The sequence below is a fragment of the Sorex araneus genome, chromosome 2, assembly GCF_027595985.1.
Source record: "Sorex araneus isolate mSorAra2 chromosome 2, mSorAra2.pri, whole genome shotgun sequence".
Lineage (NCBI taxonomy): Eukaryota > Metazoa > Chordata > Mammalia > Eulipotyphla > Soricidae > Sorex > Sorex araneus.
Genome location: NC_073303.1, coordinates 50362543 through 50925920, shown reverse-complemented (window position 1 = coordinate 50925920; position 563378 = coordinate 50362543). Strand labels below are relative to the sequence as shown.

Here is a 563378-nt window from a genome sequence, read left to right as displayed (position 1 = left end):
GTTTTGTTTTCTTGGGAGGCCTGGAAGGAGGGGGAGTTGGGCCATACCCAAGTTCTCAGGAGTGACCGCTGGCAGGGCCAGGGCTGGACACATGTGAGGCCTTCCCTGCGGCACTGTCAGAGGCCGTGGAACACGTGATGCTGGGGACCAGGCTAACCTCTACCCATTGGGATCAGTGGATCAGGGAGGAGCTGGGAAGAGCCGCAGTCCCATTCCCCCCCAACACACGAACACACACATATACACACACACACATACACACACCACAAGAAACGTAAATGCCACCCCCTCACTTACATGATCAATGCCTCCCACTCAAAGAAATTCTCTTCATTCATGGGGCCTGCAGGGAAGAAGCAGCGCCACACTGTAAATCCAAAGGTGACGGTGACCTGGGCAGAGACCACGCAGCGAGGCTCCTGTCAGTATCTTACCTGCCACAATTCCTTCTGGAGGGTTCAGTGTCAGTTCTACAAGACAAAGAGCAGAACGTTTAGTAACATCGTAACAGGACAATTTACAGCAAGGCAGCCCAGGGAGCTGAGGCCCAGTCTGTGTAAATGGAATGCCCAGGCCCCTCTCGAGAGACTGCCATGACCACTCCCGCCCCAACACACACACACACAAATAACACAAAGTCACAAGACTAGACCTAAGAGGAAAGGGAAAATTCAGCCCCCACAAATGCGAAGGGTCATGTCCAAACCACTTGACTCCAAAGAACGAAGTGGAAAGGCCCAGTGTTCACGAGCAGGAAATGAAACTGGATGTCGCCCCCGTAAGAGGCAGCACTGCCCAGAGGCCCAAGGGAACAGGCCTGGACACGCTCCCCAGAGCACAAGGCCACAAGAAAGAGTCCAGTGGACAGGCCCCCTGCTGCTTGGCTCTGTTCAGAGAAAGTTCTAGAAATAGCAGAACCAGCCTGAGTAACCAGATGCAAACACACAAGGTGTCCAGCGGCAAAGGCCAGGGTGAAGAGGAGGTCAAGGAGAGGCACGAGAGCCCCTGGGAGTGGTGGAACGTCCTGGACAGTGACTACCCAGTGCCATCTGCTTGTTACCCTTTGTTTTGGCTTCTGGGCACTGGGATCCACTGTCTCCCTGGGGCCGAGAGGAGCCATACGGCAGGCACCACCTGCACCGGGCAGCCCCAAGGCACCATGCGCCCCATGGCTAAGTGACCAAGTGCTTGTTCCAGTCCAGTCACAGTCCCTGTCCCGGACTCCGGGGGTCTAGATAAGGTCCCTATAGCTTCCAGAGCCATGTCAGATGGAGGGCACAGTTCAGGGCCTGATGAGCACTGAGGGCTGCGAGGGCCACCTGGGAGGGCAGCAGGGCTGCAGCAGGTCAGTCTGGGGGCTGAGGTGGCCAAAGGCAGGGCCCAGTACCTGGGGACATGCTCCCCAACAGGGCAGCCATCCCTTCTGGCCTCCATCCCCCGGACGTGCTCCCCAACAGGGTGGCCATCCCCTCCCTCCTCCATCCCCCCATCCAGGACATGCTCCCCAGCAGGGCAGCCATCCCCTCCCGCCTCCATCCCCTGGATGCGCTCCCCGACAGGGCGGCCATCCCCTCCCTCCTCCATCCCCCCATCCAGGACATGCTCCCCAGTAGGGCAGCCATCCCCTCCCGCCTCCATCCCCTGGATGCGCTCCCCGACAGGGCGGCCATCCCCTCCCTCCTCCATCCCCCCATCCAGGACATGCTCCCCAGCAGGGCAGCCATCCCCTCCCGCCTCCATCCCCTGGACGTGCTCCCCGACAGGGCGGCCATCCTCTCGTGCCTCCAACCCACCATCCCAGGACGTGCTCCCCAACAGGGAAGACGGGAGGAGTGGGGCGAAGGGCTGGGCCAGCCCATGACCCTAGCCCAGACAGGGACACCAGGACTTTGAACTGAGGCAGGAAACAGGCCCAGGGGCAGTCAGTGCAGAGCAGACAGGAGCCCGGCGAGGCAAGAGTCAAGGCTGGGGAGGACACGGATCGCAGGGGGGAGTCGAGGCTCACTGGGGGGATGTGGGAGGGCAGTGCAGGCTGAGGAAAGCAGCTCAGGGCACAGAGGAACAAGAGACTCTGGGGACACAAAGACAGGCCGGAGGCAAACGGTGGGCGCTGGCTGCTGGGACCCAGGCACGGGGGTGGGGCTACAACGGGGAGTGCTCCGAGGGACAGGGGCAACGAGGTCACCTTCAGGTGGTCGCAGATGGATGAGACCAGAGCTGTGGTGGGGACGGAGTGGGCATGCCTGACCCTCCTTCTGCAGTGGGCCACATTTGGGGCCATGACATGTGGGCACCAGGTGGAAGGCAGCCCAGGGCAGTGGGGGCACGGGCCCAGGGTGTGGGGGCAGGGAGCAGCCTGAGCAGGGGGGAGGAGGGACGGTGCATCCTGAAGTCCAGTGCTCTGCTCGCTGAGGGAGGGCAGCCCGGGGCCACGGAGGACAGGAGCAACGCTGGACCCTAAGAAGCAGGCAGAGGCCAAGACCAACCATCTTTTGCTAAGATTCAACAGTTGCCCTGGACCCCAGGCAGGCGGGAGGTGACAGATGCCCAGGGCCCGCGCAGGCGCTGCAGGGACTCAAGCTGCAGGAGCTGAGGGCACAAAGTGCAGGAGCAGCTGAGGTTCTGGCCACGAGATCATGGGGGCCCGGGCAAAGCCCGAGCACTGGGGAAGAGCCAGAGGGACGCTCGGGCAGACGTGCCAGGAGAGAGCTGAAGGGCAGCACTGGCCTTACACGTGGAGACCCAGGTTCAATCCCCGACACCCCATGGTCCTGAGCACTGCTAGGTGTGGCCCCCAGACCAAAAGGAAATCACCAAGAGAATGTCCCTGAAGGAAAACAGGGCTTGCTGAGGAAAAGGGCCGGGAGCCCTGTGAGGCAGCGGTGGGCAGACGGGGGGACCACTGCTGGCCTGTGTCACGACGACAGCTGGCACAGGAAGAGGAGACAAGAGCCACCAGAGAGGCAGAGAACTCACAGCTCAGTCAGCACTAGTGGCACCCCAGGGTCACCCGAACATGAGTGCCTCCAGAGTAGCCTGGGGACCCCTGGCCCAGCTGGCCAAGAGCCATTACAGGGCCCTGGGATCCTGGTGCAGTTGAAAGGCCCCCAACACCAGAAGCCCACCAATGTGGTTAGCAGACGGCACAGTGAAGACACCTTGCCAGACAGACACCTGAGTGTGTTCTGAACCCAGGACACACCAAGTACACATCGAGGGTACAAGTACACAGCGAGGGTACAAGGCCACAGCGGGCCCTCACGAGAATGACCCAGCGGGCCTGGGATGGATCTACTGAGAAGGCAAGCACCGGTCCCCCAGGTGAGTGACGGACAAGCCAGGCCCCCCCCCACACCAGAAAGGACGACAGCTGCCTCAGTGCAAACAGAAACCGAGCCAGCCGTGGGAAAGGACGGTCACAGCGCAAAGGTCCTGGCAGTGACCTCTGGGCTCAGTCCTCCTTCCCACCTCCCTCCCACACCTGCCCAGCCACCAAGTTCCACTATCCCCCACCTGCAGTCACTGGTCCCCAGCTTTGAAACTGCCTCTATCCGAAGCCAAGGGCTGGGACAAACAGACGTGGGCACAGAGGTCCGTAAACATGCTCAGATGAGCCTGCGCCCATGAACTGTCCTGCTCCTTTGCTTGGTAGCTGCAGAGTGTCACAGAGCTCTAGCTGCAGGCGCTGGTCGGTACCACAGGATGGGGGTTGTTCAGGCAGTCAAGAATACAGTGAGCTCCTGGGCCCGAGCAGCAGGACAGCAGGGAGGGCACAACCTTGCATACCATCGACCCGGTTTGATTTCCGAATCTATATGGTCCCAAGCATCTCACGGAGTGAGTCATGAGAGCAGAGCCTTACTTACTCAGGAGTGAGCCCTGAGTTCCAGCAGGTGTGGCCCAAAGCCCAGGAAGTAAGTTTAAAAGAATAAGGCACACTTCAAGAGATACCAAGTGAAGTTTAGAGGACGGCAAGAAGGCAGAACTGGTTACCATGCGCAGAGACATCTGGTGATGCTGGGTAAAGACAAACACAACCTGCCAAAATATAGAGGATGGTCCATGGGCCAGTGCAGCCAGCACTGTCTGAGGGCCCTGCCATATACGAGGCACAGCAATCCGAGCACAGACACTCCTGAGCTCCCAAAGCACGGTATGGAGTTGGCGCGACTAGCCATGCGGCAGCTTCTGCTACTGGCCTGCTGCTGGCCCGTGGGCTTCTCCAGAGGTCTGGCATGGACAGACACCACGGCTGGATGGAGACACTGGAGAGGAATAGGCTGGGAGGCGCTGATGGCCATCCTGGTGCCTTCCCCTGCTGTTTGGGGACTTGCCAGAACTATTACTGGAATCTACATCTTGGGGGCCCAAAAGGAGCCACGGATGGAGGCTTGTCTATTCCTCACAGGACTCAACAATTCCCAGGTGAAACTCAGAAAATAAGGAATCTAACGCTGAAGTACACTGGAAGTACACTATAGCGCAGAACTCTGCAGACTATCTGCATTACCTCGGAAGATGAAGACGTTAACAAAAAACGGTTTCTCAATACGTAACGAACAGCCCAACCCCAGATGTGATGGAGGATGTGTAGAAGCTCAGATGACTACACAGGCCAGCACTGTCTCTGAGAAACCCCAGGAGAGAAGTGAGGAAGAGGTGGAACCATCCAAAATGTCTCTAGCCCAGAAGATCGGGCAGCACACACACATACACACACACCAAAAAAAGCCAGTTTCCTCAGAACTCAGAAGCTGACTGCTGGGAGCTAAAGTCACACCATGCTTTTTTAAAAAGTATTCTTAAAAATCTTTTTTTTTTTTTTCTTCTTGGGTCACACCTGGCAATGCACAGGGGTTACTCCTGGCTCATGCACTCAGGAATCACTCCTGGCAGTGCTCAGGGGACCATATGGGATGCTGGGAATCGAACCCGGGTCGGCCAGGTTCAAGGCAAACGCCCTACCCGCTGTGCTATCGCTCCAGCCCCCTTAAAAATCATTTTTTAATGTGGAAATGTTTTGCCCCACGCAGGGCCCGTGGAAGGCTTCGGTCGGCTCTGTCTCTGGCTTCCCTCCATGCCGCTGTGTGTCAGTTCAGCGTCCATTTCTCTCCCCACTAGCCTGCCACGCCCCGTTGGGGAAGTCAGCGTTGAGGAGTTAGGAGCCAGTCCTCGCACCCCAGAGACCTCAGGATCTACGGTCGAGGCCACCGAGGCCACTGGGAGGTGGGCATGGCGAGGAGACTGCACCCTGACTCTGAGAAGACCCCCGAGCTCTTGGCCCAGAACCTGACGTGACAGTTTGGTGTGCAGTGAAGTGATGGTGCTGCCGCAGCTGCAGTGGCCATGGAGGCAGCGGGCGGGGCACTTGGCTCACCAGCCTCCCAACGGTTTCAGCCACTGCTGTTGTTTCTGTGGATTTTAGCCGCTTGACGTGCATCTCCTCAGAGATTTAGCAGAGAATGAGCAGGGCAGGGCCAGGGGGTGAGTGACATTAAAGAGGCTCTTGGGTTGGTTTTTCTTTTTTTTAGCCACACCCAGCAGTACTTAGAATTACTCCTGGTGGGGCTTTGGGGACCATATGGGATGCTGGGGCCCAAACCCAGGTCAGCCACATGTGTGCAAGGCCAGCACCTTACCCATTGTACTATTTCTCTGGCCCCCCAGACCATGAGCTTTTAATGGAAATTTAAAAATAAAAAAGCCAGTAATAAGCCAAGTAAAATAAATTTTAATTAAAAAAATAAAACAGCCCATTCTTTCACTTTTTATTTGAGGGGGAGCCTTTGGGGGCCACAGCAGCAGTGCTTAGGCCTTACTCCCAGCTCTATGTTCAGGGATCACCCCTGGCGGAGCTCGGGTGACATGCGGTGCAGGAGACCCGCATGCAGCACAAGCGCCCCCTCCCCCACCTCAGGCCCATCTCTCTGGCCCTGACCACCAGTTCCCTGCACGGGGCTGCTCCTCGGGCGCCTGCACTGCCTGGCCCTGCTGTCGGGGCAGCTGTGCCCATCAGGGCTGTCTTCACGAACAGGAGGCACCCGGGGCCCCTAGGGTACACCCCGCTGGCCTGGGGCCTCTCCTCCACTGAGGGGCAAAGGCTTGGCCCAGCCCCCCCAATGACCCTCACCACTCATCCCTGTCGCCTGAAGAGGGCGTGAGGTCCTGCTCCCATTTTTCTCCTTCGTGCCTGAGGGAGGCGCCAGGACGGCCACAAGCTGCCACAAGGCCTTTCCCAGCAGCCCCCTCAACGGGCCCTGGTTTCTTTGCGAGCTCTGCATGCTCCTCACAGGTGGAAGGTGTGCACTGGACCCCGTGATGAGGCTTGCAGCCACTCAAGGAAAGCGGGGGAGGTGGGGGGCAAGGCGGGCAGACTGAGGACACCCTGTGCTGACCGGCGGCAGCTGCTTTGGGCCCAGGTGCCCGTCCCTTCCTGGCTCCTGGTCTTGGAGGGGCCCTTGTGGTTTGACTTTCCAGCTTCCGCGGGGCTCCCCGGGCCCCCTTCAGGAAGGCCTCCACTGGACAGAGGCTGAGGCGGCACCAGGGGCGGCGGGGGGCACCGCCAGGCCTGGGCCCAGCAGCTCCCCAGTGAGGCCTTACCTGGGAAGGAGGGCACAGGTCCTGCTGGGCTGGCAGTGCTCACACGAAGGCCAGCCCTTGGAAGAAGGAAGTGGCAGTGAGGCCAGGCTGGGGGGGCTGTAACCTGGGCCACGGGGGCACTGAAGGCTGAGCTGCAGCCCCAGAAAACTGAGCCTGGTCCTGCCCGCTCCTGCACCCTCTCTCCCAGGGCCGGAAAACATATCTCTGACCCTCTGAGTGGGGTGACATGCAAAGTGACAAACACACAAGACTTGGGTCTGCACCTCAACCTCCAACAGTGTTGGGGACAGAGCCACTTCCGGGACAGAATCCGGACCCAGTCCAGCCCCACCTCTGATGTCCCCTGAGTCTGTGCTACAACCCCCGAACGGAAAGGGTGACCGAGAGGCACACCTGTACCCAGCAGTCACCCGTCAATGACATCACAAAGGTGCCCACCCTCAGGGCTTCCGCACCCACCACTGTCCCCCCTGCTCCTGACCCCCCACACCCGTCCTATACCTGCCGATGCCATCCCCTGCCCTCCTGTCCTCTCCATCCCTGTCCCTGCCCGATGTCTCAGAGAGACACACCCTGGCCTCCTACCACTGGCAGAATTCAGTCCTGGTGCTGGGCACAGGCGGTCACTCAGGGCGCTGCCGGCCAGGAGGGCACCAGGCCCGGCCCGGCCTGTCCCTCTGTAAGCAGAGTCACGCCTGCGGGACACTTAAGAGGTGCAGCCCAGGAGCCACAGCGCCAGGCTGGGGGTGACGGCTGGCCCCTGGGGGCAGCTGCATGCCAGCTCTCCAGAGCACGAGCCCCGCAGCCCCGCCGCGGGCGCCTCTTCTCCAGGCCACGGCGCAGGCCCAAGCGAAGGGGCGCCGGGACGGAGTCGGCCTCTCCCGCGCCCCATCACACGATGACGCGTGTGCGTGTGCACGTGTGCGAGGCCCGTACTCTCAGCCAGCGTGGCCTCTTGCGGCCACACGCGTGCATGACTCGCCTGCAACACCCTGCTACAGTCTGGCCCTAAGCCACGCGTGCGCACACGGGCCGTGCATGCATACCGGCTACAGGCACCACACGCGTGCGGACCGTGCTGTGTGCGCGGCCTCGGGTCACGTGTGCTGCGGGCTTGCCCCGTGTGCACGTGGCGTGCACGTGTCTCGGCGCGGCCCGTGTGCGCGTGCGCACGAGCGGGCGCGTCGGGCCTGTCCGGGCCCCGCGTCCCCCGCCGCCGCGCGCCACGCCCTGGGACCCGCCCGCGCCGGGCCGGCCGGCCAGCGGGACTCACGCTTGTACTCGGCCATGAGCCTCTTGAGCGCCGTCCCCGCCATGCTCGGGCAACAGCGGCGCCAGCCTCGCTCCTCAGCGCCGGTCGCGCCCACCCGACCCCGTGCAGCTTCCGGGCGGCCGCCGGGACGCCGCGTCCTTCCGGCCGGGGCGGGCGGGGCGGGGCCTGCAGGCGAGCCGTGCGCGTGCGCGGAGAGGCTGCGCACGCGTAACGCGGAGCTTGGAGGCGAGCCGCGCGCGTGCACGGAGAGGGGCCGTACGAGGGGCGGGCCCAGGGCGCTCGGCTGCTTCCCGGGAGTTCCCAGCCGTGCTGGACGGAAAGTGAGCTAGGTGGGAGGGAAAGGGGACGTTCTAGACGCGGGGAGGTATGGTGCGGGGGGGGGGGGGGGGGGGGGGGGGGGAGGGAGGGTGGATAGGAGAGGAAGTGAGCACGTCCCCGGCTTCGACCCCTGCATGGTCGGTAAGGGAGAGAGAGAGAGGGTGGCCCCGGAGCGCCCTGATTGCTGGGAGTCCGCTCACCCGCCGCAGCGCTGACCGTGTGGCAGGGCCTGCACGCTGGAGTCTGGGAGGGCTTCCCCGGGGCCCAGCTCCCCACCCTGCAGCCCTCCAGCATGGGGATTCCGGGGCAAAAGGGCCCTTCCAAGCCTGGGCTGTGGCTCAAGATTGCCCTTCATAGTTCAGGGCAGTGGGTGGGGCGTGGCCCGGAGAGCCCTAGGGCTGTGTGCCCTTCAAGGTCCTGGGAGCTTCCCAGTCTTCCCCTGCCCAGTCCAAGGCCCCAGGAGTGCAAGGCGTGTTCCCCAGCACCTACTCCAACCCCTCCCCTGCACGATGACCCCCACGAAGTCAATGCGGGATGCAGGTGGCTCAGCATGGTCCCAGCTGCAGGAAAGTACCCACATACGAGGCTGAGCCGGCAAACAGGCCTACCCCAAGCTTCGCAGACCCAGCCTAGCCTAATGAGCTGTCCACCCCACTGATGAAGGGAGAGGGCAAGGCGCCTTCCATGGGAAACACGGTGCGCAAGGTGCGTGGCACGGCTCCGCGGACTCGAGTCACCCAGCTTTGCCAGAAACTTACCTGTTGGTGAGCAACTGCTATCTGGCCCACGTTTCCCGCGCAGTGGGCAGTACCCCGATGCAGTGAGGGAGCACGGAGACAGAATACCAAACTATATTTACTGTTTCCAGTGGGAAGAACAGAGCGGCCGCCCAGAGGCCACGCGGCCACGCCCGGTCAAGCAGGCTGAGTCACCATCCTGTAAAGTCGGAACGGGGTGGCAGGGGGTCTGCGGGCAGGGGCCAGGGTCTGGGGCACCAGAAGGAGCAGAGCCCACCCTCTGCCCAACATTCCGCCACTGACGGGGGGCAGGGCTCCCCATCACGGTGGCTCCAGAGCCAAGCACAGCCGCCCACTTCCTTGGGGCTTAGGAAAGGGCAAAGGCAGTTTGCTGTGCCAGCCTCCGCCCGGGGGGCCATGGGACCCCCACTCATAGCCATCATTCCCACACTCGGCACTGCAGACTGCGCCCACCCCCCACCCACACGGCACGGCCGCTGGGGCACAGCTGTCGGCTGTCCACATGGAGAAGCAGGGCAGGCAGAGCTGGCCCAGCACACCACAGAAGGGGGTGTCCAGGCCACAAAGGGAACAGGAGCGAGCCCCCACACCGCCACCCTGGGCAGAGCTCCGGCAACGGGGAGGGGGCACAGGGGGCGGTGAGTCCTGGTCCCGCACACACTCCAGGAAAGGCTGGGCACGGGTCACTACTGAGCAGCAAAGGTGAGAATGGAGACGAGGGGGCAGGTCCCTACAGGTGGCACCCCACGGGCGAGCAGGGCGCATGCCGGCCTCCTGTCTGCTGCTGGAACACGTCGATGGTGTCTTCGTCCTCCATCTCCAGCTGCGGACAGGACAGTGGGTGGGGGGTGTCAGTGCCTGTTACTCCAACAGCCCTGCCCACCCTGCCTCCTCCCACACTGAGTGGAGCCTGGCCAAGACGGGAAAGAGTGGCTGAGCGGAAGAGAGGGAGGTGGCTTCGTCCTAGCTTATCCCACACAAATCATGAAAGAGGGCTAGGGAAATGCTCAGAGGCCCGGGTCCCCAGCCTGAGCTGCGATGACCTGAGACAGCAGCATGGCCAGCCCCAAGATAAAATGTGTAAACAGGAAAGATACCGGAAGCTTGGGACCCGACAGAAGAGCAGGACGCACCCAGGCTCCCCAAGACTGACAACACAGGAGCCACCAGAGCGAGCCCCCAGCCTCCCCGGCCCAGGCACCCCTCATGGAGCCAAGGGAGCAAGGGCCTACCCCAGAACAGGGCTGGCAGTGACAAATATGCTCTCACATGCTTCATGTGTGCTCACGTTCATATGTTGTGTCCATGCACACGTGTTTGAGTGTATTATGGGCAGGTGTGCATGTGTGCCCATGTATTCATGTATGCTTATGTGTATGCTCATGTGTCTGTGTTCACGAGTTGTCTGTGTACACATGCATGCACATGTTCATGGGTATGCATCACGAGCATATGTGCAAGCTGTCATGGTATACTGTAGGTGTGTTCACGTGCATATTGTATGTGTGCATATGTTCATTTGAGTACATGTCTGTGTTGTGGGCTAGTGTATGCATATGGGTGTTTGTATGTACATTTTTTTTATGTGTACAGTGTGTGTGCATACGTATTCACATTTGTGTGGGTGCCTGCATCTTGTGAGCCTTTGCACATGGGTGCTTGTGCATCCGTGTACTAGTAATGTGTGTGCACATGTGTTCACTCATTTGTGTGTCTGTTCATGTGTTGTGGGCATGTTTCTGCATTGCGTTCTTGTATGCAGGCATGTATGTACTGGTATGCTCTCTCCTGCCTTGTCCTGTCACCCAGGGCTTCCACATGTGACTACAGATTCCATGAAGCTGTGCCTGCCCAGGGATGACCAGCGGCCATCACGAAGTTGATGAAGGTTCCCAAGCCCACTCAGTCCCTCCAGGAGCCCCACCAAGAGAACCACAGGGCCCAGCCATCCCCCTCCTACCTGGGCTGGGGTATCTGTTTCGTTAATGGGTTGCCCGTCGAACCGGAATCTAATCTGCCTCATTGACAAGCCCTAAAAGAATAAAAACCCTGGTCCCTGTTTGCAGTCTGTCCCGTGTTTGGGCAGAAAGTAATCAGAGCCCCGCACACTTGCTGGACCATCCAAGATGGGCCCTCCCCTCCCCACCACCTGCTTCCCGAGACACCACACCTGCACGTCAGAACCCTCCCTTCCAGCACCTTCCATTCCCAGGGAGCCAACCACACCGCCTCCTACCAGCCCAGCAGTCTCTAGCTGGTGGCCCCCAGACATCTGCAAGTTAAGTGCAGAGGGGACAGGGTGTGTCAGGGCAGACACCACCTGTGGAAAGGCAGTGCTCTTACCCCCACAGGAGGCAGGAGCAGCAAAGAGCATAGCCCCCACAGTAAGGGAACAGGCTGCCAAGTGCAGGGTTACTGAAGAGGGCATACTCACACATGAGCCCACAAGAGCACACATGCATGAAGACACATAAACACACAAGCACACGTGTAGGGCACACACATGCATAGGCACACAGCGCACAAATGCATACATGCAAGGCACATATGCAAGAACATTTATGCACACACGGGCACACATGCACATGCATAGAGTAAATGCAAGTAGGCGTGCACACACGATCGTACACACGAGCACACATGCAAGGCACAGGCACACATGAAAACATGTGTATACACATACAGGGCACCCACATACACGAGCACACTCATATAGGGCATACACACAAACAAGCACACTCACGCATGGATGTACACATGCAGGGGCACACGCAAACACTCACGCATGAAAACACGTGCACAGAAGCTCACATGCACATGCATACAGGCACGGATTTATGTACACTCACCCAAGCACACAAACACAGACACACAGGTACATGCATGGGTACCCATATGCATGAGCATAAGACACACATGAACACACATGCACATGAACACATATATAAGCATGCACACATACAAAAACATACTCACATGGGCACATATATATGCATAAGCACATATATGCACGAGCATACAACTGCACATGCATGAGCACACATATACGTGCATGCATGTGTGCTCATAAGCACATGCACACATGGGTAAGCACATATGCATAGGCACATGCTCACGTGGATGCACACGACTGCACGTGTGAGAACACAAGTGGAAATGTGCACAAGACACATGAGCGCATGCACACACCTGCCGCTCGCAGTAGGCCTTCATCAGCTTGCTCAGTGGGGTGTGCCTCTTGATCTTGAACTGCACCACGGAGCCGTCCTGCCCAGCCACCTTCAGGTTGATGTGGTCGTTCTCGGTCTTCACCCCCTCCTGCAAAGACACAGCATGGCCTCCAAGCCTGAGCCTCAGCCTGCTGGGCAGGGCGGGGACTCGCTGCCACAGGGCTCCGAGGGCTCACCAGCTGCTGTCCTCGCCGGAGGCCAGAGACCCACTTGAGCATGTCAGAGTGATGGCTGCAGCAGGGGAACCCAGGATGAGCGAGCCCAGGAAGCGTCTCAGGAAGGGTGGGCCATGCTCATGGTCACATGTGATGGGACACACATGCACAGAGTCCCCGACCCCACAGCTTTGTGGGAGCACCACACTCTAAGGTGCAGTCCCCTCCCCCGGTTCCCTCCCTGGCATCCCACCACCAACGCCTATGGCGGTGGGGGGGGGGCTCTGGTTGCTAGAAGTTTCTATAACCTGAGCAGCTCGGCCCAGAGCAGTGCCTGGACGAGAAGTGAGCAGCATTAGGCAGCTATAGGCCCAGCCCTGACCCCCTACGTCTGTCCCTGGGGGGCAGAGTCGACCCCAGAGGCCAGCCCAGTGCGATGTCCCTCGGCGCCTGACCCTCAGTAGGAGCCTGGTGCACACAGCAGTGTCCAGGGCCTCCCTCCTGCCCCGACGGATGGACAGTGACCCTCCCTCAGGGCCACAGAGGCTGCCACTGCCCTAGCCCTGGCCTGACACTGAGATGTAGCTCTCTCTGATGCCAGTTAGGACTTCCTTATCAGATAGAGGGCTGGCTGTTTCCCGCTCTCTGCGCTGTGTTTTTACTTAGTGGATAGTGTCTTTGGTGACAGTGCAGTGTCCTCCTCCTGAAGTTGGACTTGTCTGTTCCTTCACTGCCGATGCACCAACAGGGCTGTCCCGGGAGCCTCAATGCACACACTCACGGGTCACTGCAGCCCTCTGGAGCTGCTTTTTGTTTAGGGTCAAGAAGAGCCAGCCCTGGTTCCTGGGAGGCAGTCTGTCTCGAGGAGATGCCACAGGGCAGGGGTGCAGGCTGCAGAGGCAGCAGTGGGGGCAGGAAGAGGGAGCCAGATTATGGGAGGAGCGCAACAGGTCCTAACATCCTCCTCTGACACAGGGCCCCTAAGAACCTCAAACAGCAAAGAAACCCCGACATGGGCCAGGAGGCACTGCCCAGGTCCCCCCGCCCCCCAGAGGCGTCTCAGGACAAAGGGACAGACGACAGCGGGTGTCCGTGAGGCACAGCCCCCCCCACTGGGGAAAGGTTTATTTAACAGAAGTGGCGAAGATGGGGAGAGGGGCATGCATTCCCAGCAAAGGCGGGTCGGAACTGGACACGAGGAAGGCCTCCACGGGCCCCTGGCAGGAGGGCGTCGGGCCGCGGGGCGGTGCACTCTGGGGAAGAGCCGCAGCGCTGGAAACTGGCTTTGGGGAGGCGAAGCCGCGTTCTGGCTCCCCCAAAGCCCGCGGGCGGGCGGCGGAGGGTGCAGGGAGCAGTGGGGCCGGGGGCTCCTGTTCCCCCGCCCTCCGGTCCAGGGGTGGGCTGGACGCCCCCAGAGAGGGGACCGGTAAGCCGAGACGCGGCTGGGAAGGTTTCTCCTAAGGAGACCCGGCAAAGGGTCACCGCGGCGGGAAGGGGCCAGGAGGAATGGGTCTGGCCCGGACCCTGGAGCGGAGCAGCAACCGTCATGGGAACCAGATTCCAGAGCTGCAGCCGCGGCGCGGCGCGGCGGGGCGGGGCGGGGCAGGAGGGGCGGGGCCCGGGACGGGACCTTTGAGGGGCGGTGCCTGAGTGGGCGGGGCTTCGCGGGGGGCGGGGCCTGATTGGGGCGGGGCCGGGGCGAGGCGCGGGGCGGCGCCTGGACGGGACGGGCCCGGGGCGGGGCCAGCGGATCGGGGCGGGGCCGGTGGGGGCAGGGCGTGGGGGGAGGGGAGCGGCGGGCGGCGCGCCGCGGGCCCGGGGGGAGGGGCAGGAGGCCGCGGACGCCGCCGCGGGCCCCGCGCCCCCGGGCCCCGCGCCCCCGGAGCGCCGTGCGCCCCGGAGCGCCCCCGTGCGCGGGGTGGGCGCGCCGGGCCGGGGGCGGCGGCGCGGCGGCGCGGCGGCGGGCCGGGGGCGGCGCGTGGCGCTTACCTTGGGCTTCTCCTCGGACATGGCTGCGCGCGGCGGCGGCGGCGAGGGCGAAGGCGAAGGCAGCAGCGCAGAGCGGGCGCGTCACGCTCTCGGCCCCGCCGTCTCCCGCCGCAACTGCTCGCGGGGCCGCGCTTTATCCCCGAACCCGACGCGCCGGTTGGCCCGCGCGGGGTCACGTGGCGGTGCGCGTGCACGAGGCGCGCGCCCCGCGGCGTCGGGGGCGCGCCCGCCCGGGCCGCGGTTCCTGTCGGTTGGAAATGCGTCACGGGGCGGGCCCTGCGCGCACCCCGCGGGCCAGGTTTGAGCCCCGAGGGCCCGGCGGCGACCCTCGAGCCACTGAGGGCGCGGGGCACGGGGCGGCAAGCTCAGGGCCCCGCCGCGTCGGACGCCGCCGGTGGGAGTGCGCGGGGCACCGAAGACCTCGCCGACCCCCTCGGGAGACCCCGCGGCTCTCGACTGGGCTCAGGCGGTTCCTCCCGAGCGAGCGCCCGCCGCAAGCTCGCCCCAGCCCCAGATTGTCTGAAACCTGACCACCCGGGTCCCTGGGGCCCCCCTCCCTCCTTCCAGGCCATTTCCCTCTACACAGTTGGGGCGGGGGTGATAGGGCCAAGGCGGGGCACAGCTCTGCATGCAATCCCCGGGCCATCCCTGTCCAGTTGGCACTCTTGGCTACAGGCGACTCTAGACGGGTGTCATGCCCCAGAGCACTGCCTTCCTTGAGCAGAACCTGTCCCGAGGCTGCTGAGTGATGGGGGCGGGGCGCGGCGTCGGGCCGACCGGTCACCCCCATTCTGACACCATCAGTGATAAAGCCTGGAGGCGGCACCTGTACTTCGAGCTCCCACTGAGATTTCAGACCCACGTGCAAACCTTAGCAACCAAGCATCAAAACCCAGTCCACGCGCGCGGGCGCCCGGGGAGAAAACCTCTCACTAGGAACAGGAACACAGCACAGCGGGAAGGCTGCTTGCTCTGTAGGTAGCCAACCCCAATTCAATCCCCAGCACAGCATAGGGTCCCTGAGCACTGCTGGGTGTGGCCCAAACGGACAATGGAAATGGGTACAAAAGAAAAGGTGAAAAAGGTGACCCTATGCTCTTAAGCTTACTCTGGGTGACTAGGGCTTGCAGAAGCAGGGATCAAATCCAGGTGGGCAGCACACAAGGCAAGCTCCTTACCCTATCTACTATCTCTCCAACACCTGATCCTATATAAAACCCACTTATGCAACTCGTGACATTTTTTTGTCGTTGTTCCTTATTTGGCTTGGGGTCCACATGGAGCATGCTCAGGAGGAGACCCTGTGCTAAGGGGATCAACACCCAGCCCCCCACTGCTCAGCATGTGCTCCGGCCCTTGGCATTACCATTCTGCCCAAAACAATCATGATTTGACGCCACATACATGTGTAGAAAAGTTAAAGCACACTGCCGTGAGCTTGCCAAAAGGTCCCCCTCGGTGCGTGTGCAACAGTGGGGCATGCCTATAGGCTGGGCAGCACTCACCACGAGCAGCCACACAGTCCCTGTCATGGAAGTTAGGGTCTGAGCTCAAGGCTTAGACGGCTGATTCCTAGCAGGGCCCCTTCCTGCTCATCTGTGCCTGACCCCACCCGAGCCAGGGTGCTCACGGGCCTCAGCACGGTGTGTCTAGGAGGAAGACCAGGCAGAGTGAGAAATACGGAGCATAGGGGCCGGAGAGATAGCACAGCGGGTAGGGCGTTTGCCTTGCACGCGGCCGACCCGGGTTCGATCCCCGGCATCCCATATGGTCCCCCAAGCACCGCCAGGAGTAATTCTTGAGTGCAAAGCCAGGAGTAACCCCTGAGCATCGCTGGGTGTGACCCATTTAGCAAAAAAAATATGGAGCATAAGAAGAGGATCTCCTGGGCTGGAAGGAAGCCCTTCCTTCCACCATGAAAACTTTTGGAAGCAAACAGCAACAGCTGCCATAAAGTCAATTTCCAACAACACTGTCTAAACTTAAAAGCAGAGGGCCAGAGAGCACTGAGAGGGCACGGTCTACCCAGGTTCCGTTCCTGGCACCACATTGAGTCCCCTGAGCAGGCCAGGAGTAACCCCTGAGCCCAGAGCCAGTGGCCATGGAGTCCCAATTGTCACATCAGAAGAAAGGGAGGGAAAGGGGAAATAACGATAAAACTAAGTGGGGACAGGGGCCAGTACAGGGGATAGTGTTTGTCTTGCATGTGACTGATCTAAGTTGGATCCCTGGCATTTCATATGGTTCCCATCCCATATAGTACCAGGCAGCCAGGTATAACCTCAAATAGAGAGCCAGGAGTAATGAGAACAGCCACAAGGAAAAAAAAAAAAAAGTGAGTGGTGTATTTACTGAGATATGAGATGAAAAAAGTGGAATCTCAACGGGAAATCAAGTGTAAACTTGAAAAGTCATGAAATGGTGTGTTCCATGGATAGACACAGCGGAAGAGATGATCCATAAACTGGAAGATGAGTGAGAGGAAAATCCTGGGACAGAAGTAAAAAGGGACAGGATGGGACTGAGGTGACACCCAGGTCTGGCACATCCAAAACCATGGTCAGCACCAAGCCCCACACCCACAGCTGGGGTGGCCCCGTTTGAGTAAACAGAGATGGCAGTGTTTCTGTCCAAGATACCCAAATAGCACAAGCAAAGCAAAAACGCTAGAATCCAACTATCATGCTAGAGAGCAAATACATCTTACAAGGGAGAAGCGATTAAACTGTTTGCTCTGTGACAGACTCAAACTCCCCATCGCCTTAACAGATACCCTTAAAGATACTAGGGGTGGAAGTGCTCAGCATAGGGACAGTGTCCAGCAGGCAAGATGCCACCAGGAGAACCCAGCCTGGAACGTGGGCACAGGGGGGCAAGCTGGGAAAGCTGGGCTCTCATCCCTCTGCCCTCAGACCCAGGCCGTGCAGCTCCCAGAGGTGAGAGGCTAGAGTGAAAGCCCCAGTGCACCTTCTCTGCCCATGGCATGCAGCCATGATGGGTGTTGCAGGTGGACCCAGCTTGGGTCAAGTGTCCACCTCTCACCTGGAAGGCACTCCATTTTCTCAAGGAACATTTGGGAGGTAAGAGACAGTACAGGGGAAAGGCACTGGACTTGCCCGCACCCGACTCAGGTTCAAATCCAACACTACCTATGGTCTGCAGAGCCCTACCAAGAGCGAGCACTGCCAGGTGTGGCCCAGGCCAACCCTCCCTTCCAATATAAACATGAAAGAAAAAAAAAAAAACACTTGGAGCTTGCGGAACACAGCTGGGGAGCCTGCCTGGGGTGGGGACTCAGCCAGTGATGCCAGGTCAGTCTTCCAGGAGCTGCCCTGTAAGGAGTCAAGCCTGGAATTGCTGGGTCTGGGAAGGTGGAAGTGTCCTGTCCAAGCCAAGAGCAGCTGAGGCACCAGTAGCTCAGAACCACCAGAGCAAGGGGGGTGGGGCAGCAGTGCGTTTGGGACACAAAGCCAAGCCCACAACTGGCCCTCATCCAGCCCTTGGATCTGTTCAGAGGAGGGGCCCCAGCCCATTGATTCCAGAGACAAAACAGAGAGCATAGTCGCCTGGGCAGAGAAGCCACTGGAACAGCTGTCTGGGCGCAAGCCCACATACCTGCCAGGCTCAAGCAGGAGGCTGTGATGCTAGGTGGCTCAGGCCCTAGCACCACAGCCCTCCCTGCCCCTCCTACAGTGAACGCCAAAGCACCATCTGCTCCCAATCAAATGCACAGGCCTGAGCATCACACAGAACAGGACAGAGGCATATAGCAGAGTGCCGAAACCAGTGGGGAGATGTGTCAGCGCCCATGGGCACTGAGGGGCTCCACAGACAGGATCTGGACAGCAGTCACCCCAGCTAAAAGTGAACATGGGGAGAAGCCCACCAGTCACCACCCTCACACCACCGGGCAGCTGGGAAAAGATTACAGGGCTGCCGTCACTTCTTCCACTGAGGGTTCATCCTCCCACCCATGTATCCACCCACACTTCCATCACCCACCCACCGCACTATTTCCTGAACTGGGTGCAGGTAATTAATTAAGAGTGGCATATCTTGGCCAAGGTGATAGATGCCCCTTGCATGAGTCAGAAATAGGTGGAGGGGCTGGAGCAATAGCACAGCGGGTAGGGCGTTTGCCTTGCACGCGGCCAACCCGGGTTCTAATCCCAGCATCCCATATGGTCCCCTGAGCACCGCCAGGGGTAATTCCTGAGTGAAGAGCCAGGAGTAACCCCTGTGCATTGCCGGGTGTGACCAAAGGAGAACTCTGCCTGGTATTTGTGGGTGGGTAGCAGGCAAGTACTGGGAGATTCTGATCAAGAAAAGATGGTGCTGCTGAAGGTCAGAGGGAAGGGTCAGCCAAAGCTGTGCAGGATCAGACAAGTCTGGAGAAGTCCGGCCCCGGCCACAGGGCAGGGGAGGAAGCTTCTGGGCTGTGTGCTCCCCTTCCCATCGGTGGCCACAGCAGAGATATCTCTCAACCCTCAGAGCAGTTGTGGCAGACCCTTCCCTGCCTAGTCTAAGACCCCACATCCACACCACAGGAACAGTCACTCTGGCCTGCTGGGAAGGACTCAGGGTAGGGCCAGCATGATTACAGGGGTCGGTTGCAGGGAGTGCCACTGTCCCAGAGTGCTGGCTGGTGCAAGGTCAGGAAAGCCCCATACGAGAGGGGTTCAAAGTGTGCTGGAGGGAAAGAGCACAAGGGTCCTCACACCTAAGGGGTTGTTGGAGATGAGCAGGTGCGTGGGCACCATGCAGCCCTCAGCAGCCTTCATCCCCCTGGCCTGGGGATCAAGGCTGCTCCTGGGCCCAGGTGGGGCTGGGTCATTTTCCCAGTGCTAGCTGGACACTCAGCTGATAGCTGCTGTCCCTGAACCTTCACCTGCTGGTCCTCTGGTGCTCCTGTACCAGGTTCGCATTCTCCTACCAAGCTGGTTGCTCAGGCCCACCTTTGAGCTCCATGGGATGTCTGCCAGCTGTTCTGTACACAGGGAGCTGCTACGGGTCCAGTCCAGACCTCTGTCCAGCCATTCTAATCTAGATAAGCTGTCCTGTGCATGGCCAACTACTCCAAGTGGTGGTCAACTCTTCACACGGATCACCTCTCTGCAGCTGGCCACCTATTCTTTGACGGGTTTCATAGCAGGTGCCAAAACTATGGGAGGGGCTGGAGTGATAGCACAGCAGGTAGGGTGTTTGCCTTGCACGCAGCTTACCCGGGTATGATTCCCAGCATCCCAGATGATCCCCTGAGCACCGCCAGGAGTAATTCCTGAATGCAGAGCCAGGAGCAACCCCTGTACATCGCCAAGTGTGATCCAAAAAGAAATAAAGAAAAAAAAAAAAAAACTATGGGAAATGCAGTTCAGGGGGACAAATGAAAACCATCATGCAGATCCACCAGACTTATTCTATGGATGGCCTAAAGTACAGCAGGAGGGACAGACATCACCTTAAGTCCAAAGGGGTCACACACATACCCATGTACAAAAGTAGGAAAGCTGAGGCACCAAAACAGAGGACAGGATGAAATGTGCCAGGAGGGAGCAAGAAGGAAGGTTAAAATACCACAAAGATATCACCTGAAGCTAGACAGACAGTGTGACCTGAGGCACACTGGGAAGGACAGTCAGAGGGGCATCAGGACAGAGATCCACCAGGAGGCACAGGCAGCCTGAGGACATGAGGGACCATGGGGGATACACCCATCAGCAGGTGCTGGAGTATGCAGACACAGGCCCAGGTGTAATGTACCTGAAAATGTGCAGCTCGGGAGGCCTCAGTGGCTGTGGGGCACAATGTCCAATATTCTCCGGGGTCTTCTCATGACCTTAGGTCCTGGTAGGGTCCCTGCCCCCATCCAATCAGTACCCATAAACTTAGGGGGTGGGCCACATCCAATGCTCTGCTCTCAGGGATCAGTCCTGGTAGGCTTGGGTCCCTAAATGGTGTTGTGACTCAAACCCGGGTCAGTCACATGCAGGGGAAACACCCCACCTGTGCACCACTGCTCAACCCTGACCTTTGACCTTCTGACCCTAAGGTCACACCTGGGGGAGGCCAGCACAGCACAGGCACAACCCCTCAGCAGTGCCCTGGCCTTCCAGTCTCATCTCAACCAGTCGGTGCAGCTCCCAGCTGCCCACCACTCTCCCCCACAGTGACCCCCATGTTTCAGGGGTCCCCGAAACACAGTCCCCGAGTGTCCATTTGCTTCCTGGACAGTCAGTCGTCCCCACTCAGGGCGTGAGGGGACAAACACGTTCCACACTGTGTGCCCCCACCTCTCAGAGAAGCCCAGGATGAGGGCGAGCCCATTTTTATCTTCAGGACAGGTACTAAGGAAGGTGGTATTCTGAGAACCATGGTGGGTTCTCACCCACAAAGGTCAGCAGCCACTGTCCCAGGGAAGCTACAGGAGTCAGTAAGAAACAGCCAGTCAGAGGCAGCACAGGGCCCGTGGGAACGTTTAGTGAGGTTAAGGCACTTCAGGGGTGATGCTCAGGCTCTGAGGCCAGCTGCCCCGACCAGTGCAGCCAAAAGCCGCGCCGGGACAGCCGTGTGGCCTGTGCGTGCAGGGTTAAACATTCTTAGTTATTAAGGCGTTCAGCTGGGCAGTGAAGAGTGGGTACATACACACTGCTGATTAATACAAGGGTGATCTGGGAGTGCGTGAGTGCGTGCGTGGTTTTCTGGGTACACAGCAGAAATCCTCAGGAATGTTTAGGACTTGGAATTGCTACTAAATGCCCTAGGAGTCCGTGAGTAGACCCAAGACTTGTGCCAAACTCAGTGCCCATGAGAGGCAGGACAGACTGCCCCGACAGGCCCACACGGCACCCAGGAGCTGCGTGCAGGGGCTAGAGGGGCTCACTTCCCAGTCTGCTATGCTGGCACACAGTTGGGAGTCCAAGCTGAGTCCCAATACAATGGGGGAGTTGGGGGATGCCTGTGACCCAGTGGCCCAGAGCTCTAGCTCCCACAACCTGTCCATTCACAGTGGAACCCACAGCTGCACTGAGGGACGCAGACTGCCCAGGCCCTAAGATGAAGGCATGCAGCCATCTACAGACCTGGCAGGATGCCTGGCCCAACCCTCTTTCCTCCAGCAGCTGACCAATGGCCACACCTGACCCCTGTGCGGGAGCTTACAAGAGGCAGAGGAAGGCACAGCAGGCCCCACGCACGCCCACACAGCCACGGCCCTTAGGGGGCTGATGTAGCCTCCAGAACCCCCAGCTATACGGGATAGAGTCCCTTTCTTCTGGCAAAGGTGCAAACTCTAAACCTCATCCAAGAAGGGTCTGCTGCAACCAAGTGTTCCTAAAAAGATAAGGCGCTGGTGATTTGAGCTGTGCCCAGGGCTCAGCTCCAATTGGGGGGAGCATAGCAAGCTGGCAGCCAGAGCCGCAGGCTGCATACCCCCCAGACCCCAACAGCAGGAGTGTGACAGGCTTGAGGTCTCGAACAGCTGATCCAGAAAGAGTGACAGAAAAAAGATTCCGTGGCCAGCAGGCTGGAGGGCGGGGCTGCACTGGGGTCCAGGGTAGGACACTCAGTGGTTCTCGAATCTTGCATAGGGATTCTCCTCCTTAAACAGACCTGCAAACAGACAGCCGTGATTACAAACACATCGGAACACACACCCCTCCCGGGAGCCAACCACAACACAGTGACACGTGTCACTATGAGACCATCATCCTAGGCTGTCAACCTGCTTCCCCTGACCTCAGCCACGAAGTTGGCAGAAGGCAGGGCAGCAAAAATGAGAGAGTGAGCAGGGGCAGGCTCTCACCGTGTATGGGGGCTCTCACCGCATGAAGGCTCTCACCATGTATGGGGGGCTCTCACCATGTGAGGGGGCTCTCACCATGTATGGGGGGCTTCACCATGTATGGAGGCTCTCAGCGTGTATGGGGGGCTCTCACTGCGTATGGGGGTTTTCACCGCATATGGGGGCTCTCACTGTGTTTGGTGGCTTTCACCGTATACAGGGGCTCTTACCGTGTATAAGGGGCTTCACCGTGTATGGGGGGCTTCACCATGTATGAGGGGCTTCACCGTGTATTTGGGGGCTTCACCATGTTTGGGGTGCTCTCACCGTGTCCGGGGGCTCTCACCACATACAAGTGGGCTCTTACCGTATTTCTTCCTGATCTCATCGTGCCGGGACTTCATCTCTGCTCGCCTACAAAGCAAAGTTCCACAGTCACACCAGACATAGCTAAGACAGTGCACTTTCATCACTGAAGCCAAAGGCTGTGAATATGTCCTGGATGTGTCACAGGGAGGTCCTATGGCTGTGCCAGGGCCATACCACCAGGTCTAAGGAGCAGCGGTCCCCGTGCTTAGACTTAGTGATACAAAAAGCCTCTTTCCACATCAAGGAAAAGTACTGACTAGTTACATTTGCACTGGGATTCGTGATGGCAGGGACAAATGAGTGTGTCTGTTCTAGAGGACAGCATGGAAACCCACACCCCAGCCTCACCCAGCTGGTCCGATCACCGGAGTGCCATGTACGGATACCTGGCGAGGTGGCCTGGGTTGCTGGCTGCCACCGCACTGCGTGAAACATGGACCTGGTGTGGTCCAGTGTGCTGGGACAGCAAGCTGGACAAGCTGGGGCGTGAGGTGGGGAGTGTGCCCTGGGTGACAGAGGCCAGAGCAGGGCCTACATACCACCCCGACTCTGCAAAGCCACCCAGGACCGCCTCACCTCTCCTCCTGCCGCACGCGCCGCTCCTCCCGCTCCCGGATGGCCTTTTCCTCCTGTTTGTCGGGCTCACGACTCCGCCGCCTCCGCCGGCGCCAGCAGCAGCAGCAGTAACAGATTCCCAGGACGATGCTCCCTCCCACCACCGACATCGCGATGATCAAGGCTTCGAAGTTCACTGGCAACAAAGTGTAACCCAGGAGCTGCAGGGGCACCTGCCCCAGCCTGGGCAGAGCCGACACTACCAGCAATGCCCTCCACCATGATGCGCAGACACATGTGCGTTCAACCTTGCCTTTCAAGAGCCCTGGGAGACACTTCCAGAGGGACCAGGCCTGTCCAGCGGGGTTCCAGTGTTCAGTCCTGAGTACCAGCTGACCCCTCACACAGTGGCTGAGCCCTGACCTCCTGGGGTTCGTGCTGGCAGCTAGGCTGGGCAGGGCTTGACGCATGAGCCAAGACCTTACCTTTCTCCCAACGAGCAGGACGTACAGCTCAGCTGCCCTCCTCCCTGCCACACCTGTCACACACACATCCCCAGAGCAGGCTCACAGGACCATGACGAGTTCTCTGGGGACTCTCCCTGTGCTATCTCCCACACTAATTAGCCCACAGTCTGGCTGCAGGGGTCCCAACCACCCAGGACAAGAGCAGCCCCAGTGGGGTCCAGTGCGTGAGAGCCTTCTCCAAACAAGCACACTGAAAAAAGCCAATGTCTTTCAATTCCAACTCCAACCAGGGTCCCATCTCCCCCAGGAGGACCCAAGCCAGGATGCTGATGAGCAGGCGTGCACTGGGAGGTCACATGCCAAAGTTGCTGCAGAGCCAGGAAGGCTGAGCCAGGAGGAACAGAGCCTCAGCAATCCACCCTGAACCCCACCCACTGATAGCAGCAGGGAGCTCAGAGAAACCCCAGAACAGAACCCTCCCTATGGGGAAAAAACTCTGCAACTCACAACATACTAGTGATCAGCTGCAGGCGGCACACACGTGTACGAACACACACACCCTCCTGCCCTGACACCAACTGAGCAATTTCAGGTGAAGGCTAACAGATACCAACAAAAACCAGGAAAACCATTTTTCAAGTCAAACACAGGAACCAGATCGTCAAGGGGGTTCAGAGAGCTCTGAGAGGGGCAAGGCCCAGGGCTGACATGGAGCCGACCACAGCACTCCTGGCACTGCAGGACCGAACAGCAGCTCGTTGGGCCTCACACTGACCGACCAGCCTGCTTGGCCGAGGACACGGGAGGGGTCCCAGGGCCCTCCGACTATAGCTTTAGCAGCAGCCACCCCACACCCCCCAGAAAGCAAACAGCAGCTTATGGCCCCCTAGAAGGCAGCTCTGTGTGATGGCAGGTGGCCCAGCATGGTTGGGAAGGGCACTGTGGCCCCCACCTCAGACCACATATCGATAGCCCAAAACACAACGTGCCAAGACATCCAAGGAGGACTCAGACTCCCCTCTATGCCCAGCTGCTGTCCCGGACACTTACCCCAGCAGACACCCCAGCGTGCAGAGCTCAGCTCACAGACAGACGCGGGGGGCAGAATCCTCAAGACGGGGTAGTCAGAGCAAGTCTTGTTGGTGTTGCACCACAGACACTGCAGAGAGGGGAAGAGTGAGGGAGGCCACAGCCCTCCAGCCCTACCCCCTCCCAGACAGCGCAGCTGGAAGAGAAGGTGCACACCAGACACTGTTTGTCTCACACCCAGCAGTAGGGGTCCCACACAGGGACACCCGCTCCCCCACTCCCAGCGTCCAGAACACTTCAATCACCTAACACACCCAGCTGTGGGGCATGAGGAGCTGCTTGAGCCCCAGGCCAAGACCCCACAGAAGATTTCCTTCCCAGAGGCCCAACCCAGGCCAGCTCCCCTCCAGGAACTCAACGCTCGTCCCAGAGTTGCATCAAGCAAGGCAGGCCCATTCCATGGGACGCTGCACTGCAGAGGTTCCTGCTGAATCCTAGCCCAGATGCCCCCACCCTGACACCCGAGAATAGAGCTCAAGCTGGGCACTCACCAAGAAGGACACTCACACAGAGGCGGGCACGCACACAGAGGCGGGTATATACCAAGGCCGGCACTTGCATAAATGCGGGCACTCACCGAGACATTGCTTAGGCACTCCTTGCAGGTCGTGTTGGTGAACTGGGAGCAGGCTGCAGGCAGGGAAGGGGCAAGGTGTCACCGAGTCCTGGGTCTGCCCTGGCACGGAGGTGGGCACCCACAGAGCTCTGGGTAGAGACAGGCCCAGGGCACCACCCAGAAGACACTGTACCATAGGCTACCACTTCCCTGTGGACGCTGGAACCTCACAGAAACACCCCACGTGGCCACACATGGAATTGCTATGGAGAACCCCAAACACCTGCCACAACATCTCAGAGTCCCGCCATGAGCAGCAATCAGGGCAGACCACAAGCCCCCTGCACACCCATCAGAAAGCTCAAGTCCAACCAGGGGCCCATATCCAGGATGTTACAGACCACAGAGCACCTGGGGCACGGGGGTGCAATCATCTAGACCCAGCCCCCTCAACTCCACCCCAAAAGACCAGCACCAGAACACGAGAATGTCCCAGCAATTTGATTCATTTTGGTTCTGGGGCCACACCTGGTAGTGCTCACAGGATCACTCCTGGTGGGCTCAGGGGACCATATGGGATGCTGAGGATCAAACCCAGGTGGGCTTCAAGGCAAATGCCCTCCCCCACTGCACTATCACTCCGGCACCTCCACTTTAAAGGAGACCCCTTGGGAATAGGGTAAGTGAAGAGAGCTTGGAAAGGGACAGGCTCAGGCAGGGAGCATCTGCAGGTACAAAAGAACCTGAAGCCTCTGGAGGAGAGGTGGGCTAGGAGCCCAGTAGGGCTGAGGGATCCCAGGGAAAGGAGTGGGGTCCCCACAGAATCAGCGGCTTCCGGGTAGGCAGAGTAAGGCCAGAACGTTGTAAACAGGGGTTCTGTCCCCAGCCTCGCCACGCTTGCAAAGAAAGCAACAGAGACACGCAAGAGTCATCAAGGGCCTTCAGCCATGGGGCAGGTGGTGAGAGCCTTGCAGGGTGAAAGCAGGGACCTGAGCAGGCCAGACTCGGTTCTGCTCACATGAGGACATTCATCAGACAAGGTCTGGGGGCAAAGGTCCCATCACAGCTCACCCTTGAGGGTAGCTGGGCAGTGGAGTGAGGAAAGGACGTTAGGCCGGTGCCAAGCCAGACAGCCTTGTCAACCTCAGACAGGCACCCTCAGGGGCAAGAGCACAAGATACAGGAACCACCTCATAGACTGCCCCAGCCCGGGGCCTCTGCCTGTAGCAGGCCTGGAACTGCCAAGCCTAATAGTTGTGCCAAAAGTGAGCCAGGCTGGGAACAGTCTCCGTCCCTCCCTGATTCCAACACACCTTGGGCATGGCCCCTGGTCCACTCTCCTGACTGTCAGGCACCGAGCATCACGTGCCCAGAACCCTGGGCTGAGAATCCCCGATTCTCCAGTCCTGTGACCAATAACCTTCATCTCTATCCAAGAAATGCAAAGACAAAGGCCCGTTGTGGAGCAGAGTTCAGTTCTGCCTTCGGGTTTCGGGTGGGTCCTGACTCACTGTGAGAGCAGGAGGAAGGAGCTGGCCCTGGGCAGGGGGGTGAATGCCCCACGCCCATGTGCCATGCCACTGCCCTTCCACCCCTGCACTTAGGGACAAGCAAGACCTGTCCTGGTCTTCATCCCCAGGTGTTCACATCAGGTGGGGTGGGGTGGAGACATTAACCCGGGGGGGTCAGCACCCCAGGGAATGCAGGAGGTACTCAGAGGGGCAGAGAAGGTCCCCTGGAACAAAAAGGCAGGTCCCCTGTACTGTGCCAGGGAGCACATGTGTGCCGGTGTCAGTGGGACCTGGTGGGACTCAGCGGGCCTGCAGGGCGCTGACCCCCATGCAGAGGACAAAGGGGTAGAGGGCTGGGGGGACGTAACAGAATGGAAGCCAGGATGAAGACAAGCAGACGAGGGTGAGGACCAGAGGGTGAACCGCCTGCAGCCCATCAGCGTGGGGAGCAGGACCGGAGCGCCGGCCTCCCTGGGCGCAGCAGCCTGGCCCCCTCCGTCCCTCCGACGCTGGGCGAGGGCCCCTCGGAAGAGGACTGCCTGAAGCCCGGGAGACGGGGCTGCCACCTAAGGCCCGGGACTGTCCCTCCCCGAACGAGGGACACAAGCCACGCCCCCCACCCCGACCCCGACCCTGGGTGACCCCCGCCCCGACCCCCGTGTCCCCCGCCCCGACCCCGGAGTCCCCCACCTCGACCCCTAAGTTCCCCACCGCGACCCCGGCGACCCCCACCCCGACCCCGGCGTCCCCCACCGCGACCCCGGCGACCCCCACCCCAACCCCGGAGTCCCTCACCGCGACTCCGGAGTCCTCCATCGCGACCCCAGCAACCCCCGTCCCGCCCCGCCCCGCTCTGACCCCGGCGACCCCCGACCCGATCCCGGCCGGAGCGACCCCACCCCCGCCCCGGCGACCCCGGCCCGGCCCCGGCGGCCCCGCCCCTCTCTCCACCGCGCTCACCCCTTCCCGGTGGCTTCTGCGCCGCGGCCGCCTGGAGGAGCAGCAGCGGCAGCAGCAGGAGGAGCTCCCAGAGCGGCGGCGGCGCCATGGCCGTGGCGGTGGCGCCCGGGTCGGAGGGTCGCTGTGGCGTCGTCGCCCCGCCTCAGAGGCCGCCTAGTCGCCTCACAGCCGCCCCACAGCCCCGGCCGGAAGCTCCTGCGCCGGAAGTGGGCGGGGCGATACTCGGGACGACTGCGCAGCCGCGTGCCCTCCGACTGCGCTGCGTCCCGCCTACCGGCGCCGCGGGACTGCGCCTGCGCAATAGGGACCCGCTGGCTCGCCGTCGGCGCCCTGCTGTGACTCAATGCGCCTGCGCGGCGGTAAGGCGGCGGCCCGCGGGGCCTCACTGCGCCTGCGCCATGGGGGCCGTGCCTCTGAGCCCGACGCTTACCCAGCGGGAGGCGCTCGCCTCAGTTTCCCTCTGCTGGCGTCTGTCAGCAACTCCGCGTTTGAAACCCCGCTACCGCTTCCCGGGCTCGCTGAATTGAATTCTGAACTCTGCCCCAAACTTTGGGAGGCGGGTGGCGCCGCGGGTGGCTGGCGCGAGGCGAGAGCAGAGGTGGTCACTCCGGGGCCGATGAGCCCCCGCTGGGCACGGCCCAAGCCCGCCAGCCCCCGGGAAGCCTGCACCTGCCGGCCCTGGGTCGTCTTGCCGCGGGAGCCCACCCCCGCCACCTGATTTCTCGGGGAGCCGCTACTAAGGGTGGGCTGAGGAAACGCTCTTTGCCGCGAAGCAAAGTCAGTCCTGGGCCTTCGCCAGGCCTCCGCGGCTTGCCTTCCCCACAGAGAAGAAAGTAAAACAGAATCTGATGTGGAGACTTTTAGGAAGGGGAAGGAAGGGGCGACAGTGAGAGAGCAACCCGCCCAGGGGCGGAGAGGGCCTAACAGCCCCGCGCTGGAGATGGACCGTTCACATCCCGAGGCCCAGATGCGGGCGACGCCTGCGCCCAGTCAACGCACTTGGGCCGGGCAGCATATGCACACACTTCCTTTGTTCAAAGTGGCTTTTGAACAGGGTTTCTTTTCTCCAAGCCGCCCCATGTGGGTTTTCTAGCTAGGTAAGAGTCCACTGCTAGCTGGTTGCTAAGGGGGTAGAGTCGGGAGTGGTCCATGATTCTTTCAGAAAACTCCTTTTCTTGACCTTTGTTCCTGCTGGATCTTCCCTCAGAGGGTGGGTCTGGCCGTCTCTGGCCTGTTAGTTGAGCCTTTTAAATTAATCAGATTAAAGGAAGGAATTGAGGGTTCTCAGTAGTTTCCCTCAGGCCCTCTCTGTAGGGTGGGGTCCCATCTCCTCAGTGTCAGCTGCTGGGGAAGGTTTTAGCAGGTCTTGCTTTCTGTGTCCGCAAGGTGGGTCAGCTTTAGGACTAGTAGATTTATTTTCCAGAAATTTCACAGCTATGCTGTGCGGGACTCAGGGCTGAGATCTTCAAGCCTGCTAGGATCGGGACTGGGCCTCTTCCACCCAGATCCCCCATTTTCCAGTAGCTAGGCAGTCACACCCACAAACTCCACCCCCCTTCCTATGTAATCCCATCAACGGCCAACATCCAGAGACTATAAAACCAAGCTCTTGTACATCTTTTTTTTTTTTTTTTGCTTTTTTTTGGGTCACACCTGGCAATGCACAGGGGTTACTCCTGGCTCTGCACTCAGGAATCACCCCTGGCGGTGCTCAGGGGACCATATGGGATGCTGGGATTTGAACCCGGGTCGGCTGCGTGCAAGGCAAACGCCCTACCCGCTGTGCTATCTCTCCAGCCCCCTCTTGTACATCTTATAGCCTAGTTCTCCCTCTCAGAGAATCTGGCAAGCTACCGAGAGTTTCCTGCCTGCACCGAAGAGCCTGGCAAGCTCCCCGTAGCGTATTCATATGCCAAATACAGTAACAATGATGGGTCTCATTCTCCTGACCCTGAAAAAGCCTCCAATGCGGCACCGTTGGGAAGAACGAGTAAAGAGAGGCTTCTAAAATCTCGGGTAGGATGAATGCAGACGTTACTGGGCCCGCTTGAGCAAATCAACGGGATGATAGTGATAGTGATGTGGGGGGAGGGGAGGGGCCTTCCCTAATATATCTAAGTCACTTGGGCTCATAGGAGACTAAGAAATAATGGGACAAAATCTGGGCATATGGAGAAATATAGAACCTAAAAGGTCACAAATAAACAGTCCCCACCAGCCTAACTGAGAATGAAAGATGTTCATCGTGGCAACACGAATGGACCTTAAATAAACAAGACATCTCTGGGGGCAGAGGGAAGCCCTCTGAGAAATCCAGCTGTCCCACTGAGAGAGGAGCCAGGCTCCACTTAGCCCTCCCCTGCAGGTGGGTTTCTCTTGTGCTTTTAATACTCCTGCATCCTTTCCACTCTGACCATCTTTATTTCTTCACTTCCCCCAACAGACCCTCTCAGTGTGGCTGCTGTAGACCTAGAAAAGGGGGGAACCCTCAGGAACAGCTGTGGGTGCAGCCTGGGAAGCCATGGGCAAGCCCTTGGGTCGGGATGAGTCTATCCAGTGGGGTTGCCCCTCACATTTCCAGCTGAGCCCCACCCTAGCCACACCACACCCCACTCCCCTTCCTGCTCCTGGATGCAGGAGGGCAGGGTGTATGGGGCATCAAGGACTTCTGGAGCCATGGGTCTCTGCGCAGACAGCAGCTCCATCCCAGTCACATGCTCCACATGCCCCCAGACCACGGGGTCCTGGGGCCCCCAACCCCATCCCAGGAATGTGGGGCCCCAGGCTGTTCCCATGCCTATGTCCATGGCCCTGTCCTAGTAGTGATTCTCAGAGGGACTGGCTGCAGGGTGTCCCTGTTGCGCTCTGAGGGCAGGTGGCCCCCTGAGGTTCTGGAACATCAGCTGTGTGGAACGCACACCTGAGCTCGAGGGCCCATTCCTGGGAGCCAGGAAGGGCTCCCAGGAAGGCCTCCAGAGCGTGAAGCTGCTCTAGCTGGTCATACATTAACCCTACGGGCAGCAGTCCTGCCCCGGTGGACTCTGGATGGCCTCAGAGGGATCTGGAAAGGTCTGTGGGTTCAGACAGGGGTCAGCAGCTGTCTATGCAGGTGGCGGGGTGTGGGGGGGAGCGACAGGGTGCCCACAGCCAGAAATCATGTGACTGAGCCTCAGGGGTGACCTGGCCATACCCCAGGGACGTGGGAGCTGAAGGATCAGCCCATGGGAGGACCAGATCTCAGAGCCCCAGACCCACCCCACTCCACCCTCCTCATGCCCCGAGGGGCGGCAGGAAGCCCTGCCCCATTCCTGCTGCTCACACTGACTCCTTCAGGGCTGCCCAGAGAGAGCCACAAGGAGCCCCCCACTCTGGTGGCTGAGGGGGCCTCCCGAGGGGCAAGGTCGTCTCTGGGGACCCATGAGACCCACCGGAGGTACGTGTCCGGGTGCACAGCAGGAGATCAGCCCTGACACAAAGTTGTAGGGACAGCTGGTGAGGAAGCCACCAGGCTAGAAGCCACGTGTCCAGGCACGAGCCCCAGCCCCACAGCCTGCCATTGCTGGCCATGCAGCAATCGGGACATCTGGGTGTCCTTCTCCCACCGAGCCCCATCCCATGAGAGCCACCTGTCTGCAGAGTTGAGGTTACCCTCACCTTTAAAAATTTTGTCTTGCTTTTCCTTTTGAGCACCACACCCAGCGGTGCTCAAGCCTTCCTCCTGACTGTGCTCAGAAAATCACTCCTGGCAGGGCTTATGGGACCATATATTGTGCCGGGAACCAAATCTGGGTGGGCCACACGCAAGGCCAAAGCCCTTCTAGCTGTCTTATGGCTCTGTGCTGCCTGCCCCCTGCCCCCTTGCCCCCGCGGGAAGGCAAGGACTGACTCGTAGTTTCCTTGAAGAGCCCAGAAATTCATCCCCAAGAAAGGGGGACAGGGGAGGAGGGTGGACACACTGGTGCAGATCAGGTGGGTGGGGTGCAGACCGCAGATCCCCCACAGGTTCCCAGGACAGTGATGCGGACCCCGGAGTCCCCGCCCCCACCACAGCTGCCCTGCCTGCACCAATCTACGCTCGGGACCCCACTGCCATGCAGGCTTGCAGGGAGCTCCGACGGGGAGAGAAATCACAGACCCCCATGGGGGGCAGGCGCACTAAGCGAGTTTATTCTTGCTGGAAGGACAGCACTGGCGGCTAGTGCTCCCTGCAGCCCCAGCCCTAAGCACCCCCACCCTCCAGGCTCTGTCGCTGTCCCAGAACTGTCTTCATGCTGCACATGGGTCACTTCAGCGAGAAATTGTGCATCTCTGGAGTCATGTGGTGTTCCCAGTCAGCCTGATGGGTGAGGTTTGGTTGGTCACATCTGGGGGGGTCTCCATCAGGCCCTAACTGTCTGCAAACTTGGGATTCACGACTGTTGTGGTGGCACTCCTGAAAAGGGGGTTATCCTGGAGAAAAAAGCAGACAGACCTCATCTCAGAAGGTCCTGAAGGAGGATCCTCAGCTCAGGGAGGTATGGAAGGGAGGGGTCAGCTCAGGGGTGCAGGAGGGAGGGCTCAGCCCCAGTGCCCGAGGGAGGGGCTCAGCTCAGGGGTGAGGGTGAAGCGGGAGGGCTCAGCTCAGGGGTGCAGGAGGGAGAGCTCAGCTCAGGGGAGTGGAAGGGAGGGCTGAACACAAGGTATGCGGGAGGGAGGGACTCAGCTCAGGGGTGCGGAAGGGAGGGCCCAGCTCAAGGGTGCGGGAGGGAGGGCTCAGCTCAGGGGAGGACTCAGCACAGGGGGTGCGGGAGGGAGAGTCCCATCTCAGGGCATGTGAGAGCTGGGGGGCCCTGCAGGCAGGCAGCATGGGGCAGGGGCCAGGGGTGCAGGTCGGCTGCATACGTTGTTCCACTGGGACTTGAGCTTTTCCTTCTCAAAGCGCCTGTACTCGCGCAGGTCACTCAGGTGCGTTAGCGCCTTCCAGATGACCAGCAGGAGGACACCGATAAGCACCACTCCCGCCAAGGTGCCCCCGACGATGGCTGCGACATTGGGGCCCTGTGGGCACTCTGCAGGGAAGCCCAGCATCAGGCATGCCTGGCCAGGTGCCCAATGAGAAAAGGGGGTGCACCTGTACAAGTCCCTGCTCCCTCACTGAGAGTGTGTGGGACCCGGATACCCTGATGGACAGACACCATGTGGGTGAGCACTGCCCGAGGTGAAGCTCGGGGTCCTACAGTCCTCAGACACAGGCAGAGTTGTGGACATTGAGTTGGCACCACCACCACCCCTCCTCCCCACCCCCTCCTGGGTTCGACTCATCATCCTTTCCCTGACAGAAAGCTCCACAGCAAACCTCCTAGAACCTGACAGAGAGCACTGTCTGTGGCTCCCAGGGCCCCTAGCCCCATCCCAATCTCCTGGGGACCAACCCTACCTGGTTCTGGGGCTGCTCCTGAGCCTTTGGCCCACACCAGGCTGCGGACGAGCCTCCCATCCACTCAGCACCCCACTTCTGTATCCGCCACATGCTCCCTACCTGCCTCCCATGTCCCCCTCCCACACCCTTTTCCTGTGTCCCACCACCTTGTGACTCCATTTCTGGAAGAGCGGTGGCACCCCACGGCCCCACCCAAGGTGAGGACCCCCCTTATGGGAATGCGAAGATGTCTGCAGCACAGCCCAAATCAGCCTCTGGGTCCCATTACCAGAAGCTCCTCGGTGCCCTTCGGGACTCTCTGCGACACTAGCCTGTCCCCATCCTAAGGTGGGGCATGGGGCTGCAAGGACTCAGTGACATGGGCCCTGACACATGGCAGTTGTAGAAGCAGGACGAGGGGGCCCCTTCATTCTGCCACCAGGGAAGGGTTGGCGCTGGCCCCAAGCACCCCACGAGCACCTGGCTTCTGCGTCTGGCCTGGGGGCGCCCAGACCCGCTGCTGGGGGCCCAGCTCACCTCGGGTCTCTTCCACCTGCAGGTCGTACTGTTCGTGGCCGTCGCGCTGCAGCATGGTATAGGACAGCCAGCAGCCCTCTGAATCCTGCTCCTTGCAGCGGCGGCCCGGGGCCGTGAGGTTCCGCAGCCGCAAGCCCCCGCATGCGCGACTGCAGTTCTTGGCCAGCGGGCCCTGGCCAAAGCGCAGGCACTCTGCGCACGAGCTGCGGGGGACGACGGGGACAGGCTGAGGGCGCGGGACAGGGGATGGCCGGACGCAAGGCGGGGACGGGCGCGGGATGGGGGGACGGCCCGGGGACCAGGTGGGGACGGGCGTGGGATGGAGGACAACCCCGCGCCAGGCGGGGACGGGCGCGGGATGGGGGACAGCCCGGCGACCAGGTGGGGACAGGCGCTGGACGGGGGACGGCCAGGCGACCAGGTGGGGACCGGCGCGGGACGGGGGACGGCCGGACGCAAGGCGAGGACCGGCGCGGGATGAGGGACAGCTAGGCCACCAGGTGGGAACGGGCGCGGGACTGAGGACGGGCGCAGGACGCGGGAGGGACGAGCGACCAGCCGGGACGGGCTCGGGCGCGCGGGCGGGGGAGTAGGGGCACGGGCCCCGCCTCCGGTGAGCGCGGGGGGCGGGGCCGGCGCGGGCCTGGAGTGGAGGGTGAGCTGGGCTTAGGGGCGCTGGGTCGGGGCGCCGGCGGCGGGCGGAGAGAGCGGGGCGTGCGCAGGGCGTGTGGACACTCACACGTAAAGCGGGCAGGGCGAGGGGCAGCCTGGACAGTCCTTGCATAGTCGCGGCTGGTAGCCGGCGTCGCACTGGCACCTGTTGCACTCGCACCGGCCGCGGCCGCTGCACACGGCGCCGCTGCCGCCCACGTCCACGCAGCCCTGGGTGGAGGTGAGGCACTGGCAGGCCGAGCCCTCGAAGCCCGGCTCGCACTTGCACTGGCCGCAGAAGCAACGGCCGCGGCCTGGACAATGAGAGCGGTTAGTCCCGGGCTTCGGCCCTGGCCCCTAGCCCCGCCCCGCCAGTGCCCCAGGACCGCTCCCCGCCCTGCCCAAGACCCGGCCCAGCCCTGTTCTTTCCTGCTCAGGCCCCCCTACCCCGCCCCATACTCTGCCCCTTCCCACGCCCATGCCACGCTCCGTGCTCCTTAGCCCGCCCCACGTCTATGCCCCGCTCCGTGCCACTTGCCCCCCCAGCCCCTAGCCACGTCCATGCCCCGCCCTGCGCCCTTTGCCACACCCCTACCACGCCCCGAACCCTTGCCACGCCTATGCCTCATGCCACGCCCTATGCCCCGCCTCTTGCCAGGTCCCATGTCCCGCCCATACCGCCACCCACGGCCTGGCCACGCCTCTTTGCCAGGGCCACGCTCTTACCACGCCCACTACCCGCCCACCCCTTACAATCCACGCCCCGCCCCGCGCCATTGCCACGCCCACCACTCCCCGCCCGTGCCCCGCCCACTCCCCCCTCCTTGTCCTCCCACGCCCCGCCCCGCAGCACCTTCGCCACCGCACACTTGGCCCTTGTAGCGCTCGCAGTTGAAGTTGTCGCACTCGCAGAACTGCCCGTAGACCTGGCGATCTGGGATGTCGCTGGCGTGGCACACGCACTGCCCGCACACGCAGTCGCCCAGGCCCGAGCACACCACGGAGCTGTTGTCCTTGCGGCAGCGGCCCTCCAGCTCCTGACTGCTCCGGCCCTGCGTGCTGCACTCGCAGCTCTGGCCGATGTAGCCTTCGTCACACCTGCGCAAGGACACAAGTGGCAGCCGGGGCCCCGCTGGCAGCCGCGGGACGCCCCTCCGGCCGGCCGGCACCGCACCTGCAGACTCCGCACTCCAGGGAGCCCTTGTTGCTGCAGAGGTGGCGGTCACGGCTGCGGTCTGGGCAGTGGCATTCACACTGCGGCAGGACGCGCACCGTCACCGTATCCGTGAAGCCCAGCGCCCGGATGACAAACGACTGCTCCGACACACACTCTGAGGCCGTAACCTTCACCTGGAAGGTGATCTGGGGAGCACAGACTCCTGGTGACTGGCAGTAAGGGCTCGTCCTCACACTGCAATTCACCCCACTCCAGGGCCCTTCCTATCACAGGGCCCCGGCACTGAGGTGACTTAAGAGGAGGGAACAATAAGAGCCAGGCAGGCTGAGGCTGGGGTGTTAAAGCCCAGGGGTGCTGAGTGGGGTTCAGGGAACCCTGTGAGGTGCTGGAGATCAAACCAGGGTCAGCCACTGCAAAGCAAACATCTTGACCATGGCACTATCTCTCTGGCCCTCAGGAGAGACCTTTTTAGCAAGTACACATTCAATTCTTTTATTTTGGGGGCCAAACCCGGCAGTGCTCAGGGCTTACTCCTGGTTCTGTGTTCAGGGATCATTCCTGTTAGGGCTCAGGGGACCATATGGGGTGCCGGGGATCAAACCCAGGTTGGCCATGTGCAAGGCAAGATACACGTTCTGCTATGTCTCCAGCCACCCTATTTTTAGTGCTCAGGAGCTACTCCAGCTCTGTGCTCAGGGTGCTGCCATTGGTGCCCACTCAAACCCCGAGTGCCTCCATGCCAAGCCTGCACTCAGTGCATAGAGCTGCCTCTGGCCAGGTCTGGAATCACGCAGAACCACATAAGGGACAGGGCAGGGGGCTAGAGTGGTAGTGCAGAGAGTGGGGTGTTTGTGTTGCACGCAGCTGACCTGGGTTTGGTCCCTGGCATCCTATGTGGTTCCTTGAGCACTGCCAGGAGTAACTCCTGAGCACCACTGGGTGTGATTCAAAAACAAAACAAAAAGATAAATAAATGAAGGACAGGGCAGCCGGTGCCTCTGTTGTGTCTGGGTCTGGATGCTCAGCCTCCTGGGGGATCCTGCCCGTCTACAGTGGCATAGTAAATGGGAGACGTGGTGAACCTGGGCAACCCAGCTCACCTCTCTGGGCATCTGCGCAGCCTCAGCCCAGAGCAAGTGGGAGATGCAGCACAGCACAGCACAGGGCTCCACAGGGCCCCACAAACACAGGTGTTGAATAACATGCAAAACCCCCTCCCCAGTACTTTTAAGTCTGTGTGGGTATTGGAGTCTGCGCTGCAGTGCTTCTGCACAGGAGACAGCACTGGGCCAGAGCCACAATCCCCGAATGACTCTGCTGCATGAGGCCTGTGCGGGCCCAAGTGCAAGGCTCGGGCAGAAACTGCACACGCGTGACCGCAGCCAGGCGTGTCCTCCTGAGACAGGACATGGGAACATCTGCCTATGCAGAATGAGTTCCCAAGACAGTGGGAGGGACGAGGTACCAGTCAGGCTGTGGCCCGCTGCACCTCGGGAAGCCAGTGTGGACTGAACTCTCCCCAGCACACAGAGATGCTTCTGCAGGCCGTGGGCCTCCCCCCGGCACTCGGCCCTCCCTCAGGGCCTTCCAGGGGTGGGTCAGCAGCTCACCGGGATGTTGATCTGGACCCCGTCGCAGTCTCCCCGGGGCTGGTCCACCTTGGGGGCGCCTCTGCTGCAGAAGGAGTCGTAGGTGACCCTCAGGGTGTTGGGCAGGGTGCTGTGCTCCAGGAAAACCCGCGAGGACAGTTTCTGTGAGGAGAAACCAGGCTGTCCACACGCAGGCTCCCCGCGGGCCCACTCCTGGCCACCACTCCTGACCCCTCGCCCTGTGGACGCCCTGGTGGGCCCCCACTGTCGGCCTCGAACTCCTAGCCCTGACTCCCCCAACTTGCAGTCTCTCACGCTGCAGGTCTTTTTCTTTGTTATCTGTTTTGAGGGCCACACCCAGCAGTGCTCAGGGGTTACTCCTGGCTCTGCACCCAGGAATGACTCCTGGCGGTGCTTGGGGGACCATATGGGATGCAAACATGGTTGGCTGTGTGCAAGGCAAACGCCCTCTGCTGTACCATCTCTCAGGCCCTTGTAGGTGCTCTTGATGGGCCCCCGCTCCCGCCCCCCGTCGCAGCCCCTGCTGCTGGTCCCTCACGTAGTAGGCGTTCTTGATAAGCTGAACCACGTTGCTGGAGTCCTGTGACAGCTCCCCGACTGCAGACTTGGGGATGATCTCCGTGAGTTTCTGTCGGGCAGGAGGGTATGGTCAGGGCCACTCCATGTCCAGCCCTCTGTTGGAGCCAGGGCTGGTTATCCAGGGGCGAGCTTGGCTCAGACCCTTCCACCCGCCTCCTGTCATGGGGCAGCAGTGAGCATCCATGCAGGGATGGACACTTCCCTGGGCAGAGGTTGGGGGGCCGCCTCCGTGCAGGGGTGCCAGGGCCTGGGTGCCTCAGAGGGGGAGTCTGCCTTTTAACTTGGGAACAGCCTGGAGCCACCCTGAATCCCTGCAGGTGTCAGGGTGCTGCGGGCCACATACCACTCAAGCCTGGGGTCTCCTGCTCCCCAGACAACATGAATAATCACCACCCCTGCCTTCCAGAACATTCCACCACTGAGTTGTGGACTTCTTCTGCACCCCCCAATCTGCCTCAGCTGAGACCTCCACCCCAGCCCTCTACCACTGCTGGGCAGCAGTCCTGAAGGCCCCGTGACAGAGATAGCCCAGTATTGTCCACCTGCAGACCCAGGGTGGGGCATTGGGCAGAGGCAGGTACCCTCTGTGACCTGCACCTAATGTAAACTTCTGGGTCCTGCTTCTGCTTTAGGGGCGGGTGACAGGCTGCACACGGAGGTAGGCCCCACACAGGTGGTCCTGGCAGGTGGCAGCTCCCAGACACCCTCACCTACCTCGTAGGTCTTCACCATCCTCTGGGTCACGGCGAAGATGGGCTGGATGTTGCTCTCTGCCAACTTGTGTGCCAGCTGGCCGACCGATGGGTAGTCCTGGAGGGATTCAGCTCAGACACCCACACGGACTCACCCTCCACCCCTAGCCTTCCCTGCACCCTGGCATGTGCAGACCATGGATAGGGCAAAGATGGACTGCGGCCGGCCCTGGGGTGGGAGCAGGGCAGATACACTGACCTCTGGGGCTGGACCTCCCAACCCACATTCACTGAAAGCTCCAGATCTTTCACGACACCCCAGGGGACTTCCACTCCCCAACCCTCTGCTTCCCACCGCCCTCTGAGTCCGGCTTCAGGAGGGGTCTCCAAGCTGGACATTCCTGGATCCAAAGCATCATTTGGCAGTGGGCCTGGGTGAATGGGGAAAGAAGGGGCTGCAGGCCCCGGACTGTACCCCGAGCCCACAGGTCTGCTCCCCCAGCAGGGGCCCTGTGGGAAGCTCCTGCTGCAGGTGGGTGGGGGCACGGGGGCACTCACAAACTCGTTGCTCCTCTTATACAGGCTGTCCTCCAGGTGACAGAGGCCATCGTTGGGGGTCAGGATGGCCCCCAGCTTCCCATCCCCGGCAAAGTGGAAGCCGTCGTCTGTGGCAAACACCAGCAGCCGCGTGACGTTGCGCCAGCCAATCTCCTCCTGCAGATACGTGGTGACTTGCCCCTGCCCCAGTGAGCCGGGTGTCCAGGAGGGCCCTGGCAGGGATGAGGCGGCAGGGCGCAGGGCTCGTGGAGGGCCTGCAGGATTGGAGGCCTCGCTGGCCCACTAGGCGCAGCGGGTTCCTGAACAAGGCTCGGGCGGACAGACCCATGCACGACTGTGGCCTGGACGTGTGAGGCCTGGGCCTGAGCTGCAGGGAAGTATTCCCAACAGAGAAGGGAAGCCTGGGTCAGACTCGGTCAGGGAAGCACACAGGAGAGGGAAGGGAGGGCGCGGGGGAAGCAGAACGGACAGGAAGGGACGCTTGGCGACCGGACACAGACCTGTGCGGGTCATTTAATGATCCAGCATGTAGAATGAGTATGAGCAGGGCAGGGCCAACACAGCGGGGCGGGGCCAACACAGCAGGGCGGGGCCAACTTAATAGGGTGGGCCTCTTTAGCCTTCATCCTGCCCCCACACCAGGGCACCCCTTTCCTGGAGTGCACAGGGATGTACTCATTTTGTGGAGTGGGGCCACACCTGACAGTGCTCAGGGCTGACTCCTGGCTCTGTGCTCAGGGAATCCACAGGACTCGGGGGAACATATGGGTTGGCAGAGACTGAACATGGGTCAACCCATGCAAGGCCAGCGCCCTTCTCTCGGCATGATGGCTCCCCCCCGAGATGTGCTCGTTTTTACCATCTGTGCTTGGTTTGTTCAAGGTCACAACCAATGGTGAAATTAGTGTTGCGTGTTCCACCTGCCCCTCCTCCCCATTCCAGGTTGGCACGTGTCCCTAACATGGGTGCTCTGAGAAGCTGGTGGGAGGCCCCAGGTCTGGGGAACAGGGGCCACTTACCGGGCAAGCAGCCACTTGCATCATGGCGTCCAGCCCGCCCTCGGGGGCGTCGAGGTTCCCGGAGATTTTCTGCTTGCCCACCTCGGTCTGGAACTGCTGGGAGTTGTCGGTGAGCTTCAGCACGTGCCTGAAGGCAAAGGGAGCCTGGCAGTTCTCCTCCTTTTTGGGGCACGGGTTCCGCAGCTTCTCGGGGTGTGTGTTGACAAAGGGGAGCACTGTCTTGTCCACGAAGGAGCCAAAGCCTGGGAGAGGCAGGCAGGTGAGCAGGGTGGCCAGGGGGGGGTCACCTGGGCAGGGTGGGGCACCCACGGCCACTCACCGATGCGGCCCGACTCTGTGATGTCGTTGAGCGCCTGCAGCAGGTCGCCCCCCAGCTTCTTGACTTTGTCAAGGTCATCTTTCATGGAGTAGGACAGGTCCATTAGGTAGTACAGGTCGATGGGGTAGCCCTTGGCACGCCGGAACGTCACGTTGAAGGCTGCTGCCTGGCCTGGCACATATGGGGCACGAGGGGCTGCAGGGTCCACCAGCACGGCCCACCTGGACACCTACCCTGGTGCCCTGGCTCCACCCTCCCTGGCCCTGTTTCCTGTTCTGTGACCCAGCGGCCTGTCCGGCCTCTGCAGGTGCTCAGAACAAGAGCAGAGTTTTTTGGGTTTTGTTTTTTTTTTTTGGTTTTTGGGTCACTTCCGGCGATGCACAGGGGTTACTCCTGGTTCTGCACTAAGGAATTAACCTTGGCGATGCTCAGGGGACCATATGGGATGCTGGGATTTGAACCCGGGTCGGCCGCGTGCAAGGCAAACACCCTACCCGCTGTGCTATTCCTCCAGCCCCTCAGAACAAGAGCAGAGTGAGGGAGACCAGCCAGGGACAAAGCTGGCGCCTGTGGGATGCAAGAGAGTGACTGTGTGGGTGTATGTGAGTGTGATGTCTGTGACAGACTGTGTGTGTATAGGATAGCGTGTGTGTATGAAAGCGTGTGGAGGTGTGACTGTGTATGTGTGTTATGTCTGTGTGTGTGACTGTGGAATGTGAGTGTATGTATCTAAAAGAGTGTATGTATGTGTGAGTGTGTGCATGAGTGTGGGTATGTGTGAGCATGAGACTGTGTGTATGTGTTTGTGAGTATGATGATGATGTGTGTGTGTGTGTTGTGTGTGAGTGTTGGGGGCCTGGCGCGGCCATAGCCGTCATGTTACTGGGCAGCACCGTGTCCCCGGGAAGCGAGTCCACATGCAGGCCCAGGGGCCCTGTCCACGCAGTCCAACCCCGCTGTCCATGCTTGCACACCCCAGAGTGGTGTTCAGTAACACTGATACTGGTTCACACGTGAATCTTAGGAACTGTTTCTAGTTCTGCTGTTTTTCGGATTCCCACCCCACGGCCCCTTTCCCATGGCCCAAGACCACCTTTGTCCCCACTCAGTAAACGTCCATCTGAGGTTTACTCCCAGGATCGGGCGGCTCTCCGTCATCCCAACTGCTGGTTATTGTGTGCCTGCCTGATTGCTAAGGGGTGTGCACTAAGTGCTAGTTAAATGTGAGTGTGAGTGTGACTGTTAGGGTGTGTATGAGTTACTGTCATGGGGTGTGTGAGTGTGAGGGTATGTGTGATTGATGGTGTGTGTGACTATGAGGGGGTGTGTGAGTGTGAGGGGGTGTATGACGGGGGGTGTGAGTGTGATGGTGTATGTGACTGTGAGGGGTGTGTGAGCATAAGGGTGTGTGAGTGCGAGGAAGTCCGTGATGTGAGGAGTGTGAGTGTGATGGGGTGTGAGTGTGAGGATGTGTGAGGAGATATTTGAGTGTGTTTGTTAGAGTGTAAGTGTGTGTGAGAGTGTGAGTATGAGGGGGTATGAATGAGAGGGTATGTGTGATTAATGGTGTGTGTGACTCTGGGGGTGTGACTGTGAGGGGGTGTATGACTGTGAGGGTGTATGTAACTGTGAGGGGTGTGAGAGTGTGAGGGTGTGTGAATGTGATGGGTATGTGAGTGTGAGAATTGTGAGTGTGAGGGGTGTGAGAGTGTGAGGGGGTGTGAGAGCATGAGGGGTGTGAGAGTGTGAGGGGGTGTGAGAACATGAGGGGTGTGAGAAAGTGGGGGTGTGAGAGGGTGTGAGAGTGTGAGGGGTGTGAGAGTGTGAGGGGTTTGAGAGTGTGAGGGGTGTGAGAGCATGAGGGATGTGAGAGCGTGAGGGGTGTGAGAGTGTGTGAGAGCATGAGGGGTGTGAGAGTGTGAGGTGTGTGTGAGGGTGTGTGTGGCTGACGATATGTGACTGAGGGGGTATGTGAGTGTGAAGGGGTGTGAAGGTGTGTGTATGCGGGTGTGTGTGTGAGGAGGTGTGTTAGTATGAGTGTGAGTGTTATGGGGTGGGTGAGAGAGGGGGGTGTAAGTGTGTTGGAATGCACAGTGCTCCCAGATGCTTGAGCTCAGGTCGCAGAAGTGACAGGACCCAGCTTCAGAGATTGTGAGCGGGTGCTCTGAGGGCCAGGAGCTGCTCTGGTCTCAAGTACCCATGGTCCTTGGCCCTTCCTGGCCACTGGCCTGGACCCAGGAGTGTCTCAGAGTTGAGCCCTGCCGTCCTCCCCCACATCTCACCTGGCCTCAGGTACAGCGTCACCCTGGGTGGGGACAGCTGCTGCCGGTCCTGCTGCCGGTTCTCCTGAGGCTCGGCCAGGCTGGTGGGGTTCATGATGTCATCAATGGGGCAGCCTTTCAGCCGCAGCTGCTCCCGGGTGTCACAGCGGGCAGAGTCAGGCTCCCCGGGCCCTGTGAAGTTCTGGGGGACACATGAAGACAGGTGGCTCCTCCTTCCTCATAGCCAGGATTCAGGACAGAGGTACGGTGCGGGGCGGGTCACAGCAGAACTGGGGCAGAGTCCCTGGCACCTGCCCAGGTTTCAGGCCCCTCAGCAGAACCACGCTGGGGAGCAGGTCCCCTGAGGAAAGGCGTGTGCCCGACACAGGGGCCTGAGGAAACAGGGGCCCCAGCCAGACTCTGGCCTTGCAACTCGGAGGGGAATAGTCCAGGCCATCACTTTGCACCCGGAAAGTCCCCTGGATCCTGGCAGAGAAGGGGGAAGGGGGAGAGGTGTGGGGCTCCCTGGGAGGGACGTGGTCAGAGCTCCTCCTGTGCCACCAGGCACTGGCTGGCTCCTCCCACAGTGTGACTAGTTCCTCCCACTATGACCTGGCCCCTTCCAGTGTGCCTGCCCCTCCCACAGTGTGCCTGGCCCCACCCACAATGTACCTGGCTCCTCCCACTGTGAGCCTAGCTCCTCCCGCAGTTCCTCTGCGGGCTGATGTGTGCTGTATAGATGTGCCTATGTATGTGTGTCTGTGTGCACGCATATATACTCACATACGCAGACATATATCATGTTTGCATGTCTGTATATGTACCTGTGTCACATATGTATAAGCATGTGCATGTGTATGTCTGCATGTCTGCCTATTTGTGTGTAGATAGATATGTCTGTGTGTGTGTAGATAGATGTGTATGGATGTATGCATGCATGTGTGTAGATAATGCGTGTATGTGCACCTGTGTGTGTGTGTACCTGTGTCCTCGGGAGCCCTCCCCATGTACTAGAACACGGCTGTGAACTTCCTGTGCAGCAGCAGCTTCAGGGGCAGGGAAGAGGGCTGGTGGGGAGTGCAGGGTGGGGTGCAGCAGGGGGCAGTGAAGGATGGGTGCAGGGGTAAGGGGTGGGGTGCAACGGGCAGTGGGAGATGAGAGGTGGATGCAGGAGGGAGGATAGGGTGCAGAGGTCAGGAGTGGGTGCTGTGGGCGGTGGGGGGGAGGGTGGGTGCAGGGGGAGGGGTATAGTGGGCAACAGGGGGAGGGTGGGTGCAGGGGGCAGGTGCAGCAGGCAGCCGCCTGTGGCTCTCACCAGCTTCTGGCACCAGGCGCAGCTGGGCCCCGACTCCACGCAGTCCCGGCAGGTGCTGACCTTGTACTTGGCACATTCCTGGGGCAGGGCTGCGGGGGGGAGGGAGGCCCTGTGAGGGGTAGTGCTGGGGGCTGAGAGGGGCCTCCGCCCCACCTGGGCCCATGGAAGGAGAGGAGCTGCCCCAGAACTCACCGGGGCCCAAGGCCAGCAGGGCCAGCAGGGCCAGCAGCAGGGGCCAGCACATGATGTCCTGTAGCAGGCGGGGGGCTGGGTGATGGACGAGGTGGGCACGGGTGCTAGCGGCAGCTGGGCAACAAAGGGACAGAGGCCCTCAGGTCACCTGCTGTGCCCAGAGCAGGAGCCAGCCCTGTCTCCATTTCCAGAGAACAGGCAGAGCTTGGGGCAACAATTACTCATGAGGACCCCCAGGACGGTGCAGGGGGCCTTATCTCCACGGGAAGCTGGGCCCAGGACCGCACTGGTCCCCCTCGCTGGCCATCAGGCATCAGGCAGGGCCCTCTCCTGGACCCTTCTCAGGCAGACTATCCTGGTGCCCAGCAGGGGTTCCCTGAGCTTCCCCACCATGGGGCTGGGGCTCAGCCGAGGCTCTGTGGCTGGATCCTGGTCCTGTCTGAGGGTGCCCACTGCCGTGCCCACTGAGGCGGGGCCTCTCAGGAGGCGGCCCTGGATTCTGAGGGGCCCAGTGAGCTCAGCTCTGCCCACTGCTTTGTGCCCCAAACATTCTCATCAACAGGGTTGACAAACTCCAGTTGTTGGCACCTGGGGAAACTGAGGCCAACCCTTCTTACAAAGAGCAGAACTGCCCCTAGGCCTCCATGTCCTCTCTGGGGCAGTGCGGCTGGACAGGGCACATCTCACCCAGAGTGCTGCGTCCACACGTCCCCAGCCTGGGCCTCCGAGCCACCAGGCAGGGCACCTGCCCACAGAAGCCTCCACCCCGCTCTGCCTCAGCTTCCTGTGTGCCCCGGGTGCCCTTCCTGTCCCCCAAGGTGTGGCCCTTGTGGCAGCCTCCCGCTGTCTCCCCAGATATGGGGTACAGGGTCGGGGTGCAGGGTTGAGACCCTCGCCCCTCCTGCAGGACCCTGGGCAGCCCCCATGGGAGGAGATGTGAGCTGCCAGTGCCAGGGCAGCCCCGGGAAGCCCAGGTTGCACCTGAGCCAGGGGATGGGCACTTCTATCGCCAGCTCTGTGAGGGCCCCGGGTTGTGTCTCAGGGCCACAGAGCACGGGTGGAAGGGCAGTCCAGAGAGAACAGGGTCCTGGCTGAGGTGGGTCCATGGGACGCGCCCCCCAGGGGTCCTCTCAGCAGGACCCCCAGCTGGGCCAGGCCTGACTTGGGATGGTCCTCTGCCCACCTTCAGCACCCTGAGATCTTCCGATGGGCCCAGGGTGGCTTCCCTGGTACCTGCTCTAGGCTAACAGCCCTGACCGACCCTGTCCCCACAGTGAGATCCCACCCACAGTGAGACTCCCAACCCCACAGTGAGACCCCACCCCACAGTGAGATCCCACCCACAGTGAGACCCCACCCACAGTGAGACCATACCCCATAGTGAGATCATACCCCACAGTGAGACCCCATCCCCACATGAGACCCCACCCCCTCAGTGAGACCCCACCCCCAGTAAGACCCTACCCCCTCAGTGAGACCCCACCCCCCAGTGAGACCCCCACCCCACAGTGAGACCCCACCTCTCAGTGAGACCCACACCCATCAGGACTCAGGGTGCACCACCCTGGAGGGCACATGAGTAGTTCCTTACAAGGAATCTCTCTGTGAAGCACATCACACAGGGTGCATGCAGACACATGCAGACTTATGATGCACATACATGATATGGTTCACACAAACCCACATCCATGACACAAGGCACAAACCATACATATGCACAAAGTGTATGTGTGTAGAAAATGCACACACATGCACAGGATATGCACATGCATGTGTGAACATAGGGACATGAAGCACACCACACAGAAAATGTGCATACACATGTTTGCACATGCACAAAACATGCAAGTGTACACACATGCACAAGAGACACAAGACACATGCATGACATGTGCACATACACACATGTACACAATGCACACATGAAAGCCTGTGCACATACATACACACAGACGTACACATGCAGACACATGGACACCCATGCACATGGACACATGAACACATGCACATGCACAATTACAAGCACAGGGAAGCACACAGGGATGTATACACACATGTGGACAGGCATGTATGCACATGGACATGTGTACACTGACACATGAACACACATTCACACAGACACACAAGCACATGTATACATTCCTGCACATATATATAAACACAGGTTTGTACACATGGACACAAACACAAATGAGTACACACACAAAAACAGACATGGAGTACATATAGACACAAGGATACAAGAATTCATACATGCATGCACACATAGACAAACATGGACACAATGTACATTCATACATGATCACAATAATATGCATTCACACAGGGACATACACATGATTGCACAGGAGCACGTACATGGACACACACGCAGGCATACACACATGCACATGCATACACTTCCTATTAAGCAGCTTCTCTGCCCGACTACGCTGAGCCCTGAGGCAAGTTTTCAGCATCAGCTTTTATTTATTTATTTTGGTCCACACCTGTGGTGCTCAGGGATTCCTCCTGGCTCTGCACTCAGGAATCACTCCTGGCAGTGCTCAGGGAACCCTATGGGATGCCGAGGATTGAACCCAAGTCAGCCATGTGCAAGGCAGACGCTATCTGCCGCTAATCTGCGCTATTGCTCTGGCCCCAGACAGTGGAAGCTTTGAGGTGCTTTCTTGGCGGGAGCTGGGGCGTGGGCAGCCGGGTTCCAGGGACAGTGAGGCACCTCTGCCTGGCTTCTCACCCTGGTGCCCCCGACCCTGCCCAGCCTTTCACGGTCGCCCTCTGCTGGCGGCCTGACATCTGAGCTTCTGGGCTGCTGTGGGGGTAGCCGGAAGGCCACGCCACGCCACAGCTCGCCCCTAGGCCCCTAGTGGGGGTGACTGCAGGGCCCCGGAGGGGTGTCTCCTTCCACACGTACAGTCCCAGCTCTCCTCTGCCCCATGCCCGGCCATCGGCAGTGAATAACCCCTGCCAGCCCAACTCGGGGGCCCCCGTGAAGCGATCGAGGGACCCCAACACTGATGCTGGGCACGGGCAGGGCCGGGCCTCTGGGCAGAGCACCTCCTGAGCTTCCATTCCACGAGTTTTGATGTGCCTTCACCCCATATCTAGGGGCTCATGGGGAGGGGCACCGCGCCTGCCTGGTCCCACGAGTGTGTGTGTGGGGGGGGAGAGTGTGCAGTGAGGTCTCCGCACAGACTCGGGGTTCACAATGTGGAATGGGGGTCTCGCTGCGCTGGCTCAGTGTGGGCAGGTCCTGGGGGAAGGGGATTTTGGATGCCACCGCCAGGGTGCGTGCTGGGAAGAGTGGCTCTGCAGCATGGCATGAACCCTTGACGGGGCGGGACAGAGCCACCCCAATACCCGCTGCCTCAGGGGTGGTCCCCTGTGCTACCTCCTGGCCCCCTGCAGCCGTCAGTTCTAGCTCCTGCCGCACGGTGTGGGTGCAGCACAAGGGCTTTGGCTGCGGGGCACCCCCTCCTGCTGTCTCTCCCCTCTCAGGGCTCACTGAGGTCACCTGCCCCAGCCCTCCCTGCCCCCCTGGAGGCTCCTGTCATTTGGTGGTCCCAGGCTGGACCTGGGGACTTAGGCAGAAAATTCTGTGGTCCATCCCTTCGAGTGTGCTGGGGACCCCCGGCCCTCCTCTGACCAGGCTGGGGGTCCCTGCCCCCTTCCACTCCTTCCATAAGAGTGGAAGCAGTACTGGGGGTCCCGGTGGGCCTCAGTATTGGGGGGGCCTGAGATCTTCAGTATTGGGGGTCTTGGGAGCCTCAGACTTCAGGGCATGTCTTCAACCTCCCACTCACAGGAGTGCTTGTAGGAACTTCAGTCACACCTCATGCCTGTTCCATAAAACTCACTGTCCCTTCTGAGAGAAGTGACCCATACACCACTCAGAGGATAGTCCAGTTACACACAGACACACAGACACACACACAAAACTATCCACTACCCGCTCATACACCACACACCCGTCACTCAGACACACAGCCCCACACTCAGACTCACCTTCTGCGCGCGAGAGGCTGGCGGGCGACAGTGCTGAGAGGGCCTCCTCTGGGGCTTCCTCATCCTGGCTGGGAGGAAGTTGTCGATTTGCTTCACACCGCGTGGCCTCACCCCCATGGGGCTCCCCTGTCCCCAGAGCTGTGTGTTGGGGGGCAGGGCAGTTCCCAGCTCCACATCCCCTAAAGAGGGGCGAGGAGGAAGGACCAGGCCTCAGTGACGAGGCCCCAAACTGCCCAGGTGATGCCAGAGTCCAGAGGCGAGAGGGGGTGAGGAGGGGCAAGGAGGGGCGGGGAGGGGCAGGGAGGGCGTGAAGGGGGTGCAGGGCCACATCTGGGAGAGTTAGACTCAGATGGGGACTTCCCCGGAGAGGCAGCTGAGTCAGCTGTGTCACAGAGAGCAGGTGTGGGGCCTAAACACCTATCTGCTCAAAAGGCCCAGGCACCTGGGCAGCGGGCAGGAGGGCCGGGCAGGAGGGATGGCCACGCGGGCTTCACGCTGCCCACCAGCAAAGGGAAGGCAGGAGACAGCAGCTGGGGCGGGTGTCCCCCTCGGCCCAGCCACAAAGGCCAGATGGGACAGGACAGGAAGGACTTGGATGGTGCGTGGCCTCTGTCCAGGGGCTCCAGGACCCAACTCAGAGGAGGACAGGCCCAAGGTCCGCCCGCTGCTGTCCACTGGTGAGACAGACACTTTCCACAACCAATACCACACACGCGCACACACACATACACATGTACACACACATACACATGTGCATACCCATAATACACACATGCACACACATGCACTCTCATCCACATACAATACATACACACATTCACACGTGCACACTCATGTACATTCCATTCACATTCACAACACAATAAACACAGATACGCTCACATATGCGCACAACACACATATACTCAGTGCTCTCACACACGTACCCAGGCACACACATACACTCATACATGATCACACACGCACACTCACATAGCTGCTCACATACATGCTCATGCGGGAGGTGCTATCTCATCAGGCGCAGTCTGGATCGGTCCCAGGTGGCTTCTGGTGAATAAAATCCCGGGACCAGGAGCGGCAGCTGGCCTTGCGAGCGGCTGGCCTGGGCTCCATCACAACACCCCGTAGGTACCTCGAGCCCTACAAGGGATCCCTGAGCACAGAACCAGGAGGAAGCCCTGGGCACTGACAGGTGTGGCACAAAACCCAAGAATAAATAAAATAAAGTCACAGAACCAGTATGACCAGCCTGTGCTGTAAAGGTCGCTTCTTGGGAAAAGGGACTCTGTGTGTGTGTATGTGTGTGTGTGAGCATGTTGTGTGTGTGAACATGCTGTGTGTGTGAGTGTGCTATGTGAGAGCATGCTGTGTGAGCATGCTCATGCTGTGTGAATGTGAGCATGCTGTGTGTGTTTGAGAATGCTGTGTTTGTGTGTGAGAGCATGCTGTGTGTATATGTGTGCATGTTGTGTGTGAGCACATTATGAGTATACGTGAGAGCATGCTGTATGTGTGAGCACGCTGGTGTGAGAGCACACTGTGTGTGTGTGAGAGCATGCTGTGTGTGTATGAGCATGCTGTGTGTATGAGCATGCTGTGTGCGTGTGTGAACATGCTGTGAGAACACGTTGTGTGTGTGCGAGCATGTGTGTGTGCGAGCATGTGTGTGACCACATTGTGTGCATGTGTGTGAATATGCTGTGTGTGAGTGCATGCTGTGTTTGTGCGAGCATGCTGTGTGTGAGCACACTGTGTGTGTGTGAACATGCTGTGAACACGTTATGAGTGTATGTGAGAGCATGCTGTGTGTGAGCACGCTATGTGTGTGAACATGCTGTGTGTGAGAGCATGCTGTGTATGTGTGAGCATGTTGTGGGAGCGTGTATATATGTGTGTGGGTGTTTGTATATGTGTTCGTGTGTGCATGTGTGAGGGTGTGTGAGGCTCCAGCTGCTGGAGCCCGGCAGGACAGCTGCATGGGAGAAGAGGCTTTAGAGCGCCGCCCCCACCCACAACAAAGCTTGAAAGGGGGTGTGAGGGGGATGCTGGGGCTCGGCGGAGAGTGTCCGCCTAGCGGGCATAAGGACCCGGGCTCTGTCCTGGTACCCCTTAACTTCCCCGGCGTGCAGGGGCATCATGGGAAATGGGCAGGTGGCTGAATGCTTAGTCCTATATGGAGGCCAGGAGACAGCTCCCAGGGCTGGGCACAGGTGAGGGGTCGAGGTGTGACCCCTGCTGCTCTGGGAGGGACCCCTGAGCACTGCAGTGTGTGGACCCAAAACCACAAGGAAGAAGGTCTCTTCATGTTATGTATATTTTACCGCGAGTTTTAAAGTGTATGAACTGAGCCCAGACAGACTGCGGGAAGGCGCGGGGTGCAGAGGCAGGGGGCATCCGCCAAGGGCAGCAACGGGGAAGAGACAGACGCCCTCTGGGGTGCCCCAAACCAAAGGCCACACAAAGAAAGCAAACAGGCCCCGCTGGGGCCTGACTCAGCCCCTGCCGGAGAGGATGAGAGGACCTGGAGTCATGCCACCTGGTGGGGAGGGGGTGGGGGGGCTGTGGGCATGTTGGAGTCCTGCTGCCCAGCAGGATCCGGCAGTGCCACCACGGCCACAGGTGGTGCAGGATCAACGTGCGGGAGGCTAGCAGGGGCCTTCTTGCCCATTAAATATATTTTATTCGTTTGGGGGCTGCACCCATGGCCTCGGGGGCCCGTGTGGGGTGCTGGCCAGCGCCTTAGCCGGCCTCTAGCCCCTTCAGTTCTATTTATTAAGGAAGGAAAACGCTCCGGGTCATCAGGGGGAGGGTGGGTTGGGTGGTGGGGGAGGGCGTGGTGTTCGCTTGTCATGGGTGTGAGTGTCCCGGAACTCAGGGTCTCTGGTGACTCCACCAGCGTGGGCAGTGGGGGCCTCTGATGTCACCCGGAGGCGGCGGGAGGAGGTTCCTGTGTGTTCTTTGGGGAAGTGGCTGAAGGACAAAGGGGGCGTCAAAGCAGTCACCCACTGACGGCTTCTGTCCATCACGGTCACATGCGCCGCCCACGGGAGTGCCCGCAGCCTGCGGCAGGATGGTACACCCTGGCCTCTCAGTGCCCATCTCACCCCAGAGCGGCTTCGGGGAGCCTGGCCAGGAGCAGGGAGATCCCCCCGCAAACACTCTGAGAACAAACGCCAAGGGCAGTGCTGGAGTGGGCAGGAACCAGCCATGGTCACAACGTGCTTGGCAGGGGCGGGGAGGAGGGCGGGTGCCACGGGCACCGGGGCTGGGGATGCGGACCCCAGGCACGGAGCAGACGGGGAACATGACAGGAAGGCTCTGGGGAGCCACGGGGCCGAGCAGGGCCACACACTCTCCACCCACCCAGCGCTCCATGTGCGAGCTGGTTCCCGCCAACTTGTCAGGCCAGGTCACTCAAAGCCTCAGTGCCAGCCTCGTGCAGAGGATGAGGGCCACAGAGGGACAGTGCACAGGGGATGCGGGCAGCTGGAGAGGCCAAGGACCCCAGGGGCGGGGCTGCTCTGGGGAAAGGACAAGGGTGACTGACACCCCACCCCACTGTGAGCAAGTGAGGGTCAGAGCAGGTCAGGCCCTCAGTTGCAACAAACTGACAACTCCGGAACCGCCTCACACCCCTCCCCCACTTCCGGCTGAAACTTCTGGAGCACAGAAGCAGGAAGTGAGTGCAGTGCAAGGGCAGGGGAGCCGCAAATTCACACAGAGGAGGAAGTGAGCAGGAGGAGAGCTCCAGGGGGCTGAGCACCAGTGTAGGGCCGGGCGGGCGGGAAGGGTGTGGACGCAGCCCCTGAAGGGCCTGCCTAGACTCGGCCCAGCCCGGCTGCCCCTAACACGCAGCTCCCACAGGAAACAGGAAGGGCGGCCCTCCGCTGTGCCAGCCGTCCATCAGCTCTGAAAGCCCCGCATGGCCCGAGACACAGGACAGCAGGGAGGGCGCTGGCCCGAGGGACAGGTTGCCAGGAGTCAGCCCTGAGCACTGTGGCTGTGATCCAAACACAAAACCCCAAACCATACATAGGAGGGAAGCAGGAAGGGGGGGCACGGGCACAGGGGAGCAAGGAAGAACAACCTTTCAATAATTTCTCAGGGACAGAGGAGGAGCAAAGGAGGGAGGAAGATGAGAAGGGGCAGGAGGAAAGGGAGGGGAAAAGAGGGGAGGGAGAAGGGAGGTAGAGGCCAGGGGAGAGTAGAACTTGAGACAGTCTCTGGGCAGGGCTGGAGTGAGGGGAGCGAGGCTTGGGGCTGCCCAGGTTGGAGGAGGCCGGGTGACCCTGGAAGGGCCTGGTAGGGGGCTGGTGAGAACAGGCGGCCTGCGGCGGGCAGGGGGGTGCAAGGCCCAGTGAGAACTAGGTCTCTGCGGGCCTGGCAGGGTTGTCTGCTCCGCCCTGCACCCAGCACCAGCAGGAAGCTTCTCCCACGGGACACCAGGGGCCGGAGGGGAGATGAGGCAGGAATCCAGGCAGAAGGGGGGCCTGCCCCATGGTGCTGCCAGGCACCCCTCACCTGTCCTTCACCGACCTGTCCCCATGCCCCTGCCCCCTCCTCCTGCTCCCCTCCCTAGGCCCCTTCACCCTGGCCCCCTCGCCCTGCCCCCTCTCTCTCGGCAGGAAGGACATAGGGTGGAACCTCTCTGGGGTAACTGCATCTCCCCATTTCCCCACTCTCCCCCACTTCCTCCTGGGGGGCAGAGACTCAGCCAGCCCCATGGTTTCCTGTGTGCTTCACACCCTGGGCCCCAGGCAGCCTGGGGAGAGCAGAGGCGGCTGCAGGGGCCCGGGGCGGGGCCGGGGCCCTCTGAGCTGCGGTTGGGAGATGGCAGAGGAGAGGAGCGCCTTCAGCCCCAAATCTATCAACATCCGGGGGCCAGGGGCGTCCGGAGGCCAGGTGCCTGCGCCGCGGGGGCGACCCTCCAGGTTCCAGAGTGGAGGGCCAGGAACCGGCCGCCAGGGATAAGCCCCGCCCTTGACCACGCCCACCAGGCGCCGCTCACAGGCAACCCCGCCCACCCAGACGCGGCCCTGCCCATTTGGAGAAGGCCCCGCCCACCCAGCAGGCCCGGCCCCTGCGCCTGCGCGGGGAGCGGAGGAACCCGCTTTCTTTTTCTTTTTTTTCCTTTTGCGATGCACAGGGGTCGTTCCTGGCTCTGCACTCAGAAATTACCCCTGGCGGTGCTCAGGGGATCATATGGGATGCTGGGAATCAAACCCGGGTTGGCTGCATGCAAGGCAAACACCCTACCCGCTGTGCTATCACTCCAGCCCTCCTTTTTTTTATTATTATTATTATTAGTGAATCACTGTGGAATAAAGTTACAGACTTACAAATTTTCATGCTTACATTTCAGTCATACACGGTGATCGAGTACCCATCCCTCCACCAGTGCCCATTTTCCACCACCAATGGTCCCAGCATCCTTCCTACCACCCCCACTCTGTCCCCTTCACCCCACCCCACCTCTGTGGCAGGGCACTCCCTTTTGCTCTCTTTCTCTTTTTGGGTGTTGTGGTTTGCTACAGAGGTATTAAGTAGGCATCATATTCAGTCTATAGTCTATCTTCAGCCCATATCTCCCATCCCTAGTGGGCCCACCTAGCACCCTTTGCTTGGTGGTCCCTTCTCTATCAGAGCTGCTTCTTCACCTAGCATGTGAGGTCAGCTTCCAAGCTGTGGAATAGTCCTCCTGGTACTTATCTCTACTATTCTTGGGTGTTAGTCTCCCATTCTGTTACTTTATATTCCACAAATGAGTGCAATCTTTCTATGTCTGTCACTCTCTTTCTGACTCATTTCACTTAACATGATACTTTCCATGTTGATCCACCTATATGCAAATTTCATGACTTCATCTTTTCTAACAGCTGCATGGTATTCCATTGTGTAGATGTACCAAAGTTTCTTTAACCGGTCATCTGTTTGAGGGCACTCGGGTTTTCTCCAGATTCTGGCTATTGTGAACAGTGCTGCAATGAACATATAGGTGCAGATGTCACTTTTACTGTACTTTTTTACATCTCCGGGATATATTCCCAGAAGTGGTATTGCTGGGTTAAATGGGAGCTCAATTTCTAACTTTTTGAGAAGTGTCAGTACTGTTTTCCAACAGGGCTGAACCAATCCCTACTCACCAGGGCAACACCGCCCACTTAGAAAATTCCCCGCCCACTCGGGCGCGGCCCCGCCCACCCGGCAGGCCCCGCCCCTGCGCCTGAGCCGGGAGCCTAGGAACCCGCTTTCCATGGCTGTGCTTCCGCCCGGTCCGCAAGCAGGGCAGCTTCCGGCACGCTTCCGGCACGCTCCGCACCACGCGTGCCCGCGGCTTCCGGCGCGGCCGCCCGGGCGATGGGGAAAGTGAGAGCGCTGCGGAGTCGGGTGCACCGCGCGGCCGTGAGGCCCGCGGGGGAGGCGCCGGGCGGGCCTGCGCCCCCGGGGGACCCCGCCGGCCTCGCGCGCGCTGAGGTGAGGCGGGCGCCGGGAGGCACTTTCGGTGGGCTGCTGGCAGCGCCGCCCGCGCCTCACCTCACCTCAGCGCGCCTGTCCCCAGGACCCGGTGGGCGCCGGCGTCTTCTCGGGCACGCGGATCGAGCCCGGCGCCCTGGTGCAGACGCTGGAGCCGGACACGCGCAGCGTGGCCTCCGCCAGGCCAGGTGAGTGGGGGGTCCCCGGCGAGCGCTAGCCGCCCGGGCTCGGGACAGGCGCCCTCAGAGCCCCGGCGGGGGCTGGGAATCTTCCCGAGCCCGGAACATCGCGATCCCGTGCGAACTCCTGGGGTCCTGCACGGGCACCGAGGAGCAGCGGGAGGGGACGGGGAGGGGAGGGGTCTCGGCAAACGTCGGCATCTGTGAGGAGGGTCTGGATTGGCTGCCCTCTTCCCGTGGCATCTGTGAGAGGGGCGGGACGGGCGCCTCCTCCCGTGGCATCTGAGAGGGGCGGGGCGCCCTCCTCCCGTGGCATCTGTGAGGAGGGTCTGGATTGGCTTCCCTCCTCCCGTGGCATCTGTGAGGAGGGTCTGGATTGGCTGCCCTCCTCCCGGGGCATCTGTGAGAGGGGCGGGGCGCCCTCCTCCCGTGGCATCTGTGAGGAGGGTCTGGATTGGCTTCCCTCCTCCCGTGGCATCTGTGAGGAGGGTCTGGATTGGCTGCCCTCCTCCCGGGGCATCTGTGAGAGGGGCGGGGCGCCCTCCTCCCGTGGCATCTGTGAGGAGGGTCTGGATTGGCTGCCCTCCTCCCGTGCATCTGAGAGCGACTGGGCGCCTTCTCCCGTGGCATCTGTGAGAAGGGTCTGGATTGGCTGCCCTCCTCCCGTGGCATCTGTGAGAGGGGCGGCCCTGCCATCTGTGAGGGGTGTCTGGATTGGCCGCCCACCTCCCACGCCTCCTTGGCCGCCCTGTGGTGCTGGCTGACTCTGGTGGGCAGTATCTGTGAGTGCTGTGGCCGGGGTGTCCCTCCCTTCCCAGGGTGAGACCAGAGTGCTGTGCCCCCACTCACTGCTAGTCACAAAGCTGCTCCCGCCGTTCTCCGTAGACCTGTCCACACCCCTACGAGCCTGCAGGCTGCGGCACGCAGTCCCCATGCTCCCCCCAGCCCTGAGAATGGGGACCTGACCCCGGTGTCTGGTGCATCTCCTCCTGCCTGGGCTGCGAGCGGCTGCGGCGCGGGGTCTGCCCAGCAGAGGGCAGCAGAGCCACGTAGGCTGCTTTCTGGGACCCAGCGCCCACCTGCTAGGCGGGTCAGGGCTGCTCAGCTCCTGGGAGCTAAACTTGAGATGGGTCCCTTGGTTGCTGCCTGGGACTCCCAGGTCTCTGCTCTTCCCTAGGCCACTTCCTTTGCTCCAGGGGCCTTGGTTGTGGGTGCAGCCTGGCACAGCCAGCCCCCAGCACACAGAAAGTGGGGCCAGCACACAGAAAGTGGGGCCTCAGCAGTGCTTGAGTGGCCGCAGAGGGGCCCAGGGTGCTGGCTGCAGCCTATGACATCCCATCTCTGCCCTATTCTTTGAGGGACCTTGGGTACCCCGTGCTGCAGCCTAAGGCAAGGAGGTGGAGGCCCCATCCCAGAACTCTGTTCTCTGTCCCCAGGTGTGGACCTCAAGGTCATCCTGCCCAAGAAGGAGAAGATGCGGTTGAGACGGGAGCGGTGGTTGCAGAGTGAGTAGGTCCCTGCAAGGGTGAGGGATGCAGTGACCATCCCTGCAGGGGTGAGGGGTGCAGAGTGAGGGTGTTCCTGCAGGCGGGTGTCTCAGTACCCTCTGCTTGTTCCCTGGGGGCTGAGGACATGGGATGCACATGGAGAGGTGCAGGGAAGGGGTGTGTCCCAGAGACCCGCCCACTCCCCACAGTCCTTCCTTCCTTCTGGGCCTGTTGGGCTTGTGGAAGTTGTCCTGGTCCTTCCCGGCCCCTGCAACCACATGAGCAGCCCACGGGGACCAGGATAAGCAGGGAGAGGGAGTCTGGAGTGTTCTCTGAGCTCCCTCCTATGTGCCTGTAGGGCTGGGCCTGGCCCATCCCACTCTGGCCGCTCCCTCACCCCCTGGGCCCCGTCACGGGTCCGTTGTTCTGGGTGAGAACCAGCCCAAGAGCAGCTGTCACTGCATCTTGCCCACCCCCCTGTGGCGTGTCAGGAGCTGCCACCGCCCAGAGTCCGTCCTGCTGGGCCCAGTTAGCAAGCACCGAGCTGGCAGGTCAGCTGGGGCAGTGCTGCAGTGGGGCTGATGCACCCTGTGTGGGCCTTTGTCCCTGGCCCTGCACTGTTGCTGGGCGCGTTTCCTGCCGCACGTGGGGTCAGAGGGCAGGCGGTGTCCTGCCCTGCTGCTGTGGATGTGGTCCGGTTCCCAGGGTCCCGGCTCACCCCGTGTTACTGCAGAGATTGAGACCATCAAGCAGACGGCTCGAGAGCAGCAGGCAGCACGTAGGCGCCGGGCCACGGTGGTGGTGGGGGACCTGCAGCCCCTGCGGGACGCGCTCCCCGACCTGCTGCAACTGGAGGCGGTCGCCAGGACGCCCCGCAGCCGCAGGTGAGGCGGGGGTGGGGGGGACTCACTGTTCTGCGCTTCTGCCTTGGGCTCCCCGCCTCCCTGCTCTTCGGCCCCCCTGCAGTGCCAACTTGGCATGCCCCCTGCAGGTACATGTGTGCCCATGTCTGCTCCTCGTCTGCCCCTTATCCCGTCCCACCGCCTGTCCCTGTGTCCACTCTCCTGTCCACCCACCATCCATCGCCATGTCTGCTCACATGCCCTCTCCTGCCCTTCCCCCTCATCTACCTGACATCCATCACCATGTCCACCCCTGTGTCCACAGCCGACCGAGCAGCAAGCCACAGGCTACTGAGCTGAGCCGCATGAGCACCACTCAGAGGCAGCAGCTGCTGTGAGTACCAGGCCGCCCCTGGGGTGGGCCCCTGTGTGGGGGTGTCCGGAGGCCAAGCCTCTCCCCGTGGTCTCCCCGCCTCCGAAGTCTGGGCTGCAGCCCGCCCCATCCTGCCTGGGAACCCCTGTTGGACATGGTGACCCCCAGGGACCAGTCCCGGGGCCCTCTGCACTGGCCCCGCCCCTCCCTTAAGGGCCATGCAGGGTGGGAGGGTTGGTCACTGACCTTGTTCCCACACCTCCACTCCCACCCCCACAGCGAGGAGGAAAGGATGCGCTTCCGAGAGCTGCTGGCGAGTCCCTCCTACAGGGCCTGCCCCCTGCTGGCCATCCGGGAGCAGCTGCACAGCCAGGCACTCTGACACCCTGTGACGCCACTGCAAACCCGCCACCGCCGTGACGGCACGGGGGCCAGGGCCCAGAGAGCCCATGACCGCTGGCTGGCATCTCCCTGACTCCTGAGGACCGGCTGGCATGTGTGTGGAGCCGAGCGTGTGAACTGAGACTGGGGGCACCTGCAGGACAGGGTGCCCGGGGCTTCCCTCTTTGCCTCGGCAGCCGCAGCACAGAGCACCTCTAATAAAGGACACTCAGCCTTCCTAACTGGGCCCCACTGCCCACCCAAATAGGAACCCCTGGCCACAGCCCATGGGGTCCCAGTGCTGGGTGTCTACTGATGAAATGCTGCAGTTTTCCAGGCTCCGGCCTGTGTGCATGTAGTGTCTGTGGGCATGTGGGTGAGCTGTGCACTGTGCTCGCACGTGTGTTTGGGGCAGATGAGCTCCCCGTGTCCCTGAAGGCCTGTGTGCTCCCTGCAGCCTTGTCCAGCCTCTGGTGTCTGCAGCCCCAGGGGACGTCCTTGGGTTCTGGGGTTCTGCAGTGCAGCCCCAGCTCAAGTGCAACTCCACGTTTTAAGGGCTGGTGTGAGGCCCCTGAACACCCATACCCAGGGGCACGTACAAGGGATGCTGGCCTCTGGAATATAGACATTGCAGGACAGGTCCTGGGGGGCAGTGGAGACCACCAGTGAGTGGATAGCAGGCCCTGGGGAGTGTCCTGGGGGCAGGACTGCTCCCCACTAGGCCAGGATGGAGGACTGGGCTCCACCTCCCTGTGTGATCTTGGGACCCTCGAGCCCTTCCCTCCTGGACCCCCTCACCCCCACACAATTGCCCCATGCATATCAGTGGCCCTGAGTGGGGGCTCACCTCTTGGATTCCCCACCCCTCCGCCACCGGTCACGTGCACTCAATGGCTTGAGGGTCCATGGGCCACTCGGAGTCAGACCATGCTGCTGGGACACGAAGGTTCTTTCTGCGGGTCCCAGCAGGCTCTGCGTGCTACCAGCATGCCCTGCTGAGTGGTGCTGGGCCCCGCTGCCCCTGACCACAGTGGGCAGAGTTGCCCAACTGATGGTGTTTCCAGAGGCCAAGGAACAAACAGGCTTCCGGAAGCTGCAGGAACAGCCTGTGTCCTGGGAGGGAAGGAAACCAAGGCTGACCACACCCTGGCCAGATGCAGGCGGCCAGCCGGGCCTGCACAGAACAGGCTGGGGGGACTGCAGGAGGCCCACCCACACTTGACAGCCAGCCTGGGACCTGTCCCAGGGCAAGGAGTTTTTTGGCCCCGGCAGTGGGCCCAGGACAGCAGGGCCTGGGTGAAGACCCCCTCAGGGATGGGGAGCTCTGGGCAACTGGCCAAAGTCTCGCTAGACCCTGAGTCACACCTCTGCCCCTCAGAGATGGTTTCAAGCTGCTTCCCCATCCCCCAAGCAGCATGGGGCCCCCTGAGGTTCCAGTCTATGGACTTGTGCCTGCACCAGGCCTTGTAAGGAATCTGGGACCCCCACTCCTGCCCCAAATGACAGCTCAGGGTAGGAGTGTGGGCACAGGGGGAGCCTCTGTGTCCAGCTCCTCTGGGCCCCCACCTGCTCAGGGCTCTGTGGGATCAGAGTGGCCCATGCTGCAAGAGACACCTTTATTTTCAGTCCCCTGTGGGCAGGAGGAGGGTGTGCAGAGCTGTTCCTGAGTGTATGGACAGTGCCCTTCTGCTGGCCACTCGGGCCGCAGCTGTCTCGTCTGCTGGGAGCTGAGCCGGCCCAAGCGGATGCAGGATGGTGGGTGGGTCGAGCTCCGAGGGACACAACTGGGAGTCAGGGTTGGGGGCAGGGACCTGCAGGCAGCTCCTTCCTGAGACGAAGGGGCGGCCATGGAGCCAGCTGTCCCAGGGGCCTGGCATCCAGGACAGGAGAGGACCTGCTGGCAGCCCGTGTGCTGTTCTGTCATCTGGACGCTTCCTTAACTGGCTTGAGTGCTTTTCTGTTGGGGGCAATGTGGGTGAGGGGTCTCCCAAGCAGTGGGTGTGGGTGTGGAGTGGTTATGGGGGGCTGGGCAGAAGGGGCAGCTCCCGCCCCCTCCAGCAGGCAGTTCTGCTCCCCACTTTCTGCCCCTGTCATGGGGGTCTGCTTTGGGCAGGGGTGTGGGGACAGGTGTGTGCCCGCTGTTCCAGGGCCTCTTGGCTGGCCGCCTGGTCTTGGAGTGGCATTGATTCAGGACCAGGCTCAGAATGGGGGGTGAGGTCCTGACCCCTGGGACTGCAGGAGGCTGAGAAGGGGCACCCTGTGCTTTCAAGGTGAAATACAGCAGAGCCCCCCATCTGCAGCTCCTGCTCCCCACTCCCCTGTCCCCACCCACCCGTCCTCCATTCCCCTCCCCCATTGCAAACTCCTGTCTTTCACACCCCTGCCCCACTACTTCCCACACCCCTGCTAGCATCACCATCCCCCTGCCCCACACTCCTGCTTCATCCCTACGCTCCTGTCCCACTCACCCCTGTCCCCTATTCCACACCCCTGCCCCCATTCCCTCGCTCTTGGCAGCTGGCCTCTGTGGAATGTCTCCAGGCTGGTTCCAAGCTTCTGTGATATTTGCAAACTGCCGAGCTGCTCTGCCGGGCTGATCTTTGCTGCGATTTTCCCAGGATCTTCTCTGCAAGCCCGTCTTTTCACCACAGGCCTGTTGGCACCCTGCCCCCTCCCTGCCAGGCAGGTGACCAAGCACCCCCAGGCCACAGGCCTGACTCTGGGACCCCTGCCAGCTGCCCCTCCTCTTCTCCTTCAGGGAAAGCGCCTGCATCCGCCTGTGCCCCAGCCTCATGAAGGTGCTCACCTGCCTGTCCCCTCCTGGCCACACCTGCCCCCTGCCCCAGGCAGATGCCAGCACCCCCAGATCCGTGGAGGTTCTGTGTGGGTCCGGGGGGATGCAGGGATGCCTGTCCTCACAGCCCTGTCCCAGGAGCACAGCCAGCCGCAGGCCCCTCCCACTCTTCTTGCAGGTGGCCTGGGTCCCTGAGGAGTGGGGTGGGGCTGGCGACCCGGTCACGCCTGTCTGAAGCCAGCGCCTGGCCTCCACCACTGCTCAGTAGCCAAGGCTGTGGGGACTCTCCAGAGGTGACAGCCGCTGAGCCCCAGGCCTGCCCTCATCTCCGCTGCCCTGACATGACATTCCGCAGTGACCATGGGATTCATCCTGTTTCCCTGCACAGAGCGTGTGCTGGGGACAAACTGGCGTTGGTCAGGGCTGCCCCCTGCGGTCTGCCATGTGGGGGAGGGTTCCAGGCTCTGCAGTGACCGCCTGCCGGGTCCGCACCAGCAGCAGGCCCTGAGCTGTCTGGCTGCTGAAGCCCTGCCCACGCTCCCGGCTGATGGGGCACGTCCTGGTGGCCTGTGGCTTGGTGAATCTGTTCAGAGGTGTGGGCTGAGTTTTCAGGGGTCAGGGGTTCTGAGCCTGAGTCCCTTCTGCAGCGGTGCAGCCTTACCGAGCTATCCACGTCTCGCTGTTTGGGGCCACGCGTGCCTTTTCCTGGTAGCATCTGGGGGCAGGACAGACGGGGGCTGGCAGAGTTTGCTGGAAGAAATAAAACCAAGGTGTGATCAAAGCAGTTGCTCTGTCACAGTCCTAAAGCAGCCCTAAAATAGCAGGAAAGCGTGAAGGTCAGGCCCTTTGCAGAACCCAGAAATCTGTTCCAGGAGGCACTGCTCCCAGCCCACAGATGGTGGGGCGCCGCGGGCAGAAGCTCCAGCTGGAGAAAGGCTTTTGGGCAGACAAGAAAGTGGACATCCGCAGTTCCAAGCTTTCCCCCTTAACAGTGGACTATCATCTCCCTAGGAAGCCCATGGGGGCACTTTGCAGAGGCAAACGGGGTGCCCCCGCATTCTGGAGGAAAGGGGTGATGCCTGCCTCTCCGCTGAGCGTGGGCCACCCTGTCCCTCCACTCTCAGCTATCCTGGGCTTTCCTCGCTCTGGAGAAGCCTGCATTCTCTGGGAAGTGTGCCCCGTTCGTGCTACTGTTGAGGTGTGGGGTCGGGTGGGAGCGTCCTGACCCAGACCCCGTTCCCTGGGACTGCTCTGCTGCCCACAGAAAGGCGCTTCCTTCATGCTCAGCCGTGGGAAGGCCGAGCTGGGGTGTGATGTGTCCGCCCTGGGCCGGGCCTCTTCTCACTGCTCGGCACTGCGGCGTGATCCTGCCCTGCCTCAGCTGCCCTGCAGCCAGTGGCCGGCCTGCAGCCGAGACTCCTTGGCTGAGAGGGAGATAAACATACTTTTTTCTTGCCCTGGGAGGTAGCACATGCTCTGCGGGCTGCCAGGAACTTTAGGGAGAAAACTTGACAATCACTGATAACCCGCTGGCACGGCCTCTGTTTGCTGTTCTGAATAGTTTCCTATTTTCTTGTCCTGCTGGCCCCCAGCCCGGCAGCGTCCCGCCTGCAGGCCCCCAGCTCCTGCCCCCTGCGCCACTGTTGTGGCCTGCTGCCAGGGCTCCCGGCCCTTGCTGGGATCTGCAGGGATCTTGGCCTGGGGGTTCGTGTTCCTGCCCTGGAACGGTCAGGGGCAGAAAGGCCCCCCACAAGCTGGGTGCCCCCTGGGTCTCAGGCCCCTTGCTTCCCTGGTGTGCAAATGCATCTGGGTTGGCCTTTCCTCAGTAGCTCCTGACTCGCCAACCAGGCTGGCTAGGGTCAGGGAAGGCCGTTCACCTGTCCACCTCCGCCTCAGCCCTGGCCGCCTCCCTGGGGTCCTCTGCCTCTGACACTGTCCTGACCCAGTTCTGGGGCCTGTGTGGGGACTCGATGGTCATTCCTCTGCACCAGCTGCTGCCTCAGGTTTGTCAGGCACCGACACCCCCAAGCAAAGGGGCGGTTTTAGCTTCTTCCAGGACTGTGGCAAGACGAAGCCTCTGGGCAATACCCCTGGGGGTGGCCAGTGTGGGGAACAGTGCCCCAGGGCCCCTGGGCCTCGGAAGGGCTCCCGTCCCCCCACCCGCTCATGCCCAGTGCTCAGGGTAGGTGGGCAGGTGTGTGATCCTCTTCCGTCTCCCCCCAGCACTGGTCTGCAGGTGCCTCTAGGCACAGGCCCTGTGTGACACACAGCACGACCCCCGCCCAGCAGTCGCCTCAGGGCCGCAGTGCAGCTGCTGTGCCACCAACTGGAGCTGGGCCAGCTGAGCCCACAAGACAGGGTGTGTGGGGGTGAGGGGCACAGAGGCAGTCACAGACTCAGGGTGGCTCCTGGCAGGCAGGAGGCCCTCACCCCCTCCAGTGTGGCCCATCGCGCCAATGGTCCTGTGAGCCCGACACGCCTGGCCTGGCAGTGTGGGGATCATGCCCCACACCCATCAGGGTCGGAATCAGCCCACAGGTGGTGGGCGCGGCGCTGATCCTGGCTTACCCTGGGTCCCTCTGGCCTCAGCCCTGGGCGGCTGGGACTCACTTTCTAGAAGGGTAAGGTGTGGCAGGTGGAGAACCTCCTTGGGGACTGGAGTGTGGCCTCTGGCCTCTTCAGTGGAGCTACCTGTGACAACACCCTTCTCAACAGAGGGCTGTGACCGTCCGGTGGAGGAGAGGCCAGGTCGGGGTGTAGATGTGGTTCCTCCCTCCAGCCGGAGTCTCCACCTGCCCCCGCTGGGGCCCAGGGCTGTGGGGGACGGAGGGGCGCCGCCTTATCTGCACTGTTTTCCTCTCGGCTCCTGCAGGCTGGGAACTCCCGGCCAAGCCTGTCTCCTGTTCCCAGACATTCTTTGCCCCCGCTGCTGGCACCCTGGCGGGGTGGTTCTGGGAACTGCTCGGCTCCCACGCCGCCAGGGGTCGTGCTGTGTGTCCGCCCCAGGGGCGGCGTTCCCACGTGGCTGCGGCCCCTCGCCCGGGCCTGCTGAGGGAGATGGCACCCACTCCCGGGGTGTCCTGGGCCGGAGGCTGCCTAGTGCCCCTGCTGCTTGGGGTAGCCACGGGGTCCCTGGCGCCGGCGGGAAGAGGAGGCCAAGGACCCACGAGGCCAGACGCGACACACGTCTGGGCTGTGCATGAGCCGCGACAGATCCGCCCGCGGGGTCCTCGAGCCCCACCTGGAGCCGCAGCAGCCCGGGGGTGGGAGGTGGGTGAGCGGGGAAACCGAGAAAACGAGCCCAAAGCAGAGTAAAGGGGACACTCGCACCGCCCTGTCGGCGTCTGCACGCAGGTCCTGCGGCCCAGGCCTGCTGCTGGGTCGGCGGTCCCGGGACGGCCCGAGCCGCGCGTGCATCCTCCAGCCGTCCGGGGCCTCACCTGTGCGGCCCGAGCCGCCGCGCAGCTCCCGGCGGGGCCCAGCCTGGCCAATCACTGCGCGCCGGTCCCGGGCCGCCTGCGCGATTGGCTGAGAAAGGGCACATGACCCAGGCCCAGCCAATGAACATATCCCTGGTTCTCCCCTGGAAGCCCGTGTAGGGGTCGAAGGGGCAGCCCCAGGGACCCGCAAAGGCGGAGCCCGACGGTGAGGGATGGGCGGCGGCAGCCCCAGCCCCGTATCCATGCCAGGTTCGGTGGTCTCTGCTCAGGCCCAGTCCGGTGTTGACTCCGTTCCGACCCTCGCTCTGTCCTCCACTCCATCCCCCCCAGCCCCTGCCCACCCTGTCACTCCCCACCTCACGGGCGCTCACCTCTTGGTCTTTCCTCCAGGAGCAGCGTCCCTGGTGCACCCGCAGCTGCTGTCGGGGCTCTGGGGGCTCGGTGGGGAAGGCAGACCCACCGCGCACCCTGAAACAGCTCCCAGGCCCGAGTGTGCTGGGACTCAGTTCCCCACACTCTCTCACACCCCTCGTGGGCCAGCAGCTGTCCTGGGGGGCTCACTGTGGCCTGAAGCCCCTGAGCCGAGTGGGGCGTCTCTGGGGCCTGCCACTGACTGGAACCTGTGAGCAGGGACGTCTGGAGCCCAAGGGACCAGGGTTAGCACTGGAACCAAATCCGGGTCTGGTGAAATGGACCAGAACCAGAACTGGGTCTGATTCCAGGAACCAGAACCAGAACCAGCCTGATGAGAAAGGGCAGGAACCGCTTCTGAGCAGCCTGGGGCCTGCTCTCAAGGGTCTGGCCCATATCCCTGTGTCCCCGTGTCCCTGTGTCCCTGTACCTGTGTCCCCGTGCCTGTATCCCTGTGCCCCAGACCTCTGCTCTCCCTCAGTGGCCGTCCCTGCCCTCTGTCACCTCCTGCCCTGCTCTCGGTCTTGTTCCTCATTTAAGTCTGTGTGGCTGGGACCTTGTATGGTGCTCCCATGGGTCCTGTGCCCACTGCCCTTTCTGGGCTGGGTCGGGGTGGGTTCTGCTCTGTCCAGAGGTCCAGATGGCTCCTGTCAGCACCTGGAGGCCCCGGGTGGAGGGAGGGTTAGGCTCAGACTGCCCGAGCCCTTCACTGCCTCCTTGTCCACCAGCAGAGGGCTGGGGTCCTCCCACCCCCTGCCCCAACTGCAGTGAGATCTGAGTGGCTAGTCTCCCCCTCCACCCATGGGTCCTGGGGTGGGGGTGGGCGGGGGTACTGGTGTGCAGCCCATGGCGGGAGCACCCTTCCACAGGCTCGGCTGAGCCCCGGGGTCGACAAAGCGGAGGATCAGCCTGTTGGGGGGGTGAGGTCTGCTGAGCACTGTCGCCCCCCACCCCCCACCCCCTGGCCAGTTTTTCCCTGGGATGGATTGGCTCCAGCTCTGTCAGCCCCCTGGCCGGCATGCACCCGGGATGGCGCAGCCAGGACAGGCATCTTGGACTCATTGGTGGCGCCTTATTTTTAGCCCCAGGAATGTGCCACTTGAAGGGCTAAGGGTGCTCCTGACAGGCTGAGGAACGTGTCCGAGCCGTCGTGGCGCGGGCGGCCATGGGGCCCAAGAGAAGTGGCAGTGTGGGGCCGGCAGAGCAGCGCCCAGTCGAGAAGCCTCACCTGGGCTGCGGCTGTCCGACCCTCTGCCCGGCCACTGCCCCATCCCTGCCCGGCGACTTGGGTCCCTCCCTGGGAAGGGTCTCGGGGATACCGTGAGCTCAGATCTTTGTCTTCGGCCAACCCATGGCCCTGCTCAGTGTCCAAGGTGCAGAGAAGCTTCTAGAAGCTTAGTGAGAGGTGACAGGGCACAGAGGGTCCCCTGCTTCCCAGCAGAGTCTGGCTGGGGATGAGGTGGGGCAGGACCACACAAGTCAGGGCCCCTCGGCAGTGGGTGGGGGCAGCTGGAGCCCATGTTTCTGCCATCAGAAAACAGGACATCAGCAGTGACGGGCTGGGGATGGGTGTGGCTGACGGTCCCCACATGTGCTGAGGTGATGGGCTACCCTGGGTGCCTGGTATGGGCCCTGGGATCTGCATCCACTCACTGTGTGTGGGGCTGACAGGAACCCCCTGTGTGTGGCGGCCTGAGACAGGAGCCCCCTGTTTATGGGGGCCTGAGACAGGAGCCCTGTGTGTGGGGGGCTGACAGGAGCCCCCTGTGTGGGAGGACCACAGATCTGCCCTGCCTCTGGAAGGCAGAGGATGGAGGGCTATGTGCTCCCCTGGTCCTGCTGCTCCTGAGGGTTGCAGCACCCGGGCAGGGGCCACCCCACGCTCACCCCAGATCTCTGGCCTTCTAGCTTGCTCTTCCCAGGAGCACAGCAGGGGGGGGGCCTGAGAGATTCCACATCCCCCAGGAGAGGCCAGCTTGAGGGGAGAGGGCCAGAGGGAAGGGAAGGTGAAGAGGGGAAGGAGAGAGGGAAGGAGGGAGGGGGAGGGAGAATAATAGGGAGGGGGAGAAAGAATAGGAGGGAGGGGAGGGAGAATAGGAGGGAGGGGAGAGAGAATAGGAGGGGGAGGGAGAATAGGAGGGAGGGGAGGGAGAATGGGAGGGAGGGGAGGGAGAATAGGAGGGAGGGGAGAGAGAATAGGAGGGGGAGGGAGAATAGGAGGGAGGGGAGAGAATAGGAGGGGGAGAGAGAATAGGAGGGAGGGGAGAGAGAATAGGAGGGGGAGGGAGAATAGGTGGGAGGGGGAGGGAGAGGAGAGGGAAGGGAAGCAGGTCAGGTGTGGGTGCTGCTGACTCGGAACCAACCTTCCGGGAGAGGGTCAGGGGTCAGATGGAATGTCTCATCTCTAACTTGGGTGCCTCTTGTGCCCCTGGAGAAAATTCCAGAAAGCTCTGTAGGAGCTGAGGCAAGGACCAGCTGGGCCAGGGAACCCTGTGCAGGGAACCTCGCCCCTCCCCGCCTTGGGCGCTCAGGGTCAGGCTGGGCAGGGTCTGGGGGTGCCCTGTGGGCCCTGTTCCTGAGGAAGCAGCCCCAGCCCTGCCGGGGTCCCTCGGGGGGTGCCCAGCTGGGGCCACGCTGAGGCTGCTGCTCAGGCCCCTGTCAATGAGCTTCCGTGTCCATCCCGGGGGGCCTGGCCCCTCGCTGCAGGGCGCTGGTGGTGCATGTGGGGACACTTCCCTGGTTTCTCAGCGGGGAGGATTTTATCTGGGGGAGTGTGAGGGGCGAGAGGCCAGCCTGCGGTCCCCGCCGCTCCCCCTTTGGTACTGGGGACGGACGGGAAAGGGGTGATTAAGGCAGCACTCAGGCTGTGCGGCTTGTTATTTTAAGACTCTACAAATGTTTATTTTCGGTCCGAGATTTCTGTCTGAATTCACATTTTACAGTTTAGCTGAATTACTGTCACTCATTTCTGGATTCACATAAGGTGATGAATTCCTTTCTCGCCACTTTCAAAGCGTCTTCAAAGGCTCTGGGATCTTGCCCACAGGCAAACCCCAGGCAGCCCAGCCTCGGAGCCAGACTTCTCATCTGCGGGTCACCCCTGAGCCCTCGTGGTTCTGGGAAGCGAAGGGGACAGAACAAAACTGGGTCAGCTGCGGAGCTGCTGGGTGCGGGTGGGGGCTGTGCCGTGTCTTGAGGTAGGGGCTGTGTGTGGGTGTGGGTGGGGCTGGGTGTGGGTGTGGGTGGGGCTGGGTGTGGGTGTGGGTGGGGCTGGGCGTGGGTGCGGGGGACTGTGCTATGGGGCACGCAGGCCTGGCTGTGGCTCTGGGCCAGCAGGTACCCCGCGTCCCTGACTAGACTCCTGCACTCTCAGCCTCCACCTGAGGCCGCTGCTGGAGGGCAGGGCCTGTGGGGTGGCTCTGGCCGCCCGATCCCTTCTGAGCTGCCTGCGCATGGGGACTCACAGTGTGTCCGTTGCCCCTGGAGGGGCCACACCTGTGCCTCGGCTCCGTGTGAGCACGCGGGCACTGCCCTGCGGGCACGAGCATGGGTGTCAGGGCGTCAGCACCGCCGTCAGCTCTGTGGAGAGTCTCCAACCCTCACTGTTAGGGGAGGGGAGAAACAGGGCTGCGGGCATCCCCTTGGGTGGGGCCCAGCGCTGACCACAGGCCCCCGCAGACCCGCCAGCTCCCCGACACGAGGGTGGGGCCCCCGCGTGTGGCGTGACGGGGGTGAAGGTGCTCCTGGTGCCCTGGTGACAGGGTCCCTGGGCGGAGCGGGTCTGGCTCCCCCGTCTCTGCTCCTCCATAAATCTGAACGTCTCTAAAATTAAATCCTTAGGGTTAAAAAAGGACGCGGGCGCCGTCAGCGGAGGCCTGGCTGGGATGCGCTGAGCTGAGTGATCACGGTCCTCACGGGTCCTGTGCTCCTGGAGGCCCATGAATTCACAATGAGGCAGAACGGCAGTGATGGCCGGCTCCAGGGGCCGCATCTGCCGGGGCCACAGGACGCCTCCTGACTCCTGCCCTGTGCCCTGGGGGTTGGGGGAGCCTCAGGACTCTGTCAGGTGTGCACCCTCACAGGCAGACACAGGCCCCGGGACCCCTGGGGTTGCTAGGCCCGGCAGGCAAGGACACGGCGGGTCCATGGATGCACCTGGGGCCGGCCAGATGGGGGCGGGGGGCTGGGCTCAGGGTCCTGGTACATGTGGTGCTCTCACGGTCCTTTGCGCGGGTCCCTGACCTTCGTCTTATCTCTTCTTTTTTCTTTTTTCTGGTTTTAGGCCACACCTGGCGGTGTTCAGGGGCCCCCCTGGTGGGCCTCAGGACGATGCATGCCTCTCCCTGGCTCTAGGTTTCCTGTCTCAGTCAAGTGGGCTGCGATGCCAGGAACCCTTGGAAGCCACATTGAAGGCACCAACCGCCCCTCAGCCCCTCCCACTGGCCCTGTGAGAAAGGGGAGGTGCGAGGGGACGGGGTAGGTCCCGAAGGACCTGGCAAGAGGCCCCCTCCCTGCCCGAGTACCACAGCCCCTCCAGCTGGGGCCGAGACGAGTGCAGAGACCCAGAGCTCACCACGGCTCTGCGGCTGTAGGGAGGGTCAGGGAGGGTCAGTAGAGCTGTGGAGTGGACGGTCCAGAACCTTCTGTGGTCTCAAGCGCTCCTCTAGGAAGCAGGGGCTGAGGGGCGCCTGGAGGCACTGGGGGAGGGTGCAGCCCAGTGGAGAGGGGGCAGAGCGTGGCGGGGGGCGCGGGAGCGTGGCTGTGGCAGGATTACCCTGTGGGATGCACGTCATAGCTCCAGTCCCCGCTGGCGGGAGTTGGCCCGCCACTGCCCTGAACCCATGATGTGGCTTGTTGACCCGCAGGCCTGTCCAGGCATTCCAGTGCGAAGGCTCAGAGAAGCCAAACGCTTCCCGGGCCGGACACGGCCCTCGGGGGAACACTGGCGAGGAAAATTCCATCTTCAATTGCTGCAGCTTAGTCTTTGTTGCGTGCATTCCACACTCGGAACGCTGCTTGGAGACGGTCCACCAATCAGGTAGTCATGTCGGCGGACGTCGGGCTACCCTCGGGCGCCCTTGCGGCTCAGGGAAGAGAGTGCGGTCAGGGCATGGTGCCTCCCTGGGGACCACGGGGGCAGGCCAGCCCCCCCACCCCCGCCTGCCGGGGCGTCAGCTGCTGCACATTAGCCCCTGGATGTCTTGCTGTTTGGCACAGTCCTGGCACAAACAAAATACATGATACAAAAGAATTTAGCAAAATAAGTGTGGTCAGGGAGGCTGTGCAGAGACCACGCCTGAGACCCAAAAAGAAAAACGCTGGGAGGAGAGTCGGCCGGAAAACAGAAGCCACTCGAGACCACGCTGCCACGGCCTTGCCAGGCCAAGCGCCTGGGGCCGGGCACAGAGGGTTAGAGGAGGCCTCGGCCCCACAAGGCGCCTGGACACCCGCTCACTATCCCCTGGGTAGGGGGCACACTCACTGTCCCCCGGGGACCCGCTCACTGTCCCAGACCCACGTGCTTGTGGAGGGTCCCGGGATGCAGGCGCTCTCTCGGGGGTGGAGTCCTGGCATCGAGCACAGCCTTGGGCCGTTGCCCTCATCCAGCTCGGAGCCCGCCGCCCGTCCTCCCAGCAGTGTCTGCTCTGCCCTTCAGCAGGGACGCTGCCCTCCGCACAGGAGGGGCTCCCCTCACCTGCTCACTAAGGAGCGTTCGGCTGACCCCCGGTGGCTGGACTCTGGGGGCACTCTGGACAGCAGACCCCCAGTTGCCCTTGGTGGGGCAGGAAGGTGACTGCCAGGAGCCCCCCGTGTCCATCCCTGCCCTGCGGGTGTTCCACCACGGGAGCCTGAATGGGTGCAGGGGAAGCTCCGGGTGGGAACAAACTGCAGGGCAGGCACAGAAGCAGCCCCGTGCTGCTGAGAGCCCCTAGCCATGGCACCGCCTGCTGACGGGGGTGCCGCTGGGGTGGGCAGTGGGCCTGGGGACTCCAGTGCCCCTCTCCCTGCTGGCTGCCGTGGGCTGAGGACACCCGTGCGAGCTGCGGGGCCTGGTCCACGCCAGAGAGAATTGCAGAAGGAAGAGAAACCAGCTGCAGAGGCCTGTCCAGCTGGGGGGTGAGCATACAGGCCAAGGGCAGTGCTGCCCAGGGGTCTCCGGGCCCCCCAGAGGAGATAAAAATTTCTCTTCATCCAGTGTTCATCTGTAGGAGACGCAGATGAGACCATTTCTGAGCATCCACCACGGGACACTAATTCACAGCACTGCTCGGCCCTGGCCTTCCCTGGTCCCACGCCCCTGGGTGGGGAGCACCGAGGGGGCAGGGCGGGGTGGGGCTGGGACTGGGACCCATGAAGTGGGGTGCAGGAGGGACCCTGCGACTCAGACTCACAGCAGGAAGTCACTTCTGAAGTCCCCCCTGCGTGAGGGTCGGGAGTGACGCAGACCCAGGGATCAAGAAGGCGGGACAGGGGCTGCCCCGGTCTCCAGGCTGAGCCTTTCCGGGGGCTGAGGGGTTCCGTGGGGGCTGCATGGGGTGGCCTCCCAGGCCAGGTCGGCTGAGGTGGCGTCCAGGGGCACGTTCCCTGCCCGGGCTGAGACTGGTAGGAACCACCCAGCTTCTGCCTCAGACCAGCACCCGCTCCTGCCACGGGCACTTGTGAGCAGCGTCGTCGGGGGTGGGGGTGAGGGGGCCCCGCCCAGCCCCCCCTGCCGCCTCCCTCCTCCCCCTCCCACCGAGCGGCGAGCAGCGGCAAACCGGCTGCCCCTCAGTCCAGTCCGCCTAGTTCGTGCGCCAAACAGCAGCGGCTGCGAGAGGCGCAGGCGGCCAGGGGGGAGTCATCTCAGCTCCCGGGGCCCCGGAACGTGCACATTTAAGGAGCCGCCAAGAAACTCTAAGGCAGCCCAAGAAAAAAAAAATGTGTTTTTTTTCCAATTTGGGAAATAGTCAAAGCTTTTATATTCCACCAAAAATAGAAATGGAATTCTAGAAAGCAAAAATAGGTGGGCTTAGCCTGTCTGTGACTCGTGGCCACACCGAGGCTGCCTCAGCACTCTGGAATGCGCCTGCGTCTCCTCCTGGACCTGGGAAAAGGCCCTGACAGGAGGGGCCGTCCCCGGCTGCCGGCACGCTGCCCTCTCTGTGGCCAGCCCACCACTGGCCAAGGAGGAGCCTCGCCGAATCACTGACTAGAGCAGGGGGGGGATACCTCTGTCCCCTGGGAGCCTTTCATCAAAGGGTCCCCGAAGGTCCTGCTGAGGGTGGTGGCAACGCACCCCTGCCTAGAGAGCAGCTGGCACTGCTGGACACAGGCTCTGGGCAGAGGCAGGCAGTGAGGATGAACAGTGCCTAGGAGTGCCCGAGATGTCTCTGAACAAGCCCGAGTCCTTCTGTCCAGCCAGGGGGCCAGGTGCCCACCAAGTGCCCAGTAGGCCAGCCTGAAGACGGCCGCTCAGGGCTGATCCCTCCCTGCAGAGCTCAGGCTGACCCCTCATACCCCACAAAGCTTGGTTGACCCATTCCCCGCAGAGCTGAGGCTGACCCCTCCCTGCAGAGCTCAGGCTGACCCCACAGAGCTGGGGTTGACCCCTCCCCTCAGAACTGGGGCTGACTCCTCCCTGCAGAGCTCTTCTGCAGCTCAGAGCTTTCGGCTCTCCCCAGCGGGGGTCTGGCAGGGTGTACCAGGTGCCATGGGGATGGCTGGGGAGGGCAGTCCCCAAGCCCCCTCCCCCGCACTGTTCTGGCGGAGGTTGCATGGCTGCCAGCTGTCCGCAGCAGGGGAGGCTTCCTTCACCTGCCCGAGCGAGCAGGCGCCAAGTGCCCCGCCGTGCTGGTCTGGAGAGAGAGGCGGGCCTGACTGCCCGGTGCCCAGTGCCCTGCTCTCCCCTGGAAACCTGGGCACACGCTGAGGTCCCAGGAGAGGCTTTAAATAACCACCTGCACCCACTCTGCCCGCCCTCGCTGAAGGGGCTGTGGCTGGCGGGGAGCCAGAGCTGCCCACGGCCACCACAGGGGCGCCAGCACCATCCGGAGGGGGGGGGCAGCAGGAGGGGCTGGCACTGCCTGTGTGCCGGGACCCTGGGAGCTGATTTAGACGCCCACGACATCCCAGGAGGGGGAGGCTGCGTGTTCTGCTGGCTGTGTGTGTGCTCAGAAAACAGTGTGGGGGCATGGGGCTGACCTCTGACCCTGCTGCTCACAACACCCTGCCCCGCGGGAAGTGCCAATGTGCCCGGATCAGCTCTCGCTGGTCCTCAGGTGCCCCTGCTCCCCTCATCCCTGTACTGCTCTGAGGTTCGGGGGCCGCGTCCATGCTGGGGGCAGCTCTTGGTCTCCTGGACCGTCCACCCTGAGGTTTTTATGTATTTTTGGGGTGGTATTGGGTCGTCCTGGCTCTCATGTGCTGACATGTGTGTGCTGTGCCCTACTGTTGGCCAAGTTTCCCGCCCCAAAGGGTCCTTGACACGTTTCGGTCACCAAGTCACAGCCGGGCTTCCGGACTCTCCCACGGGCTGTGGCCCACTCCGTGCCCAGTCAGCAGGCAGCACCGTGCCACACATGTGTGCATGCAAACGGCACGCGGGGTCATGTCTGATATGCCACACACATGTGTGTGCCCCCCTAAACAGAGGTGCCTGCGTGCAGGTGGGGCTGTGCCTGTTTTGTGTGGAGCTTGATCACAGCTGCTCTGTGGTGCCCTCTCAGTGCCCCTGGCTCTCCTCTGGGCACTGGTGCCAGTACCCGCCCTGCGCCATGGCTCCATGTGAGGCTGTCGGGGAAGGGGCTTGCTGAGGCCCGCCAGTGTGGTCACTCTAGAACTGCCCGACTGCGCCTGCCCCCACCCCCGGGCCTCGGGCGGGGCTCCAGCAGCCAGGAGGGTGTGTGCCAGCTTGGCTCTTGGCCACTGGCCGCTCTCGAGGCTGACCGGTCGGACAGGCTTCCTCTGCACGGTGTGTGCATCTGGTGGTCTGCAGCCCTGCGAGCAGCTGCGGGGGGCCGCCTGTCCTGTGTCCTGACCCTGGGTGCATCTTGTCGGGGAGGGAAGCGGCTCAGAGCAGCGTCGTTTTCAGCCTTCTTGCTGGGCTTGTGGATCATGGACCAGGGAAGATTTTTGGTTCCTGGGGCCAGATAACATAGCAGGAAGGGCACTGGCCCAGGGCTGAGCCCCGTCCAGTGACTCCTGAGCACGGAGTCGGGAGTAAGCCCTGAGCACTGCCAGCAGGGCCCTCAAGACAAACAGGTTGTTGGGGTCTGGAGCAACCACAGCCGTTACGGCACCCTCAAGCAGGAGAGTTCTCAGGCCTGGTGCTGTGCCGTGGGTGGGCCCATCTGCTCCCCCTCCACTAGAAGGGGCTGCGGGCATTCTAAGGTGCTGGTTGGCTCCTGAGCTGGCTGCCCGGAGGACACAGTGAAGACCTCTCTGACCCGGGGCTGAGAGCAGCTCGGTGTCCCCATCACTGTCTCCACGGCAGGGCCCACATGGGCTGGGCTTGGGCTCTGCATCCACACCTGCTCTAGAGCCCCCCGCGAAGTCCCCAGGGGCGCAGGCACTGGGCACTGGCCCCACCAGGGAGTCCGGAGGGGCAGGTGGTAGCAGCGAATGGGGGCTGGGCCTCGCCAGTGGTGCTGCCTGTGCCCCCAAGCCGCAGGCGTGGGGAGCTGTGTTGGAGCCCAGCACTCACGGATGCAAGGGGCTGCCTTCATGGGTGCAAGGGACTGGCCAGCCAAGCTCCAGAGACTATAAAACATAGCTACCGGAAGAAAGGCTGCCCTAAAAGCCTCCGTCCCTCTCGGAGAGCCCGGCAAGCTACCGAGCGTATCCCGCCCGCATGGCAGAGCCTGGCAAGCTACCCGTGGCGTATTCGATATGCCAAAAACAGTAACAATAATGGACCTCATTCCCCTGACCCTGAAAGAGCCCCCAGTACGGCAGCGTTGGGAAAGACGAGTAAGGAGAGGCTGATAAAGTCTCAGGGCCGAACTAGGCTGTCAAAACGAAGAAGTACTAAAATGACTGTACTTTCAATGCACGTACCCTGGCATTGGAAGCATCCATTGATGCCTGGCCACCCACCTACGAGATGGTTGGACTAATTCGTCAAGACCCTGAACGAACAAACGGTTTGAGGCTCTTCGTGTTCCTGGAGTGAGCAGACGCCATTGGGCCACACTAGCACATGACAGGGACGGAGATGTTACTGGCGCCCACTCGAGCAAATCGGTGAGCAATGGGACAAGTGATACACCCACAAAACCACACACTCTAACACATACACTCACAATCATACACGTTAATATACACATGTACACTCGCAATCATACTTTAATAGACTCACACTTCAGTACATAAACTTGTATACATTCATGTTCACACTCACCCGCACCCACTCACCTACACTCATATACACACACTTACACATTCACCCATGCCCACAATCAAATCCATACCCACTCACATATACACTCAAACATTCACATGCACACACACACACACACACACACACACACACACACACACACACACACACCCTGTGGCACACTGGGGATGGGCAGTTCTTGAGAGGCCACATTTTGAGTTCCACTCCCCTTTTCCTGTGACCTCTGCCCTCTCTGGGACAGTGCTCACCCCTGGGCAGATCTCTTCGGACTGGACAAGTCCAATGAGGTGAGGCGTGGGCACGGAGGGGAGCGCTTCTGCCCTCAGCTCAGCACCCCATGTCTCCTCTAGAGCTCCAGATGCGAGGGGCAGCCACCTGGGCATGGGTTGGAGACTCTGCGGTCCCCTCCAGCCCTTTCCCGCTCCGGGCTGCAGAGAGGCTCTGACGGGGGTGGGGGGGGGAAGATGGGCAGGCCCCTCCTGGGCTGGGGCCAGCAGGCAGCTTGGAGCCCCCGCGGCCACCACCCCGTGCCTGTCGCCTCCGGGGGTCCCAGACTATCTCTCCTGCCTCCCAGCGCCCCTGTCCCCAGGTGGTCCCGGTTCCCTCGCGAGCCCCGTGCACAGGTGTGCCGCCGGCGCCCCACCAGACTTCCGCGCCGCGTGCCCAGGGATGCCGCCCCGTGCCCCACAGGTCCCGGCGCCCCGAGCCCAGGTGAGGCGCCCGTGCCCAGGGTGCGCCCACGCCCCGCGGGTCCCGGCATCCGGTGCCAGGTGAGGCGCTCTGCCCAGGGGTGTCGCCGGGTCGGGACGCCCGGTGCCCAGGTGAGGCGCCTGTGCCCAGGGTGCGCCCACGCCCCGCGGGTCCCGGGCGCCCGATGCCCAGATGAGGCGCCCGTGCCCAGGGTGCGCCCGCGCCCCGTGGGTCTGGCGCCCGTGCCCTGATGAGGCGCCCGTGCCCACGGTGCGCCCGCGCCCCGCGGGTCCAGCGCCCGTGCCCAGGTGAGGCTCCGTGCCCAGGGTGCGCCCGCACCCGGCGGTCCGGGCCGGCGGGCGGCGGCGTGCCCGTTGCGTCACGGCGCCGTGCGTGCGCGCCGCGCGGGGCGGGGCGGAGGCTGCGGCCGGGCGGGCGGGCAGGTCGGGCCGCGCTCGCTCGGGGCCGCGCTCGGGGCCGCGCCAGCCCTTGGCCCCCGCGCTGCAGCCCCGGGCTGAGCGGGCGGAGCGGGCGGAGCGGGCGGACGGCGGACGGGGACCGGGCGGAGCCGGAGCGGCGGGCGGAGCCGGCGGAGCGCGGACGGACCCGGTGAGGCTCGGGCTGGGGCGCGGGGCTCGGACCGCGGGGCTGCGGCGTTTATGTAAGCGCCGGGCAGGTGTCGGGCGGCTCCCGTCCGTGCCCACCCGGTGCCCGGGCCGCCGGGACCGGGACTGCGCAAGGAGGGGGCGCCGCACTCCGGGGCGAAACTGCGCTCTGGGGGCTCGGCGCCGGGGACAGCCCCCGTCCTGGTCCGGGCGCGCTGCGCCCCCGGGGAGGGCACGGTGTCCGCGCGGGGCGCGCTGCGCCGCGGGGAGGGGAGAAGAGCGGAGCGGAGCGTGCGTCCGGCTGAGGCTGCGCCCGGGATGGAGCGAGGCAGTGCCCGGGATGGAGCGAAGCAGTGCCCGGGATGGAGCGAGGCTGCGCCTGGGATGGAGCGAAGCTGCGCCCGGGCTAGAGCGAGGCTGCGCCCGGGATGGAGCGAGCCTGCACCCGGGATGGAGCGAAGCTGCGCCCGGGCTAGAGCGAGGCTGCGCCCGGGATGGAGCAGGGATACGTCCGGGATGGAGCGAGGCTGCGCCCGGGCTAGAGCGAGGCTGCTCCCGGGATGGAGCTGGGTTGCCCCCCCCCCCCCCCCCCCCCCCGGGCAGGAGCAGGATGCGTCCGGGATGGAGCGGGGGCTGCGCCCCAGCAGGAGCAGGGATGCGTCTCGTCTCGGGCTGGAGTCGAGCTGAGCCCCGGGATGGAGCGGGGATGCGCCGCGTCCCGTCGGAGGAGCCGACCGCGTGGAAGTTCCCAGGGCGACCCAGCATCTGGACGCCCGGCTCACGTCAGCGTGCGGGAACGGCCCGGGAGGACGGGCCAGGAAAGGTGTAAGATGGACTGTGACGGAAACGTGGCCAGTTTGGGGGTCTGTTCTGATGAGGTTTGCTCTCCGTGTTGGCACCCTGCCTCTGTGAGCCGCTGGGCTGGCGGCTGACAGCGCAGGATCTGCTCTGCAGCCGGCGGGAAGCTGGCGTGGCGGTGGCCAGCCGGAGCCGGGAACCGCCCGGCGCCCGCGTTCTGGGCTTCCGTGCGAGTGTGGGGGACCCTAGGCCCAGCGCATCTTCCCGCGGTGGGGGTGCCCAGAGCAGGCGGAGAGGGGGTGATGAAGCCCTTTGATTAGTCTAGATTTGGGCATGGAGACCCCTTTCCCTGCAGGCCAGCACCAGAGGTGGGGATGTGGGGGAAAGCCCAGCAGAGCCCCCCACCCCAGTCTGGGGAGGGGAAGGGGAGGGCAGGTGTGTGTGTGTGTATGAACAGGGTCCTGGGAGGCCTGTCTGCAGAGGTAGTGGGAAGGTGGCCCACTGCGGGAGGTGGCCGTGAGGTCATCGGCCGTGGGGGAGCGGAGCCTGAGCCTGTAGCAGCCTGCTCTCCTCCGGGCCAGGCCAGGGCCGGGGCTGACTCACCCGGCTGGAAGTTCCGTCGTGGGGTCTGGAGGGAGAGGAACGCGGTGAAGTTCAGTGACTGCGGCCGCCTGTGTGGGGCGCCCTGAAGCCGGCCAGGCTGGCCGTTTCTGGCCGGTTCAGAGGAGTCCCTGTGGATGGACGCTCAGAACCCAGCTGTACCGTGGGCGCTGGAGCAGGGGGCTGGCGGTGCCCCGAGTGTGTGCAGCTCTGTGGTGGCACAGGAGGACGCCACAGCCCGGGGACAGCCCGAGTGCCCACAGCAGAGGCCTCTGTGATGAGACTCCGCAGCAGGCTGAGGTGAGAGGACAGGGCGTGGGGGGAGCACCTCTCACTTCCAGGGTCTGGGCACTGGGGTGTGGACGGGGCAGGCCTCATGGGGGACCAGGCCCCAGCAGCCTCTGAGTTCATCTGCTGCTGGTGGGTGATGCGAGCTCTGAGGGTGCAGATGGCCAGGTGGGGCACGTCCTGGGGACACAGGGACAAGGGACCAGTGGGGTCGTGTCCTTGGGACAACAGGGCTGAGGGGATGGGCTGGGTGGTCACAACCTTGGGGACAGGAGGGATAAGGAGACAGATGGGATTGTGACCTTGGGGATAAGAGGAATGAGGTGGGTGGGGTCATGTCCTTGGGGAGAGAGGGACAAGACAGGTGTGGTCATGTCTTGGGGACAGGAGGGCCAAGGGGATGGGCTGGGTACCCAGCTTCAGGGTGGGGCTGGTGGCTGCTCCTTTGTGCTCTGGGGCTGCTGTTGGGTCCTCCCTGCCCACCTCCTGGGGGTGTTCAGGGGATGTGTCCCTGCTCTACCCACAGTGTGGGGGGTGGTGGGTTGGGGGAGTGGGGCTAGAGCTGCTCTGAGAGGGGACTAGGAGCAAAGCCCAGGGTCATGGTCCCTCTGTGCTGGCAGAAGCTGGTGGTGTTTGGAGGAGCAGGGGTGGGAAGCTGGAGGGGCAGGGATGGGGAGGGAAGGGAATCTGGAGGGCTGAGGTGGGGATGGAGGGGATCTGAAGGGCAGGGGTGGGGAGGGAGAGGAACTGGAGGACTGGGTGGGGAGGGAGGGATTTGGAGGACAGGGGTGGGGAGGAAGGGGAGGAGCGGCAGGGAGGGGAGCTGGAGGGCAGGGGTGAGGAAGGAGGGAGCTGGAGGGCAGGGGTGTCTGTGGTGTGTGTCCTCCAGGAGGGGCCCTGAGAGGCCTTAGGGTCCCTCTCACAGACAGAGGGTGATGAGGTCCATGAGCCGTGCTGGGTGACCATCAGCCTTTCCTGCTGTGGGCAGGCACCTCCTCAACATACACTGCTCAGACAGGACATGGACAGTCCATGACAGTCCACAGACAGTCCATGGACGCTGCACAGACAGGACACGGACAGTTCACGGATGCTGTAGGACAGGACACGGACGCTGCATGGACAGTCCATGGATGCTGCACAGACAGGACACAGACGCTGCATGGACAGTCCATGGATGCTGCATGGACAGGATATGGACAGTCCATGAATACTGCATGGACACTGCACAGACAGTCCACAGACAGTCCATGGACGCTGCACAGACAGGACACAGACGCTGCATGGACAGTCCACAGACGCTGCATAGACAGGACACGGACGCTGCATGGACAGGACACGGACGCTGCATGGACAGTCCACAGATGCTGCATGGACAGGATTTGGACAGTCCATGAATACTGCATGGACACTTCACAGACAGTCCATGGACAGTCCACGGATGCTGTAGGACAGGATATGGACATTCCATGGACAGCCCATGGCTGCTGCACGGACAATCCATGGACACCACACAGGCAGGACATGGACAGTCCACGGGTGCTGCCTGTACCCCACTTGATTTCTGCATCTGAGTGGTGCTTCAGTTTCTCCTGACCAAAGAGCTTAGTGTCGACAGTGTGGACAGTCCATGGACACTGCATGGACAGTACAGGAACATTGCACAAACAGTACACGGACACTGATGAACAATCCACAGACACTGCACAGACATTATGTGGACAATGTGTGGATGCTACACTTACAGTCCGTGGACACTGATGGGCAGCACACGGTCATGCACAGACACTGTGGACAGTACAGAAACATTGCAGGTACAATACATGGACAGTGACAGGACCATCCACAGTCACTGCACAGACCCTGTGTGGACACTGCAGGACAGCCCACGGACACTGTGTGGACAGTTCATGAACACTCATGACCCCGCCAGGATGTAGGCCTGTGGGGCCTGCAGAACCTTGGCCCAGACTGACCCCAGGGACCTGAACCTGCCCTCTGTAGGTCCCTCCACCCTCACAGCACGGCTTTGTTCCCCTTGGGAGCGGCCCTGGGGGAACCTGATTCCACGGACAGCAGTGAGCTGGGTGGGGGCAGTGCAGAGGTTGGACCCCTGGAGGGACGCCTTCCTCTAGCCCCCTATTGTGCCCACGGGGAAGCTGGGGGCCACACCTGCCCCCGACTATCTAGGGTGGCACTTAGTCGAGCTGGACACGGGACCGGGACCACCAGGAGGAGGCCGTAGCCCGACCTGCTGGCCTGGTCACTGCCCTGCCCTGCAGCTCTGCCCCTGGAGCGTGTGTGGGGCCGGGCCGGGGTCAGGCAAGCAGAGGGACAGACGTGGGGTGTGGTCAGGGTGAGTCCACCTGGGGCTGTACCCAGGCTGTGCCCGGAAGTGGGCGGGGGTCTGGCCGGGCAGCAGGACTGCAGGTGCTGGAAACAGGATCCTCTCGTCTTGTTTATTTATTAAAAGTGGAAAAAGTTACTTCAGGCAGGCAGCGTGAGCCCGCCAGGCCCTGACTCTGCCCGTCCCACGGGGGCCAGCGTCTCCCTTCTGCCGGCAGCACTGCTAGGGGCGCCAGGTTCCAGGGGGGCATCTGCTGAAGGGGAGGGATGAGGCCGGGCTCTGAGGGCTCCCCGGGACCTGAGTGCCCAGTGATGAGGGCCAGCCTCTGTCTCCCGGTGCCCGGCCCTGCAGCTCCCCGTGGGGCGACCCTGGCGTGATGCCCACTTGCTCCTGGCACCATAAGAGGCGACGGCCAGGCAGGCCCTGGTGCTCGGGAAGCCATACTGGGCCCCCTGCTGCCCCGCTGTTCAGGGGTCCCGCCCCCGGGCACACTGGGGGGGCCTTAGCCTCTTTCCTCCAGAGCAAGGTGGGTGCTGAGGCATCTGGGGGCATCCTTGATACCTTCTCAGGCTGCCCCACTTTGTCCTGTGGTGGTGTTTCAGGGCGAGGGCACGCGGTCTGCCATGCTGGCACTGTCCACGTGCCTGTGAAGTGTTCCCCAGCAGCTGACACCCTCCCGAGCCAGGGCCTCAGGGAGACCAGCGCCTGGGCTAAAGGGAGCACTGGGGCTTCTTCCTGCTTCCCAGGGCACAGGATGGTGCTGAGGAACACAGGGAGGGGATGGGCACGGGAGGTGATGGGACACAGAGGTGATGGAGGCACGGGAGGTGATGGGCATGGGAGGAGGTAATGGGGCACAGGAGGTGATGGAAGCACGGAGGTGGTGGGCACGGGAGGTGATGGGGGCCGGGAGGTGATGAAGGCATGGGAGGTGATGAAGGCACAGGAGTTGATGGGCACGGGAGGTGATAGGGGCACGGGAGGTGATGGGGGCATGGGAGGTGATAGTCAAGGGAGGTGATAGGGGCACGGGAGGTGATGGGCATGGGAGGTGATGGGACACGGGGAGGTGATGGAGGCACGGGGAGGTGATGGACATGGGAGGTGATGGGGGCATGGGAGGTGATGGGCACGGGAGGTGATGGGGGCCGGGAGGTGATGAAGGCATGGGAGGTGATGAAGGCACAGGAGTTGATGGGCACGGGAGGTGATAGGGGCATGGGAGGTGATGAGGGCATGGGAGGTGATGGTCAAGGGAGGTGATAGGGGCACGGGAGGTGATGGGCACGGGAGGTGATGGGACACGGGGAGGTGATGGAGGCACGGGGAGGTGATGGACATGGGAGGTGATGGGGGCATGGGAGGTGATGGGCACGGGAGGTGATGGGGGCATGGGGAGGTGATGGACATGGGAGGTGATGGGGGCATGGGAGGTGATGGGCACGGGAGGTGATGGGGGCACGGGAGGTGATAGGGGCATGGGAGGTGATGAGGGCATGGGAGGTGATGGTCAAGGGAGGTGATGGGCACGGGAGGTGATGGGCACGGGAGGTGATGGGGGCATGGGAGGTGATGGGGGCATGGGAGGTGATGGGCACGGGAGGTGATGGGGCACGGGGCGGGTGGGGGGGACGGCTTGGGTCGTCTGGGGTGTTCTGTTCTGTGGGACTGTGGTGTCGGGCTGAGGGGCAGCTGTGTGCTTGCTTCCTCTGTTGGTCTGTTATTGCTGTCTGCCCGGCGTCTCTGCTCTGCTCTGTGGCACTGAGTCAGCCCCAAGTCAGCACTACCCGCCCGCCTGCCTCTCCCCTATCTCCGGTTCTGCAGCAGCCACGGCAGACAGGTGACAGGTGAGGCTGGGGCCACGTCCCCGTGTCTGTGTGCTGGCCAGGTGCCTGGTGACATCCTGGGGTGTGTGGGCATGCCCTGAGGATGGAGGGCTGGGTCCTGTTCCGGCTGGTCAGTGTCCAGCAGGCCCTGGACAGGGCGCGGGCACCACGCATCCGAGGGCAGGCTCACATTGTGGACGCCCCAGCTGGAACGAAGCTGGGGATTGCCAGGGTCGCGCCTCCCCCCAGCCCTCGCTGGGTGTGTGGGGCCCCGGAAGTCCCCTGAGCTGCCCGTGCACAGCCCCTCAGGACCCCCACTGGGAAAGCTCCTTCCCTGTGGGCCCTGCACATGCTGCCTGCACTGCCCTGGCCGTGGCGCGTCCTTCTGTCGCAGCTGCCCAGACCCTGCGGTGGCTCCTGGCTGTCCCCGCCGCTCCCCCTTGCCTGGTGATAGAGCCCAGGTGCCCGCGTCAGCAGGGCGCTCCTCCCTCCGGCGGGACTTCTGGCCTGGCACCGCATCCACAGTCCCAGGCCAGGACCCGCCAACGAGCCCTCTGATATTTTTGCACAATAGTGCCAGTGGCGCAGGAAGTCGGGACTCTGAGATAAGCTTGTCTGGGAGGAAGGAAGCTGGTCCAGCTCCAGCTGGGGGACTGGACAGACGCGGGCCGAGGGCCGGGGATGGTGGCCAGGCAGGATACTGGGAGCTGGAGGGTTAGTGTAAGGTGGGAGCAGGGTAGGAGCAGGGCGGGTGTGGGGCAGGTATGGGGTGCAGAAGCAGGGCTCCTAGGGGCGGGGCTGCTACGGGCAGGGCTGGGGTGGGGCGGGGCAGGAGTGGTGGGAGCAGGGAGGTGCCAACACTGGACTGCCTAGGCACTCCTGGTGTGGGTTATACTGGGACCTGGCTCGTTCCCCTTTGGCTGCCCCGGGACACCCCAGCCCCATGTACGGTGCCCACGTTCCCTCCCGGAAGGTATCCAGGCCCCCAGAGCTGGGGACCTGGCATGTGACTGGCCCCTTGAGGTCACGGGAGCAGGTGGGGCCGGCCTGGTCAGCAAGCAGCTACAGGCCCTGACCTGTGGGCTCTGTAGAGCTGTGAGGTCGAGGTGGCTGTGGGCCGCAGGCCGTGCCAGGGACCGCGGGGTGCCCGGTGCCCACCTCTCCTTCAGCACTGGGCTCATCCTGCTGCCTCCTGGTGCCCACAGGGACAGATTCCCCGCCAGCAGGGGGCGCTGTGGGAGCAGGCAGAATTGGGAGGCAAGACTGTGCAGTCAGGGTCCAGGGACCCACAGAGTGGGCCCCCCCACCCTCCGGCTCCTCCTCCCCATTCTCAGTCCGAAGCTCACCCCAGTCCGTGCTCACCTCCCCCTCCTTAGCACCCCCCTGCACTCAGTTCCTCAGCCTCCTCCCTCTGACCCCTCTCCCGTCTGCTGCGGGTCCCCGGCCTCCATCCTCAGGCCAGTCTTTGCAAGTTGCCCTTCCCCTGCTGTGCCCCGCCTGCCCGCCCTTGGAGGTACCCTGTTCATTTGGGCGGTGTCATCCCCTACCCAGCCACTGGCCGGCTCCGCAGAGCAGGGACAGGAACACTGGGCAGCTAGCACTGGACAGCTGCTCCCCTCTGCTCTGCTGCCCTTCACTGCCCCCTCGACTTGGATCAGGTCGTGGCTGAGTCCAGCTGGGGGTGCTGTCAGACCTGTATCTTACCAGGGCTGCCCCCTCTGCTCTGCTGCCCTTCACTGCCCCCTTGACTTGGATCAGGTCGTGGCTGAGTCCAGCTGGGGGTGCTGTCAGACCTGTATCTTACCAGGGCAACCCCCGCGCTGGTTGCCGTGAGGGGCCGGTGGGCAGGTGGGGCCCAGTGTGGGTGGGCAGTGCCCCCCCTCCGCTCTCCCCCCACCGGTGGAATGCTTTCGCACAGGCTGTTCAGACCCCACAGTCTGGGGGCGTCCTGTGCCAGCTCCAGCTCCAGCTCCAAGGGGCTTAGGCTTGTCTTCCAAAACGTGCTTTACTGTGTCCCAGGTACCGCTGGAAATACTGCCCTAAGCGCGGCCCCTGTGGATCTGAGCTCCTGAGCTCCCCCTCACTCCTGCAGGGCCTTGTGCCACCCCCCTCGCCCGTGTGGGTGCCCACAGGAGCCCCAGACAGACAATCGGACGCTGCCACCCAGTCCTGCCAGACTTTATAAGTTTAATGAACCAAAATAAAGGAAAACATCTTCTTGTTGGTCCCGGGTGGAGGTGGGGACACAGAGTCCCAGCCCTGTCTTCAGTCCTCTGAGGCGACCCCTCCTCTGCTCCCGGGGCCCAGGTGTGCTCGGTTCCAGGGCGCAGGCCAGGGCGGGTGTTGGGCCCTCGTGTGGTCACGGCGGCGGACCTCGGGGCTGTGGCCACGCTGGGCAGGCCGGGACGGGCGGACGCCGCTACCCGAGGACGGGCCGCAGGGCGAGCGGGGCGAGCAGGGCCAGCAGGCTGGTCGCCGGCCGCGGGCCGCCGGCCACCAGCTGGGCGCCGGGACGGGGCCTGCTGGCCGAGGCGTTGGGCTGGGAGCTGGGCGTGGGCTCTAGCTCGGAGTCGGGCTCTGGCAGCTGCGGGGGCGGGGGCGCGGGCGTGGGCTCCGTGTCCTTGTCCGTGTCCTTGTCCTTGTCCGTGTCCTTGTCCGTGTCCTTGTCCGTGTCCTTGTCCGTGTCTGTGTCCGAGGGCGCCGGCGTCTGGGTCTGCGCGGGCAGCAGCATGGGCAGCAGCAGCAGCAGCAGCGCCAGCGTGGGCCGCGCAGCCATGGTCACGCCGGCCCGTGCTCTCCCCTCTCTTGGTGCGGGTGCAGGACGCTGCTGGGGTCCGAGAGTGCGGTGGAGGCTCCGCCCGGAGCTCTGCGGCCGCACTGCTCCGACCTGCGGCTGTTAACGGTCACCTCGGGTCAGCGCCTGGTCAGCGCCGCGCGCAGCCTTGGGAGCCCCGCCCACTCACCACGCCCATTCAAACGTCCCGCCCACCCATCCGCTCGCCCCGCCCACCTCCGGGCCCCGCCCACTACCTGGCCCCGCCCCGGCCACCCCACATACCCCATCCACTCTACATCCCCCGGAACCCCACCCACTCCTGGAGCTCCGCCCACCTCACGTGGCCGGAACTCCCGCTCACTTCACATGCCCACTCCGTCCAAAGTCCCGCTCCCTCACATGCCATGCCTCACTTCACGCTGACCCAGAGTGTGCGAGGAGACCCCGGAGCACCCTGGCTGCTGTCCTGGTCATCCGTCTCTTGTGTGGGCAGCAGCCTGCAGGCGGGGTCCAGTCCTGGGGGCCATGCCCGTGTTCTCAGGCGTCCTGGGCTATCAGATCCAGCCCCTGGACGTGGCTAGGAAACAGGACCGTGACCATCCACATGCGGCTGGGGAGTGCTGGCCTCGTGGGCCAGGAGCCTGGGCGGCTGTGCGCAGGGGACACGCCTCGGGTGCTGCCTCCCGCCATGGCGCCTGCGCCTTCTGGGGTCTCCCGTGGGGCAGCCTGTGGACCTGACGCTGCACAGGCTGGAGCTCGACCCACACTCCCCACCCGTGCCACAGGTGGGCACAGCCCTGGAGTCTCCTGGAGTCTCCTGGAGCCCCTTTGCTCTCCCAGCCTGATGGTGAGTGACTTGGGAGTTAGAATCACACTTAAGGAACAAGTGAATTTTCCCAGCTGGAGAAAAGCTGGGTTTGCGTTGTTTGGGGGCTCGCTTGGGGGTGCTTGGCTGGCTGGGTGGGTGGTTCAACAGGATACGGTGTGGCTCAGGGCCCTTGCTCCCCGCCCCCGCGGGGATGCTTAGGGACCATAGCCCACACCCGGGTGCTGTCAGCTCCCAGGTCTACACCCGGGGTGCTGAGAGCTCCAGGTCTACACCCGGAGTGCTGAGAGCTCCAGGCCTACACCTGGGTGCTGAGAGCCTCCAGGTCTACACCTGTGGTGCTGAGAGCCCCAGGCCTACACCCGGGGTGCTGAGAGCTCCAGGTCTACACCCGGGGTGCTGAGAGCCCCCAGGTCTACACCCGGGTGCTGAGAGCTCCAGGCCTACACCCAGGGTGCTGAGAGCCCCAGGCCTACACCCGGGGTGCTGAGAGCCCCCAGGTGTACTCCGGGGATGCCTGGGCGTGTGGTGCCGGACATCGAGCTCCATGCCTTGCAGTGCTGGCCTGTGCCCCCGCCCTGAACCAGACAGGCCCAGATCCGGGGCTACAGAAGGGGCTGGGAGCCAGGCGGGGAGCAGGACAAGATGCTTTCCAGGGTGGCTCTGACACGTAAGGAGGGCTTGCTCAGGGCTCCCTCGGGAGCAAGAGAGACAAGAGAGTTCTGTCCAGGGTGAGGGTGGCCGGAGGAAGCTGGGCTTCTGGCCTGCGCTGGTGCCACCCTGCACAGGCACGGATGGCCGACCCCCACTTGTCTGGGGGGCCTCCTCCCACCTGCCGTCTGAAGAGAGGCAGAGCAGAGAGGGTGGGGGGGGCTGGGCATCCTGCAGTCAGGGTTCGGAGAGTGGGGGAGGTAGGTGTTGTGCCCACTCACTGCCTGCCCAGGGAGTGGGACACAGGCCAGCCGTGCAGGGAGCGTGGCAGAGACACAGTGTGGGGAGGCCCCTGCTGGACACACTCCCCTTGACTAGGTGGGGGACTGGGCATGCAGTCCCCCATGTCCCCAGGCAGAGCAGGTGCCACCCACGGGCTTCTGAGTTGATGACGGGGCAGCTCACGTGGCAGTTCCCCTGAGGTTCCTGCCGTGACCCGCAGGGAGGCCACAGCTTCGCCTTCCCTGGGCAGCCTAACTCTGGGAGCTCCATGCTCTTGGCTAGAGGCCTCTGTCAGGAGCGGGATAGGCTCCACATATGTTCCTGTGCACACGGGCCCTTATGGGCGTGTGTGACGCACATGAGAGCTGTGGGTCTGCACATGTGTGAACGTGCACATGTATGACTGCATGTTTTCTTATATGTGTGTACATGTATGAGTATGTGTATATGTGTGAATGTGAGTGTGCTTGTGTTTGAGAATGTGCGTGGACATGTGAATATATGCATGTGTATGCTTATGTATGTATAAGCATGTATGTATGAATGTGTGTGCACACATAAAGTGTGTGTGTGTGTGTATGTGTGTGTGTGTGTGTCCTAGGCCTGGCACCCATTTTGTAGGTGCCCTTGCTTTACGTGGCTGCTCTGCTCTCTGTGCACACATGCCCATGCGCCCACACACTCCGGGGCCGTGGAGAAGGTGCCGCTTGTCTGGAGGGTGATTAGCGCCATGCAGGCGTCTGGGGGCGGCCCTGCCGTGCCTCCAGCTTTGCTGCTCACGAGTGTGTCTGCTGGCCTTTGGCTCTGAGAGAGAAAGCAGCTCACCTGCTTCTGACCAGGGTGGTCTGGGCAGTAAGGGTGGTCGGGAGGATGGGGGGCAGCCGCGGCGCAGCAGAAGGCAGGTGCCAGTGTGTATTTTTACCCGCAGCCCTTTCTCCCAAAGACAGACCTCTTTTATTTTTAACTAACTTTCTGCTCCGAGCTAGTGCAGGAGAAAGCAGCTCAAATTAGTCTGTTTGCTTTGTGTTTATTTTTACTTGACCTTTTCACGCCTGGAGTCTGAGAAGGGAATGTGGGGCTCTTTTCTCTGTTGCTCCCTCCTGATGCGAAGCCCTGCCCGAGCAGACGTGGAACCGGAGGAACGCGCCCCAGGAAGGGGCCCAGCCTCCTCCGTCAGGAGCAAGCTCAGTGATGTGCCTGTGTTCTGGTAGGCTGGCCTGGGTGGCGCGAGAGGACCCGGCCCTGCCCCGCCCCCCTCCCCCCCCCCCCCCCCCGCGTGTTCAGTGGTTTCCACTCCGCGGTTCATAGCCACTCTGCAGTCAGTGCTGACCCCGATATCTCTGGGGAGCTCGGCTGGCCGGAAGGCTATTTACTGCCGCAGCTGTCGGGAGCCATATGATTCTGTGGGGGCTGAGGTGTTGGTAGGTGTGTCTGGCTGTTGTGCGGCGGAGTTTGATCCCTGGCACCGCACAGCCTCTCCCCCAGCGAGAGAGCAACCCCTAAAAGGAAACTAGATGCGATAAATACCTGCTTGGAGTCTCCTGCACAGTGCAAAGTGCGTGCCTCGTCCCCGCCCACCTTGAGTGCGGCCGTGTGCCCCGGCTGCCCTCCAGCTGTGCTGCTCCCTTGCCCCGGGATCCTCTGACCTCAGCCCTCCAGGGCCAGCTGGTCACCCTCCCGCAGCCAGCAGTGCTGCCAAGGTGCTCAGGCCTGGACAGTCCAGGGGCAGACACACATACCTGACGCCTGCCCCACACACTGCCCTGTTGGATGGATGCTCAAACGCTGACACATCCCAGCATGCCCTGCGGGGGCGCGCGCGCACACACCCACACACGATGTGTCCCAGCATGCCCTGCGAGCTCACATACCTGACACATTCCTGCAAGCCCTGTGTCTACTCACATGCCTATGTCCCAGGGTCTCTGTGCTGTGCACGTCTATGTCCCAGCATGCCCTGCGCTGTGTGCTTGCTGTGTCCCAGTGTGCCCTGCGCTGCACGCTTGCCGTGTCCCAGGGTGCCCTGCGCTGTGCGCATGTGGCGTCCCAGCGTGCCCTGCGCTGCGCACTGGACGGCCCTGCCTGCAGCATGCACATGGCCTGCGTGGTCCCGCGTGGACCTGAGCTGTGGGCCCTGCGCGGAGGTGGAGTTGGCAGGCGGCGGCGGCGGCACCCGCTTTGCTCTCCTGACAGGTCCCCTGACCATGCGTCTGCAGGCTGCAGGCTCCCGTGAGGGGTCGGGGCTGGCGGTTGGCCGGTCCCCTGGGAAGTCCTTCCCTCTCCCCGAGGCGGGGTGGGCCCCGCTGGAGGCTGACATGTTGGTCCCCAGGTGCTGACCGCGCCGTGGCCCTGGCGGTCCAGTGCTCGGTACTCCCCAAGTGCCACCTGCCTCCTGTCCTGCCCCCAGAACCGCTCCCGGGACCATGCCGTGTGCGTCACACCGGTGTCCGCCCTGCCCGTGCCGCCGGCCTGGTATCCTCCCTGCCCAGAGTCCCCGCTGCATGTTGCCCCTCCCGCCTGCTGCCCCCTATGCCCTGGTGGGCAGGTGTAAGAGGGCTGATGTGAGGGGCAGGGGTGAGGTAAATGGTGTGAGGAAGCAGGTGTGGGAGGACTGATATAAGGGGGGAGGTGTGAGGGGACTGGTGTGAGGGGATTGGTGAGACGGGGCAGCTGTGAGGGGACTGGTGGTGTGAGGGGGCAGGTGTGAGGGGGGCACCTGTGAGGGGATTGGTGTGAGGGGATTGGTCTGAGGGGGCAGATGTGAGGGAGCAGGTATGAAGGGCTGGTGAGAGGGGGCAGGTGTGAGGGGCTGGTGGGAGGGGATTGGTGAGATGGGGCAGCTGTGAGGGGACTGGTGTGAGGGGGCAGATGTGAGGGGGCATGTGTGAGGGGCTGGTGGGAGGGGGCAGGTGGGAGGGAGCTGGTGAGAGGGGGCAGCTGTGAGGGGTTTGGTGTGAGGGGATTGGTGTGAGGGGGCAGATGTGAGGGAGCAGGTATGAAGGACTGGTGAGAGGAGGCAGGTGTGAGGGGCTGGTGGGAGGGGATTGGTGAGACGGGGCAGCTGTGAGGGGACTGGTGTGAGGGGGCAGGTGTGAGGGGGGCACCTGTGAGGGGATTGGTGTGAGGGGGCAGATGTGAGGGGATTGGTGTGAGGGGCTGGTGGGAGGGGGCAGGTGTGAGGGAGCTGGTGAGAGGGGGCAGCTGTGAAGGGTTTGGTGTGAGGGGTTTGGTGTGAGGGGGCAGATGTGAGGGAGCAGGTATGAAGGGCTGGTGAGAGAGGGCAGGTGGGAGGGGCTGGTGGGAAGGGGCAGGTGTGAGGGAGCTGGTGAGAGGGGGCAGTTGTGAGGGGTTTGGTGTGAGGGGATTGGTGTCGAGGGGGCAGTTGTGAGGGGTTTGGTGTGAGGGGGCAGTTGTGAGGGGTTTGCTGTGAGGGGTTTGGTGTGGGGGGCAGTTGTGAGGGGGCAGGTGTGAGGGAGCTGGTGAGAGGGGGCAGCTGTGAGGGGTTTGGTGTGAGGGGGCTGGTGAGAGGGGATGGGTGTGAGGGGCTGGTGAGAGGGGATGGGTGTGAGGAGGCAGGTGTGAGGGGCTGGTGTGAGGTGTCAGGGTGTCAGGGGGCAGCTGTGAGAGGATTGGTGTGAGGGAGCAGGTATGAGGGGACTGGCGTGAGAGGGCATTTGTGAGTGTGAGGGGCAGGTGTGAGTTGGCAGGTGTAAATGTGACTCGGTCTGCTACACGCTGGTGTCTTGGTTTGGGGGATCTCTAGTCACTGAGAGCCGCTGTCCTGTGGGGCATCTGGCCTCGGTGCCCAGCCATCGTGGGATAGTGAGGCTCCAGGGAGGAGTGAGTCCTGATAAGCTGCCAGTAGGATGAGACAAAGGCCCAGGCTGATTCAGGAGGTTGAGCAGCCTTGGTCCTGCCCTGAAGAGGTTTCTAGGAAACTTCCAGGTTCCTGTTCCTCCCACAGAGGCAGCCCGGTGCTCTGCTGCCCCCTGGCGGCACGGGGTTGCTCCGCGGAGCTGGCAGCGCTGAGGTGTTTGGGTCTGGCGCTGCCCCACCGTCAGTGCTGCTCCCCACGGAGGTCCCCCGGTCCCTGTGAGTCCAGACCTGAGGCACTGCCCACACTGGCCTTGGCACACATGCAGACCTTCTGCGGGACTTCCCGTGGCCTGTGCGTTTCTCCTGGTTACCCCTAAGATGGGACATGGGCGGGGGTGCTGAGGCAGAGTTTGGGCTCATCTCCGATCTGGGGCTCTTGGCAGAGCCTCGCTGTGTGACATGGGCTTCCTCCCGAGTCTCTGCAGAGGCCTCACCCCGGGCCTGGGTGCAGAGGGGAAGCCTGGGGGTGGCGGCCTGGGCAGCTGGAGCCTGGGTGAGCACCATCACTCACTGGAACATTCCATTTGGAGGTGGAGGGGTGGGTGGGGGGACACCAGAGGTCCCCCACGTATGAGTTTTTCTGTTGCACTTGTGTCCTGCCATCAAATGCCTCGTTTACTCCCCAGAATGTCACTGCCCCAAGGGTCCCTCCCTGGAGAAGTGAGGGTGCGGCACATGGGAGAGACGCAGACCCAGAGCAGGAGGGGTCCCCTCTGAGTGCAGGTGGGGGATACTCAGGGACAGGGCTGCGGGCGGCCCTAGGAGCGTATGGTGCCGTGCAGCGTCCTCATGGGGACAGCCCAAGACCTGGGGTCTGAGGCAGTCTCTGAGGTGCAGGCCGGGATGGCACTCGCCTACCACCCCCGCCCACCACCCGTCCACTCTTTCACCCGTCCATCATCATACACCCACCCACAAGCACCACTTGGAAACATTCCCGGCCCTTCTCCGCCTGCAGCCCCGTCCAGCCTTGTTCAGACCCGGGTGTGCGGTGCGTGCCGTGTGTCTCTGAGGGGGTGGGTGGGGTGGCAGTAGACAGAGCCTCGCTTTCCGCCTCTGCACGGCTCTGGATGAGCACCATCCAGATGCTCATCTGGATGTGCCTGCACTGGCACCCACAGGTGAGCGGCTGTGTCTGTGGGGTGTGGCCCTGTGTTCTGTCAGGCTGGGTAGCCCATCCCCACTGCCCAGCAAGCCCAGTAGACGCTCTCTGCCCAGAAGGGCACGCGGGGAGAGCCGGAATCTGCTTCCCTGAACCCTCGTCAGCTGTGGGCATGTCCACGCTGTGGGGAACCTTCGAGGAGGGTCGCTGGCTGTGGCCCTCAGCACAGGAGGCCTGGAGCTGTGTGCCAGCCTCTGGGGAAGCTGCTGGCCTTGGCTTCCCTCATGTTGCTACTGTGGACAGTCACACCTGGCTCCCAGGGACCCAAGCCCCGTGCCGTCCCTGAGGACCCCCAGTGGTGCATGCATGCTGGGGTCTCCTGCTGTGCTGGGGGGTCTTGGCCTTAGATCCGTGCTCCTCTGGACATGGCTCCCACAGGGTCACAGAGCACCCTGCTAAGGGCTGGTGCCCCGTGGGCGGCACGTCCCTTGGGGCAGAGCCCTGCAGTCCAGCCCGTAGTGCTGACTGTAGGTTAGGTCAGAGGCTACAGGGCACCTTATGTACCCCCTGGAAGTGCCAGGTAGGAGGGGTGCAGTCCCCTGGGGCCGTGGGGCCTTTCTCAGGCCTCCACTCCAGACAGCTGGACGGCCCTACCCAGACTGTATGGGGCTGATGCTGTCCTTGGTGGGCTCGTGAGCACGGCTTACACCCTCAGGAGCAGGAGCTGGGGGGCTTGAGCTCGGTCCCCGCAGAATGCAGCCCTGCCTGCCGTGTGTGCATGAGTCCAGCCGGGCAGGAGGCGTGTGTGGAGGAGCCAGGCCAGTGGGGAGGCTGGCTCGGAAGGGGGGGCCAGAGCGACGGGGCAGCGGGTTCCATCCTCGACACCCCATGTTATGCCCTGAGCCTGCCAGGAGTGAGTCTTAGCACCGCCGGGGGTGGCTTCCTTCAAAACAAAAGGAAGGGCCTGGCAGCTCCCCATAAAGGGCCTCCAGAGAGGCTCAGGTCCAGACTCAGACTCTGTAGTCAGAGACACACTTGACTACACACTCACAGCAGCCTCTACTCGTTCACACGGGCACTGCCCGGCCCCGTCCACCCCCTGCTGCCCTTGCAGTGAGTTCACACACAGTGGCACGGCCTGCACTGCCCCAACGGACAACTCGTCTCTCCTGCAGTTGACCGCAGACCGCACGCCAGCCACACAGAGCGCAGCACAGCTGCAGACCCTGAGCCTGGACACGCGATGGCTTCCCTGGGGTGACTGCGCCCCACGGCTCTGCTGGCTCCACTTCTAGCTGCATCGGTAGGTGTGTGACTCTTGGGGCACCGGGAGAGCTGGGCATGTGCATGCGGGCCCAGTGCCCCCTTTCACCATGCAGGCCCGCCGTGCCCTGTGGGAGCTCCAGCAGACGGTGGGCTGGTGCCGGTTCTGGCCTGGGTGGCATGGCTGCTTCCTGCTGGCGAGAGCTTCTGGCCCGGAAATTCTCCCCATTGTGGAGGGCAGGGAGGGGCCCTGGGCCTGGGCTCCAGACGGCCTCGTCCCTGCATTTGTGGCGGGGCAGCCCCTGCCCAGACCTATGTGTGGGCCGTGCCGAAGGGTCCAGACCGTAGCCGGCTCCCCTGGGCTCTGCAGGAGCTGGTCCCTCCTGTGAGCAGGATGTGCCCTGGTGCCCCAGGACTGGAAGCTCATTTCCCCTTACTGTCTTTCAGCCTCCAGTTCCCCAGGCAGTGCCCCGCGGCCCCGGCCATGGACGCTGAAGACAGCGAGAACCTGAGTAAGCTCCAGGCTGTGGGCCCCCACGGACCCTGACCCCCGGCACTGTGGCTCCGACTTGGCTCAGCCCTGGGGGGCCTGTGCTGGGCCCACGCTGCTCCCTGTTGAGGGCACTACCTGCCAGGTCCTGTCCAGAGCTGGCACAGCACAGCTCACAGTTACCACCACACCCCAAGAGTCCTGGCCGCCTGCCCTCCTGGGAACAGAGTGGGCCCCCGAGAACCCCAGGTGTGACTGCATGGAGGTGGGGGCCACACGGTGCCTCCCTCACTGAGGAGGCTGCACCCCTTCTCCTCCCAGTGGTTCTCTGGGCACAGGGACAGGGCACAGGCACCTGCAGCACGTCCTGGTGGCACCTCACCTGTCTCTGAAGGGCTGAGTGATACCATGTCACCTCTCTCTGCCTCGGGGAAGGGAACATGAATCTAGGGACCTGGGGCGGTCCCTGAGGGGTCGGGGATGATCCCTGAGGGGTTGGGGACGGTCCCTGAGGGGTCGGAGACGGTCCCTGCGGGGTCGGGGATGGTCCCTGTAGGGTCAGAGATCGGAGGCTCAGGGACCGTGCTGTGAAGCTTCTGTGTGCAGGGTCACAGCTGCGGGTCTGGCTTATAATCTTTTGTTTCCTCCCAGTACCAAAAGGAGTAACCTATTGAGCTTTTGCTGGAGGATGTTATAAATGAAAATTTAGTGCGCATTCCAGTGGCCGCTTTGTCACTGGGAGAGGTGGTGTGTGTCTAGAGCCCAGAGAGGGCCAGCTGGCCCTGCCCCCTCACCCTGGCCCCGCCCCCACCCTGGCCCTGCCACCCCTGCACTGACCACGCCCTGGCTCCACGTTAGCCCCGCCTACCCTCCCAGACCACGCCCACACCACATGGTCACGCCCACACCGCAGCATCCCTGGCTGGATCTCTCTCAGGGGCCTCCTGCAAGCAGAGCTCAGTGGGGACAGCTGACCACTCAGGCGCTTAGTCTGTGGGTCACTCACTGCCCTCCTGTGCCCCGTGCTCCGTGTCACCCACAAACACCTGGGGTATTTAGAAGTTTTCCTGTGGACACCCACGCTGGGGCCAGGCTTGTGGTCGCATTTCCCACGGCTGTGGTCACTGGCTGCTCTCGGTTGAGCCTGGCCACCTGCTTCTTCGTTGCTCTTCAGAAGTACAACCACATTTAGAGTTCTAAATTTTTTCTTGTCACTTTTATTACTTTAGAAGGTGGTGACCAAATTGTTTTGTAAGTCCACCAAGTAATCATTTCCTGAAAGATGCAGCGGTTGCCGGGTTTGACTAGGAACGTGTCACCTGTCAGCAGCTCTGGCCCCTTGTCTGCCTGTTATGGCTCTCTGGTGACAAGAGGGGTTCAGAGGAGAACCCGCCCCCGTTATGGCAAGACTGTTACCTTCATGGGAGCAGGCTCCTAGGTGGTCTCTGAAGGGCCAGCGTATGGTGTGATGGCACAAGCTGCCTGCCGGGGCTGAGCCGGGATCGCCCGGCGGCTGGAGAGAATTGCTGTCCTGGCCGGCCAGAGCTGCGGCCCCCAGTGGAGCGGGATGCCCATGCTCAGCTTGACCCTGGACATGTTCCATGTCCTTCTGGGTCAGTCCTCGCCCAGTTGCCCCTTTCAGCGGCCAAACTAGTTTCTGAGCTATAGGTGCCCCGGTGTCATTGCTTGGGCAAAGTGGCCTGAAGCCGCCAGTCGAGCAGTGTAGATGGAGCAGGCAGCCTGCTTGTTGTGCCCCTGGGCACCCCGGGTCGAGTGGCCGCGTCAGCACACACCACCCACCCAGTCAGAGAGTGACCAAGGAACCTATAAATTTTGCATTTACAAGGTCCTGCATCGAAGGCGTTGTAAGTTACTCTTTCTGGGCACTGCAGGTTCCAGCAGTGCAGGGGCCGAGGAGCCCTCGGGGCTGGGTGCCGGGCCCGCCCCTGATGGCCGCGCCCCGGGGCCCTGCGAGGGCGCCCTGCTCTCCAACGGGGGTGGCAGGAAACGGGCCCTGGAGGAGGGGAGCAACGGCAGCAGCAAGTTCCGCCTGAAGAAGAGGAGGAGGGCGCCAGGGCCAGCGCTGCCCAAGAACGCGCTGATGCAGCTCAATGAGATCAAGCCTGGGCTGCAGTACGCGCTGCTCTCGCAGACGGGGCCCGTGCACGCCCCACGCTTCGTCATGGCCGTCGAGGTCAACGGGCAGGTGTTCGAGGGCTGCGGCCCCACCAAGAAGAAGGCCAAGCTGCACGCAGCCGAGAAGGCCCTGCGCTCCTTCGTGCAGTTCCCCAATGCCTCGGAAGCTCACCTGGCCATGGGCCGGACCCTGTCCACCACGACTGACTTCACGTCGGACCAGGCCGACTTCCCGGATGCACTCTTCAATGGCTTTGAGACGCCGGAACGCTCCGAGGTGCCCTTCTACATGGGGGCTAACGGCGAGGACTCCTTTAGCTCCAGCGGGGACCTCAGCCTGGCCGCCTCGCCTGTGCCCGCCAGCCTGGCTCAGCCGCCCCTGCCCGTGCCGCCCCCCTTCCCACCGCCCAGCGGCAAGAACCCCGTGATGATCCTTAACGAGCTGCGGCCGGGCCTCAGGTACGACTTCCTGTCTGAGAGCGGGGAGAGCCACGCCAAGAAGTTCGTCATGTCAGTGGTGGTGGACGGGCAGTTCTTCGAGGGCTCGGGCCGCAACAAGAAGCTGGCCAAGGCACGCGCTGCGCAGTCTGCCCTGGCCGCCATCTTCAACCTGCACCTGGACCAGACGCCGTCCCGCCTGCCTGTGGCCAGCAAGGGCCTGCAGCTCCACTCGCCGCAGGTGAGGGGCTGCAGGGTGGCCCGGGGGGAGGCGGGAGCCCAGCCCCCAAGCCGCTCAGGCGTCCCCTCTCGACGTGGGGACCCCCAGGCTCTGCCCGACACCCGGTGCCCTGCTGCACCCAGGGCCACTGGACTCTGGACAGGGAGGTGCCCCTCAGCCACTTGTGGGAGTGGGGTCAGGATGGGGTTAGCACGACCGGCCAAGTCCTGAGGCAGGGCTCTTGACTGCCCCTGCTCAGCCATAACGGGCACGGGGGACGGGAGGGACGCGCCAGCCAGTCCCCTCTGTGGCTGGCTTGCCCAGAAGTCGGTACTCCAGGAGGAAAGGCCCAGCGTGAAGGAGCCTGGGATGGTGGGGTCCTTGCTGGAGCTCCCGGACGCCCTCGGCACAGAGCAGCTCAGAGCCATAAGCCCACGTGGGCACTGCTTTCTCTGGGCAGCCGTGGCCTCATGGTGCAGGGCTGCAGCTACCCGTCCAGTTCCTAGGGGGAGGGCACCATGGGGGCACATGTACCTGTGCATGTATGTGCAGACATGCGCCTCTGTGTATGTGCATGTATGTGCAGACATGCGCCTCATGTGCATGTGCATGTATGTGCAGACATGCGCCTCTGTGCTCGTGAGTGCACACATGTGCATTTGCGTGTGTGCCTGTACCTACACGTGCAGGTCTCTGCATGTGTGTGCACTGCTGTTGGTGTGCACATCTGTGCTGTGTTTACGTGCATATGTGCCGCTGTGTTTACGTGCATATGTGCCTATGATGCGTGCACATGTGTGTGCATGTGTGGGCACTTGCTGGGCCGTCTTCCATGAGGCCCAGGCCACTCCTTGCTCTGCCAGTGCTGGGGGTCCTGGGGCTGGGAGGCCTCTGTGCTGCTGTGGCTCCCCCTCAAGGCCCCTCAGTTTGCCCCACAGTGCCTCTGCTCCAGCGCCTTCCTGGGGACATGCAGCTCAGCGACTGTGTCCCCTGAATGACTGTGGGGGCTGGCACAGCATTGCCTCCTGCTGCCTCTGTGTGAGGCAGTCACAGCGGGCCCCAGAGTTCGAACTGAGGGTGCTGGTGCACTGAATATGCCCCAAGAGTGTGGTGGGCTCTGCCGGGCGCCCTGACCCCTCCCCACCTCTCCAGCCTCAGTGGCTGGAGGCTCTCTGCTGCTTGCTGGAGGGGGGGTCCCAGGACCCTTGTCTCTTCCCAATGCCTGACTCTGCAACTGCTCCTGGCTGCTCCTGTGGGCCTCACACCCGCCTCGCTCCCCCCAGCAGCACCTTCCCACCCACCACAGCTTCCCTATGACTGTTCCCTGGGCAGGCCAGATCTGTGGGTGCCACCCTGGTGATCTGTGGGTGCCACCTGAGTAATCTGTGGGTCTCACCTGGGTGACCTGTGGGTCTCGCCTGGGTGATCTGTGGGTCCTGCCCTGGTGACTATAGGTCCCTCCACTCTTTGCAGCCCCTCAGGCCTGGTGCCTGTGCCTTGGCTTCCTGTCTCAGTGAGTCCCGAGCCTTTGCTCCAGAAAGGTCCCTTCAAACTGGTGACTCCTGCCTGTTGACTGGCTTGTGTGTGAGACTGGAGAGTGCCGGGTGCTGGCCCCTGGTGGGCAGATGGGCACAGGGCCAGCCTGAGGCGTTGGGGTGACAGAACTCAGGGTGAAGCTCTTCCCCCTTCTCCATCTGTTTGCGTGCCCCGCCTGAGGCCCTGAGGGCCTGCTTCCACCAGTGCCAGCCCCCGGGTGGGGGCACCAGATTTGGTTGGGGATAGGGCCCCCTTCTCTACATACCTGTGCATGAATCTGTTATGTTTGCATGCACACATGCATACAGATGCACACCTGGGCATGCCCCACACAGTAGCACACAGCGGGGCACACATACACTCTCAGGTATATACCTCACACAGATGTACACACATGTACACACACAGATGTACACAAGTGCACATAGGTGCACACCCATGCCCACAGCTAGACTTGTCTGCTCACACATGCGCCTGCCTGCACATGCTACACACATGCACATTCCTGCACATGCACACGCATGTGCCTGCACGCACATATGCACATGCCTGCTTGTCTGGGACTACAGGCATATATGGGCACTCAGCAGGTGGTGCCGACCTGTACTCGTGTGTCTGGATGCAGCTGCACCCGCGTGCACACCAACACGTGGTGGTGTCCACACCCTGAGCCCTGCTGTGCCCGCAGGTGTTGGCTGATGCAGTGGCCCGCCTGGTCCTGGACAAGTTCGGGGATCTGACGGACAACTTCTCCTCCCCTCACGCACGCAGGAAGGTCCTGGCTGGTGTTGTCATGACTACAGGTACAGTTTGGAGGGTGCCCAGGCCTCTCTGCTGGCATGAATGGCAGCGTTGGCACTGCCATACCTGTGCTGGAGCCACACATGCTCAAGGCCTGCTGGGCTTGTGCCAGCCCTGGTTCTCCCGCTGCTCTCTGCGGGGCATAGAAGCTGCCCCGGAGGTGCTGAGGTGCTGAGCCATCGGCAGGCGGTGCCCTTTCTGCTTGCAGCCATGTGCTATGGCCCGAGTGTTCGGAGCTGCTCCAAGGACCCTGGGCCTGTGAGCCCACATGGGTGGGGCCTGGACACCCTTCCCAGCAGCCCTGATGGAATGCTGTCACTTAAAACGTTCGGGGTGTGGCATCTTACCTGGGGAGCACTCAGGCAGCCCCTCCCTTCCCCCATCCCACTTGGTACAGGGACAGCTCCAGTCATGTCCCCATCCATCCCCCTGGCTCCTTCCATGGTGCCGGTGTCTTCCCACCAGGGAGGACGGTGAGTGGCTTCAGGAACCGGCCCTGATGCGGGGAGTTTGGGGCGCAGGGGCGCCAAGGAGAGAGCCAGCCTGTGGTGTCTATCCTGCAGGCACGGACGTGAAGGACGCCAAAGTGATCAGCGTGTCCACGGGCACCAAGTGCATCAATGGGGAGTACATGAGCGACCGCGGCTTGGCGCTCAATGACTGCCACGCAGAGATCATCTCTCGCCGTTCGCTGCTCAGGTTCCTGTACGCCCAGCTCGAGCTTGCCCTGAGGTGCGGGCACCTCCCCACCCCTGCCATATGCACACAGTGGCCATGGCTGGCTCCCTCTACCTCTCTGTGCCGGCCTCGTCCTTGTAGGGCTGCAGGGACGGGAACTCGCCCGGACCCTGTGTCCGTGCTCTGGGGGCCAACCTCACAGTCACATTGTACCAGCTTCCTTGGCTCTGGGTGTGGGTGGGTGCCCCGGGCACAGTGGAACCACTCACTGGCACGTGCCCCCGGCAGCAGCAGAGAGGACCAGAAGAAATCCATCTTCCAGCACTCAGAGCGCGGGGGCTTCCGGCTGAAGGACACGGTGCAGTTCCACCTGTACATCAGCACCTCGCCCTGCGGAGACGCTCGCATCTTCTCACCCCACGAGCCCATTCTGGAAGGTATGGCCGAGAGACGCCCCACCTCTCCCTGTGCCCGCCCTGCAGCGCCCTCCTAACGGGGCCCCGGTGCTGCCCCCAAACCTGCCTGCTGGTTCGGCGGCTGCTTGCAGTCACCTCGTCTTCCTTGATTATGAAGCAGCATGATCCTTAATTCCCCGTGGGAAGTTACGAAGTGTTCTTAAGTACAGGAAAGGAAATTAAATGGGCCACGTTTGTGGCACGTGAAGAGCCACAGCTCTGGGCACTGGCTGCTCCCTTTGGTGGCCTCTGCCGCTTTCCGGTTTTATTTAAGAATTAAAGCCCCACTGGAAAACATGGTGACCACCAACCTCCTCCCCCATGGCACCTGCCCTTGGCTTCCCTCACATTCCTGTAGACTGTCGTGGTGAGGGGCCCTCTCCTGCTCCTGCACACAGTGGGTGGGCGTCTGTCTGCACCACACGGGCGGCTTAAGGGCCTCATGGCTGCTCTCCACGCTCGCTCCATAGAATCGGCAGACAGACACCCGAACCGCAAGGCGCGGGGCCAGCTGCGGACCAAGATCGAGTCTGGGGAGGGGACCATCCCCGTGCACTCCAACGCCAGCATTCAGACATGGGACGGGGTTCTGCAGGGCGAGAGGCTGCTCACCATGTCCTGTAGCGACAAGATGGCACGGTGAGGCCCCTGGTCCCTCAGCCCCCGTCCCCCTGGGTGGGGCATGACTGACAGCAGGCTTCTCTCTCTGTGGGGCCCAGTGGACATTCTCCACAGACACCACTCCCATGACTGTCGGTGAGGGGGGCTTCAGCTTCAGGGGAGAAACAAAGTGTGGAGGTGGGGACCAGCCCAACCCCTGGCAGAGCACCCGGGTGCTCAGGAAGTGTGTCAGAACCCTCCACATGCAGCCCAGCTGGTGCGGGTCATGTCTGTGCCTAGTGTCCAGTAAGGCCAGCAGTGCACATGCCACCGGCCACTGTCTGTCACAGAGACAAGTGGATCTAATGGTGCAGTGGCACTGCAGGACGTGAGGCAGCTCCCGAATGGCACGAGTGTCTCTGGCAGTGGCTTGTGTGGGGCCCTGGGCACTTGGAGCAGAGTGCAGACAGGTTGGGCGGCTGGGCTCCTGCTGGCCGGGCTGTGGTTTGTGGGGGTGCTGGGGGAATCTCATGTCTTCCCAGGGTCACTGCTGGACCCTCTGCAGGAGGGGGAGTGGGAGGACAGTTTGCCCCTCCCAGGAAGGGGACAGGAGGATGACAGGGGCCAGAGGGCAGTGCCGCTGCAGAGTGGCTGCCCGCCCAGCCCCATGTGGCTGTCCCCTGACCCGGCCCGTGTCCCAGGTGGAACGTGGTGGGCGTGCAGGGCTCCCTGCTCAGCATCTTCGTGGAGCCCGTCTACTTCTCCAGCATCATCCTGGGCAGCCTCTACCATGGGGACCACCTGTCCCGGGCCATGTACCAGCGCATCTCCAACATCGAGGGCCTCCCTCCCCTCTACGTGCTCAACAAGCCCCTGCTCAGTGGCAAGTACCAGTGCGGGGCATGGCCTGGCCGTGATACCCCAGGGGTGGGGACGGGGTCATCCAGGGTCAGGGAGGGACCATCCAGGGTCAGAGAGGGGCCGTCCAGAGTCAGAGAGGGCCCATTCAGGGTCAGAGAGGGACCATCCAGGGTCAAGGAGGGGCCATCCAGGGTCAGAGAAAAGATCATCTAGGGTCAGAGAGGGGCTGTCCAGGATCAGGGAGGGGGTCGTCTAGGATCAAAGAGGGCCTGTTCAGGGTCAGAGAGGAGCCATCCAGGGTCAAGAGGGGCCATCCAGGGTCAAGGAAGGGCCATCCAGGGTCAGAGAAGGGTAATCTAGGGTCAGGGAGGGGCTGTCCAGGGTCAAGAAGGGGGTCATCTAGGGTCAGGGAGGAGCTGTCCGGGGTCAGAGGGAGAAGAGGTCATCTTGGGTCGGGGGCTGTCCAGGGTCAGGCAGGTGGGTCCCCACAGGTCCCTCATCTCTCCCAGAGGACCTCAGCTCCCCTTACAGTATTTCCAGCCTTGGCACTCCCCCCACCCTCCTCATGCAGCCTTAGGTATGTCCAGCAGATGTGACCTTGGGGGCCCATGGTGGGGATGGGCCATGGACCCCATGTGGAGGGTGACAGGGCGAAGGCCAGAAGGTATGAGGAGCCCGTGGGCCCGCCCTATGTTACTGGTCTGTTTGTCGTTTTTCTTTTAGAAAACAGTGGCCAACCCTAAAAGGCACCGAACCTCTGATTCGAGGCCCCTAACCCCCCATGCCCTTGTTTGAAAGGACACAGTGAAGGTACCTCACCTTTTGGCAATACCGTTTTACTCACCTTTTAAGCTCAGAACTAAACCTTAACCTGGAACTAAACCTTGTTTGCCCTGTGTGCGGCCCTCCCGTCTGTGGTGCCCACCGCTGCTGGCTAACAGGACGGAACGGCGTGCATGTATGTTTGCGTGTGATCGTGTGTGCACGCATGTGCATGCCGTGCGTGTGTGCATATGTGTGTGCACATGTGTGGGAGGGCTTGGACCGCGTGTTGGAGCAGAGCAGAAATGAGGAAGAGCAAGAGTTTCAGATCAAGGCCACAGCTCGTGCCGAGGGCTGAGCGGGTAGAGCAGGGAACCCCTTTGGAAGGGGTGGTCAAGGCACCTTGGGATTGCCCTACACATGCACAGGCACTGCCTGCGGCCAGCCAGCCCTGACCAGGGAGACCCACACTCACCCACATGGGGGGTCTGGCAGGAGTGGGTGTGGCCTCCCAGGTGATCGGGCCAGTCCGTGAGCGCTCACTGACTGCTTGTGTGTGAGCAGGTCAAAGGAGGTGGCAGGGGTCAGGGAGGGGCCTGCAGACCAGCTGAGCCCCAGGGCACTCAGTGCTGTGGGCTGAGGAGGGACGTGTGGAGCCAGGCGCATGCCCGGGGCCTCCACAGCTTTCACCCCTTCTTTCCAGTCTGTGCCAAACATGGTACCCGTAGGAAGAGATTCTGCACCTGCCTTGCCACCCGGGCTGTGGCAGAGCTGCTGGCCTGCAGGTTGCCCAGCTTGGGAGAACAAGGGCACGGGCCCAGGTTCCAGAGGGCTCGGGGACAGGATCCACGGTGCAGCCAGCACTTGGCGAAGTATTGGCAGCCACTCTGAGTGTGGATCTGAGGGATGGAGCGGTCTGGGCACAGGACAAGAGGAAGTGTGCTCGCTCCCCAGAGTGCACCCCTGTGTGGAAGCCAGTCCTGTGTGATGGTCAGAAAGTAGCGAGTTGTGTGGAGATGGTGCAGGTGAGTGACAGGGATGAAAGGGCGTGAGTGTGTGCTTGAGTGCATATGTGTGCATGTGTTTGAGGTACATTTGTAAGTGTAGGAATGTGTGTGACCACCTATGTATAAAGTATGAGTGTCAGAGTAAGAGTGTGTATACATGTACGTGTGCATGTATCAATAAAAATACGCATGCGTAAGCTTGTGTGTGAAACCTGTGTCAGTGTATGTGTAAGTGTGTGGTTGGGTGTGGCCTTGTGTGTAATGGTGTGTTACTGCTGAGAGCCATCTGATCTAGGTTCTTATGTATGTTTAAGATTAATTAGCATTCCAACCACCGCAGGTCTTCTGTTTGACAACTCTAACTCTTATTTAACAGCTATACAGACAAAGCCATATGCAAGGTCAGAAGCAGGAGACAAAAGGGGCTCTTCTATACAGTTATGGGGCTTATGTACATTATGTGGTCCTATCCCTTAGTCATTTCTGATTTCTAATTGGTTATATCCTAAGAAATAATCTGATTGGAAAAGCCAATCTGATTGAGTATGCAAATGAGGGTGTGGTGGATTGTGGGTTGACTAGTCAGATTGCACATGCCCTATATGGACATGTGAGATGATATCATTCCTCTCATGCTAATAAGGCCTGGAGGGTGAACAGTGGGGCCAATTATAAACTAGGGTTTATAATATGATCCCTCAAAGCTCTGGCCCCTCCTTTCCATGCTTCCCTGCTTCTCCAGGAGTGTATGTGTGTCTTAAGTGTGTGGGTGAGCGTGAGTGTACATATGTATGTGTGTGGATGCACACTTGTGTAAGGTGTCAGTGGAGTGTGTAAGTGCATGGGCATGCATGTGTATGTGTGTCTATGTGTGATGAACACCCTTGAAAGATTTATCAGTTTGGGAGTGTGTATAGTGTGTGTATCTGAGCAAATGTGCATGTGTGTGAGAGTGTATGTGTGCAAAACTGAATGCACACCCATGTGAGGTGTGTAAGTTCCTGTGTAGAGTGTGTATTATGTGTGTAAATATGAGTGTGCACGTGTATAGTGTGTATGTGCATAAGTGTCTGAGTGTATGTGGTATGTGTCTGATATGTGTGTAAAACTGGATACACATCCATGTAAGGTGTGTAAGTAACAGTGAAGGCATATGTTTAGTGTGTAAGCATAAGCATAGTGTGCATGTAAGTGTACAGCATACACGTGTATATGTGTTTGAGCATGTGTGTCAAAGTGTGTGGATGCACAACCATGCAAAGCGTTAGTGTAGGAGTGTGCATAGTGTTTGTAAGTGTGTGAGTGTGCATGTGTGTAGTGTGAGGGTAAGTATGTGAGTGTGCACGTGTGTATGTGTGAGTATATAAGAATATGAGCATGCATGTGTGTAGTATATGATCATATATGTGTATATGCACACCTGTGTAAGGTAAGTACCAGTGTAGAATCATGTAAGTATGAATATGCATGCATATAGTATGTATATGTTTGAATGTGCATATGTGTATCTGAACATGTGTGTGCATACCCATGTGAAGTCTGTCAGTGTGTATAGTGTGAGTGTGTGTGTGTATGTATAGTATGAATGTAAGTATTAGCATGCATGTGTGTAGTATGTAAGTGTATGAGCATGCATGTGTGTATATGTGTGGATGCACACCTGTGTGAGATGTGTATGTACCAGTATAGGGTCATGTAAGTATGAGCATGCATGTGTAGAGTGTGAGTGTGTATGAGATGCATGTGTATATTGTGTGAGTGTTTGAGTGTGCCTGTGTATACTGTGTGTGAGTGTGCACGTGTAGAGTGTGAGTGTATGAACATGAATGTGTATACTATATGTTGGTATATGAGTGCATGTGTATACTGTGTGTATGAACATGCACGTTTATACTGTCAGTGTAAGTATATTAGTGTGCATGTGTATAGTGAGAATGCATAAGTGTATAAGTGTGTGTATACTGTGTGTATAAGTGCCTGTGTATACTGTGAATGTGTATGAGTGTGCCTGTGTATACTATGTGTGAGTGTATGAGTGTGCCTCTGTATACTGTGAGTATGTATGAGTGTGCATGTGTATATCGTGTGATTATATGAGCGTGCCATATACATGTGTATGAGCAGGTATGTGTATACTGTGAGTGTATGAGTGAGCATGCATGTGTATACTGTGCAAGTGTGCCTCTGTATACACTGTGTATGAGTGTGCCTGTGTATACTGTGATTGTGTGAGTATATGAACATGCCTGTGTATGCTGTGTATTTGTATGAGTATATAAGTGTGCCTGTGTATACCATGTGTATAAGTGTGCCTGTGTATATACTGAGTGTATGAGCATGTTTTTGTATACTGTGTGTGAGTGTATGAGCGTGCATGTGTATGCTGTGTGTTTGAGTATGCCTGTGTATACACTGAGTATGTGAGTGTATGAGCATGCCTGTGTATACTGCATGAGCGTGCCTGTGTATACTGTGTGTATGAGCATACATGTGTAGAGTATGATTGTGTGAGTGTATGAGCGTAGACGTGTGAATGTGAGTGTGCATCTGGATACTGTAGGTGTAGGGGCATTTCCCTTCCAGGAGACCACATGCTATGCCCACTGTTGAAGGCCAGGCCTGAGGGTACAGCATGAAGACCTCATGCCCTTCTGGTCCTCCATAGCCCCACCGCATGTACTGACTTTCAGTCCAGACCCTTTCCTTAGACACTGACATATCACACTGATGATCACTCTGAAAGAACCAGTTTGCCCTGATTCACTCAGAAAGGGCCCTTTCTCAAATATCTTCAGAGCCCATTCTCCCCATCCCTCAGAGAGGGCCTTTTCTCCCACATCCCTCAGAGGGCCCTTTCTTCCATATCACTCTGAGAGGGCCCGTTCTCCATCCCTCAGAGAGTGCCCATTCTCCATCCCTCAGAGAGGGCCCATTCGCCATCCCTCAGAGAGGGCTTGTTCTCTTCCATCCCTCAGTGAGGGCTTATTTTCCATCCCCCAAAGAGGGTCTGTTCTCCATCCCTCAGAGAGTGCCCATTCTCCATCCCCCAGAGAGGGCCCGTTCTCCATTCCCCAGAGAGGGCCTGTTCTCCATTCCCCAGAGAGGACCCATTCTCCATCCCTCAGAGTGGGCCCCAGAATCAGGACCCAAGGCCTCATGATAGCCCCAGGCCCATGACCTCCCTTGGAGAATGAACGGCTGTCTAGGCACAATGGGCAGCGTTGGGTGTGCAGAGGAAGCTCCTTGAGCCGCGGTGTCAGTGTCTCCATGGACAGTACTGCACCAGGGACGCCACTGGACAGTAAGCCTTGCACTGCCTGCTGTCCTCCACCAGCCAGGCACTGGTGTGGTCCCTGCTGTGGTCACCTTGCTGTCAGGCGGACACTCTGGCTGAGGTTTGGGGTAGAGGCTCAGTGTGAAGGGCAGGAGGCAGGCGCAGTACCCTTCCCTGCTCTTCCACATCCCCCAGAGCAGAGGAAACAGAACCCAGAATCTGTCAAGTCCCATCCCAAGGGGTAAGGTGAGACGCGAGGGAGGCCTGGCCTCACCCCTGGGAGGGCAGAACGGAAGGGGAGGGCGTGGATGCAGGAGAAGGTGCGAGATCAGTGAGGCTGCATGTGCCAGGGAAGCCACTGATGGATTTGCCTCAGAGGAGGACAGGGGCTGTGGAGGCTCCTGTTCTCAGGTCTGTGTGTGGGGATGTCACGCCTTGTCATCCAACCACCCCAAGAAGGGCGCATGGCTGTTTCATCCCACTGGTCTGCTCAGAGTTTTGTGGATTTTCCCGTGGCTTCATGTTCTTAGAGGTCCGGTGATAGCACTTCCTTCTCTTGCTCCTTCCATGCTAGGCTGATGTGGTCACTTGTGTGGTCACTGCTGCAGTCCTGGTCTGCCTGCCCCAGCCCTCCTCTCTTCACTGCCTGGAGGTCAGGGCTCTGTACCCAGGGTGGCTCAGGTTCATTTGTGACTCGGTTCTGTGATAACTTGGGTCCCCTGGACATGCTAAGAAGCCGTGTTAGGGGCCGTGGCCCGTGTAGAACCTTCCTGAGCCTTCATTGGACGCCGTGTGTGTATTCTGAGCTGATCCTGCAGGCCAGCATGGGGCACCCACAGTGCTACCTCCAGCCGTTGGTGACTGAGGGAGGGCGGTGGGAATCTGGCAACTCAAAACGTTTCCCCTCCTCCTTCCCGCCTTTCTCAGTCACTGAGTGTGTGTCCCAGCCCTGTGACCACACACTTAGGATTTAGGGAGGTAGGAGCTGTGCAGACAGCTCAGAGGGCTGGTCTGTGCTCTACAAGAGCAGAGCCCGAGTTCAGCCGCTGCACTGCACACCCTCCTCCCCCACCCCCACCCCCAGTGCACTGCATACCCCATCCCTGTATCACATACCCCACGCTGGAACCACCTACTCCGCCCCTGCGCCGCCAACCCTGCCCCTGTGCCGCATACCCTGCCCCTGTACCGCTTACCCCAGCGCCTGAACTGCATACCTCCCCCACCCCTGCACCACCAGGTGTAGCCCTGTTGGGCACAAGCAGTCCTGCAGCCCTAGGCCTGAGCACCAGACATCAAGCCCACATGGCCAGGCAAGAATGAGCTCAGTGGTCTCCAGGTCCCCAAGCACTGCTGGGAAGGCCCCCAAAGAGTTGGTTCCCATGAATAAGTTGTTTATTCAGGAAGCTACTTCCGTTTGGTTTAAATGACCTTTTCCTCCATACATCTTGGTTCTGCCTCTCCGCCTCCCCTTTCTATGAGCGGCCCCTGCCTCTGTTTCCAGCTGGTTCCTAGCCCTGCCCCTGTTCTCTCTTATATGAGAATGTGTCCTATGGGTGGGTCTCTGCTCTGGCCTCTGTGTCCTATGGTGGGGTCTGTGTCCCATGGGCAGGGTCTGTGTCCTGTGGGCGAGTCTTTGCCCAATTGGCAGGGTCTGTGTTCCATGGACGGGTCTCTGCCTTGGTCTCTGTCCCATGGGTGGGGCCTTTGTCCTGTGGGCAGGGTCTGTGTCTCGTGGGCGGGTCTGTCCCGTGGGTGGGTCTCTTGTCCCGTGGGCGGGGCTCTGTGTCCTGTAGTGGGGTCTGTTTCCTGTGGCTAGGTCTCTGTCCTGTGTCCTGTGGGCGAGTCTCTGTCCCATGGGCAGGTCTCTGTGTCCTGTGCTGGGGTCTGCGTCCTTTGGGTGGGTCTGTGCCTCCTGCTCTGCCCTCCCTGACCTATGGTGCATGCCCACTTCTGGTACTTGGGCGGTTGAGTCATTGTGACTTGGGATGGTTCATCTCTGTCCCCATGGACTTCTCTTTCTTCTATCCATGCTCCCCCAGTATTGTGATTTTTAAATTTCATTGCTTTGGTTTTGGGGCCACACTTGGCTGAGCTTAGAGGTTTACTCCTCACTCTATGCTCAGGGATCACGCCTGGTGTTCAGGGGACCCCAAGTGGTGCCAGAGATCAAACCTAGGTCAGTTGTGTGCAAGGCAAGCGCCTTAACCCCTGTACTATCTCTGACTCCTGATACGGTGTATAGTACAGTGGTTAGGGCATTTGCCTGGCAGTGCCCAGCCCAGGTTCAATTCCAGGCACCACGTGATCCCCTGAGCACTGCGGGGTGCAGCCCTGGGTGCCCCCAACACTGCAGCACCCGAGCAGCACCGCACCCTCGGGCCCTCGTGTTGATCTGATAGACTGGTTAGCTGAGACTCACTGGGGCTGACTTCCTGAGCGTGCAAGTGTGTATGTAGGACTGGGGGCTAGCTCAGGTGCTAGAGCACATGCAAGCCTGGGTGAGGCCCCTGTGGGGCTGCCCCTGGCCTCGCTCCCCGACTTTCCGGACTTCTGGAAGCAGACGTTCCCGAGCCCCTGCCCTGCACCCTCTGTCCACCTCTTTGGCTGCTGGAGCTCTGCTGCCTGGACTGGGGAGCGGTCAGTGAGGGCTGCTGGCAGGGACCAGCACTCCAACCACAGCATCCCCGGGTGCCACGCCGGACTCAGCCTCTGTGAGGTGCTCAGCCGCTGCAGCGGGCTCTACGGCGGCTCCCCGCCTTTCCCTGGAGTCACCAAGGACCCAGGGGCAGGGGCGTGCACCCCACTTCTAGATGGGAGTCTTTGAACTAGCTCACAGGAGCCTTCCCCAGGCAGGTCGGTTTTGGGGTGCTCAGGTGACTCTGGGGTCCTGGTAACCTTGGCTTCTTATACCTGCAAGACAGCAGGTGCGGACAGGGGCCCCTTGTGCGGCGTGGGCACAGGCGGGTGACCAGGGCCCCTGCCACCCCTCCCCGCTGGGCGAGCGCGCTCCTGGGCCGCAGGTCACCCCCCTGTGTCCTGTCCAGGCATCAGCAATGCGGAAGCACGGCAGCCTGGGAAGGCACCCAACTTCAGTGTCAACTGGACAGTGGGCGATGCGGCCCTGGAGGTCATCAACGCCACCACGGGCAAGGACGAGCTGGGCCGCTCGTCACGCCTGTGCAAGCACGCCCTGTACTGCCGCTGGATGCGCGTGCACGGCAAGGTACCGGGCCCAGAACCGGACTCCCCAAGCCCGTGACACAGCAGCCACCCCTGAAATATGCCCTCACCAGGGTCCCCACAAGCCACCGAGGGCCTATGATACGTCACTACCACGGCCCCGCCCCCACGTGCGTCACTACCACAGCCCCGCCCCTACGTGCGTCACTACCATGGCCCCACCCCACTTGCGTCACTATCATGGTCCCACCCTCACTTGTATCACTACCATGACCCTGCCCCCCCCATGCGTCACTACCACAGCCCCGCCCCCATGTGCCTCACTACCACCACCCCGCCTCCACTTCCGTCACTACCACGGCTCCGCCCCCATGTGCGTCACTACCACGACCCTGACCCCACGTGCGTCACTATCATGGCCCCACCTCCACGTGCATCACTACCATGACCCTACCCCCACGTGCGTCACTACCACAACCCTAACCCACTTGCGTCACTACCACGGCCCCGTCCCCACGTGCGTCACTATCATGGCCGCACCCCGACGTGCATCACTACCACAACCCCATCACACATGCACCACTTCCACGGCCCCGCCCCCACATACATCACTACCACAACCCCATCACACGTGCGTCACTACCACGACTCCGCCCCCACGTGCGTCACTACCACAACCCCATCACACGTGCGTCACTACCACGGCCCCGCCCCCACGTGTGTCACTACCGCCATCCCACCCCCACATGCGCCACTATCCCAGCCACGCCCCCACAGCACACCCGGGGCAGGCCCACGCCTTGGAGGGTGACGGAGCTGCGCTGGGTGTCCCCCGTCTGTGCAGTGCTGCCCGCGGGCGGGCCGAGCGGGGGCGGGGCCTCTCGCCTGCCTGGGCGGCCCGGAGGCCCGGGTCCCGCCCGTCACGGGCCCTTGTCCCCGCAGATGCCCATCCACCTGCACCGCTCCAAGATCCTCAAGCCCGGCGTGTACCACGAGTCCAAGCTGGTGGCCAAGGAGTACCAGACGGCCAAGGCGCGGCTCTTCACGGCCTTCGTCAAGGCGGGCCTGGGCGCCTGGGTGCAGAAGCCCACCGAGCAGGACCAGTTCTCCCTCAGCCCCTGACCCGGACCGCGGACGTGGCAGCTCGGCGGGGCGTGGCGGGGCCGGCACGGGTGCGGAGGGCGGGCGCGCCCGCCCCGCTCCCCGCGGCCGGCGGTGAGTCAGTCCTCCCGCAGCTGCTTGACCCAGCCCCGGTAGGCGCCGAGTTCTACCGAGCAGAGCTTCCTTCGCGTAGGAGAGTAGGCGTCGCCGCGCGGCCGTGAATAAATAACTTATTCGCAGCTAGGAACGTGGTTCCGAGCACAAGTGTTCTACCAGGCACTCGGGCACTTTACGGAGGAGAGTGAGGCAGCGCCAGCCAGCATACCCGAGCCCGACCCAGCTCTCGCACAGCCACACAGCACAACGTAGGCTCCCCTCCCACACACGTGCGAGCACACACGTGCTCACACCCACACACACGCACACGTGCTCAGCTCCCAGATATGCACACACAGGCATGTGGGTGCAGATCTGCAGTAGGGCGCCGAGCACGGCGTCCCGGGACTCGGCCCGGACTCAGCCCACAACCTTCAGCTCCTTCTAGCTGCTTCTGAGCAGCTCTGGGCTTGGTCGTGGGTGTGGCTCGCTGGCCTCTGAGGTGTGGGCACAGTCACACGTGTTCTGACGGGTCTGAGGAGGCGGTCACTGAAACTCGGCGCTCCCGCCGCCCCTGCTCCGTGTGGAGGCAGAGGCTCAGGGCAGGTGTGGAGCAGGCGGTTGCTGGAGGCCGCATTCCTGCGGCAGAGCTGGGAGGTGCTGGGCAGGAAGGGGTGTGGCCGGAGAGCCAGGGCTGCCCGTGCCCTGCAGCACACAGGCCCCGGGCAGGGGTGGGGAGGGTGGGGACCTGCACATGTCCCCCAGTGCCTTGGGTTCACACTCAGGAAGGAGAGGAGCCGGGACTCGGCCCTGGTGATGGGGGCGCTCCGCAGGAGGGCCTCTCACAGCTGCGTGCCGTTGCAGGGGCCAGGGCGACCCTCGGTGGCAGTCGGCCTGTCGCCACCCCCACACAGGGGCTGCCGGGCCAGGCTGGTGCTGGGCGCCTGCTGAGGGTCGTGTGTCCCGTGGTGCTCAGGAAGGGTGTTTCCTTAGTAGGTAGGGAGGTGGCTGTGTTTCGGGAGAGCGAGTGGGTCGCGGTGGCAGCTTTCTGGGGGACCCTCACCCCTCCTGCATGGAGCCAGGGCTTAGCTTCTGCATCCCGCATGGAGGTGTCACTTGAGGAACTTGAGCCGCACAGCCACCGTGCCCAGGCCAGTCAGGTGGAGCAGTCGGGCCAGACCCAGGATCGTGAAGCACCGGGTGTGGCAGCCACCCCGCCCGAGAGCGCCACCTACTGAGGACTGGGACTGTGGGATGCCCGGGCTGTCCTGGCCACAGTCCAAGCGTCTGTCCCACTGCTGCTGGGTGGCTGTGAGCCGCTCGTGCCACTCTGCTTGTCGCTTCCTGTTTTGGAGTTTTGTTGTAATCAAAGGTGAATTGTTTCATTTGGACTGAGTCTCCCCACAAGCGTCTAGTCTCCGAATTCTGTGTCTGCACACGGCTGCTGGCCGTGCTGTGGCCACGCTCCTTGTCTGGACTGTCCCCTTTGTGGCAGGGGAGGCCGGGGTCTGTGGCCAGCACTGTGTGGACCTCTGTCCCCCGCACACGGGTCCCCGGCTCTGATCACTGAGCATGTGACCAGCCAAGCTTCCAGCGTCGGTGGAGCCGGGCCAGCCCCACGTCTCGGGGGGCCTGGGATCAAGTGTGCACTCGCCGGCAGCCACACCTGGGGCTGGGCGCAGGGAGCTGCCGCAGCTCCTCCCATCTTGGGGCTGGAGTCTGCAGTCCAAGTCCGGACGCAAGCACTGATGGACCGTCCAGAGTCCCCGGCGCCCACCCAGTCCCCACGTGTCCCTGGTAACGCCACGCTCACCACCGCATGAGCTTGCCCTCGCCCACAGCCGGACGAGCATGAGACGCTGTCCCCCTAGACAAAAGACGCGAGTGTCCTCAATAAAGCTCACCGTTCACGTCTGTGTGTGCTGCCGTGCGCGTGCGTGTCGCCAGGCTGGGACGGGCTCTGAGACCCCTGGATTTCACCCCACCCTGCACCACACAGGGAGGCGTCCTGCCTCCAGGCCTCACCTGGCTGCTGGGGACAGCTGGCCAGAGAGCAGGGCCGTTCGCCCACGCCTGGAGGGACACGGAGGCTGGAGGAACAGACACGGCATGACAGGTCGGTCACCCACGTAGACCAGGCACCCTGAGGGTCTGTCCACTGTCTCCATGTTTTAGGGGCCTTGCGAAGCCAAGTCGAATGCCTGTCATTTCAGGAGATGCCAGCAGGGAGGTTCTGAAGTTCAAGCCCTGCGCAGAGAAAGCGCCAAGCTCTGGCCTGCGCCACGAGGTCTGCACTGGCGTTCTCCCAGCAAAGCCGCACGCAGGTGACAACTGACACTTCAAATCACAACATTGCCTGAAGGGGACAGCAGTGAAAATGACACTGTGGGCCAGGAGAGACCCAGAAGCCTGGAGCCGAGATAAGATCCTGGCACCACAGTCCCCCAGCACTGCCAGGTGGGACAGATGCCCCATAAGAACAAGTGTGTGCAGGGACACTGCCCCGTGAGAACACACATGTGCAGGAACACTACCCTGTAAGAACACATCTGCAGGGACACTGCCCTGTGAGAACATGTGTGCAGACACAAACATGGGCTGTTAACCCATAAACACGCATACGCAGGGACACTCAGTGGAGTGGCTGCCTGTAAGTACACGCATGTACAGGGAAAAGTAGGACAGGCGTGCCCCAGAGCCCAGGTCACCACATTCCTGGCAAATGAGCAGTGCAGGCACCTGCTCTGAGCCAGGGAAGCTGGAGTGGGCGTGACTGCCATCTCTGAGTCAGTGTGAACTCACAGGTGTGCTCGGAACACGGCTCTCACCCCTTCTTGTCTGTGCCCTCTGGGAGTGTCTGCCAGGACAAGCAGGAAGTCCCTGCATCTTCCAAACACAACAGCAGTCACTGGCCTGGGCCCCCTTCCTGTGACTTCAGGGCATGCCCTGGGGACCACCAAAAGGCACTGGGCCTCAGAATCCGCAGTACCCACCAGCAGTGCTGGGCCAAGCCCACACTGGGCAGTGCAGGGGGCAAGGGAGGGCAGCTGGCCCCATGGCCGGGGGCTGCACGGCTGCTTCCTCAGGGTGCCCCCACCCTGGGCTGGCCACAGAGCCACGGGGCCAGAATGGGGGCAGTGGAGCACTCAGAGACCCCTCCCTGTGGCCTCAGCCCTCAAGCACAAGCACAGGCCCCCCGCCCCAGTCAGCTGGGGGTGTTATGCGGCCCCACAGGACGCAGGTCAGCCATCACCCTGCAGACAAGGGAGGGGAGCAGCTTTCTAGAAAACACATTTTATTGGCCAAGTATACAAATGGAAAATAAATATTTCCATGCACCACCCCACCTGGGCAGCTCCCATGCCACGGCCACTCTGTCCCCTATAGTCAGGGGCTGCCCGGGATGGGGGTCAGTACCTCCTGGCTGGCCCGGCCCTGAAGCAGCTGCTCACACACGGGGCTCAGGGTGCACCAGCCACTGCGGGCTGCAGGCCATGGCACATCGGAAGCCCCACAGACTTGGGGAGCGAGGGGGTGGCCCTGCACCCCTGCCTGGCCCACAGTGCCCCTGGGGCCTGCACTGCCTGCACCTGCCTGGCCATGGGATCAGTACAGGACCCTCCAGTGCGTGGGCTGCTCGCATGTGTCCTCCTGGTCCCCACAGAAGCGGTTGTATGTGGTCTTCGGGTCAAAGCCCAGGATCTCTCGCTCCTCGTGGATGCGGAAGGAGAACGTGGAGACCGATGTGCCGATGAAGACCCTGGGGACACACTGTGGTTAGGGGGAGTGCAGCCTGCCCACACCCCCATCCGCCTGGCTCTCATCGGCTCCTGAGGGGCAGTCCCCTGCAAAGTGGCCAGTGGTACCATTCCTGGGGCTCCACATTGACCCCTCCTCCAAAGTGGCCCCACTCCCAGTGCTCTCTCTCTCTCTCCCTCTCACACACACACATGGGGCAGGGCCTAACCCAACAGGGAGCCTTGGGGACCTGGTGCCAGGCCCAGTGTCCCACCAGTAGCCTGTGGGTGTGCATGTGTCCCCCTCACGGCACAGCAGACAGGCCCAGCCTGTATTTCTGAGGGGCTGAGGTGCAAGGCGGCCTGGGTGGGAAGTGCTGGGATGTCCTGGGGGGTCATGTGCACTCTTGGGACAAGCACACGCGTCTAAGGAGAGGTGGGGGGCCCTCAGGCCTCGCAGACTGGCAGGGGGACAGTCTACTGCTCAGCCTCTGCAGGGCTGGCTGGGGAAGGGGCGCAGAGCCGCCAGCCCACACAGCAAAGTCCCAGGGTCACAGAGGCCCGGTCTGACCACAGGGGTCACCCTGGCCTGACCAGGGGTCCTGCTGGAGAAGGTGAGGGAGGGTGAGGGCTGGAGCGGCGGGCATGCACCTGGCGTGGGCGCACACCCACTGGTCGATGATGGCCACGCCGCCGTCCTTGTACAGCTCCAGCTCCCCCCACGTGGGCTCGAACCGCACCATCTCGGGGAGCAGCCGCTTCAGCTCCTCCAGCTCTGCAAGGGGAAGGGGCACTGAGCGGGTGCCCCGCACGGGCGGGGGGTGTCCAGCTGGGCGCAGGGCGCAGGGGTACCCTGTGGGACAGCGTCGGTGGCCACGAACACATGGCGCAGCTTGTGTTTCTTCAGGAGCTGGCGGATCTGCTTCACGGCGCCCTCCAGGCTGGGCACATCCTTCCTGTGCCCCCAGATGAAGTCCTTTCGCCGCAGGTGGACGCCCAGGTAAGGGCCCCCCCGAGCCGAGCCCAGCTGGACCTAGAGGGGTGAGGGAGGGGCTGAGAGCTCCCCGCGGGTGCCCTTGCGGTGGGGGCTGCCTCAGCTCTGGAAGCGGGTGATCACCAGAGCCTTTATCTGAGCTGGGCATGGAAGGACACAGCGTAGAGGTCCAGCAGGAAGGGGGCCCAGGGGACTGTGCAGTGAAGACATGTGCAGGCCACCAGGCTTCCTCGTCCCTCCTTCGCTCTCAGAAACCCGGTCCCGGGGCTGACCCCCAGCTTCAGAGAAAGCTGAGCCCCTGCCCGATACACTCCAGACCAGTAACCATTAGCAGCCACAGAAACCAACGCCTCTGACCACGCCCCTTCACCACTGCCCCGCCCCTCTGGTCACGCCCCTTCACCCGTACCCCGCCCCCACCCCAGTCCCGCCCCCTCCCAGCCCTGCCCCGCCGACCCCGCCCACTGCCCCTACCGTGCAGCTTCCTACCTTCATGTGCGTCCAGTCCTCATGGAAGGGGACGCTGTCGGCCAGGTCGGATGAGTTGAGGAAACGGCTCCGGAACTCATCTCCAACGGCCCGCAGGTGCCTGGCGAAGACCATGCTGCGCCGGGTCTGCGGGCACAAGGCAGCCCAGGACCCCGGGAGTCGGGGACGCGGAGGGCACGCGCAGCCCCGGCCCCGCCCCCTGCACAGCGCCCCGGGCTCCCGGGGTCAGCGGAGAGAACCCCGACCCAGCCACAGCTCACTCTAATGGTCCGAGCCCAAGCCCGCCACTCCCCGCCCGAAGACCCCCAGGAGACCGCCAGCACCTGCAGCACCCGGAAAGGCGGGGCGAGGGGCGGGGCTTAAGCCACAGGCAGGGTTTGATTGGCACGCCGTGCCCGTGAGGCCCTGGACTGTTTCTCAGGTGTGTGGAGTAGGCGCTAGGGGTGCGGGGAGGAGGGGCACACTCACATCCCAATACTCTTTGCCGCCGTAGTGGTCATGGAGCAGGTTCTCCGCTCGGTCCAGCATTACTGACCTGTAAGACGCCGAGGACGGGGCTGCTGGAGCCCAGAGGGGCCAGCCTACGTCCAAACACCTCTTCTGGGCCCCGGGGGCGGGACAGCCTGTGGCCCTGGGGAAAGGAGGTCTGGCACACGGCTCCCTCTGGCTTTATTTCCGCAGGGACCCTAGGGCCAGGGCTTGGGCACTCAGTCCACAGCACAGACACGGCCAGAATTAGCACCCTGAGGAATGGCAGGGCAGGCCCTTGCCCGCAGGGTGACCACCTCTACCATGGACAGGATGGCCCTGTGAGGATCACATGACGGTCGGGGGGGAGGAGGGTCTACCAGGAATGGGGCCACACCTTCACAGGCCGACCCCAGGGGCTGCGGGGGGTCGCTGAGCACCACCATCTCCTGGGGCTGTGCTTGGCACCACCACCCATTTCTCTGCAGATTAGAGGTATCTGTGTGGCTGGGGACTCTACACCTGAGTCCACGGGGCACCTCGTCTACTCTTCCTTACGTTCCTCCCATTCCCAAGCCTGGATGCTGTATCCTTCAGCCCAGTTCTGTGCACTGGGACAGGCCTCCAGAATGGGGGGAGACCTGCCCCAAATGTTCTCCCATGTCGAGAGCTCAGACATGTACATACCTGAGGCTCACAGCAGACTTAAGTACATGTGTGCACATGGCACAGATGAGCACACATGCGTGCACATGGTACAAACTTGAGCACACATGGCAGCACATGGTGCAGACTCAAGCACACACACGATGCATTTGAGCACACACGTATGCACATAGCAGATTAAAGCACACGTGTACATGCTGCAGACTCAGCACACCTGCGTGCACACAGAAGAGCGAGCACACACGTACGAACACAGTGCAGATTGAGCATATACATGCACACATGGTGCAGACTTGGGCACACACATATACAGATGGCAGACTTGAGCACACATGTGCGTACACGGTGCACACTCAACCTGCCTGTGCACAGACTTTAGCACATACAAATGCACATGATGCAAATTTGAGGACATGCATGCACAGTACACTCAAGTATATTCCTGTGCACACAGCAGATTCAAGCACACATGTGCGCACAGCAGACTTAAGCCTACATGTGTGCACACAGTACTCAAGCACACACAAACACATGGCACAGACTCAAGCACATACATGAGCATGTGGCACAAACTTGAGCACTCATGTGCACACATGGCGCAGACTTGACCACACACCCCTTGCATGCACACAGCAGAGGCACCCACCGTGCTGACGTGTTTTTCAGGAGCACAGGGGCGATGATGGACGCAGATCCTTGGACCGACAGGCAGGAGACATTCAGGCCCCTTGTCTCTTCATAGCCCCAAAACCAGCCTCTGGAAATCATAAGCAGGCAGGTGCGTTCAGGGAGGCGCCTGCCCGAGCCAGAGTCTGCACCACAACCTCATCCAGCACTAGAGTCTGCAGGACTTCGTCCTGCACGGCTAGGGGTTGCCACCCACACTCTCACGGCCACACCCCACACACAGGGTATGAGGGAGATAAGCCAGACCCCCAGCCTGCATGCAGAGAACATGAGGGGCGCCTCAGAGAACTGGGGTACAGAGGTCTCCCTCAGGTGTGCATGTGGCAATGGTGGGTGTTCAGCAATGGCAGGAAGGCATGCAGTGGTGGCATGCGTGGGGCACTGCCATGTGTGGGTGGTGAGGGTGTGCGTGAGGCGGTAGTGTGAGTGGGGCAATGGTGTGAGTGAGGCGGGGGTGTGCATGGGGCAGTGGTGTGTGTGGGGCTGGGGTGTGCATGGAGCTGGGTGTGAATGTGGTGGGGGTGCCTGGGGAGGGGTGTTATGGGTGATGGGGTACGTGAGGCGGGGGCATGCGTGGGGCTGGGGTGTGCGTGGGACAGGAAAGGGGGGTGCTTGGGGCAGGCCGTGGCGCTCCACCTGTAGTACTCATGCTTGTCCTGCGAGTACAGAGGCGGGTCGATGCAGGGCCGCTGGTCGACCTTCTCCTCCCAGGACCCCTCCTTCCAGCCCTCGGCGTAGCCCTGCAGCACGTACACCTGGTCGATGAAGGGCCCGCCCGACTCTGAAAGGACGAGAGTGCTCCGTGTGGCCAGGGCCTCCTCAGGGAGAAGTGCCGTCCGGGTGTGGCACCTCCTCCCCAGGCCCCTCTCCACAGGCTACCCTGCCTCACTGTGCCCTCCAGGCTCCCCCGGCCCTAAGAGCACCCATCAAATGACCGCACCTCTCCAGAACGTTCCTGGACCCAGCCTCCCACTATCTCCCACTCACACGCCGTGTGTCTCCTGTCCCCCCTGCCCAGCTCTCCCCAACCCAGGGCCATGTGCCAGTTTGCATTGGGCACTGGACAGTGACTGGCCCAGGAGAGCAGGCCCTGCCCGCATTCCCATTACTGCACCAAGGCCTCCCTGTGTGGCTGTGGGGAGGGGACAACCAGGCACCCAGTCTCCTGCTGCCCAGGCTTCAAGGGTGAGTAGCAGGGCCATCCGCTGTCCCACACCTGCCTGTCGAGAGGCTGCTGGGGCACGGTGGGATCCCCAAGCCCCAACCCTGTCCCTCACCAGGGAGGAGGCAGCAACCCAGGACTGGCGAGGGAAGGCCGGGCAAGTGCCCTGAGATTCGTCAGGACGTGGGGACACATCTCGGTGGGCGTAGGGGATGTGGGGTGGCACTCGGGAGGCAGGTGTGTCCAATTCGAAGAAACCGTGTCCTTTGGACACCTCCATGGGAACGCCCGGCCCTGGCCCCATGTGAGAGGGGCGTGACTGCCCGGCGACACAGGAGCTGGTGTCGCTGCCGCAGCGCCCGCTCACCTGCGATAAACTGCTCGTACTCGAGCACCGGGATGTTCCGGCCCAGGCTGGGCAGGTCGAAGAAGTCGGCCCAGGGGATGCGGACCTGGCGGATGTCGGGGCTCTGCCAATGGTAGAGGCGGCCCCAGGGCGGCAGCACGAGCGCCCAGGGCTCGGCCTTCAGCAGCGTCTTGAGCAGCGAGGCCACGCGGATGTAGACGTCGCGGCGCAGGTTGAAGCCCTCAGGCGGGTTCACGTCGTACAGCAGGTACCTGCGGGGGACAGGTCAGCGCCGGACGTCAGGTGCCTGCGGGGGACAGGTCGGCGCCGCCCGCCCGCCCGCCCCGCTCACCGCCGACCGGACGCCGCCCCCGCCACGAGCCCGGCCGCCGACTGGCCGGGCCAGAACTCCTCGCCCGAGGCCCAGGTAGGCGGCCAGCACGCCGCGCACAGCAGCAGCCAGCCCAAGCCGAGCGCCGCCATGGCCCCGGCGGCCACGCACTTCCTGCGGCCTCGCCTCGCCCCGGAAACGCGCGCAAGGGCCAGCGGAGCGCGTCTCCAGTAGCCACGGCAACGCCGGGGCCTCCAGCGCATGCGCCCTGCGTCCGTCCCGCCTCAGCCCGGCCAGTGGGCAGGGCCTGACGGCGGCGCGGGAGCAGAGCGATGGGCGGGGCATGCCTGATGGGCGGGGTATAGCGGTGGGCGGAGCCGCAAAAGGCGGGCTTCCCAGGCTGGAGGCGGGGCCTGCCTGCCGCCTAGTGGGCGGGGTCGTGGTGAGCAGGGCTGTCTTGGGCGGGGCTTCGAACAGGAGGGCTTCCTTAACTGGATTTCGCCAGCTCTGAACTGGAGGAAATTCAGCACATAGGCAGGGCCTGTCGGATGGGCGGGACCTGTATGATGGGCGGGGCCTTGTGTGGGCGGGGCTGTAGATGGGCGGGGTTACGGTGGGGGCGAGGCCGTGGGCGGGGTCACGCTAGGGCCACGTGTGCCCATCCTCACCTGGACGTTCTCTCCTTTTAAAAAAAAAGATATTTATTTATTTAACTTATTGGCTATTTGGCTCACACCCAGCGATCCTCAGGGGTTACTCCTGGCTCAGCACTCAGAATTACCCCTGGCGTTGCTTGGGGGACCATATGGGATGCCGGGGATCGAACTTTAGTCGACTGTGTGCAAGGCAAACGCCCTACCCACTGTCCTGTCGCTCCGGCCCGCCTGGACGCTCTTGCATGGCCTCGCCGTGGGGCTGCAGGGTTCCCAGCGGCTGCTCTACTCGGCTGCGTTGCCCCCACTAGGGCTAGCGATGGGGCAAGCAGAGAAACGGATGCCAAGTTCTCTGGCAGAGCCCGTGGGTTACCTGACGCAGGTGTGCTGGCCAGACTCGGCCGGGGCGGAGGGCTCTCTGTGTCCCTGCGTTTGCACGTGGTCACAGCCGGGCGAGCCCCATGAGGCCAGCAGAGGAACCCAGCTGGCCCTCTGAGACCCCCCAACCCCCACCCCGTCCTTCTCCTCCCGGATTCCTGCTTCTGGCCCTTCCAGGAAGACCCGAGAGCTTTACTGCTCTCCCAGAAAATGTCTTTATGCCAAGAACCAGAGCCGGTTCCTCCAGGGTCCCCCAGCCATGAGGGTGGAGGACCCCCTCATAGTCCCCAACACACAGGAGCCACCAGAGGGCAGAGGCGCCCTTCTCAGAGAGGCTGCGGGCAGTGACGCCAGAGAGGGACACCGTGGGAGGGGCGCCGTGGCCAGTCGTGACGGCTTCCACTGAGTCCCCAGAGCAATTCAGCCCCCCACAACCTGGCTCGTGCTCACAAGGATGAGCCTCCACCTGAGCTTCCCCGAAAGAGGAGAGACAGCTTCTTCTTGGGGCAGACAGTGGACATGGGGTTATTGTCTGGCCTCAGGACTCCATACTGAGTTTGCTTGGTACAGGGGCTGAAACTCAGTAGTGTAGATGGGTTTTGTAGATCAGTACTGTGGATCAGTACTACGATTGGTACTGAGGCTGAGTACTGTAGTCAGTACTGATGGCTGGTAGGAGGGTTGGTGCTGAGGCTAAGTGACCAGTACTATGGGCTGGTGCTGAGTCTGAGTCCTGTGGGCTGGAGAGGAGGTAGTGGCTGGAGGGCTCGGTCTCAGTCCTCTCAGTGACTTCCCACCCAGAAACTACCAAGGGCTCTGGGTGGGGGCTTTCTGGGAGGGGTACAGGGCCGGGGGGGAATTTGCGGGTGTGGGAGAAGTGCGTGGGGGTGCAGCGCTGTGCTAAGCTGGGCTCTGGGGTACAGCCCCGGTGCCGAGAAGACAGTGGTAGGGGCGCGAGGAGCTTGCTCCCAGGGTGCGCTGGGGCACGGCTGGCCCAGGAGAGCTCTGGTCTCGCCCGGCTGAGTTCCAGAAACAGTGGTATTTCCATTCCAGCCTGTGCGAGCCTGGGGGGCAACGCAGGGCCCACTCCCCAGGCCCCTCGGCCTGTGGGGACAGCTCAGGATGGGGGGCACAGAGGGGGCTTCAACATCGAGCACGCTGCCCTGGAGCTCCTGAAGGCGCTCGCTTACCCTCTCCCAATCACGGCATCACCCACCTCCTCTGAGCCATGCACACACGTCCCAGAGGCATCCCCCTGCATCCCAGAGGACACCCTCTCCTTTCCCTGCTTGGTGTATTTGGGCCCATGAGTTTGCAGTGGACTGGAGGTTGCCCTGGCCCAGTGTCCCCTGGACTTGCTGGGGCAGCTGAGCCCTGGTTGAACCTTGTCCTGAGGTCCCGGGGGACTGAGGGTTCTCACCTGGCCCAGGCAGGTGTCAGCTGATCTGTTAGTTCAGGAAAACTCAGAAGGCCCGCTTTGTCCAGGGGGGCAGGCCCCGGATGTTTCCAGGGATGTGGCCACAGGCTGAGTGCCCCCAAATCCAATGCTTCACCCAACTGTCCATGGAGATTGAGTTTCTCCTTCTGCCCTGGTTGCATTTTCCATTTCTTTTCTAATTTTTGTTGTATAAGGCCACATGGCTATAAAGTATTAGTGTTCTGGCTTTGGTGGCCAGTTACCGCAGCCACCACAGTAACAAGGCCTACCTCCCCCTTTCCCATGTCCCCTGAGCCCGCCACCTCCTTCCCCGTCCCCTGGTCATCTCAGTTCTGTGATGCAAGGCCCAGGGTTTGCCCAGGCTGGTCCCTTGCTTTGCATCTCTCAGTATCACAGGTAAGTGAGGACACAGGGCAGGTCTGCACGGGCTCCCTCTGACCCAGGTCACTAACTGTTCCATCAGGCCAGGGCCCCTGCAGGCAGACCCCAAGCTTGTCCCTTGATTTACCTCTACAGCCCCTCTCGAATAATCGGAAGTCAGGGACTGCTATGTCTCCCATCTACTTTCTTTTTTTTTTTTAATTTTTTTTTTGTTTGTTTTTGGGTCACACCCGGCGATGCACAGGGGTTACTCCTGGCTCTTCACTCAGGAATTACCCCTGGCGGTGCTCAGGGGACCATATAGGATGCTGGGATTAGAACCCGGGTTGGCCGCATGCAAGGCAAATGCCCTACCCGCTGTGCTATTGCTCTAGCCCCTCCCATCTACTTTCTTTTCAGAATTGCTATAGTTATTCTGGGAGCTTCATGGTTCCATACAAGTGAGTAGAGTTTGTCTGTGTCCTTCAAAAACAGCATCAGAAGTTAGATGGGAATCACGCTGAATATGTACAACAGCTTTGGGCAGGGTGGTCATTTTGACAGTGTTGATTCTTTCAATCCAGGAACATGGAATATTCTTCTACTTCCTGGTATTTAATAGTGACTTCAATTTTTCCATATGTAAGCTTTCACCTCCTTTGTCAATTGATTCCTATCTTGGTTTATACTGCGGTGAACCTGAACTTCTTTGGATTTATTGCATAAACAATAAAACTGCTGGTGAGTTGAGTCACAATTAAATTGATAAACTTCTAAGTTTTTTATGAGCCTATGAAAAATTTAGAGTGATCTAATCTGAATTTATTAGGAAAGGATTAAATCATTGTTGATAAAAGAAATAAATAATGTAAGAATATCACAGCTAGCTATAGATAATTTTTTTCTTTCTGATTTTTGAGCCACACCTGGCACTGCTCAGGATTATTTCTGGCTCTGTGCTCAGGAATCACTCCTGGCAGTGTTCGGGGACCCATTCAGGGTGCTAAGGATTGGACCTGGGTCAGCCACTTGCAAGGCAAGTGCTTTACCCACTGTACTATCGCTCTGGCCCTGTAGGGAATTTTTAAGTGATGAATCTGGCAATGGCTTTTACTGTAGTTATAAGAACGAGAATACCTCTAATTTCCCACCAAGGGCCTCTTCCAGTTACTAAAATGTGGGGAGAAGTTTAATGCTGTGCATTGAATGAAGAGAAAGAAGGAGTCCCGTATGGATACAGATGATAGTAAAACTAGGATCTCAGAGTGTGAGGAGGGCTCGGGTGGTGGGGCTCATGCCTAACCTGTGAAGGTCCCCTGGCACTGCTGGGTGTGGCTCGCGGGCCCTGGCACCCCGCACCCCTGCAGAAACCCCCTGACTCTCAGTCTTCCCACACAAGGGTTCTTCAGCCTGGGATGGTCAGAGAAAGAAATTCATGAAATTAGGTGGTGTTCCTTGCCTCTTGTTGCCATTTCAAGAACAGGACTTGGTCCCTAAAGTGGCCAGCTGCTGCAGGATCTGTTATTCCAGCCCTGGGAGTGATCGGAGCCTTATCCCTGAGGTGGCGCTATCCTGGAAGGGGCTCTGCTGGAGAATCGGAAGTGATGGATAGCACCTGTGGAGGTTTCTCCTCCGTGTCAGCACCTTGAAGGACTGTGGCTGAATGGACGTTGCCAGTCTTTGCCATCGGGTGACTGCTGAGTTGCAGGGTGAGACTGCTCACACAGTATTTTTGTTTTTGATCCACAGGTGCCTTGCTGTGCTGGGGCTTTATTCCAGGCCCAGCTTGGGGCTCAACTCAGCAGGGCTCTGGGCACCATGCACAGTGCTGCAGGTCAGCTGAATGCAAGGCTGGCGCCTTAACCCCTGTACCATTCTTCAGGCCTCACTAGTCCTTTTTGGGGGGCGTAGTGGGTAGGGCGCACCCAGCTGTGCTCAGGGCTTACCCCTGGTTCTGTGCTCAGGGAACACTCTTGGTGGGCTCGAGGGACCATACTTGGTGCTGGGAATTAAACTGGGTTGGCCACATGCAAGGCAAGTGTTCTGCCTGCTGTCCTCTTGCTCTGGCCCCACTAATGTAATCTTTTATAGAAGCAGAGACATGGCCTCAGAAACAAGGACCACCCAGGTTTCCTCAGGGTCGGAGGAATCTGTCTCTTCCTACCACACCTTTAGAACTAAAGGGTCTTCCTTGAAATGCAAATTTAAGGAGAAAAATCTTGGAGCAGAAGTAAACTATTTTTAAATTAAATGAAAGAAAATTATTTTTTATTTTGTTTTTGGGCCGCACCTGGTGGTGCTCAGGGTTTACTCCTGGCTCTGTGCTCAGGGATCACTCCTGGCAGGCTCAGGGGACATTTGATTGAACCTGTGTTAGTTACGTGCAAGGCAAATGCCCTACCTGCCTGCTATCACTACAGTCCTCAAGAAAAATTCTTACATTTTTACAAATATTAGTAGTCCAAATAGCATTTCTTCAGAATTAGTACATCAGGCATCTGTGTCCAGCCTGGACTACCATGTCCAGCTGTGGCCACTCTGGCCTGTGCAATCACACATGACCAGAACTATAAATAACAAGGCTATCACGGTTCTGTTGGGTTCAGACCGAACTTGGGACAGCCAGCCTCTGAGGTCAGGGGCCCCAAACCCTCTAACTGACCAGCAGCACCTGGGGCACGTGAACCTGGAGTCCACAGGAGGGCCTCTCATGCTCCTGCACCCTGGCTCTGCATCTTCCTGCTGCAGGGGAGTCCCTCCCAAGGGCCACTCTGCAGTCTCCCCAGGGGGAGGCCCCAAGGGCAGCAAAGCTCCTGCCCTGCACTGCCCTTGCTGGAGACCCCACCCACACCTGGAGGCCCCACCCCCTGCTGGAAGTCCCACCCACATCTGGAGGTCCACCCCCTGTTGGAGGCCCTGGTGCAGGGCCAGGAGAGGTGCTCACGCTGACCCCCGGCTGCCCACAGGCCTGGCGTGCCCTGGATGTTGCCTGTCACTGCTGACCTCACTGCTCCATTTCTGAGAGTTTTCGCTCGGTCACCACCAGGAATCTCCACTTAGTGAATGCTCCCGAGGACGGGTCCCCACAGCCAGCATCTGGCTCCCCACCACACCGAGAAGTCACAAAGAACACTCTCAGGCCACAGGCCAGGCGGCCAGACAGTCTGGTCACTTAGCGAGAGCGTGGCCATAGCTGCCCCAACGTACAAAGGGCCCTTGTCCAAGCTGGCCAGTCATGCGCCTCCAGCCGACGCCGGACCCCACTGTGGGATAGGGTGAGGCGTGGGAACGGCTTCCCTGGCTGCACGTGGCCTTGACCACCGCTAGGGAGGAGGTGTCTGTGCACTGGACACCTGCAGCTGACTGAAGACCCCTCAGAGCATCTGCCCTCGCTGGGGCACCTGCCACTCAGAGCAGGCGGGGGCTGGTGCAGTGGCTGGACAGGCACACACACATGGACTCACAGTACATGCTACACAGACACACAATGAAAACAGCACACACTACACACATGCAAACAGTACATGCACACACATGCATGCAGTCACAATGATACCAACAAACAAATGCACACAAGTACTTGTCACAGACACATATGCATGCAGTACACCCCACAGCACATGCACACACAGTACATACCACAAGACATACACGCACACACAGTACATGTCACACAGACACATGCACACAGTGCATATCATACAGACACATGTATACACAGTACATGTCATACAGACACATGTACAAAAAGCACAGACATACATGCACATGCAGTGCATATCACACAGACACATGCACACACAGTATATCACACATACTTCTACACACTGTACATGTCACACAGATACATACACAAAGTACATATGACACATGCTCATGTTGTACATATCACACAGACATATGCACACTCAGTATATATCACACAGACACATTTGCAAAAAGCACAGACACACATGCACATATAGTGAAAACCACACAGACACACATGCACATAGTACACATTACACATACACACATGCATACATAGTACATATCATGCACAAATGCACTTGCATACAGATATGGTATACACCAGACCCAGACACACATGTGCAAATGAACCTCTTGACCCACCAGCACACACAAAGCATGTATCAGAAGTCCTGCATGCCCCCACACATAGAACAGAATACTCCAACCCATGAGAACTCAGGCATGGGATTGCAAACATGCCAGACACATGCATAGACACAAACAGCAGAGTTGCAGAGGGCAAAGGGGCACCCCTGTACCTTTCCCAGCGACAAGCGTTCATGCACACACGCTCACATACAGCCTGGCCTCACGAGTTCTGGTCTGGCTGAAGTCATGGGACAGAGCTTAATGTGGCCTACCCCTCCCGCATGGCTTCAGCCCTGCTCCCAGCCCGGGCCCCACCCTCCCCATGCTCCGGTCCAGCAGGTGGAGTGTGCTGTGGCCACATGGACAATGTGAGCCCTCTGACTGTCACTCCATCCACATGCACCCCAAACTGCAGCCGCTGGGGAGCAGGGCCTGTGATGTCCGGGCACAGCCAGAAGGGATCTTGTAAACACTTGGAGGCACAAAACTGCTTTGGGGGCAGGGCCCCTCACAGACTCTGAGCATGAGGGCCCCAGGTCCTGAGGACATAGGAGCACATCAGTACATAGATGCACACATGAAAACATGGGAGCACATACGTGCACACAGAGCACACACAAAGACACAAAAGCACACAGGAGCACACACAAGGACACACGAGCACAGAGGAGCACACCAAGGACACACGAGCATACAGGAGCACACATGAAGTCACGTGTATACACACATGAGTACACACCAGCACACACAAAGACACACGAGCGGGGCTGGAGCAATAGCACAGCGGGTAGGGCGTTTGCCTAGCATGCAGCCGACCCAGGATAGATTCCCAGCATCCCATATGGTCCCCTGAGCACCGCCAGGGGTAACTGCTGAGTGCAGAGACAGGAGGAACCCCTGTGCATCGCTGGGTGTGACCCAAAAAGAAAAAAAAAGCAAAAAAAGACACATGAGCAAACAGGAGCACACACAAGGTCACACATGTATACACATGAGTACACACCAGCACACACAAGGACACAGGAGGAGCCGGTGCACACCCCACAACCCATGCTTCCATGGAGCTGGGGCCAGTTCATCACTGGAGCTGCTCAGGACCCTGTGTGGAGAGGCAGGGGTCAGGGGCTGGGCTGCCCGTGTGGGTGAGGGAGCTGCACTCTGAGCCCGGAAGGGTTCTCCTTCTGGGCCCCCGACCTCCCACCAACTCCTGGCGGGGCAGAAGCCTCAGACAGCTGGAGACTAAACAATTGCGTCCGCTTATGGCTTAAGTGCAGGAGTCCGGGCTCCCCAAGGGGTTGTGGCTGGGAGACTGTCCTGTCCTGCCAGACGCCCACAGACCCCCAGCTGCAGAACAAAGCCCCAGTGTTGGGGGTCCAGGGGCTGGTCAAGGCTGATGTGCCCTGAGGGCTCCGGGACACGCCCGGGTGGTGGGTCTGAGTGTTCAGCCAAGGCCGTCAGTCAGAAGACACAGGCCCTTGAAGGAGTGCCCAGTGGGGTCTGTGATGCTGGGGGCCAGCTCGGGCACACTGCAGGGGCCCAGAAACAAACAGCCCCTTGGAGGGCAGAAGATGGACCACAGCACAGGGCCAGACCCCCGGCACCCCAGACCATGAGACCCCCAGCTGCGGGGACACGCTGCAGGGACATGCCACAGGTTCCAGCACATCATGCTCCTCCCCGGTGGTGGTGACACATTGAACATGTCCCCCCCACACACACACTCCATGCCTGTTTATCTGTGAACCTGGGCGAGGAGGGGGCAGGGCGGGCCTGACTGCAGCCCCTGGGGTGTAGGAGGCCCCTGGGTTCCCGCAGGGCTCCCAGAACCACCATGGGCTGGGCCCAGCCCAGATTCCCGCCCAGGGCCTCTGTGGGCTGCACACCTGGAGCAGGGAGGCCCCGTGCTCCTGCCCCCTCCCCGTGGAATGTGCTGGAATGCTGCGGGCTGTGGCAGAGCTCAGGGCACCCATGCCAGACCCTCTGGGACGCGCCCACCAGCCCCAACCTGCGACTCAGTGAGTCACGGGAACAGCTCAAGTGTCCAGCCCTGCTGCCCAAGAGGTCTGTGGGTGAGTGGGCACTGTGGCGGCAGCATGGTCTCCGTGTCAGCCAGACCCGCCTCCTACGTGACCCCCAGCTCTGCCAGCCCCAGGGAGGCCACAGTGCCCTCAGCCTGCACCAGGTCCACATGGTCATACATCACACACGCACACACACACACACAGCCACACACTGCAGTCCCACACCATCCCAAGCTTGTGGTCACACAAGTCACACACATTTGCACACACGGTCACATTCACAACCCCATGCACAGTCACATTCTCACCTATGTCACACAGCAACACCCCCACATGTACACACTCCCACTCTTTTTTTTTTAACAATAAACATAATTTATTGGGAAAAAAAGCTAACCATGGAAGGAGAGAAAATATGAGGAGGGCGCCAGTCTGTGTGCATGTCAGATGGAGCCAGTAGTGAAGCATCCCGTGACCCTTGGGATAAGAAAGGGGAGTCAGCTCTAAGCCTCAGATCTGCAGGGGGGCCCCCTCAGCCTGGCCCAGTGTGGGCAGGGGTCCAAGCCACTGTATTCACTGTGGTATGAGCACCACGGAATGTGAGTAGTCAGCAGGCACTTGCTGCAGAGAGGGCGGAAGGCGGGGAACCAGGGCGGGGAGGAAGCCTGGTTCTGAGGTGCAGGAGGGTCAAGCATCTCTACAGGGAAGCTGGACAGCAGCCAGTCTGGGGTCATGGGGACTGGCAGCCCATCTTCTCTGCCTATTTAAGTGGAGGACCGGGACCGAGCTAAATGCCAAGCCAAGGAGGGTGGCGGCGGCTTAGAACTTGTTACAGAAGAGGTGTCCTTGCAGCATGCGAGGTCCATTTGAACGTTTGGTCAGAGAAACCAAAGGCGAGACACAGGCTACTGCAGTCCTGGTGCCCACAGAGCAGCTGGCCACCTCCAGACCTTCTTCAGGAAGCTGATCTCACATGTGCCCTCCTCAAGTCTCACGCACCCCACTCGTAACACATTACATTCATAACACGTTAGCGCCAGAGTCATCACAGATGCCCTGAAATCTCAGTGTCACACCTTCCTTCCTCTTTTTGGAGAAGGAAACCCAAACCCTTAGCTGCTCTGGGCAGCTGCCTGTACGCTAGCGACAGTCCTCGGTGGGAGGGGACAGACATATTCACCCATGTACACACGCACTCCTGTGCAAACGGGCACATACCCTTATGAGCACACTCACCTCCAACGGGCACATGAGTGTCTCTAAACTCCCACATACTCACCCCTCCCCGTCCACGCACTAGCACACACACTCACTCTCGTTCTCACTGACACATTCAGTGTCCACTACTCCTACCTCGTGTATACACGCAGGGTGCCAGGACACCATCTGGACTCTCAGTTGGGGAGAGTGCAAAGAATGGGGACACTGCAGGGACACTTGCCAAGGGACGCCCGAACACTGCATGGAGCACTCAGTGGGGGCACATTGGACACTGCACTGGACTCTGCAGGCACGTGGCTGAAAGAAACAGTGCTGGAGTGCAGCACAGAGGTTGAGGCTGAGTGTGAGAAGCAACCACAGCAGCTTTGCACCAGATTCACTGTGGGGGGCTGGAGCAATAGCACAGCAGGGAGGGCGTTTGCCTTGTACGCGGCTGACCCGGGTTCAATTCCCAGTACCCCACATGGTCCCCCGAATACCACCAGGAGTAATTCCTGAGTGCAGAGCCAGGAGTAACCCCTGTGCATCGCTGGGTGTGACCCAAAAAACAAAAAAACAAGCAAAAAACAAACAAACAAAAAACCCAGATTGACCTCGGACTCTCCAGAGAACTTCCTGCAAGGATCCCTTGGGAGTTTCATCCACGGTTCAGGGGAGGCAGCGCAGGCTGAAGGCACCTGCTTGCCTCACACGTGGCCATACCACATGGGGATTCCCTGATGCCTCCTGGAGTGATCCCTGAGCACAGAGCCAGGAGCAAGTCCTGAACACTGCTGGGTATGACCCCACCCTACTCCTCTCAAAGCCACAACTACCACCACGCGACACAAAACAGCCTAGAGATTGAGGGGGGAAATGCCACCAACATTCCAAAGTCTGCCTGAAAGCAGAAAAGGCAGCAGGATGGGGGAGTTAGCCCAGCCTGTTGGCACAGGGACTCAGGAGCCTGAGTGTGTAAGCACACACTCACACACTCATAGACACACACTCACACACTCACATATACACTCATACACACTCACAGACTCTCACACTCATACATTCTCACACACTCACACACTCTCTTGCACACACACCCACACTCACACCCCCACTCATAACACTCACACACACACACACTCATACATACACATGTTCGCACACTCATACACACACCCACACATACATTCATACACACTCACACACATACTTGCACACTCATACACACACTCGCATACACTTACACACACTCACACACTCGTGCACACACTTTCACATACATACTCACACACCCTCACATATACACAGTCACACATATATATACAAACTACACCAGTGTGTGCCTGAGAAAACATGTACACATGAGCCATTTATACACATGGATGAGCACACCTGTACACACCAAAACTCACACACCAGCATGTGCACAAGCACTCATGAATACATGAACACAAACCCATACACACAAACACATGAACACACAGTCACATATGAGTGCACATGCACAGTGCACACATGAGCACACATGTCACACATAAATCCACATGTAGTATACACTTGCACACATATGAATACACTAGTGCACACATGAATGCACACATGCACATGCAAGCACACATGAATGCACACCAAACATGCACATGTACACTCAAGCACACACATGAGCTCACACATTCACACATGAATGCACACATGAGTATACACATGAGTACACACAAGCACACACATATCCACATGAGCCCACATACATAAGCATGGCACACACATATGCACATGGGGGGAGACAGGGTCAGTGCAGGACATGGGACGAGAAAGGGGTGAAGTGGGGAGAGCAGGAGCTGGGGCCAGGGCAGGGCCGGGGACCAGGGGGCAGAGCCAAGCACAACCAGATTCTTCCTGGAACTGCAGTCCCAAGGGTTGTTGGGGGGACAGGCGACCCCCAGTGTAAGGCTGACTGTGGGACTCCTGAGAAGAGAAGGGTCCACAGGGCAGGAGCACTGCTAGGCAGAACCCACCCCTCAAGGCCCCCACTCCCTCAGACAGCCAGGATGGAGGGTGAGGCTGGGTCAGTGTCCAGTCCAGCAGTAGGGCTGTGCTGGGCCCATGTGTCCCAGTCTGCCATGGGCCCCATGGCCTGGGGGTGAGGGTGTCACACCCCACCCACCCCTTGCCCAGGGCCCCTGCCATCCTGTCTCACTGCCCCCCATTTGTCCACGGTGGTCACACAGGGAGAAGGACGCAGAGAGGAGTTTCATCTCAGTGTCCCACATCGGCTCCTGGCATGGGGGCACCCTGCTGGACACTCCCCAGAGGGGGACAGCCCTGGACAGCCTCTGGGCAGTTCTGAGGGGAGACACTCCTGAGAGCCCCTGCATGGGGCCTAAGGCCAGCAGGATATTCTTGCCTTTCGAGGTTTGATTGGGGGATGTAGGGTGGGGTGGGGGGAGGGGGCAGAGTGGGGGCAGACTGGGGCTGTGCGAAGTTTTGGGATCCCCTGGGGACCCCACCCAGCTCTGTCTGCATGACGGACCCTCTGGGCAGAAACCCAGCACTCCGGGGGTCTTGGCACAGCTGCCCTCCCATCGTCCCTTCCTTAGGACCCTCAGGGTTTGGGGCATCTCCTCAGGGACCCCTGGGATATGCTGACACAGGGCTGGGGCTGCATCTGTCCCCATGCAGGTCCAGGGACAAGAAGTGCCGCTGCCCCCTCCAAAGCTCCTTTCCCTGCTGGCGGGGGTGGGGGGGTCGGGGGTCGGGGAACAGGCAACCCTGAGGCATGTGGGGGGCAGCCCGGAGGGTCTAGAGTGCACCTAGGAGACAAAGCCCCCTGTGAAAATCAGGGGACCCCAGCCCCTTTCTGATGACGGGGGGGCAGCCAGCTCAGGCCCCAGGAATGTGCCTCCAGGCCCGCACTGTCCAGGAACAGGGCCCCTCCCTGGTTCCTGGGCTGGACGCCGGCCCGCAGCCCTCACCGCGGGTGAGATCTGCCTGGGGGCGGCCGCGCTCTGGGCGGAACTGGGCTCCCGTTCCACCAGCACCGGCACGCTGGGGCTGGAACCAGACTCGCTCAGAGACATTTCCTGGCCCAGCCCCGGCGGGCCGCGGCCCCCGCCCCAGCCTGTGGGCGCAGAGGCCACCGCAGCGCCGGAGCCCCCAGCTCCCGGCCACACGGCGATGGCCTCCGGGGAGGACAGGGACCGGCCCGGGAGGCACGGGTGGGGGTGGGGCCCGTGGGGGAGGGGGTCAGGGGAGGAGCCAGTGGGGGAGGGGCAAGAAGGGGCGGGGCCATGGGACGAGAGGGACCTGTGGGGGCGGGGCCATAGAGGAGGGACCAGCGGGGGCGGAGCCAGCGGGGGGCGGGGTCAGTAGGGAGGGGCCAGCCAGGGACGGGGACATCGGGGAGGAGCCAGCGGGGGAGGAGCCAGCGGGGGAGGGGCCATCGGGGAGGGGCCATCAGGGAGGGTTCATGGGGGAGGGGCCAGCGGGGAGGGGCCAGCTGGGGGGGGCGGGCCGCACTGTGGCTCCACTTTCCGCTCCCCAGGAGTCCTTAGTGGGAGCCCAGAGACCGCGGGATTCCCTGATGGGCCTGAGATTCCCACGGAAATGGGAGGTGGGCAGGGAGCCAAGCTGGTTCTCAGAATCCAAGGCCAGTTCGAGGTGACCATCTGGGCCGCCCCCCACAGCCCGGGAGGCAGCTTGAGCTGCGTCCTGGGGGCCGCATCTGTTCCCAGGCCCAGGCGCTGCCCACAAGCTGCTGAGCCTGGACGGCCGCCGTGCATAGCCGCCTCCTTCCTGCCCCTGTCCCCACCGGGCGCTTGCCGGTCCTGCGTGGCAGATAGCCCCGAGGGCCACTTGTCCCAGCCTAAAAGACCCACCTGGGCTATGGTCCTTGTGTGCCGACGCTTTCCTCAAGGTGGACGGGAGCTCAGCAGGGGAGGAGGGGTGGGAGTGGCTCTGAGGGAGGCTCAGCCCCTAATGGTCCTCACAGGATGGAGCTGGTGATGCAGATGTGGGCCCGTGCCACGTGTACACGCGTACACATACAAACATGCACGCACACGCGCAGACGCATGCACACACACATGCATACACACGTACATGCTCATGCAACCTGCACACACCCGCGCACACATGCACGCATGCTTGCATGCACACAATACACAAACATGCACACACATGCACACATACACACACGTGCACACATATACATGCGCAAACACACGTGCACTATATGCACACGTGATTGCACGCGTACTCATGCACATACACACTTGCACACATCCATGGTCACACATGCTTGCATGCACACACGTGTGCACATTTACACACGTACACACATGCACACACACACATATGCTCTCCTGTTCAGCCCCATGCTTAAGCACTCACATTACAGCCCTCAGTCCACAAGGCTGTGGGGGTCACAGACACTGAGAGTCGGCTCTGGAGTCCCCTCTGTGCACCCAGACAGGGTAAGTTCACCTAGAGGGTGTCAGACTCTTGGTCTCCCCTCTTGGGCTGAAGCAAACTCAGAAACCACAACAGGCCCCACATGTGGCATCTTGCTGAGTGGGTGGGGACATGGCTGCTGGGTCCTTCCTTAGACCCAAACCACGAGCCTCATCCCAGAGAAGCCTCTGGAAGGAAAGTGGGAGGCATCTGGTCACATGGCAGGGATGCAGTGTTGCCTACATGGACTGTCCACCAAGACGGCCCTCTCTCCCTCCCACAGACACCCCCTACCACAGAGGCCCCGCACGGCCCTGTACCTCTGGCCTAGGGACAGGCCTTGGCCTCCAGGGTGTCCCCTGGACTCTGGACAAACTTTCACCACACCGCTCTTGCTTCTCAGATTGTTTGCCCCAGGGGAGGTTGGGTCCAAATTCATCAGCCTGGCAGGGCACCCACCGCAGCCCCCACCCCGAGGGCAGGGGTACTGCCCCCACCAGGGATACAGGCTATGAGTCACCCCATCCTGGTGGGTGATTCACCAGAGCTGCAGTTTCTCCCATGCCAGAACTTTCCATGTGGGGCGGGGAGGAGGGCAGAATGGGGCTGAGCTGATGGAAGCTGTGAGTCAGCAGGATGCACTCCCGGACACCCGGGCTTCCCGCCCCCTATGGCCGCTGGCCAGGCCGAGGAGACCACAAAAGAGCTGTGGGCCCCAGACACCCACAGGCCAGGGTGTGAGCACAGGGGTCTGTGGGCCAGGGGAGTGTGGACTGGACCAACCTGGCAGGGACCAGGGACACAGAGTGGGGGTAGTCGCCCCCCACGTTACCTGCGTGTGTCCAGCTCGGGGCACAGTGGGTCCATGGCGCCTTCCCCGACCCACCTGTGCCCCCAGATGTGTCCTGGCCCTTGTCTGTCCTCGGGACTTGGGCCCTGCCCAGTCTCAGGACAGCCCTGGGGTGACGGCAGGGGTCCTTTCTGGGCTACTGTCCCAGGCCTCGAGGGCCCCGTGCGGGCCAGCTGAGTGAGTGGGGGGCTGCTGGTTCCTCCACAGTGACCCCGTGGGCACTGCAGCAGCTGCAGTGTCTGGGGGCTGTGCAGTGCTGGACCTGCTCTCTGCCCAGCCGGCCATTCAGCAGCTCACGCCCTCCACTGACTCGCCCTCCATTCCTCAGCTCCCAGCGGGCTCCACGCTCACCCGCTGCCTCTTCCCTGCTCCAGATGCAGCCTACCCACCTCTGGAACCCTCCCGGGACCCGCTGATGCTGTCTGTAGCCGTCCTGACATTCTCAGACTCCAGATAGCCTGGGGCACGTTTCCTGGGGTGCAGCAGCCTTCAGGAACGGGCTACACCCGCAGGACACCTGTGTGGGCTGCAGGTACCGGCCCGGGCTCCTGGGTCTGTTCGCTCACAGGGAGATTTGCAGCTAGAGGCTGGAGGGGTGAATGCAAGGGATGTGGGGTGCATGCAGGAGTGAGTAGTGGCTGTAGAGGGAGGTGTATACAGGGGGTCTGTGGTGCATGCAGGGGTGAGTAGTGGCTGTACAGGAGGGTGAATGCAGGGGTCTGTAGTGCATGCAGGGGTGAGTAGTGGCTGTACAGGGGAGGTGAATGCAGGGGTCTGTGGTACATGAAGGGGTGAGTAGTAGCTGTACAGGGGAGGTATATACAGGGGGCTTGGGGTGCATGTAGGGGTGATTAGTGACTGTGCAGGGGTGTGTGCAGGGGAAGTGGGCCTCGTGCAGGGGATGTGTGGGGCCACACAAGGGGCCAGACAGGGGGGTACATGAGGCAACTTGCGGCACAGTGGCTGGCTGACGTGTGCAGCTCCAGGAGCAGGAGCCAGGAAGGAAGTGGGGTGACGGCCACCAGCAGGACGGGAACTCAGCCAGCCGGGAGGGAGGCCGGAAGAGGTTCCCCAGGCCGGCTGACCCTTGGCTTCAAGGGCGACACGCGGGCTGGGTGAGGTGGCCATTGGGCTGTTCAGAGCTGCTGGCGCTGTGATTCTTCTGTGGGGCTGACAGCGCAGGGCCTCCCTCCGGCCGTGCTATTGGGTGCCGCCGTGTCTGAGACCCCAGACCCTGCTTCCTCTGGCCACAGGTTAGGGCAGCCCTTCTGGAAACAAACTTTCCACTTGCTTGTCCGAATCTACTTGTATTCAGAGATTTTTGCTAGATAAGACTTGGGTATCGAGCAGTAACATAAATAGCTCATTTCCTGAGTGTCTAAAGGACAAAATAAATACCTGCAAAGCTGCGGTTGAGTAATGATGGACGCGCGAATGGGCAGGCTGCAAGGCCTCCCGACCGGGAATCCCATTTGGGGGGAGGGGCAGGGATGAGCAGCCGGGCTGGCCCCAGGGGACACCCAGCACCTCTCAGGTTTCGGATGGGGCCCAGTGTGACTGGGAAGGGTCCCTGTGAGAATGGGAAGAAATGGGGGAGCCAAGCAGGAACCCCCCACCCAGCAGGCGGGAGCTGTGTCCCATCGGTGGTCCTGACATGTGGGCAGACTTCAGGGCTGGCCTGCTCATGGTGCCCCCTCCCCATGCCCCTGTCCCATGCTGCCTCCCCGTGCTCCCGCCCTGTGCTCCCCACCCCCCTACTCTCACCCCCTGCTCTGGGGCGAAGCAGAGCAGGATCTGCTGCTGGTCGGAGCCAGGGCTGCCCTGCACGGGGTGTGCGCAGACAGGGGGTGTGTCATCTCATCAGCACGAGCTCAGGCAGGCCCTCCTGGGACAGGGCCGGAGGGCGCGTGCGGGAGTGTGGCTGCCTGAGTGTGTTAGGTGCAGGGTGTGGGCCACACTGTGTGGACATGTGCGTGTGGACGGGTGAGCCTGCCCACCTCATTCCCGCTCGGTCTGACTCTAGGGCCGCCTACCAGCACCCCTTGCAGGTGGGCAGTGGTGTGGGGGGTGGGGGGGCGGGCTCGCTAAAGCACAGCCCCCAGGTCAGCCCAAGCTGTGGTGGGTCCCAGTGGGGGTTCCTGAGTCACGCACACTGGCCTGCTGTGGCCGGCACTGGCATCTGTTGGAGCGCATGTTTATTTGTCAAAGGAAAACAAACAGAGGATGCTTGGCTCCCCCCAAACGAAAGCCACATTCTAGGAAAGCAGCCAGGAGCTTCACTCGAAGCCAAGGGTGAAGGGACAGGGAAGCCGGGCACACAAGCCCCACGCTCAGGGCACCCACACACCACAGCTGGAGGCCCGAGAGGAGGCCCCGAGTCCTGCTCAGCACAGCTCTGCCAGGGGCCCGCAGGGGTGCAGGCAGGGGTGTGGCCTCATATTTGGGGTGCAGGCAGGGATGCATCCTCGTGTTTGGGGTGCAAAGCTGTGGTGCCACCATGTAGCCCAGAGGCAGGCGGGACCCACAGGACCAGGCGGTGCTGCCCAGGCCTACATGGTCCATCCCCCATGGCCACTGTGCTTCGGAAATGCGGTTCTGAGGACAGACCCCAAGGGGCAGGGCTAGGTGCCCTGCAGGGACTGGATCAGACAACACTGTCAGCAGGCCCCTGCCCCCAGCAGCCTCTTCCTCTGCAGGGGCAGCCACAGGGGGCCTCCATGCAGGGTACACGAGGGCAGCCCAGAATCTGCCCAGGTTCTGCTCCTTGGGGTTTTGGTGCTTCGGCCAAGGGGCTGCAGCAGGACTTCGGTGCCGCCAGGTGCGGTGCGGCTGGACACCTTGGGCCGTTCCCAGGGTCTGTGCCAACTCACAGACCACCTGGTGCTGGATAAGGTCACGGGAGCAGAGCTCAAGGCCGGGCCACAGAAAGTGGAGATGAAGTCAGGGCCAAGATGCGGTGAGAGGCATGCGGTGGGGGAGTGGGAGGGGGGGTGCAGAAGGGGTGGAGCTAGAAACGGGAGAGACAGGGATGGGGAAACAGAGATGGGGAGATGGAGGCGAGGGACGGGTGTGTGCGGGAGGCAGACCGAGAGCGGTGGGTGGCGGTGGCAAGGGAGCGATACGGAAGGGTACAGCCAAGCCCACTGCAGGCTCCCCTCTGACTGAGGGAGCAAGGGCAGGGCATGGCCCCCCAGCCTCCTGGGCAGGGCGTCCCAGTGCTAAGGGGTGAGAGAGGCTGAGGTGACGCTTGTGGATGAGGGAAAGGCCGTTCCTCATGTTCTGGAGGTTCTCCCAAGTCCCATGAGTACGCAGGGCCCTCACCAAAGCTATTGGAGGCCATGGTCAGCTTTGCTACAGAGATGGACCCTCCTCAGTAAAGCCATAGGGCTCCAGAGGTGAAGTGAGAGCCCCAGGATTGTTGCTGGGGAGGGCTGAGAGTTCCAGAAGATTCTACGGATTCAGAGAGTGCACGTGGCTGAGCTTCTCAGACACGTTTGTGCTCCCCAAGAACCAGGCTTGGTGATGTGGGTATTCTCAACTCGGGGGGCTCAGAGCAAGGCTGGCATGGCCCGTTCTGATCCCTGCATTGGCTTGGAGCCCGAGGAGGAGCCGCCAGGGACTGGATGAGAGGTGGGGTCTGTCCCTTAGCCAGTGTCCTGGGTCCCAGCCTGTGCCCCTCTGCCACAGCCTCCAAACTGGCCTGGCCTGCAGACACGCCGGCTCGGCTGCTGCCCCGTGTCTGGGACGGAGCCTGGGCTCCGGCCTGGCCCAATCCTGCAGGATGCTGCCAGAAGGGACCAGGGCGCCCACTGTCCCGAGGGTCCTGGGGAGAGCAGGAGTCGGCTCTGGATGCCTGAAAATAGCTTCGAGTCGCTGTGACCTTGAGAAAGTCCCAGCTATTTCTGAGTGCCTGGTCCCAGCTGCCGTGACTCAGTGCTGAGCTATGCCCTCTGCCCTGGCTCCTGTTCTCCTTCCTGAGTCCATCCTGGATGCAGCCCCTGGGCTCAGTGCTCCCACCTCTCCAGGACGGGCTTTATACAGGGGCAAGGGCTGACGCCAGGAGAGGGCTTGGCCCTCCTCTCCCAGGGGCTCCCAGCAGGGAGGCCCTGCTCTGGAGGCCACAACCTGAGACAACCCCCTCATGTTGGAAGTGGGGGGAACAGACTCCTGGACGCCCCCCAAGCTGTCTCTTCAGGGGACACTTCAGGCCTCAGGGTCCCCTGCAGTCACAGTGCTGCACACTCGCCTCCTCCTGGGCCTCGTGGTGTCAGGACAACTGGTGGCCTTGTGAGGCAGAGCCATGGCCAAGGACAGGGGTGGCTTCTGAGTGCCAGGGGTCAAGAGTCCATGCTGAGGATCCATGCCGACTGTCTATGCTGAGTGTTCATGCTGAGTGTCCACACCAAGTGCCCACATCAAGTGTCCATGCCAAGTGTCCATACTGTGTCCACACCGATTATCCACACTAAGTGCTTGCACTGAGTGCCCATGCTGAGTGCCCACACTTAGTGCCACACTGAGTGTCCATGTTGTGTCCATGCTTTGTCCACACTGAGTGTCCACAGCAAGTGCTTGTGCTGAATGACCAGGCCGAGTGCCCACACCACGTGCCTACACCGAGGGTGGTGTCTCCCGCCCTGCATGGGCGGTGCATGTACAGACAGGGCAGAAGCTGGTCCTCTCTGGGACCGCCATGCACCCCGCAGGCCAGGATGCTGGCTCACAGCTAGGCATGAAGCTGGGGTGATGAGGCCAGGGAGAGTGACCAGACTCACCCCATGGCCAGAGGCCCCCGGACGTGTGGCTGTCCAGCTGTGGAGGTGAGCTGGGGCACTGGCTCCCTTCCTCCTGGCTGCCCTTCTTGTGTCCCCACACCTGGTGGCTGCCCGCTGGCCTCAGAAGCCCTCCACAAGTGCCCTTTTTTTTAGGGGGGTGTTGAGCTACTCCCGGGTGGTGCTCAGGGCTGGCTCTGCCCTCAGAGGTCACTCCTGGCAGGCTTGGGAGACCATGTGGGGTGCCGGGGCTCTTAACACCCTTAACACCAAGACTCCTTTGGGGACACACACGCCCCCCACCGCCCAGCAGATGGCTGATGGGCCTTGGGCCAAGGCCGCACCACCTCCTGCCCCACTGCCCAGCCCTGAACCTCCCTTTCCTTTTCCTTCTGCACAGAAGCCCCCAGGGGCAGGCTGGGTGGAGAGAAGGGGGCCAGGCCAGAAAACAGGAAAACGGGAAGCAGATGTGCGGGGGCCTGAGCTCAGAGGAAAGGGGTGCGGGGATGGGAGCAGGCTCCCACCTGCGGCCCCACAGCTTCCCCTTGCTCTGTGTAGGAGGCCCTGGCGTGGGTTTAGGGATGCGTGAGTCACCCCTGCACCTCTGCCCTGGGGAGCCCGGAGAGAGCGGGCGGGGACTAGAGAGCAGCCCACCCTGCCCGGGCCCACGGTCCTTCCTGCTGGGCACTGCCCGCCTCTCCTGCCCTCCACACGGGTCACACTGGGCCTAGCCGGTGTCCTGCTGCCTCAGGGGGCATCGAGGGTCAAGCCCCATGAGTGGGGGAGGGGGCGGCCAGTGTGGGGTCTTGGCTCCCTTCGCCCCCGCCTCACCCCGCTTCCAGAAATACCCGAGGCGGCGAGTGCGCGGGACCAAGCGCAGCTGCCTGTGGGCACTGCCCGCCAGAGGCCCGGCTGTCTCCCCACAGGCCCTGGGCGGGTCCCGGTGCGTGGTCAGGGGGCGCGGGTCCCGGGCCTCAGCTGGCAGAAAGTCAGGCCATGGTCCCGTTGCTGTTTCTTTGCCGCCTGGGTCCGGCCATGTCTCAGACAGAAGCAGCCGAGCCGGCGGCTTTGCCTCGTCCTCGTGGCCTCTGCCCTGGCGGCCTGCCCGGCCTCCAGCCCGCCCTGCCTCTGGAGGAGGGTCCGAGCTTCAACGCGCTGACCTTGCTGCGGGCGCTGGTAAACGGCTTCCCACAGGGTTTCATAGGTTTCATATTTTCAATTAATGTAGACATATTATATTTCACTGAGGCGCCTCTTTTCACATCTGACTTATTTAGAAAGATGCTGCTTAGAATTTCCCAATACTTGAAGACCTTGGAGATACAGACCTTTGGCCTGTGTTCCTGCTGCCCGAAGTATGCACTTCACATGATGGATGCTGTTTGTGACGAGTAAAGGAGCCTTTGGCAGCCCAGGAGACTGACTGTCGTGGAGACGTCCGCCTGAGTGTTTTGTGGGTATCAGCCCGCTCGGGTGGGTGCTGTCGCCTTCTGTAACTTGTGTGTGGAGCAACGTTCTGGAGCTCATAGCGGGTCTGTCAGTCCCACCAGCCTCCTTTCCCGGGAGTGGCAGCCCCTGGGAGGTGTGTTCACTCAGGAGTATTCTGTCCTTCTGGTGCCCTCCTGCCTCGCTCCTGATGACCCTCCTACCCCTTGCAATTGAAATCTATGTTCTGTATCTAAACTTGGGTTTCTGATAAAAATAATGAAGTTGGGTGTTACTTTTTATCGTGGGCCCACCTGGCGCTGCTCAGGGCTTACACCTTGCTCTACACTCAGGGGTCACTCTTACTGGTGCTCGGGGGACCATATGTGGTGCTGGAGATCAAACCGCTCGAGAGGCAAGCACCCGCCCTGCTGTGCCATCGCACCAACCCCCTGCTTTTCTGTTTTCAAAGTTCAGTCTGACCATTTCTGTCAATATGCAGCCCACTCTGACTGTTCACTGGTGAGACTGGATTCAAACGATCACTGTGGCGGATCGTCCTGGTTGGTGGATAGTTTTTAGTGTAGCCGGCCCTCAACAAACCTGTTATGTGTCCTTAGACGCCTGCTCTGCACCAACGTTTCGGACAGGAGCCTTGCTTGGAAAGGCTCTGCCCCCGACAGAGGCCCTTCTTTGGCCAGGGGCAGGGGCAGGGCCTGTCCCCTCTCTCCCTCCAGGTCCTTCCAGGCTCCCTGGGTGCTCCCTTGTCCTTCCTGATCTTCACAGTCGCTGCCCATCTTCAACTCCCTCCCCTGTCAGTGCTGTGCCTCTGTTTCCATTTCCATCTGTTTTCCTTTAAGCCAAGGGGTGAGTCCTCTGCCTCGTGCCTTGGGGTGGTGTTGGGGAAATGCGTCTTTGGGAAGCGGAGAACGAGCTGGCCTGTGTGGACATCGAGCGCCGGCCACTGTAGCCTGACTCTAGACGCCTAGGGCAGACACTCCACCCTCCCTCCACTCCCTTTGGCTCCTCAGGCTAAGTTCCTAAGTTCAGTGATGAAAGTGGGCTGAGAAATGAACCAATGAATAAAGAACAAGATTAGGAGCGTGCCTAGTCCTTACGGAAAATTAAACCAAAAGTGGTAGGTTGCAAGTGAGACTGTGGTGCAGATGCACTGTTGTGAGGTTGGCTGTGGTATAGACAGGCTGTTGTAAGGGTATACTGTAGTGCAGATGGGCTGTTGTAAGGGTATGCTGTGGTGTAGGTGCGCTGTTGTAAGGGGATGGTGTGGTGTAGGTGGGCTGTTGTAAGGGGATGGTGTGGTGTAGGTGGGCTGTTGTAAGGGGATGGTGTGGTGTAGGTGGGCTGTTGTAAGGGGATGGTGTGGTGTAGGTGGGCTGTTGTAAGGGGATGCTGCGGTGTAGGTGGGCTGTTGCGGGGGGATGCTGCAGTGTAGGTGGGCTGTAGCGGGGGGATGCTGTGGTGTAGGTGGGCTGTTGCGGGGGGATGCTGTGGTGCAAATGGGCTGTTGTAAGGGTATGCTGTGGTGTAGACAAGCTCTTGTGGAAACGACTGTGATGTAGACAGGCTGCTGTGAGGGTGGCTGTGGTGCAGATGGGCTGTTTTGAGGCTGGTCTGTGGTGTTGAGGGGCGACGACTGCGATGTAGACAGGCTGCTGTGAGGGTGGCTGTGGTGCAGATGGGCTGTTTTGAGGCTGGTCTGTGGTGTTGAGGGGCTGTGATGAGGGTGACCATGGTGTAGATGCCTGTTCTGGATCCTGGAGACGAGACTTAGGGCCGGGTCACAGGCCCTGCGTGTGGCTAGCCCTGCTGTGAGAGCGATGGAGTTGGGGTGTGGGTTATTCAGCACTGTGGGTCACTCAGCCTGGGGTTAGGGCTGCTGGGCTGGAGTCCTTGGAGGCCATCTGGACTCTGCTAAGGGCTAAGAGTTCTCTGGGGTCAGGCCGTCCGGACGCAAGAATGTCCTGGAAGTTAGACAGAGCCCTGAGACTTGGGGACCCCCTCCTATGACTCAGCAAAGCTGAGCACTTTCCTGGGCTGGAAAGGAGAGGGTGCTAAGACACACAGACTGGGGCTGTGTTGTAGGGACGGTCCCTCAGCGGCCGGAAGTAGGGCCCCCTGGCATGCTCCTGACCCCCACCACAGTTTGTTCGTTTCTTTCCTGCCGGGAGGTGACTCTGGGACAAATTTTATCCCAGGAACTGTCCTCTCCCTCCCCAACCCCTCCCTCCTGCTCGCCTGAGCAGATTGTGGGGGCACTGCGAGGTGTCCAGAGCTCAGCTGGAGCCAAACTCCCTGAGCTGCTGGGCATGTGGGCGCCCCAATGACAAGGTGCAAGCAGAGGACCTTGGAGGGCTGAAGGGACCCACTTGTGAGGGGGTTTCTGAGGACCCTGAGCCCGTAGGGAGAGCCACGGGCTGGGAGCTGTGGGTCACAGGTGAAGCTGCCTGGCCCGCTGCACCCAGCAGGCCTGCCTGGTCCAGGGCCCGTGAAACAGACACATCTGCGATATTTGTGTTCAACCTGCTCCCACTGCGGTCCTTCTTCCCCCTTGATTCTCCAGTGGATGACAGGAACCTGCCACCTCTGGGGACAGAAGGACAGCACATGCCACATCTGGTCTTTCTTGTCTTAGCCTGTGGGAAAGCTGTGTGCCCCTCTCCCACAGCATGCCCCTCCCCCCGCTGGCCCCAGTCACACCCTCTGCTACAGACAGCCCCCGACTTCTGTCTCCGGAGTGCAGGAGCCCCTTCGAGTCAGCTCAGAACAATTCCAGGAATGGCGGGTCGGCCAGGTCAGCCTGGAGAAGCAGAAGGGTGGGGGCGAGGAGCACAGATGAAAGGGCCTCAGATCCGCTCTGAGAAGACACATGCACCCCCCTCCCACCCTTCTATGCACACACATATACACATGCCTAACAGTGCATCCATGCACATACTACACACAGTCACACTAGAGACTTCAACAAACATGTACACAATGCATACAGACACATGTACAGACACCACAGATATGTGTAGTGCACATACGCACACACCACAAACACACACCATGACACACAAGTACATACATGTGCACATACCAGAAACACATGTACAGTTACATGCACACACCACACACATCAGGCACACATGTACATATACCACAAGCATACATGCACAGACACACATGCACATGTTGTCACAGATATGTGTATACATCCTCATAGACACATGTACACTCATGTCATCACAGACAAGTGCATACTCACTAGCCCACATGCCACCACAGACACATACATTCATATCAGCACACACATGCACCACAGACACATGCTCACAACACATACCACTACACACACTACAGACTCGTGTACACCACCAAGACATACATGCAGCATGCCACCAGATACACACGCACTCATGCTACCACAGACACACATGCACACACACTAGAGCACATACCACAGATATGAACACACATACCATAAATATATGCGCACACACAACAGACACGTTCACACACCACAGATACACATGTACACATCAATGCACACACACCAATGCACAAACACCATAGATACACATGTACACACGTCGTAGACGTGCACACATCCCATAGACGTGCACACATGCCACCAGATACACACACCAGCACACAGATACATGTATACACACACATCAGCACACACATGCAGCATAGACAGCTGCATGTGGAACAGGGCAGTGGGGGTACTGAACACTCCATCTGCAAACTGGTCTTGCTCATGCTTGGCCGCTGCTCTGACCACTGCCCTCCCTGAAGCCTGATGGAGGGACGCAGAAAGGAAACAGGCAGTGCTGGGTGGGTGGAGGGGCCTGGCAGGGCCTGGGATCCGAGGCAAGGAGGTTGGCCTTCAGAGAGGCTGTTGGGGAGACCCATGGCTCGGCAGCCCTCCGAGGGGAAGGGCAGGGAAGGGGGGGAGGGGGGCGGGGGGCGGGCAGAGGAGTGTTGTGAGGTCCCTGTGAGGCCCCCGGATGGATATAGGTCTGGCCCCGGCAGGAGCCCGGTAGGTGGACAAGGGTGCTGGGATGAACCTTCCTAGATTTTTCTGTGGGTGGGTGTGAGGGTCTGTGGGTCCAAGGAGGGCCCATGCACAGGCGCTCCAGGCTGTACGCCTTCTGCGGGGTGGAGGAGAGCGGGTCTGCTTCTCTTTGTTCTGCGGTCGCCCCCACTGCGCGGGCTTGGGCTGAGACAGTCGCGGTGCCCCACTGACAGGGGCTGGTTCTCCAGACTCCTGGCCCGCGCTCCGGGGATTTCCCCCGCCCCAGACACCTTCCCAGGCCACTGGGGCGCGGTCACGCGGGGGTCTGGACAGAGGCTTGGCCAGAGCGCACGTGCGCTCCTGGCAGCACCTCGGGGAGGGTGTGGGGTGCTAGGACCCGGGGGAGCGGCCAGACACCCTTTTCCGGGTCCTCGCCCCCCTCCAGGCTCACCCGGCCCCGCCCCTCCAGCTCAGGCCCCGCCCTCAATATAGGCCCCACCCATCTCACACAGGCCCCGCCCCTCCAGCCCAGCCCGGGGCCGCCCACGAGCCCTCGCTCCGCCCAGACCACGCCCAGGCCCCGCCCCAGACCGGCCCCGCCCCCGGCCCGGCGCGCCCGAGCTGCGGGCAGCGGGTTCCTGGCGACCCGGGCGCAGCATCCGTGCGACGGTGGGCGGCGGAGCATGGCGCCGAGGTGCGGGCCGGCGGGGCGCGGAGCGGGGCCGGCGGGGGGCGCGGGGCGCGGGGCGCTGAACGGGCTCTGTTCCCGCAGGTGGCCCTGGCTGCGGCCGCGCCCGCGGCGCCTCCTGGACGTGCTCGCCCGGTTGGTGGTGCTGCTGGGGGTCGGCGCGGCGTCCGCGGAGCCCGGTAAGGCGCGCCGGGGCGCGGGGCGCGGGGTCCGAGCCGCCTTTGTGCGCCCGTCGGCGGCCGCGCGGTGTCGGGTTGCGCGCGGCCCCTTTGATGCGGCGCCGGAAACAATGCCGCGAGCGCGCGGCTCCCGGCGCCCAGTCCCCGGCCCCGCACTGCCCACCATGCGGCCCGCGCCCGCGCGCCCGCTGGCCGCGGGAACAATGCGGGGCCGCAGCCGGGAGGTAGGTCCGGCCCGCGCCGCCCAGTCACCTGGGTCTGCCCACCGGGCCACCGCTGTCCCAGCCCGCCCACCCGCCCTGAGACCCCGCGGAGGGGCTCGGGGTGCAGGGCGCAGGGGGCAGTCTGCGGCAGTGCGGTGCCCAAGCCTCAGATGTGGCACTGTCCAGCCGAGTTCAGACTCACCTCACCCTCCTATCTCACCCGCCCTGGAAGGGTCCTGTTTGCACCCACCTCAGGGCTTCACCGGTCACATCTGGCAGAAGTGGGGCCTGTCCAGTCCCAGCCAGGGAGTGTGGCCACCCTGTGCTCAGGAGGCCCGCAGTGGGCTCAGGACAGAGGCCCCGAGACCCAGCCTGTTGGCACAAGAGGATGTGTGCCTGGTTCCCCTGATGCTCTGTGTGCCCGGATGCCCTGTTTCCCCATGCCCTGTCCCCCTGATGCCTTGCCCCCGTGCCCTGTCCCTCCCACCCCATATTCTGTTCACCCAGATGCCTTCTCCCTCATGCCCTGTCTCTCCCATCCTCCCGCTTGTTTGTCGCTTGGTACTTGGACTCGATCGTCCTGCATCTCTCCAGAGCTTGGGGAGGGGAGGGCAGAGATAGCAACTCCAGGGGGTGCGGTAAGTATGGGGCCTGGAGGGGTATGGGGCTCCGCTGAGGAGCAGCAGTGCTGGCCACGCCCACTGAGCCCTGGCTGCCTCCCGTATCACCCCTCCCCCCTTCTGCACCGGTCACATCAGCACACTCCCGCCCTCCCTGACCTGGGGCCCACCCCTCACCCCGTTCTCACCACTGTGGGCCTCCAGGAACTGGCCAGAACAAGAGCCAGCCAAGACCCTCTTACAAAGTGGCCCTCGTGGAAGGTGCTGGTTTCTGGAGGCCGCCTGGGCAGTCTTCAGGGTTCACTTGGAAGATAGTTTTGAATTTCAGCAAAACTTGTTTTTCAGGGTACTCCTGTGTTCCTTGAAAAGGAGGAGAGGGCCTTTTCCCCTCAGATACCTAGAAGGCGTGTGACTGACTTCCACACTGAAAGCACTGGGGGCTCGGGGCCCCTCCCTGTACTCCTCATTCTATCTAACTGAATACACAGCACCCCAGAGACACCCACACACATCCACACCAATATGCACACTTTAGTGTTCCTGGTGGGCATTTAGCCGCGCATACGTAGAGTGTGAACACCCCCCACAAAACATATATGCACATGTGGATCTCTGTACACACATGTAACCCTATGGGCACACATTCACATACAATATATGCACACAGATGCAATAGCTGGGCACTTGTAAATATGCAGCACACATATGTGTAAATGTACAGACACATGCAGCATAAATTCACTGACACAGTGCATATGGAAATGTGGTCTCACAGACATGCACATAGATAATGCGTAACCCTTTCATAAATGTTCACCCACACAATAAAAGTGCATGTAAACACATGTGGGACATGTAAGTGGACACTCACAAATATATATGCACAAACATGTAACCAGAAAGATGCATATGAATATGCACAAAAGCACACACAGTTGTATACTTATATAATGCACATATAGATGTACATCCATACACATTTGTACACACACATAATGCACATGTATATCCACATACATGCACAACAGATGTCTGTCTACACACATCAGTATATATCCACACATGCACATACATCTGCACACATGCACACATAAGTATATACCCACATATGTACATCCATGCAGATCTACATGCACACATGCACACATCAATATCACCAAAGATGCATATACATGCACACATATATCCCCAGAGATGTACACACATATAACTATACATCTATATGCATGTACATAAGATGTACATCTGTACGTGCATCTGCACACAGATGTATATATGCACACATCAGTATACATCCACACATTCACACATCAATGTAAATCGACATACATGTACTTCTAAACACATGTACATCTAAGTGCCCCTACATAGTACACAGACATCAATGTATACCCACATACATGCATCATACATGCATCCACACACATGCACACATCATTGTAAGTCCACATGAATACATGTACCTACACAGTGCACGCAATATGTGCATTCACACATGCACACAACTATGTACATGCACACATAAATGTCAGGAACATGCATGAATATATACCCGCACCCGTATCTAAATGAGCATAGGGACACACAAATATGCGCCCACACACATGCATAGATACACACTTTTCTCAAGCCCCATGTTTCTCTCTTCACTGGACTCTTTTTTTGGCGAGGGACTATACCTGGCAGTGCTCAGGGCTTATTCTTGGTTCTGTGCTAAGGGATCACTCCTGGAAGTGCTTGGGGGACCCCCTGGGTGCGGGGATCACACTCCAGCAGCTGCACACAGGGAAGTGCCTGAGCCCTGTCCTCTCCCTTCGGCTCCTCTCCACTTGGATTACTGAGAGGTGTGGCTCTGGGGTCAGGGGCAGCTGTGTAGGATGCCCAGCCTGGAGACTGCTGCTGCGGGGTTGTGGCTGCTGGAGAGGGTGGTCTCCAGGGCCTACTCTGCGTTCAGCTGCAGGCACTCTCCAGGCCCCTGCAGGGAGAGCCAGGCCCTTGCTCTGGCCACACCCGGCAGCTCCTCTGTGGCCTGAGGCCTTCAGGAAGGGCAGGTCCCCAGGGTGACTCCCGCCTGGCCAGCACCCAGGATCCGAGAGGGTGTGGCAGGCTGAGGGGGCGCTGGGCCTTGCCCCTGCTGCGCTGTCTGGGAAGGAGCTGGATGCTCCCCGCAGGGGTGTCCGTCCCGTGGGCCCCTCGCCCCTGCTCCTGCCTGAGCCGGACTGCCAGGGGCCGGGCAGTGGTGACCCCAGCGTGCGGCCGCTGTCTGTTCAGGGCTCTGTGTGTCCCTGCTCGGCTCAGCCCTGAGTGCTGCAGGGAGGCAGTGTGGGGCGAGGTCCTGGAACCGAGTCGGGGCCTGTGTCTGGCTGCCCGCCGCCTGCAGGAGCCTGCTCTCAGCTCCTCCGCTCGGGCAAGCCTGGCACGGCCTCGGCTGCATGCACCCTGGAGTCCAGGCAGGCTTGGTCACTGAAGCCACCGCGGGCACCTGGTGGCTGAGCTGGGCTGCCTGTAGTCAGGACAGGTCTGAGCTGCTTCCTGAAGAGGGTCCAGGTGGAGGCAGTGGGCCACCTGCTGGTCAGTCATGGGGGCACATGGACCCCCACAGTGCCCATCCCTTCCCCCTTGGACCCCACAGCCACCTCCCCACCCCCATTGGACCCCACAGTGTCCACCCTTACCCCATGGACCCACACAGTGCTCTCTCCTCCTCCATGGCCCCCCCAGTGCCCTTCCTTCCGCCATGGGCCACCCCAGTGCCCTTTTCTCCCATGGATGCCCACAGTAGGGGGCAGCTGTGTTCCTGGGACACTCTCTGCCCACTGAGGCAGAAAGTTTGGGCCGTTATTGGGTGAGGGAGACCTGAGACCCCCAGTGGGCAGGTGGGTGGGTGGGCTGCTGCTGCCCTGCTCAGTCCATGGGCAGTTCCTCTGTGGTGCTGGAGTTGGGTGCCTGGGAGTGGCCCCAGGGAGAACTGGAGCAGCCCGGCCTCAAGCTGCCCCGGCTGTCCAGGGCTGCCGCCTCTCCTGCAGTCAGCCGTCTGCCCAGATGCCTCTTGCCTGGCACGTGAGTGAGGGCCCTGCTGGCCCACAGCCAGTCTGTCCTGCAGGTCCCTGAGATAGGTGGACGGACGAACACACATGGGTGGATGTACAGACAGATACAGAAGCGCACATGGATGGACGCGCAGATGTGTGGACACACAGATGGACAGTCAGATGGACGCACATGGATGGATGGATGTGCAGACGTATAGACACACAGATAGATGGATTACACGGATAGATGTGCAGATGTATGGACACACAGACAGACAGGCAGATAGACACACATTGATGGATGTGCAGAGTATGAACACACAGATGGACAGGCACACATGGATAGATGTGCAGACGTATGGACACACGCAGGCAGGGCCACATGGCGCTGAGATGGGGTCAGGGCACGAGGGCGCCTCCTGCCAGCCCCAAGTTACCATTACACCCATGGGCTCCTGCCTGATGTGGCTGGTCAGCACCATGTCCGTGGGTCCCTGAGTGCTGCAGGGCTGTGTGGCCTCCCCTGCGGGATGGAGGCGCACAGCAGTGTCTCGCCAGAGACGGGCGTCACTCCCTAGGCCCCACACTGGCCTCTGTCCTGGCTCCTCACGGGGCTGGGCAGGGGTGGGTGGTGGGTCCTGGGTGGGAGCTATTGCAGGTGGGACTTTATGTTGAGGCAGGCTTTTGGCTGGGCTCCTAGGAATGCTGGGTGGGCCCGTCGTCAGCCGTGTGGTTCTGGGCCGGCCCGGCGTCAGCTGTGCGGTTCTGTACTGGCCCGTTGTCAGCCGTGTGGTTCTGGGCTCGTTGTCAGCTGTGTGGTTCTGGACCCATCAGCTGTGCAGTTCTGGGCTTGTCCTCAGCCGTGCAGTTCTGGGCTGACCCTATGGTGCATGTGGCCCCACCCTCGCCTGCCCTGGACCCTCCGTCCTCTCCTGCTCCAGGACCCTTGTTCCTCCTTGGCAGGGGCCCTGCTCCGCTGCCCTGAGGTGCTCCCAAGCTCTGGGCGCCCCTCACCAGGTCGGCCCATCTGACCTCACAGCCCCCCAGCTGCTGGCGGGGCCACGGGCCGTTGTCTCTGTGGAGGCCCAGGCGGGCTCCTGCAGAGCCTCCAGCCAGCCCCCACCTGCTGTCCTGAGGTCCCTCTGTGGCAAAGGGGCCTGGGAGCCCGGGGGATTTGGCTGTGCTGCAGGTGCAGGGGGCTGAGGCTGATGTGCAGCACCCGGGGCCTCGCAGCTGACTCATGCTGGTGCTCCAGCACCACGGCTGCTTAACTTCCTGTCAGCACTGCCCAGACGCTTCCCCCGTGCAGCCCACCTGTCTTCCTCCTGCCCCTGCCAGGGGTGTCCCACCACGTTGTGTGGAGCACCTCACGGTGCCTGCAAGTGTCTGGGAATGGGGAGCATGTGCCCCAAATGTGTGACACTCAGGGCTAAGATGGGTCCCCAAGTCCCACTGCTGATAATGGGGGTTGACCGTTATGGCTCGTCTGGGTGGGCAGGATCTGGACGTTGCCAGTGTCTGATATTGAGGGCCAGACATTATACCCCAGGGTGGCAGAGGACAGCCCGGTGTTAATGGGCAGGAGGTCACTGTGTCCTGGGAGCTCAGCAATGTCAGGCACTGGTGCTGCCACTGTCCTGCAGGAGGGGGCAGGGGTCCCTGTGGTGGGTCTCTGCGGGGGGCCCTGTGGTGATGCCAGCCTCTCACTAGCCCACTATGTCAGCAGACCTCATAGGCACCCCAACCCCTCAGCCCAGCACAGGACTGTCCACCTGACTACATGTGAGCCTGACTGTCCATGTGACTATCCATACATCTGTTCTGTGACCATCTGACTGTCCTTGAGACTGTGTGTCCATGTGACTATGTGACTGTGTAGCTGTCTATGTGACTGTCCATGTGACTGGGTGTCTGTGACTTTTCTTCTGTGCTTCTGTGTGACTATCCATGCAACAGTCTTGCAACTGTCAGCGTGACTGTCTCTGTGACTCAGTGTGGCAGTGTGTGTGACTGTCATTGTGGCTGTCTGTGTGACTCTCAGTGTGACTATCCATGTAACTCTCAGTATGACTGTCTGTGACTGTCAGTGTGACTGTCTGTGGCTGTCAGTGTGGCTGTCTGTGTGACTCTCAGTGTGACTGTGACTGTCATTGTGACTGTGGCTGTCAGTGTGGCTGTCCATGTGACTCTCGGTGTGATGTCTGTGACTGTCAGTGTGACTGTCTGTGGCTGTCAGTGTGGCTGTCCATGTGACTCTCAGTGTGACTGTCTGTGACTGTCAGTGTGACTGTGGCTGTCAGTGTGGCTATCCATGTGACTCTCGGTGTGATGTCTGTGACTGTCAGTATGACTGTCTGTGACTGTCAGTGTGACTGTGTGACTGTCAGTGTGGCTGTCTTTGTAACTGTCAGTGTGGCAGTTTGTGCGACTGGCAGTGTGGCTGCCCATGTGATTCTCAGTGTGACTGTCTGTGACTGTCAGTGTGACTGTCTGTGGCTGTCAGTGTGGCTGTCTGTGTGACTGTCAGTGTGGCTGTCCATGTGACTATCAGTGTGACTGTCTGTGACTGTCAGTGTGACTGTGACTGTCAGTGTAACTGTGGCTGTCAGTGTGACTGTCTGTGACTGTCAGTGTGACTGTGTGACTGTCAGTGTGGCTGTCTTTGTACCTGTCAGTGTGGCAGTCTGTGTGACTGTCAGTGTGGCTGTCTGTGCGACTGGCAGTGTGGCTGCCCATGTGACTCTCAGTGTGACTGTCTGTGACTGTCAGCGTGACTGTGACTGTCAGCGTGACTGTGAGTGTCCATGTGACTGTCCATGCAACTGTCAGTGGTGGCTGTGTGACTGTGTAGCTGTCTGTCTGTCCACGTGATTATGTGCCTGACCCTTGTCACTCTCCCATTTGATGGTATGACTTTTTCTTTTCCTTCTTTATGATTTTCCCAGTCTGTGTGACTGTTCATTGACTGAATAGTGCCTGTAAGTGCCTGACTCCCCCGGGTAACTTCTCCAGGTGATTGTCCTGTGACTCCCCAAGTGACTATCCTGTGGTTCCCCTGGGTGACTGTTCTGTGACTGCCACGTGACTGTCCGACTGTCCTGTGATTGCTGGGTGACTGACTGACGGTCCTGTAACTCCCCAAGTGACTGCCCTGTGACTGCCTTGGCTGGTTGCTTGTCTGGCAGGTGACCATGTGTGGTGGGGAGGGGTGCCACATTCTGGCACGGCTTATCTGGCAGTGGGGGCTGATACAGAGCAGAGCCCTTGGGGCGGGGGGAGGGGCTGCAGCTGAGCTCAGCTGCCCCCAGCTGCGGGGCTTGTGACCGTGGGGCACTGTGGGTCAGTCTGATTCAGGAACTGGGGCACCTCGGGAATTGTTGGGAGGTGCAGGGCGGAGGGGGCAATTCTGGGCTTGGCCCCACCTGGTCCTGACAGCACATGTCCTCCATGTCCCTCATGCACTTGGGGACATCGTCATCATGGCTCTGTCCTTCAGGCTTTGAAGAGTCTGGGGAGACTCTGGGAAGGCGGGGTTCAGGGGCTGTGTTGTCAGCCCTGTGCTGGAGCTGGAGGGTGCTGTATGCCTCATTGTCCACATGAGTCTTCATGGCTGGGGCCAGCTCACGACTTCTGCATGGGCCATTGGTGGGAAGGGGACAGGATCCTAGAGCTGAGGTCCAGAGCTGAGCACAGCCCGAGGTGGGCAGTGACGAGGGCACCTAGGGCTCCCCCTGTGCAGGACAGGCATAGCGGGTAGGGGGTCAGTGACAGCAGCCTGATGCCCTGTGCGAGAATTGTGACAGCCGGCAGGGAGGTCCCCTCAGCTCGGCAGATGGAGGGCCATTGCTCAGGAGAGCTTGTGTGATGGCTTGGGCATGGGGGTTGTGGTCACAGGGAACAGTGGGACAGTGGGGATCCCAGGCTAGCAAACACACATGTTCCTTAGAGTTCTGGGGACACCTGAAAATGTGGTTAATGAGGCACCATGGCTATGGGCTGCGGGCACAGCTCAGCGGGAGGGTTTCTGCAGCTGTCCCCTCCTGCATGTCCAACCTGGGTCATCTGGGACATGGACACAACTAGGGTGCAGCTGGGCCATGGATGGAGCTCAGGGTGCAGTCGTGCTGGCCACCTGGACTGGGTGCGTGTTGGCACTTACCAGGTAGTCGCCAGTGTCCACAGGACAGAGACCTCCAGGTCTCGACCTGGATTTCCGACTGCCTTACCTGGTGCGGAAGCAGGGTAGTGTCCTGCACCCTCAGTGCAGCCTCCCAAGAACCTGTGCTCAGGTGGGAAGGATAGCAGAGGGGACAGCCCCCAAGGATGAAGGCAGATCCTTCCAGTGTGAGGACTGGGGAGGGACAGCACCTTGGGGCGTGGCCCACCCTACCTGGCCCAGGGGTGCCAGGACCATAGTGCTCAGTTCTGCACCTTGGAGCTCAGGATTTGGTGACTAACCAGCAGGCAGGGGTGGGCCAGGCCTAAGCACGGGGTGGAACCTGGAGGGTCTGCTCTAAGCAGAGGGAGCTCTGGAGGGTGGGCCCTAAGCAGAAGTGGGGGCCCGTAGGCTGCCAGCAGGCAGGAGTGGGGACTGCCCAGGTCATCCCAGGCCCGTCCCCATGTGTGTTTGAGGGAGAAGCAGGAGAGGCAGGGCCTGTGCCAGAGTGTGGGGGCCCAGGCTGGGTGGGGGTCAGCCCCAGGCCCCACAGGAGTGACTCTGATAGGGAGAGCAGCAGCTCCTCCCAAGCTTCTGGCCCCCTCGCCTCTCGGGAGCAAGTTTCTGTGCACACGCGGGTGTGGGTGCTGTGTGCAGGAGGGAAAGAAAATACGGCATTCTTCAGGAATCCAGCTGGGCGGCAACCAGATGGGACGTACTCTGCTGCTTCAGGCCAACGCAGGAGGCAGAACCTTCTGGAAGGAGAACGCTGAGTCCCAAAGGGTGGTGAGCCTCCTGACCCCCCAGGAGCCTTGCAGAAGGGGTCATCTCAAGCCACATTAACCCTTCTGCCTGGGCAGATGTGTGTGCCCAGGGAAGTGAGAGTGCTGTCTAGAAACTTCCAAACAGGTCCAGGTGAGCTCAGTGCACACAGGTGAGCTCAGAATATATGGGAGAACTCAGGGCACACAGGTGAGCTCAGGGCACACAGGTGAGCTCAGGGTACACAGTGTGTACAGGTGAGCTTGGGATACACAGCTTGGACAGGTGAGCTGAGGGTACACAGTGTGCATACATGAGCTCAGGATACACAGGTGAGCAGAGTGCACAAGTGAGCTCAGGGTGCACAGATGAGCTTGGTACACAGTGTGGACAGGTGAGCTCAGGGTACACAGGTGAGCAGAGTGCACAGGTGAGCTCAGGATACACATCTTGGACAGGTGAGCTTAGGGTACACAGTGCATAGGTGAGCTCATGATACACAGGTGAGCAGAGTGCACAGGTGAATTCAGGGTACAAGGTGAGCTCGGTACACAGTGTGCACAGATGAGCTCGGTACACAGGTGAGCAGAGTGCATAGGTGAGCTTAGGATACAGCGTGCACAGGTGAGCTCAGAGTACACAGGTAAGCAGAGTGAACAGGTGAGCTCAGGATACACAGTTTGCACAGGTGAGCTCTGTTTACACAGCTTGCACAGATGAGCTCAGGGTACACAGTGTGCACACTTGAGCTCAGGATACACAGCTTGGACAGGTCAGCTGAGGGTACACATTGTACATATGTGAGCTCAGGATATAGGTGAGCAGAGTGCACAGATGAGCTCAGAGAACACAGGTGAGCAAAGTGTACAGGTGAGCTCAGGATACACAGTTTGCACAGGTGAGCTCAGGATACACAGTTTGCACAGGTGAGCTCAGGGCACACAATGTGCACATGTGAGCTCATTATACACAGGTGAGCAGAATGCACAGGTGAGCTTAGGATACACAGGTGAGCAGAATGCACAGTTGAGCTCAGGGTACACAGGTGAGCTCAGGATACTACAGTGTGGCACAGGTGAGCTCAGAGTACACAGTTTGCACAGGTGAGCTCAGGGCACACAATGTGCACATGTGAGCTCATTATACACAGGTGAGCAGAATGCACAGGTGAGCTTAGGATACACAGGTGAGCAGAATGCACAGTTGAGCTCAGGGTACACAGGTGAGCTCAGGATACTACAGTGTGGCACAGGTGAGCTCAGAGTACACAGTTTGCACAGGTGAGCTCAGGGTACACAGTGCAAAGGTGAGCTCAGTGCACTTAATGTGAGCTTGACACAGAGTGAGCTCAGGGCACACAGTTGAACTTAGAGCACACAGATCAACTCACAGGTGAGTTCAGTAAAGTCCTTGGTGCATCACTGTCCTTGAGATGGAGTGAGTTCTCTTTTGCTCAGGGGGTCACTCACTGTGGGCACTATAGATGGGTTGCTTGCCCCTTATGTGAGCCCATGGGTGTCTGCTGGGAAGCCAGGGGCCAACCCTAGCTAGCAGGAGCTGTGTGGGCAGATCCCCCGAAGGACGCACTAGTAGGTGGGTGCTCTGACTTGTAGACCCTAGTGATCATGTCGATGGAGGGCCCATGGTGAGAACTGTACCTCCCTGTGCCCAGCCTCTTCCTGGAGCTCAGTGCCCTGCAGCCTGCAGCCTGGCACAGGACACCACATGGCTATCTCAAGGGCCAACGGACCTTAGTACTAACCCTGTGTTACCCTCTCTCAGGAATGATGGGCATCCTTGGGCCTGCCACCTTGTGCCCGTGCGAAGGTGGTGGGTAGAGGGGTCATGGGAAACTGGGCCACGGAGCAGACATCTCCCTCTGAGGGGCCATGTTTGGAAGGTTGACCAACCCTCCTCCCCAGCCTGCACCCCATAACACTATCCACTCAGCTTCTTCTTTGGTCCTCAAAAGTATGTGGATGAGCAAATAGTGGATGGGTGGTGAATGGGTGATGGGTGGGTGGATAGGTGGATGGATGGGTGGGCAGGTGGATGGATGGGTGGGTGGGTGGGTGGGTGGATGGATGGGTGGTGCATGGATGGATGATGAGTGAGTGGATGGATGGTGGATGGTGCATGGATGGATGGGTGAGTGAATGGGTGGATGAATGAATGAATGGTGGATGGATAGTGGGTCGGTGGATGGATGGTAGTTGGATGGTACATGGATGGATGGATGGGTGAATGGGTGGGTGGGTGGATAGATGGATGGTGGATGAGTGGATGTATGGTCAGTGGGTGGATGGATGGATGGGTGGGTGGATAGATGGACGGTGGTGGGGTGGGTGGATGGGTGGGTGAATCATGGATCGGTTGGGTGAAAATGGTGGATGGGTGGGTTGGTGGATGGATGGTGAGATGGTGGATGGATGGATGGTTGGTGGATGGATGGGTGGGTGGGTGGGTGGATAGATGGATGGTGGATGAGAGGATGGATGGTGAATGGGTGGGTGAATAGTGAATGGGTGGGCGGGTGGATGAATGTTGAATGGGTGGATGAATGGATGGTGGATGGGTGGGTGGATGAGTGGGTGGATGCATGGTGAGTGGATGGATGGGTGGATGAAGGACCCCCTCTCCCAAGGCTCTGTGTGCCACTCCTTCTTCTCTGTGGGCATATTCATTGTGTCACATTGGTTCAGGACTTCTGGGCCAGAGTTCTGGTGTGTCTTGGAAGGGTGGGTCAGAGGGTCCTGCTGTCTGGGTACCTCGAGGACTCTGTTCTCCCTACGCATTTGGAGTTGTTGGGGGGTTGTGCTGAGGGGGGGGCGTGTTTCAGGGCTGGACTTGTGTCTCGATTCTGCCTGCTATGAGACGAGTTCAGTCCAGTTTGTGCTAAGGTGGGACTGGGGCTTTGGAATTTCTACCCTGAGTTTTCCCAGAGACTCTGCCATAAAATCACATTAGTGAGGGAAATTTTCCAGCAAAGGGGCTCTTTCCTGGGTATTTCTGAGAATTCTGAGCTGCTTTCTGGGGATTAGTTCTGGCAACGTGGCCTCATGGAGGCACAGATGTTTGGATGTGGAGCGTCCCGCCTTCCAAGAGGGCCTCAGATATGAACCCCGATGCCACATCTGAGCCTGGCCTCTGGTTGGAACTGTTCCCAGTCCACAGCCTGAAGCAGGGGTGCTGAGGGGACATAGGACAGCTGGGGCTTAGCCTATAGGACCTAGTGCAGAATGTGTGGTCGAAAGTGTGCCAACCTGTGTGTGTGGTTGTGTGTGAACATGTGAGCACTGAGTGTGCACAAGTGTGTGACTGAACTTGCATTTGAAGGAGCCTGTGTACATGCACATGTGATTTTGTGTGGCAGACTGCAACTGTGTGTTTGTGTGACCAAGCATGCTACTACATGTTATAGCGTGAACATACTTAGGAGTATATGCATTGTGTGACTGGGCATGCATGTGTACGTACATAAATAACTTCACACATGACCAAGTATGTGCACGTGCATGTCTCCATGAGTGCATGCACATGTGGCTATGAACTTGTATGTACACATGTGACTGCATAAGTATGTGCATGTGCTTGCATGGCTGCACATGTGACTTAGCATTGTGTGCACATGTGACTGAGTGTGTGTGTGCACATCTGACTGAGCATGTGTGAAAGTGTGAGTAAGTGTGGCTAAGTGTGAGTGTGTGATTGCATGTGTGAGTTATGAGTATGTGTGCATGTGTGACTAGGTGTGTGAGTGTGTGACTGAGTGCATGTGCGAGTATGAGCATGTGTGCACGTATGAGTAGATGTGTGAGTGATTAAATGCATGTATGAGCATGAGCATGCGTGTGCACATTTGAGCATGTCTGCATGAGCATGTGTTCACATAGAACCTGCTCGGATCCATGTGGCTCCATCTCTCCTGGGCTCCGTGCACACAGCCATGTCCTTTGGTCTTTTCCTCAGTGTCAGCCCTGTGGGTGGGCCCTGTGCAGGGGTAAAGATAGTCTCTGTGTAGCGGTGAGGACAGGCACTGCCGGGGTGGGTGGACGGGCTCTGTGCAGGAGTGTGTGGATGGACTGTGCACGGGTGAGGACAGGCTCTGAAGGGGTGAGGACGGACCCTGGGCAGGGGTGAGTGAGGATGGCTCCTGTGCAGGGGTGAGGGGTGAAGATGGGCACAGTGCTAGCGTATGGAAGCCCTTCTATGAAATTTGACCTCACACAGAGGGGTCACAGGCCCCTCCCCCCATCTCCGCACTTGCTGCCTCCAGGTCCTGGAGGAGGGCTGCCTCCAGGTCCTGGAGGAGAGCTGAGCCCTGGGAGGGCAACTGGGCCTGGCCCCACTGCCCGGCCTTGCAGAGGGGTCTGTCGCTGCTCCTGCCCCAGGCCCAGCCCCGCGCAGCTGAGTTCAGCCAGCCTGGCAGGGGTCCTCTGTCCTGCAGGGGCTTGTTCGCTCACCCCCCACCCCCGCTCCCGCCCCCGCACTGGCCAGCAGCCGCCACCCCCACGGGTCTCCAGGGTCTGGCGGGGGGCCCAGGCCCCCCAGCGCAGGGAGGGGGCGGAATTCCAGACTGTTACTTAAAGGGGCCCGGCCTCCTGCTCTGGGGCCCATGGGCAGGTGGGGCGGGGTGGGGCGGGGCGGGCGGCCTGGCCACTCCCCCTTGGGATGGGGACTCGTGGCCACCGAGCCAGCCTGCACAGAGCCGGGATGGCCGCTGACCCCTGCGGCCTTGGCCGCCTGCTCCTGTTCCTGGGCTGCCTGGCAGCCGCACAGCCCCAAATGCTGGATTGGCTGGGGATTCCGGCCGCCGGCGGGCTCACAGCCCCAGCCAGCCCTCTGCTCGAGGCCCACACGGGCCCCTCACCCCTGGAGGCCCAGGAGGCGGCCCAGACAGCGGGTCCGGGCAGGAAGGACGACAACCTCGCACTGGTGGGAGACAAGATTCTGCATCTGGCCGAGGGCATCCGGAGCTACGTCCAGCTGTGGAGTGACATCCTGCCCACTGTGAGCCCCAGCGTGGAGGAAACGCCAGGCCCAGTGACCCCCGCAGGCACCCTTGCTCCCCTTGGGCCTGCTGGAAGCCCCCAGATGGGGCCGGATCTGCAGCCGAGCCCTAGAGAGACGAGTTCCCGGGACCCCCACAGCATCCCACCTAGGCCCACCGGGCCGCCCCCCTCCTGGTTCAGGGAGCCCTTGGGGCCGTCCATGTGGTCTCCAGGTAGTTGTGCCCTCCTCGGGGCTGGGCGGGTTCCTCCCCGGGGCGGCCGAGCGTCCCCCCGATGTACACAGGATCTGGACAGCGGGGGACCCTTTCCTGTGGCAGCCTGGCCCGGACAGCAGCTCCAGCAACCTGATGTCCGCCAGCACCCAGCACCCCCGCGGACCCTGGTGGCAGGTCCCCCAGCCACACTCTTGAACCCCCAGACCCTGGGCCCTCACACCTTGCTGCCTCCCAGGGCGCTGGCCCCTGTGCCGCAGGACCCCGCAGCTTGGGCGCCTCCTAGGGACTCTGCTCTGCCTCCACTTGTCTCTGGGCGTGCAACTGGCCTGCTGACCCCCGCTGGGCTGCTGGTGCCCCCCACCCCCGGCCGCTGCCTTCCCGGACCGCCCTCCCTGCCCGCCTGCAGCCGCCTGGGCCTCTGGCGCTCCTGGCTGCCCAACCACCTCGGCCACACCAGCCGCCAGGAGGTGCAGGCGGCGGCGCGGTCCTGGGACGGCCTCCTGCGTGCCCGCTGCCACCGCTTTCTCGCCTGGTTCGTCTGCCTGCTGCTGGCCCCGCCGTGCGGCCCCCGGGAGCCTGGGCCCCCGCCCTGCCGCCAGTTCTGTGAGGCTGTGTGGGACTCGTGCTGGGACCACCTGGACCTCACCGGGCTGCCGGTCCCCTGTACCTCACTGCCCGCACAGGAGGACGGGGCCTGTGTGTTCCTTGGTCCAATCACAGGTAATGGGAGGGAGGGCCTCCCCTCGGCTCTGCACCCTGGCATGGCGGAGAAACCGAGGCATGGGGCAGCTGTGTGACTTGCTCAGGGGAGCCGGATCGCCCACGAGCCCTAGTAGTTCGGCCTGACTGACCCACCCATGCGGGTCAGTGTCAGCACACCTGGGGGTCTCCCACTCGTGTCCCAGGGCCTGTTTCCTGTCTGTGCTTACCCGGTCCCCTCCCTCATGGACTGTGGGTGACCCTCACCCCTGCCCCAGTGAGCTGGGGCAGCCTTGACCTCCCCTGCCCATTGGCCTTGAGGTTGCTGACACTGGAACTGGGCCCGTGGGGGAGGTTGCAGGGTTTCAGGAACCAGCGTCCACCTGTGCCCCAGGAGGGGTGCCAGCCCCTGAGCCGCATAGAGGACCCAGCCTAGAGCTGGCAGTGGCCAGCAGAGGGTGGCCTGCAGGGGCCCCACTGTGAGGGACTTGCTCTAAGGGACCCTACTCCGAGGAATTTGCTCGGAGGGACCCGCAGGGCCCTGAGGTCCTTTCTGGATGCTCCCTGACAGCCAGTGAGCTGCCCCATGTGCCCACAGTTCCGTGTCTGGAGCAGCACTGGCTCCCATGTCCCCACAGTCTCCATCTGTGTTCTACTGGCTGACACTGGATGGCCTCAAAATGTGACTGTCTCGTGTGAAAAGTGGGAGTTTGACCCTCAGGTGTGATTGTCATGTAAAAGAAAGTGGGTTCAGCCCTCAGATGTGGGTCCCATTGTATGAAAGTGGGGGGTATAGGACCTAAGGCAGGTGTAACTATCATTGTGTGAGAGTGGGGTACAGGCCCTCACTGGGTGTGACTGTCATCGTGTGAGAGAGGGGGTACAGGCCCTTACTGGGTGTGACTGTCACTGTGTGAGAGTGGGGTACAGGCCCTCACTGGACGTGACTGTCACTGTGTGTGAGAGGGGGGTTACAGACCCTCACAGGGTGTGACTGTCACCATGTGAGAGAGGGGGTACAGGCCCTCACTGGCATGACTGTCACCATGTGAGAGAGGGGTACAGGCCCTCACTGGGCGTGACTGTCACCATGTGAGAGAGGGGGTACAGGCCTTTACTGGGTGTGACTGTCACCATGTGAGAGAGGAGGTACAGGCCCTCACTGGGTGTGACTGTCATCGTGTGAGAGAGGGGGTACAGGCCCTTACTGGGTGTGACTGTCACCATGTGAGAGAGGGGGTACAGGCCCTCACTGGGTGTGACTGTAATCATGTGAGAGAGGGGGTACAGGCCCTCACTGGGTGTGACTGTCACTGTGTGAGAGAGGGGGTACAGGCCCTCACTGGGTGTGACTGTCATCGTGTGAGAGAGGGGGTACAGGCCCTCACTGGGTGTGACTGTCACTGTGTGAGAGAGGGGGTACAGGCCCTCACTGGCATGACTGTCACCGTGTGAGAGAGGGAGTACAGGTTCTCACTGGGCGTGACTGTCACCGTGTGAGAGAGGGGTACAGGCCCTCACTGGGCGTGACTGTCACCATGTGAGAGAGGGGGTATATGCCCTCACTGCGTGTGACAGTCACTGTGAGAGAGGAGGTACAGGCCCTCACTGGGTGTGACTGTTATCGTGTGAGAGAGGGGATACAGGCCCTTACTGGGTGTGACTGTCACCGTGTGAGAGAGGGAGTACAGGCCCTCACTGGGCGTGACTGTCACCGTGTGTGAGAGTGGGGTACAGGCCCTCACTGGACGTGACTGTCACTGTGTGTGAGGGGGGGTACAGGCCCTCACTGGACGTGACTGTCACTGTGTGTGAGAGGGGGGTTACAGACCCTCACAGGGTGTGACTGTCACCATGTGAGAGAGGGGTACAGGCCCTCACTGGGCGTGACTGTCACCGTGTGAGAGAGGGGGTACAGGCCCTCACTGGGCGTGACTGTCACCATGTGAGAGAGGGGGTACAGGCCCTCACTGGGCTTGACTGTCACCGTGTGAGAGAGGGGGTACAGGTCCTTACTGGGTGTGACTGTCACCATGTGAGAGAGGGGGTACAGGCCCTCCCTGGGTGTGATGTCACCGTGTAAGAGAGGGGTACAGGCCCTCACTGGGCGTGACTATCACCGTGTGAGAGAGAGGGGTCAGCTCTCACTGCAGCAGCAGGTCCAGGATCCTCTGCCCTTGAGTGGCTCTTGTGATGTGTGAGCTGAGAATGTTCTTCTGCCCACACTATGGGCATGTCCTTGGCCCAGGCCTGTAGCTCCCCACCTACCGTGTCCCCCCTGTTCCACTTCATGGAGCCTACCCAGATCTGTTTGTCTGACCCTAGTGTCGCAACATTTGCTGTTTCCTAACATCAGTGGGTTCTTCAAAGGCTTATTTTCAGTCCCAGGCGAGGGTCACTGTGGAGCTGAGAGGAGGGTACAGAGAGTCCCCGCCCACCCCCACAGTAAGCACCCCGAGGACGTGGCCTTGCTGGGTTGATGGTGCATTGACACGGCCACCCCGAGCCCAGGGCCTGCCTCTGCCCCTCGCCGGGCCCCCACAGCCTGTCCTCACTCTGGGCAGGGCCGCGTTCACACCCCCGTCCTTTCCCAGGGTGCGAAGGGGCCTGGCGTTTGCACTTGCTCTCCATCCATGTAGCTTGGGGCAGGGCGCCTTGTCCCCTCACTGTCCACTGTGTCTTGGGGCAGGTGGACTCAGCTCAGCCCTGGACCAGTGAACCTGTTTCTGTGCAGCAAGGCTTGGCCTGCAGTATTGGGGAGTCGGTTCTTTATGGGGTGGTGTTCAAAGGCCCTTTCCGGGGTGTCTCACTGGTGTCCTGGGCCCGGCTCCTCGGGATCTCCGGGGGGTGCCATGTCCTGCTCCTTCATCTGAAGCCCCTGTCGGGCTCCTGTGAGCAGCTCTGCCTTCAGCCTTGGGCTGTGGGGAAGGCGAGAGTCTGGCCCTGTGACCAGCTGAGCTGACAGCCTGGATGGGATCTCCCGCCCTGGTGCCTGACGCACAGGGTGGTCTTGACATTGGAGGTTGTGGTTCAGCTTTATCTAAACCTCAGCCTCTGGGGCCTGGGGGCGCTGGTGTTGGCACATGGTCCACACGGCTGGCTTTCACTCTGCTCATTGGCTTCTTTCTTATAGACCTGATGCTCCTCGCGGTGTCGGCACTACCCTGTGTTGGGGGGGCTTTTGTGAATGGGGGCTCCCCTTCACTGCTGGGATGCAGGAGACTGAACCGTGGCCTCTGGGCTTCCCCTCATGGTCCAGGTGTCTAAACAAAGCTGCCGGGGTGTGGCTCTGCTCCGGCACCCTCGTCCTCGGCTGGCTGCACTGATGCTGTGGGGGGAGGTGTGTGCTCGCCCGGTCTCCACGGGCAGTGTCCAGGCTGGGGCTGCAGGTGCTGGGCTCCTGGCCTTCCCCTCCGCGTGGGTGCCAGTCTAGGTGGGGAACGGCCAGGCTGGGGCTGTAGGTGTCCAGGCGCCTGGCCTTCCCCTCCGCGTGGGTGCCAGTCTAGGTGGGGAACGGCCAGGCTGGGGCTGTAGGTGTCCAGGCGCCTGGCCTTCCCCTCCGTGTGGGTGCCAGTCTCCGCGGGGAGGGCCAGACTGCGGCTGCAGGTGCTGGGCGCTTGACCCAGCTTCTCCTCTCTGTGGCGGGGCCCAGATGTGTCAGCACTGTGACTTGGCTGGTGTGCCCCTGACCAGCGTCGTCCCCTGTTAGGACAGAGTGCTTCCTGAGAGCTTGCCTTGGGCCCCCCGCGCCCCATAGCCAGTGAGGTGTCCCTCCAGTTCTCGGAGTTGTCAGTTCTTAGTCCTTCCGTGGGGATGCTGGCTCCGCCGGCAGCTGCTTGGGGCACAGCGGGAGTGGGCTGTGGGGAATGAGGGGACTGGCACAGGAGGAGGCCTGGACGGTCAGTGCTGCGGCTGGGGAGGCAGCACCCTGAGAGGAAATGTGGACGGGACTTCCTGCCCAGCTTGCTGTCCTCGTGCCCATGCGTCTCTGCTGTGTATGAGGGCCAGGAACCTGACCCCATGGCCACACCACACATAGGGGTTGTCACTGGGACATGGCTGGGGGCACTGCCAGGCTGACGGGGCTGCCCACAGAGGCAGACTGACCGGCCCGCGTTCACAACAGCTCCTTGGCCTTTTACCGCGCAGGCTCTGCCTGGGGGTAGTTGCTTCTCCCCACTCAGGCGGGACCCCTGGTGTCACTACGTACAAGCATTCATGTCACCTGCAAACACAGCCACGCTTGCTGTGACTTTGTCCCATGTCCCCGTACACACAGCAACACCCACACTCACGGTCACATCATCACACACCTGCACACTCACATTTACTGCTTCACCATCGCAATACGGTCAGACACTCTCACTGGTACACACCACACATCGCCATACATAGCCACACAACCACACAGCCATACCCACTCCATCACTCAGTCTTACACACCATCACACTTAGCCACACAGCCACGCTGCCACACCCACTCCATCAGTCTTACACAGCAGACACAGGCTCTCACACACAGTCACACTTTTGGTGTTCCCACAACCGTGCTCATTCACTTGTGGTCACTCCCGCTCTTGCTCCCGCTGTGCTCCCGGACACTCACTCCTGACACCCGCCAGTTGGCACCCCTCCCCAGAGCAGACCGCACCAGGCCCAGGGCAGTTGTGTCTCGCTGTGTCTCAGGGGAGCTCAGGGGAGCTGCGGCTGAGAGGTGCTGCTGGCCCAGCACTTGGGGATCCCACATCCGTCTCCCGGGTGGCCCTCCACCACCAGGGCACTGTCCAGGGCACTCCTGGCTGTGCACGGTTCCCATGGCCCCACATGGGGACACGATCAGAACGGAGAGGCGGGTGTGAGTGTTGGTGTGCAGGTGTGGGCAGGTGGGGTCCAGACCGGGGGTCTGAGTGTGGGTCTGAGTCTCGGGTCCCCAGGGGGGTGTTGGGTTCTGCCCCACCGCCCTGCACGCGGGTGGGTGGTTGGGCAGCGCCGGGCCCCTCTCCTGGCTGACAGCACCTTTCTGCCGCAGACACAGTGGGAGCCGAGGTGGGGCTGCTGCAGCTTCTCGGGGAGCCCCCGCCGCCGCAGGTGACCGCCGTGGAGGACCCCGACGTGGGCCCGGCCTTCCTCTTCGGGCCTGACTCCAACAGCGGGCAGGCGGCGCGCACGCACTTCTCCAGCCGCTTCTTCCCCGACTTTGCGCTGCTGCTGCGGGTGCGGCCTGACTCGGACCGGGCGGGTGTGCTGTTCGCCATCACCGACGCGGCGCAGGCCGTGGTGACTGTGGGTGCCAAGCTGGGCGCTGTCACCGAGGGCCACCAGGAAGTGCAGCTGCTCTACACAGAGCCTGGCGCCCCGGCCACGCGCGTGGCGGCCGCCTTCCACCTACCCGCCTTCCCTGGCCACTGGGTGCGCCTGGCGCTGAGTGTGCGTGGGCAGTCAGCCACGCTCTTTGTGGACTGCAAGGAGGTGCAGCGGCTGCCGCTGGCACGCGAATCCCGTGGCCTGCAGCTGGAGCCTGGTGCTGGCCTCTTCGTGGCTCAGGCGGGAGCGGCCGACCCCGACAAGTTCCAGGTACCCAGGGCGGGGGCAGGGTCCTGGGCACAAGGGTGGTGGCAGCACCTGAGCAGAAGAGCCTGGTGTGCCCCTTTCCACACCCCCACGCGGGACGCACCTCCTGGCCCAGTTTCACCACTGCTTGGGAGACCCCCAGGGCTGTGCGGAGTGGGGGTGGGGGTGGGGTGCGTACCATCAACCAAAGGCGGCCTCAGAGCAGAGGCATCCCCGGGTCTGGGGACAGGGAACCCTGCCCGGACCTTCTTGTGAGGTCAGCAGGAGTCTGTGTCTCGGTCTTGAGCCATCCCTGGCCCCCGTGGCTCCCCTGCAGGCTGTCAGAGCCGTGCGCCGGGGGCGGGAGGGGGGGCAGACACAGAGTTAATTATTGCCCAGACAAAGGCGGCTTTGCCACCACCCTCTGCATCTCTGAACGCTGACCTTTCCCCTGGCCAGGAGCTTGAACCCTTGGGGTCTGGAGTCTGCTGGCCAGAGGGTTATTTCCGTTTGTGCCCCAGCAGCTGGGTGGAGGGGCGCTTCCCTGCCTCTGTTGGCGGCACTGCCTCCCCCAGTTGGGATTGAACAGATGCGGCTGTGTGTGTCCAGGGGGCGGTTCCCAGGGCCCGGTGGTGGCTCTGTCTGTCCCAGGACATCATCTGCCGCCCGCCTAGCAGAGCTCAGGGCCAGTGACTGCAGTGTATGGGGGACAGAAGGACGAGGCTGAGACCCCCCCCCATGCACAGGACAAGGACAGGTAGCAAGACAATGACAGTAAAGGCGGCTCGGACTGGGCGCCAGCAGCTGACCTGGGGACTGTCACTGGCAGGGAGGCACCATGAGGGGCCTCGGGCTGTCCTGGAGAACCTTGGGCCCCTGGGAGGCAGCACAGCCCCAGCTCAGGGCACGGAGCTCGGGGTGCACTTTGAGGGAGCCTGGACCTGGCAGGCACCGGGTCCCTTGACCTTTCACCACTGACCTCTCCACATGCCTACATGGTGGATGTCCTAGAGCCTAGTGAGCCGAGACCTGGGGGACGCCCCTTCCCCCCTTCATCCTAGAATGTGGTCACTGACCCTGCCACCCCTGGGTTCGCCGAGTGGCTGTCCCATCCCCTGGGGAACAGTCTTGCCCTCCTTCAGTGTGGCGGGTGGCCAGGAGCCAGGCAGGCATCTCAGAGGCTGGGTCTCACTGCACCTTCACATAGCTCACACGTCTCACATACCTGTGTGCTCACTCATACACGTGCACATACCTGTTTGCACTTGCAAGCACACCTGCTTCCACATGTGTGTTCATACATGTGCACACGGAGGTGAGGGTACATACTTGTTGCTGATGGCACAACTACACGCCACAACACACACCATGGGCCTCACTGTCACTGGGCGTGGAGGGGTTGGACTTGGGCAGGCTCCTGGGGGACACTCGAGTGCTTGCTGGAGGCGGTGGCATCTACTAGATGGAGAGAGCAGCTGCTCAGGCCGGACTTGGCTGAGCACTGGGGCAGGAGTGAGAAGGCCAGTGGAGAGGGGCTGGAGGGCCTTTCAGAGCGCAGGCCCACCGCGGCCCAGCGGTATTGCGCCTGGCTCGGGGGTAGTCGGGCTTTCAGGTGGCCGTGGATGAAGAGCACCAAGGCCTTTTGGAGAGGCCCGGGCTGGATGCGAGGGGCTGCCCCAGGACTGGCCTCCGCTGGTCGTAACCACGGCAGTCAGTGACCTCTCTCCTGCTTAGGGGGCAATTGCAGAGCTGAGGATACGCAGGGACCCCCATGTGACCCCCCAGCTCTGTCTGGAGGATGAGGAAGACGACAGAGATGATGACGACGGGGTGAGTGCTGCCCAGGGCTGGACCCATGTGATAGGACCACGAGTCTCTTTGGAAGATGGCACCTGGGTCCTGGGAACCTGGGCACCAGAAGGGGCCTCTGCCCAGAACATTCTGCAGAAAAACACGAAAAGCAAACAGGTGGGGTCCTGCCAATGGGCCTGAGCAGGTGTGAGTGGGTGGGTGTGAGCAGGTGCAGGTGAGGTGTGAACAGCCGTGGGTGTGAACAGGTTGTGTGAGCAGGCGTGGGTGTGGACAGTGTGGGGGTGAGTGTGAGCATGTGTGGGTGTGAGTAGGTGTGGGTGTGTGAGCAGGTGTGAATGAGCAAGGTGTGGTTGTATGAGAAGGTGTGAGTGATGGTGTAAGCAGGCATGGATGTGAGTGGGTGTGAGCAGATATGAGTGTGAGTAGGTGAGTGTGAGCAGGTGTCAGTAGGTATGCGTAAGTGGGTATGTGGACATCTGAGCGGGTGTGTGTGAAAGCAGGTGTGAGTGAGTGCAAACATGCATGAAGTGTGTGGGCATTAGCATGAGAGTACGGATATGTATGTGTGTTGTATGTACTGCACTGTGCACATGTATGTGGTGTGCACAGGCAGGTGGAATGTGCTGGACATATGTGTTATGTGCACATGAACGTAAGCACAAACAGCTGTGTGGCGTGTATACTACAAGTGTGAGTACATGTGTGTGAACACATCATGTGTGGTGTGAGTGTGTACACATGAGGGCATGCATGTTCATGTGGGTGTGCATGCATGTGGGAACATACACATGTGTGGCATGTGTGTCGCGTAAGTACACATGCATGTGAAAATGTGCACTTATATGCAGAGACGTGTGGTACCATATGTGTAGGACATGCACGTGTATGGTGTGTGCTATGGTATGCACTTATATGTGGGAGCATGTGTGCTGTGCACGTGAGAGCACATGTTTTATATGGAGCATGTATGATGTATATGAGAGCATGGAAGCCTGTTGGGGGCTGGGAAGTAAGAAAGAGGTGACACGGCCAGGGAACTAGGGTCTCTGGCCATGCCTGGGCCCTGGCGGGGGCCGTGTGGAGCTGCTGTGAGGTATGTGCAGGCTGGGCCAGGTCCCCTGCCCACGGCTGGTTGTCCCGTGGGTGGTTCCGGGATGGCGAGTCACTGCTGGCCAGGGGAACCTACTCACATGTCTTCCTGTGGCCTGTCCCAAGGCGTCAGGAGATGTGGGCAGCGGCACGGAGGAGCAGCTGACACCTGACAGTGAAGACAGGGTGAGTGTCACCTGGTGGCGAGACCCCAGAGCTAGGGGTCCACGATGGGCAGGACCGCACCTCATTCTGCGGGCTCCCAGCCCTGCTCTGGCGGACACACCCTGGGCACTGGCCGTGCTGTCCAGAGGGTTCCCTGTCTGGGGTGGCTTCCTGTGCACCCTGAGCTCTGCCTTGGCCACAGCAGGAATCTGCAGCTTTGTGACCAGTGGGGCTCCTGCCACCCGGAGTCCCTGCCCAGAGCCGCCATGCCAGGGTGTGGGTCCTGGCTGTGGAGCAAGGCCTGGTGTCCAGCTGTTTGTCCTGAGGGTGGAAGGCTCAGGCGCCCTTGGACAAGGGTCTCCCAGGACCCACCCAGTCCTGGGTCCCATACCTCAGTGCCCTCTGGGCCTCACGCTGCCGGGACCTGTGGGGCGGGTGCCAGGAGGGACACGTGGCTCCTGCGTCCCACCGCGACTGCTCTCTGCTGGGTCTCCCATATGGACCAGCCTGACCACAGACTGGCCATATGGCCATGGACGTGCTGGGTGGGGTTCCAAACCCTTCCCTCCCCTTGCCAGGGCTCATCCCCAGAAACCAGCCTCCCCGAGACCCCCCCGGTCACGTCTCCACCCTTGGCCAGAGACAGTGACAGGGAAGACTCCAGAACGGAAGAGATGGAAGAGACGGAAGAGACAGCCCTGCCTTCAGTAGAAAGTAAATGCGCTTCTGGGTGTGGTTCAATGAGGTGTGAGCAAGCACTCGAGTGTACGTGTGTGTGCATATGTGCGTGCGTGTGCGTGAGCATGGGAGTGCACATCTGTGTATGAGTACATGTGTATGTGTGCATATATACATGCACATGTACGCGTGTGTGCATGGGAGTGTGCATGAGTTATATGTGCATGTGTGTAAGCATGTGTTCCTGTGTGCATGAGTGTTGTGCATGTGAGTGAGTGTGCATGCACGTGTGTTCTCAGGACTGGGGACACAGGACAGTGCAGGGGGATGGGGCAGTTGGGGTTCTGTTCTCTGACTCTGCCCACAGCTCTGCCCCCAGCTCAGACCTTGCCTGACAGCGCTGAGGCCGCCATGTGGGACAGCAGTATCCAGAACCCAGAGGGCCGCCGGGCAGAGGTGAGGCCACGTCCTGTCCCCCTGACCCCACCTATGTGGGGGCTCGTGGCGCCCCCGTGTGGGCAGAGCCTGGCTGCTCCTCTTGGCCGGTGCCTCTGGGCCTGTGCCTGTGCTCTGCTGCCCCCAGGCGGCCAGGCCCACTCCCACGGTGCCTCTCTTTGCCCCAGGGAGGTCTGAAGGGGCAGAAGGGGGAGCCAGGCCCCCAGGGCCCCCCAGGTCCAGCTGGCCCCACACTGCGGACCCCCAGCATACAGCCTGTGCCAGGACCACAGGGCCCCCCTGGACCCCCAGGGCCGCCGGGGGAGAACGGCACCCCTGGGAAGGATGGTGAGCGGGTGAGTACAGTGTGGGGGTATGGGGCGGGGGGGCTTGGGGGGGCAGAGACCATGTGGATGGGGTGAGGGGAGGGAGGGTAGTGAGGGCATTCAGTGAGTGGGAGCTGTGGGTTGGGCCTAGGGCGGGCATCTCCCTGAGGGGCGGGGCCCAGGTGAGCATCTCCTTGAGGGGCGGGGCCCAGGGCGGGCATCTCCCTGAGGGGCGGGGCCCAGGTGAGCATCTCCCTGAGGGGTGGGGCCCGGGGTGGGCATCTCCCTGAGGGGCGGGGCCCAGGTGAGCATCTCCCTGAGGGGCGGGGCCCAGGTGAGCATCTCCCGGTGAGGCAGGGGCCCGGGTGGACATCTCTTGGAAGGACGGAGCCTGGGGCCCGTTCTGATGTTTCTCCCTCGTTCCAGGGAAGTCCTGGTGAAGATGGAAGACCCGTAAGTCATCACTTTCTTCAGGGCAGCGTCGGGGCTCCCTGTGAAGCCCCTTAGGAAAGACAGTGGCCTCTGTCAGGAGAATGGGATCCCGGGGTGGGGGCCAGCGTGCAGGCGTGGCTGCTCCATACTCCATGTCTGGAACTCACGAATGCTGTGTCCCAGCCGCGTGGCCAGGAAGTGGCACCAGGCAGTGTGGGGTTCAGATCCCGCAGCCCGGCAGTACTCCTGCCTGAGACTTCCCGTTCCCTGCTGGTGGGGCCTCACGGTGTCCCGGCAACATGGCACTGAGACACCGGCCACTGGCTGGCCAGCATGTGCGTGTAGTCTCACCAGCACACACACGTGCACACGCCTAGCTGGTGGGTGGATTGGGGCTGCACCCCGACCCTGGAGGGTTCGGCTCTGCTCCTCGCCGCTCAGCAGCGAGAAGATGGGGTGACCAGATCCCCCCTCTGTCTCCAGGGTGACACGGGGCTGCAGGGCTTCCCAGGAATGCCGGGCGACGTGGGTCCCAAGGGGGAGAAGGTGAGTCCCTCTCCGGGGAGGGGGCCTCTCCCCCAGGGCACATGATGAGACGGGGTCTCATGTTTCCAGGGGGACCCTGGGATTGGGGCAAGAGGACCCCCAGGACCGCAAGGACCTCCGGGACCCCCGGGACCACCCTTCAGGCCCGACAGGCTGGTGAGCCCCCTCAGCGTCCCCTCCCCCCCACAGTGTGCTGCCCCCAGTGCTGCTGTCCCCAGGTTTGCCTTTCCCTGGACAGTGGGCTCCTACCAGGGTGCAGGGGCAGGGTCAAGTGGGTGACCACAGGCTGCCCCTCTGCCCTCTGCCCCCAGACCTTCATTGACATGGAGGGCTCCGGCTTCAGCGGGGACCAGGAGAGCTTCCGGGTGAGTGTCCGGGGGTGGGTGCTCGCTGGGGCCCTGCGGTGCTAAGCCCGTGCCATGACCGTGACCACGTCTGTCTCTGTTCTTCTGTGTCCAGGGCCCCAGAGGCTACCCCGGCCCCCCGGGCCCCCCTGGAGTCCCAGGCCTGCCCGGAGAGCCTGGCCGCTTTGGACTGAACAGCTCGGTGGTCCCTGGACCTGCAGGCCTGCCCGGGGTGCCCGGGAGGAAAGGACTCCCCGGCCCCCCCGGCCCCCAGGTACAGCTTTATGCCCCGTCCCATGCAGGCCCAGCAAGAGGGACCCACCTCCCAGGGCTGGCAGCCCATCTCTCTATCAGCTCCTGGAAACTAGGCCATCTGTATGTCCAGGGAACATTCTGGAGCCTGTGGGCCCAGGACACCATTCCCACGAGTGACCCTCAGCCCCTTTCTCTCCCCAGGGACCCTCAGGTCCTCCAGGAAAAAGTGGGCGTCCAGGCCCCATGGGTGCGAAGGGCAGCCTGGTGAGTGTCCAGAGTGGCTTGGGGGACATGACCTCGTGCCCTCTGGGTGGTCTCCCCCTCATGTCTGTTCTCGGTATTTCCTGGCATGGGATGGGGAGCCCACCCCGTTCCCAGGGAAGGAGCCAGGGCAGGTGGGCACCCCCACCCCCACTGGTGCAGGGGAGAGGCCGGGGACCCACCCCCGCTGCAGGGCAGGAAGACCCCCGATTAAGGGAATGTGGATCTTTGGGTGGGGTGGGGTGCGAAGACCCACATGCCCAGCCAAGGGACAGGGGGGGCCTAGGTCAGCCTGGGAGAGGATGAAACCGCACAAGGCATGGCGGCTAGAGGAAGGGACAGCGAGAGGCAGGGGCGCTGGATGGGAGTAGGGGGCTTGGTCACAGGAGGAACGGGCGTGACCTCAGGCTTGAGTGGGCGTGGCTGTCGATGGGGGCGTGGTGGTGGAGGAGGGGTGGCCGCCGGGCCGTGGTGGTGACTGGGAAAGCCTCCCACGAGTCCAATTTCAGCCCATTTCTCTCCACAGGGTGAGGCAGGCGCCCCAGGACCCAAGGTAAGAGCAGGCCCCTGTTCTCCCAGGAGGTACCCCCAGGGGGCGTCCAGTCCAGGGCCCTGTTGGGACCCCTCTATTCTGAGCAGGTCTCTGGGCATTGTCTAGGGGAAGTGGGAACTGTCCCTTGGAGACATGTGGGGACCAGGTGGGTGACTGCAGGTGAGGGAGGTGCAGCCGGGCCGGGTGCACTCCCTGGAGGCATCCTGCACCCTCCTTAGGCTGACCAGAAACTCCTCAGGCATGTTGGCTGAGGGGCAGCTTAGGCCTGGGGTCCATGGAGAAAGTGGTCAGAGATCAAGAGGTGCCCTAGGAGGCATCAGGGTTCAGGAGATGTGTGTGGGTGTCTACACATGTGGGCATCTGCATGTGTGTCATTCGGGTGTGTGGCTGAATGTTTGGACAACTCTATGTATCTGGGCATAAGTGTGCATCACCAGAGTGTTTGTGTGTGTGTGTATCTGCACGTGCATGTATCAGTTGGATATGTGTATCTGCAGTGTCTGCATGTGTACTTCCCTGTTTAGGCACTTGCATGTGTATGTGTATCCATATTTTGGCATGTGTGGATATATGTGCACGCAGCAGGTGGTATGTGTACATGCATTGGAAATGTTTACATGTATCAGCATATGTATGCGTGAAGCAGCAGGGTGTGTGCATGTATTGGCATGTGTTCATGTCTCAGCATATGTGTGAATGTATTGAATGTATGTATTGGCACATGTATGCGTGTACTGGCATGTGTGCATGTACTGGCACGTGTATGCTGGGACATGCATGTGTGCATGTCCCAGCATGCATGTGAATGCATTGAATATATGTATTGGCACGTGTATGTGTGTACTGGCATGTGTGCACATGTACTGGCACGTGTGTACTGGCACATGCATGTATGCATGTACCAGCATGTGTGTGCATGTACTGGCACATGTATGCATATACTGACTATTTCCGTCAGCATCAAGGTGTGTGCCTGTGCTTGTGTTCTCACTCTTGTCTCCTTGGGAGTCCGCTCTGCAGGTGCTTGTGAGAAGTGTGCTGGGCTGTGGGGCGATTTGGGGTTTAGGAAATGGTCTCACCTCTGCAGGGAAGCAAGGGGGATTCTGGCCCCATGGGAGCTCCCGGGAGAAATGGCTTGGCAGGCGCCCCGGGACCAGCTGGACCACCAGGGCCCCCCGGCCCCCCCGGCCCCCCAGGCCCAGGACTGCCTGCAGGTTTTGTGAGTACCTTCTGCTCCCTCAAGGAGGGCTGTGGCGGCCACATGGATAGTGTGTGTGAAGGGCATTTCTGAGCACAGCTGACAGTCCCTGATTGCCCCAGCGGGAGGCGGGGGGCGGGGGGTGGCCCTTCCTTTGCACATGCCACTGCTTGGGGTTCACCTGTGTGTTCAGCTGGGTCCCACCCCACCCCACGGCTGACCTTGAGGGGAGCTCCTCTGTAACAGAGTCCCCTTCATGTGCCCCTCAGGATGACATGGAAGGTTCCGGAGTGCCCTTCTGGGTACCATCACAAGGTGCAGGCAACCGACAGGTATGGAGGACCCCGGGGAGCCCAGAGCTGCGAGGGACGGGTGAGCAAAGCAGCAAAGGCGCTTCTCCTGGGCCCTGCTGCCAGATGCTCCAGGGCCTCTCGGGCTTCAGGGACTCCCAGGAGTGGCAGCTCGGGGGGTCCCTGTGGCCCCTCTGTGCCCCTGGGCGAGGCAACACACAAAGGATTCTGGGAACCCTTGGCCAGTGTCCAGGCTGATGGGGTCTTGGCAGGCGATGGGGCCAGTGTCCCTCCACTTTGGGCCTCCCTGTTGAGACTCCTGTCTGTGTGGCCAGCAGCCAGGACCCCAGGAGCACTGGGGCTGAGCCACATGGCCAGCCTTGGTGCCGAGCCACATGACCAGCCCTGGTGCCCCCAACCTCTGTGGGGTTTGAGTGCTGGGTCTCATGTCCTCCGGGGGACCGTACCTGGGGGATGGTCTCCGTGCTATGTCCCTCTGGGGGGGCTGACCTCAGGGGCTGGCCTTGTGCTCTGTCCCTCTGGGGGCAGCTTCCCTGTGGAAGGTGCTGACCCTGGTGAGGAACTCCAGCTTGCAGGCCTCAGAGGTGTCTGGGATGTCGGGGAGCCCTGCTGACGGCACTGGCTTGGCCGCAGCACTGACTGTCTTTCTGCCCACAGGGAGTGGTCGGTCCGCCTGGAGCCAAGGTCAGTGAGTGAGCCTGCCTCGGGGTGCTCCCTGGCTAGGCCCCTGGGGGGCTGTGGGAGCTTCCCAGAACCTCCAGCCAAGTGCTGTCCCCTCCTGGTCGAGGGGTGTGGGAAGGGCCAGCCCAACTCTGGCTGCAGACCCCACATGTCTGGGGCCCTGTGCCTTGGGACCCCACCTGGGACTTCTACCACTCACTGAGCCCCTTGTCTACTCTAGGGCGACCCTGGCCCAGTGGGCCCCCCCGGATCCAAGGTAGGCAATTTCCTTGGGCGCAGGGGGGTGGAGGTTCCTGAGGAGTGTTGGGGCCAAGGCCAGACCGGGCCTTCCGTGGGGCCCTGACGGCTCTTGCGCCCCCTGTGTTCCCTGTCCCTCTGCAGGGAGAGGTGGGCGCTTCAGGTGCCCGCGGGTTGCCTGGCCTTCCTGGCAGAGAGGGTGCTTCAGGCACTCGGGTGAGTGGGGGCCCCAGCGGGCACCGTGGAGGGGGTGTTCAGCCTGGGGGTCACGAGAGAGGACTGGCTACTATCCCTCACATCCGTGCTGGGGTTGTGGGGGGCGGGTGCACGTGGGGCCCGCCCAAATTGAGCTTCTTCCTTCTGAACTGGCAGGGCCTGAAAGGAGACAAAGGCAGCAGAGGGGAGAAGGTGAGAGGCGCCGGGTGGGGGGCACACATAGCCCCCACATGGGGTGGGGCAGGAGAAAGCCGGCCCTGACACTCGCTCCAACCTTCTCTTCCAGGGCGATCCGGGCAGAGACGGAGTCGGGCATCCTGGCCTTCCCGGACCCCCGGGGCCCCCAGGGCCGGTCGTCTACGTGTCTGAACAGGACGTAAGGACCCGGCAAGGCTGGGCCCCTCCTCCATCGGGGCCTCCTGGGGCACCCCTTTCCGTGGTTCTGCTCAGAGCCAGCCACTCCCCCTGAGGCGGGGTCTAGAGTAAAAGGGAGCTTGGGAGCCCTGTGGGCAGGGTGCTGTCCCTCCTGTCCAGGCTCCGTCCTGTAAGGGCCTGGCGGGGAGGCCAAGCCGCGACTCCTGGAACAAAGCCCACGGGGAGTGGAGCAGAGTGGGCGGCCTGGCCTGAGGACGGGAGTTAACCTTTTCCTCTTCCCTTACTGATTCCGTGTGGGCAGCTACAGAGAGCCGTGGCCTCTGTCCCAGGACCGGAGGTACCTGCTGCATGGGGATGGGGTCTGGGGCCCGGGGCCCGGGGGTGGGGTCTGCGCACCCTGAGGGTGGGACCTGGGCACCCTGGGGGTGGGATCTGGGACTCTGAGTAGGGTCTGGGCACCCTGTAGTGGGGTCAGGAGCCCTGGGAGTGTGGTCAGGGCTGGGGTGTGGCCTTGGGTGGGGTGGTCTGACCCTCTCTCATCCTCAGGGCAGGCCCGGCTTTGCTGGCTTCCCTGTAAGTAGCCTCATACTTGTCATGGTGGGGGAAGTGGGTCTCGCTGTCCTGGGTGTGGGTGGGACCTAAGGTCACTCACCTCACTGCTGTTTGTCCCCACAGGGCCCAGCGGGGCCAAAGGGCGACCTGGGCTCCAAAGGCCAGCAGGGCCCCCCAGGGCCCAAGGTGAGCATGGCTCCTTAAAGATCTGTGGGTGCACCTGGTGGGGCCGTGTGCTGCCCGGTGTGCCAGCCCGGTTGCCCTCCTGACTGGCAGCTGCTGCTTCTAGGGTGAGAAGGGGGAGCCGGGCGCAGTCTTCAGCCCCGATGGCAGAGCAGTGGCCCCTGCCCAGAAAGGTGCCAAGGTGAGTGTCCCCTTGTCGCCTGTGGCCCTACCTCTGAGGCCAACACTCGGTTCTCAGGTAGGAGGGGTGTGCAGAGGGCAGGTGAGCCCGGGATCTCACCACTGTGGGTGACCGCGATTGGCCTGGGGTGTTTGGGGTGATGGCAGTGCAGACCTCAGGCCCAGGGAGGGCTGACGTGTGCTTCTCTGTTCAGGGAGAGCCTGGCTTCCGTGGACCCCCGGTGAGTGACCCCGAAAGGCGAGATCACAGATCTTGTTGGTGATGCACAGCTAGACATGCCCAATTCGGGGAAGTGGGGGACTATGACACAGCAGGGGGGGCTCTGCCCAGGGGTACACAGCAGGGGTCCTCTTACCCAGAGTTCCCCACAGGGTCCCTATGGACGGCCAGGGCACAAGGGGGACATCGGCTTTCCAGGACGGCCGGTAAGGAAGGGGCTCTGGGCTGGCATCTTGGGCTTGGGTGCAGGGGTGAGGAGCTGGGAAGAGCGAGGAGAAACCCATGTCCTCATTGGGTGCTTCTGAGGCCTGGGTGGGCAGGAGTGCGGCTGCGCTTCACCTACTGTTCTTTGCGCAGGGCCGCCCCGGGATGAACGGATTGAAGGGCGAGAAAGGGGAGCCCGGAGACGCCAGCATCGGCTTCGGCGTGCAGGTGAGTGTCCCCCAGGCTGCCACGTGGCGACACCTGGTGGGGAGCTGCATGGCCACAGCCAGAGCCCGTGTGCAAGGCAGTGCTCACACATGTGACAGCACACATGCACACGGATACAGCATGCACATGCAATCCCGTGTGCCTCCACAACAAATAAATGTGTGCACACCCACGCACAGCACACACAAGGGCACATGTGCAAACACACCCACAATGTGCTCACACCCTCACATATACCCCCACACCTCATGTACATGCATGACCACATACACCCTCACATACACATAAACCCCACACATATACTCATATACCCACATGTGTACCCAAGCCCACACATACACATATACCTCCAACATACATTCATACAACCACACACAATCACACATACTCAGACCCACACATACATCCCACACATACACTTATACATCCACACCCACTCACACCTGCACACATATACACCTCATAACACATGCATACTCCTACACCACACGCAGTCACATAGATGATACATACACAGACACCCACACATGCAGTACTGACACATGTACACACATGTATGCTCATTTCCATGCACTCACACACTCATAGCCCCCCACATACACGTACTCTCACTCAAGTCCACGTGCACCCAGAGTTTGGGCCTCTCGCATGGTTCCTGACTGGGGATGCAGGCGCAAGGCCATGTGTGTGGTGCCAGTCTGGCTGAGTGGACTCTCTGGGATTCTCCCCCACAGGGCCCCCCTGGCCCCCCAGGACCTCCAGGGCTCCCCGGACTCCCTGGGAAGCCTGTGTACGACAGCAATGTAAGTGTCCCTGCACTGCCTCCCTCAGCCCGCTGGTCGGGGCGCCCTGGGGAGACTGGGGTGGGGCTGCAGACACCAGGCTCAGTTAGGAGAGGCCTGGTTGGGTAGGGGAGTATGCTGTGGGGTGCCCTTATCTGGTACCCTCTCCCTGTCACCCTTTACCTGGGGTGCTTTGCGGGTCAGTGCCCTGAAATGGCCCGTGATGGGCAGGTCTCTCCACTGGTCCTTACCCAGCCCCGAGGGGGACCCTGGGCTCTCTGTCACGTCCACCTGTGCCCCCACTTGCAGGCATTCGTGGACTCTAGTCGTCCAGGACCTCCGGGACTGCCAGGTGAGGAGTGGACACAGGCTGTGCCTGAGGGCGGGGGGCACCACCTAGCGTGCACTTGCTGGGGGCCTGGGTTCCCTCCTTGACCTGGCCTGTGCCCTGATCCCTTTCATGCCTGTGACCACTGGGGTCTCTGTCCTGCAGGTTTCCCGGGCCCTTCAGGAGCAAAGGGTGACAAAGGAGAGGTGGGCCCACCCGGAGCCCCAGGTGAGACCCCCAGCACGGGGACCCTAGGTGGGCATTCCAGCTGCTGGGCAGGACTGAGCCCTGACACCGCCCTCCAGGCTCCTTAGATGGGAGCCCCTACTGAGCTCAGCCTCGGCTCGGAGAGTTCCCAAGGGTGGTGCTGGTGGGGCTTGCGGGGGCTGCCTCAGAGGCCCCCAAAACCTCCAGGACCCAGCGTGCTGGGGGCTGGGAGCAGAGCTGGGGCCCCTGGCTCCCAGATGGGCTGACTGAGGGGAGGCGGGCTGGGGCCTCGGAGGGACCAGCCCACCCGGGCGAGAGCCCTGGCGAGCAGGAGATGGGGAAGCCAGCACCCCGAAGCACAGCTTCCCTGGGCGTCTGGGGAGCGGTGCAAGGCAAAGGCTGCTCAGGGCCGCCTGGAGGACGGCTCGGCGGGCTCAGCCCTGTGCCCACTGCACCAGGAGCGGGGCTGTGAGCAGGCTGGCACAGGCTGCGGCGGAGCTGCTCACATCAGCACAGGAGAGCAGAGCGCGGGAGGGTGGTGGCGACCAAGGCCCCGCACATGCGTGTGCGCAAGTGAGTCTGCATGTCTGCATGCATGTGCATGTGTGAGTGCATGTGTGTGCATGTGCAAGAGTGGGTCTGTGTATGTGTGAGGGAGTGGGTCTGTGTATGTGTGTATGTGTGGAAGTGGGGTCTGTGCACATGTGTGGGAGTGGGGTCTGTATGTGCATACATGTGCGGGAATGGGTCTGAATGCATGCATGTGTGGGAGTGGGTCTGAATGTGCATGCGTACGGGAGTGGGTCTATATGTGCATGCATATGTGAGAGTGGGGGCTGTGTGTGTATACATGTGCAGGACTGGGGTCCCTATGTGGATACGTGTGCAGAAGTAGAGACTATATGTGCATGTGTGCGGGAGTGGGGTCTATTATGTGCATGTGTGTGGGAGTGGGTCTATGTACACACATGTGCGGGGGTGGGGTTTGCACACTTGTGTGGGAGTGAGGTCTGTATGTGCATATGTATGTGGGAGTGGGGGCTGTGTGTGTACATATGTGCAGGAGTGGGGTCTGTGCACATGTGTGCAGGAGTAGGGTCTATATGTGCATGCATGAGTGGAAGTGGGGTCTGTGTGCATACTTGTGTGTGCGAAGGATCTATGTGCACATAAGTGCAGGGGTGGGGTCTATGTGGTATAAGTTCACGTGTACACGCAACCTGTATGTGTGTGCACATGTTCAAGTGTGTGCATGTGTGTTGGTGCAGAGTAAGCGTGTGCATATGTGAATCGGTAGGCTGTGGCAGACATCACTGGCAAGAGTGCTGTCCCAAGCTTTTGAGGCCGGAGTGCCTGTCACTCAGAGCCCCTAGGTCGGCTCACTCAATGCCGTCCACTGCGGTGTGTCTCATACTCACCCTCCCATCAGGACCCCCAAGACCCGCTGGCGTGAGGGAGGCGGATGGAGGGGCTTCTGGCAGCCAGCGTCATTAGAAGGCAGATGGCCGCAGTATGGCTGAGGGGTCACCCGGAGTTTCCTGCCCCGTGGGGCTCAGGCTGGGCCGGGCTGGCTGGGTGGGAGGGGAAGGGTGAGGCACAGCATGGCCCGGGAAGCAGTTTCACAGGTTGCCCAGGACCCCTGAAGCCTGGAAACGTCCCTGAGAGCTGGACCTGCCCACCCTGGGGTCTGTGCAGGGGAGAGGGTGGGAGACCGCTCCTGAGCGGACCCCCGGTTCTCCTCACAGGCCAGTTCCCGCTTGACTTTTTCCAGCTGGGGGCCGAGATGAAGGTGTGTGACCCCTGCTCCCAGGCGCCCTCTGCCCACCGCCGGGTTTTGTGGGGGATCGAGCCAGGGCGGGTGGGAGCTGAACCCTCTCCTACGGGGCTGGGGCTGTGGACACTCCCAGCACCCTCCCTGCCCATGGCTGCTGCCCCCCATCTCTCCACCTGCAGGGCGAGAAGGGGGACCGCGGGGACGTGGGGCAGAAGGGGGAGCGAGGCGAGCCCGGCGTGGGTGGCGGATTCTTCGGCTCCAGCGTGCCTGGCCCTCCCGGGCCCCCAGGCTACCCTGGCATCCCGGTGAGTCTGGGCCCAGCCCGTGTCAGAACCTGTCATGGGGTCCCGGGACCCCAAGGGCAGGCTGTGTCCTCTGGGGCACACACAACTCTGGAGGCGCCTGCGTGGCACACCCGTATAGCACCTCTGACAGGTGGACTCAGCACCTAGTCCTGTAATCCAGACCCCAGACCCCTTTCCCAGCCCCTCCCCTTTCCCCCAGGGCACCAGGGGACAACCCCTGACCTCCTAATTCATCTCTAGGGCCCCAAGGGAGAAAGCGTTCGGGGCCAGCCTGGCCCACCTGGACCTCAGGGCCCCCCTGGCATTGGCTATGAGGGACGCCAGGGCCCACCCGGCCCTCCTGGCCCTCCTGGGCCCCCTGGCCCACCATCGTTTCCTGGGCCCTACAGGCAAAGTAAGTGGGTGTCTGCTAGGGGGCTTGGGGGTGTCCAGAGTAAGGGTGCCCGCTGCAGGGGTCCCAGGTGGGGGCAGCTGCCCACCTACTCCCTCTCTCTCCACAGCCATCAGTGTCCCAGGGCCTCCCGGCCCCCCTGGCCCCCCCGGGCCACCTGGAAATATGGGCACATCCTCAGGGGTAAGCAAAGACTCGTCACTCTGACCTTTGGGGGCTGGTGGGGGTGGACAGCTGAACCAGCACTCAGGCCAGCTTTGCTGAGACAGCCAGCAGAGGTGGCCTCTAAAGTGGGGGTTGACTGATAACACCAGGAGTAGCACACCACATTGGATGGGATGTAACGTAGATGGCAACCAATCTCGATTAAGAAAATATTAACACACTAAGCTTAGCCTGTTAACAGCAGGTTAGTAATCTCTTATGTAAGGGTTTATTGCTCCAGGGTGAGATACAGCAATCTTCACACACTTCTAAGTGTCACTGTCACTGTCACTCCGTTGCTCATCGATTTGTTTGAGCGGGCACCAGTAACGTCTCTCATTGAGAGACTCATTGTTACTGTTTTTGGCATATCCAATACGCATGGGTAGCTTGCCAGGCTCTGCTGTGCGGGCTCCATACTCTTGGTAGCTTGCCGGGCTCTCTGAGAGGGGCGGAGGAATCGAACACAGGTCGGCCGCGTGAAAGGCGAACGCCCAACCGCTGTGCTATCACTCCAGCCCAAGGAAATCTATTTTGATAATTTTTAGCACATTATTTATAACAAGCAATACATAATAAATTATTTAGGGCCTCCTATTGGGGCAGGCTTGGGTGGGGAAATAATGGTGGTGGGAAGGTGTAATGATGGTAGAATTGGATGTTAAATGCAATAAATTATCGTGACCAGCTTTTAAAACAAGTGGGGTATTGGGGCTGCCAGAGAGAGACAATGGAGAGGTCCCAGGGGGTGAGCAGGGTCCCTCCTACATGCAGAGACCCCAAAGCCACCTGCACCCACCATCCATACCCAGCATCTCATGGGCCCCAGTGCAATCCCCACCCCGCTGCCAGCACCAGTCCAGCCCGCCCCTGGGTCTGCCCGCAGGTGCGCATCTGGCCCACGTACCAGGCAATGCTGGACACGGCACCCGAGGTGCCTGAGGGCTGGCTGCTCTACGTGGCTGATCGGGAAGAGCTGTATGTGCGTGTGCGGCGTGGCTTCAGGAAGGTCCTGGTGAGTTGTCTGCCGGCCGGGGACCACGGGGGTTGGGGTATTGAGTGCATGAGGGGTAAGGTGTGGGGTGTGGCGTAGGATGTAGGGCTGATGTGGGGTGCAGGGGTCTGTGTCCGGTGAGGTGCGGGGTGCAGGAATGTGGGGGGGGATAAGGTTGGTTTGGCTGTAGGGCTGGTGTGTGGGTGCAGGGGTGGGTGTGTGAGAGCACAGGCCCAGCCTGTGCTGCTCATCAGCATTCCTGAGAGGTTTAAAGGTATGGAGGAGCGACACTCAGTTTAAAGTAAATGGATGAAGGGTGAGAGGTGCTGGCTGGGGCCATAGAGCAGTGGGGAGAGAGCTCACCTCGTACGCGGCCGACCTGGGTTCCATCCCTGGGCATCTCATATGGTCCCCCTGAGCACCGCCAGATGTGATCCCTGAGTGCGGAGCCAGGAGTCAACCCTTACGAAGTAAACAGAAATAAAGGAAGGTTCTAGCTCAGCCCCTCCACTGGGTGGGTGGGGTCTTGCGTGGGCGGGCCCGGGGCCTAGGAGGGGCGTGGTTTGTGGGGGCAGAGCTAGGAAGGGGCGGGTTTCAGTGTGGGCGGGGCTTTTGGGAAGGGGCGTGATTTGCTAGCTGGAAAGGGGCGGGTTTTAGCGTGGGGCGGGGCTTTGGAAGGGGGCGTGGTTTGAGCAGAGCTGGGAAGGGTGGGTTTCAGTGTGGGCGGGGCTTGGGTTGTGGCACTGACGCCCAGGGTGGGAAGGCGGAGAGTGGTCGGCAGCAGAGCCTGCAGGTCCCAGGTGCCTGGGGTGACGCTAGGTTCTTTCCTAGCTGGAGGCGCGGACGCCACTGCCCCGAGGGACGGTAAGTCTCCTCTCCAGACGCCCTCCCGAGCCCGGGCAGGCTGTGGCGCCCCTTACTTACCTTCACGCCCCCTGGCCTCCTCTGGTGGCACTTGCAGTGCCATGGAGACTCCGGAAGGCCCGGGGCGTGCCTTGTCCTCGGGCCTACTCCCCGCTGAGGACTGATGCATGCATGAGGAGGGACCTGGGAAAGAGCCCACGGGGTGTGGCCGTCCTGAACAGGGCTGCCCAGTGTCCACTTGTGCTGGCCTGTGTGCTCACGGCCATGCTGCCCTCCCAGCACCTGGCATGGGGCCGGGGACCTCGGTCTCACTGCAGAAGCCAGGGTGAGCCGGGTGGAGGCGTGCTCGCGGTGCCACCTTGTGGGTTCTGCAGGACAACGAGGTGGCCGCGCTGCAGCCCCCGCTGGTGCAGCAGATGCAGGAGGGGAACCCGTACCCGCGGCGCGAGCCGGCGCCCTCCACCGTGCGGCCCTGGCGCGCCGACGACATCCTGGCCAGCCCCCCGCGCCCGCAACCCTACCCCGGCGCCCCGCACCACGGCGCGTACGTGCACCCGCGACCCGCGCGCCCCACCGAAACGCCTGCATACGCGCACCTGGACTTCCGTCCCGTGGTGAGTGGGCGTGGGCGGCATCCGGGGCGGGGGCTACGGGCCGGGCGCGCCCACACCCTGACACTGAGCCGTGCGTCCCGCAGCTGCACCTGGCGGCGCTCAACAGCCCGCAGTCGGGCGGCCTGCGCGGCATCCGCGGCGCGGACTTCCAGTGCTTCCAGCAGGCGCGCGCTGCAGGGCTGAGCGGCACCTTCCGTGCCTTCCTGTCGTCGCGGCTGCAGGACCTGCACAGCATCGTGCGGCGCGCCGACCGCCACGCGGTGCCCATCGTCAACCTCAAGGTGCGCCCGGGCCGGGGGCGCACGCCGCGGGGCGGCCCGAGCCGCAGAACGTGACTCCGTGCGCTCCTCCCGCAGGACGAGCCGCTCTTCCCCAACTGGGAGGCCCTGTTCTCCGGCTCCGAGGCCCAGCTGAAACCCGGTGCGCGCCTCTTCTCTTTCGATGGCAGGGACGTCCTGCGCCACTCCACCTGGTAGGTGCCCTGCGCGCGTGGCAAGCCGCCAGCCCGCACTTTTCTGATGTGTTGGGGATCCCCGCCGGCCAGGGTTCAAAGCCAGTGGAATCCAGCAGCCCCTGCTGCCCTGCTGCAGGACAGGGGATGCATGCCCTGGGGCCCCACAGTGCCAGCGGGTGATGGGCCCCTGCGTTGCTGAGAGCCCACCTGCTATGCGGGCCTGCCCACTATGGGGCCCAGCATGGCCCGGTCAAGGACACTCAGTGCAGCTTGGCCAGGCACCATTCCCGCCGCATGACAAGGCCATGTGACATCGTGTGTCCCATAGGCTGCATAAGAGCGTGTGGCATGGTTCGGACCCCAGCGGCCGCCGGCTGACCGAGAGCTACTGTGAGACATGGCGGACGGAGGCAGCAGGCACAGTGGGCCAGGCGTCCCCGCTGCAGACGGGCAGGCTGCTGGGACAGAAGGCTGTGAGCTGCCACAGTGCCTTGGTCATCCTCTGCATCGAGAACAGTGTCATGAGCGCCGCCTCCCAGTAGGACAGACAGCCGAGAACCCCCAGAGCCCGGTGTGGTGTGGCTGCACCCGCAGGGCAGGGACCTGGCTGGACCCACCTCCCTGGAGGTCACACTTCACGTACCTTCAAGAATAAAAGCCAAAGAGTATTTTTCAAAAAGTTTAAAACACCCTGATGCCAAGTTTCTCCCCTGCTCCCTAGGCATCCCTCCACCCCCACACAGCGGCACTGGCCAGCAGTAGGGAACAGGCCTGTACAGGCCCACCCCAGGAGAGCAGGTCCCCTTAGACACCTCGATATCCCTGGGTGGCAGCCCAACGGTGGCACCAGGACTGGGAGGTAGCCAGAACATGAGTGTGGGGCCCAAGCTGTGCTCCATGCCCAGGGAGGACACACTGTGGCACTGTCCAGGTTGGAGGAGACATTTGGAGCTGGCTGGGCAGCGGGTGACCAGTCACTTGCCCCAGCTGTAAGGGAGGAGAGCCTTGGCTGTACATAGGCTGTAGCAAAAGCCCCACAGGCTCCTCCCAGCACTCCTGTCACAGCCAGCAGACTAGGTGTGGGGCACACAAGTGTGTCTGCGCACACATATATGCAGATAGATGTGGGTGTGGGCAGATGGGGGCCACAGGTGTACATGGATGCAGGTGTGGAGACGTGTGGGCAGACGTGCGCAGGCCTCACTCCTCTGGCACCTGGCCATACTCGGGGCAGCAGGTGCCCCCTGGCTCCTGCCCAGCTCCCGCCTCTTGGAGGTATTTGGCCAAGGGGCTTGTGGAGGCCTGATGTGTGGGGCTGAGGAGGTCTCACGGGGCATGTGGAGCCTGGTGCTGATGGGGTGGGGGTGGGGTCCCAGGCCATCCTCTGTCAGTGGTGGCCCTGTGGGAAGAGCTGGCTCGACGAGGGGCGGAGACTGTGTCCAGCCCACTGGACAGCCCTGCTGAGCTCAGGGCCTTTCCTGGGGCCCGGCTGTGGGTGCTGCTCAGCCTGTGGTGGGGGGCAGACTCTTGTCTGACCCCACTCCAGGTGGGGCAGGGCATGCTTTGCCCATGGCACTGGGGCCATGAGGGCCAAGCAAGGACGGTCATGGGTCACCGCCCTGCCATGGTCTGGGAACAGCCTCGGAGACCGCAGAGTTTAGCAGAGGTGGGCAGTACCCCAACAAAAGCACCTGGGCACCACCCAGCCTTAGGCCAGGACATGTGCAGGGGAGGTGGGGGGTCCGGGGGCTGCTGAGCCCACCAGCCCAGTCATGTGGATCCAGTCCAGGCATCCGTATGGGCAGTGGCTGTCCTCATAGGTGCTGGGCTCACAGCCGCCTGCCCTCAGTGGGGTGAGGGTCAGCGTGGCCGCCACATCACGCTCCTTGTCTGCACGTGGGAATTCGAATTGAGCCGGAGCCACGGCAGCACTCCGGTCCTCCCACACTGTGGGCCAGGCTGTGTGTCCGGTCCAGGCTCTGGACAGGAAACAGTGGTACAGCACACGTCGGGGGGCTGCTCAGGCCCTGAGGGGTGGCTGGCTCTGTTCCCGGACCCCCAGGTGCCTGTGGTGGCCTTCTCAGTTGGGCTCTGCATCTCGTGGGCCTGGGGCAGCGGCAGGTGACGTTTCTGTGTACACAGACTCAGGCCCCCCACCAGTGCCGCCAAGAGGTAGATGGCCGATAGCACCAGGAAGTAGGCAAAGTACACCTGGAACTGGAAGAGAAGGTGCGGGGGTGAGTGGGCAGAGCCTTCTCCCCGAGACAGCTGGGTGCACTGCCCACCTGCTTGAGGGCTTCTAGACGCAGAGGGCAGAGGGTTGGGCGATGGTCCTCTCTGTGGTGCTTCCTGCTGCCTGAGTCAGCTCCACCATCCTCCCCACCAACCCTGACTGCTGTCTCCACGGTCCCTGCTGTCTCGGCTGTCCTCCCTGCATGTCCTCCCTGTGCACTCGGGACACCTCAGTGACTTGGCTCCACGCAGGGACACGTCCCAGACTTTCTCTGCTGAAGCTCTAGAACCAGAGAAGCAGAGACCCGCCCTCCAAATCCAGGTGCAGTGGGGAGGCTGGAGGATGGGGTGTTAGCCACCGGGGACCAACACCCACAGAAACCAGCACAGGAGAACCACACCCGAGACCACACGCGAGAGCCACACCCAGAGACCATGTGTGAGACTCGCACTCACCCGCAGATGCCTGGCCCAGCTCAGCACTCCCACTCCCTGCAGACTGGGGGGTTTTCCAGCACCAAGACCAGGGGTCCCACAGGAAAGGGGGTGCGGGCCGACAGCCGCTGGTCTTGAACTGGGAGCCTCCAAATCACCCCCCTGAACTAGATTGTGGGCTGAGGGTGGCAGACAGGCAGGCCCAGGAAGGCCACTGTCCACATCGGCCCTGAGAACTTAGACAAGACGAGAGGGACAGGCATGGGTGTAGGTGTGGCCCCCTCAAAGCCACAGAAGGATCTAAGCTCCACAGCAAAGTGACGGGATGGATCAGCAATGACCATGGTTCTCACTGGAGACCAGGGATGCGAGGCGGCATGGGGAAGGGATACTTCCCATTTCACAGGGTCATTGGCCTAGGAGTCTGCTGAGAAACGTCCTTAGGGGCAAGGGGAAAAGGCACAGACTGGCCTACGGCCTACATGAAAATTCTGCAGACATGAGAAGACACGCAAACACGGGGCCTGCGAGCACGGGCTGGGCCCACAGGTGACCCCTGATGAAAACCCAATAGGTGAGAAGAATGAGTGAGATGAGCTCATGTCAGAGCTACAGGACTGCTGGAAGGGTCCCCAGCCCCGAGCAGACAGCATTAGGGGTCCCCAGCCCTGAGCAGACAGCATTAGGGGTCCCCTGCCCTGAGCGGACGGCATCAGGGGCCTATGCGCCCATCTCAAAACCCTAAACATAAAGCCGTGCAGAAGGAAGGAGTCTGTGTACCAGCAGGAAGGAGGCAGGCGAGACGATGAGGGTCGTACAGAAATGCTGCCTCTGCAGCACAGCGGGTGGAAAACAGCTCAGACATGCAGCCCCATCGGGGGCCCGCAGCCAGCTGCACCCTTGGAGCAGAGACGGGGTCCTCACCCCCCTGGCACTGGCCTTTTATGGAGGAATCCTGCTAAACGGGACTGATAGGGTCTGGCAGGGACGCCAGACACTTAGCAGCATGTGCATGCGTGCACGCTCCCCTTGCACACTGGCACCAGGGGCAGAAAGGTGGATGGCACCTGTACACTGAAAGTGAGGCTTACACAGAAACAGCCCCTGGCACCTCACCTGGGCCCGTGGCCACTAGAACTAAGACTAAACTTCCACAAGGGCTGTTCCGTGAGATGCTGGCGTTGAGTTCTGTACTACACGGGCGAGAGCATGGAGGTGCTTGGAGAGCGAGGGCAGGCGCAGGGCTGCAGAAAGCAGAGAACCAGGCAGGCCTCACGCGGGCGGCAGGACCCACACCACAACGAGTCAGCTCCCTGCAAGGCCTTCGCCCTTCAGAACAGAGCAAAGTCCAGTGAGACTGTTTGTGCTGCCGGGGGCTGAAGCCAGAGCTTCACGCTGACGGCAAGGTGCCCCCACTGCCTGGAGCCCCTCCAGCAAGAAGCCCTCCAGGTGTGCGGGGACAGATCCAGGGGAAGTCGAAGGCAAGAACACAAATAAAGCTGACGGTGGGGCTGGGGAGAGAGCTGGGTCCCCACCACCAGGTACAGCCCTGGCTGAACACAATTTAAATATGAAAACACTCTAGGCTGGGAAGTTGGTGCAGGAGTGGGATGCTAACATGCTGCCAGCCCAGGTCCCACCAACCTACCCACCATCTCCCCCAGGCCCTTGGTACAGGGGTGCTTGGGCCCCCACAAAGGTCCTCAGAGCCCTGCCAAAGTACAAAACAAGGAAATGAAAAAAACAAAATAAAACAAGGAAAACAACCACCTGGGACTGGAAGGAGGGTCCACCCAAATTTCTCAAGGGATCTGGGGCCTGCAGGGCGGGGACGGCCCAAGGCACAGGTGAGGTGAATCTCCCAATCTCAGCACGGAACAGTGAAAACTGACCCGAGGACAGAACAGTGGGCAAGGCACAGCCGCCTGGGCTTGATCCCCGACACCCCATAGGAGTGAGGAGTGATCCCTGAGCACCACCAGGTGTGACCCCCAAACATCAGAAAACAAGCGGAAACCTGTGAGCGCCTCATCAAAGCCAGGGTCAGAAAAGGGTGAAAATGCCGGGAAACTGCCTCGGCTAACTCCAGGGATGGTGCTGAGCTGGGCCCAAGACTCAGAGACCCGCACGCAGCAGAAAGCAGAGAACCAGGCAGGTTTCACTGCAGGAAGCCTTAAGGAATGACCCTCATGGCCTCAGGAGACAGCACAGCCCTGGGCCCCACCCATGAGCCTGGGGTAGGTGCAGGAGCCTCCGTTTGGCTCCAGATCATGCAGCATGGAGGCCATGCAGGGCGGGTGCCCACCCTGAGGTCTGGGGCCCTGGACCGCACTCCTGGAAGTGACATAGCTGCCCACAGGAAGCCTGACCACGAGCAGCCTCGTCAGCAGGATGTGGGGCTCAGGAGGCCCCGAGCACTGCACACCCCAAGGCTTGGGGTTGGTGGACAGTCCCCTGCCTGCAGGCCAGGGTGGTCCTTACACCCAGAAAGCAGCCCTGGTGCGGCCTCTGGAGGGTGGGAAGGGGGAGGGGCTCGGCGCCTGGGTGTGGCGAGTGTGAGCCTCCTGATCCTCTAACCCAGACTGACCCCAGGAGCCCCAAGGCAGGGAGCTGGGCCAGGTGGGCTTCTGCAGTCAGGGTCTGTGCTGGCTGGGCCCCCACCTGTTTCCTCACGGGGAGCCCCAAGCTGCTCTTGTCAGACACGATCAGGGTAATGATGGTCTTGAGCACGGTGGCCAGGAAGGTGTTGATCCCGAAGACCAGGGCACAGAGCTCCTTGGAGAGGGAGGATGCGATCTGGAACCTGGAGGACAGCAGGGTCAGGCTGCAGGAATAGGGCCCGGGGCCCTGCAGGCAGGGCGGGGGACAGACATGCCCCTGGCCCCGGCTCAGCCCACACACCCCAGGGTCCCTGGGACCAGCAGCCTCCACCTCGCCAGGATGGGTTGGCCACGAGCCCTGGGGACAGGATGGGCACCAGAAGGAAGGCTCTGGAACCTGGTTCTGTCATGGCTCAGAGTGATGGGTGCAGTGTGGGTGGGGAGCTGGCGATTGCACAGTGCCAACTTGAACTTGACTCCACGGGTCTGGAAGGGTACTGAGCTGGGCAGAGGAGTGGATGGGCAGGGCACTGCATAGCCTGTCTACTGTGCACAGGGCAGCACCCAGGTCAACACGATGAGTGCCTCAGACGTCCTCCTCACCGAGCTGGCCCCTTCTGCAAGCATGTGCCTCAGCCACCCTGTTCCCAAAGCCGTAGTGATCCCTGAGCACAGAGCCGGGAGTGAGCCCTGAGCACTGAGCCAGGAATCAGCCTTGAGGACAGAGCCAGGAGTGAGTACTGAGCACAGCTGGGAGTGAGTCCTGAGCCCTGCTGTGTGTGGCCTCAGACACAGGGGAAAAAAATTACTAAAAATAAACCCAGAAACAGAACAAGACATAGGACACCTGTGTCAGGCCAAGGCCGTAGAGGCCCAGGGCTGAGGCCCAGTGACCCTCACACTGAAGGAGGCTGAGTCACCAAGCAGGAGGGCGGTGTCTGTCCGTCTGTCCCGCCAGACGCCAAAGGTTGCCCGGGCTGGCAGAGCACCACACCTGGCCTTGCGACGGGCACCTGTATCTCTGCTCAGTCAGGGCCAGGAGGGCGCCTGGCTACAGGCAGGACCGCAGCAACGTGGGTACCTGGGAGGAGCTTGGCTGAGCTCAGGGCTCCCGCTGCGGCCAGGACTACAGGTGTGAAAGGGGCCGTGCCCCCAAAGGACGTTCTAGATGGGGACACTCGAGGACTCACGTGGCGATGGGCACAAGGAACTGGTAGGCGCCGCGGAAGAGGACAAAGGCCGTGTAGCAAGGCCAGATGCTGGCCGAGTTGTACATGAGGAAGACCAGCCCGGCCTGTGCAGCCGTCACACACGCGATGACCAGCTTCCCCCACAGTGCCCAGCGCAGCTTCAGGAAGCCCGCGGCAAAGGACGTGATGGCACCTGTGGGGGCAGGACAGGCTGGGGCTGTGGGAGGTGGGGAGGGCAGTGGGGAGGGGAGCAGGACAGGAGAGGGGTACGGCTGGGCTGTGCGAGGAGGGGGGACGGGCGGCTCACCCAGCAGGGTAGAGGCTGCGTCGGCTCCGCCGTTGTAGTTGACGTTGGCATCCACCTCACTCCAGAGGATGTGCACGTAGTAGACCACCAGGTAGTAGCCGGCTGAGCTGAACACCCACCAGAAGGACCAGAGTTGCAGCTGCGGCCGCCGTGCGCTGACCGCCAGCTCCTGCAGCATGCACACCAGCGTCCAGTCCCGCCAGGCCGCCCGCCGCCCTCCCGGCTGTCCCTGTCCCGGCTTCATGTGGCACAGCTCGGCCGGTGTGGCCCCCTCGGCCGGGGCCGCCCTGCGGTGGAAGAAGAGGCTGCGCTTGGGCCGCCTGAGGAAGACCGAGAGGCCCAGGCTGAAGACGAGGAGGCCCAGTGAGAGCTGGTTGAGCGTGGAGAGGGACAACTTGGCGGCCGTGACCAGCAGCTGGCCCAGCACGGAGCTGGTGAACACGCCCAGCAGCACGGCGGCCCGCGAGTAGCCGGCCATGCGCTGGTAGCGGGCGGGCGGCACCAGTGAGAAGATGTAGGAGGAGTAGGCGATGCGCGCGGCCATGGTGAGGGCGTAGAAGAACTCCATGAGCTGCATGTGCAGCACCGAGCGGCCAAACAGCAGCAGCAGCCACACGCACACGAAGCTCAGCGCCTGCAGCACCAGCACCGGCGTGTAGCGAACCAGGTCCGTCACCAGGAACACGGGCACCAGCACTGCCAGGTACGAGTAGGACAGCACCGGCGTGATCTCATTGGTGACCTGCGGGGGGTGCCATGAGCTCAGGGGACCCACCCACATCGTGCCCAGCCCACAGGAGGACACAGCCCGTGAGGCCGCCCCTGGCCAGTTTCACAGACGAGCCCCGGTCCTGTCCGTTTCTGGGTGGCGCTGCCAGGCCCATGGGGACGTGGAGAGGCTGTGCGGACCTGGACACAGCAGCCCTGACCTGCCCCCCCAGACCCTCCACTGAACCCCAGGTCTCTGGACCCGAGCGTAAGCACTGAGGCCCGGGATACATGGGACATTCCAGAGTAGGTCATGGGCCTGGTGGGGAAGCTGAATGACCTGCATTTGGTCACCAAGAGCCATGGGGGTCCGGATCCTGTTTATGGAAAATTCCGGAAACATCAAAGCAGTTTTCAGGCTACTTGGCAAACAGCCCTGCATGCAGCGGGTGGGGAGCCTGTCAGGGCCCCAGGTCAGCCAGCCCCTCCATCTCCAGGCCTGGCTGGCTCCCCTGCCCCTCCCAGCCTGGACAGTCCCTCTGCCCACCCCCACCCCCACCCCCACCACAGGCCTGGCTGGCCCCTGCATTCCTGCTGCCCCTCCACCCCGCTCCAGTCCCAGGCCTGGCTGGTGCCACACTTGGAAGGTGCTAGGCGCTGGCACCCAAGTCCCCAGACGGCAGCAGGGAGGAGATGCGCCGGCCACGTGCCATGCTATCAGGTGGGCAGGCGCCCAGGGGCTGCGCAGGTGTTGGGGAGCCAGCCAGCAGGAGCAGCCCCACGGGATGCCCAGTGGGGCGGGTCTCCCAGACATGCAGCCAGGACTGACCAGGAGCACAGGCCTGTGTGTGGGAAGCTGCTGGCTGGATGCAGGGAAGGGGCCCAGGTCCCTGGAGCCAGGAGCCAGCCTCAAGGTACCGCCCCGCAACAGCAGCTTGGCCTGGCCCCCACACATGCATGCGTGCACACATGCACATGTAGGCACACAGACAGATGCACAGGCTCTGAGACGTGCACCCTGCACCATACACACTCAACATGCAGGCACACCCACCCGGGCATTGCACAACAGTGTGCATAGCAAGAACGTCACACATTCTGCACATGTGTAACACATGCACACACGTGTGCACACGCACACACATGCACTGCACACCTGTATGCACACGCATAGCAAGAGCATCACACGTCCTGCATGTGCACACACAGCATGCATGCGGAACACACACACAGCCTCGGGCTTGGGCCTTGCTTGCAGGTGCCTCCCAGAGGTTCAACCCAGGACACTGCCGTGGGAGTCCAGCCCGGGGTCAATAGAGCCTCGTTCCAACTCCCTGGAGGTGTAGATCCCGGCCCGTGTCCCCCGCGCCACCTGCCTGCGTCTTGGTGAAGTTCTTGTCTAGGCCCAGCAGGTAGGGTGTGATGAAGCTCTCTCCGGGCCGCAGCTGTGCCATGAAGCCGTACAGGCACAGGTAGCCCACCAGGCAGCGCCACGCCCGCTGGCCCCCGGCTGGCCCGGGCTCTGCGGGCACCTGCTTCTGTTCCTCCGACGCCGACATGCTGGCTGGGCCGCCGGGGGGCAGGGAGGATGGGTGGGGCTCAGCACCTGGAAGGAAGAGCCACATCAGAGGTGCCCACGTCAGCAGCGCCTGGAGAACGTGACCCTGTGGGCCATGGGGGTCCCTGCGGGGAGCACACAGACGTGTGAGTCCTCACAGCGTCCACACAGCTCCAGTGCGGGAGAAAGCTGCTGACGTGGCCCCCACCCCACCCCCAGTGGCCCAAAGCAGTCTGGGAGCAGCCTGGGAGAGGAGGGAGGGGCCGTGAGCTGGGCCCCCGACGGTGGTGGCACCCCAGCCCAGCCCAGCAGGTAGGGCCCACCAAGCATCACAGCTGGCCAGGTTCCCCCAATCTCAGCGCCGAGCATGGTTTACAGGGGTCCAAGGTTCCCGCCCCCAGCGGCCTCGGTGCTGGATGGTTTATAGGGCTCGGGTTTCCGGCCCCCCCCCCCGCCCCGGTCTGTGCACCGGACATGGCTCCTAGGGACCCAGGCTTCCGGCCTAGATGCTGTTGCTGAGCTCTGACGCCAGGAGGACACAGCACGGGGAGGCCTGGGGTCCGGGAGGGGCCCGGGACAGATGCTGGAGAGCTCCAAAGTGAAGGCTCTGGGTCCTGGGATGCATCCAGCAGCTCCTGGGGTCAGGACGGGAACCAGCAGCTGGATGGGGCGTCCCCCAAGAGCACCCAGGTCTGTGAGGGTGCCCCCAGAGGAAGCCCTTCAGCATCAGTGTGTGGGCCAGGCTGGGCTTGGCACTTTGTACAGGGAGAAGAGAGGCCGAGCAGCTGCAGAGCCGTGTACTTCCACTCAGCTACCCCTGTCCCCACGAACCCAGCGCAGAGCACTAAGAGGGTGCCTGGTCCCCACCCCTTGGGGGCTCTGGAGGACCCCATCTCTCAGGGCTCAGGGGGACCCCATCTCTGAGGGCTGAGAGGGGACCCCATCTCTCAGGGCTGGGGGGATCCCGCCCCCAGGTTCAGGAGGAAGACCCCCTTCCCCTCCCGCCACATCTCTCGGGGTCCGCCTTTGTACTTGCCGTCTGAGTGGGTCATCCTGGGCGTGTGTGCTCTGGCTGGTGCTCAGCTCCTGTGTCCAGCTCTGGGCTCTCAGGGCCGCAGCCTGGACTCACAACCTCTGACCGGGGGCAGGGCTTTTTAGCCATGGGCTGGCTGGGGCAGGACAAGGGCGGGACTCTGTCCCAGGGCCAGCCCACTGGGCCTCTGCATGGGGAGGGGCAGGGCCTGTCCCCACCAGAGGGCCCAGCTGGTCCCCACATCACCACCACTGCACAGTGAGGGACGGCCTCAAATAGGAGGAGGCCTGGGCCAGGGACTGGCAGATGGCCAGGAGCCGACTGTGAGCTCAGATGAGGGGGTGCAGGCTGCTGTGACAATGTCCTTAGTCCCAGCAGCTGGGAACCCCATCCCTGGAGGTAGTTATGGGGCTTCAGCAGGGCCTCTCAGGCCTGAAGAGTCCACACTAGGGGTCACTGGGACACACTGTGCACCCGCCCTACCCTGCTCAGAGACATGGGAGGAACCAGGAAGACCCCTGACGTGTATCTGGACAGTCATTCCCTTAGGCAGCTGGAGGAGGAGTCCCCATTGGGCCTTCGGGACATGGTGTATGAACCTGGGACTGTGAGAGAATCTGGGACAGTGTGTGTGCGTGTGCGCGTGTGTGCGCGTGTGTGTGTGTGAGAACCCAGGACAGTTATTTGAGAATCCGGGACAGTGTATATGACAACCCGGGACAGTGTGTGTGTGAGAACCCGGGACAGTGTGTGTGAGAGAACCCCGGACAGTGTGTGTGAGAACCCGGGACAGTGTGTGAGAGAACCCGGGACAGTGTGTGTGTGTGAGAACCTGGGACAGTATGTGAGAGAACCCGGGACAGTGTGTGTGTGAGAACCAGGGACTGTGTGTGTGTGAGAACCTGAGACAGTGTGTGTGTGTGTGTGTGTGTGTGTGTGTGTGTGTGTGTGAGAACCCGGGACAGTGTGTGTGAGAACCCGGGACAGTGTGTGTGAGAACCTGGGACAGTGTGTATGGGAATTTGGGACAGTGTGTGTGTGAGAATGTGGGAGTGTGTGAGAATCTGGGACAGTGTATGAGAACCCAGAACAGTCTGTGTGAGAATCCAGAACTCTGTGTGTGTTTGTGTGTGTGTGTGTGTGAACCCGGGACATTGTGTGAGAACCTCGGACAATGTGTGTGTGAGAACCCAGGACAATGTGTGAAAAACTGGGACATTGTGTGAGAACCCAGGACAGTGTGTGAGAATCCGGGACAGTATGTGAGAACTCGGGACAATGTGTGAGAACCCCGGACAGTATGTGAGAGAACCCGGGATAGTGTGTGTGAGAACCCAGGACAGTGTGTATGAGAACCCGGGACAGTGTGAGAACCAGACAGTGTGTAAGGGTGTGGGGGACGGGGACCCTGGGAAAAGGAGAACTTAGCCATTTCCCCAGACAGGGAGTGCCCACCAAGATATTGTATTATGTAATAGACATCCTGTACCAAGGGCGAGACCCACAAAGATGACAGGCATATCATGTTCCAGTCTGCTGATCCCCCTTACGCAAATGCCCCGCGAATGCCCCGTGTGATCCACCCTGGCCCCCTCGCAAAAGCCTTGCCCCTCAGCCTATATATTCTGTATACCTTCCTTCAACAAACGAGACCTTGACAACAGTTCCTTGCTTGGTCTCCCTCTTCTTTCTCGCCCTTGCTATTTCAGGTAGCGCCTCTTCAGACCCTGGAATAACTTGGTCCCGCGGGACGGGACATAAGAGAACCTGGGAGAGTGTGAGAACCCAGAACAGTGTGTGTGAGAACCCGGAACAGTGTGTGTGTGTGAACCTGAGATAAAGTGTGAGAACCCAGGACTCTGTGTGTGTGTGTGTGTGTGTGTGTGTACCTGGGACAGTGTGTGTGAGAACACGGGACAGTGAAAACCTGGGAGACTGCGTGAGAACCCAGGACTGTGTGTGTGTGTGTGTATGTGTGAGAGAGAGAGAGAAAGAGAGAGAGAGAGAAAGAGAGAGAGAGAGAGAGAACCTGGGAGTGTGAGAACCCAGGACAGTGTGTGAGAGCTCAGACAGCATGTGTGAGACCAGAGACCCCTATGGCAGAAGGAACTGAGGCTGTGCCACATACATGTGCCCCTCCCAGGCACTCATGTCACCTGGTGTGGCCCCACACTCCCAGGGTCACGCGCAGGGGAGCTGGTTGTCCTCACAGCCCCGGCCCCATGCAGGCACAGGGCCAGATGTGCGCTTCATGAAATCCAGTTTAATCACGGAAACTATGAGGAAAATCTGGACGCTCCTGCCAGGCTCTTTCTCATGTGGTGCCAGGCCGCAAGGCTGGAGCGATGGCCCTAACGGGCTCCTCTGCCCTGTGGAGCATTCTGGCTGTCACTGCACTCGAGAGTGAGCAGGACCCTGCATGGTCAGGCAGCCGGGGCCACCCGTCCTCCCTGACCTCAGCTACCGTATGGGGCAGCAGCGGGACGCCAACTCCTCCCAGCCCACACTCGAGACTTAGGGGGGCGGGGTCAGAGTCCAGCACCCGCTGTGGCCCTGTGCCCAGACCGGGCCCAGTCACTGAGCTTTTGAGGGGGCACAGAGGGCATCCGTGCTCTCTCAGGGCGGAGCTCACAGAAATGTGTCTCCAATGTGCCATTGACACAACCAACAGGCCATGGATCAGCACCAACATGCCACCAACACGTCATGAGTCTCACTGCTCAGGAGGCCTCAGGGGCCTGTCCCCGGCTCGGTGCAGACCCCCATGGATTACAGGGCTGGGCGCAGGACTGGGGGGATGTGCCAGTTGTGGCTTTAGGCAGAGCCCTGTGATCTGTCTTGCCACTGGGAGATGCTACCTGGACTGCACGTGTGGGCCGTGGACAGAGGCGGTCCTGGGATCTCTGGACAGTGCAATGTCGGCACAGGAGCCTCCAGCCTCCCGGGGAACAGGGGACTGACTCCTGGTCACTTCTCCACGGGGCCCCAGTGCCCATCCCCCGCACAGTTCCCACCTGCGCTGCAGGCAACCTGGAACCCACTCCAGATCCACGTGCGGGGTGCCCACACACTCAGCCTAGACTGCACCACAAGGCCAGGCAGGCCGGAGGCAGGAACAGGCCGGTGAGACTCCAGGTCCAGCAGGGAACAGGGGCAAAGGCCCCGCTGTGGGAGGGACGCGCGCCGGAGCCCGCACTGAGCCCGCAGGCCCGGACCGCAGCCAGAGCAGCACGTGGGCTTGGCGCTTGTCCAGGCACCACCCGGGCGGGGTTGGGCCCGTGTGCAGGTCTCGTGGGTCTCCGAGGCCCGGGTGCGAACCCGCGGGGCAGGGAAGAGAGAAGCGGCGTCTGGGTCGGCGCGCGGGCGCCAAGCTTCGGAGCCGGCCTCCCGCACCGCAGGCACAGCCGGGGTCGCTGCCCGCACTGCCCGGACGCATGCACGCCCCGAGCATGCACGCCCAGGACCCCCGTGCACCGCAGCCTCGTGCACACGGCCCGCACCCGGCCCCCACGCAAGTGCCCCCAGCACCCTGGCACGCCTCAAGACCCCGCACTCCGGCCCACGACCCCGCCGGCACCCGGCCCGGTACCTGCGCGGGGCAGTCGCAGAGGCTCCTAGATCCCGGGTCGGGTCCGGCCGGACCCCACGGCACGGCGCGGACTACAACTCCCACGATGCACCGCAGCCGCGGGCGCTGCCGGGAGGGCGGGGCCTGAGACGGGCGCGCTCCTTCGGCGGAGCTGGCCTCTGGTTCCCGGCCCGAGCCCCTGCCCGGGACCCCCGCCCCGTCCCCCTCCTGCCGCAGCCTCCTGACCCGTCCCCCGCCTGCCCCAGCCCCCTGCGCGGCCCGCAGGAGGCAGAGCGGGAGCGCAGGCCGCGGGCTCCCTGGAGAGGGTCCGGGGCTGTGCTGCACAGGCTGGTGACTGGCAGGAAGCCCCCCGACCGGCCCCATGCCCCCACGCCGTCCCGGCGCTGGGCAGAGGCCCTCCAGGTGGCTGTGGTGAGGCAGTGACCCTCAGGCCCGCAGCGCCTGCGGGGGCCTGCCTGGTGGACCCGCATGGTGTCCGCGCACAGTGGCCAGCAGAGGGGCCGCGAGCGGGGGCGGGGCGCGGGCAGGGTTGCAGGGCGTGTGTGTCTCAGGCGTGGAGACCTGGCCCTGGGCCCTGTGGTCAGGCAGCAGCCCTGGTGAATGGCCCCGGGCTGCTTTCTGAGGTCCCAGGGCGGGTCAGACCCTGTCAGGCCTGGCCAGGGGCCTGGTTCATGTGGGAGCTGCCCAGTGCTGCTGGCCTGCCCGGCTCCTCACAGAGGTGACTCACCCCGCGGGGGCCCCCACCAGGGCTGCCCCTTTGGCCCCGGGGCCCGGGGAGCGGGGAGGTGGGGCAGGGTGGAGGCCCTGTGCAGGCTCCCAGGGCGTGTTTGGGTCTGGCTGAGACTGGCGAGGAGGCTGGCCTGGCCGTGAGGGTCTGTGGTGGGACCTGAGGGGGCAGAAGCCACAGCTGAGGGCCACAGACAGGGCTGGGGTGCAGGGGTGCCAGGGTGCTCCGTCCTCGGGTCCACACCGGGCCAGGCTGTGGCACAGAGAAAGATGATTTTCTTCGAGGGAAGAGCTGAGGGCCTGGGGTGAGGGAGCGGTCGATGATTGTGTCCCCTCCGGAAAGGACGGGCAGGGGCCGAGTTTGCAGAGGGTCTCCCCTCAACTCTGCACCCCTCGGGGTGTGGAGTCTGCTGAGGGGAAGGCAGTTTTCCAGACCGTTCCCAGCCCCACGGTGCAGGCTTTCTCCGAGGCAGGTCATGCTTTACAGGGACTCAAGCCCTCCCAGGGTGAAAGGTTTCTGACTCACTCGGGCAGCGCTGGACTTTGCCTGAGCCGTGGTCATCGAGGCTGTGGAGGCTGGGAGAGGGTCCCCTCAGGCACACGCACCTGCCTGCCTCCTCTGCAGCCAAAGGTCGCTTTGCTCTGTCTGTCCCATGCCCAGAGGGAAGGTTCTGGAGATCCAGAGACGCGTGTTCCCTCGGTCCCAGGCACCTGCAGTGTGGACACACAGGCCAGACGTCCCGCGGCCCTGCAGGAGGCCCAGTTGGCAGCGGGCCACGGGGGCTGAGTGCCCACGGCATTTCCCGTAGGGTGTGGTGTAGGCAGAAGGTGAAAGTTGCCAGGCAAGGGCCAGGGGGAAGGGAAGGGCGGTGAGCTCTGGCTCTGAAGGGGTGACCACAGATGGACGCTTCTAGAGAGACAAGCAGCACCTGCCAGCCTTTCCCCCAGCCCTAGCCCCCTGCCCTGTGTCCCCTCCCAGCAGGATACAAGGCCCTCATCTGGGGCCCCTCATGGAGAGGGTTGGGCCCCACTGCCCCTCCCGCTCCCGTCAAGCCTGCGAGCCCACGTAGGGGGCCCAGCCAAGCTGGCTCCTTGCTCCCCACCACGGCTCTGTCTGTCTTCCCCTGGCCACCTGCCTGGTGGAGCCCTCACACGCCGTGAGGGGGCTTGTAGAGAGACCGATGCTTCCTTGCTCAGGAGCCAGGATGCACTGCAGACCTGCCGCTAGGGGGCGGTGTCGCTCTGCCCGGCGACACCTCGTCACCCCCAGGACAGGGGAACAGGCCAGCGGCCAGCCCTAGGGAGTGAGGCGGGAGCACGACTGCCCGCTTCAGTTCTGCCCAGGGCATCCCCGGGGACCCCACATGTGCAGAGACCTGCCCAGCAGCCTGGTTGGGGTCACCCCAGCCTCCATGTCGGGGGACAGGCCAGGCAGCCCCGTCCTTCCCCAGGGGCGATGGGATTCCACCCACCAGGCATGGTGCTCCCTGCACTGGTGCTGCCCTCTCCGTCCCACCCCTGCTCACCCAGGGATGGGCTGCTGAGGCTGGCCTGTCCCACGCCACCCGCCCACCAGGCTGGGCATGTTGGGCTCTACTTAAGGGTATGTGTCCTTGTGTCCAGGGCTGAGTTCCTGGTGGCATTTTTCCGGGCAGCTGCCCCCAGCCTGTGCCCTCCGTGGGCCTGAAGGCTGCTGTCCTCATTCCCACTGCAGTGAGGCCCGCGTGCAGACCCCAACCCTGAGCCGCCTTTCAGGGCCCAACTTGGGCAGGAACCCATCTCTGCCCCACTTCAGTACCTTCCCTCATCCTTCTGTCTGTCACCTTAAGCATGCCCTCCCCTCTCACGGGGTGTGCAGGGTGCCTGGCGAGGACACAGCTGCCTGCCTAGCACAGAGTGGGCAGCACCTGGAGGCCTCTGCGGGCTGCCGCCGTGTGATGTGGGCAGTGGGCGCGGGAGCGATGCAGAGGGGGTCCTGGGGCTGCTTCTGGCCTGTGGGTCGGCGCCGCTGTGGGTGGAGCGCCCAGGCCTTAGTGGCCCTGCTGGTGTGCCTGTGCCAGGATGGCTTGGGACACGTGGAGGGCTGGCAGCTTTCTGTGAAAACCCTGTTTTTTAACTAATTAAAAATTTCGAATTAGTTAAAACTAATTAAAACTGATTAAACTTATGCTAATTAAAGCTAATTGAATTCTTTCCCAAACACCAGCCTGCTAAACCACACCCTGTGCCGTCTGCTCATGGGGGGATAAGCTAGCTGGAGGCGCCCTTATAGGGGCTGGTGTGTTAGGGGGGCTGAGTGTTGGGGGCAGGTGTTAGGGGGCAGCATGCGGGGGGCCACTGTGTTGGGGTACAGCTGTGTTGGGGGCTCCTGGGCTGGGCCGGCTGTGTGGAGGAGCTGCCTTATTGGGGGCAACAGTGTATTTGGGCTGTCATAGTGGGGGCTCTTGTGTCCGGGTCCCCCATGTCAGGGTAGGCTGTGGTGGGGCCTCCAGCCCCTCCTAGAGGCCTGGCAAGCTCTGAGACCCTGAGCTGAGCTCCTGTCACTGCTAGTACCTCACCTGTGCCATGGGTCCAGGTGGGCCTGGAAGGGATAGCAGGACCCCCCAACTGCTGTTGGCAGTTTAGGAAACAAATGACGGAGTGGCCCAACTGTGAGGGCTGCTTTCCCCTCCAGAAGGATCCAGAAGGTTCTGTGCCTAGATATCTGCCAGCCCCAACCTGGCCCCGCTCAGCCATGGTTAGGGTCCCAGGTGGCTGCCCTGTCCCACTGCCTTGCAGAACTCGGCTCCTCTTGAGTGCCAGTGACTTGTGGATACTTTGAAAACTCAGGATGACACAGGCCATGCAGCCAGATGCCTGCTGGGGACGAGCAGACGTGAGCTGGTGCCTTTCTGCCTCCCAGAGAGTGAGCCCAAGGTGCTCCATGAGGGAGACCTTGGTGGTCTCTACAGGGGTGATGGAAGGAAGGGGAGGGGACTCTGGGTCCTGACCAGATCTGAGGGTCCTGCTCAGCCCCTGCTGCTGCCTTTGGGCCATGGGCATGGAGGGGAGACACAGACGGGCCCTCGGTCCATAACCCACAGCACGGTCACTCTCCTCGCATCATGCAGAACAGGCACTTGGCCACCAAGACCCTGGAAGAATTGTTGGGATCACGTGTGGCCGAAACCAACAGCCATGACACATGCAAGGGTACCAGTGTGTATAGAAACTCAGGCACGTCAGATACAGACACGGAGATACAGCCACAAGTGTTAAGATATAGACTTTCATGTATGTGTAAGATGCAGCTACTCATATGTATTTAAGATAGACACATGTACATAAGACAGCCACTCATGCACATAAGATACAGACATGTACGTAAGATAGACCGTTTATAAGATATACTCGTATACATGTAAGGTACAAACTCACACATGGTAGATAGACATTTGGGTGTGAGGATACAGTGTAAGATACAGACATGTGTAACAGACACACGTGTGTAATATATAGACAAGTGTGTAATTTAAAGAAACACAAGTAAACTACAGAGACATGTGTAAAATACAGAAATATACATGAGTATAAGATGCACTCACGCTTTTGTAATATACAAACACCCAAATCCGTGTGGATACAGATGTGTGTCATATACAGATACCCAGGTGTATAGTACCCAACACCCAAGCACAAATGTAGAGAGAGCCCTCAGAACCTCTCAACACCGGGGGTCAGAGCAAGCAGGGGGTGGACTAGGAGGTGCAGGCTGCTACTTCAGACATGTGAGGAACCTGAGGCAGAGCTGCTGGCCTTCGGCCCACACAAACCGACATACCTTCCTGACTTGCACTGAGATGCTGAGCAGTGGACACAAATGATGGTGGCGCCACAGTCCTATGGCCCTTGGGAAGGTGAAGTCTTGGGGTGGGGGGGGAGCAGCAAGTTCCGGAAGCAGAGACACAAACACCCAGGTGAGCTTGAAGCCTCTCTGAAAGTGACTGGCTGCTTAAAACAAAAGCAGAGCAGCTCTCCTCGGGCGGGGATGAGGCTTGAGTGGAGTGTGTGCCTCGTGCATGTGGGTCCCTGGGCTTTACCTGGGACACTGCACACCTCCCAAAACCCACAACTGATGATGTGGAGTTTATCACAGAGATGGTGGCCATGTGTGCGAGAACGGCACTGGAGCCAATAATAGGGTTAATCTTGTTACAAAACACCCCTTGCCCTGTCCTGAGTGTGCAGATGAAAGAAGAAAACAAGAAATATAACAAAGGTAAAGAGAATTTTAAATTTCACTCTAAAAGAAGGGAACTATTAACATGGAATATATTCAAGACAAATAGCAAGAGGAGAGATTTAAACCCAATCGGATTATAATCACACTGATGTTCTAATGGCCTAAACAATTAGAGCAGAAATTGTAAGATTGGATAAGAAAGCAAGACCCAAATATGCTGCCAACAGGAAAGACTCTTTAAATATAAAGATGCAATTAGGCTGGGAGTAAAAGCATGGAAAATGACAGCACTATTCATAGGGCAGGTGCCGGCCGACCCTAGCACGTGGCCATCCAAGTAGGAACATTGTAAGAGACAAAAGGGATTATTTCCTCCTAGTCAAGGGACCGAGTCAAAAGAACTGGAAACCCTGAATGCAGTCACTATTAAAGCTTCAGAAGTCATGCCGCCAAACCTCTGGGAGACGGTGCCAGCCACGTGCATGGCGGGAGGGGTTCACGTGCAACCGGCAGTTGGCAGGACAACCTGACAGAACTCAGGAAGTGCATAAAAAACTTGAATAAGAATCAACCAAATTATTATTTCAGAATATGCAGCCATATTCTACAGTAAACAGTCTTTTATCCACCAAAATAAACCATATTCTGGGCTGCAGAGCAAAGGGTCCTGCTTACTCAATGTGGGTTCTCCAGCTGCAGTGGAAACTAATTAGAAATCGAGATTCTGAGAACTCTTCCAATATTCAGATACTGGAAACAGAGCCAATGAGGCTTCTGTCAGCGGGAAAAACTGCAGGGAGAGTAGAAACAGTTCTGAATGAGAGGAAGATGAAAACACATGGAAACACGAGGGCCACGTTCTCATCTAGTGGAACATTGTTACGGGCTGCTGACCTTCGAAGACATGCACAGAGGAAAATACTGGTGGGTGTCTGGGGAATGCAGAGATCAGGAGTGGGTCAGCCGGTGACCAGGCTGAGGGCCCTGGAGAGGGAACTTGGCAGGGGTAGGAGGAAGTCTGGCCTGAATGTCTTGCAATCTTGAGGTTTTTTTTTTACAAGTTTGAGCATTTTAAAGTAGCCCTTTTGGGGCTGGAGAAATAGTACAACATGGAGGACCCAGGATCCTGCTGTTAGGATGGGGGTGGTCCCAGGATCCTGCCTTTAGAATGGGGGTGGTCCCAGGATCCTGCTGTTAGGATGGGGGTGGTCTCAGGATCCCGCTGTTTGGGTAGAGGTATCCCTGGATCCTGCATTTGTGGAGTATAAAATAGTATCACATGAGGCTGACACCCAAGGACAGTAGATACAAGGGCCAGGAGGATTGCCCCATGTTGGAAGACTGCTTCATGAGCGGAGGGGAGAAGGCAGATGGAATAGAGAAGGGATCACTAAGAAAATGATGGCTGGAGGAACCAGTTGGGATGGGAGATGTGTGCCGAAAGTAGATAATGGACCAAACATGATGACCTCTCAGTGTCTGTGTTGCAAGCCATAATGCCCAGAAGTAGAGAGAGAGTATGGGGAATATTGTCTGCCATAGAGGCAGGGGGAGGGTGGGAAAGGGGTGTAATACCCGGGATATTGGTGGTGGGGAATGTGCACTGGTGGAGGGATGGGTGTTTGATCATTGTGAGATTGTAACCCAAACATGAAAGCTTGTAACTATCTCACGGTGATTCAAAAAAATTTTAAAAATTAAAAAAACAACAAAAACCAAAACCAAACACAGAGGGGATCCCTGGATCCTGCTTTAGGACACAGGGAGATCCTGGATCACATGCCAGACCACGGAGGAACCCTGGAACTTGCCCTTAGAGCATAGGGGATCTCTGGATCCTGCTGCTAGGACACTGCGCAGGGGAATCCCTGGGTCCTGTGTTAGAACATGAGCAGAGCCTTGCCTGCCGGCGTTTACACTCTGCCAGCCGCCCTACAGCCAGTGCCAGTCTTCTCCTAAGCAGCTCCAATCCCCCCTGAAGCCAGCAACAGCCTGTTGACCAGCTGCACCCTGTAGTGACCCTCTAAGCAGACACTCCCTGCACCGACGTCCCTGTCCCAGGGAAGGACACGTTTCCTGGCTCCTGGTGGACTTGATCTTTGGAGGCACGTGTATGTGTATGTGTGTGTGGGTGTGCAGGCACATGTGCTTCTGTGCAGCGACAGGTAGCCTCATAGCTCTGCTCTCGAGGAAGCCCCTGCAGCCTCGCCCCCTCAGCATAAAGATCAGATCTGGTGACATGTCGTGGAGCTGCCCCAAGGCGACAGGCTAAAGCAGGCTCGGCTGCTCAACCTATGGGCAGAGACCGGCAGACCACAAGGCTCCATGAGCTGTGTTGGGGCACAGCTGGGGAGCATTAATTCAGGCTGACCCTCTAAGGGATCTCCTGGCCTCAGTGATGTCATCACTCCTGGGACTCGGGCACCTCTGCTTCAGGCTGGCTTATTCTGAGTGCCTGCTGGCTCCTGGGCATTGTGGAACCCCTAGGGTGTCAGGCGTGAGCCCGGAGGACCCTCTGTGTGTGTGGGGTGTGTCCTGTTCAGCATATGTTCAAGTCAGAAAACACCAGAATCCACCAGCCCCTGCCTGGTGCATGGCCCTGCAGGGAGCACCTGAGGGACTGGGGGGGAGGGTGGCAGTGGCACCAACAGTGGCTCGCTGGAGATGTGAGAGAGAGAACCGGTCTGGGATTCACTTCTCTCTGCAGCCCTGAGGGTGGATCACCTGGCAGTTGGTGACTATGTCCTTGCTCTGTAACAACTGCAGGCACCCACCTCACCACAGTCTCTGGTGCAGCAGTACTACCAGTATGAAAGCAGAGTACCATTCAGCAGAAAAGCAGAGTACCACTGCTGCAGTACTGCCCAGTGTGACAGCAGAGTACCAGCTAGCAGGAAAGCAGAGTACCATGCCGCAGAACTGTCCAGAGTGAAAGCAGAGTACCAGCTAGCAGGAAAGCAGAGTACCACTGCCACAGAACTGCCCAGAATGAAAGCAGAGTACCAGCTAGCAGGAAAGCAGAGTACCACTGCCACAGAACTGCCCAGAGTGAAAGCAGAGTACCAGCTAGCAGGAAAGCAGAGTACCATGCCGCAGAACTGCCCAGAGTGAAAGCAGAGTACCAGCTAGCAGGAAAGCAGAGTACCATGCCGCAGAACTGCCCAGAGTGAAAGCAGAGTACCAGCTAGCAGGAAAGCAGAGTACCATGCCGCAGAACTGCCCAGAGTGAAAGCAGAGTACCAGCTAGCAGGAAAGCAGAGTACCATGCCGCAGAACTGCCCAGAGTGAAAGCAGAGTACCAGCTAGCAGGAAAGCAGAGTACCATGCCGCAGAACTGCCCAGAGTGAAAGCAGAGTACCAGCTAGCAGGAAAGCAGAGTACCACTGCCACAGAACTGCCCAGAGTGAAAGCAGAGTACCAGCTAGCAGGAAAGCAGAGTACCATGCCACAGAACTGCCCAGAGTTAAAGCAGAGTACCAGCTAGCAGGAAAGCAGAGTACCATGCCGCAGAACTGCCCAGAGTGAAAGCAGAGTACCAGCTAGCAGGAAAGCAGAGTACCACTGCCACAGAACTGCCCAGAGTGAAAGCAGAGTACCAGCTAACAGGAAAGCAGAGTACCACTGCCACAGAACTGCCCAGAGTGAAAGCAGAGTACCAGATTTTGTGGCACCAGATGAGCAGCAGATCCATCTGAGGATGGTCAGAATGCTCCTCAGTGTGAAGTTGTGCGTGTCCTGACCCTGGTTCAGCCCATCCTCAGTGGCAAAGATGGGGGTTTAACTCAGCTGGGAGGTTTCCATCTTTGCTGGTTCTGGCCTTGTCCTTGAGAACTTACTGAATTTGGTAGTTTGGTTTTTTTTGGGGGGGTCACACCTGGCGATACACAGGGGTCACTCCTGCCTCTGCACTCAGGAATCACCCCTGGTGGTGCTCAGGGGACCATATGGGATGCTGGGAATCGAACCCGGTCGGCTGCGAGCAAGGCAAATGCCCTACCCACTGTGCTATCTATCGCTCCAGACCCCGCATTTAGTGGTTTTAATACATGGGTCTGAAGCTCACTATGGCTTTTTATCTGAAATACCTTTTTTTTTTCAATGGATTAGAGATATATTTCTACATGCTCAAAGTGAGCAAATATGTGAGAGCTGTTTTAGGTGACAGATTTAACAGGTTTTGGCAACAAAATTGAGTTACACTAAAATTGGTTCAAATATCTGTTGTCACAGCATACGCCCCCGTTTTCTTTAAAAGCCAGGCTTTTTTTTTTTTTTTCACTGCCTAAAACTTCTTTTACCTCGAGGGACTGATTATATAATCTGCTCCCAGGGGCTGCTCCCTGACTGCACTCTGGGCCTGACGCCTGTCGAGCAGCATTCCGGCAGATGCCTTGGGCTCTGCCAACCCTACCTCTACTGTTGTCTCCTGGGTGTGTGCCTGTGTGAGCCGTCACATGTGTGTGGGATGTGCTGTAGGTGCAAGTGTGAGCATTTGTGCAGTGTTTATGCTATGTGTGCATGAGCTTATGTGTGCTCTGTGTATTTCATGTATGTGTATAGGCGTGGAGTGCTTCTATGTATCCACATAAGCCCAAGCATGGTGCTCATGAAGGCACTGTGTGCTCATGTGCATGCATGTGGGATGCCTATGGAGCATTAGTTCGAGCTGGCTTATTCCTCATCACGGGCACAAGATCCCTGGGAAGGGCCCTGGGCCCCTCTTGGCCTCTCCAGCACTGGAGTCAGGAGCCGTAAGGACCCCGGCCTCTGTGTAGCCCACAACTGGTCCCAGGCTCTGGCATTCTGGCTCATCTATAGGAACAAGCTGCAGCCTCTGGTATAGGCTGGCAGGTCCCTTCGGCAGTGTTCCCAGCCTCTGGCTGTCTGCAAAGTGAGAGTGGGTTGGCACTGTATTAGGGGTCAGCTGGATGCTTCCAGCCCACCTGAAATGAGGGCCTTCTCATGCCCTCCAGTGCACTGGGAGTGGGTGCGAAGCCTCTGGCCTGCCAGCCTCCTTTTGGGCATGGCAGGAGAGAGCACGAGTCTGGATCTCCATGCCCTTGGCACCCCCTGCAAACAGCACACCCTGCAAGGAGACTACTATATGGTGGTACAGAGACAACATAGCTGGCTCCATCCCAGGGCATTGGCCCATCCTCAGCTAATGGGTCTAAGTTGGGGGCTTCCACCCCACCCCAGGAACTCCACAAAACTGTCCCAACTCCATTGGTCCCAGAAACAGCCCCTCTACCCCTGCCCCAGGACCCCACAGCCCCTCTACCCCTGCCCCAGGACCCCACAGCCCCTCTACCCCTGCCCCAGGACCCCACGGCACCACTAGTCTTGACCCGGGACCCCACAGACCTGCTCTCTCAGCCCCGGGACCGCACAGACCTGCTTCCCTAGCCCCGGGACCCCACAGATCTGCTCCCTCAGCCCCAGGACCCCACAGACCTGCTTCTTCAGTTTCCCACTTTCCAAAGTTCCCAACTTGGCCCCTCTTGTTTATTCCGCACCAATGTGATAGCCCATTGCTGCTTCTCGTACCACATCTTCTGGGTCCAGCCCATAGGGCCCTGGCCTCAGTGCCTCCCAGCAGCTGATTCAGGGGGTCTCTCTTCAGGCGCTTGGCTTCTGGGATGTGGCTACCCTGCCCAGATCCTGGCACCTGTGAGCTTCTCTCTTAACAAGTCCCGGGTTTTGATTTTGCTTTTCAATCTTCAGTCACTTTCGTCATGGACTGAAGTGTCCCCAACTTCTTTGACAGGACAGGGGATGACTTCCTGGGGTGACTTAGGGGAAAACAAGGCCACCTCAGCCCTTCTGACTCATGTCCTATGAGAAGTGAACAACACACACACACACACACAGGGACCATGGGCATGTGGGGGCAGGAGAGGTAGCATTTGCCCAGTGCAGACCCAGGGGCTGGTGATGCTGTTGGACCCAGGCAACCTCAGGCTTAGGCTGAGGGTGAATGTGGAGATTCTGTGTGCTTCCTCTCCTGAATGTTCTCCACCCCATGGCCCCCTGTCGGGTTGCTCACTTTCTGCTATTCCTGTCAGGGGGCATATCTGCCCCTCTCCTAGATTCTCGCCTTCCTCCATGGGGGCCTGCTTCCACTGGCTGTGCCAGGTCTCGGTGGAACAGCACCTCACCTGTTTGTTTCTGTTTTATTTCTTGCACTGGATTTTCATTTATGTCCTTTGAGTGTGTTGGGTTTGGGTCTCCCAAGTGCTCAGGCGGTCTGGCCCCTCTCATCTCTTTTCTGCCGTGGGAAAAGGTTAAGTGTGAGGGCCTGAGGGTGTGGTGCTATTTGTACTCAGGGGTTCCGTCCTGGCAGGCATGGAAGACCATAGGAGTCCCAGAGATCAAAGCCAGGTTGACCCGATGTGAGGCAAACACCTTCCCCACTGAACAATTGCTCTGGCCTGTTGGCAGCCATGGTTTTTATGAGAGTCTTCAGCCTTCTGACCCTAAACCCAAGGGCAGCGCCACAACCCTGCCATAGACGACCTCATCACAGGCTAACCCTCTGGAGGAAGGGGCTAATGCAGCTGGGCACTAAGACTGTTGGGGGCTAACTCAGCTGGGAGGCAATTACAGGTCCTTTGAATGCCAATGTTGGGGATCCACAGGGAAGTGGGTGGGCAGATGGGGGTGATCCCCCTCAGAAGTGCCATTGACATCAGAGTCACCTGCTTCCATGCAGGCTCTGAGCCAGATTTACATTGATGGGCACAGATGTCTACATGAACAATGTCTGTGGGGTCTCAGGTTGTTTCCCTGGGGTGTCCAATTCCCCTGGGTGAGAGCTGGGGAGAATCTCGGTGCAGGCCAGTGGTGTGTGTGTGTGTGTGTGTGTGTGTGTGTGTGTGTGTGTGTGTGTTAGGGGGGCTGCTCACTAGCTCCAGTAGGATGGCTAATGGCCTCTCTCCCTCTCCCTCTGTGTCTGCCTTGGTGCTCTGCCAGATCCCTCCTAGAACCTCCTCCTACCCAGCACCCAATCAGAGCCTCCAGGCCTGCTGGAGCCCAGCTCTGCCATCCCAGGGATGACTGGCCTGACACTCATCCCCTACCACTAATCAGATAAGACCCTTTGGCTCTGACTTCCTAGGGAAGCCATGGGTACAGTATAGGGATCGGGACACCCCCAGTGGTAGCCTAGTCCTCAGTGGCCAGTGTGTCTGGCAGGTATCTTTGCAACAGGACAGTACTAGAGCCCAACATGACCTGAGCTCAGCCTGGAGCAGCTGGACAGGTCAGGAGAGGGTGCAGGAGGAGGGACAGGGAGGGTGTGGGTGGAGGGACAGGTTGCTGGTTCACCTCCCACATCCCAGCAGACATTACAGTTCTGGTCTGTCTCAGTCTGTGGCTGAGCAGCGAAAGGGCCTACTTCCCCTGCTCTGCCTGGCTCCAGGTCGCCCCTGCACAAAGTGCCCCAGCTGGGGGGTCTGGGTGCTGAGGGTGGGGCCTGGGGGCCTGAGGTGTCAGAGGCACAGCAGCCATTTCCCTGGCACTGCTTCTGCCCCACACTCCACAGCATTTCAGGTCTAGATGCTCCAGCCTGTGGCAGGGTGGCCACCCCCAAGCCTCTGATGACAGGGATGTGGGTGACAATCAACAGGGCCAGGCACTAGGAGATGTCCTTGGCCTTGATCACGTCCCTGTCATGGGTCCAAGTAGATGGTAATTAGAGGTTCCTTCCCGCCCCTCATCCTGCACCCTTCACCAAGACATCACGGAGTTATTTATAAACATAAACCCCTGGTGTTTTCTCTTGGAAGGATGACAGTGGCAGTGTCACATGAACACACACACACACACACACATGCATGCACACATGCCCCTGTGCACACATGTGGTGCTGAGGGAGCAGCCATGGAAGGTGGTGAGTGGAGCATGGAGCCAGGGGTCTGGTGTGGCGAAGGAGCTGGCCCAGCTGCGGTGGCCCTCGAGGCCGCTGGGCTCTGCAGCCTGGTTTCTGAGCGGCCTGTTGTCTGGTACTGTGTGAGCAGACAGGGATTGTCTGTGCATCAGGGGCGGAGGCAGGAGATGAGCCACGTTTGCCTCCGGGCCCACAGGAACTGGAGATAATGGGGAGTTGTTAGGGTCCAACATGCTGTCCCGAGAACACTATCATTACTTTGCTAATGACTAACTATGTCTTTCAGAAGGCAGCTGGGAGGTGGCAGGGGACAGGGAAGTGGGAGGCTGGCAGCCTGTAATCTGGGGGGCCGGGCAGGGGGAGGGTGCTCTGCCTGTGCTCAGCCTCAGGGGCAGGGCCCCCTGCTCCTTCTTCAGCAGGCTGACAGCAGGCTGAGCTGCGGGATCTGAAGCCTGCACCTGGGTCTCCTGGGCCTGGCCCTTCTTGTCACAGCCTCAGGATTGTGTCCTATAGTGGAGCCCCCGCCACCCCCCACGGTCCTTCCAGAGTGTAAGCGGACTCTGCGGGACGCCCCAGCCCCCAGCGGTCACTTGGAGCCCTGCTCGTGCCCTTGAGAGACCCCTTCTATGTGGGTCCCATGAACCCAGACGGGCTCCGGCTCTTCCCGTGAAAGGCGGTTTTTGGGGGCTGGACCGGCTCTGCACGCGGGGGTCCCCCAAGCACAGATGTGGAAGCAGGTCCCAAGCACCACTGGGCGTGGACCGAGAAACCAGCCGGCCGTCCAGTGCGCTACCGGGCCCGAGAGCAACACGTGAAGCCGACGGCCAGCGCCCTGGCTCCGCGGACGCCCGGGCACGGCAGCGGAGGAGGCGCGCGCGGCCAGGAGTGTCAGGAGCGGCTGGACCCCCCCGGCCAGGTCTCTCCTAGTCCCTGCCCCGCAGGACCACCCTTCCCTCGCGCTCGGAGACGCCGACCCAGTCCCACCACACGCGGGTCCGCGCCCTCTGTCACCGCGCACGTGACCACCGCGAGTGACCCGCTGGCCGGAGGGCCCGCCTTCCCCGTGGACACCCGCCCAGCGCCGGCCCAGCCAAGCCAACGGCCCCGCCCTCGGCCGGTGCCCAGTCCACCCGGATCGAGCCCCGCGTCGCCAATTGGCTACTTTTGGGAGCTTCTAGCGTCTGATTGGCTGCGGCCGGAGCCGTTCCGCGGTGCGATTGGCCGGTCGCACCCGCTTTCGGAGGCCTGCACCTGTGAGGGGCGGGGCCAACGCCAGAGGGCGGCTCAGGATTGGTCAGCGGCGCCGAGGGGGCGGGCCCGCGCCGCGCGCAACGCCTGTGCTGGAGCGCCCGCAGCCGCTCGCGGCACCTCAGCCGCCTCAGTCCCCTCAGCCTCGGCCGCTGCTTTGAGCGCCTCAGACTCTGCCGCGCCGCCGCCCCGACCGCCGGCTCCCTCGCCGCCCCCCCGGGCTCCGGCGGGCCGGTCCGCGGGACAGTGAGTGAGGGTCGCGGGCGGCGGGAGCGGCCGGGGCCGGGGTCGGGGTCGGGGCCGCGGTCGGGTCGGGTCGGTGCCGGGGTCGCGGGCGGCCGGAGGGGCCGGGGCGGGCCGAGGAGCCTCGAGTTGGGGCCGGGGTCGAGTTTGGGCCGGGGTCGAGTCGGGGCCGGGGTCGGGCCGGGGTCGGGTCGGGGTCGGGTCGGGGCAGGAGTCGGGGTGGGGGTCGGGTCGGGTCCGGGTCCGGGTCGGGGCCTGGGTCGGGGCCTGGGTCGGGGTCAGGTCGGGGTCGGGGTCGGGGTCGGGGTCGGGTCGGGGCCGTGGTCGTGTCGGGGTCGGGGTCGTTTCGGGGTCGGAGCCGGGGTCGGGGCCGGGGTCGTTTCGGTGTTGTTTCGGGGCCGGGGTCTGGCCGGGGTCGGGTCCGGGGTCTGGCCGGAGTCTGGCCGGGGTCGTGTCGGGGTCGCTTCGGCCCGGGGTCGGGGTCGGGCCGGGGCCGGGGTCGGGCCGGGTCCGGGTCGGGGCAGAGGCGGGCTCGGTCAGCGCTGCGGGGCGGCGCCGTCGGGGCCGCTCGGGCGCCACAGAGAAAGTTTGCGGCGGCGCGGGGCGGGCGGGACGGCGGGAGGCGCTGTCCGCGCCCCGCACTGGCCGGCCGCGGCCTCGGGGTGCCGTGTCCCCCGCGCAGCGCCGCGGCGTCCACTCCAGTTTCCAGAAGTTGCGGAAGGCGCGTCAGGCCGGGCGCTGTCGGGCCCCGGCCCTGCGGGTGCTGGCCGGCGTCCCGGTCTCTCAGAAACCCGGGCTTTGCTGTAGGAGCGACTGCGTGCTAGTCACTTAGAACTGGCGGGCGAAGAAGGCCGCTCCCTCGGGCCGCGGCCTCGGAGGCTCGTTGCTCGGCTGCGGGGCTGGCACCGACCTAAGCAGCAGGACGGATCCGGGAGCGTTGGGGTGGCTCCGCAGGCGCCGGCTAGTTAACCCGGCCGGGGCGGGCTGCTGTCCACGGTGCTGAACGCTGCCCTGGGTTTTCTTCACCCCAGGTTTCCTGCCCATCTGCGACTCGGTGTTTGCACTAAGTACCTTTAGCATGGACTTTAGAGTTCCCACTTGTGAATCTGACAGATGAAAGTTGAAACGGGAGTTCTGGTGAACTGAATGAAAGCAAGAATTTAAAAAACGTACGCCACACTATTTTTTTTTAAAAAAGTGGGTAATTGCATAGACGAAAGTTGCTCTTCTTTCTCTTGATTAATTTCCCTCACACTAGGTAGAAATTTTGTTGCTAGGGTAGACATAAAGTAGCCAAACCATTGAAGTTAAATAGGACCCTGTTTTCATAACTTTACTCTAAAAATAATGCACCCATTGTTGTAACATAAACATGTATCTGTACATCAGAGACAGTCTGTTCTCCAGGAACAGAGTGGATTGCATCTCCCTTGGCATTCTCTATCATGGTATATCCCCAGCATTCCTGAAGAGGGGCTGGCACCTCCATGGCAGCTGTATTGGAGTGGTATCTGTTATCTACTCTTCCTTTTGTACTTTTAAGGACTTTTTTGCACGTCATTTTGGATAAGTCATTTATTTCTCTTGAGGTTAATTTTGTCAGAGGTAAATTTATTTTTCCTTATTTCCTTATAGATTAGTAACAATAAATACGGGGCATAACTTGTACTGAGATTCTTCTACATGTTGTGAATAGTGTATCAGACTAAGCTGGGGATTGTTGAGCTATTTTCCTATGGACCTTTGAACTTTAGTTCTTTGACTCCCTTGGTTCTACACTTATCCAAGTTTACTATTTGACATATTTGTGATTTTGGAAAACCCAAGGAGGCTTTATTTGTCTTCCACCAACTCCAGAAGCACTCTGTCTACTCTTTGCAAGGTTCTATGTTATGATTCCACAGGGAACTGGTAGAGCATTCTTCTTTCCTTTTTCTTGCTGCTCTCAACAATGCTCAGGCTTATTTCTGGTTCTGCACACAGGTCCTCTTGGGGACCATATAGGGTACCAGAGATAGAATCAGGATGGGCCCAATGCAAGGCAAGTGTCCTCTCTTATCACTATGCTATCTTGCCAGGCCCCCGGTACATCATTTTTATTGAAGAACTCACCACTTCATACTGAGGAAAGGACATGTGAACAGGGCTCCAGGTGGCCACACTCAGTGCTGTAGTTGGGACACACAGAAAACAGGGTTGAAGAGGGGTGATCCACTAAGATGGGTATCGGAGAAGGTTTCAGAGAGGTAGTGGTTATTGGGTAGCCTCTGAATGATGAGTTGTGGATATTTTGGAATAGACAGATATAAATTGATTAGAAAGTGACCAAAGGCCGTTTGCCACTGGAGAATAAGAGGTGTGGTGAGACTGAGGTTGGAGGTGTGGGGAGTATGGTGAAAGGAAGTTACTTAGAAGTATACAGAGGAGGGGCACAGCGGGTAGGGCATTTGCCTTGCACATGGCCAACCCGGGTTCGATTCCCAGCATCCCATATGGTCCCCTGAGCACCACCAGGAGTTAATTCCTGAGTGTATGAGCCAGGAGTAACCCCTGTGAATTGCTGGGTGTGACCCAGAAAGCCAAAAAAAAAAAAGAGGCATATAGAGGATCTATGGTATATAAAAAATTGTAAGAAAGGAACAAATATTCAAAGGTGACAGAAACTGGGAACTCTCTTCAGTAGGAAGCATATCACTGTAGGGGAGAGTGAGAGAGAATAGAACAGGGTGAGGGGGGCACTGGAAATGATGGTGGAGGGAAGTGGCAGTCTAGTGGAGGATGTGTTGTTGGAATGTTTTATTCAGGAAACCCTAACATTGTCAATACTGTAAATCATGATGCCTAAAATGGAATTAAAAACAATCAATTTAGAATTAATTGAAAAAAGTATATTGAGGGGCTGGAGTGATAGCACAGCGGGTAGGGCGTTTGCCTTGCACGCGGCCAACCCGGGTTCGAATCCCAGCATCCCATACGGTCCCCTGAGCACCGCCAGGAGTAATTCCTGAGTGTAGAGCCAGGAGTAACCCCTGTGCATCGCTGGGTGTGACCCAAAAAGCGAAAAAAAAAAAAGAAAAAAGTATATTGAGAGATTGTGTGGTAGGCAGAACAATGTCCAAATTGTCCATTCCTAATGCCCAGAACTTGTGAATATATTATATGACAAAGAAGATTTAAGGTAGCAGATGGACTGCAGGTTGCTAATCAGCTGGTTTAAAAATAAGGAGATTTTCCTGGATTACTTCTCTGGCCCAGAGTAATCGTAGGTAGATGGAGGGAGAGGAATCAGTGTCAGAGTTATGTGAACTAGGAAGATTTTGCCAGTCATTGTTGCCATTGAAAGTTGGAGCACTACCAGCCAAAGAACTTGGGCAACCTCTCGAGACTGGAAAAGGTGGGATGGATTCTCTCCCAGGATCTCCAGGAAGGAACACAATCCTGATATCTTGATTTTAACTTCATACCTTGATTTTAGCCCAGTGAAATCTCTTGTCTGATTTCTAACCTTCAGAACTGTGAGTTAATTTTTTGTATTGTATATAGCTTTCCCCTGCCTTTATGGCAGACAATTTCCTTCTGACTGTCTCTCCTTTTGGGCATGATGGTTTGCAGTACAGAGAATGAGAAGCCATCATGTTTGGTCCTTTATCTGCTTTCAGCACACATCTCCTATTCTAAGCTATCACTCCAACTATCATTGACTTAGTGATCTCTTCTCTGTTCCAGCTACCTTCTCCCTCAGCTTGATGATGAAGATTTTAAATAATGACAGCAATTAGGGCCAGAAGCTAGTGTGAGGTAGACATGCGCCCAACCTGGGTTTGATTTTGGCATTACACGGTCCCCTGAGCATCAACTGTTATAGCCCTGGAGGTCCCTGCACAGCTGGGGTGGCCTAGAAATCCACAGCTTCACGGGCCCAAACAGCATCATGTCCTTGGCCCCTGCACAGAACTGAAGGCCTGGATGGCCAAGAGTCAGCCAGGGAGAGCCTGCCTCCCCTTAGCACCGCTTGGCAGACTCCCAACCCCCCCAAATAAAAAATAGGCAGGGACGAGGAACTGCTCTGCAGGGCCACGCTGGAGGCTGACACCAGAAGACACTGGTGTTTGTTGACCACAGAGCCACAGATTTTTCAATATTTCTAGATTATATTAAAATTCAGAAGAGCCTGGCAAGTTCCTTGTGGCATATTGGATATGCCAAATACAGTAACAATAACAGGTCTCAGTCCTCTGACCCTGAAAGAGCCTCCAAGCATTGGAAAAGATGAGTAAGGAGAGGCTGCTAAAATCTCAGGGATGGGACAAATGGAGACATTACTGGTGCCCGCTCAAGTAAATTGATGAACAACAGGATGACAGTGATACAGTGATACAGTGATAGCCACTAAATCTGTGGTAATATTTTAGAGAAGCCACAGAAAACTGATAGTTGATACTTAGCTTTAAGAAGTTTTAGCTGATGAAATTTAAGGAGAAAATAACTCAATTATGTGGCCTTGATAAGGGGAAATGTTCTGGCTGCTGTTTGGAGGAGGCTACCTGAGATAAGCATGGTACTGATCCCCCATTTCAACTCTTGGCAAGACAGCCATCTGATATTGTGGTACTTGGCCTGAGTTTCATTTGAAGTCTTTTCCTTGCCTCTTGTTCAATCTCCACTAATATTCCATGTCCTGCTAATGTACCTTTCCTCTGTGCTGGCTACTCGGTTAAGAGTGAGCCAGGCATGCATCTGCAAATGAGATTGTAGGCAGGCATGATTATACCCTAAGAACTGTTGTCAATGTCTTTTCCAAAGATTTTTTTCCCCTGCATCTTTCAAAGTCTGTCTTCAAATGTAATGGTTCTCAGATGAGTAGGTAAGAAACACCTTACTGTTTAATTTGTTTTCTCCTGGACCTCCCCAGTATTGTTGGGGTTACCATGGCTATGTCCAACAGAGCTTGGGAGGCCAGTTGGCACTGGAGATCAAACCCAGGACCCGGTGTATGCCAGGCTGTGCTTCAGGACTTTGAACTATCTCTCTGACTCTACTTTACTGTCTTTATTTGCATTTACTTAATTCCTAGTGAGTTAGATTTTAAAAAATATTCTATTTCTTGGCCACTTGGGTATCCTCTTCAATAAACATGATTTTTTTTTTTTTTGCTTTTTGGGCCACACCCGGAGATGCACAGGGATTACTTCTGGCTCTGCACTCAGGAATTACCCCTGGCAGTGCTCAGGGGACCATATGGGATGCTGGGATCCGAACCCGGGTTGACCGCGTGCAAGGCAAACTCCCTACCTGCTGTGCTATTGCTCTAGCCCCTAAACAGGATTCTTATACTATTTTTCTGTTTGTTGTTTGGGTGGTTATTTTTATAGTTTTTAAATAGGTTTTTAAAAAATAAGTTCTGGATTCTATTTATATTCAGTATTTTAATCTTTTAAAAATATCATTTTGATGAACAGATATTTATTTTAACAAAGTCAGGTTTGTTTTTTTATGCACTATGGGTTACTGAGTATTATTTAATAAATAATTAAATAATTTTGTATAGCCCTTCCTCTTTATATTTTATTTTTTGGTTTTTGGGCCATACCTAGTGTTGCTCAAGGCTTACTTTTGGTTCTTTCCCCAGGGGTCACACCTGGAGGTACTTGAGGGACAGGGACCATTATGCAGTGCTAGGGATCAAACCCAGGCTAACCATTTGCAAGGCGAGCTCCTTCCCTATACTCTGTACTATCTATCTGGCCTAACCCCTTTTCTTTAAAGCAAATTTCAAATATATGCTCTTCACTTGTATCACTTGTAGTCCCATTGATCTTTGATTTTCTCAAGCAGGCGCCAGTAACGTCTCCATTTGTCCCTGTCACGTGCTAGTGCAGCCCAATGATATCAGGGAAGAGCCTCAAATCGTTCATTCATAGATTTGATGAAGAAATCTGACCATCTAGTTGGTGGGCGGCCATGAGGTCTTCTGATATCCCGTTGAATCCAGTCGGTAACAGCTCTAGTCCAGTGGTTGTCTCTGAATCGCATTACATGACCGGCCCATCTGATTTTCGATTCCCTGGCTAATGAGACAGCATCCCTGATTTTTGACTGTCAATGGAGGTCAGAACTCTGGATTCCTTCTCTCACTTGAGTGAGACATGATACTCCTAGCATAGCACTTTCGATTCTTCTTTGGGATACCCTAATAGCATTCTCATGCTGTTTGTGTAGGGCCCTGGTCTCTGAGGCTTATGTTAGTGCAGGAAGAACGGTGGAATCAAAAAGATGTGCCCGGAGTCAGAGGTTCTTCATCCTCTTAACCACTTCTTCAATGCTCTTGAATGCATTCCACGCTGCTCTCTTCCTCCTGCGCAGTTCTGGCACCAAGTCATTCCTCATGTTGATTTCTCGACCCGGGTACACATAGCTGCTGCATTTGGAGATGTTCGTTCCATTGAGAGCAAATGGAGCTTCAGGGACCAGTTCGTTTTTCATGAACATCGTCTTGTTGAGATTCAGCTGCAATACGACCTTTCCACATTAGTGGTCGAAGTCGGCCAGCATTTGTGCCGCTTGGTTAATGTTTGGTGTTATGAGAATGATGTCATCAGCGAAGCGGAGGTGGTGTAATTGCCGACCGTCTATTTTCACTCCCATTCCTTCCCATTCCAGTCATCGCATGATGTTCTCAAGGGTGGCACTGAAGAGTTTCATTGAAATGGTATCACCCAGCTGCACCCCTCTCTTTACATCAGTGATCACTTCCTTGTAGAATGGTGAGATCCTGGTGGTGAATCCACAATACAGCTCGCGGAGGATTTTGATATACTGAGCTTGAACGCCCTGTTTGGCCAGAGCTTCGATGACCACCTCAGTCTCAACAGAATCGAAGGCCTTCTTTAAGTCGATGAATGTTACACAAAGCGGCATCTTGAACTCTCAAGAAACTTCAATGAATTTGGTCACTATGTGGATATGGTCTATCGTGCTGAATCCCCTTTGGAACCTGGCTTGCTTGCATGGTTGTCCTTCATCTAGTGTTCTGCCTATTCTATTCAGATGAGACGAGTGAACAACTTATAGATGACAGACAGCAGGCAGATTGGGCGATAGTTGCCGATGTCGTGGATGTCTCCCTTCTTGTACAACAGAACGGTTCTACTGGTTTTCCACTGAGACGGAACCATGCATTCAGACAGGTAGCGTGTGAAGAGTCGAGCCAGTGTATTGATGACTACTGGTGGCAGATTCTTCAGGTGTTCGGGTCTGACCTTGTCCGAACCAGGTGCTGTACACGTCTTTACCAGCGAAATGGCGTGTCGAATTTCAGAAGGGAGAACGTTGGGAACGACATATCCATCCTGCGGAATTTGGTATGTGGGCAGGTGGACATGGCTGTCAAAGAGATCCGAGTAGAAGTCATAAATAATCCTCTCCATTGCCTTTCTGGAAGATGTGATAGATCCATCGGGACGTCGGAGGGCAGTCATCTTGGTCTTGTAGTTGGCAAAGAACAGGCGAGCATTTCGAATACTTTTCCCGGCTTCTGCTGCACTGGCCAACTCTGCTGCTCTTCTCTCTTTGAGGTCTTCCTTTATCGCATCTCTGCACAGCTTTGTGAGCTCGGATGTTAGCTTGTGGTTGCCTGAAGCTCACGCCAAACCACGTTGACGAATGAGCTTGCTTGAGAGTTTCCGAAGACAGGTGTTTTTTTGTGGTTTTCTCACTCTTGGTATTCTTCGCACGGACATGGAGGTTCTGAACCAGTTGATCGTATTCCTTGTTGATGTTGTCAAGGACGGCATCTTCCCATGTTGCTGCAATAGTGCCAAAGAGCTCCCAGTTGGTGGTCGTTCTGGGAGTTGCCTTCTTAGACTTAAATTTTGCAGACTTTTTCCCCCGCTCTGTGAAGTAGAATTTTGCACGAAGGAGATGGTGGTCCGATCCCGTTTGGAATTTTGGGACAACAGCGACATCGGTCAGGTAAAACCTTTGATTGAATATGATGTGGTCAGTTTCATTGTGGAACTGTCCACCGGGAGACTCCCATGTCCAGCATTTAGATTCGGCCTTCTGGAACTGTGAGTTACCATGGATGGTCTTGGTTGACATGATGAATTCAGTCTCTCACCCTGATTGTTCCATTCTAGGCCATGTGTCCCACTGTGGAGTTCTTCAGGCGACCTTCTCAGACCTATCTTGGCATTAAAATCACCAACAATGGTCTTGTAGAAGGTGTGGTCTTCTTTATAGAACTTCCCCAGTTCCATGTAGAACCTCTCAATTTCTTCTTCATCATAGTTGGAAGTTGGTGCGTAGATGACGAAGATAGAAACTGCAGACAGTGAGCCACATCTCTTCAAGCGTAATCATCCAATTCGAGTTGTTAGGCATTCAAATCAATCGATGCTCATGGCCAAGTTCGTGTTGACAAGGACACCAACACCACCAACGCCTCTGTTGTCACATGTTCTGAGGAACAATTATTCTCCAGTGTCGAAAATGGCGTGATGTGATTGATGTCTCCTTGTTCCAGTCAGACCAGTGATGTCGTATGTGATCTTCTGCGCTTGCACCATCAGGTCCTCGATGCATGCTTCTGATGCCAGTGTACGTGCGTTGAAAGTACAGAGAATCATTTTAGTCTTTCTTCGTTTTGGCAGTCTAGTTCATCTCTGAGAGTTTCTCAGCCTCTCCTTGTTCATCTTTCTTAATGCTGCCGTATTGGGGGCTCTTTGGTGACAGGTGAATGAGGCCAATTGTTGTTACTGTTGTTGGCATATCGAATACGCGATGGGTAGCTTGCTAGGCTCTGCCGTATGGGTGGGATACTCTTGGTAGCTTGCCGGGCTCTCTGAGAGGGACGGAGGCTTTTAGGGCAGCCTCCAATCGCCTTTAGAGGACACCTCTAAATATATGCTCATTTTTATTAATTTCAATTTATTTTTGTGTTTGATTGATATGAGTTAGATATATTATTATTATTATTATTATTATTATTTTTTTGCTTTTTTTGGGTCACACCTGGCGATGCACAGGGGTTACTCCTGGCTCTGCACTCAGGAATTACCCCTGGCCGTGCTCAGGGGACCATATGGGATGCTGGGATTTGAACCCGGGTCGGCCGCGTGTAAGGCAAACGCCCTACCCGCTGTGCTATCTCTCCAGCCCCTAGATATATTATTTTAGACTTTCTCTAAATGCATGAGCAGTTGTACCAGTATTATATATTGAGTATTGTCATCCTTGACCCATTGCTTTGCAATGCTACCTTTGAAATAGCTGATTTTACAAATGCATGGCAAGGTTTCTGATTTGTCTTGTGAAAACTAGACAATTAAGATGATTTCTTGGGGCTGGAGTGATAGCACAGCGGGTAGGGCGTTTGCCTTGCACGCGTCTGACCCGGGTTCAAATCCCAGCATCCCATATGGTCCCCTGAGCACCGCCAGGGGTGATTCCTGAGTGCATGAGCCAGGAGTGACCGCTGTGCATTGCTGGTGTGACCCAAAAAGCAAAAAAAAAAAAAAAAGATGATTTCTTACTTCTTAATATTTACCTTATGGAATGATTTATTTTTCTCTTTTTCCCTTTGTTTGAATTACTAGACAAGGTTTACCATAAATTATGATAAAGTTGGACTGGATCAATAGCACAGTGGGTAGGGCATTTGTCTTGCACACGGCCGACCCGGCTTCGATTCCTCTGTCCCTTTTGGAGAACCCAGCAAGCTGCCGAGAGTATCCCGCCCGCAGGGCAGAGCCTGGCAAGCTACCCGTGGTGTATTTGATATGCCAAAAACCGTAACAACAATTCTCACAATGGAGATGTTACTGGTGCCTGCTCGAGCAAATTGATGAACAATGGGACAACAGTGCATGATTAATTATCTTTGTATTGCTTTTACTTTGTTATTTATCATTTATATTTTTTTTTTGGGGGGGTCATACCCAATTTAGTGACTATTTGCCTCTGCTAAGGAGTAACCCTTGGCAGTGTACAGGGGACCTTTTTTTTTTTTTTTGCTGGGGATCAAACCAGGGTCATGGCAGAAGCAAGGCAAGTGCCTTACTTCCTATACTATTTCTCCAAATCCATTTTTTTTTTAAATTTATTTATTTTTAATTAGAGAATCACCGTGAGGGTACAGTTACAGATTTATACACTTTTGTGCTTATACTTCCCTCATACAAAGTTTGGAACCCATCCCTTCACCAGTGCCCATTCTCCACCACCCGTAAACCCAGTGTCCCTCCCACCCTCCCCAATCCCATCTCCCCCCCACCCCACCCTGCCACTGTGGCAAGGCATTCCCTTCTGTTTTCTCTCTCTAATTAGCTGTTGTGGTTTGCAATAAAGGTGTTGAGTGGCCGCTGTGCTCAGTCTCTAGCCCTCATTCAGCCCGCAACTCCCTTCCCCCACATGGCCTTCGACTACAATGTAGTTGGTGATCGCTTCTCTGAGTTGACCTTTCCCCGGAACGTGAGGCCAGCCTCGAAGCCATGGAGTCAACCTCCTGGTACTTATCCAAATCCATTTTTTCACTTAAAGTTTTTATTTATTTATTTATTTATTTTTTCTTTTTGGGTCACACCCAGCGATGCTCAGGGGTTACTCCTGGCTTTGCACTCAGGAATTGCTCCTGCTCCTGGCAGTGCTTGGGGGACCATATGGGATGCCGGGGATCGAACCTGTGTTGGCCACGTGCAAGGCAAACGCCCTACCCGCTGTGCTATCGCTCCAGCCCCAAAGTTTTTATTTATTTTTAATTTATTTTATGTAGATAAAAGCCACAAACGTTGCTATGATTCTAGAGTTGAAACTGATCAGATAACAAAGCTTCGATATTAAAGTTAGTAAGTACTGGGGCTGGAGAGATAGCACAGCGTGTAGGGCGTTTGCCTTGCACGCGGCCGACCCGGGTTCAAATCCCAGCATCCCATATGGTCCCCTGAGCACGGCCAGGGGTAATTCCTGAGTGCAGAGCCAGGAGTAACCACTGTGCATTGCCAGGTGTGACCCAAAAAGCAAAAAAAAAAAAAAAAAAAAAAAAAAAAAAAAAAAAATAAAGTTAGTAAGTACAAAAATCAGCTTTTTAACATGAAAATTGTTGTATCTGATCATGGGTTTGTTAAGTTCTTTTTTTTTTTTTTTTTTTTTTTGCTTTTTGGGTCACACCCAGCGATGCTCAGGGGTTACTCCTGGCTTTGCACTCAGGAATTACTCCTGGCGGTGCTTGGAGGACCATATGGGATGCCGGGGATCGAACCCGGGTCGGCCGCGTGAAAGGCAAACGCCCTACCCGCTGTGCTATCGCTCCGGCCCCGGGTTTGTTAAGTTCTTATCTAAGAATTTATTAAGCTGTTTGTTGCTAGTTGAGTTTCTGTGTTATTTTTTTCTTGTTGTTGAGTTTAGTTGACTTCTATGTTACTTTTTCTATCTAATTTGGTGTATTCTTACTGGAATTTCAGTATTGAGGAATTAGGTGTTTTTTGTTGTTGTTGTTTTTTGTTTTGGGGCCAAACCTGGTGATGCTCACGTGTAACTCCTGGCTCTGTATGCAGGAATCACTGCTGGTAGTGCTCAAGGGAACATATGGGATCCCAGGGATTGAACCTTGGTCAACTGTATGCAAGGCAAATGGCCTACCTGCAGTATTTGAGGAATTAGGAGGTGTCATATATGCAGTTAGATGGTCAAGAGACTAACAAATCTATGGTCTGGGCCAATGTGTTAACATGGTGGTGGATATGGGAGTTAGGTGTAGCTGCCAGGGCTCCTAGAAGTATGGGGTGATGTGCAGGGGAGAGAGTTCAGAGAAAATTTGTGAAGTGGTGGAGTTGAACCCTTAACATTGCTGCAGCTGTGGAATGTAGATGTGGTTGCCAGGGCTTCAGCAGGGTGGATATTGCCTCCGGAGGGCGCCCGGGAGTTTTTAGCTGCAGACTGGTGTTTCCACCGCCAGGGTGATGTTGCTTGGCATCATTGCCTCGGAGATTTAGTTGGGAATTGGTAGAGGAGAGCCCCAACTTTTCATTTTAAAGGGAATTCTTTCAAAGCCTTTTATTGAAGTTTATTTTTTACTTTTTGTAGATTCATTTTATTAGGTTAAAAGTGGTCTCATCTACTAAGTTTCATATAATACTAAAATATTATTACTAGGTCTCGAATTTCATCAAATGTTTTTCTGTACTTTTCTGTACTGATTTTTATGGTTTTATTTGTTTCTTTAAGCTATATCTGAGGTATATATATTAATTTAATTATATTGTATTATAAAATTAGCCCTTGGCGATCACAAGGGCTACACCTTGGATTTCAGGAGGCTTTGTAGTGTTGAGAACCAAACTGAGTCTTGTCTGCACCAGGCATATACTTAAACACTGATCTGTCTTCCTGACCATACAATTTTCCCCTTTTTCCTTTTTGTTGTAGTGAATGGGGTATACACTTTGTTGCAGTACTTTCTAGAGTGTGCACTTAGTGGTAGTGGTTATCACATACTTAGTTGTGGTATTCACCAGAGTCTCATACTTGGTTGTGATACACTGGAGATCCCAAACAACTGTGATTGCACTTGGCATGTGGGCTGGTGCCAGAGATCAAACTTGAGGCTTCACTCCCTCAAGGCAGGTGCTCTAATAACTGACCTATCCCTAGGCTGTATCTTTTAATTGTAAACCCTCATTAATTTCTTGCGATTTTCTTTGTCATGGTGTAATACATTAAAAATTATTACTGGATTTAATATGGTGATATTTCATTTAGTATTTTGGTGTATATGCTTATGTGTTGGACAATAATCATCTTTTCTTATATTATCCATATTCAGATTTGATAACATGGTGATGCTTCATCATCTTGTTATAGTTTCTGAAAGGGAGCAATTTTTTTGTTCCTTGGAACTTTGTCAGCGTAGGATAACATTGAGTTTGTCCTTTCAGCCTTGCCACAGGGAACTTAGTTTACCTTAAAACAATATCCTTTCTGTATGGACACAGGAGGACAGTTAATATTATGCTTTGTAACTTGGGAACTGATTGACTCCAATAATATTTACTCCCAGGCATCTGCTTTCTCAACTCAGTTGCCCTTAGTTCCTAGCACCCCAAAAGCAGGGTCCTGACGAGGGACGGAATGGACCCAGGGCAAACTGTGAGCTACCCTGGCATCGATATGGGCCATGCCAAAGAGCCACAATGCTCAACTATAAGTTGAGAGCATGATCATAGACAAATGCTGTCATGATCCAAAAATAACGATGAGACTAGGACCCTGCTGGGGTTAGGAAGACTAACCTGGCCTGAAGACTGTGGTCTGGAATATATAGTGAATGTCCTCAGGAAGAACCAAACTTTAAGTCTGATATATCTCTTACTGTGCTCATACAGAATGACATTGCTAGAAATATTAGAAGTAGATTTACTACAACTAATTAAGTGGATTACTAGCTGAGGAAGGAAGAAAGCGACACACCCTGTTTGGATTCCACCCTTGAGTGGATCTCCTAGTAATCTGGAGTAGTCTCCTTAGATGAGATTTTGTTAATCTCCTGGAGAAATGGTCTTACCCCTCTTTATTGATTTGTTAATGTTCAACACACCTTTGTGTTACCACCCTATGTGATTGCTGTATAAACTAAGACTGTAACAGAAGAAGAGAGAAGACACAGAATCAAGGGGGAAGGGGCAGAGGTAAGACAGAAGCAAGAAGAAGAGACAGAAGTAGAGAGAAGACACAGAGGCAAGACAGAAGACATAGGAGAAGACACAGAAGCAGAGAGAGAAGACACAGAAGCAAGAGAGAAAACACAGAAGCAGAAACAGAGAGATGTCGGAAGAGACCAGAGGAGAGACTACAGAGACAGAGACAGAGATAAAAGAGACAGACAGGAGAGAGCACAGTGGCACACACAGAGGCAAGACAGAAGACATAGGAGAAGACACAGAAGCAGAGAGAGAAGACACAGAAGCAAGAGAGAAGACACAGAAGCAGAAACAGAGAGATGTCGGAAGAGACCAGAGGAGAGACTACAGAGACAGAGACAGAGATAAAGAGACAGACAGAAGAGAGCACAGCGGCACACACAGAAGCAGAGCACAAGGAAGAGCCATCCTGATCGGTCTATATACAGTGGCTCGAGAGCACTGAACGTGAGTGGCAAGAGAGAGAGAGCCAATCCGAGAGCACTGAACGTGAGTGGCAAGAGAGAGAGAGCCAATCCGAGAGCCCTCAAACAACACAACACATATCACATTACCCCCTCCCACGTGCGCACCTTTGTATTTCTTATTTTATTTTATTTTTTTATTTTTTGGCTTCTTGGGTCACACCCGGCGATGCACAGGGGTTACTCCTGGTTCATGCACTCAGGAATTACTCTGGCAGTGCTCAGGGGACCATAAGGGAAGCTGGGAATCAAACCCGGATCGGCCGCAACCAAGGCAAATGCCCTTCCAGCTGTGCTATCACTCTAGCCCTACCTTTGTATTTTTTACAGTCAAAATTACTTCTTCTTCTTTTTTTTTTTTAAAGAGCAGCTACTTAATTTTATTTATTTGCTTTTTGGGTCACACCCAGCAATGATCAGGGGTTACTCCTGGCTCTGCACTCAGGAATTACTCCTGGCTGTGCTTGGAGGACCATGTGGGATGCTGGGGATTGAACCCAGGTTGGCTGTGAGCAAGGCAAATGTCCTGCCCACTGTACCATCACTCCGGCCCCCAATTACTTCTTAAATGTCGTATATCTAGGCCTGTAAAGAACATGGAGACTCATGGAGACCAGCAATTAATAGATTTTGAAAGGTTGTCAGTTCATAATTGCTTACATTTCATTGCTTTGGCCAGAGAGTTGCTCTTACCAAACATAATTTCAAATAGGGCAGGAAGGTGGAGTCTTCCATATCTGAGATGTTTAGGACAGTGAATATTAATAAATCTTAGTAATATTTGCCATAATGTGGAGGCTAATTTTTGTCAGTACTTCAGAGTTCACCAAAACTCATACTGTATTTCCCTCTAAGTCTTGTTTGCAGGTTTTGCAAATATGTTGTTCATCAAGGGACCAATTAGAACGTGAAACTAGAAACCATATTGGTTTGTACTTGTTATGAACAAACCATCCTATTACTCTCTCCAGAACTAACCTCAATAATTACTGCCTCTGTCTCTCCTGATTGCTGAAGAAAAGCTCCTTTTCCCACCTGATCTCATTGATCTGGTTCTTAACCAGCCTTCAAGACTGGTATGCATCCTGCTGAAATTTTTTTGTATTATTTTTCACCCATAGCGAACTTTTCCTTTTTTTTTCTTACAGAACCTTCCTGCCTCAGTGATTCAAAAAGCAATGTTCAACAGGGATTATGAGTTATAAATTGATCACTAGAGTCTTCAGATCAAGTGCAGAGTTTCCTTTGTCTGGACTGTGCATGGGGAGACTAGATATAGTGAACTCTCTATTAAGAGCCTCTACCATAGTCTGACCTTCTAATGTTTATGCCCTTGTATATTTTCCTCCCATTAAAGTGGGGCATGTAGCTTGCTTCTAGCCAATGGAATGTAGCAAAAGTGATAGGGTATCATTTTTATGGTTTTGTTACATTAAATCTTGCTAGAAGCTTACTTAGAAATACTCTACTGTCTTACAAGGGGTTATGTTGGAGTAGCTTACATGGCAAGAATAGCAAGTGACTTATAGAATTTGAGGGTGTCTTCCAAAGACAGCCAATACGAAATAGGGATCTTCATTTCTTCAACAAGTACACAAATTCTGCCAATTATATATTTTTTCTAATTTTAATTTTTTTATTTTTTGTGTGTTACTGGCTCTGCACTCAGGAATTATTCCTGGTTGTGCTCAGGGGACCTTATGGGATGCGGAGAATCAAACTCGGGTTGCTGCATGCAAGGCAAACACCCTACCAGCTGTACTGTCATTCTGGCCCCTCTGTCAATTCCTTTTTTTTTTTTTTTTTTTTGCTTTTTGGGTCTCACCCAGAGATGTTCAGGGGTTACTCCTGGCTTTGCACTCAGGAATTGCTCCTGGCAGTGCTTGGGGGACCATATGGGATGCCGGGGATTGAACCCGGGTTGGCCGCGTGCAAGGCAAACACCCTACCTGCTGTGCTATCGCTCCGGCCCCCCTCTGTCAATTCTTTAGTGCACATGGAAACAGATTCTTTCCCAGTTGAGTCTTCAGGTGAGAGTGTAGCTTGGAAGACATCATCATAATTGCAGCCTTCTGTGACCCAAAGCATACCTAGTGATACCTGTTAAGGCTCTTCAGTTGCAGAAAGAGATAATAAATGTGTACTGTTTTATGTTATTAAGTTTGTTAGAGTACATTGTGCAGCTATAGAAATTAAGTACATTGGATCTTCCTGCCTTCCCAGTTTTCCTCACTAGAAGTGAGTTTGGGTTTGATGAGGGACATTTGAATCTATTTGAGGTAATCAGCTTTTTTTAAAAATTTTAATTTTTTTCCTATTTATAAAAATGTTAATATAAGTGTTTTGTGTAGGAAATTGGAGGAAGCAGAAAATCTAATAGGATCAAATAAGTATTATCCATATTTTTACAACAAAAGGACCACTGATGTTTTTACTTACTTTTATATTTCTATGATAGGCATATACTAAAATTGGGAATTATTCCGTAATATCATTTATAAACAACTTTTTGTTTTTGTCCTACATAGTGAGCATTCATTGTGTTGTAGATTCTTCTAAAACATGATTTATTTTGAAAAATATTTAATATCTTCCTTTAAAAGTTTTTTAATTTTCTTCCCCCCAAATTTTATTTTATTAAAACACTATTTAAAAAAAAGCAGTATGAGTTACAAAGTTATTCATAGTTGTTTTTTTTTTTCTTTTTGTGTCACACTGGGTGATGCACAGGGGTTACTCCTGGCTCATGCACTCAGAAATTACTCCTGGCAGTGCTCAGGGGACCATATGGGATGCTGGGAATTGAACCTGGGTCGGCCATGTGCAAGGCAAACGCTCTACCTGCTGTGCTATTGATCCAGCCCATAGTTGGGGTTTTAACATACAATGTTTTATCACTGATCCTTGGCACCAGTGTCAACATTCCTCCACCAGTGTTACCAGGTTCCCTCTCCTACTCTCTCCCCACTCCGTTGCCCCCCCACCGCCCGTCCTGGCTCCAGCTAGCCATTTTGACAGACATCTTTTATGTTTGGTCATTAAAGTTTGGCCTCATGATTTCAGTGTTATTAATTCTGTGGTTTGGATATTTGGCTCCATCATTTCTTAATACCACTGTGGTACCTGAATCCCTTGTGCCTTTCCCTAGCACTTCTCATCTATCTCTTCTAACCTTCCCTTTCACTTATTTATTTCCTTATCCCTATACTTTGGGGACTGGGGTGCTCTAGGTATCTTCCTTTTAAACATTACATTTCCTTATCCAGTTACTCTAAATACCACATATAAGTTATATCCATTTTTCCCCCGGCTTACTTAATTTAACATAAAACATCATTTAAAACATTTTAATTAGCAATTTTTAAGCAAAATACTTATTTTGGGGGCCACATCCAGAGGTACTCAGTAACCCTGGAGGGCTTACTTATGGATCTTTTCTCAGAGATCACTGCTGGAGGACTCAGGGGGCCATAAGAGTGCCGGGGATTGAAATCGGTCCAGCCATGTGCAAGGCAAGCACCTTACCCACTGTACCATCTCTCCAGCCCTATGAAGTAAAATGATTTTATTGAAAGAAATTTGGTTAGAGATATGAGAGAATACACACACATACACACACACACACACACACACACACACACACACACACACACACATATATATATATATATATAGAGAGAGAGAGAGAGAGAGGAGTAAATCATGCTTTGATAAATACCCTGTAAAAACCATTTTGTGTCTGCAACAGACAATAAAATCATGATTCTTTGAAGAATATCCTATTCTGTGAAGCAAGATGGACAAAAACAGGCTAATCTCACTTATTTGTGGTATATAGAATAACAGGATGAGGCTATTCAAAATATTAAAGGGGGGATGCCTAGAACACCCGTGAATCTAGAGTATAGGAAGGAGCAGGGCAGGGAAGGAAAGAAATTGAGGGGGAAAGTAAGAAGAGATGGGTGGGAAGCAAAGGGGCACATTGGTGGGGTGGAGATGTGGTATACCTATACATCTAAACTGCTGAGCCAACAACAGTGAAAGCATGAGATCCAAACTACAACAAAAAACTTTAAAATATGTTTGTCTAGGAGGCAGATTGTTTGGTAGGAGGGAACCTGGAAATAGTGGTGGAGGGAAGTTGACACTGATGGTGATATTGGTGCTAGTACATTGTAAGACTGAAACTCAGCTGTGAATAGCTTTGTAAGTCATGGTACCTTAATAAAAAAGAAAGATCATTGTGTATATTACTGATTATTCCTGAAGGATAACTTTATATGGATAGAGTTATAGGTTAAGGCTTGTGACTATTTTTAAGCCTTTTGATATTTAGCCACTCATCTTCCAAGATTTCTAACAAATAATATAAAATTCAAATGTTCGTTTCTGTAACTCACCAGGTTGTGCTAGGACTGAACCATTGATTTTTGAGGATTTAGGTTCCTGTTTTCTTAACCCTGTTTGCAAAGTGCTTTTAAATTATTCATTAAAGTGCAGTATGGATTCTATTTATAGACACATTTGTGTATGAGATTGCTCCCTTAATGTCTGGGCAAAAAGCCTACAGATTGCTATTATCACACTCCTATCTTTGTAAATCCTTTTCTTCTATCTACCCTTTCTTTGTTCTCAACTAAATACAGACACTAGGACACATAGGGTCTTACTTATAGCTTTATTAATATTCAGAGGAATGTCTATTTTGAGCTAGCCCTGGTCTCTTTCTTTTCACCGTTAATTAGTTGACTAAATAAAGATGATAGAGTATCAGAATATTAATTATTAATTAAAAATTTCCTGATTCATAAAATGACAACTTACTTAGAAAATTTATATAAAAAAGATTAGCATCTAAAACAATAAAAATCCTGTTTCTCTCACTCACACATCACCACTGTATAAGCATAGCTTGTTTATACTAGCTTGCTCTTTTGATAATATTCCTATGATTAATATTTTGTGCAGATTTTTTTTTTGGGTCACACCTGACATTGCACTCCTGGGGTTACTCCTGGCTCATGCACTCAGGAATCACTCCTGGCAGTGCTCAGGGGATCATATGGGATGCTGGGAATCGAACCTGGGTCGACCACGTGCAAGGCAAACACCCTACCGTTGTGCTATTGCTCCAGCCCCTTTGTGCAGAATTTTCACATCCATGTCCATGAGTAAAATTTGCCCATGGTTTTCCTTTTCTATGGCTGTTCTCTAGTTCGAGGCTAATACTTAATTTATTAATTTTTAACTTTTCTCTTTTACTGTGATACGTAAAGTGATACATATCCCTGTAAATAATGTTTCAACTGTTTCATACAGTTTAATTTGAGGAACTTCATTATTTAATATATTCTGTATGTTAAATTGTGTGCCCATCAAATTCATTTGTTGAAAATATAACCCCAATGTGATGATGATACTTGGAAATGCGATCTTTGGAAGGCAACCAGGTTTAGATGAGGTCACAAGTATGAGATCCTTATGATGAATTAGTGCCTGATTGAAAGAGACCAAAGAGCTGGCTCTCTTTTTTGTCTATGCCACGTGAGAATTTAGTAGGTAGGCATCCAACCTTCTCTGCAAGGGAGAAAGATGCTCCTGCCAGAACCTGAATGTGCTTGCACACCCTTACCTTAGACCCCCCCCCCCAACCTCTAGAAATTAGCAATAAGAAAGTGTTGATTAAGCTTCTTAGTTTATGGTATTTTGTTGTGGTGTCACAAGCGAACTGTGACCATAATTTTTAGCTTCCTTTAAAAAAGATTGTAGGTCATTTAGAAGAATATGTATAAAAGATCAAACATATGCATGTTTTCTTATTTTATTTTTCTCTAGCATAGTAGAGTGCTTTAAGGGTTTGTTCTTCATGGTTTTAATCCTTTGGAATAGCCCATAGTATGGTCTACAAGTTTTCACAGATGTACCTATTTGCTTGAAATGAACTAGATTCAATGTTTTACATATTATATTCAGCTAACTTGATAATCATATTACTTACATCTTCTGTTTTCATACTGTTTTTTTTCTCTTTTTTTATCTGGTTGTTATACCTAATACTAGGTAATTCCACAATTTCATTATGATTGTGGATTTGTCTTATTTCTCTCAGTAGTTCCGTTAATTTTGTTTGTATACATTGAGATGATGTTATTAAGGGTATGCAAATTTAAAATGATGTCTTCTTGATGAATCAAGACTTTAATTATTATGAGTTTCTTCTATCTCTAAGAATCTATATGTTATAATATGTCTGATACTAAAATAGCCTTACCAGATTTCTTTAGGCTCATATTTGCATATTTTGTGTTACATTATTTTACTTTCAACTTTACTACTATATTCTTTCTTTTGGGAGGGAGGATTTGAGTTCACACCTGGCTATGGTCAGGGTTTACTCCTGGCTCTATTCTTCGGGATCACTTGTGATGGGGCTTAAGGGACCATATATGGTGCTGGGGATCTTACTGAGCTTGGCCACATGCAAGGCAAACACAATACCCACTGTATTATCCCTCTGACTCCTATTTCTTCTACATTAAATATGTCTCTAGCAAAGAACTCTTGCTAAAGTTATAGTCAGAATTTTAAATTTAGTTTGATAATCTTTGTTTTATAATCAGAACATTTACATTGAATGTAATTATTTATCTATTTAAATTGAAATCCACATTCCTATTATATTATCTTGTTCTATTTTCACTTCTGTTCCCCCTTTTGTGTATTATTTAAAACTAGTATTGTGATTTTTAAAGAGAATTTTTAATTTATTTTTTAGTAGTGAATCACCATGAGGGTACAGTTACAGATTTACATATTTTCGTGCTTGTGTTTCAGTCATATAATGCTCGAGAACCCATCCCTCCACCAGTGCCCATTCTCCACCACTGATGATCCCAGTATCCCTCCCATCCTCCCCAATCCTATCCCCCCACCCCACCTCTGTGGCAGGGCATTCCCTTTTGTTCTCTCTCTCCTTCTGGGTGTTGTGGTTTGCAATAGATGTATTGAGTGGCCATCATGTTCAATCTATAGTCTACTTTCAGCACGCATCTCCCATCCCGAGTGGGTCCTCCAACCACACTTTACTTGGTGTTCCCTTCTGTATCTGAGCTGCCTTTTCTCCCAGCATGTGAGGCCAGCTTCCAAGCCATGGAACAAACCTCCAGGTACGTATTTCTACTATTCTTGGGTGTCAGTCTCCCATTCTGTTACTTTATATTCCACAGATGAGTGCAATCCTTCCATGTCTCTTTCTCTCTTTCTGACTCATTTCACTTAGCATGATACTTTCCATGTTGATCCACTTATATGCAAAGTTCATGACTTCATCTTTTCTAACAGCTGCATAATATTCCATTGTGTAGATGTACCAAAGTTTCTTTAACCAGTCATCTGTTCTCAGGCACTCGGGTTTTTTTCAGATTCAGGCTATTGTAAACAGTGCTGTGATGAACATATAAGTGCAGATGTCATTTCAACTATACTTTTTTGCCTCTCTAGGATATATTCCCAGAAGTGGTATTGCTGGGTCAAATGGGAGCTCAGTTTCTAATTTTTTAGAGAAGCATCCATATTGTTTTCCAAAAGGGCTGAACCAGTCGGCATTCCCACCAGCAGTGTAGGAGAGTCTCTTTCTCCTCACATCCATCCTCTTTCTCCCCACAGCAGTTGCTTTTGTTCTTTGGATGTGAGCCAATCTCTGTGGTGTGAGGTGGTATCTCATAGTTGTTTTGATCTGCATCTCCCTGATGATTAGTGATGAAGAGCATTTTTTCACATGCCTTTTGGCCATTCATATTTCTTCCTTGAGAAAGTTTCTGTTCATTTCTTTGGCCCATTTTCTGATGGGGTTGGATGTTTTCTTCTTGTAGAGTTCAACCAGTGCCTTATATACCCTTGATATCAACCCTTTATCAGATGGGTATTTGGTGAATATCCTTTCTCATTCTGTAGATTGTCTTTGTATTTTGGTCACTGTATCTTTTGTGGTGCAGAAGCTTCTTAGTTTAATATAGTTCCATTTGTTTATCTCTGTTTCCACTTGGTTGATCAGTTGCGTGTCATCTTTGAAGATACCTTTAACTTCAATATCGTGGAGGGTTTTGTTGACCTTGTCTTCAATGTACCTTATGGATTCTGGTCTGATGTTGAAGCCTTCAATCCATTTTGATCTGACTTTCATGCATGGTGTTAGGTCGAGGTCTAAACTTGTATTTTTGCATGTGGTTGTCCAGTTATGCCAGCACCATTTGTTAAAGAGGATTTCCTTTCTCCACTTCACATTTCTTGCTCCCTTATCAAAGATTAGATAATCATACATTTGGGGCTGTGTTCAGGGATATTCCACCCTGTTCCATTGGTCTGCGGCTCTGCCTTTGTTCCAGTACCATGCTGTTTTAATTGTTACCACTTTGTAGTAGGGTTTAAGGTTGGGGAGGGTGATGCCTCCCATCATCTTTTTCCCAAGAATTGCTTTGGCTATCTATAGCTTTGGCTGTGCCAACAAATGGGCGTTTGTTCCATATGAATTTCAGGATTGCTTGGTCCATTTCTTTGAAAAATTTCATGGATATCCTTATAGGGATTGCATTGAATCTGTTTAATGCTTTGGGAGTATTGCCATTTTGATAATGTTGATTCTCCCTATCCATGAGCAGGGGATATGTTTCCATTTCCTGTGTCCTCTTTTATTTCATGGAGTAGTGTTCTATCGTTTTCTTTGTAGAGGTCCTTTACTTCTCTAGGGAAGCTGATTCCAAGGTACTTGATTTTCTGGGGCACGATTATGAACAGGATTGCTTTTTTCATATCCCTTTCCTTTGTCTCATTTTTTTTTTTTGCTTTTTGGGTCACACCCAGCGATGCTCAGGGGTTACTCCTGGCTTTGCACTCAGGAATTACTCCTGGCGGTGCTTGGGGGACCATATGGGATGCCGGGGATTGAACCCAGGTTGGCCGCATGCAAGGCAAATGCCCTACCCGCTGTGCTATCGCTCTGGCCCCTCTGTCTCATTGTTTACGTATAGGAAGGCCATGGACTTTGGATATTGATTTTATAGCCTGCGACTTTACTGTACAAGTCTATTGTTTCTAAGAGTTTCTTGGTAGAGGCTTTTGGATTCTCTGTAGTATCATATCATCTGCGAATAGTGAGAGTTTGATTTCTTCCTTTCCTATCTGGATGCCCTTAATATCTTTTTCTTGCCTAACTGCTATTGCAAGTACTTTCAGTACTATGTTGAACAGAAGTGGTGAGAGTGGGCATCCTTGTCCCTGATCTTAGAGGAAAGGCCCTTAGTTTTTTCCCATTGAGGGTAATGCTTGCCATAGGCTTTTGGTAAATGGCTTTGACTATCTTGAGGAAAGTTCCTTCAAAACCCATTTTAGTGAGAGTTTTCATCATAAACGGGTATTAGATCTTGTCAAAATCTTTCTCTGCATCTATTGATATGATCATATGGTTTTTATTTTTACTTTTGTTGATATGATGGATTATATTGATTGATTTCCGAATGTTAAACCATCCTTGCATTCCTGGGATGAATCCCACTTGGTCATGGTATATGATCTTTTTGATGAGTTGTTGGATTCTATTTGCTAATATTTTGTTGAGGACCTTTGCATCAGTGTTCATCAGGGATATCGGTCTATAAAAACTGCTCTTCTTTTGCACTCTCATACATTGGAGGTTATATTCTATTTTTTCTTTTTGTGATATATCACGATATTATTAAATATCCAGATGCTTCAGATTCCAGGGGAAACCTGCAGAAATCATGATTTCATAGAACATTTGAACTACATTAACCCCTTCCAAAGTTATATGTATTTGTTATAATGTATTTTGCTTCAATATTTTCTACTAAAGCTTAGTGATCTGATGCTCATCCTAAGTGTCTTTTAAAGTACCAACAGTTCATTTAGATTTCTTTTTGTCTTAATCTGTCCTTTTCTTTCCTTTTTTTTGGCTCCCTAATATTTCTGACCTTCCTTCTGGGCTTTTTTTACCTTCTGTCTGAAGAGTCTTTAGAAATTCCCTCATTGCAGATCAGCTGGTAGTAGACATTCTTCCCTTTCTGTTCCTAAGGTATTTTGATTTAACTTTATTCTTTTTTCAGTTTACTTAAAATTTTGAGGGAACATAATTTACCCACCATAAAATTTACCCTTTTAAGGTTTACAATTGTGTCTTTTAGTATATTTAGAAGTTGTATAATCACCACTGCCTCATTCCAAAACGTTTTCATCATCTTAAGAAAAACCTCATATCCATTAACAGTAGCTTCCTTTCTCTCTTCCTCTTGTCCCCAGAATCCATTAATCTGCTCCCTGTCTCTAAAAATTTGGCTATTATGGACATTTTGTGTGACTGGAATTATAAATTCATGGTGTCTGAATTAATTCACTTAACATAATATTTTGTTTTATTTTGTTTCATTTTATTTTCAAAGTTTTATTTTAGTCACCATGATTTGCTATACTGTCAATGATAGGGTTTCATGCATACAGTGTTCCAATACCATATCCATGAGTATCCATTTCCCTCCACTATTGTCTCAGGGTCCTCCTCTTTGATCCTACATGGTGAGCACAGTTATGTAGATCTGTTCACAGATTCGGTTGTTTTGGGTTATTTTTTGGGTCATTTTTTATTCCCTTACTTTGCTATTTTATAGCCCAAATAAAAGAGCATGGCAGAGTCTGGAAAGCTCCCTGTGGTGTATTCAATATGCCAAAAACAGTAACAACAAATCTCACAATGGAGACATTACTGGTGCCCACTCGAGCAAATAGATGAACAATGGGATCACAGTGATACACAGTGATTGAGAGCGGTGATTCTGTATCTGTCTGTCTCACCTCCTGGCTGACTTCATTCAGCATGATATTCAACAAGATGATGCTCATGAAAAATGAATAGTCACTCCATTTGCTCTCAATAGAATGCTCCGAATGCAGCAGCTATGTGTACCTGGGTCGAGAAATCAACATGAGGAACGACTTGGCACCAGAACTGTGCAGGAGGATGAGAGCAGCATGGGACACCTTCAAGAGCGTTGAAGAAGTGGTTAAGAGGATGAAGGACCTCCGACTCTGGGCACATCTTTTCAATTCCACCATTCTTCCTGCACTAACGTATGCCACAGGATGAGAATGCTATTCTGGTATCCCAAAGAGGAATCGAAAGAGCTATGCTAGGAGTATCACAGTCACTCAAGTGAGAGAAGGAATCCGGAGTTCTGACCTCCATCGACAGTCAAGAATCAGGGACGCTGTCTCATTTGCCAAGATATAAAAATCAGATGGGCTGGACATGTAATGCGATTCAGAGACGATCGCTGGACTAGAGCTGTTACTGACTGGATTCCAAGGGATGTCAAAAGACCGCATAGCCACCCACCAACGAAATGGTCAGACTTCTTTGTCAAAACCCTGAATGAACGGTTTGAGGCATGTCTTGTCCCTGGAGCAAGCAGCTATCACTGGACTATACTAGCACATGACAAGGACAAATGGAAACGTTTCTGGCACCCACTTGAGCAAATTGAAGATCAACAGGAAGACAAGTGGTACAGGTGATACCCTTCAGTTTCATCCACTTAGTAGTAAATTCAATGATTTTGTCTTTTCTTATAGTTGAGTAGTATTCCATTGTGTGTATTACCGTAATTTGTTTATCCAGTCAGTTGATCTTGGACACTTGGGTTGTTTCCAGATTCTGGCCATTGTGAATTGTGCTGCAGTGAATGGAGACGTACAAATGTCTTTTCTGAATGGTGCTTTTGGATCCTTTTAATTTTAAAGGTTCATCTATGTTATAGTGTGTAGCAATCCTTTATTCATTTATATGATTGAATAATAGTGTACTTATGTACTATATTATATAATACACATGCCATATTGCATAGTATATGTACTATATTATATAGGATATATACAATATTAATATAGTTCTTTATTAATCACTTGTATCACTTGTCATCCCGTTGCTCTTCAATTTGTTCAAGCGGGTACCAGTAATGTCTCCATTCGTCCCTGTCGCGTGTTAGTGTAGCCCAATGATATCTGCTCGCTCCAGGAATAGGAAGAGCCTCAAAATGTTCATTCAGGGTTTTGACAAAGAAGTCTGACCATCTCATTGGTGGGCAGCCACTTGGTCTTTGGACCTCCCTTGGAATCCAGTCACTAGCTCTAGTCCAGCGATCGTCTCTGAATCGCATTACGTGTCCTGCCCACTTGATTTTTGATACCTTGGCAAACGAGACAGCATCCCTGATTCTTGACTATTGACGGAGGTCAGAATTCCGGATTCCTTCTCTCACTTGAGTGACTGTGATACTCCTAGCATAGCTCTTTCGATTCCTCTTTGGGATACCTGAATAGCGTTCTCATCCTGTGGCGTACGTTAGTGCAGGAAGAATGGTGGAATTGAAAAGATGTGCCCAGAGTCGGAGGTCCTTTGTCCTCTTAACCACTTCTTCAACACTCTTGAAGGTGTCCCATGCTGCTCTCATCCTCCTGTGAAGTTCTGGTGCCAAGTCATTCCTCATGTTGAGTTCTCAACCCAGGTACACATAGCTGCTGCATTCGGAGATGTTCGTTCCATTGAGAGCAAATGGAGTGTCAGGGACTAGTTTGTTTTTTATGAACATTGTTTTGCTGAGATTCAGCTGCTGTCCAACCTTTCCACACTCGAGGTCGAAGTCGGCCAGCATGGTGTTATGAGAACGATGTCATTAGTGAAGCAGAGGTGGTGTAGTTTACAATTAGATTATCTTTTTATTATTCGGTTTCAAATTTATTGTTCACTAGTCCCTTATCAGATAAATGATTTGTAGGTATTTCCCCTTTAACTGAGTTTTTTTCATTCTCTCAAATATTCTTTCTTGCATAAAAGACTTCAATTTTGATGAAACCCAAATTATAGTTTTTTTGTTGTTATACTTTTGATATCAGATTTAAGATAGCATTCCCCAATCCCAGGTGAGTCCTAAAGATTTATACCTATGTTAAAGTCTGAAAATTTTGCAGTTTTTAGTCTGAAAATTTTTATAGCTATTGTTCTTAAATTTGTTTTCATATCTCCTAAGTCAATTCTTATATATCGTATGCAGGCTGAGTTAAAATTTTTTCTTTTCTTTTCTTTTTTTCTTTTTGGTGGTAGATCCCAAACCTGGGACCTCTGCTGCTGAGCTACATGATTGGCTTTTTTTTTTTTAACTACTTAATTAACATGGAGCGATAACACAGCGGGTAGGGCATTTACCTTGTACACGGCTGACCTGGGTTCGATTCCTCCACCCCTCTCGGAGAGCCTGGCAAGCTACCAAGAGTATCTTGCCCACACGGCAAAGCCTGGCAAGTTCCCTGTGGTGTATTCAATATGCCAAAAACAGTAACAAGTCTCACAATGGAGACGTTACTGGTGCCTGCTTGAGCAATGGGATGACAGTGACAGTGACAGTGACTTAATTAACATACTCAGAATTTAGTAAGCTATATTTGAGCCAAAAGCAAATTCAGAATTTGATAATATGACTAAATCTTTAGAACATAGTTTAAACAGGGCTTAAAAAACTTAGATACTTTATTTTCTAATGTTATTTTTAGCACTGTAGTACTGTTGTCCCGTTGTTCATCTATTTGCTTGAGCGGACACCAGTAACGTCTCCATGTGAGACTTGTTACTGGAGAGATATACAGCGGGTAGGGCATTTGCCTTGCATACGGCCGACCCGGGTTCGATTCCTCCGTCCCTCTCAGAGAGCCCGGCAAGCTACCGAGAGTATCCCACCCACACGGCAGAGCCTGGAAACTACCTGAGGCTTATTTGATATGCCAAAAACAGTAACAACAAGTAATATTACTTTAAAAAAATTTAATTAAATCACTGTGAAATACAGTTTTTCATGATTGGGTTTCAGTCTATACAATGTTCCAATACCCATCCCTTCACCAGTGTACATTTCCCACCACCAGTGCCCCAGTTTCCCTCCTGTCAGCCTCCACACTCACCCACCCCTCCCTAGCCTGCCTCTATGACAGACACTTTTCCTCTCTCTCTCTCTCTCTCTCTCTCTCTCTCTCTCTCTCTCTCTCTCTCTCTCTCTCTCTCTCTCTCTCTCTCTCTCTCTCTCTCCCTCTCTCCCTCCTCCTGGGCATTATGGTTTACAAGATACTGAGAGGTTATCATGTATATCCCTTTGCCTACTTTCAGCACTTCTTGTCCAGAAGATCTTCTCCAACTATCATTGTCTTATTGGCTCCTTCTTTATCTTAACTCCCCTTATCCTGCCCTTCAACTTGTGGCAAGCTTCCATCTGTGGACCAGTCCTCCTGGCCCTTGTTTTTACTGTCTGTGAGTTTTAGCTTCATATTCCACTTTTTCATATTCCACTTTTTCATATTCCACAGATGAGTACAATAATTCTATGTCTGTCTCTCTCCTTTCGACTCATTTCACTCAGCACAATACTCTCCATGTCCATCTATTTATAAGCAGATTTCATGACTTTGTTTTTCCTGGTGACTGCATGGTATTCCATTGTGTAGATGTATCATAGTTTTTTTTTTTTAATTGAATCACCGTGAAAACAGTTACAAAGCTTTCATGTTTGAGTTTCAGTCATACAATGATCGAACACCCGTCCCTCCACCAGTGTACATTTTCTACCACCAGTATCCTCAGTATCCCATCTCCGCCCCCCCCCCCCCCGCCCCATCCCACCTCTTTCCCTGCGTCTGTTGCAGACAATTTCCCCACCCCACCCCTTTCCATTTGGGCATTATGGTTTGCAGTACAGTTTGAGAGGCCATCCTGTTTGGTCCTTTATCTACTTTCAGCATACATCTCCCATCCTGAGTGATCCCTCCAACCATCATTGACTTAGTGATCCCTTTTCTATCCCAGCTGCCTTTTCCCTCAGCTCATGAGGCAGGCTTCCAGCCATGGAGCAATCTTCCTGTCTCTTCTCCTTATTGTTCTTGGGTATTAGTCTCATATTATTATTTTATATTCCACAAATGAGTGCAGTCATTCTATGTCTGTCCCTTTCTTTCTGACTCATTTCTCTTAGCATGATATTATCCAGTATCATAGTTTCTTTATCCAGTTGTCTGTACTTGGACGCTCTGGTTATTCCCAGATTCTGACTATTGTAAATAGTGCTACAATGAACAATGATGTGCGGATGGCATTTCTGCTCTGTGTTTTTGGGTCCTCAGGGTACATTCCCAGGAGTGGTATTGCTGGGTGAAATAGAAGCTCAGTTTCTAGCTTTTTGAGGGATGCCCATATTTTTTCCAGAATGAAAACAATGAGGGTGAGTTTCTTTCTCCCCACATCCTCCCCAGCACTGGTTGTCTTGTTCTTTTTTGATGTGTGCCAATGGCTGTGATGTGAGATGATATCTCACTTTGATTTACTTCTCCCTGATGATTAGTGATGTAGAACTTTTTTTTCATGTGTCTCGGCCATTTTTACTTATTCTTTGAGGAAGTTTCTTTTCAATTCTTATCCCCATTTATTGATGGGGTTTAATGTTTTTTTTATTGCTAAGTTCTACCTTTGTCATATATATGTATACATATATATACGTAATATATATATAGGATATTAACCCCTTATCAGATGGGTACTGGGGCAATACTTTTTCCCTTTCCATGGGATATCTTTGTATCTTGATCACTGTTTCTTTTGAAGTGAAGAAGCTTCTTAGTATAATGTAGTCCCACTTATTTATCTTTTCTTCCATTTGCTTGGTCAGTGGTGTTTCATCTTGAAGATGCCTTTACCTTCAGTATCATTCTGCTTATGTTTTCCTCCATGTTCCTTATGGATTCAGGTCTGATGTTGAGGTCTTAAATCCATTTTGATCTGAATTTTGTGTGTGGTGTTAAATAGAGGTCTGAGTTCATTTTTTTTTTACATTACAGGATTATTGTCTGTAAATTTCAAATAAAAAGAGGGTGCGTGGGCCTGCGGGGACTCTAATGTTCTGTGGCCGAGAGCTGCGTCCCCAAGCTGGTCCATGGCAGTGACAGATGGACGGGTGAAGGGCCGGGAGAATGAAGAAACAGGAACTGGACCCCAGGCTTGTCAGTAGTCAATTTATTTCTCTCTCCTCCCTGGTGTAATCCGATCTCTCCTCTCATAGCACAATCGTAGTTATAGTTTTGGTCATAGTCCCGGTCATCAGAGTTCCATCATCCTACTTTCTTCATAGACCTCAAAGTCCTTTGCTTCCAGTCATCATCGTCATCTGGTTCTCCTTCTAGACCCAAAGTCTTCACAGTCTCAGTTCTCCTCTTCGTTTTCAAGGTCTTGCCATTGACTTTCTCATCCTCAACGTCTAGTCTTCAGCATCTAGTTCCCAACGTCTTCAACATCTCATCCCCAACATCTTGTCTCCTCTTAACCCTTATAGCATAGTTATATAGAAATCATGAAGGTTGAGGATACAGATATGGGGTTGAACATTATAATAACAACAAAGAGATGTAAAGCTGCTCCTTCAGGAAATTAACTCCTGAGGAGTTAATTAAATTTCATCTGAGGAGGTAACTCCAGATTCTAGGAGATCTGCTTAAGGGCAGGATTCCATCTAGAGCATATTGCTTTCTCCTTTCCTCATCTAGTAATCCATTTAAACAATCATAGTAAATTTACTTCTTACAATATTTCTAGCAATTTTTTTATATTCCACAAATGAGTGCAGTCATTCTATGTCTGTCCCTTTCTTTCTGACTCATTTCTCTTAGCAATGTCATTTTGTATGAACACAGTAAGAAATACATTATGCTTAAAGGGTGGCTCTTCCTAGGGACATCTTGCTATATATTCCAGACCACAGTCCTCAGGTCAAGTTAGTCTTTCCTAACCCCAGCAGGGTCCTTTTTCAGTTACTTCTTTTTGGGTCATGACAGAGAGTTTGTCCATGACTAGGCTTTTAACTTATAGTTAAGTATTATGGTGCTTGATGTGATCCATTTCGACATCAGGGTAGCTCATGGCTTATCCTGGGTCCATCCAGTCCCTCGTTGGGACCTTGCTTTTGGAGTGCTAGGAACTAAGGGCAAATGAGGCTTAAGTCAAGTAAATATGGATGCCCAGGAGTAAATATTATTTTGGAGTCAATTAACTCCCATGTTACAAAGCATAGCATGAACTGTATTCCTGTGTCTGTACAAAAAGGACATTGCTAAATAAACATACAAATGACATAAAGGAAAGAGAAAAGCAATATAGGATTATTAGATCTTGATGAAATTGGGTGTGCCTCAGGGGCACTGTAGTGGGAGTGGCTCAATAAACCTTAAGCTCCCTACAGGAGGAGCAAGGAAAGCCCAGTGTTATCCAACAATTGTCTTCACATATCTCTACAGAAATATGCTTGTATTAATAAACATTGGAAGGCAGCTATGCTCACCACTATACCACCAATGCCGCCAAACATTAGGACTGGAGTAATAGCACAGCGGGTAGGGCGTTTGCCTTGCAAACGGCCAACCTGGGTTTGATTCCTCCGTCCCTCTCAGAGAGCCCGGCAAGCTACCGAGAGTATCCCGCCTGCATGACAGAGCTTGGTAAGCTACCTGTGGCATATTTAATATGCCAAAAACCTTCTGAAATCCGACACGCCATTTAACAAGTAACAAGTCTCACAATGGAGATGTTACTGATGCCCACTCAAGCAAATCAATGAACAACAGGACAACAGTGCTTCAGAGCTATTTATAAACATTATGTGTCAGTGGATATGGTCTATCTTGCTGAATCCCCTTCGGAACACGGCTTGCTTGCATGGTTGTCCTTCATCTAGTGTTCTGCCTGTTCTATTCAGGATGACACGAGTGAACAACTTGTAGACTACAGACAGCAGGCAGATTGGGTGATAGTTGCCGATGTCGTGGATGTTTCCCTTCTTGTACAACAGAACGGTCCTACTGGTTTTCTACTGAGACGGAACCTTGCATTCAGACAGGTAGCGTGTGAAGAGTTGAGCCAGTGTATTGATGACTACTGGTGGCAGATTCTTCAGATGTTTGGGTCTGACCTTGTCCGAACCAGGTGCTGTACGCGTCTTTACCAGTGAAATGGCGTGTCGGATTTCAGAAGGGAGAACGTTGGGAACGACATATCCATCCTCTGGAATTCGGTAGGTGGGCAGGTGGACATGGCTGTCAAAGAGATCCGAGTAGAAGTCATAAATAATCCTCTCCATTGCCTTTCTGGAAGATGTGATAGATCCATCGGGACGTCGGAGGGCAGTCATCTTGGTCTTGTAGTTGGCAAAGAACAGGCGAGCGTTTTGAATACTTTTCCCAGCTTCTGCTGCACTGGCCAACTCTGCTGCTCTTCTCTCTTTGAGGTCTTCCTTTATCGCATCTCTGCACAGCTTTGTGAGCTTGGATGTTAGCTTGTGGTTGCCTGAGGCTCACGCCAAACCACGTTGACGAATGAGCATGAGAGTTTCCGAAGACATGTGTCTGTTTGTGGTTTTCTCACTCTCGGCATTCTTCGCACAGTTGTGGAGGTGCTGAATCAGTTGATCGTATTCCTCGTTCATGTTGTCAAGGACAGCATCTTCCTACATTGCTGCAAGAGCACCAAAGAGCTCCCTGTTGGTGGTCGTTCTGGGAGTTGCCTTCTTAGACTTAAATTTTGCAGACTTTTCTCCCCACTCTGTGAAGTAGAATTTTGCACGAAGGAGACAGTGGTCTGATTTTGTTTGGAATTTTGGGACAACCATATCCACACAGTGACCAAACTCATTGAAGTTTTGCGAGAGTTCAAGATGCTGCTCTGTCTAACGTTCATCGACTTAAAGAAGGCCTTCGATTCTGTTGAGACTGAGGCGGTCATCGAAGCCCTGGCCAAACAGGGCGTTCAAACTCAGTATATCAAAATCCTCCATGAGCTGTATTGTGGATTCACCACCAGGGTCTCACCATTCTACAAGGAAGTGATCATTGAGAGGGGTGCAGCAGGGTGATACCATTTCACCGAAACTCTTCAGTGCCACCCTTGAGAACATCATGCGATGACTGGAATGGGAAGGAAAGGGAGTGAAGATAGACGGTTGGCAATTACACCACCTCCACTTCGTTGATGACATCATTCTCATAACACCAAACATTAAGTCGGCACAAATGCTGGCCGACTTCGACCACGAATGTGGAAAGGTCGTATTGCAGCTGAATCTCAACAAGACAATATTTATGAAAAACGAACTGGTCCCTGAAGCTCCATTTGCTCTCAATGGAACGAACATCTCCAAATGCAGCAGCTATGTGTACCTGGGTCGAGAAATCAACATGAGGAACGACTTGGTGCCAGCACTGCGCAGGAGGAAGAGAGCAGCGTGGAATGCATTCAAGAGCGTCGAAGAGGTGGTTAAGAGGACGAAGAACCTCCAACTCTGGGCACATCTTTTCAATTCCATCGTTCTTCCTGCACTAATATATGCCTCAGAGACCTGGGCCCTACACAAATAGCATGAGAATGCTATTAGGATATCCCAAAGAAGAATCGAAAGAGCTATGCTAGGAGTATCATGTCTCACTCAAGTGAGAGAAGGAATCCGGAGTTCTGACCTCCATCGACGGTCAAGAATCAGGGATGCTGTCTCATTTTCCAAGGCATCAAAAATCAGATGGGCCGGTCATGTAATGCAATTCAGAGACGATTGCTGGACTAGAGCTGTTACTGACTGGATTCCACGGGATGTCAGAAGACTTCATGGCCGCCCACCAACTAGATGATCAGATTTCTTCGTCAAATCCATGAATGAACGATTTGAGGCTCTTCTTGTTCCTGGAGCAAGAAGATTTCATTGGGCTGCACTAGCACGCGACAGGGACAAATGGAGATGTTACTGAAGCCCGCTCGAGCAAATCAAAGATCAATGGGACTACAAGTGATACGAGTGATATGTGTCAGTGAGCCTGAAACATGAACATATTCTGATTTTTTGGGGGGGGGGCAAAGCATGTGTTTATGTATTCATCAAACATTGATTGAAATCCAGCTTTGTGCCAAATATATCCTGGTAGTCAAAGCGAATGGAACTTCTGCCCTCACAAAATTGTTAGTTTAGATAAGAAAAAAGTTGTAACTGCAGGGAAATTATGTGTTCAATACATAGAATCTTGAAGTGTTAGGAAGCACAGTGGAAGCACCTAAATGCAACGTACTTAACTCAGAAAACAATAAATTTTTGGTCCTCTTGAATCCCCTTCCCAACACACATACAAATATTATGACACTTCAGTAGGAGAGACAGCACAGTGAGCTGAGTTCATGCTTTGCATACACAAGCCCTGGGTATGATTTCTGGCTCTGCATGATCACTACCCTGAGCATCGAATCTAGAGAAATCTCCGAGCACCACCAGCTCTGACCCTAAGAAAACAATAAAAGTGCAAGGACTGAGAGATATTACAGTGGCAGGGCACTTGCCTTGTATGTGCCTGACCTGGGCATGTTCAATCCTTGGCAACCCTGAGCGCAGAGCCAGAAGTAAGCTCTGAGCACCATCATGTGTGACTCCAAACCAAATCCAAACAAACAGAAAAGGGAGTGTGACTCATTTTAGACACCGTATTTTAATTTATCTTCTAGAAGCTTCTTTTTTAAAAGATGTTCATGGATCATTTTAGAGGTAATAACTAGCCTAGGGCAAGGATCCCAATTACTATGACCAAATGGGCCAGTTCTTTAGTGAACACTGTATGAACTAAGAACTACATATGATTTGAATATATCACCTTTCAACTTCTAGTCCCTATAACTTCAGTTGAAAAGTCAGGTGTTCTTTTTGTTTTGTTTTGTTTTGTTTTTTGAGCCAAACCCAGAGGTGCTTAAGGATTATTCCTGGCTCTGCACTTAGGAATTACTCCTGGTGGTGCCTGGAGAGCCATATGGGGTGTCGGGGATAGAACCCGGGATGGTGGCATACAAGCCAAGCACTCTACTCTCTGTGCTGTCGTTCCGGTCCCAATCAGGTGTTACTTGAATTGAGGATCCATTTTATACAATGAATTGTTTCTCTTGGTTCTTTCAGATTCTCTTTGTTTTTGGCTTTCTAGGTTATGAAGTGTCTAGGTATGGATATCTTCAAATTTATCCTTAGAACTCATTTAACTTCTTGATTGTATAATATTTTTCATAAAATCTGAAAAATTTTTGGCCATAATTTCTTCAATGTTTATTCTTCATTCTGAAAATCTCATTTATGTACATGTTGATATGCTTGGTGGGCTACCTGCACAGGTCTCAGAAGCACTGTTTCTTGTTTGTTAGCAAGACTGTTTTCAAAATGTTGCAACAGTGGGTTTTTATGAGGGGAGGGGGTATTTGCTTTTGGCTCACCTGGAAATGCTCAGGGCTTAGTCCTGGTTCTGTTCTCATGGATCACTACTGGAGGACTTGCGGGACCATATGGAATGCTGGGGATCAAACCCAGGTTAGCCTCTTAAAAGGCAAGAGTCCTACCTGTTGTACTAGCTCTCAAGCCCCACAGTGGGTTTTTATAGGAGGATATCAAGATCAAATCCTACTTCATTTTTCTTCTTCCATTTTCCTCCCCCCCATACCTGTTAATGCTCAGAGGTTACCTTGATTCTCATTCAAGAGTCACTTCTGGATATGCTAGGCACCATATGGGATGCTGGGTATTGAACCTGGGTTGGTTGTATGCGACATAGCCTTTATTTTCTGTACTCTTCTCTAGCCTCTCTTCCTACTTAAAAAATATTGAATATCCATGAGATACACCATTACAAAGTTGTTCATGATTGGGTTTTAGTCATACAATGATCTGTGGAGGTCGATGTGGAGGTCTTGTCCTGTTCGGCAAGGAGAACCCTTCGTGGGGCTGAGAAGGGGATGCAGCCAAATGAACAGATGCAGAGCCCAGAGGAGGGAAATAAGGCATTTATTCTATGGCAGTTACAGTATTTATACCTCCCTGCTGGGAGGAGGTGGTATAGTATGCATGCCGGGACCCCCAATAGAAATGCAGGTTGTGGCATGGGCGTTAGCTAGTGATAAACAAACGGTGATAGGATAACATCAGTAAGATCAGGAGTGGCAACCTTTGCTAGGTGTGGCATGGACGTTAGCTAGTGATAATCAAATGGTGATAGGATAAGATCAGTAAGGTAAAATGGCTTCCTACAGTGATCCAACACCCATCCCTCCACCAGTGTCCATTTCCTACCACCAATGTCCCCAGTTTCCCTCCCACCATCCCCCAATCCCTCTCCACCCAGCATGCCTCTATGGCAGGTACGTTTCTTCTTTCTCTCTGGCCTTTTGTGCATTATGGCTTGCAATACAGGTACATCATAATTATTCAGGATGTTCAGTATTTTTATTGGGAAGGTAAGGCTGGGGAAGCTTTTTACTGGGGGTAGCTTTGGAGTGTGGATGTGATTGCCTAAGCTTACAGGAAGATGGGGGGAGGTAGCCCATCCTGACTGTGAGAAAGCCTGGAGATTTCAGTCACAAAACCAGCATACCTGAATTTTCAGCAGTTTATATCTTGGTGAGGTCTATCCCGAGACAGTGGAGTGCAGCCAGGGGCTTGGTGGCAATTTTAGATGATGGAAGCAAGCAGCTTCCAGCGACTCTGTTTGGGTGGGCACCAGACTGACCTGTTTCCCTCTGATTTACCCTGGTCTGTTAAGCCTTTTGCAGGTATGAGATTAACTGTGGCTTTTGATCTCTTTTGGGATGGGTCTCTGAAGCAAGACCTTTAAATGAATTGTTGGGCACTTAAATGCTACCAGGGCGCCCACCGCTTGAAGACACCCGTGAAAGGATTAGGGGGTCACAGCCGCAAGTCCCAGATAAACTTGTGTCCCCCGCAGAAGAAAAACTGTGCAACGGTCAGGCACTTGTTAACAAGCATTCCATTTGTCACCATTTATTGCGGACGCTGCTGAGCCTCTCCTCTGTATTCTTTCCTTTGCCTTGGTGGTCTCCTAGCGTTACCATCATCTATCCTGATCTCCTTGACCCCACAAGATTCCCCAATATCATGGGCAACTCCATTCAGAAGGTGCATCACCCGGCTCTGAAGGCTTTGTGCTATCTGCTAAAAAGCCGGGGGCTAGAATTTTCTGAGGATGGGGCATCTAAGATTTGGGGCGCTATCCTTGACGTGGCTCCTTGGATCCCTACTGGGGATCTCTTTTTGTGGGACACCTGGGACCAGGTAGAGAAGCTTATTATAGAACTAGCCGAAAAAATAGGCAAAAAGCACCCGCCAGGTTTGCATGCAACAATAGCAGCCCTAAAAGCATGCTTCCAGGAGGAAAGAGAGTACATCTCTCCTAGCCCTAAGCAAGCAGCCACTTCAGGGCCGCCCATCATCGCTCAGGATATAGAGGATGAAATAGCTGAAGAGATTTTGGGGGAAGACAGGTCTGAACACTCTTCCCCCACTGCCCCTCCACAAGGAGCCTATACTTCCTTTTTTGACCCAAGACTGAAAAAGGATTACTGGAAACCCCTCTGGGCCTTCCCCATCAATCTCAACCCAGGAGGAGCCCAACCTGCAGCTTGGTATCCTTGGGAACCTGGGGACTTGAAAGAGTTAAAAAAGGCAGTGGCTGAGGATGGGCCCAACACCCCTGGGCCGACACCATCCTTCAGGGACTATCCCATCAGCCCTGCACCACTGCAGACTGGAGAGCCCTTTGTAGAGCAGTGCTCCCCAGTACCCAGTTCATAAGATGGGGCGCTTTCTTTAAGAAAGAGTACCATACGCAGGCAGATCATAATGCCGCTGCCCAACCCCCCATCCCCATAACATATGGGCAGCTGTCAGGGACAGCAGTGGAGCACAGGCTTCCAGCAGGCTGCCATCCCTCATCCTTATCGAGATCAGGTTTGAGCCTTGGCGTTATCAGCCTGGCAGTGGCTGGGAGAAGGTCCCACTGAGGCTCCCCCGGGTAGAATGCGGCAAAAGATAGGGGAAGATCTCCCAACTTTTGTCGACAGGGTCCAAAAGAGCATCGAGTGCAAGTTTCCCTCAGGGCAGCTGAGAGATCAGTTTATCAAACTGTTGGTATGGGATGGAATGACAACAGAACATAGGACCGCTTGCGTGGGCATGAAAACCGGCTCCATAGATAATTGGATATGTGCTACCCAAGATTTAGGGTCCTCTACGCAGCAGACCCAGGTGCTAGCCACAGCCTTACAGAATCAGAATGAGGGCCTTGTGGAAACTCTAGTAGGTATGCTGCAAGCCTAGACGGAGTCTATGACACAGGCACTCTCCCAAGTCTTTGTGTCACTAGCACCTACCCAGAAACCCCCCCAATCATGGAGCAACGGAGAGTGGTATGTCTGTGGGGGAAAAGGGCACTTCCGCAGGGAATGCCCCAATAGAAAAATAAATGGACCCCAACAAGGAGGGAAAAATTAGGGCTTTTCAATTTTTTTGGGAATAAGCTGGGTATCTCTCAGTAAGATAAAAATCAATGAGGAAAGTGGTTTTCAAGGCTAACTGCAGTGATATAGAGGACTAACAGAGCTACCCTTTTTTCCCCCTCTGTGGAAACTGAGTTTGCCCCTCTTCTGCATTACTTCTGCTTTGAAGAAGAAGGATGGGAGTTTCTGAGCTGGATTTCTCTAGGGGCTTTGGTGGGAGTAAAATGAGATGATTGACACACAAATACACTAAAGCTCTCTGGGTAGATTTGGCATTATTATTTCATCCCGAAGCTCTTTGGGGAGTAAATAATTTATGTGGCACACTAAGTCCATTATTTGAGGCCAAGAGCTCCTTCTATAATGTACCCACACCAACACAGGAAACGTAGAGCCCCACAGAGAGTAGAGTCCTACCAAGTGAGTCCTTCTGTGAGTCTGTTTTAAGTTGGGTGCCTTTCCAGAGCATTGTGAGCTTTGTTTGCAATTATTCTAAAGCAGACAGAAACAGTCCAAAGTAATGTCGCTAGTCAGAGAGGGCAGCTTTGGTCATCTGGAGGAGAATGGAGGAATCTTTTGTAGCATTTAAATTTCCAAGACTGGGAGTTTCCATGGGGTTTTGAACATAAGAAGTTTTATAATAGATCCATGTTTTTTTGCTAATATTTTTCCATAATTTCTTTTTATTCAACTGATACTGAGTTTTATCGATTTGATTTATAACATCATTAAACAGTAAGGTAGATTATGTTGCATACTGAGAGATGATTCATCTTGAGGTACTAACTGTATTTCTTCAGATCTACTTAGGAAGCAGAAGGCTTAGGTTTATTGGTCTCTTCAAATTTGTGTATTATCCAGAGGTTATCATGAAGGATGATATTGAAAGGAGTTGTCATAGCTGCTTTTAGTGAGGGCATGGCAATGACATTTGGGACACTGACCACTGCAAGGGTCTGTAAGACTGACTTTGATTCTTTTCCTTCTGACGTTCTGAAACTCATAAAACTGGCTTCCAGCTAGCCTCTGCCTTTACCTGGTAAGCCTGGTACCTTGGGGCCCTCTGGCCTTTGAATGTGTTCCTTTTGATGGCTGCTATTTCTGCTTCTCTCTCATCTTTGTTTGCTTGTTTGTTTTGCTTTTTGGCCCACACCTGGCAGTGCTTAGCTCCTGGAGCTGCTCTTAGGGATCACTCCTAGTGGGGCTCAGGGGACTATATGAGGTGCCAGGGATTGAACCTGACCAACCATGTGCAGGGGAAGTACCCTGTCTACTGTTATTTTTTTTTTAAAAAAACTTTTATTATTATTATTAATTGAATCACCGTGAGAGCATTACAAAATTCTTTATGATTGAATTTCAGTCATACAATGTGCCAACACCCATAATTTTCCAGCACCAGTGTCCCCAGTTTCCCTCCCATCTCTTCAAGCCACCCCCCACTGCAGCCTGCCTGTATGGCAGGCACTTCTCTCCTTTATCTCTCTTTCTCTTCCTCTGTCTCATAGTTTAGGCATTATGGTTTGTGATACAGATGCTGGAAGGTTATCATGTATATCCCTTTACCTGCTTTCAACACTCAATTCTTGTCCAGAGTGATAATTTCCAACTAATATTGTCAGAATGGATCCTCCTCTGTCTTAACTATCCTCAATCTCCCACACTATTGATCAACCATTGACCAGTCCTCCTGGCCCATTTTCCCTGGCTTTGGATATTAGTTTCATACTTTTTTTATATCCAAAAAATTCAGTCGTTCTATATCTGTCCCGTTCCTTCTGACTCATTTCACTGTCCACTGTTATTGCTCCAGTCCCTATTTCTGCTTCTCTTGTACTCCACATCTTTTCCTGAGCGAACAGACATGTCCTGGAGCATCTATACTACCCATTCTGTAATTCTGTAGCAAGGTCTCTTGGAATCCTTCTAGATGTAGGGAAACCTATGGCGGAGGTGAGGCCCTGGGCTTTGTTGGACTTGTTGAGGACAGCCTGGTGTCAGACCTCCTTTCCTTCAGGGTATGGGGTCAGTTGGGTGAGCATGCATCATGGTGTCTCAGATAACATCTGTTTTCTTATGGGTGCCAATGTTGTTCTCTCTCTAGGCAGAGAGAGAACATAATGGTAACATAGTTTGTTCCATGTTACCTCAGGATCAGTCAGACTTACTCTATACGGATCCAGGCTCAAATGGGTGCCACCATGAGAAATGGTCAGTGAGGCTCCACAACTATTGTTTGCAACCTTTATTAGGCAAAGAACCAGATCGGGCTATTGAGTTGGAAGGGAGTTGAGTGCCAAGTAATCATATTGAGCAGAAGATTAAATTACACCCGAGAATATAGGGATATGGGTCTCATTTATAAGCTTTAATGAGGGCTGGACTCTGAGCTCTGTAGGGTAGGCATGTGTCTTCTCCTGTGAAGGCAAACTGGGACTCTCCGGAAACCTTTCAGGGTGTTGGTTGTTATTAAAAATGTTGTTATACTGGTACTGAGACATTTCCTTTTGTACGATTTGACCTTGAGTGAGGGTACAAAATGTCTAGCAGCAAGGATGGCTCTAAACTTGAATGGCCAAGGTTTTCTGCTTTGCCACCATTCATGTGAAAAACTCATTGTCACGCTGTTGGGAGGTCCAATTTCCATCCCTGGCATACATGGTCCCCTAAGGCACCAACTTGGGAGTAGCCCCTAAGCACTGTTCAGTGTGGCCCCAAACAAAAACAAAACAAAAAAGTCAATGTCACTTAAGAATTTCCTTGACAATGCACAGGAATTAATTTCATTAAATCTTGACCTTTGAGTACATCTCTTTAATATTGTTAGAGACAGAATTGTTCACATGACACATGTCAACAGATGGAATTATGAGTGTTTCAAAGAAAAGCACTGTGCCTTTTTTGATTCTGGAGCTGAACTCCGTCTCTTTTCCTGGAACACTGTTTATGCTTTAAAGAATAACTGTCAGACACAGTGTGGTTATTCAGGCTTGTGTTTTTGGCAGACAGTGTCTGAAAATTGAACTAAGTGAGCTTGTCACTTCAAAGAAAAAACCTGTTTGTATTTTCTAAAAGTGATAATATTTGAAATTTTAAACAAAAGTTAGAATTTTTGAAAATTTGTGTCTGCTGTGATGAGTTTGGTAGTTTCTCTGGTACTTAAGGATGTTTTAGATAACTCAGTGGTAATGTTAGTAAATATGATTATTTCATGTTGTTTATTGAAATGTATTAATGTTGGTCTGCTGTAACTCAGAACTAGTTTTCAGTGATGGTGCTTCATGTGATAACAGTGACTCATGGCAAAAATACTGTTCTGGATGCAAGATTGATAGATGATGTGTTTTAATGTTTATTGGGACTAGAGAAATAATACAGCAGGCAAGACACTTGATTTGCACATGGCTGGCCTGAATTTGGTTCCTACGACTACATGTCATCCCCCAGACACTGCCAGGAGGAGTGATCCCTGAGCATGAGCCAGGAGTAGTCATGAGCACTGTTGTTGTGGCACAAAAACATAAAACAAAACAAAAGTTTGACAAATTCAGTGTTTTAACTTATTGTGAAGAAATGACAGTAAGCCTGGGTTTGATGTATCAAAACAGACCATCTATACCTTTACCAGGAAAGTAAGCAAATACTTCTGTCTGAGAATGGTTCTCATCACACATTTGAACCCAAACCACATCATCGTCTATAAGTACTGTAACTCATACAAGAACGCAGTTTCCTTCTACTGTCACTGTCATCCCGTTGCTCATTGATTTGCTCGAGTAGGCACCAGTCTCCATTGTGAGACTTGTTGTTACTGTTTCTTGGCATATTGAATATGCCATGGGTAGCTTGCCAGGCTCTGCCGTGCGGGTGAGATACTCTCGGTAGCTTGCTGGGCTCTCCGAGAGGGGCAGAGGAATCGAACCTGGGTCAGTCGTGTGCAAGACGAACGCCCTATCCACTGTGCTATCGCTCCTTGTTATTATTAATGATAAATGAATTACTAAATATTGTTAAATATGTCTGTGTTCAGTTACAGTCAGTATCAGTAGATAGAAGCCACTTCAAATAATTTGAGAAAAAGTGTCCCAAGTCCAAAAAGTTTGAGAGCCCCTGTGAGCCCCAGGCTCTGGTGGTGCTTGAGTGGAAGCAGGTGGTATTGGTGCAGACCCACAGAGATGGCATACTGACACCCACATTGGTCTGAGTGAAACCAAGATGTTGGTTGGTTTGTTCTAGGTGGATGATCGGAGGAAAGTCAACTGAAAGACTGATATCATAAGGAATTGATTGAGGAATTAATTTCTATTTCACTAATTTTAGAAATTGATGTCAGATTTAGTTTTTAAGACAAGGTTCTACTGGTGGTTCTGATCTCCTTTGAAAGGTCTTGCCCAAGTGATTTGTTATTCTATAAGACTGATCAGTATTCACCCGTATTCAGACATAGAAACCCCTGCTAAGTACTAAAGATATCAGAGATATCAGAGATTTTTTTTTCTGATCCTTAGGATTTCTCCCCCAGTACTTTCTGAGGGAGAGAGTGTTATTAGACTAGCTCTCCACTGAAAAGCTGCTAAGACAGTCAGAGGATACTGGAGACAATGTTGGTGTGTGGAGGAAGTGAGGTGGGTGAGAGCCATGAGCAGAGATGCACCTTCATGCCCGGGATCAGGAAGCAGAACTTCCCACTGCTTCTTGGCCCAGGGAGGTGTGCCAGAAATTGACCCTGTAGGGATAACTATCTGTTAATGTGCTCCTCTCCTTGCAGAGGGTGCAGGGAGTGCTAGGCTGGGGTTGAATTCTCATGAAAGGAGCAGTGAGATCTCTTCTAGTGGTAATTGGGGAGTCCTTCTGCTCAGAAGTCCTTCTGTTCAGATGCATTTTCTTTTCCATTCCTAGATAAACATTAGAAACAAATTTAAATTATAAGATTAATTGTCTAATTTACTACCTGTAATATGTTTGGAAAAAAAGTGACAGAATACTCCTAAAAGACAGGAATGTGCATCATTAACTTTAGACTGTTGGTAATCCCAGGTTCCTAAATCCTCAGTTTAGCTTTCCCATGGGGTGACACCAGTACTGTTACTAGGGAATTCTGTTTGCAGTTTCTTGGGGTGGAGATGAAGTCAGCAGCTTGTCTCTTGCTCTGCACATGCCTTTGAACTGAGTGTCAGTGGGTGAGTTTGATTAGTGAAAACAGGAAGAAGGGGTGTGTGATAGGAATCTCTGGGCTCATGAAACTTGGTTTCCTCCTAAATATTACCTTCGCCTTTACTGTTAAGAGGTAGTCCCACAGGCTCTTCAGAATGAAAGAACAGTGAGTATGTGGGAAATGTCTGGAATTATTGAGCTTGCTTTATTTATTTATTTATTTATTATTATTTTTATTGAATCACCGTGAGAACAGTTACAAAGCTTTAAAGTTTAAGTCTCAGTCATACAATGATAAAACACCCATCCCTTCACCAGTGCACAAGTTCCACCACCAAGAACCCCAGTACACCTTCCATCCCACCCCCCCCCAACCTGTGTGGCAGATGATTTTTCACTTTATTCTCTCTTTACTTTGATTACATTCAATTTTCGACAAAAACCCCACTATTAATATTTGGAATTTTTCCCCAACACTCAGACCTGCTGAAAAGGCATCATTAGATAATTTGTTTTCTGTTGCTGATAATGAAGAACATATGATATCTCACGGCCACGATAGCGGCGGTGCGGTTTTGGAATTCTGGTATTTTAGTAATTAAGTCCAGAGGTATTTCTGCCAGCAGCTGCTGCATTCCAGATTGGTTTGTGTGCCTCTTGGATCATGGCCGTTCAGGAGCAGAGGAGCCGTTCACGGGTGGCTGCTAGGGGTCTCATTTGGGCAGGGAGCAGGGCCGGTTCTGTCCCACCCCCATTGTGAGATTTCCCATACACCCCATCACTACCTCTCTGTCCAGTTGGCTCTAAAAGGTGGCGGTCGTCATGCTGCCGCAAAGGGGAAAAGGCTGAAGGATAAAATCCCTTTCCTTCCTGGGCTGGCATGGGGTCCTAGCTTAGTTCACAGTCCAGGAGCATTTCTACCAGCAGCTGCTGCGTTTCGAGATTGGTTTGTGTGCCTCTGGGATCATGGCTATTCAGGAGTGGAGGAGCAACTCATGGGTGGCTGCTCAGGGTCTTGTCTAGGCAGGGAGCAGGGCCAGTTCTGTCCCCGCATCGCAAGATTTCCCATGCGCCCCATCACTGCAAACTCCTACCTCTCTGTCCAGTTGGCTCTAAAAGGTGGCGGTCGCCATGCTGCCGCAAAGGGGAAAAGGCCGAAGGACAAAAACCCTTCCCCTCCCAGATGGCACGGACCTGTAGCTTAGTTCACAGTCCAGGAGTATTTCTGCCAGCAGCCGCTGCATTCTGAGATTGGTTTGTGTGCCTCTGAGATGGTGGCTGTTCAGGAGAGGAGGAGCCATTTGTTAGCAGCTGCTCAGGGTCTCATCTGGGTGGGGAGCAGGGCTGGTTCCGCCCCCCACGTTGTGAGATTTTCTGCATGCCCAGAGAATGCTCCAGACCCCAGACTGAGCTGATAACACCGGGGTGCCCCAGATGGAGCAGGTGCAGTCTCCTCGCCTTCTCCAGATGGAATCCTGGTGACCATGAGCTTCTACAAACATGGCTCTGGTATGTGGGGACCAGGACTATTTCTCCAAACCGCTTGGAGGCACTGGAACTGGGCAGTTCCATCCCGGCTTCCAGCCCGCTCCTGACCCTGGAAGTTATGCTCTCAACCCACCCCTGGTGCCATCTTGCCGCACTTGGCAGTGAAGAATCCTGGCTGATAGGTACTACAACACGGGAGAATGCTCCGGACCCCAAACCAAGCCGATAACACCGGGGTGCCCCAAATGGATCAGGTGCAGTCTCCCCTCCTTCACAAGATGGAATCCTGGTGACAGTGAATTTCTACAAACATGGCTTCGGTATGTGGGGACCAGGACTATTTCTCCAAACCCCATGGCTGCTTATGCGGCTGCGTGACCTTTCCTGATATAGAAAAAACTCTCAGGAGCGGCTCCTCTGCCCCTGAACACCCATGATCCCAGAGGCACACAAAGCAATTTTGGAACACAGTGGCTGCTGGCTCCTGTCTGGGACTTCTTGGAGGTTCCCAGTGGTGTGGCCGAGGTAATCAATGTCTGTTTAGTCCCTCTGACGTTTGTTAGGCCCTCCTTTGATGGGCCATCTTTTTTGAGTCCCTATGTAAAACAGGGCTGTGGCAGGTGACGTTAATGAGCTAGCAGGCCTTTAAATAGCACAGCTCCTAAGAACAGAATTACCTATTTGATAGCCTGATATTCCAGGAGATTGTTCACAGAGGATTCTGAATGGCTGATAGTACATTAGAAAGACAATAAAATGTTCCTCAGCCCACCCCTGCCGTGAGGCTAGACTGGCTGAGAATACACACTCCATGTCAGAGACTCCTCCGCTGGGTTGGACTGGAATCATCCCTCACGACGCATTAACCTCAGGTTGCATCAGAGTGAAGGATGGCCAAGACAAAATCTTCTCCTTGATTATCGGAAACTTAGTCATTTGTTCTCTGAGTCAGCTTAATGGCCTGTAATGTTCACATCACATTCCTTTGGGACTGGGCCAAGAACCAGCATGCTTGCCAGCACTTTAGCAATGAGCTCATCAGCCTTTTGGCTCTGAGCTCCTGGCCAAGAACTTAAGTGGAATTAATGCTGTCACTGCCTCAGACTAGAGCTCTTAGATTGCTCTTTCTTTTCTTGTGTTGTATGCTGATCTTCGATCTCATCAAATGAGCCCTAAACTTTACCTTCTTTTTCTGAAAGCCTCACCAGGCTGGGCTCTGAGATGTGGTGCTAGAAATTCAGCCCAGCATGTTGGTTATTGAAAAGCCTAATCCTGGAGATTCTTTTTTTTTTTTTTTTTTTTTTTTTTTAAATTTTATTGAATCACCATGTGGAGGGTTACATAGTTCTCAGGGTTATGTCGGTTATACAGTTCTCAAACACCCTTCACTTCACCAGTGCCCATCTTCCATCACCAACCCCCCCAGTATACCTGCCGCCCCCTCCCACCTCCCCAGTCCCAACCCTTGCACATGATATGTTTCACTTCGTTTACGCCTTATTTCGATTACATTCCATGTTTCAACACACAACTCACTACCGTTGTTGGGGTTTCCCCCAAAAAAGAAAAGCAGTCCTATTGCCAAGGAGGCATTTGATAGTTCTCCATTGCTAAGAATATAGAGATATTAAGTCCCGCTGTTTGTTACATAGTTTTTCTTTTTCCCCCTTGCCCCGCGCCACCGAGTTCACGCCTGTTTTAGTAATCGCCACGCTGCCTGACAAGGGAAAAAAAAACCGAAAAGGATGGTTATTTCCCGTCATCAGCAGGCGTGGGGCTCTGGCTTAGTTGATAGACTTGTAGAGTATCTGCAAGCAGTCTCTGGAACCGACGGTCTTGCGCTGGTGTCGGCTCCGGCTCGGGATTCCACCAGCGTCCCGCTGTTCCTTGTACATAATTTTTCCCCTTATATCCCATTCCCACGCCACCAGGTCTGTTTGCTTAATGGACATCACACTGTAGTTGATGACACACCGCGTTTCTTCCCGAGAAAGAAGAAAATTTCTTCTCAGCCGGCGTGGGTTAATCCTGGAGATTCTTGAGGAAGTAAATATAATCAAGCAGCCATGGCCACACCCTCAGAGACCACACCCATGTGGTCCAAGGGGGGTGGCTATTCACAAGACATGTGTCTCCAATCCCTCAAAGTGTCAGCAGCTCTACAGTCATTGGAGAAATGCAAAAGAAGACATGACTTTTTGGAGAGGCAGGCTGGGAGGTCTGAATAGAAAGGATATTCTCAACAAGTTTGTACTAGGAGTTCAAAAAAATGTGAAGAGGGATTACATTTTTTTTTAATTGAATCACCATGAGAATAGTTACAAAGCTTTCCAGTCTAAGTCTTGGTCATACAATGATCAAACACCCATCCCCTCACCAGTGCACACCCTCCACCACTAAGAACCCCAGTAAACTCCCTATCCCACCCCTCCCCCGCCTATGTGGCAGATGATTTCCACCTTACTCTCTCTCTATTTTGATCACATTCAATATTTTGATAAAAGATCCACCATTATTATTTGGAATTTTCCCCAACATTCAGACCTGCCGAAAAGGCACCATTAGATAATTGTTTTCTATTGCTGATGTGAAGAGCATTTTGGATTTCTGATATTTTAGTAATAAGTCTGGAGGGATTTCTGCCAAAAGCCGCTGGGTTCTGAGATTGTTTTGTGTGCCCCTGGTATCATGGCTGTATAGGAGCTAGGATCTGTTCATGGGTGGCAACTCGGGGCCTTGTTGGGACGGGGAGAGAGGCCAGTTCCACCCCCATTCTGTGAGGCTTCATGTGTCACGTCGCTGCAGTTTCATAGCTGGCTGTCCAATAGGCTCTGAAAAGGTGGCAGCCACCATGCCACTGGGGAGAATAGGTGGAAGGGACAAACACCTTTCCCCACCTGGAATGGCACGGTGCTGTAGTTTAGTGCTCAGTCCAGATGCATTTCTGCCAAAAGCCACTGGGTTCCAAGATTGTTTTGTGTGCCCCTGGGATCATGGCTTTTCAGGAGCCAGGAGCCGTTCGTGGGTGGCAACTCAGTGCCTTGTCAGGGTGGGGAGAGGGGCCGGTTCCACCCTCAATCACGTGAGGCCCTGTGTGTTACCGTTTTCCACTTCTGAGTGCGGCAAGATGGTGCTGGGGGTGGGTTGAGGGTGTGACTTCTGGCATCAGGGGTAGGCTGGGACCCGGGATGGAACTTCCCAGTTCCAGCGCCACCATGCAGTTCAGAGGAACAGTCCTGTAGCCACATACTGGAGCCATGCTTGTAGAAGCACATGGTTGCTGGGATTCCATCTGGAGAAGGCAGGGAGACTGTACCTGCTCCATCTGGGGGTCCTGGAGATATTGGCTCAGTATGGAGCCCGGAGAATTCTCCAGTGTTGTGGTGCCCACCAGTTTTCACTCCTGAGTGCGGCAAGATGGCGCTGGGTGCCTGAAGAGGGATTTTTATGGCTATATACTATTCCAATTTAAGTATATACCACTGATTGGTTTTGTATCATTAAGAATAAATCTTCTTTGACCATGTTTGTAGGTTTCTTTGTTGATACAAAGAGATATTTTTCTTGTAGAAACATCCAGAAGTAGAATTTTGCTTCAGGGAATTAGTTTAGACAGTTTACCAAAGTGCATAAGAATCTAGTTGATTCATGGTTTCCTTAAACTGGTTTGTTTCAAGTGTTTTTATGTTCACCTTTCAGAAGATTGCATGGTCATATCTCATTTTGGTCTTAATATTTCAATATGTGTTTTGTTTATCATCAGTAATACATATTTTCCCCACACAAAGCTATTTTCCAACACCAGCAAGTATACAACTGAATTCTGATACCATTGGATTCTACAGGTTTCTTCCAAATGTCTTTAAATTAGATTTCCCCATATCTTTGCACTTCAGTTGGAATAATTTGTTAGAATGACTTACAGAATGCAGAAAAATTTTTCATGCTAGAAGACCGTTCAATTCAAAAATTGACAGTTATGTGGGACTGAAATTTCCGACCCTCAGATTTCAAGGCTATCAGTCCTTCGACTTTGGGGTTTTCCAGAAATCACCTTATATAGCAAAAGACACCTGTGTACCTCTTATCATTTATGAAATTCCAAGGGGTTTAGAATCTCTGCCCTAGGAATGGGATGTAAAATAGTTATGGTATTTCTTATTAGAACCCACAGAATCATAGTTCATGCACACTCAATGCATCTTTCTGTATTTTTGTCCATTTGGAGGGCCTCTTTGGAAAGCACCTGTTCAAGTCTTTTGCCCCTTTTTTGTTGGTTGTCTTAAAAAATGTTTTGTTGTAGTTTCTGTATGTTCTGAAGATGCATCCTTTGTTTAATATATGTATTGCAAACACCTTCCAGTGTGCAGCTTGTCTTTTCACATTCTGTCTTTCAATAAAAAGATGTTATTAACAAAGTGCAATTTGTCAGTCTTTTATGGATAATGCTTATTTTGTCTGTTTCAAGAAAAAATTATTTACTGCAGATGCATTGAGCAAAGATTTTTCTCCATGCTTTCTTCTGGAAGCTTTTTTTTTTTTTTTTTGGTTTTTGGGTCACACCCGGCGATGCACAGGGTTACTCCTGGCTCTTCACTCAGGAATTACCCCTGGCGTTGCTCAGGGGACCATATGGGATGCTGGGATTAGAACCCGGGTTGGCCGCGTGCAAGGCAAACGCCCTACCCGCTGTGCTATCGCTCCAGCCCCTCTTCTGGAAGCTTTTTATATATTCCTTAGCATTTGTCAGTCCAATTGTGTCTGGTGTGAGATAAGTCCCAGATCATGATTATCATATAGGTATTCAGTTGGCCTCATTCAATGAAGACTATTCTTTCACCAACAGATTTCAGGTTATGCTTTTGCCAAATAACTTATAACAAAGAACTTATCCATTAGGGTCCAGCCAGGACAAAGCTTAACACCACCAGTAGTATGAACAGGGACCATTTAGTGTGAATAATTGTTAACTGGATGGAGGGATTAACTATCAAGACGGGTAGAGTACAGGTTACTTTAAAGAATACTAGAATTGAAGGTTTAGAGAACACTCCTTTGAGCCTGAGAAAAAGTCCCCAGAGATGGAACAAGCTCAGAAGAAGGTCTAAAAACTGGGTGTTATTGAACTCATGAATGGGGTCCACTGGAGAGAGCCACTGAGGTGCCTTGCTGAGGGTTTGTTGCTGAGGTGAGAGAAAAATTGGGGTACTGGCTCTTTTCTTCTTGAGAAACTGCCCACCACCCTCATGTCTGAGCCAGAGAAAGGAGTCCTGGCACTAGTAGATGTACTCTTTCCTTAGAGGAGATATCTTTGCTGTGCCAGATGGCCAGGTAGAAGTGTGTGTAGGGCCCACACCAGCACACCAAGAAATTAAGAATCATGGCTTTGGGCTTCGAGGTAATAAAAAGGAGTGGGTCTGTTCCTGACTGCTAGAACTTACTGTACATCCTAATGATAGATTCATCAGTATTCATCTGCCTTATCTGAGTCCTCTGCATAATCTTATAGGTCTAGAATAATCAACAGTTTACACAAAAATCTGAGTGGAATTTTGGTTGATTGTGTTTTGGTTTCAGTTTGGGGAGAATTGATTTTTTAAATAGGATTTATCGTCTAAATCAAAGCTTTCTTCCTCTAGTTAGTTATTTTAGAATGCTTATTTTGTTATTTTGAGTTTAGAGGTACTATAGGGTTTTGTTAGATTTATTTCTGAAAAGTTTTTTGCTTTTATTGCAGCTACTATGTAGAAACACATTTGCTTTTTGCTTATTGTCCTTTTGATCCAATGACCTTGCTAAATTTATTTCCAAATTTTAGTATAATGGTGTGCTGAAATCTTCAACTTTAACAGTAGATTTCTCTTTTCCTCATTTCAGTTGTATTTTATTTTATTTTAATTTTTTTAATGTAGGAGTACTACTATTTATTCAGCCATTGATTAAGCTGATTGAATTGAGCATGAACTCCACATTACTTTTTTTTTAATTGAGTCACCATAAGATACAGTAACAAAGATTTCATGTTCAAGATTCAGCCGTATAATGATCGAATACCCATCCCTCCATCACTCCATCAGTACACACTTTCTACCACCAGTGTCCCCCATATACCCCGCTCCTAATCCCAGTCCTCACCCTGCCTCCATGACAGACAATTTCCCCAGTACTCCCTCTCTACTTTTGGGCCTTATGTTTTGCTCAAATTTTCCCACCAACATTCAAGCCTGCCTGCCAGGGACAGATGCTAGATCATTTATTGCCCATTGTTCATTTTGAATATCATGGGTGCCACAACCACACACTTCTGGAATCCTAGATTGTAAGTGGTTGGGTTCCAGAGACATTTCTGTAGGGCCTAATCTGTTTTGGGATTCAATTTGGCATCTCTGGATCAGAGCTGTTGGTGTGCTAAGATGGCTCCTGGAGGCACATTGTGGGGGTTACAGCTGGGCCGATGAGTGGGCAGGGATCTGGGGAGGGACAGCCCAGCCACTACTGCTACCATGCAGCAAGAAGATTTAGTCTTGGAACCCGCATGCCTGAGCCTTGCTTGTGGAAGGTCTTCATTACGGGGATTCCATCTGGAGTAGGCAGGGAGACTGCACCTGCTCCATCTGGGGTGCCCCAGTAAAAATGGCTTAGTAGAGATCTCCGGATCTGTGGTGTCTTCTGGGACTCACTGCTATGTCTCTGGTTTTTGATCTATTTCGAGATTTATTTATGGGTCTCTGAAGCAAGGCCAGTAATAGAGTTTACAGGGTGGTGCTGGAGTTGGTTCGTGGAGGTGACTATCAGTGCTTCCATGTGTATTGGGAAGTGCAACTGCATAAAAGCCTGGAGATTTCAGTCACAAAACCCGCATACCCAAATTTTCAGCAGATTATATCTTGGTGAGGTCCATCCAGAGACGGTGGAGTCAGGTGGAGGGTATGGTGGCGATTTTGGATTGTGAAAACAAGAGGCTTTTTGTGGGCAAGCACAGGCCAACCTGCCCCCCTTCGATTTACCCCAGTCTGTTCAGCCATGCGTGGGTCTGAGATTAACTGGCTTTTGATTTCTTTCGAGATTTATCTATGGGTCTCTGAAATAAGACCAATAAATGAGCCTGTATAGCTGAGCCAGAGGTGGTTTGTGGGGATGGCTCCCACATGCTGAACTTTTGGCCGTTAAATTTCTTGGTAAACTTGGTCCCACGTTGTTGGGGTCTGACCAAAGGCACAGCAGCAATTTTGGAGTATCAGGAAGCCTGAAGGCACCATCAGACTGCTGATGCACTCGCCCTGCAGGTATAGAATTGTCTGTATTTTAAACAGACAATATCAGCTGCATGCCTGTTTATGATGCCTGTTATGACTTCCCTTTGCATCACCCTCTGTCATTTGAAATTGTTCTTTTGCTTTGTTGATGTATTTTGCCTTAGTTTCGTCTAGTGGTAATAAAGCCTTTCTAGCTTGCTTTGCTGTGCGGTCATGTGGTGTAGTTTTCTAGTTTACTTCCAAACCAACTTTTGCATCCTTCCTTTTATAATATGATTTTTTTGACAGAATATAATATGTTTATTATCTAATAAGTTTTACATTTCATTGGAGTTTCCAATCTATTTATATTTAATTTCTTTATCTTTTTTTGTTTTTGTTTTTGGGCCACACCCATTGGTGCTCTAAATTTACTCCTGGCTTTGCATATAGGGATTACTTCTGGTGATGCTTGGGGGACCAGATGGAGTGCCAGGGATTGAACCCAGGTCAGCTGTGTGCAAGGGAAGTGTCTTCCTGACAGCAAAGCCTCTCAAACCTTGTTTAAGGAAGAATTCCCAGTTCCTTCACTTTTGGAAAGCAATTTTACTGGGCAGAGAGCTCCAGGCCGACAGTTTCTTTCGACACTTAAAAAAAATTACTGAGGTGACATTTTATACATAAGCATGTTAAAACAAGTCAGCATTTCACTATGTTCTTCTTTGCCTTCTGAATTTTATATTTCTCATTGAAAGCCAGCCTTTTGTTTTTATTAAAGTATCTCTATAAATAATGTTCTTTTTTCTTTGCCATATTTTAAGATTTTCTGTCAAGTGCCTGAATGTGCTTATGTGCATTTGCATGTATGTTATTTGGGGTTAACAGAATTATTGGGAGCTGGTATTGAATCTAAAATCAGGTTTGGAAACATCAGCCATTACTCATTCAGATGCTGTTATCATCCAGATCTCCCTCTTTTTCTGATTACACAAATGTGAGACATTTTTGATGATGTCCTATGTATCTCTTATGTTTTATACCTCTTACTTATAGTATTTTAAATATTTTTTTCTCTGTGAACTTCAGTTTTAGATCCAAATATCTGGAAATTCAATAGTGTCTACTGGACCTTAGTTTCTCTAATTTTTTTTTTTTTTTTTTTTTTTGCTTTTTGGGTCACACCCAGCGATGCTCAGGGGTTACTCCTGGCTTTGCACTCAGGAATTGCTCCTGGCAGTGCTTGGGGGACCATATGGGATGCCGGGGATCGAACCCAGGTCGGCCGCGTGCAAGGTAAAAGCCCTACCTGCTGTGCTATCGCTCCGGCCCCCTCTAATTTTTTTTTTTAACCTGGACTTTTTACTTTTATTTATTTTTAAATTTTTAAAAATATTTTTTTCTTTTTTTGGTCACTCCTGGAGATGCACAGGGGTTACTCCTGGCTCTGCACTCAGGGATTACTCCTGGCGGTGCTCAGGGGACCATATGGGATGCTGGGAATTGAACCCGGGTTGGCTGTGTGCAAGGCAAATGCCCTACCCACTGTGCTATTGCTCTAGCCCCCAAAATTAAAATTTTTTTTAAAAATTATTTATTTTATTGAATAACCATGTGGAAAGTCACAAAGTTCTTAGGCTATGTCTCAGTTATACAATGCTCAAACACCCATTCCTTCACCAGTGCCCATATTCCACCACCAAAAACCCCAGTATATCTCCCACCCCCCACCCTCCCACCCCCGCCCACGTAACTGATAAATTTCACTTCATTTTCTCTTTACCTTGATTACATTTCATATTTCAACACAAAACTCACTATTGTTGTTGGAGTTTCCCCCCAAAAAAACAGCCCTACTGACATAGGCTGATAATTAGTTTTCCATTGCTGAGAATGATGAGATATGAAGTCATGAGGCCGCGATACGTTTAGGATTTCGGTATTTTAGTACTTTAGTAATTAAGTCCAGGGAGATTTATGTTAGAAATTGCATCATTTCCCTTCCTGGGGCAGCATGGGGCAATGGGTGAGTTCACAGTCTAGAGACATGGCTGCAAGCAGTTGCTAGGACCAAAAGTACTCCAGCAGGCCTCCGGATCATGGTGGATCAGCAGCAGAGCAGCTGCACAAAAGTGTGGCCACTCGGGTCGAATCTCGGCAGAGCTCGCTCTGGTATGGCCCCTGGCCCGAGACTCAGTTTCTCTAATTTTGTCTTCAAATCTGGCTGATTTTCTTTAAAACAAATCTAATAATTTCTCAATTATAGAATATTCATTTAATCACTCTTTTGAGAATCCCGATACTACTGAAATTCTTTATAATTCATACATTTGTTCCTCTCTTCCTATTTTAAACATAGTAATAATTTTCTATGCCTCCAATGTGGCACTGTTGGGAAGGACGAGAAAAGAGAGGCTTCTAAAATCTCAGGACTAGGACGAATGGAGATGTTACTGAGACCACTCGAGAAAATTGACGATCAATGGGATGATGATGATGATGATGATGATGATGAAAATTTATTGAGGAGTGATTTACATGTGTTCAAACTAAATCCAAAGAAGTGGATAATTTGATGAAATTTGATAGATGTGGATAGCCATGAGACAGCATTTCCATTATCCTCAAAAGATTCCTTGTGTACCTTTATATTTCATCTCTTGTTTTCTGCCTCTAGGTCTTAGAAAAACACACATGTTGCCATTTAGAGCACAGTATGTTTTATATTAATGTTATTATATACTTATATAAATACTTCAATTCTGTCAGGATTCTTTCATTTTCTTTCTTTATTTTTTGCCAAACCTGGTGGTTCTCAGGACTTATTCCTGGCTTTGCACTCCTGTTGGTGCTTGAGAGGGCCATATGGGGTGTTGGGGATCAAATCCTGGTCGGCTTCCTATGCAAGGCAAGTGCCCTGCTCGCTCTGGTCCTGGTATGATAATTTTGAGTTCAGTGTTGAAACTTAGTATTGAAAGTGAACGTTATTACCTTGCTGCTGGTTTTAGGGGGTAAGGATTTCGTATTTTACTTTTAAGCATGACGTTAGGTATGGTATTTTTGGGTAAGTGTCTTTTATTAGGTTGATAAAATTCCTGTCTCTCATTTCCTGAGAATTTTTGAAAAATCATAGTTGATAATGATTTTTGTCACATTTTTCTGCATTTATTAAGATTATCTTGGGGCCGGAGCGATAGCACAGTGGGTAGGGTGTTTGCCTTGCACACGGCCGACCCGGGTTCGATCCCCGGCATCCCATATGGTCCCCCAGCACCGCCAGGACTAATTCCTGAGTGCAAAGCCAGGAGTAACCCCTGAGCATCGCTGGGTGTGACCCAAAAAGCAAAAAAAAAAAAAAAAAAGATTATCAGCTTTTTCCCCTCTTCTATTAATATGGTAAATTATACTGGATGATCTTGAATATCCAAACAACTTTGAATTCTTGGAATGAACTTCATTTAGTTGTGATATTTTTTGGGGAGGACCACACCTGGCTGTTCTCAGGGTTTATCCTTGGCTCTGTGCCCAGGGATTACCTTTATCAAGCTCAGGGGACCATTTGGGGTGCTGGGGATAGAACCTGTGTCATCTGCCTGCAAGGAAAATGACTTAACTACTGTACTATTTGTGTAGCCTGTAGTTGTGATGTTTTAAATTCTTTAAAAATAGTTCTGGGGACTGGAGCGATAGCACAGCACGTAGGGCGTTTGCCTTGCACGCGGCCGACCCAAGTTTGATTCCCAGCATCCCATATGGTCCCCCAAGCACCACGGGAGTAATTCCTGAGTGCATAAGCCAGGAGTAACCCCTGTGCAATGCCGGGTGTGACCCAAAAAAGCAAAAAAAAAATTCTGGATTTTATAAAAAGTACTTTGGTACATCTCCACAATGGAATACTGTTCAGTCACTAGGAAAAATGGAGTCATGAAATTTGCTGATACATGGATGGACATGGAGACTATCATACTGAGTGAAATGAAACAGTGAGAGGGACAGACATAGACAAAATGCCATCATTTGTGGGATATAAAAACACACAGTGGGAGACTAAAATCAAGACAGTATAAATGAGGGCCAGAAGAATTGGCCCATGGATGGAAGCTTGCCACAAGTGGGGGCTGGGGAGGGCAATTAGGACAAAGAAGAGATCATTATGACAATGATAATTGGAAATGATCACTCTGGACAAGAACTGAGTGCTGAAAGGAGGTAAAGTGATATATATGATAACCGTCAGTACTTATATTGCAAAACATAGTGCAGGAAGAGAGGGGGGAGAGAGAGAGAGAGAGAAAGAGAGGGTGGGGGAAGGAGGGAGGGAGGCAGAAGCAGGCTGGGGGGTGTGGCAGGAGGGAGACTGGAGACTTCAGTGGTGGGAAATGTATACTGGTGAAGGTATGGGTGTTGGAACATTGAGTGACTGAAACCCTTCATGAACAACTTTGTAACTGTGTATCTCAAGGTGATTCAATTAAAAAAATTTGAGAATGTTGTAAGTAATTGTCTAGTTTCATGAGCAGTATTGGTATGTAAGTTTTTTTTTTATGTCTTCATCTGGCTCTTTTGAGGTAATACTGGCCTCAAAATAAGTCTGGAATATTTTTTTTTTGTTTTGTTTTTTGGGTCACACCCGGCTATGCACAGGGGTTACTCCTGGCTCTTCACTCAGGAATTACCCCTGGCAGTGCTCAGGGGACCATATGGGATGCTGGGATTAGAACCGGGGTCGGCCGCGTGCAAGGCAAACGCCCTACCCGCTGTGCTATCGCTCCAGCCCCAAGTCTGGAATATTTTTTGTTGTTTTCTAAGAGAGTGTATAGATTGCATACGATTAGTATTCTTTCTTTCTTAAATGTTTGATTTCATTCATTTATTCTTCTTAGTTTAGCATTTTAAGCTAGCAATCCAGTTTTATAGTAGATGTGGGCCTATGCATTTTATCTTCTATTTATTCTAGGTAGAAACTTTACTAGTTACTATCTTTCAAGGAACTTACCTTCAAATAATTACACTTTTCTTTGTTGTTGAATTGTGTTGGCTAAAGTTCAATATATCCTCTTAATTCCTTTCGCTTTTAATGCTGATGATTTATGCTGTTTTTTCCCATTATGATTAATCTAGAAACATCTTTTTTATTTGGTCTATTTTCTTTTTGATATCTTTCAAAAATTTAACTGATTTCTACTCTTTATTCCTTCTTCAACTTATTTTGGGTTTACTTTTCTCTGTTCTTTTAATATTCTTGAGATGGAATTGAAGACCATTTTAAAAACAAACTGCTAGTTTGTTTCTGATGATAGAAGTCACCTTTATAGGTACTTCATTAGGCTTGCCTAATGAAGAACTCTGTCAGGCCTCTGTCGTCTTAATCCTGCAGGTTCAACCAAGTAAAGATTCTGAGCTGAATTTTTTTTTATCTCCCGCCACACAGTGACAGGTGCAAGTTGTAGAAAAGATTTGAAGGGGAGATGGATTGTGTACTTGTAGGATGCTTTTCTTTAGAGCTATTCTGTGCCCTGTTTACCCAAAGAACGAGGGAAAGATTTCTATTAACCCAGTCTCCTGCTCTTTCAGACAATCTAGAAACTCAGCAGTTGTGTGGTGGGGGAAACAGGCCTTGTGCTGGAGTTTCCCTTAGTGTCTAATCTGTTTCAGTCCAGCTGACTACGAAAAAGCTCTGCTGGGTATTCTTTTCTCCCATTGAATCTTTTGACTTCGATCAAGCCTGAGTCTTTGCCAGTGTTCAGAATTAGTAGCTTATTTTTGGCTAATGTAGAAGGGCTCTTTCTCATGTGGAATTGTAATTTAAATGGATTTTGTTGTTTTCATGGTTTTAGAAACCTGATTTTTGCAACTTATTGCTAATAAAAGACATAGTTGTTCCATTAATATGTTGACCTGTGCTGTTCCACAGCATTCTACTGGAAGGCAGAATTTCTCTCTTTTGATAATTTGTATATAGTGAAATGCATCTGTTTAAGGATACAGGCACATGCATTTTGACATTTGTATACTTCCATATAATTAGAGACATAAAACATTAACCTAAAAAAGTTATGGTGCCTTTTCAATTTAGATATTCCTTTGTAACTCTCAGTTATATTAGTGTTCCCCTTACCCTGGAATTCCATGTAAATAGAATGCCACTGTGTGTACTAGCTTCTTCCTGTGTTTTGAGCTATTTCTTTCAGCATCTATGCTTTTGTTAACTCATGTTGTATGGATGCATTTTATTCATTTTTATTGCTGAGTAATATTCTACTTTATAGTATGTCTACTTGCCTAATGATAGATATTTATATTGTTTCTGGCTCCTGACTATTATGAATAATACTGCTTTTATTATTTGTCTGTGGGATTCTTTTTGGTTAAATATATAGGAGTAAAATAGTTGAGAGGTCTGGCAAGTGGTTTTATAAGGATCTGCCAAATTGTTTCCAATGTTATTGAATGATACTACACTCCCTCTTGCCACTTATGATAGTTCAAGTGTACTACAATTTGTGTCAATACTTACTGCCAGTGATTCTATTTTAACTATTGTATTTGTTGTATATTGGTTTATTTTTGTGATTTTATTTTATTTTTTCCACCCCTCACCCCCTAAGTGTTTCATAGTATTTTTAGCTTCTGTCTTCCCAAGAGCAAATGACGATGACCGTCTTTATCATATGTCTTTTTTTATGCCACACCCTATGGTGCTCAGGGCTGACTCCTGGCTCTGAACTAGGGGATCGCTCCTAGTGGTGCTTGGGGGACCATATGGGATGCTGGGGATTGAACTTGGGTTGGCCACTTGCAAGGCAAGTACCTTATCCACTATACTAAATCTCTGATCCCTATCATATGTCTTCTTTAATGTATCATTGAAATATTTTGGTATATGTTTATCGGATTATTGATTCTGTGTTTTATTATAGAATTTGGGGAAGTATAGTTTATATATATATATATATTTCTTTTCTGCTCTTTGACTTTCATTTTTTTTTTTTTGGGTCACACCTGGAGATGCACAGGGGTTACTCCTGGCTCTTCACTCAGGAATTACCCCTGGCGGAGCTCAGGGGACCATATGGGATGCTGGGATTAGAACCTGGGTCGGCTGCGTGCAAGGCAAATGCCCTACCTGCTGTGCTATCGCTCTAGCCCCTGACTTTCAATTTTGTAAACAGTATATTTCAAAGAGCGGAACTTAACATATTTGTTAAAATATAAATTATCACTTTTCTTTGACTGAAATATTACCTTATAAACATGTGTCTAGGAAATCCTTGTCTACCCCAATTTTCTTCTGAAAGTTATATGGATTTAGCTTTTTTGTTTAGGATAATTTCTATGTATGATTTTAGGAAAGAATTAAGGAACATTAATTTTTTTCCACTTTATTTAAACATCATGGTTTACAAAGTTATTAATGATGCATTTGTTACAGGCATTCAGTATTCCAACACCAATTCTACCACAAGTGTGACCTTCACCATGGTCTTCATTTCCCTAATCACCCCTCAAGCCTGCTTCCTTAGCAGGTATCACTATCACTGTCTCTATCATCCTGTTGTTCATCGATTGGTCGACTGGGCACCAGTAACGTCTTCATTCATTCCTGTCACGTGCTAGGGTAGCCCAATGGTGTCTGCTCGCTCCAGAAACACAAAGAGCACGTTATTGTTACTGTTAGCAGGTATACAATAATTTATTTCATATTGTTTCTAACAACTAAGTGGCTAATGGAATTATCAAAAAATACTCTTGTAAAAGAAAATTTGTGAAAATTATATCTCACTATGGGGACATTAAGTCCTTATCTGAGAGTTTATTAAACTGTTGTTGATAGTTGAACCTTCTGTGTTAATGTTTTTGTTTATTGAGCTTAGTTGAATTCTATGTTACTTTTCCATCTAACTTGGTGTACTCCTACTGGGATGTTGGTATTGTGGAATTTGGAGAGGTTGCCCCAGAAACTCCAGAATATTAACTGGGCAGTAAGCTTACATGTTGGCAGCTGTGGGATGTGGGTGTGGTTTTCAGGGCTTCTGGAAATTGAGGGAGGTGGTGCTGGTGGGAGTCTGCTCATCCTCAATCAGAGAAGACCTAGAGTTCTCAGCCAAAAAACAGTGTACCTCTATAGAGAAATTAATATCTTAACAATACAGAATCTTTCAGTCAGTGCATATTGTAAATGTATTGTCTTAAATTTTTTTTTTAGTTTCTTGAAATTTTCAGCACATATTTTGTTAAATTTATTCTGTCAAATGTTTTACAGTGCTATTATGGTCAGCTAAGAATATTTTTATTTCTATTTGTAGCCAGAAATAATTTTTCTGTATTTATTTTCTAGCCTCAACTTATTTTATTTGTTTTACTGAAAAAAATTTTTTTTATTGAATCACCATGAGATACAGTTACAAAACTTTCATGTCATACAGTGATCGAACACACATCCCTCTACTAGTGTGCATTTTCCACCACAACGTCCCCAGTATCCCTTCTGCCACCCCCATCCCAACCCACCCCCTGCCTCTGTGGCAGACAGTTTCCTTCTTACACTCTCTCTGCCTTTGGACATTATGGTTTGCAATACAGATACTGAGAGGCCATCAAGTTTGGTCCATAGTCAACTTTCAGCATACATCTCCTATCTAAGCGATCCTTCCAACAGTCATTGATTTACTAATCCCTTCTCCATCCCAACTGTCTTTTCCTCCAGCACATGAGGCAGACTTCTAAACTGTGGAGCCGTCCTCCTGGCTCTTGTCCCTACTGTCCTTAGGTATTAGTCTCATATTATGTCCTTTAAAATTCACAAATGACTGTAGTCATTCTATGTCTGTCCCTCTTTTTCTGACTCATTTCACTTAGCATGATACTCTTCAGTTTCATCCACTTATAAGTAAATTTCATGACTTCATCTTTTCTAACAGCTGTGTAATATTCCATTGTGTAGACGTACGAAAGTTTTTTTAATCAGTTGTCTGTTCTCGGGCACTTGGGTAGTTTTCAGATTCTGGCTATTGTAAACAGTGCTGCAGTAAACATACAAGTGCAGATGTCATTTCTATAATGCTTTTTTTGCATCCCTGGCATGTATTCCCAGAAGTGATATTGCTGTGTCATATGGTAGCTCAATTTCTAATTTTTGGAAGAATGTCCATATTGTTTTCCAAAAAAAGGCTGAACCAGTCAGCATTCCCACCAACAATGAATGAGAATTCCTTTCTCCCCACATCTATACCAGCACTGGTTGTTCTTTTTCTTTCTGATGTGTGCCAGTTTCTGTGGTGTAAGATGATATTATTGTCGTTTTGATTTGCATCTCCCTGATGATTAGTGATGTAGAACATTTTTTTTCATGTGGCTTTTGGCCATTTCTTTTTCTTTTTTGAGGAAGTTTTTGTTCATTTCTTTCCCCCATTTTTTGATGGAGTTGGAGGCTTTTTTTGTTGTTCAGTTCTACCAGTGTCTTATATATCCTGGATATTAAGCCCCTACCTGATGGATGATGGATGAGCCTCATGCATGAAGGTACCCGCAGAGAAACCCAGGTGTGTGGGACCCGGGGCTAAGACCTTCAAACCTGCTCAGACTGGGACTGGGCCTCTTCCGCCCAGATTTCCCATTTTCCCGTAGCTAGGTGGTCACACCCAGGGACTGCCCCTGCACTGTGTAATCCCACTAACAGCCAACACTCAGAGACTTAAATCCAAGCTCCCGGAAGTGCACGGCCACTTCGTGGCCTCTCGACATCCTATAGCCTATTTCTCCCTCTGGGAGAACCTGGCAAGCTACTGAGAGTTTGCTGCCCACATGGTAGAGCCTTGAAAACTCCCAATAGTGTATTTATATGCCAAAACTAGTAACAATGCTGGGTCTCATTCTCCTGACCCTGAAAGAGCCTCCAATGTGGCATCGTTGGGAAGGACGAGCAAAGAGAGGCTTCTAAAATCTCAGGGCTAGGACGAATGGAAACTGAGACTGCTCAAGAAATTCGACGATCAATGGGATGATGATGATGATGATGATGACGACGACCTGATGGATATTGGATAAATAATTTTTCCCATTCCGTGGGCTCTCTCTGTATTTTGGTCACTGTTTCTTTTGAGGCATAAAAGCTTCTTAGTTTAATGTGATCCCATTTGTTTATACTTGTTTCCATTTGCTGGCCAGTGGTCTTTCATATTTGAAGATGCCTTTAGCTTCAGTATCATGGAGGGTTCTGCCTACATTTTCCTCCATGTGCCTTATGGATTCAGGTCTGATATTGAAGTCTTTAATCCATTTTGATCTGACTTTTGTGCTTGGCATTAGAACACAGGTCTAAGTTCATTTTTTTTTTTTTGCATGTAGCTGTCCAATTTTTCCCAGCACCACTTGTTGAAGAGGCTTTCCTTGTTCCACTTCACATTTCTTGCTCCTTTATCAAAGATTAAGTGATCATATACTTAAGTGTCTGTGTCAGAATATTCAACTCTGCTCCACTGGTCTGCAAGTCTATTTCTATTCCAATACCATGCTCTTTTAATTGTTACTGCTTTGTAGTACACTTTGAAATTGGGGAAAGTGATGTCACCCATATTTTTTCCCCAAGGATTGCTTTAACTATTCGTAGGGGTTTATTGCTCCATATGAATTTCAGGAGTATTTTGTCTATTTCTTTGAAAAAATGTCATGGGTATCCTTATAGGGACCACATTGTATCTGTATAATCTTTCAGGAGTATTGTCATTTTGACAATGTTGATCCTCCTGATCCATGAGTGGGGGATATGTCTCCATTTCCTAGTTGTCCTCTTGTACTTCTTAAAGTAGTGTTTTGTATAGCTCCTTCACCTCTTTAGTTAAGCTGATTCCAAGGTACTTGATTTTCAGAGGCACTATTGTGAACGGGATTTTTTAAAAATATCTTTCTTCTCTTTAATTATTTGTATATAGGAAAGCCATGGACTTTTGTGTTGTGTGAACATTCGTGCAATCGGAGGCGCTAAGATAGGAACGCGGAAGAAATGCATTGATTGGAGGACTAAGGCTCACTCTGGCTCTTAGCAAAGGCAGAGGGCCTCGTGGACCTCCTTTTATTGATCATGGTACCTCTAAAGGACGCAATATAGTGACGTCACCAAAGGCATCAAAAAATGTTACAGGGAGAACATTGAGACAATGGAAACATATTGTTTCCTTGTATGGGTAGGCCTATAGCCTCGGGAAAAGAATACAGAACTGAGAAGGAAAAGATACAAAACCGAAACTGAAACCTTCTACAGGCACCTGGATTTACATCCCAAAGACAAAGCTGGGCCTGCACCTGAAATCTACAATTTAACAATATCAAAGGTCAGGCCTGGCTAACACCATCTGCATGTCAAAGACCAGCCAGGCTTCTGTGAGAGAAGGAAAAACTGCTCTTTTCAGTATTCTGAAATTATTTTTCTGAAGGCAGCTTGAAGGGGGAAAATGTTCAGCTTCATCCAAATCAGTCAGGACACACGAGAAATCTCGCCCATTTTCATGGGTCCCTATGTTCCTGTCTGTAGTACGGTACAGTATACATGGGCTCGCCCTGATAGCTCAGTCCAGCCCCAACACTTTTGGGTATTGATTTTGTAACCTGCCACTTTACTATACAAACCTATTGTTTCCAGAAGCTTTTGTAGAGACTTTTTTTAAATTTTTTTTTTAATTTTTACTGTAGTTTGGGTAACATTATTGCAACAGTGTGACCATTTATGATTTTGATGTGCAAAGTCACTACGCCTTCACCACCACCACCAAAGTTACAAGAATCTCCCACACTGTCTTTCTTTTCTTTTTTTTTTTATGGGTTTTTTTTTTTTTTTTTTTTGCTTTTTGGGTCACACCCAGCGATGCTCAGGGGTTACTCCTGGCTTTGCACTCAGGAATTACTCCTGGCAGTGCTTGGGGGACCATATGGGATGCCGGGGATCGAACCTGGGTTGGCCACGTGCAAGGCAAACGCCCTACCCGCTGTGCTATCGCTCCGGCCCCTTTGTAGAGACTTTAGGATTTTCTAAGTATAGTATCATGTCATCTGCAAATAGTGATAGTTCAACTTCTCCCTTTCTTATCTGGATGCCCTTGATAACTTTTTCTTGCTTACCTGCTATTGCAAGTACTTCCAATACCACATTGAATAGAAGTGGTGAGACACACCACACACCTTGTGGTGGGCAACCTTGTCTTGTTCCTGATCTTAGAGGGAAGACTCTTAGTTTATCCCCGTTGAGAATAATGCTTGTTGTGGGCTTGTAGTAGAAGGCTTTGACTATATTGAGGAAAGTTCCTTTGACTCCCATTTTGTTGAGAGTTTTTTAATCATAAATGGGTGCTGGATCTTGTCAAATGCCTTCTCTGCATCTATTAATATGATCATATGTTTTTTTTATCTTTCATTTTATTGATATGGTATGTTATGTTGATTGACGTGTGAGAGTTGACTATCCTTGCATCCCCAGGATGAATCCTACTTGGTCGTGGTGTATGATCTTTTTGATGATTTGTTGGATACTATTTGCTAGTATTTTGTTGAGGATCTTTGCCTTTGTGTTCATCAGGGATATCTGCCTGTAATTCTCTTTTTTTTTGTGGTGTGTATATATGATTTTAGTATGAGAGTGATATTTACCTTATAGAAACTATTAGGAAGTGTTTATGTTTCTTCAATTTCCTGGAAAAGCATGAACAGGATTGGTGTAGGTCCTCTTCATAGGTTTGGAAGAATTCAGTAGTGAATACATCTAGGCCAGGGCTTTTGTTTTTTGGGAGACTTGATTACTATTTTAATTTCATTGATAGTGATAGGTCTGATCAGGTATTCCATATCTTCTTGGGTTAGCTCTGGGAGATTATAGGAGTTCAGGAGTTTATCCATTTCTTCGAGGTTCTCTTGTTTTGTGGCATAAAGATTCTCAAAGTAATCTCTGATTACCCTTTGAATTTCTGTGGTTTCTGTTGTGATGTCCCCCTTTTTGTTTCTGGTTCTGTTTACTAGGGGTCTCTCCCTCTTTCGTTGTGAGTCTTGCTAGTGGTTTATTGATCTTGCTTATTTTCTAAAAAATCAGCTCTTCGTTTCATTGATCTTTTGGATTTTTTTTTTTTGGTTTCCATGTCATTAATTTCTGCTCAGAGTTTTATTATTTCTTTCTTCCTGTCTGGTTTGGGCTCCTTTTGCTGGTCATTTTCCAAGATCTTAAGCTGTGAATGTAGACTCACTCTTCCTTCCTAAGAAATGCTTATATCATTCCTCTTAACACTGCTTTTGCTGTGTCCCATAAGTTCTGGTAACTGGTGTCTTCATTCTCATTTGCTTCCAGGAATCTTTTGATTTCTTCTCTAAGCCACTGGTTGTTCAGTAGTGAGATATTTAATTTCCAGGTGTTTGATTTGAATTTCTGTTTCTGTGAGTGATTCAGTTCTATTTTCAGTGCACCATGGTCTGAAAAGATTGTTGATACAATTTCTACCCTCTTAATTTTATGGAGGTGTGTTTTGTAGTCTATCTTGGAGAATGTTCCATGTACACTTGGGAAGAATGTGTATTAAAGTTTTTGGGGATGAAATATCCTATATATATCTACTGAACCTCTGTCTTCCACTTCTTCCCTCAGATCAGGTATGTCCTTGCTGAGCTTGAGTCTGGTTGATCTATCGAGAGGTGATAAAGTGATGTTGAAATCTCCAACTATTATTGTGTTGCTATCAATGTCTTTGTTTAAGTCTATGAGAAGTTGTTTTAAGTATTTTGCTGGTCCCTCATTAGGTGCATATACATTTAGGAGTGTGAGTTCTTCCTGATGTACATATCCTTTGATTATTAAGAAGTGCCCTTCACTGTCTTTTGTAATCTTCTTCAGTCTGAATTCTATGTGGTCTGATAGTAAAATTGCCACCCAGCTTTTTTTTTTTTTTTTTAACGGCTCACAGCTGGCAATGCACAAGGGTTACTCCTGGTTCTGCACTCAGGAATCACCCCTGGCGGTGCTCAGAGGACCATATGGGATGCTGGGAGTCAAACCCAGGTTGGCCGCATGCAAGGCAAACGCCTTACTCGCTGTGCTATCACTCCAGCCCCACACCCCAGCTTTTTTGAGGGAGTTGTTTGCTTGTAGAATTGTTTACCATCCTTTGACTTTGAGTCTGTGTTTGCTCTGACTGTCCAAATGTGTTCCTTGCAGGCAGAAGAATTTTGGGTTCAATTTTTAGATCCATCCTGTCATTCTGTGTCTTTTAATTGGTGCATTTAGCCCATTAACATTGAGAGAGGTTATTGTTAAGGGGTTTTGTCCCATGTTTCTGTAGTAGTTTTGTATGTCTGGGGTGCTTGACTTGTCTTAAAGTAGCCCATTTAGTTTTTCCTGAAGCCATGGTTTTGAGTCTGTGACATTCCTGAGTTGTTGTTTGTCTGTGAAACTGTGTTTTTCCTTCAAGAATGAGTGAGAGTCTAGCTAGGTTACAGTATTCTTGGTGAGGCATTCATTTCATTGAGTTTTTCACTATATCTCCTCATAGTCTTTGGGGCCTGGAGAATTTTGTCAGGTAAGTCTGCTGTAAATCTTAAGGATGCTCCTTTATAAGAAATTTCCTTTTTTGCTCTTTCTGCTTTCAGAATTTTATCTCTTTCTATGTGTTTTTGTCATTCTGATAAAGATGTGTCTTGGAGTTTTTCTCTTAGGATTTCCTTTAGCTCATACCCTTTGGGCCTCCTGAATCTTCTTGTATGCACTCACTCTCCAGCTCTGGGAACATCTCAGAAATTATGTCTATGACAGTTTCTTCCTCATCAGGGTTTTCTTCCTGTCCGTCTGGGACTCCAGTGATTTTTATGTTATTCCTCTTGGCTTTATCCCTATTTTCTCTTGATATTTGTTGGTTTATTTTGAGGCTCCTTTATATTTTCTGCTGTTGTCTGGAGATTCTCTGCACCTCATCTTGGAGCTCACTGATTCTGTCCTCAGCAGCTGTTGATTTGCTGCTGAGACCTTCCACTAAGTTTTTCATTTCACCTACCAAGTTTTTTTGGTCAGTTATTTCTGCTTGTATTTTAGTTTGCATTTTTCTCATTTCTGCTCTCAGATATTTTTATATTTTATCATCAGTGTGTTCCATTGCTTCTTTGAACTCCTTCCACATTCTTAAAAGCTCCATTCTAAATTCCTTTTCTTAAAGGTTATATAGTTCATTATTATTGTTTGATCACTTGGATTAGCAACTTCACTCACTAAGCCTTGTGAGTTTTTGTGTTGTTTTACCATTGTAACCTTTGTGTTTTGTACTTTTTTCCTGTGTGTTGTATGTTTTGGTCCCTGCAGTGGGGCTGTCCTTGTGTGTTACCATGGGTAATGGATAGATAAAGAATTGTGAGATGTAGGTTAACTAATACCTCAAATGTAGGGTATAGATGAATTAACTTCTTTGAGGAAATGCAATAGTGTCTGCGTGGTTTTGTGGTTAGAAGTTTTAAAGATATGCCGTGAGGGGTAGGTCCAGGGGCAACACTGGGGGTCCACACATCTGTTTTGAGAAGTTAGATTGCCGCATTGGAAGTGATGGCTGGCAGGATAGGGCACTTCCTGGGCAACATACTAGGAGTGGAGCTTCTCTTTGGGTGGGGGACCAGGTTTCGGGTGGGGGGGCGGGGTGGGGAATGGGTGTCATTGGCCCCTGGGGTCCACACACCTGGTCTCAACTTATTTTAAATAAACTTTTCCCTGTGATCTTGTCACATGCTAATAGTCTTACTTGTTTCTTTCTAATATGTATGTTTGTTTCCTCACTTTATTGTGTAGTGTCTCCTTATGATACTGAATAAAAGTAGAAAGAGTGGAACTTTCTGCTTTACTCTTAATTGTAGGAAAAACATTCATTCACTATTCATTATAATATATTGTCAGCTTATTTAATTTTTAAAATAGCATGAATGTATGTTAGAAATTTTAATATGCTTTCCCTCTCCTTTTTGAGACCATTAAAGGTTATTTTTCTTGGTCATGTAAATATTTTGCTTTTAACTTACTGAATTTTGAATGTTAAATCAACCTGCATTCCTTGCTCATCTCACTTGGCCCTGATGAGTTTATCATTTTTATTGTCTACGTCTAGATAGTTACTCACCTTTGTACATCATCATCATCATCTTCATCTATCTTTTTGTTTGTTCATGGGTCACACCCAGCAGTGCCCAGGGCTTACTTCTGGCTCTGCACTCAGGGATCACTCTGTAAGCAGTGATTGGGGGTCATATAGGGTGTCAGGAATTGAACCTGGGTCTGCTGCATGCAAGGCAGGCACCCTACTCATTCTAATTAACTGTCTATCCCTCTTGTTGACTGTTTGATTTCCAGCACGTTTTTTAATCCTGTTATGTTTATATTATCTTTGAAACACTTGTACACATTTATAATGGTTATTTAATTTAATTTATTAATTTTTTCTTTTTGTGTTATATATATTTAAAAGTTTCCCCTTTTTTATTGAATCACTATGAGATACACAGTTACAAAGTTGTTCACAATTGGATTTCAGCCATACAATGTTCCAACATCCAACCCTCCACCAGTGTACATTTCCCACCACCTCTGTCTCCAGTTTCCCTCCCCCTCAGCCCACCTCTATAGAAGACTTTCTCTCTCTCTTTCTCTCTCTCTCTCCCTCTCCCCCTTTTAGGCATTGTGGTTTGCAATACAGATATTGAAAGATTATCGTGTATATCACTTTACCTGCTTTCAGTACTCAGTTCTTGTCCAGAGTGATCATTTTCATCTATCATTGTCATAATGGTCCTTCTCTGTCCTAACTGTCCTCCTCCCTGGCCCCTACACCTTTTTTCCCCTCCTTTTTTATTGAATCACTGTGAGATATAGTTACAAAGCTTTCATGATTGAGTTTCAGTCATACAGTGATCAAACACCCATCCCTTCACCAGTGTGCATTTTCCACCACCGATAACCTGAGTATCCCTCCTGCCACCCCACCCCATCCCAACCCCTGCCTCTGTGGCAGGCATCTTCCTTTTTACTCTCTCTACTTTTGAGCATCATGGTTTGCAATATAGATACTGAGAGGCCATCAAGTTTGGTCCTTAGTCTACTCTCAGCACACATCTCCCATCCCAAGTGATCCCTCCAACCATCATTGACTTAGTGGTCCCTTCTCCATCCCAACTGTATTCTCCCCCAGCACATCAGGCAGGTTTCCAAGCTGTGGAGTAATCATCCTCGGCCCTACATTTGTGGCAAGCCTTCAGCCATGATCTAGTCCTCCTGGCCCTAGTTTCTACTGTCTTCGGGTATGAGTCTCAATTATTTTCTTTATATTCCGCAGATGAGTACCTTCTATGTCTGGCCCTCTCCCCCTGACTATTTCACTTAGCATGATACTCTCCATGTCCATCCATATATAAGCAAATCTTATGAATTCATTTTTTGTAGAGGCTGTGTAGAATTCTATAATGGTTAAGTCTATTTAGACGGTTTATCATCTCTGCCTTTCAGAGTCTCTTTATATCTTTGGCTCTTGGTTTTGGTCAACACCTTCTTCTTTGTAGGACTAAACTTTTTTAAAATTTTTTTTAAATTTTATTGAATCACCATGAGAGTTGCAAGCTTTCATATTTGGGTTATAATCTCACAATGATCAAACACCCATCCCTCCACCAATATCCCGGGTATACCCCCCCTTTCCCACCCTCCTCCTGCCTCTATGGCAGACAATATTCCCCATATTATCTCTCTACTTTTGGGCATTATAGCTTGCAACACAGACACTGAGAGGTCATCATGTTTGTTCCATTATCTACTTTCGGCATGCATCTTCCATCCCAACTGGTTCCTTGAGCCATCATTTTCTTAATGATTCCTTCTCTATTCCATCTGCCTTCTGACCAATGTTCATGAAGCAGGCTTCCAGCTATGGGGCAATCCCCCTGGCCCTTGTATCTACTGTTCTTGGGTGTCAGCCTCATGTGATGCTACCCTACACTCCACAAATGTAGGACTAAATTTTTTGTTGGAGGGTAGAAATTTTAAATGTTATAGTCAGTGTCTAGATTTTTGTCATTTATTTTCAGTGTTAGACTTTGGTCCTTTATGAAGATAAATTACTTGTGGTTTTAGTTTGAGCTATTTTAGGTTGGATGTAGAATATCTTCTACTCTTGAGATAACCATGCTCTTGAGCTACAGCCCTTCTGCTGTCTGTTTATTGTCTTGGTTCATTTGTGATTCTCCACTCTGCCTGCTCTAAATTCTCTCAACCCTTTGTTGGGCAATGGAAACTGTTCATTTTCCGACCAGTGAGTTCTTGCTATACCACATTGAGTTTTAGGTATTTCTTAGAAATGGTCAGAAGGGTACCTAGGAAGAAACTTGAAGCTTTTATTAATGAGTCACTCTTTTCAGAACCTTTCTTCATCGTGCCTCTTTAAAATCTCCACCTTACTCAGCCTGCTTGAGCACTGATGTTTCTCACCAACTCAGTATGCTGTGGCATTCTGCATGAACCTCTTCCTTGCCATGCTGTCTGGAAAGTGCTTTTATTAAGAAAGTCGGGAAATATAGGGAAACCTTATTATAGATTTGATAGACCTTATAGACTTGAGCAGCCTTTGCCCAGGTCTAAAATCAGTCACTTCATTTTTTTTTCAGTTTTCAAGGATGTAGGATAACATTGGTTTGTCCTTTCTGCTTTGCCACAGGGAGCTTACGTTTATTGGGTTGCACCCATTCACAGTGCTCCCGAGGCACTCCCATTCCTCTGTGTTTATCTGTAACCTCTTTCTTTCTTTCTTTTTTTGCTTTTTGGGTCACACCTGGTGATGCATAGGGGTTACTCCTGGCTCTGCACTCAGGAATTACCCCTGGCTGTGCTCAGGGGACCATATGGGATGCTGGGATTTGAACCCGGGTCGGCCGCGTGCAAGGCAAACGCCCTAGTTGTGCTATCTCTCCAGCCCTCTGTAACCTCTTTCTTTGTGCTCTGCTTCCCCAATGGGTCAATCACCTTTATCTCCTAATCAGACTCTGTTAACTTGTAAATATTGCTTTTCTCTTCTCCTTAAGTCTTTTGTATAGTTAATTCAGAGCAATGTCCTTTTTTTTTTATTAATAGTTTATTTTTAATTAGTGAGTCAACGTGAGGGTACAGTTACAGATTTATACATTTTTGTGCTCATGTTTCTCCCTTACAAAGTTTGATAACCCATCCCTTCACCAGTGCCCATTTTCCACCACCAGTAAACCCAACATCCCTCCCCCCCTCCCCAGTCCCATCTCCCCCCACCCCACACTGCCACTATGGCAGGGTATTCCCTTTTGTTCTCTATCTCTGATTAAGTGTTGTGGTTTGCAATAAAGGTGTTGAGTGGCCATTGTGTTGTCTCTAGTCTATATTCGGCCCGCATCATCTTTCCCCCACATGACCAACAACCACATTTTACTTGGTGTTCCCTTCTCTGAGAGCAATGTCCTTTTTGTATAGACACAAGACAGTTAATGCTATACTTTTGTAACTTGGGAGTTAATTGACTCTGGATAATATTCACTCCTGGGCATCTGTTCTTTTGACTTAAGCCTCAGTTGCCCTTAGTTCCTAGCACTCCAAAAGCAGAGTCCCGGCGAGGGATTGGATGAACCCAGGGCAAACTGTGAGCTACCCTGGCATTGAAATGGGCCAGCCCAAGCACCGTAATACTTAACTGTAAGTTAAGAGCATGGTAATGGACAAATTATGTTATGATCCAATGGTAACAACTAGATTAGGGCCATGCTAGGGTTAGGAAAGATTAATATGGCCTGAGCACTGTAGTCTGGGATCTATAGCAAGATGTCCCCAGGAGAGCCACCCTATAAGCTTTATTTATCTTTTACTGTGTCCATACGAAATAGGTAATATTAAGAAGTAGAATTAAGATGTTAATTTAGATGTTAATTAAGTTTTTGGACTAAGGAAAGGAGAAACCCCCCTAAGTGGTATTCCCACCCCACCTCCACCCTTGAGCCAGATCTCCTGGCTGCAGGTGACCAGCAAGGGCTTTGATATGTTGACTGTGCTACCCACCTAGGTGTGGTTGCTACTGCCAATGTTGGGAAGTTGAGAAAGATGAGAATGAGAGAGAGACCAAGGCAGCGAGTTGGAGCACGGAAAGATGAGCAAGGGAGATCGGAGGAGACAGGAATGAGGGACAGTGTGAGACTGGAATGGGGATCTTAATGAGATTGGAACAGGCATGTGGGAAGAATGGAATGAACGTCAACTGATCACTAACTAGCCTGACCCTCGTTTCCTCCTTTGTCTTCCCATGGCATCAGCTGTCCGGGGTGGGGAAGCCGTGTGAGACCACCAAATGTAGGTGGTGAGAGAGAGCCACGGGCTTTCTAGTTATTTGGTGAATACATACAAGACAAGACAGTAAGTTCTATCTTGATAACGAAACTGTCCCAGAGAGATAGTACAGTGGGTGTCTAAATAGACTACATAAATAGACAACATACCATTTTCTTTTAAAAAAATTAAAAATTTTATTGAATCACTGTGAGAAAGTTATAAGCCTTCATGTTTGGGTTACAATGACACAATTATCAAACACCCATCCCTCTACCAGTGCACATTCCCCACCTGGACCAATATCTCCGGTATACCCCCCTCTTTCCCACCCTCCCTCTGCCTCCATGGCAGACAGTATTCCCATATTCCCCAAGTAGAGAGTGATCTCTACTTTGGGCATTATGGTTTGTGATACAGATACTGAGAGGTTATCATGCTTGGTCGATTGTCTGTTTTCAGCACACATCTCCCATCCTGACTGATTCCTCCAGCCATCATTTTCTTAGTGATCCCTTCTCTATTCCAGGTGACTTCTCCCCTCCACTCATGAGGCAGGCTTCCAGGTATGGAGCAGTCTTATGGACCAGTCTTTCTGGCCCTTGTATCTATTGTCCTTGGGTGTCAGTCTCATGTTATGTTATTTTATGCTCCACAAATGAGTGCAGTCCTTCTATGTCTGTCCCTCTCTTTCTGACTCATTTCATTTAGTATGATACTCTCCATGTCCATCCACTTATAAGCAAATTTCATGACTTCATCTCTCCTAACAGGTGCATAGTATTCCATTGTGTAGATGTACCAAAGTTTCTTTAACCAGTCATCTGTTTTAGGGCACTCGGGTTGTTTCCATATTTTGGCTATTGTGAACAGTGCTGCAATGAACATATAGGTACAGATGTAATTTCTACTGTGCTTTTTTGCATCCTTGAGATATATTCCAAGAAATGGGATTGCAGGGTCATATGGAAGCTCAATTTCTAATTTTTGAAGGACTGTCCATACTGTTTTCCAGAAAGGCTGGACTAGTCGGCATTCCCACCAACAGTGAAAGAATGCCCCTTTTCCTCCACATCCACACCTGCACTGGTTGCTTTTGTTATTTTGAATGTGTGCCAGTCTCAGTGGTGTGAGATGATATATTATTGTTGTTTTGATTTGCATCTCTCTGATGACTAGCAATGTGGAGCATTTTTTCATGTGCCTTTTGGCCATTTATATTTATTTTTTGAGGAAACTTCTGTTCATTTATTCTCCCCATTTTTTGATGGGGTTGGAGGTTTTTTTTTTTGTACAATTCTACTAGTGTCTTGTATATCCTGGATATTAATCCCTTATCAGATGGGTATTGGGTAAATATTCTTTCTCATTCTGTGGGCTCTTTCTGTATTTTGGTCACTGTTTCTTTTGAAGTGCAGAAGCTTCTTAATTTGATGTAGTCCCATTTGTTTATGTTTGCTTCCACTTGCATGGTCAAACTTTAGGATTGTGTTTCATCCTTAAAGATGCTTTTAGCCAACATACCACTTTCATGGATTAGAAAATTTAACATAGTAAAGATGTTACTTCCCAAATTATTATGATTATTCCCATGTTATTTTGCAGTTTTAATGCAATTCTATTAAAATGATAGCAAATGTTTGTGTAGATAGAGACAAGCTTATTCTAAGATAAATGTGGGAAAAAATATACTAGGGTAGTTAAAATGATTTTGAAAAGGAACCATTAAAGAAGATGGATCAGTCTCCTTAGTTTTGAGACTTATTTCTGTAATAATTTAAGACTAAATGTATTTTCAGAAGATAGACACATAGATCATAGATTCTCCACAATATGAAGAATCCAGATCGGAAAACAGTATAGTTAGTGAACCACAGGTATATGTTTACATGATTTTTGAGAAAGTATTTTCCCAAATGATTTTGGGAACTGTAAAAGCAATTCAAAAGAATTTTCTTTCCAACTAATGAACCTCAATCTATTAAAGAATGAACCTGAATTTAAGTCTCAAATTATATACACAAATTACCTCAAAATTGATCATAAACTAAAGTCTAAAATGCAGAGCTACAGCTAAACTACTTTTGGTACCAGCAGCTTCTTGCAGAAATGTCCCTAGACTGTGAACTAAGCCACAGCCTTATGCCACCCTAGGAGGTGAAAGGTTTTTCTCTTTCCTCTTTTCACTTCTGGGGGGAAAGGCGTGGCGACCGCCATCTTATAAGGACCATTAAAGAGAGGTACGAGCTTGCAATGATGCAATTTCTGGCAGAAATTTCCCTGGACTTAGTTACTAAAATACTGAAATGCAGAGATCCAAAACCAAAACTCATACCTCTTCATTCTCAGTAATGGAAAACAAATTATCAAATGCTTCCTTTTCAGCAGGTCTGATTTTGGGGAGGGGAGGAACTCCAAACAATAATAGTGAGGTTTTTTGTGGAAATATTGAATGTAATCAAAGTAAAGAGAAGGTAAAGTGAAAATTATCAGCTACACTGGGGTTCTTGGTGGTGGAATATGTGCACTGGTGAAGGAATGGGTGTTCCGACCATTGTATAACTGAGACTTAAGCCTGAATGCTTTGTAACTTTCCACATGGTGATTCAATAAAAAATAAAAAAAATTCAGAGCTAGTTTCTGGCCAGGACAAAGCTTAGAAAAATGAGGAAAATTTTTCATACTTTAGGGGAAGGGCTAGATAAAATATTCTTGAATGTTATAGCAACATCATCCATAAGAGGAAAATTGATTCACTGTATTTCATTAAAATTAAAAGCTTTTTCTATGCAAAATAACTTGTTAAGAGGTTATAAAAAACAAGCTATGGATTGGAAGTTATTTGGAAATCTCATACCTGAGAAAATGCTGATAGTTGGATATATGAAAAAATATATTTTTGGATATATGAAAATATATTTACAATATAGAAGAACTACTAAAACTCAGCAATAAAGATAAACAGGTTTTTTTTAAGATAAAATGTTTTACTAGTAGTGCAGTGTAAAAAATACAAACGTGTGCATGCGTGCGTGTGCAAGGGGGAAGTGATGTGATGATGTGTGTGTTGTTCATGGGCTCTTGGGGCGGCACTCTCTCTTGCCACTCATGTTCGGTGCTTTTGAGCCGCTGTGTATGGTCCGGATGGGGATGGCTCCTCCTTGTGCTCTGCTTCTGTGTGTGCCTTTGTGCTTTCTTCTGTCTGTCTCTCTATCTGTGACTCTGTCTCTGTAGATTCTCCTCTGGTCTCTTCTGACCTCTCTCTGTCTGTTGTCTCTCCTCTGGTCTCTTCTGATCTCTCTTCTTCCGATCTCTCTCTCCAGAGCCCTTCTGCTTCAGTCTCTGGAGCCCCACTCATTCCCACTTCTGACTCTGACTCTGACTCTGACTCTGACTCTGATTCTCACTTGCTTTGTGCTCTTTCTTTCCCCTGCTTCTGGCTCCAATGATTCTCTTTTGCTCTGCTTCTGTGTCTTCTCCCTGCTTCTGTGTCTTCTCCTTGCCTCTTTGTCTTCTCCCCGCTTCTGTGTCTTCTCTCTTGCCTCTGTGTCTTCTCCTTGCTTCTGTGTCTTCTCCCCGCTTCTGTGTCTTCTCTCTGCTCCTGTGTCTTTTCCTCTTCTGTGTCTTCTCTCTCTTCTGTTACAGTCTTCTGTTAGCAATCACATAGGGTGGTGACACAAAGGTGGGTTGAACAATAACAAATCAACAAAGAGGGGTAAGACCACTCCTCCAGGAGATTAACAAAATCTCATCTAAGGAGATTACTCCAGATTACTAGGAGATCCGCTCAAGGGTGGGATCCCATCCAGGGTGTGTCACATTCTTCTTTCCTCAGTTAGTAATTCACTAAATTAGTTGTAGTAAATCTACTTCTAATATTTCTAGCGATGTCATTCTGTATGAGCACAGTAAGAGATATATCAAACTTTAGCACAGCGGGTAGGGCGTTTGCCTTGCACGCGGCCAACCTGGGTTCGATCCCCGGCATCCCATATGGTCCCCCAAGCACCGCCAGGAGTAATTCCTGAGTGCAAAGCCAGGAGTAACCCCTGAGCATGGCTGGGTGTGACCCCCCCCCAAAAAAAAAAAGCAAAGAGATATATCAAACTTAAAGATTGGTTCTTCCTGAGGACATCTCACTATATATTCCAGACCACAGTCCTCAGGCCAGGTTAGTCTTCCTAACTCCCCTTCAGGGTCCTAGCCTCGTCATTACCTTTGGATCATGACAGTGTTTGTCTATGACCATGTTCTCAACTTATAGTTGAGTATTGTGGCGCTTTGGCCTGGCCCATTTCGATGCCAGGGTAGCTCACAGCTTGCCATGGGTCTGTTCTGTCCTTCATTGGAACCCTGCTTTTGGGGTGCTAGGAACTAAGGGCAACTGAGTTGAGAAAGCAGATGCCTATGAATAAATATTATTGGAGTCAATCAACTCCCAAGTTACAAAACATAATATTAACTGTCATACAGAAGGGATGACATTGCTTTAAGGTAAACTAAGTTTCCTGCAGTGAGACTGAAAGGACAAACCCAATGTTATCCTACAGTGCAGAACACTTGAAGGGAAACTTGCCCCAAGAGAAGATACAGATAATATAAAAGCTCATATGATAACATTTAATGTTATTAGCCTTTCAGGAAATGCAAATAAAAGTCACATGACACACCACAAAACCTCTATCAGAAGGACTAGGGTAAAAAGTAATTGTGAGGGGCCACTGGAGGAGCTGGACGTGTTGCTAATGGGGATGTATGTAGACCTTACAACTACTTGGAAAACAACATGTCTTAGAGTGCCCCCTCCACACAACCTAGCATTAGAGGTGCATTGGCCCTTATCCCAGAGATGAGAACTGTATTCACACAAAAACCTATTCCAAGTGTTCAAGGAGGTTTTTTTGAAATAGCCCAAAGCCGGGAACAACTCTGATGTTCTTCAGTGGGTGGATGGTTAAACAAACTGGCGTGTTGCCAGGAAATTGCACACAGCAACAGGAAGGAATGCACACAGCAATGTTGATATGTCTCCAGCTTGGATTTCCAGGTGAATCTCCAGCATTAGGCTGAGTGAGAAAAGCTTAAAGATTATGCACTGTGTATAGTGGTATTCTCGAAGTGAGAGCAGAGTAGGGCCTGTCAGACATTAAAAAGGGACTGGGGAGGAAAGGAGGTGGCTCTGTGTGTAAAAGGGAAATGAGGGATCCTTGTGAGGATGGGAGCATTCTGTGTCATGGCTGGATCAGTATCAGTATTCTGGTAGTGATGTGCTGTGCTATGATTTTGCAAGATGTCTCTAGTAGGGGATACCAGGTTAAGAGTGTGTGCATTATCTCTGGTTATTATTTCTATATCTGCTTGTGAATCTAACATGATTTCATGTTAGATTCTAACATGATTTCAAAGTCAAAAGTTAAATGAAAACTTCTGTTAGATCATGCTATTCCATTGTCCCAGAAACTCCAAGTTCTCCCTGATCCCTTTTTGTGCTACTGTGTACTGTGCTGTGCAGTGAATGCCACTAGCCCTGGCCTCTGCCTCTTCTGATGCTGCTGCTCTTCTGCCTCTTCTGATGATGCTGCTTGCCCCATCTAACTTTGTTTAACCACATTGCATCCTTACTGTTCCTCAGACACCTCACACAGTCAGAGATGCAATTAATTTTATTCTGCCCTTTACTGTGCTTTCCAGGAAGTTCAGGTTTAGAGGCCAGCAGCTTTAAAATTCAAATTTATGGGGTACCAAGTACCAGGACCCTCACAATGCTCGGATGGTTCAGTAAACATATAGAGACCCCTCCCTGGGAAACCTCCTTGCTCCTTCCTGTCCGGAGAGAGCTACAGCAGACCTGGATGGTAACAGTTTCCTGGTCATGTTGTGATGGAGTGTGGGCTGGGAAGACAGCTGCCCACTCTTGGGCCAACCTTGCTGTTGGGGGAGTTTCTGCTCAGGCTTGGAGCAGGTAAGAGCTAGAATGTGGATGAAATCTGGGGAGATTCTCCCAGAGGAGGGGGTGTAGGAGAAAATTCCCAGGATTACAGGAGAGCTGGTGTGTCCAGAGCAGAGTGTGGGAGGGCTTGGGGATGACAGTGGGGAGAGGGTGGGTGGGTCTGATCAGGCTTCAGGGGCCACTGGGAATCTTTGTGGAAAGAGGGAGCCAGTAGAGCTAATGGGATGACCCATCTGACGTAGGAGGGAAGAGGACACAGGGAGCCTGCTAGATGATTACTTCATTAGCCCAGGGAAGGGTGGTCATGGCTTGTTCCAGGAGCAGAGTGAAAGTGTTTGGGATAGAGCTTACACATAGCTATATGGGGTCAAAATGGAGGCTTCGATAACCTGGAAGGTGGGGTTCAGTGTTAGGCTGCTTTCCGTGACCAAGGTGGGAGGCCTGAGGAGCCCTTTTGGACCAGTCACATGGCAGGGAGGAGGACCAGAACTCTTCACATAAGCCAGGGTTTGTGTGAGGACTGGTCCATGGGTGGAGACAAAAGCTTAGGACTGGGGCTGGAGCGATAGCACAGCGGGTAGGGCGTTTGCCTTGCACGCGGCCGACCCGGGTTCAAATCCCAGCATCCCATATGGTCCCCTGAGCACCGCCAGGAGTAATTCCTGAGTGTAGAACCAGGAGTAACCCCTGTGCATCGCCGGGTGTGACCCAAAAAGCAAAAAAAAAAAAAGCTTAGGACTGCCGTGCATTTCAAAGGATGCATAGGATTTTGAAAAGAAGGCATGGATAGTTCCAGTCATTGACCAGTCCTCCTAACCACAAATGCATGGGGCTGAGGGTAGGTAGTATAGAGAAGAAACCAGCATGACAATAATAACTGGGAATGATCACACTGGACAAGATCTGAGGGTTAAAAGTAGGTAAGGGATATTCTGGATAACCTTTCAGTATCAATATTATAAACCACAATGCCCAAAAGAGGATTTTGGAGGGGGAGAGAATTAGAGAGAGAGAGAGAGAGAGAGAGAGAGAGAAGAAAAACACTTGCCATAGAGGCAGGCAGGGGGTGGGGGCTGGGGGGTGATGGGAGGGAACCTGGGGACACTGGTGCTGGGAAATGTACACTGGTGGAGGGATGGGTGTTGGAATATTATATGACTGAAATCCAATCATGAGCAGCTTTTTGATGGTTTATCTCACAGTGATTCAATAAAAAAGTTAAAAAAGAAAAGAAGGTATGGAAATAAGACCCTGGGCTGGACCTTCTGATGTCAAGAAGTCATGGAGAAGACGTGTGCACCAGAGTGGCTGGGAGCATCCATGCAGCTGGTGGAACTCTCTATAGACAAAGAATGGATGAGGAAAAGGAGCAATAACTGTCATGTGTTTTCCTGCATAAAACAGTCAGGGCCTGTGGTGGTGGGAGCAAAAGGAGGAACTTGGGCACTGCAGGACACACCCGTTTGTGTTTGCTGCAGTCAGCGGGCTTGCTGCTCCCTGCAGCCCCACTCCCTTTGCCTGGCGCCCAGAAAGGCTCTGAGGGGGAGCTGTCTGCTGAGGTGGTAATTGGATATGGGAAGGAGGGAGACATGAGACATAAAACACCATCTAAATGAAGGGCAGGCGTATGGGAAGTCATCTGAAGATTGACAGGAAATTCATAAAGGGAATATGGAGTTCCGTTTACAATAGCCGGAGATAGTCTTGTCCAGAGCTTCCTGACCTCTGGAAGAACAGAAGTTGCTGCTGGCTGAGATCCAGAACATGGAAATGCAAAATGGAATTGAATAATCTCTTCTAAATCAATTTTGTGAGCCAAATGACCTACAGAGGGATGTGATGTAGTGCAGGCATATAGCACGGGGTGCTGGCTGCTGAATGCATTATTCCAATTGATTGGGAGAGAACCAAAATCTGCTTTGCCTGCCTTTCTGGGGGCTCACTTAGTGCTCACCAGTCAGCCTCTATGGGGCCTCTTAGGAAGACTGCCACCCCAGCTTTGGTGAGCTGAGTTCAGAGTCTGCAGAGAGGTCCTGGGTGGGTGGGGCAGGAGAGCATGGGTCGAGAGGGTTTGCAGGAAAATCCTTGGCAGGTGCCCTTCCCATCCACTGCAGGTATTACTGCTGCAAGTGTGTTCTAGATTTTGTTTCTTGAGCACAGGTCATTTTTCATGTGGTCCTCCATGATCAGTAAAGTGCCCTAGCTTACTGTGTCACTATTTCTCCCAAAAGATACAGTGAAAGGAGCTGGAAGTCCTCTTCAAAACATGCAAGTTGAATGACTTTTCTTCTCTGAAAAAAACATTACATTTAGCAGACTGCATTTTCCCATTAGTTTCAATTGCTGCTGGTATGTAGAAACCACATACCAGTGGGAGACGTCCACGTGGGCCCCAACCAGTCAGGGGTATTGCTGACTGTTCCTTCTTAGTCTCAGAATGTATTCTGCTGCAGGCTTACCCCAGGTTGACTGTGGTAGTTGCAGGGGACTTGGACAGGCACAGGCAAGGGGCCTGCCTGACTCACTTAGCTGCTCTGGAGCCCATGCACACTCCTCAGATCCTTTCTCTGCTCCTGAAGGGCAATGCAGTGAGTGACTGTTTTTCCTTGAGAATCTTAGGATGACTGAGCACACATTTCCACCTGCTTTCACTCTTTCAGTACATGCTGGGATTTTTCTTATCTTGAGGTTGGCAGAGAAGATGCTCATCAATGTTGACTCTCATTGGGCACCTGTGGTTGCCTTAAACCAGAAGTCTGAAAAGTTTGCTGTAAAGCTCCAGATAGTAAATACTTTAAGGTGTGGGCCACATGTAGTCTCAGTCTTATATTCTTCCCACTTTATTTTAAAACCATTAAGACCATTTTTAGCTCATGCACTCTAGCACTGTCGTCCCATTGTTCATCAATTTGCTCGAGCAGGCACCAGTAATGTCTCCATTATGAGACTTGTTGTTGCTGTTTTTTGCATATAGAATATACCACAGGTAGCTTGCAGGCTCTGCAAGGCAAATGCCCCACCCACTGTGCTATTGCTCCAGTCCAAAATTATTCATAGTAGCATTATTCAAAATTGCAAAATTTTTAGCTCATAGGTACAGAAAAAGGTTTCCTGATTCCTGTCCAGGCAGCAGTTAGAAAATGTTGACTTGGTCACAGATTGATGACCTTGGCTACTTAGAGGTAGGAGAGGCATAAAAACATCTCAGGTGATAGACTGTTGCTTTTGTATGAGCCATCTGTGTCACTGAAATGTGTTTCAGAAAGGACCTTCATCCGTCATGTAGAATGCACCATCATTGTGGATACTCAGGCACCTATAACCCTTCTCTGGTTGTGTTTGAGAAATGCCCACGGTCCCACAGCATGCTGCTCTGTCAGCAGTTACCTCAGCAAATCTACACAGGAACTTGTGTCTAAGCCTGCAGGGAGCCCGGGATTGAATTGTATACCTCCCAGTACTCAGGCCTTTGGTGAGCTCAGACTATCCGCATTCCACCTGGCTTCTCTCCTGGTCCTTGACTCTAACACACTGCTAGATGGGAGAGTTCCTTATTGCCAGCTTTTCTGTCCTTCCTTGCTGTCCACTGCCCCACTGTTCTTTCCCACCCCACTCCATCTCCCCCAACCCTCCCCTCCTCCTGTCCCATGCAGTTAATGGTCTAGAATGAAAAGAGATTTTGACTTAATCAGCAAGTGCAGGTTCTGTTATCACAAATCCCAAGTGGCGTGGGAGGGCCTTTTAGAAGATTAGATCTGAAGCTGCAGTCTATTGAGGGTGAGGGGTGAGAGGACCCCCAAGTACAGAGGGTGTGTGTGTGGTGAGCCCAGCACTTTCACAAGATGTCAGAAAATACCAGACAATCTCTGCTCTCATTCCTCAGTTTGATAGTTTCATTTCCTATGGGACTTAGTCCAGGAATTGGATATTTATTTTTAAAAAATCAATATTTGTCTCTGAAAACCCGACTACCCAGAGGGAAAATTCTTTTGGGAGTATGGTAAGAAAATGACATAGGATTGCCTGGTTATGTGATTTGTTAGTGGATTTCATCCTTGTCTACAACTTGCCTTTGTAGGCCATGAAGTTGGTCTTTGTGCACTCCTCATGTTAATCAGATGTGTAACCACGTTATTAATAGCAGGAAAGGAAATGGGGTGTTTTAATTCTGAACTGATAGCTGGAATACTTCATGTCACTAGGAATCGAGGCCAGGGCTTATCAAACATTAATGTGTTCATTTTCACTGGGGTTCTAAAAATTACAGATTTTAGATAGAAGCTGTGAGGCCTAGGGATCTGCATTCTCAGTGAGCTCCTCTGACCCCACACTGACAGGTTTTGGACCATTGCACACGATTCTTTTCTGATACCAGGTCAGATTGGTCCTAGATCGCACTTGGCCCATATGGATTATAGTACTGGGAGTGTGATACCTAGATGCTGGAGGTGACAGTCCTGCAGTGAGTGCCACTACCTGTAGTTAGAGAGTGAGGCTAACTCTGGAGTGTGCAGAGTGCTTGAGTGGCAGTAGCATGGGTCATTGGATCACTGTGCCACATAACTGCTCATGCAGCCCTGGTCAGCTGGCTGCTCACAGGTGAGGAAGCACTGTGATGGAGAGGTAAAAGTGACAAACTTACCCAGAATTGTTCACTGGCCAGGATGTCCCTGACTGCAGAACCAAGTCCTGCTCCCCGGTGCCTAAGACATCAGAAAGGTCTGTCCTTAGGAGGAGGGGCAGCACTTGCCTTCTTCTTCCCTCAGTGTAGAGAGTAATACCTGCTGTTTAAAAGGCCTAGATCTGGACAAAGACTAGATTCACACTGTTTGGAAGGACTGGGCCTAGGATCTCAGTGTGGCTCTGGGGAGGAGGTCTCAGAAGGAAGAGGGGCAACAGGGAGCCCCTGTGCAGCAGATAGGAAGGTGAAGTGATTCTAAAATCTGGTATAATTCACTTGGGAGGCCCTTGTGCTCCTGCGAGCCCTTTTGGTCTTTGTCTCTTTTAGGACCCCATGCTGATCCAACGGTTTGGGAGGGGAACACCGGGGAACACCGCTGTTTTTATGGCTTGAGGCTTGCATACCAGAGAAGCTGAAGGTATCCCTTCCAATGTTTAAGAAGGTATCACTTGCAAAACAACTTTAGCCAAGGACCCCTAACAAAGACAGCAAACTAAAATCAGTGTCTCATTTAAGTAGAAAAAGAACTGGCAACTAGGGTTTATGGAGAGGGATTGGGGATTTTAGAGTAAAGGGTTAATCCTTTCAACGGTTCAGAAATACTCTCAGGGAATTAATGTCCAGGATCTAATGGCATATTGATGACTGTGATGCATGTGGTTCCGTAAAAGCTTTTAGACCCTGGCTCTGATTCAAGGGCACAGATTCAAGATGACTCCTGATCTTTCTCCAAGTAGGAAAAATCCTTTGTTCCCCTGGGAGCATTTGCACTCTTCACAGAAGCATTCAGTTGACCAGTGAGCTCTGCTTACTGCCAGGCAAGCCACTATTCTGTGTTCCAGCTCTGTGCAAGGGTCCTAGCACAGAACTGGCCTGTGGAGAAACGGGTCCAGCCTTGGTGCTGGGCAGGCTGGAGTTCACACTGGCTCCCTTGCTTTTGCACAAACTGTTCAGTTTTTCCAGTTTCCTGTGGCTGGAAAATTGGAACAGGAGTCCCAGTTGTGCTGAGCAGATATAAGGAGAGCATCGAAGGTGTTTGGGGTATTCAGCTAAATGGGACTACTGTCAGAGAGTAATGTCAAATATAGAAAAGAACTTTTTAGTGTCCCAAAGTTGATAACCTGCCTTCTAAAATATTCACTATTCCGTGCTCTATACTCAGTGTCAGAATTCAGAAATTCTGCTTCTGGGCTGGCATAGCACATCCTCTCTAGGTCAGAGGGACCTTGTCATCCACTCAAAATCACACCCTTGGCCTTGCTTGTGACATTCAAAACCTGGATGTACACAGACTTGGGGCAGTTTCCAAGACAGTTTGGTTCCATCAGAACACACTGATGGCAACTTGTGGACTTCAGTTTAGTTTCCCCTTTGCTGTTTTTTTTTTTTTTTAAATAGAATCCTTTCAATAGTTTTAAATGCACAGATTTAAAACTAAGACAATGACTTTCTGTATAACTCATACTCAGTTTGCTATTTTACATTGGGTGGTACATTTGCCAAAATCAATACTGATAGATTATTATCAATTCAAGAGCATATTTGAGGTTACATTAGTCTTCCTCTAATGTCCTTTCTTTCTGTCCCAGAATCCCTCCCATTTATTGTCCTATCTTGTATTTATTGTCCTGTTTCAGTTGTGACAGTTTCTTAGACTTCCCTTGTTTGTGATATTCTGGGCAGTTTCAAGGCTAAGTGAGCAGATACTCTGTAGAGGGCCCCTCAATTGGAATTTCCTTGATGTTTTTCTCCTTTTTTTTGATTTGGGAGATTTAGGTTTTGGAGATGAAGACAACAAAAGTGAAATGCCATTTTTATCTCTTTCTTGTGTATGTTCTTCACAGAACGCCCTGACAATGCTGATGCTCTCTAGGATGTCAGCCAGAGCTAACCTCTCTAGCCACTCTGCCTCTCCTGAGGACAGAGGAGCTGAATAAATGATTCACAACTCTGCTTAGGAGATTTTTCTGTTTTCTCCTTGTTTATTGATTTTCAAAATCACTTGTTTAGATAAATATAGATTCATGGATGTTTGTTTCATTTTGCTTCACAATCTTTTGCCACTTTCTTTTCTTGTCTAATTGTGCCATTTAGCATGGGAGCCCCACAGCTGACTCCCATTTTCCCTTGGCTCTGCTTCTGTCTGTGTGCCTGGGTTTTGCGCTCTCCACCCCTCCTCCCGCCTTTTTTTTTTTTTAAGCACCTTTCACAAGTAAAAGGAAACGGGTTTCCTGCAGGTTCCACTGTGCACATCCTGCTGCAGCCTTGATAAGGAGCCTGTTTCCTTTACCAGAGAGTGTGGGTACCTAGTGTGCATGATGCTAGTAGGGCGTTGTTCATTCAAAACGCAAAACTGAGGAAGCACTGAAGAAAGGTACATCTGTACCAGTCTGTGTCTACATCCTGTGAATAACTCCCTACCAAACATCTGTATGCTTAAGGAGTTAAATGGGAGTGATACCGTTGTTTGGCTTCTTATCCCAACTCTGACAATAAGACAGGCGCTTTCCCTGTCTACACCCACTTACTCATTGTCAGTCTCCAAGAGAGGTACAGCAGTATCAGAATTGCTAATTGAACCCCAGGGCACCACTGTCCACCTGTAGTAATAGCACCTATAGTTTCTTCTCCCACCACTCTGTAGACTGCGCTCATTTCTGCAGGGCCTTTGTCAGCAGCTTAGTCCACATGTCAGGAGTAATCTTCACATGTTGCAGTGTACTCTGATTCTTCTGTTTTACATTCTATTCTGAGTGTCTCTAACCTCCTGAATGTTTTTCTGGTTTATTTTTGGGTGGATAGGGAGAATTGGACCAAACTGAACAGAGGCAGGGGCGATTCCTGAGTTGATGCTGAGAAGTAACCATTGGTGATCCTCAGGGATTATATTTGGTGCCAGAGATAAAATCAGGGTCAGCAGGATGCAAGATAAGCATTTTAACTCTGTACTATCTGTCCAGCTACTAATGTGTGTGTATACATATGTGTGTGTGTGTGTGTGTGTGTGTACACAGCGGGTAGGGCATTTGCCTTGCATGCGGCCGACCCAGGTTCAATTCCTCTGCCCCTCTCAGAGAGCCCAGCAAGCTATTGAGAGTATCCCACCCACACAGCAAAGCCTGGCAAGCTACCCATGGTGTATTCGATATGCCAAAGACAGTAACAAGTCTCACAGTAGAGACATTACTGGTGCCCACTCAAGCAAATTGATGAACAACGGGAAGACAGTGCTGCAGTGCTCTACATAGATATATATGTGTGTGTGTGTGTGTGTGTATATATACATATATATATTATATATACACACACATATATAGTTTTACAGCTACAACTGACAGTGTTCAGGGCTTACTCCTGGCTCTACTCTCAGGGAGGGGCTTGGGAAACCGTATGTGATGCTGGGGATCAAACTTAGGTGAGCTGAGTGCAAGACAAACAAACACCTTGCCCTCTGTGCTCTCCCTGGCCCCTGACTATATGTTTTAATAGCATATATTAAGGTTTACTTTGTGTGTTCTAAAAGCACTATAGTTTAGGCAAATACTTGGTATCTGTAGTCATCATTGCAGTATACTTATGCAGAACATTCCACTACCCTGAGAGTGCCCTGTGCTCCATCTGTCCACCCCCTTCCCCCAGTCCTCAATGACTACCAACTTTTTGCCATATCTATGTTTTTACCTTTACCAGAGTGACATACTGGAGTCATCCAGTTTGAAGTTTTCTCAGACTGGCTTCTTTAAATTGGGAATGTCTGTTTCTGACTGATCTCGTGTGTGTGTGTGTGTGTGTGTGTGTGTGTGTGCACGCGCGCACTTGCCTGCCACTCATTTCTCTTTACTGCTGAGTTATATTCCATTGTGGTACAATTTGTTTATTTACCTACTGAAGGATGTTATGGTAGCTTCTAGGGCAGTTATATATAATACTTCTATAAATAGTGATGTGTAGGTTTTTGTTTGGACATAGTTTTCAACTCTGGGCAAATGCTAGAGAGCACAATTATTGGGTATGTGGTTATATCTGTGCTTGGTTTTGTGAGGGCCTTCTGAACTGTCTTTCAAAGTGGTTTCCATCCTTTTGCACGCCCACCAGCAGCAAGAAGAGTAAGTTTCTATTGTCTGCACTTTGCCAGCATTTGTTCTGTCACTTTTTTAGGGACAAATCTAACACATTTATAGTTTTATATTGATGTTTTTAATGAGCAGTTTACTAAATTCCTCAAATTTTCAGCTTTGCTGTAGTTTTCATTTGGTGAAGCAGTTTTGAAGATCGACTCTTGTACCATGTCTTACTAACATTTTTCTTTTCTAAATGATTTGTCTCTGAACCTTCCATTGACTGAATAGACATTGGTTTGTGGTCAGCGTCTTATTAACTTGAGATGTTTTCAAGATTTACATTTGTATATTAATCATGAAGGGGCATCTTTAGTGTGGCCTGTGGCTGTATAATTTGCATGGAAATATGGTTGTCTTTGCAGTGATCTCTGCAGGCCATCCATCTCCTGGCATGCATGGAGTTTGGGGTAAATATATCATCTTTAGTAAATTTTCTAATCATCTAGTGTTAGCCTTCCACCTGTCCCTCTAATGCAACCTCCCACTTTTCCCTTTTGTTTGGTTTATGTTCCAGCCAAACTGAACTGAGTCCCTACTTCTTGCTCTCCATCTCGTAGGAGGTGCCTCTGTAGATCCTGTGTCCAGTGCTGTCCATTACCATGACCTGTCATATGAGTTAGTTAGTTAGTTAGTCCTGCCCAAGCCTGTCAACTTCCTGTCCCACTTGAGAGTAGGAGTGTGGTGCAGGTAGGATACTTTGAGCAGGCCATGGTGTTGGGCATTCCATGAAGCCTCTAGGGTTGTGGTCTTTGTTTTCCTAGCTATGGACTTCAGAGGACAGTGTCCATGAGGATGCTTTACGTGCAGCCATACACTTGAGCAGAATCAGCATAAAAATGAGGCTTTTCATCCTAGGGGCTCTGGGGTGTGTGCCAGAGTGTGCCTGAGAGCCACACAGAAATGCTTTTGTCAAAGTTTGGCTTTTCATTGCACCAGGACCCTCCCCATACCTTTCCTATGCAGGAGTTAACTCAGCTGGCCTGCTGGGATGTGTTGAATTTCTGTTGTTTGACATTAACAAGTGCTTTTCTCATTATTTGTGTAGGGACTGGGGGCCTGTTGCCCAGGATATATGGGGGTGGGCATGTATGGAACCATTGGTAAAACACTACCCATGTTACTTTGTCCCAGTTTTGGGCTTGCAGGAATGTCTGTGTCATGGTTCTGTCTTCTTGTTTTGTCTCCCACTTAAGAAGGTTGAATGGGTACTGCATATTGTCCTAAAGTTACTTCGTTTCTTCACTCCCCTGCTCTCTGGGGCTGATTGCACCTCACTTCCCTTGCTCTTTGGGCTCAACCCCCTCTTACTTGTTTATGTGGCAGTTCTGTTCTCATTACTTGTTTCTAGAACTCTCCTGCTAGCCAGTTGCCTATTTACTATCTCAATATGAAAGTCTAACAAGCATTGAGACTGAATATGTTCACAACTGAACACTGGGCTTTCCACCATTGCTAGTTATGGAAGCTCAAAGCCATGGAGCTTAACCTTTAACCCTGTATCCAGTCTTTCAGGAAATTCTGGGTCCTCTGATTGCTGGTGAGGATAGGAGATCTCACTATTGGATTTCAATGATCACTGTCACTGTCATCCCGTTGCTCATCAATTTGCTCGAGTGGGCACCAGTAACGTTTCCATCTTGAGACTTGTTACTGTTTTTGGCATATCAAATATGCCATGGGTAGCTTGCCAGGCTCTGCCATGCGGGCGAGATACTCTCGGTAGCTTGCCGGGCTCTCTGAGAGGGGCGGAGGAATTGAACCTGGGTTGGCCGCGTGCAAGGCAAATGCCCTACTGCTGTGCTATTGCTCCAGCCCAATGATACAGAACAAAATTCATACAATTGCTTTGATTAATGCTTTCTGGAGAGAACTTGACAATATAATAAAATACTAAAATACTAGGCAGTTAATACTCACCAGCAAACTGGTATAGCACTATTTAAGATCAGACGAATATATGCACAGATGAAAAGCTTTCCAATGTAAAATATAGTTTTGTGTCAAAAAGAAAAGAGAAAATAATCAGAATAAAGATGGAATAATTCTGATTTTATGGACATTAATAATTAAACCTTAGAATATATAGATACATTGTCCTACAAGGAGGAATTGATAAACCTGCAGCCATCCAGGGATTTTAATGACCCTTTCCCAGGAATTGATGGGACAGACACAAACATGATTTAAGTCTACTGGACTTGAATAACAAAGATACTGAGCTCTGTGTTTGGTCCTATAAAATCCTGCATCCAATCATAGGGCCATGTGCTCTTGGAACATGTGGGACATTTTCTTTTTCATTTTTCTTTTCAAATTTTATTTTATTTAAGCACCATGATATGCAAAATTATTCATAGTTGAATTTTAGACATGCAGTGCTCCAGCACTGATCTCCCCACCAGTATCAACTTCCCTCCACCAGTATCCCCAGTTCCCTCCCATCCACCAACTCCCAATCAGCCATCTTGACAGGTACCTTTTAAATTTGGTTGTTAAAGTCTGAGTCTCATGACTTCAATGTTGTTGACTCTGTGATTTGTAGATTTAGCTTTTTCATTCCTTACCACCACTAATGTTCCTGAGTCCTCTTGATCCCATGGGGCATTTTTTAACTCTCTACCTCAGAGTTGCTCATAAGTTCATAAGTCAGTTCCCACTTTCTTTGAGACAGTGCTATGGCCAAGTCAAGTCACATCATTAATACACAAAAGGAATAGTTATAATTTGACATTTAAATGTGAAATAGCTTTGAATTTAAGAATACTTTACTACGAAAATATTTAGAATTGACTGAATCAAACATGTGAATTAAGACTTGTAAAATATGGCAGTGCTGGGAGGGAAATCCATACCCTTTGGTGTCATGTGTGGGAAGACTTAAGCCTCTGATTCTGTCAGATAAATGTGCAATTAATTCAGGAGGGCTGAAGAAAGAAGAAAAGGAATTATAGAGGAAAGAGCAGAAATGTGTGAAATAGGTAACAAAAACAAAATATAAAACTCATAAAATAAGAAGTTGCTTCCTTATTATGAAAGCAAAAATTTCAAACCCTTAGCAAGATTGATCTAAAAAAAAAAAAGGAGGTGCATATGCTGCCTGAGCCCATGTGCTGCTTGTGCCCACGTGGCTGAGCACATGTGTCGCCCGCATCTCCCCCCTTGAGATGTGTACTTTTATGCTTTCATACTTTTGTGTCTATAGCTCGGTTATGTGTAGGGGCTTCCTCCACCCTTGGAGAAGCGCGTTTTCTCTTGAGCGCATTATTTTTACCATTCTCTCTCCCACTTATCCCTTCCTCCTTCCCTCAGAAACCTCTAAATAAACTCTACTTACTTAAAAAAATTTTTTTAAAAAAAAGGGAGACAGGAGAGGTAGCTCTGTATCATGGTAGCGTGCCTGGATATATAAGAGTCCTAGTTTAATCCCTGGCACTGCAAGGCCCTCCTGAGCACCACTTGGAGGTCCCCAGTCTTGCTGGACCTGAGCAGTGATACATTGGTGGACCCTAATGTTCACTTGAGCTTAGTTGGTCAAGTGTGACTGGGAATGGCTAGCTACCTGAGCACTGGTTGAGAAGCCCCATTCCCCAAATAAAAAAGATAATATGAAGTGAAGGAATAAAGTGTCAAAGTATGTCCTTCATGTTCAAGCCCTTGGGTTTAATTATTGCCACTGCATTGACCCCAGAGCTCTATTGGTTGTATCTCTCACAGCTAATTACAAAAAAGGGCATAAATAAAAAAATACTAGCTATGACTGATAATGATGTGAACAGTTGATATTTAAAGATGACATTTGTCACTCAGTACAGTATAAAATTCTGGCAGGATTTCATTTGGATTTTGAAAAGATTATTCTAAAATGCCAATGGAAGAGAAAGGGACCAAAATAGTACATTTTGAAAGAAACAAAAGGTAGACAAGATTTGCTATTCAAGGGTTAATGTCAAAGATAGATAAGATACTAATACAACTTTACAAGAAAAATACTCCAACCCCATCAAATAATTGGTCAGAAGAGATAAACAGAAACTTTCTCAAAGAACAAATAAAAATAGCCAAAAGGCACATGAAAAAAATGCTGTATATCACTAATCATCAGGAAGATGCAAATCAAAACAAGATATCATCTCACACCACAGAGACTGCACACATAAAAAAAAAAAACTAAAACAAAAACTAAAAAAGCAGTGCTGGTACGGATGCAGGTAGAAAAGGACTCTCATTCAGTTGTTGTTGGGAATGCTGACGGTCCAGCCTTTTTGGAAATAATATGGCATCCCTCAAAAACTAGAAATTGAGTTTCCATTTGATGTAGCAATACCACTTCTGGGAATATACCCTGGGGGCCCCAAAACAGCAACAGAAATATCATCTGCACTTCTATGTTCATTTCAGGACTATTCACAAAAGTTAGAATCTGGAAACAACCTGAGTGCCCCAAGCAGAGGACTTGATAAAGAAACTGTAGTACATCTACACAATGGAATACTATGCAGCCATCAGAAAAATGAAGTCCTGAAATTTGTTCACAAGTGGAGGGACATGGAGAGTATCATGCTAAGTGAAAGAGTCAAAAGTAGAGGGATAGACATAGACTGATTGCACTCATTTGTGGGGTATAAAAATCACTGTATGAGACTATGTAAGAACAGGGGTATGGAGATATGATCACAAAGAATCTCGTCTATATTAATATGCAGACAGATTTCAGGCTGTTGGAATGTGGAGGCTGTTCTGCTCTAACAAGGGTGTTGGGACTGAATCCCCTCAAGTAAGGGGGGATGGCCCTGCTCTGATAGAAACTCTAGTTGCAGTGCTGAGTCTTCATGCCACAGAATAGCTTTGTGCTTAAACAGAGGAAATCACAAGGAAGCTAGCAGGGTGACTTGCGTGCCTGTGGCTAAGCCTGCAGAAGGAATGTTTTTGCTTATTTATTCTGCCTCATTGCTCTCCTGTACTTAAGGAGCTAAGTGCAGTCTTTGCATGTAGGAATGTAGGAGGCCTGGTTTTGACCCTTGACACTGCATAGTCCTCTGAGAACTTCCAGATGAAACCCTCAACCACTGGATATAACCCACTCTTCCAGCCTTGTTAAATCCCCCCAGCATGAGGGTGTTGGGGCTTACACATAGGTGTGGTCACCATCAATAGGGGTAAAGTTCTTTCCCTTCAGGGGATTCTGCTTTTAGGACAGATTCTCCTTCAGCAGGACCATCCACCCAAGGGCAGAGTCCCATGAGTGTGTTTCTCCTCTTCTCATTCAGCAAACATATAAGCATTAATATTATTAATCATTTTGTATGGACACAATAAGATGCACTAAGCTTATAGAATTGCTCTCCTGGGGCCATCTCTATCTCAGACTATAGTGCTCAGGCCAGATTAGTCTTTCCTATCCCTAGCAGGCTCCTAGTCTCATCGTTACTTTTGGATCATGACAGCATTTGTCCATGATCAAGCTCTTAACTTATAGTTAAGAATTAGGCACTTTGGCCAGGCCCATCTTGATGCCAGGGTAGCACATAACTCACCGCTTGCCCTGGATCCGTCCTGTCCCTTGTCAGGACCCTGCTTTTGGGGTGCTAGGAACTGAGGGCAACTGAAGCTTAAGTGGAGAAAGCAGATGCCCGGGAATGAATAATATTCAAAGCCAATTAAATCTCAAGTTACAAAAACATAATATTGTCTTCTTGTGTCTATACAAAAAGGACATTGCTTTAAAGTAAATTATTCAAAAGACATAAGGAGAGGAGAAAGGCAATATTGACTTATAATATAAGTTCAGTGTCCTAGAAAGGTCTGACTTTACAAATTAACAGAGTCAGATTAGGGGTTAAAACTGATTAACTGTTTTGGGGAAGAGAGCATAGAGAAGTGATTACAGCTAAACAAAGGAATGGGAGTGACTCGGGAACACCTTGATGGGTGTGACTGGGATAAGCCTAAACTCCGGGATAAACCAACTTATGGCAAGGCAGGAAAGGACAAAGTAATGTCATCCTACAGAGGCAGGCATATCCCTGGGTCTCCCAGCAAACTTTCCTTACAGCTCTCCTCTCCTTCTGGGTCCTGCCCTCTGAGGAAGTGGTCTGATTGGTAGCATGAGGGGAACCCGTAGTGGATAACCGGGGAGGTGGGGGGAGGATGCAGTTGACATTGGGAAGCTCCAAGGGGAATTGAAGGTGAGGGTGTGTGCAGGTGGGGGCAGCTGAAGTCCAGTGGGAGTTCAAGAGGACTGGAGTGAGTGTATTCTGTTCTGGGGTACACCTTGGAGGTTGATGTGGTGGTGGGAGCTCTGACTTGAAACTACTCAGATATTTAGAATTACCTCATTTTTCTTGAGTGAGTTTTGATGGATTGGTTCTCCTAACATTCATTGTCAGATAATAGTCGCTGCCTTTTCCTTATTCTATGAACTTATTTTTATTGTCGTGAACCTTGCATGACATCTGAGTCTCCAATTCAGTGACATTCAGCACTTCCACAATGTGCTACCACCTCCACTCATTTTTGGAGTTTTTTCTTTTTCTTTCTTTCTTTCTTTCTTTCTTTCTTTCTTTCTTTCTTTCTTTCTTTCTTTCTTTCTTTCTTTCTTTCTTTCTTTCTTTCTTTCTCTCTTTCTTTCTCTCTTCCTTTCTCTCTTCCTTTCTCTCTCTCTTTCTCTCTCTCTCTTTCTCTTTCTTTCTTTCTTTCTTTCTTTCTTTCTTTCTTTCTTTCTTTCTTTCTTTCTTTCTTTCTCTCTTTCTTTCTCTCTTTCTCTCTTTCTTTCAAGTTTTAATTGAAGTACTGGAATTTACAATATTGTTAATTATACTTTTCATGTATATATGTCATTCCAGTCTCTATTGACAAAATCTCCAGTTCCGCTGACAGACCTCTTGTTGTTCCTCTCTGTTTCTTTTTAACTCCAATATGAGAGATAGTTGCTTATATTCTCTTATATACATTCTCTGTCCGTCCCGGAGAGTCTGGCAAGCTACTGAGAGTATCCTGCCCACATGGCAGAGCCTGACAAGCTCCCCATGGTGTATTCAATATGCCAAATACAGTAACAATAGCTGGTCTCATTCCCCTGACCCTGAAAGAGCCTCCTATACAGCACCATTTGGAAGGATGAGTAAGGAGAGGCTGCTAAAATCTCAGGGCTGGGATGAATGGAGATGTTATTGGTGCCCGCTCGAGCAAATTGATGAACAACAGGATGGCAGTGATACAAGGATGAGAGAGAGTAAAAAATTTATGGTGGGGGGTGTGACACCTACACATATATGTGACTAGAATGAAACTCCTGAAGTTTTGTGGAAACAAAATTGTAAGTCAGTAAGTTGACAAAACTATATCTTTATTTTTTATAGGTATATAAATTAAACAATTAATATTATGAATGATTCTGTGCTAATAAACTTCTGTGTATGGACCGTATTGGGACGGCTCCTCCTTGTACTCTGCTTCTGTGTGTGCTGCTCTGCTCTCTTCTGTCTGTCTCTCTGTCTCTGTCTCTGTCTCTGTAGTCTCTCCTCTGGTCTCTTCCGACCTCTCTGTCTCTGCTTCTATATTCTTCTGTCTGTGTTGTCTCCTTCTTCTGTCTCCCCTGTCTTCTTCTTCTGTCTCCCGTCTTCTTCTGTCTCCCCCACAATCTTAGTTTATATAGCAATCACATAGGGTGGTAACACAAAGGTGTGTTGAACATTAACAAATCAATAAGCAGGGGTAAGACCACTTCTCTAGGAGATTAACAAAATCTCATCTAAGGAGATTACTCCAGATTACTAGGAGATCCACTCAAGGGTGGGATCCAAACAAGAGTGTGTCGCTTTCTTCCTTCCTCAGCTAGTAATCCACTTAATTAGTTGTAGTAAATCTACTTCTAATATTTCTAGCAATGTCATTCTGTATGAGCACAGTAAGAGATATATCAGACTTAAAGTTTGGTTCTTCCTGAGGACATTCACTATATATTCCAGACCACAGTCCTCAGGCCAGGTTAGTCTTCCTAACCCCAGCAGGGTCCTAGTCTCATTGTTATTTTTGGATCATGACAACATTTGTCTATGATCATGCTCTCAACTTATAGTTGAGCATTGTGGCTCTTTGGCATGGCCTATATTGATGCCAGGGTAGCTCACAGCTTGCCCTGGGTCCATTCCATCTGTTGGGACCCTGCTTTTGGGGTGCTAAGAACTAAGGGCAACTGAGTTGAGAAAGCAGATGCCTGGGAGTAAATATTATTGGAGTCAATCAGCTCCCAAATTATAAAGCATAATATTAACTGTCTTCCTGTGTCCATACAGAAAGGACATTGCTTTAAGGTAAACTAAGTTCCCTATGGCAAGGCTGAAAGGACAAACCCCATGTTTTCCTACAGGGCATTTGCCTTGCACATGGCCTACCCTGGGTTTGATTCCTCTGTCCTTGTCACAGAGCCCAGCAAGCTACCCGTGGCGTATTTGATATGCCAAAAACAGTAGCAATAAGTCTCACAATGGAGACATTACTGGTGCCCGCTCGAGCAAATCGATGAGCAAGGGTATGACAGTGACAGATAAATTTTACAAATTTAGTAATAATGAAAGGAATTTAGGAAATTTTGAGGGGAAAATAATAGAATATGTTACAGATAATACTTAGGCATCTGAATTAATAGAAAGAGCATAGCAATGAAGTAGAACATTATAATAAAAGTAGAATATTATAAAAGTATTATAATATTATAATAAAAATTCTTATAGATGTTAAAAAATACCTTTGATCAGACATAGAGCATTCAATTTAAATAAAATGTCATTGTCATTGTCATCCCGTTGCTCATCGATTTGCTTGAGTGGGTACCAGTAACATCTTCATTGTGAGACTCATTGTTGCTTTTATTTGGCATATAGAATTTTCCATGGGTAGTTTGCCAGGCTCTGCTGTGTGGGCGAGATACTCTTGGTAGCTTGCCGGGCTCTTCGAGAGGGGCGGAGGAATAGAAGCCAGGTCAGCCACGTGCAAGGGGAACACCCTACCCGCTGTGCTATCTCTCCAGCCCCTAAATAAAATGTGAATTTATTATTGAAGACGTGTAAAATTTCTTAGAAAGCTAGGGTTACCAAACGTTTCTTAATTTTATGAGGACAATTATAAGGTCCATGAATGAATGCTATACTCAGTGCCAAGCTCTTGGAAGTATGTCTTTGTCTTTCATTGTTATTATTTCATTATTATTTAAAAATATTTTATTTTAGGTATTGTAGCTTACAGTACGGTTAATGGTAGGTTTCTTGTGTAAATCATTCCTCTGCCACACCTCCACAGAGTGTCTGCTTCCCTACACCAGTATTCCAGTGTTTTGTTTACCCCCTCTCTCCACCTCAAGCTTCAGTTTCTATTGCTTATGGGCTTTTGTTATTCCACAACTATGTTTATGTCCCACATCTGAGAGAGATCATTCTGAGTCCCTCTTCTTCTGGCTAACTTCATCATGCGACTTCCAGATCCATCCATGTAGCAGCAGATTTCATGATTTCTTAAAATACTTTAAGATGAGTACTATTATTCCATTTTATATATATACCAAGTTCCTTTATCCATTCATCTGTTTTTGGACACTGGATTATTTTAGAATTTGGCTATTGTGAATTGTACTGCCATAAACATAGGAGTGCACATGTCTTCTCTGAATAGAGTTTTTGGGCCCTTTGGATAGATTCCAAGAAGTGGAATTGCTATATGGGAGGTTAATTTCTAGTTTTTTAGGAAGTCCATATTGTTTTCCAAAAAGACTGGACCAGTTGACATTCCCACTAGCAATGAATGGTGGTCCATTTCCTCCTATATTCATGGCAACATTGATTATTTATGCTCTTGTGATGTGTGCTTATTTCACTGGTGTGAGATGGTATCTCATTGTTGTTTTGAGTTGCATTTCCATGATGATAAGTGATGCGAATTATTTTTTCCATCTATCTTTAATATTAACTTTTAATCAGATGAGTGGTGAACAAATACTCTCTCCTAGTCTGTGGAGTGTCTTTTATTTTGGTCATTGTTTCTTTTGTGATGTAGAAGCATCTCAGTTTTATGTAGTTCCATTTGTTTATCTTTGTCTTAGCTTGACTAATGGCATGAAATCATTGAAGATGCCTCTAGATTCAATGTCACTAAGTGTTCTATCTATGTTTTCTTCAGTATAATTATTAGTCTGGGTCTAAAATTGAAGTCCTTAGTCCATTTTGATTTGATTTTTTGTGCATGGTTTTGGAAAAAGGTCTAAATTCTTTTTTTTTTTTTTTTGCATGTAAAAGTTTTCTCGACACCATTTGTTGAAAAAGCCTTTCTTGCTCTACTTTGTATTTTTTATCCTTTTATCGAAGATTAACTACCCATATACCTGAGGCTCTGTCTCTGGACTCTCAATTCTATTGCATTGGTCTGAGAGTCTGTCCTTATTTCAGTACCACATTGTTCTGATTACTATAGTTTTGTAGAATAGTTTGAAGTTGAGGAAATAAAAGCCTCTGTCTTCTTTAGACTCTGCCTAGGATTGCTTTGGATATCCAGGAAATTTTATTACTCCATATAACTTTGAACAGTATTTGATCTATGTCTTTTTTAAAAAAAGTCATGGTTACTTTATAGGAGCTATATTCAGTCGGTATAATGCTTTGGGCAAGATTGTCATTTGCACAATATTAATCCTTCTAATCTATGAACAGGGGCTCTGTTTCCATTTCCATATGTCCTCTTTTATTTTTTTAATAGTGTTTTATGTAGTCTTTCACCTCTTTGGTTAAGCTTATTTCCCAGTACTTGATTTTTCTGAGGCACAATTGTGAATGGGGTTGTTTTAAAATTTTCCCTCTCTTCTAACTCATTACTTTAATATAGAAAAGCCATAGATTTCTGCACATTTATTTTGTAGCCTGCCACTTTACTGTACAAGTCAATTATTTGTAGAAACTTTTTTTTGGTAAAAATTTCAGAGTTTTCTAAGTATCTTGTCTTTTTTTTTGCTTTTTTTTTTGGCGCGGGGGGGGGGGGGGGCGGTCACATCCAGTGATGCTCAGGGGTTACTCCTGGCTCTGCACTCAGGAATTACTACTGGTGGTGCTTGGGGGACCATATGGGATGCTGAGGATCGAACCCAGGTCGGTCTCGTGCAAGGCAAACACCCTCCTTGCTGTACTATCACTCTGGCCTCAGTATCTTGTCTTTTAAAGATGCTCCTTGTTATACTTCTTGCAAAACTGGCTTCAAGGATATGAATTCCCAAAGTTGTCTGTCCCTGAAGCTCTGTATCATTCCTTCAGATCTGAATGACACTCTAGTTGGATAGAGTGTTCTTGATGACATGTCTCATTTCATTGAGTTTTGTACTATATCCTTTCATTCTCTTCTGGCTCATAGAGTCTCATTTGATAGATTTGCTATGAATCTTGTGGGATTTATTTGCAGAGAATATGATCTTTGACAAAATTGCATAATCATTTAAAATGTATTTTGTTGTATGGAATGTTCTTTAAATGTCAATTAATTCATGTTGTATAATGGTATTTGAGGTTCGAAATCCTTTATTAATCTTCTGTCTAGGTTTTTTTTTAAATAGTTTTTCAGATGTATGTAAATTCCTACTGTATTTGTGGATTTGTTTTTCTTTGGGTTCGATCAGTTTTTGCATTACCTATTGTAAGCTCTTTAAGAGATAATTCACAATTTTTCTTTTGGTTTTATTTCTTAGTTACAGTAAAACTTTTTTTAAAAATTAAAAACTTTTAATGATAATAAATCTTAGCTCTGGAACCTATTCTTTTCCTGATATTAATGAAGCCATTTCAGTGTTTTTAGATTTGGTTTAACACGTTGTATCCTTTTTTCAATGTTTATCTTTTAAAGGTTGCATGTTTACAAATAGCACCCTACCTGTTATTCTATTACTCTGACCCCTGTGTGTTAATATTTAAAGTTGATTTCTTATAAATAACTCAGTGTTATTTTTGTTATTGACATCCTAGTGTCTTAAATTACCTACATTTTAATTAGGAAATTTAGGCTGTTTATATTTTAACACTAAAATATATTGGGGCTGGAAAGATAGTACGGTGTGACAGAGTGCTTGCCTTGCATGTGGCAAGCCTGGGTTTCATTCCTGGCATCCTATATGGTCCCCTGGACACTGCCAGGAGTAATTCCTGAGTACAGAGCCGGGAGTAATCCCTGAACATCACTGGATGTGGCCAAAAAAACTAACAAAAATATTTTTACCTTATTATTGATATAATTGAGTTAGAATATATAATTTTTCTATTTGTTTGTTATTTGATTTGCTTTTCTTCCTTTTTTGCCTTAACGAACTTTATTACCTCTGCTTCCTTATTAGCTGTATGTATTTTCAGAGGTTGCTTTGGGGTTTATTATATATAGCCTTAACATAAAAAACTTAAAAAAATATTTTAGATAATATGGTTATAGTAGTGTTTCAGTTTATCATATTAATTTACAAAATTTCTTCACATATCCACTACCTCATGGCAGTCTATCTTTTGATGCTTTTGCTGTTCCTTACAGTACAACATACCAGTACCACCACTCTCTCACCCTCTTTCCATGATGGTATTATTGTAGTAGCACTTTACTTCTGCATTGTGCAAATTTCACACACCACTGCTGATAAGTTTTGCTTAGGATTATCTCTTAAAGTGTATTAAAACTTGTGATGGGGGGCTGGAGCAATAGTATCAGCAGTTAAGGTGCTCGCCTTGCATGAAGTTGATCCTGGGTTGATTCCTGGCATGCCCTTAGGTCTCTCTAGCTTTCCAGGAGTGATCCCTGAGCACACAGTGAGGAGTAAGCCCAGAGCAAGCTGTGTGTGGCTCCTTACCACCCCCCAGTTGTTCTGAAGCTGTTATATTTATTCAGGAATTTTCAATTTTTAGCATTTTTCTTTTGTTTTGTGGACAGGTTTTCTTCTTATATCATTTTTCTTAACATAATGAACTTATTTGAATATTACTTATAGTGCTGGTGATGTTGTATCTGAGCATTTGGTGTTGGTTTTGAAATATTTGAGTTTTTGTTTTTTAGAAAATATCTTTGTTTGGTTTTGTTTGTTCCTATTTTTGGGCCACACCCAGCTGTGCTCAGGGATTATTCCTGTTTCTGTGCTCAGGGGTTATTCTGGTGGTGCTCAGGGACAGTGTGCAGTGCTCGGGGGACCCTATATGATGCTGGGGCTTGTACCCGGGTCTGCATGTGCAAAGCAAGCACCTTACTTGCTGTACTATCTCTCTGGTCTCTTCATCTTATTTTTGTATTTGAAAGTGATTTTTACTATGTGTGGCATTTCAGGTTGACATTTTTCCCTTAGAGGTATCATTCATTGACTTCTGGTTTGCCTGGTTTTGAGAAGTCACCATGTCCATTTGTCCTGTTAACATAATGCTTCTTTCCTTGCTGGATGCTTTTAAGGTTTCATTGGTCCTGATGTGCCTTAGTTTAATTTCCTTCATGATATCCTCTGAATGGTTTTTGTTAACCTTCTTGGAACTGTGGGTTTATAACAGTAAACTTTTGGAAAGTTTTCATCATCATCTATTTTTTTTCCTTTTTGGGTTACACCTGGCAATGCACAGGGGTTACTCCTGGCTCTGCGCTCAGGAATTACCCCTGGCGGTGGTCAGGGGACCATATAGGATGCTGGGAATCTACCGCATGCATGGCAAATGCCCTACCCACTGTGCTGTGGCTCCAGCCCCTTCATCATCATCTTTTAAAAAAGGTTTTTTTTACTATGCAATTGTTAGGAGAGATGAAATCATGAAATTTGCTTATAAGTGGATAGACATGGAGAGTATCATGCTATGTGAAATGAGTCAGAAAGAGAGGGACAGATACAGAAGGACTCCACTCATTTGTGGAATATAAAATAATATAACACAAGACCAACACCCAAGGACAGTAGATATAAGGGTTAGGAAGATTGCTTCATAGTTGGAAGCCTGCCTCATGAGTGGGTGGGGAGAAGGCAGCTGGAATAGAGAAGGGATCACTAAGAAGATGATGGTTGGAGGAATCAGTCGGGATAGGAGTTGTGTGCCGAAAGTACATAAAGGACCAAATATGATAACCTCTCAGTATCTGCATTGCAAACCATAATGCCCAAAAGGAGAGAGAGAGTATGGGGAATATTTTCTGCCATGGAGGCAGTGGGAGGGTGGGAAAGGTGGGGGTATACTGGGAATATTGGTGGTTGGGGAATGTGCACTGGTGGAGGGATGGGTGTTTGATCATTGTGTGATTGTAACCCAAACATGAAAGCTTGTAACTGTATCTCATGATGAATCAATAAATTTTTTTTAAAAAAGGGAAGAAAGTTTTTTGTGTCCCATGCTATTCTCCTCCTCTGGGTCTCCAATCACATGCATGTTTCTACTTTTTTATTTGTTCTGGGGAAAGATGATCTCTGTTTCCTTGTAGAGAGTCTCTGCACGATGATCTGACTGTGCACACACCTAACTTGCCTTGTATGGTGTCTGATGTGAAGCTGGTCCCTTCCATTATTTGCCCTTAGATTATAAGGTTTCCACATTGGTCATTTTAGCTTAAGTGCGTTTTGTTTCTCTCCTTAGGATCCTCTGCTTTCCTCGTGTCTTCTTTAGCACATGCAATATGCTGATAAGAGCTGTTATCAGACCTTGTGTATGAATATTTCCTTGTCATTTCTGAATCTTTTTCTTGTTTATGGGATTTTCTTTGAACATAATTTTTTATTATAACCCCATGATTTACCAAGTTGCTCGTAATACAATTGTTTTGGGTATTTCAACACCAGTTCCACCACGAGTGTTTCCTTCCCTCCGCCAGTGACCCCAGTTTCCTGCCCACCACCCTGCCCAGTCTGCTGGCAGGCACAATCGAATTTATATTGTTTGTTACAACACAAAGGTTAATGGAATTATCAAATGTTAAATCAGTGAGAGTCAATTTGTGATAATTTGTGATAATTATTATATCTTACAATGGTGTTCTAAAGTTATTGTCTGAATATCTACTGTGCTTGTTAGTGTTAGTTGAGCCTTCTGTGTTATTGTTTAGGCTCATTGAGCTTGGTGGTGTTTTATGCAGTTTAACAATTAGATTTGCTGTGATCCTTCTGGATTGATAGTACTATGAACATAGGCTTTTCTTAATACGAGTTTTTTGTGCTGCTATGCAAGCCCAGTGGTGTTTGAATGGATGAGAAACACTACATGTCAGGTTGTTGGATTCTCTACATTTGTAAAATAAACTTGAGTTTGGATCTGGATCCTGAGTTTTCAGCTTGCTGGGGGGCGGGGGTGGGCTGGGCTGCAGGCCCTGTGGTGGCCTGTGCTTGTCCCAGGGTCCTAATTGCAGGCAGCTCTGACTCTGTGTGGTATACTCACATTTCTGGGGTTGGGGCTATAGGGCTGCCTGGTTAACTTCCCCTCTTCTCTTCTTAACAGGGCAACTTGGCCACTGCACAACACAAGTCAGTGTCAGGTGTGACTCACAGGACCCCCATGGGGTTCTGGAGCTGTTTTCTGTGTGGTTCCCTCCTCTCTGGTCTTTGCCTTCCCAGAGTCTAGCTGTCTCCTGCCATCTCCCCAGCTCAGGATTCTGTGGGCTTTGCCTGGAACCCATCCTCTCCAAGGCTGCTGACTCTTCCCAGGAGGGGTGGTGGGACAAAGCACCACATTGTTTCCCTCCCCTCAAGATATCATACTGCACTGTCAGTTGTCCCATGTATGAAACTTTGTTCCTGTCTTTCATCATATCTCATTGTTTGAGGCAGGAGAACCAATCCAGTCCCTCTGCTTCTGTCACAGGTACAAGTGGACGTTTGCTGTGATTTCTTGTGTCTGGGGTCCTCAGTCATCTTGACAGGCCTTTAGGCTGGCCCTGCTATTTGCCTGCTTGAGTTCTTGCGTCGTGGGGCTCCTTGGCTGGACTTCTGAGGAACGTGCTCGTTAGCGCCACATCAAGAGCCTGTGGGCATCCTGGAGTGTCTGCCCTTCACTGTCCAGACACCCATCAGGTTAGGACTGTGGGCAGGGTTTATGGGAGCCTGGAGCTCTAAGTGTTCTCAGTTTCTTAAGTTCCAAACTCAGTGTCAAGTCTAATGACTCTGCATAGAATTCTTGCTCTGGAAAACTATCTTGACCTTTCAAATCGCTGATTTGTGACTGTTATTTTTTTTGCTTCCTTACATTGGTAGCATTTGACCTGTGGGGGTTGGGGATGAAGCTCTGTGGTAGAGCACTTGCCTGGCATGTGTGAGGATCTAAATTTAATCCCAGCACCATACACACTGTAGTCATCATTCTTACCACTCTTTCCGAGGTGCTATACAGCGGGGACCCTTCCCAGGGCTGTGCTGGGCAGTCTGTGGCTCTCTCTGCAGCCTCCTCTGGAGAGTCTTTATGGCCCTCCTCTGATGTGGGTTTTTCTCATGTGAGGGACTTGTTCCCAGCAGTAGTGCACCAAGGACATGTGCAAAGTGCCCCTTCTGCTGCGGCATAACTCAGGCTTCTCTGGCCCTTTGCCACAGTTAACCTGATCTGCCTGTCCATCAGGGACCCGAGGCCAGCTGTTCTCCAGCCCTCACCTGGGCTCTGTGCCTGCAGAGGTGAGCCAGCCTCCTGCCTGGTGTCCCCTCTTTGTGGGTATGACTCCAGGCTGGCAATGTTACCTTGAAAGGATTCCTTTCAAAGTCGTCCTGAGGATGTTTTCATGTCTAGAAAGCTTCCAGATGTCCTTTTCCTGCAGTAGAAACCTAATTTCTTTACTCATTTGCCACCTGGAAGTGGTCATAGCAGCACTTCTCATTGAGCCAATAGTGCACTTCACGTTACCTGCCAGGTACTGACTCTTCTTCCCAACAGGAATCCCCCAGAGTTCCTTCCCAGTGTTGGCTCCTGGGAACTGCCCAAGGGGTATGGCAAGCTCAGAACTCAGTGCCTGACCTCTCAGGGATCTTGCTGGTAGCCACTAGTGGCCACCATGAAGACTGACTAAGCCAACTGAGCCGACTAAGGCCTCAGAAGTGTCCACCCAGAGCTGTCCACCTCTTACAGCCTGTGGCTTACATTGGGTTAGAGCTTTCCCTGGGGAAGAAGCTGGTGAGGGAGTCTGGAGCATGTTCCCCTGGAGGCATTAGTTGTGGAGCACTGTGAGAGAACACATCTCGGTTCACTTCCTGTAGCCGCATCCTGTAGGGGCACAACAAATACACTTGGTGAGGAAAGACAGACAGCGTACATTGTGCGGGGCAGTGCGATGACTGGGAGGAAGTACACATGGTGCAGTGCGGGGTGCAGCCTGTAGTTTTGTTTAGGTCCTTTAGGGTAGGTTGTGAGCAGGGGGCATGGGTACAGGGTCTGGAGGTGCGACATGAGCGCTACAAATGCTCTGGAGGCTGAGCTGGGCTGTGCAAAGGACCTGAAGCACGAGACTGCAGGTCAGAGGGCAGCAGGGACGGTCTGGGGACCAAGAGGGTCATCTCACGATGACCTTTCACATGTGCAGTTGGGATGAGCGTGGGAGCAGGGAGCCAGGCAGTTTTTTCTCTCCATGCAGGCTTGTTTTTTCAAACTAACTGTTAGAATAGCTGCTTCTTAGAAGACATCCAAATCCTTATTGGTCTGGGACCAACTTTGTAATTGTGTGGATCTGGATCTAATTTTCACAGAAACCCCGAGGGAAGGGTCTTTGGAACTGACTATAAGCAAGGCTTGTAAGCTCTGTCTCATCCTGTATGTAGGCTATGCTGGTGTACGAATCTTCCTCCAGGCAGCTGGGGGCCTGAGTTCCTACCTGGACTGCAGTTCTGGAAGTAAAAACTCATGTTTGGGTGGGATGGATGAGCCTACGGTCACCCCATTTGCTCCAGCCAGCCCTGAAACTCCCAGCTAGAGCAGGCCCAAGCAGTCAGGTAGTGGAGCAGAGACTAGCACACCACAGTGTGAACCTTCTAGAAGGCCATCAGAGAATCCAGAGAGCCAAAGTCTGGGGCTCCCCAGATAGGGTTCAGAGATGACATGACATGGGCTTGGTATGGGGTCTGTGGTCTTTCCTACAGTTAAGAGAACTGTCTAGAAAGCACCGGGCTGCAGGAGCAGCTCTGCTGTGGGAGATAGAGTGGGGAGTCTGCTGTGATGGAGGAGGCTGGAGTCTTGCTGAGCCCCCCAGACTCCTGACAGGCCAGAACAGCACTTGGCTGCCATAAGGCCCCCCAGGGGAAGTGGCAACTGTTAAAGAACTTAATTTTCCATTTGCACATCTTTGAGAACATTCCACCTCCTTAGAGTGAGATGAAGGGCAGTGTGGCACATGGGAGTTCTTGGTTCTGTGGGTGCTGGTGCTCACACAGTAGCCACCCCCACCCAGTTCTGCGGAGGGAATCAAGGCTCACCTACTTAGTGGCAGAGGCAGAGGCCCCTGACTAAGCGGAAACTGTCCCTTCCCCTACCCTGAGATCAGGGAAACTTAAAGTATATATTTACTTCGAGATCTTTGCTTTATTGTAATGCTGGTTACAGGATTTTATTTTTCCCATGACAGAACTGGGAAATAGGCAAACCTAGAGTGAGTATGCAGATGGGAGCTCCCATGCAGAAGTGGTCTCTGATGGACTTCCTCCACTAGTGCTGCCTCCCTGCTGTGTCCTTCTAGTCAGGGGCAACCCTGCCTCCAGTTCATGGGCTTGCTCTGTGCTGGCATTCTCACCGACACCCCCAGCTTTACCCCCTGTCCAGGAGTAAGTAGCATCATGTGACACCAGGTGCCTGAAGGCTGATCCTTGGAGTCTTCCTATCTGCCCTTGCTTCCTGGTAGGCCTTTTTTGCTTGGAGCCTCGCTTTTCTTTTCCTTCTTCCTCTATTGCTTTCTGACCTAACCTCATCGCAATCTTTCCTGATGCCAGAGGAAAGAGGCTTCCTATCAGGGATGCAGACCATTTCCAAGACCATGTCCTGAACCATGTCCTGGACATCGCCTAGGGAATGCACACACTTAGGGTTGCCAGATGCTCGCCCCTGATCAGAAACATCTGTGTAAGGCTGGAACTCAGGGCTTAGAGTTGTAGGTGTCCTTTTCTTGAGCCATTTATTTTTCCAGAGTTGTCACTAATATTGGTGGTGGCAAACAGGGTATCCCAACGTAAGTCCTCTTTGCCTCTTCCTGTGGTCTGATTGCAGTTTTGGTCCACAGAGAAGTCTTGGTCAAAAGAAAGGAGTATTTAAAAAGAGGTGGGATGTAACATGCCAGAATGGCCTGGAGTGACTACTCACTGCTGCCCTGTATGCCACCCATTTCACATACTGCATCCCCGGATGTGCAAAAGGGACTGAGCACTCTCGCTGGAGTCTCTGCGTGTTTCTGCCCTTGGTGTTTGGGCCAGTCCTATAGATGCAGTCCTCGTGATGTTATTTTATGTATGATGACTGACTGGTGCAGCTGGTCCATTTCCCGTTTAGTGTTTACTTCCTGTACTGACCTGTGATCTGTTATTGAGATACAGTTTTTTACTTGTAAATATTGAAAATTCTATTGAAAACCATTTTACTCCCAATGATTCATACTGCTGTTTTTGTCCCAGTTTTTTTCAGTTCTTATAGTTTATATTAAAAATTGGACATGAGCCTCATTACTTTTAATAATATTTCATCTGTTTTTAACTGCTAACTTTCCAGGTGAACTTTATAATAATTTTCAAGTTAAAAAAATTCCATCAGGTTGGGATTTTTTAAAAAGTGGATTATACTGATAATATAAATTGTAAACAACTGATATTTTAAAAAACATTAAGTTTCAAATATGGGAAGATTCTTCTTTTCACTATTCATTTATAATTATTCTGCAGTTAGATGTTCTAATATTATCTTGTAGGTAAGTTTTCTCTTTTGAACTTTCTTTCAACTTAATGTTATCTGGTTATTAGAATTGGGATTTTTATAGGAAAGTTAATTTTTATTATTTGTATATGTCTATCTGTTAAAATGTTTTTAGTTGCAACAGGATTTTTAGTTGAATTTGGACTTGACCCAAGAACTTTTCTTCTTTATTATGTTATTTTTATTTTGGAGAATAAAATAAGAAAGCTAACCATTTCCCTCAGCTGAGAAACAGTGGCCTCTGTTGGCATTATAGGTTTGAGACATTCAGTCCAAAGCCATAGTTTTTCCCGTGCTAAGATGACTGCTGGTGTCCAGCTCATGTCCATCTTTGTATCATCTCCTGTGTTTCATTGCTTCCCTCATCCTTCCAGTCAGAGCCATCACATTTGTCATTTTTTATTAACTGTTGAGCAATTAAACTCTCTCAGCTAATATAGTTATTCTTTTGTTTGTTATCATTTTACTGCATATTATTTTATTTTTCCTGAAGCTTATGCTGTTCTCTTTGTTTTCTTGAGTGCTTCTTTTACAGATTTTTGCTTGTTTTCTAAGTTATACAGTTTGACTGTTGTTTTCTTTCAGAGCTTTAAATCCACACATGTTTTTTCAGGTGTTGTGACCTGCTTTCATGCAGGTGTTTGTTATGTCCCTTCCTTGTTCTAGAATCATCTCTGTGATTTGTTTCCTCTTTGGGAGCTATGTGTTTACTGTTCTGCTGTCTGCAGTAGAACCTTCCTTTCAGAGATGTCAGCTTCTCTGAATCAGCCAGCGAGGGACCCTGGAGCTGTGTAGTCATTCTGTACTCAGACCTGAGCTTGTCCCGGGGTGGGGTGGGGGTGGTGGTGGGGCTAAGGGTCGGGGGCTTGCTGTGGGTGATGAGTGTCACCTGGGCATGCAGAGTGTGAAGACATGGGGAAATGGGAGCTGCTAGGAGCCTCTGTGAAGAGGGGAGGACCTGGTGTTGCAGTAGCTGCATGTCTATGGTGAACCCAAAGTTGTTGTGCCCATGACATCTGGGTCTGAGGGTCAGGACTTTGAGACCCACTTCAGAAGACACATATGCATCACATGTGCTCTTCCAGGGGTAGAAGAAGGCTGCAGAGGCAAAGGTTGTGCTGCCAGACCTGAGTCATCTGGGAGTTTGTATCCAGTGCCCAGGATGGCTGTTTCCTGTTGTGGTTACATGGGACAGGATTTCCTAGTGGTATTAGGTAGGAGCTGTGACTGGAGCAATAGCACAGCAGGTAGAATGTTTGCCTTGCACATGGCCGACCCGGGTTCGATTCCTCCGTCCCTCTTGGAGAGCCTAGCAAGCTACCAAGAGTATCTTGCCCACACAGCAGAGCTTGGCAAGCTACCCGTGGCATATTTGATATGCCAAAAATAGTAACAAGTCTCATAATGGAGACGTTATTGGTACCCACTTGAGCAAGTTGATGAACAATGGGATGACAGTGCTATAGTGCTATTAGGCAGGAGCAAGTATACACCAGTACTCCTGCACTACTCTGTCTAGATGGTGTCATGCAGGATCAAATGTATACCAACCATATGGCTCCCATTTCTGGGGTGCCTTGTGCCTACCACTGCCCTGTTGTCAGAGAGGAGTTAGAGGAATATGGGCATTCTGTTCACAAGGCAAGGCCTGTACCTGGTGACAAGAGGTGCTGGACTAGGGGAGAGCATCCTCTCACTGGTATGACGGAACTTTTTGATCAGGAGGGTTGCCTGTTGAGATGCTTCTTCCTGGAATCTTCCACACAGTTTTATTGGCAGTTTTATTGGCTTTCATTCAGCAGTTTGTCATGTCCTTCTTTGTTCTAAAATTTTTTCTGTGATTTCTCTCCTCTTTGGATGCTATGTGTTTACTGTTACACTGGGCCACTCCCCATCTACCCCTATGCCAGCACGGCAGAGACTCAGGGGAGCCCAGGGATCAGCCCTGGATCTGCTGGGGAGGGGCCATTCTTTATTCTCAGAGAGCTCAGCTCTAAGCCCATGGCTCTGCATACCCCTCCCTGCTGACCCCCTTGGTCCTATAGGCTCTCCTTGAGCTGCTGGTCCTGTAGCAGCTGGTGTAGGCTGCACCCTTGGGCTCCCAGGCAGGCATTGTGCCCTGTACTCCCACTGCCTTCTGCCTCATTGGATGGGCTGGTGTTTCTTCTGGACCTGTTCTCTGGTCTCTCCTTACCTGGTTTTGGAGAGTGCTGGGCCACAAGGGAGGAGCTTGCCAAAGCCTGACAGATGACTCAGTCCTTTCTCTGTGCATCTACTGACAGGCTAGCTGACAGCTCTGAGTGTGTAGACATGATGGATCTGGAGACCAGGATTGGAGTCCCCTTCATTGGAGGTGGAAATGGGGTGTAGATGGGTCACTTCTGGGTAAGAGGTAGTGAGCAGGAGCTTTGCTCATAGTCATACTATACAGGCCACCTTCACTCCGCGCCTGACAGTAGCTCTTTAGTGTCAGAGGGGGGCAGGTGTGCCCAGGGGAGTGGGAACCCTGCATGCATTTTACCTGGGCACATCATACTTTGTCCTGGGGCCAGGAAGCTCTGTTTCTTTGGCTCCTGTCACAGTAAGTCACTCACTCCTGCTTATTCCAGGCCTTTGTCCTCTATCAGCACTCCAGGAATATGACACTTCATTACTGGTCATATTGTTCTGTTTAATGGCTCCTCCATTGAGTTATGTGTGCCCAAGAGGGTGACTGCATCCACTCCTATGCTTGCTCTCTGGGATGGGTGCTCACCTTCGCAAGTAAATACTAGGCTATCACCTGCAGTTTCTCCCCCAGTTATTGTATCTGTTGTGGCTTTCAGCCCTGCTCCTAGCTTGGTTTCAAGTGAGTGGGTTTAGAACCTGCCTCTTAGTACCCCCAAGGACACATACTGTATCTTTGTGGAGTCTGGGCTTTTGGCCAGATCCAACAGGCAGACGTAGCTGGAGAGCAGCTGTTGTCTCACCATGGATTAACATGGCAGAGGTCAAGTGGAAGTGCTAGGAAGAGAACTTTCTGTTAGGAGCCCATCTGGGTTACTGGCAGGTGTGGAGTCGAGGTGGCCTGGATGGTATGACTATGAGCAAAGCTCCTGCTCACTGGCTCATACCCATCTGGACAGTGCAGTCTGCCTGGGGGCCCAGGTAGCCTTCTACTTTGAGATCTTTATGTACCCTTGGCTCTCTTGTTGCCCCACCTGCATGAATCTGCTCACCTGTTCCTGTCTATCAGAGGTGGGCAGTGAAGTGGGTGTTACTGCCAAGAGGGTAAGGGGTGCTGGATATCCCACAAGAACAGTTTTCCTGGGAATTGCTGTGTACCAGGCAGAAGAAGTCCCTTTCTGGGTCCCCACAATTCTCCCCAAGGTCTCTAGTTATTCTGTCCAGTGAGAAAACTGGAAAGCACCAGAGTAAAGTCAAGTCCAGAGCTCCCATTCTAGAATCTTCTATTTCCCCTTTATTACTGTTAGTTTGTGAGAAGTTCACATTTCACATATGCACAGTCAGTATACTTTCCCACAAAACAAACCTTCTTCCACTTTGACCAGCATTTGGGGTGGTTCCTGATTTAGTGGCCCCTTAAGGTAACACTGAACCCTCACAAAGCATGGTCTCTTTTTCCAAGTCGAGGAAGAAGGCAGTACAGAGATGTTGATGGTAGGTGAAGTGAGTGCTGACTGAGAGGGAACTTAGGCTAGTCTGCCAGAGTTGGGTTGGGGGCACAGAGTCCTCAATGTGTGGCTGAAATCCAGGTCTAGGGGAGGCTGTTGGTTGTCTCAGCAGAAGCTATTTGACTGTTGACAGTGCGGATGGAGAGAGTGGTGACAGAAAGTGAAGGTTAGGGAGGGAGAGAGCTCACAGAGACTTCTTCAGAGTTTCTTGCTAAGATGTGGGAGTTGTGGTCTAGTGTGAGGGGCTTTGCCCCTGAGTACCATGCACACCCCAACCAATGGGCTGCACGCCTTGTACCATGCTTGCCTTGGAGCAGCATGATGCTCTAGTCCCTTTAATCTGGAACATTTTCTCAGCCTTTCACTTTTTAATACATTGACAGTTTGAAATAGCCCTTTCTGTAAAATAAAAGTTTCCCTTTTGGGGTTTGTCTGATGGCTAGTTTCTTATCATGAGGTTCTGGTTATGAACTTGGATGGAAGCTCTGAGTTTGGAATGGACCTCTTTGGGCCACTGTCTGGAGGGCAGGTCCCTAGGGCCTTCCGGGGAATGTAAAGGCCTTGTGCAGTCCCTCCCCAGGATTGTGGGAAGGACTGGGAGGTCCACAGAGATGTGCTCTTGGCACAGTTTCCCAGCCAGGGTCCAGTGGTGCAAGTCGCAGGGCAAACTTTCCTGGGACAGCTGAGGACAGGAGCCTCTTTCTTCCCTTTATGCTCATCCGATCATCAGCAATTTAAAAAAAATTATTTAATTAATTAGTTTATTTTTTTGCTTTTTGGGTTATACCTGGCGATGAACAGGAGTTACTCCTGGCTCTGTACTCAGGTATTACTCCTGGTCCCCTGTGCTCAGGGGACCATATGGGGCTCTGGGGATAAAACCCAGGTTGGTCTCATGCAAGGCAAACACTACCTGCTGTACTATCACTCCAGCCCCAGCAATTTTTTAAATTCTGTAGATTCCTGCTTCTTTAGTCTTGACTAGTCTAGTTTATAGAACACACCTCTGTTAACAATGATTTGGGGGTTCACCTAGGCCCCAACTGGCAGAGCCCCTGCAGGCTGACCCCTAGACCCTGGGGTGTACTCTGTGCTTCTCCTGATACCTCTCTCTGTCTCTCCCTCCTTCCTCCCTTAAGTCAGTGTGGTTTGGACAGAGTGTCCACACAGCTGGGTGGGGGTGGGGAGATTCCCTGTGGGCTTCTGGACCGAAGGAGCAGGATGCTTTCTGGAGTCTTTTTGACACTGACCCCATCCTGTGGGCCCTGCTCTCATGACTATCCTTGCCCTCAGGCCCTCACTTTGGGGTTTGAATTTTGAATGCAAATTCAAAGAATTTGAGAGGCACACAGTATGCAATACCTACCACCCTTCCTTTTTTTCTCCTTCCTGCTTTTTCCTCTCCTTGATTAAATTCTTTTAATTAAAACTTTTCTCATCTCCTCTAACATAAGTTTCAGACTCATCTTGTACTAACCAGCCTAGCCCTGACATCAGCATTCTTCGAAAGTCTCTGGTTTTTTATAGTATGGACTGCTATTGGACACCAGAATCTAGCTACTAGGTATGCTTATTGCTATTGGGGTGTCTTTGCTTCTAACCCCTATCCATGAACAGAGATGGAAAATAAATGCTTAGACACTGGCACACAGAAGCACATATTTGTACATGCATATAAAGTTATAAATACACATGCCTATATACACAGGTATAGTACATGTAGTATTGACTGTATTTACAGTATTTTTAATGCCTCTTGTAGGTGCCAGTGGTTTTTAAAAGTGATTACTCCCCAGCTTCTGACCTGTGTTCTCTTCTCCAGATTCAATATGTCTTGCTGTGACAGAAATCACCTTAGTGGGAGAATTTACATCATGGAAACCAGCAGACACTAGAAACCAGGTTTCCTTCCATCTGAGATTTTTTTAATAAACACTTGTGAACATGCCATAGCAGGATGCTCCCCTCTCCTCTCTCTTCCTTTCTTCTCTCTTCTCCTCTCCTCCAATCCCCTCCTGTACCCTCCCCTGCCCTCTTCCTCCTCTTCCCTCCTCTCCTCACCCCTTTATGCTTTCTCCTTTCTCCTCTTTCTTTCTTTTTCCTCTGCTCTTATTCCTCCTGTCTTCTTTCTCCTCTCCTTTCTCCCCTTCAGTGTTTTCTTCTCATATACTCTTAAAAACTTTATAATTTTTTTCAAAATAATAAAGAGTCAACATTAGGTTTCATCATTACTTGTGTTTTAGAAATGCTTTTTTCATTTCTTTGAAAGTGTCATACCACATCCATTACCAAAGTGCCAGTATCCCTCTTCCTCCATCGATTGGATCCCTTCCCCTTGTGGCCCCCATAGTCTCTCCCTCTGGCAACCTCAGTTCTTTAAACAGCCCTGGGGATGGCTTTAGGTTGGTTTTGTCTTTTCCCTTGCTAGCTTTCTTTATATCCTAGATATGGGTAAGGTTGTCCAGTATTTATCTTTCTCTTTCTGACTTATTTTTGCTCAGCCCAATAGTCTCCAACTCCATTCATGCAAATGGGAAAATGTTATCTTTGCTAATAGAGGAATAGTATTCTGTTGTGTATATGCAGCATATTCTTTATTCACTCATTTGTTGTTGATGGATACTTGGGTTCTGTTCAGATCTTGGCACTTGTAAAGTGTGCTGCAGTGAGCATAGGAATGCATACATTCTTTTGAATTAGTGGTTTTTATATTCTTCAGATTGATATCTGGAGTTGCTTGATTATGTGGCAAGTCTCCTTTTAGTATCTTGAGAAATCTCCATAGAGAATTCCATAGGGACCAGACCAGTTTCCATTCCCACCAGCAATATTCAAGTTTTTTAAATTTTCATGCCTCATCAACACTTCTTGCTTATGGTCTCTGTGATCCAGGTCAATCTCACATGTAGTGAGGTGATATCTGATTATTATTTTGTTTTGAATTTCCCTAGCAGTAAGTAATGATGAATATATTTGGGGGGTTGGAGTTTTGGGCACATCCAGCTATATTCAGGTCTTACTTCTGAGCTCTGTGCTCAGGATTTACCCCTGGGAGGGCTTGGAGGACCATGTGTAGTAATACCTAGGATTAAAATGCATGCAAGGCAAAGGGCCTTAATGCCTGTACTATCTCTTAGATCTCAGATAATGAGTATTTTTATATGCCTATTCGCCATCTTTGTGCCATTTGGAAAAGTGTATATTCAGCTCTTTTGTAGTTTTTTTGTGAGATAATTTAATTTTTGATGAATTTATGAGTTCTGTATATGGTATTGATATTAGCCCTTGTGGTTGTATAATGTGAAATATTTTCTCCCATTCTTTAGGATATCTTTCATTTTACTGCTAATTTCTTTTACTGTTCAGACTTAGTTTGCTGTAGATCCAGTTATTTACTTTTACTTTTATTTCCTTTGCTGTTAGAGTGAAATCCCCATTGTTGTTTTGATTTAAATTTTTCTACAGTGACACAGAGCATTTTTTCATATTCTTATTGGCTGTCTCTGTGTCCTTTTTGAGGAGTGTCTATTCATCTCTTCTCTCCTATGTGATCTATTGGTTCTCTTTTCCTTTTGTATGTTTCTCTAGGTATTTTTGCTCAGAGGTTTCCTGGAGGTTTACACTAAGCATATATTCTGTCTTAAATGTGAAGCAAATCAGTTTTAAGCTCATTCTAAGAGCCTCCATTCTTATTTTCTTCCTCACCCACATCTTATGTTTTTGGGGTCTTGTTAATTGTAGGTGGGGTTTCTTTTTATTTTATAGAAATCATTTCAATATTCCTTGCAAGACCAGGTTAGTGGAAATGAACTCCTTTATCTTTGCTTATCTGAGCAGCTCTTTCTCTCTCCTTCAGCCCTGAGAGGTAGGCTACCCGTGTAGAATATTCTTGGCAGTAGTTCTTTTTAATTCAGTATACTTTTGAGTACAGTATGCCATCCTTTTTGACCTGTAGAGTTTTTACTGAGAAATGTGTAGATAGTCTTAAGAGAGGTCCATTATGTGTGATTTTACTTTGCTCTCACCCAGTGTACATCTGTTTGGGTTAATTCTGTTTGCAACTCTGTGCCTCCTGAGTATGGATATCTTTTTGCTTCTCTAATACAGGGAATTCTCTGTTACTATTTCTTCTGTTAATATTCTGACTCCATTTCTTCTAGAACTTTTGTGTTACAGTTGAATGTAACAATTTCATGTCCCTTAAATCTCTCAGGTTACCTTCATTAAAAAAAGTTTACTTTGCTTTTTCTGGCTTTTTTTTTTAATAATAAATTTATTTATTTTTAATTAATGAATCACCATGAGGGTACAGTTACGGATTTGTACACATCTGTGCTTATGCTTCCCCCATACAAAGTTCGGGAACCCATCCCTTCACCAGTGCCCATACTCCACCACCAGTAAACCCAGCATCCCTCCCATCCTCCCCAATCCCATCTCCCCCCACCCCACCCTGTCACTGTGGCAGGGCATTCCCTTCTGTTCTCTCCCTCTAATTAGCTGTTGTGGTTTGCAATAAAGGTGTTGAGTGGCCACTGTGCTCAGTCTCTAGCCCTCATTCAGCCCGCAACTCCCTCTCCCACATGGCCTTCGACTACATTATAGTTGGTGATCCCTTCTCTGAGTTGCCCTTTCCCCAGAATGTGAGGCCAGCCTCCTAGCCATGGAGTCAACCTCCTGGTAGTTGTTTCTACAATTCTTGGGTGTTAGTCTCCCACTCTGTTATTCTATATGTCATAGATGAGTGCAATCTTTCTATGTCTGTCTCTCTCTTTCTGACTCATTTCACTTAGCATGAAACTTTTCATGCCGATCCACTTAAATAAAAAATTTGTGACCTCCTTTTTTCTAACAGCTGCATAGTATTCCATTGTATAGATGTACCAAAGTTTCCTCAACCAGTCATCCGTTCTAGGACATTCGGGTTTTTTCCAGATTCTGGCTATTGTAAACAGTGCTGCGATGAACATACATGTGCAGATGCCATTTCGATTATACTTTTTTGCCTCTCTGGGATATATTCCCAGCAGTGGTATTGCTGGGTCAAATGGGAGCTCAATTTCTAATTTTTTGAGAATCGTCCATATTGTTTTCCAGAAGGGCTGAACCAGTCGGCATTCCCACCAGCAGTGTAGAAGGGTCCCTTTCTCCCCACATCCTCTCCAGCAGCGGTTGCTTTTGTTCTTTTGGATGTGCGCTAGTCTCTGTGGTGTGAGGTGGTATCTTGTGGTTGTTTTGATCTGCATCTCTCTGATGATTAGTGATGTAGAGCACTTTTTCATGTGCCTTTTGGCCATTCGTATTTCTTCTTTGGTAAAGTTTCTGTTCATTTCTTCGCCCCATTTTTTGATGGGGTTGGATGTTTTCTTCTTGTAGAGTTCAACCAGTGCTTTATATACCATTGATATCAACCCCTTATCTGATGGGTATTGTGTAAATATCCTTTCCCATTCTGTGGATAGTCTTTGGATTCTGGTCACTGTATCTTTTGCGGTGCAGAAGCTTTTTAGTTTAATGTAGTCCCATTTGTTGATCTCTGTTTTTACTAGATTGCTTAGTTCTGTGTCACCTTTAAAGATACCTTTATCTTCAATATCATGGAGGGTTTTGCCGACCTTGTCTTCAATGTACCTTATGGTTTGTGGTCTAATGTTGAGGTCTTTAATTCATTTTGATCTGACTTTTGTGCATGGTGTCAGGTCAAGGTCTACGCCTATTTTTTTGCATGTGGTTGTCCAGTTGTGTTTTCTGGCATTTTTTAATTTTTTCTGCCAACTTATCTTCCAGTTTACTGTGTTTTCAGATTAATTTTGAATTCTCCCTCCATTGTGTTTTTAGTTTAAATACTTCATTCTTCAGCTTAGTGACCTCAATTATGATCAATCTCAATCTGTTGAAGTTCTCATTTTGTTCATCCATTGGTCTCCTAATTCAGGACCCTCACAACTGTTGCTTGGAAGTCTTCAGTTCTGTTCATCAGAAAGTTCCCCAGAGTTTGTCTTGATCCATCAATTGAGAATTCCTCTTTTTCCATGTGTTTGGTGCTCATACTTGCCTTTGTGGAACAGACTATAGTTTTCCTTCCCAGGCTAGACGCATCATTGTTGAGTGGTAGTGGACGGTTTCAGGATGTTGGTCTTGGCTGTTTGTCCTGAGTGCGGGGCTTTCAGTTCTATAGGCTAAGTCCTTGGCACAATATGGGAATGCTGGAGTTTAGGGACCTGTTTAGTGTGGGGCAGAGGCGATGGACACAAAAAGAAAGCTGTTGTGGTGTGTCTGAGGCACAGATACTATGGCTGCATAAACTGAGGGTCTTCCCTCACTGGCTTTTAGGAGAGAGCCCACTAGCCAGCCTTTGCATAGGGCTAAGTGATGGCTTAGTTCAGCTCAGGTTTTGTAGGCTGACCCTCTCTGTGATCCCAAACCGTAGACAGGTACTGCTGGTTGGTAGCCTAGACATAGTATGGTTTGGATTTCCCAGAAACCCTGTTCTCTGCCCGATGTTGGTGAGCACTCAGGGACTGCTCAAAATACACTGGGAACAGACCTTGTTTCTAAACCTGTAAGTCCTCCAGGGAAGGACTCCTAGACTCACCTCACCTCGCCTCACCTCACCTTTCCTCTCCTCTCTTAACACACACCTCTGTGCTCAGCGCTTACTGCTGGCTTTGTGCTCAGGGATCACTTCTTGAAGTGCTTTTGGGACCATATAAGGTACAGTGGCTTGAATATCATGAAGGCCAGTGGCTTGCCTGCTGTGCTATCTCTCTGCCCCCTCCCAAGGGAGTTTCCCAGCCACCTGTCCTGGGAACACTCCTGGCAGGGTGTGCTGTTGTTCCTTCTCTACCGGGCTGCTTTTCTCATCTTCTGCTCTTCCCAAAGGAACTGGTACTGCAGTTCTGTTACAACTCTCTTATTTAAGTACTTTTTATTTAACAGTTCAAGCAGTTTTTATCTCTGTAGGCTACAGCATCCCCGGTGGCCCTTGCTGCTTCTGTGTGCTGGCAGCTCACTGGTTTGCCACTTCTTCTCACAGATTGCTAGATATTACCTAACTGCTTCTCCTTCCCTTCTGTCTCTCTGGTTGAGGCTGTTGTCTCCTAGTTGGTTCTCTCTCCACTTTTCCTGGACATCTGCAGCTTCCCTGTCAGTCCATGTAGGCCTTTGGATTTGAAGATGTTTGCCCCTGCCTCTGTGTGTGTGTGTGTGTGTGTGTGTGTGTATGTGTGTGTGTGTGTATTACCTATCCCTGCCCTTGGCTGTTTCTGTTGTCTGATTGGTTGGTAAGACTCACACTGGCCAAACAGATGGTCTTAGCTTGCCACCTGACTCCAACCCTCTTCCTCTGTAACAGAATCAACCTAATGAAGATGCAGTTTGTTGCTCGCTGTGGAGAGTCAGATTTGACTAGGTTGCCACCTTGGGTGAGGACCTATATTTTAAAAAGCAGCTATGTTTCTATTTTCTAAATGTTTTCCTCTTTTTTGCATATGTATATATGTGAACTCTGTTTTACTATATATACATTTTTTAATGGTGGCAGAATTTCTAACGTAAGATTTGCTATTTCTCCATTGGCAAAATAAATTGGTGTATTTGCCATATTTACACTGGCGCTGGAGGTGCTTCACCAGTCAGTGTCTTCTGGCACCCCTCCCAACTGCACCCCAGAATCTTTCTTTCTGCTTTGTTTATGCCTCACCATATAGGCTTCCCATGGTTATCCAGTTCCTCTCCTTTGATGCTGGAGCTCTGTGTAGTTTACCCCTGTCTGAAGCGAAGCCTCCTGGTGCATGTGAGTGTCATACCTTGCTATTTTCTGGGTAAATAAATACCTAGAGTCAGCCTGTGTGGTTGTCTGGCTCTTCCCGTGACCTCTTAGGTGTGACGTCTCCACTGCCACCTCCTCTCAGGAATGAGAGTGCCAGCTGCAGGGCACATGGTGTCATTGGTCTTCTGAAGTTGGCTGTCCTGTTCAGTGAGTGACTCAGTGGCTGGCAAAGTGCATTTCCCTTTTGCATGGGTGTAAAGACGTAGGTTTCTATCTCTTTACTCTACTATTTTTCCATAGGATTTCTGTTCTTTCGTGTCTTTCAAATTAAAAAGTTCTTTTCTTATGTATATTAGAGATGTTGTTTCCCTTGCCTGGTGAAAATAATTTCCATTTAACATGAATATTTTCTCATGCCAGTTTTGCAAACTCGGAGGTTTTTGACTCCTTAGGAGTCAGATGATCTCTTTTATCACATTTTTAGCTTTAATGTAGTTATGCAGTTTTTCCTTTACTCAAGATGGGAAAAAACATCATTCTTGTTTTATCCAGTAGTGGTAGAGTTTTATTTCTTACTGCTTATTTAAAAAAAATAAAAATAAATATCCTAGGGGTATTTATCTTTCTATTATTTTCTATCCTTATTTATTTTCTTTTGCTTCTTGGGAGTGTATATTGTTTTTCTTTTCTAATTTATGTTTGGGTTTAGTCATTGACAATTTTTGTCATAAATAAGCATTTGGAATCAGTATTTTCTTCTATGTTTATGCGTTGTGGTGCAGAAATGTATATATATGCAAATATATATGTAGTACTTTTTAATCTTTGACTTAAAAATATTTTGGTTCCCTTATACTTCATTTTTTTGGTTTGTTAGTTATTTAGAAGTGTTTCTCGGGGCTGGAGCGATAGCACAGCGGGTAGGGCGTTTGCCTTGCACACGGTCGACCCGGGTTTGATTCCCAGCATCCCATATGGTCCCCTGAGCACCACCAGGAGTGATTCCTGAGTGCAGAGCCGGGAGTAACCCCTGTGCATCGCCAGGTGTGACCCAAAAAGAAAAAAGAAAAAAAAAGTGTTTCTCAATTCCAAATACATGGGAGTTTAAAAACCTGCATGATGTAGAACAAGCACATTTACCTCCATTCCGTGCTTTGTTGTGTGATCATAGATCTCTGTAGTTTTGCCACGTGCAGAGAACTCAAGTAGGGTCAGATATACATGTTTGTGTTTGAGGAGAGAATTCTACTTATGTCTGTTAAATGACTTTGCTCATCTTGTTTAAATCTTTCATTGCCTTATAAATATTTTTCTCTAACTGCTGTATCAGTCACAGTTGTGACAGTGTGGTTGTAGATTTATCTATTTTATTATATTTCTGTTCACTTCTGATTTCTATAAGATGTTGAGACTTGGTTTGGAGGTATGCAAGTTTAGAATTGTATCTTACTCATGAGTTGAACCTTTCATTTCTCTCTGTAATGTGTCCTATCTTGGGTAATGCTTTTTGTCTCAAGATGCATTTTATGTGCTATAGTGGTCTTTTATGTGTTTTCCTTAACCTTTATATCATAATTTATTTTATCTCTATTTTTAGTTTTATCCTTCAAAATGGTATCTAATGGAATATTGTATTCCCTGATAATCTTTGTCCTTTAAAGACAGGAGTATTTAATTTAATTTCTTATATTATTGGGCTTTTTTCTACAATCTTCCTTGGAGCTTTCTGGTTAGCTCAATTGTCTCATGTTTTTCTTTTCTCCTTTCTCCTCCTTTTGGATTAATAAATGATTTTTTTCTTCATTGTTTTTCTCCTTCATGATATAATTTTGATTTTTCTTATTTTTGTATTTGTTTCACATGTGTACTTGATTTATCAATGTCTAAAGTTTACTGGCATTTTTAGTGACACCCAGCTTGATGTAAGAATCTTCTAAAATTTGATCTCTGATTACCACCTCTGGACAGTGGTTTCCTGTTGCCCTCTTTATTGCTGCACAACTGCCATCATGGTTTCTCACGAGTGTGGCCATTCACATTCACTTCCCCCCTGTCACACTTTGTATTCCCTGTCTTCATGGACCATAGATGTTTCTGTTCCTAGAATGAGTCCGACTAAGAATATCGGGAGAAACCATTGCAACAAGACTTTTATTTTCGTCCTGATCCATGATTTATAGTATTTAGAATATATTTTATTTTGCCTACTAAATTATTCTGTTATTCTGAAGTTGTCTCACCTAAGATTGCTCTCCAAAAAAGAAAATCAATGTTAATGGAAACAGTTGGCATCAGTATCCAAGTGCAGGAGCAATGATTTATCTTTCTTTGCTACAGATAGATAGATGGATAGATAACATTGCTAATGAAAAGGGTCACCAGCAGAATAGTTTAAGTGTCTAGTAAAAAGTCCATATTGAAAACCCAAGGTCGTGGTTTGAGCTCTGCAGTGGAGTGCATGCTTTGCATCTGAGGCCTTGTGTTAGGTGTCTGGCACACACACAGAAAAAAATGGAAGAAAGTCAAAGGCAGCTCCAGTTGTTTTCTGGAAATCTAATGTATAGCTTTTGCCAATGGAATTTTTATTCTTCAGTTTTTGGGGCTACACCCAGCAGTGCTTAGGTCTCACTCCTAGTGGTGCACTGGGGAGCAAATACAGTTCCAGGGATGAAGCCAGCTTAAGCATGAGAGGAAAAAACCCTAATCTCTGTTCTATCTCTCCAGTCCTTTAGTGGTTTTTGTTCTCTTTTCAGAGCTGCAGCCAGCAGTGTTGGGAGGTATGGGGCTGTTACCTGCCAACAAGCTTGACCTAGAGTGTAGGCCTCATGGGAGGCCACCAGGGTCATGTGTCATGGGTCCCTTTCGTAAAAATAAAGTCCTTTTCCGTGATAAAGTCCCATAATATTTGTTTTCTTGTTGTTGAGGTGAGGGTGTGTCTTTGGCCCATGACACCCTTCATTTGCCAGATATGTATCTGACAGATTTTCTCTAGAGCAGGATTGAATGTTGATTTTCTTAACTGTATCTTTCAAAGAGCAGACATGTTTGATATTGGTAAAGTCAGATTAGTAGTTGAATCCTTTCTTTCAGGGTCAGCACCATATGTCTTAGCTGAAAATTCTATGCTCACCGGATGTGACAAAAATTATCTTCTGGCTTTTCTTCCGAATGGTGGACTTCCCATTTTGGTCTTTGGTCTTCCCACCCCTGCTCCAGTCTTTAGAATTAATGGCTGACATGAATGCTTGTCACTGATGGCAGTTCTTATTCCCCTGTGTGTGTACTTCCATTCAACGATGTTTGCTAAAAGACATGTTCTCCCCTCATCCATTAGCTTAGCTCCATCATCAGTTAGCCTTTATTTCTGGATTCCATATTCAGTGTCTTGGCACTGTCTGCCAAGCTGTGTTTCTCTACCTTTTTCTGCCCAACGGCCCTCCTGATTTCCCTGCCCCTCACCCTGACCCCTGTCCTGTGTTGGCTCCTTAGTCTTGTACCATAGCCACCCCCAACCTTTACTCAGTTTTTTATCTGTGGCCCCTTGGAATGTCGTGGGGCCCCACAGAGTTGTGAAATTCTGCTTTAGAGTGGGCCTGAAATCTGGCAGGGTGATCTTCCTTCTGAGAACAATCTTCCTATTCTTTGCTCATCCATGTAAAATTTAAGAATCAACTAGTTAGTTACTTTCTCTTTTTTTTTTGTCCTTGTTTTATTTAGGGGCCACATTTGACAATGCTCAGGGAGTACTCCTGGTGGTGCTTGGGGGACCATATGTGATGCCAGGGATTGAACCAGGGCCAGTTGCATGCAAGGTAAATGCTCTACCCACTGTACTATCACTTTGGCCCCTCAATTCGTTAGCTTCTACAAAAAAAAATAAGATATTTTAAAATTGAATTTGTGTTGGATATAAAAATTACTTTTGGGGGGTACTCTTATATGTGGCCAACCAGGATTTGATCCCTGATATACCATACAGTTTCCTGAGTCCCTCTTAGAGTAATCCTTGAATGCAGAGCCAGGAGTAAGCCCTGAGCACTTCTGAATGTGGCCCAAAACCAAAATAAATAAGTAAAAGTAGAAATCACATGGGGGTTAATTGACTTCTTTTTTTTTTAAAAAATTTAGTTTTCTCAAGATAAAATTTTATTTCATAACTTTCACCATTTCAGAGTATGGTAAAATTTCAGAGTATAGTAAAATCCTGTATTATTTTGTGTAGTATGCGCAACTCTCACCGCTTCGATTCCAGAATTTTATCACTGTTAAAGAAAACTCCATTCCAATTGACACTCAGTCTGTGTTGCTCCCTCCCCGCAACCTAATGTAGACTGCTCTTAGATTGTGTGTGTGTGTGTGTGTGTGTGTCTGTCTGTCTGTCTGTCTGTTTGTCTGTCTGTCTGACTGTCTCTATGGTTGACAGTAAGTCTATGACTGTCTTTATGGTTGACAGTAAGTCTATGCCTGTGTGGACCGTTCCTATAGATGGAATCACAGTGTGCAGGTTTTGGTTTCTGACTTCATTCACTCACCATCATGTTTTTGAGTATCAGATACAGTTGAGGGCCTCCCCAGCGGGGCATAAGGGATTGGGACCACTCCCTGCAGTACTCACTCCTGTCATATGGGCCTGGTAGTGCTGCAGGGCACTAGAGTTACACCTGGCAGTTGGAATGGGGTGTGTGTGGTGCTAGGGATTGAACGCAGGGCCTTGTACATATGAAGCTTGTGCTCTAGCACTTTGGCTAATATTAATATTTAAATAAGGTAATACTACCCACATTTATATAGTCAAGGGCAAGCATCTCTCTCCCTTTTTTATGCAAGATGACCTTAAAATTCAAAAGAAAAAGAAGCAGAACAGCTGAAAAAAAATTTAAAGTTACAGGGTCAGAGAGACAGTATTGGTTAAGGAATTTGCTGAAATTGTTTTCATGAATGCTTGTTGAGCTTTGTTGGGTATTTTTTTGCATTTATTGAAATAATGTTTTTTTATTTAATCTAGAAAAGTGGAGAATTGCAATAGTTGGTTTTTAAATGTTGAACTAACATTACTGGGTTAAGTCCTACTTAGTTATGATGTATTATGTAAAAGGGATTTTGTTAAGAATATTTGCATGTAAATTCATGAGGGATTTTTGAATTGAAGATTTCCCCACCCCCCCTTGAAATAACCTTATGTAACTTCACTGTTAAAGTAATATTGATCTCATAAAATTTTGGGGGGGAAGTGCTCACCCCTTACTTATTTTCAGGAAGACTTAATGTAGGATCAGTATTCTGTTCCTTAACCATTTAATAGAAATTTCCATTAAAGCCATTTGAATGTGTCCTTGTCTTTGTTGGAAAGCTTTAAGCTGTGAATTCAGTTTCTTTAGTGGGTGTGAAATCATTTATTTGTGTAAATCTTTCTGTTTGATGTCATTGTTCTTACTTGGAGTGACTTCCCCAAACATTTTATGATTTTCTTTCCTTTAGATAGTATTTGTCACAATTTTCTCTTCCTCACAAAGCCCAGTGAGGTTACATCCAGACCGTCTTAGTTTCTACTTCTCCTCACTTAACCTATTTTCTATATTTTCCATCCTTGTGAGGGTTTTTCTGTAATCTACAGTAATCACTCAGAGTGCAGCACAGAGGGATGAAGAAGGATAAAGTGTGAAAGCTAGGATAAGAGACTTGAGAGGTACTGATAAGGCAGAACAAATTTATTGGTGTCCAAAGAAGGATGAAGTATGTGTGTGTGTGTGTGTGTGTGTGTGTGTGTGTGTGTGTGTGTGTGTGTGTGTCTGTCTGTCTGTCTGACTTAGGGGTGGGGAGTTTGAAATTTTGAAGTCAGAAGAGATGTTAGCCAATATTTTTCCAGAATTGATAAAATCCACTCACCTAAAATATTCAGAAGTTTTAAGGTTTCAGGAATTAAGAAATTCATTTTAACAAATACCAATTTGGTAAAATGAAGAGAAAAAAATACCTCCAGGTGAACCTCTGGGATACTAAATATGAGAACACAATCTTAGCAGAGAAATAGTCAGTGACTTCAAATGGCTTTTAACTGCACTTGTGGTGACAGGAAAAGTGGCTCCCTCCTATGGTAATACAAAAAGAAGCTTTCACCTGGCTTTCTACACTGTAGCACTGTTGCACTGGCACTGTCGTCCAGTTGTTCATCTATTTGCTCGAGCAGGCACCAGTAACATCTCAATTGTGAAACTTGTTCTTACTGTTTTTGGCATATCTAATACGCCATGGGTAGCTTGCCGGGCTCTCTGAGAAGGATGGAGGAGTCGAGCCCGGGTCGTCCACGTGCAAGGCAAATGCCCTACTCACTGTGCTATCACTCCAGCCTGGCTTTCTACACGCAGTGAGGGCAAAATGAGCACATTTTCAAAAATCGAACTTAATTTAACATGCAGGCCATTTTTTGGCAGAGGGCAGGAGGCTGGACGGGTGTTTTGTACCATAACAGCTGTGCCCAGGTCATACTTCTGGCTTTGTGCTCAGGATTCATTCCTGGTGGTGTTCTGGGGACCATATATGCAATACCAGGGATGGAACAGGGACAACTGTGTGCAAGGCAAGTGCCTTACCTCTTATACGATCTCTCCTGCCCCAGATAGGTCTCAAATTAATTTTTAATTATAATTGGGTAAGATGGCTATAATAGGAGTTGGAGCAATAGTACAGTTGGTGGGGTGTTTGCCTTGCATGGATTTGATCCCTGGCATCTCATATGGCCTTCTGAGCCTCGCCAGGGTGATCCCTGAGCACAGAGTCAGGAGTAAGCCCTGAGAACCACTGGATGTGACCAAAAAGGAAAAAAATTAGATGGTTTATATAATAGTGTTAAAGAATATGGCATCGGGACTGGATGCCCCATCAGGTGGGGCACTTTCCTTGTATGTGGTTAACCTGGGTTCAGTCCACCACCCATATCCCATATCCCAAATGACCTCCCAGCCATACAGGAGTGATCCCTGAGCACCCCTGATGTGGCCAAAAAGCAAAACAATAAAGAATATGGTATTGATATACAAAGTTACTGCACCCACCACCACCAAAATGCCCATGACCCTCTTCTTCTGTTCCCATGCCACATCTAGTCTGGTCCGCATCCTCTCTTCCTCTAGTGCCGGACAGTTAGTTTTGTCTAAGGCCAAGGTAGTTGTCATTGTTAGAAATAGTTTATTTCTTGTTCTGTTTCTCTGATTTCACAGATGAGTGAGATCATCTTGTGTTTGACCTCCCTATGACTTATTTTGCTTAATGTGATGCCTTCCAGTTCTATCCATATTGCAGCAAACTGCATGATTTCATCATTTCTTATAGCTTCATAATACTCCATTTTTCATACATACCACATTTAATCCCCTCGTCTATCCTCGGAAATTTTGTGTATCTCCCTGTTCTGGCTCTTGTACTAAGCTCTGTCATGGGCATAGGTGTGCCCAGCTCCTTTTGAATGAATGAATGTTTGTGTTTGGGATATAGATGCCAAGGAGCGGGGTTGCTGGGTCCTGTGGAAGCTCTGTTCTTACTCTGATGAGAAGTCCCCATGCTCCTCCCATAGAGGCTGGACAATGGATCCCCATTAGGTCAGGGCGGCTCCTTTCTACCCACACTAGCTGTTTCTCGTCCTATTGGTCTGTGCTATTTGCACTGGCTCGATGTGGCAGCTTGTTGTCATTGTGACTTGTGTTTCCTGATAGCCTATATCTTCTCCCCCAGAGTCAGTGACGTTTTATATTTTTGTGTTGTGGGTTTCTTTAGAATTTTTTATTCATGGATTCTATCCCACCTGCCTTCTTTCTATTTTCTTTTCTATTGCTGTGTAAAAAATTTATCCAAATTTAAACCAGGGCTTCTTAAAATTTTTCATTCATGATCCCTTTTCGCCCAAGAAATTTTTACATGACCCTAGGTATATAGGTATATAAAAATAGGTAAACAAAAAAAAAAAACCAAAAAAATAGGTAAACAAGTAAAACATTGACTAATAACAAATCATTAAAAATTATTTTAGAAATACTTTAATTTAAATCAACTGTTGCTATTTATTAAATACGAAGACAAATTTTCTTCCTATTTTCTTATAGGATAGATGTGTTTGTTTGTTTTTATATAAAATTGAATCTGAGTCACCCTACCTGCTATACTATCACTCCGATCCTATACTAATATTTTTAATTTCAGTTGAGTATGGTTTATGAGGCAGAATCTCGCATGGCAGAGCCTGGCAAGCTACCTGTGGCATATTCGATATGCCAAAAACAGTAACAATAATGGGCCTCATTCCCCTGACCCTGAATGCAACAGGGACAAATGAGACATTACTGGCACCCGCTCAAGAAAATCAATGAGCAACGGGACGACGGTGATACAGTGATACAGTGTTGGTTTATGAACCCACCTTAGTTTTTGAGAATCAAAATTTTGGAAGGAAAGTATTTCCAAAGCTGTGTCTCCAGGCTCTTCAGATAATTCATTATAATTTTAAAAATCTTTGGGAAGATTATTTTCCATTATAAAATAATCAGTAGCTATAAACATTTATAAAGAACCATTTTCTTCTAGCTGGTATCCTTTGGGCCTCCATAATGCCCAAAAGTAGAGAGTGAGTATGGGGAATATTGTCTGCCATGGAGGCAGGGGGGAGACTGGAAAAGGGGGGGTATACTGGGAATGTTAGTCGTGGGGAATGTACACTGGTGGAGGGATGGGTGTTTGATCATTTTGTGATTGCAATCCAAACATGAAAGCTTGTAACTATCTCATGGTGATTCAATAAAATTTTTTTTAAAAACCTATTTTCTATCCTTTCCTTCCATAGGTTAACTATTTAAATAAGACTTTCATTTTCACCTTTTAACATGGAGGTGTTACATTACAGTGTTTCCTTTGAAGTGGTATGTTTAAATCATTGAGTTTAAAAAATATCTGACAAGTGACACAGTTTTGAAAGTGATAAGTCATTATGGGGATGAAAGGGCAAAATCGAAATTCAAGGCTGGGCAATTTATTTATTGCTAATAGATAAATAGCTCTGTAGTTCAGAGCATTTGTCTTGCTTGTATGAGGCCCTGGTTCAATCTCTGGCACTACAATATAAATAGTCACTGTCATCCCGTTGCTCATCGATTTGTTCGATTGGGCACCAGTAATGTCTCTCATTGAGAGACTTATTGTTACTGTTTTTGGCATATCCAATACGCATGGGTAGCTTGCCAGGCTCTGCCGTGCGGGCTCCATACTCTCAGTAGCTTGCAGGGCTCTCCGAGAGGGGCGGAGGAATTGAACACGGGTCGGCTGTGTGAAAGGTGAAAGCCCAACCGCTGTAATAAAGAATTGAAATCGTTTTTCTGTTAAAAAATATAATAACACCATCTCTCAGTTTCAGTAATCTGTTTAACCTGATGCTTTCCAGAGCCTCCTTACCTTTGTATCTGTTAATTAGCTTTTCTGTAACCGGAGTTCATGTCTTCACTAAGATTTAAAAGCAGAGGACTATTGAGAGCATGATTTCTCTTTATTTATTTGCCTGTTTGGGGCTACACTTGGCTGTGCACAGGGTTTACTCCCAGGCTCTATGCTCAGGGATCGCTCCTGGCAATGCTGTGGGACTATATGTGGAGCAGGATATTGAACCAGGGTTGGAACCAGGGCCAACCAAGTGCAAGGCCAGTACCTTAACTTGTACTATCTGTTTTATTGTTCCAACACCCTCTGAAGAGACCAGTTTTTCCATTGTAAACCTTCTTTTCCTCCTGTGTGCCCTTCCAAGGGACACAAAACAATAGTTCCTTGTCTGTGCTTCCTTCATAAACATAACTTAAATAAATTCACAACGGTGCATACTTGAAATATCAGTTGTTGGGGCTGGAGTGAAAGCACAGCGGGTTGAGCATTTGCCTTGCATGCAGCTGATCTGGGTTCGATTCCCAGCATTCCTAAAGCAAAATATATATATATTTTATATATATACATATATATATATAAGTTATTTCGTTTAACTGAATTGCAAACATTGAACTACCCTTAAGTGTGATAATAAGCTTGATAATATTTTTGGAATGTTTCTCAAAATAGTATAATTCAATAAAGGAATTTTATGAATTTTATCCCCATACTTTCCCTGGAGCAATAGCACAGTGGGTAGGGCGTTTGACTTGCACACTGGCTGACCCAGGTTCGACTCCTCCGCCCCTCTCAGACAGCCTGACAAGCTACTGAGAGTATCTCGCCCACACACCAGAGCCTGGCAAGCTGCCCGTGGCGAATTCGATATGCCAAAAACAGTAACAAGTCTCACAGTGGAAACGTTACTGATGCCTGCTCGAGCAAATCGATGAGCAACGGGATGACAGTGACAGTGACAGTGACTTTCCCTGGACCAGAGTGATAGCACAGCGGGTAGGGCATTTACCTTGCACGTGGCCAACCTGGGTTCGATCCTCCATCCCTCTTGGAGAGACTGGCAAGCTACCAAGATTATCCCACCCGCATGGCAGAGCCTGGCAAGCCTACCCGTGGCATATTGGATATGCCAAAAACAGTAACAACAAGTCTCACGATGGAGATGTTACTGGTGCCCACTAGAGCAAATCGATGAACAATGGGATGACAGTGACAGTGACAGTGATTAAATAGGGAGTATTGTAAGATGCAGGTAAATACTTATCAGTAATATTTCACAAAACATTTTTTACTTTAGTTGAACATTTTAAATAAAACATTTAAACCTTGTGATTCCAAAAGGTTTTAATATTTTATTTAAAATATTCCTTTGTGGGGCTGGAGTGATAGCACAGTGGGTAGGGCATTTGCCTTGCATGTGGCTGACCCGGGTTCGATCCCCGGCATCCCATATGGTCCCCCAAGCACTGCCAGGAGCAATTCCTGAGTGCAAAGCCAGGAGTAACCCCTGAGCATCGCTGGGTGTGACCCAAAAAGCAAATAATAAATAAAATATTCCTTTGGCTTATTGCAGATATTGCATGCTTAGTATTAAGATATCTTTTTTTTTTTTTTTTTTTTTTTTTGCTTTTTGGGTCACACCTGGCGATGCACAGGGGTTACTCCTGGCTCTGCACTCAGGAACCACCCCTGGCTGTGCTCAAGGGACCATATGGGACGCTGGGATTTGAACCCGGGTCGGCTGCGTGCAAGGCAAACGCCCCACCCGCTGTGCTATCTCTCCAGCCCTAAGATATCTTTTTAGTTTGGCTGGGTACATGTTTCTGCAGCCAAAACTTCATTACAAATTCAGCAAAGAGGTTTTTCCATACCATCACAACTATTAGAAATAAATCCATATTACAAATATGATTCAACTAATTTTCTTTTTCTTGTCAATTTAGGTATACTACAACATGGTAGGGAAGCCTGTCATTTTGTCCTCAATTGTTGGATATCATTGGTTTGTCCTGCCCCCTTGCCACTAGGAGCTTAGGTTTATCAGTCACACCCATCAAAGTGCTCCCGAGTCACTCCCATTTCTTTGTTTATCTGTAACCACTTCTACCAGTTTGTCTGCTCTTCCTCTAATCAAACTCTGTTAATTTGTAAGGTCAGACCTTGCTAGGACAGTGTACTTGTATTGTAAGTTAATATTGTCTTTCTCCTCTCTTATGTCTTTTGAATAGTTTACTTTAAAACAATATCCTTTTTGTGTGGACAAAGAAAGACATTTATTAATATGCTTTGGTAACATGGGATTTAATTGGCTTCAAATGTTATTCATTCCTGGGCATCTGCTTTCTGGACTTAAGCCTCAGCTGCCCTTGCTTCCTAGCACCCCCAAAAGCAGGGTCCCGACGAGGGACAGGACGGACCCAGGGCAAGCGGTGAGTTATGTGCTACCCTGGCATTGAGATGGGCCTGGCCAAAGCGCCTAATGCTTAACTATATGTTAAGAGCTTGGTCATGAGCATGTCATGTCATGATCCAAAAGCAACGACGAGACTAGGGCCCTGCTAGGGCTAGGAAAGACTAATCTGGCCTGAGTGCTATAGTCTGAGATCGAGGTGACCCCCGGAGAGCAATTCTATAAGCTTAATGTGTCTCTTGCTATGTCCATACAAAATGATTTATAATATAAATACCTATATGTTAGTTGGACAAAGAGAGGAGAAACACACCCATGGGATTCCGTTCTTGGGTGGGTGTCCTGCTGAAAGAGAATCTGACCTAGAAGAAGCATCCCCTGAGCGGATGTCCTGCTGAGAGAGATTCTGTCCTAGTGAAAGCATCCTCTAAGGGATAGAACTTTACCCCCTATTGATTGTAACCACACCTATGCATAAGCCCCAGCCCGCTGCATCCGGAGTCGGATGGGGGGGGGGTTTAAGGTGGCTGTTAGAGGGGGCGTGGGCGAGTGCTGGTGAGTTCCAGAGAAGCAGAGAGAGAGACGGGAGTGGATGGAGAGAAGATTGGAATAAACTGCGATTGAGACCAACCATCTTGCCTCCGTTCCTTCATTCACCCTGTGCCTGGCTCGGTACGGTGAGGCGCTCCTCCCGTGCCCCTGTTCTTTTTCTTTTACACACTCAATATTTTTATATCTATCTGAATTTTGCTGCTTATCCATATCATCTTAGAGGGAAATAAATATATATGCCTCTTGGAGAGCCTGGCAAGCTACCGAGAAAATCCCACCTGCACGGCAGAGCCTGGCAAGCTTCCCATGGTGTATGATATACCAAAAACAGTAATGATAACAGGTCTCATTCCCCTGACCCTGAAAGAGCCTCCAATCTTTGGGAAAGACGAGTAAGGAGAGGCTGCTAAAATCTCAGGGCTGGGACGAATGGAGATGTTACTGGCGCCCACTCAAGTAAATTGATGAACAACGGGATGACAATGATACAGTGATCTATAACAAAAATATTTTGTCCTAACTTGTAAATAAATATTGCTAATGATTTCTCAAATATTAGCTCTAACTTATGAAATTGCATTTGTGCTTAATTTGTAAAAATGATGTTCCCATAGCAGTGATGGTGGAGAAATATTATTAAGGGCTTTTTTTTTACTTGCTGCAATTAAGCACTTAATTTTTTTCTCAAAGGAGATAACAGCAAAATTTAAAATCTAGGGGGTTATGGTGCCGCCAGCAAGTCAACCTGTACCTGTGGGGCAAGTGCATTAGCAGCTTGATGATGCCTTCAGACTTCCAGATACCCCAAAATTGCTGCTGTGCCTTTGGCCAGACCCCAACAACATGGGGCCAAGTTTACCAAGAATTAAACGCCAAAAGTTAAGTATGTGGGAGACACACCTACAAACCACCTCCGGCTCAGCTATATAAGCTCATTTACTGGCCTTTTTTCAGAAACTCATAAATCTTGAAAGAGATCAAAAGATGCAGTTAGGGCCTGTAGCACAGAGGTAGCTGGGAACCCATGACTGAGAGCCTCAGGCTCGCTTTGATCAGGACTCGGCCTCCTCCCCCTAGGTCCCCAGTTTTCCTGTAGCTTGGCAGTCATACCCACAAACTGCCCCTGGCACCCTGTAATCTCATCAATGGCCAAGGCCCAGAGACTATAAACTAAAGCTCCCAGAAGAGAGCACCACAGATTGCCCTGACCCCACGCCAGGCTGTCTTCACTGGGGCACCTCAGAGGGGGGCGGGTTGAGTTTCCTTCCCTGCCCCAAGCAGAACCCTGGCAGCCGAAAACCTCCAGGACCCAACCACATCCATGTCCAAGGCCATTCTCCACATACTCAGACAAGCCTCACCCAAGAGACCTTACCCAAAATGGGATAAACCTCACTAGAAAGCAGACCAGCAGGAAAACCCAGATATCCCGGAATCCATGACTCAGATCTCCAAGCCTGCTTGATTCAGGACTGGGCCTCCTCCCACCAGTCCCCAGTTTTCCAGTAGCTTGACAGTCACACCCACAAACTGCCCCTGGCTACATGTAATCTCATCAATGGCCAAGGCCCAGAGACTATGAACTAAAGCTCCAGTAAGAGATCATCATCATCATCCTGTTGATCGTCAAATTTCTCGAGCAGTCTCAGTAATGTCTTCATTCATCCTAGCCCTGAGATTTTAGAAGCCTCTCCTTACTTGTTCTTCCCAATGATGCCACATTGGAGGCTTTTTCAGGTCAGGGTAATGAGACCCAGCACTGTTACTGATTTTGGCATATGAATATACCACGGGGAGTTTGCGAGGCTCTCCCATGTGAGCAGGAAACTCGGTAGCCTGCTGGTTCTCCCAGAGAGAGAAGTAGGCTATAAGATGTTGCGCGGCTGCTTTGCACGAGAACAACACAAAATTTCCTGGACATTATATTCTATCCATAACAAGCAATACAAAACAGATTGTCCAGCATTGCCTTTTCGGCAAGTTTGAGTGGTGGTGAGACTGGTGTCAAAATACCAAACGTAACCAAAGTAGAAAGAGTATGGGGGAAATTGTCTGCCACACAGGCAGGGGAAGGGTTGGAATGGGGGTGGGGGTAAATACTGGGGATTTTAGTGGTGGAAAGTGTATACTGGTGAAGGGATGGGTGTTTGATGATTATATGGTCGAAGCTCAAACATTGTAGCTCTATCTCATGGTGAATCAAAAAAAAGAGGGGGGAATAATAATAAAATAAAGTTAACATTCAGAATAGAATAAAAAAAAGCAATGTGGAGTTCATGCCCAATTCAATCAGCTTAATCAATGGCTGAATAAATAGTATTACCTCCTACATTATTAAAAAAAAATTCAAAATCTATCCTTCTAACACGATAGCCCAAAGATAAGCTAATTTGATTTTACATGCTAAAGAACAATGGTAGAAAAATGCTTGGAGTCTTTATTTCCCACAATTAAACTACCCTGTTTCTGTAAGTGTCAAAAACTTCTTAGTGTGTACAGCAGAAGCACTGTCTAGGGTGAAAGTGAGCCAAGCTGCTGCCCATGGTGATCGTTGGTGCTGTGTAGCCTGACAACATGCACAGGCTCTATGTGTTCAGGACTGTGGTTGAGTGGGCACTCCACAGATGCCTCAGATTCATCATACACTGGATTTTCAATTGATTTTTGGTTATTGTGCCTTCAGAAATCTTTCACCATTGCCAGATTGCCAAAGTCAAAACCCTAGAGTCAGTTACATTATCTCATATGGGTCTGTGACCCACAGTAGCTTTGGCTTAAACGACTGTGTGCATTAGCTCATGGTTTTGTGGGCTAGGGATTAGAGGTGCTTAGCTGAGTGGTCCTGGCTCCGGTCTTTAGTTTACTGAACTGACATCCCCTAGAGTTTAAGGGGGTGAGAGCTGCCTCCAGGTTGGCTCCCAGGTGGCACTGGACAGGAGACTTCTCTCTAGGGTAACTCAAGTGTTCTTGGCAGTCCATTCTCCCCAAAGCAAGTGTCCCAAGAGAGCAAGAAGGAAGTTATAGATTTTCCCCATGTTAATTGTGTAGCACAAGGCTTAGCATCCCTTCTGATGCCTGGTCCCCTTTCCCGGTGTCCTAAGTGCCTTCCACTCTCAGAGGAGGGGTCTGTCCCTTGTTCAGGTTGTAGAGTTTGTGTACATAGGTGGGACCATGACTCCCTTAAGGAATTGATGCCTCCAGCGTTGTTGAAGGCCAGGGGCAACCGTGAGAGAGTGACCTGCCACCAGACTTTGGGATGCCAGCAGGCGCCAGGACTCTGCTCAAGCCTGTCAGTCTCCTGTTTGTTTTCATTGTCTCTCTTTGTTCCAGGCTTCTGTCTGGGTAATCTAATTTAAAGAACAGTATGTGTCTAACATCCTGATGCTTGCTTTCTTACTTATTATTGACTTTGACACGCATTTCATACAAGTTTCCAAATGAGGTCACTCTTGGGCAGACAAGGCTGTATTGGGCTCTAAAATCTGTCCTCCTTGTCACCGCCCAGCTGCCAAAACAATTCAGCTAGAAAGAAAAGTTTCAGCTGGCACTGGTTTCAGGAATATTCTGTGGGGCTGAAGTCTTGCCATTTCCATCACTGAACGAAGTCCCCTTTCCCTACCATTCCCTTCAGTAACAGATGGTCATTTTTTCACAGAACATCCCCTGAACTCACTACCCATTGGGTGGCACTGCCAACTGCTCTCAGGCAGGCCATCACAAGCTAAAACTCAGAGTAAGTACAGAAACTGCACTAGTGTGACTGAATTGGTCAGGCTCATATGTAGAAAGGAGGTAGAAGTATTTGTTAAATGCCTACTGGAGGAGAGGCTGCTGCTTGCATCTCTTCATCCCCTGGACAAATCAAACACAAGTCCCTGACCTTCCTATGGAAGCATCCACTAAATTTTCTCCCTTCTTAGTTCTTGGGAGCCTTGGTCAGTAGTTTGCTGTATTCTGACCCACCTTGCTGAGTATTTGTTCACGGATTCATCCAGTGATGAGCAGTAGGGCTTTGTCCTACCTGTTGACATTGCAGATGGTACAGCCGTGAATATTTTTCTTACTTGCACCTACATTCCCTTCCCTTGGATCCCTAGGCATTGGATTGCTGGGACCTGTGGTAACAATGCATTTAACGTACCAAGGCAACCAGACTGTGTTCAGAGCGGCACACCCATCAGTTTCCCAGCAAGCAAAGGGCCTGAGCTGGGGAGAAAGGGTGTGCTCTGGGTGAGATACCATTAGTGGCAGAGATGGGTGTGCTCTGGCCTGTCAGGCACCCATCCAAAGCTCCTGTGCCTGCCCTAATGTGCATGTTAGTCCAGGGCTGAGTACCCCACACACTGGCCAAGGGGAAGGCAAGTAGGCAGGGTGCAGAGAGGTGCCAGGAGAAGGAAGAGAGGAGTAATGCCTCTGGGGAGGGACAGCTTGGGTTAGGGTAGTTGAAGTGTCTGACCCACTGCCTGTAGCTCAGAACTGTGCTGTGCCCAGCTTGCTGAAGTCACCTCTGGGGGCCTGTGGGTGGGGCAGCCAGCTTGTCTTGTTAAAAGGGAGCCCTGGTCCCAGGCCATCTATTTGTGTAATCCATGGCCCTGGTGGAGATAAAAGTGACTATGCTCTTGCTCCTTCAGAACCTCCTCACCTACCTCAGCAAAAGCACTCAACTGGAAGAAGGCTGTGCCTGGGAGACTGGCTTTGACAATGCTGCCTATTTTCCTCTGCTTTCACTCACAGGAAGCTGCTGGAGTCACACAACTGTCACACAATGAAAATCATTGGCAACATTCTCAGTACTTAGCCTCAGACTGCCATGCAGTCATGGTTTCTTAAGGACAGCAAAGCAAATTTGAAAGGGAGATTTTGTCACATGTTTCAGTATATCATTATCTCATTTTTTATATATATTTTTAAATGAATCACCATGAGGTACAGTTACAGACTTGCAAACTTTCGTGCTTCCCTTTCAGTGATACAATAATCGAGTACCCATCCCTCCACCAGTGCCCATTCTCCACCACCAATGATCCCAGTATCCCTCCCACCACCCTTACCCCATCCCCCACCCCATTTTCTCATTCTTGTGTGTGATCATGTCCTGATAATTGGACCTGGTACAGGCTAATCTCTCTGGCTTTCATTTTGTGACTTATGGTGATATGAAGTTCAGCCCAGAAACACAGATGCCACCCAGCATGCTCTCTTCAGTGTGTCTATGGTTCAAGAGCTCCCAGACCCTCTCCTTCTCTGCTCACCTGCAGCCCTGCCAAGGAAATGATCAGGCAGGGCATGCTCCCTGGAGAGTCTGGGCCTGCACTTCTGGTGTCTTCACTGCTTCCTGTCTACTGTGAGTCCCAGATGTTGCATGTGTCTGACCCAGGTCAGAATAGCCATCACCTGCCAGTTGACATCCACAGGAGATCAGCTTGAGCAGGCTGTCCTAGGAGTCATTGTTGCTCCTCCAGGCCAGTGGGAACACTCCGGCTGCCATTGCTCCATGATTGTGGCCACAACTGTTTCCCTTTTCTGACTTTGGTTTTCTCAGAGAAGTATGGGAGATGGAGGGTAACATGCATGTGTGCAGGCCAGAGGGCTTCCTTCACTATCCCCCACATCCAGTGCAAATACTTATTCATCCTCTATCTTTGCCATTTGCAGAACTGCACCTTCCTTGGGGCATTGCTGCTCTTGTTGCCTTGAACTAGTCTTTGGATTTGGTAATGTAAGGCTTTTCACAGCTTCATGTGCCATAAAGACCAGAAATATGGGCTAGTTAATATTCTACACAGAGCCCCCAGCTGATGAGCTCAGAGGACATGCTCAAATTTAAGGCACATATACATAAAGACAGATTTCTGTGACTGACTAAGTGAGCAGTGTCCTGTGATGGGCTAGTTGGAGCCACGGTTTATGCTTAGCACTTTTAGAGCTACAGATTGTCCCGAGTATGGGTGTCAGTATTATTGAAGAGTGTTCCCTGATGCTGAGCACTGTTAGTGCAGTACCCACCCTCACTCTGAGGAAGCAGTAAGAACAGGTAGGCCAATGCATTGACCTCTGTGGAACATTGTCCAGTTCACTTAGCATAGGCCCAGCTGCTGAGAGTTGAGAGACAGAGGAGCCTTTACTGGTCACGTCTCTGAGCTGCATATGCATACTTGGAGCCATGAAGGAGACTGAGTGGATTCCACATGAGAAAACCCTGAGGGGATTGAAGGCCAGTTGTGAGGTGTGAGGTGAGCTGTGTCTGTTGAGGCACTCAGCCCTGTGGAAGTCAGAAGTAATACAGCATGTGTGGAGTGAACTGAGATGGCTCTTAAGAATCCTGTTCAGTTCTTTTCTCTTCCTTTTCTCTTTTTCTGCAGTCCTGGGGGGAGCCTAGGCCTCAGGACCTTGGCCACACTCCACCACTGAGCCCAGCCTCTGTTTAGTTCTTGAGTCATGGGATTATATGTCTTCTCATAAAAGAGAAGGTGGATGTGTGTGTGTGTGTGTGTGTGTGTGAGTGTGTGTGTGTGTGTGTGTGTGTGTGTGTGTGTGTGAGAGAGAGAGAGAGAGAGAGAGAGAGAGAGAGAGAGTGTAAAAATACAAAGGCGCGCATGTGGAGGGGTGATGTGATTATGTATTGTGTTGTTTGCGGGCTCTTGGCAGCTCTCTCTCTCTCTCTCTCTCTCTCTCTTTCTCGCACGCGCGCATTTGGTGCTCTTGAGCTGCTGCTGTGTATGCACGGGATCAGGATGGCTCCTCCTTGTGTTCTGCTTCTGTGTGTGCCACTGTGCTCTCTTCTCTCTGTCTCTCTATCTCTGTCTCTGTCTCTGCAGTCTCTCCTATGGTCCTTTCCGACCTCTCTCTGTCTCTGCTTCTGTGTCTTCTCTCTGCTTCTATGTCTACCCTCTTGCTTCTGTGTCTTCTACTGTCTTCTGCCTTGCCTCTGTGTCTTTCCCCTTGCTTCTGTGTCTTCTCCCCTGCTTCTATGTCTTCCTCCCCGCTTCTGTGTCTTCTTCCTTGCTTCTGTGTCTTCTCCCCTGCTTCCGTGTCTTCTCTCCTGCTTCTGTGTCTTCCCTGCTGCTTCTGTGTCTTCTCTCTTCTTCTGTGTTTTCTCCTTGCTTCTGTGTCTTCTCTCTGCTTCTGCATCTTCTCCAGGATGTTGCATGAATGTTCCTGCAGTCCGTCGGAGGCGCTGAGACAAGGAACGCGGAAGAAATGTATTTCATGGAGGGTCTAGGTTCTCTCTGACTCTTAGACAAAGGTAGAGAGCCCTGTAGTCTCCTTTTATTGATCATAGTACCTCTAAAGGGCGTGATACAGTGACATCATCAAAGGCATCAAAAGAAGTTACAGAAAGAACTTTGAGACAGCGGAAACATATTGTTCCCTTGTACCTGTAGGCCTGTAGCCTCAGGGAAAGGATACAAAACCAGAACTGAAACCTTTCTTGGGCTACAGGCACCTGGATTTACATCCCAAAAACTAGGCTGGGCTGCCACCTGAAATCTACACTTCAAATACAAACTGGGCCCTCACCTGAAATCTACATCCCAAAGACTAGGCTGGGCCAGAGCCTACAATTTACAATATCAAAGGTCAGGCCTGGCTAACACCATCTGCATGTCAAAGACCAGCCAGGCTTCTGTGAGAGAAGGAAAACTGCTCTTTTCAATATATCCAAACCCGTCAGGACACACCTGAAATCTCGCCCATTTTCATGGGTTCCTATGTTACTGTCCGTAGTACGGTACAGTATACATGGGCTTGTCCTGATAGCTCAGTCCAGCCCCAACACAGGAAATTAACTCAAGAATCAAATCTCATCTAAAGTTACTCCAGATTGCTAGGAGATCAAGGCTCAAGGGCGGGATGCCGGCCAGGGTGTGTCACTTTCTTTTTTCCTCAGCTATTAATCCACTTAAATCACTGTCACTGTCATCCCATTGCTCATCGATTTGTTCAAGTGGGCACCAGTAACATTTCTCACTGTGAGACTTATTGTTACTGTTTTTGGATATCCAGTGTGCCATGGGTAACTTGCCAGGCTCTGTCGTGCAGGCACGACACTCTAGTTATAGTGAATTTACTTCTAATATTTCTAGCAATGTCATTCTGTATGAGCACAGTAAGAGATATATCAGACTTAAAGGTTGGTTCTTCCTGAGGACATCTCACTATATTTTCTAGACCACAGTCCTCAGGCCAGGTTAGCCTTCCTAACCCCAGCAAGGTCCTAGTCTTGTCGTTACTTTTGGATTATGACAGCATTTGTCAATGACCATGCTCTCAACTTATAGTTGAGTATTGAGGTACTTTAGCCTGACCCATTTCGATGCCAGGGTAGCTCACAGCTTGCCCTGGGTCCATTTCGTCCCGTCCCTTGTCAGGACCCTGCTTCTGGGGTGCTAGGAACTAAGGGCAACTGAGTTGAGAAAGCAGATGCCTAGGAGTAAATATTATTTGAGTCAATCAGCTCCCAAATTACAAAACATAATGTTAACTGTCTTCCTGTGTCCATACAGAAAGGACATTGCTTTAAAGTAAACTAAGTTCTCTGTGGCAAGGCTGAAAGGACAAACCCAATGTTATCCTACAAGCAAGGAAACATGCTCTTATCTCTATAAATTTTCCAGAATATTCTAGCTAATTCAGTAAGAAGTTAAAGGCTTTGAAATTGGAAAAAAAAAAGTAAAATTAGCTTTATTCTCAAGTCAGAATGTTGCTTTTTTTTTTTTTCCTTTTTGGGTGACACCTGGTGATGCACAGGGGTAAGTACTGGCTCACACACTCACAAATTACTCCTGGGGTGCTCTTGGGACCATAATGGGACGCTGGGAATCAAAGAATCTGCGTTGGCCATGTGCAAGGCAAACGCCCTACCCAGTGTGCTATCACTCCAGCCCCAGAATATTGCTTTTTGTAGAATGAAAAATTTAAAAGATAACTTTATTAGCAAGGTTACTTAGGTACAAGATCTAGACCTAAAAATTAACAATATTTATCTATACTGGAAACAATGAGAAATTGAAAAAATATTTTCTATTAAAAAACACTGCTGAGAAGAATAATTGAAGATATAAGTAGAAGATGTACTGTATTCATGGTTCAGAAGACTCAGAATTGCTAAGGTGTTTGTTATTTCCAGATCTGTGTAATTCCAGTTAGATTTCCAGTAGGAATTTATCATATTGTGGAGGGTAGGAAAAAATTAATTAAACAACTTGATTTAATTATATATAAGCTACAGTAAACAAGACAGGGCTGCATTAAGGCTAAGCCAAGTAGATCAAAAGGAGTATAGAAGTAGACTTATGCATATATAGTTACTCATTTCCAGCAGCATTTCCAAGGCAATCTAGTGGGAAAAGAGTATTGTCAAAGAAAAAATGCACATTCAATTTAAAAGGAATTTTTTAAAAATCCCTTTGATCTAAAGCTGGAGCATTGGAACATGGAAAAAGAACAACAAAATAAAGCATCACAGAGAAGAAAAAAAAAAGAATTGTCTTACCAAATCCCAATATTTTTACTCATTCAATTCAAAATAAATGTCAATTGGAACATGGAAAAAGAACAACAAAATAAAGCATCACAGAGAAGAAAAAAATAAATAAATAAAAAATAAAGCTGGAGCAATAGGACGATAGGTAGAGTATTTGCCCTGCATGCGGACAGCCCAGGGACAATCTCTGGCACCCTATACAGAAGTAATCCCTGAGCACAGTTAGGAATAAGCACTGAGCATCATTGAGTATAGCCCAATACCCCCCAACCCTTTTATCTATATCTCCCATAATACATAAAATTAAGTTAAAAGTAGATTGGAAATTTAAATCTAAAATTAAAAACTAAGAAACATGCAAAGCACGAGACGTTTTTTATGAAAAGGTATATTTTGACTGATTTTCAGCAAATTTTTAAAAATTGAATCACCATGAGATAGTTACAAAGCTGTTCATGATTGGGTTTCAGTCATACAGTGTTCCAGCACCTGTTCCTTCACCAGTGCATGTTTCTTACCACCAGTGTCCCCAGTTTCCCTTCCTGCCCCCCACTCTTGTAGCCTATCTCTATGGCAGACAATTCCCATCACCAGTTCTTTTAGGCACTGTGGTTTGCAATACTGAAAGGTTATTATGTTTATCACTTTACCTCCTTTCAGCACTCAGTTCTTGTACAGAGTGATCATTTCCAATTATCTTTGTTATAGTGGTCCCTTCTCTATCTTAGTTGCTCTCCCCCTATCACCACTTGTGTCAAGCTCCCAACTGTGGACCATTCCTCCTGACTCTTGTCCCTACTGTCCTTAGGTATTAGTCTCATGCTATGTTTTTTTCATATATATCCTACAAATGATTCCAGTCATGCTATGTCTGTCCCTCTTCCTCTGACTCATTTCAGTCAGCATGATACTCTCCATGTCCATGCATTTATACATGGTTATCATGACTTCATTTATCCTGCTGACTGTGTAATATTCCATTGTGCAGCTGTATCATAGTTTCTTCATCCAGCTATCTGTTCTTGGGCACTTGGATTGTTTCCAGATTCTGGCAATGGTGAATAGTGCTGCAATGAATATAGAAGTGCTGATGGTGTGTTTCTGCTGTGTGTTTTTTGGGTCCTCAGGGTATATTCCCAGAAGTGGTATTGCTGGGTCATATGGAAGCTCAAATTTTGCTCTTTGAGGAATGCCCATATTGTTTTCCAAAAAGGCTGGACCATCAGCATTCCCACTAACAATGAAGGAGAGCCCCTTTTTCCCACATCCATACCAGCACTGGTTGCTCTTTTTCTTTTTTATGTATGCCAGTCTCTGTGGGATGATACCTCATTGTTGTTTTGATTTTCATCTCCTTGGTTATTAACAATGTAGAGCATTTTTTCATGTGTCTCTTGGCCATTCTATTTTTTCTTTGAGGAAGTTTTTGTTCATTGCTTCTCCCATATTTTGATGGGTTCGAGCAGGCACCAGTAACGTCTCTCATTGAGAGACTTATTGTTACTGTTTTTAGCATGTCCAATATGCACGGGTAGCTTGCTAGGCTCTGCTGTGCAGGCTCCATACTTTCAGTAGCTTGACAGGCTCTCCGAGAGGGACGGAGAAATCGAACACGGGTTGGCCGCGTGTAAGGCGAAAGCCCAACTGCTTTGATGGGTTAGATGTTTTTTTTCTTGTACAGTCCTGTCATTGTCTTATATATATTGAATACTTATGCCTTATCAGATGGATGTTGAGTAAATATTTTTTCCCATTCCATGAGCAGTCTTTGTATCTTGGTCACTGTTCTTTTGACATGCAGAAGCTTCTTAGTTTAACACACTCCCATTTGTTTATCTTTGCTTTCACTTGCTTGGTCAGTGGTATTTGATATAGTACTGGGAGTATTTGCCATAGAAGTTAGGCACAAATATATATATCAAGGGAACCCAGGTAGGAGAGGTAGAAGTCAAGCTTTTACTATTTGCAGGTGACATGATACTATACTTAGAAAATCCTAAAGACTCTACAAAAAACCTTTTAGAAACAATTAATTTCTGTAGTAGAGTGACAGGTTACAAAATCAATACCCAGAAGTTCACAGCTTTCCTATATGGAAATAATAAAAGAATAAAGAGATATTAGAAAAACAATTCAGTTCACAATAGTGCCTCAGAAAAATCAAGTACCTTGGAATAAACTTAACTAAAGAGGTGAAGGACCTCCCACAAAGAAAACTACAGAACACTACTTCAAGAAATAAAAGAGGACCTGAGGAAATGGAAAAACATCCCCTGTTAATGAATTGGGAGTATTAACATTGTCAAAATGATAATACTCCCCAAAGCATTGTACAGACTCAATGCAGTTCCTATAAGGATACCCATGACATTTTTATAGATATAGATAAAACACTCCTGAAATTCAAATGGAATAATAAAACCCCACAAATATCTAAAGCAATCCTTGGGAAAAAGAAGATGGGAGGCATTATTTCCCCCAACTTCAAACTGTGCTACAAAATGGTAGTAATTAAAATAGCATGGTAATTGGAATAAAGATAGACCTGCAGATCAATGGAAGAGAGTTGAATATACTGACACTGACCCTCAAATATATGATCACCCAATCTTTGATAAAGAAGTAAGAAATATTAAGTGGATAAAGAAAAGCCTCTTCAACAAGTGCTGCTGGGAAAACTGGGAAGTAACATGCAAAAAAAATGAACCCAGGTCTTTTTCTAATGCTAGGCCCAAAAGTCAGATCAAAATGGATGAATGCCACTAATCATCAGGGAGATTCAGATCAAAATGACAATGAGATATCTTCTCACACCACAGAGACTGGCAAACATCCAATAGAACAAAAGCAACCAGTGTTGGTGTGGATATGGGGAGAAAGGGACTCTCCTCACTGTTGCTGGTAATGCCAACTGGTTCAGCCTTTTTAGAAAACAATATGAACGTTTTTCACAAAACTAGAAATTGAGCTCCCATTTGACCCAACATACCACTTCTGGAAATATACCCTGGGGGTCCAAAAACACACAGCAGAAATACCACCTGAACTCCTATGTTCGTTTCAGCAGTATTCACCATAGCCAGAATCTGGAAACAACCTGAGTGCCCAAGAACAGATGGCTGATTAAAGAAACTGTGGCACATCTACACAATGGAGTACTATGCAGCTATCATGAAAAATGAAGTAACGAAGTTTGCCTACAAATGGATGGACATGGAGAGTATTATGCTGAGTGAAATGAGTCAGAAGAAAAGGGACAGATATAGAATATAGAATGAATACATTCATTTGTGGTATATAAAAATATATAGTAGGAGAATAATATCCATGACTACGGAAAACAGGAGTTAGGAGGATTGGTCAATGGTTGGAACTAACCACAAGTATGTGTGGGGCTGAGGGTAGGTAAGATAGAGAAGAAACCAGTATGACAATAATAGCTGGAAAAGATCTGAGGGTTAAAAGTAGGTAAGAGAGGGCTGGAGAGATAGCACAGCGGGTAGGGCATTTGCCTTGCACGCGGCCGACCCGGGTTCAAATCCCAGCATCCCATATGGTCCCCTGAGCACGGCCAGGGGTGATTCCTGAGTGCATAGCCAGGAGTAACCCCTGTGCATCGCCAGGTGTGACCCAAAAAGCAAAAAAAAAAAAAAAAAAAAAAAAAAAAAAAAAAGTAGGTAAGAGGTGTTCTTGATAACCTTTCAGTATTAATATTGCAAACCATAATGCCCTAAAGGGGGGGGAGAGAGAGGGAGAGAGAGAAGAAAAGTGCCTTCTTTAGAGGCTGGCAGAGGGTGGAGGTGGGGGTGAGGGAGGGAACCTGGGGACACTGGTGCTGGGAAATGTACACTGGTGGGGGGATGGGTGTTGGAATACTGCATGACTGAAATCCAATCATGAACAGCTTTGTAATGGTTTATCTCACAGTGATTCAATAAAAAAGTTTTAAAAAAGGATGAAAGACCTCAATATCAGACTTGAATACATAAGACACATGAAGGAAAATGTAGACAGAACCCTCCATGACATTGAACCCTCTTTCATTTCTGATTCAGTTTATTAGAGTTCTCTTTCTTTCTCTCTCTCCTCTCTCTCTGTGAGTTTTGCTAGTAGTCTATAGATCTTATTTAATTTTTTCAAGAACCAGCTCTTGGTTTCATTGATATTTTGGATTTTTTAAAAATCCCAGTTTATTCATTGCTCCTCTAAGTTTTATTATTTCCTCCCACCCACCTGTTTGGGTTCCTTTTGTTGGTCATTTTCTAGTTTCTTCAGTTGTGCAGTCAAGTTATTTATGTGGACCTTTTCTTCCTTCCTGATAAATGTTTGTAAAGCTATGAATTTTCCATTTAACAACACCTTTGCTGTACCCCACAAGTTCTGGTTTGTCCAGGCAGTGTCTCATTCTCGTGTGTTTGCACGAATCTTTTAATTTCTTCTTTGATTTCCTCTCTGACCCATTGGTTGTTCAATATCACTGTATCACTGTTATCCTGTTCATCGATTTGCTCAAGCAGGCACTAGTAACGTCTTCATTGTGAGACTTGTTGTTACTGTTTTTGGCATATTGGATACACCACAGGTAGCTTGCCAGGCTGTGCGAGCGGGATAATCTCGGTAGCTTGCTGGGGTCTCTGAAAGGGATGGAGGAACTGAACCCAGGTTGGCTGCGTGCAAGGCAAATGCCCTATGCACGGTGCTATCGCTCCAGCCAGTTGTTCAGTAATGAGCTATTTAATTTACAAGTGTTTTGAGTTGTTTCTCCATTTTTCTTTGTGCTTAACTTCTATTTTCAGTTCATCATGGTCTGAGAATAAGTTGATAAGATTTCTTTGCTCTTTGTGGAGATATGGTTTGTGTTCCAGCATGTAGTCATTTTGGAGAATGTCCCATGTTCATTGGAGAAGAATATGTATTTAGATTTTTGAGGATGAAAAGCCCTCTCTCTCTCTCTCTCTATATATATATATATATATATACACACATATATATATACACACATATATACATATACTGAAACTCTGTCTTCCATTTCTTTCTTCAAAGCAAATATTTTCTGAGTTTTAGTCTGTTGCTCTATCAAGAGGTGACAGAACGGTGTTGAAGTTTTCCAACTTCTATTGAATTGCTATCAGTGTCTTTCTTCAAGTCTTTTAGCAGTTGTTTGAAGTATTTTGCTTTACATTTAGGTGCATTAGATTTAGGAGTTGGAGTTCCTCTTGAAGTACATATCCCTTGATATGTACTTGTTAAAAAATGATCTTCACTGCCTCTTATAACCATTTGCAGCCTGAAGTCTATGTTATCTGATACAAGTTTGGCCATTCTGGCCTTTTTGAGTGTTTTGTTTGTTGTTTGTTTGCCTGAATTGTCTTCCAACCTTTAACTTTGAATCTGTGTTTGCTCTGATTGTTTAAATTGTTGTAGGAAGTAGAGCTGTTGGGTTAAATTTCTAATTCATCCTGCCACTCTGTGTCTCTTAATTGGTGCATTTAGCCCATTGACATTGAAAGACTATTATCATGGAGTTTTGTGCCATCTTTCTGCATTAGTTTGAATTGTTTGGGGAGCTTGTCTTATATATAAAGTAGCCTGCTTAGTACTCGTAGAGATAGTTTTGAGTCTATGAAATTCCAAGTTGTTGTTTCTCTGTGAAGTTATGTGTTGTTTCTTCAAATCTGGATGAGAACCTAGCTGGGTAAAGTTTTAGTGATGAGGTGTTCATTTCTTTTTCTTTTCTTTTTTTTCTAATGTAGGTACTGCTATTTATTCAGCCATTGATTAAGCTGATTGAATTGGGCATGAATTCCACACTACTTTTTTTTAAATTGAAAATCTGATGTGAGATAGGCCATTGCAAAGCTGTTCATGATTAAGTTTCAGTCATACAATGATCCAGCACCCATCCCTCAACCAGTGTACATTTCCTATTACCAATGTCCCATTTCCCCACCACCATCCCCCACCCTCCACCCCCACCCCCAGTTTCCCTCTGTGGGAGGCACTTTCCTTCTTGATCTCTCTCTCCTTTCCTTTTGTGCATTATGGTTTGCAATACAGGTGCTAAAGGGTCATGATATTTGTTCAGGGCATTTGGTATTTTTATCAGGATATTAAGGCTGGAGTAGCTTTTCAATTGGGTGGCAGCTTTGAGATGTGGATGTGACTGCCAAGGCTTCCAGAAGTATAGGGAGGTGGGGGGAGATAGCCTATCCTGACCCTGAGAAAGCCTGGAGATTTCCATCACAAAAACCCGCATACCGAATTTTCAACAGATTATATCTTCCTACCCATTTCCCGTAATTACCACACCATATTTGATGGGGTTCAAATATGGTGTGAACCATAGGAACACCTGTAATGGTGATTAGAGGCTGCCCTAAAAGCCTCCATTCCTCCGCAGAGCTCGCTACCGAGAGTATCCCGCTGCATGGCAGAGCCCGGCAAGCTACCTGTGGCATATTCAATATGCCAAAAACAGTGACAATAATGGGCCTCATTTCTCTGACCCTGGAAGAGCCCCCAATATGGCAGCATTAAGAAACACAAACAAGGAGAGGCTGATAAAATCTCAGGGCCAAACTAGGGTGCCAAAACGAAGAAGGACTAAAATGACTGTTTGCACTTTTAATGCATGTACGCTAGCATTGGAAGCATCCATCGAGGACCTGATGGTGCAAGTGCAGAAGATCAAGTACGACGTCATTGGATTGACGGAGATGAGAAGACATCGAACACATCACACCGTTTTCGACACTGGAGAAGAACTGTTCCTCAGAACATGCAACAATAGAGGTATTGGTGGTGTCAGTGTCCTTGTCAACAGGAACTTGGTCCTGAGCATTGATTCGTTCGAATGCCTAACAACCCGAATCGGATGCTTACGTTTGAATAGATGTGGCTTATTGCCAGCAGTTTCTATCTTCGTTGTGTATGTACCAACATCTAACTACGATGAAGCAGAAATTGAGAAGTTCTACATGGAACTGGAGAAGTTCTGTAAAGAAGAACACACCTTTTACAAGATCATTGTCTGTGATTTTAATGCCAAGATAGGACCTAGAAGGTCACCCAAAGAACTCCACATCGGGACCTATGGCCTAGAATGGAACGAACAGGGTGAAAGACTGTCTGAGTTCATCATGTTGACCAAGACCATCCATGGTGGGGGCTGGAGCCATAGCACAGTGGGTAGGGCATTTGCCTTGCACACGGCCAACCCGGGTTTGATTCCCAGCATCCCATATGGTCCCCTGAGCACCACCAAGGGTAATTCCTGAGTGCAGAGCCAGGAGTGACCCCTGTGCATCACCGGGTGTGACCCCCCCCCCAAAAAAAAGGACCATCCATGGTAACTCGCAGTTCCAGAAGGCCAAATCTAAATGTTGGACATGGAAGTCTCCTGGTGGACAGTTCCACAATGAAATTGACCACATCATATTCAATGGATGGTTTAGCCTGACCGATGTTGCTGTTATCTCAAAATTCCAAATGGGATCAGACCACCGTCTCCTTCATGCGCAATTCTACTTCATGAAGCGGGGAGAAAGGGCTGCAAAGTTTAAGAAGAGAACTCCCAGAACGACACCAACTGGGAGCTCTTTGACACTATTGCAGCAAAATGGGAATATGCTGTCATTGACAACATCGACGAGGAATACGATTGACTGGTTCAGCACCTCCATGATTGTGCGAGGAATATGGAGAGAGAGAAAGCCACAAAAAGTCGCCTGTCTTCGGAAACTCTCAAGCTCATTCACCGACGTGGTCTGGTGCAAGCCCCAGGCAATCACAAACCAACATCTGACCTCGCAAAGCTGTGCAGAGAAATGGTAAAGGAAGACCTCAGAGAAGAGCAGCAGTGTTGTCCAATGCGGCAGAAGCTGGAAAAAGCATTCGCAACACCCACCTGTCCTTCACCAACTATAAGACCAAGATGACTACCCTCCAACGTTCTGATGGATCTATCATATCTTCCAGAAGGGCAATGGAAAAGGTTATCCACGACTTCTACTCGGATCTCTTTGATAGCCACGTCCACCTGCCCACATACCAAATTCTGCAAGATGGATATGTCATTCCCAGCTTTCTCCCTTTCGAAATCCAACATGCCATTTCGTCTGTAAAGAAGCATACAGCATGCAGTCCAGACAAGGTCAGACCTGAACACCTGAAGAATCTGCCACCAGTACTCATCAATATACTGCCTTAGCTCTTCACACGCTACCCATCTGAATGTATGGTTCTGTCCCAATGGAAAACCAGAAGGACCATTCTGTTGTACAAGAAGGGAGACATCCACATTGGCAACTATTGCCCGATCTGCCTGTTGTCCGTTGTCTACAAGTTATTCACTCAAGTCATCCTGAATAGGATTGGCAAAACACTAGACGAAGGACAACAATGCAAGCAACCCAGGTTCTGAAAAGGATTCAGCACGATTGATCATATCCCATGGTGACCAAGCTCATTGAAGTTTCATTGAAGAGTTCAAGATGCCACTCTGTCTAACGTTCATTGATTTAAAGAAGGCCTTTGATTCTGTTGAGACTGAAGCGGTCATCAAAGTCCTAGCCAAACAGGGCATTCAAACTCAGTACATCAGGATCCTCCATGAGCTGTATTACAGATTCACCACCAGAATCTCACCATTCTACAGAGAAGTGATCATTGACGTAAAGAGTGGGGTTTGGCAGGGCAACACCATTTCACTGAAACTCTTCAGTGCCACCCTTGAGAACATCATGCGATGACTAGAATGGGAAGGAATAGGAGTGAAGATAGACGGTCAGCAATTACACCACCTCCACTTCGCTGATGACATCGTTCTCATAACACCAAACATTAGCCAAGCGACACAAATGCTGGCCGACTTCAACTGCGAGTGTGGAAAGGTTGGATTGCAGCTGAATCTCAGCAAAACAGTGTTCATGAAAAAGGAATTAGTCCCTGATGTTCCATTTGCTCTCAATGGAACGAACATCTCCAAATGCAGCAGCTATGTGTACCTGTCGAGAACTCAACATGAGGAATGACTTCGTGCCAGAACTGCACAAGAGAAGAAAGCAGCGTGGAACATCTTCAAGAGCGTCGAAGAAGTTGTTAAGAGGACGAAGAATCTCCGGCTCCGGGCACATCTTTTCAGACTCCACCATTCTTCCCTCACTAACATACACCTCAGAGACCTGGGCCCTAAGAAAACAGGATGAGAACGCTATTCTGGTATCCCAAAGAGGAAACAAAAGAGCTATGCTTGAAGTATCACGTTTCACTCAAGTGAGAGAAGGACTCTGGAGTTTTGACCTCTGTTGACGATAAGAATCAGGGATGCTGTCTCGTTTGCCAAGATGTCAAAAATCAGATGGGCAGGACACATAATGAGATTCAGAGTTGACTGCTGGACTAGAGCTATTACCTTTTTGACTGGATTTCCACAGGACGTCGAAAGACCGCGTGCCCGCCCACCAACAAGATGGCCAGACTTCTTCATCAAAATCCTCAATGAACAGTTTGAGGTTCTTTGTGTTCCTGGAGCGAGCAGATATCATTGGGCTACACTAGCACGCGACAGGGACAAATGGAGACGTTACTGGCGCCCGCAAATTGAGCAAATCGAAGGTCAATGGGATGACAAGTGATACAAGTGAAGGAATAGATGTAAAAATATATGAAAAAAAATAAAGAACTTAAAGTAAAATAGTAATTTGTAAAACACAAAAACAAAAACTAATGGATGTTGTAGAACTGGAAGCAGGGAGCTGAAATTCCTGAATGATCAGCATATACTGCAGGAGAAGACACATCAGAAAACTGGGTTCCCTGTTGGGACCCCAGATCAGGGTGAATGGGTGATGCCAGCAAATGCAGTAGAATGGGGACAATCAGCTCCAGAGAAAATAGCCAATTGAGTGGGGGAACAGGAAAGAGAAAGGTCATGTATTTCTTTGAAGCTTGGATGAGCCACCAAGCTAGATGCTTTGAACATCCCTCCCCAAAATGAGTAAATGAAAAACAGGTGAACAAACAAGACAGGTGAACAAACAATGACATGCTTGTAGCACAGCATGTCATTGGTGGTTAGAAATGAAAGGCAAAGTCTTCACTCCTTCCTCTGCTGTAGAGACACCCCTCTCTCCTCTGCTTCTAGCATGCCCCGTGCCCAAGTTCTGTGCCCATGCTCTGTGCCCTTGCTCTGTGCCCTGTGCCCATGCTCGCTCTTTCCTTCTCTGTGCCCTATGCTGTGTCCTGTGCTCTGTATTCTGCCCCATGCCCATGCTCTGTGCTGTGCCTTGTGCTCTGTGTCCCATGCCATACACGCTTCTTGTGCAGGCAGCTCAGAGAGGAGTGCTTTGCACACCTTCCTGAGCTGCTGCAGTTTGAGTCCTCACTCCAGCAAACACAGATTCACATTAGGTAACACACTGTTCTCTTCAACACGACACCAGGTTTTAGAGCACATCTTCTTTCCCTTTCCCTTTCCCTCTTAACCTCTTCTACTCTAAGGAGTGCTGTACTCCACTCTCTCCATACAGTCTTTCCCACCTGAAACCGGATCTGCATAGCACAGTGCTGTGATGGATGAGTGATCTCCATCATACTTTGTGGGGGCGTGGATTCTGGACTATGTGTCTCGGCACTTTCTTATGTCATCTTGTTGCCCTACTGGTGTGTTGTTGGGCTATAACTCTATGCATAAATGCAACCAGCATGGAACTAATCTGGCATCTCAGATTCTCTCTAAGTTGGTGAAGAAAATAGTGCAGCAAGGTCAGCACACTTTCCAGAGGGCCAGCACCCCAGGCAAGGCCTGTCCTGCTCTTGGGGGTGAGCCACTTTCCGAGACACAAGTGCAAACTGTGCTTACTTGCTTCTGAGTTATTGTTGCTTTTGTGAGTTTGTTTTCATTGTTCAATTGATACATTTTTCTGCCTGTGAAAATTGTTTGGTTATCTTTCATTGGTATCAAATGCATCATAATTTCCCCTTACAATTAGTGGGTACACTCTTTTCCTGTGTAGTAGGTGTTTAAGAGCAAAATAACAGCTGATGTGACTGGAAGGTGTTTAAGAACTCCTGGTCCTTGCCAACACTTGGCAAGGTATTGCCAGACTGTTCTATTTTTGGTAGTGTAGTGGGTGTGTATTTACGTCTATTTTTGGTTTGAATTTGCATGTCTTGGATTACGAATGGAACGCGCATCTTTCTGGGTATCTATTTGCCATGTGGACCTATGAATCTCTTCTGTAAAGTACTTTTGCTCATGTGTATTATCCATTTTTCTATTTATGTATTCTGTGTAAATTTTCTATTTATGTCTTCTAATTATGTCATCTATATGTCATCTGTCACCCAAGAAATTTCCACAGCAATTTCCATAGTCACAACTGTAGCAAAGTCTTCAGAATCTTCAGGAAAGAAGGAATTCAGAATAAAACATTTCAAACACACAAGATATTGGGAAAGCAATTCTCAGAAGCCATTGGAGCAAGAACTCCTCCAAGGTGAAGCCAGACCCCAGTGAGAACTCGGAGTGAGGGGTGAGAGGTCAGAGACACTGGAGGGGACCCCTCAGTAATGGTGAACAGGGAGGTGTCAGGTCAGAGTTTTCCTTCTGCAGAAGGTCTTGGGGCAGCAGGGGTGGGGACAGCACCGTGCCGGCGCATGTCAGTCCCCCTGTATCTTTGAGAGGCTGAGTATCAGCACTGTCATGGCATTCAGAGCACTGCTCAAAGATTTCCAGAGACAGAGCTATGGATAGCCAGTCTCTCTCTGGGGTATATGTAGATGTCTGTTAGAGAGTAAAGAAGGGAATGCAACCCCTAGCTCTCAGCTCAGTGAGGCCATGTAATAGAGCAGTCTTTCTCAAACTGAGCAGGCACCATTTTCCACCTCCCGGCTGGGCAAATATAAAAGTGCTGGAGAGTAAATGGTGTGAGAGGGTGGCAATCAATCCCAGGAAAATGTCAATGGGATGTCATTTGCAGAGAGTTGGGTGGAGAAACTTTTGTGTAGCTTCTCTTAAAAAGAAGCTAGTGTTTCCCATCCCATGCTGAGAAACCTTTGAATGTCTTGAGTCAGGCCATTCTACTAAGAACTGATGGTAAAGAATCTCCTGCCAACTGTAGACCAAGAATGGGCACTTCTGCCCATGAGCCCAGATTTCTGGATACACTCAGCCAGGCAGGGTCGTGGCAGCTGGCAGCTCAGGAGTGGAACTGGCTTCCTTTTTGGCTGTCTCTCTGTAGGTGGGCAGTCAGGGAAACTTGGTGTGACTGAGAACAGTTTGAACAGTTACTGCTGTTAATAAAAGAAAGTACATGGATAGCCAAGTTTGTTCTAAACTTGTGCTAAATTAATATTGTTTGGTAATTGAGGAACCTGAACTATGAAGTGAAATCATTCACCCACACTTAGGAAAGCACGGCAGAGCAGAGAATGTTCTGGCATCTTTACTGCTCCTCCATAAAAGGGACACAGAATAATAGTCATTAAAATGCTGTAAATAGCATTGTGTACTAAATTTACCAGTCTCGGAAGGAATTATACCTCTGTTCCCTCCCCACAAGCACGTGGGTCCCAGAAAGCCAGGAACCCTGGAATGGATTCTGGCGATTGGTTCTAGAATGGATACCCTGGATTCCTTGAAATTCCCCCAAGCGAGGCGTGGCCTCTTGTCATGCCCCCTCACAGGCCTTAGTGCTCTCCAGGAAGTAGTATGAGATAAACATGCTTTTTAGCTGGCCACTGTTGGGTAGGAGAGTGAATCTGGTGCCTACAGCATCATCCCCCCCCAAAAAAGCTACGTGTTTGTATCTTTTGGTGCCTGTTTCTGGATCATTTGAAAGGATTGGAGTAATGATGGGCTCCTGAGGCTTCCTCTGAGTTTTTTGATGTTTCTACAGCTGCCCAGTGGGTGGAAATTGGGCCTAGAATAGGGGTTCCTCTGAACAGATGAGGCTGTCCACATACCAGGGTCCCCAGCATACACGGTGCCTTGGCTGCTTCTCTGCATGCTCCCTGGAGGGGCCTGGTGTTGGGGGGGAAATGTTTGAGTGGGCCACAACTGAGGCAGGGCTTGGAACCACCTGCATGGGGCCTCCTCGGCATGCTGGGTAAGAGTGCAGGTGGCCCTGGCTGATGGCCTTAAGGTAATTTCAGGTGTGCGGGGTGTCCTGCGAGCCCAGTGTCCTGCGGGTGTCCTGCGAGCCCAGCCCTGGGGATGAGAGGGCTTCATTGAGGGCCTGAAGGCAGCATTCTGAGTGCACCGGTAACGTGACGCTTCTCCTTGCTTTTTGGTAGATGGACAGTGGCCTCCCTCCGGGGAGCAGGTGGGCTGGCGGGCCAGGCGGCCTCAGGCCGGGAGAAGGAGCCGCTCCCTCCCAGGTACTCTCGTCTCCCCTGCTGGTGACCCGCCCATAGCCCTCACCTGTGTCCCTGCCTCTCCTGGTCCGCTTGCCCACTGTGCCCTGCCTGTGCCCACCTCAGTGCCTGCTGGTCACCTCCTCAGTCTGGGACTCATCTCCCCTCCCCATCAGACCTCATTCTCACTCAGTTGCTCCCCCTGCTTCCCTGAACTGCACCCTAATCCCCGACTCCCTTTTAGCTGTACTCGGCCCCCGGGCGTGTGATGCACTGAGCAGCCCGGACGGCCGAGTCTATGTTTGGGTCCCCCTGCCCCATGCCACTGTCCTGCTGGGACCAGGGTGGGGGGTGGGGTGGATGGCAGTAGCTGCTCTCCGGCCGCAGGGCCAGAACCCTTCCAGGGGCCACAGCCACTCTGGACCAAACAGTCTAGCTTCGTGGTGCAGGAATGGGGCTCTTGGAACTCCAGTGAGCCGGTGGGCAGCAGAGAGGAATGGGGATGACCTCTGGGGAGAGAGAGGAGGGCAGGGGCCAGCTGGAGTGAGTGAGGACGTATGTGGTTACTGTGGCCGTGGGGCCTAGGTGGGGGATTCAGCACGGACCTAGCAGGGACTCAGGGCAGCATCTCCACAGGTGTCAGGAATGCAAGGTGCAGGGGCATCCTCGCTCTGGCTTCAGGGTGGAAGTGGAGCCACTAGGGAGGCGGCGTGCAAGTGGTGGGGAAGGAAGTGCAGGCCAGGAGAGCTTAGCCTCCGGGTGTCCTACAAGGACCAGTATGGATTCCTGAGGGAGGGATCAGGGCACCACCAGGTCGGAGGCCTGAGGGGACCCTCTAGGGACTTCCCCCTCAGATGGCAGAGGGGCCACAAAAGACAGGTTGTGGTTGACTTTGGCTGCCCTGGGAGATACTTTGCCAAGTTGGACTGTGTGGTTTTTGCCAAGAAACACTTGCCAGCTGGGGAGCAGCAGAGAGGCAGAAGAGACTCACCTAAGAGCACCATTTATGTGTGGAGTCTGGGAACCCCAACCCCAAAAGCAACAAGTAGCGAGAGCTGGGCCAGAGAGACACCTGTGGGACAAGGGTGCTGGGAGTCAGCCATGGGCACATAGGACTCCCTCTGTCCTCCTCAGAGGGACTGGAGGCAGACAGAAAACAGGGGGACCTCAGGGCAGCAAGGGCAGGGGACCTGGGGGAGTGAGCAGAAGGGGAATAGAAGGGCTAAGGATAACTGAACGGGAGGAAGGGGAGCTTGTTTCTGTACACGTGGGTGTGAGATCCATAGGGGAGGCTGAGGAACACCTGCAGCTCTCGGAGTGGTGGTGAGGTAAGGGGTTACTACAGGAGGCTGGAGAGTGACGTTGTACTTCCTTCAGTCACTGCTAGCACATCCCCGAATGACCAAAGAGAGTTTTATTACCAAGTTTGGCCTAAAGTTTGTGGAGTAGACTGAGATGGGTGGGACGTGGCCAGAGCAGGGAAAGTGGGTGGCTGGCATATGGGTATGAGTGAGAGACATGTGTGCCCCCAGGACCTGCTGCAGAGTAACAAACCTGGAGTAATAGACCAAATAGCAGTCAGAGCTCAGAGGCTCCTCCTGACCCTACTGTCTGGCCCAACAGTGCTGGTTGGAGGGGTTGGACCTGGTTCCAGGGCCCCCAGATCTATACCAGCTGCTTGGGGCCCTGCATTGCTGGAACCGAGCTGGGGGCTCAGACATTGCAGGAAACCGCCATACTCCACACCCCATCCCTCAGAGTTACAGCTTAGTAGGTGGTAACTTGTGCGAAGAAAGGAGGGTATGTGAGGGAGGACCTGGGGAGCCAGGAGCTTGAGGGTGCCTTGGGTATGACCTATGAGAGGGAAGGGGGACAGCGGCTGTGGTTCGCAATGTGAATTAATCCCCAAGTCGATAGTCCAAGTAGATGGGACTGAGCCCGCTGCAAGTTAGGGCCAGTCCTGGTTTCCATGGAGAATGCCAGCCACTTCAGCAAGCGAGTGTTGTGTAGTGATGGGGGTAATCACAGCCAACAGGGAAATTGCAGGGTAAGTCTTCAGTGACAAAAAACTCCAACGGGGCGGGATGCTCCTGCCAGCTTGGAGTGCAGCTGGGCCCCCACTGGAGGCCCCTTTCCGTTTGAAGCTGCTTCTACTCCTCTGCTCCCCTGAACAGCAGCCTACGCCTCCACACTCCTCCTGGGTGAGGCCCGAGGCTGGCAAAGACTTTGAACTTTGTTTGAGCAGCAGAATTTTCAAGGGATGGCTCTAATATTTGGGTTCTTTAGCACTGTGAGAAGAAAAAATTAAAAAATTTCCTTTTAGGAAGACAGCATGAATCAGTCTTCTGCAGATAGAACTTGGGGGCTATTAAGAACATTCATCTCTATACCCCTGTACCAGAATCCTCAAAAGAGACATTTTGATACAGCACAACAGAAATTTTTGACATTCTAGGAAACAGGTAACTTATATTAGAGCATTAGACAATGTCACTTATTGAAACAGAAACAGGTAGTGTTATAGTTACCTGGCAGGAGAGACAGTCCAATCACAAAGGTGGTGTTCCCAGGATGAGGCACTTCGGATATGCTGACCTCAGCAGTTTCCCAAAATGTGGGAAACTCGATTGCATAATTTGTGGTAGTGGGGACTGTGTTCATGCTCTCCCCTGAGAGAAACAGAGAGATAGAGAGACACAGAGAGGGGTGGGAAGGAGAGGGAAAGGGAGAGAGAGAGAGAGGAAGAGCTAGTGGAATTAAAGCCACACAAAAGACATGTGAGAGTCTTTGGTGATGCAGATGGAGAACTATAGCCCACATTTGGGATCTGGAGTCAGTAGCTTGAGGGGGTTGGGTTAATGTACTCTCTCTAGGAGGATGGGGGCAGGCACAGGCTTGCCCAGACCTCTCCCCACAGTGCAGGTGACCAGAGTGCCTGAAAAGGGAGACCTATCACAGGCAACACCATGGGCAATACAGAGAACTGTCATCCCTTTGAGAACTGATGGAAAGCACCAAGTGTGGGCAAAGGGGCCAGGGGAGAGTTAGAACACACGTCAATAGAATGCCGCTCCTTCTAAAGAAACAACCATGGAGAGTAAAAGTCAAAATGAAAAAGAGTGTCTGGAGTTACAGCACAGATAGAAATTATGATCCAAGTGAACCAAGAATTGTTCTAGAATCAGGACAGGTGGTGGGGTGTGAGAGAACAGGAGGTCAACTTGAGTTTGAGGACCGTCTGTGTTGTATAGGCATCTCAGAGACAAGAGAGGAGATGGTAGGAAAAGCTAGATCCCGTCCTCAGAGCACGGCCGATGCCAAAGCAGCGCTGATGAGAATGTCAGAGGTTGCCCTGAGAACGCCTTGGCAAGAGATACAACAGTCTGCTGTGCTTGGCATTCAGTTTCTCAAGGACACATTTGTAGTCTAGAATTAATTGAGTGATATCTTTAAAGTACTTAGCAAAATAAATGATTGCAAACCTGAAATTTTAGGCACAGCCAATGTAGAATTCAAATAGAGGCAAAGGAATCTTGTTTCCTGAAGGGCAAGGACTCAGACACTGACAAAACAAAGCAAACTTAAGATGTCCATAACTGGAATGGTGTGTGCGCCCCCTAGTGGTGGTCTGAAGGAAGCTAGCCCACACACCTAGTACTCGCTGATAGCGGCTGATTTAGCTTGAATGTAAGGTCAGGTTGAACAGCACATGTATGTGTTTCTAGCAATGAGAAAGGTAAAGGCTTATTAAACTTCAGGTTACTCTCATGGGTACTATGTGGGTACTGTCGAAGCATGTGGTATTTGCACACTCTTGGTCAGCATGCTAACAGTTTACAAGTTCTTGTCACAGGGCAGACTGTACAACATCACATCATGCCAGGGAAAATTCTGGACAAAGAAAAGTGATCAACTCACCAAGGGGTGGACTCAAGATCACAGGAAATGCCTAAGGCACCATTTCATGTAGGCTCAGTGGAAATATCCACTAAAAAGCAAAGCTTTGGCTATCTTAAAAGTGACACAGAAAGAGAACTTTAATGCTCTGAAGATGTAAGCAAATGCCAATCAATAACTGGAAAACAGGCCCAACAACAGTATTTTCAAGAAAAATATTTAAATGATACAAATAGAACTTTATTTTGATAAATTAGATTCTCTAAGAAGACATAATACTCATAAACTTTTATGTATATAATTACAGAGATGTAAAATTTATGAAGAATTCTAAGAATAGGAAATGGACAATGCCAGTATCTTTATAATGGAAGCTTTAATAGAAAAATCAGGAAGACAAGAAATACCCTGGTTATGAAGTATTTGAATAGCATTATTAAAAAACTTTCTAGCACAGAATACAGTTTATTTCCTTCCTTCCTTACCAGGACCATTCACAAATATATTTACCATGTACTTAATTTAAAGAAAATTTTAGTTTTAGTAGTGGAAATCATAAAGTACAAAACTTGGAAAATTACCATAAAATTATAACCAGAAATAACCCAGGTAAAGATAAAAGTACAGATAAAAATAGTAGAACATGACAAATTGTTGTTTGGTAAAATAAATTCTATGGAAGGACCATAAAATATCTAAACTTTGATCATGGTGGGGGCATGGCAAATAATTAAAACTTGACGCACTAGCACTGGAACAATGGTACGCCTGGAGGGCACTTGCCTTGCACAAGGGAAGTCGACCCCAGTTCAATCCCAAGCACCACATGTGGTCCCCAAGTCCACCAGGAGTGATCCCTGGGCACAGAGCCAGGAGTAAGCCCTGAGCACTGCTGGGTGTGGCCCACAAACAAACAAACAAACAAAATAAAATGACTCACCAACCAGAAAGAAGATGTAACTGCAGTGTTGGGTTTTTTTGTTTTTTGGTTTGGGGGCCACACCTGGCAAGCACCTCGCCCACTATATTATTGTTCTGGCCCCAAGTGTGATTCTAGTAAACTCAAAAGAGGTGTGCAAAGAAATGGGAATGTCTAGATGCAATGGAACATTACCTAGAAAAACTAAATAAGAGCATGGCCTCATCGATACACGGGCAGTCATAGGAGAGCCGTGACAGGCATGATGCAGGCATCCATGCGCACACATGCCCTTGCTGTATGTTCCTGGCTTACATGGACCTGGGGCATGGAAAATTTTACAATCTGCAGAACTGGAATATTTCGGGTGCTGACAGAGCGTATGGAAAGAGTAGAATCCCTAACCACCCGCAGGAGCTATAGTATCTGATAGAAAGCTCCTGCTTGGAACCTCAGTGTGGCACCGTGCCTTGTGCACAGTCAGTGTGGCACCGTGCCTTGTGCACAGCTCTGCAGACTTGGAGAGAGCAGTGAGGACTGTGGCTGCAGCGGCCTCTGCTGGTCCCTGCTGCTCCACACTTCTCTGCAGCACCGCCACCATCTTCTCTCTTTTCTCCTTTCCTTACTGGAACGTGTGTGTCTTCTCGTTTCTTCTTAATTTTTGAAATATTTTTCTTCTAGATTCTTTCCTGACTTTTTTTATGTCATTTTTCAGTTTTTCTAGTTCTGATTTATGATTTTTCATCTGACTTCATTATCTTAATGTTTCTAATACATTTTGAAGTGCTAGATTATCATTTCTCATCATGAGTGTGCCATTGTGTTGTGTTTAGCGGCAGTAGGGTTTGTTCTTTCTCTGGCCTTTAAACACTGACGATGTAAAGTTTGTCCTCTGCCCCTCAGAAGGTGGCATTGCTGCTGCCGTAGCATTTCTCACTCTTGCTCCTGCTGATTGCATGCAGGTCTCAGTGCCAGGGCCTGGGGCCAGGAGATCAATTTGATTCCCAGAACCACATGGCTCCCCACCTCAGCACTGCCAGGGGTAGCCCTGGGCTTCCTGAGCACTGCCTGGGAGACCCTGCAGTGAAGCAGTGAATCAGTACAGGTCTGGCCTATAGTGAGGGTGTGGGAATTAGCTTGCAGCGTCATGTCTTTGCTCTTTCCATGGCTGTGGGAGTGTGATACCTGCTGTCCCTCAATGGGTGCATGAGAATACATGGTCCTGCAGAGCAGTGAGCAGCTCTAGGAGCCACTGCAGGTAAAAATTCTCTGAGAGCCAGAGTTCTCCAATCCAGGAGTTCCCTCCCTCAGACTTGAGGGCTTGGTAAGAAATGTGAGGTCATTTTGGGCCTCACATTTGGGCGTGGGGGGCATATTTGGTTTAGGTGCTTCTCCTGAAGACAGGCGGCCAGATGTTGGGAGAGGGTGCCAGAATGTGCAGGTGTGGGTTCAGGGGTTTCTGAAGCCCAGCCCTCTTCAGGGGCTATGGAAGCATGGGACAGACTAGGATGATAGGACCTGGGTCCAGTCTCTGCGGCCCTGGACTTGTCATAGCTGATACTCTCCCCACTTGTGGGAAGCAAGGGAAGAAGGTCACTGAGGAGCAGAGAGGAGCTGGATAAAGTGGGGTCTCCTTGGAGGTCATGAATTTTGTATTTAAGTGAATCGGCATGAAAAGTTTCATGCTGAGTGAAATGAGTCAGAAAGAGAGAGACAGACATAGAAAGACTGCACTCATCTATGGTATATAGAATAACAGAGTGGGAGACTAACACCCAAGAATTATAGAAATAAGTACCAGGAGGTTGACTCCATGGCTTGGAGGCTGGCCTCACATTCTGGGGAAAGGGCAACTCAGAGAAGGGATCACCAACTATAATGTAGTCGAAGGCCATGTGGGGGAAGGGAGTTGCGGGCTGAATGAGGGCTAGAGACTGAGCACAGTGGCCACTCAACACCTTTATTGCAAACCACAACAGCTAATTAGAGAGAGAGAACAGAAGGGAATGCCCTGCCACAGTGGCAGGGTGGGGTGGGGGGAGATGGGATTGGGGAGGGTGGGAGGGATGCTGGGTTTACTGGTGGTGGAGAATGGGCACTGGTGAAGGGATGGGTTCCCGAACTTTGTATGAGGGAAGCATAAGCACAAAAGTGTATAAATCTGTAAATGTGCCCTCACGGTGATTCACTAATTAAAAATAAATAAATAAATTTTTTAAAAAAGTGGGGTCTCCTTGGGGGGCTGAGCTGCAGCCAGAAGGGCCTTCCTGGTCCTGCTGGGGCCATGTGCACTGGGATGCTCTCCCGAGTGCATGACACACCCTTTCCCTGCCCTCAGAACTGGAGCCCTGCCATTGTTTGGACCTGGAAGCTTTCAGAATAATCTAGTAAATGCCTCCCTGACACTTTGCTCAGTTCCTTTCTCTCTTCTCCTACTCTTACTCTAGAATTATCTGGGGAAAATAAGGCTTGAAAATCTTCATTTGTGTGGCACTTTGCAAATTGCAGAGTACTGTTCACAGCCTGAAAGGTTGGTATTTTCTCTGCCCGATTTAGAATGAGGAGCTGAGTCATGGGGCTCAGCTCTGACAGTAGAGCTGGGCCCCCCACTTGGGAGCACGCCCCCCAGCCAGGTTCATGGACCGGGCGGCCACCCCCAGGAGGGCATAGTGCTGGAGGCTGGTGTGGATCCTACTCTGCAGCCAACCCTCCCCCCAGGAAGGCAACTGGGGTGTAAGGGCAGATCCCAAGTACACCCCAAATTCACCAGGTGCTGGAATCCCCAGAGCATGTATGTGAGGTGGGCCCCAAAGAGGGCTTACTAGATGTCATCAAGGCTCCTGACTGCCGACCTGGAGTGGGGTGTGGAGGGCTGTGGGGCCCTGACCTGATCACCCTGTTTCTGGGAATGGGGGTCAGATCTGGAGCAGATGAGAGGGCAAGTTGGCAGGGAGGGGCCATGCTGGGAATGTGCTGCTGGGCTGCCGAGGCCTGGGAGGAAAGGGCAGCAATGGCTCTGTCTTGGGGTCAGAGGGTCGCCTCTGCCAGCCGCAGTCCCCACTTAGCACTAGCTAATGAGAGGGGGTCCATGTGTGTGTTCCCTCCTTTTTCTCCAAGGACCTGCAGTCAGCTTGACTCTCAGCTTTGTGCCAAGGCAGAGACATGGGGGCGCCAGCATCCTGACCTGGAACCCAGACATGGACTTGTTCAGGTCACTCGGAAAGGCAGGTTGGCAGCTGCTCCCTGTGGACCCTGGAGACTCCTTTCCCCCAGGGCAGTTTGGGGACACTAAGCTGGGGGACTGGGCCTGAAAGAGGGAATGCTCTCGGCTCCCTCTGGGGACATTTCTGTTCTCTGATAGTTGGTGTTTCTTCACTTGCCTGCCTGTTCCTCTCGCACCAGACCTGGACAAGTTCTTCCCTTCTGCTGGGTCCCAGCAGAGGGCCCTGTGCTGGCCATGCTGTCCCAGTGGTGGCAGAGGGAGGAGATGGTGGTTAACTCTCAGGGAGCACTGCCCACAACTGTCCTCAGAGCCTACACAAGCAGTGCTCACTTCTGAGGTGGCTGTACTGCCCATGCCTGTGGGGGTGTCAGCACTTGTGTGGGTCTCTGGAACAGCTGAGTCATCTGGGAATGAGAGTGTCCCATTGCAGGAGGTACTCAAGGGGCCAGTGCCCACTGTGTGTGATAGAGAAGCCCCCACTCTTTGTGGGTGCTGGAGGGAGGGGGCTCGTCAAAGCCTTGTACCGTCCAGCTTCTGGTATCGGGGAGGTTTTCTATTGAGGCAGAGTCTTCCGGTGGGTCCTGCCGAAACTCAGCAGGTCAGACACAAGTTTTTGTGGGCAAGACTGTCCCAGGCTTGGGAAAGAGTAAAGGCCTCGGACCCTGGAGACCAGCATCAGAGCCGGAGTGGCCCAACTCCCTTGGGGAGAGTACAGGCAGTCTTGCTAGGTTCCTCAGAGCCAGCTGCAGCCCCTCCCCCAGCAGACTCCTCATCTGCAGGCTGTGTTGGGGTGTCAGTGGTGCTGGGGGACCAGTCACTGAGTGATGTGAGTTGTATGGCCTCTGGAGCCAGGAGGTATCAACACCACTACCTATGTGCCAGGGAGAAAATGGCTCCATAGAGTTATGGGAGCTGCTCTAGTCAGTTGGTCCCCAGGGGGTGATGGGGATCTCTAGTTCATGCAGCTAAACTTGGCTTTGGCATCTCAAGAGGGGTTTGGGGCATGCTGTGGGTCCAGGCCTGTCACCATCCTGTTCCTTGTTCCTGCCAGGTCCTCCATGTTCCTTCTTAAGCTGAGGGAGAGGAAGTTTGTAAGTCTGTAACTGTACCTCAGGGAGAGGGTGTGTGGCAAGATAGTCTAAGCTGTGCTAGGTACTCTGTCCTTGGTTCTTCTCCTGGGGCACTGGGAGTCTGGCAGGCCTGGGTTGTCACTTTAAAGCCCCTGGCTGAGTGAGAGCTGCTTTGTTCAGAGCATTCTCTGACAAAGGGAACACTCTGTGTTCTGCTGTGGGTCCTGCACAGTGACCTGCTCTCAGCCTTGGTGCCTGTGTGGATCCTGCCCACTTAGCCCTCACTGAAGGGTCAGCAGAAATCTCTCATCATTCCCAAGGGACTTCGGGCCAATTTGAAGATACCGTGTGTCCAGGGACTCCTCTCCTCTCCTCTCCTCTCCTCTCCTCTCCTCTCCTCTCCTCTCCTCTCCTCTCCTCTCCTCTCCTCTCCTCTCCTCTCCTCTCCTCTCCTCTCCTCTCCTCTCCTCTCCTCTCCTCTCCTCTCCTCTCCTCTCCTCTCCTCTCCTCTCCTCTCCTCTCCTCTCCTCTCCTCTCCTCTCCTCTCCTCTCCTCTCCTCTCCTCTCCTCTCCTCTCCTCTCCTCTCTTCTCTTCTCTTCTCTTTTTTCTTTTCTTTCTTTTTCTGGATATGAGGGCAATCTGGCTGCGACATCTGTCACCCCATTGATCACCAGGGCTGATTTGGCTGATCTGGCTGGCTAGGGGGGATGTCCCCTTCCTCCCTCACCGCTCCATGTGCGTCCCTCCCGAAGCTGCGTGCTCTGTTGAAGAGGATGTCCTTCCCCCGAGTAGAGACGGACCGGTCTTTGGTCAAGGGTATACGAGTAGCTGCGCTCCCTTGCTAGAACCTCCAAATAAGCTCTTTTCTTTTCTTTTCTTTTCTTTTCTTTTCTTTTCTTTTCTTTTCTTTTCTTTTCTTTTCTTTTCTTTTCTTTTCTTTTCTTTTCTTTCCTTTATTAGTGAATCACCATGAGGTACAGTTACAGACTTACAAACTTCCGTTCTTACATTTCAGTCACTCAATGGTCAAGTATCCAGCCCCCCACCAGTGCCCATTTTTCACCACTAATGGTCCCAGCATCTCTCCCACCATCCCTACCTCGTTCCCCCTCCCCCCACCCTACCTCTGTGGCAGGGCATTCCCTTTTGCTCTCTCTCTCTCTCCGTTTGGGTGTTGTGGTTTGCAATAGAGGTATTGAGTGTCCATCATGTTCGCTCTATAGTCTGCTTTCAGGGTGTGTCTCCAGGGACTCTTTTCTGGAAGCAGTGGGAATACTATGCATCCCCTCCAGATTTAATCCATAGGAGAGATCTCATCGGGTGGCGGCAGGACAGTTAAGGATGTCAGGTGGTCCTGGGAGAAGGTGGCTTGTGGTGATCATGTGCTACAGAGACCCCTTCATTGTGAATGTGACATCATGTGCTTGTTGAATGCAGCCCCTTTTAGTCAAGGAATTTTGACATGACCCTGGGTAAATAGGTAGGATTAGGCCCTGGATAGCTGAGTGGATACAGAAGCTGTGATCTGTGTGCACAGCAGAACAGCACACAGTGTAAGGGACAATGAAACAGTGTTGTAGCTGGCTACAGGTGGCTGGGACAGGAAGATGTGCTGTGAAACAAAAACCTCAGAGGAAACAGGACAGGCGCCTGCTGATCTTACGCATCTATGGCCTAGAGAGACAGAACACGGGACCAGGAAGTCTGAATGTGACAGACCCTCGGGCTTGGCTGACAGAGTAGGGTCCTGGAAGGAGAGGAAGGAAGAGGCAGGCTAGGGGGCCAGAGGGATAGTGAGGGGAGGTGCAGTAGCTGGACATCGAAACTATGTGTGCTGGCCCTGTTTAACCATGCTGCCTAAACTTCAGGTAAGAACAGGTTTAAAACAGGAGTTCAGGAGTAGAGAAGGTCTCTAAGAAGGTCGTGTGGCGCTGTAAACTATCGTCTGTAGCATCTGCTCTACTTGGCCCCATGACAGGAGTTAATGTGTGTACACAGAAGAGACCCTGAGCCAGAGCTGGCGACATAGATAGAGGAGGCACAGACCCCTGCAACAGACAAACCCACTGTTGGTGCTTCAGGAGCCAGCTGGCTTAATGACACACTAGCGTGGAGCTCGGCTGCCACCTAGTGGGAGAAAGCCTCACTGCAAGACTCCCTCAGTTTCCTTCCATGCACTTCCCGGTCCTTTCTCCCATCTGCTTTGGAAGATGCTGACAGGCTATGAACCTCTTTGGGAAGGACATACACCAGAATGATAGAGTGTCCATCAAGAAGAAGTGTCCTCCTGACAGACATTCTCAGTGCACCTTAGCTCTGTGGGTGGCGAGGAGCCTATAGATAGGTAACTGAATCTGCAGGTGTGTACAGGGGCACGTACAGGGGTAGAGGTGTGTACCCACAGGTGTGTATACATGGGTAAAGGTGTGCACCCACAGGCAGTGGAAGGGGATAGAGGTATGCATCCATAGGCAGTGTAAGGGGGTAGAGGTGTGCACCCACAGGCGTGTGTATGGTGGTAGAGGTGTGTATTCACAGATGTGTGTACAGAGTTAAAATTGTGCACCCACAGGTGCATGTATGGGGTTAGAAGTGTGTATTCTCTAATATCACATGAGGCTGATGCCCAAGGACCATAGACACAAGGGCCAGGAGGATTTCCACATAGCTGGAAGCCTGTTTCATGAGCAGAGGGGAGAAGGCAGATGGAATAGAGAAGGGATCACTAAGAAAATGATGGCTGGAGGAGGAATCAGTCGGGATGTGCATTCTCGGGCTCTCGTGGCAGCTCGATCTCTCTCACTCTCTCGCCGCTCGAGTTCGGTGCTCTCAAGCTGCTATGTATGGACCAGATTGGAATGGCTCCTCCTTTGTGCCCTGCTTCTGTGTGTGCCACTGTGCTCTCTTCTGTCTGTCTCTCTGTCTCTGACTCTGTCTTTGTAGTCTCTCTTCTGGTCTCTTCTAACCTCTCTTCCGATCTCTCTCCAGAGCCCTTCTGCTTCTCTCTCTGAAGCCCCACTCGCTCTCACTTCTGACTCTGACCCTTACTTCTGACTCTGACTTTCCACTGCTTCTGGCTCCAATGACTCCCTGATTCTTTCGCTTTGCGCTCTGCTTCTGTGTCTTCTCCCTCTACTTCTCTTTACAGTCTTAGTTTATATAGCAATCACATAGGGTGGTGACACAAAGGTGGATTGAACATTAACAAATCAACAAAGAGGTGTAAGATCACTCCTCCAGGAGATTAACTCAAGGAACCAAATCTCATCTAAGGAGATTACTCCAGATTACTAGGAGATCCACTTAAGTGTGGGATCCCATCCAGGGTGTGTCGCTTTCTTCTTTCCTCAGCTTAATTAGTTGTAGTAAATCTACTTCTATTATTTCTAGCAATGTCATTCTGCATGAGCACAGTAAGAGATAGATTAAAGTTTGGTTCTTCCTGAGGACATCTCACTATAGATTCCAGACCATAGTCCTTAGGTTAGGCTAGTCTTCCTAACCCCAGCAGGGTCCTAGTCTCATCGTTACTTTTGGGTCATGACAGCATTTGTCTATGACCATGCTCTCAATTTATAGTTGAGTATTGTGGTGCTTGGCCTGGCCCATTTCGATGCCAGGGTAGCTCACAGCTTGCCCTGGGTCCATTCCATCCCTCATCAGGACCCTGCTTTTGGGGTGCTAGGAACTAAGGGCAACTGAGTTGAGAAAGCAGATGCCTAGGAGTAAATATTATTGGAGTCAATCAACTCCCAAGATACGAAGCATAATATTAACTGTCTTTCTGTGTTCATACAGAGAGGACATTGCTTTAAGGTAAACTAAGTTCCCTGCAGCAAGGCTGAAAGGACAAACCCAGTGTTATCCTACAGGGGATGATCTGGAGGCTAGTCCATGGGAAAAAGCGTTTCCCAGTGGCATCTCACAGACCTTCACACTCAGCTTCTCATGCATTCCTGGAGGGGGGGAGTTGAAATGCTCCTAAAGCAAGCCTCCTGCCCCTTCAGTCACACAGGTGATCTACTGGAGTCTCTGGCTTTATGGCCTGGCACATTGCTGAGGTTCTCCATGAAGAGGCCGTGCCAGGCACGTTGATGGGCTTGGCCTGGCACTCTGTGCATGACTTCCTGGTGGGACCTGAAGTGAGGTCAGTAATGCAGCAGGGCAGGAGGTGGACTTGAGCATGGGCCCCCCCCATGCTCCTGGCTTTAGGGCTGGGAGCGCAGAGGGCATCCATGTCCCAGCTTTGCCTGAGCGTGACCCCCCAGGTTGGTGCCTTTGGGAGAGGCTGGTACTTACTCTGTTTAGAGGACCCCAGGGGGAGGCCTCTGAAGCTGGTTATTCTGCAACAGTAGGGCCTAGAGCACAGGGTGCTCCCACACACAAAGATACTGCCTGTCCAAAGATTGTGAGGACAGACACACACCACACACACACACACACACACACACACACACACACAGAATTATGGGGCTGGGCTCAGTTTCCTGATTTGTATTCTTTGTGGGTAGTGTTACATTTACCTGATTCCTGAAGAATGTTTACTGAAAGTCAGTTCAGATAAGTCTCACTTGAGCTGTCTATGACTTCCTTTAAAAAACAAGCCTATATCTAAGTGAATTTCACTTCAGCCCTTGTTTCTTCAGAGTTCGTCTCATTAATGCTGTTGATTATACAGTATTGCTGAAGCCTCTCTGTTCCCTTCTGGCTTGGACTTGCAATCAGGAGGAATGTGGACGTTCCTGTCTCCTCCCTCCCCCAGTGACCCCTGCCTTCTTCATAGCTGGGGGCACTCAGGAAACTGCTTTTCTTTCTTTTTCTCCTGCTTCCTCTCCTCCCATGTCTCTTGACTGTCTAAATGTTCCATTTCCAGCACATCTAACACTTGCATTCAGTTCTGTCGCCTTTCCTATCACTCAATTCTGGTTCTGCCAGAACTTGACCTGACACTTTGCCTTGAGCCAGAGCTGCCCTCTCACTTGAGGCTAGCCAAAACCCATTTATTGGCTTCTTTGGGAAGGTTCTCAAGACACTGCTTCCATCTTTGCAGCTTCATGTATTTTTTTAATCTGTCACCTGCATAAAATCCTGGTGCATAGCTTTTTTAAAATGTCTTTTTTTTTTTAGAGGCCACCCCTGACAGTGCTGTGGTCCTATTCGCGTCATCTCCCTAGTCCCTATGTCCCAGTGTTCCTGTGCTCCTGCTCTCCTGGGTCCTCTTCAGCTTCCTCTATCTTATGGTTGTCATTTGTTCTGTTTCATTTTCCCACTGTACCTTCTCAACTTGGGCTTCTTCTACTTTTTTTCTGAAGAAAAATTGCTTCTGAGTATAGTCACCTTTTCATGTCATGTTTTCTTATAACTCCTCTTTTGAGATGTTCTATTTCAATTCTTCTATTTTATGTTCTTCCAACATGGTGATTGTTTTCCTAGTCTTGGCTCAGATCCACACATTGGGCTCTGTTTGTCATCTTCTCTGAGTCCATAGTTTCTGGTGACTGTACAGGCTCCTCTGTCCTTGCTCTGTCCTCATCTGGGAGGGCTCCCCGCACCCCTGCACAGCAGTGGATGCTCCCCAGAACAGCAGTTCTGCTCCCTGTGGAAGTGCTCCCACTCCCCGTTGGAATTGGGCTGGTAGACCCAATTGGCTTCTTTTGCATTTTGCCGGTATGGATGTTTCCAGGCAACACCCTGCACCAAAGTGAATATTTTTCAGTCGTTTTCTTCTGAGATGGTCTGGGTCTGCACTGTTCAAATGTCTGTTATCTCTTAAATGTTCCCATTTAATGTTCCCTTCCTCCCTTTCTTCCTTGGTCACCTAGTAAGCGCAAGCTCCATTTTAGAACCATGTCAGTGTTTCATGTGCATTCTGCAGCTTCTTGATTCACTTTATGAGTGAAAAAAACACCGTGCTTTTATTTTGATCTCAGACATGTCTATTGTCAGTGTATGGAAATGCAGTAGGTCCATATAGTTTTCTTCTGTTCAACTGCCTTGTTGAACTCACCTCTTAGCTCCTATTTCTTTTCTTTGACAAAATAGTCCGTGAGTCCCTGAAATTTCCAAGTAGAAAATTCTGTGACCTAAAACTAGAGCTAGTTTTCTTCCTTCCTTCCCAGTCTGTCCATGTTTGTCTTTTTGTCTCCTATGAAACTGAGCCAGGTGTCAGGTGGAGAAAATGGCTGGCCATGCAGTCACACCTCAGTCCTCACCAGTCTGTGCCATGTCAGCTGGAGAATTCGTGGTTGTGCGTGTGATGAACTACAGGATTGATGTCATTTTCTCTCATTTTAATTTGCTGCTATGTCTCATGCATCCATATGTTTGGTCATTGGTTTCTGTGCTTCAGCTTGTTGATCTGATGGGTTAAATTGATGAATTCTGTGACATGGAGCTGGCCTATATACCTGCATAAATCCTACATGGTCATGGCTTGGGATGCTTGTAGACGTTGCTGGATTCAATCTGTTAATTAATATTTTTACATGTATCGTGTCTGTGAGAGAACTTTCTTTTTCTGTATTATCTTTATCTCCAGTTTTGGTATCAGTGTAGTGGGATCCTCATAAAAAGAAGTGGGAAGTGCTCTCCTGGATTTTCTCAGAGCTTGTTCTGCTCAAATGGTGGATAAATCTTGGAGCCTCATCTTACATATTCTTTTTCTTTGGTGACTATAGAACATAGAAATTACCTGTTTTGTCGTGATTGTTAGCTTTTGGTCTTTCATATCCTTACTTCATTTTAGTTTTCAGAGATGTGTTTTAAGTATGTTCATAATGCCCTGAAAGCTTCTGCTCCTAATTTTCACTTAGACGCTGTGATTTACAATACTATTACTAATAGAATCTCAGGCATGCAGTGTTCCAACACCATTTTTTATGACATGTTTATAAGTCTTGTCAGATAATTCTAACAACTCTTGTCTCTGTGTTCTATTGTTTCTTGCTTATGTTTTCTCTTTCACATTGAAATTTTCTCTTTTGGAGGGCACAAATGACTTGTTTGTATTCTAGAAATTTGGATGGTCATATTATAATGCTCTGGGTCCCATATAATTTTCCATGGTAGCCAACCTCTGCCAACACATGGAGGAAGGTGTCTGTTCTGTCCCGTGGGCTGCATGGAGTATGAAGAGTTCCTGTGGTGGAGCCAACCCAAGATTCCAGCCGCCACCTCTGCTCTGCCTTTCCCCAGCTCATGCTTCTTAGGCTTTTGTGCCCAGAGCTTTGCATTGTGCATAGCAGGGCCTGAGGGGAATGGTGCCCACTTCCTGGTGCCCAGAATCAAGGACCTCTTGGGTTCTTCACCAATGGCACATGACCCCTTCATCCGAGGTTGGGACTCTGGCTCTTTTCAGAATCCAGTCTTTGATCATTTGCTCCTCGGCTTACTTCTTCCCAGGACTGTTGATCTGGTCTGTGTGATCACCGCCATTCTATGGTTGCTTTGATGACTTCCTGAATCACAGTTTGTGTCACTTATGTCTGAGCAGATTTTCCTGGAAATGTGCTTGTATCTACTTGCTTCGGATTTTGCTATGGTTGAAATCTGATAGTTTTGTAATTTCATGATACAAGTCCTGTTCCTAACAGTGGCAGTGGGCTCTGGTTGCTAGGTCCAGGCTGTGCTGTGACATGAGTCTGTGGCAGCCTTGTTTTTGGAGAGCAGAGGGTGTGCGGTTGTGAGCACTACCCCCGAGATCCCTGCATCAGTTGTTTTGTGAGTTGTGAGCTGTGGCCAAGGGACTATCTGGCTGGTGTACCCCTCCTGAACTCCCCTAGGCCTTCCCCAGGCCTTAGCTCCTGACACTCGTCTCCTGCCTCCTCCCTGCTGCCTTTCCTGCCACTCGCAGCCTCTTCCCACCAGCCTCACTCTGCTATAGCCTCCCCTCGCACAGACCTGCCGCCCACCAAGCTGGCCCCTTCCTGCAGGGGGTCTCCCCCCTGGTCTCCTCCACCCCCCTGCGGTCACCACCACACATACACCATGTACCCTGGCATGGAGAGGGAGGGGGAGAGAAGGAAAATAGCATTTGGCCATGCCTTGCCCACCAAGTCCCTGCCATCTGCAAGGCTCATACCCTCAGGCAAAGGTGACATGTGCTGCACCTGCACTGTATGCAGTGTATATGTGCGTTTCACATACCTGCATGTTTGCATGAGTGCACATGTCCACCTGTGTGCATGTCTTTATGTGTGCCCCTGTGTCTGTGCACATGTGTTCATATTTATACATGTGCAAACATGTTCCTGCCTTGTGTGCACGTGTGTAATTGTGTATATATGTTTCAGCATTCATGTCTATGTATACTATGTATACAGTAAGAGTAACAGTAACAAGTATATTTGTAGGCCTGAGTTCCTGCCTGTATACACCTGTTTTTGCATGTGTGTGCCTGCCTGTAGTCGCTTGTCCAGTCTGTGTGCATTTCTGTGTATGTGGGACAAGTGTCTGCTGTGTGTGAGTTTTGTGCCTGTGTGATGCTTTGCTTGCACCATATCCAGGGGCTGCGTAGTTGATGCTGATCTGCAGTGACATCTGTTCCACAGGCTGGTAGGACCATCATTGCTTGTTGCTGTGTAGGCTGACAGGAGGGAGGGAGTCATTGCCCCTTGACTGTTCACTGGTGGGAAGGGATCAGCAGAGTGTCCCCACCAGAGATGTCCGCTGGTGTCCTGCTCTCCGACTTTGACTTTCTGGGTCACTACAGGTATGGGTCTGTCATGTCCCTCTTCGTAGCGTCCTAGCATGGCTCCCCAGTCCAGACGCCTCTCACCAGGTACCCTCAGTAAATGACTCCAGAGTTTCTGGAGTGACACACTTGGCCATCTCAGAAGACACTATTGAGCTCTGTGCCTTCCGGTCTGAGTGCATTCAGAGCTCTTGCTGTCACCATCTGCACCATTGCTGTGTCTGTGACTTAGGGGCCTCCAGCCCTGTCTGCTGGGTACTGAGAGTGCTGAGAGAGGGGACAGGTTGGGGGCCTAAAGGGAGAGGACTTGCTGGAACCCAGGTCACTGAGAAGGGCTCGCTGGCCTGGGCAGGAGATACATATGCCTGTGACAAAAGGGAGCTGTCACTCAGTGCTTTTCTGGGTGCTCTGACACTTGATGTTTCTACACTCAGGTCATGTGAACCCCAATATTCTGTAGATAAGATGTCTTTCTCAAAACAAGCCCTAAACTGTTGCTTGTGGCCTCAGAATTCCTGGAGAAAGCAAAGATATTCATCTGGTGCCAAGCCCCACAATTCCAGATGTTGGGCCCTATAGAATCGAACATTTTCCCACAGAACTAAAAGATTGTTTATAAACATATGCTACCCAGGAGACTCAATAATGTAAAAGCTGGGCCCAAGTTTACTAGTGAGTTAAGGGCAGGGGAATTCAGAGCTCTTGACTTTTGAATTGTGCTCTCTGTACCCAGACACCAGAATTTCTATACAATCTTTGCCAGGGTTACAATCTCATCCAAAGTCAATATGGCTGCCATGTTAATTAGGATCAATTCTAATACAGTAATATTAATAATAAACTTAAAGAATTTGCTAGGCAAAATAATAAAAAAAGATAATGTTTTATTTGGTGGAGAGGAGAATATTTTATTAATTGTCATTACCAAAAAAGTTGCAAAGACTTTTGTGATTTTGGGGAAAAAGTGGGGAATTTTGATGAATTGGGTATTGTGCTAATTTTTATGTAGGTCACCTTATATAATCTTCACAGAAGACTGTGAGGTCAATGTTTGAATTCTAATCTTACGCACACAAGTGGAAATTTAGAACTGAGAGATTGAATAACATGTGAAGGACGTCACATGAATATTTTGTGGATGAAGCTACGCTTTCAATAACAGAGTTTCCAATGATATCTCTTATACTAGGGCTTCATTAAAGCAGATATATATTCTTTTTGAGAAATGCTGTTGGCACTGCAAGATGTTTTAACATAGGGCAATGTGTGAAACTATATTGTCACTGAATTTTATTTAGAATATTGAGCATTTTGGGGGCTGGAGTAATAGCACAGCAGGTAGGGAGTTTGCCTTGCACGCAGGTGACCCTGGTTCGATTCCCAGCATCCCATATGGTCCCCCGACACCACCAGGAGTAATTTCTGAGTGCAGAGCCAGGAGGAACCCCTGTGCATCGCCGGGTGTGACCCAAAAAAATTTAAAAAAATAGAATATTGAGCATTTTATAGTTTTCATGGATTTAACCTTGCACTCTTACCGTATAATTTCAAATATAATTTCAAATATAAAAAAATGCTTATTTTTTCTGTCAAAATAAAAGTGAGCTTATATTTGCTTCTGAAAGAAAAAAAAAGAGAATCGAGCATTTTTCCATGTCTGGAGCCATGCTTTGTGGAGCTCATAAATAAATGCTCAAAGGTAAACCCCTAAACATAGGAAAGACCTGTTGCCATGACAACAAGGTATTTACAGTTTGGGCAGCAAATTTCAGTAAGTAAAAATCAAGACATTAGACCAGATGAACTTGAGACACTTTGGGAAAACGGCAGGATGGTGGAAGGAGCTTGTGGGGCAAAAAGGAGTTTGTGAGACAGAACTATCTGTGGAAATGGGAGGTTTCAAATGAAATTTGTTGTCTTTCTCTGGAGGCCTGGAAGTCCCAATAGCCCGAAGCCAAGATGGCCCAGGGCTCCATGCAAGAGCCCAAAACTGCAGTCTTATTAGGCCCTGAGGGGCCCGGGATTATCCAGTCCAGTCCAACAGAACTCAGGGTACTCCAGGACCACATTCATCAGTGCTCTGGGGGACCCTGAGAGACAGGGGATCAAACTGGGATCAGCCACATGCAAGGCAAGAATCTTAACCCCTATCCCATCTCTTCAGCCCTGCATGAAATTCTCACACTCACGGTGAAAGAGAAAAAAGGTAGCATGCTTGCAGTAATGTGTCAGTTGTGTTTTTTTTAATGGCTGTAGAGACATAAAGATCCTCCAAATGGGGAGCATAGTGCCTAGAAAGTTTACCCGTTCACCTTTTGAAAGCATGTGTACTTCTACCAGAAACTCCTTTAGCGTCTCATGAGCATAAAAGAAGCTTCTTCAGAGCTGCCTCTCTTGTGTGGGGCACTTGGGTGGCCTCTGTGGAACTGCTCTCCCCCGCACATCCTTGCACCTTGCTTGCACACGGGAACAGTGTTGGCTGCACCACTATCCCTGAACAAGTTTGGACTTGGAAGCTCACGGCCTGTGTTTTGTTTTTCAGGTAGTCGAGCTCCTCATCAAGAACCAGGCTCATACATCACCAGTCCGGGTTAGGGTGCTCTTGGAGCACAGGCCCATGGATCTGCTGTGACTCTGAGCTCTGCTTATGGGGGAAGGTGAGTGCCCTGAGTGCTGTGGGTGCATGAGGACCTCCATGCTGGGCACCTACTCTTCAAGAAGTCACACACACACTCTAGAATGGTGGCCAGGCCTGAGGCCTTCGCACCATGTACCCATGACACAGTGTCAGCAGGCCTCACACTGAGGCAACACACAGAAAATGGAATGTGGCACAAAGAACACAGTGGCAGGTTTCTCACTGTGGGGATGTTCCTATGAGTGTGTCCATGTGTGGAAATGTAAGATCAGAAGCGTGTTTGCATGTGTGAGGCGCAGGAGTGTGTGTGTGAGGGGCTGGCCATGTGTTCATGTGTTAGGGGATGTGTGCATGCATGTAGGAGTATGGATATAAGGGAACATCTGTGCATGTGTAAGTATGCACATGTAAAGGTTATGTGTGCAGCTGGTGTGCATGTGTAGAGCAGGAGTGTGTATATAAGGGAATGTGTATGCAAGACTTTGCATTGGGGCATGTGTGCAGGTACATATACATGTTGGAGCATTTGATCGTGTGTGGGGTAAGTGCACATGTGGAGGAGTCTGTGCATGCACAAGTATGTGTAGAAATGTGTGTTTGTGTATGTCCTGGTGGGAGGGATTGTTTACAGGAATGTGAACCTGTGGGGAGTAGGTGTCCTCCTTGAATGCAGTCCCCTAACCGGCTCCCTGCCTGGGCTTTCCACCAACAGTGGCAGCTCAGAGCTTCTTCCAGAACTCACCTGCCTGCTGACCTCAGTCAGCCCCAGCAGATGCATCCTTGTGTTTTACATGGCAGTCCTCACCTGCCTGCCAAACCCTTAGAAATCAATCGTCAGGGCTTCGTCTACCTAAAGTCAGAGGTGACCCCTGATAATTCCTGATAACTCAGTCGTGTATAAGTTAAACTGATTTGTGACACAGTCACGAGAATCAAAGTACCTCCTGGTGGTTATCAGATGAACAGGCCTGTGCTAAAAGGGACAGTGGGGCTCACCAGTGTTCTGAGTCTTTCATGGCTCTCACTTCCAGCTTTGCCCCGCCCCGACCAAATGTTGTCTGTCCAGCATGGATATTTTAATGCAGTTCAGCATTTTAATCCCGTGGTACTTGACCTAATTCCATAAGCCTTCCTCCATGGTGGCTCTGCTTTGTTCCTCTTCCTCGGAGGAAGGTTAAAACCCTCTCAGCCTCTGAGCCCCATGTCAGTGACGGCTGCCTTGCCCTGGCAGTCTGCCCAGGCTCAGGCAGCAAAGGCTCCCATGTGCCCAGCTGTGGCCAAGGGCAAGGTGGTTATATAACCAGAGCAGGGCTGCCCTCTGCCTGGCTGTCATTTCCCCACAGGGTCTGCCCTTCCCACCCGGGGTGTTCTTCATCGAGGCATTCAGCCTGGAGATGGCGCAGCGGTCCATTGCCCAGGGTCGCCTTTATGGGTCCCCACACTGTGCTCCTGGTGGCGACTCTGGTGCTCCATTCCTTCTGCTCACCTCGTCAGAGATGGATGTCTGCCTCACCCCCTTCTGTTCCACTTACCCTTTGGCATACTTCACTTGCTACACGACCCACTCTGTCAGCGTGACACTGCCCCTGCACCCACCACTTCTCCCTGGCAATATATGTGCTTGCTGTTCCCCCTACTCTTGGCTGCCCAAACACAGGACTGGGCATGCAGGAGTGTTGGTCCTTGTCTCCCTGCTGTCGTCCATCTCTGCCTGGGCATGGTAACTGGCTCCTAGGCAGGAATCAGTGGGGAGCATTGGCGGGTGAAGGGTCAGCAGGGAGCACAAGTGGGAGGGGGTCAGTGGAGAGGACAGGTGGCAGGTTGGTGGGGAGCATTGGTGGTTGGAAGGTCAGTGGGGAGGGGGAGCACAAGTGGAGGTGGTGGTGTGTGAAGTTGGGGAACACTGGTGAGTCTTTAGGAAAGCACTGATAGGTGGGGGTTGGTGGGAGCATTGGTGGGGTTGAGGAGAGCACTGCTGGGGGTTTGGTTGGAGCATTGATGGCTGACTCGCGTGGCCCCTTATCTCTGTAGAGAAGCTTTCCAAGGGAATGAGCCAGGCGGAGAGACTGCTTGGCACTGATGACTGGATCATGGTGTGCGGGGCCATGCGGGCTTGGGGTACACACTAGGGCAAACACTCTGCAGCCCGTGTTTCTCAGTGCCAGAGGTGGCAAGCTTTGTGCTTCCGCAGGAGAGGCTCAGCGTGAGAGAGGCCTTGGAGACAGACAGGCACTGGTCCAAGCTGGCCTTCGAGCTCCTGAGGAGGCCTCTTCGGGTCTGGCTGCTTGCGGAGATGCTGCCAGCAGCCTTTTCTGTGGGCTTCCGTCAGGAGCACGCAGCAGTCTGGGTGTGTGTACCCATCACTGTCCCATGGCTTTCTTGTTGGCTAGCACCCGAGTTGATGAGCAGGGTATAAGAGTCACTCGCTCAAGGGGCCTTCTGGGGATGGACATGCTTGTTCCACTGGGGGCCCACACAGAGTGCACCAGTCCCAGGGTCAGAAGAGGGGTGGGAGGGGAGAAGGTGGCCACCACTCCTGCCCACAAAGGGGCTGAGAGCTGACTGCAGTGATGGCTGCACTGCTTCCAGCTCCGTTCATGAGGACAGCCCCGCCCTTCTCCCAGCTGAGCTGCTGCAGCCTCTGTCCTGCGGGCAATGCCGATGTGTGCCAATTGTGCCCTGGCTCTGTTCAGGGGAAGGAGTCATTGAAATGACAGCACATCCGTGCCGGGTGCACCCCTCCGACAGAATAAGGGATTCGGGCAAAAAGTAGGTCACATGTGCCTGGTCCCATGTCACGAGGTTTCCAATCTGAGGCCAATGGGATTTGTAGCCTCCTTTGGTTTAGAACAAAACATCCCTGATTTTTCTCCTCTAGTGTTTTCATCTTCTCTAAAGGAGGAGATTGGCCATCTGTCTAACGACATCCAGCCCACTCCTCTGACCTCCCAGAGCTGCTCTGTTCCGAGGTAAGGGGGTCCGGGGCCGGGGGCAGGTGCAACTCCACCACTGACCAGGGAGTAAACGTATCCATGCAGGCTGGACTCGGAACTGGGCATAAACAGCTGCAGGGCAGGTGTGGGGTGTGGACATGGTCGTGTTTGTATGCCTCCCTGTGTGCAGTGGAGACGTGAAAACTATAAACTATGGTCAGAAGTGGCTGAGACATGCAGGTGGTACTTCTGGTTTTCCCAGTTATTGAGAGGGGCCGTTTCCCTCTGCATCCTGGTCAAGGGACACTACGGTGCCATGTAACTGCAGCAAGGTGACTTGTGGCCCTAGGGAAGGGCTAAGGATGGGGTTCCCATGCTGGAGCACAGGTTGGCCGTGTCCCTCGGCCCCACACGTTCTGCACCCCAAGCTCCATTGGGTGAGGATGTCCACACGCAGGTGGCTCCTTCCTGTGTCAAAGTGCCCTAGAGTAAACCAGCTGAGCCTGCTGCTGACATACGCATGTCTTTTGGAGCCTGATTCTTCTATTAAGGTTCTCTGCCCTCTGGGAAGTCAGCAAAGACTTCTCGGGGAGAAAGCAGAGGTTGGGGGGGGTAGGGGATCCAGAGCCTGAAAGTATTTATAAACTGAATCTTGTTACCTAGAAGCCACTGGGTTTCCTCCCTCCTGCCCTGTCCGGGAACCCAAGCGCTCTACTAGTTCTGCTGTGTCTGTGTCTCTGGGTGATTGAGGGGTGCCCGAAACATGTGCGGACAGATGCGGGATGAGCACACGATTCGGCTATTCAGATTTGGATTTGCTGGAAAACATGTTTGTAGAAAGTTTACCAAAACCAAGGTATACAGGGCTTTGATTTGAGTATGTTCTAGCAAAGTAGCACTTCTTGCCTCTCAGAGATAAGATAGTTGAACTTTGTATTTGAACCAGTTTTCCAAGGCATGCCTCTTAGTCCAAGTCCATGGAAGCAAACATAGGTATTTCTGGTGAGAACTTGCTCTACCATTTGCCTGTGAATAGCTGGCAATCAGGCCTGTGGGAAGGCCTGCAAGTCTTTAGCTCCCTGGGGCACATTGAGCAGTGTCTCAGCATTTCCACCCCATCTCCCCGTCTGGAGGAAAGGGACCATTTCTGCTCTTTCTCTGAGTGAGCACAGGAAATGCGTGCGCCGTCATGCTTGTGATTGTAAATGCTATTTTTCTGCTTGGGGAAAGTCCGTGGGTTTCAGGATGCTTTCACATCCACGTCCTGCTGCCCCCTCTCCACCCCACCAGGTATCTGCAGGATGAGCTAATGGGGTACTCTTGCCAGTAGTGCTGGCAAGAGACAAGGGTACAGATGTTTATTCTGTGATAAAAATAGAATTACAGGGCTAAAGGGAGCTCACCAGACTAAGTGCACCCCCTGAACTGGGTGCCTTGTGCCATCCCCAGTACCAGCGGTTGTGGTCCCGAGCAGCTCGCCTCCTGGCCCCCAAACCAAGTAAGATCATACTCTCAATCCTTGCCCTAGGGGCCGTGTGAGGGGATGAGCTTCCCACACCTGACTGCCTGCCCACCAGGCAGGTCTGTGCTCCGGCCTCACACTGCACATCCTCACTCTGGGTCTCATCTTACTTAGGAAGTGGGGAAGAAGGGTTCCTCCAATTCCCTAACAGTGCTCCCCAGAGACCAGTCTTGACCGGGGCAGTTGTGGCCTCTGTGTGAGGAAGGCATGGGACTCGGCACCTGCAACTGAAGTCTCCAAGATGGGGAGGGGGTCGCCTAGTCTATGCCCCACGAACTGTGCAGATCCGCAGTTCTCGATGGGGCCCGAGAGACACCACTGTCAACTAAGAGCTTTCTGGAGAGGCATTCTCGGCATCCCAGTCAGAAAGCTGGTACCTGTAAGTGCCAAGAGTCATGAGCTGCACCTCAGAGCAGAAGTGGGGACCCAGAGTCAGGTGGGCTCTGGGCATGGGAAGGCCAGAGTAGAGGCAGACCGCCTCCTGGAAAGTAGGTATGGCCAGTGTTACTAACAGGCTCTGAATTAGACATCAAGGCTCTGCAGAGCTGGGGCTCAAACCCAGACCAACAGGCTCCACCGCCAAGCCACAGCCCTGGCACAAACACCCAGTCTCCAGCTTGCCCTCAAATGCCCACAAACCTGTCTTCCATGGAACAGTAAGCTTTAGAACAGAATTCCTTAGTGAATTTTACCAGTTCTCACATCTGGGAGGCACAGGTTCATCTGTCACACGGCAGGCAGGCATGGGACAGTGTGGAAGTCAGGAGTGGAACACGAGGGTAGCATGCCAAGAAGGCTGGAAAGGGTCTGTAGGAATTCTTCAGGCCCCTGAGTCCAGCCTGATGCCTGTCCACACAGCCCCTGACCACACAGGGGCCCCAGAGGGCAGCCAGACCAGCACACCCCAGTGGATAAGTCTCAGGACCATGCCCAGCGTGCTTGAGGGAAGGTAAGGGACATGCATGGGCACAGAGCAGGTGGTTGATGTCCGGCTTGGATGGAGTGGCAGTGTGACCAGGCCAGACCTAGAATGTTCCGTGCCTGTGTCCGTGGTCGGTGTGTGTGATGAGTCCTTGCTATCACACTGCCCATTGTGTTGCCCTCAGCGAGACGACGGTAGGCACATCCGCATATCTGGGCCCCCTAGCAGTGGGGCATATCTCCGAGCCCTCACTCCAGACCCCAGCCAGAGGAGCTCCAGAGCCTCATGACACTTTGTTCTTCTTCACTGGCTTCAGGAGGTGCCGCCATGATGGTCTTTCCCCAGCTAGGGGCCTGGTTGTATCTCTGTCTTCCTGTGGCCTAGATTGCCATAGAGCCTTGGGGCCTGGGATGTGCCAGCCAGGACCTGGCAGTTGAGAGACCCCTCCTCTGTCCCCATCACCCCATTCCCCCAGGCCCTTGCAGCTGAGACTCCTCCCTCCCCCATACCTACCACTCCATCCCCTCAGACGCTGACTGCTGAGTGACCTCCGTCCCCCAGCCCCAGCATCCCATTGCCCCAGACCCTGGCAGCTGAGAGCCCCCTCCCTGATCCCCATTCTCCTAGGCCCTGGCAGTTGAAAGTCCCATCCCTCGTCCCCAGCATCCCATCCCCCCAGACCCTGGCAGCTGAAAGCCTTCTCCCCCATCCCCAGCATCCTATCCTCCCAGACCTTGGCAGCTGAGAGCCCCCTTCCCGATCCCTAGCACCCCATTCCCTTTCTTTCCTGGCAACTGGGCTGCTTTCCCTCTCAGGCTTTCTTTCTCGTACAGCCCCTCTCCCCCATGGGCCATTAGGAACAGGCAGAGGGGTCTGGGGATAGCTTGGCCAGCAGACCTGGCTCTTGTAGCTCCAGCCCAGAGTGCACTGTGACCAGCCCCTGTCCCCTCTACACTCCTGTGCCTGTAACTTTGTCTTGCGAGAAGGCCAGGGGCCTGAAGCCCTCCTGCTATGCCATCATGGGGCCTTCTGCCACTTCTCTCCTGAAGCCCCACAAATGCCCTCAAGGGCACACTGAGGAAGGGGTGCAGCCTGCCCGATCTGGGCTTGGGACAGGGGCCAACCTCCCCAATTCCACGCCTCACTGGGCCTGCAAGAGTGATTCTCACTTCATGTCTTCTGGGGTGGGGTGGGGGAACCGTGGGGGTCCCACTTAGCTGCATCCTTGGGGAACATGGCCAGTCTGGACAGGAGGTGCCCTGAGCCTGAACTCCAGAGCAGCAGGGGACCCAGCACCTCTTCCTTCTCACTGCTGGCCTTGCCTTTCCCTGGAGTCGCTGCCTGCTCTGCTGCTAGATGACAAGCCGTATAGTTGCCGTCCTTTGCACATCTGAAAACCTTTGTGCCCATCTTTTTGGTGTAGAGGGTGCAGATCACCATCTGTGTCGCTTCCTGCTGCCAGCAGTTGGGGAAACGCTGTCCCCATTGCCCAGTGACCACAGGAAGGACCTGGACAGGCACACAGGCTCAGCCCCTGCTGTGAATGGTTGGTCTCTCAGAGGTCTCTCTCCCCGTCACAGCTGTGCTGAGGCAGCCGGGCGCTCAGAGATTGTCCTGTCCTATCCTGCTGAGAGCCACTGTACACGAAGGGGATGGCTCCCTGCCCCCTCATGCACACAGGAGTGGTGCTTTGGGGGTTTGCATGGGGAGCACTGTGCCATAAGCACTTACGGCTGTTCCCTGTACAGATCCAGGCTTACCCTGGAGTGAGGGCGGAGGAGGCCCTGCTGCAATGCCCTTCTGGCTCCTGGGCAGCCCTGCGGGAGGGTGAAGACTCCTTTTAATTTTTTTAATCTTCCTTCCTCCTCCCCTCCCTCAACCACTACTTCCTTTGGGAAGTAATACTATGCGTTCCCACCTCCACCCCCTCCTGTCCTTGCTTCTTCCACCTCTTCCCACCTCCTGCACCCACCTCTCTCCGATGTGCTTTCCACCCTCTCTTCATCCCTCCCTTCATCTATCCCTCCTTCCCAGTGCTATCTCCTCACCACCTCGCTGACCTGGGGCACAGGATGTGCCTTTCCACCCTCCCTACCTCCCCTCTGCACCCTGCTGTCTCAGAATTCTACCCTCCTCCCCTCCCCCTGCACCTACTTCTCAGAATTCCACTCTCTCTTCCTCCCCACTACACCCACCTCTCAGAATTCTGCCTTCTCTCCCTTCCCCCTGCAGCTCCTCTCAGAATTACACGCTCGCTCACTTGGGCTGCCAGGACACAGTTAGCCTTCAGAACCTCTCCCAGAGCACCCAACAGCAAATGCACTAATGCACTCTGGCGGCTCCTGCCGTCCTGGCCTCGTAAAGCTGATGGGCACTGAGCCGGAAAATGCGCCCAGCCAAGTGTGCTTCTGTCCCTGGGGCGTGTCCTCGTCGACCTTCCCCATCAGTCTACAGACAACTGAGGCCCTGGGTGCATTCTGCATGGACCACCGCACACAGGGGCCCCATAGAGGCTGTGCTGGCTGGCATGCCCCACGCCTGTGTGCCCCCACAGAGGCTACACTGGCTGATACGATCACGCACCCGTGTTCCAGATGCTGGTGACACACAGCATTCTCTAGGTAAGAATCCAGCTAGGAGAGAACCCGACACACACGGCCAGGGCAGGTGCCCTTAGCTGCACTGTGGATGCGGGCAGATCCGTGTCCCCTTCCCCACAGAGAAGGCCTATCAGCTTGACCATCAGACACTAGATGTCTACAGACACTGTACCGCAGCCCCTCAGCATGTACCAGGAAGGTTGTTTCTCTGCCTGGTAGTAAGAATGGGAATAAGAGCTGGATACTGGGCTGGCATCAGTGTGGGCGGGGGCTACATGTCTGTAGCAGAGGCCACCCTGCCTCCACCCACCACACCCCTCCCACTCCCAGAGTGGCGGACTGCTGTGCTTGGTGTCTGGCAAGAGGGAGGGGCACAGAGCAGCTCTGAAGCTAGAACAGTTGAGCTATATTTCAAGAATCTCACCACACCCACCACAAACCCAGGCTTTGCAAATTTCATCACTAGAAGGCAGCAAATGAAGTTTGGGCTCTGAGAGGAATAGAGTAGGCAGAGCTTTGCCCCCTGTTCTGCTCCCAAGCCAGTGCAGACACAGCTTCTGGTCAGGCCAGTGGGAAAGGAAGGAAACACCAGGGGTGTAGGTCAGATGAAAAAGGAAAAAATGCTCCTGTTTGCAGAAGTCGTGGAGTATCTACATCTGAGATCCTAAGTTCATTTGCCTAATAATGCACAATCATCTTTGAAAAGCAACACCCTACCATATGCCATCATTGGACAGTGGAAACCAAGACCCAAACACCATTTACATAAAAAACAAAAATGACCCATTGCTCTGCAGCTTGCAAAGATGGGGCTTGAAAGCTCTGAAGTGCTGAGAGAGACGTGTAAACAAATCTTGGTACTGACGTGCCATGTCCATACACAGATCACTCACATAGATGTTTCTGGAACAGACTTTTAGTCACTGGAAGGTTAACTACAACTCCTGTCAGAATCCCAGCTGGAGCAACAAAGAAAACCTAGGAGAATTTTGAAATAGGACAGATAAGGGAAATGTTATGTTATTACAGTGCTCTGTTGCTGAATGGGAAGCACAGCATGAACATAATAGAGCTGGTTCCAAATACATCCACAGAAATCTGAGCCAGAGACCGACAGGAATAGGGGCATTTCATAAAGCATTTTCAAGGAATCAAGTGAAATAATGAGAGACCTGGATTCTCTCTCTCTCTCTCCAGGTATTGAACCCAGAGCCTTCCAAGTACAAGGTATCAGCTCCAGCACTGAATCACAGCTTCAGCCCCCAAGAGATCTATATGAAAAAAGCCATCCCATAGCAAGGAAACAACCTTGACCTTCTACAAAACTGAACTCAGAACAGATCACTAAATGTAAGCTATGAACGATTTCAGAGAAATGTCAAGGAGTCGGGCACATCCACAAAAGAAAGTGAGAACTTTCCCTTCATCACAGGCAACCTGTCTGTGAATGCCCCAGTGAGATGTGAAAGGATAGCATCTGAAACCTTTGTAAGCCATAATCAGTTGGGGGGTGTGTCTACCTGGAGCATCGTGCAGTTGGAGGCCAGAGAGGATGGGGTGGAGAGCTCACAGGGAAAGCAAAGGGCCCATGGGCAAGAGGCCACCACTAGGCACTACTGGGCAGGCTCTGCTTAGGATGGAGGGAAGAGACCACCGGCAACTTGGGGCTGCTCAGAGTGAACCATGCCTGAAGGAGTGGGGCAGGGAAGAGAAAACAGGCTCACCCCAATTGTGCGAGTGCTTGTTCCTGGTATTACAGGTAGTAGAATGAGCCTAAACTGGTTCAATGCCCGATCCCACAAGTCGGGGGACACACTCAGCAGCAGAGAACAAAACTTGGTTTGCACAATGAGCTGGTCTCAAGAGAAAACAGAGACCAAAGACCACACAGACTGTTGGAGCCCCTATTACAGGGCGTGTGTGTGTGTGTGTGTGTGTGTGTGTGTGTGTGTGTGTGTGTGTGTGTGTGAGAGAGAGAGAGAGAGAGAGAGAGAGAGAGAGAGAGAGAGAGAGAGAGAGAGAGAGAGAGAGAGAGTGTGTGTGTGTGTGTAGTGATGATGATCAGGATTACTCATAACAGATCACCTGGGCTGTGTGCTGGGAGGTGCATGTCCCTAAGGGGGCACTGGGGCAGAAATGCCATAGACCTGTGCCCCAAGCCCAGGAGAGGGGAAGCTGGACACTGTGCCCTCTGTGTACTCATGTGGGGTTGGAGTCTTGCTGCCGTGGTCACTCCACAGCAGCTCACACTCTGTGCCCTGCAGATGTGAGGGGGAAATTGTGCCAGTTGGTCATTGGAAGTGAGGAAAAAGGTGTATGATTGAACTGTGTGTCATCAACAAGATACTGACATGAAATACAGCAGTCTTGGTTAAAGGTGAGAAAACAGACACTAAGTCTCAGAACCTGGTGTGCTGCACTGCCAGTGATGGGACATTGGGATAAGGCAGGTGCCAGCCAGGTGGCATAGCCACCTCAGGTGCATCTTTGCAGGTAAGAACACCAAACCCCTGGCACTAAGAGATGAGGTGGGTCCTGTCAGAGCCCAGTGGAGGGGCAGGGGGCTGGCACATGCACAGCTTGTTGCACAGCTCCTGTCCCAGGCACACCCAGTCCCTTCGGGGAAATAATCAGTAGATAAACTAGATGCCAATAGCTAAAGGTAATAAGGAAATGTCCAAGAACATGAAAATGAAAAGCACAACTCTCAGCCATGTGCCTGTCAAGAGCACTGTCAAGACCATGCAGAAACCCATGTGTGGGTCAAAAGCATTGGTTGGTCTGCAGGCCCTGTGTCTGTGGAGATGCTGACAGAAATGACAGTCTCCAAAGGATACAGTTTCCATGTTCTGAAACTGAGGAAAAAGAGAAGAGAAGGAGTCACAGGCTCTGGGGCCAAGACAGACTCAGCTTTTCTGATCAGAGCAGTTGCGAGAGAGGCCAAAGAGACCTGTGCTGAGCTGCTATGGGTGTCGTCAGCCTGGTTTGCTGGTTCTCTCTGACTTAGACCAGCTCTTCCTGAGGGGCCTTCAGCCTCATCTGCTAGGACCGCTGGCTTTGCACGAGAGGCCCCAGGCCCACCCACCAGCACCTCTGCCTTCATGCCTGTAGATGTGCTGCCTTTCAACATCTGTCAGGACCCCACCGGCAGGTCTGAGTGGGGGGGGTCTCACTCCCCATTTGTGCCCACCTCTGATTTCCCTTGGCAGTGAGGCCCAGCTCAACTGGGCAGCTGGAGAATGAGCTTTGAAACTGGAAAGACATTTCATTCCGTTTCATTTACCTCATCAGGGTCACAGCAGTATTGTGGTTCCCTTGTCTCTCCTTATCAATCGTGCAGTCATCTTCTTTGTATGAATTCCAGGCTGGGATTCTGATACAGTTCTGAGGATTAGGTTGAAGGGGAAATCGCATCTTTCCCATGACCATAGCACGCCGCATGCCTTTCACATCCTGCCCCTGCCTTCTTGTGCTGACCACACTGGGTGCTGAGCGCTGAGCAGGACAGTTTGGCGGGGATAAGGGGGACGGGGAAGGACAGTGGTGGGTGAGCTAAAGGGCTGCAAACCAGTAGCTTCCTGTGATTTCTCTGTCCCCTGAGGAAGTCCCCTCCATTCCAGTCTCCTGAGTCCGTTTTTCCATGATGAAGTGTTGAGTTCTGCGAGACGCTTTCCGCCTGTGCTGATGTAGTAATGATGCTTCTTTAGGTTGTGGATGTGGTTGATTTTATCACTGGATCTTGAACTCCAAAACAGCCTCCCCTCAGCGGAGACGGTCAAGAGGGTCGGCCCATGTCATTCTTACACTCTAGATTATTGCTGAGCTGTTCTGTACCTCTCCCTAATGTCACCTTCCTCTTTTGTCCTTACTTTGATTTTTGCATCAGGGCACACTTCTTTAACTGGGACATGTTTTTGCTTCCTTCTGAATGAGGGTCTGCTAGAAATTATTCTGGAAGCAGTGGGTCGTATTTTCCTCTGATCCCTTCAGGGTTAGAGATTTCTGGGGTGGGGTTAATTATGCAGCTAACCCTCTTAGTCATGGAGGCTATGTTAGGGTCCTTTCTCCTGGACAAGGGGGTGTCCAGGCTGTGTGCTTCAGGTGAGGCCATCTGCAGAGCTGTTCACACACCCATAGGGAATCCCCCCACTTCGGTTCTTTGTATTGAGACTTTACTTTCTTTTTCCTTCATCCACCTCACTGTAAGCTGGTCTATACTCCTTTCTTTCTAAAGAATCTACTCTGTTTTGCTGGTTTCTCTCTAGGTTTTCTGTTTCAAATCACAGTGATTTATTTCATCCTCCTGTTTCCTCAGATTTACTTGTTTTCCCCCCTGAGTTCTTAGAATGAGAGCACGTAGTGTTGGTCTGAAACCTGAGTCTCAGCTGGGGCAGTGGGAGGACTGCAAAGGGCCTCCCTGAGCGGAAGTACACTGTCAGGGTTTTGGGCAGGCCGGGAGCTATCCAGGATGCCCTGGCCCTGGCCACTGGCCCATAACGGGTAGAGCTGACAGAGGGCCTGGCCCCCACTCTCTGGTTGACCCACTTTCTCCACAGCCCAGCTGTGCCTGGTAAGAGCAGGAGAGTGGCTTCTCAGTGCAGGTCACAGTGCCCAGCCTCGAGCCTGCATGGAGTTCAGCTGCACCTGCTTACCAGGGGGCCTTCACCCCCTCCCTGTACTGGGTCACCTCACACACCACCCACAAACCCTTGTCTGGGACCCTGGGCATCTGGCCATTTCCTGTGTGTTCCACTATTGGCCCTTGCAGGAAGTCCTCGACTATGGGGACATGTTTTGCTGTCACGGCGTCCCTAAGGAAGAAGTGTCAGCCCATCTCTCATGCCTCCAGAGGTCCTTTGTTTCTGCTCTTCATGTTTTTCTATATTTTTTTTCACTTGAGCACATTGAGCAGAAATATTTTGATAAACTGTTTTTTTTTTTTCTCAATAAAGCCCTTCTCAGGTCAGAGGAACATCTGCAGTCTCCTTTGCTGACATGTGGTCTCACCTTCCAGGTTAGGTCAAACGTGTCCAGAGCCGGGGGACACGGAGGGCACGGGTCTGCGCCCACGCCTCCTGCTGCCTCATCGTGCGGCTTGCCTCCTCCATCCTCATCTGCAGTCTCTGCCTGCAGGTGCGCAGTGGGACACAGGCCATGACAGGTGTGCAGGGCAACCCCCTGCACTGGCGGCCACTGTCAGTGCCTGTGGCTGCCATTCCCTGCACCTTTCTCTCCTGCCCTGCCCTTCCCTCCTCTCTGCCCCATGAAACGTCTTCAATGCCCCTGGGTGCCCATACCTCCTCTCCTTGCACTCTGGTCCCCACGTCGGCACTTCCAATGAAGGCCCAGACCACACTCACTCACAGAGAGGCCCCCCATGTTCCACTTGTAGAGGCAGGGGGGTCTGGACATGCCCCATACCTCAGGGCACTCCAGCAATGACCTGGCAGCCCCATCCTGGGAGCCACTCATCTGGCTGTGCCTCCCTTCCCAGGTGACCCCCTTTGGGCCCCGTCTGTCCTTCCACACGCCCCGCTTGGTGCCTGGAGCCCGCACCCTCAGCCACATCTCTGGAGTAAGATGGAGTCCAAGGTATCAGAAGGTGGCCTGAACGTGACCTTGACCATCCGCCTTCTGATGCATGGCAAGGTAAGGGCAGCCCTGGCCACAGAGGGACCGTGCTGAGAGTCCTCACCGAGGACACACCTTGCAGCTCAGTGAGTCCTAATGTGCTCCCATGGCCTTGCTGCCACCCTGTTGGGGGCCTGAGTGCCCAGACCAGCCAGTGGGGCCCTAAGAGGCTGCTCCCCACCAGGGCTTATGAGCACAGCCTGCAGGACGGCATAGGGGCAACATGTAGCCTGCTGTGGAGTGTGGAGCCGTGCTATGGCTCCTGCCAGTGCCCACAATGCTGAGGGCTCCTGACCACAGCCCTTGTGGTCCACCTCGCCTTCCAGAACCCTCTTGCCCTGGTCTTGTGCAGGCCAACCAGAAACAGCTCTTCATCTAGTCTGATTCACCAAGGCCTGGACCCACTGGGCGGCCAGAGCGGGTGACGACTCCCTGTTAGTCTCAGCTGAGACACGTGTGCACACGCATGCCCATCAGTCCCATCAGTGCACTGCTTGTGTATATGGTGTGTCATGTACCATCATGTGTGACCGTTCATACCCATCCCAGCTCCTCTGTGGGTCCCACTGCCCACTCATGACAGGAGACCCCGGCCTGCCTTGGCACAAGCAGCAGTAGGCTGTGTTGAAACTTCTGTGCCCAAAAGAGCCCACGGCAGGAGGGCTCAGCACCTAGCCCTCCCCAGTGACCCGCAGGGCCCCAGCATGCAGCCAACTCTGGGGAGGGACAGAGCAGCTCTGTCAGCTTTACTGCACTGCACTTCTGCAGGAGCAGCCTGGCACTGCCCACAAAACACCATCTTGGCTTAGGAGGTGATTCCGGGAGGTGCCAGACTGTACTAGTGCATTCGTCCCATCCTGGAGTGTGGCACCCCACACTCTGGCCCAAAGTCCCATCCCAGCTGCCTCCTGAAGTCCTGACTCAAGCCTGAAAGGACTGCTGTGCCCCCTCTTGGTGGCCCCAAGGGGCTGCGGGTAGGTTGTGATCTGCCCCACTTGTGACCCTTTTCTCCATTGCTCCTGCAGGAGGTTGGCAGCATCATTGGGAAGGTAAGGCGCAACCATATTGCCTCAAGGGTTCCATGGGACCCAGCCCAGCTGCCCCTGCATGGCCCCTGCCCTGACCTGTGCCAAAGTCTGGGAACCCCAAAGATCCTCCTCTCTTGCTCCCTGGAATCTCTCACTGTCATGGGGGGTGAGGGTAGGGGCCTGTTCTATCAGAAAGGAGGCCAGCTCTGGGCACATGCCTTGGGGACCCCCCAGCCCTGCAGCCATCCTGACCCACTCTGGCTGCTGTGCCTTGGCCTGTTTCTTGAGGCCCTGGCCCCATCCCAGTGATTTTGGGGGGGTCACATTAGGGTTCCCCACGTGGCACCTCCAGTGCCAAGCCTGAGCTTGGAGCCTTAGTGACCTCGTGCCCTTGTCCAACTCTTGGTTCCAGAAAGGAGAGACCGTGAAGAAAATGCGGGAAGAGGTGAGTATAGTCTGGCCTCCACAGTCCTAGTTCCTGGAGAACAGTGGGGAGAGGGGGCCAAGGGGCGTGCACAGGCTCCCCTGGCTGTGTCCCCTGGGATGACACAGCATCCCAAAGCTGTACCATGTGGGAATGTCCATCTAGAGGGGGCCCAATAGCCCTACAGAGGTTTCCAACCACTCTGTCACCACCCTGACTCTTAACTCCCCTCTTCAGGGGGGAGGCAGTTAGACAGACCACACCTGGCAGTGCTCAGGGTTCAGTCCTAGCTCTGTGCTTAGGGCTGACTCCCAGCTCTGTGCTCAAGACTTATTCCTAGTTCTATGTTCACGATTAACTCCTGCCTCTGTACTCGGGGATCACTCCTAGCTCTGTGTTCAAGGTCACTCCTGACTCTGTGCTCAAGGGTCACTCCTAGCTCTGTGCCCAAGGGCCACTTGCCATTCTATGCTCAGGGATCACTCCTGGTTCTGTGCTGAGGGCTCATTCCTGGCTTTTATCTCAGGGCTCACTCCTGGCGAGGCTAGGAGACCATATGTGGTTCTAAAGATAGAGTCAGGTCAGCCATGTGCAAGTCAAGCGCCTCTCCCTTTTGCTCCCCTCCCTCTCCCTCTCCCTCCCTCCCTCTTTCTCTCTCTCCCTTTCCTCTCTCTCTCTCCCTCTCTCTCCTTCTGTCTCTCTCTTGTTCTCTCTCTCTCTCCCCCTCTCTCCCCTTCTCTGCATCTCTCCCCCTCTCCCTCTCTCTCTTCTCTCTCTCTCTCTCTCTCTCTCTCTCTCTCTCTCTCGCTCTCTCTCATTCTCTCTCACTCTTGATCCTCTGACCCCTCCCAGAGTGGGGCAAGGATCAATATTTCAGAGGGAAACTGCCCAGAACGGATCGTGACCATTACAGGCCCCACAGATGCCATCTTCAAGGCCTTCGCCATGATCGCCTACAAATTTGAGGAGGTGAGATGGGTCTTCAAGCCCTGGGGAGGCACCTTGGTCCATCTCTTTTGGGGGGTATGGTGGTGATAGGGGTTCTGGGTCAGCACCTCACCTTGTTCCCAAGTGTGTGAGGCATTCAGGGGCTTCCACCCTTTTCTGTCCCCCCTTGTCTTTCTGTATGACCCTGGTCACTGTGTCCTATTTTGTCGCACTGAGCTGCCACATTCCTGCATGTCTATGTGAGACTCCATGTGTCTCCTCCCCTCATCCTGGGTCAATGGGGCACCACAACCCACCCCCACCCCCACTGGGAGCCCAGAGTTCCTCACCTCCCTTGGCACCACACCACTGACATGTATGCCCTGCTTATCCAGGACATCATCAACTCCATGAGCAACAGCCCTGCCACCAGCAAACCCCCAGTAACACTGAGGCTGGTGGTCCCAGCCAGCCAGTGTGGATCCCTGATCGGGAAAGGCGGCTCCAAGATCAAGGAGATCAGGGAGGTAACAGGAACTGCCTGCCTGGGGGGCTGGCAGGACCAGGGGGTCAGCCTGCCTGAGCTCAGGCCCTGACAGGAGCTCTGTGGGGACGTGACAGGCACTCGACACAACCATAACTGGGGATGAGCCCAGAGAGCACCCCCAATAGTGATTATCGAGACCCTGTGTCCCAGGCACAGAGGCGCCCCCATGGCAGCTGCGTTGTCCCCACCCCTGGGCTGGAGTTCACATGAGGTGAACTCACATGAGCTGTAAAGGTGCCTTCCCTTCCCGCTTGACTCTGACCTCTGGGTTGAGCCCTTCCCTCTTCCCAGGAGGATGGGTCCCACTCCAGGCCCTTCCAAGTCCCCTCTTTCCTGCTGTCTGAGGCTGCATGCAGGGAGAGCTCTGCGTGTCTGAAATAGGCCACTGGAAAGATGTCTTCTGCCTGTCCCCAGCAGGAAATACCCTGTCTATTGTGCCCCCTCTACCCCCGCCGCCCTGGTATCCCTAAGGGGCCATGCAGAGGGCTGGGAACCCTGTGGAGAAGCTGAGGTCCACTGCCCCCACTGCAGGCCCTCCCCACCTGTCTCTCCAGTCCACAGGTGCTCAGGTCCAGGTGGCTGGGGACATGCTGCCCAACTCCACAGAGCGGGCAGTGACCATCTCGGGGACCCCTGATGCCATCATCCAATGCGTTAAGCAGATCTGTGTGGTCATGCTGGAGGTATAGTCGTCGCGTGCCGGTCCATCACTGCCTTCGAGGGTCAGCCTGGAGAGTGGGCATCCAGGCACTGAGCCCTGTGCACGGCCAGGGTACCAGGGTGCAGGAGGTGGGAGATCGCATGGGGGCAGTGGCGTGGGAGGAGAGAGGAGTGAGCTCCCCCTCTCTGGAAGGGCTAGACTCACCCTCTGTGATGCAGTGGAGTCGGTGCGGGGCGGTGACAGTGTCCCCACTCAGACTTGGCCCAATGAACCGACAAGCAAACTCGGGTCACCAGATCCTGGAGGTCGGAGCTAGGCTGGGTATAGAAAAAGTGCCTGACAATGCCCGGAGTGGAGAGGGGCCAGTGAACTACTGGAACAGAACCGGGAGAAGCAAGCATGGCTGCTAAGGAGGCAGGCCACAGCGCCAGGAGCCGGACTGTGCCCAGGTGCCGCAGCTGCTGCTCAGGGCTGTCTGAGCCAAGGGGCCTGTAACCTACCAGTACCTCTGCTCAGCACCCAGGATCCCCACGACACTGGGCACCCCCACGACTTCGAAACCCGGCGTTTCTGTGGGACTTTCCCTGAAGGATGATCCTCAGTGGCCTCCAAAACTCTTCTATAGACGTTGTTTTCAAGCTTCCTCTACACTGCTCACGGGGTGCATGGATGGGGCTGCTCCCTGGTGCTGGGTGCTGCTGAGGGGGGTTGTGAGGCCTGCTCAGGCTCCCACGACCCTTTCCCCAGTTTCTCGGCACTGCCCTCTAGTGGTCTTGTGGGTGATGTGCAGCCCCAGCAGGCCAGAGGGGAAGTTCTGGCTGTGGAAGGGCCCAGTCTCAAGTCGGGCCCAGGTGGGAAGGCTTATCTCTGCCCGGGAAGCTGGGTGCATGTGGCTCTGTGAGCCTATGTGATCGGCTGACCCTGCTCCATCTTGTTCTTCTCATAAGGGCCCAGGCCAGGCTAGCAGCCATCACCATGGCCCTAAAGGAGGGACCACAGGACAGACGGCAGAGGATTGGGGAGTTGCACATACTGGGGGTGAGCCAGACACCCGAATCCCAGAAAGAGGACCCTCCCATGGTGTGGGCCCTAAGCACGCATGGGCTGGCTCCCGTGGGAACTTTGCCTGGAGCTGAGCTCCAAGAACTCCTCTGTCTGAGGTCATGGGTACGGGCAGAATCAGAGTCACGGTCAGCTGACCGCTGAGGGTAGAGGACCATCAGGTACTGGCCTTGATGGGAGGATAGAGGAACGCCAATGGAAGGGCAAAGGGGGGACAGATGAGCACCAAGGGGGGCAGAGGAGCACTGGGTGCTGATCCAGAAGGAGGATGCAACAGGCAGAGTGACAGTCAGGTGTAGCTCATTCTCTCACCTGAGCACCAACTCTGCCTGAATCCTGCCGAGACCATAATACCCACTGTGCTCAGGTGTTTCTGGATGAGTTTGGCCATGACCCCGGAAATACTGAAGCTGGACCCAGGCTCACCCCAGACACTAGCCTGCATCAGCTCAGAAACCCTCAGCCACCCTACATTCTTTAGAGTCACCAGCATATGCAAAGTCATGGCGTGCTCAAGATCATGGCATGCTCAGGGCCACTGCATGAGCAAGTCACCGTGTGCTCAGGTCACAGCATGCACAAGGTCATAGCATGCGCAAGGTCATGGCATGCACAGGTCACAGTGTGCCCAGGGTCATGGCATTCTCAAGGTCACATGTGATCAAGGTGACAGTGTGCTCAAGATGATGGTGTATTCAAGGTCACAGTATGGTTAGGATCACAGCGTGCTCAAGGTCACTGCGTGCTCAAGGTCACAGCATGATCAAGGTCATGACATGCTCAGGGTCACGGCGTGTTCAAGGTTACAGCATGCACAGGACCACAGTGTGTTCAGGATCACAGCATGCTCAGTGTCCCAGCGTGCTCCAGTCAGGGTCACAGCGTGCTCAAAGGGCCCAAGTGTAGCTTGGGTACAGAGACAGATGTGCCTCCCTGTTCGCTCTTTGGCTAACTGGTGCCTGATGGGGACATACTGGGGACATGGAGGGCTGAGGCATGGACAAAGCCTGAATGACCCCAGCTCCAGCACTCATGAAGGGATGGGCATCCCCACCTCTGCCCCAGCCAGATTCTCACCATGGAGAGTGGGGGATGAGGCTGGTGCCAGCTGCATGGTGGTGGTGATGGTGGGGGTGTCTGATCAGAGGCTGCAGCCGCCTGGAAATGGGGCCTGTGCTTAGACATGGGCATCGGGGGAGAGGGCAGGGGCAGGCTTCTGCCTCTGGAGTGGACTCAAGTGTTTTGGGGGGTGAAACTTGTTATCTTTGGCCCTTCTGTGGTGGGTCCCCTGACCTGAGCTGGGGTCCAGGGTAGGGGGGAGACTGCTCCTTGCGGGCAATGCATAGAAGGTAGCAGTTTGCAGGGGACAGGAACGGGACAGGTGCTGTTCTGTCACATGTGAATAGATGGCACCCTGGCTTGGTGGCACCATTCGTCTGACCCCATAAATTCCCCCCAAAGCCAGCACAGCATATGGGGCACCTTTAGGGGCTGTGCTGTGGGTCAGGGTGCAGTGGGCAGGTGGGTAAGTGCATGGGCTGGCTCGGGAGAAGGCCCGAGATCAGGAATGCTCTCTGCGGGGCCACACTAACACTCTCTCTCCCTCTCCTGTCCCTTTTCCTAGTCCCCACCGAAAGGTGCCACCATTCCCTACCGCCCAAAGCCCGCCTCCACCCCTGTCATTTTTGCAGGTGGTCAGGTAAGAGCCGACCCGCTCGCGGCCTCCACTGCCAACCTCAGCCTTTTACTGCAGCCCCCGCCGCTGCCCGTTAGTGCTCTCAGGTTTTCTTGCCTCCTCACTGCGCGGGCCCCTCGTGCGCGCGGACGCAGAGCCACTCAGCCACCGCCTGGCACCCAGTGTCCACAGATAGGAAGGATCAGGGAGGATGAGGATGTCCTGGGTGGCAGGTGCCCAATCCCCCCTGAGTTTGCCCAGGGCAGTTTCTCCCACAGCTCTCCAAGCATACCCCAGGCCTTACAGTGGCATGCCAGGCCCACAGGCTCCCTTTTTCCAAATGCCTGTTCACTGTGCCCGGGAGCCAAGGGATGGGCAGGAAGTTGCCCCTGGCCTCAGGTCCGCTGAAGCCACTGGCCTGCCAGGGTGGAGCGAGGGAGGAGGGGGGCGGAGAGTTTGGCTCACCCCATGTCCATCCCGGGGCCTTCCCTCCAGCCTTGGGGGGACCACAGTGGGGTGAGGGCCTGCGACCATGGCCCAGGCATGCTAGGGCTCTGCGTCCAGTCGATGGCACAAATGTCTGTCTATGGAGAGTTAAGACAGAGACTCCCTGTGAGACCCGGCCACCCACTTGGCTGGGCTGAGGGAGCAGCCAGTAGGTAGAGGTGGAGAAGATTTGCTCAGGATAGCCTTTCCTATGGAGGGGTCTGGGCAGAGGGCCCCACCACACTGAAGAAGGGGCTCTCTGTGCCCAGGGGAAGTACCTGCTTCCCACCAGCCTGTGCCTGAGGGCACTCATGTCCTGATCCTGCAGGAAGTGTCAGAGGTAGGGGATTCTACCCCCACCTTTGGGCTGCAGTCTAAGCTACATGCTTTAGCAGAAAATGTCATCACAGAGTCCCTGAGCAGTTCCTTCCTATGACACAGTGTGGCCTTGTGGCCATTATCAGGCCCAACACTCCCTCACCACATGCATCTCTCCAGGGCTGCTCTCAGGGGTCATTGTCCTCACCCAGTTATGTACCCCAGCTGGCCCCTGTCATCTGGATCGGGACGGCCACATCATCCCATGTCTTTCTCAGACATTTGCCTGAGCAGGAAGATTCTTGCTTCCCACTAGCCCACCTCCCCCGCCATTATTTGGCCTTGAATCCCTGAGGGGCTGTGGAAGTGGTGCAGCCTGGCCTGAGGTCTCCCTCTAGGGTGGACAGGACACCCCTCTTCTGGGTGCAGGGCACCAGACCTGGTGGATGTCAGAGCTGTGTCCTCCCAGGCACACCTGCAGGCCTAAGAACTGAACCACGGGAGCAGGTCTCAGTCTTGACTCTCCTCCACTCCGTGTGTTTCGTGGGGTTGGGGTCTCGAGGTTCTGGAAACGTCTTAGCGGATGGGCCTGGGGGTGGGACTGCAGGGGCCACAGTCAACATGGCTGTCAGTGTTCTGATCCCAAATGAGACCCAGCAGGGCCAGTGTCTGAGAGCTGCACCCAGCACTCTTGACCCGGGTCCACGCTGACCCAGGTCCACCCGCCCACCTGGCTTCACACCTTTCTTGGTTGCCTCAGCCAGCTCCTTCTCTCTCTTTTTTCTCTTTCTCTTTCTTTTCCTCTTCTCTCCCTTCTTCTCTTCCCCTCCCCTCCCCTCCCCTTCCTTCCCCTCCCTTTCACTTCCCTTCCCTCTTCTTCCTTTCCCATCCCTTCCTTTCCTTTCCTTTCCCTTCCCTCCCCCCTCTCCTTGTCTACCTCCTCCACCTCCTCCACTTCTCCTCTCCTTTGCTCTTTACATTCTCTTCTTGGAACACATATTTTATAGAAGTCTTTGGCAGTTGATTACATTTTCAGAGTTTAGTAAGCAGTAACTATGATGGGCAAGTCATTATTTGGTGTCTAAATTGGCATAGCAGCCTGGTAGAGCTCAGTCCTGGGCACCAATGGGTATAGCTCTGCTGACCCTGAGAATCTCCAGGGAGCCCCCAGAACACTTGGGGCATGAGTAGGAGGGGTGAGTGGAGCTGAATTCTCTACTCCCTCCTGCTTTCTGGCCAAGCTTCCTGCAGCCTTCAGAAGCAGCTGGGTGCAGCTCCCCACTTGTCGCTTGGACTCAGGTGGCTGAGGACATGGGCAGGGCCTGGCACTGGGCCCCCTTCTGTCCTCCCAACCTCCTGATGGGGCCGGTGACTAAAGGGAAGCCACACTCTAGAGAAACCTGCCCTGTGGGGGAGATAGGTCTCACTTTCTGCCTGACCCCTATCCCCTCTCTCTCTCCAGGCCTACACCATCCAGGGACAGTACGCCATCCCCCATCCAGATGTGAGTGCTCACACATCTCCCTTCCCTCCCAGTGCCCTCACCTGCATGCTGCTGTCACTTGCTGTGCTATTAATATTACACAATAATATTAATACTTTCTCAGTGTGTCTGACCCATGTCATTGCCCTGTGACCTCAAATAACCTCTAACCTCTCAGCGCTAATCTACTCATGGGGAGGACTTGGCCCGACGTCAAATTGTTATACTCTCTTTGTAATGTGGGTTCCTCTGCAGGGGTTGCTTTGCCTGCCTGGCAGCTGCCCATGCCAAGGCTGGTGGGCATCTATGCACCTTTAAGATGGCTGTGTGTGGCATGGGGCTTCTCAGAGGGCTGTAAGGGCACTGGTGCTATACACCTGTGTGTTTGTGCTCCTGTGTGTCAGTTGTCCTATGTGTCTGACTGTGCTTCTGTGTGTCTGTGCTCCTGTGAGACTGCTTCTGTGTATCTCTCTGTAAGTCTATGTGTCTGTGCACCCGTGAGTCTGTGCTTCTGTCTGTGTGTCTGTGTGGCCAGTATGTCTGTGTACCTGTGCTCCTGTATATCTATCTATGTTCCCTTGTGTCTGTGCACCTGTGCTCCTGTGTGTCTATACTCCTGTGTCTGTGCTCCCATGTGTCTGTACTCCTGTGTGTCTGTACTCCCATGTGTCTATCTGTACTCCTGTGTGTCTGTGCACCTATGTGTCTGTGCTCCTGTGTGTGTGCTCCTGTGTGTCTGTGCTCCTGTGTGTGTGTCTGTGCTCTTGTGTGTCTATGCACCTGTGTGTCTGTGTTCCTGTGTGTCTGTCCGTGCTCCTGTGTGTCTATGCACCTGTGTGTCTGTGTTCCTGTGTGTCTGTCTGTGTTCCTGTATGTCTGTGCTCCTATGTGTCTGTTTCTGTGTGCCTGTGTCTGTGCATCAGTGTGTCTGTCTGTGCACCTGTGTGTCTGTCTGTGATCCTGTGTATCTGGTTGTGTTCCTGTGTTGTATCTGTGGACCTATGGGTCTGTCTGTACACCTGTGTGTCTGTACTCCTATGTGTCTGTCTGTTCACCTGTGTGTCTGTCTGTGCTACTATGTGTGTGTGCTCCTATGTGTCTGTGTTCGTGCCAGTATCTGTTCTCCTTTGTATCTGTGCTTCTAGGTATATGTCTGTATACCTGTGCATCAGTGCACCTGTGTACCTCTGCACCTGTGTGTGTGTGTGTACCTATGTGCCTCTGTCTGTGTACCTATTATCTATGCATCTGTGTACCTGTGAATGTATGCACCTCAGCACCTGTGTCCTTTCGCAACTGTGACCTGTGCAGCCCTTCCAGAGCCTGGGCAGACCCAGGCCTAGCTGGCCCTGAGTTCTTCCTGAAATCCTGAGATGTGGGGTGAGGGGTGGCCTTGGATCCCCCCCATCCCTCATCATACTGTGAATAAACTGGGCCAAGGAAGATGGTGGAAGCTCATTGTGCAGGTGAGCTGTGCTTGGGGCCTGCTCACCCCTCCAGGGCCATTTCTCTACAGCATTCCCTATGTGGGGGCCACGTGGGAGAATCCCACCAAGGTTATCCCAGAGGCCCAGCCTTCCACAGTCTCCCAGCAGGGAGAAACTGTCCACCCAAGTCACATCATTCAAAGATGGCTAAAACCCTGCAGCTCCATATACAGAGGGTGTCTGGGTGCTCTGCCCTGCCCTGTCCCCAGCACACCACACACAGGGAGCGTCTGGGCACTCAGCGCCACTCTGTCCTGACACTCTATCCCCATACACAGCCTCAGCCTCTGCAGGGAAGACTCGCTCCCCAGGCCCCTGCACACCTCACCACGTGCTCCTGAGCTGCTGCTCAGGTCGGGACCATGGCCCAGCCCAGGTTCCTGCCTGCATATCTGCCCTGCTCTTCATCAGTCACCATCACCCTCTTGAATCTTAGGCTAGAGAAGCTTGCAGAGGGCAGGAAAGGCCTGTCCTCGAGGGTACTGGCAAGGAAGCCCCTGCAAGGTCTGGGAAAGAGCACCAGCACCCTCTCTTTGGTGTGTTCACCCTGCAGTTCTCCAAAGCCCTGTTCTGAGGTGCTTTCGGGGCTTCCTGATCCGGAATGGGGCACAGTTCACCAGCCTTCCTCTCCTGGGAACTGGCCCTCCCACCTGGTGAGCTCCCTGGCACCCCCCCCCCCAGCTCCCACAACTCCCCTGAGTGATTGCTGCAGAGCTGGGAGCCAGGGACTGTGGGCAGAGACCACATATGACTGAGAGATACTGTTTGATTAATCTAGATAATCCAGATGCACGTTTCTTACCCCGCCCAGTAGAGTGAGTTCTCAGAATGCACACCCCACCCCGCCATATGCAGCAGACATGACTCAGAGCTGGCAGTTTCCCCTCTGGAGCACCGTGACTCTAGCCTCCAGCTCCAGACCTCGGGTCAGCTTCACTTTCCACGGGTCTGGCAGAGCAAGCTGGATCCCCACAGCTGTGCCACCTGCCTCCTTTGTAGGACACTTCTGGGACCTTGTGTGCCCTCCGCTTAACTCCTTGTTCTGCTGCAGCTTCCCTGGTGGTCACCCGGGGCCATTGGGGCACAGATGGGGCACCTGAAGTCCCTGGAGGAGTATTAGCCTTAAGCAGGTCCCAGGCTCTCCGAGGCGTCAACAACATCACCCCTGAGCATCAGGCACACCCAGGAGCAAGCCGGGCAGCTTCCCACCCATGCAGTGCAGCCCCCGGGGCAGGAAACAGGAGTTGTGCATGGCAGCACAGTGGCTTAGGCACAGCAGAGCCCTCTGGTTGGAGGCGCCCGGCCCGAGGGAGGGCGGGCCATGACAGGACTGTTGGCTGCTTCGCTCTTCCCATGGGAACTTCTGTCTCCTGACTGGTTCTGGTTAGCAGGGCTGACCAGGAAGGACTACCCTAGGCCCACAGAGCTGGAAACACCTCCAGGGCGCCCGGACCTGTGGCCCTCCCCTCCCCTGCTTCTCCAGACAGCGGAGTAGCACCCCATCACCATCCGAGGAGGAACTGACTGCTGCTGGGATGGCGGTTTACCTGCACTCCGTCTTGACTAGGATCTTTCACATCTTCTTTCTTGAAGCCCAGATATAAAGACCCCCAGAAGTACAAGCCATATCCCACCTTTCAGCCGTCACAGCAGCCTCCCTGCCGTTCCCTCTTCCCCCCATTCCTGGAGTCCCTGGAGCTGAATTGTGAAGCCACCTGCCTCTCCCTCACCTGCCAGCCCACAGGAATGGGCTCTGTTAGACCTCCCGGGGATGCTTGATGGCAGAGAGCAACACCCAGGCACCTGGTCCAGCCAACTGGAAGGTGATGTACTTGATCGAATCTCTGTACTGGCTGACAGTGATCAGGCCCCAGTAGATGCTGCCACATCTTGAAAGCCCTCCCTCAAGTGAGATCTGTTCCCTGGTGCTGGCTGGCTTTGGTGCCTTTGGTGCAGGAGAGGGTCCTGCAGAGAGGGTAGGAGGGCTTGGAGTTGGTGTGTCGAGTCTGCTTATCTCCCAAGCCGGCTGTGCTGAAGGGCCACTGAGGGGCAGAGCTGTCACAGGACAGAACTTCTGTGGTGTTCAGATCTGTGAGGAAACTTCTCTCGGTGGGAGCAGCAGAAACCAGTGAATCAGTGTTTCCTGTCACTTGTCCTCATCCTGTGCCCTCGTAAGAATGACCCTGTGTGGTGTTCTTGCATTTCTCAGGGCGAGAGCAGCTGGCAGCGCACTCCCCCCAGCTCCTGGTTCTTTCCGACCAACAGCTCCAGGGCTGGAGGTGCCTGCGTTCACAGCTACAATCAAAACCACGTACAGGCTGTTACTCTCTAGTGAGGTGGAGCCTGGGCTTCTACTCTGGGGTGGCCTTCCTTGATCTCTCCCCGAGTCCTCCTTCCACCAGCCTCGGGGACAGAATCTGCACTTTCCCTAGGCCCCCCGGAGCTGTTTACATCTGAAGTCTGAGCTCTGCTACCTGGATTGGAGGAGAGCAGTGTCCAGCCAATCAGAGCCCAGCAAGGGAGGGCGGATGGACTTCTAGGTACTTTGCAGAGAGCAGCTCTCAGAGTTCTCAGAATGAGTGAGGAAATCTGTCCTATACCCCCAGCAAACCCTGGTGAGAATTCCCTTTAGCCATATCAGGTAAAGCCGCACAGTATTAGAGACCCCAAAATGGCCCCCATACTCAAAAAGAATACTACGAAAGAGTAAGAAAAAGTGATGTGACTTTTCACCAGCAACAGTGGAAGCAGAGGAAGTCCTGAAGACAAACCGTGGTTAACCAGAAAGTGCCAGGAGGCTGTTCCGGGGCCCTTTCAGACATTTCAGACAGAGCTGGATCAGCGATCTCGCCTGGGATTTCCTTTGGGAGGAACATGGTCCCAAGAAAGTGGTGAGCAAGGACAGTTACCACCTCTTTTGTTAGCATTAGCCTAGACAGAGAAAATATTGGCAATCTGGATGTCATGAAAATGTAAACATTGGAGTAAATGAAACCCAACACTGTCTGTAAAATCATGCCAATGCCAATTTGTGGGATTAACATAGAAGTACGAAGTGTACAGACCATAGTTGCAAACATGAAACTAAGATAGGGGCGGGACGGGGGAGCTGAGACCCCTCGTTGTCGTGGTGTCTCTCAGGAGGGCTGAGTCCAGTAAAGAGATGAGAGACGAGAGTTGAGGCTTTAAGAGTAGGGACATTTGGGACCAATGCTATAGTACCATGTTTAATCACTTGGTCCACATGGTCCCCAGAGCTGGGGGTGGCCCAAGACCCCAAAAGAAAAAAAAATACTAAAAGAAATATTAACTGACAGTAAAAGAGCTCCGTTACATAACTTTATAAAGAAACGGGGCAAGGGGTGGGGGAAAAACATAATCAAACACAAAGGAAGAATAAAGAAAAAAATAGAAAATCAGGACAATTAAAGTGCAAAATAAATGCAGGAATTTGGCCTGTGCAATGGCTAATCAGAATAATGAAATTTTCCAATTAGGGGCAAAAGCAGTTTGACTGTTTAAAGACTAAACAAACAGACAAGCAAACAAATAAGGGAATTCTAACAATTTTTTTAAAGGAACATAAATCACAACAAGGAAAACAAGGTAGAATATAAAATTCAAGGGAAATACTTCTATAAAAATACTAACCAAAAGAAACCTATTACACTAATATTATTACCAGTTTGTGGACTGGGGGTTCAGGGAGAAACAACACTTTTGTCTTAGACAAGTTTGTTGTTTTGGTGGGGGGGAGCAACACTAGCTTTGCTCAGGGGTTACTCCTAGCTCTGTGCTCTTCACTCCTGGCAGGACTCAGACCATATGAGATGCCAGGAGTTGAACCCGGGTTGGCCACATGCAAGGCAAATATCCTACCCACTATTCTATCACCCCAGCCCCATCTTAGGCGATTTTTAAATTGTTTCATTTGTTTGGAGCCACACCTCAGAGGCTACTCCCAACTCGGTACTTAGGAGTTGCTCCCAGGTTGCTCCAATGCCAGTGTAGAGCTGGAATGGAACCTAGGCAGGCTTTTTATCTAGTCATTATGTGGCGATCAGAAGTTCAGTTCACTTTGGTATTACAATGTATTGAAAACAGCTTCAAATCGTGAAAAATAAAATGGTTGAAAATTGCAGAGGACAGATATTATTCTGGAAACTTAACCCTCTTCAGCACAGCTCAAGAAGAAAGAAGATATTAGCATAGTCTGACCTACACCCCACACAGCATGTGTGCAGGGTTTGAACCCAGGCTGGGCCATAGACAAGACTAACCATCTTCCCCAAATCGGAATCATCACTCGGGCTCTCCGACAAAGCAATTGAGTGAAGTCATAATTAAAAGATGACTTTTTAAATGATGTCTCTGTCAGAAGTTACAGAAACCCAAATAAATGTGACATGGGCCATGTCTGCAGACGGGGACCTCTCAAATGTGCCAGTGCCTCCCAGATGGAGGTGCAAGGGCACCGTCATTCCAGTCAGAAATCTTCCAGGAACTGATGTTTAAAATGTTGATGGGCAAGCAGAGGCCAGGCATCTTCAGTGGGTCTCCATGAAGAGAAATGTGCCAGGAGCACTGTCACCAGCAGAGGCACAGACAGCATCAGCCCGTGGCATCCATGGAAGTATGATTCCACATAAGGAGAAAATGGAGAGGGCCAGGCAGAGGGTCTTGTGGGGTTTGACCCCATAGGCAGGGAGTCTGGGTCAGGCCTGCCAGCAAGAACCCCCAGAAGGGATGTGCTATAACACATGGAGAGGAGAATGGAACCTTCCAGAATCTCTGTGTGTCGGGAGCTTCAGCTGAGGGAGAATGCTCACGCCCCCTTCTCATAGGACTCCGGCAGAGTGTCTGTCCACTCGGACTACAAAGAGACATCTCAGGAGTCTCAAGAATATTGAATGTTGCATATTGGGATCTTCTCATTCATCTCAAAATGCCCTAAGGAGTTAGAAACACCATCCTCAGATGTGGCTGAAATGGGGTTCCTATGTGATGTGTGGAGTAGCAGTTAGCCCTGTGGAGAATAGGCATGAGACTGAGGCAAGCCTGTCACAGGGGGGCCCTCAGGGACAGATCTCCAGCCTGGCCCTGGTCCCTTGGCAGTGCCTTACTCCCGATTCACTGGGCTGTGCACTGAGGGCATTACTTGTTTGCTGTTATATTCCGACACAAAAGACAGGCAGGTTAGAATCAACTCTGTGTCCTGCTGTGAAGGACATAGGTGGGACACAGGAGCCCACAGACCCTGCCAGAGTCCCTGGGCCTGGCACTGGGCAGCCTTTGCTCTCTGGATACGGGCTTTCCTTATCCTGGACATTTAAGATGAAGACTCTTCAGAGGGACTCGAATTCTACCCTGGCATGGTAGCCAGTGTGTAGGCAGGGACATCTCCACACTTGTCCCAAGTTCCCCAGGATGCCACTGGGCACTGATCTCTCTAGCATGGCACATGTCCCCTGTCAGTTCCTAAATCCCTGAGCCCCAGACAGCCACAGGTACGGCACCCTCTTCCCATGCCCCTGTGTCCCAGGGGCTCTCCTGCCTCCTTTCTAGGGGACTTCCCTGCTAGGCTGCTCAGGTGACACTGTACCCCATGGTGTTGGCCCCAAAGACCCCGCTCCACCTCTGCCACATACCCCTCTGGGACTCTTAGATCTGAACATTGGATCAATCACTGTGCCCCTCATTCTCCCAGACATGACAGATGTTCCAAATGGCCCCTGAAATCGGGATGCAGCCTCACCCCAATTACCTGTTCCAGGTTGTCAGGCCTGGGAGAGGGCAGGCGTGGGCAGAGCCTAAAGCTGGCAGGGAAAAACTGATAGAGCCCCTTTTGTACAGCCGCAGCCCCACCCCTCACAGGAGTGACCAGCTGTCCCTTCATGCATGGCTGCACTCCAGGCTGCAGGGGACCATGCCCCTCAGTGTCCCAAGGAGGCTGGACTGATGGCCCAGCCCTATGTCCACAGGTTTGGGCAGGGCCTGGGCAGGCCAGCTGGGATTCTGGGAAGGTGCATGCTTGGCTGGGGTGATGTGCAGGCACCGACTCTCATCCAAGGCTCGCTGGTGCAGCCACAGGGCAGGTGTGGACATCAAACATCCACCATGCCTGAGTTCTGGGGTCTCTAGTCCAGTAGAGCCAGTGGGGCCTTGTGGGAATTTTTGGGAGCACTTACTGTGTACCAAGGTGGCCGTGTCTCCCCATTTTCACCTTCATATCTCCTGCATTTCTGTCTCCCCAAGGCCCAGTAGCCAGGGTGAGGGACTAGGGCAGGGACAGTACTCAGCAGTCCCACAAAAGGTGTTCTGGGACCCTCCCACTGTAACTTGGGTCAAGAATCGTCTGGAGTCCCCTGTAGGGTGCGGCAGGCTGGCGGTGCTGGGACACACCAGAGGGAGCTGTTCGAGCGGGGTCAGCCCCACCTTCTGCCCAGGGCCCAGAGTGGGAGCTGCTGGCCCCACGCACTGTGGCCACTCTTCAGGCCAAGTCCTTACTCCGCTGCCCCCGCCCTGTCGCATGGCCTGTTCCTCTCATCCCAAGTCGTGTTATTGCCTGTTTGCCTTTGGTGTGACTGTGCTCGATGACAATGACCTTCTTAGCTCTCGTGTCCCTCCTCCCTCAGCAGTTGACCAAGCTCCACCAGCTGGCCATGCAGCAAACCCCCTTTCCTCCCCTCGGACAGACCAACCCCGCTTTCCCTGGTACGTACCCAGCGCCCTTTCTCCCCTCGTCCTCCCGGGACATTCTCTGCCGAGCTGTGCAGTGGACATAGGTGGCCAGGTCTGGCTGGGGGCTGCGCCAGGAGGCGCCCCCAAGGCCAGCCCACAGGCCTGTGCTTCCCACTGCTTGCCAGCCCACCCTGCGTGCTCCTCTCCGGAGTACGGCCCCTGGGACAGCCAATCCAGGCTCTGTCGCCCCCTCTGGGCTCTGGGGCGGGGCGGGCGACCCGGCTCGCGCAGATTTTGAGCTTCTGGGTGCCCGTCCTATTTGGAGCCCCCCACTTGAAGTGAACTTGCTTCTCTCCTTGAGGGCAAAACCTTACATCTGTGTCTTCTTTGCTCTCCAGGAGAAAAGCTGCCTTTGCACTCCTCAGAAGAAGCTCAAAATCTGATGGGCCAGTCGTCAGGTAAAACACCCCACCGAGGCGGACCCTGCAGGCTGGGAAGGGAGGCCACATTCAAGCCAGGGCTGCTGGGACTGTGGGGAGTCTGGTCAGACCCTGTCGGGGGCATCTATGTTGCCCTCTGTCTCCTGCAGCCATGGCCTGTGAGCCTGTGCCAGTGCCAACCCCCACCCCAGCATGAGCTCCTGGGAACGCATTTCTTAGGGGACAGTGGTAGTGACATGAGGAGACCTCTAAGGGCTCTTGAGTTCCTAAGAGAGGCAGATGGGGAAGGTGTGCAGTGGACATAGGATGTGGACCCAGGGTAAGCCACAGGGCAGCATGACCCACTCTTGCCTCAGAAGCTGTGGGAGCCTGTTGTCTGCAGAGGACTCTCGTCCCCACAGAGGAGTCTGGTCCCCTCAGAGGAGTCTCATCCCCCAGAGGTGCCTGAACCCCTTAGAGGTACCTGATTCCCTCAGAGGAGCCTGACCTCTCAGAGGAGGCTGATTCCCTCAGAGGAGCCTGATTCCCTCAGAGGAGGCTGATTCCCTCAGAGAAACTCTGCACATAAGAGTTTCATCCGGAGTCTTGTCCTTGCAGAGGAGCCAATTCCCTGAGAGGAGCTTTCTCCCCCAGGGCACAGTACAGACAGATGTTGGAGTGTTGGCTGCAGCTGCCATGCTTGCCACTGAGGCACATGCAAGTCCCCATAGGCCATGCCTGCCCAGGTTCAGCTCCTTGAGGCCTCTTGAGTCCCATCAGTGTAGGGTGCTGTGAATGCAAAGTCAAGAACATTGAGGCTGTTCTTCCTGATTGGAAGGTCCCTCTCCCAGAGGCCCCCCAGTGTGCTGCCTTGGATTATTCCCCATCAGTTGTCTCCTGGGATAACTGGGCCCCCTGCCCTGACCATGCTCCCCCGCCTCAGACCACCAGCTCTTATTTGGAGTCCCCAAAACACGGTACCTGGGCACCCTCTGCCAGCATGTGTGTGTGCGGCCTGTTGAAAAGAAGGCCCAGAACTCAGGGTTCAGCCTGAGCCTGCCCCTGTGCCCAACTCCCACAGCCCTCTGGGCTCCTCCTGCTGGGGAACAAGGATGGCACAGAGACCTGAGAACCTGAACCCCCAACTTGCAGTCTGGGGGCCCTCTGGGCTGTATGACACCTGCACTGAGTGGGGTCAGAAAGGAAGGAGCCTTGGTGGCATGAGGGCTCAAGCTCTGGAGTGATGTGAAGGTGGGCGGAGTGTGGGGGCGGCAGAGCTCTAGACTCTGGGCAGGGCCATGGGTCTGGCTTGTGGGTTAGGATTCTGCCTGTCCTGGTCAGGGTCCTGAGACCGCCAAGGGGGCATGGAATCTGGGCCCGGCTGGACCTGCGCCACTGCTCCTGTGAGCCCCCAGCCTCCTGGTGGGCTGTAGGGGGAGTTGGACTCCGACCAGAGAGCTGTCAGGTGGCAGAGAAGGAACACTGCTGGGTGTGGGGGCATACGGAGACTGAAGGGGCCCGGCGGAGTGAGGGTGTTCCCTGCTTCCAGGGTCCTCTCCATGCAAGAGGCAGCTGCTGTTGGGGCACTCACAAGCCCTCTGGAATGGGCTGGAAGTGGGTGAGACCCATCTAACACACCTCTTCTGTGCCCAGGTCTGGATGCCAGCCCCCCGGCCAGCACCCACGAACTCACCATCCCAAATGATGTGAGTATGGCTGCCCCATGGGCCCTCTGGTCAGGGCTTAGCCCCACGATTCCACTAGGTGCTTGTCCTCCAAGTGTGTACAGGGGAGGGCCAGATGCCTGCCAGTTCCTGGTCCAGGTGCCCAGTGACTGAAGTGACCAAAGGCTGAAACACACTGGCCTGACTGGGGTGGGCGCAGTTCTCGGTAGAGCCGTTTTGTGTGACAGGAGCGGTTAGCTCAGGCCCGAGGCCTCGCCCTAAGAATGTTCCCCAGCCCCGAGTGTCCAGAGCAGATGCCTTGCTTGAGAAAGAACCCTCTGCCCAGGGGGCATTCTGGGTGATGGCAGAAGGAACGGAAAGACGAGAGAGGGGAGTGGCTATCACCGCAACTGAGCTCTACTTGGCCCAGACCGTAGAGCAGGGAGGCAGCCTGGTGGGGTCCCAGTGCTGGATCCCCCTGCCATTTGCTCCCATCACCTGTCTACCTGGCCCTTGCCAGAGGAGCTCTGGGGGTCTGGTGTGGGGCTGGCTGACTTCATGCCCTGGTTGAGAAGCTGGAGACTAGAAAGCGGCAGAGCTGAGCTGAGGGTAGCCTGAGGAGTGGGAGCTGGTGGGAGAGTGGGGAGTCTGCAGGCCAACCCCGCCTCCCCTTCCTACTTCCAGCTGATCGGCTGCATCATTGGCCGCCAGGGGACCAAAATCAACGAGATCCGGCAGATGTCTGGAGCGCAGATCAAGATCGCCAATGCCACCGAGGGTTCGTCCGAGCGGCAGATCACCATCACCGGGAGCCCGGCCAACATCAGCCTGGCCCAGTACCTCATCAACGCCAGGTCAGCCAGGGCCTGTCCAGGGAGGGCACATAGTAGCCATGAACCGGGCTCCTACCTGAGTGTGCCCCTGCCCCAGACGCAGTGACCCCGGCAGGGAGATGTGGCTCCACGGGCGGACCCCAGGCTGGGGGTACGGACGGGCTGGACTGTCAGACCACAGTTGGGGCGGCATGCAGGGCCCCCTGGGGCACTGTGGTAGAGCGTCCACACCCAGACGCTCCCCCCGGCTCCCTGTCTTTCAGGCTGACGTCTGAGGTCACTGGGATGGGCGCCCTCTAACCGGACCTGCGCCCCAGGCCCCACAGACAGACACGCCCTCATCGCCAGTAGAAATGCAGGCTCCCTGTGACAGGAGGCATCTGCCATAGGGACAGCAGCGAGGTCCGTCTGTCCATCTGTCCGTCTGCTCCAGGCTCCCTTCTGCTCCTCCCATCATGCTCTTGTCTCCACATCGGCATGTCCTTGCGTCTGCGCTTTGGGCCTCCCACTTGGCGTGTAGACATGTCCCAGCCTCAGTGCCCACTGTAGGAGGGGTTGACACGTCCAGAGCCTGCCATGAGCCCCCCCTGCCCCTCCTGCCAACTTGGTGTGCCCTGGCAGCGGGTGCACCTGCCTCTCACGGGGCCCCGGCCCAGGATTCAGGGGAGGGTGCTGAGCGTCCCAGCTCACTGGGATGTGGCGCAGGGAGGGCGGGGTGGAGAGCTGGGGGCAGGACGTGCCCTGCCCCCATACAGCTCAATAAATGTTGTGTGCTGCCCCCGCCGGCTCCGGCTGCTCTGTCACCGTCACCTGCGCGAGTACCAAACTGTGCATGTATACACTCACTGCACACACAGCTCTCAGTGCATACATGGTCTCACTGTACACACATGTTCTCACTGCACACACTATACACATCCTCCCTCATTGGATACATATGCTCTTAATGCACACACGCTCTCACTGCACACATGGTCTAACTCACTCACATTGCACACACTACGCACACCCTTTCTCACTGCACACATCCACTTTCTCTGTATACACATGCACTCACTCTGCACACACACTCACTCCACACATTTGCCCCCACTCCACATACCCACTCTCAAGGCACACACACTCATTCTCACTCCACACACTTGTTCTCACTCCACACATCCACTCTCACGGCACATAACGACATAGGGATGCCTGGGAATGTGGCATCACCTTGCAGGAAGGCTAACAGGACCCCCAAGTGTCCATGGAGGGTCCAGGCTATGCCCTTCCAGCTGAGGTGCACCAGCCTCCTGGCATGGCTGATGCAGGTGAGCAGGCTTTAGGCAGGGGATGTGAGAGCACATGTGGGAGCAGCATGCAGCAGGGGAAGGACACAAGGTGCCCCCCAATGTCACCAGGTACACGGGACGCTGGGACCCCAGTGAGGAATGTGAGGGACCCACACTCCAGTTGGAGCCCTGAAGCAGCCATGAACAGCTGCCAGCATCCACAGGAAGTGCAGGGGGCTCTGGGCAAGGGCCTGAGCTGGGGCAGGGGGCTGGATGCTCTCGTCCTGGTCTCATCTTGGGATGCCCTGCCAGGGCCTCTCCCATGTCTTCACCAGCACCAGACCTTAGTGCAGGGCCAGGTTACCTAGGACACTCTGGAATTAGGTTTTCTCGTCACTGTGACCTGCTTCTGACAGCCTTTGCCAAGGTGGTTTCAGTGTGAACACATGGCTTTGGCCATTCGATCTCAGGCACCTGGAGGCCAACCTGATCATACCCTGCATCTTAATGGAGTGCTGTGGGGAGGCGATGGGTACTGAGGAGGTGATGAGGTGGGGAGGCGACTGCGGCTGTGGGGATGTTACAGGAGGCTGGCTGTGAGGAGGAGGATGGGGTCTGTGAGGAGGTGATGGCTGTGGATAGTGATGGGGTTGTGGGAGGTGATGGGGCTGTGGGTGGTGATGGGGCTGTGAGGAGGATGATGGGGTCTGTGAGGAGGTGATGGCTGTGAGGAGGTGATGGCTGTGGGTGGTGATGGGGCTGTGGGAGGTGATGAGGCTGTGGGTGGTGATGGGGCTGTGGGAGGTGATGAGGCTGTGGGAGGTGATGGGGCTGTGGGAGGTGATGAGGCTGTGGGTGGTGATGGGGCTGTGGGTGGTGATGGGGCTGTGGGGAGGTGACAGACTGTGTGGGTGTGATGGGAGCGGTGCACATAGAGCATTGACTGTCAGTTCTGCCCACAGGATGAAGGGAAGTCAGGGGACAGCAGTTGGTCTGGGATCCTTTCTGCTGCTCCCTGGGCCTGTGTTCGACTCCCAGAGTCCCAAGAGGAGCTGGGCTCCCTGCAGGAAGTCCCTCGGGAGTCATTCAGTGCCTTAATCAGATGAGCCAGGTCAGGAGGTACGGGGTGTGAGGGTGCTGTCGGTGACCCCTGGGAGCCTCATGCACCGCTGGGTCAGACTGGGTCTACTCTGTAGGCTGGGGGTGGGGGCAGGGAGAGAAGGAGAAGGTACCGTATCATCGGGGTGAGCCCACGCTTGCCCTGACATGGCACTTACCCTGCTGAGTCAGGGGGACACCGGGCGGCCACTGCCCCTAAGACAGCCCTGGGAACAGCCTGAGACCCCACATGTCTTCTCCCTGACAAGCAGCAGAGGTCGCCCTGGCCCCAGGGTGCTGAGAGTCCAGCTTGGTCTTGAGGCTGTGGGTGGGGAATGGTGAGCACCTCCCAGATGCAGGCTGGACCTGTGTGCGGGCCCTTAGGGGCGAGCTGGTGCTATATAGCCCCCAACCCAGGCAGGACACGACTCCCCTCAGACTCAGACCCAGCCGGCCCCACATAAGCCCCCAAATCAATGGGGGGACTCGGGACAGCTTGGCCACAACTCCTCCCCGCTCCTCAGGCAAGCACAGGCCCTGGACGCCCCCTGCCCACCCCCGCCGTGTTCTCTGGCATGTCTTCCATGCCTGCCCTACCCTGGGATCCCAAGTCTCCCACAGGGCGAGGCTCAGGTTCCTGGGTGCTGGAGAGCAGGAATCGGACGGAGGGAAGTGCTGTGTGTCCGGCTGTCTGGGAAGCTGCCGCTGGGAGCCTTACAGCCTCACTCCGTGGCCTGGCGCTGGGAGGGGCACCCGGGGCACCGCATCCCCCAGCTTGCTGCAGCCAGGGCCCTGGAGACCCCCCAGGCTGGCTGATGGGAATGCTGGGCGCAGGAAGGGCCAGTTGGGGAGTCTTGGCCAGGCCACCAGGGAAGGCCCCTCCCCCGCATTCCGCGCCCCTGGCTCCCATCCATGTGGGACAGACTCAGAACATCTGCAACCCAGATGTTCCTCGATGGGGAGCAGACGGGTTAACCCCTGCCGCCCCAAAGAGCTGTGTCAGAGACAGGGACGACCCTGTGCTCTGGGACGTGGAGGGCCCCCTCCTCCACAGCTGGTGCCCTCGCCCAACAGGGCCCCCTCACATGGGCTCCCTGCCAGCGGCGTCCCCACATCCTCCCCAGCCCCACTACCCCTGACGCTTTCGCCCCTTGAGTTAGGGCCAGGCCTGTCCTGGGCACCTCCAGGCACACTGAGGTTCCCTGAGCATTAAGACTCCTCATGCCCCCAGGGCCCCTGAGACCACCCTGTAAGGAACCTTCCTCCGTGGGGTGGGTGACAAGCTCCATACCCCAGTGTCCCAGGCTCGTGGGTCCCCGTGCCCTCCAAGGGCACAGAGTAGCACTGGGGGCAGTGGGAGGCCACCCCTGACAGACCCCAGGAGATGGGGGGCATGTTGGGAGACAGCAGCGTCTCTGCATGGTAGGACTGTTTGGGGGCTCCTGGTGTCTCTTCTGGTGCTGGTGATGCATGGGGAAGGAACAAGGCACACAGACAAGCACCATCTCCCAGGCCTAACCCACAGAGGGTGACAGGAAGTGGGGGGAGGGGACCCTCCAGCCACACACCCGCCCCAGTCTGGCCCCATGTGTGTCTGTGTGACCACATGGCACTTGAGGCCAGAGGACCTGGATCAGGACAGGAGGCGGGGGACCCCGGGGCAGGGGAGGTGGGGGTCAGGGGAGACAGGGGCTAGTATAGCAGGGTCAGAGTGGGGGCCCAGGGGAGGGCTCAGGTGGTGGGTCTGGGCACGGGTGGGGGTCGTATATTCGAGAAAGACTCAGAGCCACCCCTTCTCTTCCCTATCCATGGCACCCCCAGGGAAGCCAGAGTAGCCTGGAAACTTTTGCTGATGAATCATGTTCTAAGTTGGGAGGAAAATTCCTCCATCCTGGAGGCATTAAAAAGAAATCAAAAAGGGTTTTGTTGGACGAGGGCAGGGCCTGAGCCTTTGGTGTGTACAAATGGAGGCACTCCAGCCCCCACACCCAGGCCGGCTGGTTTCCAGGGCGGAAACGCCACAGTCGTCCACAGACCCCGCAGCCCCCCGCCCCGTCTGCACTGGCCTGGCCCCCTCAGCCTCCCTCCCCAGAGGCCAGGCCTTTGGCAACTGGGAGAGGAGCTTCTGGAATGGAGTCACCCCCACTTTCCTCTGTGGGTGGGACCGCCCGCCTGCTGGCATGGCCGCCCCCTCCTCCTCCAGCATATTCTGAGCTGTGGAGGCAAGGGTTGCCCGTGGCCGGGGGCCTGTGGCCACATCAGTTTCCCCATCTGCCCACCAGAAGCCTGAGTCTAGGGGGGTTTGCAGCAGCTCCCTCCCCTGCAGGCTTCCCGAAAGTGGCCTCAAAGTCCGGGGCTGGGTGGGGTCTGTGCAGGGGGCGCTGTGGTTCCACGAAGGGCTGTGCCACACAAAGACCCATTTCCAGAACCTTCTTCCAGCTCTGCGGGGAGGAGGGGGGCTGTGCGCAGCCCCTTGCCCTACTCCAGTCTCTCCCAGCCACAGGGATGTCTGGGGGTGCTCAGTCCCTGAGAGGGCAGAGTCTCCTGTGTGCACCCCAGGGGAGCACATGTGCACACACAGACCCACAGACACACATGTCACAGATACACATTCCCCACTCAGAGACACAGACGTGCACACACAGACATACATGCATACATAGACACACGAGTGTACAACCCCCACAAAGACATGTGCACACACGTGCATGTGTACTCCCACACACACTTACACAGACATATGTGTATACATAGACACACTGCATACAAAGACCCACAGTCACACAAATCACAGACATACATTCCCCACACTCAGACACACAATAACACAGAGAGACACAGACATGTGCATACAACACAAGTGCATGCAGACACATGTGCATACATTCTCACACTGATACAGATACATACACATTTGTGCATACACAGACCCACAGTCACAAATCACACACATTCCCCATACTCAGAGACATGCATTATATGTGTTATAAAGGGACACACAGACACATGCACACACACTCTCAGGTGACACACAAATCACAGACACTCATGCACAGTTACACAAACATACACTCAGATATACACAATAACACACAGAGGCACAAATAGACACAAAGACAGACTCACTTGGACACATATAGACATGCATAGCACACAGACACAGGGTCACTCACATATAGGCATGCACAGACAGATACATGTGTACACAAACATGCACAGACACTCATACACATAGACATGCACAGACACACAGGCGCACACATACATGGGTAGACAGACACACATGCACATAGACATGCACAGACACACCTGCTCACAGACATGTGTGCACACAACATTCACAGACACATACAGATACTCAGCTTCCCTGAACTAGCAGCTGCCTAAAGGGGCCCGTGGGGTGAGGGGTTCTCGCTCACACCCCCACCTGCAGCAACTCTCCAGGCCCTGGGGCACCTGCAGCCCCTCCTGGGTTCCTCTCGGGTACTTCGGGGTCCCTGTGGCAGGGAGCAGGAGACACACTGGGCAGAGTTCTGGCCCCCAATAACCTCTGGCAGGACCCCTGCCCAGATCCACTGCACCCTGAGGCTGAGGCCTGGCAGACTCCACCTGCACCAGGCTGAGGGGGCAGTGCCCTGCGGTGCCTCTCGAGAGGGGCAGTAGTGTGGGCATAGACGCAACCAAGGGGACTCTGCTCCCTGGGACGCCCACCATGGACATCAGGGCCAGCTTGTGCCCACCTGCGGCCTTCAGCTCCCCCTGGCTCAGACCATTCTTTTTCATGAGGCTCAGAGTCCTGAGGGCCAGGCTCGGTCAGGGCTGGGCCCTCCAGTGGCCCTAGCACAGGGCCGTGGTGTAGTGGGCACCGCCCCCCTTTCTCTGGGCCGTGTTTGAAGCTACGAGATCTGCATGCGTCAGATGTTGTGGGGCCTCCTGCAACCTCCTCTGAGGTGGAGTGGGTCTGGCCACATCTGGAATGCAAGGAGGCGGTCGACCTCTGGTGCTTAGATGTGAGACCCATGCGTATGCACACATTGGTCCCTGCCGTGTAGAGTGTGTAACACACGTGTGCCCTGTGACAAAAGGACATGTCTGCCTGAGCCTGGGGCCCACGGCACAGTACCCCACCACCCTCAGGGCAGGACTGTGACTGCACCCCATCCTGGACCTCAGACCCTGTCCCCAAATCCCAGGAGGAGACAGACCTGCCTGCAGCTCCCGCTCCTTCCCCAGTGAGTCAGCGAGACCCTGGAGGGTGGGGTAGGGGGGACCCTGACTAGTTTCCCCACTGCCCCACCCTCCTGGGCCTGCTCCTCCTCCTGCTCCTCCTCCTGCTCCTCCTCCTGCTCCTCCTCCTGCTCCTCCTCCTGCTCCTCCTCCTCTTCCTCCAGCTCGGCTGGCCCACAGACACTCCCGGGAACGCGCAGCTCAGCGCGGACATGAGGCTGGTCTGTGCATTGCTGCTGCTGGCCAGCTGGGCCTCGGCACAGGACAGGCCCAAGGCTGTGGCCTTCCAGGGTAAGTGCCGGCCACAGGCATGCCCGGGGACACTCCTGGCTCCCCATTTCCCAGGCCGGGAGCATGGGGGTGGTGGGGGGCTGGCATAGGGTCCCTGGGTTCCTGCCGGCTCAAACTTTTTGAGATCACCGTGGGGGGACTGGACCCCAGCACCCCTCAGTGCTCCCTCCTCCACCCCTCCCACCTCCTGTCCTGTAACCTTTCCACATGCCGTTGGGGAGTGTGGGGGGTGTCAGGCTGCATAGGCCCCACCCAGTGGGGGGACTGGGAAGACTCTTCTTCAAGGCTGCGGCTAGGCCAGGCTGGACCATGGCACTGGGCACTCTGTCTCTGCAGACTGCCCCGTTGACCTGTTCTTTGTGTTGGACACATCCGAGAGTGTGGCCTTGAGGCTGAAGCCCTATGGGGCTCTGGTGGACAAGGTCAAGGACTTCACCAAGCGCTTCGTGGACAACCTGAGGGACAGGTGGGCTGGGGCTGGGGGGACCAGCATGGGGTCGGGGCAGGCGGGACCAGTACTCGGGGGCCCCAAACCACATAATCTCGGAGCTGGCTTGAGGCCACAGCCTCATCAATGCTGCCCTCTCCCCAAGTGCAGCCACCCTTCCCCCTTGCATTGTGTCCCTCTGCCACCTCACCTGGATGGGGTGTTGGCACAGCCAGGAAACCACACAGCTGCCCCCACGCCCTGCTCCTTGCCCACTCTCCCTCCTCTCTCCCCGTCCTGCCAGGCCCTCCTCATGCCCCTCCCTCACCCAACCCCTCCTCCATGCGCCCCTAGTTGCATCCCCTGCCCTGCCCTGCCCCCGTTCCCTGGACCAGATGTGGCCCTCGGAGCCTCCCCCAGGCTGCTGGAGGTTGGCTACTTGCCCCTCCTGGCGTGGCCTCCCCCGCTGGATCTCTCTGGGTAGTTGGAGCACAAGGCCCAGCAGGAGGTCTCAGCCCCTCTGTGCCGCAGGTACTACCGGTGTGACCGTAACCTGGTGTGGAACGCAGGGGCGCTGCACTACAGCGATGAGGTGGAGATCGTCCAGGCCCTCAGCCTAATGCCCCACAACCGGGATATGCTCAAGAGCAATGTGGATGCCATCAAGTACTTCGGCAAAGGCACTTATACTGACTGCGCCATCAAGAAAGGGCTGGAGGAGCTACTGGTGGGGTGAGCCCTGACCCCTGACCCATGACCCATTGACCTCGCTCAGCTTCCCCACTCACAGGGTCACTCAGGGGCCCTCCGAGGGCCACTATCCACTGCGGAAGGCAGATGCTGCCCATCAGCTGCGGGGCCCACTGCCCCCTGTGTCAGACACGGAGACAGAGACACAGAGAGATAGAGACACGGAGACAGATGGGGGCAGACATGGAGACTGCCATGGGGACAGGGACAGGGACAGACATGGGAACAGACCCAGGGACAGGCCCATGGACAGACACAGGTATAGGCAGAGAGAGACAAAGACAGAGACAGACAGGGGACAGACATAGGGACAGACATGGGAGCTGGGAGACAGGCTAGAGCCAGTGGCCCAGACTCAGGGCTTCGGTGTGAGAGGTGGCAAGGGGGCAGGCCCAAGGTGCTCGCTGAGGGCTCTCAGCCCCACGCTGGACCCATGGTGCAGTTCTAGGCCCCCCGCCTATGGGGACCCTCCGCAGGCACCTGTGTTGGGGCCCCGGCATGGGGGTGGGGGCCCACAGGGCCACATCCCAGCCATCTGAGCAGGGCATCTGCAGGGGCTCCCACCTGAAAGAGAACAAGTACCTCATTGTGGTGACCGACGGGCACCCGCTGGAGGGCTACAAGGAGCCGTGCGGGGGGCTGGAGGATGCTGTCAACGAGGCCAAGCACCTGGGCGTCAAGGTCTTCTCTGTGGCCATCACGCCTGACCACCTGGTAGGCACCCTCTGGGGGTCGGCCCGCCGCCCCAGCCGCTGTCGGGGCCTCCTCACAGCCGCTCACTGTCCGCTCACGGTCTGTCCTCCAGGAGCCCCGTCTGAGCATCATCGCCAGCGACCACACGTACCGGCGCAACTTCACGGCTGCCGACTGGGGCCAGAGTCGGGACGCCGAGGAGGCCATCACCCAGACAATCAGCACCATCACGGACATGATAGTGAGCGCACCCACCCCAGCCCCCCGCCCCCCCACCCAGCCTGGCCATAGCTAACCCACTTCTCCCCCTTTCCAGAAAGACAACGTGGAACAAGTGGTGAGTCCACTCTGCACAGCACCCCCACCCCTGCCCCACAGCCCTACCCACACCCCCCTCCTCCATACCCCTCCCCAGCACCTCTCCTCTACACCCATCCCCTATGCCCTCCCCCGCACCCCTCCCCCGCACCCCTCCCCTGCAACCATCCCCGCACCCCTCCCTCGCACCCCTCCCCTACACCTCCTACCCTGCACTTACCTTCCCTGAACCCACCTCCCCTGATCTCCTCCCCTGATCCCCTCCCTACACCCACCTCTGCACCCCTCCCCTCCACCTCTGCCCTGCACCCACCTCTCCCTACCCTACTGTACACTGTACCCCCTTCCTGTACACCCTATCTCCCCCCCACCCTGTCTCCCCGCACCTGCTCTCAGAGCAGGCTGGTGGACACCGCCTCTGCTCATGCCCTATCCTCATTCCCCACAGTGCTGCTCCTACGAGTGCCAGGTAAGTACCACGCCCCACTGACCCACCCATCCCATGACCCACCCCCTGCCACTCACCCCTCCACTGACAGCCCACCTCTCCTGCAGCCTGCCAGAGGACCACTCGGACCGCAGGGCGACCCTGGCTATGAGGTGAGTCTGGCACTGTGGGGAGCAGGTGTGGGGACCTGCACCCCTGTGGGAGGGGAGTGCCCAGGCACAACCCCGGCCTGGAGGGATGGGCAAGGGCTGCCCAGAGCTGAATTCACACCCACCAGCTCCCAAGCATCCTGGCCTCTCACAGCCCCTGACCAGACTTTCCATTCCAGGGCGAGCGAGGGAAACCAGGACTTCCAGGAGAGAAAGGAGAAGCTGGAGACCCCGTAAGTGGGGGCGTCTGACGGGGGGTTGGGGAAGGGGTGGCTAAAACTTCTAGAACGATCCTGGTCTCTGCCCACTGAGTTACGTGATGACCTCAGAGGACAAGGCCCTGTGGACACCCACATCAGTCACAGACCCCCGGGACCGGCTGGCCGCTGGAGCCCCTGACCTTCTTTCTTTTCCAGGGGCGGCCCGGTGACCTCGGACCTGTTGGCTACCAGGGGATGAAGGTACGTGTCTGTGTGTCTGTGTCCCTGCGTCCTTCCTGCCCTCCTCACGGCCTGGTCTGACTCCTGTGTCTGTCTGTGCAGGGAGAGAAGGGAGTTCGCGGGGAGAAGGTGAGCCAGGCAGCGCCAGCACCTGCCGGGAGGACCGACACCTGAGTGTGCCCACGAGGCCAAGGGGACACTGACCCTGACCCTCGGACCCCTCAGACACCCCAGCCATGTCTGGCCTGCTGCTGGGGGCTGACCCCCATCACAGGTTCCCCGGGAGGAGGTGGGGATTCTAGGGGGCTTGGGGATGGGCGCCCCTTACTCAACCTCCTCCTGTCCACAGGGCTCCCGGGGGCCCAAGGGCTACAAGGTAAGTGTGGCCGCTGGGGAGAGGTGGGCTGTGTGAGGGTGGCTGACCCCATGGCCCCTGACCTCTGACCTTGACCTCTGACCTCCTGCTGTTTCACAGGGTGAGAAGGGCAAGCGCGGCGTGGATGGCGTGGACGGCATGAAGGTGAAACCCGAGAGCGTGGCAGGGGCATCTGTGGAGGGTGTGTCATAAGCCCCAGAGCTTGACATGGGCCCCTCTCTGTCCTGCAGGGAGAGACAGGGTTTCCTGGCCTGCCCGGCTGCAAGGGTGCCCCCGGATTCGATGTGAGTGACCTCTGACATCAGCCCTGGGGGTGCCAGGCAGGTGCACACCACGGGCCTGTGCTGGGGGCATTGGGTGGGGTGGGGCCCCCCTGACCTCTGCACCCCTCCCAGGGTTTCCAAGGCCCCCCTGGGCCCAAGGGCGATGCTGGTGCCTTCGGACAGAAAGGACATAAGGTCAGTGTGGGACTGTGCAGTCTGTGAGTCCAGGGACTGCACGGGGGGCACAGGGCCGCGGGCTGGGCCGCAGGGGTCCCGGGACACAGGGGGCCGTGGGTGAGGCAGGCTCAGGGGCAGGCTGCCCCTGAGGGTGGTGGGGGTTGGTCTTGCCGTGCCAGAGCAGAGATCCCAGGAACCCCGGGGTCTCATACCACTGAGCCTGCCCTGTATCTGACCTTTGGGGCTTTGCAGGGTGAACCTGGAGCTGATGGGGCGCCCGGGAGACCGGGGAGCATGGGCGCCCCTGGGGACGAGGTGAGCAGAGGGTCTGGTGGGGGCGGGGGGCTGGGGAAGCTGCACCCACAGCTCATGCTCCTCTTCTCCCCAGGGTGAGCCAGGCCAGCCAGGGCCTCCGGGAGAGAAGGGGGAGGCCGGAGACGAGGTGAGCCACTGCCTACCTGCCCCCCACCCTCGCAGGCGCCCCCAGACTCACCTGCTTCTTCCTTCCTCAGGGCAATCCAGGCCCAGATGGTGCCCCCGGGGACAGGGTGAGTCATGTGGGCTGGTTGGCTGTTGGTAGGCTGGCTGGGGTCCCACCTGGCTGCGGTCTCACCCCCTTCTCCCCACAGGGCGGCCCCGGGGAGCGCGGCCCCCAGGGCACTCCTGGCGTGCGGGGCCCCAGAGGAGACCCGGTGAGTGGGGCCAGCGTGGGCAGTCTGGGCTCACACAGGGGCTGGGGGTGCCCTGGAGCCACCTCAGCCGGGGCCCAGAGTCCTCACCTTGTTCCTGGATCCCCAGACCCCCTCGCAGGTGTGCTGCAGGCCCCCGGCTGGGGGCTGGAGAAGCTGCAGCCCTCCCCACTGATGCCCTCCTGTTCCTCTCCAGGGTGAAGCCGGACCCCAAGGGGACCAGGGACGAGAAGGCCCCGTCGGCGTCCCCGGGGACCCGGTAGGGCCCAGCATGGGGTGGGATGGATGGGGCTGGAGGCAAGTCAGGCTCAGAACAGGTGTGCACCCCAGGCCCCTGGGTGGCTGGAGAGGCCACAGGTCACATCCTGCTTGTCCCACTCCCACAGGGCCTGCTGGGGAACCATCAGGTGCCTGACCTGAGGCCATGGCCCCCTGCTGTGCTTTCCCCAGGGCCAGCAAACCCCTATGAGCCCTGGGTGGAGCTGGGGTGCGGGTAGCACATGGGCCCACGGGGCAGTGACCAGTCAGGACAGTGCTAGCCCAGGTGCTGACAGCCTCAGTTCACAGACCAGGATGCGCGAGAGGGTGTGCAAGTGTGCGCACACATGATTATGCATGTATGCACGTATGTATGCATGTGTGCTTTGTAAGCCTGTGATGTGAATATCTATTGTTGTGCATCTGTGTGCTTATATATGTCCATGCGTGTCTGTGTGCTTGAGTATGAAGTAGATAGGATGTGTAGGTGTGTAGGTGTGTCATGTGCACATATGTACATGTTTGAGTATATAGGAGTATACTGTTTTCAGAATCATGTATGTCCATGCATGCATGTTTTCATATGTGTGTTTCTGTGTTGCCCTGTGCTCATGTGTAGGCATGTGTCTGTGCAGACATGTTGATGTATGTATGTATACTGTGTCCGTGTGAGAGCAGGCATGCATTCACATACGTGAAAGCACAGTGCAGTTTCATGTATGTGTTGGGTGGGTATGTATTGTGCAGATGTGTTCATACATGTGTGCATGTGTGCCACGGCTCTAATAGGGAGTGACAGGCCTAGAGCAGGCTTCCTCCTCCCTTGGCTGGCTCTGGAGGCGGGAGAACCCTACATGTGTGTCTTGTTTCTGCAGGGTGAGGCCGGTCCCATTGGACCAAAAGGGTACCGAGGTGACGAGGGCCCCCCTGGCTCTGAGGTGAGTCCCTCCCAGAAGGCTCCCTGGCTCCCCTTTCCTCCACCCCACCCCACCATCTCTGTCCCAACCCCTGCCTTGTGGCACTGGCTTCTCTGTGGCTGAAACTTCAGGACAACTTGGGAAACATGGTTTAGGCAGAGCAAGGTCTGAGCCAGCCCGAGAGACACTGCAAAGAGGGTCTGTGGCCCCTGCCTTTCCCACCAGAGCGATTCCAGGCCCAGCGCCTGACCCAGGGGACTGATCCTTGGGCAGGTCACTTGGGGCACCACACTTCCAGGCCTAGTTCTGGCATCTGTACTGGCACCGACTCAGGCTCACAGACCCTCCTGTGCAAGAGTGCAGCATGTGCAAGGCCTCACGTTCAGTGCCTGGCACCACTGTGAGTGCCCCTGTGGACAGCTCACTTGGAACCCAAGTGTCCCTGCTGATGCCCACAGCCATACCTTCAGGTCAGGCTCCCAGAGCCTGCAGGGCTCTCCTCTGTGGACTCAGCTCTGCTCTCGTGGCTCTTCTCTGCGTAGACTCAGTGCTGCATGAGGTTCTGGCCACGGGGTGACTTCCTGCTCCAAACCTCTCCTCTCCTCCACAGGGTCCCAAAGGTGCCCCAGGGCCCGTAGGACCCCCTGGAGACCCCGGGCTGATGGGAGAGAGGGTGAGTGTGGCCTGGCCCTGAGGGGTTGTGGGTCTGATGCCCAGGGGTTCTTCCTGCACCAGCCCCAACCTGGGGTGCCCTACCTGCCCCTCCCTCTTGGGCGGATGCCCCCTGGGCACCCCATCTGGCATCTGGGCATCCTAGTGACAGACTTGACCCATCTCCAGGGTGAAGACGGACCTCCCGGAAATGGCACGGAAGGCTTCCCCGGATTCCCAGTGAGTGCCTCAGACCCCTTCTCTGCCCACTGAGCAAATGGGCAGTGGGTTGGACCCGGGACCTCAGGCTGCCCAGGACTGGGGGTGAGACCCCCCCATAGGGCATGGGTAACCGTTCTGCCTTCCTTCTCCTGCAGGGGTATCCAGGCAACAGGGGCCCACCTGGGATCAACGTGAGTAACTGTCCACTGCCCTGCCCTCTCCAGACCTCTGCACATGCATGATCACACATGCACATGCTCTTTGCAGTACATGCATACTCATGTGCACACACACTACAGCACACACATGCACTTGCTGCAGCACATGCATGCTCACATGTGCACATGTACTCACTGCAGTACACATGCTCACAGACATGTGAGCACACACATGCACGTTCTCACTGAAAAGCACACTCACACATGTGCACACACTTTGAACATACTCACATGTAATACATAGCCTGTACACATATGCACATGAACACAATCACACATGTGCAGATTCTCACATGCACATGTGCATATGCACACATATACTCATGTCTGTAAGCTTGTGTCCATACGTATGTACTAACATACATGTGTCCGTGCCTGAACACATGTTTATACATACATACAGTGCACACATAAGGACTCATGCATATATCAACACGTATGCATGCACATGCATCCACGCTTGCATGTATACTCAGTTGCACGTGTGCATATGTCCACATGTAAGCATACATTACTGTATCACATTGTCATCACTCTCATCCAGTTGCTCATCGATTTGCTCTAGCGGGCACCAGTAATGTCTCCATTGTGAGACTTGTTGTTACTGTTTTTGGCATATGGAATATGCCACAGGGAGCTTGCCAGGCTCTGCTCTGTGGGCGAGATACTCTCGGTAGCTTGCCAAGCTCTCCAAGAGGGATGGAGGACTCGAACCCAGGTCTGCCGTGTGTAAGGCAAATGCCTGCTCACCGTGTTATCGCTCCAGCCCTATGTGTGCATGTATTCATGTGTGAGCATATATACAGTCATGTGTGCACCCTCATGTAAGAGTAAATACACAGTCATGTGTTTGTATCCACATGTAAGTGTATATAGTTGTGTGCACATCTGTGTATGAGCATATATATAGTCACATATATGTGTGTATCCACATGTAAACATATGTACTGTTACATGTGTGCTTGTATTCACACGTAGTATATATGTGGTCACACATGTTCATGTGTGCACATGTAAGCAGTCATGCATGTGCGTGTTCACATGTGAGTATATATGCAGTCACACATGTGTGTATGTCCACGTGTAAGCATAGTCACGTGTGCATGTACCCACATGTAATCATATATAAGTGGTCACACATGTGCATGAATCCACATGTGAGTGTATATAGAGCCACAGGTGTGTGTATGCATATAAGTATATATACACATATCACAAATGTGCATGTATCCACATGTAAGCATATATAGTCATGTATACATGTATCCACATGTGAGTGCATATTAAATAGTCACACACATGAATGTATTCACACGTGAGCATTATATAGTCACACATGTGTGCATATCTATATGTACATGTATATACAATCATATGTGTATCCACATGTAATTATATATAAACAATCACACGTATGCACGTATCCATATGAGAGTATATATACATAGTAACCCATGTACATCTATCCACATGTATGTGTACATACAGTCAGGTGTGTGCATGTATCACATACAAGCATATAGTCACATGTGTGCATGTATCCACATATTATATACACAGTAACATGTGTGCATATATCTACATGTGAGCATATAGGCACAGCTGCACATGTGTCCATGTGTACACGTGTGCAGAGAATGTGTGTGCCCGTTTCTTTACCAAGGCCATTGCAGAACAGGAAGTCCGCACCGGACAGACCTGCTGCTCCCCTCCCCTCCCTCCTTCCCATGGGCTGTTGAGAGAGGGAAGGACGCACCCATCCCTGGTACCTACTGGGCCGCTGTATACAGAAGAGCCCCCAAGAAAGAGTGGCCAGTCTGCTCAGGGGGCAGGTGCCCAGCACCCACTCAGGGCACAACCTGTGATGACCCTGTCCCCTTATTTGCAGGGCACCAAAGGCTACCCCGGCCTCAAGGGGGATGAGGGAGAAGCCGGAGACCCTGGAGACGACGTGAGTGTCAGGCCCGCTGGGGTCCAGACATCTAGGAGGGCGGGAGGGAGGGACACAGACTCAGCTGACCAGGTGACAGACACTGTCCCCCACAGAACACGGTCCCCCCGCCCTCAGGCAGCAAAGGAGCCAAGGGGTACCGGGGTCCCGAAGGCCCTCAGGTGAGTCTGCAACTGCAGGGCAGAAGGGGTCCTGGCTGGGATCCGGGAAGGTGGGAGCTGGCTTGCCTGGGGACTGAGGGGCTCATCAGGGGGCCCAAGCCTGCACTGGTGGGCTAAAGGCGCCCCCAGCCCCTCCCAGCCTCTCCCACTATGCTCCCACAGGGACCCCCAGGACATACCGGACCACCAGGGCCGGACGTAAGTGGGGTGTCTGGGGCTCCCACTGCGGGTGGGGTGCAAAGGTCAGCGGCCATCTGCTGGGTCATCCATCGGGGTCAGTAGCAGCCACTGTGGCTGTGCAGACACATCGAGTATATGAGGCGCAGAGTCGCCGTGGCCTGTGGAGGGGCCCATGGAGGGACCGGGGGGGGGGTGAGGGGGCCGAGCACCAGCTCTGCATGTCCCTGCAGGAATGCGAGATCCTGGACATCATCATGAAGATGTGCTGTGAGTTCCTTGCTCCCTCTGCCCTGCCTGGTGGGGTGGTGGGTCTGGGCAGGGCCAGGCTCTCACCGGCCTCCATCTCTTGCAGCCTGCTGTGGTGAGTGCCGCGTCTGCCTGTGAGCAAACTAGCATCCAGGGCACCACGAGCCTGTGCTGTGGGTGGGGGCTACCCTGCCCCTCTCACAGTGCTCCCTGGGATGGCCGTGTCCTCCAGAGTGCAGGTGCGGCCCTATCGACGTCCTCTTCGTGGTGGACAGCTCAGAGAGTATCGGTCTGCAGAACTTTGAGATCGCCAAGGACTTTGTCATCAAGGTCATCGACCGGTTGGGCAGGGATGAGCTGGTGGAGGTGAGGGCCAGCCGCGCAGGGGCACCACGGCCGGGAGGGTGGGGTGGGAGACCCCCTGACCAGTGCCTTCCCTACAGTTTGACCCCAGGAAGTCAGTGGTGGGCGTGGTCCAGTACAGCCACAACCAGACGCAGGAGCACGTGGACCTCCGGAGCCCAGGAATCCGCAATATACAGGAGCTGAAGGAGTGAGCAGCCTCAGACCCTTGTCAGACCCACCTCTGACCCCTGACCTCTAACCCCACCTCTGCCCCACCTCTGACCCTACCCCTGGCCCTCCCAACCCCACAGGGCCATCAAGAAGCTGCAGTGGATGGCAGGGGGCACATTCACGGGCGAGGCGCTGCAGTACACCCGGGACCAGCTGCTGCCACCGTCCCCAAACAAACAGATCGCGCTGGTCATCACCGATGGCCGCTCGGACACTGAGCGAGACTCCACCCCCCTCAACGTGCTCTGCGGCCCCAACGTCCAGGTGGGTCCTGCCCTGCATCACCCCCACCCCTATTATCCCCACCCCTGCACTCTCACCCCTACACCCCTGCACCTCCTCCTCCACCCCTGGATCCCCACCCCTTCCTCCCATCCGTGCACTCTCACCCCTGTACCCCTACCCTTTCACCCTCCCCCTGCACCTCACCTCTACACCCCACCCATGTACCCCTACCCCTGCACCCTCACCCCTGCACCACCACCCCTCTGTGAGCTCCCATGGCTACCCTCCTGTCCCCCCAGGTTGTCTCTGTGGGCATCAAGGACCTATTTGGTGCCAGCCCGAGCTCTGACCAACTCAACGCTATCTCCTGCCAAGGCCTGGGGCCACAAGGCCGGCCGGGCATCTCGCTGGTGAAGGACAACTATGCAGAGCTGCTGGATGATGCCTTCCTGAAGAAGGTCGCCGCCCACATCTGTGCAGGTGCTGGGCCCTCCCAGGGACACGGGGCCAGGGCCCAACCCCCTGTGCTACTCTCAGTGGCCCCCCAGAGCCTTGCACCCTCCTGTCTGGCCTGCCCCCACCACTTGGCTGCTCTGAGCACCAGGCGTGACCCTGCCCACCCCAAGCCTGCCTTGAAGTGGGTCTGTCCACTGGGGCCAGGACTGGGGCAACTGGGACGGGCTTCTGGGGTGTGGAGTGGCCACGTGCTCTCAGCTCACATCCCTCTCCTCTTCCTCAGACAAAAAGTGCCCGGATTACACCTGCCCAAGTGAGTGTGTGTGCAGGGGAGGGGGCAGGGAAGGGCTAGGGTGCAGCCCTGGGGGCCCTGCAGGCACTGACCGCCCCCCCTCCACAGTCACCTTCTCCAACCCCATGGACATCGCCATCCTGCTGGACAGCTCGGCCAGCGTGGGCAGCCACAACTTTGACACCACCAAGCTGTTTGCGCAGCGCCTGGCTGAGCGCTTCCTGACAGCGCGCAGCACCAGCCCGGACCCTGATGTGGCCGTGCGCGTGGCTGTGGCGCAGTACAGCGGCTCGGGGCAGCAGCGGCCGGGCCCCGGTGCCCTCCAGCTGCAGCAGAACCTGACGGTGCTGGCGAGTGCCGTGGACCGCCTCCACTACCTCAACGATGCCACCGACGTGGTGGACGCCCTGGGCTTTGCCACCCGCTTCTTCCGCCGGGCCTCGGCCCAAAGTGCCCAGAAGCGGCTGCTGCTCTTCTCCGACGGCCACTCGCAGGGAGCCACGGAGGAGGCGCTGCGCAAAGCAGTGCAGGAAGCGCTGGGTGCGGACGTGGAGCTGTTCGTGGTGGCTGTGGGCCCCCAGGTGAACGAGGCACACGTGCGGGCCCTGGTCACCGGCAAGTCCGGCGTGTACAACGTGGCCTACGGTGAGCGCCACCTGTTCCGCGTGTCCAGCTACCAGGCCCTGATGCGTGGCGTCCTCTACCAGACTGTGTCCCGGAGGGTGGTGCTCGGCTAGAGGCCCCTGTGGGGCCCGCTGAAGCCCCAACAGCCCTGGTTCTGGGCACACTTGCCCACCCTGCCCCCACCTCACCCCAGAGTCTGAAGTGCCTCTCCGCCGGCTCTGCATTTACGTCTCGTTTGCTGCATGAGACAGGGGTGTCTGGCGGTGGTACAGGTCCTGTGCCGGCTCCCCCACACCCAGAAAAGGTGCTAAACACGGGGAAGGGCAGCCATTCCCCCAGGGGCCTCTCCCACGTGGCCACCCCAGCACCCCTGGTGCCTGGGGCCTTCATTCCTGGTTTCTCCCCAGTCCGTATCTGTCACCCACATTTCCAAATAAAGGTTCCACCCTCCACTACTCTCCCCCCATGCTGGTGCCCCTGCCCCCTTCCCCAAATCCTGGAACTGAACACCTTGGAGGCCAGGATAGGGGAGCAGGAGGAGCTTCTGGCCACCAAGCTGGGTGCAGACAGGTGGGGGGGGGGGGTGACAGGACCCAGCAGAATGAGGGTACTCGAGGGAGTGCAGGTGTGGGGAGGGGAATTGAGGGGTGGGGCGAGTGATTAAGGGATACAGTAGTGAAGGTGGAGAGATGAGGAGTGGAGGGGTGTAGGGTAGAGGGGCGGAGTGGGGTAGAGTGGTGGAGTGGAGAGGTGAGGGGTGAAGGGAAGGTAGGGGTGGAGGAATGGAGTGAGGAGGCCTGGAATGGAAGGAATGTTGGGTGAAGGTGGATAGATGAAGAGGTGAGGGGTGAAGCATAGAGAGTTAGATAAGGAGTGGAGGGACGGAGAGGTAAGGGGTGGAGGGCATTTGACAGTGAGTATGGAGGAATATAGAGGTGATGAATAAGGGGACATAGGAGGTGAGGGATGAAGAGGTGAGAGGTGGAGAGGTGAGGAGTAGAGTGGAAGGGTGAGGTGTAGAGAATGAAGAGATAAGTGGTGGAGGGGATGGAGGGTAGAGGGGCCCTGTGCAGGGGTTCTAGGAACAGCCCCTGCCTTGGCCCTCCCACAGACACATGTTCTACACACACCTTCTTCCCCACTTGGGGCTAGGGTAGCCTATGCCCCCAGGACCCCCACAGACCCACAGGGCCTGGGTCTTAATCCACCGCCCCCTCCCCCGGGAGCCTCCTCCCACCTTCCCTCCCTGGTCTGTAGTCCAGATCCTGAGCTGCCCCTTTAAGGGGACAGCACTGACTCAGGGCCCAGGAATGAGGCTGCAGTTCCAGGTTCACGCCCAGGGGCTCCCCAGCCCAGCCTGGGGCTGCGATGTGCAGAGAGACAGTTCCTGGGACTGCATAGCATCCCTCCTCCAGGAAGAAGCCTCTGCTGGAACAGCCCCACCCGCTCCCAGGTGCCCCCAGAAGCCCCCCAGGATCACTGACCAGCACTGAGGCCAGGGACCCAAGGTTTGAGCTCCCCCAAACCCACACAGGATGTATGTGGGGGTCAAACTTTCTCTTTGGGGCATCTGTCCACCCGTGGAGGCCGTGAGATGCTGCCCTTCATCATTGAGACCAACCAAGTCTCAGGGACATGTCTGTGTCCAGGGGCCATGGGACCCCTCTTCCTTTTGTGACCACGTGGACGCAGAGGTCACCCAAACCATGGCCCCTGAACACAGTTGAAGCTCAGATCATCAAACCTGCAGCACTGAGCTCATCAAACCCTGGGCCCCCTAGCAGCCTGGACTCCTCAGCAGACGCTTGGCGGAAAGTGGACACAGGAGAGTGGGTGCAGGAGAAGAGTGGGCACAGAAGGAGAGTGGACGCAGAAGGAGAGTGGACACAGAAGGAGAGTGGGTGCAGGAGAAGAGTGGGCACAGAAGGAGAGTGGACACAGAAGGAGAGTGGGCGCAGGAGAAGAGTGGGCACAGAAGGAGAGTGGATGCAGAAGGAGAGTGGGTGCAGAAGGAGAGTGGGTGCAGAAGGAGTGTGGGTGCAGAAGGAGAGTGGGCACAGAAGGAGAGTGGACGCAGAAGGAGAGTGGACGCAGAAGGAGCGTGGGCACAGAAGGAGCGTGGGCGCAGGAGGAGAGTGGACGCAGGAGGAGAGTGGGCACAGAAGGAGAGTGGACGCAGAAGGAGAGTGGACGCAGGAGGAGAGTGGACACAGAAGGAGAGTGGACGCAGAAGGAGAGTGGGTGCAGAAGGAGAGTGGGTGCAGGAGGAGAGTGGACGCAGGAGGAGAGTGGGCACAGAAGGAGAGGGAAGCAGGAGGAGAGTGGACACAGAAGGAGAGTGGACACAGAAGGAGAGTGGACGCAGGAGGAGAGTGGACGCAGGAGGAGAGTGGGTGCAGGAGGACAGTGGACACAGGAGGAGAGTCGAAGCAGGAGAGTGAACGCAGGAGGAACGTGAGTGCAGGACAGGGCGCAGGAGTAAAGTGGGCAAAGGAGTGGACGCAGGAGGAGAGGGGGTACAGGATGAGAGTGCACGCAGGAGGAGAGTGGGTGCAGGAGAAGGTGAGGCCAGGTGAAACCCCGAGCCCTGAGCTGTGTCCACAGGAGCTGCAGGACACGCCACCACCTGTAGGATCTCTGTGAGTACAGGCAAAGTTCTAGAGAGCAGAGCTGTGTCCCTGTCACACATCAGAGTCACGCCAGAAGGACCTGCCCCTGCCGCACCCACCTCACCTGTCCTCACAGAGGAGAGAACCCCCCCAGGGAGCACCTCCTTCCCTCCACTGTCATTCCCTGTTACAGTCCCTGTCACACTCCCTGCCATAATCCCTGTCACAGCATCATCAGAGTCCCTGTCAGTCCCTGTCACAGCCCTGTCATAGAACCTATCAGTCCCTGTCACAGTCCCTGTCACAGTCCCTGCAAGACTCCCTGTCACAGTCCCTGTCCCTGTCACAGTCCTTGTCATATCCCATAACAGTCTCTCTCAGCCCCTGTCAGCCTTTGTCACGGCCCCTGTCGTTCCTGACACAGCCCTTTCACAGAACCTGTCAGTCCCTGTCATAGTCTTTGTCACAGCCTATCACAGTCCCTGTCAGTTCCTGTCATAGCCCCTGTCACAGCCTATGTCATAGTGCCTACCAGTCCCTGTCATATCCCCTATCACAGAACCTGTCAGTCCTTAACATAGTCCTTGTCACAGCATCATCACAATTCCTGTCAGCCTCTGTCATGCCCCTGTCATAGCCTCTGTCAGCCCCTGTCACAGAATTTGTCATCTCATCACAGCCCATGTCACAGGCCCTCCCAGGCCCTATCAGTCTGTCAGTCCCTGTCACAGCTCCTGTCTCAACCCCTGTCAGCTCTTGTCACCACTTTCAGTCCCTGTCACAGCTTCTGTCACAGTCCTTTTCAACCTCTGTCAGTTCCTGTCATAGCCCCGGTCGCAGCCCTATCATAGTTCCTGTCACAGCCCCACCACAGCCTCTGTTGTCCCCCAACTGGGTGCTCTTATCCCAGCACTGACTAGCGGGAGGCCTGTGGTGGTATATGGGAGTGACTCTCGGGGACCATTGATGTGCTACACACAGCTGCTCTGTGTTCCCCGCACCAGGTGTGAGGGGTGTGAGGGGAGCTCACATCAGGCCTTGTTTTCTCCCTCCTTGCTGGCCTGCACTCACTGCCCCCACAAACCGAAGCTTCGTTAGGGCCCTGCTCCCAGGGGCTGCTCCAGAGCTGTGACCACGGCTTCCTGTGGAAAGAGCAGTGGAGCAGCTCAGAGTGCGGGTACCTAATATTGGGCTTTCCCTCTCACATTTATTTGCTTAAATCTGACACCGACACTCACATGTTGGCCCAGTTCAAAGGTCCAAAGCCATGGGAGAGACTTCACCACTGTTTCCTGCTCTGGCTCACTCCCAGCCATGGACAGCAGCATGGCCTCACTCTGAGCAGTGGAGCTGGGCCAACAGGGTCTCTGTGCCTGCATCAGCAGGAGAGATTTGGGGTTCCCACGTGGAGGAGAGACGTCACAGGTGGCTGTTCCTGCTCATGGCAACATGAGGGCCAAGTTCAAATGTCTGTCCACATCACCAATGCCTCTTGTGAAAATGTCTGCATCTGTCTTTTCCCCATTTGAGATTCTGTTTTGGTCACACTTAAATTCTTGTGTATGCGTGCGCATGCACGTGTGTGTGCGTGTGTCTTTGCACGCGCACGTTTGCACACACATGCACTTAGGTCTTTCAGTTTTTTCTGCTGGTTGACTTATGCATCAGAACCACACTTTTTTTTTTCAGTTTCCGGTTGCCTGCTCACCAGAGCCACTGGGACACAGCCAGCATTGCTGCCAGGTAGAGTGGGGTAGCGAGCACTGCTAACAGTGCCTCTGCCTTTGCACATCTCCCTGTCCCCAGAGCCACACTTATCACTACAGACACTTTCTGGCATTTTCAACATCTGCTAGCTCACCCCTGTCATGGCTGATATTTTCCAGGCTTTTCCTGACTCTTCTTGTTTATTTCTCGTATTAGCTTTAGAATCAGGCCCTGAAGGAAAGGGGAGCCTTGGATGCCTCTAGTTATGTATTCACTTTTGTCTTTGCGATGCTGAGTCTCTCTGTCCAAGAACATTCTGTCTTTCCATTGTCTGCCAGGACTTTCAGGTTAAAGCTTCCTTCCTCTACATTTCACTTATTTCTTGTCTGTCCCTATCTGTGGACTTTTTGCTCTTTGCCTGTGGTGTCTGTGGGGACCACTCTGGTCTCTGTGAAAGTGCTTGAACTGAGATAGCAGGAGGGCAGGCACTAGCCTTTCATGTGACTATGACCCTGATTTGTTTTTTTGTTTGTTTTAAGTTTTTATTAGTGAATCACCATGGAGTACAGTTACAGACTTACAAACTGTCGTCCTTGCGTTTCAGTCATACAATGATCGAGTACCCATCCCTCTACCAGTGCCCATTCTCCACCACCAATGATCCCTCCCATCACCCCTACCCCCTCCCCTCCACCCCACCCTGCCTCTGTGGCAGGGTATTCCCTTTTGTTCTCTCCTTCCTTTTGAATGTTGTAGTTTGCACTAGAGACATTGAGTGGCCGTTGTGTTCGATCTATAGTATGACCCTGATTTGATCCCTGTCACCAAGTATAGTGATCCCTGAGCACAGCTAGGTGTTGTTCAAAACCAGTGCATCAGTCAATACATGAGTGAACTCTGATTGGTCTAACGGTCACTCAGTGCATTCCCTGGGGCCACCCTAGCATCAATCTGTATCATGGCTGCTTTTCCTCTTCTTTCTGCACTCATGTCTGTGTCCCATGCCTGGCCACCGCCTGGGACCCCCAGCAGGACGTTGAACTGGGGCCCCGGCTGTGAGCCTGCTCACCAGGAAGCCCTGTTTTGTCCACAGGAGACAGCATGACTGGCATTCTGGGAAATGATTGGGCCACCTTTCCCCAGCCCTTCAGCCTGGTGCTTTAGGAACACGGAGGGGGAGGGGCAAATGTGACTTTTCTCTGTGAATGTTTCTGTTTGGATATCCCGTGTTTACTTCCTTGATTTTTAAGTCTTTTCACCAGACTTTCATGGGTTTGGGCCTAGAGTCACAGGGTCTCTTAAGATTTGTTTAATTTTCTCCCTCTCAAAACTCATCCCCTCCTCCTCTTAGGACTTCTGTTAAGTAACTTTATGGTTTTCCCTCTTTTCTGTATTAAGCTAGCTAGTGATTATTTATATGTATTTTGTTGATAGTTACTAAGGAACCAAGTATTTATTTATTCAACTGTTTTTGTTTCCAACTCCTCACTTTCTGACTGAGGCTGTTTAACAGCAAATTCCTGATTGAAACTTTTGAGTTACCCATTTAATTTCTTTTTCTTTCTTTTGTTTTCTTGGTCTAAATATAAGTCTTTAGGCCTGACCTGTGCCTGAGTGACACTGCCTAGATTTTCCTGGTAAATCTGAAATTTGTTTGCTTTTATCCTCTGATCTGAACTTTAAAGGTCCAGACCAAGGGCATGGAATCCCTGCTGTGGCCTCTTTACCCATTTCTTGTACTCCCTGCAACAGGCTTCTCTGGGCTCATCCGAGGGCCACGACATTCTGTGCTCGGGAAGAAGGCAGCAGAGGCCCCCTCCCAGCACCCACCACCCCCAGCGCTCACGCAATCCCTGTGCCTGGTTTGTGCTTGGTGGAAGAGACGGTTCCTCCTGTGTCCCAGGACCACCTGTGGGTCACGCCCAGTGCCACAAAGAGCAATGGCACCAGAGTGGCCCTCCTAGGCCCTCCTTGTGTCATTTCATGCATGCCTGTCCTCTGGCTCAATCCATATCGCCGAAACATGTCTATGAGCAGAAAAAGGAGCCAGTGAAGAGCTGAGTTAGAGGAATCGTGACCAGTGACACCTGACCCTGGGTCGCAGGCACCCCTCCTGTGTCCCAGCATCTCCCCCCCTCCTCCTGCCCACCTTTCCCTGGCAGCTCCTTCCCCCATACCTCCTGGCAGAGTTGGGGGAACCCTGTGTGGTGGTGGGAATTGAACCTGGGTCAGCCAGGGCAAGACTAGCCCCCCCCCTCCCGCACCGTCCTGTCTCTGGCCCTCTTGTGGGACTTGCTCCTCACTTCTATGCTGGGGTCCCCATTGTGCACTGTCTCAAGCACATGTGGTGGTTGGGCACGTTTCCATAAGAACTGCCCTGAACTGTCAGTAAAGTGTCTCCTCGCAGTGATGGCAGGCGTCGCCTTGCTGTGTTATTAGACTGTGTGGGGATCTGGATGTTGGGGTGTTAGCAGACTCTCTGGACTGCCTTTCGATGCTGCTTTCATCAACTCTGTGCCAGCTCTGTACGGGAGGCGGTCACTGTGGGCGCTCCACGAGCACCCGAGGGGAGGGATTGTCACTCCAGGGGTGGCAAGTGACCAGGCTTGTTGGGTGCCTCTGACACACCATGGCAGAGCTCTGCGCCTGCTGGGCTGCAAAAATTCTAATCCTCTGATCCCAGGATATGGGACAGTGGCTCTGTCGCTGTGGAAGGAGTTGGCCCGAGGCCCCCAGGAGACAGGAGTCAGATGTCATTGCCCATTAGCAGGGTGAGAGCCTGGCTCTCTGCTGCTCTGTGATATCTGCAAGGTGGGGTCCAGCCCACCAGTCTGCCACCTGGGAGATGGGCCTTGGTTCCTCTGCTCTGTGGGACTGGCCCAGCAGAAACTCAGTGCCCTTGAGCCTTGTTTTCCTCTGTGCTGGGCCTTTGACTGGAAGAATGTGTTTGTGGGAGAGAAATTCTGTGTTGCCGATGGTTTCAGTGCCCCTTTGGGGCTCGGGTTGTGTCTCCCTGAGCTTCTGAACCTGCTGGTCGCCGCCTTCTCTCTGCCTTGCTGTTTTCTTAGGCTTGCTTTGTTTCTTGTTTTCCTTTTGGCACGTCTTTGGAGTTTTGTTAAGAAGTCTGTTGGTTTACATTGATGGTATAACAATTGCATACATTATATAAAGCAATTGCACACTCACACACAATCTTGCTCTTCAGAATCAAACCTATTTTATTAAAATGCTGAATAAAGGGGAAAGGTATATTTAAGTTTTTCTAGTATGTACCATATGTAAAGCTGTCAAATTATCTGAAAAACTGAGAATGTTTTGCTGACAATCTGAATGCTCTTCAGCTCATTTTCTGGACAGAGCCAGTTTTTCAGAGTAGGGAAAAGTATGTTTACTCCACGTCCCAGAAATAAAACTGATTTTGTGTATTTTTATTGCTATACTCCTTAGTTACAAAGATTTGTGGTAATTTTATCTTTGTTACAAATATTCAGTGATGTTTCACTTAGTTTCATAATCTGCCTTATTAGTCTACATTGGGAGAGGCAGAGGAGTTGGCTGCACCCATCTGTTCTCATTGCTTGCTCCTGACTCAGGGCCTCCTCCTGGCTCTGTGCTCAAGGATCACTCCTGGAAATTCTTAGAGGAATGTATGCAAAACCTGGACTGAACTCTGGTTGGCCATATGTAAGGCAAATGCCTTAACCACTGTGCTATCTCTGTGGCTCTTACTCTTGATTTTAATGAATCCTGTCTGAATCACTTTATCTTGAGTGGAATTTCTCACACACATTTCGCACTTGAGTGAAATGCTACATATATGTAAGCTGCTACTTCTCTCAATAGATGAGTTCATTTAATTTGCATTTAACCAAACGTGCCAGCATCTCATATTTACTATTGGGTAACTTTCTGCTCTATGAAATGGGTTGTTTTCCTTTTGGTCAAGCTATTTAATTAATCAAGATTCCTCTTTCATATATGCCACATCCTAACACATTTCTGAGATTTTGTGCTTTTAGACAGTATCAGTCAAATGTCTACTACAGAAAGATAAGAACATTAGCAAAGTACTTCGCTTCACAACTTTCTTCCACAGGTAGCATGTGAAGAGCCAAGCCAGTGTATTTTATTTTTTAATTAAAAATTTTTTTATTAAATCACCGTGAGAACAGTTACAAAGCTTTCAGGTTTAAGTCTCAGTCATAAAATGATCAAACACCCATCCTTTCACCAGTGCACATGTTCCACCATCAAGAACCCCAGTATGCCCCCCATGCCACCCCCTACCCTGTCTGTGTGGCAGATGATTTTCACTTTACTCTCTTTTTACTTTGACTACATTCAATTTTAGACAGAAAACCCACTATTATTATTTGGAATTTCCCCCCAACAATCAGACCTGCTGAAAAGACATCATTAGATAATTTGTTTTCTGTTGCTGATAATGAAGAGCATATGATGTCGCACGCCTGCAACAGCAGCCACGCAGTTTTGGAATTCTGGTATTTTAGTAATTAAGTCCAGAGGTATTTCTGCCAGCAGCCGCTACATTCTGAGATTGGTTTGTGTGCCTCTGGGATCATGGATGTTCAGGAACTGAGGAGTCATTCGTGGGTGGCCGCTGGAGGTCTCGTTTGGGCAGGGAGCAGGTCCGGTTCCGTGCCCCCCCCAATTGAGAGATTTCCCGCACGCCCCATCAATGAATGCTCCTACCTCTCTGTCCAATTCGAGCAAGTGTATTGATGAGTACTGGTGGCAGATTTTTCACGTGTTCGGGTCTGACCTTGTCTGGACCAGGTGCTGTACACTTCTTTACCGATGAAATGGCGTGTTGGATTTCAAAAGGGAGAAAGCTGGGAATGACATATCCGTCCTGAGGAATTTGGTATGTAGCAGGTGGACGTGGCTATCAAAGAGACTGAGTAGAAGTTGTGGATAACCTTTTTCATTACCCTTCTGGAAGATGTGATAGATCCATCAGGACATTGGAAGGCAGTCATCCTGGTCTTACAGTTGGCGGCGAAGGACAGGTAGGCATTGCGAATACTTTTCCTGGCTTCTACCACATCAGCCAACACTGCTGCTCTTCTCTTTGAGGTCTTCCTTTATCGCTTCTCTGCACAGCTTTGCGAGCTTAGAAGTTAGCTTGTGATTGCCTGAGGCTCGAGTGAATGAGCTCGAGTTTCCGAAGGCAGGCATCTTTTTGTGGCTTTCTCTCTCTCAGTGTTCTTCACACAATCATGGAAGTGCTTTTCCTCAGAACATGTGACAGTAGAGGCGTTGGTGGTGTCGGTGTCCTTGTCAACATGAACTTGGCCATGAGCATTGATTTGTTCAAATGCCTAATAACCCAAATAAGACACTTATGTTTGAATAGACATGGCTCATTGCTGGCAGTTTCTATCTTCGTTGTCTACGTACCAACATTCAACTACAACAAATAAGAAATTGAGAATAGGGCTGGAGAAGTTCTATAAAGAAGACCACACCTTCTACAAGGTCAGTTATTTTAATGCCAAGATAGGACCGAGAAGATTGCCCGAAGAACTCCACATCTGGACCCATGGCCTAGAATGGAACACACAGGGTGAGAGACGTCTGAGTTCATCATGTTGACCAAGACCATCCATGGTAACTCGCAGTTCCAGAAGGCCAAATCTAAATGTTGGACATGGGAGTCTCCTGGTGGACAGTTCCACAATGAAATTGACCACATTATATTCAATCAACAATTTTGCCTGACTGATGTCTCTGTTGTCCCGAAATTCCAAAAAGGATCAGACCACTGTCTCCTTCATGTGAAATTCTACTTCACAGAGCAGGGAGAAAGGGCTGCAAAATTTAAGAAGAGAGCTCCCAGAACAACCACCAACTGAGAGTTCCTTGGAACTATTGCAGCAATATGGGAAGATGTCATTGACAACATTGATGAGAAATACGAAAAGACATACAGAAGAAAAGATTCAAGCATTAAAAATGGTGACACGAGGGGCTGGAGCAATAGCACAGCGGGTAGGGCGTTTGCCTTGCACGCGGCCGACCCAGGTTCGAATCCCAGCGTCCCACATGGTCCCCTGAGCACCGCCAGGGGTAATTCCTGAGTGAAGAGCCAGGAGTAACCCCTGTGCATCGCCGGGTGTGACCCAAAAACCAAAAAAAAAAAAAAAAAAAAAAATGGTGACACGACCCCGTTGGTGGTTAGAGGGAGGAAACCATGGCCTCTTGGCCATGGCCTGGCTGGGGGAAATGAGCAAGCCTCCAGTGCAAGTGCCCTTCCTGAGATCCAGCTGGGAACAACCTGCACTCGGGAACCCCAGGGAGGCCAGGCCTCGGGGTGGGAGGGGAGAGGGCAGCAGCAGGGGTTCTGAGAGAAGCACCTGAGGTCCGATGGAGCCAGTGTCTGCCAGCATGACACTAGGTGAGCTGGGGGCAAAGCCACAGGGCTTGGGGCCTGCGAGGCATCGCCAAGCAGAGGGGAGTCACAGCCACGCTTTCTCTGGGTGAACAAAGCCCGTGGCCCTGCCTGCACTGGGAATGCAATCAAACCATTCCCAGCCCAACAAGAGCCAAGGAGTCTGAGGTTGGGCTGAGCTCAGGACTGTGCAAGCCAAGGGAAGCTGCGACGTCCAGGGCCAGTGAGACTGGGCAGGGCCTGCAGGCAGCAGCTGCCCCTCACCCGGAGGAGACCAGCCACCATCTGAGCGGCAAAGGGAAACATCCAAACTCTGTTTGCTACTCTTTTCTAAACAATGAAAACCATCACAAAGCATACAAATAAGCTGAAACGGTGGCCTGTGCAAGAATCCACTAACTAGATTAAATTGGATAATACTAAAGAATCCATGAACTGGAAAAGTCCAGTGGAAATATTCAAACTATAAAAAAAATTTCAAAAGACAAATATGTAAAGTGCTGGATCAATATCAAATAGTTTAACATGAAGTAGTTTGAGAAACAAGTATTTTTGGATGCCAAAATACAAAGGAAAATAAATGACAGAAAAATCTTTGAAAAATTGGTGTCAAAATATTCTAATCTTATTTTTTAAAAAAATCAACCTATATATCCGAGAAAATAATAACTTTGAAATAGGATAAATATAGTGCTGGAGAGAAAGTACAGAAGATATAAGGCATTTGCCTGGCATGCAGCTGACCCAGGTTTGATTCCTGGCACTACCTAAGGTCACCCAAGCACCTCCAGGAGTCATCCCTGAGCACAGAGCCAGGAGTGAGTCCTGAGCAATGGAAGCAAAGGCAGAAAGGAAGGCAGGAAGGAAGGAAGGAAGGAAGGAAGGAAGGAAGGAAGGAAGGAAGGAAGGAAGGAAGGAAGGAAGGAAGGAAGGAAGGAAGGAAGGAAGGGAGAGAGGGAGGGAGGGAGGGAGGGAAGGAAGGAAGGAAGGAAGGAAGGAAGGAAGGAAGGAAGGAAGGAAGGAAGGAAGGAAGGAAGGAAGGAAGGAAGGAAGGAGGGAGGGAGGAAGGGAGGGAGGGAGGGAGGGAGGGAAGGGAGGAAGGGAGGGAGGGAGGGAGGGAGGGAGGGAGGGAGGGAGGGAGGGAGGAGAAATTGCAAAGAAAACTGTACCCAGCTATAAACACATTGATAAAAGCCAAACATAAAGAGAAACTCTGGGCTGGAGAGGTGACTGGGTGGCTGAACAATGCTCAGGGTCCCCCAGCACCACCAGGTGTGACAGAGTAAAGCGAGCCCTTTGGTTTTTTTTTTTTTTGGCTTTTTGGGTCACACCTGGCGATGCACAGGGGTTACTCCTGGCTTTGCACTCAGGAATTACCCCTGGCCGTGCTCAGGGGACCATATGGGATGCTAGGATTTGAACCCGGGTCGGCCGCGTGCAAGGCAAACGCCCTACCCACTGTGCTATCTCTCCAGCCCCTAAAGCGAGCCCTTTGTATGCGTGTTTACCCACATAAATGCAGAACAACCCATACAGAGAACTTTTTCAAACTCGATGGTTAATTTCTTATTGAAAACAGTGGGGTAAAGGCGGCGCAATATACTATATAAAATGGTAGAAAGAACCCTTCAGCCCAGCATTCTGTAAATCAGAAAAATCAACCCTACAAAAGGCAGGCAAATAGAAATTTTCAGATAAATGGAAGTTGAAAAGTGAGACTCTATAGCAATTGAACCTCCACTACAAGAAATGCTAAAGGTAGGTCAAGGTTGATTATAAACATGAATTCGCAGACTTTCTCAACTAGGAAACTACTAGCATTTGGGGCCACTTCTCTCTCTCTCTGCTGTGACTGGCAGGGGTTTGGCCCTTGAATAGTGTTTTATGGATTCTCCAGCCTCTTCCTTCTTGCTGCCAGAAGTGCCGCTTCCAGTTGTAATGATCAGAAATGTCTGCTGTGGGACTTTGGTTGGCAGGAGAAAGTGAAGAATCCATGGAAGGAAGAATCCTTCATGCCCTTGGTCGGAGCCCTACTCCCAGTAAGAGGGGTCTTCTTTGGGGATGAGGGTGGGACCTCCTGAGTGGGACAGAGCCTCTAGGTTCTGTGCAACCTGAAAGAGACCTCACCAGCTCAGGACTGTGCTGACCCCCAACTGAGGACAGCTCACCCAGAGCCACTGGAAATCTACTTCTGTTTCATAGGAGCCCTTTGCTGGAGCAACTAACTGACTAAGATAGTCAATATTGGTTAGTATAGAACCTTATTTTTCTGTTTTTAATTTTTGAAAACAAATTGGGTACAAAGCAAATATAAACATTAAATTTCTGGAGTGATAGTACAGTGTAGGGTAGGACATTTGCCTTGTACACAGCTGACCTGGAATTGACCCCTGGCACCCCATTTGGTTCCCCAAGCCCACCAGGAGTGATTCCTGAGTGCAGAGTCAGGAGGAACCCCTGAGCACTGCTGAATATGACCTCAAAACAAAAGCAAACATTAAATTTCATGTTGTGCAATATATTTAGGAGTTAAGTATAAGACACACATAGCACAGAAGTAAGGAAGGGGTGAACAGAAATGCACTGTTTAAGGTGTTCATATTATGGATGAAATGGAATCGCCCTGATTCAAAGTCAACTGATGGTGTGTATGAGCCTATATCCAACACTATGTATCACACAGTCCCTTCATTGCCCTAACAGTCCTCTGGGTTCAGCCTTTGTCCGTCAATAATACTTTTTGTTTTGTTTTGGGACCACACCTGGCAGAACTCAGAAATTAGTCTTGGCTCTGTGCTCAGGAATCACGCCCAGTGAGGTTCAAGGGATCATATGGGGTGCCAGGAATCAAACCCAGTTTGTACAAGTGTTACCTGCGATATATATCTCCAGCCCCTCTAGCTCTCTGTTAAAACATATCTTAACACCCAAACATAATAAAAGGCAAAATAAGTAAATCAGACTTTATCAAAATTTAAAACTTTTGCTCTTCAAAGGACAGTAATAACCACCAGGTTAATTAAAATACACTCATACAAATGAGGAAAATTATTTACCAATGCAACAGATCGTGCTGGAGAAACAGTACCCAGGTTAAGAAGTTAAGGGCTTGCACACTGCCAACCGCAGTTCAATCCCCGGCAGCTCAGGCCTGCACAAGCATTGCCAGCTGTCATCCTGCGGACCCCAAGCACAACTGTGGGGGTCAGGGCACCCCCGTGTCCCAGGCCCAAGCAACACCCCATCCTTGAATGCTCACATTGAATCGCCCGCCTAGTTGGCCGAGGATCCCTGGGACAGACTCCGAGCACTGCCTAGGAGCCAAAAACAGTCTGACCGTTTACATGAACGGCATAGGGATTTTGAAAGACAAGTCCTAGGATGATTGATCCAAGAACATGCAGAAGTGGAATCAGGATTTTAGAGGATGAGAGCAGAGCCAGGGAGAGAGTGTGGAGGCAGACCACACACCTGGCATGCCACAAGGTCCCAAGTCCAGTCCCCAGCACCAAGGACCTGTGGCAGTGCCAGGGACTATGGAGTGCCCCAGGCACTGCTGGGCCTAAGCAGTATCTCGTCATGTTGGTTAAATTCAGTTGGGACTATTCCCCGGGCTCCTGAGCACGCGTGGGAGGCCAACAGCCAAATAAAACAACAAAAAACATGACAATAAAGAAAAATATAGGTCCAGATGTCTTCAGTGGTAAGTTATATTGACTATTTAAAATTTTTTTTAATTAATTTATTTTTTAATTAGTAAGTCATCGTGAGGGTACAATTACAGATTTACACATTTTCGTGCTTGTGTTTCCCTCATAATTGTATCAATGTTCAAGAGCCCATCCCTCCACCAGTGTCCACTCTCCACCACCAATGGACCCAGTATCCCTCCCACTCCCCGATCCCATCCCTCCCAACATCCCCGCCTCTGTGGCAGGGTATTCCATTTTGTTCTCTCTCTCCTTTTGGGTGTTGTGGTCTGCAATAGGGGTATTGAGTGGCTATCGTGTTCAGTCTCTAGTCTACTTTCAGCACGCATCTCCCTTCCCACTTGGGATCTCCAATAACATTTTACTTGGTGTTCCCTTCTCTATCTGGGCTGCCTTTCCCACAGCATCTGAGGCCAGCTTCCAAGCCATGAAGCCAACCTCCTGGTATTATATACTACTATTCTTGGGTGTTAGTCTCCTACTCTTATTTTATATTCCACAGATGAGTGTAGTCTTTCTATGTATGTCCCTCTCTTTCTCACTCATTTCAACATGGATACTTTCCATGTTGATCCACTTATATGCAAATCTCATGACTTCATCTTTTCTTTTCTTCTTTTTTAAATAAGTCTTAAAATGTTTTTTATTTATTTTTATTTTTTATTTTTTAATTAGTGAGTCACAGTGAGGGTACAGTTACAGATTCAAACATTTCGTGCTTGTTTTTCCCTTATGCAGTGTTCGGGAGCCCATCCCTCCACCAGTGTCCATTCTCCACCACCAATGAACCCAGTATCCCTCCCACCCCCCAATCCCATTCTCCCCACCCCACCCCACCGCTCTGGCAGGGCATTCCAATTTGTTCTCTCTCTCTCCTTTTGGGTGTTGTGGTCTGCAATAGGGGTATTGAGTGGCCGTCATGTTCGGACACTAGTCCACTTTCAGCACGCATTTCCCTTACTGTGTGGGATCTCCACTCACAATTTACTTGGTGTTCCCTTCTCCATTTGGTATGACTTTTCCCCAGCGTGTGAGGCCAAGTTCCAAGCTATGGAGTCAACCTCCTGGTATTATATACTACTATTCTTGGATATTAGTCTCCTGCCTGTTATTTTATATTCCACAGATGAGTGCAATCTTTCTATGTCTGTCCCTCTCTTTCTGACTCATTTCACTTAGCATGAAACTTTCCATGTTGATCCACTTATATGCAAAGTCATGACTTCATCTTTTCTAACAGCTGCATAGTATTCTATTGTATAGATGTACCAGTGTTTCTTTAACCAGCATGACTTCATCTTTTCTAACAGATGCATAGTATTCCATTGTATAGATGTACCAAAGTTTCCTTAACCAGTCATCTGTTCTTGGGCACTCGGGTGTTTTCCAGATTCTGGCTATTGTAAGTAGTGCTGCGATGAACATATAGGTGCAGATGTCATTTCAACTATACTTTTTTGCTTTTCCGGATATATTCCCAGAAGTGGTATTGCTGGATCAAATGGAAGCTCAGTTTTTAATTTTTTGAGAAGTGTCCATATTGTTTTCCAAAGGGGCTGAGACAGTTGGCATTGCCACCAGCAGTGTAGAAGGGTCCCTTTCTCCCCACATCCTCTCCAACAGCGGTTGCTTTTGTTCTTTTGGATGTGTGCCATTCTCTGTGGTGTGAGGTGGTATCTCATGGTTGTTTTGATCTGCATCTCCCTGATGATTAGTGATGTAGAGCATTTTTTCATGTGCCTTTTGGCCATTCGTATCTCTTCCTTGGAAAAGTTTCTGTTTATTTCTTTGCCCCATTTTCTGATGGAGTTGGATGTTTTCTTCTTGTAGAGTTCAACCAGTGCTTTATATGCCCTTGATATCAACCCCTTATCGGATGGGGTTTGTATCAGATGGGTATTGGGTAAATATCCTTTACCATTCTGTAGTTTGTCTTTGTATTCTGGTCACTGTATCTTTTGTGGTGCAGAAGCTTCTTAGTTTAATATAGTCCCATTTGTTTATCTCTGTTTCCATTTGGTTGGTCAGTTGCATGTCATCTTTGAAGATACCTTTAGCTTCAATATCACGGAGGGTTTTGCTGACCTTGTCTTTGATGTACCTTATGGATTGTGGTCTGATGTTGAGCTCTTTAATCCATTTTGATCTGATTTTTGTGCATGGTGTCAGGTTGAGGTCTAAGCCCATTCTTTTGCGTGTGGTTGTCTAGTTATGCCAGCACCATCTGTTAAAGAGGCTTTCCTTGCTCCACTTCACATTTCTTGCTCCCTTATCAAAGATTAGATGATCATTTGGGGTTGTGTGTAGGGATATTCCACCCTGTTCCATTGGTCTGCGGCTCTGCCTTTGTTCCAGTACCATGCTGTTTTAATTTAATGTTATCTCTTTGTAGTAAAGCTTAAGGTTGGGGAGGGTGATGCCTCCCATCGTCTTTTTCCAAAGAATTGTTTTAGCTATCTGTGAGCATTTGTTGTTCCATATGAATTTCAGGATTGCTTGATCCATTTCTTTGAAGAATTTCATTGGTATCCTTATAGGGATCGCGTTGAATCTATATAATGCTTTGGGGAGTATTGCCATTTTGACAATATTGATTCTTCCTATCCATGAGCAGGGGATATGTTTCCATTTCCTCACGTCCTCTTTTATTTCATGGAGTAGCGTTTTATAGTTTTCTTTGTAGAGGTCCTTTACTTCTTTACTTAAGCTGATTCCAAGGTATTTGATTTTCTGGGGCATGATTGTGAACAGGATTGCTTTTTTTCATGTCACTTTTCTCTGTCTCATTGTTTGCATATAGGAAGGCCATGAATTTTTGGGTATTGATTTTATATCCTGCGACTTTACTGTACAAGTCTATTGTTTCTAAGAGTTTCTTAGTAGAGGTTTTAGGTTTCTCTCGATATAGTATCATATCATCTACGAATAGTGAGAGTTTGATTTCTTCCTTTCCTATCTGGATGCCCTTAATATCTTTTTCTTGCCTAATAGCTATTGCAAGTACTTCCAGTACTATATTGAACAGAAGTGGTGATAGTGGGTATCCTTGTCTTGTCCCTGATTTTAGAGGAAAGGCCCTTAGCTTTCCCCATTGAGGATAATGCTTGCCATAGGTTTGTGGTAGATGGCTTAAACTATCTCGAGGAAAGTTCTCCAAAACCCATTTTGGTGAGAGTTTTCATCATGAACGGATGTTGGATCTTGTCAAATGCTTTCTCTGCATCTGTTGATATGATCATACGGTTTTTATCTTTACTTTTGTTGATAAAATGGATTATGTTGATTGAATTCCGAATGTTAAACCATCCTTGCATCCCTGGGATGAATTCCACTTGGTCGTGGTATATGATTTTTTTTGTTTTGTTTTGTTTTTGCTTTTTGGGTCACACCCAGTGATGCTCAGGGGTTACTCCTGGCTTTGCACTCAGGAATTACTCCTGGCGGTGCTTGGGGGACCATATGGGATGCTGGGGATCGAACCCAGGTCGGCCGCGTGCAAGGCAAACGCCCTACCCGCTGTGCTATCACTCTGACCCCGATATATGATCTTTTTGATGAGTTGTTGAATTCTATTTTATAATATCTTGTTGGGGATCTTTGCATCAGTGTTCATCAGGGATATTGGTCTATGGTTTTCTTTGTTAGTGGTGTCTTTGTTTGCTTATGGTATTAGGGAGATATGTGCCTCATAGAAACTATTTGGGAGAGTTCCTGTCTTTTCAGTTTCCTGGAAAAGCTTGAGAAGAACTGGCAACAGGTCCTCTTTAAATGTTTGGAAGAATTCGCCAGTGAATCCGTCTGGACCTGGGCTTTTGTTTTTGGGGAGACTTTTGATTACAGTTTCAATTTCCTTGATATTAATGGGTCTATTCAGGTATTCCAAGTCTTCTTGGTTCAGCCTTGGGAGATTGTAGGAATCAAGGAATTTGTCCATTTCTTTTAGGTTCTCTTGTTTCATGGCATACAGACTTTCAAAGTAGTCTCTGATGATCTTTTAAATCTCATTGGTTTCTGTTGTGATGTCCCCCTTTTCATTTCTGATTCGGTTTATTAGGGTTCTCTCTCCCTCTTTCTTTGTGAGTCTTGCTAGTGGTTTATCAATCTTGTTTATTTTCTCAAAGAACCAGCTTTTGGTTTCATTGACCTTTCGGATTGTTTTCTGGGTTTCCATGTCGTTAATTTCTGCTCTAATTTTTATTATTTCTTTCCTTCGGTCTGGTTTGGGTTCCTTTTTCTGGTCCTTTTCTAATATCTTGAACTGTGAAGTCAAGCTATCTATGTAGGCCCTTTCTTCCTTTCTGAGGAATGCTTGCAGAGCTATAATTTTTCCCCTTAACATGGCTTTAGCTGCATCCCATATGTTTTGGTAGCTCGTGTCTTCATTATCATTTGTTTTGAGGTATCTCTTGATTTCTTCCTTGATTTCCTTCCTGGCCCACTCATTGCTCAACATCATGCTGTTTAGTTTCCAGGTATTTGCTTTGGTTCTCCATGTCTATGTGTGATTAGCTTCTATCTTCAGTGCATCGTGGTCTGAAAAGATGGTTGATGCAATAGTTACATTGTCTATTTAAGGGATAATTAATTCATATCATTCACAAGCCCTTTTAAAAAAAGAATAATGATCCTAGAATGTTCTTCAATTCATTTTATTTATTTATTTTTTGCTTTTTGGGTCACACCTGGCGATGCACAGGGGTTACTCCTGGCTCTACACTCAGGCCCACCCCTGTCTGTGCTCAAGGGACCATATGAGATGCTGGGAATTGAACCCGGGTCGGCTGTGTGCTAGGCAAACGCCTACCCGCTGTACTATCGCTCCAGCCCCTTCAATTCATTTTAATAGGCTACTAGAACAAACCAAATCCTTACAAAGCTAAGGAAATAGACATTTATTATAAGGGAAATACAAACCAAAACTATAGTTAGAAATGGATTCATGCCTTTGAGGAGAGCTTCAAGCCTATCTGCAAAGCTCAGGAGCAACATGTGGTAGGTAATGGTGAGGGGAAGGGGAGAGCATGATGGAGAACTGGTGGGAGGTAAACTGGATCAGCCTCTGTAGAACACAGTGTGTGTCTGTGTGTATGTGTGTGTGTGTGTGTGTGTATGTGTGTGTGTGTGGTTGGGGTGGGGGTGGGGGTTCTCAGAACATTAATGCCAAATTTTTCAAGCCTAGATCCAGAACTATGCCGGGATGTTGAGCCCCACTCCTGCTCAACACTGTGCTGAAATACCAGCAACTATGTGAAATGAGTCAGAACGAGAGGGACAGATACAGAAGGACTGCACTCATTTGTGGAATATAAAATAACATAACACAAGACCAACACCCAAGGACAGTAGATATAAGGGTCAGGAATATTGCTCCATAATTGGAAGCCTGCCTCATGAGTGGGCAGGGATAAGGCAGCTGGGATAGAGAAGGGATCACGAAGAAAATTATGGAGGAATTGGTCGGGATGGGAGTTGTATGCCAGAAGTAGATAAAGGAACAAACATGATAGCCTCTCAGTATCTGCATTGCAAATCATAATGCCCAAAAGGAGAGAGAGAGTATGGGGAATATTGTCTGATGTGGAGGCAGTGGGAGGGTGGGAAAGGTGGGGGTATACTGGGGATATTGGTGGTAGGGAATGTGCACTAGTGGAGGGATGGGTGTTTGATCATTGTGTGATTGTAACTCAAACATGAAATCTTGTAACTATATCTTATGATGAATCAATAAAACAAAACAAAAAAAAAGAAATGCCCAACAACATGCAATGGAACTGGATAAGAGAATTTAAATTACACACATAGAAAGGAAAGATATTGATGGTCTTTGATAGTTAAGGATGTTATTATATATAGCTCATGCTAAGGATCAACAACAAAGCATTACAAGAAAAAAGTGGATTAACTAATGTGGGATTTGAAAAAAAATTAGATGATTATGCACCAACAATGACAACAGACAAATGGAAACCATATAGTGGGGAAAACTAACATTATTTAAGAGAAATTTAGCAAAATGCAAATAAGACATCCACAGAAATCTACAAAATGTTGTAGAGAAAAATTTTTAAAAAATAGAGCCTCAAAAACTGGACAAAGTCAATATTGCTAAGAAGCCAATTCTCTCCCAGATTCTTCTATCGCTATATCACTGTATCACTGTAATCCCGTTGATCATCGATTTGCTTGAACGGGCACTAGTAACGTCTCCATTTGTCCTAGCCCTTAGATTTTAGCAGCCTCTTTTTACTCACTCTTCCCAGCAGTGATGTATTGGAGGCTCTTTCAGGGTAAGGGGACTGAGACCCATCATTGTTACTGTATTTGGCATATCGAATATGCCACGGAGAGCTTGCCAGGATCTGCCATGCGGGCAGGATGCTCTCAGTACCTTGCCAGGTTCTCCGAGAGGGAGAACTAGGCTATAAGTGGTTGGGAGTTTTGTTTTATAGTCTCTGGATCTTGGCCATTGATGCAATTATAGATTCGTCTATAGATTCACAAATATCAATAGAATGTGATAAGATGATTCTAAAATCTATGTGAAAATGCCTAAATACCAAAGAATTTAGACCCACACCCACCACAACAAACAGACAAGTTACAACATGATTGAAATGTTTATTCATTCATCTAGAAAGTTGTTTAAACCTATAAGCTATGACAGTAATGAAAGTTGGCAGAAACCCTGAAGTCTGTCTCAAAACAGAAGGTGCCGTCAAGAAGTGCCATGAACACTCGTTCAATGCCGCGCTGTCTGGCCCCAGTCACACCTGGCCAGACACCACTCCCTGGCCTTGGGCGATGTTTGGAGCCAGCACACTTGTCCTTGTTTCCCTGTCTCCAGCAGGAGCCATGCTCTCACCCCTCTTCCATTGGGCTTCAATCTTGCACATTCAGCAGTTTGGCGTGTGGCTGTTAGGCCAGATGTGACCCCGGTGAGGTCATCATGGGTCTCAGGGAACATTTTCAAAGCGTGACCCAGGAACTGGCCTCCTCAAAGCTTTGGTTTCAGGAATCTGCGGGGCGGAGGGCAGCCTGGCCTGCCAGGGTTTTCCTGAGAAGCTCTTGGGTCTGGTCCTCTGCTCAGTTGCATGCTTGCTTCATCTCACCTCACGGGGACCGGAGGCTGCACTGAGGCATCCCTAAAGTGCTACAGGCACAGCAGTCATGAGTGACCCGGGTCACCTCTTTTAAGTGAATTAATGTACCTTTTCATTTCATTACGTGCTTTTGTGCATGTGCTTTGTCCCAAAGGAAGCAAATTCAAGTGGCTTTCTAGATCCGACTGCATAGCATTTGTTTTTCAGCAATTATGATGCAAGCAAACATTATTCATCATGACATTCTCAGTCCATGTGACTGTGAGGGGTCATTCACCCCAGACTCTGAGCAATTGCCAGCAAAAGCAAATCTCCCCCAAGTACTGAATCCTCCCTGCTTGCTTGGAAGTTCCTGAGAACGTGGCTGGGGGGTTTGGGAAAGAGCCTGCAGAGCAAGCCAGGGACAGGGCCTGGTTCTCTCCCTCCTATAAATCTCCTGGAGACTCAAACACAAAGACAAAGAACTCACGAACAGGAAACCCTGTCCACCTAGGGCTGTGGGAGGAGCTGGCACAGCCCGTGCCCAGCTGCCTCAAACTCTGCAGGACACGCCAAGCCCCTGTGCTCCTGCTTTGTCCCGTGGCTAGGATAGTTGTCTCCAGTCGTCCCCTGCCTGCATCCCCATGGCCCTGAGTTTTGTGCCCAGTTGTCCCCTGCTGCACCCGAGTTTGTCCAACTCAATGAGAGCCACAAAAGTCAAACAGGAGAGATAAGCAAGAAGCTTTGTTTGTCCAGTCACACACTGCGCAGTGGCCAGGGCCACTAACCCTTGGCAAATGATTCAAAGCCTGAGACCATGTTTATACCCTAAAACTACATTCCAGTGTGTTGATTAAGAGCAGACAAGACCAACAGTGATCTGGAACAAGACAAAGCATGGCCTCTCATCTCAACAAGATGCAAGGGAACAGAATACGGTCACAGTCGTATATTCTGGAGACAGAAACGGTCTCTCCACACTGCTCAGGGTCAGGACATACTTTCCTGTGACGTATCAGGGATCGGTGCAGATGGCTGCTGGTATAGTCAGGGGACAGCAGGGAGCATGGATCAGCACTCGGATACAGTGTGGACACAGGTAGCCCCGAAGGCTCAGGGACAAACTCTAAACCCTTGTTTGGCCAGCAGTGTAGAGTATGTGGCTGAACTTTTCTTTACCAGTTCAACAGTATCAGTCTTGACAAAGTAGGGTGGCTCTGGGAGACTTTTGCCCAGTTCTCCCCAGACACCTGCCCTGCATCTCCTCTGCCCAGACACACCTGTGTGCTCTCAGGACAATGGTGCTACACCAGTCACGGGCAAGAAGCCAAGAGCTCAGAGAGCAAATCTGTGTGAGAGCACTCAGAGAGAGAGAGAGAGAGAGAGAGAGAGAGAGAGAGAGAGAGATAGGCAGGGAGAGAGAGAAGGAGAGAGGGGGAAAGAGAGAGGGAGAGAGGCAGAGAGAGGGAGAGAGATAGAGAGGGAGAGAGAAAGGGATGAAGAGGGAGAGGAAGAGAGAGCGAGAGAGAGAGGGAGAGAAAGAGGGAGAGAAAGAGGGAGAAGAGAGACTGTCTGAGACAGGCAGAGGGGGAGATTTAGATATAGGGAGAAGAGACAGGGGAGAGGGGTCGAGAGAGGAAGAGAGCACGTGACAGTCTATTTGAGCTTGCACCGGTGTTGTCATCCCTACCGTTCCACAGTGCTGACTTTGGTCCTCTCAGTCACTCTGCCCAGCTTGGCAAGGCCACAGTGACAAGAGGACCGGAGTCCTGCCCTTGGCACAATGGGTGGGAGGGCTGGGCACAGAGCCTGGGCTGCTGCTCTAGAGGCCAGGCCCACACGGAGTCCCGGGCCTTGGTGAAACATCCCTAAGTTTCAGGGGACTCATATCCTGTCAGAGAGGATGGCACCCATGCCCTCACAGAGCTGAGCCCAGCTATAGCCCAGATCCCAGGGGAGCCGAGAGGGGGGGCAGCGAGGCAGGCACTGAGGGCGGAGTGGGGGCAGAACACCAGAAACACTGACATCCATGTAAAATACACACAGGCAATTTTTAAAGGCTTTTTTAAGATTTCTAAGTTTTCTGAAATATTTAATTTTGTGAAAAATATTTAATGGAGGGACCAGAGTAATAGTACAGTGTGTAGGGTGCTTGCCTGGCACACAGCCGGCCCGGGTTCAATCCTTTCTGGTCACCTGAGTCAGGAGTAAGCGCTGCCAGGTATGGCCCCAAAACAAAACCAAAAGAGATGAACGGAATCAAGACGACAATAGAAAAATCGCCTCAGCAACCTCGAGATTCATAGCCAGCTCAGGTTCATCTGAGAGCAGAAAGGAAGTGGTGAAAGCAATCAAATGTGGAGGTATGGACTGGAGAATGACTGCTGAGGGCCAGCAGCGTGAAGGGGAGCAGAGTAGGCCCAGGGCACTGTTTCCAGGGAGCAAATAGCTCTTCAGGCCAGAAGGGCCCTTGGGCACAAGTGAGGCAGAGCATGTGGGAAACCCAGTAAGGGTAAGGACAGGGCCAGGGCGCATCCGCAAGGCCAACCCCTGTCAATAATAAGTAGCTGGAAGTGGGATGTTGCTGCAAAAATCAGTAAAAAGTTCATTGTTGGTGTGCAACATCCCATAATCTCAAGCCTAGCTAGGCTTGGATGTAAACATCGTTTTTCTGTTACTGTTACTTTAATGTGGAGTGTGTGACTTTGGTACTGTTTCTGTTGACTAAGTTAATTTGCATATTCTGCCTATGTGGCTGAATATCATTGGTTAGTACATCAACCAAGTTAATAAAAGGGGGCTGAACAGGCTGCTCTCCAGCAGGCCACAACACAAAAACCTCCGGAGACAGTTACGTGATCCTCCCAAAAAAATGTATATTTCTTTCCCGTGCATGTCTTAAATGCCTCGGACTGTCTAGTTAAACCTTACTGCAACATTGTTGCAACAGTTCATGAGCCCAGGAGGGCAACCAGCTGGGCCAAGAGTGCAGGGGTGCCAGTGCTGGCGGGGAGAGCAGCTCCTCTCACCGTCCTGGGTGGAGCCAGGACACATCCCCGCAAAGGGGGTGTTAGAACCTCTGCCCAGCTCCTCCCACCACTGTCCGAACCACAGAAACAGACTGGAGACGTCTCTGCGTTCAAGTGCACCTGGAGGAATTCCAGAGTCCTGCCAGAGTCCTGCCTGGTTCCGGTATGCGGAGTGTCAGGTCCAGGTCACTGTGCAGAGCACGTGGTCTCGGGGACTGCAGGACCCCCATGGTGTGTGCTCAGGCCTCAGAAGCATCTGCGTGGTGGCCCACGGCCAAACCAACCAGCAGCATCCCCAGTCCTGGGGTCATACCTTCACAACCTCACATCAGCCAGCAGAGGCCCTGGTGGTTTCCAGGCCTCAGCGGAGGGCAAAGGCAGAGAAGGCCTGTCTGAGTCTGCAGCGTGGGAAAATGGCAGCCCAGCTTCTCCAGAGGAATGTCCCAGCTCCATCTGAAGGGCAGTGGCACCGCGTTGGACGAGGCCTTTGGCCTCCTGGCTTCTCCCGAGAGGAAGGCAGCCAGATCTCCCACTTGGCTGCAAACTTGAGTCATTGCTTACAGATGAGCTGTGACTCAGTTCCAGCTCAGAACCAGGCAGTTAGGAGGTTCCCAGACCCTGGATGGGGCCCAGCGGGGAGTGGGCAAACGCCTCACAACTCACAGGCTCCGGCCAGCGTCTGCCCCGTGGGCCCCTGCCTCAGCCTCTGTGAGCGGCGTGGGCCAGTCGGTGGTGTCCCACTTCCTGCGGGGTGAGGAGTGGGAAGACAACTTGGCTCCTAGTAAGCGGACTGGCCCCAGATCCCTGTCCTGGGTAAACTCACTCACACCCATCTTGGTGAGGGCACAAGATCGCCAGGCTCAAGTGAGGCCTGAAGCCATGAGGGAGGCAGCTATTTCAGGACGCCAGCCCTTGTCCACAGAGGCTGCGCCCACATTAGAACGTTACTGCAAACTCATGCTGCCGCCTACAACCCTTCTGGCCTCACTGGCCCTGACGCATTCACCGTTGGACACCCAGGGAGTGACCCTGTGTGGCCTCCAAACCGGCCCTTGAGGAAGACTGCCGACTTCTGCCATGGAGCTGAACTCTCTGGGCACTGCCAGCCACCTTGGGCCACACCTCCCGCAGCTGCCATCTGTGTGGAGCTGACCCTAAGGGAGGCCACAGCCAAGCACTTCCGAGAACTCAGGCGCGCCGGGTCTGTGAGTGGCCCAGCTGATCCCGGAACCCAGAGCCGGAGGTTGATTCAGTCGTAGCCATGGTGCTGCGCTGTGCTCTGTATAGGCAGTGATAAAAGCAGAACAAAACCGAGAACCTTGGCTGTGGGGAAGGACGGACTTCAGCAAGAAGGGGCAAGTCTGCACAAAGGCCGGGGCCTGTGGGAAAAGAGCGAGGCAGAGGCGGGAACCCATGTGAGAAGGTGAGAGTCACGACTCGGAGGCCTTCAGAGCTGGGGCAAATTCCCTCCCTCCCAGCAGCCTCCACATCCAAGCGCCTCCATTTCGCAGATAGAAAAGAGCAACTCTCTGTCAGATTCCTCAGAGACTCTCAGTGGGATGGGGCTAACTACAAAGATTCACCCTTAGCACAGCAGAAGCACAGCAAACCCAATGGGGAAGATTCGTAGAAGTCCACGAAGCTCAATGAGCAAAAAAAGATAACACAGAAGGCTCAAACAGAACCAAGTAGCTCTGTAAACCATTCGACAGCAAGTTTGGTGATGCCATTTGTGAGGATGCTTAACGATCTCAAAGAAACAATGGTACAGGTAGTTAGCAAAGGACAAGAAAGTATGAGAGCCAAAATGAGAAAATGACAAACAGAAATGAAAAGATGGTGACATACATATATAAAGATTCAATAGAAGCTCTGAGCAAAAGATTAACAGCAGCTAAGGATAAAATCATGAAGTTCTAAGATGAGACTGAGGAAACTGCTAGAAAATAACAGAACAGAAGATGGAAAAGAGTCTGAAAATAAACGAACAGCATAGTAGAAAACTGAGATGAGCTCAAGAGGAACAATATAGGAATCATTGTAATCCATGGAAAGCAGGAAGGCAAATTTGGTGAAGAAACAATAGTTAGAGAAATCATAGATAAGAATTTCCCAGAGATGAGGATTACGGGCACCAAGATCCAAGAGGTCCAAAGGATCCCAATTAAAATAGACTCAAACAGGGAAACTACAAAACACATTGTACTCAAAGTTACAAAATCCAAAGATCAAAAAAGGAACTTACACACAAAGGAAAGCCTGTAAGATTCACAACAGATCCATCAAATGAGAATCTACAAACCAGAAGAGAATGGAAGTCTATACTACAAAAACTCAATGAACTGTTCCAAAGAACACTCTCTCCAGCTAGATTGTTATTCAGATTTAAAGAAATGACACAAAGCTTCAGGGACAAGCAACAACTGAGGGAATTCAGAGTCTTGAAATCAGTCTTGTACAAAGCATTAAAGGAGCTTCTTTCAAAAGCAAGACAAACTCTTCAACCATTGGCTTGAATATGTTATTCACCCATGGCATTTATGGTTTGTTCACTCCTATTCTACAAGGGATTATATACATCTGCAACAACAAAATGTCAAATTGGCATTTCATTTATATCAAGTGTCATATATCTCACTCTGTGTGCTTTTTGGTATTCATAGAGATTTTTATTACTGTTCTATACTTACCAATGCAGACACTCAAGCAGCACCCACAAGACAACATTCTCTACGTGAAGCCAGTATTTTCTCCCACAGCTCTCTGGGCTCAGAGGCTCAGGCACCCTGGGGAGGAGCCCTCGTCCAGCTCACAGAGGCCCCAGGGACCTGAGGGGACTTCACAGGGCTGAGTCTGAGCTTCACCCTGGCCTCCCCCTTCTCAGGAATGAACGGCCATCCCCACCAACCTCCCCCGCCCCGGCCCCGCCACTGCGTGAGTCATTCCCTGTGACATGAAGCAGCTCTAAACACACAAGCCAAGGGGAGCAGCAGGTCACCACCCCACACAACGGCAAGGGGGAATGGGTGAGGGGTCCCTGCCCAGCCCCAACAGTGGGTCCTACCCGCCCAGGAGCCTAGGGGGCTGCTGTCCACCTAGGACCTTGGCACGTGGGGCGCCGCCGTCCCTGCTCCTGCTGCAGCTCGGGCGTCCGGGTGGGCTCAAGCTGACAAGAGCCTCCTGCCTCCCTGGACCCAGGCCACTGGTCTGCAGTGCTGGACTGGGACCACCCTCCTGGGGCTGGGATGTTTGTTCTATAGCTCCAAGCCAGCTGGTGGCTCCAGGCGCTGCCGGGAACGTCCTCCTGGAGCAGGAGACACCTGGTCCTCGGAGCTGCTGGCCAGGGGCCCAGTTCTTCCCAGAACCTGTGGGATATGAATGGATGAGAGCAATCCCTGGGGGTGGAGACGGTCCTGACCCTGCCACGGCGGCTGGAACCATACAGCAACCACAAGGACAGGCTGGAGCCTCCGTGAACATCAGCGGCAGAATGGTGGGAGCCAGCAGGAAAGTCCCCTGCCCTGCCCCTGCTGCCCTGTTCCCAGTCACACAGGCCTGCGTTCTGTCAGCACTTCCCACCGCCTGCAGTGCTCAGAGCCCCGCAAGGACTCAGCACTGAGGGGCCAGTGCGTGTGAGCCAGCAGGGATCCCCATGGACAGGCAGAGCCAGCAGAGGCCCAAACCACCCTCCTCACCCTCCACCTCAGCACAGCTACTCATACTCTCCCACACTCGTGCTGCACACACAGTCTGCACTGTCTGCACACATGTGAACACAGGTGTACCATGTGAGTATATGCAGCACACACCAGGCAATCTGTGCACACATGTGAAGATGCATGTGCACGTGTGTGTGTACCAGGCTGCACAATGCAGATACATATATATGTGCATTGTACATACCCCACGCACAGATGTTCTTACATGAGAACAGCACACACGTTCTCATGCACATCAGGCACATGTGCAGACAGACATGGGAAAAAACACACACCGCATGGTTGCAGGGCAGAGATCTCAGGCTGGGCCCTCATGTAGAGAAGCCAAGAGCTGGGACAGAAATGGGGTGCCCCCCCTGAAATCCAGTCTGTCTCTCTGGGGGCGGGTTCTGTGTGAGGTCAAGGTGAAGCTGACCAGCTGCTGCTGGACACCCATAAATATTTAGTCTCTGTCTCCTGACTGTGCTTCAGGGTGGTGAAGCGTACCTGTGACTCGCCTGCTGAGACCTGCAGGGGCGTCAGGGGCTGAGGGCAGGGGTATGGGCATGGAGGGGACAGGCCCAGGTGGCCATCCCAGTGCAAAAGCTCCGCGATTCCCACGCTCGTGACCTCAGCTTTGCCAGCCCCACACTTACAGCCTGGCCAGTGTCTCAGACTCTCGTACCCAGCGCTTGCCTGCTGCAGCCCCCCCACGTCCCTGACACGTCCCCCAGTCCTCTCCCGCCATGCCCCCTCCTCCGGCCCACTGTGGCAGGCCAGGAGGGGGAGGAATCTTCTGGAAAGTTCTTGGCTGCAGAGACATCCCCAGGCTCCTCCCACGCGGCAGCTGCAGACTCACTCCTGGGACTTCTTGAGAAACTCCTTCTCTGGAAGCAGAGAAGTCCAGAGAAGTCAGGGGAGGGGGCATCAGAGGCTGAGTTCAGGCCCTCCCCCTCCTGCCAGCCGCCCGCAGCTGTGCTGGAGCCTTGAGGGTCAGCCCAAATCATCCAGGCCTCTGCCAAGGACATTTCATCAAATCATTTGCACAATCCTGCCTGGACCAGCTCCATGGGCCTGGGTCCACCCGGCCCCTTTCCCCACGGTCAACGCTCAAGGTCACGAGAGCTAGGGAGGGCTGGGTAGGTTGGAGACAAAGCAATAAAGTCACAAAGCTACAACGGTGCCTCCCGAGTGAGAGCCACTCCAGTGGTGGCACGGGAGGGGCAGGCTGCGGCTACATGCTCTCCCACGAGAATCCCGAGGCCCCACCAGCTCACAATCACCTGCTGCTGCCTCAGGTGCCAGGAAAGGGTCATCATCAGACCGGAACTGCCTGCGCTGCAGGGGCATGAGGATGGGGCACTCTGCCCACTCTCAGAACACCCCCACGCTGGGCACCAGTACAGTCTGCCATAACTCGGCCACCGGTGGCCCTGCCCGCGGGTCTCCTGGGCTTGGGGATGAGGGCCCCTCTTCAGGTGGGCTGCTCTGAAGGCTGCGTTCACGCAGGACCCTCTGGCCTCTCCAGCACCAGCGGCCATTTGTGGTGAGAGCAGGGAACCCCAAGCTGCCTGGGATGGCACCTCCCTGGCACTGCCAGTCCCCACTGCCCCCAGTATGGTGGCACATTGATGTGAAGGTGCCTGAAGGCTGAGCTTCATGGCAGGGACTGCCAGGGCCAGTGAAGGGATGTCCACACCCTGATCAGCGTGGGGACCAGAAACCAGCCCTCTCCTGTGCCCCAGACATGCCTCAGAGAGCCGACCCCACAGAGGGCCTCTGGGGCAGGGCAGACCCAGCTCGCCCCACAGCGAGGAGTCTGAGCTGGTGCTGCCTGGGGCAGCAGGGTACAGGAGCCCTGAGAACCTCCAGCCCAGAGCCAGAGAGCCCCACACAGCTGCACATGAATGAGGGTGAGGGCATAGGTGAGGGCGGGGGAGAGGGGGAGGGGGAGGGTATGGGTGTAAGGGTGTGGGGTTGATGCTGTAGGTGAGAGTGTGGGTGAAGGTTGTGTGAAGGTGTGTGTGAGAATGTGTGTGATGGTGTAGGTGTGGGTGAGACTGAGGGTGAGGGTGGGTGTGAGCCTGGGGGTTTGAGTGTTGGGTGTGAGTGAGAATAAGAGTGTGAGTATAGGCATATGTAAGTGTGAGGGTGTGAGGGTATGAGCCTGGGGTGTGAGTTTGGGTGTGAGTGAGCATGAGGGTGAATATGGGTGTAAGTGTGTGAGTGTGGGTGTGAGTATATGTGAGCGTGAGGGTATGAGTGTGGCTGTGGGTGTGTGTGAACATAAAAGTATAAGTGTGAGTGTGTGAGGGTATGAGTGTGAATGCGGGTATGAGCATGTGTGAGGGTGTGTGTGTGTGAGTATGGTCGTGGGTGTGAGGGTGTGAATGTGCGTGAGGATGTGGATATATGTGAACCTGAGGGTGTGAGTGAGTGAGGGTGTGTGTGTGAAGGCATGAGTGTGGATGTGGGTGTGGGTGTGGGTATGAGTAAGGGAGAGGGTGAATGTGGGTGTGAATATGTGTGAGTGTGTGGTGTGTGTGTGAACCTGAGGGAATGTGTGAGCCTGACGGGGTGTGTGATCCTGACGAGGTGTGTGAGCCTGAGGGGGAGTGTGAGACTGAGAGGGCATGTGAGTCTGAAAGGGGTGTGAGCCTGAGGAGGGTGTGATCCTGAGCGTGTGTGAGCCTGAGAAGGGGTTGAACCTGAGGGTATATAAGCCTGAGGAGGGATGAAACTGATGGTGTGTAGGAGCCTGGGGTGTGTGAGCCTGAGGATGTGTGTGAGTCTGAGGATGTGTGTGAGCCTGAGGGGGTGTGTCAGCCTGATGGGGGGGTGTAGCCTAGGGGGTTGTGAGCCTGAGGGTGTGTGAGCCTGTGGGTGTGTGAGCCTGAAGGGGAGTGTGAGCCTGAGGGTGTGGGTGTGTATGAATGTGAGCCTGAGGGTGTGGATGTGTGTGAGTGTGAGCCTGAGGGTGTGTTTGAGCTTGAGGTGTGTGAGCCTGAGGGCAGGTGTGAGCCTGAGAGTATGTGAGCCTGAGGGCAGATGTGAGCCTGAGGGGGTGTGAGCCTGTGTGTGTGTGTGTGTGAGCCTGAGGGCGGTGTCAGCCTGAGGGTGTGTCCTGAGGTGGGTGTGAGCCTGAGGGTGTGTGAGCCTGAGGGTGTGGGTGTGTATGAATGTGAGCCTGAGGGTGTGGGTGTGGGTGAGTGTAAGCCTGAGGGCATGTGTGAGCCTGAGGGTGTGTGAGCCTGATGTTGTGTGAGCCTGAAGGGTTGTGAGCCTGAGATTGTGTGAGCCTAAGGGGCGTGTGAGCCTGAGAATGTGTGAGCCTAAGGTGGGGTGTGAGTCTGAGGGGGTGTTGAGCGTGAGGGGGGGTGTGATCCTGAGGGTGTGGGTGTGTGTGAGTGTGAACCTGAGGGAGTGTGTGAGCCTGAGATTGTGTGAGCCTGAGATTGTGTGAGCCTGAGGATGTGTGTGAACCTAAGGGAGTGTGAGCCTAAGGGTATGGAGGTTGCTGACTGGCACCAGGGTGTGTGGGACGCTGAGCAGGTATCTGACTTTCCTGCACCAAGGCTGTAGCAAGGCTTTGCCGTGTTGGCATTGATGGGCGCTCTGGTCCCCCTGCTCTCTTGCTGGCTGGGCCCAGGTCAGCAGTGCTGGCCATGTGTGTCCTAGGCAAAGGGGCTTCCTGGATCACACACTGTGGGGTGTGGGGGCTCCTTTCAGGCCATCAGCAGAGAGGAGCGTGGGAAGCTGCTTCTGGCTTCCGTGGAAAGTGGGTCACAGGGTGACCATGATGAGTCATACTAGACAGTGAGGCTCCTGCGGGAATCCCAGAGGGAAGTCTGCCCTGGCCGAGGCTGCCCTGCAGCACACACATGCACACATGCATGGGCACATGGGTGTACATATATACACAAGCATGTTTGAGCACATGTGCATTTGTGAAGCATTAGAACATGTGTTTATTGGTGTGTGCAGTAAGTGTCAGCACACATGTGTGGCCCCTGTGTACATATTTATGTGCATATGTTTGTTCTATGTACACTTGCATGTGTGTACAGACACGCATGTGCTCGCATGTTCACATGCACTCAAGAGGTCCTGATGCTGTGTGGCTGCAGACTCTGAGCTATGTGCGCTGACCTTGGGTGGCTCCCACACTGGCCACCTGGGCCTGGGGTGCCCTGCAGCCCCGGGGCTCCTGCAAGCAGCGGTGCAGGGCAGGACATGCTCCCAGGCACCCGCATGCCCAGCCTCTGCCTCTCTCCACCCCTGAGGTGTCTAGTCTTGCTGCCACTTGGACGATGCTGTGTCCTCTGTCCCACAGCCTGTGGGGGACCAGGCTGGGCTGGGGGCCCTGCGCGCTCACAGGGTCGGAAATTGGGTCTGATCTGTGGAAACCCCATTTCTCATCTGCTCTCCGTCTCCCCAGTAACGTGCAAACAAACACCACAGACTCTGGCCGCCACTGCTGCATTTTCCACGGCACCAGGCGGGGCTTACAGATGGGCAGACGGGCCTGGGCAGCGGGTGGGCCCACACCCGAGCAGATGGGCAGACGGCTGGCAGCCAGCAGAAGGGCCTCCAGGCCCTCCAGCCCCGCCCACGGCCGCTTCCTCCTGCCTCTGAGCTTGGGACAGGCAGCCCCAGTGTCCAGTGCCTCCGACCACAGCCCAGCAATCCCAGGGAGGCGACTACAGGCTGCTGGCCCCCCTGGCCACCTGACCTTTGTCCCGCTGTGCAGGTGGCCTGGGCTGGGACAGGCAGATGCCATCCTTGTGCCCTGTGTGCCAAGCCTGCCTAGCTAAGGCCAGGACAGGATGGACTGCAGGGCCAGGCCTGCATCAGGATAGACGCTGCTGACCACAGGGGCCTCTGGCCTGGCTTCCGCAGGGCACCAAGAGCTACCATCTTTCCCCTGGTGCAGGCCCATGGCAGTGGGCCCCTGGCGGGCCAACCCGTGGGTGCAGCTCAGGGGGGCCCCCAGCCACCCCCAGCACCGCCCGCACAGCAGGAGCCCAGAGTCTCCAGGCAGCCATGACCCAGCCCATCTGTCCCCTCTGTCCCTTCACCCTGTCCATCCCTACACCAGCCGGCCATGTCCCCTGTGGTGTCTTAGGAGCATGATGAAGAGTGACGGAGCATGACAGAGCATGATGGACATGATGGAGAGTGATGGAGCATGATAGAGCGTGATGAAACATGATGGAGGGTGACAGTGTGCGGGAGCATCATGGAGCATGATGGAGCATGACAGAGCGTGACAGAGCACTGGCTCATTGAAAGCTGCTGTGGGGAGGGCTGATGGGCTCATACCCCAAGCCCAGCTGCGCGGGCACCTATGTGAGTGCAAGAGGCAAGGAACGTGCAGAGGTGTATGGATCGGGGTGTCAGCAGCAACTGTGGTAACCCCAGGAGTCCCCAAGAGTGAGACAGGCAGCCTGGCTCACCACTTCTTCCAGCTTCACTGCACATGTGTGCATGTGCATGTGTGAACATGTACACATGTGTACACGGGTGTGCATTGTTTCTATGTGTTGTTTGGATGTGCATCGTGTCTAATGCATATGCATTGTGCATGCACCTGTTATGTGTGCACATGTGTTGTTTCTGTATTGTGCATATGTGTACTATGTCACTGTTCCTGTATATGTGGTTCATACATGTATATGTGTCTCGAGGTGTGTGGAACAAGAAGGCGACCAAGTTTGCTTACAGGAGTGACGGAAGCAGGGACGTGTGACCGCTGGGAACAGGAGTTGACTCAGGGGCTCCCCACCCCGCCAGTCACCCTGTGCCGGGTGACGCAGACCCCTGGCATTGTGTGCCAACCACAGGAGAGGCTTCAAGGGCAGAGACCCTCCTCTTTTCCATGGGACATTTGTGACCAGGCTCCCTCATGGCTCATTCTTCCCGCGCGAACACCCCTGCTGGCGGGTTCCAGCCCGGGCCGCTCCCCTGTCTCCAAAGGACGCAGACATTGATGCAGGGAGGTGCCAGGTCTGGGCGGTGACTCACCCATGAGGCTGCCAGCGCAGGAGCCATTCGCCCCTCAGGGAGGGTGTGAGAAGGAGGGTGGGAACACACGCCCAGTCAGGCTTGCCGGCCAGCGAGTGGCAGCGACTGGCGACACTCCGGGAGGCACAAGCCACTGTTGTGTGCAAGGGTGGGGGTCAACTGCCTGGACATGGCCCACAGGGTCAGTCCACACCCTGGAGAACGTTCAGACCCAGCGCTGTGAGTCAGGCCTGCACCCACATGCAGGGGGCGGGGGACACGGTAGTCATGGGGTGGGGTGGGATACAGGAGGTAGGACGGGGCAGGGACAGGGGACAGGCCTGCCCTGAGGGGGATGTTCATCACAGCAGAGCAGAGGGAATGAGAGTGGCAGAAAGGAGGAAAGGGGTCGGCGGGGGCAAAGGGTCACAGGCGAGACATGGGAGACAAATGCCTGACAGGTCAGAAGAGAGGAGGAGAATGGGTGAGTTAGAAAACAGCAATGGCACATGTGGAGAGACTCAGGGCACACATGCACAGAACTTATGTGCACAGACACAGAACACACGTGCACAGATATGCAGCACATGTACACAGACTCAGAGCAGAACATGTGTGTACACAGAGCATGTGTGCACAGACACAGAACATGTATGTAGACACATAGACACAAAGCATATGTGCACAGACTCAGGGCACATATGCACAGATATAGAACCCATGTACACAGACAGAGAACATGTGTGCAGATGCACAGCACATTTGCACAGAGACTCAGGGCACATATGCACAAACACAGAACATATGTGCACAGACACATAACATGTATGCACTGACACACAGCATACATGCTCAGATTCAGAGCACATACACACAGAACATGTGTGCACAGACACAGAATATGTCTGTAGACACATAGCAAATGTGCACAGACATAGAACACATATGTAGACATGCAACACATGTGCACAGACTCAGCACATATGCACAGACACATGTATGTAGATACAAAGCACATGTGCAGAGACTCATCATATGTGTACAGATATGGAGAACATGTGTACATACAGAGCAGGTGTGTACACAGAACAAGTGTGTATACACAGAATATGTGTGCACATAAATCACACATGCACAGACACACAAAACACATGTGCACAGACATAGGACACTGTGCACAGAGGCAGAGCAGGTCCACACTGGAGGACGCAAGTTCACACTGGAGGATGTGGGTCTACACTGGAGAATGTGGGTCTACACTGAAGAATGTGCGTCCACACTGGAGGACAGGTGTCCACACCGGAGGACGCGGGTCCACACTGGAGGACGCGGGTCCACACTGGAGGACATGGGTCCACACTGGAGGATGAGTGTCCACACTGGAGGTCGTGGGTCCACACTGGAGGACATGAGCCTGAGCCCACAACCACCAGCTGCTCCTGGGCCCCAGCCCCACACACGTGTCCGTGCCAGCACATGTAATTGAAAGCAGACCCCAGTGTGAGTCAGAGGAAGCGGCGCCTCCCTCCCCCTCAGCTCGCTCACACAGGCTTTCAACAAGGGAATCCGCTTCCTGTGCACCCCCAGCTCTGTCTGGCAACATCTGTCGGCCACACGACTGATCTCAGCCACGGAGTGTTCTGGGAGGCTCTGCTCCGTGCACGTTCCCCCTGACTCCAAGAGACCAAACACACACTCATTACATAATCCCCACACATACATGTGTACATGCATGCCCAGCTTTACACATGTGTGCACATACATGCACTTGAATGTGTGCACATGCTCACTTCATGCTCTGTAAGTGCTGCTCACATGTGTGCACATAATCCTCTGTGTGCATGCGTGTGTGCAATGGTTTTGCATGTAACTGCATTTACATGCACACATACACCTATGCACAGATGTGCATGTGTGACATGTGTGCACATGCTTGCTGGTGGACACCCTTCCCCTAATCCCCACACTGGGCAGTCTGAGGGGTGCTGAGGGCCTGGACCTCATGGAAAGCAGCCTGGGCATCATCACGTCCCCGGGCAGAGGGTGCGTCCCCGGGGCCTCACCCTCCCTCCCACCAGCCCCAACAGAGTGCTGCAGAGTGAGGTCTTGGCGGGGGCTCACAGACCTGGCTGAGGGGCTGCCGCTACTGCAGGTCCCCACTGAGCTCAGGGGCCCCAGAGAGCAGAGCCCCCCATGGGGACCCCACGCCATGCTGCTGCAGACGGGCCATCCCGGCCCACCCTGTGCTGGGGGTCGGAAAAGTGCTGTGAGCCCAGGTTTTCCCTGAGGAGACGCCCACAGGCTTTGTGGGGCCCAGAGCAGCCCAATGGCATGCCTCACCTTCACCCCTCACAGCCCCCTCCCCCTCACAGCCCCATCCCCAGGCAGGTCCCCTGCCCCTCACAGACCTCTCCTCTCACAACCCCCTCCCCTTACAGGCCCCTCCCCCTCACAGACCCCTCCCCTCACAGACCCCTTCCCTCACATGGCCCTTCCCACACACAGACCCCTCCCCTCACAGACTCCCTTCCCTCATATGGCCCCTCCCCCACACAGACCCCTCCTCTCATGTGGGGCCCTCCCCCTCACAGACTTCTCCCCCCTCACAGACCCTTTACCTCATGTGCCCCCTCCCCACACAGACCCCTCCCCTCATGTGGGGCCCTCCCCCTCACACACACCTCCCCCTCACACACCCCTTCCCTCACAGACCTTTCCCCCCCCACAGAGCTCTCCTTCACATGGGGGCCCTCTCCCCTCACAGACCCTCCCCCACACAGCCGCCTCCCAAACACAGACCCCTCCCCCACACAGCCTCTCCCACACACAGACTCCTCCCACACACAGACCCCACACAGCCCTGGGCAGCTCCTCCCAGCACCAGCTGCTTCTGTTTAGACCCACTTAAGGGTTTCTTTCTGCCAGAAGGGGACCCCAGAAAGGAAGTGCCTTTCTCTGTGGGGAGGGGCAGAGCGCCCAGACCACCTCTCTGGGGGCAGGGGTGCTGCGAGAGGGGGGTGACACAGCCCATTAGGGACCCACTTGATGCCACCCCTGACTGACTCCAGTGCACTTTCAGCACACGCTGCGTGCCTCAGTGCCTCAGTGGGTCCCACGCCCTGGACACGGGCAGCCCAGCCCACCCCCCCACCTCAGTGCAGACCCCGCCCCACCCACTCAGGCAGGGCTGACTCCAGCCTCACCCTGGGGCCCTGTGCCAGCCAGAATGTCAGCAGGAGACAGGAGGGTCCCTGTGCAGGTGGGGGCAGTGGAGGAGGCCCCAGGCTTGCGGGGCAGAAGGTCCCAAGGGTGTGAAGGAGGGGGTGTGGGAGGAGGAGGCCTGCGGCTGGTCCTTGGGGCAGGGCTGTGGGGCGGTGGTGACGGGCCCGCTGTACCCACACCTTCTTAAAGCAGTCAAACAACTGGTAAAATGATCAAAACCGACTTTTCTGTCTGAGTTCTAGAGATGAACCCAGGGGCTTTTTATTGTCCAAGAAAGACGATACCTGCAGCAACAGACTGGGACCCTCCAAGCGGGGCCCCTGGGCCAGTCCTAGGATGGGGAGGGGTCTGGCCCTGCGTGGGGTCAGCTCCTCGGTGCCCTGAGCACAGACCGCCAGTAAGTCCTGAGCAACTGCCGGGTGTGGCCCAAACACTGCTGACGAGAGAACCATACCCAAATGGCCACGGGAAGAGGAAGTGGACAGGGAGCGAGCCAGGGACGGAGTGAAAGTGGGCGTGAGGTGCTGCCGGCATGAAGGCTCTAGAGTTGACCTCAGCCATTTATCAGCAACCGTGGCCTTGCTGGCCTCGGTCGATGGAGGCCACCTCCTCTCTGGGCCCAGGGGACAGGCCATGAGCTCCCCTGGGGCCACGGCCTCAGCAGCCCTGGAGAGTGGAGGCGGGGGCAGGGAGAGGGGGTGTCCTGTGGCCTCTGGGTGAAAGACAAGGCAGAGACAGACACCTCATGGGCGGCTTGTGATCAGAGCTGGCCAGCACAGCCCTCAGGGACCCCCACCTGTGTCGCTGACCCCTCTGACACCCGACACCCGGTGTGTGGTGGGGGGAGACAGGATGGGGAGGTTGAGGGTGGCCCTGAAAGCTGCTGGAGGAGCCCTCAAGTCCCCCACACCTCCACACTGTCCTCTGGTCCCCCCACCCCTCCACACAGAGAGCATGGGGGGACATAGCTGCCCCCTGACCTGGCCTCTTGGGGTCCTTCCTCCCTCCCCAACCCCCTCCTGCTTCTTCTGACCTCTTCCTGTCTGCACCCCAGGTGCACCCGCCTGTCACCCACCCGCACCCCCACCTCTCCCGTCCACTCACCTGCACCGGCTGCTCCTTCCCTCCCCTCCTCCTCCCCCCTCTCCCCCTCCCCTCTCCCTTTCCCACGGGGCCGCAGCGCCTCCTGGTGGAGGCTGTTGCTGTCGTGGCAGGGTAAGGGGCGGCCCCGCCGGAGCCCCTCCCTCTCTCCCTCCCTCCCTTGCTCCCTCCCTCCGGTGCGTCTGGACCCAGACCCAGCCGCCTAGGACGGTCCCGTCGCGGTCGGTCGGACGGACGCCCCAGCGCCGCGGGCTTGGGTAAGCTCCCCAGAGCCCATCTGGGACCCTGGGACCCGGCGCCCACTCTGCGGGCGGGGCCTGGGCCTGGCATGCTGGGGGTCTGGGCAGGGGCCACTCCCGCGCTTTGGGCAGACTGAACTCCACCTGGGTCCCCACACAGACACCCTCAGCTGCCAACGCCTGGCCTGTGACTGAGCCTCCTTAACTGTTAGCAACCTTAGCCGCCTGGAACTTCCTAGCTTCCTGGGACCCCCTAGCTGCCTGGGACCTTAGCTGCCTGGAACCTCCTAGCTGCCTGGGACCCCCTAGCTTCCTGGGACCCCCTAGCTGCCTGGGACCCCCTAGCTGCCTGGGTCCTTAGCTGCCTGGGACCCCCTAGCTGCCTGGAACCCCCTAGCTTCCTGGAACCCCCTAGCTTCCTGGGACCCCCTAGTTGCCTGGAACCTCCTAGCTGCTTGGGACCTCCTAGCTGCCTGGGACCCCCTAGCTGCCTGGGACCCCCTAGCTGTGCCCCTTAGCCAGCTGCGCCTTCTCTCTGCAGCCCTCTTAGTGCCTTTGGGGCCCAGCCAGAGCCCCCCTGCTCCCTCCCACCAGGGGGGCTGCCCCAGGCCCATTTTAGTGGGTGCAGGGGACTTAGCCTCGCTCTGAGGCCCAGGAGGCTGCTGGAGGGGGGGAGCACGTGGGCTGCCCCACCCTCCCGGGGAGTGGGGATGCAGTGGGCCTAGGAGACCAGCGTGGCCTCTGGGGTCTCCTGGGCTCTGTGCTCCTGACAAAGGGCAGGGCAGCACCCTCAGCTCTGGGCCAGGCTTCCGTCTGCTTCTGCCGCTTACCCGAGGTCCCCCAAGCCCCAGGGACGGCTGGAGGCTCAGGTCCCATCCCCAGGGGCCTGCCCATGGGGGGCAGGGGAACCAGCCTCAGGCCCACACCCTGCTCCCCTCCCCGTGCTCCCCATAGCTCCCTTCCCTGCGGGGAACGAGGCCTGGCCACGCCCCAGACACAGTGGCGGGAACCCACACAGCTCGGGTCACTAGGGCTCGGTCACTGCTGGGCTTCTCGGGCTCATGGACACAGCACAGGGTGGCGCTGGCTCGGGGTGCTGCCCCAGAGGCGCCTGATCCCCACGCCCATCCGCTCCCCCCCGCCCCGTGGCTGCTCCGGCCAGCTGGGCTCTGCTGGTCGGCATGGGGAGTCCACGCCCAGCAGCCCCGCCTCAGGCCCCTCAGCCTTGGTGCCTGTGCCCCTAGTCCTGGGGAGGCGGGGGCTTACCAAGTCCCCTCCCGCATCTACGTCCTGCTCCTGCACCCAGGGCCAAGCTCTGTCCACCGCAGTGCCTCGGGAAGGGGCAGCAGTGCCCCTGCCCAGCCCTGCCCACCATGCCCCCTTGGGCCCTCCACCTGCCCTATCTGCTTCTGGGCTACCCTAGGGGCCCACCTGTCCTCCCGAGGGCCACTTCCCAGAGCCCTAGTGCAGTTGTGTCCCCCACAGCTGAGCAGTGCCCTCGTGTGGACGCCCCTCATCCTCCTGAGCACTGCTGCTGCCCTGCCAGACCCCGTGGGAGCCACTGTGGACAGGCCCACTTCCTGGCCTTGCCTTCCGACCCCACGGGTGCCTCCCGCCGTCTGCAGCGTGGGGAGCCAGACCTCCCAGAGCTAGTCAGCACGTGTGGTGCCCAGTTCTCGTCTGGGGTGGGGTGGATCCCCCCTATGCACGGGATGGCCGCTCCGAGTGCCCTCGGTCCCACGTCAGCCCCCGTGCTCTGCTTTCCTGTCGGGCTTCCTGGCTTCCCTTCTCGGCCTCCTGACAATGACCTCTGACCATGCCGTCTCTTTGGCCACAGTTCTCCTCTCTAAGTAGCCTTCTGGCTATGGACAGGGTTCTTGTTTCATCTCACAAAATCCAGAGTGTCGTTTCTTTCCCTAGTCACGTGTGCTTAGATGCTGTGGCCCAGGAGCCACCAGCCTTGCTCCCTTGCTATGTCATTGCCTGTTTTCTTCTGCGAGTTTGTAGACTTAGGGACAACTGTCGGCTCTGGGCCGTGAGTCCACTGCTGTGCCTAATGGAAGGAGGGGCCCCGCCTCCTCTTTCCGTGTGGCCTCCAGCACATGTGGGGGGACCTTCAGGGATAGCTTGCTTCTGTTCTAGATCCTGTTCTTTCCTCTGGGCTCTGTGGCAGGGTTCTACTCCAGGCCCACACTGGATTTGCATCGTGTTAGTAGTACCTCTGGAGGCCAGGGAGTATGAGTTCTCCACTTTGGGTCTCTTCTCAGGTTATTTCCTTATATATTCCTTATATGCTTTTCTATTCCTGCAAAAATGATGATTGGGACATTGATAGGGACTGTACAAAATCTGCAGATGACTCTGGGTATCATTCACATATTAACATCAGAGCTTCTAATTCACAATTATATTTCTTTCATTGATTTTTTAAAATTCCTGTGAGAAATGTTGAATAGTTTTCAGTAGTCTCCCAGGGCCAGAGGAATTAGTTAAAAATTTCCAGAGACCTGGGTTCAAATCCCAGCAACCACTGGGCATATCCCGAGCACTGAGCTGGGAGTACCCCTGAGCACTGAGTTTGAGCTTACTCCTGATCGGGGTCAGGGGACTTCAGGTGCTGGGAGCTGCTCCTGGGACTGCTGTGCTTTCATCATGGAAGGGTTGAGCTTTATTAGCACGGTTGAAGCAACCAGGTGGGCCCTCCCCTTCGTGTTGCTGACCTTCCTGTGGAGACCTGTCCTGTGGGCAGCCCTGGGCAGGGCCTCGTTTTCAGATTATTGGGTTCCGTGTTACTATGATCCAGTTTCGTGTTGCCGTTTAAATTTATCCTTTTCAACCACATCACAAGGCAGAGAAGCACACAGGGATGGTGAGAGCCCCACCCACGGTAGGAAGGCATCCAACAACCATTTTTCAGTTTCAATAAAAAAGAAAAAAGTCAAGAAAAGAATGTAGGAAAAATAGAAGTATCAACAAAACCTAAATAGAATCCAAAAAGAAATGATGGAACTGAAAAGTATCGTGACTAAAATGGAGATTTTGTTGGATTCTAGAGCAGGGTCACGCAGAGGAATAAGCTACGGTGCTGGAGACGGGCATGGGGACTCTCCAGGAAATAAAAAGCAGACTAAAGAAAGGGCCCACGGGCCCACGGGCCCACGGCAGGGGGCATCCCCCTCTCCCACCCAAGGACCAGGACCTCTCTGGGGTCTGAAGGCCTCAGGGCTACTGTCAGTGTGAGGGGCCCAGAGGAGAGCTGTAGGGAGAGAGAGAGAGACAGGCCTTTGGAGAAAGAAGTCACAAACTGGGGGTGGAGTCTAAACTGGGAGTTTCTGTGAGCACTTATCTGGGAGTAACATTAGCACTGACCTTGGCATACCCATGAGCACTGAGAATGGAGTATGTGAGCGTGGTGTAACAAGCCCTGAGCATGGAGATCCCTGAGCACTGATCTGGGAGCAGCCCTGACCCCCCCACCCAACAGAATCTTCTATCTCCTTGGTAAAGACAGCTTCTGAGTATGCTGCACTTTTTTGGTTAGGTTATGTGAATGGATTTTTAAAATTTCCTTTTGGGATTCATTGTTTTTGTATGGAAATATAAATGACTTTTATGAATTGACACTTTGCTAAGTTGTTTTTTTTTCGTGGAATGGGCCTTGTGGGGGTCTCAGTCACCAGTGCTCAGAGCTTACTCCTGATCGGGGTCAGGGGACTTCAGGTGCTGGGAGCTGCTCCTGGGACTGCTGTGCTTTCATCATGGAAGGGTTGAGCTTTATTAGCACGGTTGAAGCAACCAGGTGGGCCCTCCCCTTCGTGTTGCTGACCTTCCTGTGGAGACCTGTCCTGTGGGCAGCCCCGGGCAGGGCCTCGTTTTCAGATTATTGGGTTCCGTGTTACTATGATCCAGTTTCGTGTTGCCGTTTAAATTTATCCTTTTCAACCACATCACAAGGCAGAGAAGCACACAGGGATGGTGAGAGCCCCACCCACGGTAGGAAGGCATCCAACAACCATTTTTCAGTTTCAATAAAAAAGAAAAAAGTCAAGAAAAGAATGTAGGAAAAATAGAAGTATCAACAAAACCTAAATAGAATCCAAAAAGAAATGATGGAACTGAAAAGTATCGTGACTAAAATGGAGATTTTGTTGGATTCTAGAGCAGGGTCACGCAGAGGAATAAGCTATGGTGCTGGAGACGGGCATGGGGACTCTCCGGGAAATGAAAAGCAGACTAAAGAAAGGGCCCACGGGCCCACGGCAGGGGGCATCCCCCTCTCCCACCCAAGGACCAGGACCTCCCTGGGGTCTGAAGGCCTCAGGGCTACTGTCAGTGTGAGGGGCCCAGAGGAGAGCTGCAGGGAGAGAGAGAGACAGGCCTTTGGAGAAAGAAGTCACAAACTGGGGGTGGAGCAATGGCACAACGGGTAGGGCGTTTGCCACGTGGTCCCCCAAGCACCACCAGGAGTAATTCCTGAGTGCAGAGCCAGGAGTAACCCCTGAGCACAGCCAAGCATGAGCCAAAAAGCGAAAAAAAAAAAAAAGTCACAAATATCTTAAATTTTATGAATGACACGAATAGAAACATAAAAGGAGTACAGCCAGCTCTGAGTAGTGTGAGTTCAAAGAGATTCACCTGAAGAAATAAACCACTAAAAGACAGCATTTATTCTGGAATCAACAAAAGAGAAGTCACAAAACAAACCATTTTTTTTAATGGGGCTAGAGGGATAGTACAGAAGGGAGGGAGCTTGCACGTGGCCGACCGGGTTCAATTCTCAGTGCTCCATATGGTCCCCTGAGCCCACCAGAAGTGACCCTCCAAAACTGTGTGACGGGGTGGATGACATGTGAACTATGGGGTGAGTGGTGTCTGTGTCTGTGTGTGAGTGAAGGGGCAGAGTGTGTGTGAGAGAGAGGGGTGTGGACACGTCCCTTCCCTGCAGGGAATGCCCGTATGTGTGCCCCAGAGTAGAGATGCCTCCAGTGCAGCCCCCAGGAGGAGGGCTCCCCAAGCCCTTGGCCAGCACCAGGAGGAGCAGGCCCCTCCCCCTGCACTCTACTCTCCCACCCCCTCCAGGCCCCACCCATGGCCAGGGCAGGGGCAGGGGGAGAGACCAAGCCCAAACCTGCAGCTCCTGCACCCTCACAGTTGGTGGTGGCTGTGACCTGGGAGTCGCAGCCTAGGCCCGTGGCCACTGTGTGTCCATGGGACAGGAGGACCCAGCGGAGGCCCCTCTTCAGGGGACGCTGTGCGACCTGGACAGGGGGTCGGGTGGTGGTCACTCTGCAGGGACCTCACTCCTGTTGCAGGTCGCCAGGGCACTCAGGTGTCTCCAAGATGCTTAGAGGCCTCTGCCCCATCCTCCTGCTCTGGGGGCTCCTGGGGGTCCTCCATGCCCAGCAGCAGGAGGTCATCGCACCCGACACCATAGACAGTAGCAACAACTGCCCAGGTTCCTACAGGGGCCAGGGGAGGGGCTGGGGGGTCAAGAGGTGATATGGGTGCATGCAGGGGAGGGGGAGGGAGGGGGCACAGGTGGCTGGGCTCTGGTGCATGCAGGGGAGGGGAGGGAAGGGAGGGAAAGGAGGGAGCGCAGGTGGCTGGGCTGTGGGTGCGTGCGGGGAGGGGAGAGGGGTGCGCAGAGGGCTGGGCTGTGGGCACGGCAGAGGTGCAGTGTAGAGGGCCATGTTGCAGAGGGAAGGCAGTGCGGGGCCCGTGAGACTGCGTCTCGGGCTGATGTCCCCATGTGTGTCCCCAGAGAAGGTGCACTGCCCGGTGTACGTGTACTTCGTGCTGGACACGTCGGAGAGTGTGGCCATGCAGCCGCCCACGGACCGGCTGCTGCAGCACATGCAGGAGTTCGTGGTGGAGCTGACCAGCCAGCTGCAGGACCAGCTGTACCTGGACCAGGTGCACCTGAGCTGGCGGCTGGGCGGGCTGCACTTCTCAGACGTTGTGAAGGTGTTCAGCCCGCCCGACAGCGACCGGGCCACCTTCCTCAGCAAGCTGCGCGGCATCGTGTCCTTCCGGCGGGGCACCTTCACCGACTGTGCCATCGCCGACATGACGCAGCAGGTGAAGCCCTTCTTGGGCAAGGGTGCCGTGGCCTTCGCCGTGGTCATCACCGACGGCCATGTCACCGGCAGCCCATGCGGCGGCCTCAAGCTGCAGGCTGAGCGCGCCCGCGACGAGGGCATACGGCTGTTCGCCGTGTCCCCCAGCCAGCGGCTGCACGAGCAGGGCCTTCGGGACCTGGCCAGTGTCCCCCACGAGCTCTACCGCAATGGCTACGTCACCATCCGGCCTGACTCCGAGATGGACCAGGACACCATCAACCGCATAATCCGGGTCATGGTGAGCGGCCGGCCTCGGTTTCCCCCCTGGCGTGGGAGGACACGGTGAGGCTCGGGCCCAGCCCCACTCACCAGGCTCCCCCTCCTTTCTCCCACAGAAACACGAGGCCTACGGGGAGGTGAGTGTCCACGGCCAGCCCTGGCTCCAGTCCCTGCCCGCTGCCCCTGCCACTGCCCATGGAGAGGGACTCCTGCGGCTCCTGGCTGGGAGGAGGCGGGCACTGGACACTGGGCACCGAGGGAGCCCTGGCAGGCCTAACCACCCTCTCATTTCAGTGCTACAAAGTGAGCTGTCTGGAAATCAGGGGCGCGCCCGGCCCCAAGGGCTACCGTGGACAGAAGGTGAGACGCCCCCACAGCCTGACCCCGCCCTGGGCTCCCCCACTCAGCCCCTGCTGACCAGCCACTAAGCAAAGGGACGCTGGTCCCAGGAGGACCCCCTGCTGAGACCACTCTAGTGGGCGGGGCAAGAAACTGCCAGTGGGGCATAAGAACTGAGGCAGGGGGGTGGTGTGAGGGGGAGAGAACTGAGGCGAGAAGGGGTGGAGGGGGCGTGAGATCGAGGCGAGGTAAGAACTCAGTCTAGGGGGAGCACGCCGCCACAGAGGCGTCAGGACAAACCCTCCCAGCTTCAGGCCGCAGTGTCCACAGCAGGACCCTGGGGGCTCTGAGCTCCCACCTGTAGGTGGGTCAGCACTCTGGCTCAGGAGCAAGCGCCCACCAGCCACCTCAGCCCCCAGGCCCCACAGGGCACCCCCAGGTAGCCTGAGACACAGGACACGGGGACCCCAGGGGAATCGGTGGCTCCCAGGCACCCCTGCAGCCTCTCTCTGCCCCCCGCCAGCTCCCTCTGCACTGAGCGCCAGGCTGGCCGGGGCCGCACAGGTCCTGGGGAGCCCCAGGGTGCCCAGTGACACGTGGCACCCATCACAAGCCTGCACAGCTCTGAGGACAGACTCGCCGTCCGATGCTCAGTGTTAAGCGGGTGGACACGCAGGCAGGTGGAGAGGGCAGGCCAAGAGCCCTGGGCTGAGCCGGCCAGGACCCACGGACACAGCTGCTCCTGTGGGGAGTGGCCGAGCCCGGGGCTCGCTCTGCTGCCCTCGGCAGCGAGCGGGCACAGCCACCCCACCCCTGCTGCTCTGCTGACCTCTTCCTGTCGCTTCCAGGGTGCCAAGGGCAACATGGGCGAGCCGGGTGAGCCTGGACAGAAGGGACGACAGGTGAGTGTGCCCCCAGCCCCCCTCCCACCCCAGACCCCTGGGCAAGCGTCACCTCTGGCCCTTTCTTCTTCTTCCGCAGGGGGACCCGGGCATCGAGGGCCCCATCGGATTCCCCGGACCCAAGGCAAGTCACTCTCTGCCCAGTGGCGAGGACACAGCACTGACAGAGCAGCCCATTGGCGGGGGGCGGGGGGAGCTGGTGGCCTCGGTCAGGACGGGTCGGCCCCTGTAACCCTGATCCCCTACTCCCCTCCACAGGGGGTTCCCGGCCTCAAAGGAGAGAAGGTGAGATGACCCCTGTGGTCAGACCTCGCGTGATGGCCTCTGCTGGGCTGGAGTGACTGTGAGTGACCACCTCAGGCCTGCTAAATACCTCTCTCCTGCACAGGGTGAATTTGGAGCTGACGGACGAAAGGTAAGGGGCCAGGCGGGCGGGCACCCCGCTCCCAGCACTGGGGCTGTGGCGAGGGCTGACGGCTGCCCCTCCTTCCCCTCAGGGCGCCTCTGGCCTGGCCGGCAAGAATGGGACTGATGGACAGAAGGTAGCAGCCTTGAGCCCTTCCTCAGGACAAGCCCTGCGGGACCCTCAGGGCCCCACCCCCATCTCACAGCAGGGGGCTGCCAAGCACAGGCTCAGCCCTGTGGCTGGAAGAGCACCTTTGCTGGAGCCCAGGAAACACTCACTCTGAAATCTGAGGCCTGCCTGCAGGACCCCAGCCTGCAGCGAGCCTGGAATGGGGGGATGAGGGGATCAAGGCCTCTGTGCATGCAGTCACCACACGTGCGCACACACACACACACACACACACACACACACACACACACACACACACACACACACATCACAGCTGTGTAAACACATACATCACAGGCATGCACACAGCAGTACACACATACTATCACACACGCACGCACACACGTGCAAAGGGGCAGCACTGCACACATGCTCCACCTGCCCCTGGGTGACACTCTCACATGGCCTTGTGCTGCCCTGAGGTCTCTCCTGTCCCCGTCTCCTGCAGGGCAAGTTGGGGCGCATTGGACCTCCTGGATGCAAGGGGGATCCCGGGAGCCGGGTAGGTGTGGTCTTACCCCTCACCCCTGCTCTGCCCCTGCAGCTGTTGCCCTGGGGCTCGGGAGGGCAGGGAGCCCGCAGGCCAGGCTTCTGGTGGGGCCCAGCCTCCCCAGGCTCCCAGTCAAGCAGCCCCTCCCCCGCAGGGACCTGATGGCTACCCTGGAGAAGCAGGCAGCCCTGGAGAGCAGGGCGACCAAGGCGCCAAGGTAGGGGCATGTGGCCGGGACACAGGCTCCCCCCAGGGTTCCTTCTCGGACAGCCTGGGGGAGCACCCCAGGGGCCCTTCCCGGGGTGGGGGTCCTTCCCAGGGTGGTGGTCCGTCACAGGGTAGGGAACAATTCCCAGGGTGGGTGTCCTTCCAGGGCTGTGGGGGTCCTTCCCGGGTTGTGAGAATCCTACCCGGGCTATGCGGCTCCTTCCAGGGTGGGGGTCCATCCCTGGGGGTGGGGGTCCATCCCTGATTGTGAAGGTCCTTCCCAACTTGGGGTCATTCCCGGGGTTGGGTTACTTCCCAGGATGGGGGGGTCCTTCCCAGGGTGTTGTCCATCCCAGAGTGGGGGTCGTTCTCGTGGTTTGGGGTCCTTCCCAGGATGGGGTCCTTCCCGGGTGTGAAGTCCTTCCTGGGGTGTGGGGGTCCTTCCCGGAGTATGGGGTCATTCAGTGACTGAGGGTCCTTCCCATGGTGGGGGTCCTTCCCAGGGTGGGGACCTTCCCAGGGTGGGGGTCCTTCCTGGGATGTGGAGTCTTTCCCAGGATGTGTGGGCCCTTTTCAGGCTGTGGTGTCCTTCCCAGTGTGTGGGGTCCTTCCCAGTGTGTGGGGTCCTTCCCAGTGTGTGGGGTCCTTTCCAGAGTGTGGGGATCCTTCCCAGGATATAGGTGCCCTTTAGGGGGTGTGGGGGCCCTTCCTAGGCTGTGGAGTCCTTCCTGGGATTTTGGGTCCTTTCCAGGGTGTGATGACCTTCCCAGGGTGGGGGTCCTTCCCTGAGTGAGTGCCTTCCCAGGGTGAGGGTCCTTCCCAGGGTGTGGGGGCCTTCCTAGTGTGGGGGTACCTTCCCCGGGTGGGCATTCTTCCTGGGGTGTGGGGGCCTTCACAGTGTGGGGTTTTTCTCCCAGGGTGGGAATCCATCCTGGGGTGTGGGGGGTCCATTCCAAGGTGTGGGGGTCCTTCACGTGGTGGGGACCTTCCCAGGGTGGGGTCCTTCCTGGGCTGTGGGGGTCCTTCCTGGGCTGTGGGGGTCCTTCCCGGGATGTGTGGGCCCTTTCCGGGATATGGGGGCCTTCCTAGAGTGGGGTTCCTTCCCAGGCTGTGGGGTCCTTCCCACAGTTGGGGTCCTTACCAGCGTGGGGGTCCTTCCCAGGGTGGGCGTCCTTCCTGTGCTGTGCAGGCACTTGCCGGGCTGCGGGGGCCCTTCCCGGCTCTTGGGTAGGGTAGGAACTCACAGGGTGTGAGTTCCTTCCTGAGGTCAGGGTCCCTCCCAGGGTGGGGGTTCATCCTGGGGTGTGGGGGTCCTTTACAGGGTGTGGACCTTCCTGGGGTACGAGGTCCTTCCCAGGGTGGGTGTCCTTCCCAGGGTGGGGGTCTTTCCCAGGGTGGAGGTCCTTGCCAGGGTGTCGGGGCCTTCCAGTGTGGGGGTCCTTCCTGGGGTTGGGTTTCTTCTCGGGGTGTGGGGGCCTTACCATTGTGGGGGTCCTTCCCAAGGTGGGGGTTCTTCCTGGAGTGTGGGGACCATCCCAGTGTGGTGGTCCTTCCCAGGGTGGGGTCCTTCCCAGGTAGTGGGGTACTTCCCAGGTAGTGGGGTACTTCCCAGGATGGGGTCCATCCCGAGGTGTAAGGGTCCTTCCCAGGGTGTGGTGGTCCTTCCGGGGTGGAGACCTTCCCAGGATGGGGGTCTTTCCTAGGCTGGGGCAATCCTTCCCAGGATGTGGGGGTACTTCCTGGGGTGTGGGGGCCCCTCCCGGTCTCTGGAGTCCTCCCGGTGTCTGGGGTCCTTCCCAGGGTGTACATCCTTCCCAGAGCTGGGTTTCTTCCTGGGGTGTGGGAGCCTCCCCAGTGTGGGGGTTCTTCCCAGGGTTGGGGTCCATCCTGGCATGTGGGGGTCCATCTGGGGTGGGGTCCTTCCTGGAGGAGGCTTCCTGGGCTGTGGGGGTCCTTCCTGGGGTGCAGGGGCCTTCCTGGTGTGGGGGTCCTTCCTGGGGTGTGTGAGTCCTTCCTGGGCTGGGGGTCCTTCCCGAGTTTTGGGGCCTTCCCAGAGTGGGGGCCCGTTCCAGGGTGTGGGGGTCCTTCCCAGGGTGGGGGGTCCGTCTTGGGGTGTAGGGACCCATCCTGGGGTTTGGGGGTCCATCCTGGAGTGTGAGGGTCTTTCCCAGGGTGTTCTTCCCGGGGTGGAGACCTTCCCAGGGTGGGGGCTCTTCCTGTGATGTGGGGTCCTTCCCAGGGTGGGGGTCATTCCCAGGCTGTGGGTCCTTGCGGGGGTATAGGGGTCCTTCCCAGGGTGGAGGGCCTTCACGGGGTGTGGGGCCCGTCCCGGGGTGTGGGAGCCCTTCCCGGGGTGTGGGGCCCTTCCCAGCCTGTGGGGTCCTTCCCAGTATGGGGGGCCTTTCCATAGTGGGCATCCTTCCCAGCTTTTGGGGTCCTTCCAGGGGTGTGGTGGTCCTTCCCAGGGCGTGGGGTCCTTCCCAGGATGGGTGTCCTTCCTAGGCTGTAGGGTCCTTCTGGGGGTATAGGGGTCCTTCCCAGGGTGGAATGCCTTCCCGGAGTTGGGGTCCTTCCCAGGTGGGGTTCCTTCTTGGACTGTGCGGGTCCTTCCTGGGCTGTGGGGTCCTTCACAGGGTATGGGAGTCCTTCCCAGGGTGGGGCTCCTTTCCGGGGTGTGAGGTCCTTCCCGTGGTGTGAGATCCTTCCCGGGATGTGAGATCCTTCCCGGAGTGTGGGGGTCACCCTTTCTGCTGAGCACCTGGATCCCCACCCTCAGGTTCTGAGCACCTGGAGCCCCACCCTCAGGCCTGCCCTGGTAGCCCAGCCCATCGTTCGGGTCTGCGTGCCCGGAGCACCCTCCCTTGGGGGTTTCCTAGGGGTTCTGCCCTCAGGCCACCCGAGTTCGGGTTTCTCACAGCCACACTGACAGCACCAACCCTACAGGGAGACGCTGGCCGGCCTGGACGCAGAGGCCCCCCGGGCGAGAGCGGGGCCAAAGGAAGCAAGGCAAGTGCCTCACAAAGGGCCACACATGGGTGGGGTGCCTGGGGTTCCGGTCCTGACTGTCTACCTCACAGGGTTACCAGGGCAACAGCGGAGCCCCAGGCAGCCCCGGCGTGAAGGGAGCCAAGGGTGGTCCTGGGCCTCGAGGACCCCGCGGAGAGCCTGTGAGTGCCCGGCTTGCCTCCCTGCCTCCCCCTGTGTGGACGGTGTCCTGGACCCTGGGGGACACACCGAGGGCTGGACAGGGCCCTGGCCTGCACCCAGACCTCCAGGCCTTGGGGACATGCTCACGCCAGCCCAACCTGAACCCCCAGCCTAGTTCCTGAGTCCAGGAGAGGCCCCAGTCAGGGGCTCCGGGGTGGGTTCCTGCCACCCCACCCACACGTCTTCTCTGCAGGGCCGCAGAGGAGACCCTGGGGCCAAGGGCGGCCCAGGCAGTGATGGCACCAAGGGGGAAAAGGTGAGTGTCCAGCACCCGCCCCCTCTGGAGGGGTCCACAGCCCACAGGAGCAGGCCCGTGGGGACCCTGCACCAGTCCTGGAGCCAGCCTGCATGCAGAGGCATGTGTGATGGCCGTAAGTGGCACATGTGATGCCCCATGTGATGTGCTGCGTGACACTGTGATGTGCTGTGAGCAGGGCGTCGGATGCTGAGTGACACATGTGACACCGTGTGGCACTACTGTGTGACGTCATGTGGACCGGGCAGGCCGAGCATGACCTGGCCAGCTTCCCTGCAGTCTGCCCTGCGGCTCGCCTAGACTGTCTGCCTGGGGTCCCGAGTGCGGGACCAGGGCACCTGCGCCTGGGAAGTGGGGGCCCGTCTGGGTGCTGTCATGCCACTCCCTGGAGAAAGGGACCCCCAAGCTTCTGGCATGTCTCTAGCTGAGCCTCTCTCCTCACAGGGGGACCCTGGGCCTGAAGGTGCCCGGGGCCTGGCCGGAGAGGTGGGCAACAAAGGATCCAAGGTCAGTGGGCCATGGGGGGCACCCAGGGGAGGGGGTGCTGCACCCTCTTCCCCCCGGCACCTTGGCCCACTGGAACCCCACGTCCACATGGGGCCGCTCTCTCTGCAGGGGGACCGAGGCCTGCCTGGACCTAGAGGACCCCAAGGTGCCCTGGGGGAACCTGGAAAGCAGGTGAGTGGGGTAGGACCCACAGGGCAGACTCGTTAGCCCCCATGCAGGGTGGGCGTGTGGGTCTGGGGTCTTCGCCTGTGCCAATACCCCACTTTCTGCCTGCAGGGATCTCGGGGAGACCCTGGGGATGCTGGTCCCCGTGGAGACTCAGGACCACCCGGCCCCAAGGTAATCCCCACCCTGCCCACAGGAGAGGCTGGGCCTGCACTGGCCCTAGGGGGCAGAGGGCACTCCTCCTGCAGCCCCCAAGCCAGTCTGATCCGTCTGCCCCACACCCCTCAGGGAGACCCCGGCAGACCTGGATTCAGCTACCCTGGACCTCGAGGAGAGCCCGTAAGTCCAGGGGAAGATCCCCACTGTGCGGAGGGGAGGACCGGAGGGGCTGAGGCTGGGGGAGGTGGGGAGGGGCTGACAGGGGTGGGAGGGAGGGGGAAGGACAATGAGGGGCAGGGGTGCAGCAGGGGGGTGCAGAGGTGATGTGGGGTCACAGCTGTCTCCCCGTGCTTGCTCTTTAGGGTGACAAGGGCGAGCCCGGCCCCCGAGGCCCCGAGGTACGTGAGTGCATGTCGGGTGGGGGTACCGCGAGCCGCCTAGCCAGTCCCAAGCCCAGTCCCAGCCCCGCTGCGAGCGCTCACGCCCCTGTCCATGTCTGCAGGGCGGCAGAGGCGACTTCGGGCTGAAAGGAGAGAGCGGGAGGAAAGGCGAGAAGGGCGAGCCTGTGAGCGCCTGCCCCATGTCCTCCTGTGTCCCCCTGTGTCCCTCCATGTCCCCCACCCGTGTCCCTCCGTGTCCTGCCCCCTTTTCCCATGTTCCCCGTGTCCCCACCCTGTGTCCCCATCCTGTGTCCCCTATCTCCCGCCTCCATGTGCCCTGTATCCCCTGTGTCCCCACCCGTGTACCCACTGCTTTGGCCATCCAGTGCCCCCACCCGGCAGTGACACCCCTTCCCTGCAGGCGGATCCTGGACCGCCTGGGGAGCCTGGGCCCCGAGGCCCGAGAGGACCCCCAGGACCTGAGGTAGGAGACCCAGCTCTGAGCCCTCGTGCAGGAACAGGGTGAGGGTGGCAGGGACCTCAAAGTGCCCGCAGAGAAGGGCCCACTGACATCCCCACCTCTCCCTCCTGCAGGGAGAACCTGGGCCCCCCGGCGATCCCGGTCTCACAGTAGGTGTCTGGGCCTGAATACCTGCCCACCCAGGTCACGGACAGGGCGTGGTCAAAGGGTGGGCAGGGTCGGAATCAGAGGTGGGCGGGCTCAGAGAGGTAAGGGAGTCGGGAGTAGGTATGGCCTGAGGAGGGCAAGGTCAGAGGGAGGGCGTGGTGAGAGAGGTGGGCGTGATCGGAGCATTGTGGACCGGTGGGTCAGGGGACGGGTGGGCGTGGTCATGAGTAGTGGGCATGAGTGGGCGTGGTCGGATGGGGTTTGGGCATGGTCAAGGAAACAGATGGGCGTGGTTAGGCGAAGGGCGTGGTCATGGGATGTGGGCGTGGTCAGATGGTGGGTGTGGTCATAGGGATGTAGGCAGGGTCGGGGACTTGGTGGGCAGGGTCAGAGGGAGATGGGCGGGGTCCGGGTGAGGCTCCTGGTGGCCACGCCTGCTGCTGCATTACAGGAGTGTGACGTCATGACATACGTGCGGGAGACGTGCGGCTGCTGCGGTGAGTCCGGGCGGGGCGGGGTGGGGCCGGGCAGGCGGCCTGACGTGTCCGTGCTGAGCTGCCCCCCTTGCGCAGACTGTGAGAAGCGCTGCGGGGCCCTGGACGTGGTGTTCGTCATCGACAGCTCCGAGAGCATCGGCTACACCAACTTCACCCTGGAGAAGAACTTCGTCATCAACGTGGTCAACAGGCTGGGCGCCATCGCCAAGGACCCCAAGTCCGAGACTGGTGAGGGCACAGTGGACGGAGCCGGGGCACCGCCCAGAGCGGCCCCAGGGAGAGGGAGTGGCCGCACCCGGCCCGCGCCTCACCCCGCCCGCTCTGCCCACGCAGGCACCCGCGTGGGCGTGGTCCAGTACAGCCATGAGGGCACCTTTGAGGCCATCCAGCTGGACGACCCGCGCATCGACTCGCTGTCCAGCTTCAAGGAGGCCGTGCGCAGCCTCGAGTGGATCGCGGGCGGCACGTGGACGCCGTCGGCGCTCAAGTTCGCCTACGACCGGCTCATCAAGGAGAGCCGCCGCCAGGGCACGCGCGTGTTCGCCGTGGTCATCACCGACGGCCGGCACGACCCGCGCGACGATGACCTGCACCTGCAGGCGCTGTGCAACCGCGACGTCACCGTCACGGCCATCGGCATCGGCGACATGTTCCACGAGAAGCACGAGAGCGAGAGCCTGTCGTCCATCGCCTGCAACAAGCCGCAGCAGGTGCGCAACATGACACTCTTCTCCGACCTGGTGGCCGAGCGCTTCATCGACGACATGGAGGACGTGCTGTGCCCGGGTGAGGACGCTACCGGTGGGGCAGACGGGGCTGGGCACCGCCAGCCTACCCGCTCACCACCACCCTCTCTCTTCTAGACCCCCAGATCGTGTGCCCGGACCTCCCCTGCCAAGCAGGTAACACCCCATCCCTTGGCCTAGCGCCCCGGGATTTGGGGGGCTGTGCAGGGTCCTCCTGAAGCATGCCCGGCCTCTCTCCAGTGAGGATCCCTGCAGCCCCTGGACGGGAGCCCACGGCCAGAGGCGGTGGCTAGGCAGGTGCCCCAGCACAGGAGGGGAGGTGCCTGTAGCTGCCAGGGGCCAGGGATGGGGTTCTGAAGTGGGGTGTGAGCACAGTAAGGAGACCACCTGTCCACTGACCAGCCAGAGCTGCTGCCTGCAGCCCCCTCTCTCTGGCAGAGGGTCAGGCCTGTACTTGCCTTTCGGAGTTCTGTGTCCCCACACATGGTTGTGTGCTGCAAGGCCATGGGCACCCAGGGCTGTCCCTCGGGGTCCTGGGAGTCCAGGATGAGGCATGGTTAGGACCCTGATCTCAGCCCCAGAGTGTGGGTGGCTGGGGGTGCTGGGTCCACCTGGGTGCTGCCTGGGAAATGGCCCGCAGGAGGGGAAATGGGCCGGGCTGGGGCTTGGCTCATCTGGCAAGATGCTCAAGGAACCGGCTGCAGATGGCATCAGACACGGAGGGCTCCTGGGTGCCCCCCCATCAGAGGCTCGGGGCTAGGCTGACCTTCCTGCGCCTGTGAGCCATGGGCAGATGCTGAGCACTGCTCACCGCAGGGGCGGGTCGCTCAAACGCTGTCGGCTGCATGTCTGCTGTGGCTTCCACGTCGGCCCAAAGAGCCTGGAAAGGAGTGTCCCTTCTGTGTCCTTGTGTGGCTCTGCTTGTGGGTGACTGGTCTTGAAGGGCATGGTGGAGCTGAGTCCAGGTGACCCCATTCCCCCGAGGCTCCAGTCTCCAGAGTGCAGAGGCGGCCCCCAGGGAGACCCTCTTCCTCCCAACTCCAGGGCTCACCCTCCCCAAATGAGAGAAACTTTCCCAGAACTGGCCTGTAGCCCACCTGCAGCGTGGGTGAGTCCTGCCCACGTTCCAGGCTCCCTCAGGGTGCTGGGAGAGCTTGTTGCCTTGGCCTGGGCACACAGGACTGGGTGTGACCCCTGGCCTGGCCAGCCTCACTCCTGCAGCCACAGCTGAGCTCAGCATCCACAGGCACTGTCTGAGGGCTGGAGCTCCCCGAATAGCTCCCAGCGCCCCGGTCAGTCCTGGGCCCTGGGGCCAGAGGGACAGTGTCTGCATCCTGAGCTCCGTGTGGAGTCAGGACCACCTTAAGGAGCAGCTTCTGTACCCGTCACCACGGTTGGGGGATAAACGGGGACCCTTGGTACAAGAGCATTCTGGGGTACTGCCGCCAGCACCCTCTGCCTGTCCCCTGGTTCATCCGGCGCCCTTGCCAGCCCCCCCTGTGGGCTCCTGTCCCCGTGTCCCAGCGCAGAGCGCTCCCACAAGCCAGTGGGTCCCTCAAAGCCTTCTCTGGCCCCCGCAGATGGTGCGCGGCCCGGCGAGCCGGCGGTCACCTTCCTGCACTCGGAAGAGGGCCGGGACACCTCCTTCCCTGGGACCGCCCCCCTGATCCAACACATGCTAAACGCCACCAAGCTCAGCGGGGACCCGGCCACCTACTCCAGGCTGGTGGCCACGCTGGTCTACACTGCCGAACGGGCCAAGTTTGCCACGGGGGGCGAGCGGCTGCACTGGATGGAGCTCTTCATTGACACCTTTAAGCTGGTGCACAGGGACATTGTGGGGGACCCCGGGGTGGCTCTGGCACTCTGCTGACCCTCCATGGGAACCGCACCCAGGCCACCCAGTGCCCAGCAGTGAAACTGCCCCACCCGAGGCTCCTGGCCCACACTCCAGGGGGCACAGGGGTCCGTCACGCGTCTGAGACCCTTCCTGCTCCCAGCTCCCATGGCTGCAGCCCCCTCCTGTGAGCACCCGGAGGTGGCACCCACCCGGGGCAATCAGGAGCTGAGCAGCTGTCCCCAACCTACAGGTCCCCTTTCCCATCAGGGATGGCCTCACTCATCTCAGCACATTGAGCCCCGAGTTCTGCCAAGCCACTGGTCGCCGTGGCTCCCAGATCCCAGCAGGCACAACCAGAGTCAGAAGTGGGAGGGGCCCTCAGAGCCCCCTCCTGCACAGGAAGCAGGGGGCGGGGGTGGGAACAGGTCCTGGTGGGAACCAGCCCCCTACTGCTACCCCAAACCTGCACTCATGCATCAGTGCCCCTAGGGATGTGCAAGGCAGACTGAACTCAAGAATTTGCTAGAAGCACAGGTAGCACTGGCTTGTGTGGGTTTAGAGAAGTTGCTCTTCAGTTGCAAATAAGCTAGTTCTTTAATAAGCTCATTAAAGATTCTCCCCAGCCAGGGCTGGAGCAATAGCACAGCGGGTAGGGCATTTGCCTTCCATGAGGCCGACCCAGGTTCGATTCCCAGCATCCCATATGGTCCCCTGAGCACCGCCAGGGGTAATTCCTGAGTGTAGAGCCAGGAGTAACCCCTGTGCATCGCCCGGTGTGACCCAAAAAGAGAAAAGAAAAAAAAATGTTTCTTAAAGATTGTTCCTAACAGTGCCCTCGGCACGTCTTCCAGACCCTGACAGTGGGGTGGGGGCTGGACACAGGGCTGGGGTGGGCCGTGGGTACTGCTCATGGGTATTTGCCTGGTGCTAAGGGTCCCCCAAAGCTGGGCTGTGGGCACCTGCCACTGAGGGTCCCCGGAGCCACTCAGAACCTTGCTTCCAAGAGCGCAGGAACTCCTGCCCCAGGGTCAGCCGATGGCAAGAGGAGACCCCTGCAGACTGTTGCGGGGGTCTCCACTAATACTAAGCTGGGTGCAGCCCCCAGGGCAGGGGGGAATCCAGCCTGAAGAGATGGGGCAAAGGGGCAGGGGGTCCTGGGGTCCCCACTGGGCGCCTGTGGCGGGCGGGCTCACAGGCCCCACATCTCCCCCCAGAGCTATATGTGGCCCAGTGCACGCAGCGGCCAGTGGACATCGTCTTCTTGCTGGACGGCTCTGAGCGGCTGGGCGAGCAGAACTTCCGCAAGGCACTGCGCCTGGTGGAGGCCACGTCGCGGCGGCTGACGCTGGCCCGTGGGGACGACGACCCTCTGAACGCGCGCCTGGCGCTGCTGCAGTTCGGGGCGGCGGGCGAGCAGCAGGTGGTCTTCCCGCTGACGTCCAGCCTGGCCCAGGTGCAGGAGGCGCTGGAGGCCGCGCGCTACCTGGACTCGGCGTCACACGTGGGCGCTGGCATCGTGCACGCCGTCAACCACGTGGCGCAGCGTGGTCAGGGGGGCGCCCGTCGTCACGCAGAGCTGGCCTTCGTCTTCATCACCGACGGCGTCACGGGCAACCTCAGCCTGAACGAGGCGCTGCACTCCATGCGCAAGGAGAACGTGGTGCCCACAGTGGTGGCCGTGGGCGCGGACGTGGACGCCGACGTGCTGGCCAAGCTGAGCCTGGGCGACACGGCCGCCATCTTCCGCGAGAAGGACTATGACAGTTTGGTGCAGCCCAGCTTCTTCGACAGGTTCATCCGCTGGCTCTGCTAGTGCCGCCAGCCCAGTTCTCGGGCCCAGCGCCCCGGCCCGACCAGGCCCACCCCACCCAGCCTGTCCGTGGCCGCGCCCCTCTCGGCCTGCCCCACGCGGCTCCAGCCTGTGGCCTCTCTCTGTGGGTACTGCCCCCCCACCCCTTCCTGGTGCTTCCGGAGGCCCGTTGCCGTGTGGGCGCCCCCTGTACGGACTGAGCTGACAGCCTCTGCCTGGGGGCACACACTGTCCCCCAATAAAGGCCTGAATGCCTCCCCTACTTGGCGGCCACTTACTGGTAGGGACCCTCGGGGGGGCTGACGTGACCCAGAACAAGTCTCACCCCACATGCACGCACACGTGCCAAGACGGCACCAGCCAGCTGCCCCATACCGTGCCCTAGGTGTGCAAACAAGTGAGGCTCCCGCCAGGTGCTCTTTGAAGCTGATTCCGGGGTTTCGGGGGCCTCTCCCCAGCTGCCTCTGGCTCTGCTCAGACTCTGTCTCTGGGACTCAGTCTCTGTCTCCTCAGCTAGCATTGGGGGCCTTAACAAGCTGGCCTGAGGCAGAGTGGCTGAGCCCCCAGCAGGGGCTATGTAGGTCTGTGGGCAGAGGCTGCCCCCACAGAGCCACGCCACAGGGACGGGACACTGCAGGGCTCCCAGAGCTGTTTTCCCCTGCCTGTCAGAGTGTGGTTGTGGGCCCCACCTCCCAGCCCCCCTCCATGGCCCCCCAACACATCAAACAGGCCTGTTGTACCCCAACTTTACTGGAAGCCAAAGGGAATGCAGGGTCCCCCCATGTAGCAGATCCCACTCCCTGCCCCACCAGGCTGGTATCTGTCAGGAGGGGTCACTCCTGCCTCTAGCGGGGGTGGGGTCACTCCTGCCGGGCCTCCAGGCGGTTCAGCACCAGGGCAGCCTGGGTCTGTGCATCCTGCAGGAGGCTGGAGATACGCTGGCAGACCTGTGCAGAAGGCCACATCAGCTCCTGCCACTGCACCACCTGCTGCAGTGTCCCCCCGGGGGGCAGGGCTATCTTCCCGAAGCCACCCACTCTGTCCCTGGGACACAGGGCAGTGCCCTGTGCTGGCCTTCGGCTGGGCAGTGGTCCAGGGAGGCAGGAGTGTCCTGCCAGAGCAATGAGGATGGATGTGCCAGGGCTGCTCACCTGCTCCTTGAACTCCTGGTCAGTGACTTCCTTCAAGTTGATGAGCACATTGAAATAGGCACCAAATACGCCTGTCTCCAGGGCCTTGGCCGCCACCTGCGGCAGCAGCCAGCTGAGCACCAGAGTCTGGGGTGGGCTGCCCAGAGCCCCCTGAGGCCGCAGCCTCCCACCCATCTCACCAGAGTGCTGGGACCCTCCAGGCAGGAGTCTGCACCCCTGGCAGGGAGAGCCCTCTGGGAGGAGCCTGCCCTCCCCTGTCCCCCCAGCACACTGCCGTGTGGCTTTGGCTAGAACCCAAGGGTCCCCTTGAGCAGGGTGCCCACAGGATCAAAGCCCCCCCTGCCCTGCCCCACACCCCCAGCCTGAGGTGCCCTGGGTGTCGTCTGGAGTCTCGGGAGCAAGGGGTGCAGGAGGGCCTGCGGGAGTAGGGCACATGGGTCTGCCTGGGGCCCGCCTGGTGCCCACCCCCGTGGCTGTCCCCACCACTCTGTGTTGTGCCCCCTCGGGCGCACCTGCATGTCCGAACGACAGGCCAGGTTCCCATGCTGGGCCAGCTCCTGCAGTGCTGGCCACAGGGAGGCCACCTTCTCTGCCAGACTGAGGGGCACACCCACAGCGCGTCGCAGTCCCTCCTGTAGTGCCGCTGTGCGCCTGGAATAGGAGGCATGGTTGGAACCAGGCACCCAGGGACCCTCGGCCTGTGGCGCCCGCCCGCAACCCGTGATCATGAACAGAAAGAACCAGGGCTGTGGGACAGATAACAGAACCTCCTCCCGTTCAAGTGACTTCAACTCGGAGCTGTGTTCCCCCTTCAGCACTGACCCCCTTCAGGGTGTGTCTCCCTTCAGGGTGTGTCTCTTTCAGGGCGTGTCCCTCTTCAGGACTGTCTCCCTTCAGGACTCTCCCCCTTCAGAGCATGTCTTCCTTCAGGACTGTCCCCCTTCAGGGCGTGTCCCCCTTCAGGGCATGTCTCCTTCAGGACTGTTCCTCTTCAGGACTGTCTCCCTTCAGGACTGTCCCCCTTCAGAGCATGTCTTCCTTCAGGACTGTCCCCCTTCTGGGTGTGTCTCCCTTCAGGGCGTGTCTCCTTCAGGACTGTCCTTCTTCAGGACTGTCCCCCTTCTGGGTGTGTCCCCCCTCAGGGTGTGTCCCCTTCAGGACTGACCCCCTTCAGGTTGTGTCCCCCTTCAGGGCATGTCCCCCTTTGGGGTGTGTCTCCCTCCATGAGCTTGTCTCTCTCTGTCCAGGAGCTTGGTGCCCCTTCAGGGAGATGCTGTCCATTCAGGAGTGTTTTCCCATCAGGGACGTGGCCAACTTAGAGGCCTGTACCCCTTCAGTAGCAGTGTTCCCTTCAGGAGCATGGCTTGGCCCCACCTTCCAGCGATGCCCCCACTTCCAAAAGTGCCCCTATGCTCACCTGTCTCGCTCCTCCGGGGTGCCCTTGGGCATCTTCATTGCCTCCTGCACAGCAAGACCAAACAGTACATGAGGAACAGAATCGGGGCCCCTAAGTGGCTGGGACCCCACAGAGGACATGGACTGGAAGAGAGTGTGGGGGTGTCAGTGCTTCTCGTCCCCACCCTGTCATTGTGGGGACTCACACACACATGGTGAGGAGAGTGGGCAACCCCCACACCCTGGTACGACCGAGGGCCGGAAGCCCCCCAGGGGGTGAGCCTGCTGGTTTCAGGTGCAGCAGAGGGAGCTGCTGCTTTCCTGGCCTTGGGACCTTGGGGTTGGGGCATGCCCACTAGTCTGGCTGCAAATTCCTGTCCAAAGGCCGGTCAGCTCCCTGAGAGCGGGCCTGGCCACGTGTGCAAATAGGCGCCACTGATCCTTCCTGGGGTCAGAGGCCTGTGGAGCTGCAGCCTCGGGCCAGCGCTCTGAGGGCCGGAGTGGTCTCTCCTCCAGACCCCTCACCTCAACCCCTCCCCAGGCCCCTCACCCACCAGGCCCACCCTCCCCTGCCCTGCTCACCAGGTAGCCCTCAAAGGCCCGGGCGTCCTTGTCTACCAGCGCCGTCAGCTCAGCCAAGGCTGTGTGGAACGGGGGGATCAGGCGTCGCATGGTGGCGTCCAGTTGCTCAAACTGGCGCCGGCCATAGGTCATCAATCCGGCCATGGAAGCGAGTGCTGCACCCTGGGAATGGGCCGGACAAGTCCAGAGACACCACCACATGGCATATGCCCCCTGCCCTCGTGCCGGTCCTCTCCCTGTCCCCCTCCCATTCCTGCCCCTCTGCCCTGCTCACCATGGCTGCACTGGCCGCCGCCACCGAGCCGCCCCCTGGGGCTGCTGAGCGGGCGCCCACCTCCCGGATGAAGGCGCACAGGGGCTTGTCCACCAGGCTCTGCTCAGACTCACGGTCAGGGACGAGGTACCTGAGGGTGCCAGGCAGACAAGAGCCAAGTGGGGGACGGGGGCATGTGGGTGGGTGACAGACTGAGGCCCTGGACACGTGGTTCAGGGACGGGTCCTGTCTTGCCCGTCCCCGCTAAGATGAGGGTTGGCTCTGGCCCCTGCTTTGGACCAGCAGCACACAGGAGCCCACTGAGGGCATGTGAGACTGGGGAACCTTGCTGCACCCCACACCTGGTCCAGCACCTGACTGTAGTAGGAGTGACCCAGTGGGAGTGGAAGAACTGAGGGGAGACTCACTCAATGACCCGCTCCTTTGGGTTGAAGGGGGTCAGGGAGTCCAGGCCCAGCCGGTTCACCACCTGGAAAGAGTGAGGGGAAGTTACAGGTGACTGGAGGGAGGAGCCCTCTGAGAGGCTGGTAGCACCCACTTGGCTCTCAGTGCAGTGCCCGGCGACCTCTGCAAGGAGCAGGGCACACACAGAGGTGCTGAGGGTCAAGGTGCCAGCGTCAGCTGCCCAGGCCCAGAGCCACCTGGACCACCAGTCTCAAGTGGCACCAGAAATGGGCCCTCTACTCCCTCACTGTTGCTTGCGTAGCCCCCCAAAATAAAAGGGGAGTCATCCTGAAGCCCAAATAGGATGGCCCAAGATGAGCAGAAGACTTGGGAAACTCAGCCCCTCTCTGCCTGGCTTGGGCCACACAGGGGTGAGCCCAGCCAGGTTCCCTCAGCCAGGTTGCTCAGGCCTCTCCTGAGTAGGGGAGGGTAGCCCTGACCCTCACCCACATGACCAACCTCCCCTCATAGCCCAGAGAAGCACTGGGTGCACCCCACCTAAAAGGGGCAGGCGGGTGCAGGAGAAGCCAGCCTGGAAGTGAGATGGGATTTCTGAGGTGAAGCCCCAGTGTGGGCTTACAGGGGCCGTGAGGAGACCCAGGCCCAGGGAAACGCCTTGGTGCTGCCTCCCCCAGGCCAGAGAGAAGCCACGGGATGAATCTTAGAGCAGCTGCCGAGAATGTGTCACCCAGTGGTCCAAGTCCCCCTCGGGTCGTTCCAGTCCGAGAACAGGGCTGCAGTGGCTGGTGATGCTGGGACCACTATCCAGCAGCAGAACAGAGAACAGAGTAGTGCACAGGGCCTTCCTTTCAAGGCGCCCCTGAGTCTGGCAGCCTTAAGCTCAGTCCCTGGAACTGCCCCTCATGCAGCGTGTAAGCCCCAACCTGCCACAGGGAGCCAGCACCACAACAGAACCTGGTGTCCAGCCAGTACCCCCAATGTGTGAGCACTGAGACCAAGGAAGGGGTGAGCCTTGCTGTGCTGCTAGAGATGGCAAAGAGAAGGGAGAGGAAGAGGGACTGAATAGAAGGTCCCTGGGCTTCCTCCCACCTACTGTGCTCTGCGTAGGCGGGGCTGGGACCCATGCAGGGCTGCACAGGAACTCTGGGCTCCCATGTGTCAGAAACCTGCTCTGCCACTTGAGATCCCCTCCTGACCTTAGCACAATCTTTTTGTTTTTGACTTTTGGTTCAAAGATGCCCAGGACTCAGTCCTGGATCTGTGTTCAGGAATCACTCCTGGTGAGGCTCACGGGACCATATGTGGTGCCAGAGATTGGACCTGGGTTGGCCACATGCAAGCAAGTGCTTTAACCCCTGTACTATAGACCCTAAGCACACTTCTATTTTAATCAACTTGAGGAGCTGGAGTGATGGTACGGTGGAAGTACAGTGGGCAGGGTGCCCACTGGCATGTGCCATGGCAGCCTCTCCCAGAGCAATCCGCTCTGTCTCTGTCAGGGCAGGCCCTGGCCATGGCCAGCAGTGGGGGTTTAGCCAGGGAACCACTTTCCAAGCTCTGTCCCCAGGATCTGAGACCCAAGATCATGGATCAAATACCAGTGATGGGGAGGAGGGCTCAGACCATCAGAACACTGGGGTTCAGAGTCCCAGGATGTTTTGACAGGAATTCTGCATATTTGGGGTCCTAGAGAATATCTCAGTAGTGTTGTTCAAGTGAACACAGCATGACTTCATCTCAGCTGCTGGGACCACTGGCCTGTGGATGAGACTTAGTGGGGACAGTGGGGAGGGGAGCCAAGGCACCTAGACCACTGGGGAGCAACTACGGCACCCGAGGGTGACCAGACCCCCTTGGGGAGCACCCAGGCCACCCTGGAAGCAGGGACCTCAGCACACCACCCACCAGCCTAATCCGATGTTCCTCCTCCAGGATGAACAGCTTCTCCTTGGCACAGTAGAAGGCTGCGGCATCCAGGAGGGCCTTCAGAGGCACCAGCCCCACCAGCTGTGAGCCCACCACCGGAAGATTCAGCTCCTGCAGGCCACAGAGTGGATGCTCAGGGCAGGGCCTGGTGCACCACACAGGTCACACCTTCCAGATCATCAGGGACACCTGCCACTTGCCTGGGCTTCCCTGCAGATCTCCTCATAGACTGTGTGCAGCGCTGTGACCTCAAAGTCCAGCAGGTTTGTGGACACCTGGGCCAGGTTCATCTCCTCGAGGTACCAGCCAATGGCCTGAACCTTTTTCAGAAGTCCTGGCTGCAAAGAAAAAGCCTTCCCAGCGCAGGCCCTGCCCAACCTCTCCTGTCCAGGGCGAAGGTGACTGGATCTGTCCCGAGTCTGACCCTGACACGGACGTGGGCTCCACCTTGGCTCTGCCTCCAGGCTGGCACCACTGCATGGCCATCAGCAAGTGCCCATCTCACCATCCTCCCAGCTTCACTCTCCCCACCCTCCTCCTCACTCTCCCTCATCATTTTCCTCCTCTCTCCCCCTCCTCACCCTCTTCCCTCTCCCTCCTCTCCTCTGCTTCTCACTCTCCTCCTCTCCCCTTCACTCTCTCCTCCTCACCCTCATCTGCCTCCTCTCCCTTGTCCTCTTCTTCTTCACTCACCTCATCTTCTTCCTCCTCACTTTCCTCCTTACCCTCCACTTCCTCCCTCACTCTGAACTGAAGTCACAGGGGCCCTCAAGGTCTTGGAGATCAGAGTACTGAGCTCATGGGGGATCTGAGCACTGAGGTCATGGGGGGCTAGAGGCACTGGGGGCAGAGGGAATATTGGGAGATGCTGAGGGCTGTGGCATATTGACAGCAGCTGAACCCACCTGATTCATGGAAAATGTTCCAAGTCAGTGACCTCCCCTCAAACATTCAGGCACCACGTGGCCTGGAGCTGAGGTCAGGCTGGTGAGCAGGGAACCTCCAGCCTCTGTCCTGCACCCAGGTGCAGGTGCCCGAGGGGTGGGTGTGCCTGTGCCCTGGGGTGGGGTGTCCAAGGGGCACACCTGGTCCTTCCCGCGGCCCTGCTCCCGGATGTTGAGCGCAATGCGGTGTGCCTGCTCCTTGGTACTGAGCAGGTTGATGTTGAAGGCGACAAGGAACTTTCGTGCCCCCGTGACCGTGGCCCCCCAGCTGGGGACAAAGGTGCTGGGTCCAAAGTCAGGTGTCCACTCGGCCTGCTTGAGCTGTGGGGAGACCCACCTTGGTGAGGGGCCCCCGTGGAAGTTCAGGATGGGGCAAGAGGCACACCCCCAGGGGTCAGGCACCTTTTCTGGGAGGGCCTCGTACTCCCCGGCACGGATGGCCGGCAGGGTCCTGCGGCTGGCCGTCCGTGCTGCTTCTCCATAGAGATACACTGCAGGAGGTGGAGAGGTCAGGTCTTGCCAGGGGACCCCCTGAACTGCTCATCCTCCACTCAGAAACAAGCTGGGACTCTCCAGTCAGGGCCGGGGCTCGGGGATCTGTGCCTCGGTTTCCTCACGACCATGTCGGGAGGGGACAGTAGCCTCAAATAGCCTATAGGGTTCAATTTTCCACAAGAGCCATGCTGACCATGGTGTCCCAGGACTCCCTCTGACTTGGCTTCGTGATGGTGGGCACTCAGTTAGCTCAGACCCCCGCAGCCCCCCCATAGGTCCGGGCGGACAGTGAGGGAGGAACGCCTGCTCCTTCCTCTGAACAGAAGGGCTCAGGCTGCGTGTTCCCATTCCCACAGCTGTGGGAAGCCCTGTCCCTCACTCACTGGCCCCTGCAGCTGTTGGGACCCTTTCCTGCACTCACCTGGCACACCCAGCTCTCCTGCCAGGCGCTGCCCAAATGCCTGGGCACACAGCACGCACTCTTCCATGGTGACGGCCCGCACAGGGATGAAGGGACACACGTCCAGGGCGCCCATTCTGGGGTGTTCCCCTGAGGATGTGGACAGACGTGGGGCTCTGGGGCTCCCCACATGCACCCACCAGTCCTGCTGCCCAGCACGCATGGTAGAGCTCCGGGCATTGGTCGGGGCTCCGGGCATTGGTCGGGGTTCCCCCCGTAGCTCCAGGTGCCTTAACTCAGCTTCTTTTCTCCCAGTCAGGGTCACCTTGAGTCCCCTGGGGCCTGGCCTCCCCCACTGTAGGCAGCGAGACTCCTGCCCTTTGACCAGGTCTAAGGTCAGAGTCGACAGGTGATGGCAGGCTCCGTCCAGAGTTGTGAGACCCACAGACTGCCAGACGCAGTGAGGTGGTGTGGGTGACACCTCTGGGTGCCTCCAAGGAGCTGCTTGCAGGGCCCAGGACCCCCGGCCTCACCTTTGTGCCTGCTCATGTCGATGAGCTGGAAGGCGGTCCGGGCGGCATTGAGTGCTCCCTCCACCACATCCTCAGGCCGCCCCACAAATGTGTAGACAGTGCGGTTGGTGGACGGACCCGCATCCACGTCCAGCAGCACGCAGCCCGGCGTCTGGGCCACGGCCTGGGAGATGGCCTCGATGATCTGGGGGAAGGTTGACTTGAGTCCCATCCCAGGGCAAGTGAGTGGGTGCTAGGCCCCAGAGAATGTGACATAGAGGAATCCTTCCCAGCCATGGATGGCAAAGAGGGGCACTAAACCTCCAGAGAAACTGAGGCAGGAAATAGCACGGATGGGAGAACCTGGGGCCCTGAGAAAGTGCCCTTCAAGCCAAGGGCAGAGGATCAGTGCACCCACCCCTGTGGCCCCTGAATGTATGGGGTGGAGCAGGTGAGACAATACATGTTGGGCAGCTTGGTTCCATGCCTCAGTTTCCTCATGACCATGTGGGAGGGGACAGTAACCTCAAACAGCTTGTAGGGTCCAATTTACCTCAGGAGCTACACTGACCAGCTCGAGCCCCCCCCCACAGGCTACCCAGGCCAGGACACTGCCTCTCACACCACTCAGCCCCCGCCCATCCCTGTCTCCCAGCCCTCAGCCCTCAGCTGAGGCTACCTCAGGCTACCTGTCTCTCAGCCCTCAGCCCTCAGCCAGGCAGCCCCTGGCACCTCACCTCCTTGTTGTTCCCCTCGGAGAAGTTAGGAACACACTCCACCAGCTGCGACATGGTGGCCTCCAGGCTCAGGTCACTGCCTTGCTGGCGCCACACCGTCCCTTTATGCACAGGCCGGCTGCTCATTAACCACTGGGCTGGCAGGAAGCGGAGGCTGCGCAAACACCCACACAGGGGCCCAGCCAGCACCCTGGGTGGGCTCCGCAGAAAGGAGTGTAGGAGGGGGTCCCTGAAAGGCTTCCCAGGTAGGGTCTGGGGTCATCTGTTCTGATCCTGACGTGGTCAGGGTCACCTGGTACATGTCTGTGTGACCTTGGGGTGACCCCCCAGGTCACCACCCTGTGACCTCTGGACTTTTTTTTTTTTTTTTTTTTTTGCTTTTTGGGTCACACCCGGCGATGCACAGGGGTTGCTCCTGGTTCTACACTCAGGAATCACTCCTGGCGGTGCTCAGGGGACCATATGGGATTCTGGGATTTGAACCCGGGTCGGCCGCGTGCAAGGCAAACGCCCTACCCACTGTGCTATCGCTCCAGCCCCATGGACTTTTTTTTTTTTTTTTTTTTTTTGCTTTTTGGGTCACAGCCAGCAATGCTCAGGGGTTACTCCTGGCTCTGCACTCAGGAATTACTCCTGGCGGTGCTCAGAGGACCATATGGGATGCTGGGAATCAAACCTGGGTCGGCCGCATGCAAGGCAATGCGCTGTACTATCACTCCAGCCCCTGGACTTATTTTTTAATGTACCAGCACAGTCCTTGGGGCCTCAGGAGGCTTGTGCTGGGCCTGCCCTCAGCCTCTTCTCAAGTGGGGGGCAGCTGGGGCACAGGCCAGAAAACCGCTGCTCCACACCAGCTCCCTGGGCACCCAAGAAGTTCAGGTCTTTGTTCACAGGGGACAGGGCCCCTCAGCAACAGGGTCCACATGGTGGGCCCATGGCTCAGTGCTTAAGTCATCCATCAGTGGTGAGGGGACATGCAGGGCCAGGGATGGAATTCGGAGCCTTGCATGTGTCAGGCTCACATTGGGTAACCTTTCATTTCTGGGCAAGGACTAGATCTCATTCACACTGGCACACAAGCTGTTCTGGCAGACCAGGACAACTCCACCTCCAGGCCACACACACCAGGAGCACCTCCTCCGGGTGCACCTGTACTCCTTCAAGTGCACTGTGCTCATCCTGGGTGCACCTGTGCTCGTCTAGATGCACCTGTGCTCATCCTGGGTGCACCTGTGCTTGTCTGGATGCACTTGTGCTCATCCAGGTGCAAATATGCTTGTCCTGGGCACACCTGTGTTTGTCCTGGACATACCTGTGCTTGTTCTGGGAGAATTTGTGCTCTTCATGGGTGCACCTGTGCTCATCCTACTTGCACTTATGCCCATACCAGGCATAACTATGCTTATTCTGGGCATATTTTGCTTGCCCCATAAGCAGTCGGCACCTGAGTCTGCTCACCCCATGGCAGGGTGGGTTGACCAGGACATGCCCAGATCTCCTGGACTCCTGCCGTGGTGGACAGTGGCTCCTGTCTTGTTTCTGGCTTTTTCCCGGACCCCCTTCAAGGGCGTTACCAGAGTCCTGCCCAACCCAAGCAGTATGGAGGGATTCTAATGGTAGAGTGACAGGAATGCAGCTGCAGAGAAGTGACCAGGGACCCCTACCTGGGAACAGTCCTAGGGAGCCGCAGGCACAGACAGGCCTTGCCTGCAGCTTTGAGATAAGGTCCTCTCAGCTCCCAGGAAGCTGGTAATGGGTCAGTGCTGGGCCCCAGCTGGGGACCCAGCGAGGCCCAGCTGGTTCTCAGGAGCAACTTGGAAACACCCAGAGTGAAGAGTTCTGTCTCTGAGGCACCTGCAGGGACTTGCGCACAATCTTCGCCTCATGCTCCCTGCTGGGGCCACCCTGTGGTCCCTTCCCTGGAGAAACTGGACTTGAGACGAGGGGTGCCAGGACCTGGGCCTGGAGTTGCGGTCCCAGTGCTCATGCCCCCCTGTAGCCCTGTAGCCCCCAGTAGTGCCCCAGGCAGCCTCTACCCTCAAAGAGCCAAAGGTAAGGCACACAGGTAAACAGATGATTTTAATAGAGTGTGACAGCTGCCACGAGGTGGCGGTGTGCAGGGGGCTCTGCCCGCTGCTCCGCTCCCAGAGCCCCGCTCGACCTGCGGCCCCAGGCACCTGGCGGACCCCTGCCCTGCCGAGGGGATGCAGGCTTGGGCCCCCATTTGAAAAACACGTTTATTGCGGAAGGGCCGGTGGGCTCACCAGGCGAAGAGCGGCTTGCTGTCCTCCTTGGAGAGCTCGCACAGGCAGTTGAGCAGGAGCAGCGAGTCGCCAAGGAACTTGGGCGGCACCACATCGATGACCAGCCTGCGCAGGGCCGCTGGGCTGCTATGCAGAGGGTTGGCGCGCAGGTCCGGGCGCTGCTTCAGGATGCCGTAGGTGTTGATGAGGAACTCGCTGAACACTGGGTGCACGTCGCGGTTGTAGCCCAGCTTCTCCAGGCGTGCCGTCAGGGTCAGGTAGCGGTGCGTGAGCTCACGCAGCTTCTTCTCATCCACCGTGCCATCCAGGGACTTGATGGATGTCTGCAGGCACCCGGGACACCTGAGTGCAGCTGGGGGGGCACTGTGCCCAGCCTGGCCCAGATCCAGCCATCCCACCAGGCCCCACGAGGCTGCTCAGCCCAGCCACAAAAGAAGGGCATGGTCCAGGCCTAGCAGGGTATTGGGGGCCTGGCAGTGAGGGACCGGGAGCAGGGGTCAGAAGGTGCCTGAAGGAGGGGTGGGAGCTCATGGGGAGAGGCTGGGGCCCCGCCCTGAGCAGACACACCTGCCTGATCTTCTCAGGAATGTTGGACACGGTGAAGCCGTAGAGCCGGGTCACCCCCGGGAAGACGTAGGCCAGGATGCGCCGGTCCAGCTGGAAGGCGATCTCTCCCACGATGCGCCCATCCTTCTCGGTGCCTGAAAAGCCCTGGATCTCTAGGGCATTTTGGGGCAACAGTGAGCTGGGGCTCCCAGGCCCCATCGAGGGCAAAGGCTGATTCAAAAAGTGCCCAAATCTAGGAAGAGGCACAGGGCTGGAGCAGGCATGGGGCATGAGGCCCCGGGTTCCAACCTGGCACCATATGGCCCCCAGCACTGCCAAGCCTGAGCATGGCAGGAAGCAGGCCCAGGCCCCTGAGAGTTGCCAGGACCCCCATTGTCACCAGGCCTGCTGGACCCCAGGACCAGCCGTATTCCAAAACCCTCCGTCCCACAGGAGACCAGATGAGGGGGCTGGCGGGCAGAGTGGGGCCCTGGAGATCGGCGTGCTGGGACCCGCAGACACTGCCTGTGCCCACCCACCCCACATGGTGGCTGAGGATGTCCAATCTTGGATGCCTTGCCAGCAGTACTCTTGTTAGCAGGCCATGCCCCCGAGCCCCTTTTCTCCCCAGGGCATCCCTCAAGACTGTTTCCCAGCCAGCCTGTGCCTGCTTGCACCCACAGCCCACCTGCACAGTTGTACCTTGTACCTGGCCAGGCTGTGCAGGGCTCCCGTGGGTCAGGCCTAGCGTGGAGCTGTGTGTGCAGCCCTGGGACTTGTAGTCTGGGTCTGCCTGAGGCCTGGGAGGGGCACTAGGGCTGAGGGTCACTGGGGTGACCCCACCCTGTGAAGATACAGCTTCGCTTCAGTTCTGACAACTGATGGCATCCGGCACCCTGGGCTCTCACGGGTGCTGCCCACTGGTGATCAAAGCACTGTCTCTTTTGATTGGCCGATTGGGTTTAAGCATTCTGCCTATTCTGTACACATGGCCACAATTCTCTGTGTTTTCTCTGTCTCTTTGTTTTGGATTTTGACCATACCCAGTAGTGCTCAGTGCTTATTCCTTGTTCTGTGCTCAGGGATCATGACTGATGAACAAGGGGGACCATATGATTACAATCCTTTCTTCCTATTCTGTGGAATAACATTTTGCTTCCTATCCATGTGTTCCTTTAAAACAAAAATGTTTTATTTTTGATATCTGGACTTTGAGTGTTGCATCTAAGAATCTGTTGCCAAATCCAAGGTCATAAGAGGTAGCTCTGTGTTTTCTTCCCAGAGTTGTATGGCTTTCTCTCTTCACTTTCAAAGTGCAGGGAAGTCCAGCTTCATTCTCCCACATGTGGCTATCCACCTATTCCCCGCCAAGTGCCGAGAGGTGATCTCACTAAAGTACCACATCTCCCGGCATTCCACACGTGGCACTGGCCAACACTCGTGGCCCCCACTTTGTGGTCCTCTAGCCCCCCCACCAGCCTTCTCTTTTCCTCTAATCCAGAGGCTCCCAAGTTTATTTGGTTCGTGATCACCCCCTTTTCAGAAACAAACCACTCAGCGGCCCTTGGAACTCTACCTTCTTAAAGTGAACAAACAGAAAGTCTCCCAGTTCTATCCATAGCTCCTACTGCTCCCCATCCTTCCAGAGCACCCAGGGGTGGGATTACCTGGTTTGTGAAGACACTGGTCTCACTGATAGGAGATTCTTATTTCTCCACTCAATCCTCTTGCTCTGTTGAGCATCCTTGCTGCAGACATAGCTGATGATTGCCCCTCCTTCTGCCTCAGTTATGCCACAGCCTGTGATGCTCAGAAGTTACTCATGGTCACTTAGAGGTCACTCCTGGCAGTGCTCAGTGACCATGTGGTGCTGGAGACCAAGCCAGGGTTGGCCATGTGCAAGGCAAGTAGTCGCTGACTCTTGACGCTTCACACTGAGCTCTGTTTGGAAATGAGCTTCCACCTCCAGTCTTGCTCTCCTTTTGCAAGGCTATTGTCTCCCAGGTCCCTTGCATCTCTGTCTTGTTGGTGTGTACAAAGAAGCAAACTGGGATTCTGATGGAAACTGATTAAATTTATGAAGCTTTATGAAAAGTACTGTTAACAACATCAATCTTCAAGTCCATGAGCAGGAGGCATTTTCTCACTTATTTAGGGCTGCATTTCTTTCCACAATGCTTTGTACTTTTCAGTGTCCTGAGCACCCAGGAGCGAGGGTTGAGGACAGATTATGCACAAAGCTATTCGGGCAGATGAGGCTCAGGGAGGGAACACATAAACCCCTTCTATAGAAATACATTTCTCTCACCAGGAATCCGCCCTTTGCCCTACCCAGCCCCTCTGAAGGCACAAGTTAGGAGAAACAACCTACACCTAAGATGTCCTAGAAATCCTTTGTGGGGAGAGGGGTGGACCACACCCAGTGGTGCTCAGGCATTATTCCTGGATCTGTGCTCACAAGTGACCCCTAGCGGTGCCTGGGGACCATGTGTGGTGCTGGGCTAACCACATGCAAAACAAGCATTTTTTTTTTTTTTTTTTTTTTTTTTTTTGGCTTTTTGGGTCACACCTGGCGATGCACAGGGGTTACTCCTGGCTCTGCACTCAGGAATTACCCCTGGCTGTGCTCAGGGGACCATATGGGATGCTGGGATTTGAACCCGGGTCGGCCGCGGGCAAGGCAAACGCCCTACCCGCTGTGCTATCTCTCCAGCCCCAAAACAAGCATTTTAATTTCAGGGCTAACCACATGCAAAACAAGCATTTTACCATGGACTAATCATCTCTCCAACACCTAGAAATCATCTCCAGTCTAACCTAGGCTTCCAAAGATCCAGGACCCCCACTAAAAAAAGAAAAACCAACCCTAAACCATATTCTTCAAAATAAAAGCTCAATAAAATGATGGATCTGGAATCAAACAGAGAAAGGGAAAAATAATCCAGGTTCAGAGAAGGGGGTTATAGGACAAAGGTGGGGAGAAGTGAATTCTGGTGGCGGGAGCAGTGCCAGAAATTTTCATGCATGAGACCTTACCATTAACAGTTGAAACTACATAATTCCCAAAATATTTTTTTTAATCCTCCCTCTGGAAGGCACCGGTACAGGGTACAGGGGGAAGGGGCTTGTCTTGTATTCAGCTGACTTGATTCCATCCCTGACATACATTGAGTCCCCTGAGCCCTGCCAGGAATGATTCCTGAGCACAGGTCCAGGAGTAAATCCAGGTGTGGTACAAAAATAAACACACATGCATACACACAAAAATAGCAAATTTAATCCAACAATACAAAAAAGAACATATCAGGACCAAGTGGGATTTGTCTCAGGAAAGTGGCTAATTACAATTCAGTGATCAGAGTTTCACAGATGACAATGGCAGATAGACTGATTTCTCATCTCCAATGATGCTAAAAAAAGCGTGTAATAAAACCCAGCCTCTCTTCATGGTTATGAAGCAAACTAAGAACTACAGGAAATACCCTGGTGAAGAGCACCTACAAAAGTCTTCACAAACATCAGACTTCCTACTGTTGCATTTAGGCTTCCCTCGGCTGGGAGATTAGAAGAGAGGCCACTGTCACCTTTCTACTCCATGTGGTTCTGAGGTTCAGTCAAATCAGTAAGACCAGAAAAGAAATACAGAGTATACTGGTTAGATGTGAAAGAATATGCTTGTCTGCAAATGGTCTGACCATCTTAAGGAAGTTTTTCCAAGATACAAAAACCAGTTACTAGTGAGGCTGCAGAAACAATGTGTATTTGTCAGGGTTCTCCAGAGAAAAGAGAACCAGAACCAATAGGATGTATATTATATCAGTGTGCATAAATGTATGGCATAGGCGTGGATATGTGTATTATATGTGTGAGTGTGTGTGGTGGGTATGAGTATTGTGGTATGTGTGTGCACAGATATGTGGTGTGAGTATGTGTATTGTGTGTATGTGTTATTCATGTGTTAAGTGTGAGTGTGCATGTATGTATACACTGTGTGGTATGTATGTGGTATATGTGAATGTTATTTGTATGAGTGTGTATTATTTGTGCATTATGTGGTGGGTATGTGGTGGGTATGACTGTGTGTGCATATACAGGTGTGTGGTGTGGGTAGTGGATGGGTGTGGCACAAAAACATATGCATGCATACACACACAAAAATAGCAAACTAGTTCCAACAATACAAAAAAGTGAGTGTGTGGGGTGTGGTGGTCTGTGCAGTATGTGAGTATGTGCAGTGTGTGTATACACAGGTGTGTAGTGTGGGTGATGGATATGTGTGTGGTGTGTGTGTTATTTGTGTGAGTGTATGGTAGATGGGGTGGTCTGTGTGCAGTATGTGAATGTGTGCAGGATATATATGTACACACATATATATATACAGGTGTGTGAGTATGGGTGTGTGATTAGTGTGTGTGGTGGTATGTATATTGGTGCATGTGTGTTGGATATGTGCATATGCACAGGTGTGTGGGTGTGGGTATATGTGGTGTGGTGCTACACATGTGTGGTATGTGTTGGGTGTAAGTGTGTGCATTGTGTATACATATATACAGGTGTATCTTTTGGTACAGGTATTGTGTGAATGTGTATTATTTGCATGAGTATGTGGGGTATGTGTGTGTATGTATAAGGGTGTAGTTGTGAATGTGTGATAGGGCTTGGCTTGCACACTCTTGGAGACTGACAAGCCAGGGATCTGCAGAGAAAGTCAGTAGTTTGAGGTTTAGAAGGCCAAGGACAAAGTTCCCATTTGAGTTCAATGGTCTGAAACCCATGAAAACCAATGAGGTAGTTTCAGTCAAGGGACAAAGGTCTGAGACCTGGCACCTCTGTTGAATTGCAAGGCTGGTATGCCAGGCAGGAGGGATTCTCTCCCTCCAGAGTTGAGAACAGACACCTGCTTTATTCTAGTGATTTAAAAATTAAATTGTCTAAAATTACCCACTCAGAAATACCCAGAATATTTGAGGTCTCATCAAATCAGTTAACCACCACAGGGTTCAACATATAGAATCGATAGTTTGGTGGGGTTTTTTTTTTTTGCTTTTTGGGTCACACCCGGAGATGCACAGGGGTCACTCCTGGCTCATGCACTCAGGAATCACCCCTGGCGGTGCTCAGGGGACCATATGGGATGCTGGGATTCGAACCCGGGTTGGCCGCGTGCAAGGCAAATGCCCTACCCGCTGTGCTATCGCTCCAGCCCTGGTTTTTTTTTTTTTTTTGGCTTTTTAGGTCGTACCCGGTGATGCTCAGGGGTTATTCCTGGCTCTGATTTGAGGAACCACTTCTGGCAGTGGTTGGGAGACCATAAAGGATGCTGGGCATCAAACCCAGGTCAGCCGCATGCAAGGCAAATGCCCTACCCACTGTATTATCACTCCTGCTCCCATACAGAATCAATTGTTACTGTTTGCTCTAAACAATCAGAGATCAATGTTGATTTTAAAAAATACTAATACAGCAAATTAGTATTAAATTTATAATACAGCAAGACTACTAAAATTGAGAGAAAAATTCAGGAACAATGTACAAGACCTGCACACAGAAAGTTGCTCAGAGAAAAGGTTATAGACTGAATAGAAAGATGTTTAGGTGTTTGTGGATTCAAAGATTCAGTGTCATTTCTTTAACTGATATGCAGAACTTCAATCCCAGTCAAAATCATAGCATATATCTTAGTACAAAGGGGTACACTGATTCCACACTAATAGGAAAATGCAAAGGAGCTACACTGACCAGAGCAATTTTGAGAAAAGAGGACAAAGTTGAAGAACGTAAGTCATTCATGACAGCCGTTTAACTGGAATATATAGACACAGAGAAACAGGAAGAACCCTGAACAGTAGTACATACTTGTTGAACTGAGTTTTGAAAAGCATTGAGAGAGCTCAGTCCTGTTACTCTGGTGTTGGGTTGAGAATTCTAGGATCTTCTCTGAGTGGGGTTGGGCAGCTTCCCCCACTCCTCCGTACTTCCAAAAGCCCTGACAGACAAACCTGTCTTCCACAGCCGTTACCATGTTGTCTCACAAACCAGCCCAGATCTTCAGATTCATGTAGTAAATCTCTGAGGAGATACAAGTCAAGCAGCTAAAATTCATGCATACAGTAGTCTCTCGGTTGAAAACTCTGGGGTGCCCTTGGAGGGAGGTGGACAAAGTCCCCGCCCTGCTGAAGCCCCAGCAGCTGCACCCATAGCCCACTGCTGTACTAAGAATCTCTGCAGACTCATCTCAGTTCTACAGATCCCGAAGTTTCTGGACCCGCGACCACATGACCCCTTCATATTTCACAGCACTGAAATTTCAGCAGGAACACATCAAATTAGAAGGAAAGGTAACCGATGCCAACTAAACTGAGCAAACAGAATCAATAACACAGGAGGCACAACTAGTGATGAACAGCTTAGTAAATCCTAAAACAAAACCCCTTGGGGAGATAGAATAATTTTCACAGATGTTCTTTTACTGATGTATTTTTGATAATTGTTTTAGCCTTTTGGTTATAACAAGCAATATTAAATAAATTATCATGTGTTCTTTCACCCAGTGTACATTTCCCACCACCAATCTCCCCAGTTTCCTTCCCGCCCAGCTTACCTCTATAGCAGACACCCCTCTCCCTCCCTCCCTCCCTCCTTCCCTCCCTCCCTCTCTCTTTCTCTCTCTCTATCTCTCCCTTCCCTCCCTCCCTCCCTCCCTCCCTCCACCCACCCGCCCCTTTTAGGCAGTGTTTTGCAACACTGTTACTGAAAGATTATCATGTACATCACTTTACCTCCTTTCAGCACTCATTTCTGCCCAGAATGTGATCATTTTCAACTATCAGAGAATAGTGGTCCATTCTCTGTCCTAATTGCCCTCTCTCACCCTCCACTTGTGGCAAACTTCCAACCATGGACCAGTCTTCCTGGCCCTTGTTTCTACTGTCTTTGGCTATTAGTCTCATACTATTTTTTCTTATGTCCCACAAATGAGTGCAATCAGTCTATCTTTGTCTCTCTCCCTATGACTCATTTTACTCAGCATGATACTCTCCATGTCCATCCATGTATTTGTTTAAATTTGTTTAAAGTTGATGACTTCATTTTTCCTAACAGCTGCATAATATTCCACTGTGTGGATGCACCATAGTTTTTTTTTTTAATCAAGTCATCTGTTCTCGAGCACTCAGGTTGCTTCCAGATTCTGGCTATTGTGAATAGTGCTGAAACAAACATAGAAGTACATACGGCTTTTTCTGCATTGTGTTTTTGGGCCCCTTTTTGAGGAATGTCCATATTGTTTTCAAAAAAGGATGGACCAGTCAGCAATCCCACCAACAATGAATGAGAGTCCCTTCCCCTAAGTTTACACCAGCCCTGGTTGTTCTTGCTCTTTTGGATGTGTGTCGATCTCTGTGGTGTGAGATGATATATCATTGTTTTGATTTGCATCTCCCTAATTAGTGATGTAGAGCATTTTTTAATGCGCCTTTTGGTCATTTGTATCTCTTCTTAGAGAAAGTTTCTGTTCACCTTTTTCCCCATTTTTATGCCGTTAAAGTTCTACCAGTAACTTAAATATATTTCATATTAACCCCTTTTCAGATAGGTGTTGGGTCAATAACTTTTCTCATTCTGTGGGCTGTTTTTGTATCTTGGTCACCGTTTCCTTTGAGGTACATAAACTTCTTAGTTTAATGAAGTCCCATTTGTCGTCGCTTCCACTTGCTTTGTCAATGGTTTTTCATCTTTGAAGATCCTTTAGCTTCAATGTCATGGAGGTTTCTGCCTATGTTGTCCTGCATGTACCTTATGGATTCAGGTCTGATACTGAAGTCTTTAATTCATTTTGATTCAACTTTTCTGCATGGCATTAGAAAAAGGTCTGATTTTTTTTTTTTTGCATATAGTCACCCAATTTTCCCAGCATTGCTTGTTGAAGAGGCTTTCTTTGCTTCACTTCATATTTCTCACTCCTTTATCAAATGATAATATACCTGAGGGTCTGTGTCAGGATAGTCAACTTTATTCCATTGATCTGAAGATCTGTCTTTATCCCAATACCATGCTGTTTTAATTACTACCACTTTGTAGTACAATTTCAAGTTGGGGAAGGTGATACCTCTCATCTTCTTTTTCCCACGGATTGCTTTAGGTATTCGGTGGAAGGTGGGGGTGAAGGAGGTATTGTTTCATATAAATTTTAGGAGTGTCTGATCTATTTCTTTGAAAAATGCCATAGGTATCTTAATAGGGACTCACTGAATCTGTACATGCCATTCTCTCTTAAACCTGATCTAATCAGGCTCATCCTCACTACTTGATAGAATTGAGTCTTGTTATGACTATTTCTGACCTGTAATTACTTTAAAAAAACTACAAAATTGGGGCTGGATTGATAGCACAATGGGTAGGGCATTTGCCTTGCATGCGGCCGACCAGGGTTCAATTCCCAGCATCCCATATGGTCCCCTGAGTACCGCCAGGAGTGATTCCTGAGTGCAGAGCCAGGAGTAACCCCTGAGCATTGCCAGATATGACCCAAAAAGTAAAAAAACAACAACAACAAAAAACCCACAAAATGATCTTATTAGATTATTAGACTTTAAAAAAAAGGATGATTTTTTTTTTTTTTTTTTTTTTTTTGCTTTTTGGGTCACACCTGGCGATGCACAGGGGTTACTCCTGGCTCTGTACTCAGGAATTAGCCCTGGTGGTGCTCAGGGGACCATATGGGATGCTGGGAATCAAACCCAGGTCGGCCGCGTGCAAGAAAAACGCCCTACCTGCTCTGCTATCACTCCAGCCCAAAGGATGATTTTTTTTAAAGCAGGAAGTAATGCAACCCAGATCTCATACTAGTGAGACCCAGAGCTGGGAAACATCTGAATCAGTACACAGACTATTTATGACCTTGAGTCAACCAAAATTTCCTTGATTGGACATAAAAGCACTAAAGTGGTCTCTTCTTAGATGACAGTTATAAAAATCTGCCAGATAGGGAGGTAATGGATTTGCTAATTATTAAAAAGGTAAAAGATCTGAGCCTATACAACCAGATCCCCAGCCCTGCCACCACCTCCTTTGCTGCGTGGCTACAGCAACTCACTCAGCTTCATATCCCCAGCCACCCTGCAGTCCCAGAACCCCCTTACCATTCAGGTAGAAACTCCTGCGGGTCCTGTCCCCTGAGGGCAGGCTGTTCTCTGAGAAGCACACCTTCTTGGGCCGGGACTCCAACAGACTCTTATCTACCAGTGGGTCTTGCAGGGGGCCCAGGAGCTGAGAGAGCTTCCTGTCAGTGCCCCGGACCGTGTGCAGCTCTGTGGAGCTGAGGAAAGACTTGAAGGTGGCTGGGGAGGCAGTGGCACAGCCAGGAGAGGAGTCATCCTCACTGGAGAGGGGCGCATGGGAGCACAGCAGGTCCTCCAGGGAGGCTGTCTGCATCTGAGAGGGCGCGTCCACAGCACTGGAGAACCTCCCGAAATCTGGAACTGGGGCAGGAGGAAAGGCCGGAGATAGTGCTCTAGAGCCTGCCTGCATGTCCTGCTCCCTGGGATTATGGGCACAGGAGGTGATCATTCCCATGTGCACTTCCTGCCTAGTGAGTGCAGTGGAGACTCTTCTGCTTCTGGCATTCTACATAAAGGGATCATTCTAACCACATCTTCTTTGCAGCATTCTTGGTTAAGATTTTGCTTAATTTTTTTACAGTGCTGGGGATCAAACCTTGGTCCTCATACAAACAAGACAGGTGCTCTAGTTCTAAACCAAATCCCTGGCCCAGTATTGCCTTTTTTAGAGCTGTATCTACCCTGAATCATTTGGCAGCTACAGGGCTGACCCAAGGGTTTCCTGACACAGTTACAGGTCCATAAATGAGTATATACACACAAACCTCATATCCTTATACATACGTGCACATACCACACACATGCACAGAAACCCATGGACATGCGCAAATGAACCTATACTTGCTAAGATGTGCAGAAGCACATGTGCATACACACACACATAGCATTCTTTCCATCAATCCCTGGGCTGTCCACAGGTCCCTGTACAAGCAAGGCTTACACACTGAGCTCGCTGAAGTTCCTTCTGCCACCAACACCTTCTTTCCATTCTCTGACAATCTGACAGTTGCCCACAGAAGCCCACTGAGGTTCTCATCACAACCTCCATGCTTTGTGCATGCAGCCCCTGTGAAGTCCACACCGAGTTCTGCCCAAATCCCAGGTGACACAGGACATGACAAGGGTCTGAACTCTCTTTCCTTGGCTCACCTCTTGTTGGGGTACTGGTGTCAGGATCCACTTGGTAATGGAGCTCACCAGGTGTCTGCCATGCTTGGCTGTGTGACTGTTACCTGAGCATGACACTTCGCCTGGGTGTGGATGCTCGAGGAGACTTGCAGCCTTGCCCACACAGCGGGTACCCCACCCTGAGCTAGCAGGGCTGTGCTTTGCTGGGTTTAGTTGAAAAGACCTTTAAAACAGTGTACAGAATTTTAAATGAACTCAGTCCACTGCACTAGGGAGAATGCACAATGGGTTGATCTCTGACTCTACATGCGGGAGCCTGAGTCAATCTCCAGCATCCTGTGGTCCCTGGAGCACCACTGCAAGTGACCCCTGAGCACTGAGCACTGCCAAGTGTGGCCCCCAAATAGGGGGAAAATCCCTAGCACAATCTTTTTTTTATTCTGTCAGCTGTGACAGAATGCCTCGGGTCATCTTATAGTGCTCATAATCAGCTCATTTAAATGTGTTCCTTTCAACTCGCCGATTCGCCTGTGGTTGGTGAAATCCTCTCCTACTCCAAGTCATGCCTTTTTCCTCTTAGGAATAAGCTTATATGTATTTGAAAAATAAGGTTTCCTAAGAGCCACATTAAGAAAATGATCAGAGCCTTTTCAGAAGCCTCAGCAGTGGCATTACCCAGAAAACACGGTTCCAAAGAACAGTCCCAGGCCTGTGTCTCGCTGCCCTCATGCCTGGGGGTCAGTCCTGTCAGCACCCCCCCAGCTGAACTTCCAATTCAGCCCTCTTGCCAGATGTTGTCAACAGAGGGGCTCCTTTCCAAAGTTCACCAAGGCAGAGGGATCAAAACACCTCAGTCTGAGAGAAGATGCGTCTCTGAGCAAAACACCTGCCTGGGGCTGAGTGCAGGCAGGCAGGCAGGCATACCCCACCTCTCCCCAGCATCGCTTGCCCAGTGTCAGGATAGTAGCCGGTGTTTTTGGTTTTGCTTTTAGCTTCTATTAGTGATTTCTATTAGTAATTTTCTTCTGTTACTTATTTGCCAGCCCCAATATGGTTCCATCTGTTAATACTCAGTAAAGCCTAAAATGTGGGTATATATTAGTGCTAAAACATTGTCTAAAATTCAACTATGAATAACTTTGTAAACCACAGAAAAATAAGAAAATGAAAAATAAATGAAGATGGGGAATCATTGAAAAATCAGAAAATAACACTCTATACTAAGACATCATTTAAAACTATATTTATGGTTTTAAATAGTACAGAGTGATAGTATAGCATTCAATCCCAGCATCTCATATGGTCCCCCAAGCACCACCAGGAGTAATTCCTGAGTGCCGAGCCAGGAGTCAGGGGTTCCTGACCACCACTGGGTGTGATCCAAAAAGCAAAATAATAATAATAATAATAATAATAATAATAAATTTAAAAACCTAATCATGTTTAAAATGGGAGGGAAACTGGTGGTAGGAAATGAATACTGGTGGAGGGATGGATGTTGGATCATTGTATGACTGAAACCTGGTCATGAACAGCTTTGTAACTGTGTATTTCATGGGGACTCAATTAAAAAAAAAAAACCCAAACCTGGGGCTGGAGCTATAGAACAGCCAGCGGGTAGGGCGTTTGCCTTGCACGTGGCCATCCCGGGTTCAATTCCCAGCATCCCATATGGTCCCCTGAGCACCGCCAGGAGTGGTTCCTGAGTGCAGAGTCAGGAGTAACCCCTGTGCATTCGCCAAGTGTGACCCCCCAAAAAAAGCAAAGCAAAAAAAAAAAAAACCCAAACCTATATTTAAGTGAAATCAGTAACCCACATGCATTTTAATCACAAAAAATTAAACAAATATGTGACTCAAAATATGAGAGAAACTCTTACAGAAGGCCAAAGTTAGAAAATAACAAAATGGGGAGGGATATTGGGGACATTGGTGGAGGGATGGGTGTTGGATCATTGTATGACTGAAACTCAAACATGAAATTTTTGTAACTGCAGCTCATGGTTATTCAATAATAAATATATATATATATATTTTAAAAAGAAAATAACAGGGGCTGGAGCAATAGCACAGGTGCTTGCCTTGCACGTGGCTGACCCGGATTCAATTCCCAACATTCCATGTGGTTCCCTGAGCACTGCCAGGAGTTAATTCCTGAGTGCATGAGCCAGGAGTAACCCTGCATCGCCGGGTTTGACCCAAAAAGCCAAAAAAAAAAAAAAAAAGAAAAGAAAATAACAAAATGGCACCAGAAATAACCTAAAATTGGCCTGTGAGAAAGCCTAGAAGCTAGCAAGACAGTGGAAAGTGACTTTATAGAAACTAAAGCACAAAAGACTAGAATTGGCAATGAGGAGAGTGGCATAAGAATGGCCAGGGAGACACAGCTCAGTATAGAAAGGAAGAGAACTGCATAGTCAAAAGCAGCCTGCTGGGAACTGTCTCTAAGCGGCTCTGTGAGGACCTAAGGGGGCAGGATGCCTGAGAGGGGGGTTTCAAGATCAGAAATAGTCTCTGCAAAGGGCTGCAGGCAGTGGGGGTTGGGCAGTGCACAGTCATCCTTCCTGTGTCCCACAATAAGGCTGGTCTCTCAGAACAGACATTCTAGACTCTAGGCACTTTGAAAGGTGCTGGCTAAGGCCTGGTATGATGGTCCATAAGGGGAGACTAGGGGAACCCATAGGTCTGAGCCCATCTACATAGGCTCAAGGCCATCATGGAGAGAAACCAGTAGCACCTCCACCGATGTGCTATGTTCTTCAGAATAAGGATAGCGGGCTCTTGCCCAGACCCAGCCTGTGTCCCCCCACCCCAGATGCCTGAGAGAATAAAGGAACAAAGACAAAGTCTGAAGAGTGAAGACCAAGTTCTGCACATCCCCTCAGCTCAAACATGCTTGTGAGCAGGGCTGCAGATTCAGAACACAGAAGTCACTACAAAGTGTACTACAAAGTACATAGTTAACACAGCAGGAGTCCCAAGCCGCATGTCTTCTCCCCCCAGTCTTCCTAATAGAACCAGGTCTGGGACTAAAGACATGGGCCAGAAGCCACATCATAAGGACAGCAAATGACTTGTTCTGAGAAAGTGAGAAGCAGCTGGAGAGATGACCAGGCACTTCCCACCTGCCAGTCATGGAGGATATGCAAATTCAGACACCAAAGAAGAATGTGAGGAAGGAGGAGGTACTAGATCTCAGCCTTGGGCCAGTAGTTCCATGCCTGAGAAAACTTGTCTTGAGGAGAGTGGGCAGAAATCAGCCATCTCTGGGATCAGAGCAATAGTACAGAAGGTGGGGTACCTTGCACCAAGTACCTTGTACTTGGCTGACTCGTTTTTTCCCAGTATCCCATAGGAACTCAAGCGCTGCCTGGAGTGACCTCTGAGTGCAGAACCAGGAGGAAGCCCTGAGTGCAGCCAGGTGTGGCCCTCAAAACAAAAAACAAACATTTAAAGAATCTGCCATCTTACCACCTTGGGGTGAGAAAGAGCTGAAATTGCAAACATAAGGCAATTGCTTCAGTCATGTATGTGTAAACAGTGGGATGCAAGGTGTTTGTTAGAGGGAAGAGAGCCAAGAGCTTCCCAGAGAGGCATGTACCCAGATTATCCTGGAGGTTTCCAAGGATAGGTGGCACCAGGGGCTGTGCTGGCTGTAGGGGAGTTTGGGGCGGGGGGTGCAAAGGGCTCCGCCTCTGGCTAACACACGTGAAGGGGGAGGAACACAGCTATCTGTGCGGCTGTGCTGGAAGAAGCCCAAAGGCAGAGCGGGTGCTGGGCACTGGAGAACACTGATTTTGACATTGTCCTGCTCATGGCCTCTGACCCAGTGGCTGTGCTGTGGTGGCTCCCAGACCTCCACACCATGGTCTGCGCCCTATAAGAAGCTCCTGCATCCACAGAGGTCGGACCATGACCCCCTTGAGGGAAGCTCCTCATATCCACGGGAATACCAGATCAGAGACCACCCCAAGAAAACTCCCACTCACTGCCTTGGGAGGGCCCCAGGCCAACCTGGAGACTTGCCCTCTGGCTACCAGTCTGGCATGAGTCCACACTGCAGCATGGCTCAGAAGCTGCACAGTGTGCTGGGAAGCAGGCGCTAAGGACCACAGGGCCCAAGCCCACTCACTCCTGCTCTTCAAGGAACAGCTGCAGGCATTACCCTCCAGGCCTGTGCCTGGCAGGGGGAGGCTGCACATGGGGGCAGGAGTGGACAGAGAGCCTGCATGAGAAGACCCAGCTGACAGTTCCAGGACTGCCTGGGCCCCTTCAGTGAAGGGGATACTGAGTGGGGTCCTTGAGGCCTCTGGCAGATGGGGTGTGCTCTGAGGGGGGCCCTCTAGGAACAGCCCAGCCTGAGCAACCACAGCACTGAGCCCAGAATGACATGGTTCTGGGATGGAAGATGAGAGTGGCACCCCTCACCGAGGGGACAGGGGACAGTTGCTCACCCTCACCAGGAGACCTTGTTTCTTTGTCACACCCATCACCAGCCACCCTTGCCCAGGTACACTTGGGAGGGAGAAGGGTTGTATCTGAGGAATCACAGAGTGGGCCTCCCACTCTTACTGGATTCAGACCTGAGGGGATACGAAGGAGCCATCGTCCCTGTTGGTGCCATCTTGGCCTGACTATGCCTGGAGCGCAGCCCCAGAGCCCCTCCTAGCAGGTTCTCTTGGTACCCAGTAGTCCCCTGCTAGCCCCAGTAGACCTACTGCCCAGGCTGCCTCACCTCCGCTCCCAGGCGAGCAGGTCTCCTCAGGGTAGATGGGCCCCTTGGGGAAGAGCAGGTCGCGGTTACCATGGCCACAGCTGTCCTGACAGCTCTCACTGAGCAGGCGCTTCAGCATCTGGTTCTCCTTCAGCAGCCGCACCTGCTTCTTGAGGTCCGCGTTCTCACTCATGAGCCGGTTCATCAGCTCGCTGCCCTCGGCCATGGCCACGCCACTGCTCACGTGTGGGTCTATGGCCCCATGGAGGTGGAAATAAAGCTCTGGTCTCGGGGTTCCAGGCCCCACTTCCGTAGCCTTGTGATGTCGCCTTAAAGAGGCAGCATCTGTCCAGGTGTCCTCCTTCACTTCCCTACAGTTGACACACTGCACCCCTCTCAGAAAGGGGTGCCCTGGAGATGGCAAGTCTGACACAGAGCCTGAAATCTGCCTGGGAGGATGGCCCAGCAGGAGAACAGCACATGACACAGCCAGGCCAGGAATGTTCCAGCACATTCTAGAAATGAACAGAACACTGGGCTGACAGGCCATCCACAGACCCCATGAGGAACTCTGGAATGGGGAACTCTGTGGAAAGGTCCACAGGGGAAGGGCAGGCAAGAACATTCAGTACTGGGGCAGGAGTGATAGTACAGCAGGTAGGGCATTTGCCTTGCATGCGGCAGATCTGGGTTTGATCCCCAGCATTCCATATGTTCCCCCGAGCACTGCAAGTTCATTCCTGAGTTCAGAGCCAGGAGTAACCTCTGAGCATCGCCAAGTATGACCCAAAAAAAGCAGAAAAAAAGAAGAGCATTCAGGACCAAAAGCAGATGCTCTGCTTGACTCTCTCATGGTACTGAAAATGCCATTTCCTTCCCACTGAGAAGCCCTTTTTCACCACCCCCATTACTCCAATCTGCCTATAGTTTGCTGATGTTCATGCTGACCTTACCAGCACATTTCACAGGGCTCCCTTCTGCTATTTTCTGCAAATTGTTTGGATTATTATTCCCTTCATTTTATGTTTCATTAAATTCATCCATGACAAATACCATCTTGGCCTCAAGTTTTCTTCTGGGTACATTTTCTGTTTTCAGCTCAGTTTAAGTAAATAAAAGGTTATTTAACTTTTTCATATCTTCTCCTATTCCTGTAATAGGAGTAATAGCTGGGTCTTTTCACACAGGTCCACTACAGGCACCAAGTATTCCATGCCCTTCCCTGCTGTCCCTCTGTGGGGATGATCAGGTGTGCCCTCCCCACACACACAAAAGGACTCTCAACGTGGGAAGCTAGATCATTGTTTTAAGAACGTTACACAGAGCATTAGGGGCTGGAGACATAGTCCAGCAAGGAGAGCACTTGCCTTGCATGCAGCCAACCTGGACTTAATCCCTGGCACTCCATATGGCACCCCGAGCACTGCCAGGAATAACTCCTGAGTGCAGAGCCAGGAGTAATCCCTGAGCATTGCTGGATCCGGCCCCAAAATAGACAAACAAAAATCTGGGGGAGGAGGGAAAGATTTGAATCTAGATAATACAATGGGTAAGGCACTTGCCTTGCACACAGCTGACCTGGGTTTGATCCCCAGAACCCTATATGGTTCCCTGAGTCCTACCAAGAGTGATTCCTGAGTGCAGAGGCAGGAGTAAGCCCTGAGTACCATCAGGTATGCCCACCACTACCACCACAAAACAGACTGGTTTCATGTCCTCCATATACCGTTTATAAACATTTGAAAAGACCATTAGGTCAAATGTCCTAGAAAGGTCAGTTACCTCACTTTGAAGACCTTGAGTCCTCAGCCAATGACAGAAATGTCGAAATCTCCTCCCTTTAATTGTGTATTTGCTTAATTCTCTCCAAGTTCATCAGTTTTTGCTTATTTTGAAGCTGTTATTAGAAACTTACACATTCAAAATTGTTGTTTTCTTAATTAACTAACACTCTAGGCTATTAAATGTTTATTGGTACTATTCTGTGAGCGGGCTGGAGCAATAGCACAACAGTAGGGCATTTGCCTTGCACGTGGCCTACCCAGGTTCGATTCCTCCACCCCTCTCGGAGAGCCTGACAAGCTACCGAGAGTATCTCACCCACACAGCAGAGCCTGGCAAGCTACCGTGGCATATTCAACATGCCAAAAACAGTAACAAACAAGTCTCACAATGGAGACGTTACTGGTGCTTGCTTGAGCAAATTGGTAAGCAATGGGATGACAGTGACTATTCTGTGCCTAAAATCACTGTATCACTGTCATCCCATTGTTCATCGATTTACTCAAGCGGGTGCCAGTAACGTCTCCGTTCGTCCAAGCCCTGAGATTTTAGCAGCCTTTCCTCACTCGTCTTTCCTAACGATTGAAAGCTCTTTCAGGGTCAGGGGAAATGAGACGTGTTATTGTTACTGTTTTACTGTTTTTGGCATATTGAATACACCACAGGGATATTGCCAGGCTCTGCCATGTGGACAGGATATTCGGTAGCTTGCTGGGCTCTCTGAGAGGCATATATATATATATATATATATATATATAATATATATAATATATATATAGAGAGAGAGAAAGAGAGAGAGAGAGAGAAAGAGAGGGAGAGGGTGGATGAGGAGATTATCTGGCTCCAGCAGGAGGTGGTTTATGGGTGTGACCCTTGGGTCTCCGGCAGCGACCTCCACTACCCAACCGAGGCCATGCTCCAGGCTGCTTTCCACATGCTCGGGCCAAGCCTCACGCATGAACAAAGTCCCACGGAACCCAGGTAACACACAACTTTGTGATCGTGGACTCTGAGCTCAACAGAACCCGGGAGCAGAGATCCTCTGCCTGCTTTCCCCAATCTCCAGCAACCCAGGGGTCATACCCATAAAACACCTCCTGCCGGCGCCAGATAATCTCCTCATCGGCCACCCTCCAGAACTCACAGCTGCTTCTCCCGGAAGGGAGCATAAAATGAGGCCCCCCATAACCATGCTACCAGACCCGGCGTCAGCCTGTTTCCACTCGGGGCACCCAAGAGGGGGGCAGGTGAGAGCCCTCCCTGCCCCAAGGAACCCAGCCCCAGCCGCTGACGTCCACTACCCAACCGCTGCCATGCTCCAGGCTGCTTTCCACATGCTCGGGCCGACCCTCATGCATGAGTGAAGTCCCACGGAACCCAGGTAATGCGCAACTTTGTGATCTTGGACTCTGGGCTCAACAGGACCCGGGAGCAGAGATCCTCTGCCTGTATCCCCCAATGTCTGGTACTTAAAATATGCCTTGCTAATAATGTAGCATTTTCCCTTAAGATTAGTGTTTTTTTTTTTTTAACTTTTTTTTTTTCTTTTTGGGTCACACCTGGCGATGCACAGGGGTTACTCCTGGCTTTGCACTCAGGAATTACTCCTGGCAGGTGCTCAGGGGACCATATGGGATGTTGGGAATCGAACTTGGGTCAGCCGCGTACAAGGCAAACGCCGCAACCACTGTGCTATCGCTCCAGCCACAAGATTAGTGTTTTTAAGTTCTATGTTTTGCTTTTATCATATATCTTTATGTTTAAATGTTCTTTTCATTAGAGGTAAGGTAACACACCACAACTGAAGTACTCTAATGCCACTCCCTGCCATGCTCAGGGGAGCAGATGGTGCAGGCAACTGACTCTGGGGCTCCTGCATGCAAAGTATGTGCCCTCCAACCATTTTCTTGGCCCTATATAAAGTCCCCTTCCCTGTTGCTACTGTTGAGATGAGCAGAGATTGCACACATGCCTGACTCTGTGCTCACCAAGTGTTCGTCAGTTGTGCTCACACACTCAGGGCTATGCCCCTTCAACTGCAGGGCTTGCACACATGCTCCCCAGGGGTCCCACACTTTGGTTGTGGTACTCTCACACATTCCAGTTGTAGTGCTCACTGGGATCACTACAGAGCTCACACACATGCTCGCCAGAGACCATACTTCCTGGTCTTGGTGCTCATACAGCTCACGAGGGTTTGCAGCTCTACCCACTTTGTTAGTGAGTTCTCACACCTAGTTCTGAAGCTTCTGGAAATGGCTTGCAGTGCCAGGGGTCATGGACAGAGAGCAGAACTGCTAAGCTCAGATAGCAGCTCCCAGGATCCTACCCCACACTCAGTAGTGCTGGGCATTGAACTTGCAATCTATGCTTGCAAGGTAGGTGCTCTGAGCTGCTGAGCTGTCACAGGCCCTGCACATTTTGTCATGACAACATACATGGGCTATTGCCACTCCATGGTGCACACTAGACCTCCACATGCCAACTGTACCCTTGACCTGGAGTGCCAGACCTGCACAGGCATTTAAACTGTTCAGATGGCTGCTGTTCTCCTTTACTTGGGCTTCATCACAAAGCACAGGCTGGGCAGCCTGAACAACTGCAGTTTCTCAGTGTTGGAGGTCAGAAGGGCTGGGTTCTCTGTGACCTTTTATCTGCCCTGCAGATGCTGTCTCCTCACCACTCTGAGCCTCTGAGCCTGCACCTCCATATCAGGACACCAGACCTGGGGCAGCCCCTACTTTGTGACCAGATCATTCATCTTCTCTCCTGAAAGGTCCTTGCTTCCAATTTAGTCACACAGGTATTAAGGGAAACAATTCAGTCTCTAAGAATGGGGTTTAAATCTCGTCTTCTATTTGTCCTGTTTGGGTTTTTTTCTTTTTCTTCTCGCCTTCTTTAAGGTCTTAACCTTCTCTATTTTTATTTTTGGAAACAAGGGGACACTGAGAGGTGCTTAGGGATCCCTCTTGGTGGTGGTCATATGTAGTGCTGGGGACCAAACTGTCATCAGTCAAAATGGGATCTACTGCATACAAGGGAAGTGCCTTAATCCTTCCTTACACTATCTTTCCAGCCCCTTAACCTCCTTATCAGTTTACCTTGTTGTTTGTGTTTTTTTTCTAGGGTTCTCACAAATCTAAATCACACTCCAACATCATGCCAAGGTAGGGCTTACTTCCTGTACTTCCATCCTATTAAATAATAATAATAATAATAATAAAATTAGTTTTGCTTTTTAAAGTGTTTTCATTTTTTCTTTTTTTTGGGGGGGGAGGGAGAGGGTGGGTGGCCATACCCATTAGTGCTCAGGTGTTACTCTTGACTCTACACCCAGGAATTACTCCTGGAAGTGCTCAGGGGACCATATGGGATGCCAGGATTCAAACCCTGGTTGGTGGTGTGCAAGGCAAGTGCCCTACCTTCTGTACTATTTTTCTGACCCCTAAAGTTTATTATCGGAGGTTGGGGTGCATACCTCAGGGTTTACTCCTGCCTCTGCACTCAGAGATCACTTCCTGTTGGGGCTCAGAGAACTGCATGTGGTACCAGGGATTAAACTGAGGTCAATTGTGTGCAAGCCAAATGCCCTACCCACAGTACTAGTGCTCTCACCCCTTAAAATTACATTTTAAATAGTTTTTTTCAAAACTACTTCCTCAAGGGGGAAAGCCTTCTTTCTTTGCTACAAACATATCCCTTTCTGGTGTTCTTAATTTTGGAGTGAATACCAGAACTCCCCTCTGATATGTTCCGAAAGCCTAAACAACTTAGCCTTTCTCCTTGAAATCTTATTGGAGATTTCTCTCAGCATTGGCTCATCTAGAAAGGCTTTTTTGGACATCTCTGGTTTTCTCTCAACATAGAACTTTAAATTGACCTGTTTATCACTGTAACAATATCACAAAGTTCTCCGCAGCTGTACAAGCGTGAATCCAGACCCAGCAAAGCCTCTTTCGGTGTGAGCAACTCCTCGCAGAATGTCTCCAGCCTGAGAACTAAGCCTCGGCCCCGTGCCCGCCCGGGAGGGGAAATGTATTTCTCTCTCTCGCCTCTTTCTCTCCGGGGATGAAGGGCGCGGTGGCCGCCATATTAAGACGACCACAGATGGGATTTACGACAAAAACTGCAGCAAAAGGACACGAGGGTGCTCTTGGGAAGGTGGGAGGCACCGGCCCCTCCCACTGCCGAGATGTGATCCCGGGGGCCGCACGCATGTGCGGCCTCTCCGCAGCTGTACAAGCGTGAATCCTGACCCAGCAAAGCCTCTTTCGGTGTGAGCAACTCCTCGCAGAATGTCTCCAGCCTGAGAACTAAGCCTCGGCCCCGTGCCCGCCCGGGAGGGGAAAGGTATTTCTCTCTCTCGCCTCTTTCTCTCTGGGGATGAAGGGCGCGGTGGCCGCCATATTAAGACGACCACAGATTGGGTTTTCAAGCCTGCAATTATCTAATATCTGGAAGAAATCTCCCTGGACTTAGTGTTAAAGTACAGAAATTCAAAACCGTGCGGCCGCAGTAGACCTTATTTGTCTTCACAGTAGGTCTGAATCTAGTGGGGTACTCCTAACAACAATAGTGAGGTTTGTGTTGAAATATTGAATGAAACCAAAGTAAACAGAATGTAAAATGAAACTTATCAGTTACAAGGTAGGGGGTGGGTGGGCGGGATGGGAGGTGTACTGTGTGGGTTTTTTTTTTGGTGGTGGTATATGGGCACTGGTGAAGGGATGGTTGTTTCAGCATTGTATAACTGAGCCCTAAGCCCGAAAGCATTGTAATCTTCCACACGGTGATTTAATAAAATTAAATTAAATTTAAAAAAAAACAATATCACAAAGCTGCAGACAAGCTTGTAAGTAGTAACTTTGTCCACCTTCTGTAACATGTCCTCTTTGCTTTCACCTGGGCTTGGTTATCATCATGTTGATGCATTTTTGGGGGTGTTTTGGGGCTTGTTTGTGGGTAAGCATAATTACTTGAGATGTTTTTCCTCTCCCCTCCATTCCTCTTTGTTTCTTGGACTCCCGATATATGTTAGACCACTCAACATTACCTAATAGCTCATGGATCCCTTAAGGCCTCTGGACATCACAGACATCTGTCTCTCCTATTTCTAAGTGGCTTGCCACTGTACTTAAGAACATCAGGGGAAGGGCCAGTGAACTTGACTCACATCTCACACCCATGAGATACCCAGTATGGCACAGGAAGCTGTCTCAAGCTAGGCAAATTCAAGTCTGTTCAGGCCAAGTGTGGGTCACCCCAGACACCCAGAGCAACACCATCCCAGAGGACGCTTGAAATCATCTATCAACAAGTCAGCACAGAAATAAAAATTTTCACCAAAGAGAGCAAGCAGCTCTAAAGTCACCATATTATTCTTATCTTTTTCAATCCAGCAAACAAACCAAGGGAGGTATCAGAGTCAGGGCAAGGGTTAACGTGTTTGCCTGGCATGTGCCAATTCCAATTCAACCCCTGGCACTGCACATGGCTTCCCAAACACTGCTGGGAGTGACCACTACACAGAGTCAGGAACAGCCCTTGAGCATTGCTGGATGTGGCCCCGATCACACACATGCAATTGAGAGGACCAGGCATGCAGATCACATATCATTAAGGGTCTGTATTCTGCTGACTGCCTACTCAACCTCTCACTGTCCCTGTAAGTACTGTTCTCATGGGCATCTACCTAGCCCACAAGCCCTTCTCAGCTGTGAAGCCCACCCCCACAATGACATCCATCGTCTAAGCTATTAGGGGTTGTCTTAGATATATAATCTTCCTCTCCACCTGCCTTCTAGAAAGTTGAGGACAAAATATGGAGGCCAATAAATCCCACCCCTGGCAGGTCAAATGCACTAACACCCACCCCCAGCCCCATCTTATTTCCTAGTCACTATTACTTTGCCTCTTGCTGATGACTTACCTACAGTTATTCTATTAGATGAGATGAAGAATGAGGAAGCAATGATACACAGCAGTGTATAAAACACTTTTATTATCTAAATAAAATTTAGATCTATATAGCAATATTGGTTGTATTTGGTATGTCCTGAAGGTAAGTTAAGCATTTCCAGTTGGAGAATTCTTCAAGGGATAGAGTTGAAAACTGACATATGAAGACAGAAAGTGGCTCCAGAGAAAACTTTGCATGATACTCACAATCTGCTGCAGGAAACCAAAAGTAAAATACTTTGAGTTCAAGAATTTTTAGAATCCTGGTGATCCTGAGCACCAGGGACCAAGCATCACTGGCTGTGGCCCCAGACCCCCAGAGCACTGCTAGGGTGACTCCATTGAAAAAAATCCTTAATCATGTATCCAGGATGTAAAAAACTTGGTATTAATGTGAATGAAGTCAATATGTCCCCTCAGGTGACCAGAAAGACATTCTGCTTATCTTCTTACAATTAATTCTTGGTGCCTGAGCCAGGAAGTGGAAGTCCAATGTCTAGCATGAAGCAAAAGTGACAATCTCAGAAAATCTCAGAAGTGTAATTGTTTCCCCAGAGGAGGCAAAACAAGCATAACAAACATCTGCCCACAGGAACTCATATTTGTTTTTATTTGTTTTTATTTTTTTATTTTTTTTGCTTTTTGGGTCACACCCGGCAATGCACAGGGGTTACTCCTGGTTCTACACTCAGGAATTACTCCTATGGGATGCTGGGATTCGAACCTGGGTCGGCCGCGTGCAAGGCAAACGCCCTACCCGCTGTGCTATCGCTCCAGCCCCTCATATTTGTTTTTAATTCATGGGGACTGGGGTCACATTGAGCAGATGCCTGGGGGACCATGTGGCAGTGCTGGGGGTTGAACCCGGGTCTCCAGGATCCAAAGCTTGCACGTGTTCTTTGCAATCTCTCCCTGGCCCAAATGTTGATTAAAACAACTGTCACATAGTTTGTTGGTGTTTTCAGCATAAAAGCGATTTCCATTTCTTTCCTGCAAACCGTGTTGTGTCCAGTGAATCAAGGTCTGTCCTGTAACCACATCCATTGTGGGGAAATGAGCCAAGAAATAGTAACAGTATAGAAGCAAACTTGGCAGATTTCAAAGGGATCCCAACATAGTTTCTTCAGCCAAAATAAACTTCAGCTACATTTACAACACTTAAGGAAAAGCAGGGATATCCACTGCCGACGATGCCCACTACTTGCCACAGGGAAGTGTTTACTTCCCTCAGTAAAACAGTAGGGCTCAGCATACACAGCAGCAACACTTGGACAGGTCAGCAGAGAGGCAGCTCAGGGGAAAGAGTTGGGGTGTAAGGCCACAGGATATAAAGTCTATGAGGTGCCGGTCCTAGGCAATGGAACCCTGTGATGGGCTCAGGAGGCATCAAGGAGCTGTCAGAGTACTGGGCAGGCAGATGGGGTTGGCAAGCCAAGGAAGAACCACCAGGAGACACAGTCAGGGGACAGAGAAAGAGGTAGGGTGGGTGAAAAACTGGGTGTAGTTTTTTTTTTTCCCTTTTTGGGTCACACCCGGCGATGCACAGGGATTACTCCTGGCTCTGCACTCAGGAATTACTCCTGGTGGTGGTCAGGGGACCATATGGGATGCTGGGAATTGAACCCGGGTCGGCCGCGTGCAAGGCAAACGCCCTAGCCGCTGTAGAACCTAGACTCAGCTCAGAGCACACACTGGGCCACAAGGACTGGTGGCTCTGAGTGGCTGGCCGGGGGCACATGTATGGCCAATACAGTAAGTCCAGCGTTCCTGCATACAAAAGCACCCACCACAGTAACACCCAGTGCCCAACAAGATCTAGGCCTCAGGCAATTTTACTCCACAAGATGACCCTAAACTCTGGAACTAGAGACACTGGCCTGGACATAAATAAGGCACACTTGCCCTGAGAACTGTTGTGTGTCAAGAAAACTCCCCAGTTGGGGCTGGAGAGATAGCACAGCGGGTAGGGCGTTTGCCTTGCACGCGGCCGACCAGGGTTCAAATCCCAGCATCCCATATAGTCCCCTGAGCACAGCCAGGGGTAATTCCTGAGTGCAGAGCCAGGAGTAACCCCTGTGCGTTGCCAGGTGTGACCCAAAAAGCAAAAAAAAAAGAAAAAGAAAAAAAGAAAACTCCCCAGCACTGCTGCCTGTTGAGGAAGAACTCACTGAGTGTCACCAGTGAGTTCTGCTCTCTCCAGCTCTCAGCTGGTACCCAGCCCAGGCTGTACCTCATCCTTGATACAGGTCTGGCCCTGGGAACAAGGCAAAAATGCAGGTCTCCCATCTCCCTTGATCCTATCAAAGCTGTATGACCATCCCAGCTAAGCCACCCCCAAGACCCTAGTGTCCACCCAAATGCCCCAAGGTACACTCTCAGGGGTGACCAGCAAGGACACTCTCGGGATGCAGGCGGGAGAAGCGGCCGAGAGTCCAGATGGGGAAGACATTCCTGTAGTTTGTGTAGCTGATGGCACAGGACTTGTTGAAGACTCCAGAGATGTTTTCCTGTGCAAAAGACACAAGGAAATTCAAAGGTTCCCCCCAGTAGCCGTGGGGTTCCCAAAGTTGAAATCTCACTGAAGAGTCAGCTGCCAAGAGCAGGGAGAACATCAGAAGGCAGCTCCCTAGATACCACCTGGCTTTGGATCCCCTGGAGCCCAGTTAATGCTCCAGTCTGTGTCCCCGGTCCCACAGAGCCCTAGTCTCAGATACACGGATGTCAACTCCCAGAACCTCATGAGCCACAATATTGAGAGAGAGCCCATCAGGTCTCTGGACTGCTCCCTGCCCAGCTCTCACCCTGCCGCCAATTAGTGTTTCATGTGCAAATAGCAAAAGTCACGTAGGCCGTCTGGACGCAATTCCTGTCACAGATACGCTTCCAACATATGACTCATGCTTCTGATTCCAAAGCCAAAACCCTGCCCCAGTACTCGGTGAGGGACAGGTGAGGGCGCAGAAATGGCAGGGTGTACCTGAGGCCAGTCACCATTGGGGAGCTGCTTGCCAAGCAGACATCGGACTCCTCTCTCCAAGACTGCCACATCAGGATACCTGGATGAGAGACAGGCTTCAGTACACCCACCACACTCAGTGTGAGACAGGTTTTACCCAGTCAGCCTGGAGTCCCCATTCTTATGTCACCAAGCCCGGAACAAAGAGAGGGAAAAAAATGATGATGCATGAGATGAAACCAACCCATATGGAGTGTAGCACCCAGTGGATCAGTCAGCACTGCTCTTTGCAGAATCACTAACATCAGAGCGTTGGGAAGTGGAAAAACAAAATATTGCGAGAAGGAGTTGAGGGGGACCTCCATGAGGAAGCACCCCAGGCCATTCACTGGTATTCAACGTCCTCTGTGGGCCAGGAGCCACACATGGCCCCTCATTTCCTCAAGGCTAGAGACACAGGAAGGACAAAAAGCTCAATGACGGGAGGCAGAGGTGCACCGAGGGTCCCCACACTCTGATGCTTCTATTCCTGCTGACCAGTCTGGCTTCAAGGAGGCTGTAGAAGGATTCTAATGGTCCCAAACCCACAAAAGCAGCACTGACTGTGTATGCTGGGAAGTACATCTGCGTATGTGAGTACATCTGTGCCTGTGAGTACACCTGTGCCTATAAGCACATCTGTGTCTATAAGCACCGGCACTTGCCACATCGTCACACACAGCTGCCTGTGCCATCTGGGTTCAAAGTGGCTATGTTTGGCTCCTACAGAAGCCACACGTCCTGCCACTCCTGAGCACCTGTTTCCCTGGCTGTCACTGGTGACCAGGCCTCCTCGGGACATGAGCGTTTTGGGTTGCCCCATCCACCCCACTGCCTTCTCAGGGACAGGTTTTGGTGCCTACCTGACAGCCATCAGCCCCATCAGGGCCCAGCAGGTATTATGGATCTGGGACTGGGCGCTCTGTACATAGCGACGCTGCTCACAGGACTCGAAGTCCTCCCCCCAGCCACCATCTGCCATCTGCCTGGAGAGCAGGAAGTCACAGGCCCGGGTGACTTCTGCACTGGCTTCCCTGTAGAGACCAAACACAAGACAGTCACTTGGGAACATGGGCAGGATGTGGAAGCCTGCCCTCCAGTTCCAGGGACCAGAGAAAATGGAGTGGACAGAGATCATCACCTCCAGGGTTGCTGGAAAGAGAACTCCTAAACTCACACAACCTCACCACATGAGGGACTCAGGGAAGGCAACAGCATTTGCTGTCATCTGAAGAGGACCAGGGCTGCCCAAATTTGCTCGATTAAGCAAATGCCCTCCTAGCTCCAGCAGAGCAAAGCTAAGGGAGGTAGCCAGCGACAGTTCAGATCTGAGGTCTCCTCCTTTTCTTCAACCACTGTGAATGGAATTCAGGAAGGGCAGGGAGCCCAAAGCTCCTCTCCTTTCACAAGGTAGGAAAGAGCAGGGAGCAACTTCACATCTGTAAGACAGATGGCTGCTACTACCTGCTCAGGACTTAGGGAATTCCTCCTTATGTCAAGTCTCTCATAAAACCCAAGTCCAAAGGAAGAAGCAAACATAGCAGAACAGCTGGCCAGAGACCTACCCTCAGGGCAGGTGTGTCACTTACCCATCACAGTAGATCTGCCCCATGCAGGCAAATGCTTCCAGGCCAAACCAGGTGCCATAGGTGAAGCAGACCCCCCAGGAGCTGGAAGAAACAAGGAGAGAGCCTATGTCCTTTATTTGAGCAGGGTGCTGAGGGTATTTTTCAAGAAAAACCTCCCATGGCCTTCAGCAAACCACACCAACTCCAGAAGAGAGACAGCTTGGCAGGTACACAGTCAAACAGCTCCTCCTGCTGGAACTACCCAGCAAGGTAAGAGTAGATTCAACTACCACAGTAGTGAGTGATCACAAACATCACGAAATGTTCCCATCTGGTCAAAGACACAACTGCCTTCAACAACAACCAATGAGGCCCAGTATGTGAAAGAGGAACAAGGCTCACTGGAAGCCTATGGCTGGCAGTGTGCTTCTACTGTCTCTAATGTGGCACCGCTGAACTGAACCTGCTACGCAACAGACCTCCCACCCAACACATATCCCACCTCAGTAGTCACTCACCCTTCCCAGGAGCCGTCAGCCCTCTGTACCTGCCGGCAGTATGCCAGGCCCTGCTTGAGGGTCTCTCTGGAACACAAGAGATGGGACCAGTAACTAATGCAGCAAACAGCAATTCAACCACCCCAACTCCACCCATTCTATGGTCTAAGAATGACATGCTTTCCTGTAAGAATACTTGAAAAAGTAAACAGGTGACACAGGAGCTCAAGCAAAGAAGGAGCAATTATCAGACATGAGAAGGAGAAGAAAATTGGAAGACTAGAAAAAGAAATGGTGAAAGGTGAGACTTCAGGGACAAAATGCCCCCACAAACAGAAAACAGAATTTATGTAAATGAAACCCTGCCAGTGGCACAGGTTTGAGAAACCATACAAAATTAAATTTTCTTAGTTAAAAGTTAGGGGACCAGGGGCTGGAGCGATAGCACAGCAGGTAGGGCGTTTGCCTTGCACGCGGCCAACCTGGGTTCGATTCCCAGCATCCCATATGGTCCCCTGAGCACTGCCAGGAGTAATTCCTGAGTGCATGAGCCAGGAATAACCACTGTGCATCGCCAGGTGTGACCCAAAAGGAAAAAAAAAAGTTAGGGGACCAGAAAGACAGTACAGGGGTTAAGACATTTGCCTTGCATGGAGCTGGCCCCAGTATGATCCCCTGCACCACATCACTCAAGAACTGTCAAGAGTGATTCTGGTGCCCAGAGCCAGAAGTAAGCCCTGAACACAGTCAGGTGTGGTCCCCCAAACAATCAACAGATTAATTAAAATTTAGAAAGAGGGATGAGGGTGATAGCTCAAAGCCTTGAGAACAGATCCTGCATGCACAAGGGCCCTGAGCACTGAACCCTGAGACCTGGACCAGCAGCTGGGTCAGGTGCTGCCCAGAGTGTCCCTGGGGGCCATTAAAACCATAGAGAGACCCTACTTCAAAAATATAAGAGTGGGCCAGAAAGACAGTACAAGGATTAAGGTGCTTGCCTTGCATATGGAGAACCCCAGTCTGATTCTAGGCACCACCAGAACAACTCCAAAGCACAAACTCAGGAGGAACCCCTGAGCACTACCAAATATGACGTTTACCACCTCCCCCCACAAATAAATTTGATGAGTTTTTTAAAAAGTATATTAAATCAAATATATAATAAAATATTTAGGAAACAGAGTGAGCAACAAACCAAGCTAAGCCATGACTGAACAGAAAACCTTCAGAAACAGAAATACTAAATGTGCCCTACTTTTAGTGCTCAAGTTTGTAAGTATCAGAGCTCTAGTACCTAGGGTGAAAATACAAACACTACTAGCAACAAAGAGGGATACGGTGCCGGGCCACCCCAGGTAGTAAAAGGTGCTGTCCCTCTGCCTATTCCCCTTGGTAGCTTGGTGGCCACCATCTTCCAGAGGCCTTTGGACAGTCAAGTAGGGGCCAGCAGCGACGAGACAAGCAGGTCCTCATGGGATGGGGGTAGAGCCGGCCCTTGTCCTTCCCCGCTGCAGCAAGAACCAAGTCACAGCCCACGAACAGCCCCTCTGGCTACTGATTAAGCCGCTTAACGGCCATGATCCCAGAGACTCTCAGAACCCAGCTGCTTTCGGCAGAAATCCGCCCAGATTTAATTATTAAAATTACAGAATTCCAAAACCGCGCGGCCACAAGACATCATATGCTATTCATAATCAGCAATAGAAAACAAATTGTCTAATGTTGCCTTTTTGGCAGGTCTGAGTGTTGGAGGAAAATCCCAAATAATAATGGTGAGTCTGGTGTCGAAATATTGAATGTAATCGAAGTAGAGGGAGAATAATGTGGAAATCATCTGCCACACAAGTAGAAGGGAGGGAATGGGATACGGGGTATACTGGGGTTTTTTGGTGGTGGAAAATGTGCACTGATGAAGGGACAGGTGTTTCATCATTATATGACCGAGATTTAAACCCTAAAGCTTTGTAACTGTTCTCATGGTGATTCGATAAATAAATTTATTAAAAAAACCCAAAAAGAAGAAGAAAAAAAAAACCCAAAAAAACAGGGATATGTCCAGGGTCAGAGTGTGTACTTCCTCAGCACTTAAACGTTGCCACATGCACCACCAGGAACAACTCCTAAGCAAATGGCCAGGAGTATCACCTGAGCACTGCCGGGTATGACCCAAAAATGAAATTTAAAATTTTTAATTTAGAATACAGAGAAAATTGGGGCAGGAGAGATAGTACAACCAGTAAGGTGTTTAATTTGCATGTGGCCCACCCAGGTACAATCCCCAGCATCTCATATGACCCCCCAAGCCCACCAGGAGTGATTCCCTAAGCTGAATCACTCACTCACCAGGAGTGAGCCCTGAGCAGTGCTGAGCATGTGCAACTCCCCTCCACCACCAACCCATATGTGAATTTTTCTTAGAAAAGGAATTTCAAGCCTCAGAGTTTTATAAGTGGATTCTCCTAAGTTATCACAAGCATTTACTCTAATTTTACTCAAAATTAGAATAACAGGTCCCTTCTAGTAAACAGAAAAGGAAAGGAACACCTTCTAGATCATTCTAGGGATCCAATATAAGCTTTTCAGTAAGCCATCAAGTGTGAGATGTCTCAGTCATAGATGCAAAATCTAAATATTAAGAAAATAAATACAGGGGCCAGAGCAATAGCACAGTGGGTAGGGCGTCTGCCTTGCATGCGGCCGACCCGGGTTCGATCCCCGGCATCCCATATGGTCCCCCAAGCACTGCCAGGAGCAATTCCTGAGTGCAGAGCCAGGAGTAACCCCTGAGCATCACTGGGTGTGACCCAAAAAGCAAAAAAAAAAAAAGAAAAGAAAAGAAAAGAAATACAGTAGAAAACAATCAGTGTTGTTCCTAATATCAAAGGCATTTTAACATTAGAAAAACCTAAAGCTATCATTTATAACAATAACAAATCAAGAAGATAAATATATAATCATCTTAATAAACATAGAAAAGTCATTTTCTAAGATTCAATCTATTTAAAAGAGAAAATGAACTTATCAAATTCATGTTATCTGAAAAAGGGTAACTACCAAAACCTTCCAAAACGTAATTTTTAATAAAAATATGTTACTGGGGCTGGAGTGATAGCACAGCGGGTAGGGCGGTTGCCTTGCACGCAGCCAACCTGGGTTCGATTCCCAGCAACCCATATGGTCCCCTGAGCACCGCCAGGAGTAATTCCTGAGTGCATGCATGAGCCAGGAGTAACCCCTGTGCGTCACTGGGTGTGATCCAAAAAGCAAAAAAAAAAAAAAAAAAAAAAGTTATAAATACCCCTTTAAAACCAATAAATATGACAATTTTGACCACTTTTGCTAAGCAAAATACTGGAGGTCTGAGTGAAAGCAGTTAAAAAAAAAAAGAAAAATAAAGGAAATGGAAAACAACTACAGACCTATGAATTAATATTTATTTATTTATTTATCTTGGCCTTGGGGCCATACACAGCAACACTCAGGGCTTACTCCTGGCTCTGCACTCTGGAATCACTCCTGGTGGTGCTTGGGGTACCATATGGGATGTTTGGGATAGAACCCAGCTGGTCCCATGCAAGACAAACATCCTCCCCATTGTATTATCACGCCAACCCTAGGCCTATGGACTTAAGGAAAAATATGTCATAAATAAGTATAAGTCTACAAAGAAAACCCAAAGGATCTAATAATTGGAATACAAAGAGTTATCCAGGTGATTTTTGGTGATTTCTACCAAACATTTTAGGTAGAAATGATACAAAAGTCTCCACAATCTCTCTCAGAGAATAAAAATAAAGAACCAGAGAGACATATATAGTGGGCGATTATAATTACCCACCGAGAGATATGCACTGAGATATCCCAGAGAGATATACCCACAGGGGGGTAATACAGTGGGTCTACCAGGTTATCACACAGTGAGCTGGGTTTGATCCCTGGCACTACATATCGTCATCTGAGCTCCTCCCAGGAGTGATCCGTGAGCACAGAGACATAACAAAAATGAAGGTTATAAACTGATATACTATACTATAGTAGCACAGATATAAAAACTCTCAAAAAAAAAATCAAGTGAAATCTAAAAATCTATAATAAGAATTATGTATAAAAACAAGTGGGATTTATTCCAGGTTTAAAGTGTGATAATACCATATTTAAAAAAATTAATGCAATCTATTAAAGCAACAGTCTAAAGAAGAAAAAAATAATTAAATCATTAATAGATATAAAGTAGTATTTGACAAAAGCTAAAACCTATTCATGATAGCCATTCTCAGCAAAATAGGAACAGGAGGGGAACTTCCTCAACTTGATAAGGAGAGCTTCTCAGGACCCACAGCCACTGTATAGATGGCTCAAAGAACTGAACTCATGTCTTGCATGCAGAAGTTCTGGCTTGGACCCTCACCACTGTGGGGTTCCCTGAGCACCACCAGGAGTGAATCCATCACCACCACCCCTCCAAGCACAGAGCTGGGAGTAGCTCCTCAGCACCAGTAGGTGTGGCCCAAAACATGATACCAAAATAAAATGACCCACAGTTTATAATATATGTAAGGATGAGAAGTTACAAGCTTTCCAGGATTAGGCTAGGATTGTGTGCCATTAAGAAAGTGCAAATGGGGGCTGGAGAGATAGCACAGCGGGTAGGGCGTTTGCCTTGCACGCGGCCAACCCGGGTTCAAATCCCAGCATCCCATATGGTCCCCTGAGCACAGCCAGGGGTAATTCCTGAGTGCAGAGCCAGGAGTTATCCCTGTGCATCGCCAGGTGTGACCCAAAAAGCCAAAAAAAGAAAAAAAAAAAGAAAGTGCAAATGAAAACCCAAAACTATCAGCATATCATACCTATTAAAAAGTTAATGGTGCCAGAGAGATAGTACAGCAGGTACAGCACTTGCTTTGTATGTGGCCAACCTGAGTTTGATCTGATACCTTATATGGCTCCTGGAGCCCACCAGGAATGATCTTTGAGCATAGAGCCAGGAGTAAACCCTGGGCACTTCTGGGTGTGACTCAAAAACAAAGTAAGTAACAAGAAAAATTAGGATGAACAAGTGTAGGATGACATTACTTTGTCCTCTCCCCCCTTGCCACGAGGAGCTTGTTCTGGTTTTTCCTGGAGTCTAGGCTTACCCCAGTCTCACTCATCAAGGTGTTCCCGAATCTCTCCCATCCTTTTGTTTAGCTATAATCACTTCTCTATGCTCTCTTCCCCAAAAAGAGTTAATCAGCTTCTCCCCCTAATCTGATTCTGCTAATTTGTAAGGTCAGACCTTCCTAGGATACTGAACTTATATTATAAGTTAATATTGCCTTTCTCCTCCCCTTATGCCTTTTGAATAATTTACTTTAAAGTAATATCCTTTTTGTATAGACATGAGAAGACAATATTATGCTTTTATAACTTGGAACTTAACTGGCTTCAAATATTATTCATTCCTGGGCATCTGCTTTCTCCACTTAAGTCTCAGTTGTCCTCAGTTCCTAGCACTGGAAAGACTGATCCAGCCTGAGCACTGTAGTCTGAGATCGAGATGGCTCCAGGAGAGCAATTCTATAAGCTTTAATGCATTTCTTTTTTTAAAAAAATATTTTTCTAATTTTATTTAAACACCATGGTTTACAAAGTTGTTTCAGACCTTCACTGTTCCAGTACCAACCCTACCACCAGTGTGGCCTTCCTGATGGAGGCAGGCTTTGATCCCCAGCACCCAGCACCCTGTGGTTTCTTTCTTTTTCTTTTTTTTTTTCTTTTCAGGTCACTCCTGGCGATGCACAGGGGTTACTCCCGGAGGTGCTTGGGGACCATATGGGTTGCTGGGAGTCGAACCTGGGTCAGCCGCATGCAAGGCAAATGCCCTACCCTCTGTGCTATTGCTCCAGCCCCGCTTTAATGCATTTCTTATTGTGTCCATACAAAATGATTAATATTATGAATTCTTATATGTTTACTGGTTGAGGAGAGGAGAAACACACTCATGGGACTCCACCCTTGGGTGGATCCTCCTGCTGAAAGAGAGTCAATCCTAGGAGAAGCATCCCCTGAGGGAAAGGAACCTTACCCTATTGATTGTGACCACACCTATGGTTAGTCCCAAATCCCTCATGCTGGGGGGATTTAACTAGGCTGTAAGAGTGGGTTGGGGGGCCAGATCCACAGATCCAGAGAGAGGTCCAGAGCCGGGAGAGAAGCAGAGAGAGAATGAAATAAACTGATCGAGCAACCATTTTGGCCTTCTTTCTTCCATCGCCTGCCCTTGACCGACAGCACACACAGTGGTTCCAGGGCACCGAACGCGGGCGGTGAGACAGAACTGCCCAGAGAGCCCGAGAGTGCACACGCCCGGTCGGCGTGCTTTAGTTTTTTACAAACAAGGAACTCCTATTCAAGTTGGAAGAAAGCTCGGCAGTTTCTTACAAATTGTCATCAGACAATTGATGGCAGAACTACAGCATCTCAAACAATACTGTAGGCAGCCCTGCCAATCAATAGGAAAGGGGATTTAGGGCCAGAAGGGGGCTCAAGTGGCAAAGCACTTGCCTTGCATGTGCAAGTTCCATATTCAATCCTCAGCTTGTTAAGTCCCTAAGCATGAGGAACCCTGAGGCCTCCAAGCACTGCTGGCTTTATCATCACTGTCACTGTCTTTATAAACAGAATAAAGATAAAATTAAAAAGCTCCCCAAAATTGACCCCCAAAATATCTGCCTAGTGGCTCGAGAGATAGTACAGTGATAAGGTGTTTGCCTTGCACATAGCCAACGCAGATTCCATCCCCAGTATCCCATATGGCAGAATCTCCTGTCCCCGCGCCAGGCTGTCTTCCCCCTCGGAGTGGGGTGGGTTAAGTTTCCCTCCCCACCCCAAGAAGAGCCCTGGCAGCTGAAAACCTCCAGAACCCAGCTGCAGCCATGCTCAAGGCTATTCTCCACACACTTGGACAAGCCTCATGCTTGACAGAACCGACAGAGGAACCCAGGTATGTGGGACGCGGGGCTGAGATCTCCAAGACTGCTCACACTGGGACTGAGCCTCTTCCACCCAGGTCCCCCGTTTTCTAGTAGCTTGGCAGTCATACCCACAAACTGCCCCCCACAACCCGTGCCATGTAATCTCATCAACGCCCAAGATCCAGAGATTATAAAACAGAGCTCCTGGAAGAGAATGATACAGAATCTCGCACAGCAGAGCCTGGCAAGCTACCCATGGAATATTTGACATGTCAAAAACAGTAACAATAATGGGCCTCATTCCCCTGACCCTGAACACAACAGGGACGAATGGAGACATTACTAGCGCCTGCTCAAGCAAATCGATGAGCAACGGGATGACAGTGAAACAGTGATTCCATATGAAGTGGAAAAAGGGAAGCCTCTTTAACAAATGGTGCTGACAAAACTGGACAGCTACATGCAAAAAAATGGGCTGAGACCTCTGCCTAACACCATGCACAAAAGTAAGATCAAAATGGATTAAAGACCTCAACATCAGACCAGAATCCATAAGGTACATTGAAGACAAGATCTGCAAAACCCTCCATGGCATTGAAGCTACCAGTATCTTCAGAGATGACACGCCAATGTAAGTGAAAACAGAGATAAAAAAAAAAAATGGGACTATCTTAACTAAGAAGCTTCTGTACCTCAAAACAAAAAGAGACCAGAATAAGAAAGAATATTCACCCAACACCCATCTGATAAGAGGTTGATATCAAGGATATACAAGGCATTGGTTCAACTCTACAAGAAGAAAATATCCAACCCCATCAGAAAATGGGGTGATGAAATGAACAGAAACTTTCTCAAAGAGGAAATCCGAATGGCCAAAAGGCGCATGAAAAAATGCTTTTCATCACTAATCATCAGGGAGATGCAGATCTGCAGATCAAAACAACAATGAGCTATCACCTCACACCACAAACACTGGCCCGCATCCAAAAGAACAAAAGCAACCGATATTGGTGTGGATGTGGGGAGAAAGGGACTCTCCTTTACTGCTGGTGGGAATGCCGACTGGTTCAGCCCTTTTGTAAAACGGTATGAACATTTCTCAAAAAATTAGAAACTGAGGGCTGGAGCGATAGCACAGCGGGTAGGGCATTTGCCTGCACGTGGCCGACCTGGGTTCGATTCCCAGCATCCCATATGGTCCCCTGAGCACTGCCAGGAGTAATTTCTGAGTGCATGAGCCAGGAGTAACCCCTGTACCTTGCCAGGTGTGACCCAAAATAAGCAAAAAAAAAAAAAAAAAATTAGAAACTGAGCTCCCATTTGACCCAGCAATACCACTTCTGGGAATATATCCCGGAGATACAAAAAAGTATAGCTGAAATGACATCTGCACTTGTATGTTCATTGCAGCACTCTTTACAATAGTCAGAATCTGGAAAAAACCCAAGTGCCCAAGAACAGATGACTGGTTAAAGAAACTTAGGTACACCTACACAATGGAATACTATGCAGCGCTCAGAAAAGATGAAGTCATGAAATTTGCATATAAGTAGATCAACATGGAGAGTATCATGCTAAGTGAGTCAGAAAGAGAGGGACGGACAGAGAATGAGTGCACTCATTTGTGGAATATAAAGTAACAGAATGGAAAACTAACACCCAAGGATAGTAGAGTTAAGGACCAGGAGGATGGCTCCACGGCTTGGCATTTTTTTTTTTTTTTGCTTTTCAGGTCACACCCAGTGATGCACAGGGGTTACTCCTGGCTCTGCACTTAGGAATTAACCCTGGTGGTGCTCAGGGACCATATGGGATGCTGAGAATCGAACCCGAGTTGGTCGAGTGCAAGGCAAAAGCCCTACCCACTGTGCTATTACTCCAGCCACCCCCACACCCCCCCTTTTTTTTTTTTGCTCCACAGCTTGGAAGCTGGCCTCACATACTGGGGGAAAAGGCAGTTCAGATAGAGAAGTGACCACCAAGTAAAGGATGCTTGGAGGGCCCGCTCAGGATGGGAGATGTACGCTAAAAGTAAAATATAGACTTAACATGATGGCCACTTAATACCTGCATTGCAAACCACAATACCCTAAAAGAGAGAGTAAAAGGGTATGTGCCTGCCACAGAGGTAGGGGGTGGGGGGAAATACTGGGAACTTTGGTGGTAGAGAATGGGCACTGGTGGAGGGATGGGTACTCGATCACTGTATGACTGAAATATGAGCACAACAGTTTATAAGTCTGTAACTGTACCTCACGGTGATTCATTAAGAAATAATAAAAAAAAAATACAGGCTGGAGCGATAGCACAGTGGGTAGGGCGTTTGCCTTGCACGTGGCTGACCTAGGTTCAATTCCCAGCATCCCATGCGGTTTCCCCGAGCACCGCCAGGAGTAATTCCTGAGTGCATGAGCAACGAATAAACCCTGTGCATCGCCGGGTGTGACCCAAAAAGCAAAAATAAATAAATAAATTAATTAATAAAATAAAGGACTCTCAGCAGAAAAAATAAAGAAAGAAAGAAAGAAAATTTAAAAATCTTTTGCTTCATCAAAAGAAAAAAAAAAAAGAGTTGCTAGTTCAGTCTCCCAACAAGGACCAGAGAGAGAAGTTGTGGTATCACATAAGCAGAACCCAAACCAAAGGATGCCTGTCAACTTCATCATCTTGTGCAAAGCTCTGCTTGGGCCTGACTTCAACCAGAATGTTCACCTGACTAGTCTTACATAGTGAATATCGCAAAGGAGAGGAACAGAGAGCAACATGTTTGAGAGAGAATGCAGCCTTCTCTAGAGGAAAGAGCTAAGGTAACCGCATAAAGCAAAAGAAACTGAGATGTGTTTGATCCAAGAATGGAAATGCACTGGAAATATTTGAAAGTTGCCAGTTATAAGACAACAGGTGAGCCAGAGGCCTGTCTTTATCAACATTATCATAGAAATGTGAAAAATATGTGATTTTTATATTGTAACTTGCTCTTCTGAGTCCCAACACACATAACTGATCTATTTCAGTGCTGTCCACCGAACTTAAGAATATCTGAAATTTTTTCATGTTTAAATGAGACTTTTTGTTTTGTTAGTGTCCAGTAACATATTCAGGACCTTAAACATACAAAGCACATGCTTGTGTACTGAGGTCCATCCCTAATCCTAAATCAGATTTATTCCAGAGCTCTTTTTCTGAGCTGGGCCTCTGCTGCTGATGCCCAGGCTGGAGAGTAACAAGCCATCAGTCATGTGTGGTAGTCTCTGAGTTCTGAGCCTGAGCTTGTGGCATCTGTGGTGAAGTAAGTGTCCCATGCTGAGGCTGAGGCCATCCCCACCTGATTTCCTCAGCTCTGTGGTCTGGAAACTGAGTGTGAAAATGCTTCAGTGCCTGCATCACAGCCGAGGTGCACTCCACATACGTGTAGTCAATCATGATATCCCCTGGGAAAGGTAAGAAAGGTAAGAGGGGTAAAAACTTCACCTCAAACACTCAACTAACAATTCGGGCCAAACCACTACAAAAGCCTGGGGGCTCCCAAAGGATACTGCAAGGGTCTAGCCCGGGGCAATAGTTCCCAGTTGGCACAACAGCACCTGTACCTACAGGGTGATCTGAGGCTCAGCTGTGCTGCAGAACAGTCGGACTGGAGAGAAGAGGGAGGAAGGGACACAGCAGAGAGCTTCACTCATCCCAAAGAGCCTAGCGCTGGGCAGACTGACAGCTCGAGGGGATCACTGGAGCCCCCCAATGGAGTGGTAACACAATAAGAAGGCTACAGGGAATGTGGGTCCCACTGTCATCTCCCTCCCTGCCTGAGGTCGTCAGCTCTGTGGAAAGCACTCAGGAGATAAGCATCCCCACAAAGGACCCCAGAGAGACAGGTACAAACCCAGTCCCTCCCCAGACACCTGAAGCAGTCACAGCTCTCCCATCCCCCTCAGAGCTGTCAATACTGAGGGAGATTCCTTATAGGTTTCCCAGCATTTCCCAGGCTCACTAGCACTGAAAGCAGTCAGTACCAGTGGGCAGAGTGGAAAGCATGGGTGAGCCTGCTGCAGGCCGAGGGTCCCCAGTCTATGGGCACACTGTAGGTTGATTACTAACCAAAGACCTCCGAGGGGTTCAGCAGCTCCAGCAAGAACCCTCCACGCTTGGTCTCATAGGTGGCAAACCCTCCGTCGGAATTTCTCATGTTCAGCAACTAAAACCACAGAGAAGATGTTGTAGAACACACCCATGCACTGCCCATGAACAGGGCCCACAGGCTTCTAGAAGCTTTCTAGAAGCACTCAAGGTTAGGATTTAATGGAGCAGGAAAGGCAGTGTCCCATTCAACCAAGTCCCAGGTGCCCTCAACAATAGGCTGAACCCTGTACTAACTCCGACCAGAGCAATGTTGGGAGGGGGCACACACTAACACATAGCTCTCTGTCCATTTATAAGCACACAGCTCCTTCTGTGTCAAACCTGAACAAGAGGATGTGAAGCAAGATATTCTTGTTCTTCTTTGAGGCCCCCTGTGAGGATGCTGACCCTCCATGTGAGACCCCAGATAGTAAAGACAATCAGGGTGTACCAGTCCCCACCACTGCTCTCACCCACTGCACAGAACCATCAGAGGGCCGGCCCTGAGGGAAGAGGAGGTGAGCTTGCTCATTCTCAACACTGGAGGGACCCTGGCTTTGGGGAGGCTCACCACAGCCACAGCATCACAGAGCCGCTCTCGAGGAACATGCTTGATGATAAAGGGACACTTTTCCTGCAGGAGAAGGATGGCCTTCAAGGCCTCAGCAGTGCAGTCAGCAACAATCCAGCCGCAATCCAGAGTGCTGAAGGAGAAACCGCCCTGAAAAGTGTAGGCTCTGTGACCGACCTCTTCTTCATCTGGGCCACCACAAAAGGGAGGAGGCTGCAGTCGCATGCCCCCCACACAAGGGTCCCTGCTCCCTTGCCTTCCTCTCCCCGGGGTGACAGCCTGACCTCTTCACTGCTTTCTACCACAGGAGATGGCCCAGGCATCCCTGATAGCAGCCAGCCTCTCACACTCGCTCCCCAGTCACTCACATCCACAGCAAGTTAATCCTCCATACTTGGTGTTGTCTAAAAAATCTCATAGGCACAAGTGTGTATATGCCTGTGCCGTAATGGCATAAGGACTATCATATTCCCAGTATTCCCAGTTGAAGATAGCCAAGGACATCATTGGAACCCCAAGCCACATCTCAGTCAGAACAGGAAGCCCAGGACACCAGGATGAGCCCTCCCCCAAAGGCAAGGCCCATGGAACCAGGCCGCCACCCCAAGGTCAGTCAGGGACCCAGCAGTGACTAGGGGCACAGAGTGGGTCTCAGGTACCTTATTCATCTGGCGGTAGTACTTCTGGTAGTCAGGAGGGTTGTCTGGAACCTGGGCAACACCCGAGAGCATGAGTGGAGGGAGAGAAGACACCGGCACCAGTCACTGACAAAAACAGCAGGACAGGGTGCGGAGACAGCAGGATGTACAACGCCTGGCACTGCTGCCACTAACCACCAGCGATGCCAGCAGGGACTTAACTCACCCAACCATGGCCCATGACAAGCCCCAATCATTACTATAGAGTGGCCAGCAACAGAGCTAGAGAGGAAGGGTGAGGGTAATACCTGGGGAGAAGCTGTCAAAAGCCCAGGCAGAGCTGGGTTCAGCCTCACCTGTGAGGTCCGGAGAAACTCATGTGCCTTCTGCAGGCAGGATGAAAACTCAGGCCTGAGTTCTGCACTGGCCTAGAGCAAAGCAGAGGAGACTGAGCCCTTGACAACAGCTGGCACAGGACCCTGGTAGCCAGACAACTTTACGCCCTTCCTGGCACCACTAGGAACATGAGGCAAATGCATACGAGTCTCAGGCACTTGGGTTTCTGATGACAAGTGAGAACACCATGATGAAAAATAAGCGGATAGAGTGGCAGTCTCACTGCAACCTGTCTTGGCCAGGGCTACATCCAGAGGGCCCACGCTCCATGAAAGGCAGGCCTACTAGCACAGCCACCATTCTCACCGTATAAAATATGCTCTCAGTTCTTTCTGGGAAGTGCTCAAAAGTGCTGCTCATGAGAAGTCAAATATTTGAGAAAAACTTAGAGCCCCTGCTCCCACCTCTAGATGTCCTCACTGCCCTATCTGCTCAGGAACAGCCCTCGGCATCCTGTATCAGAAGTCTCCAAGTTGGCCACCACCCAAATCTACCAGGGAAGGCTGTCACCTCACTGGCACTCTGGCAAAGGTATGAGACCCTGATGACCCACGCAGGTCCCTCAGGGACAACATCCACAAACAGGAAAGCCAGCTGGAAGCTGAAGGGCAAGGACACAAAGCCACATACCTCCAGTAGCGCCTGAATTGCAAATGAGGTGTCCCAGATCTGTGAACCGTTGGTGCCCTGTGCATAAAAAATAGGCATTATAGCATTATAGCAACAAGTTGCCACATCCTCTCACCCACACTGCCATCCAGGTCCCAGAGACAGGTGCAGGGAGAAGTGATCTGGGGTTCCTACCAGCTCCTGGAGAGAGCTAGAGTCCAGTTGATGCCTGCGTCTAGTTTCTGGTTTCTGCACATTTCTCAGAGCCTGGAAGGGGCTAGTCCTTCCTACAGGGGCAAGGGGAAGAGGCACACTCTCCTGCCTTTATGGGGGCAGAGCATGACTTCTAGGGTTTGAACCACCACCACCTGGTCTTTGATGCTCACCCATCACCAATGTGAGCTTCGCACCCCACAACAGTAAAGACTAGGAACACTCCCACTTATAAGTACAGCTGGAAGTGTGGAGCCTAGTGATGCTTCAACAGGGCTGGGAGGTCCCTCCTCAAATGCTATCCTGGGAGCCCAGTCTACTTGTCAACACTCTGGTTGTGCCAAGAATGCCAGTAGCATAAGCTCAATAAGACAAACTGGACAGTGACAGATAGCAGCACTAGGGCCAGAACAGACCCAGCAATGGCACCAGCTGTCAGCCTGGAGGGTCTATTGCTGAAAAGAGGGCAGCAATGAGGAAAGCCACTGGTCAGAATAGAAACCCGAGCTGGATCTAGTCGCAGGGTCTAACTGCTAGTTTGCAGAAAATATAGGGCACAGAAGAAGCGATGTCAGATCCAGAACATGGACAGTCTACAGACCAATTACCCTGCAAAGGCCACTCTTGGGGTAATTGGCAAAAGCAACTTTGAAGCCATACCATCCTGGTACTAGAAACGTGGGACACAGATCAAAGAGAGGCCGCTAGTTGTGCATGTATATCACACACACACACATACACACACACACACACACACACACACACAGAAATAAAAGATTAACCACCCACGTGAATCTTGTTGCCCACAAACCTGCAAAACTGAACTGGAGGTTGTTGTTACATCTCTGGTAGTTCCCATAGCACAGGGCAAAGGGTTTAGGTAAGAGCCAAAAATGCGCCCAAAACCAGAGGCACTAAAGGAACAGGAAAGGGTGGGAAGACCACAGAGGGAATATCACACTTCTCCACTTTGTGTTTTGAAAATCTTCTTACCAAACAGTAGCAGAGTGGGCAGTCTGGCAACTGGGAGTGGGCATAGCCTCCCTGACACAGTTTCTGAGGTGAAGGCTCTAAGATCTCATGGCCTATGTGACTAGAAGTCATTACTAGAGGTCTAACACTGCTCCACGGAGCCAGGCTAGTTATAGATGATAAACCCTAATGGGGTTTGTCTTGGCACTTCTAGGACACTGTAGCTAGGACAGAATCAGATGAGTTTAGGCAGCCCTATGATCGTCACCCATACCCCTAGGGTCACTCACAGAGAATAAGTGGGTGAATGATGGTACCAGAGTATCAGAGCCAAACAGTATAAAGCATGGAATAGTGATGTAGTGATGGAGACCAAGGGGGTAGTTGGGAAGATAGGCTGCCAACCCTTTAAGTGGGTAAGGCAGCCTTGCAGGTAGGGGTGCCTGATTCAGGTCCTGAAGTCATGGATTCTCCTGTCTGATGCCACTGCTCACCTGTGTTAGCCAAGTCCCCCCATGAGCTGATAGGCTAGCAGACCTGCCCACAGAGATCACTGTGGGACACATGGCTCTTCTACCTCTGAACTACTCTGGTAACAAACCACTCACAAATGGTGGCCACAAGCCCTCAGCTCTCCCACGATCCTCCCAAGCCTGTTGCAATGGCTGCCAGATGGCAAATGCCCTGTATGCCCCTCAGATGGGTCTGAGGTGACTCCCACATACTGTCCAAAATGTGCTTCAAGAGTCATTTTTTTGTCTCCCAAACCCAGAAGGCAGGAGTAGATACAAATGAAGAAAGCAGCTGCCCTGTAGCTCTTACCTGCATTTTCATGCCATCAAGGCCCAACCTGTGAAGAGAAGAGTTCAAGTCAGGGAGAAGTGGGAGAGCCACAAGTCAGGAGGTCAGAGCATACATCTGGGGAGTGGCACAGGGCTTCTGGCAGAGCTGCAAGCTTTCCTAGCCACAAGGCAGAGGTCCCAGCTATAGTGGCCCAGAGGCAACTCGAGGCACCGCCACAGACACCAGAGGAATGAAAACTGCCCCCAGCCCTAGCTGAGCCCTCCCTCTCCATAATCCACTGTTAATAGGAGTCCCTCCTGTGCACAATCCATGACTAAGCAACTCTCCAGTCAACAAGACCTTCTGGACATTCAATAAGTTACCACTTATTGAATGGTCACAGACATCTTAATACTACCATCTGGAACCTTCCAAAATTTCTGCTAGGTGGTAAATTTTTCCATTCAAAAACAACTGAAAGTGGGGCTGGAGCGATAGCACAGTGAGTAGGGCATTTGCCCTGCATGCGGCCAACCCAGGTTCAATTCCCAGCATCCCATATGGTCCCCTGAGCACCGCCAGGAGTAATTCCTGAGTGCATGTGCCAGGACTAACCCCTGTGCATCGCCAGGTGTGACCCAAAAAGCCAAAAAAAAAAAAAAAAAGTGTGTGCCATAGAGACAAGTTGGGGGGAGGGAAAGGAACATTGGTGGTAGAAAATATACACTAGTGACAAGTGGGTATTGGAACACTGTGACTTAAACCTGACCATGATTAGCTTTGTAATTCTGTATCTCATGGTCACTCAAAAATTAAAAAAATAGTTTTAAAAACTAAAAACCACTCTGCACCCTGTTTTCATGAATCACTGATCTCCTAGTTCTGTAAGTAATTCCAGATCCACAGCACTACAGCACCCTCTCTGGGACACTGACATGGGGGATCATAACACTCGCCCCTGCACTGGGCAAGGCTCCAGTGACTACACTCAGCACAGCAGTCTATCAGGACCAAGCCGGGAAGCCACGTGCTTAGCACTTCTCTGCCACACTTACCAGAGGTAATCAGGAATCCTAGAGATGTGTTCCTGGAAAGCGGAAGAGGAGGGCCCATCCACATACCAGCGTACAAGCATGTTGATGGTTTTTGATATCTGTGAAAGACACAGCCCAGTTAATGTTCTTCACTGATGCCCAGGGCAACCTCATGCTTTATCAAGCCCTGAGAGCAAGACTAAGGAAATGAGGCTGCAAAGGAAATAGTCTCCAAAAGAATCAAGATGCATATGCAGAAGGAATGAGCACTGCAACAGGAAGAAGGCTGTAAAGCTTCCTATCAGAGGCAACATTAGTTGAGTCCACCAAGAGGATAAGGAAAGTTGAGTGGCCCTAAGTGTATATGGGGGTGTGACCAGTCCTGTGTTGCCCTAGTTAACTTAGGGGACAAAGAAAAAAATGGTCTAATGTACACAGGAGAGGTGGAGACAAGACCTGCATGACAAGTACTGCTTGCTCAATGCATAAGACTTCAGGGGCCTAGGATCTAGGTCTAGATCCAACTGAATCATATTTTCAGGGTCGAAGTGATGGCACAGTGGGCGGGGCATTTGACTTTAACACAGCTTCGATCCCAGCACCCCACATGGATCCCCAAGCACCACCAAGAGCAATCTCTTGAGCACAGAGCCACGTGGATGCCATGAATATCACTGGGATTTTTCACCAATGATTTTTCAGCCTTTTTACACCTGAGCAGTACTGGTCTGTGGATGAGTAGTTGAAAACCACTGCCGCATGCAGCATTAAATGAAAATCTACCCAAAAACCTACTAATGCTAAAAGGAAAACAGCTTGCTCCAAGGGGGTTATATTGATCTACAATCTACTGAAGTTTGGGAGTGGGGTTCAATGACATGTTAGCAACTAGACTTGTCTAGAGAACTGTGAGGGGGTCAAAGTTCACACTCTGGGGCCAGGGGCTCTAACAGTCTGCCTCTTGTACCTCCAACGCTGTGGAGAGGTAGGAGTGCCTCCCACCCTGAGCCAGCTCACATGTTCACTCTGGTCTCTACCCAGACCCCATAGTCCCATGAGGTAAAGCAAGGCCATGAACCCAGCAGTGAGAGTCTAAGTCACAAGAGAACAGGGGTAGAATGGAACCTAGCATCCCAGGATACTAATCACCAGCACAGAAAAGCAGAGGGCAGCTTATTTGGGGTGTGGATGGGGAGAAGCTCAATGGAGAGAAAGTAAATTCTCAGGAGGTGGCTTCAAGATAAAACATTCCAATTTCAGGGAGACAGGGTTCAAGGCTGGGGTCCCATGAGATCAGAGAACCAGGTCATTGAGTAAAGATTTGCCAGGCTCTGGTGGAAGCCACCGAGATCACTTCCAGAGAATGTCCTCCTATCTCACATGTTCCCCTACCCCAGGCCCAGAGACTGCCCCTAAGCACTGACCGGCCCAATGCTAATGCACTTGGTGAATCGGTCGTCGGCTGAGATGTGCTCGTACAGCTTCTGGATGGCCCGGTGCCGCAGGCTGGTGCTGTGGTGGCGCTCATAGAGGTTGAGAAGGGCTGTGAAAATGAAGCATCAGTGGGGACCAGTCAGGGTGGACGCCTCCCTCCTGCCCTGCCTGACTACCCCTCCTCTGCCTACGAGCCTGCTCCTGCTGGCATGTCCCCTCACTGCTCTCCAGTATGGCTATGCCACCCGCCAAGGCTGCTTTCCAATGTCCCTATCTTGTCCCTGGATCAGGGAGGAGGGTGCTCTCGGGGGGAGTAGTCCACTCAACTTGCTTTCTGGCTTGACCCTGCTCCACTCCAGAATGAGTGAGCAAACAAGGGAAGGAATGAGCATGGGAACAGATGTTCCACACACAGCACCCATGCCAGCTGAGAGGGCCCACCCAGTTTCATCACTTCTGCTATAAATCGTCTCATATAAGAGCCTAAGCCCCAGGTAAGAACAGGTCTGCTGGATGTGAGGCGCACATGGCCGCTCACCCTTTGTCATCACAGACCCCAAGACAGGCATCTCTTATGGAGCAGAGTTATCCCATCTTCCCTGACTCTGTAGGGCCCCGGCCACCTTTTAGAGACACCCACCGTACATTACACGGAGCAGCCAACTGTGTGGTGTGTACAGGTCATCGGGGGCCACGCTGTTCCTGTGTGCTGACCAATTGATGCTGGCATAGTCCTCCACATACAGCTCCTACGGGCACAGTGCTCAGCAGGAGGCTAGGGGTGCTTCTTTTGCCCCTCCCCTACCCAAGGGCTCAATACTAATCAATAGCCACCCTCTAAGTCCCATCTCAGGACCAGCTTCTCAGGGACACAACCTGGCCAGGGCTTGTTCATGATGCCCTGCATCCCTACATGATACTGAAGCACAGCTGTTGTCTGAGCAGTCAATGAGCAGTCACAGGAAGGTGGAGGCTCTACTATAACAATGGGAGAGTCCATCTCTGTGGGGTCCTTAACATGCAGTCAGGAGGGCCAAACTCAAGGGTGACCTCTGGTCCAGAGATCTATCCCAGGAGACCTCACCTGGCGAAGGCTCTGAACCAGTGGGTCCTCCTCAGCAGCATTCAGCCGAGTGGCATAGCAGTAGCTCATCGGCAGGTAGACCTGCCGGCAATGGCACCAGAGTGTTGAAGGGTGTGCGGGCGCCCAGGAGGGAAACAGCCTGGGAAAAGAGCAAGTCACAGCCATGCTGCTGGGGGGTTTGGTCAGACCCATGGAGATCTGCCCATTTCTTCTGGTTCAGTCAGATGCAGCACCCTAAACTAGGAGGCTTGATCCCTAAACATTTACTCAGGATCATCCTAAGCTTTCTCTGTGGTGGCAACACCACTGTAAAAGAAATGCTCAGGACGTGAGCGAGAGATCAACGGAAACACTCTGGTGTGTGGTTTTCAGCCCTTGCACACATACAAACTTGTGGCAGAGATTAGTCCTTTAGACTTTCTGCATCTGCTCCTGAAACTTTCATATCCACAGTGCTTGTAGGTCTCTCAGATCTTCCTGACTCTGATCTTGATCTTGACTCTACTCAAAGACATCTGCTCCTCTCCAGACCATTGTGGCCATTTCCCACTTTCCCTGCAATCACCCTGTTCAGTGTGTTCAGAGCACAACATCCCTGTTCCTGAACTCTTACCTGCCTGTACCAGCCCAGGCTTCTCCATTCCCTTCACAAAGCCACTTTCTACATCTTGGGTAATATTATCAGCTTTTCTACAGCTGCAGTGGTTAAGGGTCTCTGGTCCTCCAATTTGGCATACCTACCCCTTACCCTCTACCCTGCTGGTCTCCATCAGACAGCAGCACCTTAGTTATCCCATGGCCCCACACACATAAGGGATCCGAACACTAATGACACCCACATTCCTCCTCTTCCTGCTCTGCGCATATCATGAGGCATGCTGGAAAGGTGCCAGAACCCTTCTAGCATAGGATAAAAGTGCCTGTCCTCCACACCTGCATAGTCTTTCTTCCTCCCGACAATAGCCCCAGTGAGCCTTTCCATCTGACCTGCTTGTTGGCATCTGACTGGCCATTCCTTTGCACCTCTCCTGCAAAATCCTCTCCTGACTCAGCTACCTCCCTGGCAGCTCCTTGCTGCTAGTGCTCCAGGGGGCCAAAGGGGCTCTGCCTGAGCTCCCACACTGGGTCCAGGGCATCTCATTTCCTAAAAGTGACACTGGGATACTTATACACATAGGAATTCTCTGGAAAGATGTCCACAGCTTTCATTATTAACATGAAATGTTAAGATGCTGGTTATAGCATATTTTATGTAGTAAGATATAATAAGGTGTCATTAGTGTCAATTCTGATGAATATCTTAAGAATACTTTGGTTCTGTTTTTAAAAACTGTTAGAGAAATACACTGAAATGTTTCTGGGTGAATTGTGATGTCTTGGTTTAACTTGAATATTTACAGTCAAAGAAAGACAAGGGGAAAGAAAACAATACAGCACATATTCTAAACACTGACTAGTGATGCATGGAACTCTGTGCCTTCTTTTTTGGTTCTTTTGTTTCTTTCTTTTCTCAACCTTATGTTCAAAGTATCCAGATGCAATCAACAAAGCTAGAGACCCAAGACTCACATAGAGGCTCCATAATCAGCACCAAAGGGCCACACCCAACTGCCACATTGCCCAACCCCACAAAACTCATTTGGGGTGTGCCCCCAACCATCTTTCTGTGGTACTAAGCTAAGCAGAGCCTCTGTCAGGAGGCTCCCCACCGCACACAGAGACTGCCTTTCTTCCACAAAACAAGTGCTATGTGACACATGGTCCCTGACTGAGCTAGGTAAAGCACTAGTGACCCAGCCAAAAGTCAACCAAAGGAGTGAGCATACCACATCTCTGGAAACAAGGTGTTGAGGCCTTCCCAGCTGTAAACATTCAGGACAGCCAGCCAGAATTTCCCCCAAGAGGGGATAAAAACAGCACCACCTGCCGAAGAGAACAAGACAACATCATCCTTGGGTTGGGGATGTTGCTGCCTTGCATGCGTGGGGTCCTGGGTTTGATTTCAGGCACCACACCCACACCACATCATCTGCTTCTAACTGCAAAGGTGGGCCCTTCAGGAATCATGTGTGCCTCTTCCTGAAAGAACTAAAGTTAGGCCTTAAATGATCTATCAGGGGCCGAAGCGATAGTACAGCGGGTAGGCGTTTGCCTTGCACATGGCTGACCTGGGTTTAATCCTTGGCATCCCATATAGTCCCCCAGTACTGCAAGGTGTATGTCTGGGCGCAGAGCCAGGAGTAAACCCTGAGCATCTCTGGGTGTGACCCACCCCAAGCCCTGCCCAAAAAAAAAAAAAAAAAAAAAAGATCTGTCAATTCCTGTGTGAGAAGCAGGTTCCACAGCTACCCAGGACTGCCAGTCACCACAGCTGTTGGGTAGAACCAGCAGCAGCTTACACAGAACAAATGTGTCCAGCTCTTCTATCTAAGAAGAAACATACAAAGACAGCCTACCTGGGGAGGTAAGGTGGAACCTTAGTGCTGAGGCAAGAGAAGAGTCCAGCAAACAAGAAAGACTGGAGAATGGGGCTGGAGCAATAGCACAGCATTAGGGCATTTGCCTTGCATGCGGTCAACCCAGGTTCGATTCCCAGCATCTCATATGATCCCCAAGCACCACCAGGAGTAATTCCTGAGTGCATGAGCCAGGAGTTCGCCAGGTGTGACCCAAAAAGCCAAAAAAAAAAAAAAAAAAAAAGAAAGAAAAACTAGAGAAGGCGACATTCAGCTTCTCCCTCTTGGGGGCAATGCCTAGCTGCCTTCATATGTTATTCCCACTTGGCAGCCACCCCCAGGACGATCAGTCTTATGTAGAGAAATACAACCTTAGACATGCTTCCCAAAGAGGTCTCATCACAAACCCAAGTGCACAGAAGTAAAACAGCATGAAACAAGAGGGAAGCATGCCCAAACACATCTTTCACTAAGGAGGTGAGCCCAAGGAAACCAAAGGCTGACCAATGAATTCACTACAAGAGACTCACACAAAAGTCTTACATGAGAAAAATGTAGATCTTATTAGAATAACCAAGGAAGTTTAGATAGTCTGAAAGAATAGGACACTCTCCTAGAGATGACATCCAAGGTGCTAAGCGAAGGCTAAGACTAAGGAGAGCTTTCCAGACTGTAGGTGGAATGGAAGATGGGAGACCCTAAGCAGAGAAAGCATGCAAAGAGCCCTGAGCAGATGCCTAGTTGCAAAGGGTGGGAAGGTAAGACTGTGCCAGGCGCTGCAGAGCAGCAATTGAAGCTCTCAGAGGAGTGAAAACATGGAAACCACCTAGGACATAATCCATTATGTCACCCAGAGCCTGCAAACAAGGAGAGAGATGCTGCTATCTAGGAGTCATAGAGGCACAGTGGAGGGCATGAGCCACTCACACATTGCTCCTGCTACTCTCACGTGGCTAGGCTTGCCTCCAGAGAAGCCACTACAAAGAATAACCAACAGTGATGTGCAGGCCTGTTGTCTTTCTTTTGCCATGTTAAAATACAAAATTATACACTAATGTCAATTTGTTTTTGAAAAATTACTGTTCAGTTAGACAGTTTCCAACTCTATTTCTGCCTTTAAAAAAAATGGATGGTACTAGAGATCACCTATTTCTCATTTACAAGAGCTTTTTATGCTAAGATGACATATCTGTATATAAGCACAGATTGTACCTTTCTCATGAAGAATGTTCCGGGCTCGCACCAAGTCAGGATCATCAGGCCCAATACCCAGAATTCTCAGAGACACATAGTTCAGTGCAGTTCCAAACACCGTAGACTTGTCCTCAATGTGCCTACAAGATCAAGTAGGAGTGAAAATTGCATCTTTCATTATTTCTAAGAAATGAAGCAATGGTCTCATTGAAATTTCCTGGAATAACAAGAATTTTAAAACAGATTTGTATAACAGCAAAAGAAACACCCACAACAGCCATTCTCCAGGAAGAGTTTATGCATCTTTCATAAGAGCTATTCCAAACTGCCTATACAGGACCTTCCTGTCTCCTCTGCCCACTTCTCATACCTAAATATTAAAAAAAAAAAAAAAACAGGGGCTGGAGCGATAGCACAGCGGGTAGGGCGTTTGCCTTGCACGCGGCCGACCCCGGTTCTAATCCCAGCATCCCATATGGTCCCCTGAGCACCGCCAGGGGTAACTCCTGAGTGCAGAGCCAGGAGTAACCCCTGTGCATCGCCAGGTATCACCCGAAAACCAAAAAAAAAAAAAACGGTTCCAGTGAGTGGCCCAAGATTTAGTCATCACTAAAGGACAAAGAACAAACTCAGTAAATTATTAGGGCATACCAAAATGCTGTACCTGTCCTAAGATTTCAATGTTGCCTAAATGTGCTAAGGCTCTAAGAGCTCTGAAGCCTCAAACTATAAAGGGCCACAACTTCATTGAGAATGTGAACAAGGGCTCCATTGTCTTCCCAGGATTCTACTGTGGCAGGTGGTGGTGATATAGGAAGGATCCCAGGCCTGGCTGCCAGTCAAGAAACACCAAAACCACATCCACAGTGGGGTGGGCAATTAACCACCTTGCTAAAGGACCTTGCTCTCAGAGTTAGCCACATACAGAGAAAGGCAAGCTAAAACTCAAGCAGGAGGTAGTTTCACCTATTGCCACCCCAGAAATAAGATCAGATTTTTGCTACCTCACTGAAAACAGCACAGTAATTTTCACCATAGTGCACTATATCAAAAGTCTCTTATCGAGGGCTGAAACTCCCAACACAATCATTGGAAATGAGACTCAGAAAGTCAACTACTATTCATTCTGAGGATCCTGTGGAAATCATGGCCAATCTACAGGCTTCCAGCCCATTTACTTCCTCCCAGGTTCCCCAGGCAGTCCCAGGTTCATAGCAGAGATGCACCCATCATGGTAGGTGCGTCTCCTGTGTAAGAATGCACACACTCACACAGCACACATACACAGTGACTCACAGGCCCCAGCCACCATCAGGTAGCTGCACTGAGCGCAGGTACCGCACCATCTCTTCTTTGTATCCAGCAGGCAGAGGTATGCGTGCCACATGGCATGTGATCAAGAGGCCTGCGTGCAGAAAAGATGTTATTCTCTGGAAGCATGCACCCAAGACCACTAAACCCAGGTCCTTGCTTCCAAGGAAGAAAAAGAGTCCTTCGTCTTGCCCCAAAGGACAAGGCCCATGGATTCCTGTACAGAAAAGTAAAATGTGATTGTCTAGTGGGCAGCAAGACTTGGACCAAAGCAGAGATGGGGGCCTGATCGATTTTTAGGGCTCTTCCTACTGTTTGGTCTACAGTAAATATGCCTCAGTTTTCCTCATCTGCTCAGTAGGGCTTGTTACAATAAATACCAGAGGAGTATTTCCAACATTAAAGGTTGATTCTTTTCAAACTAATATACAAGGCTAAAGCAATCTGCTCAAAGTTCCATCAAGCTCTATTAGGGACCATATCCAATTGTGATATAGGCAATGTGGATGAATACAAGGTCAGACACAGCTAAGAAATGTTTTTTAAAAGAAAGGTAATAAAAGAATTGAATCTACTACAAAGTAAGTTACAATTAGCAGAGTAACAAAATGAAAACTGTATCAATAAGAATTTTCAGAGGGGGGGCTGGAGCGATAGCACAGCGGGTAGGGCGTTTGCCTTGCACGCGGTGGACCCGGGTTCTATTCCCAGCATCCCATATGGTCCCCTGAGCACCGCCAGGGGTGATTCCTGAGTGCAGAGCCAGGAGTGACCCCTGTGCATCGCCAGGTGTGACCCAAAAAGAAAAAAAAGAAAAAGAATTTTCAGAGGGGCTGATGGAAGAGATACTATAGCAGGCAAGGGGCTTGCCCTGTCTTCAACTAACCCAGGTTTGGTCCCCAGCACTGCATAGGTTTGCCCGAGTCCTGCCAGGAATTATCGCTGAGCACAGAGCCAGGAGTAAGACTTGAGCACCACTGAATGTGGCCCAAAAAACAAAAGAGAAAAAGGAAGCATTTTTTACAGAAACAGAATTACTCAGAATTATATAAGATTAAACTGCACAATTACAAGTTTGATCAAACTGCATGATTATAAGGATCCTTCTGCATGGGGCCAGAGTGGCAGTACAGTGGTTAAGGCACTTACCTGCCTTGTATGTAGCCAACCCAGGATAGATCCCCAGCATCCCATATGGTCCCCTGTTTTTTTTTTTCTTTTGTTTTTTGGGGTTTTTTTTTTTTGCTTTTTGGGTCACACCTGGCGATACACAGGGGTCACTCCTGGCTCTGCACTCAGGAATTACCCCTGGCAGTGCTCAGGGGACCATATGGGATGCTGGGAATAGAACCTGGGTAGGCTGCGTGCAAGGCAAACGCCCTACCCGCTGTGCTATCGCTCCAGCCCCCCATATGGTCCCCTGACCACCGACAGGAGTAATTCCTGAGTGCAGAGCTAAGAGTAATCCCTAAGCACCATTTGGGGTGGCAAAAAACAACAACAAAAGCCAAGGATCCTTTTGTGTAAGTTCATAGAAGGGGATTTCCAATTTCACAAGACAGGGCACTTCTTCAGGGAGACATTCCCAGTATGCAAAAAAGTCCTACCTAGTTGAACCAGTTTGTTAACCAGAACCCCAACTCCATCCTACAACTTACCACCTACACCCTGCAGTTCCACTATCTGAGCTTCCTCAGACACCTTCCTTCCATTTTTTTTTTTTGGTGGGGGGCCTGTTTGTTCATGCAAAGCAAGTGCCCTATCAGCTGTACTCCTGCTAGCCCCCACCTTCTTTCCTATAAGATGAGTTAGTTCATGGACCCAAGCTGCCCCATCTGGCCCTCAAAGAACCCACCGCCACCACCACATGCCCACCCTGGCTTCTCTGGAGTATTTCCAACATTAAAGGTTATGTTTCCAAGCCCTTACTTCTTTGCCAGGAGCACCCTTCCACTGTGTACACATGTTCTCTCTCTCTCTCTCTCTCTCTCTCTCTCACAGACACACACAGTCTCACACAAACAGAGCAGAAAAACCCTTGCTTCCCACATCAGAGCACAGGCCCAGTTGTGTGTTCACCCCCATGCCACCGCCAACAGGACAGCTCTCCCCAGGCTTCTCTATGTGAACTCCTGATTTCCAACTGCTCACTTGTTCATGCCACATTCCTTAAGACCTGAACTGGACCAGGACCCCAAAGATGCCAGGTGGCCTAGTCCTCAGGTGTTCCTACCTGGCAGGATGAAGAGTGGGCCTCCATAGTCGCCGGCCCAGTGCCCATCCTCCGCCTGCAACTCCTTGTAGAACACCATCCCATTCAGGGCGCCCTCCCAGGCTGTGTGGGCTTTGGGCAAGTCCTTAAAGTAACTCCTCTGCAGAGAAGAAAGAAGATGAAAGCTGGCGGCTCCTCAGCCCCGGCCAAAATTATAGGAATTAGCTAAGTTTCCGAGGTTTTCCATCAAATACCGTCTCAGCAAAGTCAAGAAAAGCTCTGCGTTCTCACGGTGTTCTTTCTCAGGTCACCTACTTACAGCTTCTTCACAGCTTCTCCAAGGTGTCTTGAAAATATGTAACAAAACACCCAAGAACTGGGGTGACGTCTGATGCCCCAAGCCCGGAGCTCAGGTTTTCCTGGAAAGGGGCCATGGGACGTGGACACCCCAAACACTGTCTGCTCCCTGACAGCATTTCCGGGCGAACCGAGCAAGTGAGAAACTGCCTTTTCTGAATGACAGACGCGGCAAAGCCTGCAAGCCCTGTGCAAATGGAGCCGCGCCAGACCCACCTGCTGCCCGGGAGAGCCCACCCGCTCCCCGCGGTCCTCCGCGGGCCCCCGGCACCTACCGTGTCCAGCCCCAGCGAGTGGGCTTCCAGCGCCGTCTGCGCGCGGCCCGCCTCTCCGTCCTCCTGCAGGTAGGTCCATGTCTGCCGGCCCCTCTCACACTTCAGGCGCCAGCGCCCGAGGTCGGTGGCGGGCGGCGTGGGGTAGGGCCCCCCTCTGCGGCGCAGACACCTGGGGAGCAGGAGAGTGAGCGGCGGCCCATCGCCCCGCCCGCCGCGCCTCAGGTCCCCTCAGTGCCGCGCCTTGGTAGCTCGGGTCGCGAGCCGACTCACGTGCCGTCCGTCATGCTGCGTCCCCCGCATCAGACCGCCGCGGCCCCGCGCGCGCCTAAGCCGGCAGGGGGAGCTTGATGGGCCGATTTCCTCTTAACCAATCAGAACGCCGCGAGGAGAGAACGCGCAGCCTCTCCATTGGCCGACCGCACAACATCCCAGCGCGGAGGCGTGGCCTATGAGGGAGCGGCTGTCTGGTGGGCGGGGCCGGGGGCGCGCCGGAAGCCCGAGCCCGCAGGCCCTGGGCACGGCGCGGCTGCAGGGATCGCCTTGTGCGGGGGCCGCGCAGCCGAGGCCTGGAGTGGGGGAGGACGTGGCTGAGGCACCAGCCGGGCAGCCCCGGTGGGATGAGCCCGGCCTTAAGGCCGCCGTGCCTGGCCAGAGTCCGGTCGGGCCGGCAGGTGTCCGCCACGTATCGCCTCAAATTTTCTGGCTCCCGTCTCAGAGCGAGAACTGGCAGTGATGCCCCTGCCTTACCCTCGCCCATACGCTTACTATCCACCCATTCCTCAC

The 563378-nt window shown here is 53.4% G+C and overlaps 15 protein-coding genes, 1 long non-coding RNA gene and 1 pseudogene across 66 annotated transcripts in view; 7 read left to right on the top strand and 10 right to left on the bottom strand.

Annotated features, from left to right (window-relative positions):
* The window catches only part of UBE2G2 (ubiquitin conjugating enzyme E2 G2), a 14830-nt gene extending 6798 nt beyond the window's left edge, over positions 1 to 8032 (bottom strand). The window contains exons 1-3 of the mRNA XM_055124884.1: positions 7874 to 8032; positions 435 to 470; positions 298 to 343 (exon numbers count right to left, since the gene is read on the bottom strand). Coding sequence (XP_054980859.1) covers positions 298 to 343; positions 435 to 470; positions 7874 to 7916 — 125 coding nt within the window. The 5' untranslated portion in view covers positions 7917 to 8032. The remainder of the gene's footprint in view (positions 1 to 297; positions 344 to 434; positions 471 to 7873) is intronic.
* Positions 8033 to 9026: 994 nt separating this feature from the next.
* On the bottom strand, positions 9027 to 14508 carry SUMO3 (small ubiquitin like modifier 3). 2 transcript variants are annotated; one of them, XM_055124885.1, is made up of 4 exons: positions 14324 to 14486; positions 12139 to 12267; positions 10910 to 10981; positions 9027 to 9772 (listed from the first exon to the last, which is right to left on the bottom strand). In XM_055124885.1, the coding sequence occupies exons 1-4, from the start codon at positions 14342 to 14344 to the stop codon at positions 9680 to 9682; spliced, it is 315 nt and encodes a 104-aa protein (XP_054980860.1). In that variant the 5' UTR covers positions 14345 to 14486; the 3' UTR covers positions 9027 to 9679. The 2 variants fall into 2 exon arrangements, with proteins under 2 accessions (XP_054980860.1, XP_054980861.1); XM_055124886.1 differs by lacking the exon at positions 10910 to 10981 and having other exon boundaries at positions 14324 to 14508.
* Positions 14509 to 20778: 6270 nt separating this feature from the next.
* Positions 20779 to 27817, bottom strand: PTTG1IP (PTTG1 interacting protein). Its single transcript, XM_055124883.1, has 6 exons — positions 27611 to 27817; positions 25161 to 25213; positions 24545 to 24653; positions 23049 to 23223; positions 22471 to 22517; positions 20779 to 21931 (listed from the first exon to the last, which is right to left on the bottom strand). The coding sequence occupies exons 1-6, from the start codon at positions 27696 to 27698 to the stop codon at positions 21885 to 21887; spliced, it is 519 nt and encodes a 172-aa protein (XP_054980858.1). The 5' UTR covers positions 27699 to 27817; the 3' UTR covers positions 20779 to 21884.
* Positions 27818 to 31769: 3952 nt separating this feature from the next.
* Positions 31770 to 47962, bottom strand: ITGB2 (integrin subunit beta 2). Its single transcript, XM_004602320.2, has 16 exons — positions 47924 to 47962; positions 43919 to 44032; positions 43727 to 43815; positions 42433 to 42613; positions 40151 to 40321; positions 39832 to 40073; positions 38813 to 38968; positions 38277 to 38372; positions 37522 to 37611; positions 36984 to 37124; positions 35371 to 35558; positions 35050 to 35294; positions 34285 to 34510; positions 33546 to 33748; positions 32492 to 32658; positions 31770 to 32059 (listed from the first exon to the last, which is right to left on the bottom strand). Exons 2-16 carry the CDS (start codon positions 43968 to 43970, stop codon positions 31997 to 31999), a joined length of 2310 nt encoding a protein of 769 aa, XP_004602377.2. The 5' UTR covers positions 43971 to 44032; positions 47924 to 47962; the 3' UTR covers positions 31770 to 31996.
* A 6276-nt stretch (positions 47963 to 54238) lies between these two features.
* Positions 54239 to 58000, top strand: SLX9 (SLX9 ribosome biogenesis factor). The gene is made up of 6 exons (XM_004602473.2): positions 54239 to 54397; positions 54483 to 54585; positions 56013 to 56081; positions 56797 to 56947; positions 57231 to 57299; positions 57558 to 58000. Exons 1-6 carry the CDS (start codon positions 54281 to 54283, stop codon positions 57658 to 57660), a joined length of 612 nt encoding a protein of 203 aa, XP_004602530.1. The 5' UTR covers positions 54239 to 54280; the 3' UTR covers positions 57661 to 58000.
* Positions 58001 to 75791: 17791 nt separating this feature from the next.
* Positions 75792 to 112160, top strand: ADARB1 (adenosine deaminase RNA specific B1). 6 transcript variants are annotated; one of them, XM_055125030.1, is made up of 12 exons: positions 75792 to 75981; positions 87483 to 87578; positions 92525 to 92652; positions 93060 to 93124; positions 94995 to 95917; positions 98121 to 98235; positions 98797 to 98965; positions 99200 to 99348; positions 99837 to 100005; positions 100668 to 100849; positions 108918 to 109096; positions 109996 to 112160. In XM_055125030.1, exons 4-12 carry the CDS (start codon positions 93097 to 93099, stop codon positions 110173 to 110175), a joined length of 2094 nt encoding a protein of 697 aa, XP_054981005.1. In that variant the 5' UTR covers positions 75792 to 75981; positions 87483 to 87578; positions 92525 to 92652; positions 93060 to 93096; the 3' UTR covers positions 110176 to 112160. The 6 variants fall into 6 exon arrangements, 5 of the variants coding, with proteins under 5 accessions (XP_054981005.1, XP_054981007.1, XP_054981003.1 ...); XR_008628434.1 differs by lacking the exons at positions 87483 to 87578; positions 109996 to 112160 and adding an exon at positions 101551 to 101637 and having other exon boundaries at positions 108918 to 109037; XM_055125032.1 differs by lacking the exon at positions 87483 to 87578 and having other exon boundaries at positions 99203 to 99348.
* Positions 112161 to 113534: 1374 nt separating this feature from the next.
* POFUT2 (protein O-fucosyltransferase 2) lies at positions 113535 to 119337 on the bottom strand. The gene is made up of 9 exons (XM_004602471.2): positions 119152 to 119337; positions 118821 to 119071; positions 117928 to 118072; positions 117251 to 117361; positions 115939 to 116005; positions 115471 to 115596; positions 114840 to 115020; positions 114639 to 114762; positions 113535 to 114010 (listed from the first exon to the last, which is right to left on the bottom strand). Exons 1-9 carry the CDS (start codon positions 119280 to 119282, stop codon positions 113857 to 113859), a joined length of 1290 nt encoding a protein of 429 aa, XP_004602528.1. The 5' UTR covers positions 119283 to 119337; the 3' UTR covers positions 113535 to 113856.
* A 26043-nt stretch (positions 119338 to 145380) lies between these two features.
* Positions 145381 to 184855, top strand: COL18A1 (collagen type XVIII alpha 1 chain). Of its 2 annotated transcripts, XM_055125661.1 has the most exons (42): positions 145381 to 145492; positions 145571 to 145665; positions 165394 to 165938; positions 167649 to 167744; positions 168942 to 169001; positions 169559 to 169694; positions 170026 to 170114; positions 170282 to 170449; positions 170846 to 170872; positions 171335 to 171397; positions 171467 to 171553; positions 171709 to 171762; positions 171857 to 172015; positions 172198 to 172260; positions 172784 to 172810; positions 173898 to 174029; positions 174278 to 174340; positions 174977 to 175003; positions 175221 to 175256; positions 175382 to 175453; positions 175610 to 175645; positions 175740 to 175829; positions 176130 to 176165; positions 176375 to 176401; positions 176504 to 176566; positions 176670 to 176744; positions 176938 to 176964; positions 177116 to 177169; positions 177321 to 177395; positions 178130 to 178198; positions 178487 to 178529; positions 178671 to 178733; positions 180458 to 180501; positions 180666 to 180791; positions 181032 to 181185; positions 181292 to 181365; positions 182273 to 182401; positions 183212 to 183244; positions 183619 to 183858; positions 183942 to 184139; positions 184215 to 184330; positions 184641 to 184855. In XM_055125661.1, exons 1-42 carry the CDS (start codon positions 145482 to 145484, stop codon positions 184852 to 184854), a joined length of 3996 nt encoding a protein of 1331 aa, XP_054981636.1. In that variant the 5' UTR covers positions 145381 to 145481; the 3' UTR covers position 184855. The 2 variants fall into 2 exon arrangements, with proteins under 2 accessions (XP_054981636.1, XP_054981635.1); XM_055125660.1 differs by lacking the exons at positions 145381 to 145492; positions 145571 to 145665 and adding an exon at positions 159171 to 159662.
* Positions 181588 to 183978, bottom strand: LOC129401981 (uncharacterized). 2 transcript variants are annotated; one of them, XR_008628478.1, is made up of 4 exons: positions 183841 to 183978; positions 182744 to 182842; positions 182294 to 182410; positions 181588 to 181828 (listed from the first exon to the last, which is right to left on the bottom strand). It is a non-coding gene; the product is annotated as an uncharacterized LOC129401981 (long non-coding RNA). The 2 variants fall into 2 exon arrangements; XR_008628479.1 differs by having other exon boundaries at positions 182744 to 183427; positions 183841 to 183952.
* A 1316-nt stretch (positions 184856 to 186171) lies between the features above and the next one.
* SLC19A1 (solute carrier family 19 member 1) lies at positions 186172 to 198070 on the bottom strand. Of its 3 annotated transcripts, none has more exons than XM_055125664.1 (6): positions 197965 to 198070; positions 193161 to 193390; positions 191077 to 191818; positions 190770 to 190962; positions 189641 to 189782; positions 186172 to 186529 (listed from the first exon to the last, which is right to left on the bottom strand). In XM_055125664.1, exons 2-6 carry the CDS (start codon positions 193341 to 193343, stop codon positions 186173 to 186175), a joined length of 1617 nt encoding a protein of 538 aa, XP_054981639.1. In that variant the 5' UTR covers positions 193344 to 193390; positions 197965 to 198070; the 3' UTR covers position 186172. The 3 variants fall into 3 exon arrangements, with proteins under 3 accessions (XP_054981639.1, XP_054981638.1, XP_054981637.1); XM_055125663.1 differs by lacking the exon at positions 197965 to 198070 and adding an exon at positions 194379 to 194531; XM_055125662.1 differs by lacking the exon at positions 197965 to 198070 and having other exon boundaries at positions 193161 to 193747.
* Positions 198071 to 212137: 14067 nt separating this feature from the next.
* PCBP3 (poly(rC) binding protein 3) lies at positions 212138 to 420926 on the top strand. 40 transcript variants are annotated; one of them, XM_055129302.1, is made up of 20 exons: positions 212141 to 212294; positions 366346 to 366429; positions 386750 to 386864; positions 389724 to 389814; positions 396020 to 396172; positions 399837 to 399955; positions 400317 to 400471; positions 401479 to 401502; positions 401894 to 401926; positions 402758 to 402874; positions 403228 to 403359; positions 403934 to 404062; positions 404988 to 405120; positions 406794 to 406870; positions 409044 to 409085; positions 417187 to 417265; positions 417631 to 417690; positions 419305 to 419357; positions 420000 to 420169; positions 420412 to 420926. In XM_055129302.1, coding segments are annotated over exons 5-20 (1362 nt in total). In that variant the 5' UTR covers positions 212141 to 212294; positions 366346 to 366429; positions 386750 to 386864; positions 389724 to 389814; positions 396020 to 396170; the 3' UTR covers positions 420449 to 420926. The 40 variants fall into 40 exon arrangements, with proteins under 40 accessions (XP_054985295.1, XP_054985278.1, XP_054985267.1 ...); XM_055129301.1 differs by lacking the exon at positions 389724 to 389814; XM_055129296.1 differs by lacking the exon at positions 396020 to 396172 and having other exon boundaries at positions 404988 to 405078; positions 417190 to 417265.
* On the top strand, positions 368926 to 369076 carry LOC129402649 (U1 spliceosomal RNA; annotated as a pseudogene).
* Positions 420927 to 426819: 5893 nt separating the features above from the next.
* On the top strand, positions 426820 to 439288 carry COL6A1 (collagen type VI alpha 1 chain). Its single transcript, XM_055126732.1, has 35 exons — positions 426820 to 427035; positions 427372 to 427501; positions 427994 to 428194; positions 428767 to 428926; positions 429018 to 429146; positions 429222 to 429242; positions 429672 to 429692; positions 429779 to 429823; positions 430000 to 430053; positions 430237 to 430281; positions 430363 to 430389; positions 430610 to 430636; positions 430736 to 430780; positions 430867 to 430920; positions 431032 to 431094; positions 431329 to 431391; positions 431465 to 431518; positions 431589 to 431624; positions 431706 to 431768; positions 431962 to 432024; positions 432899 to 432961; positions 433551 to 433613; positions 433781 to 433831; positions 433969 to 434004; positions 435920 to 435982; positions 436078 to 436143; positions 436306 to 436341; positions 436554 to 436590; positions 436676 to 436684; positions 436802 to 436935; positions 437013 to 437122; positions 437226 to 437409; positions 437670 to 437850; positions 438110 to 438139; positions 438227 to 439288. The coding sequence occupies exons 1-35, from the start codon at positions 426957 to 426959 to the stop codon at positions 438853 to 438855; spliced, it is 3072 nt and encodes a 1023-aa protein (XP_054982707.1). The 5' UTR covers positions 426820 to 426956; the 3' UTR covers positions 438856 to 439288.
* A 38214-nt stretch (positions 439289 to 477502) lies between these two features.
* On the top strand, positions 477503 to 496847 carry COL6A2 (collagen type VI alpha 2 chain). 2 transcript variants are annotated; one of them, XM_004602314.2, is made up of 28 exons: positions 477503 to 477569; positions 482864 to 483006; positions 483313 to 483908; positions 484006 to 484026; positions 484184 to 484249; positions 485077 to 485130; positions 485210 to 485254; positions 485389 to 485415; positions 485519 to 485545; positions 485628 to 485672; positions 486153 to 486206; positions 486349 to 486411; positions 489345 to 489407; positions 489479 to 489568; positions 489802 to 489864; positions 490309 to 490371; positions 490480 to 490542; positions 490648 to 490710; positions 490825 to 490875; positions 491058 to 491093; positions 491198 to 491260; positions 491497 to 491559; positions 491670 to 491705; positions 492155 to 492200; positions 492276 to 492428; positions 492534 to 492986; positions 493064 to 493102; positions 496001 to 496847. In XM_004602314.2, the coding sequence occupies exons 2-28, from the start codon at positions 482892 to 482894 to the stop codon at positions 496597 to 496599; spliced, it is 3057 nt and encodes a 1018-aa protein (XP_004602371.2). In that variant the 5' UTR covers positions 477503 to 477569; positions 482864 to 482891; the 3' UTR covers positions 496600 to 496847. The 2 variants fall into 2 exon arrangements, with proteins under 2 accessions (XP_004602371.2, XP_004602372.2); XM_004602315.2 differs by lacking the exon at positions 496001 to 496847 and adding an exon at positions 494527 to 495629.
* A 538-nt stretch (positions 496848 to 497385) lies between these two features.
* Positions 497386 to 505471, bottom strand: FTCD (formimidoyltransferase cyclodeaminase). Its single transcript, XM_004602313.2, has 14 exons — positions 505418 to 505471; positions 504702 to 504885; positions 504190 to 504318; positions 503676 to 503764; positions 503415 to 503594; positions 502530 to 502667; positions 502309 to 502440; positions 500406 to 500467; positions 499999 to 500128; positions 499725 to 499886; positions 499165 to 499208; positions 498260 to 498398; positions 497748 to 497843; positions 497386 to 497543 (listed from the first exon to the last, which is right to left on the bottom strand). Exons 1-14 carry the CDS (start codon positions 505469 to 505471, stop codon positions 497457 to 497459), a joined length of 1626 nt encoding a protein of 541 aa, XP_004602370.2. The 3' UTR covers positions 497386 to 497456.
* Positions 505472 to 507677: 2206 nt separating this feature from the next.
* On the bottom strand, positions 507678 to 523413 carry SPATC1L (spermatogenesis and centriole associated 1 like). Its single transcript, XM_004602312.2, has 4 exons — positions 523209 to 523413; positions 517368 to 517706; positions 508249 to 508400; positions 507678 to 508004 (listed from the first exon to the last, which is right to left on the bottom strand). The coding sequence occupies exons 1-4, from the start codon at positions 523411 to 523413 to the stop codon at positions 507678 to 507680; spliced, it is 1023 nt and encodes a 340-aa protein (XP_004602369.1).
* A 9544-nt stretch (positions 523414 to 532957) lies between these two features.
* Positions 532958 to 562944, bottom strand: LSS (lanosterol synthase). Its single transcript, XM_004602310.2, has 22 exons — positions 562866 to 562944; positions 562596 to 562764; positions 561985 to 562123; positions 559737 to 559845; positions 558459 to 558580; positions 556617 to 556713; positions 554791 to 554929; positions 554347 to 554455; positions 553697 to 553815; positions 552294 to 552391; positions 551278 to 551305; positions 549292 to 549348; positions 548622 to 548693; positions 548287 to 548337; positions 547628 to 547777; positions 547036 to 547132; positions 546266 to 546371; positions 536009 to 536074; positions 535512 to 535592; positions 534786 to 534956; positions 533905 to 533983; positions 532958 to 533434 (listed from the first exon to the last, which is right to left on the bottom strand). The coding sequence occupies exons 1-22, from the start codon at positions 562877 to 562879 to the stop codon at positions 533303 to 533305; spliced, it is 2205 nt and encodes a 734-aa protein (XP_004602367.1). The 5' UTR covers positions 562880 to 562944; the 3' UTR covers positions 532958 to 533302.
* Between the last annotated feature and the right edge of the window lie 434 nt (positions 562945 to 563378).

Coding starts and splice junctions, on each gene's coding strand:
- SUMO3 (XM_055124885.1), bottom strand. CDS start 14,344: ATGTCCGAGGAGAAGCCCAAG. Junction 12,268..14,323: donor TGTCCGAGGAGAAGCCCAAG/GTAAGCGCCACG, acceptor GTGTCTTTGCAG/GAGGGGGTGAAGACCGAGAA. Junction 9,773..10,909: donor AAACAGATACCCCAGCCCAG/GTAGGAGGGGGA, acceptor TCCTGTCCGCAG/CTGGAGATGGAGGACGAAGA.
- PTTG1IP (XM_055124883.1), bottom strand. CDS start 27,698: ATGGCGCCGCCGCCGCTCTGGGAGCTCCTCCTGCTGCTGCCGCTGCTG. Junction 23,224..24,544: donor ACGCTGGGGTGTCTGCTGGG/GTAAGTGTCCGG, acceptor CTTTGTTGCCAG/TGAACTTCGAAGCCTTGATC. Junction 22,518..23,048: donor CGCGTGCGGCAGGAGGAGAG/GTGAGGCGGTCC, acceptor TTTGCTTTGTAG/GCGAGCAGAGATGAAGTCCC.
- ITGB2 (XM_004602320.2), bottom strand. CDS start 43,970: ATGTGCTGGCCCCTGCTGCTGGCCCTGCTGGCCCTGCTGGCCTTGGGC. Junction 35,559..36,983: donor GGGTCCAGATCAACATCCCG/GTGAGCTGCTGA, acceptor TGTGCTCCCCAG/ATCACCTTCCAGGTGAAGGT. Junction 32,659..33,545: donor GCAGGTGGAAGAGACCCGAG/GTGAGCTGGGCC, acceptor GCTTCCCTGCAG/AGTGCCCACAGGGCCCCAAT.
- SLX9 (XM_004602473.2), top strand. CDS start 54,281: ATGGGGAAAGTGAGAGCGCTGCGGAGTCGGGTGCACCGCGCGGCCGTG. Junction 54,586..56,012: donor CGTGGCCTCCGCCAGGCCAG/GTGAGTGGGGGG, acceptor CTCTGTCCCCAG/GTGTGGACCTCAAGGTCATC. Junction 56,082..56,796: donor ACGGGAGCGGTGGTTGCAGA/GTGAGTAGGTCC, acceptor GTGTTACTGCAG/AGATTGAGACCATCAAGCAG.
- ADARB1 (XM_055125028.1), top strand. CDS start 93,097: ATGGACGCTGAAGACAGCGAGAACCTGA. Junction 99,349..99,836: donor CCACGAGCCCATTCTGGAAG/GTATGGCCGAGA, acceptor CTCGCTCCATAG/AATCGGCAGACAGACACCCG. Junction 100,850..108,917: donor CAACAAGCCCCTGCTCAGTG/GCAAGTACCAGT, acceptor TGTCCTGTCCAG/GCATCAGCAATGCGGAAGCA.
- POFUT2 (XM_004602471.2), bottom strand. CDS start 119,282: ATGGCGGCGCTCGGCTTGGGCTGGCTGCTGCTGTGCGCGGCGTGCTGG. Junction 115,597..115,938: donor GCGGCAAAGAGTATTGGGAT/GTGAGTGTGCCC, acceptor TTGTGCCCGCAG/ACCCGGCGCAGCATGGTCTT. Junction 115,021..115,470: donor AGGACTGGACGCACATGAAG/GTAGGAAGCTGC, acceptor TCACCCCTCTAG/GTCCAGCTGGGCTCGGCTCG.
- COL18A1 (XM_055125660.1), top strand. CDS start 159,224: ATGCTGGATTGGCTGGGGATTCCGGCCGCCGGCGGGCTCACAGCCCCA. Junction 165,939..167,648: donor CCGACCCCGACAAGTTCCAG/GTACCCAGGGCG, acceptor TCTCCTGCTTAG/GGGGCAATTGCAGAGCTGAG. Junction 175,454..175,609: donor AGGGTGCTTCAGGCACTCGG/GTGAGTGGGGGC, acceptor CTGAACTGGCAG/GGCCTGAAAGGAGACAAAGG.
- SLC19A1 (XM_055125662.1), bottom strand. CDS start 193,409: ATGTGGCTCTTCCTTCCAGGTGCTGAGCCCCACCCATCCTCCCTGCCC. Junction 191,819..193,160: donor AGAACTTCACCAAGACGCAG/GCAGGTGGCGCG, acceptor CACCCCCCGCAG/GTCACCAATGAGATCACGCC. Junction 189,783..190,769: donor TTCCTTGTGCCCATCGCCAC/GTGAGTCCTCGA, acceptor GCTGTCCTCCAG/GTTCCAGATCGCATCCTCCC.
- PCBP3 (XM_055129292.1), top strand. Junction 402,875..403,227: donor TCGCCTACAAATTTGAGGAG/GTGAGATGGGTC, acceptor CTGCTTATCCAG/GACATCATCAACTCCATGAG. Junction 403,360..403,933: donor AGATCAAGGAGATCAGGGAG/GTAACAGGAACT, acceptor CTGTCTCTCCAG/TCCACAGGTGCTCAGGTCCA.
- COL6A1 (XM_055126732.1), top strand. CDS start 426,957: ATGAGGCTGGTCTGTGCATTGCTGCTGCTGGCCAGCTGGGCCTCGGCA. Junction 431,519..431,588: donor AGGGGGAGGCCGGAGACGAG/GTGAGCCACTGC, acceptor TTCCTTCCTCAG/GGCAATCCAGGCCCAGATGG. Junction 437,851..438,109: donor CGCCGCCCACATCTGTGCAG/GTGCTGGGCCCT, acceptor CCTCTTCCTCAG/ACAAAAAGTGCCCGGATTAC.
- COL6A2 (XM_004602314.2), top strand. CDS start 482,892: ATGCTTAGAGGCCTCTGCCCCATCCTCCTGCTCTGGGGGCTCCTGGGG. Junction 489,569..489,801: donor GAGGACCCCGCGGAGAGCCT/GTGAGTGCCCGG, acceptor TCTTCTCTGCAG/GGCCGCAGAGGAGACCCTGG. Junction 492,201..492,275: donor GGAGACGTGCGGCTGCTGCG/GTGAGTCCGGGC, acceptor CCCCTTGCGCAG/ACTGTGAGAAGCGCTGCGGG.
- FTCD (XM_004602313.2), bottom strand. CDS start 505,471: ATGTCGCAGCTGGTGGAGTGTGTTCCTAACTTCTCCGAGGGGAACAAC. Junction 504,886..505,417: donor CCGAGGGGAACAACAAGGAG/GTGAGGTGCCAG, acceptor ACCTTCCCCCAG/ATCATCGAGGCCATCTCCCA. Junction 502,668..503,414: donor AGGGCCGCGGGAAGGACCAG/GTGTGCCCCTTG, acceptor TTTTCTTTGCAG/CCAGGACTTCTGAAAAAGGT.
- SPATC1L (XM_004602312.2), bottom strand. CDS start 523,413: ATGGCCGAGGGCAGCGAGCTGATGAACCGGCTCATGAGTGAGAACGCG. Junction 517,707..523,208: donor CTGCTCGCCTGGGAGCGGAG/GTGAGGCAGCCT, acceptor CTCCTGCCCCAG/TTCCAGATTTCGGGAGGTTC. Junction 508,401..517,367: donor CAGGAGTTTCTACCTGAATG/GTAAGGGGGTTC, acceptor AAAATGCCCTAG/AGATCCAGGGCTTTTCAGGC.
- LSS (XM_004602310.2), bottom strand. Junction 547,778..548,286: donor ACTACCGCCAGATGAATAAG/GTACCTGAGACC, acceptor TACACTTTTCAG/GGCGGTTTCTCCTTCAGCAC. Junction 536,075..546,265: donor CACAGAGCTGAGGAAATCAG/GTGGGGATGGCC, acceptor CTTGTGTTCCAG/AGAGACCCTCAAGCAGGGCC.